This window comes from Loxodonta africana, chromosome 15 (assembly GCF_030014295.1).
Source record: "Loxodonta africana isolate mLoxAfr1 chromosome 15, mLoxAfr1.hap2, whole genome shotgun sequence".
Classification (NCBI taxonomy): Eukaryota; Metazoa; Chordata; class Mammalia; order Proboscidea; family Elephantidae; genus Loxodonta; species Loxodonta africana.
The window spans coordinates 57,614,944-58,191,659 of record NC_087356.1 but is presented as its reverse complement, the minus strand read 5'-3'; the positions used below and the strand labels follow the sequence as shown (position 1 = coordinate 58,191,659).

The window sequence follows — 576,716 nt, the reverse complement described above, 5'->3', positions numbered from 1 at the left end:
GAGACAGGAAATAATTTGGCTTGTATAAGACTTAAGCATGTATCCAGCATTAATTTGTTTATGTCTTCATTACAATAAAAAGAGGTGCAATTCCAAGGAATCCAAAAACTTCCAGGAACTTCTCAAGGTACTTGGCAGCTAAAATGGAACAAGGGCAGATAAAACAGAAAATAATTTTTTTTTAAGTCTCTCCATCCAGATTCAGTTTTTTATCATATATGAAACCCTAATGGTGGAGTCGTTAAGAGCTACGGTTGCTAAACAAAAGGTCAGCAGTTTGAATCCACCAGGCGCTCCTTGGAAACCCTATGGGGCAGTTCTGCTCTGTCCTATAGGTTTGCTATGAGTAAGAATTGACTCAACAACAGTGGGTTTGGTTTGGGGTTTTTTAATATGGAACTTAATTTTCCTCAACTATTTAGAAATTTTATCTTGTTTTACTTATTTTTTACTTTTTTCTACGCTGTCATAAATTTCTTTTGATGTCAGGTGAAGTGTTGGAGAAGGATCAATAATTTTGAGCTTGCAGCATTTTATTGATCTTTTCTCTTTTTAAAAACATTTTTATTTGTCTAAAGGAGGGAGAAAAAAAAAACAGGAACTAGGTTAAAAAGGGGAAGTCATGATTTTTCTTTACTATCCTTTTTTCCATTCTAAAGTGCAGTTCAAAAAAACTTCCTGCCAAAGCAGATAGTGATGGTGCAAATCAAAGAGTTCTGCCTTGCCTTGGTGAAAGCAGGCATCTGACTGCTGGGCCCAGAGAATAGGCTTTCACTTCAGAGAAGCCCAATGCTTTGTTAACTTCAGAGCACACCCAGGCAGAAGGGAATTTCAACTTGGACTCTTTCCTATTTTCTATGCCATTTAATGCTTAAACACACACCCGAACTTCTTGAAGTGGATCGGATGCAATTAATGCCTTCATAAAGAGGATCGTGTGATTTTCCTTGGATGTTTTTAAAAGAAGAAAGGAATTACTGAAGGCGTTTTGGTGTAATCGACTTAGTGTTTACAAAGTTCCTTCCATATACCAAAAACTCTATCAAAATATTTCACTTTTTATAACAAACTCTCTGTGAGTTAGGGACCAGTATACCCATGTTACAAATGAAGTAACTGAGACTCAGTGGAATTAAGCAACCCTGTTAAAGCAGGCTGGTCTGCCTGACACGTCCACAAGTTAAGAAGACCTTGTCTAACTCTGTCCTGGTTCTGGCTCCCTCCACTTCTTTCTACTCACCTTCAGAAGTGCTCATATTTGCTTCAGATATAGGAAGACTGGAAGTAATGACTGGAACCCAGAACCATGTCTTCTTGGTGGAAAGCCCTGGGAGGAGAATCTATCCTGCTAGTAGGTAGGTAGCCAGAGCCCAGCTCTGATTGTTTCCACCTCTCTCTGTATGTTGCCTCTATTTGCTTGTTTACTGATTACCACAGTCATGGTGCCCAACACCACACATCTTCAGAGGTTCTCTTTCTGTACTCAAAGAAGAAGTAGAATATGGGTTTCTTCCATTTCATAAAGTCTGTATATCTTGGCCACCACGAATCTGTCGCTTCGTCCTACTGTGGTGGCCTGTCTGTTGCTATGATGCTGGACGATATTCCACTGGTATTTCAAATATCAGCAGGGTCATACATGGTGGAAGGTTTCAGTGGAAATTTCAGACTATGACAGATTAGGTAGAAAGATCTGGAAATCTACTTCTGAAAATTAGCCAATGAAAACCCTATGTAGCACAGTAGAATACTGTCTGATAGAGTGCTGGAAAATGAGCCCACTTGTTTGGAAGGCACTTAAAATACAAAACGGACAAAATGATGAACTTAAGTATCTCAACAATTGTGACAATGATGCAGGGTGGTGCAACATTCCATTCTGTTGCACTTGGGGTCGTCATGAGTCAGAGCTGATTCTACGGCAATGAACAACAAACATATTTCTTGAAGGATCATAACATGAACAGGTACAGAGGACCTAAAGCTTCACTGGATGTTGGTTTCAGAACTGGTCTGGTAGGCAAATATAAATATTCTATTATTGTTTTGGGATAACCCTGGTGGGCACGGGACTGGGGGTAGGTGGAAGCTTCAGCCTATCTCCACACAGCCTCATTGGAGGGTTTCAGGTTCTCCTTGCAACATCTTTCTTTGATTCTGATTATGAAGAAAAATTCAACTTAAAAATCATGCCCAACAGCCAGGACTCATAGGAACCAGAGAATTTAATTTCAGATACTGACTTAGAACCAAAAGTGAAAAAGGTGAACTTTGTGAAAGGTTACAAATAGCTTTAACAAAAAATCAAAAATAGGTTCTAAAGAAACTTGGACCATCTTCACTGTTGTCCTGATCTTTACTCTTAGAGAAAAAAGGAACTTTTCTCTTAGTTCCTAAGACTCCTTGATGAAATTCAGACTATGCTATGTTCACCACACTTCATTTCTTTTGTGCCTGTCCTAGATTATCCTGTGGGAGTTGCACCTTCACTCTAGTGCCACCCTCTGGCTTTCATGGTTTCTCTCATCTCTCAGGAGCAGTGTAAGACAGCAATTAAGAGCACATAAAAAAAAAATTTTTTTTTTTTTTTTTTGTTCTAGAATCAGACTACTTGAGTTCAAATCCTAGTTCTACTACTTAGGAACAGAAAAGAACTGACTGCTTCAATTTTCTCATCTGTAACGCAGAGATGGTAATACAAGTAGTTGGCAAACTTTTCCTTAAAAGATCAGATAATAAATATTTTTGATTTTGAAGGCTGAGAGACAAAATGGAGGATATTATATAAGTCCTTATATAGCCATTTAAAGTTCAGCATTTAAAAGTGTAAAAACCATTCCTAGCTCGTGGGCCATGATAAAATGGGCAGCTATCTGGATTCATAGACCATAGTTTTCTGACCTCCGGAATTGGTGATTTTATTGGGTCATTGTGAGAATTAACTTAGTATATGTAAAATTATGGAAAAATGCCCAATATGTAGCAAGCATTCAGCAAGTTGTTTTTTTTTTCCACTTTCTTCTTTTGTGAAGAAAAAAAATCAATTTATAAAAAGGAAGGAAAACCTATGACTCTCTTTGGCCCACTTTCTAAGCTTGTCTTTTTGTCTTAGTGTACCATCGTTAGTGCCCAATATCAATACCTTCATCATGGATTATTGATGCATTCATTTCTCATTTTTTTTTTAAATAAAATTCTGTTATGCTTTTGGTGAATGTTTACACAGGGAATTAGGTTCACGTTTAACAATTTCTGTACATATTGTTCAGTGACATTTGTTACATTTTTCACAATGTGTCAACATTCTCTTTATTTCCACTCTGGTTGTTCCATTTCCATTAATCTAGTGTTCTTTTCCCCCACCTTAACTTTTTACTTTTTCGTCTCATACAGATGATTTTTTTGAGTTTAGAACTCAACTAATGATATTATTCACTTTATGATCTAATCTGTTATTTAGCTGAAGGGTGACCAGTGGGAGTGGTTTCAGTTCCAAGTTTAAAGTGTATCTCAGGGTGTCAGTCTTGGGGGTTCCTCTGTCTCTACTAGTCCAGTAAGTCTGGTCTTTTTTAAGAATTTCAGTTTTGTTCTACATTTTTCTCCCATTCTATCCAATACTACCTATTGTGCATTGTGTCCCTGGTCAGTCGGTTGTGGTAGCCGGACGCCACTTGGTTTTTCTGGTAGCAGGGTAAATGAGGATGCGGTTCCTGTGGGCTATAGAGTAGTCCTATAGGGTAGTTTCTCGAGTCTTTGATTTTATTCTTTTTCTTTTGCTCCTAACAAGTAGAGACTAATAATTGAACCTTAGATGCCTGCTCACAAGTCTTTAAGACCCCAGATGCTACTCACTGAACTAGGATGCAGAATATAAAATTTATAAACTATGTTGTGCCAGTTGACTAAGTTGTCCCATGAAACTATGTTCTAAGCCTTTAAACTCATTAAACCAATCCCATGAGGTCTTTGGTTATGTTTTGGAAGTCTCTGTAACTGTGCCTCCTATGTGCTTTATTATATATATGAATATACATGCAGCACACTCAACCATATATATATATATATATATATATACATATACATATACTTAGAGTTGCAGTCATCCACGCACCTGCCTATACTCACATCTGCCTTCCTATACACATGTGTGCATGCCTCTCTACCTATGTAACTACATAGATATTATTTGGTTCTTATTGCTGCTGTTGCAAAATTGTATATGTTATAGCATTTACTAAAAAATCCCATATTCTTGTCTACTTCTTACTGCCATCATTTACCTTGATCAAATTGTACAGATTTGATCAGCAGTCAGTATTAACTTTCCCATCACTAAAAATAAGAAGTGTCTAATATCTAGAAAGTGATTCCTCCTCCTTCCCCCTCTCATCCCTGGTCATCACCAATGAACATTGCTTTCTATATGTATATCTATATCTTTTTATAAAAGTAAGAACATACAATGTTTGTCCTTTTGTGAGTGACTTTTTTCACTCAGCGTAATGTCCTTCAGATTTATCCATGTTATAAGATGTTTTGAGAATTTATCGTTATTCTTAACAGCTTCATAGTATTCCATCGTATGTATGTATGTATCACAATTTGTTTATTCATTTATCTGTTGATAGGCACTTAGGTTGTTTCCATCCTTTTGTTATGGTGAATAATGCTGCAATGAACATGGATGTGCATATGACCATTCATGTCACTGCTGTTAGATCTCTAGGGTATATACCTAGGAGTGGGATGGTTAGATAAGGTATCTCTATTTCTAGCTTTTTGAGGAACCACCATAATGTTTTCCATTGTGATTGTACCATTTTTCAATCCTACCAGCAGCTGATAACTGTTCCAATCTCCTCGAAGCCGCACCAGCATTTGTTGTTTTCTGCTTTGTTTTGTTATTAATTGTTTTTGTCTGTGTATGTATGTGTGTGGCATTTTGATCGGTGCTATTTTTAGAGGGATGATATAGTATCTCATTGTGGTTTTGTTTTGCATCTCTCTAATGGCTAATGAAGAAACCCTGTGGCATAATGGTTAAGAGCTACGGCTGCTAACCAAAAGGTTGGCAGTTCGAATCCACCAGGCACTCCTTGGAAACCCTATGGGGCAGTTCTACTCTTTTCTATAGGGTCACTATGAGTCATAATCTACTCGGCAGCAATAGGTAATGGCTAATGAAGGATCCCTGTTGGTGCAGTGGTTAGAGCACTTGACTGCTAATCGAAAGGGCAGTGGTTCGAACCCACCAAATGCTCTGTGGGAGAAAGATATGGTAGTCTGCTTCTGTAAAGATTTACATCCTTAGAAATCCTATGGGGGTAGTTCTACTCTGTCCTATAAAGTGACTATGAGTCGGAATCAACTTGATGCCATTGGGTGGGTAATGGCTAATGAGGAGGCTTGGTGGCACAGTGATTAAGTGCTCAGCTGATAATAAAAACGTTGGTGGTCTGAATCCACCAGCCGCTCCACAGGAGAAAGATGTGGCAGTCTACTTTCATAAAAAACACAGCCTTGGAAACCCTATGGGCAGTTCTACTTTGTCCTGTAGGGTTGCTATGAGTTGAAATTGATTCAATGGCAGTGGGTTTGTGTTTGGTTATGGATTACGATTGTGAGCATCTTTTCATATGTTTTTTGGCTACTTGATCTCCTCTTTCTTTTGATATCAGTTAAATCCTGTCACTTTCCTTTTTTTTTTTAATAGCTGTCCTGCTTTATATTATATGTGTATTAAATTACATCAGATCCATTCTTTATTTTAAAAAGATGGGTGTGGTTGTCCAAAAGACCTGTTACTGACACTTAAAACACGCTTTCCCACACACTCAATAGGCTTGACGTGAGCTATTTTAAATACCTGGGATGACACATATACTCTGCCTGACCTTTGTCATTGTGAGTTGGTCATTATAACCAGGGGAATGACTGTGGTTTCCTGATTATAAAGAGATACCAGGTAGATGTCTCATAAATAGAAGAGATACTTTAAAAACAGGACAGAGATGTATTGAACTCCAAAATCTTGTTTACCCTAACCCAGTACCCAGTGCCCTAAAAAAAACCCTGGTCATCTTAAATATCTAGTTCCCACATTCCTCTCTGGTGTCAATCTGCTCTTTTTCTTATCACCTCTATCTTCACCAGTTACTTCTAAGCAGAAAAAATTGCGTCTCATTTCTGGACTCTCCAGTGAATAATTGGGAGGGGTTATTTTGTGTTAGAGAAATTTACCTCCCCCCAAAAAAAGTATGGTAGTCACTAGGAAGAGAAATCCATGAACTACCTCATTGTAAGAGCACTAGCCTCTCAGTCTCTGTTTTTGACTGCAAGAATTCTAGATGGAGTTCTGAGTTCTGTGGCTTCTGCCATGCTTCAGCTCTGGTTTCAACAAGCAATGACCATAGGACTTAAAGTAGCAAAGCTTCAATTTACAGGTGGGGACATGAGAGCTCAGAGATGTGAAGTGATTTCTTAAGGATGCTTTGAAGTGACCAAGTTGAGACTTAGTTCTGCCTCGCTACGAAGCCCAAATTGCAACCATTTACACTACACTGTCCAGCTTCCCCCTGAAGTCAGCACTGGGGCAAAGTACTAAGCTTTAGTTAATCTTTTTCACAAATTCAGAAGCCTTACCTTATTCAGCCAGACCTTTGATCATTCGTGACACAGCTCACACTTTCTACCCATGGCTTTGACCAGTCTCAGCCACAGCCCATTCAACCTCAGATATGCTTGAGGCACGCTGTTGTCATCATTCAGCTCAACCTCTAACTACCGGGGAATTGATTTATGGAAAAAGATTAGCTGAGGCTTAGTACTTGTCCCAGTGAGTGATTTTAGAGGGATTCTGGGTAGTGTAGTGGAAAAAGCTTGGGACTTGGACTCCATGGCCAGATAGACCTGAATTTAAATCTTAACATGGTCACTTTAAATCATTCTTAGGTAATTTACTTCACATCTCTGAACCTTGATTTCTTTATTTGTGAAACAGTTACAGTAATGCCTACCTCATAGCTTTATCATAGGGATTGGTAATAACTTAGGTAAAACACTTTAACTGATCCCTGGTACCAGGTAAGTGCTCATAGATGATAATTTCTAATGTTAGTCTATCAATTGCTTAAGTTCTGTTGATGTCATTATGTAATTGATACTGTATGGCCTGGGACTTGGATAAGGAATTGGGTCTTCCAAGTCTTGAGTGAAAATGAGTCCTCAGGATTCTTTTTAACAAATTCATTCCCCGGGTCTCCCACTGTCTGAGTATGACTACTGTAAGGTGGATTTCAGTAAGTTGTTCTTTCAGCCAAGGCATTATCTTCAAGGCTAAATAGCAGCGTGGTATGAAATGTTCCTAACAGCAGTCAGTTGAGAGGAAAAGAAACCTGTCACCATATCATGAAGACAAGTTCCTGGGTAAAACCAGCACTTTAAAAAATAGTCTCCTAACAGCTTCCTATGCTAGGTGATTACAAATAAATTATTCCCACCTACATTTTTATTTTTTTTTTGGTTCTCATTTTTAACATCATTTGAATCATCTCCAAAATTCTCTAAACTTTTAAAGGAACTCTTGTATTTATCCTTCTTTGTTTCTTAATTTTTAAGAAACAGCCTGAGTATAAAAGCATTTTTTTCCCTGTGACTTTGTACTTGCACACCCACCAGTTACAATCAGAAAGAGAAGAGTTCATTCAGATAACAGCTATTTATTAAGCATATATACATGCCAGACCCTGTTCCAGAGCCAGGGCTACAGGCAGCAGCGAACAAGGCAGACACAGAGCCTGCCCTCTGGGAACTAGGATTCCAGTGGGCATGCTTATGAGTCTATGAACCCAGCTTGTATTAACCTTCTAAGCAGCTAAGAGAGAGACACCGGGACGACTCATAGTTCCACTCGAAATTACTCTTCCTGTATTCAAAAGTATAATGGATCAAATACAACAACATTAAAATGTATCCTTTTTTTTTTTTTTTTTAATGGTTAACTATACACCAGGCACTTGGGTAACATAACAATTGTAACATGGAGCTCTCAACTATAAGTAATATAAATTCTAATTGGAAACCAACATAAAGACAGAGGTAAACAATAGTACATTTAAATAATAATGTAAATGATGCTAAGAAAATTGTCATGGGGCTTGGACATCATTGGATGCTCATTACCCAGAGACTTTCTATGAAATCACAGAGTGAATAAGGAGAGGAGTCGGCAGGTTTTTTTTTCTTCTACTGTAAGAGCAGGTTAAAAAAAAAAAAAATCTTAGGAAATAAAACCATTCCTTCTCTCTTCTTTGTAAAAACCTGTGATGACCTCTCTTCCAACCAGGGAAGGGTTTCCCTTGGCAACCATATCACTTATCCCAACCTGGCTCTGTAAATAAAAATTATTTTGAAGAGATCAGCTAAGGATTACTCGTCAACAAATTATCTGCTTTGTCTCACTCCAAATTAGATGTTGACATGGACTCTTATTTAAAGAAAATCTGTTTCTCACCCATTAAAACATTTCAAGAAATTGTTTGAATAATTTTAAAACATATTTACATAAGAATTACTGGTGCCCTTTAATATCATAACTTGAAGCTCAAAAAGACTTCTGCTTTTCACTTTTAACCCTGCAGGTTAAATTCATCAAATATAACCTCACTCTGGCTTTAAATGAAATTGAGGGCAGATGACGGAACCAAGTGGGATGGGAACCAAGTGGAATGGGAACCAAGTGGAATGGCACGGCCTCAGAAGTTACACTTAAGTACATAAAATTAAAATGCATCTAAACAGTGCACAAAAGAGTTTGAAAACAGAGATTTAAGATGTTTCCTCAAATACAAAAACTCTTTTGTGCAACACCATGTTAAGACTGACATTATCATAGGGATAGTTTTGACTCAGGTCTCATTCATATTTTAAAAAATAAATCAGTTTCAACATATAGTACTTTAATGATTTTTTAGGAACACAATATTTTACTTGTAGCACAGTGTGCTGCTTATTCCATACCAATGACTGCAGAATTATATTTAATAACCACTAACTTTGTTTGTAGAATTCATATATGTGAAAAATACTGAGTCAGCCAGCTTTATATCCTTTACTTTTCTGGAGAAATCTTGCTGGTTGAAGTACCTCCAGTGCTACCTGAAATGCTGCTAGGTTTGCTTTTTTGCCCCAACTTATGGAAGAAGTGGCCCAAGCAAGTATTTTAAGGATGTGTGGACAATTTCTGTGGTCCCTTTACTCTCCCTACACCAAGAGATTCAGCATGACAAACATGTCCCTTACTTCGAAGAAAAGCTGAGTGTGCAGTAGTAACTATCTGCAATGAAAATATGAAAGGTTGCCCAGAAAACATTTCCTATTTAACACTGAAGCATTTGAGGACTTGAAGAATGAATGGAATTTTCATGCATTTGATGAAATGACTTTGCTTCTAATTTTTAAAAAGCCGAGATATCATGACTATGGCCAGGGACTCCTTCCTTTGCAGTTAGGCTCACCATGAGGCAGTCAAGGCCTTGAGTTTCCCCCAGTGCCTGTATTTCCTTGGTAATCCATGCCAAGGCATTAATCAACTCACAATTTCAGTCCCTTAATATAGCTACTTTTTTTTTCTTTTTTGCCGAATTACAATGTCATTATTCAATTTACACCTTTCACAGCTGGTTACAATGTTGGTTTGCTTTTCAAAAGTAGGCTGTGGTGCTACTTTCCTTGGGGCTGGAAAACTCAGGTGACTTCCCATGCTTGCTCTATACTTCCAAAATGAAGGGGCCAGGAAAGTCTACAAAATACATACTCCTTACCCATGTGAGGAACTCATCATATAAGGTGACTATGAGTCGGAATCGACTCAATGGCAACTGGTTTGGTTTGGTTTTAACCTATGAGGAAAGCTCGAGTCTTTTCAGAAATTACAGTACATAATGGGGGAAGCAGCAGCACAGAGGAAAGGAAGGCAGATTGGGTGATGAGAAGTTCACAGAGAATATTCCCAGGCTGAGATGCTGCTGCAATTCTATCTTTCCAGAAGACTGCACGACAGCATTGTGATGGTGGGGGTGGGCAGGTGGTAGCATTCGGCTGCAGTCTCCTCAGGAAGAAACAGACAGCCGCACAGCCTACTCGAACCTCCAGAACCAGAGAACAATGGAGCTCTCAGCAAAAGCTAAGTACTTGCTTGTATTTTACCCCACTCCCAGCCCCCAAGCCAGCTTCATGGCTATAAATTTCCCTGAGCCTGAGATAGGTCCTGCTGCATGCCTGAGCCAGCCTCCTGACTTTGGAGAAGGAATAAATTCACAATTGGGGAAAAGATAATCTGCCAGCTCCACTCACCTGAGGGGCTCAGGACAGAAGTGGCTCCTGCCCAGGCGTAATTGGTCTGTGGACTCTGTATATCTTTCCCCCTTGCATGGACCTGTTTGGGCCTATTTCAGGAGAATAGGCCCTTTTTGGCAAACTGCAACTGTTTCAGGTGTGTGGTGGAGAGGTGGGTGTTTGATATTTGATACTGCTTTGTCCATTAAACAGGGTCCTCACCTACCCACATCAGGGGCCTAAGGACTGGTGGCTCCACTCAGGTCACCCAGCCACCTGCAACAGGGGCCCAAGGATTACTGGTACCTCCCAGTCCTTACAACCAAAAGTATTGGGTGCCCATGGTTTGTCTGCAGAACCCACCCACCTGAGCACTCTAGGGAACAAGGACACACTTTCCTAACAGACACTCAGGGGACAGTTGTCAGCCCCTTGCCTTGTTCAGAGCATGACCCCCTGCTGCAACCAGATACAGGTACTTATACCAATCATCCCTGCCTCTCTAAGACCATAGGACAGAGCCTGTACCACATACTTGATGACCACATACCTGGACACCTGAGCTGAGTCCATACAAGAAAAGTGAATGGACTCCTAGGCTCATATAGCTGGTAAAAGCTCTAGCCATTTGGTGACAGGACGTTAGAGCTTCAAGGGTGAAAATAATCAAGCTAGCTCACTCAAGCAACCTACTTGGACATACCAAAACAAAGCAAGAAGCTAGGATACAGTAAGCAAACATAAAATGAACTAATACAATAACTTATAGGCGGCTCAGAGATAACAGTCAATATCAAATCACATAAAGAAGCAGACCATGATTGCTTCAACAAGCTCTCAAAGAATCAATGGATCTTCTGGATGAAGGTGCTGTCCTGGAATTACTGGACACAGAATACAAAAGATTAATATAGAGAACTTTTCAAGACATCAGGAATGAGATCAGGAAGGAGATCAGGCAATATGCAGAACAAGCCAAGGAACACACAGATAAAGCAGTTGAAGAAATTACAAAGGTTATTCAAGAACATAAGGAAAAATTTGATAAGCTGCAAGAATCCATAGAGAGCAATCAGAGATTCAGAAGATTAACAATAAAATTACAGAATTAGACAACTCAATAGAAAGTCAGAGGGGCAGAACTGAGCAAGTGAAAGACAGACTTGGTGACATTGAAGATAAAGCACTCGGCACCAATATATTTGAAGAAAAATCAGATAAAAGAATTAAAAAAAAAATGAAGAAACCCTAAGAATCATGTGGGAGTCTATCAAAAGAAATAACCTATGAGTGATTGGAGTACCAGAATAGAGAGGGATAACAGAAAATACAGAGAGAATTGTTGAAGATTTGTTGGCAGAAAACTTCCCTGATATTGTGAAAGATGAGAAGTTATCTATCCAAAATGCTCATCAAACTCCACATAAGGTAGGTGTTAAAAGAAAGTCACCAAGGCATATTATAATCAAACTTGCCAAAACCAAAGACAAAGAGAGAGTTTTAAAACCAAAACTATAAGAAATACTAATGGGAGTTCTCTGGTTAGAAAATCAATAATATCAGATATCAAACCAGGACTACAACATTGGACAGAGCAATCAAATGTCCACCCAGACAGGGAAATCACAAAAATAAATCAAGATTAAAAAAACGCTCAAAACAGGGAAACAGTGATGTCACTATGTAAAAGAAGACAACATTAAAACAATAAAGAGGGACTAAGAAATGTAGCCATAGATCTTTCATATGGAGAGGAAGACAAGGTGATACAAACAAACAAAAGTTAAGTTTAAACTTAGAAAAATAGGGGTAAATATTAAGGTAACCATAAAGAAGACTAACAATCTCACTCATCAAAATAAAATACAAGAAAAAAATGAAGACTCAACAGAAACAAAATGAACAACAACGAATACGAGGAAAAGACAATATATAAAGATAAACTACTCAGCACAAAAAATTAAGTGGGAAAAAGGAACTGTCAACAACACACAAAAAAAGATAGCAAAATGATGACAGCACTAAACTCATCCTTATCCATAATTAGACTGGATGTAAATGGACTAAATGCACCAATGAAGAGACAGAGAGTAGCAGAATGGATAAAAAAATATAATCCATCTATATGCTGCCTACAAGAGACACACTTCAGACTTAGAGATACAAACAAATTAAAACTCAAAGGATGCAAAAAAATATATCAAGCAAACAACAATCAAAAAAGAGCAGGAGTGGCAATATTAATTCCTGACAAAATAGACTTTACAAAGTTAAATCCACCACAAAGGATAAGGAAGGACACTATATAATGATTAAAGGGACAATATACCAGGAAGACATAACCATATAAAATATTTACGCATGCAATGACAGGGCTGCAGGATACATAAAACAAACTCTAACAGCATTGAAAAGTGAGATAGACAGCTCCACAATTATAGTAGAAGACTTCAACACACCACTTTCGGTGAAGGACAAAACATCCAGAAAGAAGCTCAAAAAAGACACGTAAGATCTAAATGCCACAGTACAGCAACTTGACTTCATAGACTTATACAGAACACTCCACCCAACAGCAACCAAGTATACTTTCTTTTCCAAAGTACATGGAACACTCTCTAGAATAGACCCCATATTAGGTCATAAAGCAAGCCTTAGCAGAATCCAAAACATCAAAATATTATAAAGCATCTTCTCTGATCACAAGGCCATAAAAGTAGAAATCAGTAAAAGAAAAAGCAGGGAAAAGACATTAAACGCTCGGAAACTGAACAATACCCTGTTGAAAAATGACTGGTTATAGAAGACAGCAAGGATGGAATAAAGAAATTCATAGACTCCAAAGAGAATGAAAACACTTCCTAGCGGAACCTTTGGGACACAGCAAGAACACTGCTCAGAGATCAATTTATGTCAATAAATGCACACATACAAAAAGAAGGGTCAAAATCAAAGAACTACCCCTACAACTTGAACAAATAGAAAGAGGAACAAAAGAAGCCCTCAGGCACTTGAAGAAAGCAAATAATAAAAATTAGAGCAGAATTAAATGAAACAGGAAAACAATTGAAAGAGTTAACAAGACCAAAAGCTGGTTCTTTGAAAAAATTCACAAAATTGATAAACCATTGTCCAAACTGACAAACAAAAGGAGAAGAAAAAGTAACCTGAATAAGAAATGAGATGGGCGATATTACAACAGACCCAAATGAAATCAAAAGAATCATATCAGATTACTACAAAAAAGTGTACTCTAACAAATTCAAAAACCTAGAAGAAATGAATGAATTTCTAGGAACACACTACCTACCTAAACCAAAACAACAGAGGTAGAACAACTAAATAAACCAATAACAAAAAAATAAATTGAAAAGTTAATTGAAAAACTACCCCCCCCCAAAAAAAGCCCTGGCCCAGAGAGCTTCACTGCAGAGTTCTGCCAAACTTTCAGAGAAGAGTTAACACCATTACTACTAAAGGTATTTAAGAGAATAGAAAAGGACAGAGTACTCCCAAACCCATTCAATGAAGCCAGAGTATCCCTGATACTAAAACCAGGTAAAGATACCACCAAAAAAAAGAAAAAATTACAGACCTATATCCCTCATGAACTTAGATGCAAAAATCCTCAACAAAATTCTAGCCAATAGAATTCAACAACACATCAAGAAAATAATTCACCATGACCAAGTAGAATTCATGCTAGCCATGCAGGGATGGTTCAACATTAGAAAAACAATCAATGTAATCCGCCATATAAATAAAACGAAAGAACCATATGATCCTATCAATTGATGCAGAAAAGGCATTTGAAGAAGTTCAACACCCATTCATGATAAACACTCTCAGCAAAATAGGAACAGAAGGAAAATTCCTCAATATAAAAAAAGGGCATCTATACAAAGCCAACAGCCAACATCATCCTAAATGGAGAGAGTCTGAAAGCATTCCCCTTGAGAACAGGAATCAGACAAGGATGCCCTTTATCACCACTCTTATTCAACACTGCGCTGGGGGTCCTAGCCAGAACAATTAGGCTAGATAAAGAAATAAAGGGCATCCAGATCAGTAAAGAAAAAGGAAAATGCCTCTATTTGCAGATGACATGATCTTATACCCAGAAAACCTTAAAGAATCCTCCGGAAAACTACTGAAACTAATTGAAGAGTTCAGCAGAATATCAGGAAACAAGATAAATATACAAATATCTGTTTGATTCCTCTACACCAACAAAAAGAACATTGAAGAGGAAATCTAATCAATACCATTTACAGTAGCCCCCAGGAAGATAAAATACTTAGGAATAAATCTTACCAGAGATGTAAAAGACCTAGAAAGAAAACCACCAGACAGTACTGCAAGAAACCAAGAGACCTACAGAAGTGGAAAAACATACCTTGTTCATGGATAGGAAGGCTTAAGATTGTAAAAATGTCTATTCTACCAAAACAGATCTATAGATTTAATGCAATTCTGATCCAAATTCCAAAGACATTTTTTAATGAGATGAAGAAACAAATCACCAACTTCAAATGGAAGGGAAAGAGGCCCCAGATAAGTTAAACATTACTGAAAAAGAAGAACAAAGTAGGATGCCTCACTCTACCTGATTTTAGAACGTATCATACCGGCACATTAGCCAAAACAGCCTGGTACTGGTACAACAACTGATACATAGACCAATGGAACAGAATTGAGAATCCAGGCATAAATCCATCTACATACAAGAGGCTGATATTTGACAAAGGCCCAAAGTCAGTTTAAGTGGGGAAAAGACAGTCTTTTTAATAAATGGTGCTGGCATAAATGGATATACATCTGCAAAAAAAAAAAAATGAAACAAGACCCATACCTCACACCATGCACAAAAACTAACTCAAATTGGATCAAAGACCTAAATATAAAACCTAAGATGATAAAGATCATGGAATAAAATATGGGGACAATGCTAGGAGCCCTAATACATGGCATAAACAGTATACAAAACATTACTAACAATGCAGAACAGAAACTAGATAACCGGGAAATTCTAAAAATCAAGCACCCATGGTCATACAAAGATTTCACCAAAAGAGTAAAAAGATTATGTACAGACTGGCAAAAAGTTTTTAGCTGTGACATTTCTGATCAGCATCTAATCTCTAAAATCTACATGAAACTGCAAAGACTTTATTACAAAAAGACAACCCAATTGAAAAATGGACAAAGTATATGAACAGGCACTTCACTAAAGAAGACACTCTGGTAGCTAACAGATACATGAAGAAATGTTCACAATCACTAGCCATTAGAGAAATGCAGATCAAAACTAAAATGAGATTCCATCTCACTCCAGCAAGGCTGGCATAAATCCAAAAAACATAAAATAGTAATAAATATTGGAGAGGTTGTGGAGAGACTGAAACACTTACACACTGCTGGTGGGAATGTAAAATGGTACAACCACTTTGGAAATCGATTTGGTGCTTCCTTAAAAAGCTAGAAATAGAACTACCATACAATCCAGCAATCCCACTCCTTGCAATATATCCTAGAGAAATAAGAGCCTTTACATAAACAGATATATGCACACCCATGTTGACTGCAGCACTGTTTACAATAGCAAAAAGATGGAAGCAACCAAGGTGCCCATCAACAGATTAATGAATAAATAAATTATGGTATATTCACACAATGGAATACTACACATCAATAAAGAACAATGATGAATCCATGAAACCTCTCATAACATACAGGAATCTGGAAGGCGTTAATGCTGAGTGAAATTAGTCCGTTGCAATAGGACAAATATTGTATGAGACCACTATTATAAGAACTCAAAAGATAGTTTAAACAGAGAAGAAAATATTCTTTGATGGTTACGAAAGTGGGGAGGAAGGAAGGGAGAAGGTTTTCACTAATTGGATAGTAGATAAGAACTATTTTAGGTGAAGGGAAAGACAACACACAATACAGGAGAGGTCAGCACTACTGGACTAAACTAAAAGCAAAGAAATTTCCTCAATAAACTGAATGCTTTGAAGGCCAGCATAGCAGGGGTGGGATTTTGGGGACCATGACTTCAGAGGACATCTAAGTCAATTGGTGTAATAAAATCTGTTAAGAAAGCATTCTGCATCCCACTTTGGAGAGTGGCATCTGGGTCCTTAAATGCTAGCAAGTGGCCATCTGAGATGCATCAATTGGTCTCAACCCACCTGGAGCAAAAGAGAATGAAGAACACCAAAGACACAAGGTAATTATGGGCCCAAGAGACAGAAAAGACCACATAACTTAGAGACTCCATCAGCCTGAGACCAGAAGAGCTAGATGTTGCCTGGCTACAACCTATGACTGCCCTGACAGGTAACACAACAGACAGCCCCTGAGGGTGCAGGACAGCAGTGGAATGTAGACCTCAAATTCTCATAAAAAGACCAGCCTTAATGGTCTGACTGAGACTAGAAGGACCCCGGAGGTCATGATCCCCAGACAGGAACCATTCCCAAAGCCAACTCTTCAGACAGGGATTGGACAGGACTATGGGACTGACAATGATACCGGTGAAGAGTGAGCTTCTTGGATCAATTAGACACAGGAGACTGTGGGCATCTTCTGTGTGGAGAGGAGATGAGAAGGCTGAGGGGGCCAGAAGCTGGCTGAATGGACATGAAAATAGAGAGTGGAGGGAGGAGTGTGCTGTCTCATTAGACCGAGGGCAACTAGGAGTATATGGCAAGGTGTGTATAAGTTTCTGTATGAGAGACGGACTTGGTTTGTAAACTTTCACTTAAAGCACAATTTTAAAAAATACTGGCAAATATTATCAAACTAAACATTTTCAAAACTGTGAAAATCAACCAAAAGCTTGCAAAAATCTGAGGAGGATTTAGTCAAGAAAAAAAAAAAAAATAGGTGACTCTTGGTAAGAAGAGGGAACTTTGTGGTGTTTTATCTTACCCAGTTCCTAGCTGCCTCATAGGTATCGTAGCTGTGAAAACCAGTAGTCCAGCAGCCACAGGGGGTGAGCAGAATGTGTTTGGAGTTCTCTAAAAGCTGCTTTCCTAGAGAAGTGTGACTATTTGACTTGTCTGGTAGCTTCCTGAAAAGTTTAACTCACAGGAACTCACTTTATTGGAAATACTCAAATGGGAATGTATGGCTTATACACTGGAAAAACGATCAGGTAAGAAAAACTTCCCAAGAAACCCCAGACATTAGACTTAACAGACAAAGACTTTAAATTAGCTATTTTAAATATTTTCAGGAAACTAAAAAAAAAAAAAAATGTGACAGTTAAGGCTGGCGTCAACTTGGTTGGGTCACGGTTTTCAGTGGTTTGACAGTTGCATAATTATGTGATCGCCTTCATGATGAGATTTGCTATACTGCAGTCACCTCCATGATGGTTTCTACTGTGAGCAGCGAAGCAGTTGAAAGGGAATTTCCTTGGGCGTGTGCCCTGCATACAACATAGGTTGACATTCTGGCAAGGGTCATGGGCTTTTGCTTGCACTAGATTCTGCAGCTGGCTTCTGTTTTTCTGACCACCAGTTCTTGGGACTTGAGCTAGCAACTTACCTTCTGTCTTACCTGCTGATCTTGGGACCTGTGTGCCAGAGCCCTGCTGTCTGCTTCGCTGATCTTGAGTTCACCAGCATCTGTGGCTACATAAATCAGGAGAAGCCTCTAGTTTGATCCACAGACTTGGGTCGTTCCAGCCTCTACAATCACATGAGACATTCCCTTAATATAAATCTCTCCGCATAGATCTTGCCCCACTTCCCGGCCACTTGGGAGACCGTGATCAGCGTCCTTCAGCTGCTGCTACAATCCTCAAGGCTCGGAGGCTTTCTTCACCCACGCAGACACTCATAGTCCCTAGGCCAGAGTGAGAGGTGCATTTAAGTAGGATGGCTCCAGCAACTGACCCAAATAAAGAATCAGATGACCTTCCAGTAGAATAAAATGCAGTGGAAATAACTGATATGGAATTCTAAACACTCATATTTAGGGCTTTCCAGGAGATTAGGAATGAGACCAAGAAAATACAGACATAATCATGGAAAACACAAACAAAGTCAACCAAAACATAGCCAAAATCAAGGAAAACCCTGAAAAAGCAATAGAAGAATTCAGGAAAATAATACAAGAACAAATTGTCAAATTAAATAAACAATTAGGAATTATACAAAAACAGCAACTGGAAATTAGTGTCAGAAATAGATGACTCAGGAGAACTTTTAGGAGCAAATTTGAAATAATGGAGCACAGAATCAGAGAGATTGAAGACAAATCCATGGACATCCCTTTGTTTGAGGAAAAATCTGAGAAAAGAATGAAGAGAAATGAAGAAAACCTAAGAATTATATGGAACACAATCAAGCGCAAAAATTTGTGCATTATCAGAGTTGCAGAACAGGGAGAAAATGGAAAACATGGAGAAGATTATTGAAGATTTGCTGGTAGAAAACTTCCCACATATCATGAAAGACAATAAGCTGGCCATTGAAGATACTCAATGAACCCCCATATAGAATAGACCCCAAAAGAAAATCATCAAGACATATAATTACACTTGCCAAAAACAAAGACAGAGAATCTTGAGCAGCTCGAGAAAAATGAAAGGTCACTTTCAAAGGAAAAGAAATAAGACTAAGCTCTGATTACTCAGCAGAAACTATACAGGCAAGAAGGCAATGGGAATTCATAAAACCTTGAAAGAAAAAAACCGCCTCTTAAATATGATGGAGAAATTAGGACATTTCTAGAAAAACAGGAATTAAAGGAATTTGTAAAAACCATTCCAAGCTTACAAGAAATATTAAAAGGAGTCTTTTGGTTAGAGAACCAACAGCATCAGATAACTGGAGTCTAGGACACAGGACAGCATCAACCAGATACCAACCTAGGTAAAGAACTCTCAATAATAAAACAAAGCTATAAGATTTAAAACAGGAAACAGAGATATCAGGGTATAAATGACAATAACATCAAAACAATAAAAGGGGGAATAAATGGTGTAGGTAGAGAAATTTCAAATGAAGAGGAAGTCAAGGCAATATCAAGTATTAAAAGACTGATTCAAACAAAGGAAGATAAGGATAGATTTCAAAGCAACCACAAAGAAAGTTAAAAAACCTACTCATCAGAATAAATAAGAAGGAAAACACAAAGTTTCAGTAAAGACAAAATGCATAATAAAAAAAAGAAAAGGAAAACTCACAAACAAAAGGAACTCAGCACAGGAAAGAGGATCAAAGAAAATATCTGCACCACAAAAAAATCACAAAAATACGACAACAATAAACTTATACCTTTTTCTTTTTTTTTTTATCAATGATCCAGAAAAAAAAAAAAAAACTCCACATATTCATCCACTTTACTGGTTTTGCTTCTCTAGAGAACCTAGCCTAAGACATTTGGTAACGGGAGTGGTTCTAGAGACATGAAATTGTAAGGATGAGATTTCTAAATTGGTTTTCAAGTCTGGTTAGTCTTAAAGATGTTGATGACTCTACTTCCACTAGTAAAGAGCACTGCTAATCCATGGTGCAAGGTGGCAATAGAAATACATAAAATATCAGCACCAATAGATCAGGTACTGGTGAAAGGTGAAGCTCTGGGTGATGTCATGTTTGATACGTTCTACTATTTTGCCATAATGAGAAGTATAGGAAAGCTGGTTGGTTGGTCCCACTTTCTCTAGACAGAGGGGAAAGAAAGGATGCACTCAGGGCTTCAGAGTCAAAGCTGAAGGGCTGCATAAATAACCTCAAAGTTTATACTTTTGCCTTGAAAGAAATCCTTATTTCTTGTAGTAACAGAGCTGATATTGCTGAAAACCAAACCCAGATTTTTGTCGTAAGAGTGGCTGAATTCCCAGACTCTAGTGGTGTCTGAAATTAAAGTGAGGGTATTGCTTGTGAAAAAATGGGATCCTGAAACTTGAGATGGGGTCATATGGACAGAAAATCAGGAAGCTGAGGACACTAAACCCCTAAATTCCATTGAATCACTCCCACCAACAGAACCAGCCCTCTCACTCCCATCTGAAGAGATTACTCCATCTTTGTCTGATAAACCTTCCTTCCCAGTAAAACCATTAGCCCCAACACCCCCATCTGATGAGATGAACCCAGCTGCATCTAAAGAGGTTTTGCCTAAATCATTGCCTGGGGCATCATCTAAGGCATATGCCTTACAAGGTAATGCTAAATATTCTCAAAACACGTCCACACCACTCATTTTGCCTTCTACACGTAGACTTAAGTCCCAGTGACCCAAAAGGGGAAGTAAAGAGTATGACCCAGGAGGAGGTAACCTACACTACAAAAGAACTGCTTAGGTTTTCTTATATGTACAAAGAGAAACATGAGGAATGTGTGGGAATGGCTATTAAGGGTGTAGGAGAATCGTGCAAGGAATATAAACATGGATCAGGCTCAGTGTATTGATATGAGCCCACTAAGCACAGATCCTTCATTCAGTGTTTCAGCTTGAGAGGTTAGGAAAGGATCTAATAGTTTATTTGATTGGGTCACTGAAGCACGGGATTACACAGTTAAAAAAAAAAACAACCCACTGCCATTGAGTTGATTCCAACTCATAGTGACCCTATAGGACAGAGTAGAACTTCCCCATAGAGTTTCCAAGGAGCACCTGGCAGATTTGAACTGCTGACCCCTTGGTTAGCAGCCATAGCACTTAACCCCTACACCACCAACGTTTCTGGGATTACACAGTGGCCTACATCAAATCAAGTTGAAGCACCAGACCTGCTTTGGTACACTGTAGAAGAAGGTAACCAATAGCTTAGGGCAATTGACATTCTAGAGTGGATTTATCAGGTGAGACCCAGAGACCCACACGTGGAGTTCCCAGAGGACACACCTTTTACCACAATAACCCAGTACCCTATAGGACAGAGTAGAACTGCCCCATAGAGTTTCCAAGGAGAACCTGGTAGTAAGGAAAAAATTTGTGAAGGGAGTCCCAGCATCCTTGAAGACTGCTGTGATTACTATTTTATGTAAATCAGATTTGACAATGAGAACTGCTCTATCTTTGTCATCTAGTGCGGCTATTACAGAAATACTACAAAGAGAAACTTATTTCCTCACAGTAAAGTAGGCTAAAAGTCCAAATTCAGGGCATCAGCTCCAGGGGAAAGGCATTCTGTCTCTGTTTCCTTCTCATCAATGTTACCCTGGACTAGGAGCTTCGCTGCACAGGAACCCCGGGTCCAAAGGACATGCTCTGCTCCTGGTGCTTCTTTCTTGGTGGTATGAGGTTCCCAACTCTCTGCTTGCTTCCCTTTCCTTTTGTCTCTTTTAAGATAAAATGTGGTGCAGGCCACACCCCAGGGAAACTTTCTTTACATTGGATTAGTGATGTGACCTTAGTAAGGGTGTTACAATCCCACCCTAATCCTCTTTAACACAAAATTACAATCACAAAATAGAGGACAATCACACAATACTGGGAATCATGGCCCAGCCAAACTGATACACACATTTTTGGGGGGGGACATAATTCAATCCATGACATACCCTAAGTGAATAAAGACACCTAACTACAATGGGGCTGATTGGACCTTGTGGTGGTAGGGGTCGAGTGGCAGCACTCAATCAACAAAAACAAAGTGGCTGTGGTTGCCATAATGGAAAGCTGAGTGAAAGCAGTAATCAGAATAGCGTGACTCGTATCGACTTACGGTGTTGGATACTTAGTCATGGTGTCCCTAGGAGTGAAATAGATATACAATCTACAAAATATTTACTTGACCTGTACAAGTGGATGAATTCTAGGTCAAGTGAACATCAGTCTAATTCAAATTGCAAGAATAGAAAGTCTTGGCCCCTCAATCAATTCCCAGACTTCAGCCAGTTTAAAGACCACAACCCCTCAAATGAAGCAGAAGCCAGACCACCTTGAGGAAGGACCTCAACACACTATCAAAAAATTATACTGTTAATTTTTCTCCCAGCCTTCCCCAAAGTGTTCTACAGCCTTTTATGAAACTGAGTTTTCATTGAGGAAAAGGAAATGATCAGACTTTTGGGGGATTACTGGACACTGGTTCTGAACTGACACTAATTCCAGGAGACCCAAAATGTCAGTGAGGCCCACCAATCAGAGTGGGTGCATATTGAGGCCAGGCTCTCTATGGAGTCTTAGCTCAGGTCCATCGCACAGTGGGTACAGTGAGTCCCCGTATTCATCCTCTAGTGATTTCCCCTGTTCCAGAATACATAATTGGTATACATATACTCAGTAACTGGCAGAAATCTCACATTGGATGCCTAACAAATAGAATAAGGCTATTATTGTAGGGAAAGCCAAGTGGAAGCCATTAGAACTTCCCCTACCTAGGAAAATTGTAAACTAAAAGCAATACCTCGTTCCTGGAGAGATTGCTGAGATTACTGCTACCATCAAGGACTTTTAGGATGCAGGGCTGGCAATTCCCACCATATCCTCATTCAACTCACCTATTTGGCCTGTGCAAAAAGTGGATGGATCTTAGGGAATGACAGTGTATTATCAAAATTCCAACTGCTTTTCCAAATGTTAGAAACCCTGGTGGCACAGTGGTTAAGTGCTATACCTGCTAACCAAAAGGCTGGCAGTTCAAATTCACCAAGTGCTCCTTGGAAACCCTATGGGGAAGTTCTACTCTGTCTTACAGGGTCACTGTGACTCAGAATTGACTCAATGGCAGTGGGTTTTTAAAAATTTTGTTCCAGATATAAATTTATTGCTTGAGCAAATTACTACATCTCCTGGTACCTGGTATCCAGCTGTTGATCTGGCTAATGCTTTTTTCTCCGTACTTGTTTTGAAGGACCACTGGAGGCATTTTGCCTTCAGCTGACAAGGCCCAGCAATACATCTTAAATTTCCTACCTCAGGGCTATATCAACTCTCCAGCCCTATGTCATAATTTAGTCAGCAGGGACCTTGATCACGTTTCCCTTCAACAACAAGTCATGTTGGTCCATTACATTGATGACATTATGCTGAATGGATAGTAAGGAAAAACTGTTAATGACTCAGGATCTACTGGTAAAACATTAGCATGCTAGAGGGTGGGAAATTAACCCACAAAAATTAAGATGCTTTCTACTTCAGTGAAATTTCTAGCGTTTCAGTGGTGATGGGTATGTAGAGATATTCTTTCTAAAATGAAGGATAAGTTATTCTATCTTGTCCCTCCCACAACTAAAAAGGGAGCACAATGCCTAGGGGGCCTCTTTGTATTTTGAAGGCAACATATTAATCCTTATTTGGTTGTACTACTCCAGTCTATTTATCAAGTGACTCAAAATGCTGCCAGTTTTGAGTTGGACCCAGACCAAGAAAAGGTTCAACAGGATCAGGCTGCAGTGAAAGCAGCTCTGCCACTTGGGTCATATGATCCAGCTGACCCAATGGTGCTTGAAGTGGCAGTGGCAGATAGAAATGCTGTTTGAAGTCTTTGGCATGCCTCTATTGGTGAATCACAATGCAGAAACTTAGGATTTTGGAAAAATCTTAAACCCTGCCATCCTTTGCAGATAAATACTCTCCTTTTGAGAAACAGGTTTTGGCTTTGTAAAGCCTTAGTAGAGACTGAAAGCTTAACCCTGAGCCACCAAGCCACCATGCAGCCCGAGATGCTCATCATGAAATGGGTATTGTCTGACCCACAGAGTCATAAATTTGGATGTGCACGGCAGCACTCCATCATTAAATGGAAGTGATGTATACAAGTTTGGGACTGAGCAGGATCTAAAGGCACAAGTAAGTTGCGTGAGGAAGTGGCCCAAATGCCCATAGTTTCCATCCCTGTCATTTTACTTTCCATCTCCCAGTCTGCACCTATTGGCCTAATGGGGAGTTCCTTATGATCAGTTGACTGAGGCAGAGAAAACTCATGCCTGGTTTACAGATGATTCTGCACGATAAGCAGGCACCACTTGAGTGTGGACAGCGGCAGCACTATACCCTTTGTCTGGGACCCCTCTGAAGGACAACGGTGAAAGGAAATCTTCCCAATGGGCAAAATTTCGAACAGTTCACATGGTTGCTCACTTTGCTTGGAAGGAGAAATGGCCAGATGTGTGACTGTATACTGATTCATGGGTTGTCCCCAGTGGTTTGGATGAATGGTCAGGTAATTGGGAGGAACATGATTAGAAAACTGGAGTCAAAGAGGTACAGGAAAGAGGTGTGTGGATAGACCTCTCTGAGTGGGCCAAAGAAGTGAATATATTTGGCTTAGGTGAATGCTCACCAAAAGGTGACCTTGGCAGAGGAAGATTTTAAAAATCAAATGGAAGAGATGCAGCAGTCTGTAGAAACTAGTCATCCTCTTTCTCCAGCCCCTCCAGTCATTGCCCAAGGGCTGGGATGAACAAAGTGGCCATGGTACCAGTGGTGGAGGTTATGCATAGGCTCAGCAACACGGACTTCCATTTACCAAGGCCAACTTGGCTACAGCCACTACTGAGTGCCCAATCTGCCAGCAGCAGAGACCAACACTGAGTCCCCAATATGGCACTATTCCTTGAGGCGATCAGCCAGCAAACTGGTGGCAGGTTGATTACACTGGACCACTTCCATCATGAAAAGGGCAGAGTTTTGTTCTTAATGGAATAGACATTTACTCTGGATATGGATTTGCCTTCCCGTCATGCAATACTTCTGCAAAAACTACCATCCTTGGACTTACAGAATGCCTTATCCACCATCATGGCATCACACATGGCATCACCTCAGAACAAGAGACTCACTTCACAGCAAATGAAGTGAGGCAATGGGCCCATGCTCATGGAGTTTGCTAGTCTTATCATCTTCCCCATCATCCTGAAGCAATTGGCTTGATATAATGATGGAATGGCCTTTGAAAGACACAGTTACTGCATCAGCTACCTGGCAATATCTTCCAGGGTTGGGGCAATGTTCTCCAAAAGGCTGTGTATGCTCTAACCTAGCATCTAATATATGGTGCTGTTTCTCCTGTAGCCTGGATTCATGGGTCCAGGAATCAAAGGACAGAAATGGGAGTGTTACCATTCACTATTACCCCAGTGAGCCACTCACAAAATTTTTGCTTCCTGTCCCTGAGACCCTATGCTCTGCAGGTCTACAGGTCTCACTTCTAAAGGGAGGAATGCTCCCACCTGGAGACACATCACTGATTCCACTGAAAGTTAAGAATGCCACCTGACCACATTGGGCTCCTTTTGCCTCTGGGTCGAGAGACAAAGAAGGGACTTACCATACTGGGTGGTGTTACTGATCCTGATTACCAAGAGGAAATCAGGTTGATATTACATAATGGAGGTAAAAAAAAAAAAAAGAATGTCTGGAATGTAGAAGATCCCTTAGGGTGTCTCTTAGTACTACCATGGCCTGTGATTAAAGTCAATGAAAAACTACAGCAACCCAATTTCAACATGACTGACAATGGCCCAGATCCTTCAGGAATGATGGCTTGGGTCACCCCATCAGGCAAAGAACCATAACCAGCTGAGGCATTTGCTAAGGTCAAAGGGAATATGGAGTGGGTGGTGGAAGAAGGTAGTTCTAAATATCAGTTATGACCATGTGACCAGTTGTAGAAATGAGGACTGTAATAGTTATGAGTATTTATGCCCATCGATGGCACTAGTTTTTTTTTTTTTTTATGTGTGCAGCTAAAGCAAAAGGAAGAAATGATGAAGTAAAAGAGCTGAACAGAAGATTTGAAAGGGCAGCTCGAGAAGACAAAGTAAACTAAACTGTAATGACATGTGCAAAGAGCTGGAGACAGAAAACCAAAAGGGAAGAATACCCTTGACATTTCTCAAGCTGAAAGAGCTAAAAGAAAAAAATTCAAGCCTTGAGTTGCAATACTGAAGGAGTTCTATGGGGAAAATATTAAATGACATGGGAAGCATCAAAAGAAGATGGAAGGAATACACAGAATCATTATACCAAAAAGAATTAGTTGATGTTCAACCATTTCAAGAGGTAGCATATGATCAGGAACCAATGGTACTGGAGAAAGAAGTCTAAGCTGCACTAAGGCATTGGAGAAAAAAAAGGCTCCAGGAATTGATGGAATATCAATTGAGATGTTTCAACAAATGGATGCAGTCCTGGAAGTGCTCACTCATCTATGCCAAGAAATATGGAAGACAGCTACCTGGCCAACTGACTGGAAGAGTTCCATATTAATGCCTATTCCCAAGAAAGGTGATCCAACCGAATGTGGAAATTATTGGACAATATCATTGATACCACATGCAGGCAAAATTGTGCTGAAGATCATTCCAAAACAGCTGCAGCAGTATATCGATAGGGAACTGCCAGAAATTCAGTCCAGATTCAGAAGAGGATGTGGAACCAAGGATATCATTGCTGATGTCAGATGGATCCTGGCTGAAAGCAGAGAATACCAGAAGGAAGTTTACCTGTGTTTTATTGACTATGCAAAGGCATTCGACTGCATAGATCATAACAAATTATGGATAATATTGCAAAGAATGGGAATTCCAGAACACTTAATTGTGCTCATGAGGAACCTGTACATAGATCAAGAGGCAGTTGTTCAGATAGAACAAGGGGTTACTGATTGGTTTAAAGTTAGGAAAGGTGTGCATCAGGGTTGTATCCTTTCACCATACCTATTCAATCTGTATGCTGAACAAATAATCTGGAAAGCTGGACTATATGAAGAAGAACGGGGCATCAGGATTGGAGGAAAACTCATTAACAACCTATGTTATGCAGATGACACGATCTTGCTTGCCGAAAGTGAAAAGGACTTGAAGCACTTACTAATGAAGATCAAAGACCACAGCCTTCAGTATGGATTACACCTCAACATAAAGAAAACAAAAATCCTCACAAGTGGACCAATGAGCAACAAGATGAGAAACAGAGAAAAGATTGAAGTCGTCAAGGATTTCATTTCACTTGGTTCCACAATCAGCACCCATGGAAGTAGCAGTTAAGAAATCAAAAGATGCATTGCATTGGGCAAATCTGCTTCAAAGGACCTCTTTAAAGCATTGAAAAGCAAAGATGTCACCTTGAAGACAAGGTGTGCCTGACCCAAGCCATAGTATTTTCAATTGCATCATATGCATGTGAAAGCTGGACAATGAATAAGGAAGATGGAAGAAAAATTGACTCCTTTGAATTGTGGTGTTGGTGAAGAATTTTGAATACACCATGGACTGCCAAGAGAACAAACAAATCTGTCTTGGAAGAAGTACACCCAGAATGCTCCTTAGAAGCCAGGATGTTGAGACTGTGTTTTACATACTTTGGACACGTTGTCAGTAGGGATCAGTCCCTGGAGAAGGACATCATGTTTGGTAAGTACAGGGTCAGCGGAAAAGAGGAAGACCCTCAGCGAGTTGGATTTACACAGTGGCTGCAACAATGGGTTCAAGCATAACAACGATTATAATGATGGCACAGGACCGGGGAGTGTTTCGTTTTGTTGTACATAGAGTCACTATGAGTCAGAATGAACTCGATGACACCTAGCTACAACCACAACAATGTGTACATCAAATATTTTTCTTTTCTTCTCATACAAAATATAAAATGTAAATTGGGCTAGTGCATTTTTGGTTGTATGTGTGTTAGTTGTATCATGTTAGATGCAAGTATGACCTTATGATTATCTATATTCAGAGATTATGTATGGTTTAAGGAGCTGTGTACTGGTGCCAAGTTGACAAGGGGTGAACTGTAATGGTTAAGGTTGCATGTCAACTTGGCTGGTCCATGATTTTCAGTGGTTTGGAAGTTATGATGTAGTTTGGCAGTTGTATAATGATGTGATAACCCCCATGATAAGATTTGATACGTGATCACCTCCATGATGGAATCTGCTGTGAGTGGCTAATCATTTGAAAGGTAGTTTCCTTGGGGGTATGGCCTGCATCCAATATATTTGGACTTTCTGGCAAGGCTTATAAGGTTTTGCTCACATTGGATTCTATAGCTGGATCCTGTTCATCTGCCTTCCTGGTCTTGAGACTTAAGCTAGCAGCTTACCTGCCATCTTGTCTGCCAATCTAGGATTCATCAGGCTTCTCAGCCTGTGAGCCAGAGAGTTGTCAATCTTGAGTTTGCCAGCCTCTGAAGCTATGTGAGACAGGAGAAACCTCTAGCTTTATCCAAAGACTTGGAATTTTCCAGCCTCTACAACTGCATGGGCCATTTCCTTAGTATAAATCTCTCTCTCTATATATACTTCTATGCTTAGCTGGTTTTGCTTCACTCAAAAGCCCAGCCTAAGACACCTGTCAATAGAATTAGAGAAAAGTATCAAAATAATATCTCACTAAATAAAAAATATGAATAAAGAAATGGAAATTATAAAAGTTAACCAAATATAAATTCTGGAGTTAAAAAGACAATAACAGAAATTAACATTTAATTAGAAGAGTTTATTAAAAACAAGTTTGAACTGGTAGTAGAAAGAATCACAGAACTTGAAGATAAGTCATTTAAGATTATCCACTTTGAGGAACAGAAAACAAAAAAAGAATGAAGAAAAATGAACAAAGCATCAGAAAAATGTGGGATGCCATTTAGTTTACCAACATACATATAATGGGAGTTCCAGAAAGAGGCGAGAGATAGAACGTTAGAGAAAAAAATGGTTGAAAATTTCTTAAATTTTATTAGAACATTAACCTGGGTATTCTAAAAGTGCAATAAGCTCCAAGTAGCATAATTTCAAAGAGATCCACATCTGGACACACTGTAGTCAAACTGTCAAAATCTAAAGAGAGGGTCTAGAAAGAAGGAAGAAAAAACTCAATATAATACAAGTGATCCTCAATAAAATTAACAAATGATTTCATAGCTGAAACAATAAAGACCAAAAGGCAGTGAAATGACCTGGTCAAAGTGCTAAGAGAAAAAAAGCCATCCAACAATTCTATATCCAGCAAAATTATCCTTTAAAATTAGGAATATGAAGTGTAAATGAAGTCTTTCCCACTTAAATAAAAATTAATTAATTAAAAAAAAAAAAAAAACTTTGTTGTTAGCAGACCCGAACTGAAAAAATACTCAAGGGAGCTCTTCAGGAGAAAATAAAAGGACAGTAGATAGTAACTCCAATTCACATGAAGAAATAAAGAAGACAGGTAAAAGTGATTATATACTTAAATGAATAAAACAATATAAATATAATTTTGTAACTTCTCTTTTTCTCTGATTCAAAAGGCAACTACATAAATAAATAATTACAAAAAACTGTGTTGATGTGTTTCTAATGTATAAAGACATAATTTGTGTGAATAGCACAAAGGAAGAAGAGGGGATGGAACTATATTGGAAGAAAGTTATTATATATTACAGAAATTTAGTTGATATTAATTAAAACTAAAACCTAAAAACCTAGTGCTGTCGAGTCAATTCCAAACTAGATTGTTTTAAAATGTTAATTACAATCCCCACGACAACCACTAACCCCACTGCCGTCGAGTCGATTCCGACTCATAGCGACCCTATAAGAGCATAATTAAAAAATATACGAAAGAAGCAATAAACCATTGCTGTCCAGTCAATTCCAACTCACAGTGACCCTACAGGACAGAGTAAAACCACCTCATGGGTTTTCCAATGATCAGCTGCTGAATTCAAACTGCTGACCTTTGGGTTGGCAGCCAAGCTCTTAACCACTGAGCTACCAGGGCTCCAGAAACAATAAGGGAATTAAAATTGCATACTAGAAAATATCTATTTTACATAAACGAGTGCAGTAATGGAAGAACAGCAGAATAAAAAAAGCCTTATTACATAGAGAAAACAAATTGTTAGGGCATTACTATGAACAATTGTATATCAACAAATTAGATAATCTTGAAATTCACATGCAAAATAGACAGGTGTCTAGAAAGACACAAACTACTGAAATTAACTCAGTAAAAAATATGAAATCTGAATAGATCTGTAACAAATAAGGAGATTTAATTAGAAATTAAAAATCTCCACATAGAATACTTCAGGCCCAAATGGCTTCACTCACTTTTGTATTTCATCAAGTGTTTAGAGAAAAATTAAAATTGCTATTCCTCAAACTCTTTCAAAACTTAAAACAGAAGTGAACACTTCCCAACTCATTCTATGTGGCCAGTATTGCTCTGATTCCAAAACCAGACAAAAACATCATGAGAAAAGAGAACAATAGACTTACATTCTTTCTGGATACAGACAAAAACAACTTCAAGAAATATTAGTAACTGAATGAGAAACTAATTTGCTCTGCAAACTCACATAAAGCACAATTTAAAAAAATTTTTTTTTTGTGTATATAAATTTTTTTTTTTTTCACATGGTACTTATCCCAGAAATACAAGATTGGTTTAATATACAGAAGTCAATCAATGTAATACACAATATTAATAGAATAAAGGAAAATATCACACACACGCAGTCATTCACTGGTAGTTGGATTGTAAAATTGGTGCAACTGCTTTGGAAAGCTGTCTGGAAGTTCCTCAAAATGTTTAGCATAAAGTAACCATATGACCAAGCAATTCTTTTATGAAGTATATACCACAGAGAAGTAAAATCATGTATTTACACAAAAACTTAGAGATGAATGTTCATAGCAGCCCTTTTCACAATAGCCAAAAAGTGAATACAACTCAAATGCTTATCAGTTTGTGAATGGATAAACAAAACATAGTATATCCATGCAATGGGATATGATTTTGCCATAAAATGGAATGGGGTGGTACATGTGAATGAAACTTGGACATATGCTGAGTGAAAGAAGCCAGTCACAAATGGCAACTTATTGCATAATTCCATTTTTCTGAATGTCCAGAATAGGTAAATTCATAGAAACAGAAACTAGATTAGTGGATTCCAGGGGCTGGGGGAGGAGGAGGGAATAGGGAATGACTCCTAATGGGTACAGTGTTTCTTTTTAGGCTGATGAAAACGTTCTAAAATTAGATAGTGATCGTGGTTGCAGAATTTTAAAGGTATATTAAAAAACCCCAATTCACTTTTGAGATAGCAGTCATTTGTTACTTTTGGTGATGGGAAAGGCAATCCCAAATATGGGTGAAGTCAGCACAACGTGACCAAGGTAAATAAAGACATGAAGAAATACATGAGCAAAAGGTGCAATTTCAGTAAATGTTATAACATACACAATTTTGCAACAATAGAAAGATAATAAAAAATATGTGTGTGGCTATGTAGGTAGATATGAATGCATATAGGTGTAGGAAGACATCTGAGTAAGGCCATGTGCAGGTATAGGTATATCTGTAGGCATGTGTATATACACTTCAGTATGTGCTGCATATATAACAAACCCCACACGGCCACAGTTATGCAGCCTTCCTAGACATATCCAAATAACTCACATGGTTGGTTTACTGGGTCAAAAGGCTTGGGACCATAGTCTTGGGGGACAACTTAGTCAATTGACATAACATAGCTCACAAAGATAATGTTCTACAACTTAGTTTGGTGAGTAGTGTCTGAGGTCTTAAAAGCTTGTGAGTGGCCATCTAAGATATAACTGTTGGTCTGTACTGGTCTGGAGCAAAAGAAAATGAAAAAAACAAAAGACTCAAGAAGAAACTAGCCCACAGGACTAATAGCCTACATGAACCACAGCCTCTTCTAGCCTGAGACCAAAAAAAAACTAGATGGTGCCTGGCTACCACTATCAACTATTCTGACCAGGGACACAACAGAAGGTCCCAGAGAGAATGGGAGAAAAATGTAGAACAAAACTCAAATTCCTAAAAAAGGCCAGGCTTACTAGACCAATATAGACTAGAGGAACCCCCCAAGACTATCACCCTAAGAAACCCTTTGATCTTGGAATTGAAGCTATTTCTGCAGGTCAACTTTCAGCCAAACAATAGATCAGCTACTAAAATAAACAATATTATCCATGAGTACTGTGCTTCCTTAAACAACTTTCTGAGACCAAGCTGTCTATATTTATCCAAAAGCAGAGATAAGAAGACAAGGAGGGGAAGGGAAGCCAGATCAACGGGTATAGAACAAACAGAACGGAAATAATAAGAATGCTGACACATAATTGTAACCAATGACACAGAACAATTTGTATAAAATTTGTTAAAGGGAACCTAATTTGCTGTGTAAACTGTCACCCGAAGCACAGTAAAATATCATTAAAAAACAAACAAAACCCGTTGCCATTGAGTCAAATCTGACTCATGACGGCTCCGTGTGTTACAAAGTAGAACTGCTTCATAGGGTTTTATTTGCTGTAATCTTTATGCAAGCGGATGTTCAGGTCTTTCTTCTGTGTGGGTGGGTTCAAACTACCAACTTTTAGGCTAGAAATCAAGCACATACCATTTGTGCCACCCAGGCATCTCATATATACTAAAAAAAACAAAAACAAAAAACCTGCTGAATTGTACATTTTAAAAGGTGGCTTTTGTGGTATGGGAGCTATATTATATCTCAATAAAACTGTTAAAAAAAATCGGTTTTCATCAAGGGATTTGACTAGAGTGACCGTCCATGTCCATTCTGATTTGCTTGGAACTGAGGGGTTTCCTAGGATGTGGGACTTCCAGAGTTAAAACTAAGAATGTCCCAGGCCAAAAGGGTGAGTTGGTCACCCTTGATCCATGGGAAGAATGCTTGAATTAAGAGAAAGAAGGTACAGTTCAGATCTGTATGCTCTTGTAGGGGATGATAAATTTCCTCCATGTTTATGTATCTGGCTCTTCAAATGCAACCCAGGCTCCATAAGCACATAGATGGTCTTATTGATCTGATATTCCTCGGGGACAGTGCCTGGCACTTAGTAGGCGCACAATAGGTATCTGTTGACTATGTAATAAGCCCGAATAACTTGGTTTCTGGCCTGTGATTCAATGATATGCAACTGTTTTTCCGGTTTGCAGGCTCCTCTTTCATTTTTTTCTCCTTTGCCCGCTGCCTGTCAGCTGGAAAGACTAGATTCAACTCCACAGAACTGAGAGGAGTCCAGACAGGTGCTACTCAAAAGCGAGGACACCAAAGGAGTGAAAGTGCTCTCAAAAGAGGAAAGTGACAACCAGAGCTAAGAGTTTTTGGCTTTTAATTAAGTAGCTTGTATCTGAACCCGGCAACAGCTTGTCTGTTCCCCGCACCACCCTACATTAACATATGCCTGCCTCTCCCCACCTTTTTCTGCCTGTCAGGGTGTCCTGTTGTCAGGAGGCCAAAAGCACCTCCTCGGTAGAAGTTGAGCAGATTTTTATGTCAGTAGAAACATAAAAGAGACAGGTTAAAAAAAAAAAAAAAGGTAGAGAGGAACGGAGGTAGGGAAAGAAGTTGAGATTAGGAGAAAGAAGGAGAGCCAGAGGGAAAGGGGGAGAAAGAAAGAAAAAAAAATGATAGGAAGTGCATAGCACAGGGTGAAAGAAACCAATAGAAATCAGTCTTGAAGAGCAGAAAAAGCTAGGAAAAAAAGGCACAGGAAAGATGAGATGTACAAAGAGAATAACTCTCTCATCAGAAGAGTGCCTCAAATCTTTGTCCCTGCTGAGATTAAAATGCAGGCAGCCCAATCACTAAAACTTTGTTCATGAATTCACCAGGCTCTCTTGGAAATTGCTGATGAGCCGGACATTAAGGCAGCCAAATAAAAACCACACCCCTCCCCTTAAAAACAGTGCATTCAATGCTGCTTTCTTCCTTTCTGCGCATTATCCTGTTTGTACTCAAAAGAGAAGTCGTACTTGAAGGCATACTAGAAAATATTTATTTAGAATGCTATTTACCACATTGTGCCAAGGTGACAAGGCTAGGTAATAAGTAGGGGACACTTTCTTTAGAAAAAAGAAGAGGAGAAAATTTAAACGGTAGCATCAAAGGCAGTATTTCTATTTCAAAACACAAGAAAATAACCTTATAATGAGGAGTCATAGAGAGAACTGAAGATGCTGCCGTTACTACATATCCATCTTCAAAACCCTATTGTCTCTAGTTGAAAGGAAGAGCACAGGAGATGGAAGGAGTCAGTAAATTAGAAGAAAGGAGAAAAGTATAAATAAGTTATGTTCCCTTAAAGGCAAATAGGCGAGATGAAATTCATATATTACAAAAGGATCCTTCTGCTGTTATTAAAACTTAAAGCACTTTGCAAACCACCTAAATCACTTCGTATCATTTATTCTGTTAGCTTACCCCATTTCAATTTGTAGCAGGAGACTGGAGGAAGGGAGGGGTCAGTGTTCTTTTGATTTTTGTTACTCAACTTCCCAATTTGCTTTCATTTGCTATCTACCCTGGTGCATTTTCATCTCCACCACACATTCTCTTTAGGAAGAAATCACATTTTCTTAATGTCATTTTTATTGTAAAATCTAAACAAAATGGGAGCCCTAGTAGCTTAGTGGTTAAGAGCTCAGCTGCTAACCAAAAGGTCAGTTTGAATTCACCAGCCACTCCTTGAAACCCTATGGGGCACTTCTACTCTGTCCTACTGGGTTACTATGAGTTGGAATTGACTTGACAGCAATGGATTAATTCATTGAGAATCTACCATGTTCTAGGTACTTACACACCATCTCTTTTAAAAGATTATTAATCAGTGGGAATAGTCCCTGTGTGGTGCAAATGGTTAACACATTTGGCTGCTAATCGATAGGTTAGATGTTTAAATCCACCCAGAGGCACCTCAGAAGAAAGACCTGGCAAGCTATGTTAAAAAAAAACTAGCCATTTAAAACCCTGTGGAGCACAGTTTTATTCTGACACATATGGCGTCCCATGAGTTGCAGTCGACTCAATGGCAACTGGTAACCTGTGGGAGGGTACAGAGCCCTTTGACATTCAGGCATTTTTTTTTTCCTCCATAATGGCTTATAACTGAAGAAAATAAATATCCCATTAGCCCATGCACTCCTGTGCCCCCGTCTCTTTGCCAGCAAGAAAGGGCCTAGACCAGATGGCTTCACTGGAGAATTCTACCAAACATTTAGAGAAGAGCTTATGCCAGTACTACTCAAACCATTTCAGAAAATAGAAAAGGAAGCAATACTTCCAAGTTCATTCTGTGAAACCAGCATAACACTGATACCAAAACTAGGCAAAGATACTACAAAAAAAGAAAATTAGAGGCCAGTATCTCTCATGAATATAGATGCAAAAATTCTCGACAAAATTCTAGCCAATAGAATTCAGCATCGTATAAAAAAAAATACACCACAACCAAGTAGGATTCATACCAGGTATGAAAGGATGGTTCAACATTAGAAAATCAATCGATGTAACCCCCCATATAAATATAAGGAAATAAAAGAATCACATGATCGTCTCAATTGATGCAGAAAAGGCATTTGACAAAGTCCAATGCCCATTCCCGATAAAAACTCTCCATAAAATGGGTGTAGAAGGGAAATTTCTCAACATAATAAAGGGCATCTATGCAAAATCAATGGCCGACATTATTCTTAATGGAGAGAGGCTGAAAACATTCCCCTTGAGAACAGGAACAAGACAAGGATGCCCTTTATCACCACTCCTATTTAACAGTATGCTGGAAGTCCTAGCTAGAGCAATAAGGCAAGAAACAGAAATAAAGGGCATCTAAATTGGTAATGAAGAAGTTAAACTGTCTCTATTGGTGTATGATATGATACTATACATAGAAAACCCAAAAGACTCCACGAGGAAACTACTGGAACTAGTAAAAAGATTCAGCAGAGTGGCAGGACAAAAGATAAACATAAAAAAAAAAAGTTGGATTCCTACACACCAATAGAGAACAATGAAAAGGAGATCACGAAAACAATACCATTTATAATAGCCCCCCAAAAATAAAATACTTAAGAATAAATCTAGCAAAGGATATAAAGGACCTATACAAAGTAAACTACAAAACACTACTGCAAGAAACCAAAAGAGATGCACATAAGTGGAAAAACAAATCATGCTCATGGATAGGTAGACTCAACTTTGTGAAAATGACAATTCTACCCAAAGTAATGTACAAATACAATGCAATCCCAATCCAAATACCAACAACATTCTTTAAAGAGATGGAAAAACTTATCATTAACTTTATATGGAAAGGGGAGAAGCCCCAGATGAGAAAAGCACTACTGAAGAAGAATAAAGGAGGAGGACTCACACTACCTGACCTCAGAACCTGTTATACAGCTACAGTAGTCAAAACAGCCTGGTACTGGTACAATGACAGATACATTGACCAATGGAACAGAATTGAGAACCCAGATGTAAATCCATCCACCTACGGTCACCCGATCTTTGACAAGGGCCCAAAGTCTATCAAATAGGGAAAAGACAGCCTTTTTAACAAACACTGCTGGCAAAACTGGATGTCCATCTGCAAAAAAATGAGAGGACCCATACTTCACACCATATACAAAAACTAATTCAAAATGGAACAAAGAGCTAAATATAAAGCCAAAAACTATGAAGCTCATAGGAAAAAAAAACAGGATCAATGCTAGAGGCCCTAACACATGGCATTAACAGGACACAAACCACAACCAACAATGCACAGACTCCAGAAGATAAGCTAGATAACTGGGGTCTTCTAAAAATTAAACACTTATGCTTATCAAAAGGCTTTACCAAAAGAATAAAAAGAGAACCTACAGACTGAGGAAATAAAATTTTGCTATTACAAATCAAAGGTCTAATCTCTAAAATCTACAAGAAAATCCAACACCTCTACCACAAAAAGACAAATAATCCAATTAAAAAATAGGCAAAGAAAATGAACAGACACTTCCCCAAAGAACACATTCAAGAGGCCAACAGACATATGAGGAAATGCTCGTGATCACTAAAAAAAAAAAAAAAAAAAGCCATTAGAGAACTGCAAATTAAAACCACAATGAGATGCCATCTCACCCTGGCATTACTGGCATGAATCAAAAAAACAGGAAATAACAAACGTTGGAGAGGTTGAGGGGAGATTGGAACTCTTATGCAACACTGGTGGGAATGCAAAATGATAAAACCATTCAGGAAAATAATATGGTGCATCCTTAAAAAAGAAAAAATTTGCATCCTTACAAAGCTAGAAATAGAAATACCATACGATTCAACAATCCCCACTCTTAGGAATATATCCTAGAGAAATAAGAGTCATCACACTATTAGGCATATGCATACCCATGTTCATTGCAGCATTGTTCACAATAGCAAAAAGATGGAAATAACCTAGATGCCCATCAACAGATGAATGGATAAACAAACTGGTATTTACACAGAATGGAGTATTACACAATGATCAAGAAAGATGAATCTGTGAAGTACCTCATGACATGGATGAATCTGGAGAACATTATTCTGAGTGAAATAAGTCAACCACAAGAGGACAAATATTGTATGAGACCACTGCTGTAAAAGCTCATGAAAAGGTTTACACACAAAAAGAAACAATGTTTGATGGTTATGAGGGAGGGGAGGGGTGGGGATGGAAAAACACTAAATAGCCAATAGATAAGTGGTACCTTTGGTGAAGGGTAAGAGTACAACAATGCTGGGGAAGCCAGCACAACTTGTACAAGACAAGGTCATGGAAGCTCTATAGACATCCAAACTCACTGAGGGACCAAAATGCTAGGCTGAGGGCTGTGGGATCAATGGTCTCAGGGAACATCTAGCTCAATTGGCAGAACATAGTTTATAAAGAAAATGTTCTGCATTCTACTTTGGTGAGTAGCCTCTGGGGTCTTAAAAGCCTGTGAGTGTCCATCTATGATACTCCTCTGTTCTCACCAATTCAGAAGCAAGGAAGAATGAAGAAAACTAAAGATCCAAGGGAAAGATTAGCCCAAAGGACTAATGGACCACGTCTACCATGACCTCCACCAGACAAGACGGTGCCCAGCTACCACTACTGACTGCTCTAACAGAGATCACAACATAGAGTCCTGGACAGAGCTGGAGAAAAATGTAGAACAAAATCTGAACTCAAAAACAAAAGCCAGATGTGCTGGCCTGACAGAGATTGGAGAAACCTTGAGAGTATGGCCCCCAGACACACTTTCAACTCAGTAATGAAGTCACTCTAGAGGTTCACCCATCAGCCAAAGATTGGACAGGCCTATAAAACAAAACGAGACTAAAGGGGTACACCAGCTCAGGAGCAAGGACTAGAAGGCACGAGGGAATAGAAAAGCTGGTAATAGGGAACCCAAGGTTGAGAAAAGAGAGTGTTGACATGTTGTGGGGTTGTTAACCAATGTCATAAAACAATATATGTACTAACTGTTTAATGAGAAACTAGTTTGCCTTGTAAATCTTCATCTAAATTACAATAAAAAAGAAAGGGCTTAGAGGCAGATTCTTCCTCTGATTCTTTAATGCAATAGTTTACAGACTGTGGTCCTCAGAGCAGCAGCAATTCCTTATAGCTTGTTAGAAATGCAAATTTCAGGTCTCATCTTAGACCTTTTGAAACAAAACCAAGAGGAGCAGGGCCCAGGCATTTGTGATGTGATTCTGATGCATGCTTAAGTTTGAAGCAATTGTTTTACAGGATGAATAGTGTGATGGTTAAGGTGTGTCAACTTGGCTGGGCCATGATTCTCAGTGGTTTGGCAGTTATGTAATGATGTAGTTTGGCAATGATGTAATGATGTAGTTTGGCAGTTATGTAATGACATAGTTATCCTCCATTTTGTTATATAATGTAATCATCTCCATGATGTGATCTGATAGAATCAACCAATCAGTTGTAGGAGAAGTTTCCTAGGGGATGTGGCCTGCATTCAATACATATGGACCTTCTAGCAAAGCTTACCGGCTTTTACTTGCTCTGGATCCTGCATCCTACTTTCCAATATTCTATTATTTCTACTACTTAGCCCTTTGCTTCTAAGGAGGAATCAAGTGCATACAAGTAGGAAAGGCATGCTAGAATTCTTGACAGGATCCCTCAAAGGTATCACACCTCCCAACCAGTCCTCTGTTTTTTGAGTCACTTTGGAGGCCAAAAGCAGGATTGGGACCCAGAGCACTGGAGAATTTGAGGAGGGAGGCCATATCCTAGCTGTGGCTGCTTTGTTTCAAAGGCATGCATCATGAAAGAGTGTTGGCAGTAAACTGTACCTTCTCTGTCTCCTCTATTCCCACAAGCAGATTTTGCCTTACCTCGTAAGGCCCAAGAGATGTCAGGGATAGTTTAACTGAAAATTAAAATCTCAATGATGGTATACCTGTGGATTCAAATTGTATTAATGGCAGCAGATTTGGGCCACCCAAGGGGTTGAAAGTGGCTCTTTACTAATTGTTGGGCTTCCTGTCTTCACATTTCCCTGTGGCTTCCCTTAATATTACTTTCCCACAGGCTATACCCTATTAATGTATGAGAATCTTAAAGAGATAAGATTGTTAAAGAAATTCTATTAGTACTGGTGTGACGGCTGGATTTTCAGGGAAGCAGACTCTAAGGCAGAGATGAGCATGCAAGACTTTGATTAGAGAATACTCTTGAGGTCAACACTGTGGAAGGCAGACAAGGAAGTAGAACCTGGTAGAGAGAAAAGTTGAGCTGAGACATGGTCCCCCTGTGTTTCTCAACTGACCGCGTGGGTAGCTCTGAATCTAGGATGGCCTTTCAGGGTTGTGTCTAGTGGAGGCAAGGGCAAAAGAAGAACTTTATTTTAATCTGTTGATCAGTCATTGATCTCGGGCTATCTGGAAGGAGGTATTTCTTCGGGGAAGGACATTTTTTTTAGCCAAGTCTAGGAAATTCCAAAAAAAGGTGGACAGGTAAGGGCCTTCTGGAAGCATTCCTAGCAAGTGGAGGGATAAATTGTTCCTGAAGGGGAATCTGATGATTCCTCACAGCCACTATAACAGATGAGTGAGCTCAGAAGGATACCTGAGGTATAGTCAACAGTTTAGAGACCATAAAATCTTGAAGTAGATTCCTGTAGGAAGACCATGTTGATATTACAACTTAAGACTTGCAGGTACTCCCTAAAGAAAATCTTACCAAGTGGTCATGGGGTAGACCATATATGGTAACAATCGGCCTTTTTTTTTTTAAGTTCAATTCGAAGAGGTAAATAAGAGGCTAAAATACAAAATTCCTCAAGAATATTGGGCTTATGGAATTATGAGACTTTTCTTCAACTCCTCTGTAATCCTGTCCCCACAATTCTTCCCTTTGTAGTGGTCTTCCCTATATGGAAAAAAGGTCAGCTCTGGGGTGGCTTAACGGTGTTCAGTGAGGTTACTGATAACAATCATCAGAGTTCTGTTTATAGCTTAGAAACCAAGATTTTTCACATAATCTAAGAATATCAACAGGCACTTAGGAGGGCTTAAGAAATGTAGCTTTCATCCAACAAGGACATTTAACACTTTTTACAGTTATTCTGGTAAAATATAAGCAAGTAACCTTCCAGGGGGAATCCCTGAGCGGTTAACAAATAGTTAACACTCTCAGCTACTAACTATAGGTTGGAGGCTCCTTGAAAGAAAAGTCTGGTGATCGACTTCCAAAAAATCAGCCATTGAAAATCCTGTGGAGCACAGTTCTACCCTGACACACATGAAGTCGCCGTGAGTCGGAATTTACTGGTTTCATTTTATTTTTATCCTTCCAGGAAGATAGTTTTTGTAGAAACTGATGACTGAATGGGGGTTAATAGAGGGGAAAGCGTGTGTTACCTAATTTGGTGACCTGTTTTTTGCATGTCTTTTAGTATATACAAAAATAATGTAATTCTATATAGGTTTTATTACTCCAAGATCCTAATGCAGGATGATTCCACAAAAGAAGAGACATATAGCTTGAGGCTGTATCCACAGGTTATGAGCATGGACTTTGTGGCCAGGCATATCTATTTTTTGAAGATATCTTTCTATTATGATCAACTTGGATGATTACTTCTCTAAGCTTCGGTTTCCCCATCTGTAAAACAGAGACTAAAATTTCTTTTACAGCATAGAATAATTGTTTTGAGAATCAAATACAATAATTCAGCTATGTCTGGTATACATTAATAACTTAGTACATATTAGATATTATAATTACTCAAGGGCTTTGGGTTGTTTAAACAATTAAATTATATATATCAATTGTTGTTGTTGTTCGGTGCCATCTAGTCGGTTCAGGCTCATAGTGACCCTATGTACAGTAGAAGGAAACACTGTGTGGTCCTGCGGCATCAATAGGCCTGACTAAAGCACTAAGAAAGGTGAATTTGGGGTTCTCCTTGAGCCCTGGGCCTCTGCGTTTTTCTTGTATTTCCAAGAAATTCTTAAACTTCAGTTATTTTTGGAATTTAGCCATTACACTGAATAGCAACCATTATCATCAGCTAGATCAGAAGAAAGGAGCCCTGGTGGCACAGTGGTTAAGTTCTCAGCTGCTAACCAAAAGGTTGGCAGTTCAAATCCATCAGCTACTCTGTGAGAGAACAATGTGGCAGTCTGCTTCCGTAAACATTTACAGCCTTGGAAACCCTATAGGGCAGTTCTACCCTGTCCTATAGGGCCACTATGAGTTGGAATCAACTGGATGGCAACAGGTTTTTTTTTTTTTAGAGTAGAAGAACAAAGGAGCCCTAGCAGTGCAATGGTTAAGCACTTAGCTAGTAACCAAAACGTTAAAGGCTTGAACTCACCAGCCAATCTGCACGAAGAAAGACCTGGTCATCTGCTCCTGTAAAGATTATACTTTAGGAAACCTAATGGGGCAGTTCTACTCTGTCCTATAGGGTCATTATGAGTCAGAATTGACTGAACTGTACATAACAACACAGTAGAAGAATGGAGCAGTTTTCTTTGGAAAGATGACCTATCACCTTCGTCTCCAGCAAACCATTTTTCTATGTTTTTTTGTGATTCACATTACTAAAACAAAGCTCATGGGATAAACTGTCTTGGGCTTCATTACTAGTGAAATTACATCTACAAAAACCACCTGGAATGGATTTTTTTTTTACTCCTGCATGTATTCTTTTCTCTCATGTCCCCCACCTCCAAGCAGTAATGAGATTTCGTCCCAGAATCCTATTTAAAAATACGTGGCTGATAGAATGGACAGTTATCTTCTATTTTGGCCACTTGCAGAATATGGTACAACAAGACAGATGGTATAAAAATTAGATATTTTTGCCCCAACTAAACATTGCATTCAGTCAGGCAAGGAGAAATTCCTGAAGCATCCAACTCAGTGTTGGGCCATAGAAGGCAGTCCAAAAAGACTTGATAACAAATTTGGCTCTGAATAAGACACATTACTGAATCCTTCTCATTCCAATTCCTTGAATCATAATATTTGATATATTTATAAAGCACATGCAAGTCATCAGATGCTTTCAATCTTCAAAATTTGGCTTCATAGATTATTTATGAATACGCATTGTTGAATTCCATTTATATTTCCTTTAGATGGCTAACTCTTCAGTTGTAGAATTCACAATATAATATTTCTTATAAAATCTCACTGTATGAGTAAACGTAGCCTGTTTCCCATGTGTCTATTTAAGTCACTTTCTGGTTTGGATGAAGTATCTCTCACCCCAGGGGAAAAAAAAGGCAGTTGGACAGCTAGTGACAAAAAAAAAAAAAAAAAACAACTGGAAGTATTTTAATTCCAGGAAGTGACAAATGGCAAAGAGAAAGCAACATCCAGGGAAAATAATAACTCAGTAATTATGGACCATGCACTTACTACGACTGGGAGACTTTTCTAGGTGCTAGAGATAGACAAACACCACAGAAATGAGCACAGTTCTTGTGGTATTGCATGGACTGACACCCAAGGCTTACCATTGCCATAGAATTATTTGAAAGAGATTGTAATAGAAATTGTCTATTGCTCTCATGCACTTAATGACAACATGTAATTTTTCTATACATGCTTTATGTTCACATTTGTGGTAGGCATACAGGTGGATCTTACCAGTTTGACTTAGCATCACATTTCTGGTCTTAAGAGTGAAAACTGAACCAGGATACATATGAGAGGTAGCTAACCTAACATTAAAGGGGTGATTTTTTTTTTTTTCACCTGGTTCTTGTCTTATTTTCAAGACAGGGCTAATGAGGATGGCCGATAATTATTTGAGAAACATCAGTGCATTTGAATAAGTATATAAAAAAAAAAGTATATAGCCTGACAATTAGATTATCTCATAGACAATACCTATATGAGTTTGTAAATTCTCAAGAAATTATTAAAAGCATATTTATGCTATTTGATAGTGAGCCCTTGTTTAGGCAGAAAATCAAAGCTAATTTTTAAGGAAGTTCCACATCTCTTCAATAAGGCAACCAGCACAATAGGACTTCTGATACTACAGTATATATGCCCAATGGAAGCACACATATCTGCAAAGCTTGATTACTTTTAGCATGTTTATACTCCATAGAGATATACCCCATCTACTAATAGTCTGTGACTGCCTATTATCAACATTTAAGATGGATTAATTATATTGCACTGTTTGCATATCCCTTAAGGAACTTCAGAGATGAAACCTGTCCAATTTAGGATGTGATCTCCCATAGGAGAGACAGCACACAGTCTATTTCAATTTCATGACTGTAGTTTCCATTGAATTCCCAGTGAGGCCTTGCTCTTTCCTTCCTAACGATGGTGATGGGAAGTGACCCAATTCTGACACTCTGAACATCATTCCCTTGAGAATGCTGGCTCCATTCTAGAGTCCAAATGGGAAAAGGGGCCAAGGTGCAGAGCTAACTTGTCAGTTAGCTGTCCTGTAGCTTTCTCTATCAAAACAAATAATTCATATCAGACAAAGTCAGATTATTGACTTTTGGGTTTATAGCTGATTCTAGCCCTTATTTCTAAGACATTAGATTACAGTACATGCCTCCTTATCCATGAGTACTGACAGACGTCAAACCAGAGCATAGTGGCCCATGTCTACAACTGGCTACTTAACATCAATACAGGGTCATCTAATAGATGACAGATTCTAGCACATACTTCTTGTTTCCAACCATGTTCAGCATACTCTTCTAAGCATTGTGGCTAACAGAGTACCAAATAAGACTGACCATTACCCTTGAGGATCTTATAACGTAGAGTAGGACACAGATAATATGCACCGAAATAATCATAAGGCAGAAAATAAGTTCTAGAACGTAAAGGAGATGCAAGCTCATTTCTTGAATCAATTTATTTTCTCTATTCCTGTTGTCATTCCCCTAATTTATAGATTTGTTTTTCCTTTCTTGTCTGGATTAACAATAGCCTCCAAAGTCATCTCCTTACCCCCAATCTCATGATAAACAACCTTCCACCTAGCCACCAGATTAGTTGTCCTTGTAAAACATGCAAATACGGCATTGTTGAATTCTTCAATGGGTCCTTATTATAGGGTAAAACCTGAATACCTTCGGATGCCTTGATTGCTTCTCTAGCATTTCGTTGTCTTTTGAACTCCTAAGCATCCTTAAAGCTCAGTTCCAACATCGCTGTGCCCAATCATAGGAGAGTACAGAATCTTGTGCCTACTTCTACTATAGTCCTTAGCATTCTGTGTTGTAACTGCTGGTTTGTGAGTGGAAGTCACCAGTACTAAGATTTGTGAGAAGATGAACCTGTCCTCCTTATCTCAACCTACCCATGGTTTAGCATAGTGTCAAATGCATGGCTGTCACTAACTGCCATTGATTCGACTCCAACTCATGGTCGCTTTATGTACAACAGAACAAAACTTTGTCCAGTGTGTGTAATCTTCAAAATTGCCAGCTTGTTCAAATCCATCATTTTGGCTATTGTGCCTATCCATTTCACTGAGGGTTTCCCATGTCCTCACTGGGCATCAACCTTACCAAAGACAATGTCCTCTCGTAAGGATCAATCTCTTCTGGTGATATATATGCAAAGCCAGCAAGTCCGACAATATTCTGTTGTGATCCATAATGTTTTTGTTGGCTAATTTTTGGAAGTAGATCACCAAAATTTTCTTCCTGGTCTCTTAGTCTGGAAGCTCCTCTGAAACTTGTTCACCATGGGTGATCCTGCTGGTATTTGAAATCCTGGTGGCATAACTTCCAGCATCACAGCAACACTCAAGCCAACAGCGTATGACAAATTGACAGTTGGAGGCTGGAAATACATAATAGGTACTGAAAATAGTTCATTGAACAAATAAGTGGCACAAAGAGTAGTGGAAGGAGTGGTTACCACAGATTGAGGACTTCAGGGAGGGCTTCAGAGAACACATACTTGGGCTTGGCTGTGACATAAAGAAGACTTTCAATAAGCAGAGATGAGAGAAGGCTATGCATGGCAGGGAATGCTCCATGTATAGAGGGCCTTAGATTATACTCTGCAAAATCTTTGAAGAAAATTTTGGAGTCTGGTGTTAGATTAATTCATGAAGGATTCCACCTGGCTGACATAATAAATCCTGCTGTTTCAGGTGACTCTCAACAGAAGAACCTCAATGGAGACCCAGGAGAGCTTGGTGAAGGAACGATAATTTGGAGAACTTCAAATGTCCATTATTGAAGCAACATATTTTTGCCTGTCTACTTGACAAAATACCTTTCCTCGGATGAAACCGGAGTCTCATTTTATCTTCTCTTCCCCCTTATCCTGACTCTTAGACATTCTATCTGACAGATGAAGCTCGCTCTCATGAAAGAATCATGTTTTCCAGTTGGATCTATAAATCATCATCAGATGGGTAAGAATAGTTGATCAGGCTGACTATTGGCTGTAGAATTAAAGTTGACCCTGAAGAGAAAAAGCTCATTATTAACTTCCTTCAGAAGTAAAGAAAATACACACACAAACAACAACAATGAAATATACAACAAGGCTGTTGATGTTATTGTCTCACTTTAGAGACTTGGGTATTTTGGAATTTGGAATCTCAAGATTCATTTTGAGGGCATTTGCGTATAGGAGTCAACCTTGATGGAACATGTTGTGGTTTCAGAACCTGGAAAGACATACACACACACACAACATTGCTATTCAGTCGACTCTGAATCCTAACTACCTAGTTGTTACAGACGAGAGCTGCTCCCCAGGGTTTTCTTCACTATAATCTTTATGAAAGCAAATTGCCAGACCTTTCTTCTGCAGTGCCACTGGATGGGTTTGAACTAACAACCTTTAGGTTGATAAACAAGTAAAAACTGTTGGCACCACCCGGAGACTTTTGGGTACTGACAAGACAGGATTTGATAATTCCAAATTATGACTTGAGTGGTGTCTATACACATAGAATAATACAGGAACCTGAAATGCTACCTAGATAATTCAAGTCATGTAGATAGGCCACTAGGTGTTCTAGAATCCGATCTTTTTTTTTTTTTTCTTCCCATTCAATTTGCAGGTTTATTTCTTGAGTGGTCTAGACAATCGCTTCCTTTCTGAAATTTGCAACGGACAAATCTATGGGAAATATCATTTTACTAACAGTTTGATTTGAAACTAACTACAGATTTAAGTAATAGTTATGGGAGCTTTACTTTTCTTTCTTTAAAATATAAGTTACCTGCAGAACTTAGCACTTTGGATACTATAGATTCCTGTGGCTTTGAGAAATCACATGGCCAGGGCAAAAAGAAGACAAAAAAAAAAAGATATTCAAATGCAGAGTAATTGATAGTTTCCTCGTCCCTCCCTCCACATCCTCCCCCAACCCCCCCCCACACCAGTGAATAATCCTTCCTGTCTTTGCAGATGACTTTTTTTTTCCCTCCCCCAGGATGCTTTTTTACTAATTCATATTCATGTTTTGCTTTCAAGATCTGACATAGCCATTCAGGCACCAAGCATACGTTGTTATATTAGACGTGGAGGAAACAGATTTATTCATTCATTCATTCAACAAAGTATTTTTGTGCACCTGGCAGGTACAAGGCATGCCTCCTGCTAATGAGGAAATTATAGCATAATAAGAGGAAAGAGAAAGAAAGCCAATAAGACCAATTGGGAGGCTTGGGTAATGTGCCAGGAATATGATTCATTATGATGGCCCATAAAGGAGTGTGTCTTCATGTGTAACTGTGCTGATGAGAATGGAATGAGTGTCAAGAGAGGCTCTGTCTTAGTTTCCTAGAGCTGCTGTAACAAAAATACCACATATGAGTAGCTTCAACCAATGGTAATTTATTTTGTAGCAATGCAGGAAGGTAGAAGCACAAACTCAGGGTACCTGCTCTAGGAGAAGGCTTCCCCTGTTGGCTCTGGGTCCTTGTCTTTTTTCAGCTTCTGTTTCTCAGTTCCTTGGTGATTTTCACTTGGCAACAGTCTTTCTCCATTTGTGCTTCCCTGCTTATGTGCCCAATCTATTCTTTTTGTATCTCAAAAGTGATTGGCTTACAACACACTCTACATTGCTATGGCTTACTAACATAATAAAGAAAGCCCTGCTTCCAAATGGCATTACATCCACAGGTTAGTATTTACAACACTTATTTTGGGGGACACAATTCAATCTCTAACAGGTGGAATGAACCTACAGATTGCCCTAACCTGTTGAGAAACCCCACATAGATAATGCATGACCGGTTGCATAGTATTTGGACTATATTAGCTTTCCCTCACCGCTTTTGTTATTTTGATTTCACAGCCAAAAAAAAAAAAAAAAAAATGTAAAAGTAGTTAACTCTTTAATCCTTTCTAATGTATTTGTTACATTGTATACGATTTAGATTGAAAATGCCTAGTTTTGTTTTGGGTTTTTTTTTTTTTTTTGGTATCTCTTTTTTACTTTTGAGATCCCATAGTGCTGCTACGTTTTGGGACTCAAAGTAATTGGTCTAACATACTTATTAAATGAGCATTTACATACATTCTGTTTACTGGTTTTGATCTCACTTTTCTGAAGAGCTGTCTGCATCTGCCTCCTCATTGTGGAAGTGTGGTTTCCGGTGACCTGAATAAGGACCGACAGCTACTTTCTGGTAACCAGTCTTTCTGTCTCTAGGAATAAATTTTCCCTGGGAGTTTGGAAAAGAAGTAGCAACATTATCTAGTTCATTGGTGCTTGTCTTCTCTTCATGGCGGGGGGTGGATGGGGAGGGATTACATTATGCACATATATAAAATCTTGCATATGCTTTCACGATGACCCACTCTCCCCCTCTCTCCACGCCAGTATGTTATGGACCCTCTTGATACAATGAGAAAAAAAAAAGGTGGATGGAAGTCAAGAGGAGTCTGCACAGTGGTAAAGAGCTACAGCTGCTGGCCAAAAGGTCAGCAGTTTGAACCCATGAGCTGCTCCTTGGGGAAGCCCTATGGGGCAGTTCTACTCTGTCCTTTAGGGTTGCTATGAGTAGGAATTGACTTGATGGCAAAGGGTTTATTATTATTTTTTGAGTCAAGAAATTCAGGCTCAAGTTTCATCTTTGCCACTAACTAGTTGGTTGCCGTTGCATTCACATGATAGATTTGCGTTTAGTTTCCATTTCTCTGTCAGCTGACTAATAACAGACTATCTCCTAAAGTTGTTAGTAGATTAAACTACAGTAAAGTATCTGAGGCTACTTAGAGTAATTAAAAAGCACTAAATGTGTATATTATTATTAGAGATGATAATAATAAAATGGGGAGTAATTTATGATATTCTGCAAAGTAGTTTGTTTAAAAAGTGGGCAGTGTGTTTGGAAATCTTCCCAGAAGAGCCACAGAAAATATGTTAGGGTCAGAAATAAGACTGACCCTCATTTCAATTAATGAAACCACTAAGCTTTTAAGAAATCTGAAATGGACTCTGAATAGACTTATTTTTAACCATTACTGCATTATAACAATGGACATTCTTCATGTATTTCTAGAGGGTATATTCACCAGGGTTTCAAGAAGTCAAATTCCTAACCATGTTTAAAAAACGTAGGACAGGTATTTTCTAAGCCTTAACTTATTCCCCCAGGAACATTCTAACTTAGAGAATGCTGAAGCAGAGATTGGCCATATTGCTTTACAGAATGTTCTTTCTGCCTAAATGTTAATGTCAAGTTGCTGCTGGAGATGGACAGATCTGGGAATTTAGTGAACAGCTCCCACCCCCTGAGATTGCTTTATACCCCCAAGGAGATGATGCCTCTCAGAGAGATTGATAGTCAGTCTGCTCTCAACACCCGGTAGCCTACAGGGCTAAATAACTCATAAATTTTAAACCAAAGGTGAGTTTCATGTTTACTGTTTAAATTAAAAAAAAAAAAGTCTCTAAGTAGTTTTATGACATCTGCAAAATATCCACACTGGAAACTATGGACATGTGCATTTTCTTCTGTTCTTTCACTCTTCCTTTTCGTCTCATTACCTCCCTCCTGCTGTAGTTGTGCTTTGATCTATGATGTGTGATAAACTTCCTTGAGCATTTGGTCACATACTTGGCCAGGAGGAAAGAGTAGAAGGCATTTTGAATGAAAACTCAGAACACCCAGCCATCCTTCTGGGCATGAGAAATCTAATTTTATTTATGTTTCTAAATTCTCACTTCACTGCAGTATCCTGAGAACAACAAAAACGAAAAAATCAATGGGCAGATACAGTGAGCTGAGAGATAAATAGCACAGGTGAAGAGGGAGACATGCGATACGTAAGTCCACTGATGTGAAGCCTGTCTATACAAACAGCTGCTCAAGTTGGTTGGACATGCAGTCCCAGCTGTTAGCTAGGCAGTTCAGTTGGTAGAAGAGAAGTAATTGAATAGAGTAGGTAAAGAGATTGCCTTGGTCATTTATACAAGCATGTACTCCCTGTTGGCATCTCAGAGAATAAATGCCCAAAGACCCAACTCTACTCTGCATGTGCCATCCATCCACCTGTAATGAGGTCTATGAATCACATTTCTCCTGAAAGACAACGTGATCTCTCACCACATTTGACAGCTGTCAATCACAGAAGCCATGAGCAACCCACATTTGGCATGACTCTTCTACTATTTAACAAATCCTATTCAGCAACACGCTCTCCATGAAAGTGCAGATGCAGACAACAATCGCTAAATTGTGTTAGAGTCTCATACAATTTCTTTGCCATTATTGCTCCAGCGAAGCTTTATCCCATTAAAAGACATCACAGTGGTCTATTTTTAACCCTTTAGAATTGACACTGCATACCAATAGGTAACGAGCTTGGCTCAAACTGCAGTCTTTCTCTGTGAAACCGATAGTGACATCACTCCTCTGTGTTGAGGCGGGTCTCTAGTGCTTCCCCTCATGTGTGAGCTAACCTGTCTACTATAGTGTATAATGGGAGAACTAAAAACCCTCGGGGCATTGTGGCTGCCAAGAAATTGAAAATAGATCAAATACTGTCACCTAGTCAAGAAGACTTTTTTTAAATGTATGTGGAATAATAATATCTTTTTTTAGTGCCTTTCCTCTAGCAGAACACCAAGATGTTTTATGAACTGTGTGCAGCATATCAGGAATCACTTTGGCCATAACTTGCAGCTCTCTCTGGAAAGGAGTATAGAAGAAGACAGAGCCCAAGCCGAGCAACGCAATGTCCCCAAAAGGTTATGTGGTAGGAGATTATTCCTGGAATCACCATTAGCCCACACTTTGGTTTTTATTTTCCAAATGCTGGCTGCCTCTTTAAAATAACTTATCCTAATGCCTGTGGAGGATTTGGGGTTTCTTTCAGGGGATTATGGGCTTTCCACCAACTTTTATGCACTTCTTCAAAATTATCTTTAATACTCAAAGGGCTAGTAAAAGGTGGGGGCCTTGGGTGCTACATACAGTTAGAGCCCTTGGCTGCTAACCAAAAGGTTGGAGGTTTGAGTTCACCCAGAGGTGCCTCAAGAGAAAGGCCGAGTTATCTACATCTGAAAAATAATTTATTGGAAACCCTATGGAGCATAGTTCTACTCTGACACACATGGAGTCTCCATGAGTCATACTGGTAACTGGTTTTAGTGATGGGTTCAGGGTAGATGCAATATGAAGCTGTGGCTAGTTCTGGTGAAAAGTCCCCTTTATTACAATAAAGACACAGCAATTCTGTGAGGCAGAGGGACTGGGTAGATTATCGTCAGCCCTTTTTTTACAGTTTTGGAAACTATTGAACAGATAGGTCCATTGATTTGCTTGAGGTGACACGGATAGTAAATGGCAGAGTCAGGGTTTCACCTCAGATTGCTTGACTTTGAATCCTGTTCTCTTTCTGGTACAGCACGTTGCCTTTTAAGATGTGCAAAACCTGTAATTCTGCAATGTCTCTCTGGTGTCACTGGCATCCGGCCCTTTCCAAACATGTGGCTCCCTTTCTGGAAGCCCATCTCCTCTAAATTCTGCTGAAGCTGGCCAGATCTTTAGCCGCTGATACAGGACAGCTGTGACTGATAATGCCTGTGGTCTGCCCAGTATAGCCTCAGGCCCTTGGGCACTCCTACCTGCAGAACTGTCCTTGAATCTCAATGAATCTGTCTTCTTTTCTTGGTCACTGAGTCCCACTTTCAGCTCTCTGATCTATTGTTTAACACCTTGCTATTTTTTTTTCTTTTCCTTATTTCATGTGAAGATTACATCTTAACACCCCCGTTTACACAAAAAGGACAGAAGGTGACATCGTGTTTATAGTAAATAAACGTTCAAGGCCATACAGAGAAAAGAGTCACAAAGGCTGTGCCTGTCACTCGGGTTGACACTCTGCTACAGGAGAGAGAGTCCCACAGCTGTTGTGCTTATTTCCTGAATAGTGGGCAAGGTGATAGAAATCATGAAGTTTTTTCAAAATGTGGAGAAGTTATAGCTTCCTCCTTCTCAGAAATTACTTCTGGCGGGTAGTTGAGCAAACGTACTAATATACATGTAGAGGACTTACAGCTACAAAACTGACCTCTGCCTCTAAGAAATGTGCCTTCTCCTATTTTAACCAGGAGGTTTAAATCCTGGTTGTGACTCAAGGGTCCCTTTAGATTGGTCATTGGTCCAGGGGTGGAGACCTGGTATCTGATTCACACATGACCAATCATAATCACGCTCCAGGATTTTTAATTTATGACCATAAAAAACTGTGTTCCTCTTATGTAAGTGTGTGTGTGTGTGTGTGTGCGCACATGTGTGCACATGTGTGTGTTGATTCTTAAATAGTAGACTTGGGAGCTTTTGATGACCATGGGGCAACAGACTTTGTTTTATTCACTGATGTATTCCCTGTGCCTAAAGCAATGCCTGACATATTGTTGAAAGAATAAATGAAGGAAGGAAGGAATGACTGTTTCCTGCCATGTGGAGAAATCTGATCTGAAAGGATGAGGTTAATGTATAAAGAGAGGCACAAACATGGAGAATGCCTCTGCAGTGTTTGGTCCCTACATCCAGTTTCCCTAGATCCCATCTCCGATGCTGCCCTTCTCAGGGTGAAGACAGCCAGTGATGTCTTCTTTTTATCTAAGCTTCTTTGGTTTCTGTCACTTGCAACCAAAAGTTTACTGAATTATGTGACTGTATGCTCCTATACTCAATTTACTATAAATCCAAACATCTCTGCACCTAACTACCTATTTGTTTATTATTGTAGAGGAAAATTAATGTGCCATCCAGGGAAGACTGGCATGACTTGATTGGTATTCATGTTCTGTGACGTTGAAGTACAACTCATGAGTAAGCAAAGAGAAAGATTTTAGCAAAAATACATGATGAGGCCATTCCAACTGGAAAGACAGCAAAGAAGAAGGGAACCTAGATGTGGGATGAGAGGAAGCTCTTCTGGTCAAAGCTGAGAGTGAAGACAGAGGAGTGGTGGGAGACAAGGCCAGAAAATGCTATGAGGTGTTGCGATCAAACCTAAGTTTGGGATCCAGGTGCTGGTCTTGCCTCCTATCACATCCTCTCTTCATTTCAGTTTCTCTGAATGAGACAAACAGCTTACAGATACAAGATGTCCTCAAGGAACTGTTTGGTATCAGGAATAAAATGCATGTTAGAAACCACTCTCTGATGCCCAATACATCCTAACAGATGTGCACCTATTGCCCAGTTCTAGAACTTTCTACTTTTCTAATGACAGATTAAAATAAGGACTGATTTCATTTCTGGGCCCAAATAACTGTTCCACTTTCTTTGACCCTGGTCTTGAAGAATGAACTGAATTTCATTTAATGGGGGCGAATAGAGAGCATCTAAACTGCACTGTGACCCACAAAGGCTGTGGATGGCAGTGAACTCTGTCTCCTCTGCCCACTAATACTATCACATATGTCTCTCACTAATATTCCAGAAATGTAACAGGGAAATGCAATGCCTCATAGAAAGCTTATTTTATAATTTTTAAACCTTAAAAGCTAAGTGCTACTGTGAGGTGTGTGTGTGTATGCATTGTGTCCAGTTCTAAAGACACTGCAAGCATCAGCTCTTTATCAAAGAGTTCAAAATGCCAAGCAATTTAAATCTCAAGCGGAACATATGATAGAAAAAGAAAAGGAAGGAAGGGAGGGAGGGAGGAAGGGAGGAAAGAGGAAGGGAGAAAAGGAGGGAGGGAGAAAGGGAGGGCAGGAGGGAGGGGAGGGGAGGGGAGGGGAGGGGAGGGGAGGGGAGGGGAGGGGAGGGGAGGGGAGGGGAGGGGAGGGGAGGGGAGGGGAGGGGAGGGGAGGGGAGGGGAGGGAAGGGAAGGAAGAAAGAAAGAAAGAAAGAAAACTTGCACCAGTCAAGTGCAACATTTCCGTGATCACTTTAGCTTAATTGCTGCTATGCTATACGTTGCAAATCACTTAGCCTAGAAAATCTCACCAAATCTATCACTTCTTAGGTAATTACTGCTTCATTATGCTGAGTTTTTAATGATCCATTTACAGTCATGGAATAAATCAGATCCCACTACAGAGAATTGCAACAGAGGCTGATTCTTGCAGCACCTCTTCCTGTCACCCAGCTCCAGGGTGGGGCTCCCTAGAACAGAGCTTTCATGAAAGAGCTGCAGAGGAAACACTTAAGTGCTAATTGGAGAAGGGAGCAGAGTGGACAGGGTACACAGAGGAAATATTATGACCAAGTAAGTCAGACTAATGTCTATCAATTCTTAAAGAATTGAAAGTCATCTGGTTAACAGAATCATTTAATTTGTCCCCCTTTCATGTTCTAAAATGTGCCTGATTTTAAAAGAATGCTGGACTCCTCTGCTCCAATCTTAGAAACATGGTCAAAGCAGTAGTCATATTGAGGCCTTACACAGTTCTGGACTACAAGATTAGCTTTCAGGTAGAAGGTGATGAGAGCAGGGATTCAGGAAAGGTGTAAATAATGGAGCACAGGATCAGAGGAGTGGTTGTCGTGGGGAAGAAGTGAAGAACAGTTAAAAGCATGGTTTGATAAAATGGAATGAATAGGGTACAAAAGATAGAAATTGGAGAATGAAGGACAGTGCACTTTCTCAAACCAGGTGAGGCAGCTACAGCAGGAGAAGCAAGTAAACCCCTAGAATGCCTTATCTTAAGTCTAAATATCCATAACAACAGATAAGAGGGATCCTTCTTTTACTATAAAAGTGAATACAAGACATCTTACCACTCAGGCTTCTGAGAAACTCATATTTCTTCCTTATTATCTGCTGCCTTGTCTGTCTTTCTTTGCTCAGTCACATACCTGTTTTTTAATTGGTTGATCTATCCCTTCATTTAAAATTTTATCTACTGTGTGTTTAACAATGTCAGAGGAACTTTACTGAGCTTTGGATGGACATGATAGTACACGTAATAAGAGCTTGTGCTGCGTTAATGTGACTACAGTATCTGGTACAGTCAAGATCATAGCTTCACTTTATTCTGTGTTTGGTTGGTTCATTCCAGTGGTATTATGTCCAGTGATGCATATGTCTCTTTACAAGGTAGGGATGTGAACCAGAAGACAGAGGTAAACGGCTGAGATGGTGAAGGAAAGGAGATTTTCCACATGCAGGACTAAGTCAAAGTTGACTGGGAATGTTAATTCCACAAAAGAGAGGACTCTGACAAGACATTATAACTACTTTCATAAGAGGAGAAATGTAACTATGTCCTGTTTTATTGTGAGGTCCACTACTCAGCGACCCTATGTACAACAGAATGAAGCATTGCCAAGTTCTGAGCCATCCTCACAATTATTGCTATAGTTGAGTCCATTGTTCAAGCTACTTCGTCAATCCATCTTGTCCAGAGTCGTCTTCTTTTTTCACTGACGCTCTACTTTATCAAGCATCATGTCCTTCTCCAGGAACTGGTCCCTCCTGATAACATGTCCAAAGTACAGGAGACAAAGTTTCACTATCCTCACTTCCAAGGAGCACTCTGGCTGTAGTTCTTCAGACAGATTTGTTGGTTCTTCTGGCAGTCCAAGTTATGTTCAATATTCCTCACTAACACCATAATTCAAACACATCAATTCTTCTTTGGTCTTCCTTATTCATTGGCCAGCTTTTGCATGAAATAGCTATGTTTTCAGCGTCTTCTGTGCATTGAGTATGGTATACTTTCTATATATTATGTCAAGTAATCTTTACAATAATCCAATCACACAAATGTAATCCCATTTTGCAGGTGGTAAAACTGAAGTTAGGGGCAGTGGTGGTTCAACAGTAGAATTCTCACTTTCCCTGTGGGAGACCTGGCTTTAATTTCCAGCCAATGTACCTCACGAGCTACCACCCCTCTGTCAGTGGAGGCTTGTGTGTTGCTATGATTCTGAACAGGTTTTAGCAGAGCTTCCAGACTAAGATCAACAAGGAAGAAAGGACTGGTAATCTACTTCCAAAACTCAGCCAGTAAAAACCCTATGAATCACAATAGTCTAATCTACAACCAGTTATGGCGATAGTACAGAATCAGGCAGCTTTTCGTTCTGTTGTGCATGGAGCCACCGTGAGTTGATTCGATGGCAGCTAACAATGACAACAACAAAGCTGAGATTTATGAAAGAAAATAAATCACCAATGATCACAGATAAATATGTGGGAGAGCTGGAATTTAAACCCAGGTGTGTGATTTCCGAGGATATCCTCTTAGCCATGCTGTTTTAGTGACTCAGAAATGGTTACGATCATGTATACGGTATGCAGGAAACATAGTAGGTGCTGCATAAAGAGACTTAAATGCTTGTCTCCTTACCTGGACTTTTTTCCTTTTCATTTGGAGGTAGTTGCTTTACTTATTCTGAATGAAGAAAGGGCTAGAAGCAAGGGTAGGAAGCTCCTGGGGAAACACTTTTTCAAGAAAGACTCACAGAACTGACCACCTTTGGAAGGAACTCCCACATGAAATAGTTTCTGTCCCCAGATTGGAGACGCTTATGCACAAAAAGGCAGGCAATCATTTTTATCAAGAAGCTGGTTGAAGACACTTGGTCTACCAGTGTTCCGTGACTTTGGGTTCTTTGTAACCCTTAAATTCTACGAAGCTTTGGAGCCCTGGTGGTGTAGGGGTTAAGAGCTACAGCTGCTAGCCAAAAGGTCGGGAGTTCAAATCCACCAACTGCTCCTTGGAAACCCTGGGCAGTTCTACTCTGTCCTATAGGGTCCTATGAGTTGGAATTTCTGTTTGACGGCAAAGGATTTTTATTTGTTTGTTTAGGGACCTTTAATACCACATCACCAGGTAGGTTTCTAGATTGCAGATGACAACCAATGAGCCACTCTTCCATCTCAGCAATACTGTATTTTTAATAAGGTAATGGGCAGCAGGCATTGATTATTAAATACATTTGTGTGTCTCAGACAAGTCAGCAATTCAGTACATCCATAGTTACCCAGCAGTCTCTCGCCTAAAAATGAGTGTGTTTTAAATAATCAACTGCTGTTTATTTGACACATAGCTGTCTGGATAAATTTAAATGATGTGTATTTAGGAACCTTGATGTAAGCCTCTACCTTAGAAACATAGTCATTTATCAGGAACTAAGTTGTTGTAATAACCTTCCCCACAGAAATTGCAGGCAAATAGTTATGTATTCGGTGATATTGGGCCTTCAGTCAGACATGCCAGGAAATTTAATCTTCCATTTCAGAAGAATAATAGGATGTTATGTGGTAGAATGGTGACAGGGTCTGCAAAATAGACTGCATTATTCTCTCAGCCTATGAGGACAGAGGTGGGGTTGGGGTACACATGAATTTTGCTTCAAAACTGAGCTCAGTTTTGCACTAAAAGAGGCCTTTAATAAAGATAAGGTGAGAATTATCTAACGTCAAAATTGTTTCAGCTGTAGGAAAACTTGAAATTCATCTAGTCTAATATGTGTATCAGACAACTTTATTTTTAATGATGAGGAAAAGGGAACAGAAAACAAGTGAGGTGGGTGGAGATGCCCTATTCAAGTTTTAAGAATAAGAAAACAGAAGAACCAGGTTGGCATGACACCAAGGCGACAATTTTCTTCATGAAGTTTTCAGTCCAGCTACATAAATGGCATAAACATAAACCAGGAAAGTAGCAGTGCCATGTATATGACTTAGTTACATAATTGGTGGTATAGAAGAGAACTGCAGAGGTCCCCAGAAAGTAGGGATAAGCAAGGAAACTGCATGGAGAATGTAATGGCTTGAAGTGACTTGGCATGAGAATGACATTTAAATTCTGAAAGATGAAACACTAGGACATTACACACATAAACTTGGAATCAGCTCAGCATCAAGTAGAGCAGAGCTGCACTGTACTGGGCAGGAGTGAAAGGAAGTGCTAGAAGCACGGAAAGTAAGAAGGGATAGTAGGAGGTGCCCTGGCTCTGTGTCACAGTAGTGCCTGGGTGAAGAGGAAGAAAGGTCCTGCCCTGGATGCCATCTCAGGATATAGAACATTTTAAGATTTTGGAAGTATACGAGTTAAGCCTAAGCCATTTGAATTTTATGCTGAAGGCAAGAGAGAGCCATAGGGAATATTTTATTTTGCTTTATTGTTGATGGCATATCTGTCTAAACAAGTAAAGTAAGAGCCAATAATTATAAATTTTTCTAGTTCAGAATTTTTTATAATTCTATCTTCAGGATTTTTTTGTTTTGTTTTGGTAGTGGTGGGTGGGTATCTGAAATGTCATTGCCTCTGTGAAGCCTTTTCCAAAATTTCTTATGCTTAACTATTTTGCATACTGCTGGAGTAGCAATTTACACATTGTTTTTTGTTTGTGTCTGCCTCTTCTGATATACTTCGTTATCTGAGCTGCTACCATATCTGAATAATTTTGATAATTCTGATACTAGTACAGTTTTTGGGCAATAATAAATGCTCAAAATATATGAAAGGAATAAATAAATGAATAATGAGTACTATGCATACAGTGCTTTTCAGTTATTTAAATGCTTTCACATCAACTATCTTCTTTAATTCTCACAATTACGTTGGTATGCAGCTGTAATTATTATTCCTGTTTTGAAGATGATGAAGCCTTGTCGAGAGAGGTTAATTGTCCAAGATTATGCAGCTAGGAAGTGACAGGAAGTGAGTCTTACAACTCCAAATTTCTATGTTATTTCCATTCCATCATGCTGCAAAAAAAAAAAAAAAAAAAAAAGGATCTAGAAAACTAACTAGGATAATTGACTGAAAATTAAAACTCACTTTTTCTCATACAAACCCAGCTATTCTACTAGAATGTAACTAATAAACTAATGCATGATAATGCCTGCCATTTATGCAGCTAAATTGGAACATCATTTATATTCATGCCTACAACCCACGAGGGACAAAGTCTTGGAGTAAGTAGAACAATTAAGAAATAAATAAAGGGTCTTGGGAACTATCAATTTTGAATGAGGAAACCTCAAGGATTTCCACTGAGAGCATGGTGATGGACCAGGACCTGGGAACATCAATAAGAACCTGGAACGCTAAGAAGGGATGAATGGTTTTCATGATTGGTTGAAATTATTTGACTCTAAAAGCAAGAATGTGTGAACGTATAAAAATGTTCAAGAAGTTTTCAAAGGTCTGAGGAGTTGGAATGGGAAGTAGGTGGTGCATAATTGGGGGAAATGAGTGAGCCTAGAAAGAAGTGATCATAAAGAGATACATATACCAAGCCATGAATTTGGATTTGACACTGGAAGCAAGGGAGTTTTTGCCATGTTTTAAGTTGGGGAATGACCACACCAGACTTGCATTTTAGAAAGATTACTCTTCTAACTTTGTGGAAAACAGACAAGCCCTGAAACAGGATAGATTTTACAGAGGTCATTACAATAACCGAGATCAGTACTTCTCAAATTATAAGGTGTGCTTGGATTACCTGGGGATATTGTTAAAATGCAGCTTTTGATTTCACATTTCTAAGGAGATCCCTGAAATTTTCAGTAGGAAGACGCTAAATGTCAGATAAGAAGAGCCCATACTGCTGCCCTGGTAGTAAGGATGGAGAGGAGGGGATGCCTCTGAGACATTTCTGAGGACCCACGAAAACCAAATTCTACCTTCTTTCACTGTCTAGCCAAGTTCTATCAGGTGTTCCCTGATATCTCTAGCCCATAGGTCTCCTGCACAGAGAATTTACTGTGCACTAACTATTTGGACATTTAAGGAGATTTTGTAAACTCGAAATTTACCTTATATGTGTGTATTTCCTGGCTCCCTTATGAAATCACAATTTTCTTAGATTTACAGATTATATCATAATTTTCCAGCTGTACTTAGTGGGCACATAGTAGTTGGTACTAACAAATAGCTATTAAACTTAGTATGCTCCTGAAAAAAAATTAGAATATTGTTTTTTTGTTAAAGATAAATCATAATTTTGGTGTTGGGGAAGAAGATGTGAAGTTCATGATTAAAGCTGATCTCTTGACAGATATTTTATGTTCAAGAACCCTTTTGTAGCATGAAAAACAATTGAATTTATTTTATAAAGTGAGATGTTCATTAACAAATGATCTACCCCATGATATTGCTATAGAAGGGTAAATCTAAATTAAATTTTCAGCATTAAAAGAATATCTCTACCTATGTGTATTTACATCAAAACCTTGAGTCCCCATTTGGGGCTCAGAATGAAAATTTAAGAATACAAGAATTAAATGAGAGTAAGACGAGTTGTGGCCCCTTGAAAGTGACAAAAGCCTGATAGTGGAAATGGTAATAGCTGACACTTTTTTTCCTCAAGAAAATGGAAACAAATTGGTTCTGATTTCGATTATATACATAACTTTGATTCTTTGAAACTGCTTTACCTTATTAAGCTTGTAGAGCCTGGGCATGAACTTAACTCAATCACTTGTGATAAAATGTCCTTTTGGTTCCATAAGTCTGGGATTTAAAAAAAAAAAATTAAAAAGCTGTATGGTTTGGAGGCAGAGCCAACATGGTGCTATAGACAAAAGCACCACACCTTCCCTGCATAGCAAAGACCCAGAAAATTAAGTAAAACAGAGACAAACATCAATCCTGAAAATCTAAGCATCAAATGAAGAGATAAAAAACTCAACCAAGCACCAAATGGAATAAGAAACTGACAGATAACAGAAAACAATAAGAGATATGGAGTGGAGGTCCTCTGTCAGCTAAAATTGCCAACCAACAATCATATATCCTGCAAAACTCTCACCTGAATATGACGGTGAAATTAGGACATTTCCAGATAAACAGAAATTAAAGGAATATGTAAAAACCAAACCAAACTTATAAGAATTATTCAAGGGAGTCCTTTGTTTTGAGAAAAAACAACATCAGATGACAGCCTGAATCTAGGACAAAAGACAACATCAGCCAGATACAACATCAGAACAACAAAAGGGGGACTAAACGGTGTAGGTATAGAACTTTCAAATGGAGAGGAAGGCAATGTAAAAAAAAAAAAAAAAAAAGACTGGTTTAAACTTAGGAAGCTCAGGGTAAATTTCAAGGTAACCACAAAGAAAGTTAATAAACCTATTCTTCAGAATAAAGAAGAAAACCATAAAGTCTCAGTGAACACAAAACCTACAAAAACAAAGAAGTGAAAAAAAATTTATAAACAAAAGGAAAATTCAGCACAGGAGAGTAAGAGAAACAAAGAAAACATCAGCACCATACACGTACACACAGAAAAGCACTACAAAATGTCAGCAATAAACTCACACCTATCAATAATTACACTGAACGTAAATGGCCCAAATGCACCCATACACAGACAGTGACAGAATGAATAAAAAAAAAAAAAAAAGAATAGAACCCATCAATACAAGAGACACACCTTAGAAAAAAAGTCATAAATTTATTAAAAAATCAAAGGATGGAAAAAATATACCAAGCAAACAACTATCAAAAAAGAGCAGAAGTGATAATATTAATGTCAGATAAAATAGGCTTTGAAACAAAATCCACCATAAAAGACAAAGAATGACATTCTATAATGATTAAAGGGACAATCTATCATGAAGACACAATGATAATAAATACCTACGCACCCAATGACAGAGCTCCAAAATAATAAAACAAACTTTAACAACAGTGAAAAGAGGAATTGACAGTTCCACAATAATAGTAGAAGACTTCAACACACCACTCTTGGCAAAGGACAGAACATCTACAAAGAAACTCATCAAAGATACAGAAGATCTAAAGGCCACAATCAGCCAACTTGACTTCATAGACATATATAGAATACTCCACCCAGCAGCTGCAAAATACACATTCTTTTGCAACGCACATGCAATGTTCTCCAGAATAGACCAAATCTAAAGTCACAAAGGTACCCTCAACAAAATCAAAAACATTGAGATAATACAAAGTATTTTCTCTAGTCACGTCGCCATCAAAGTAGAAACTAACAACAGGAGGAGCATGGGAAAAAAAATCAATTACATGTAAACTGAATAACACCCAGTTTACATGTGGCATGGTGGTTAAGAGCTATGGCTGCTAACCAAAAGGTTGGCGGCTCCAATCCACCAGACACTCCTTGGAAACTCTATGGGGCAGTTCTACTCTGTCCTACAGGGTCACTATGAGCCAGAGTCAACTCAATGATAACAGGTTGGTTTGGTTTTTTGGGTAATAGAAGAAATTGAAAACAGAATTTAAAAATTTCTAGAATCAAATGAGAATGAAAACACATCATACCAAAACCTTTTATAGCAATAGATGCACACATCAAAAAAGAAGAAAGAGACAAAATAAAAACATTACCTACACAGCTCAAAGAAATAGAAAGAGAACAGTAAAAGAAGCCCACAGCCACCAGAAGAAAAGAAATAATAAAAATCAAAGCAGAAATAAATGAAATAGAGAATAGAAAACCAGTAGAAAGAATCAACAAAACCAAAAGTTGGTTCTTTGAAAGGATTAACAAAATCGACTGACCACTGGCCAAACTGACAAAAGAAAAATGAGAGAGGACACAAATAACCCAAATAAGAAATGAAATTGGGGACATTAAAACAGATCCAACTGAAATAAAAAAGGATCAAAACAGAGTACTGTTAAAAAATATACTCCAACGAGTTTAAAAACCTAGAGGGTATGGACAAATTTCTAGAAACACACTACCTACCCAAAATAACACAAGATGATGTTGAAAACCTGAACAGACCCATAACAAGAGAAGAGACTGAAAAGGTAATTAAAAAAACTCCCAGGGGGAAAAAAAAAAAGCCCTGGCCCAGATAGCTTCACTGGAAAATTCTACCAAACATTCAGAGAAGAGTTTACACCAGTACTACTCAAACTCTCTCAGAACATAGAAAAGGAAAGGATACTTCCAAATTCACTGTAGAAAGCCCTCCTAGCCCTGATACCAAAACCAGGCAAAGATACCACAAAAAAAGAAAATTCCAGACCATTATTTCTCAAGAATGTAGATGCAAAAATTCTGAACAAAATTCTAGCCAACAGAATTCAGAATCATATCAAAAAATATAGTACACCACAATCAAGTGAGATTCATACCATGTATTCAAGAATGGCTCAACATTAGAAAATTAATCTATGTAAATAAAATAAAAGTACCACATGATCATCTCAATTGGCGCAGAAAAGGCATTCAACAAAGTCCTGATAAAAACTCTCAATAAAATAGGTATAGCAGGGGAATTCCCCAAATAATAAAGGGCATCTTTAGAAAACCAAGAGCTAACATAATTCTTAAAGGAGAGATATGAAAACATTCCCCCTGGGAACAGTAACAAGACAAGGATGCCCTTTATTATCACTCTGATTTAACATTGTACTGGAAGTCCTAGCTAGAGCAATAATGCAAGAAAAAGAAATAAATGGCATCCAAATTGGTAAAACTGTTCCTATTTGCAGATGACACAATACCATATATAGAAAACCCAAAAGACTCCATGAAAAAACTGTTGGAACTAATAGGAAGATTCAGCAGAGTACCAGGATACAAGATACTCATACAAAAATCAGTTGGATTCCTATACACCAATAAAGAGGACAAAAGGGAAGTTAGGAAAGCAATATCATTTATAATAACCCTTAAAAAAATAAAATACTTAAGAATAAATCTAACCAGGGATGTAAAAGACCTATACAAGGAAAACTACAAAATACTACAGCAAGAAACTGAGAGAGATCTACATAAATGGAAAAACATACCATGCTCATGGATACGTAGACTCAACATTGTGAAAATGTCAATTCTACCCAAAGCAATCTACAATACAATACAATCCCGATCTAAATACCAATAGTATTCTTTAAAGAGAAGGTAAAGCTAATCATTAGCTTTATATGGAAAGGGAAGAGGCCCCAAATACATAAAGGACTACTGAAGAAGAAGAATAAAGTAGGAAGGCTTGCACTACCTGGCCTCAGAACCTACAATACAGTGAGGGTAGTCAAAACAACCTGGTACTGGTACAATGACAGATACACTGACCAATGGAACAGAATGGAGAACACATCCACCTAAGGTCACCTGGTCTTCAACAAGGGTCCAAAGTCCATTAAATGGGGGAAAGGCAGTCTTTTTAACAAACAGTGCTGGCAAAACTGTATGTCCATCTGCAAAAAAATGAAACAGGACCCATATCTCACACCATTCACAAAAACTAATTCAAAATGGATCAAAGACCTAAATATAAAGCGAAAAACTCTAAAGATCATAGAAGAAAAAATAGGATCAATGCTAGAGGCCTGAATGCACGGCATTAACAGGATACAAACCATAACTAACAACACACAAACTCCAGAAGATAAGCTAGATAACCGGGGTCTTCTAAAAATTAAACACTTATGCTCATCAAAAGACATCAGCAAAAGAGTAAAAAGAGAACCTACAGATTGGGAAAAAGTTTTGAGCTTTGGCAAATCTGACAAAAGTCTAGTCTCCAAAATATACAGAAAAATACAACACTTCTACAACAAAAAGACAAATGATCCAATTAAAAAATTGGCAAAAAAAAAATGAACAGACACTTCACAAAAGAAGACATTGAAATGGTTAACAAATCTCAAGGGGAAATGCTCCGAATCTCTGGCCGTTAGAGAAATGCAAACCAAAACCACAATGAGATACCATCTCTCACCCCGACACTACCAGCACGAATCAAAAAAAAAAACAAAAAACAGAAGATAACAAATGTTGGAGAGACTGCGGGGAGATTGGAACTCTTGTGCACTGTTGATGGGAATGCAAAATGGTACAAGTATTTTGGAAAATGCTATGGTGCTTCCTCAAAACATAGAAATAGAAATACCATATGATCCGCAATCCCACTCCTAGGAATATATCCTAGAGAGATAAGAGTCATCGCATGAATAGACATATGCCCATCCACGTTCACTGCAGCATTGTTCACAATAACCAAAAGATGGAAACAACTTATATGCCCAACAACAGATGAAAGGGTAAACACGCTATGGTACATACACACAATGGAGTACTACGCAACGATAAAGAACAATGATCAATCTGTGAAGCATCTCACAACATGGATGAATCTGAAAAGCTATACGCTGAGTGAATTAAGTCAATCACAAAAGGACAGATATTGTATGAGACCACTACTATAAAAACTCATAGAAAGGTTTACACACAAAAAGAAATAATCTTTGATGGTTACAAGGGAGGGCAGGAGTGTGGATGGAAAAACACTAAATAGACGATAGATAAGTGGTAACTTTGGTGACAGGTAAGACAGTACACAATACTGGGGAAGCCAGCACAACTTGTCCAAGTCAAGGTCATGGAAGTTCCATAGACACATCCGAACTCCCTGAGGGACTGGATTACTGAGCTGAAGGCTGTGGGGACCATGGTCTCAGGCATAAACTATAAAGAAAATGTTCTACATTCTACTTTGGTAAGTAGCATCTGGGGTCTTAAAAGCCTGTGGGTGGCCATCTAAGGTATTCCACTGGTCTCACCCCTGCTGGAGCAAAAGAGAATGAAAAAAATCAAAGACACCAGGGAAGATTAGTCCCAAGAGCTAATGGACCACAACTACCACAGAATCCACCAGACTGAGTCCAGCACAACTAGATGGTGCCCAGCTACCACCACTGACTGCTCTGACAAGGATCACAATAGAGGGTCCCAGACAGAGCTGGAGAAAAATGTAGGACAAAATTCTAACTCACAAAAAAAGACCAGAATTACTGGCCTGACAGAGACTGGAGAAACCCTGAGAGTATGGCCCTCAAGCACTCTTTCAGTTCGGTAATGAAGTCACTCCTGAGGTTTACCCTTCAGCCAAAGATTAGACAGACCCATAAAACAAAACAGGACTGAAGGGGCACATCAGCCCAGGGGCAAAGGCTAGACAGCAGGAGGGGACATGAAAGCCCAAGGCTGAGAAGAGAGAATGTTGACATGTCCTGGGGTTGGTAACCAAAGCCGCAAAACAATATGTGTACGAATTATTTAATGAGAAGCTATTTTGTTCTGTAAACCTTCATCTAAAGAACAATAATATAAAAAATAAAAATGACCATTTTTTAAAAAATCTGTATAGTTTAAATAAAAGATCATGACTTTTAAAGTTAGTCAGATATGGATTAAACCCCCCTATTAAACACCATGGAATCCCTGGTGGCATAGTGAATTAAGTGCTACAGCTGCTAACCAAAGGGTTCAGCAGTTCAAATCTGCCAGGTGCTCCTTGGAAACTCCATGGGGCAGTTCTACTCTGTCCTATAGGGTCGCTACTCCATGGGGCAGTTCTACTCTGTCCTATAGGGTCGCTGTGAGTTGGAATCGACTCGACGGCACTGGGTTTGGTTTTTTTTTGTTGTTTTTTTTTTTGATAAACACTATAATTTTTGAGAAATTATGGACAAGTTATGTAACTGTGCTGGGCTTCAGTATCTTCATCATTAAAAATGGTGATAACCACACTTAAGAGACTTAATTGGGACCTAAAGCAGGCCCTGCATGGATTCGAACTGTGAACCTTTTGGTTAGCAGCCAAACACTTAACCACTGTACCACCACAGCCCCCTTATCCATGTAATCTTTTAAAATTATGACATTCCTTGAGCCCAAGAACTAGGGTATGGGTAACAAAAAGCTCTGGGTGATCATAAGATAATTTATTTTTTATTTTGTATTAAATCAAACCATAATTTTGGTTCAAAAATCTTTCCAAATATATGAAATGTCTTAGCTGTTAAAATGTGGACAATATAAAACTAAATACTGCTTTATTCTCAATATTTGGGAAGGTAGACTATTGTGTTGTATAGTCTGCCAACTTTTGGATGAATAAAAAGAAATGAACCCTTTCCTGGAGGACAGGGTTGATAAAATAATACTGATATACCAGTCCTCCCAGTGGAATCACCTTCTATGTGAGCTTTAACTTTCTTAAAGCAAACCTATCATTTTGACCTTTAGCAGTTTCCTCTTTTTAAACAAAGTTCTTTTTATTTATATTTCAATATCACATTCACCCTTGGTGTGGTGTGTGGCCTGATGTAATTTTCTTAACCTCTTTGAGTCAGAATTAACCAACCCCAAATTCCTGTGTTCTCAATATTACTCATGAATGTTTTAATGACTTAAGTGCCTATTTATGTGGTAAAAGGATTTCTTATTAGAAACATTCTTAGTGAATTTAGGAAAAAAATAACTAAGAAGAAATATAATGGTTATAACCAAAAAGACATTATGAATGGAAGGAATTTGAGATGTAATTTAGTCTATCCACTTACCCTGTGTGCTGACGAAAGTCATGTTGTTGTTGCTAGGTGCTGTCGAGTCAGTTCCGACTCACAGCGACCCTATGCACAACAGAACGAAACACTGCCCGGTCCTGAGCCATCCTTACAATCGTTGTCATGCTTGACTCCATTGCTGCAGCCACTGTGTCAATCCACCTCATTGAGGGTCTTCCTCTTTTCCGCTGATCCTGTACTTTGCCAAGCATTATGTTCTTCTCCAGGGACTGATCCCTCCTGACAGCATGTCCAAAGTATGTAAGACGCAGTCTGGCCATTCTTGCTTCTAAGGAGATTTCTGGTTGTACTTCTTCCAGGACAGATTTATTCGTTCTTCTGGCAGTCCATGGTATATTCAATATTCTTCACCAACACCACAATTCAAAGGCATCAGTTCTTCTTTGGTCTTCCTTATTCACTGTCCAGCTTTCACATGCGTATGATGCAATGGAAAATACCATGGCTTGGGTCAGGCACACCTTAGTCTTCAAGGTGACATCTTTCCTCTTCAACACTTTAAAGAGGTCCTTTGCATCAGATTTACCTAATGCAATGCGTCTTTTGATTTCTTGACTGCTGCTTCCATGGCTGTTGATTGTGGATCCAAGTAAAATGAAATCTTTGATGAAAGTCATAGAACAATATTAATAATCACCCTTATCTTGCATTATGCTTTACAATTTATACAACTTACAACATATATTCTTCACTATTTTACCCAATTTAATGAGTTTAAATCATCCTGTGTTCATAGATTGAGGCCCAACTCTATCTTCTATGTATATAACTTTCATTCATTGTTATACGTTCAATGAATATTTATTGAACATACGTATCAAGCGCTCTTCTCAACTCTAGGAATTCGACAATTGCCAAAACAGAGATTGCTGTTTTCTCAGGAAACTTCTACTTTAGTGGAGGAAGCAAGACAGTAAACAAATAAATATGCAAAATTGTGTGAAATGTTAATAAGACAAATAAAATAGTGAAAGGAAAAAAATTGACTGCTAGAGGAGGCATGGTTAGAATTGGTGGTCAAAGAAGACCTCTTCGATAGGTGGCTTTTTTTTTTTTTTTCCATTACAGATGTAAAGGAAATGAGAGAGAGCAAGTTATCTGAGTGTCATGGATTGAACTGTGTCATCCCAAAATATCTGTCAACTTGGCTATGTCATGATTCCTAGTATTGTATGATTATCTACTATTTTGTCGTTTGATAAGATTTTCCTATGTGTTATATAAATCCTATCACTATGATGTTAATAAAATGGATTAACAACAGTTATATTGATGAGATCCAGAAGATTAGATAGTGCCTTAAGCCAATCTCCGTGGGGACCTCATACCACCAAGAAGGCAATGCTGGGAGGTTCCAGCACTGGGATGCTCCCAGACCAAGGGAAGACTGATTGACAACGACCTTTCTCCAGAGCCGACAGGGAGAGAAAGCCTTCCCCTGGAGCCAGCATCCTAAATTTGGACTTCTAGCCTACTGGATTGTGAGAGAGTAAACTTTTCTTTGTTAAAGTTATCCACTTGTGATATTTCTGTTATAGCAGCACTAGATAACTAAAACAAGGGGTATATTGGAGAAGAGCTTTCCTGACAGAATAGCAAGTACAAAGGGCCTCAATGAGAGTGTGATTGGCTTAAGGAGAGAAAAGAGGCCACTGTAGCGGGAGTAGAGGAAGCAAGGAGACAGTGGTAGGAGAAGAGATCAGAGAGACAGGAGAGAGGTAGAGTAATTGGGCTTTGTAGGCTGCAGTGAGCATCTTTGAGGTTTTGTGAGTGACACGAGAAACCATGTAGTTTTGAGCATATGGCTTATATAACACTTCGGCGACCCAATTATTTTCTCCTTTGAATTTATCACGTGTTTTCACTAATGTAAGGCATGCTGATTAAAGGACCAATTCAGAATTTTTGTTATGATTTATGGATTTTGATACCCATTATCTGGGATAACATGTCCCAGTGGAAACTGGGTGTAGTAAATCCTATGTTAGTCAATCAGTGATAAAATCATTTTTTTAGTTTTATTTCCTGAAAATTTGTAAAACTTGAGGTAAAACATGAAGGCACATATATTTTATATGACTGCACATATACTTTATTCTAGTCTCCTTCTTAGCCTTATTTATTATTTTTCATGAAACTTTGCAAAACATGGTACAATGCCTTCTTACTACAAAAGCAGTACTTACAGCCTAAACAAATAAAGCCAAGGGATTTTTTATCTCAGGGAAATTACCACTAGAATGCATTCTTCATTACTACAAAAGTATTGTACTTACAGCCCAAATAAATAGAACTAAATGAATTTGAATCTCAGAAAAATTATCACTATGTATTCTTCATTATAACAAAAGCACTACTAACAGCTAAGAAGCAGAAACAGCTGCCCTGGAATACTGCAGATCTGCTAATAGTAGTGCATTCCACTGCTACAAGTGGAACCAATGATTGGGCCCTAAGATTGAATACAGAGTAAGAATAAATTATAGGAGTTTAGGAGCCTCTTGAAAAATACCACTGCAACGCTTTATTACTTATTGCAAAGGCATTGCTTACTGTTCAGAAGCTAGAAAAGCAGTCCTGAAAGATTGCAGAACAAAGGCTCAGAACAGGAAGCCAGTAATACCTGGAATCAGTGAATGGCATCAGGGAGAAATGGCCGCTATGACTGAATGAATATTAGAAATAGCTTATTCTTGCAATAAGTACATTCTCAGGAGAACATAGTAGTAACTGGGAAACATAGTGAGGAGGCTTATCTCAAAGAAATATAGGCAAACCTGTCAAAAGTTCACAAAATTCACATACCCAGGGGATATTACCTAACACAATGCTTATTCTAAGTAATAATGAGACTCCAACTCAGGGTTCTTGAGTTTCACCCATTTGGAAAGGCTCCAGCCTTGAAGTTAAATGCGTTAAAATCTGACTAGTGCCTTCACAAAAAATTCCAGAAGCATAAAAATAGGTTGGGATACCATGTGTCCCACTAGTCACCAAAGGGATAATCCAATTTACTATTTTAAAGGAGCATCCTGATAGCTGTTAGAGAACAGTCTTTGAAATGTAGAGTTGAAGCAGGGTAGGATGGTCACTTAATTTACTCTCTAAGCCAGGGCACTATTGAAAGTGAAAGTTGTCACTATTAATAATTATGCGGGGTAGACATAAGAGAGATTATATGTTTACCCTGAAGCAGGGAGACTCGTTGGATGCTGCTACAACACTCCCCAGGAGAGGTGATGGCAAGGTGGCATGCTTCGTGCTTCCACCAAATGTTCTCCCCTTGCCCTTTGGATAAATGCTCTACCTTTCTCCACCCTGTTCTTTGTTGCAGGACCTGACCTCAATGGTCACCTTCATGGACTTCTGTGTCCTATGACTTTAGAGTGAGTATAGTCATAAGGGAAGCCCAGCAGAAGTTCAAGGGGGAGGAGTATTTATTGCTTTGACTTCTTCCCTAAAGTGTTGCATATGGCTGGCTGCACCCCTCCAGAGGAGGTCACTCTGCATTTCTGAGCAGTGTGCTTACATGACTTTTCCTCCTTCCAGGTTCTGAGAACCTTCTTCTTCCCTGGTTCCTTCAGTCTCACCAGCTACCGCTGCTAGCCTAAATTCCCTGTACTATCCCTTTGTTTTCCTGATGCCCCACCCACACCTTTGTATTCTTTTTGTAAATAAAGCTTCCTTGAATTCTCCTAGTTTGCCAGTGCCACCTGTCATTGATGGGAGACTGCCGGATACACCGTCCATCCCTGAAGGTAGTTCTAGGAATAAATCGCTACAAGATGTGCCTAGCAAATGGGATTTTAGATAAACTAGGCATTGGAATGGCCTCCATAAATCATAGTGAACATTAATTTCTTAAGGGAACAAAGAGAAAATGAGGAAAATACTTTTTTCTCTGACTCCCTCTAAAATCAGAATTCATTAGGTAGCCCTTGAAAGGAGGCGTTCAAGACAAATCTTAAAATGCTATGTTTTTCAATTGCAGCCCGAAAGGCCTGTTTTATATTTCAAAATAGGTTATAGGATGCCTTTATAATGAGGAGAGTTTCTCAGCAAAGGCAGCTCCAGATTGTGCCTTTGCCTTTCAAGGAGGTTTCCTTATTTGCACACCACTGAAAGGGTTTCACCTCAAGAAGGTGGCAAAGAAGAGGCACAGCTGAGTGATGCTGAAGCATAGCTTTGTGATGTTTAAAAAAATGGGTATCAGAATAAGACTGATTTAAATCAAAAATAGCTACTTAAGTCAGGGTGAACTAGAAATTGAGTTTGGGGCCAGTGGAAATGCAAAATAGCTTCATGGGAAGGCTCTGGCTAATAGGCAGGCTGTATATTTGTTACAATGACCTTGAAAAACTGCATAACCCAGGCACTGCTAGTTTTGTTTCTTACAGTGCCACAGAGTGAGGGGCAAGGGAGCATTAGAGTGTTGTCCCAACCTCAGGACCCCTATACTAGCAAAGGACACTATCAGGGAGCCACCCCTTTAATCTCCATATTCCAAGCCCCTCACACAGTACTTAGCAAGGTTACAGGAATTCATTAATGTGTATCAGGCAAATAAACGATGAATGAAGAAAGCAATAGCAAATGAATTACAGGATACAGTAAGATACCATGCCATCCTTGACATCTACCCTTTGTCGTCAAGTTGATTCCAACTCATGGCAATCCCATGTGTTATGGAGTAGAACTGTACTTCATAGAGTTTTGTTGTTGTTGTTGTTGTTGTTTTGTTCTGTTTTTGCTGTAACCTTTACTGAAGCAGATCACCAGGCCTTTCTTCCATGCTGCTGGGTGGGTTTGAACCACCAAAGCTTAGCTTAGTAGTCAAATACAAATCGTTGGCACTATCCATGGACCAATGAGGCTTAAAACCAAAAAACCAAACCGGTTGCCATCGAGTCAATTCTGACTCATAGCAACCCTACAGGACAGAGTAGACCTGCCCCATAGAGTTTCCAAGGAGTGCCTAGTGGATTCAAGCTGCTGATCTTTTGATTAGCAGCTGTAGTTCTTAACCACTATGCCACCAGGGTTTCCACATTTAAATTCAATTAAATTAGGAGAAAGAATTCATCAGGATAGGAAAAAAATTGCTTACTACTGTGTACTTGCCTAAACAAATGCTTGCATGCCCAGTATTTTTCATATTCAACCTCTTGCTTTGAATTGATGATTCTAGTAATGAATCCTAATGTTGTCATGTTCTCATAGTGGCAATATCATTTGGTTTTCAATCAAAATGCTGAATGGCATGCTTCTTGACGGTTAAGGTTGTGTGTCAACTTGGCTGGGACATGATTCTCAGTATTTTGGCAGTTAAGATGTAGTTTGGCAGCTAGGTAATGAAATAATCACTTCCATAATGAGATCCTATAAAATGTAATCACCTCCATGATGAGATCGGCTATGAGCAGCCAATCAGTTGAAAGGGAGTGTTCTTGGGGTTGTGTGGCCTGCATTCAGTATATGTAGACTTTCTGGCAAAGATTGCTGCCTTTTGCTCGCACCAGATCCTACATCTGACCTCCAGTTCTTTGAACTTGAGCTAGCAGCTTACCTGCCAATATTGGGATTCACCAGCCTCCACAGCCTGTGAGGCAGAGGGCTGATGTCTTCAGTTAGTAAGCCCTGCAGCTACGATTACATGAGTCAGGAGAAGCCTCCAGCCTGACCCCAAAACTTGGGACTTTCTAACCTCTACAGCCATGTGAGCCACTTCCTTAATATAAATCTCTCTAAATATATATACAATTTTGCTTCACTGGTTTTGCTTCTCTAGAAAACGCAGCCTAACGCATTTGGTACTGAAACTGGTTCTAGAGAAACAATGTTTTAAGATGAGTTTTTCAGATTTTTTCTTAAGTCTGGTTAGTCATAAAGACGTTGATGACTGTACTTCTAGCAGTACAGAAAAAAATAATAGGACACTGCTAATTCATGGCTTGAGGTAACAGTAGAAATGTGCAAAATATCACCACCAATAGATCATATATTGATGAGAGGTGAGGTTCTGGGTGATTGCATATATTATATCTTTCTACAATTTTGTCAGAATGGGAAGTATAAGGAAGCTGGTTGATTGGTCCTACTTTCACTAGACAATGTGGTAAAAGAAAGAGATGAGCTCAGGGCTTCAGAGTCACAGCTCAAGCACCACATAAATGACGTCAAAATTGCTACTTGCATCCTGAAAGAAAGCTTTGTTTCTTGTAGTAACAGCTGATATTTCTGAAAACCAAACCAAGAGCCTTATTGTAAGAGTGGCTGAATTACAATGTCAATTTTATTCCCAACCTCAAATAGTGTCTGAAGTTATAGTGAGGGCATTTATTGGGAAGAAATGGTATCCTGAAACTTGGGATGGGGACATAGGGGCAGATAATCAGGAAGCCGGGGACACTGAGCACCTAAATTCCATTGAATCACTCCTGCCAACAGAAGCAGCCTTCTCACTCCTGTCTGAACAGATTATTCCATCTTTGTCTGCTAAGCCACCCTCTCTAGTAAAACCATTAGCCCCTCTGATGAGACTAACCCAGTTGTTTCAGAAGAACCTTTGTCTGAGTTATTCTCTGAGGAAGCATTGAGTCTTTGCCTGGGTCATCACCCGAGGCAGATGTCTTACAAAACATTGCTGAATGTACGTAGAACACATTCACACCACCAATATTTGCTATTAGACCTATAAAAAAGACCTATAAAAAAAAAAAAGACCTATACCTACACTTAAATCCTAGTAAGCCTCAAAAGGTGAAGTATACAGTATGATCCAGGAGGAGGTATGTTATACTCCAAAGAACTGCTTGAGTTTTCTAATATGTACAAACAGATACCTAGGGAATATGTGTAGGAACGGCTATTAAGAGTGTGGGATAAAGGTGCAAGGAATATAAAGATGGATCAATCTGAGTTTATTGATGTGGGCTTACTAAGCACAGATCCCTCATTCAATGTTTCAGCTTGAGAGGTTAGGAAAGGACCTAATAGTTTATTTGGTTGGTTCTGAAGCGTGGATTATGCGGTGGCCTACGCTAAATCAAGCTGAAGTACCAGACCTGCCTTACTATACTGTAGGAGAAGGAATACAAAGGTTCAGGGAAATTGACATGTTAGAGTGAATTTATTAGGTTAGACCCATCAACCCACACATGGAGTGCCCAGAGGACACACCTTTTACCATAACCAAAACCAAACCAAACCCACTGCCATTGAGTCGATTCTGACTCACAGTGACCCTATAGAACAGAGTAGAACAGCCCCATACAGTTTCCAAGGAGCACCATAACGGTGAGAAACAAATTTGTGAAGAGTGCCCCACCATCCTTGAAGACTCCTGTGATTGCTATTTTATGTAAGTCAGATTTGACAGTAGGAATTGCCCTAAGTGAATGAACATACCTAACTAAAGTGGGGCTGTACATTTGTGTGCTGGAGGATGACAAATTAATCTGACAAAAATTCAAGCACCTTTCACCTCAGTGAAATTTCTAGGGATCTGGTGGTTTGGATTATGTTCAGATAGTCCTCCTAAAGTGAAGGATAAAGTTGTTGTATCTGGTCTCAACCGAAACTAAAAAGGAAGCACGATGTCTGGTGGGCCCTTTGGATTTTGGAGACAACATATCTCTATTTGGGTGTGCTGCTCCAGCCTATTCATCAAGTGACTCAAAATGCTGCTAGTTTTGAGTGAGGCCCAGACTTAGAGAAGACTGTGCAACAGGTTCAGGCTGCTGAGCAAGTGGCTCTGCCACTTGGGTCATATGATCCAGCTGATCCAATAGTGCTTGAAGTGACAGTAGCAGAGATGCTGTTTGGTTCTTTGGCAGGCCCTATTCATGAATCACAGTGCAGACCCTCAGGATTTTGAGCAAAGCTCTACCAACCTCTGCAGATAACTATTTTTCTTTTGATGAACAGTTTTTGGCTTATTACTGGACCTTAGGAGAGACTGAAATCTTAACCATGGGCCACCAAGTTGCCATGTAGCCTGAGCTGCCCATCATGAGCTGGGTGTAGTCTGACCCACAGAGTCATAGATTTGGACATGCACAGCAGGCACCCTCATTATATGGAAGTGATATATACAAATTCTGGCCCAAAGTGGGCCTTAAGGCACAAGTAAGTTGCATGAGGAAATTGTCCAAATGTCCATGGTCTCCACTCCTGTCACATTATCTGCCCTTTCTTAGTCTGCACCTATGGCCTCATGGGGAGTTCTTTATGACCAGGTGATTGAGGAAGAGAAAACTTGTGTCTGGTTTAGAGATGGTTCTGTGCAATAAGCAGACATCACTCACAACTGGACAGCGCCAGCACTACAGCCCCTTTTGGGACCTCCCTGAAGGACAGTGGTGAAGCAAAACCCTCTCAGTGGGCAGGACTTCAAGCAGTGCACCTAGTTGTTCACTTTGCTTGGAAGGAGAAATGGTCAGATGTGTGATTGTATATTGATTCATGGGCTGTGGCCAATGGTTTGCCGTAAGGTGAGGAACTTGGAAGGAACATGATTAGAAAATAGAGACAAGGAGGTATGGGGAAGAGGTATGTGGATAGGCCTCTCTGAATGGACCAAAGAAGTGAAGATATTTGTGTCTCACGTCAATGCTCATCAAAGAATTTTAACAATCAAGTGGATAGGGTGATGCTTTCTTTGAAACCAGTAATCCCTTTTCCCAGCCACTCCCATCATTGCCCAAAGGGCTCATGAACAAAGCAGCCATGGTGGCAGGGATGGAGGTTATGCATGGAATTGGCAACACAAACTTCCATTTACCAAGGCTAACTTGGCTATAGGCACTGCTGAGTGCCCAATCTGCCAGCAGCAGAGACTGACACTTAGTCCCCGATATGGCACCATTCCTTGAGGTGATCAGCCTGTAACCTGGTGGCAGGTTGATTACACTGGACCTCCTCCATCATGGAAAGGGCAGCAGGTTGTTCTTACTGGAATAGACACTTACTCAGGGTAAAGATTTGCCATCCCTGCATGCAATGCTTCTGCCAAAGCTGCTATTCATGGACTGATGGAATTTCTAATTCCATAAATTGTAATTGTTATGAGTATTTCTTCCTTGTATGTATGCATCAACTATTTTTTGTTTCCTTCACTTATAAAATAGTATTGCACACAGTGTCACCTCGGATCAAGGTCCTCACTTCACAGGAAATGAATGGGCTCATGTTCATGGAATTCACTGGTCTTACAATCTTCCCCATAATCCTGAAGCAGGTGGCTTGATAGAATGATAGAATGGCCTTCTAAACACACAATTAAAGTGCAAGCTAGGTGGCAATACCTTGCAAGGCTAGAACAATGTTCTCCAGGAGGCTGTATATGCTTTAAACCAGTATTCAATATAAGGTGCTCTTTCTCCCATGGCCAGGATTCATGGGCCCAGGAACCAAGGGGTGGAAAAGAGAGTGGCACCACTCACTATTACCCCTAGTGACCCACTTATAAAATTTTAACTTCCTGTCCCCATAATCCCATGCTCTGCTGGTCTAGAGGCCTTAGTTCCAAAGGGAAGAATGCTCCCACCAGTAGACACAGCACTGATTCCATTGAACTGGAAGTTAAGAAGGCCACTCGGCCACTTTGGGCTCCTCATGCTTCTGGATCAACAGGCAAAGATGGGAGTTATCATATTGATTGGTGTGATTGACACTGACTACCAAGGGGAAATTGGATTTATGTTGCATGATGGAGGCAAAAAAGAATGTGTCTGGAACATAGGGCATCCTTAGAGGGTCTCTTAGTACTACCATCCCCTGTGATTAAAGTAATGAAAAACTACAGAAACTCATTTCCAACATGACAACTAATGGCCCTGACCCTTCAGAAATGAAGGTTCGGGTCACCCCACCAGGCAAAGAACTATGACCAGCTGAGGTCATTCCTAAAGGTAAAGGGAAGATGGAATGGGTGGTAGAAGAAAGTGGTTCTGAATACCAGCTATGACACATGACCAGTTGTAGAAATGACTATAATTGTTATGAGTATTTCTTCCTTGTATGTGTGCATTAAGTATTTTTGTTTTCTTCACTTATAAGGTGTAAACAGGGCTAGTACATTTTTGGTTATATGTGTGTTAACTGTATCATATTAGGTTCAAGTAAGTTCTTATAATTGTCTTTATTTAGAGATTGTGTATGGTTTAGGGAGATAAGTAGAAGTGCCAAATTGAACGGAGGTAGACTATGATGATTAAAGTTGTGTGTCAACTTGGATGAGGCATGAGTCTCAGTGATTTGGCAGTTATGATGTAATTTGGCAGCTAGGTAATTAAGTGATCACCTTCATAATGAGATCTGCTATGAGCAGCCAATCAGTTGAAAGTGAGTGTCCTTGGGGGTGTGGCCTGCAGCCAATATATGTGGACTTTCTGGAAAAGCTTACTGGCTTTTGCTAGCTCTTGATTCTACATCTGACCTCCTGTTTTTGAGACTTGAGCTAGCAGCCTACTTGCCAATCTTGGGTTTCATCAGCCTCTGCAGCCTGTGAGCCAGCACCCTGCCATCTTACCTGCCAGTGTTGGGCTTTGTTGGCCTCCGCAGCCTGTGAGTCAGAGTCCTGCTGTCTGACCTGCCAACTTTGGGTTCATTAGCCCTGCAGCTACGTGAGTCAGGAGAAGCCTCCAGCCTGACCCAAGGACTTGGGACTTCCCAGCCTCTCCAACCATGTGAGCCATTTCCTTGATATAAATCTCTCTGTCTATATGTATATATATATGTGTGTGTGTGTGCGCATATATATGTGCGTATATCTCTATGCATATATACATACACACACATAGAGAAAGATTTATATCTATACAGATACATGTGTACAAGCTTCATTTGTTTTGCCTCTCTGGAGAACCCATCCTTAGACATAAGGTTAAAAATTATTTTCTTATCAGTACTTGGGGGAGAATTTAACAACATTCTAAAAGACAAATGTTTATACCTTGAAGAGTGAAGAGAACAGAACTACCAATGGATATCCCACGAAAAGACATCTGATATTCTTTAGAGATAAGGGCTTTTTTCACCTTGGCAACAGCAGAAAGAGGTTGTGGGGCAGAAGAGTGTCAGGGTCACGGGAAGGAGAGTTGTCTTTAATTGTATTTCCATGGATTAAGCCAATGGCTCTGAAGCTCAGATTATAGAAAACCCAAAATTTACTTGTAGTTTCCACTTCCTTGTTTATATAGAAAGAAAAGCAGAGTAGCCAATTAAATAATGTTGGTAATCGAATGGGTACCAGTGGAGCTGTCACATGGTAGTTGATTTTTTTTTCTTCTCATTTGACCTTGTCCTATCAGCTGACAGATTAAAGTGTTCAAAATTAATTTGTTCTTCACACTGTGTTGCTATTGTCATTGTTACCTGCATTTGAGTTGGCTTCTACCAGATGGTGATGCCACACACAATGAAACAAAATGTTGCCCAGTTCTGTAACATCCCCATGATTAACTGTGGATAGGACCATTGTGATCTATAGGATCTTTCATTGGCTGATTTTCAGAAGTATATTGCCAGGCCTTTCTTCCTAGCCTATCTTATTCTGGAAGCTCCACTGAAACCTGTTCTGTACCATAGCAACATGTAAGCCTCCACTGACAAGACAGTTGGTGGCTACACATGAGGTGCACTGGCCAGAAATAAAACCCAGGCCTCCTGCACCCAAGGTGAAAATTCTGCCACTGAACCACCACTGCCCCCTTCATACTATAGGTGTTTAAATTTTAAGCAAGAGACTTGAACCTTAAACTGATCTATCATATTTTTTTATACAAAAATAAGCTTCCTTAATTCTTCTTCTCATTGTCAAGACTGGTCCAGATCTAAACTAGGAAGAAGTTTTTCTTCTCTATCTATGCAGGTATTACCTTCGATACATGCCATTTTTATTTTTCTCCTATTTGATCGCTTATACTACCCTTTCCTAAGAACTAATTACCCTCTTGTTCTCTCCTATTTCTTCTCTTGAGGATAGGCTTTGAAATCACTCATTTGCCCCTTAAGATAACAGTAAGTTACTGGATTACCTCTCTCAGGGGTATTAGCATTAAACCTTAGCTCATCATCACCCTTCAATAAATAAATTTGAAATATCAGAAAAGAGAGATAGTAATGATATACGTGTTACATTCTTTGTCCCTTAAATCCTAATACACTGGCAGATATCTACTCTGATATGAGACAAGGTGTAGAGATTTCTCCTAGTGCTTCTTTCTCTGTTGACTAAGACAGACACTGACCCAAATGTTGTTCATCCTATATATCTTCATATCAATTGTTTCAACTTGGATTATTCTTACCTTTTAAAATAATAGAAGTAGCACCAAGATTTAAGAATGGGGAGCAGCTATGTAAATTACCTTTGCCCACAATTAATATTTCCCCAAATCACGAACCCAGTAATTGAAGACTATCAACTGGAACATAAGTCTTTCATTTTATTGCCACATCTCTTTCCAACCCCCTCCCCACCCCGTCGTATACTGGATCTCTTTTGGACCTCCAAAATTGTACATGACATTCCTTTTCTTGTATTGAACCACATATTGGGTGTGTTAGTATATGCAATATACCTAAATAGTTAAGACCCCAGATATATTTATCCAGACACTATTCAGCTATTTCAGGTGAAACAGTTTCTTTGCTCCAATTATCTGAGTAATTTAAGGACATTGAATCAATCTGAGTTTATACCCAGTGCTAATGCTCAAACAATTTTCTTCCTCTTTTCTGAGTGATAAAAATTTTAAAAGAACAGAAAAAGCATTAAATGAATATATTTTTGTGGTCGTTTGAAGGTCTGTAATGAGAACAGGAAATACATAATTGAACAAAGAGTAGTACAAGGTAAGTCATCGGTATAATAAATTGAAACACACAGTCGTGCAAAGTAATAAACTGGGACACTTTGTATGAGGTCAGATGTGTTGCTTTGAAGTTGGACTGCAATTTGCCTTTCCTAGGATGGAACTGTCTTCTGATTCTGCATGCTCATTGATCTACAGTCATTTAATGAGGCAAAGGGTGACCAACAGGCGATATCAGAAAACTTGCTTTAGCATCCACAGGGCTAAAGACCAGTAAGAGTCTTGAACATGCAAAATTCCATTTTTTTTTTTTTCTTGAGCTGATGATCAGACTGAGCTCAGTTTACACTATAACATATCAGCAGCTGTCTTCATGTTGCCCCTTGACTTTTATGGCTTATAAATACAAAGAGTAAACATCAACCAGAGGATTCCCTTCCACGCTCAGTGCACAACAGATCTGGGCTCTTGTCCCAGCTCTACCAAGATTCGTTATATGAAGAACAAACCTTTCCTTAAACCAAAAACCAAACCTGTTGTCACTGAGTCGACACCGACTCAGTGACCCTGTAGGACAAAGTAGAACTGTCCAATAGGGTTTCCAAGGCTGTAATCTTTACTGAAGCAAACTGTCGTATCTTTCGCCCATCAAGCAGCTGGTGGCTTCAAACCACTGACCTTTCATTTAGCAGCCAAGTTCTTAACCATTGTGCCACCAGGGCTCCTAAACCTTTCCTTAAAAACCAAAAACTTGTTGCCGTCAAGTCGATTCCAACTCATAGGGACCCTATAGTACAGAGTAGAACCACCCCATAGGATTTCCAAGGAGCGCCTGGTGGATCCAAACTGCCAAACTTTTGATTAGCAGCCAAACTCTTAACCACTGTACCACCAGGGCTCCAAAACCTTTCTTTAAAAGACCTAAATTCAAAACGGTCCCCCAAATCTTTATTTAATCCCTTGCCCACCACATTTCGTGGGGGTGTTTAGAGCATGAACAGACTGAAGCAAGGGATGTTTTCTTGGAAATTTTGGAAAGACAAAAGGAAATTGAGAATTTATGAAGTAGGTAAGGCATGAAAAATTCTGACAGGTGTCGGAAAACAAGAAATGTCCAATTAGCAGAATTCTTCCTCGTAATGTTTGATGAACTTGACTTCCAGCTGGGCTAGAACTACTAGTAACATTTCATTCCTTAATGACTTTCAGAAAAATCTCAAAATGTTTTATAAACACTGCTGCAGGCTTGGAACCCATCTTTAAAGAAGTCTTGAAAGAACATGATTTTGCGTTCCAGAGATGGATGAGGCAGCTGTTAAGAACAATCTAGTAACAATGCCTTTGTTGGAACTCTGTTCAGTTCCTGAGGGAAACTTACATCTGGTGTCTTAACTCATGGCACACTTTTCATGTCAGCCAAACTCTCCAGGGAGGAGTATAACTCTAAATGGCTTTGAGGGTTTATCTCCACTGTTAATTGAATTATTCAACCTATTTCTTTGGAGCACCTATGTATTCAGCTCTGTATTAAGCACCATGAAGTCTTGAAAGGGGTACCTGAGATAATGAGTCATGTGAGAAGAAGTAGGGGGATGGCACAGAGAAAGGCATCAGAACAGGGAGCCAAAATAGGGAAAGGAGGTCATTGAGGATGATAAATACCTTGTTTTGAGGTGCACTTTCATGTTTAACTAATAGGCCACTTTTTTTCTTTATTTAGTACAATTCAGATACATTTTTCTCTACCATTCCCACAAAGTGTTATGAGGATCAAATGAAAAAATATATGTGAACAAGGTTAATAAATTTCATGTTGTTGCTAGTTGCTGTCGAGTCTTCTCCAACTGATAGCGACCTTAGGTACAAACTGACAAAATATTGCCCAGTCTTGTCACGCCCTCATAAGTAGTGGTATGTTTGAGCCCATTATTGTAGCTACTGTGTCAATAATTCAGAGGCATAACTAGGGTATAGCAGATACGGCAGGTATTGAGCTGGCCCTGGGCTTGTGGCAACACTGAGCAGTTTCTATTAACCTGGTATGGCCAGCGGTGTATCTATGGAAAATGGTACCTATGGCAAGCACTGAAATTGCACCCCTGTCCAAACATCTGATGCCCCTCTTTTAGGTAATTTTACCACATTATCAGCTCAAAAACACAATCAGACTCATTAATCTTTTAATTAATGTATTACCATGCTTGTGGAAGGATGTTGGGCCATACTTGGTTAATAGAAACTACTCAGTGGCTCCATGTGCCCAGGGCTGGGGCAATACCCTGGATACACCACTTCATTGTGTGGAGGCTTTCCCTTATTTCTGTTGACCCTCTACTTTACCAAACATGATGTCCTTTTTCAGCAATGGTCTTTCCTGATGACGTGTACAAAGTAAGCAAGACCATCCTCACTTCTAAGGAGCATTCTGGTTGTACTTCCTCCAAGACGGATTTGTTCCTTCATCTGTCTGTCCCTGGTATATTCAATATTCTTTGCCAACACCATAATTCAAATGTGTCAATTCTCCTTCAGTCTTCCTTATTCTTTGTCCAACTTTCACATGTATAAGAGGTGATTGAAAATACCCTGGCTTGGGTCTGGAGCACCTTAGCCCTCAAAGTGACATCTTTGCTTTTTAATACTTTGAAAAAGTCTTCTACAGCAGATTTTCCCGTTGCAATATGTTGTTTGATCTCTTGACTGCTGCTTCCATGGACATTGATTATTGACCTAAGTAGAATGAAATCTTTGACAACTTCAATTTCTTTGACATTTGTTGTAGTGTTGATCCCAGTTGTGAGGGTTTTCATTTTATGTTCAGGAATAATCCATATTGAAGGCTGTGGTCTTTAACCTTCATAGCACAATAAAAATATAAGATTAAATTAGAACTATTTCCAGTAAGAACAAATTAATGCATTAACTATATGTGAGTATGTAAGTTATAAGGTGTCAGATGAGAGTGAATATTGTCCTAAAGATTTAAGAAGAGAGATCTTAATATTAACTTAATATTAACTCCCCAGAAAGCTGGAGACAAGGGTCAAGACACTATTTATATTACCAGTTACACTTGGAAAATCAAATTCTCTACCCCTCCTGTTGTTCAAAGTTAAAAGCAGAAAGATATTTTGATAGTTATGAACTTACATATAAATCAACAGTTTCTTACTGAAACAAAATTTTTACCTGACCTAAAGGAGCAAATTAGAAACATGCTGTTCAAAAGTAACAGATTTGAGGGTTTACAGGAATGTTTTATTGCTTGTTAGTAACTAATATTCTTTTACAAGAAATCAGTGGTGCTGAGTACATGGCAATCATTACCCTCATTTCAAGGTACCCGCCATTTTGAGGTGCTGCATATATCAACTAGACCTCACAGTGACCTTGCTAAGACTGCAGTTAAGAAAGAAGAAACAAGGGAGACAAAATATAGAAGCTGGGCTTGGAACCAAAGCACTTGGCTCAATGTAGTTAAGTTGAAGCCAAGGTTGAGGATTAAACTCCACTCCAGCTACTTAGCTTGACTTACTTCCCTGAGTATGGATTCTTTCAACAAACCTGGATATTCACTTTTAAATGGATACAGTCAGAAAGCAAAGGAACCTCCACCCAAGGAGCACAGGGTACTGTGAATGTTAAGACTAGAGTTAGCGTAATCTTTTTTAAAAGCAAAAACAATGACTATTTCCAACTGCACATTTTGGAAAGTAACATTCTCTATAATTGTGGCTATCCCAGCATGCCAAGAATTTTATTGTTTGTTCAATCAGGCTACATCTCTCCCACTCATCTCTTCACTTTTAATTCTCAAGAGTTGACTTTTTAAAAAAAAATTCCCACAATGAGTTGCCAGCTGATGAAGATAAAAGACACATTGATATGATTCTGTTCTGAAATATTCAGAATCAAAAAAGTGGGCTGTGTTGATCAGACTGCCACATCTAATCTATTCCATTTGTAGACCCTCAGATCCCTTGTTGCAAGTTGTTTTTCGCTATCCTTCTTTAGGTTCTTGGTCTTCTCATTAGGTCATTTACTGAAAGATTCAATTAATATTTATTGAGTGCCAGGCACTGTGCTAGACATAGGGATAAAATGGTGACAGAAGAGCAAATAAAATCCCTGTTCTATTGGAACTTTCAGCTCAGTGAGAGAGACAGGCTGAATTAAGCAATCACACAATTAAATCTAAATTTTCAGCTGTGAGAAGTATATCAAAGAAAAAGTATGCAGCATCCTGATCTAGGTGTGACTTGACTTTTTGTAACTTTGAGATCTCTTCATTTGTTTCTAAATAGTCTTGTATCTATCCCTACTCTTCACAGTAAATTGGTTCTTGAGTTTTTGAAAATTTTCACTGTAGCTGAATTTTTTTCCCTGTTATCCCATTATTCTCCAGTGGCCCCTGAGACCAGGGAGACTCTCAGGCTCCTGTAATATGTGGGAGAGGGCACAGAGCAGAGGCATTTCTTGGCAAAGCACATGATCCAGCAGCTAGCTCCGATCAATTATTTACTCACCCTGCAACCTTGAATAATTTCCTTGTTCTCCCTAATCACAATTTCCTTACCTGAGAAATGGGGATGGTAATTACCATCCTTTTATTATGCTTGTAACGCTAATCTACATGAAAGTAGTTTATAAATAGTGAAATGGAATACAAAAAATAAAGTAGAATTATTATAATAATTTTTGTCATGGATATGCAATGGTAAGAAGAAGAGCTGAAGTGAGTGAACATAAAAATTCCTTGATCTTTTTCTTTTATCCCTTGCTTCCTGCCAGAGAGCAGAAAAACCATAGGTAGGAGCTCTTGTTTTTCACCCAGGCAGACGTTGCCACCATGGCAGGAGCTTTCTAGCTTATGGTGACCATGAATTATCTGGGCTGAAATTTGGGACACTTTCCCTCCTGACTTATGATTTTATTTTTATGAAAATCTGTAATAATTAAACTACTTTAAGAGATAATTATAATGCCTCAACCTGTCATGAAAGAATAAAAGAAAACAAAATGATATTTTCTCAGGAATCTGAGACATAGATATAGTCTACCCTCACCCCACCTTTGTGAAAAATGGTTGCAGGTTGTAGTTTCTTCTAGTTCTGGTGGCTTTCAGTGCAGGGTGAATAAATCTGTCCCCACAGGCCACCTTCTGAAAGGATGATCATCTAGAGTCTAAAGATATTTATTTACCTCTGCCATGATTTAGAGGCAAACTCCTCCTCCACCAGTTCTCCCTGCCCTTTGCTGTTGATAACACACCCCTCTGGATTTATGTGGCTACCCAATAGCAGATTTGTGGGTTTGGATCATGTTGCTAGCCCTGCCCTGAGTAAGACACATTTATCACAGCTGTGTTAGGTCTTCTTTGCATTGCATTTTTACTATCTTCCTTGTTGAAACCAACCGCTTTGAGCTGTGGGCTGGTAGGTAGTTCCCTGGGTTTATTAGGAACACAAAATACTATCTTTAAAATGAGGAAAGCAGAATCTAACCATGCTCACCTATGGAATGCAGCTCCACCTGCAGCCTGATTTCTGCTGCCATTTTGTTTACGTACTAGTAGAGGGAAGGCTCAAGATCCTCTTAGCATGGCTTTATGGAAGAAGCCAAGTAAGTAATGGGCCTTACAGTACCAGGGGTAGAAAGGTCCAATAGAAAGGTTGCTTCAAGATCATAGTAGGTAAGTGGCTGCTTTGGAAATTGCAAGATCAGAGTATTTATGATCTGTAAGTGATCAAATAAATTGAGCTAAAATTAGTCAGAATGTATCAAAGGCAGTGTTAGACTTCAAAAGAGTAAAATCAGTAAGATCAGGCTCATAAGGCTCTGGGGAAAGTGTTCAGTAGACTGACCATCGATCTACAACAGTTTTCATGTTTCCAGGGATGTCACTGCTGCTCTTTGTGTTCTCCCTACTATGAAACACTACTTAGAAAGCAAATCCAAAGATTAAGTCATTTGCAAAATAAGTAATTTCTTGTGCCCTGATTATAAGAGCTTAAAATACTATGTAAGTTCCTGGGGTTATTAAGGATTTTCTGGGTTTTTTTTTTTTTTTTTGCTTTTGCTTTTGATTTTTATAGAAACCGCAAAGCCACAAGTAAATTAAATTTAACTTTAGTCTTAAACAATATATTAAATTTCCACAACAGAACTGATTCTTGTACTGATGAATTCCTGGGGGTCTGCTGCCCCTGCTATTCTCTCAGGGTTCTCATTCTCTTGATGATATATTACCACCTTGACTTCTAATACAGTTTCTAGAAAGGCTGCTCCAGTGGCCTCCCAGGACATCATTCATGCTGTGAAGCCTTGTAGTACACAGTGACCTCTCCACTTCTGAACTCACAGCCTTCTTGAGTCTCTCAGTTAGCAATTAATCACATACTGCCATGTGGCATCTCCTACCTTTGTTATTATTTAATATTGGGTTTTTGTTTAGTGGTTGCTGCTATTGTTTAAATGCCTCATCTCAAAATCTAGATGGTAAAATGAGGGAAAGAAACATATGTATATCGTAAAGGCAGCATTTGCTGGAATGAAATTTTTTGTATGATATTCGCTTGCCAGGTAAACTTGGAATTTTTTTTTTTTAATGCCAGTGATATAATTTTATGACATTCAGTAGCTCCATATGACCTAGGAAAGCACTTTGGATGTAATAGATGCCCAATAATTTTGTTACTTGGTGACATTGTTCAGACCCCTGTCATGTCATCCAGTCTGATTAAATGGATGTGGATGGATCTGAGTGTGAGCCGGGGGGCTGAGTTTGGACAAGGACATGTGGAATGCCACACCAAGCTAGGGGGCCTACTCTCCAAAGTCATCCATAGAGAGCAAGAGCCAAGGGAAACAGGTGAAGGAATAGGTGGGAGAATGTGAGTGACTGTGTAAACTTGAGCAGCATGGAGAGAAAGTAAATGTTAGAGCAGCAGGGAGGTTGGTGGCCAAGAGATACAGGAAAAACAGAGTGAAAAACAGAGTGAAAGAACAGTGGAGTGTAGAGCAGATGAAAGCATAGTTCAGAATTCAGCTCAGGAACGCTGGACATGAGGTAGATGTTTCTTTTATGACACTAACAATAACGGCCTAAATGCTAAGTGATACAGATTGCCCTGAAAATTTCTGCTGACCAATGCTACAGTTTCTTCCCATCCCTTGATAATTTCTACAGCTACCTTAAGCCTACAACAGTGATAGGGCAAGGCTCGTATATGGTAAATAGTTCCTAGATATGGGGTATGTTAGAAAAGGATTGGGGTGAGGATACAATTGGGGGCTTTTCTTTGACCATTGCCCCCATTCTACAGGTAACCCATTTAGCTACCCTGAAAACTAGTACTCAGACTCATGAAGGAGACCTAGACTAAGGGTCTGAGAGGACGGATTCAATTCCACTATCACACTATCAAAAACAGTATCACAATGTCCTGGGTTTATCTAATCTGAAGGAAGCAACATTTGGAAATACCCGTAATTCAGGGCTTTGTGTGAGTTCTCGTTCCTGAACTTGGTTACGTAGGGGCTTATACATAGCCTATCATAGCATTTTGCTGGATTAATATCAAATGAAGGAAGGGAAGAAGGAAGGAAAGAGGGAGGGACGGAAGGGAGGGAGGGAGGAAGGAAGAAAGAGTAGCTCATATCATTCATATTCTTTGCTGAAGAGTGTGTTTCTGCACTTTCTTTTCTGAAAGACTCATTATTACCTTCTTACTTTCTGCCATGAGAAATTGAGAGTGAAATCTCATCTCCTTGTCCTCTTCCTCAGCTGACTGAATATTCTTATGCGGAGTCTGGTAGGGAAGTGACTCTTGGCTTGCCACACGGACTCTGGTTTATGCACTTAGATGGTCATTCTGATTCTTTATCTATAGCCCCAGAGTGTTCCCATAGTTTAAGCTAGAGGCAGTACAGCTGCCAGTGCCCTGTTACCTGTCTTTCTCCAAAACCGCTCTGTAAGAATTGTGTTTGTAGAAATCCCAGGAAGCCTCTGTCTGGCCATTCACAGGAATGAAGATGGCATAGATTGTCTTTTACTGGTATTCTGAACATAGATCTGTTTTCATCTTCTACCTTTTGGGCTAAATCCAATAATAGCCACTGGCTCTATAACACGGTAGTATATCCATAGGGCCCAGTAGGACTGCAAACTGAGCTGAGATGTATAATTGGCCCTTGACGTGCAGCTTGAAATGGCAATTAACCAGCTCACTCTAACTCTCCAGTGCTCAGAACAAAGTCACTAATGGTGAAAAAGTTGTATAGCTGTGATTCCCGTTCCCCAGAAGGGATGGATGTAGCTGTGTCATTTGAGAACTTGTCCTTTCCTTCAGATAAATGATGATAATTGCTTTCAAGTTAAAAGCTGGTTCTACTTGCAAGTTACTTTCATATTTATTGTGTTATTTCATTCTTATAATCAGCTAGATGAGAGCAATTATTACAAATCTCACTATATAGATGGGTAAACTGAGGCCAAGTAATTCCTCTGTACCCTCTGAGCACCCAGGGATCTGTTTATTGAAATCAGCTGCAGAACCAAGGTATCTACCAGCTTCCTCATCCCAGCCTGATGCTGCAATATCTGAGCATTTGTGCTGTTCCAGATGTCCCTACTGTATTTTACAATGCAAATAGAGAACCAGCCTAGACTTTGACAGCAAAGAAAAACTATCACTGCACTTCCAAAATGACCAATCTTCAACTGTAACTGCTTATTTTGTGCCTTTAGCAAAAATGGCAGGATTCTGAATGTATCGTATTTTTGTCCCATATTTAGAGTTCTTTTTAGGTTCAAAGACAAGTATTTGTAAGGATATGGAAATTAAGGAAGAAGTGAGGAAGAAGGGAGGGAAGGAGGACATTTATTGAGCCTCTCCCCCAAGATCAGATATGCTTTTCCATTTTTTGTCTCAATTCAGCGTTACCCGGGGTAAATCATGTAACCTTTCTGGACCTCAGTTTCCTCATCTATAAAATAAAGTTAATGATACTTACCTCAAAGTTACAGAGTGGATAAAATGAGTTAATGCACATAAAGCACTTAAAACAGTCCCTGATACTAATGCAACTGTTATGATCACCTACATATGAAGAAAATGAGACTCAGAGTTTTAAATACTTGGCCAAGCTTACATGCTGATAAGGAGTTAGCCCCATGTGCAAGTCCAGAGCTTTGGAAGAACCAAAGTGGCATTTCTGAAAATGTTTTTATGTTATTATCCAGAGAAAACTTAACTTACTTCTTTCAGAAGACAAAAATCCCAAGGCAATTTGAGGTATATGTGGGCAGGGGAGGGCTACATGTGGGCAGAAGGGCTCAGGGAAGACTCTTCTCCACTGGCCCGGAAAGAAGACTCATGGAAGAGCAGGGCACTGGTAGAGAGCATAACCTAGTTAGCAGCACTGTTTTGGGGAGAAAACAAGAGATCTCCCTTGGAACCTACAGAAACCAAAATAATGGATGGTCCAGTATATGTGAAAGTCTTTCACAGCATTTTTTAAAACATTTTTTTTCCAGCTGCCCAATGTGTTTGAGGAGCAACAGGTTATTCTACTTTTCTACTTCTTAGATGAAAAATTACAATTCTAATGCTAAACAGTAGGTCTGTGCATACTGTGTCATTTTAGAAGAATGATTTATTTTTATCCTTTCCATTTTAAGGTAATCTCTGAGTTAAGGTGATCAAGCATGTTGCGATTCTGAATAAAATAAATCACCCGTAGTAACACAGGGTCAGTCTCCTGTTTGGGTGCTCAGGAAACTGCCCTAGAGCCCATGGGCTAACCTGGACATCAGGAATACTCTGTGAGCATCAGGAGGAGGACTAGTGGCAGCAGGATGCTGTATAGTCTTTGTTATGGCGGGGGGCCAAAGCCCTTTTATGTGCTATGACTTCTATTCTTTCCATGGTTCCTCTCTTAGCTGGTTTCAGGTTGAGTACCAAAAAAGAATGTTACTCCCTTACTATTATATATTTCTTAAATCTTCCTAAAATATTCAAGCAAGCAAGTAAACCAATCTCTTTGCTCTGTGTGGAAGAAAGTCTCTATGTATAAAATTCAACCCAAAAGAAAGCTATCATATAGTATTTCCCAACAGAAGAATATGATGCCCCCCCCCAAAAAAAACTGTCCAATGTCACATTAGATACAGGCTTTTAAAAAGACTAATGCACTGAAAAGCAAATATATTGGCAGTATTCATAACCCTGACATTTTGACAAATACCTTAGTGTCTGCCTGTGTGATCAAATTGATTATCTCTGTGAGTTCCATTCAAAGCCAGTCACCTTTGTGGCACCTTCCTCCTGGTTTTGTAGAGCCCTTGGGCCTGATGCCAGCATGCTGCTTGTGTGCCAGAGTCCCTTGCTAACTTATTCCGCCATCCTTATCCCTAAAATGAAGAGGAGTTCAAGGAATGCAGTGGGAACTGTCTTGATAGTGAGATCAATCTTGACAATTGTTGAGTTTTGTTGGGGAACTCTTTTTATGGGAAGAATGTTTTGTTAGATGGAGTTTAAGACAATTCATTTCCTCCCCTCTCAAAATTTCACTGAAAAGCCTGTGTCCAGGTGAGTTGCCAGAGCTGATTTTAACTCTGACTTATGAGAGGCAGCTGTGGAAGTAGAGACAGACACAGTTCACAGATGAGCACACCTCTTGACCGCATTGACTGGAGCATAGAAAATCCGCAGTAAATATTAGTTGTTGTTGATGTTGCTATGAAGAGATTATTTCAATTCTAAGAGAATCTTTTAAAGAAGATAGAGCTGCCGTAATTAGTTCCTGTTAACTTGCAGTAGACTACAATGAGACTGTCTTCATTTATTTATTCAGCCAATGTTTATTGAAACTTTATTGCATATCAGGCCATGTGGTAAACAAGAAGAGTGCTAAGGATAGCTGCCCCTCAAAGCATAAGGAGTTTGTCTAACATCCTCACTAAAGAACTTTCTTTTGTATTGCATGTTCTAGTTTTCAGCAAGGAGAAAGAAATTAGAGGCTAGAAGCTTGTTACCAATTTTTCCTCAGAGAATAAACTAGAAGGTGAGAAACATTTAAGGAAGGAGATGAAAAAAAGAGATTGACATGCAGAAGTGAAGAGGGGTACCTGCTCTGTGCCAAATATAAGGTTTTGTTAATAGCATCTACATTCTTTCAATCATGAGTTTGAATCACGTCTTACCTCGGAAATTATTCATTCATGTTCCCCTCTTCTGTCTTTTCATTTCCACCTAACCTACATAATTCAGTTCCAAGTTATTATCTTTTGTGTGGATTACTACAATGTTTTCTCAGCTGACCTCTGAGTCCAAGCCCATCCCAAAATATCTTCTCTTTAGCCACCAGTATGGGCTTTGCATAATTCATAGCTTCCCAACTGAACTCTCATCCTTTCAACACTCTCCATTCAAACCCATTCTATACATGACCACCAGATTAACGGTATTAATATACAACTCATTTCATGTTACTCCACACTTCAAGTCTTTGAACAAAGGAATCTGACGATGGAACTACTTTGCCTACTGTTGCAGACTCCCTACAACCCTTTGCATTTGGTTGTCCCCAGACCCACTAAAATACATCACAGCAATTAAACTGCTGTTCATAGAAACCCCTGGATTTGCTGTCTCTGAGCCTTCTCAGTATTATTTTCTTCCTCTTGAATCATCCCTGAGAAGTCCTTTCTTTCATAATTCTATTTTTTTTTTAAGTATGTTGCATTTAGTACTTCCTCTGTGGAGCCTTTTTGTACTCATTTTATCAGGTGTGCTGTGGACATTCTTTACCCGTTTAAACCCTTAGCATTTTTTTCCTTAGAAGCTCTCTGTAGACCTCTTGTTTACCTGGGAAAGTCTGTGAGATCTGTGGGGTTTGTGATGGTGTCTCTTCTATCCTGCCAAACTCAGAACAGTGCCTGGCACACTATCAGATTTTTTTTCTTTTCTTTTTTTTAAAAATTGCGCTTTAAGTGAAAGTTCACAGCTCAAGTTAGTTACTCAAACAAAAATTTATACACATATTGTTATGTAAACTTAGTTGGTATCACTCTTCCTTTCCACCTCGGATTTCCTGTTTCCATTCAACTATCTCCTATCCTTTTCTGCCTTCTCGTCTCACCTGCAGACAGGAGCTGCCCATTTAGTCTCATGTATCTTCTTGAACTAAGAAGCACACCCTTCACGAGTATCATTTTACGTCTTATATTCCAGTCTAATCTTTGTCTAAAGAGTTGGCTTTGGTAATTATTTTGGTTCTGGGTTAACAGGGAGTCTGGGCACCATGTCTTCCGGTGTCCCTCCAGTCTCAGTCAGACCATTAAGTCAGGTCTTTTTACCAGCATTCAAGTTCTGTGCCCCACTTTTCTCCTGCTCCATCAGGGACTCTCTCTTGTGTTTCCTGTCAGAGCGACCACTGATGGTAGCTGGGCACGGTATAGTTCTTCTGGTCTCAGGCTAACGGAATCTCTGGCTTTATGTGGCCCTTGTTGTTTCTTGGGCTAACATTTTCCTTGTGTCTTTGGTATTCACTCTCCTTTACTCCAGGTGGGTTGGGAAAAATTGGTGCCTCTTAGATGGCTGCTTGCTAGCTTTTAAGACTCCAAATGCCACTCACCAAAGTGGGATGCAGAATATTTTCTTAATAAACTTTGTTATGTCAAATGACCTAGATGTCCCCTGAAACCATGGTTCCCAGGCCCTCACTCCTGCTACTCTGCCCCTTGAAGTGTTTGGTTGTGTTCAGGAAACTTCTTAGCTTTTGGGTTAGTCCAGTTGTGCTGACATCTACTGTAATGTGTGTTGTCCTTCACTTCACCTAAAATAATTCTTGTGTACTGTCTAGTTAATGAATACCCCTCTTCCCCTCCTCACCCTCATAACCATCAAAAAATGTTTTCTTCTGTGTTTAAAATAGTGGTCTTATACAATATTTGTCCTTTTGCAGCTAACTTCATTCAGCATAATGCCTTCAAGATTCATCCATGTTGTGAGATGTTTCACAGATTCATCCTTGTTCTTTATCTTTACGTAGTATTCCATTGTATGAATAGACCATAATTGGTTTATCCATTCATCCATCAATGGTCACCTAGGTTATTTCCATCTTTTTGCTCTTGTGAACAGTGCTTCATGGGTGTGCATTTATCTATTTGTATGATGGCTCTTATTTCTCTGTGATATATTCCAAAGAGTGGGATCCCTGGATCATATAGTACTTCTATTTCTAGCTTATAAAAGGAAGTGTCAAATCGATTTCCAAAGTGGTTGTACCATTTACATTCTCACCAGCAGTGTAAAAGTGTTCCAATCTCTCCATAACCTCTCCAGCATTTATTATTTTGTGTTTCCTGAATTAATGCTAGCCTTGTTGGGGTGAGATGGTATCTCTTGCAGTTTTTATTTGCATTTCTCTAATGGCTGATGATCGTGAGCATTTCCTTATGTATCTGTTAGCTGCCTGAATGTCTTTGATGAAGTGCCTTCTCATATCCTTTGCCCATATTTTAGTTGGGTTATTTGTCTTTCTGTTGTTGACATTTCACAGTATCTTGTAGATTGTAGAGATTAGACCCTGAATGGGTATGTTGTAGACAAAAAAAATTTCCCAGTCTGTAGCTTGTCTTTTAACTTTTTTGATGAGCAAAAGCATTTGATTTTTAGGAGCTCCCTGTTATCTAGTTTCTCGTCTGGTAGTTGTGCATTGCTAGTAATGGTTTGTATTCTGTTTATGCCACATATTAGGGCTCCTAGTGTTGTCCCTATTTTTTCTTCCATACCTTTATCGTTTTAGATTCTATATTCAGGTCTTTGATCAATTTTGAACTAGTTTTTCTACATGGTGTAAGACATGGGTCTTATTTCATTTTTTTTTTTTTTTGCAGATGGTTATCCAGTTATGCCATCATCATTTCTTATAGAGACTATCTTTTGCCATTAGTGGCCTTTAGGCCTTTGTCAAATATCAGCTGCTCATAAGTGGATTAATTTATCTGGATTCTCAATTCTGTTCCATTCGTGTATGTATCTGTTGTACCAGTTTCAGGCTGTTTTGACTACTGTTGTAGTATAATATGTTCTAATATCAGCTAGTGTAAGGCCTCCAACTTTGTTCTTCCTTCTTCAGTAATGATTTATTTATCCAGGACCTCTTCCTTTTCCAAATGAAGTTGGTGATTTGTTTCTCCATCTCTTTAAAAAATGTCATTGGAATTTCAATCAGGATTGCATTGTATATGTACATCGCTTTGGGTATAATTGACATTTTCACAATGTTGAATCTTCATATCCATGAGCAAGGTATGTTTTCCACTTATATAGGTCTCTTTTGGTTTCTTGCAGTAGTGTACTGTAGTTTTCTTTGTATAGGTCTTTTACATCTCTGGTAAGATTAATTCCTAAGTATTTTATCTTCTTAGGGGCTATTGTAAATGGTATTAATTTGGCGATTTCCTCTTCCATGTTCTTTTTGTTGGTGTAGAGAAATCCAACTGATTTTTGTATGTTTACCCTGATACTTTTTTTTTTAATAATTTTTATTGTGCTTTAAGTGAAAGTTTACAAATCAAGTCAGCCTCTCACATAAAATCTTATGTACACCTTGCTACATATTCCCAATTACTCTCTCCCCCATGAGACAGCCGTATCCCTCCTTCCACTCTCTCCTTTCGTGTCCATTTTACCGACTTTTAAGCCCCTCTACCATCCCATCTCCCCTCCAGGCAGGAGATGCCAACATAGTCTCAAGTGTCCACCTGACCCAAGTAGCTCATGCCTCACCAGCATCCCTCTCCAACCCATTATCCAGTCCAATCCATGTCTGATGAGTTGGCTTCCGGAATGGTTCCTGTCCTGGGCCAACAGAAGGTCTGGGGGCCATGACCACTGGGGTCCTTCTAGTCTCAGTCAGACCATTAAGTCTGGTCTTTTTATGAGAATTTGGGGTCTGCATCCCACTGTTCTACTGTTCCCTCAGGGGTTCTTTGTTGTGTTCCCTGTCAGGGCAGTCATCAGTTGGGGCTGGGCACCATCTAGTTTTTCTGGTCTCAGGATGATGTAGTCTCTTGTTCATGTAGCCCTTTCTGTCTCTTGGGTTCATTATTACCTTGTGTCCTTGGTGTTCTTCATTCTCCTTTGATCCAGGGGGGTTGAGACTCATTGATGCATCTTAGATGGCCGCTTGCTAGTGTTTAAGACCCCACACGCCACTCTTCAAAGTGGGGTACAGAATGTTTTCTTAATAGGTTTTATTATGCCAATTGACTTAGATGTCCCCTGAAACCATGGTCCTCAAACCCCTGACCCTTCTTCACTGACCTTCGAAGCATTCAGTTTATTCAGGAAACTTTTTGTCTTTGGTTTAGGCCAGTTGTGCTGACCTTCAATGTGTTGAGTGTTGTCCTTTCCTTCACCTAAAGTAGTTCTTGACTAGTATCTATTTAGTAAATACCCCCTCTCACCTCCCTCCCTCCCCCCTCTCATAACCACAAGAGAGTGTGTTCTTCTCAGTTTAAACTATTTCTCAAGATCTTATAATAGTGGTCTTATACAATATTTGTCCTTTTGCAACTGATTAATTTCACTCAGCATAATGCCTTCCAGGTTTCTCCAGGTTATGAAATGTTTCATAGATTCATCACTGTTCTTTATCGATGCGTAGTATTCCATTGTGTGAATATACCCTAATTTATCCATTCATCTTTTGATGGGCATCTTGGTTGCTTCCGTGTTTTTGCTATTGTGCTGCAATAAACATGGGTGTGCATATATCTGTTCGTGTAAAGGCTCTTATTTCTCAAGGATATATTCTGAGGAGTGGGATTTCTGGGTTGTATGGTTGTTTTTTTTTTATGGTAGTTCTATTTCTATCTTTTTAAGGAAGCACCAGATCGATTTCCAAAGTGGTTGTACCATTTTACATTCCCACCAGCAGTGTATAAGTGTTCCAATCTCTTCACATCCTCTCCAACATTTGTTATTTTGTGTTCTTTAGATTAATGCCAGCCTTATTGGAGTGAGAAGGAATCTCATTGTAGTTTTGATTTGCATTTCTCTAATGGCTAATGATTGAGAGCATTTCCTCATGTGTCTGTTAGCAGCCTGAATGTCTTCTTTAGTGAAGTACCTGTTCATATCCATTGCCCATTTTTTAATTGGGTTGTTTGTCTTTTTGTGGTTGAGTTTCAGCAGAGTCATGTAGATTTTAGAGATCAGGTGCTTGATCGGAGATGTCACAGCTGAAAATTTTTTCCCAGTCTGTAGGTGGTCTTTTTACTCTTTTGGTGAAGTCCTTAGATGAGCACAGGTGTTTGATTTTTAGGAGCTCTCAGTTATCTGGTTTCTCTTCGTCATTTTTGGTAATGTTTTGTATTCTGTTTATGCCATGTATTAGGGCTCCTAACGTTGTGCCTATTTTTTCTTCCATGATCTTTATCATTTTAGATTTTATGTTAGGTCTTTGATCCATTTTGAGCTAGTTTTTGTGCATGGTGTGAGGTGTGGGTCCTGTTTCATTTTTTTGTAGATGGATATCCAGTTATGCCAGCACCATTTGTTAAAAAGACTATCTTTTCCCCAATTAAGTGAGACTGGCCCTTTGTCAAATATCAGCTGCTCACATGTGGATGGATTTATATCTGGATTTTCAATTCTGTTTCATCGGTCTATGTGTCTGTTGTCGTACCAGTACTGTTTGACTAACCAGGCTGTTTTGACTAATGTGCCAGTATAATAGGTTCTAAAATCAGGTAGAGTGAGTCCTCCCATTTTGTTCTTCTGTTTCAGTAATGCTTTACTTATCCGGGGCTTCTTTCCCTTCCATATGAAGTTGGTGATTTGTTTCTCCACCTCATTAAAAAATGTCATTGGAATTTGGATTGGAAGTGCGTTGTAAATATAGATGGCTTTTGGTGGAATAGATATTTTTACAGTGTTAAGTCTTCCAATCCATGAGCAAGGTATGTTTTTCCAGTTATGTAGGTCTCTTTTGGTTTCTTGCAGTAGTACCTTATAGTTTTCTTTGTATACGTCTTTTACATTTTTAGTAAGATTTATTCCTAAGTATTTTATCTTCTTGGGGGCAACTGTTAATGGCATTGATTTGGCGATTTCCTCCTCAATGTTCTTTTTTTTGATATAGAGAAATCCAACTGATTTTTGTATATTATCTTGTAACCTGATGCTCTGCTGAACCCTTCTATTAGTTTCAGTAGTTTTCTTGAGGATTCCGTAGGGTTTTCTGTGTATAGATCATGTTGTCTGCAAATAGAGATAATTTTACTTCTTCTTTGCCAATCTGGATGCACTTTCTTTCTTTATCTTGCCTAATTGCTCTGGCTAGGACCTCCAGCACAATGTTGAATAAGAGTGGTGATAAAGGGCATCCTTGTCTGGTTCCCGTTCTCAAGGGAAGTGCTTTCAGGCTCTCTCCATTTAGGATGATGTTGGCTGTTGGCTTTGTATAAATGCCCTTTATTATGTTGAGGAATTTTCCTTTTATTCCTATTTTGCTGAGAGTTTTTATCATGAATGGGTGTCGCACTTTGTCAAATGCATTTTCTGCATCAATTGATAAAATCATGTGGTTCTTGTCTTTTGTTTTATTTATATGGTAGATTACATTGTTTTTCTAATATTGAACCATCCTTGCATACCTTGTATAAACCCCACTTGGTCATGGTGGATTATTTTTTTGATATGTTTTTGAATTCTATTAGCAAGAATTTGTTGAGAATTTTTGTATCTATATTCGTGAGGGATATGGGTCTGTAATTTTCTTTTTAGCTGGTTTTGGTATCAGGGTTATGCTGGCTTCATAGAATGAGTTAGGGAGTATTCCATCCTTTTCTATGCTTTGAAATACCTTTAATAGTATTGGTGTTAACTCTTCTCTGAAAGTTTGGTAGAACTCATCAGTGGAGCCATTCAGGACCAGGGCTTTTTTTTGTTGGGAGTTATCTGATTACCTTTTCAATCTCTTTTTTTCGTTATGGGTCTATTTAGTTGTTCTACTTCTGTTTGTGTTAGTTTAGGTAGGTAGTGTGTTTCTAGGAATTCATCCATTTCTTCCAGGTTTTCAAATTTGTTAGAGTACAATTTTTCATAGTAATCTGATATGATTCTTTAATTTCAGTTGGATCTGTTATGATGTTGCCCATCTCATTTCTTATTCAGGTTATTTGTTTCTTTTCCTTTATTTCTTTAGTCAATCTGGCCAATGGTTTATCAATTTTGTTAATTTTCTCAGAGAAACAGCTTTTGGTCTTGTTAACTCTTTCAATTGTTTTTCTGTTCTCTGATTAAGTTAATTCTGCTCTAATTTTTATAATTTTTTTTTTTTTTTTTCTGGTGACTGTTTCTTTTGTTGCCCTCTTTCTATTTGTTCAAGTTGTAGGGACAGTTCTTTGATTTTGACTCTTTATTCTTTATGTATGTGTGCATTTATTGATATAAATTGACCTCTGAGCACTGCTTTTGCTGAGTCCCAAAGGTTTTGATAGGAAGTGTTTTCATTCTCATTGCATTCTATGAATTTCTTTATTCCCTCCTTAATGTCTTCTATAACCCAGTCTTTTTTGATCAGGGTATTGTTCAGTTTCCGTGTATTTGATTTCTTTTCCCTCGTTTTTCTTTTATTGATTTCTACTTTTACTACCTTATGGTCTGAGAAGATGCTTATAATATTTCAATTTTATGGATTCTGCAAAGGTTTGTTTTATGACCTAATATGTGATCTATTCTAGAGAATGTTCCCTGTGCACTAGAAAAGAAAGTATACTTTGCTTCTGTTGGGTGAAGTGTTCTGTATAAGTCTATGAGGTCAAGTTGGTTGATTGTAGCAATTAGATCTTCCGTGTCTCTATTGAGCTTCTTACTGGATGTCCTATCCTTCACCGAAAGTGGTGTGTTGAAGTCTCCTACTATAATTGTGGAGGTGTCTATCTCACTTTTCAGTTCTGTTAAAGTTTGTTTTATGTATCTTGCGGCCCTGCCATTGGGTGCATAAATATTTAATATGGTTATATCTTCCCGGTAAATTGTCCCTTTAATCATTATATAGTGTCCTTCTTTATCCTTTGTGGTGGATTTAACTTTAAAGTCTATTTTGTTAGAAATTAATATTGCCACTCCTGCTCTTTTTTGATTGTTGTTTGCTTCATATATTTTTTTCCATCCTTTGAGTTTTAGTTTATTTGTGTCTCTAAGTCTAACATGTGTCTCTTATAGGCAGCATATAGACTGATTGTGTTTTTTCATCCAGTCTGCAACTCTCTGTCTCTTTATCGGTGCACTTAATCCATTTACATTCAGCATAATTATAGATAAGTATGAGTTTAGTGCTGTCATTTTGATGCCTTTTTGTGTGTGTTGTTGACAATTTCATTTTTCCACTTACTTTTTTGTGCTGAGAAGTTTTATTTTTGTAGATTGTGCATTCCTCATTTTCATAGTAGTTGAATTTATTTTTGCTGAATCGTTATGTTTATCTTAGATTTTATTTTAAAGCATGGAATTGTTAGATCTCTTTGTGGTTACCTTAATATTTACCCCTATTTTTCCAAGTAAAAACCTAACTTGTATCAGCCTATATCACCTTGTTTTCCTCTACATATGGAAGATCTATGCCCCCTGTATTTAGTCCCTCTTTTTTGATTTTTGTAATCTTTTACATAATGACATCAATGATTCCCTGATTTGAGCAATATTTTTTAAAAATTAATCTTATTTTGTTTTGGTGATTTTCCTACCTGAGTTGATATCAGGATGTTTTGTTCTGTGACACTGTACTGATATTACTGATTTTCTGAGCAAAGAATTTCCTTCAGTAATTCTTGTAGTTTTGGTTTGGTTTTTGCAAATTCTCTAAACTTGTGTTCATCTGTAAATGTCTTAATTTCACCTTCAGATTTGAGAAAGAGTTTTGCTGGATATATGATTCTCGGCTGGCATTTTTTCTCCTTCAGTGCTCTATATATGTCATCCCATTGCCTTCTTGCCTGCATGGTTTCTGCCGAGTAGCCTGAGCTTATTCTTATTGATTTTCCTTTGTAGGTGACTTTTCGTTTATCCTTGGCTGCTTTTAAAATTTTCTCTTTATCTTTGGTTTTGGCAAGTTTGATGATAATATGTCTTGGTGATTTTCTTTTGGGATCAATCTTGTAAGGAGTTCGATGAGCATCTTGGATAGATATCCTTTCATCTTTCACAATGCCAGGGAAGTTTTCTGCCAACAGACCTTCAACTATTCTCTTTGTATTTTCTGTTATCCCTCCCTGTTCTGGAACTCCAATCACACGCAATTTATTCTTCTTGATAGAGTCCCACATGATTCTTAGGGTTTCTTCTTTTTTTTTTTTTTCTAATTCTTTTATTTGATTTTTCTTCAACTATATTGGTGTCAATTGCCTTATCCTCCAACTCCCCAGCTCTGCATTCCAATTCCTCGATTCTGCTCCTTTGACTTCCTATTGAGGTGTCTAATTCTGTAATTTTATTGTAAATCTTTTGAATTTCTCAATGTTGTCTCTCTATGGGTTCTTGCATCTTATTAAATTTTTCACTATGTTCTTGATTAATCTTTTTGATTTCTTCAACTGCTTTATCAGTGTGTTCCTTGGCTTTTTCTGTAGATTGCCTTATTTCATTTCTGAGGTCATCCGTTTTGTCTTAAAGCATTCTGTATACTAGTTTTTTATATTCTACATTTGGCAATTCCAGGAATGCATCTACATCTGGGAAAGATTTTGATTCTTTGATTTGGGGGTTTGTAGAAGGAATTGTGGTCTGCTTCTTTATGTGATTTGATATTGACTGCTGTCTCTGAGCCATCTATAATATATTGTAATGATTTCTTTTATATTTGGTCACTGAGTCTTATCTTCTTGTTTTGTTTTGTTTCAATACATCCAGATGGGCTACTAGATAGCACTGTCTTGATTGTTGTAGCCTTTGAGTCACTTATGTCCTGTTACCAGCTGGTCTGAGCTGGTTATCAGGTGTATGAGCCTATGAGTCCATTCACTATTCTTGAATAGAATCAGCTCAGGTGTCCTGATAGTGGGTCACCTAGTGAGTGGTGTACACTCTCACCTATTAACTTAGAGGAGTAGTGGTGATGTTTGTATGCACCAGTTTCAAGTGGCAGCAGGGGTCACACTCCAAGGAGGGCAGAATGCTGACAGCCTTCCCCCAAGTGCCAGTGAGGTAGGGGTGTCTCTAGTCTCTAGAGCACTCTTGTGGGCAGGCTCTGCAGCTGTACCTTAGGCACCCAATGCTTGTACCTTTAAAGATTGGTAGGCGTCACTTTCCTCAGACCCCTTTAGCAGGTGGCTAGGTGGTATGGGTGGGGCCTCAGCCCTCAGTTCCCTGGTGTGGATCAGTGAGGGCTCTGTTAAATAGGTAGAGAGGCACCTGACCTGCAAAACTTGCCTTTCCAGTGCTCAGCTAAAACAATTACAGTCAGATCTCTATCAGAATTGCCTTTGCATTATAATAGCCACCTGGTTCCCTGTAGGGGTGAAAGCCAAAGACTGGGGGTCTCTTATGCCTGGATGGAACTGGTTCTGTATTGTTATTCCAGTTTAGGGAAGTCAGGGAAGGATTTTTCTGTTGATTGTTAGTCTGCTTTTCTCAGGCCAGGAGAATGGGTTAGAAAAGAAAGAGAAAAAAAAATCCACAGTGCACTTCATTCTCTGGCCCAGGGAATTCTAATGTTAATGAAGCCGGCTGGGGCAGGGAGGGGAGGGATCAGAAAGATAGGAGAGAGTAGCATGGCCAGATGGACAAAGTTACTTATCTTGTTTGGTGAGGACTCTTTTTTCTGAGATTCCAGAATGGTGTGTCCCCTGTGTGTGCTGGCTGGATCCCTGCTGAGACCACCCCAGGGGGCTAGGGCTGCGTCCTGTGCTTGTGCCATCTCAGGAAGCTGCAATCAGCCCCTCTGTGCTTAGTCCAAAGCCCAGCGCCAATGTTTCCTGGCTGGGACACTGGGCTCCAGGCTCCAAAGCCAGTTGCTGCTTCCCCATAATTTCTCATTCGCCTGTCAGCCTTGTCAGTGTGCAGCCTGCATGTGCTGGCTGGACCTCAGCAGAGGATACTCTGGGGGTTAGGGCTGCGTCCCCTGCTTGCTACCCTGATACTTTAGTGCACTCTTTTATTAGTTCTGGTAGTTTCCTTTTGGATTCTTTAGGGTTTTCTGTGTCTATGATCATATCATCTGCAAATAGAGATACTTTTACTTCTTCCTTACCAATTTGGATGCCCTTTATTTCTTTATGTAGCCTAACTGCTCTGGCTAGGACCTCCTGGACAATGTTGAATAAAGTGGTAATAAAGGGCATTCTTTTCTGGTTCCCGTTATCAAGGGGAATGCTTTCAGACTCTCTCCATTTAGGATGATGTTTGCTGTTGGTTTTGTATAAATGTCCTTTATTATGTTGAGGAATTTCCCTTCTATTCCTGTTTTGCTGAGAGTTTTTATCATGAATGTGTGTTGGCATTTGTCAAATGTCTTTTCTGCATCAGTTGATAAGATCATGTGATGAATTACATTGATTGTTTTTCTAATGTTGAACCACCCTGTATACCTGGTATGACTCCCACTTGGTTGTGGTGAATTATTTTTTTGATATGCTGCTGAATTCTATTGCCTAGGATTTTGTTGAGGATTTTTGTATCTGTGTTCATGAGGGGTTTTGTTCTGTAATTTTTTTTTTATGGTGTCTTTACCTGGTTTTGGTATCAGGGTTATGCTTGCTTCACAGAATGAGTTCGGGAGAATTCTTTCCTCTTCTATGATCTGAAATACCTTTCATAGTAGTGGTGTTAACTCTTCTCTGAAAGTTTGGTAGAACTCTCCAGTAAAGCCGTCATGACCAGAGTTTTTTGTTGTTGTTGTTGTTGTTCTTGGGAGTTTTTTAATTAGCTTTTCAATCTCTTTGTTATAGGTTTATTTAGTTGTTCTGCCTTTGTTTGTGTTAGTTTAGGTAGGTAGTGTGTTTCCAGAAATTTGTGCATTTCCTCTAGGTTTGCAAATTTGTTGGAGCATAATTTTTCATATTATTCTGTTGTGATTCTTTTAATTTCAGTTGGGTCTGTTGTTATATCACCCATCTCATTTCTTATTCTTGTTGTTTGCTTCCTCTGGAGTTTTTTTTTTTTTTTTTTTTTTTTTTGTCAGTTTGGCCAGTGCTTTATGGATTTTGTTGATCTTTTCAAAGAACCAGCTTTTTGTCTTGTTAACTCTTTCAGTTATCTATTTTCTATTTCATTGACTTCTCCTCTAGTCTTTTTATTTGCCTTCTTCTGGTGCCTGAGGGCTTCTTTTGCTGCTCTCTTTCTATTTGTTTCAGTTGTAGGGTTAATGTTTTGATTCAAGCCCTTTCTTCCCTTTCAATGTGTGCACTTATTGCTATAAATTGACCTCTGAGCACTGCTTTGGCTGAGTGCTAAAGGTTCTGGTAGGATGTGTTTTTATTCTCAGTTGATTCTGTGAAATTCTTTATTCTGACTTTGATTTCTTCTATAACCCAGTAGTTTTCGAGCAAGCTGTGGTTCAGTTTCCACTTATTTAATTTTTTTCCTTGCTTTTTCTGTTATTGATTTCTACTTTTATGGCCTTAAGTTCAGAGAAGATGCTTTGTAGTATTTCGATGTTTTAGAGTCTGTTAAGGCTTGCTTTGTGGCCCAGTGTGTGGTCTGTTCTGGAAAATGTTCCATGTGCATTGGAAAAGAAAGTATACTTGTTTGCTCTTGGGTGGAGTGTTCTGCATAAGTCTGTGAGATCAAGTTGGTTGATTTTAGATCTTCCATGTATTTATTGAGCTTTTTTCTGGATGTTCTGTCCTTCGCCAGAAGTTGTGTGTTGAAACCTCCTACTATTATTGTGCAACTGTCCATTTCTTTTTGCAATGTTGTTAGAGTTTCTTTTATGTATTTGGAGCCCTGTCATTGGGTGTGTAAATATTTATTATAGTTATGTCCTCTTGGTGAATTGACCCTTTAATCAATATATAGTGTCCTTCCTTATCATTTGTGGTAGACTTTTTTAAATCTATTTTGTTGAAGATTAACATTGGTATTCCTGCTCTTTTTGATTGTTGTTTGCTTGATATATTTCTTCCATCCTTTGAGTTTTAGTTTGTTCGTGTCTTTAAGTAAAAATATGTCTCTTGTAGGAAGCATATAGATGGATCATGTTTTTTTTTTTTTTTTAGCATTCTGCTGCTCTCTGTCTCTTTATTGGCACGTGTAGTCCGTTTACATTCAGCATAATTCTTAATAGGTATGAATTTAGTGCTGTCATTTTGAGGTCTTTTTTTCATGTGTGTTGTTGACAGTTTCTTTGTTCCAGTTAATTTTCTGTGCTGAGTCATTTTTTTTTATTTATTTTCTTTTCACCCTTTTCATTGTTGTTGACTTTGTATTTGCTGAGTCTTTATGTCTTTCTTGTTTTTTATTTTGATGTGAGGACTGTTCATTTCCTTTATGGTTACCTTAATATTTACTCCATTTTTCTAACTTTAAAACAATTTTTTTACTCCTTTATATCACCTTGACTTCCTTTCCCTACAAAAGATCTATGACTACATAATTTAGTCCCTCTTTTTTGTTCTAATGTTGTCATCTTTTGCATGTTGACATCTCTGTTTCTCTGCTTTCAGTGTCTTAGTTTTGATTTATTTTTGTGACTTTACTATCTAGCTTGATATCTGGTTGTTCTGTCCTGTCTTCTAGTCTTGGGTTGTTATCTGATGTTACTGATTTTCTGACAAGAGGACTCACTTTAATACTTCTTATAGTTTAGGTTTGGTTTTAACAAATTCCCTAAACTTATGATTACCTGGAAATGCCCTAATTTTGCCATTATATATGAGAGACAGTTTTACTGGGTATATAATTCTTGGCTGGAAATTTTTTTTTCCTTCAAGGCTTTGTATATATCATCCCATTGCCTTCTTGCCTGCATGATTTCTTCTGAGTAGTCCCAGCTTAGCCTTATCAACTCTCCTTTGTAGGTGACTTTTCATTTATCCCTAGCCACTCTTAAAATTCTCTCTTTATCTCTGGTTTTGGCAACTTTGATTATAATATGTTTTGGGGGCTTTCTTTTGGGATCTGCCTTGTGTGGGGTTCAATGAGTTTTAGATATCTTCTCGTCTTTCATGATATTATGGGAGTTTTCTGCCAACAAATCTTCAACAATTTTCTCTATTTTCTGTTATTCCCCCCTGTTCTGATACTCTAATCACTCATAGGTTATTCCTCTTGAGGGAGTCCCACATAATTCTTAGGGTTTCTTCATTTTTTAAATTTTTTTATCTGATTTTTCCTCAAATAAGTTGGTGTCAAGTGCTTATCTTCAATCTCACTAATTTTAACTTCCACTTCCTCAATTATGCTCCTATGACTTTCTATTGAATTGTCTAATTCTGAAATTTTATTGTTAATCTTTTGAATTTCTGTTAGTTTATCTGCGTGTACATTCTTACAGCCTATTAAATTTGTCATTATGCTCTTGTATAACCTTCTGAAGCCCCTCTATTGCTTTGTCTGTGTGGTCCTTGGCTTGTTCTGTGTTTTATCTGATCTCCTTCCTGATCTCTTGAGGAGCTTTGCATATTACTCTTTTTGTATTCTACCTCTGATAATTCCAAGAAATTATCTTCCTCCAGAAGGTTTCTTGATTCTTTGTTTTGGGGCCTTGCTGAAGCCATCAAGGTCTGCTCCTTTATGTGATTTGGTATTGACTATTGTCTCTGAGCCCTCAATAAGTTATTGTGTTTATTTATTTTATGTTTGCTTACTGTGTCCTATCTTCTTGTTTTGTTTATTTGATATGCCTAAATAGGCCAGTCATGTGAATTAGTTTGATTACTGGGTCTTTGAAGCTCTCACATCCTGTCACCAGGTGGTTAGAACTGTTTATAGGTATGTGAGCGTAGGAGTCCATTTACTTTTCTTGTATGGATTCAGCTCAAGTGTCCAGGTAGTTGGTCACCAAGTGTGTGGTGCAGGCTCTCACCTACAGTCCTAAATGGACAGGGATGATTGTGGTAGGCACAAGTATCTAGCTGCAGTAGGGGGTCATGCTGGCTAGCTGGCATGGATGGAGCCACCAGTCCTCAGGCCTCTGATGTGGGCAGGTGAGGACCCTGCTTAATGGGTAGGGCAGTGTCAAATGCCACAAATCTGCCGCTTTCCCTCATAGATGTTGCTGTTGAAAATAGGCTTTAGGTATACACCCTGTTGTACTGTGATAATGAGGGCCTATGCTGTTGAAATAGGCTCACAAAGTTCTATGCAGGGGTGAAAGGCATTCAAAGTCTGTGAACCCCTTATATCTGCATCTAAGCAAAGGAGCTGCGCCTGCCCAGAGTTCCTGGCATAGGGGAGCTGGCAGGCTATTTTTTTCCTGTTTGTTAATTTTTTTCCCTCTCCAAAGATGGAAGAATGGCTCAGGATACACAACAGATCCTTTTCTGGCCCAGGGGATGCAGCAATCACTGAAGCTGGATGGGACCCAGTGCAGAGAAGGGAGGGGGCAGGTAAATGGGAGAGAGGTTCTTCCCAAAGGGGGTGATTTTTTGATCCATGCAGTAGTTTAGATTCATTTACTTATCTTTCACTTATTGAGCGCTGCTTCTCACTGGTTCTGGAGACTTGAGCAAACTCTCCACTTCTCTGTCTCTTCTGCTGTGGACAATGCATCCCAAGAGCCACTGCTTGTCTCACTGTGCACATCAACCAATTCAGCCTGCCGTGTGCCAGTGCAGGCCAGTTCAGGTCTGGGAAATCCTCACTGCTTCTGAACCATCTCTCTCTCCCCCTGCCACTCAGTTTGATTCCTCAGCTTTGTTTTTGATGTTCCAGGCTCCTAGATTTTCATATATAATCGATTTGCTTGTTTTCCTGGGTCTTTGTTGTAAGAGGGACCACAAGAAGTATCTAACTACTCCATCATCTTGGCCCCACCTCTCAGATTATTTTTTAAGAGGTAAAAAAGTGGACCAATGATGCAAACAAACTTGAAAAAAGTCTTTTTAACTAAATGCAGTCTGCTGTTGAAACTTCACTTAGTTCTTAAACAAGAATTGTCCTATAAAATGAACATGAATTTTGCCCAAACAATGACAATCATGAGGGGGTAGAGTGAGCAGAGAATGTTTAGCATGACCCCTTTCTTTTGATGGCTCTTCTTTCCATGTGCATCAATCCCATCTTTCTTGGGTCAGTTTTAGCAATCTGACTTTAGGACCCTGAAATTGCTTACCACCCTTACACTAACTTTTTCTGTAGTTTGGCTTTGTGTTTTTCTTTGTTTTGGAACAGCTTAAATGAATATATAACAGAGGCAAATGGCTGCTTGACTATTGTCTAACTCAATATGCCTCTCAATTGGACTAATACATTACCATTGAGAACATTCCTAAAATTCAAATCTCTAGAGCTACCATCAATAGGGAGTCCCAGATCTGATTCTTCTAGGAACTGGCCAGCTGGGGTCTGGCCTAGCATTTTCAGGGCGTTTTATATGGTGAAGGAGTCATGGCAATAGTGAAGTAGGGAAGGACATTCACTGAAATGAGTTATAACTAGTGCAATTAAAGATGATCAACTTGAATGTCCTGATGGTTTCAGCACCCTTGGAAAAAATAGAAACAATGTACTAACCAATAGGTAAACCAAGATAAAGTTAAAATGCACCTAGAGAGAATGCCCTATTTGTTTTCCTTTTGCAAAGAGATGCATGCAGTCACTCTTTCACCTGCTGCAGAGAAAGCAAACCTATCCTTCCCTTTGGTAATTGAGGAAAGGCCATGTAAGTGGCTCAGATTTTACCTGGAATCTTCACTTTCTGCATTTATTGACATTTAGGAGCCAAAACATTACCTTAAAATTGGCTAGATAAGGTCTCTCCAGTTAATTTTGCCTATAAAACAATTCCTATTCAAGAACAGGGAGCACTGGACTCCATCTCTCATGATGAAGAGGCTGTTAATTCTCTGCTACTGCTCATTATTCTTATTAACTATTTGTGATTTTTTGCTGGGGGCAAAATGTATCTATCAGAGCCAGAAAATAAGGATTGCTAACATGCTGAAGCCAGCATCTTCACCCAGGCAATCAACAAAGCCAGTGACATTGGACTCTGCCAGCTGGGCCCTGTGCTGAGCATCTGTGCTGTCGTGAGCAAAAAGAGAAGGTGGGAAGACAGGCTGTTTAAGACACAAAGTCGTTACTCAGATTTGCTTATTCAGAGCCCTCTGTCTTGAATACACATTTAAAACAGTTTTCTAAAAGTAAAAAGTGACTGATCACTTAATTGTTCTCTACCTTTAATATTTTATTGGGTTTTGGAGAAAGTTTACACAGCAGGTTAGGTTCCCATTTGACAATTTCTACACAAATTGTTCAGTAACATTAGTTACATTTTTCACAGTGTGTTAGCTTTCTGTTTAATTGTATTCGGGTTGTTCCACTTACAGCACTCCAGTTTCCCTGCCTGCTTATCTTTTCGTCTTTGCTTTAGAGTTAATGTTGACCTTTTGGTCTCATACCAAAAAAAAAAAAAAGATTGTGGTTGAGGTTGAGTCAATTCTGATTCATACCAACCCTATAGTACAGAGTAGAACTGCTCCATAAGGTTTCCAAGGAGCAGCTGGTGAATTCAAACCACCAATCTTTTGGTTAGCAGCTTATCTCTTAATCATTGTGCCAGCAGGGCTCCTGTTGGCCTCATACAGATGGTTTTCAGTAGATCACTAGTCTTATGGGTAATATCCTTTATTTTGTGTGCCACTCTGCTATTTAGCTAAAAGGTGATCTCAGCAGATAGTTTCAGATCAAGGTTTAGAGTATCTCAGGGCGATGGTCTCTGTGATGGTTAAGATTGTGTGTCAACTTGGCTAAGCCATGATTCTCAGTGTTTTGGCAGTTCTATTGTGTCGTGATCACTTCCCTGTGAAACTTGATATGTGATCATGCCTGTGATGGAACATGCTGAGTGGTACTGATGGGGGTAGGGCCTGTGGTGGTTCACTGCCCCATCAGCCTTTGTCTTTCTGCCTTCCACTACCTACTTCCTTCCTGCTCCCACCTTGCAAAGGTGGTTGGTTTGTTCTGGATCCAGCAGCTGTCTCTCTTCTCACCTCTGGTTCTCGGGAATTGAGCTAGCAGCTTACTTGTCCATCTTGGGATTTGTCAGTCTTCACAGCCTGCAAACAAGAGTCCTGATTGGTTTGCCAGCCCCTGCAGCTATGTGAGTCAGGAGAAACCTTGTGGTCTTGCCTGTGGATCTTGGGAATTCCTCAACCTTCACAGCCTGTGAGCAGGGACCCTGCTCTCCAACCTGCTCATCTTGGGTTCACTAGCTTCTGCGGCCCCGTGAATTGGGAATGGCCTCTATTCTGATACAAGGACTTGGGACATTCCAACCCTTACAATCAAGTGAGATGTTTCCATGATATAAATCTCTCTCTATATATTTACATGCCTTACTGGTTTCACTTCTCTAGAGAACACAGCTTAAGACATTTAGTACTCGCAGAACCACACCTGGAATGCCCAGAGGACACACATTTTACTGTGAAGAACAAATTTGTGAAGGGAGCCCCAGCATTCTTGAAGGTTGCTCTGATTGCTATTTTATGTAAATTAGATTTGGCAGTGGGAACTGCCCTAACTGAATTAAGACTGTTAGCTACAATGGGACTGATTGGACCCCGTGGTAGTAGGGTCCAAGTAGCTGCATTCAATCAACAAAGACAAGGTGGGCGTGGTTACAGTAATGGACAGCAGAGTCAAAGCAGTAATCAGAATAGTGTGACTCGTATGGATTTATAGCACTGACTACTTAGTCATGGTGTTCCTAGAGGTGAAATAGATGGGAAATCTACTAAATATTTACTTGATCTGTACAAATGGATGAATTCCAGGTCAGGTGAATAGCAGTCTAACTCAAATTGCCAGAATAGAGAGTCACGGTCCCTCCATCAATTCCCAGACTTGAGCAAGTTTAAAGACTCACAACCCCTTGAATGAAGGGGAGGCCGGGTCCTCTTGAGGAAGAACTCCAATACACTGCCAGAAATTTATACTGTTAATCTCTATCCCAGCCTTCACCAAAGAGATCTATGGCCTTTTATGAGAGTGACTGTTCACTGGGGAGAAGGAAATAATCAGACTTCTTTGGGGTTACTGGATACTGGCTCTGAACTGACATTAATTCCAGGAGACCCAAAATATCACTGTGGCCCTCCAGTCAGAGTGGGGGCATATGGAGGTCAAGTTATTAATGGAGTTTTGGCTCATGCCCGTCTCACCATAGGTTCGGTGGTCCCCACACCCATCCTGTAGTGATTTCCCCAGTTATAGAATGCATAATTGGAATAGATACACTCAGCAACTGGCAGATCCCCCATATGGATCTCTGACAAATGGAGTAAGGGCTATTATGGTAGGAAAAGCCAATGGAAGCCATTAAAACTGCCCCTACCTAGGAAAATAGTAAACCAAAAGCAATACCACATTCCTGGAGGTATGACAGAGATTACTGCCACCATCAAGGACCTGAAGAATGCAGGGATGGTGATTCCCACCACATATCCATTCAACTCTCCTATTTGGCCTGTGAAAAAGCAGATGGATCTTGGAGAATGACAGTAGATTATCAAAAACTTAACTAGGTGGTGACTCTGATTGCAGCTGCTGTTCCAGATGTCGACCCATTGCATGAGCAAATTAATATATCTCTTGATACCTGCTATGCAGCCATTGATCTGGCTAATGCCTTTCTCTCCATACCTATTTCAAAGGACCACCAGAAGCAGTTTGCTTTCAGCTGGCAAGGCCAGCAATACACCTTCACTTGTCTGCCTCAGAACTACATGAACTCTCCAGCCTTGTATCATAATTTAGTCCACAAGGACGGTGATTGCCTTTACCTTCCACAAGATGTCACACTGGTCCATTGCAATGATGACATTATGCTGATTGGATCTAGTAAGGAAGAAGTGTCAATGACTCTGGACTTATTGGTAAAACATTTGTGTGCTAGAGGATAAGAAATTAATCCCACAAAAATCCAGGCATATTCCACATCAGTGAAATTTCTAGGGGTCCAGTAGCATGGTACACATTGAGATACTCCTTCTAAAGTAAAAAAAAAAAAAAAAAAAAAAAGGTTATTGCATCTGGCTGCTCCCACATCTACAAAGGAGGCACACTGCCTGTGGGACTCTTTGGATTTTAGAAATAATGTATTCCTCATTTGGGTGTGCTGCCCTGGCCTATTTATCAAGGGACTTGAAAAGCTGCTAGCTTTGAGTGGGGCCCAGAACAAAAGAAAACTCTACAGCAGGTACAGTCTGCTGTGCATATTGTTCTGCCAATTGGGCCATATGATCCAGCTGATCTAATTTTGCTTGAAGTGTCCGTGGCAGATAGAGAGGCTGTTTGGAGTCTTTGGCAGGACCCTATTGGTGAATCACAGTGTAGGCCCTAAGGATTTTGGAGCAAAGCCCTGCTATCCTCTGCAGATAACTACTCTCCTTTTGAGAAACAGCTTTTGGCTTGTTACTGGGCCTTAGTAGAGACTGAACACTTAACCATGGGAGACCAAGTTACCATGCAGCCTGAGCTGCCCATCATGAACTGGGTGTTGTCTGACCCACAGAGTCATAAAGTTGGATGTGTACAGCAGCACTCCATCATTAAATGGAAGTGGTATATATGAGATCGGGCCTAAGCAGAACCTGAAGGCACAAGTAAATTGCATAAGAAAGTGGCCCAAATGCCCATGGTCTCTACTCCTGTCATATTATCTTCCATCTCCCAGTCTGCACCTATGGCCTCATGGAGAGTTCCTTATGACCAGTTGACTGAAGAAGAGAAAACTCATGCCTGGTTTACAGATGTCTCTGTGCAATATGCAGGCACCACTCCAAAGTGGACAGCGGCAGCACTACAACCCCTTTCTGAGACCTCCCTGAAGGGCAGTGGTGAAGGTAAATCTTCCCAATGGGAAGAACTTCGGGCAGTGTACCTTGTTGTTCACTTTGCTTGGAAGGATAAATGGCCAGATGTATGATCGTATACTGATTCATGGGCTGTGCCCAATGGTTTGGCTGGATGGTCAGGGACTTAGAAGTAACCTGATTGGAAAATTGGAGACACAGATTTATGGGGAAGTAGCATATGGATAGAATTCTCTGAATGGGCCAAAGAAGTGAAGATATTTGTGCCTCATGTGAATGCTCATCAAAGGGTGACCTCAATAGAGGGAGATTTTAACAATCAAGTGGATAGGATGACACATTCTGTGGAAACCACTAATCCTCTTTCCCCAGCTACTCCCATCATTGCTCAATGGGCTGATGAACAAGGTGGCCATGGTGGCAGGGATGGAGGTTATACATGTGCCAGCAACATGGACTGCCACTCACCAAGGCTGACTTGGCTACAGCCACTGCTTAGTGCCCAATCTGCCAGCAGCAGAGACCAAAACTGAATCCCCGATATGGCACCATCCCTCTAGGTAATCAGCCAGCAACTTGGTGGCAAGTTAACATTGGACCACTTCCATCATGGAAATGGCAGCATTTTGTCCTTACTGGAATAGACACTCTTGATATGGATTTGCCTTCCCTGCATGCCACGCTTCTGCCAAAACTACCATCCGTGGACTTACAGATGCCTTATCCACAGTCATGGTATCACATACAGCAACACCTTGGATTGAGGGCCTCACTTCACAGCAAATGAAGTGCAGCAGTGGTCCCATACTCATGGAATTCACTGGTCTTACCATGTTTCCCACCATCTTGAAGCCGCTGGCTTGATAGAATGATGGAATGGCCTCCTAAAGACACAATTAGTGTGCCAGCTAGGTGGCAATATCTTGCAGAGTTGGGGCAATGTTCTCCAGGAGACAGTATATGCTCTAAACCAACGTCCAATTCTCCCATAGCCAGGATTCATGGGTCCAGGAATCAAGGGGTGGAAATAGGAGTGGCATCACTCACTACTACTTCTAGTGAGCTACTAGCAAGATTTTTACTTTCCCCATGATCTTATGCTCTGCGGGTCTAGAGGTCTTAGTTCCAAAGGGATGAATACTCCCACCTGGAGACACATCACTGATTCCGTTGAACTGGAAGCTAAGAATGCCACCTGGCCACTATGGGCTCCTTATGCCTCTGGATCAACAGGCAAAGAAGGGAGTTACCATACTGGCTGGTGAGATTGATCCAGACTACCAAGATGTAACTGGATTGTTAGTACATAATGGAGGTAAAGAAGAGTATGTCTGGAATGCAGGGGATCCTTTAGGGCGTCTCTTAGCACTACCATGTCCTGTAATTAAAGTCAATGGAAAACTACAGCAACCCAATTCCGACACGAGTGCTAATGACCCAGACCCTTCAAGGAATGACGGTTTGGGTCACCCCACCAGGCAAAGGACTACGACCAGCTGAGGTGCTTGCTGAGGGCAAAGGGAATACAGAATGGTAGTTCTAAATACCAGTATGGCCACATGACCAGGACTGTAATTGTTATGAGTATTTCTGCTTTATATGTGGGCATCAGATATTTTTGTTTTCCTCACTTTTAAAATATAAGATATAAATGGGGCTAGTGTGTTTTTGCTTTACATGTGTTAGTTGTATCATGTTAGGTGCAAGTATAACTGTGTAACTGTGTTTATTCAGAGATTATGTATGGTGTGGGGAGATGTGTACAGATGCCAAGTTGACAAGGGGTGGACTGTGATGGTTACGATTGTGTGTCAACTTGACTGGGCCATGATTCTCAGTGTTTTGGCCATTATATAATGTTGTTGAAATTTGATATGTGATTACCCCCATGATGGAATCTGCTGAGTGGTACCAGTGAGGGTGGGGCCCATGGTGACACACCACCCCCTCAGCCTTCATCTCTCTGCCTTTTGCAGCCTACTTCCTTCCTGCTGGCCTTGCAAGGGTGGTTGGTTTGTTCTGGATCCAGCAGCTGTCTCTTGTCTGACTTCTGGCTCTTGGGACATGAGCTAGCAACTTACCAATCCCTCTTAGGATTCCTCGATCTTCACAGCCTGCGAGCAGGAGTCCTGCTCCCTGATTTGTCTATCTTGGGCTTGCCAGCCCCTGCAGCTATATGCATCAGGAGAAATTTTGTGGTTTTACCTGCTAAACTTGAGCTAGCAGCTTACTTGTCCATCTTGGGATTTGTCAGTCTTCACAGCCTGCAAACAAGAGCCCTGATTGGTTTGCCAGCCCCTGCAGTTACGTAAGTCAGGAGAAATCTTGTGGTCTTGCCTGTGGATCTTGGGAATTCCTCGGCCTTCACAGCCTGTGAGTGGGAGCCCTGCTCATCTTGCATTCACCAGCTTGTGCAGCTCCTTGAATTGGGAGAGGCCCCTATCCTGATCCAAGGACTTGGGACATTCCAACCCCTACAATCACGTGAGCTGTTTCCTTGATATAAATCTCTCTGTATATATTTACATGCTTCACTGGTTTTGCTTCTCCAGAGAATGCAGCCTAAGACAGTTTCAGTGAGTCCTCTGGTCTCAACTGGTCCAATTAGTCTGGCCTTTTCAAAGAATTTGAATTTTGTTCTGCGTTTTTCTCCCATTCTTTACGGGACTATCTATTGTGACTCTTGTTAGAACACTCAGTGAACATAGCCAGGCGCCTTCTAGTTCTTCTGGTCTCATGGCAGATGAGACTGTGGTTTGTGTTAACTATCAGCCTTGTAGACTTGTTTCTTCTCTGAGATTTTTGTTACCTTCTTCCTGTTTTGCTCCTGATGAGTAGAGACCAATAGTTGTATCTTAAATGGCCATACACAAGCTTTTAAGACCCCATATGCTACTTACTTTACTAGGATGGAGAACATGACCTCTGTGAACTATGTTATCCCAATTGACTGAGTTGGCCCATGAGACTATTGTCCTAATTTTTGAAACCTAGAAAACCAGTCTCAGAAGGTGCTTGGCTGTCTGAGGAGTATCTGTAGTTGTGTCTTCAATAAATATATGTGCCTGCCCACACTTATTTGTACTTACATACACACATATGTATACACTTCTGCCTACCCATATACCTATATGCCCACACCCATTCATATGCGATCATACACTCATTTTTTGGTCTTTGTTGGAGTTTTTGCTATATTATATATGTCAAATTCTTCAGTATGGGCATCCTTTTCTCTTGAGCTTTTTTCAGTGGCATCATTTACTTTGATTATGCTTTGCTTACTTCACCCACATTTGGTGCCACTTTTCCCATCAACAAAAATAACAAGCATTTACAATTTAAAGAGTATTTTTCTCTTGCCCTCAGTTCTCCTTGGTAACCACCAATGAACATTGGTTTCTTTATATGTATCTATTCTTGGCGTCCTATGAAAGAGGAACCATATGATATTTGTCCTTATGTACTTGACTTATTTCACTTAGAATTATGCCCTCCAGGTCCATCCGTGTTATATTTTCACGGTCTCACCATTATTCTTTATGTTTGCGTAGTATTCCATTATATGTATGAACTACATTTTGCTTATCTATTCTTCTGTTGTTGGGCATTTTTTTTCCTTTCTTTACTATTGTGAATAATGTTGCAGTGAACATAGGTGTGCATATGTCTATTCATGTCACTACATTTAGCTCCTTAGGGTATATACCTAGGAGTGAAATCGCTGGGTGATAGGGTAGTTTTATTTCTAGTTTTCTGAGGAAATGCCATACCATTTTCCATAGTGCTTGTACCATTTTAAAGTCCCACTAGCAGTCTATTCCAGTCTCCCATATCCTCACTAACATTTGTTGTTATCTGTTTTTTCATCAGTGCCATTTTAGCTAGGGTGAGATAGCACCTCATTGTAGTTTTGGCTTGTGTCTCTCTAATGGCTAATGATCATAAGCATCTTTTCATGTTTGTTGGCCACTTGGATGTGCTCTTTGATGAAAGTTCTGTTCATGTCCTTTGTCCATTTTACAATTGGGCTGTTTGTCTTTTTGTTGTTGAGTTGTTGAAATTTTTCTTTATAAATTTTAGAGATTGGACTCTTGTTGGAGATGTCATTTCCAAAGATTTTTCCCAGTCTGTAGGTTGTCTTTACACTTTTTTGATAAACATATGTTTTTAATTTTTACGAGGTTCCATTTATCTAATTTGTCTTTTTTTTTTTTATTGGGCATCTATTGTTATGTTCATTATCTGATTTTTACAAAAGATTAGGTCCCATATTTTTATCCCTGTTTTCTTTCAAGAACTATAATTTTAGGTTTAACATTTACATTATTGATCCGTTTTGAGGTTTTCCTTTTTTTTTGTATAGTGTGAGGGATGGGTCCTGTTTCATTTTCCTGCAAGTGGATATCCAGTTTTTTGCCAGCATCATTTGTTAAAGAGACTGTTTCTTCCCCACTGAATGGACTTCAACCCCTTGGTGAAGATTGGTTTTCCATAGATGGCTGACCTTATTTCTGGGTTCTCAATTCTATTCCACTGATCTATGTGTCTGTCATTGAACCATTACCAGGCTTTTTTGATTACAGTGTCTGTATAGTATGTTTTGGTATCGAGGAATGTGAGGCCTCCTGCTTTTTTCTTCAATAATTCTTTGGCTATTCAGGGCTTCTTTCCTTTGTATATGAAGTTGGTCATTAGTTTTTCGATTTCAGTAAAGTATGTTGCTGGGATTTGTATTGGGATTGCATTGTATCTGTAGATTGCTTTACGTAGAGTTGATATTTTCTCTATATTAATCTTCCAATCCATGAGCATGAAACATCCTTCCATTTATGTAGGTCTCATTTAGTCTTTTGTAGTAATATTTTATAATATTCATTGTATAAGTCTCATACATCCCTAGTTAGATAAGTTCCTAGGTATTTTATCATTTTGGGAACTATTACAAATAGTATTGTTTTCTTGAATTCTTTTTAGGAGTACTCCTTGTTAGTGCAAAGGAACCCAATTGATTTTCATGTGTTGATCTTTAGGGTCTTCTATGTATAGGATCATGTCATCTGCATATAGAGATAGTTCTACTTCTCCCTTTTTGATTTAGATACCTTTTCTTTCTCTTTCTTGCCCTATTGCTCTGGCTATATCTTCCAGTATAATATTGAATAACAGTGGTGATAGTGGCCATCCTTGTCTCATTTCTGTTCTCAAAGAGAAGGCTCTCCATCTTTTTCCTTTGAGTGTAACGTTGGCTGTTGATTTTGCATATATGCCCTTAATTTTGTTCAGAAACTTCTATTCCTATTTTGCTGAGGGATTTTATCAGAAAAGGGTGTTGAATTTTGTCAAACGTCTGTTCTTCATGAGTTGATATGATCATATGGTTCTTTTCCTTTGTGTGTGGTGGATTACATTGATTGATTTTTCTAATGTTGAGGCATCTTTGTAAACCTGATATGAATCACAATTGATCATGGTGTATGATTTTTTTGATATGTTGTTGAAATCTGTTGGTTTAAATTTTGTTGAAACCTTTTGCACCGATGTTCATGAGGGATTCTGGTCTGTAATTTCTTTGTTTTGTGATGCCATTGCCTGGTTTAGGTATTAGGGTGATGCTGGATTCATAGAAAGCATTAGGATGTGTCCCTTCCTCTTCTAAGTTTTTGAAGTGTTTCAGAAGAATAGGTGTCAACTCTTTTCTGAATGTTTGGTAGAATTTCCCAGTGTAGTCATCTGGTTCTGGGTTTTTTTTTTCCAGCAGATTTTTTTTTTAATGGCATTTTCAATGTATTCTTTTGTAATGGATCTGTTTAGATTTTCTGATTCTGTTTGTGTTAATTTAGATTAGTATGGTGTTTCTAGGATTTCTCCCTCATTTTTTGAATGACAACCCTGCTGGGTAAAGAATTCTTGGCTGGCAATTGTTTTCATTCAATGTTTTATATGTGTCGTTTAATTGTCTTCTAGCGTCTAGAATTTCTGGGGAGAAATCTGCACTGATTCTTATGAAGAATCCTTGGTATGTTATTATTATGGATTGAATTGTATTCCCAAAAAATGTGTGTCAACTTGGCTAGGCCATGATTCCCAGTATTGTGTTGTCTTCCATTTTGTGATCTGGTATAATTATCTTATGTGTTGTAAAACTAACCTCCATGATATTAATGAAGCAGAAATAGAGGCGGTTGTGTTAATTATACAGGGCACAATCTACAGGATTAGGTTGTATCTTGAATCAAACTCTTTTGAGATATAAAAAAGAAAAGTGAACAGAGAGGAAAGGGACCTTCTACCACCAAGAAAGGAGAGCCAGGAGCAGAGGGAATCCTTTGGACCTGGGGTTCCTTCACTGAAAAACTCTGAAACCCTGGAGAAGATTGATACCAAGGCCTTTCTCCAGAGTCTATACAGAGAAAAAGCCTTCCCCTGTAGCTGGCACCCTGAATTCAGACGTCTAGTCACCTAAGCTGTGAGAAAGTGAACTTCTGTTTGTTAAACCATCTACTCATGGCATTTCTATTACAACAGCACTAGATAACTAAGAAATTTGGTTACCGACAGAGTAAGAGAGCTGAGCGCCTTCATGCCAAGGCTTACTGGTGGAGTAGGGTGCCTTTGGTCATTTATTGGTAGAGCTAAAAATCTTTATAACACTTGCTCAAAGAGGGTAGAAGATAGACCATCCCAAGATGGCTGAGGGCCCAAGAGGTCAAGGAACCAGGAAACAGAAGCTGAAGAGACAAGAAGCACTGAAAGCAGAGCTTCCTAGGCCTTAAAGGGTGGGACCACAACCTCTGGGGTCTCAAAGGGTGGGGCTATGGCCTCCTAGGTTTCAAAGAGTTAAATCTTCACCAACTCAGTTGCAGAGTGTGGGGCTGCATTTCACTAGTGCTAGTGGGACAAGGCTGGATCAACTCCCCAAAGCTAAGGGGATGGGGGGCTGCCATGCTCAAGGGGCAGAAGAATGGGGCCTGCTGGGGGTGAAGGGGTAGGATCACCCATCACACAGACTAGGAAAAAGGAGCTACCCAAATTCAAAGGAGAAGAGTTGCCATCCTAGTGGACCTTGAAGGTGGAGCTGAAGCTCAGAGTCGAGTAGCCTCTGTACAGAATCTAGAGAGTGTGGCCAACAGTCAGAGTCTGGAGGACAGGGTCATTGCCTATATGGTCTCAGAGAACACAGGATTATTTTCAAGCCTTGAGACCTAATGTAATGTTCTGCTGTGTTTTGGACTTGTTCAGTGCCTGTTATCCCTTATTTCCCTCCAATTTCTCCCATTTATAATGGAAATGTATACCTTGTGTCTAGTCTATCACTGTACTTTGGAAGCAGATAACTTGTGTTCTAGGTTTCACAGATGAAGAGAAATTTTGATCCAGGATTGAATTTGAACTTGGAGTTGACTTATGACTTTTGGGATGATATGATGGGCTGAATGTGTTTTTCATGTGGCAAGGACATGAATTTTGGGGGAGCAAAGGGTTGAATGTTATAGGTTGAATTGTGTCCCCCCCAAATGTGTGTCAACTTTCCTAGGCCATGATTCCCAGATTTGTGATCTGATGTAATTATCCTATGTGTTGTAAATTCTAACCTCTATGATGTTAATGGTCGTTATGAGTTGGAATCAACTTGAGGACACTGGGTTTATGATATTAATGAGGCAGTATTTGAGGCGGTTAAGTTATTGAGGAAGGGCACAATCTATGTATCTTGAGTCAATCTCTTTTGAGATATAAAAGAGAGAAGTGAACAGAGACGAGAGGGACCTCCTACCACCAAGAAAGGAGAGCCAGGAGCAGAGGGAATCCTTTGGACCTGGGGTCCCTGCTCTGAGTAACTCCTAGGCACAGGGGAAGATTGATGCCAAGACCTTTCCCCAGAACCTATATAGACAGAAAGTGTTCCCCTGTAGCTGGCGCCCTGAATTCAGACGTCTAGTCACCCAAACTGTGAGAGAGTAAATTTCTGTTTGTTAAAGTCTTCCACTTCTGATATTTCTGTTATAGAAGCACTAGATAACTAACAATGTTATATTGTGTTTTTCTGTTGCTGCTTTTAGAATTCTGTCTCTATCTTTGGTTTCCAGGAATGTTATTAGAATGTGGCATTGGGTGGATCTTTTTGTATTTCTTCTAATTGGAATTTGTGTAGCTTCCTATATTTGCAGACTTGGTTCTCTGTGCAAGTCTGGGTAATCCTCTGATTATCTCTTGGAAAATTCTTTCTATGCCTTTATTATTGTCCTGGAGCTCTGGAATTTCAAGAATTCTAATGTCAGATTTCTTAATTGAATCTCATATTTCCATTGGGTTTTGTTCACTTTTCTTTATTCTTTTCTCTTATTTCTCTTCATACTTGATGATTTCATTTACTCTGTGTTCTAATTCACTTATTATATCTTCTGTCTGTCCTACTATATCGTTGAGTGTTTCACTTGCATTTTCTAATTCAGTTATTTCATCCTTCAGTTCCAGTAAATCTCTTTGTTGTTGTTTTATATTTTCAATTTCCTTATTGAGCTTCTCATTTTGTTCTTCAATTGGTTTCCTGATCTCCATTAGATTGTTTTCTGTGGGCTTTTTCCTTCTTTTAAACAAGTTTAGCACCATTGTCTAGAAGTTTTCCATTTTTTCCATTAGTCTGGCCTCCATAGCATAAATTTTCTCTTCATTGTGTTTTCTTTTTGATTGGCCCTTCTTCTCTTGTGGTTTTGTGTCTGAATATGGGACATTTTGTATCTTTTTTTAATACTTCAAAAGTCTAAATTTTCTGACTTGCAAGGGTTGGCAGTTCAAATCCACCGGTTGCTCCTTGGAAACCCTATGAGGCAGTTCTACTCTGTCCTGTAGGGTTGATATTAGTCAGAATCAACTCAACGGCAATGGGTTTGGTTTTTCTTTCTTTCTTTTTTGGATACTTGTTAGAGTGAGTTCTGCTGTCTTCCTGCAAGAACCACTAGGGGGCACTCTTGTCCTTAGGTTTTTTCCAGTGCCGACTCAGGAGTTCTGTCTAAGGTTTTATGTGGGTGCCTAAATCTCTACTTGCTTATCTTGTCTGGTTCTCCCTGAGGTGGCTGACTTTGCTGGTGTGTTAGGCTCCCTCTGTCTTCTGATGTTTTGGCTATAGCTCTGACTGAGTATATTCATGAGGTTGATTTTCTTCACTCCGTTATACGGAGTTTGGGACACTTCTCCCTCTGCAGCTCAATGAGCATGTGTGGGGGATTATCATTGGCCAGGGACTCAGATGTAAGCAGTGGGTCTTGGCTTTTCTAAGGCGAAGGTAGGGAGCACTTTATGTTCTCCCCTCGTGGACACCCCTGTACAAGATTTTCCACTGTGGGCAGGGAGTCAGTTGTTTCCCTCAGTGTTACCTGTCTGGTGTATTTTTCTTGCCCTGGCTGAAGGCTGGGTTATGTGGCTTTTTTGGTGTCCTAGAGCCCGTACACCTCCGATTTCAGCACGATTCAACAGCACTTACAGTGCCTCAGTTTCCCTTCACCCCTTGCAAAGTGTGTGGCCTGTGAACTCCCAAAGCCAATCTGCACTGCCTTAAATATTGAGCTACTGCTTTCTCAGTTTAGCACCCACCCTATGTTCTTTGTTCTAGGTGGTATCTGTCCCCATCCCAAAATGGCCGTGATAAATCAAGTCCTCCAAATGCCAGAGGCAAAGATTGCCCAGCTTCTGTCCCACCTCATTCCTTCTCTCCCCTATTTATGGGCTTGCCTCGACTCTCCAACACTTTAGCTGCTGTCCAGGGTTCAGTGGGTTTTTGCTAGGGAATAAATGGGAGCAGCTACTTATCCCACCATCTTGCCCTGCCTCCTCAATTTTTTTTTTTTTAATGGAAAGAAATGGTTATACGGCAGGAATGAAAAGTGGAGGTACGGTACTCTTACTCTTTATGCTTCTTGTGAAACATATTAAGAAGAAAGTAAAAAAAAAAAATGGACATTTTCTGAACAGTTACCTTATTAATTCTCAAAATTATGTTTTGACTTAAAAGCTTCAGGAAAGAGGCAGAACTAACATGGCACTATAGACAGAAGCACCATGCTGTCCCTCAGCAGCAAAGGACCGAAAAACTAAGTAAAACAGATACAAATGTAAATCCTGGAAACCTAAGCAGCAAATGAAGGCATAAAGAACTAGATAAAGCACTGAATGGAAGAAATAACTGACAGAGAACAGGAAATGGGGAGAAAATGAGGAGAGCTATGGAGTGGAGGTCCCCTGCTAGGTAACATAGAATAGATTCACCATCTTGGAGCACAGCTGCCAATGACCCTAGACAGGGAGTATAGCAAGGCAACTTCACGGAGTTCTCAGTAGGAGACAGAGCATCCACTCTGCACATCACATCCTCTCCCTTCCGTCCTGCTTCTCTACAGTACATGCTGAATGCTGTGCTCCCTAGAAGCACTTGCATGGACCTTTAGACCCCTGGGCCCCACCCTGCATCACTTCCATTCCAGTCCTGCTGAACACTATGTCCATGAGCAGTACTGGCACATACCTCTGGACCCTGACCTGTGCTGTCCCCCGGTCCCACCCTGCCAGCTACCGCACCACTGAGCGGCACTGGCTCCGACTCCAGGACCCTGCCACATGCTGCCCCCGGCCATGCTCCTGAGTGGCACCAGTGTGGGTTCTCAGCCCCTGCCAAACGTCACCCCAGCTCCACCCCACTGAGCACCACACCCCCAAGTGGGACTGACACAGACCTCTGGACCACCAGACCCCACCCTGCCATGCTGCCCCCAGACCTATCCCGTCAGCCAAGTTCATGCTGCAAACCACTCATCTTTGAGCGCCCCCACCTGGGTCTGCCCTGCTGCACCATAGCTCAGTGGCTGGCCCTGCCCACTTGGACAAGCTGGTGAGAACTATCGTGTCCACAGATAAGCAAGCAACAAAACACGCCCAGCCTTCCTGCCTAGACAGAAACCAAATAAAACCAAAAAAGCAAGAAAAAACAAACAAACCTACAATCAATAACAAAAAATAATTCCTGAATGTCCAGAAGACATTAGGCCATATTAAAACTTATTTTAAAAAAAAAAAAAAGAACAGAATGGCTAAAATAAATGATCAAAATAAAACACCAGTGATCTTCTGGTAGAAAAAAAGCACTGGAATTATCTGATAGGGAATTCAAAAGTCTAATATTCAGGGCTCTCCAAGAGATTAGGAAAGAGATGAAGGAAAACTCAGAAAAAAACTAAGGAAAAATAGACAAAATCATGGAAAATACAGACAAAATCAGGGAAAACACAGACAAAGCAATGGAAGAATTCCTGAAAATAATACAAGAACAAAATGTGAAAATATATAAATGATTAGAAATCATACAAAAATAGAAATTAGAAATCCAAAGATAAACAACAAGATTTCAGAAATGGACAAAACAGTAGAAAGTTTTAGGAGAAAATTTGAAAATATGGAAGGCGGGATCAGTGAAATCAAAGACAAGTCCTTGGATACCACTTTGTTTGAGGAAAAATCAGAGAAAAGAATGAAGAAAAATTAAGAAAACCTAAGAACTATGTGGGATACAATCAAGAAGAAAACTTTGTGTGTGATTGGAGTTCCAGAACAGTGGGAGAAAGTGAAAAAGAATATTGTTGAAGATTTCCTGACAGAAAAATTCCCTAATATCATGAAAGATAAAAAGCTGACCATCCCAGAAGCTCAATGAACCCCACATAAGATAGACCTCAAAAGAAAGTCACCAAGGCATATCATAATCATACTTGCCAAAACCAAAGGCAAAGAAAGAATTCTGAGAGCAGCTCAAGAAAAACAAAAAGCCACATACAAAGGGGAAACAATATGGCTAAGCTCTGATTACTCAGCAGAAACCACAGAAGAAAAAAATAGCCAACTAAAAGTAATATATCCTGCAAAACTCTCACTCAAATATGATGACAAAATTAGGAGATTTCCAGATAAACAGAAATTAAGAGAATTTGTAAAAATCAAACCAAACGTACAAGAATTATTAAAGGGAGTCCTTTGGGCAGAGATCAACAATGCCCAGTGCCCAGTGCCGTCAAGTCGATTCCAACTCACAATATCAGACAATAACTTGAATTTGGACAGAGGACCACATCAGCCAGACACCAACCAGGTAATGACTATCAAGGATAAAACAAAACAAAAGACTTACAACAGGGAACCTGAGATGTCAATCTGTAAATGACAATAACAGCCAAACAATAAAAGGGACAATAAACAGTGTAGGTATAGAACTTTCAAATGGAGAAGTCAAGGCAATACCAAATAATAAAAGACTGGATCAAACTTAGGAAGAAAGGGGTAAATTTCAAGGTAACCACAATGAAAGTTAACAAACCTACTCATCAAAATACAGAAGAAAAATATAAAGTCTCAGTAAACACAAAATCAGGAGCCCTAGTGGTGCAGTGGTTAAGACTTTGACTGCTAACCAAAAGATCAGGAGTTCAAATCCACCAGCCTCTCTTTGGTAATCCTAGGAACAGTTCTACTCCATCCTATAGGGTTGCTATTAGTTGGAATCGACTTAATGGCAAGGGATAAGCACAAAATCTACAAAAATGAGAGAAAATCCACAAAAAAAGAGGAGCTCAGTACAGGAGAGTAAGAAAAACGAAACAAAAAATGTTAGCTTCACAGAAAAAAGCAAAATGACAGCAATAAATTCACACTTATCAATAATCACATGGAAAGTAAATGGGTTAAATGCATCCCTAAAGAGACAGAGAGTGACAGAATGGATTAAAAAAACAAAAAAACTGGACCTATCAATATACTGTCTACAAGAGACATACCTTAGAAACAAAGGCATAAATACATTAAAATTTAAATGATGGAAAAAAAATATATGAAGCAAACAGCAACCAAAAAAGAGCAGGAATGGCAATACTAGTCTCAGATAAAATAGACTTAAGATAAAATTCACCATAAAAGACAAGAAAGAATATTACGTAATAATTAAAGGGACAATCCACCATGATGACACAACCATAATAAATATCTATGCACCCAATGACAGGGCTTCAAAATACGTGAAACAAACTCTAACAGCACTGAAAAGAGCAATTGACAGGCCCACAATAATAGTAGGAGACTTCAACACACCAGTTTAAGTTTATGTGAAGGACAGAACATCTAGAAAGAAACTCAGTAAAGATACAGAAGATCTAAATGCCACAGTCAACCAACCCAACCTCATAGACATATACAGAACACTCCACTCAACAGCAACAAAGTATATATTTTTTTCCAATGTACATGGGACATTCTCCAGAAGAGGCCACACTTCAGGCAAAAATGAACAAAGCCTCAACAAAATCCAAAACATTGAAATACAAAGCATTTTCTCTGATAATAATGTCATAAAAATAGAAGTCAATAATAGAAACAGCAAAGAAAAAAATTGAATACATGGAAATGAAACAACACCTTGCTTCAAAACTACTTAGTAATAGAAGAAATCAAGAATGAAATAAAAAAATTCATACAATCAAGCTAGAATGAAAACACACCTTACCAAAAGGTAGGTAGTTCAAATCCACCAGCCACTCCTTTCCTACAGGGTCTCTATGACTGGGAATTGACTTGACATCAAGGAATAGAAGGGAAATTCCTCAACATAATAAAAGACATCTAGACAAAACCAAGGAACCCTGGTGGTACAGTGGTTAGAGCTCGGTTGTTAACCAAAAGGTTGGCAGTTCAAGTCCACCAGTAACTCCTTGGAAACCCTATGGGGCCATTCTATGCTGTCCTATAGAGTTGCTATGAGTCAGAATAGACGCAACAGCAATGGGTATACAAAACCAACAGCCAACATCATTCCCAATGGAGAGAGGCTGAAAACATGACCCCTGGTAACAGGAAAGAGACAAGGATGCCTTTACCACCAGTCCAATTAAACATTATGCTGGTTGTCCTAGGTAGATCAATAAAGCAAAAAAAGAAAAAGAAGAAATAAAGAGCATCCAAATTGATAAGGAAGAAGTAAAAACTATTCTGATTTGTGAATGATATGATACTATACATAAAACCAACAAATAACGAACCCATTGCCGTTGAGTTGATTTCAACTTATAGCAACCCAACAGGACAGAGTAGAACTGCCCCACAGGATTTCCAAGGAGCGCCTGGTGGATTCAAACTGACCTTTTGGTTAGCCGCCAAACTTTTAACCACTATGCCACCAGGGTTCCCGATACTGTACAAAAAGAACCCAAAACATTCCACAAGAAAACTACTGTCACTAATAGATTCAACAGAGTAGCAGGGTACAAGATAAACATACAAAAATCAGTTGTATTCCTATACACCAGTAAAGGGAATGATGAAAAGGAAATCAGGAAAGTGATATCACTTATAAAAAAAAAACAAACACATTGCCGTCAAGTCGATTTCAACTCATAGCAACCCTAAAGGACAGAGTAGAACTGCCCCATAGAGTTTCCAAGGAGTGCCTGGTGAATTTGAGCTGCTGACTTTTTGGTTAGCAGCCGTAGCTCTTAACCAGTACACCACCAGGGTTTCCACAATACCATTTATAAAAGCCGCTTAAAAAAAAAAAAACTTAGGAATAAATCTAACCAGGGATGTAAAAGACCTGTACAAAGAAAACTACAAAACACTACTTCAAGAAACCAAAAAAGACGTACATAAATAGAAAAACACACCGTGCTCATGGATGGGTAGACTCAACATTGTGAAAATGTCAATTCTACCCAAATCAACCTACAAATGCAATGCAATCGTAATCCAAATACGGCGTTCTTTAATGACATGGTAAAACTAATCATTAACTTCATATGGAAAGGAAAGAGGCCCTGGATAAGTAAAGTATTATTGAAGAACAAAGTAGGAGGCCTTGCACTACCTGACCTCAGAACCTACTATACAGCCATGGTAGTCGAACCAACCTGATACTGATACAATGACAGACATATTGACCAATGGAACAGAATCGAGAACCCAGATATAAACCCATCTACCTATGGCCACCTGGTCTTTGACAAAGGCCCAAAGTCCATTAAATGGGGAAAAGATAATTTTTTAAAACAAATAGTGCTGACAAAACTGAATGTTCATTTGTAAAAAAAAAAAAATGAAACAGGAACCGTATCTCACCAAAACCCACTGCCGCTGAGTCGATTCCGACTCATAGCGACCCTATAGGACAGAGTAGAACTGCCCCATAGAGTTTCCACGGAGCTCCTGGCTCCAGTAGCAAACTCCCTCTTGATTTGTTACTTCACCTCTCTTTTCTTGCTTGTTTGGCGTCTAAGTCATCTAGTGCTGCCATAACAGAAATACCACAAGCAGATGTCTTTAATAAAGAGAAATTTATTTTCTCAGTCTAGTAGGTTACAAGTCCAAATTCAGGGCATTGGCTTCAGGGGAAAGCTTTCTCTCCCTCTGTCAGCTCTGGAGGAAGGCTTCCCCTGGTCGAGGAGCTTCTCAGGTGCAGGGACCCTGTGTCCAAAGGACGCGCTCTGCTCCTGGTGCTGCTTTCTTGGTGGTATGAGGTCCCCAACTCTCTGCTTTTATCTCTTGAGAGATAAAAGGTGGTGCAGACCACATCCCAAGGAAACTCCGTTTACATTGGATCAGGAATGTGACCTGGTAAGGGTGTTACAATCCCACCCTAATCCTCTCTAACATAAAATTACAATCACAAAATGGAGGACAACCACAGAATACTGGGAATCATGGCCTAACCAAATTGACACATATTTTTTCGGGGACACAATTCCATCCATGACACTTGGCTTTCTCCCTTTAGCTGCTGAGAAATCGTGTCTCCAGAATATCTCCTTTATGACTGCCTGTTTTGCTCAGCTTTTTGTTTTGTGTTCTGAGGTTCTCTGTCTTGCTTGGCCTGACTCTTATGCTCTTCTGATGTGTGTGGTGACCTGTCATATTGTCCTGTACCCTTACCTTGACCTCCAGTTCCCCTAGTTATTGCTGACCTAATTCTAAATGTTCAGTTCAGCCTTTAACATCAAAACCGTGCCTCTGATCTGCATCTGGCTTGTTTTTGAGTCCTTACAATCTGTCTTCATTCCCATTGCTATTACCCTGGTCCAAGTATTAAAGGACAGTGATTTACTAAGGATGTGGGCTCTGGAATGAGATTGTGTGGGTTAAAAATTTGGATATGTCTTTTACTAGGTATGTACTTTACTAGATAGAAGAATGAACACATGAGGCTTGGAAGAAATACAACCAGAATGTCCCTTAGAAGAGAGGATGGAGAGACTTCAGTTAGCTTACTTTGGATGTGTCATCATGAAAGAACGATTGCTAAAAAAAGACATCATAATGATGAACTAGGGTGGATTAACAAGTGAGCATGGTACTCACCAGCTTATAGTAAGCAAGGTAGGCCTAGGCTTAATTGTGTTACTACTAATCTGTAGTGTACAATTTCACCTGTTTTTCACCACATGTTGTGAGAACTCTATGGAGCACAGTTCTGTTCTAACACACATGGGGTTGCTATGAGTCGAAATCACCTCAACGGCAACTATTTTTGGTTTAAGTTCTGAAAAACTCTGTAACTGCCTTGTAGACAGTTGAAACTTGCCTGCATTTTTACAGGTGTTTGTAAGTTAATAGTGAAAGATAATTCACAGACCAAAATCTAAGAATATCCATCACCAGATATTAGAGACGGTATTCTACTAATTCCATGAAGCAGCCTTATTTAAAGGAAGAGTAGGCCTAGAATTGATTACTTAATGCAAAGAAAAAAAAAAGAAGATTTCAGTGCTCTCTTACTCCTCCATTTATCTTCATAGATCATGTCATAGACCTTTGGGTGAAAAAAGCAAACACATGGCAGAAAGGGGTAGAGAAAAGTGGGATTGAGCATAGAAATAATACCATTTGTAGTCTGGCCTCTTCTTTCGAATGCTCAGACGGTGGTAAGTGAAATTTTCACCTAGTATATAATCTATAGAGTGGTTTCGTAGGACTGTCCCTGTGTGTTTCATTTATCTGTCATATTTGTTTATTCCAATTTATATGCTTAACTAACTTGACTTGACATAATCAGGACACGGTCATAAGAAGCAAGATGACATCTTTTAAATATTTCATTTAATAAGAAAGTACTAGATGCAATCTCCTGTTTCTTTTTATTAGGGAAGGAGACATGGCCTAACCACCACTACCTACAGGATTAGCAAGAATTTATAATAAAATTCCCAAGTCATGAACCACATCTACACTTTAACTAATGGGAATTGATTTAGAATTGTATTCATTATTTTTTTTTTTTCATTTTTAGTGAGTTGTAATGAACTTTTACATTGCTCCCATTCATACATTAGCCCATTAGTGCCAAGTAATCTAAAAGAAACTTGTGTACTATTACAGCTTATGATGGTGTTTGTTCAGCCAAATCTACTTTGGCTCTCTCACAGCCTTCGAATGAGACATGGCCCAATTTAATCTGGTGGATTTCTCAGAAGCTCAGCCCCGTTCCCTATGAAAAATATATTCAAAGGGTTGGGAGTCAACTGATGTATACTGTACTTGTTTGGTAGAAAAAATTAAGGATTTATAAGAGACCCGTCTTCTCTTTATGAGCTGTGGTTACAATAAACTGAAAATCCAATTCTCTTAATGGCTCTTCAGTATTCAGTTCAGTTCCCAGGGACCAGAAGGAAGTTTTTAAGAAAATGATCTTACTCTTCACTTCGGATTGCTTTAAAGGTAATGCCTAAAAATATAGTGTCAGCCCCTTCTGCTTTGGTATTGTCTGTTCATTATTCAGTTGTACCTACATCAACTCAGTTGTTTCTATCAGCAAAATGTGGTCTGTCACCAAAGGAAAAAAAAAAATGTGTGAAGCCTGTAATTTGAAATGGCTTTTTTTTTTTTTATGAATGACTTATTTGCACCTGACCTTATAGAAATAGCTCATATTGGGCTAAGCAAAATATATACACTTAGAAGGTTAAAAATAGCTTCATTAACAGTCAATAAAAAGCAATTATTTGGGAGGACTGCTTTCATCCTTGAATGGCAAAATACCCAATAATAACGTGGTACCTTGGACAGATAGTCTCCATGTCACTGGTACGGCCTGAACATCCAGCACATTTCTCACAACAGCTGTATGTGGTTGGCAGGTGGAGATTCCCTACAGCACTAATGTTCATGCTCGCACAAGCTGGGTGCCCTTTTCCTTGCCAATGTCCACTGATCAATCACAGTACTACGAATGTTATTAAACCATGCCAGAAAGGCATAGACCAAACATTTCTCACTTCTACTCTTGAGAAAATTAACTCACCAGCTCTTCAAGTTGACCTCCTCCGACCTTGGTCCACTCTCAAAGTCTTATCTATAAAGAGGCAAAGTTGTTTTCTTTAAGTTCAGGAGCTGGTTACAAGGATTTTTTTTTTTAATTTTTTGCCCTTTAATTCTAGTCTATGAATATACAGGTGGCTTAAGGTGAAGTGAGACTAACTGGGGATTAAGGCTCCACAGAGCTTTACAACTTCAGTTTTGCTCATCCCTGCAGCCGAGGGATATGGCATCTAGGATTAAAGAAACCAGAAGATCTGATTCCTCCAAATAGGTCTCTGCTCCTGCCTGTTGGTGCCCCGACACTGTGCTCTTAAATTTTAATGCCTATACTCATTCCAATTTAGAATACTTGTCAATCACTGCTTGGGCCCTGGAGGAATTAAAATAAAACGGTTATAAATTAACAAAATAATTATCATTCCTGAGTCCCAGAAGATTAAAAGAATTTATTCACTCATTCAATGATTTTTTTAGTGTGTTTACTCTGTGTCAGTCACTCGGTAAGCATTAGGAAATCAAGGTGAGACAGCATAATTCACTTCTTGAGAATCTTACTATTTAGAAAAGGAGATAGATACAAAAAGGAAAAGAAAAGAATTCCAACTTATCTTGAAGATGTGTATGATTAAAGTCGGAACATAGAAAAGGAAACACCAAAATTTGAGGGAAGCAGGGAAGGCTTGCTAGAAGAAGAGGGTATGGGCTGGGAGCTGAGGACTGAATGTTTTCCTAGTACACAGGATGAGAAGGTATCCTAGGTGAAGAGGAAAGACACAGGGCATGATGTGGATGAGTGGCCCTGTATAAGAGATTCCACTAGTGTATCAGCAGAGGCCATTTCTTCCCCTTTGCGTCATGGAGGACGTGCAACAAGTTCATTCCCAGAAGAAAAGGGAAGACATGCAAAAGGGTGTCCTGCAAACTGCAGAACATCCACTGCCCATTCATCTGTTTGAACAGCTTTAGAAAATGCTGGGAGGCCAGCTGCAATGAAGCATAACTCTTCATAGAAATCAAGCCCTTTTCAGCCTCTTACTTCGCCTGATGTCGTCACAAACAACACAACAACCACTGGCTTATTTATGTTATTCTGATTAGGGTGTGATTCTGGAAAAGGTCTCAGATAAACACTCACCACAGTTGGTCCTAGTTTGAATGTTGTACACTCACTCCTTCACCAAGCCAACTGTGCTCAGAAGCATCTGCTTCATCTCTGGCATGTGTCCAGGCATTTCTGGGAGCCTGAAAGCTGAAAATCTTTGCAAATTTTGTGACTTTTATAAAGGGGTACATCACAAGGTGATTGGAAGTTCTCATTCCGATAAAGGGACTGATAGTTCATTCTAAAATAAGCTTTGCTTTTGTTCAATGAAGGCAGTAATCCAGCAAGGTGTACAGGGGTACTGGGCAACCTTGCCACTCTCAGTGGAGAAGAAAAAATAAATCACAATAACATTGCCTTCCCAATTTAGTAGGAACCCATCAGGAGCTACCCAATCAGGTGTACAAGAATACTTGACCTCCCATTCACTTACAAGGCAATGGCACATGAAGAACATAATTTACTAGGTAGTGATTCCCCTCTGTTGGGAGAGCCATTAACCAGCCAATGTGTGATTCCAGATTGCTGAAAACATAATCATGGAACAGTTCCTTTTGAAGGGGCCTATTTCAATAAGCCCACTCCAGAGAAGACCTCTTGGAAGAGTACTGAGTACTTTTTGCCATCATTGGGCAGGGCCTTTTCCCCACAAATTAAACAAACAAAAAACACAACCCAAGGCAGAAAGAAGGGATATTGTTCACTAGACTAGAATTCATTTTTTCGTTTTCTCTTTTTAACCTGCCTAACTGAAAAAAAAAATTTTTTTTTTTTTTTTCAGTTAAGAAGGGGTACTTTGGTTTCTCAGTCTATAAATCTTAGAAATATATGTAACACAGAAGATGTGGTATCAGTAAAGGGAAGAAGCCACAATGGTTATTAACATTTTACAGTCAATTGTGAGGCCAAGGGATCACATCTCTGAGCCACTTCCCAAAACAAGCAATGGTACCCTGAGTTTGGAGGAAGAGCTAAATAGAGGTAATTCCTCTGCCCCTCAGGAAAAGGCTCCAACTCCTGGAGGCCTTGGCTGGAATAGACACTTGCCATCAATTGCCCTGTTTTGTTTCTTTTATTTTACATAAAGCAGCTAGACTTAGGGATTTTTGAGTATGATATGCAAATATATGCAAACTGTGGAAGCCATGTTTATGAAATATACTGTGCAAATGTTATCTGGATTTCATAGAAAAAAATTATTTAACCTAATCTCTAGACAGGTTGGAGAGGATGTGTTCTAACAATGACTATGATTTTGGAAGTAGAACATAGGGTGGAGCCTGAAGCTCACTGTGTTTTACAAGGAAAGTTTAACTACTACTCCCACCCTAAGAATTTCCTCTTCTCTGCACAAGAGGTAGGAAATGTAATTTTCCACACCCAGGTATATAGTGTAATCTTGTATAGTAAAGAAAACGCATGCGTATGTAGGTGTATATATGTATTCATTCATTCAGAAAAAGGTTAGGGAAAGTCCACTACATGGTAGGTGCTGTTCTATTTACTGCAATACAGCAGTAAGTGAATAATAAATTCTGTCTTTACAGAGTTTACATATTAATTGGGAAGGGAAGGCTAGAAATATCAAATAACAAGGTATGTAATATGACAGAATGTGGTAAGTTTTATGTAGGAAATTGGAGCAAGGAAAGGAGAGAGGGTGTGCTGGGAGGGATATCTTAAATAGAGTGCTCACTAATAAGGTAACTTTGAATCAAAAAAGTTGATGAAGCAGTGAGTCATGAGACTATTTAAGGGAGAAATATTCCAGGTAAAGGGAACAGCAAGCGTAAGGGCCCCGGGGCAGAAGCATGCTAGATCAATGGTAGGAACCAGCTGAGGGGAAGAAAAGTTATAGATGAAACTAGAGAGGTAGCAAAGGGCTTTGGAGATGTGCGTGTGTATATGAGAATGTGCATGTGTGTGTTTATGTCTACGTGAGGATAGGGTGCCCTATTACTCATTTAGGATTGCTGGCATGAGACAGTTGCAGTAGGTGAGATGCCTCAAGATCAAAGATGATTTAGGCCAAATGTCAGTATATATCAGGGCTTTGAACTGGTTCATCCTGGTTCAAACCCCTGCTGATAATTTGCGTTTCCGCCCCAGATATACTGAATCAAACTCTACATTTTAACAAGATCCCCAGGTGATTCTTACATATAATATATTTTGAAAACCACCCTGGTGGCATAGCGGTTAAGAGCTACAGCTGCTAACCAAAATGCTGGCCATTCAAATCTACCAGGCGCTCCTCAGAAACCATATGGGGCAGGTTTGCTCTGTCCTATAGGGTCACTACGAGTCAGAATCAACTCGACGGCACTGGGTTTGGTGTTTTGGTTTTGATAGGATTGCTATGAGTTGGAATAGACTTGAAGGCAACCAACTTGCTTTACCAACGGTTCTCAGAATTTGTTCCTAACCAGTAGCATTAGCATTGCCTAGGAACTTGTAAGAAACGCAAATTCTCAGCAGGGGTTTGAACCGGAATGAACCAGTTCCAAGTCCTGGTAGACATCCTATAGTTTAAACTGCCAGAGTTTGCAGAGCCACAGCATGGTAAGTCATAAATCAAAAATCATTTCTCTGATCGTGCACATATATTTAATGCCTTATAGTACTGCATATCTACCAAAATGCCTTGAGGCCAGTGTCCTTACCTAATTCTCCTTTGTCTTTTCTGTAGGACCTATAGAGGCTTTCCCAGAAATTGTTGAATGAATGAGTGAAGTACATACTAAGAGGTCATTAGGGCTTAATGATATCTAATGGCAGATATTACAGGGCATGCTTTTGTAATATGTGTCACAACTCTTCAATACCAAAAGCTTACAGTATGCTTCTTGGTAAACCACAAGATGTTTCGTAGGCTTTCTACATGATATGAATGTGAGCACAAGGAGAAAAACCCAGTTTTTTTTTTTTTTTTTAGCGTTAAAACAAATCACTTTCTTTCCTTAGGTAATGAATATAGAGCTAGCATCAAGCTCATCATTCCAAACTGCTGAGTCATTTGCCATTTGAAATGAATTGAGGGCTGTTAAAGGTTTTATAGAAGAATTCATTAAATATGTATTGAGCCAGCTTAAGATGGAAATTGTTATAAAAACTGGCAATAGTTCAAACAGCAAAGCATTTCAGTTTATGATGGAGATATTTTCCTCCTGCCTGGATTCTGTCCTCCATTAGTCCATTCAAACTGGTGAGGCTGGAGTCATCTGTACGGGGCATGGTCATTGCTCTAAGCACTCACGCGGCATGCTGGGAGCCAAGTCAAACACTGTGATTCCAGCCACGTGTTCCATCTGCCAGAAGCCACCGGTGTTCGGTGAGATCTGTGCATTGACCTAAGTGCTGACACCTTCTAATTGTCTGCAGGTGGGATTTAGACCATTGAAATAAACACGTGCTTGTCCACACATGTGTACACTCACACACACATACCCACACACAGAGTTACCTGTTCTTAGTCTTGTGGCCCTAGATGTTCATAGAATTTTGGAATAATTACCCGTTTTTTATGCCTGGCATGTGATGGTAGGTACAGGTATTTCTTCCGTAATGCTCTATGTGTATTCCTGATATTCTGAAAAGTCTTGCTCTAAAAATTACAAGGTAGAGGAAAAATGCATTTGGGCGCAGATTATTTAAAACTGATAAAATTTGATAACTGCAACACTATTCAAAAATTATAAAAAACAATCAATTAAAAGACATGTTAAAGTCCTAATAAATAAAGAGCAAATATAAAACCTTAAAAAAAAACACACACACACAAGGTGGGGGTAGCTTGATCAAAGGGAGTGTAAGGAAGTGTTGAGACATTGAAGTATGGAGGCAAGACCAACCTACATAAAGACTGACTGAGGACTACCACCAATAAACACTTCCAAAACAGAACATAAGGTGAAAATGAACCAAATGAAAAACACAGGATACATGGACATTATGTATAACACTGTATTTCTCACAGCTTTCTGCATCCAGCTGAGTTAGTATATTTGTGTTCAGATGCTGTTACTTGGTGGCACACAATTTAAAGCCTTGGGAAACATCACTTATAAATCAATGCAATTTCTGCATTTTTCTGATGCCATTCCCTTATGATTAAATTAGTGAGTTAGCTAATTTGCATTACAGAAAAATAAGATGGAGAGAAAAGACTGTACTTAATAGACCCTTTGAATGTAAAACATGATACAGAATTGTGAAAAAGTATTTGCTGATATGGATGATGTATTAAAGTACTTATCAGTGTATGCCACATAATATATGATAAATAAATATGTTTATCTTGGAAGATAAAATCAAGAAGGATGTATGTGTCTAGAATCTTGTATAGAAAAGATCCAATAAGAGGAAAACCTTGCTTATCTTAAATTAACCAGTAACCAATTGCCATGAGGTTGATTCCAACTCATGACAACCATATGAGTGCGGAGTAGGAACACTCTATAGTGTTTTCATGGCTGTGACCTTCCAAAGATAAATTGCTAGGCCTTTATTCCAAAGCACCTCTGGTTGAATTTGAACAGGCAACGTTTCAGTAGCTGTGCACATAACCATTTGCACCATCCAGGAACTCCGTTGCTTCAAATTAGGTGGGAAGAATTCCAAGTGCCAAAAATGGGACAAAAAGCAGCACTAGAGAGATGTATTTATGGTATATAGAAACATTTTGAGACCCATTATATTCTACAAAGGAGAGTCAGAAGATAATAAAACCTACTCAGTGCCCAGATAATTTCTTGATCTCCAAGACAAATGACAGAGTTTCAATTTCTCAGGGGAAACAACACTCATTAATCATATTATAAAACAAAGTTGGATGTGGAAGTACTTGAAAAATTAGTAAAAAGCCTTGTGATTGAGTAATTGCCCATACTGGCACTCTAACAAAAAAAAAAAAAGTCTTATTTGTGTTCTCTTTTCTAATACAGCAGTAGGCATTGCCATATATTTGATCATGGTTAGTTAAGTTTTAGATAACTTAAGTCTAGATTCAAACTGTGGCAGCAACAAAGACAGTAAACATACTGTAAGTTGTATAACATTCTATAGTTTATAAAATAACACCTGTTGGTAGGAGGTGTGTAGAAACCATAGTGGGGAAATCCCTCCATGTTCTAAATCACTATGGACAACCTAAGCGTATTTCAAGATCAATTTCATGCCTTCACATGCACTAACCTGGTTATTTCTATGGAGCCAATATCTAGAAAATTCAATTTTCCAAGGACCCCTCTCCATCTCCCCACCTCCCAGCCCCAGAAGAGTCACTATGCCTTTGCTGTTGTTAAGTGCCAGCTTTAGAGGTGTGCTAAGAGATGGCATGGACACAGCCCGTGTTCCTGAGGGAGTCATGATCCAGTGTGCTGTGTGTCTAAAAAGGAGTATGTTCAGGGGACAATCAGGAACCATAGTGGGGCAGCTCAACCTGGAGGTTAAGAGAAAGTTTCCAGAGACAGAAGGTCCCTCAGCAGAGTCTGAGGGATATGTCAGAGTTAGCCCAGCCAAGAAAGATGGGAAGTGTGAAGGAGATCAAGGGACTCGGGTGAACAAAGGAAATGAGACCTGAAACAATGTGGTGTGAGGGAGGGCTACAGAAACTTCAGTATTCCTGGGAGATAAAGTTCAAGGCCACCACTGTCAGAGATGATGATAAAGATGTAATAAGTGCTACAGCATCAACGCCTGGTTTTCTTTGAAGACGAATTTTGATTTAATTGCAGCCATTGGGATAAAACTGGAGAATATTAATTAAGGGAGAGAAACAGGTCAATGTGTGATTTAGGATGATTACTCAGATGGCAACATGCAACACTCAGGAGGATCAGTCCTGAATAAGGGAGACTAAAGAAAATTGTTTGATTTTTTTGGTAAGCCAAAGTTATATTTAGTAACTGTCCTCATGTTCTGAGTACCCATTATTTAACCTACCTCACCTATTCATTTTTTTTTTTTTCTTTTTCTCCTTATCCTCGGTGTAGGGTAATGCTATTCAGCTATATGCATCCCCACCCTAATGGAATCAGCTTTGCTCTTCCCAGAAGCATGCTGGGGAAGAATTCGGGATGGACTTGGGCTAAGGTACAAGGCCAGGAGTGGCATGTCTGGGCCAGCAGCCAAGGCCAAAGAATGCCTTAGCAACAAGAAGGAAAACATCTGGGCCTGGACATGAAGCCCAGGATGTGGGAGAAAACAATGAGCCTTGGTCCCAGCTAGAATGGTATATAAGCTTGGGTCCCTTGCTAGGTGGTTGTGGAAAATGCTCCAGCTAGCTGTCACTGGAGAGCAGCAGCTTGCCCGTGTTAGTAAGTTTCCCTGAACACATGTATCTGGAAAGGGCTATGTGTCAATTCTTCAGATTATCTGCCAGGACGCACAGTGAGGATCTTTCTTTGCTGGGGCTGTCCCCTAACATTCAGCTATCTATCCTACCCCATCATTTAAAATAAGGGTCTGTTTAAATTCAGTGTAATCAAAAGGCAACATATCTGGAGTCAGGAAGCGTTATGAGCTGTTAGGAAATTGGAAAATGTATTTAGCTGGAATGATCGTGGAAGGCTTCATGGAGGAGGTGGCTCTTGAAGGAGCAGTACAACTTAAATAGGTGGAGGGAAAATAAGAAAGAATCAGAATTATAACTCAGGGTCTACTTTTAGTGCAAAGCATGGCTATATTTCGGGTACTTCCCTTCTCAGTTTCTGTATTATTCAAGTAGAAAGTTTAGTTAGATAATTGTTTTCAAAATGGTTTTCAGCTGCGGCTGGTCTCTGGTTCTCTAAGGTGAAAGAAGTATGGGGAGTTAGGTTCTTGCCGGACAGAGAAGGAGATATGTCATATGATGAACAGAGTGTAGACAAGGGGGAAGGGGCTCAGTTTGACACACTGGGAGAAAGTCATCCTGTGTACTTATCTAAAGAAGTTAATGTTACACCATTCCAAACTAGCTCCCACCAAGGAATGGACTTAGTCCCTTCCATAACCTTTGGCTTTAGTGAAAGGTTATTGGAGCCAGGGACAGATTACCCAATAAATGAGATACCAAAAAAACAAAACAAACCAAACCCATTGCCGTCAAGTTAGTTCTGACTCATAGCGACCCTACAGGACAGAGTAGAACTGCCCCCATAGGGTTTCCAAGGAGTGCCTGGTGGACTTGAATTCCCGACCTTTTGGTTACCAGCCATAGCACTTAACCACTGCACCACCAGAGTTTCCGTAGACAAGGTATACCAAAAAAACCAAACCCAGTGCTGTCGAGTCAATTCCAACTCATAGAGACCCTACAGAACAGAGTAGAACTGCCCCATAGAGTTTCCAAGGAGCACCTGGGGGATTTGAACTGCCGCCCCTTTGGTTAGCAGCTGTAGCACTTAACCACTATGCCACCAGAGCTTTCAAATAAGGTATATCTGGGCTTAATTGTGTTTCACCACATCAAGTTCTCAGAAATTTATACTTCAGAATAATCTGGGGATCGTATAGATTCTGACTCAGTGTATTTGGGGTGGAAAAGCAAATTCCTAGCAGGGGCTCAAACCAGAATGAACCAGTTCGAAGTCCTGCTTTTCCTGAGTCTGGTCCCTGGAAATAAGTTTCTGAGTTTGAGATGTCAGCAAACTCTCCATGTAAATTACACTCTGTTCCTCACATGGCTGATATTTTTAGCCCTTACAGTATATGATTTTCTCTCAAGGACAACAGGAATGTTCATAAACCATGCATAGGTCATGATGGTGCTTAATGGAGAAATAACCATTTGTTAACAGAGCATTAAGTGTTTAATAGTCCATTAGCATAAACTCTTTTTTAAAATTTGAGAATATTTGCTAATACATCTCCTCTGCTAGCCAGATGAGAAAGGCAGTATTGAAATTCAGAAAGGTGCCTGGTCTTTTGACCCTACCAGAGTCTAGTAGGTTTTTCACCTAATACTTTGAAAATGTCAGCTTTAATCACTCCGTAATTATCAGTTAAGCAGTCAGCTGCATCTCCTTGTGGACCTTTTGCATAAACATTTAGAACAATTAGAGACTGTATTACTTTGTGATTCCATTATGAGTGGAGGTGGGGGGTGGTGGTGACACTCCTTGTTAAAAAGAGGCCATTGACAAATGGAAAGGTGGGTGCTGCTGGAGCTGCGTGAAGCCAAGAACTCCTGGGTCCTGGGTTTGTATCTGTGCTCAGAATTGCTGGCCATGGAGTCAGATTTAACCTCTTTATATCTCAGCATAGGATGCCTGAAAGACGGTTGACAGAAACAGAAGGCAAAAAGAGAAAGAAGTGGGTGGTGTTGCTATCCAGAGCTCTGCCAATCAAGCTGAGAAGAGCTGTAAAGCACAAGGAGCCAAAATCTCTGGAAGCCAAATTCTCAATTTTTCCATGGCTGGTTCAAGCAGGACTCACTCTGGTGCCAGGGGAGGCAGAGCTGTTCCGCAGAGCAGCAAAGGAGATCAATGCAAGGGGAACCTGTCCTCCCAGGCCAGTCCTCCTACAGCCCAGCTTTCTTGCTGTATGGGGGGAAGCTAGAATGCCGGAGTAGGAAGACTGACTCCTGAATCCTGTGGGGTTAGGGCACTGGAGCTGGTAGGTAGAGCCTTGACCTCTGGTGTGAGACTGAGGGGAATGTATTGCAAGGCTTTGACCAGAGAATGGAATAAAATATTCATTACTACCGAAACTTCTGTCCGTTTTGTTTTCTTATAGCACTTGTGTCTCCATTTTGCAAAAACCCCTAAAGGCTTTAGTTGGAGTATTTCTGAAAGATCAATAATAATTACAATAGTAGAGAAGAAAACAGATCAAAAATTGGCGTTGCCTTTTTAAATTAGAAGAACTAGGGAGAGTCGTAGATCATAGGTGTTTAGAATATTCAGTCTGGCAGGGGCCTCAGAGCTTCTCTTTGCTGACTCCTTTGTTTTGCAAATGAGAAAATGCACAGAGGTTAAATTACTGCCCCAAGGTAAGGAGTTCAGCTGGTGGCAGAGCTGTTCTGGAAACCACGTATCCTAACTCCCAGGGGAGAAGGTTTATGATTAGTCTTATTTATCAATAACAATCAGAAATAGTAGTAATTACATTTCCCCAACTAAACAGCTTGAGGTAATTTTGTATTTCAAATGGAACATGATTAATACAAACTTAAGAAAAAAGACGTTGTTATATATAACAAAAAATGATTTTCTTTTCAATACTGAGAATGGTAAAGTTGAAGCTTTGGGGCCCATATTCACATTTTCTTGGGTTAACTGAATATGTGTTTTAATTAACACCATTGATATAATTATACACACACATATATTTAACATACCTCTGCTACATTCATCTATCAGATTGACAAAGTAAAGCGTATGCTGTTGTATTGAGGTGTTTGGTAATTACATTGTTCATGCTCTTGATACATTGTAATGTTTTGTAATGGTGTATATTTGTCTTTCTGCATCTCAAATGCAAAACAATTGCCTTATGTTATGATGAGTTATAAATCAGAGTATCCTTAAATCAAAAGATGCAAAATTGAATATTCAAAACTCTTGGAGTTTAATAAACTTATTTATACCCCTGAATATTATCCAGACCTTTTACATTTACTGAATTCTGCGTACTTTGTCTGTGTAGGTCAGTTTTAAAATAAATTTCCAGTGTTGAATATCCATTAAAAAAAAGCAAAATGATATCAATTACGTAATCATCTTCCCATTTAGATGACCTCTGTAGGTGTGAAGTTAATGCCTTACTGAAATGAGTGGGTGAAGGGACAGTTCACATTACATACAGTCCCCAGGTTACAAATGAGATCCAGTCCCGAGTCTGTCTTTAAGCTGAATTTATAGATAAGTTGGAACAGGTGCTTGCAGTTCTTATTTAGCCTTACATTAGTGACGAAGGAAACCCTGGTGGCGTAGTGGCTAAGTGCTACCCACGGCTGCTAACCAAAAAGGTTGGCAGTTGGAATCCACCAGGTGTTCCTTGGAAACTCTACGGGGCAGTTCTATTCTGTCCCATAGGGTCACTATGAGTCGGAATCGACTTGATTGCCAGGGGGTTTTGGTTTAGAGCAAGAAAAGCCTCTAGGCCTTTTCAATGATTTAAAAGCTACATGTGCGGCAAGTGAACGTGATTGCGAAAAACAATTCATTGCAAGTAACCAAAACCAAAACCCAAACCCATTGCCATCGAGTCAACTCATAGCGACCCTATGGGACAGGGTAGAACTACCCCGTGGAGATTCCAAGGATAGCCTGGTGGATTAGAACTGCCAAGCTTTATGGGTTTGGTTTTTTGGTTTTCTATCTGGGACGGAAATGCAAATTCTCAGAAGGAATCTGTTTGAAGCTCTGATTCAATCTTTTCAAAGTGATGGGAATTTATATAACATTAAAGGGCAAGGTGAAGCTGCCCTTAAGTCAGGCATGGACATTCATAACCTGGGGACTTACTGTATTGCTGTTCCCTGCAGAATGTTATTAAGGAATGATGGGTTTATCTTGCTTCTCCTTTTATTGTCTTTTTTCCCCACTCTTTCAGAAGATGGTCTTGCAAGATCCACTTGAACCTGAGTTTTGACTGGCTTTATACCTCAGTCTTCAGGACAAAAAGGAAATGGCTAGAAAGAAGTTATTTCTACCTTTTTCTGTGATACCCTGACCTGCGAAGGGCTCCTGTTCATACAAGAATATGAATTGAGGTGAAAACTGGTAGATTTTGTCTTTTCTCATTCAATCCATGTGTAGTAATTATCATGATAGCATATTGGGACTTTCTTTTTTTCCTAGGGAAAAAAAATTACCTTAACCAAGACACTAGCTTATAAAGCTCCATTCTTCTTAGTACCCATTCTAGTAGCATAGCTTCTATGGCTAAAAATACTTTGAAGTCTTGTAGTAAAGAAAAGTCTCATACAAACTCTACATTCCAAGATGCCTGGAAACCTGTCTTCCTTGGATCCCTCACCTTGCCAACTATAAGCTTACAAAGTGTGAATCACTCACTGGGGAGGTGGTGGGTGTGTACTGTGCTGGGAACAAATCAATAGGCACGCCTGAAACTGTATATTAACTTTGCTTCCACAGTGGGCTTGCAAGCAAGGATTGTTAAGAGCTGAAATTACTAATGTAGCTTTGTAGTTTATGCACTGTATGTACGTGCATGTGTGTGTACCCAAGCAAAATATTTGGGTGTGAATATTGATGGGGTAGATTAGCATGGACCTACTCTGCAGAGCTTAGAAAATATGAGACTTCTCTTTAGTGAAACCAGAGGTGTCAGATAAGGCATATGAATGAAATATATGATCAACAGTATTAATCTTGTTGTGTTTCAAGCTTTACAATACAATCTTAATATAAGGTAGAAAGCAACGGGAAGCAAATACACAAAAACACGCACACATACTTGAGACTTTGGTAGATTAAATCTGTTGGAAAGTTGATCTTAAAAATACATGTGTGACAAATATTATCAATACGTTGTAGGCAGTATCCTCTCATTTGTTTTTGTTTTTTTTTTAATTCATTAATGCAATGAATGTTTCTGACTGCCTGCTATGTTTCAGGCACTCCCCTCCAAGCACCACAGAGGAGAACAGAAAACAAAAAAATACCGGCTCTCGCAGAGTTTATAATCTTTTGAAGGGAAAATCAGTATCAATCATGCATCGTTAAAAAAGTCTAGGCAAAGTTTAGAATAATAGCTATTAAAATTCACAAATTGCTAGATTATACAGTTTTCCAGCAACATTAAAGCATTTTATATTCAGATGCTGTTAATTGCTTTATTTGTCACTGACTGAATCACAACCATCTGCCTGTCATCATTTGACCTGTTGAGCTGAGTTAGGGACTTCTGTCTCCATCTTTATGTTCCCAATGCCCATAAAGTTTTAACTGAGCTGAGCTATTGCCTTCTTTTGGCTTATTACCACCATGAGCTCTAGATCTTTCTCAGTACTAGCTCTAAATAAATTTAAACTGTAACCCCTTTGGCATCAGACATTGAGAAAGAATATGGAATCTGTACTTGACCTCATATCTTTTCATACAAGTTTATACACAATGCATTTTAATAGACAAAACAAATCTTAAGAAATTTATATTTCAATTTTATAGAGTTGGAAGGGAATGTCCCATGTAAATTAAAATGAGCCAGCTCTCTCTCTTGTAAGCAGAGCTTTACCAGCCTTGTGGAATCCTGGGGCTTGGGCTGTTAGCCATTTTGGATTCACAGACCTGAATGCAGTGGCCTGGGATGGTGCAGGTGTTTATCCAGAACCTGGCTCTGTGCCCTCACAGAGGGCCCTCCATCTCTTTAATCGTGCGATTGTCCCATGTCATGAAGAAAAGTGATTGGCTCAGCATCACACACCTGATATTATTAACCTCACAGTCCTGGTCCCAAAAGCTCTGTCATATCTTCTGGTCTTGACATGGTCTTGATCAGCAGACGGGATTTTCCTGCAAAAGAGGAGGTTCTTCTGAAGTCCTTGCTCAAGGCATAGATAGTTATCATTCCTTCAAAAGAAAAAAAACAAAAAAAACACAAAATATATTCTTTTCTTGGAATTAAATCCTTTATAGCCTGAAAGGAAAATGGGGAATGTGGAGCTGGGCTTTCTCTTACTGAAGTTTTTGGTTCATCTCGACACTTTCCTGGAACTCTAAACCCACCAGCTCAAGTCCCTGCAGTCCACTTAACGTAGCGCAACATGAGAAGCCTATAGCCATGTTACTGTCGTTCTTGGTTTCTGATTTTTAACCAAAACTGCTTTCTGTGGGGCAGGTACATCAACAATAGTCACAGTGCTAAAGATGGGAGGTACACAGTATTTTGTTGTTATTATTGTTTAACTAATCCAGGCACATTGACGAGAGAATGTTGACCCTCCAGCTCTTGAAGCTTGAGTGACTTTTCAAAAAACTGTGGAGTCAGTTTTACTAGCCATTGAGAATAAAACTGTACGTGGTATTGGAAACAGCAGAATCCCCACGTATTTTTAGCATGCAGCATTCAGCCACCAGGGCCTTTTACTGAGCACAGGCCCCTAGGTGATGTTCTGGGTGCAGTGGTACACAAGACAGACCAGAATCTGGCTTCATGGAGCTTATGTAATTGCAGGGAAGGCAGGTATTACACAAAGAGGGTACAAGCCATGGCCTAATGTCAATTGTGTGACACACTCAGAAGTCCAGGATGCTAGGAGAGTATTTGATAGAGAAACTGATGATGTCTGATAGTCAGGGAAGGCTTCCCTGAGGAAGTAATATTCAAGCTGACTCTTAGAAAGATGCCTGAAGTTGGATCAATCCTTATCATATATAGGTTGAGGAAACCCTGGTGGTGTAGTGGTCAAGTGCTACGGCTGCTAACCAAGAGGTCGGCAGTTCAAATCCGCCAGGTGCTCCTTGGAAACCCTATGGGGCAGTTCTACTCTGTCCTATAGGGTCGCTATAAGTCGGAATCGACTCAACGCCATTGGGTTTGGTTTGTTTTTTGGGATATAGGTTGAACTAAGGACATTTCATAAATCCAAAGTCTCTACTCCTCCCCCCCTCTTTTTTCAAAATAAGTGCCTTCAGTAGTGAATCAGGATACTATATTATATGAGGCTAAAAAGTGATAGAAACTATTGAAATCACGATAAGCATCCATAGCATACTGTAGTGGGAGGTATACTTAGTTTTTCCCTCATCTAGTCTTCTACTACCATACAAAGGAGAGCATGTGAATAGCTCCAATGTCCTCTCAGGAGTGACAGAATGTAAAGTTTCCTATGAATGTCATTTTGATAGCACTGGTTTGAGAGAAATGCTGCTGGATTATTTATTGGTGCTCCTGTAAGCACCAGGTCTACCATCACTTTTGACACCTGGTCTACCATCACCTTTGACACCAGGTCTACCATCACTTTTGACATCTGGTCTACTATCAGGCCTTTGACATCTGCCACCAGGATTAATTCACTAGCCTTTTAGTTGCGTTCCCTGACCTCCAGTCTCTTCCCTATCGAACCCATTCTCCGTACTACTACTGAGGTGATCTCACTGAAAAGCAAAGCTGATGATGATATGAAGCCTGGTGGTGCAGTGGTTAAGAGTAACAGAAGACTACAGTTGCTAACCAAAAGGTCAGCAGTTCGAATCCACCAGCCGATCCTTAGAAGTCCTATAGAGCATTTCTACTCTGTCCTATACGGTCGTTATAAGTCAGAATAAGACAGCAATGGGTTTGGTTTGGTTTTTGATGATATATCTGACAATGATATTGTTTCTTAAACCATAACTAACAAGGCTGTTGAGGATCTAGTTCTTCTCCTGCCTCATCCTGCACTAAATTCACAACCCCCATGAGACGCAGCTACTGAGCACTGTTAGCAGTTAGTATAGCATACCATATTCTTGCACACTTCACTGCCTTATACATAGACAGTTTCATCCAACTGAAGCACTTTTCTCTGTCTTCTTTCTCTACCCTGTTAACTCTTATTTACTCTTCTATACTCAGGCCAAGCTTCAGCTTCAGGGAATCACCCCTACTGTTCCAGTCAAAGTAAAATATTTCTGTTATGAATCCTCATTGCACCTCACACATTTCTCTCTCATAGCCTTATCATATGACACCGGCTCGATAACCAGTAGCCACATGTAGGTATTTAAGCCTAAAATAATAAAGCTAAATAAAATTTCAATTTATCAGTCATATTAGACACATTTTCAGTTCCTTGTAGTTGCATATGGCTAGAAGTTACCATATTGGACAGCACAGATGTAAAACATTTCCACCATTGCAGAAAGTTCCACTGGACAGCACTGGATGAAAGGTTTGGAATATTTACTCATCTTCTTCTTTGGACTTTGAACTTTTTGAGGTCACATATATATCTCTAGTGCTAGCAATGCTTAATAAATATTTCCTGAAAAAATCGAATAAATGATTAAGATCTAAGTTTTTAATCTGTTTTGTTATTGAATATAAGAAAAGTCTTTTTTCTTTTTTCTTTTTTTAGTCTAGAAAGACAAAATGACTGAAAGGGCATTCTAGACAGGCAGGATTAAAAGGTAGAAAAGATAAGCAGGGCAGAAATTCTGGTATATCTCTTGCCTCATGGCTCAGGAAAAGATCAAGTCCCCATCCTGATGTCACATCACTAAGAAGAGTAGTGGACATTCAGAGTTCCATTCTGGGAAATGATCCACTTGACTGGTTATTGGAGGTACAAATATTGCTCACAGAAACAGCCTGTATTGTATCTCCTGCAAATAAAGTCCAATAGACCATGCAGATTTCAGTTGGAAGGCAATACTAATGGTAGCCTAATTTTTTAGTTTGAATTGCTAAGGGTAGTACATTTTCAGCTTACAGCAGTAAAGGAAGAAATTGGAATGCTAGTATGGGTTCAAATTATTCACTAGCCATCTACCATACTATTAAAGAAAAAGTTGCCATCGAGTCAATTCCGACTCATACAGGATAGGGTAGAATTGCCCCATAGGGTTTCCAAGTTTCTGCTGGTGGGTTTGAACTGCTGACCTTTTGGTTAGCAGCTGAATGCTTAACCACTGTGCCACCAGGGCTCCACCATGCTATTAGTCAGTCTAAAGATGTTCTTTTTAGTGTGGACTATTCCCTAAGGTTGCAGGAAGTTCAGAATCAAAAGATGCAATACGCAGATCTGGGAGGATCTAGTAAAACGAGCAGTGCAGATATATTTTCCTCCAGCAAAACAAAGGAGTCTCTGAGTTCTCAAATCTCTGTTAATCCAAAGAGAAACTGATTCTGGAAGGAGTAAAGGAAAATTATTTTGGTTGCTGTTTTTTGTTTCTGTTTTCTGAGAACAAGAGTACTATATAGTCTAATTCTGTACTTCGTATGTGTATGTGGCAAACACTCAATGTTCCAGTTCCTATCCCGTTTAAAGTTAGGTATCCTTGTAAGCTGTGTTCATTCTTTCAAGCCTCCAAGGTATCCAACTGTAATTAGCATAGCTTCCAAAGTTTGGGCTAAGCTCTGGAGTAAATTCTACCTTCAAATGACTCTTCATGAATTGTTGATTTAGATGAATGTATGTGATTTAATAGTTATTCAATCTGTATGCTGAACAAATAATCCAAGAAGCTGGATTATATGAAGAAGAACGGGGCATCAAGATTTGAGCAAGTCTCATTAACAATTTGTGATATGTAGATGACACAACCTTGCTTGCTGAAAACAAAATGACTTGAAGCACTTACTGATAAAGATCAAAGACTACAGCCTTCAGTATGGATTACACCTCAACATAAAGAAAAAAAAATCCTCACAACTGGACCATTAAGCAATATCATGATAAATGGAGAAAAGATTAAAGCTGCCAAGGATTTCATTTTACTTGGGTCCACAATCAATGTCCATGGAAGCAGCAGTCGAGTAATCAAAGGACGTATTACATTTTGCAAATCTGCGGCAAAAGACCTCTTTAAAGTGTTAAAAAGCAAAGATGTCACTTTGAGGGCTAAGGTGAGCCTGAGCCAAGCTATGGTATTTCAGTCACCTCATATGCATATGAAAGCTGGACTATGAATAAGGAAGACCAAAGAAGAATTGATGGCTTTGAATTATAGTGTTGGGAAAGAATATTGAATATACCATGAACTGCCAGAAGAATGAACAGATCTGTCTTGGAAAAGGTACAGCCAGAATGCTCCTTAGAAGAGAGGATGGCAAGACTTTGACTCACATATTTTGGACATGTGATCAGAAGGGACTGGTCCCTGGAGAAGAACATCATGCTTGGTAAATTAGAGGGTCAGAGAAAAAGAGGAAGACCCTCTGCAAGATGGACAGACACAGTGGCTGGAACAATGGTCTCAAACATGGCAACAGTTGTGAGCATGGCACGGTACCAGGCAGTGTTTAGTTTTGTTGTATATGGGGTTGTTACGAGTAGGAACTGACTTGATAAACCCAACAACAACAGCATGTGATTTAATGGTTTGTGCCCCATTTCTGTTTTTCTCTTCCCCCATTGACTTTGGATGCAGCTTTACTTAATTACGAAAAAGGTTGATATCATTTTTACAATCCTGGATTTCAATAAGACCAACTACTACTCATATCATTGGTCAAATTTCTCCAGTAGCAGTACTTTATACATTCTGGATGTAAAACATTTGTGTGTTATATAGTTCTCAAAACTTTTGTCCCAGTCTGTATGTTGACTTTGTGGAAAAATTCCTTTAATGACCAGAAGTCTTTCATTCTGAAGACAGCCCATTTATCAATTTCGTCTTTTGTTGCTTGTGCCTTTGGTGTCATGTCCAAGAATCTGTTGTTGAGGACTAGCTCTTGAAGTTGTACCCCTGACATTTTTTTCTAAGAGATCTAGGTTTTAGGTCATAAATTTAGGCCTTCCATCCATTTTGAGTTAGTTTTTGTATATGGTGTGAGGCATGGCTCTATCTTCGTTCATTTGCATGTGGAAACCTAGTTATCCCAGCACCATTTATTAAAAAGGCTATTTTTCCCCCATTTGAAGGATTTAGCACCCTTGTCAAAGATTAGTTGACTGTAGATGCATCCATTAACTCTGGGCTCTCGATTCTATTTCATTGGTCTCTATGCCTATTGTTGCTCCAGTATTGAGTGTTTTGATCACTGTAGCTTTGCAAAATGTTTTGAGATCAGTACGTGAGTGTACTACTCTATTGTTCTTTTTCAAGATTATTTTGGCTATTTGGGGCCCTTTGCATTTTCCTATAAATTTGAGGATTGATTTTTTTTTTTCCATTTCAGTTGGAATTTTTTAGGGAGATTGTATTGAATTTATAGATTGCATATTAGGTAGTATCGAAATTTTGACATTATTGAGTCTTCAGATCCATGAACATGAAATGTCCTTCCATTTACTTAGGTCATCTTTAATTTATTTTAGTAATTTTTATAATTTTCTGTGTATAAGTCTTTCACTTCACTGGTTAAATTTATTCCTAGGTATTTTATTCTTTTAGATTCTATTGTAAATGGTTCTGTTTTCTTAATTTCCTTTTCAGCTTATTCATTGCCAATGTGTAAAAACATATCTGATTTTTGTCTGTTGGCCTGGTATTCTGCCACTTTGCTAATTCATTTATTAGCACTAGTAGTTTTCTTATGGATTCTTTGGGACCTTCTTTGTAGAGGATCATAGCAACCAATTCTAGAAAGTATTTGAGAATTTAAAAAAAATTAGAATATTAATTAGCAATGATGATACAAGATTAAAAAAAAAATCAAGCAAAACAACCAAGCTTAATCCTACCATGCAAAAACAACTGTACTTTTTGTGCCTACACCTTTCCAGGGCCAATCTATATGCATACATGTTTTATCAAGTGTAGTTCATTTGCATGCTGTTTTTTTCCCAAGATTATATTTCAAGAACTAAAAAAAATTTAGTTTTGGAAAGCATCAACTCTGGTATTACTCTGCAATAGTGTGAAAAGGCATTCACTGCCTAAGGAATTCTAATAAATCATTTTAGGCTTCTGTCAGTCTCCAATGACAACATTTAGGAAGAAGTAGAGGTAAAGAATAAAAACTAATGTAATTCTGTAAGGGAAGAATACGATAGAGTTGCCAAGTGCTATTGTCTGACAAGGCATCTCCACAGAGGCTGGATGGAAACCACACAAATTCCTGAAAACAATTTAAGAGATTGGAGACCCTTCAAGTGTGGGAAAAGAAGATGTAAAAGATAGTGTGGTCTGGAGGAATTTGTTTTCTTTCACTCAAGAATGTGTGGTAAAGGTGGTTAGATAAGTGGGTCTGAATATATCCAAAATAGTGTCCTCTTGAACTGGGAAAGGACAGATGTGCGGTCACACTTCCCTGAAGAGGAGAGTGAAGGTTTTTGTGGTGGAACCCTCCATACCTCTGCCCTAATTGGGCATTCGTCCTTGTCCTGGCCTTGCAATACAGGATCTTTGCCTTATCTGCAGCTCTTCGAGCTGTGGTCCTTTTGAAATACCCTCTTCCTTGTGAAAGGGACCCTGTGGTCTGCATAGTGACATGCGTTCTGTCTTTGTCTGTATGTAGTATGTGTGCGTGTGCATATGTAGTTATCAGATCAAGGTGTACAAAGAAGGCAAACTTTCCAGCTTTTTTCTCTTCTTCTGCCATGTTGGTGTTTTTGCCCTGTTGATGTTGGGATGCAACTCTTAGAAAGAGGGAGGTCTAGATTTCCTATACATCTGCCAGACAGGGAAAATTTGGAGGATTTAACTCACCTATTTTTGCTTTCCTCTTTTCCACTGACCCTGTACTCTGAAGACCCTCAACAAGGTGGATTGACACAGTGGCTGCAACAATGAGCTCAAACATCACAACGATTGTAAGGACGGCACAGGACCGGGCAGCGTTTCGTTCTGTTGTGCATATGGTCGCTATGAGTCGGAACCGACTCGACGGCACCTAACAACAACTACAACACTTTTGCTTACTTAGGCCTCAGTAAAATTAAGCATTTTTTTTTCTTCCTAATTGGTGGGTTGGAATGAGAGAAAAGAAGTGAAGAGTTAGCTTTCTTGATGCTGTGTGCCCCTGGCAATCTTATTTGTTTATGAAATGATGGTGTCATGCTGGTACAAAATTATCACAAGCCTGCCTTTGAGGGAGACCCTGAGGGTGATTTTTCTCATGATTGCAGACACCTGGGCTATGCCACATCCTCTGTGAGTGCCCTTGACATTTCTGATTCTCTGTTTCTTGTCCTAAAATAAGAGGGGTGGACTAGATTCTCTCTAAGCTCTCTTAGAGTTCTAACCTTTACAATTCTATGATTTATGGTTGGCTCCACACAATGAGGATGATGACTTAGGTAGAAGTTAATGAGAGAAGAGAGGAAGGAAATGAAATTCATCAAGGGCTTACTGTGGGCTGAGCACCATACTAGGCTCTCTATGTGATGCCCATAATGCTTAACTATAAGATCACTATGAGTTGGAATTGACTTGACAGCGACGTGTTTTTATGGGGCGAAAAATCTTACTCCCAATTTTTAAATGAGAAAGTGGATCGGGGATAAGTAATTGCCTAAAGCTTTCCAGCCAGTATGTTGCAGAGCTAGGGACCGAGCACAACTTCACTCCCAAATCCAATTCCTTTTTAATACTGTTCCATCAATAACTGCTGCCCTACAATCCATCTGCGTATGGCACTGTGACATTTACTCTCACGTATAACCCTCCACTCTGAGAAAGAAGAGTGGAGAGCAGAATAATGCTTCTGAGAACGAGCTTTGGAATCATTACATTATTTGAATAGGAAGCACAGAGAACAATCATGAGATCTTTATGCTTTTTGTTGTTTTTTTTTTCATTTTTATTGTATTAAGCGAAAGTTTACAAATCAAGTCAGTCTCTCATACAAAAATTTATATACACCTTGCTATATACTCCTAGTTGCTCTCCCCCTAATGAAACAGACCCTCCTCTGTCCAGCCTGTATTTCCATGTCCATTCAGCCAGCTTCCGTCCCCCTCTGCCTTCTCATCTCCCCTCCAGAGAGGAGCTGCCCACATAGCCTAATGTGTCTATTTCAGCTAAGAAGTACACTCCTCACCAGTATCATTTAATGTCTTATAGTCCAGTCTAATCTTTGTCTGAAGAGTTGGCTTTGAGAATGGTTCCTGTCTTCGGCTAACAGAAGGTCTGGGGATCATGACCTCTGGGGTCCTTCTAGTCTCAGTCAGACCATTAAGTTTGGTCTTTTTATGAGAATTTGAGGTCTGCATCCCACTGCTCTCCTGCTCCTTCAGTGATTCTTTGTTGTGTTCCCTGTCAGGGCAGTTATTGGTTGCAGTTCTTCTGGTCTCAGGCTGATGTAGTCTCTGATTTATGTGGCCCTTTCTGTCTCTTGGGCTCATAATTGCCTTATGTCTTTGGTGTTCTTCATTCTCCTTTGCTCCAGGTGGATTGAGACCAATTGATGCATCTTAGATGGCCGCTTGCTAGCGTTTAAGGCTCCAGACGTCGCTCTCCAAAGTGAGATGCAGAATCTTTTCTTAATAGATTTTATTATGCCAATTGACTTAGATGTTCCTTGAAGCCGTGGTCCCCAAACTCCCGCCCCTGCTACGCTGGCCTTCGAAACATTCGGTTGTATTCAGGAAACTTCTTTGCTTTTGGTTTAGTCCCGTTGTGCTGACCTCTCTAGTACTGTGTGTTGTCTTTCCTTCAACTAAAATAGTTCTTATCTACTATCTAATTAGTAAATACCCCCTCCCTTCCTCCCTCCCCACTCTCATATCCATCAAATAATATTTTCTTCTCTGTTTAAACTATTTCTAGAGTTCTTATAATAGTAGCCTTATGCAATATTTGTCCTTTTGCAACTGACTAATTTCACTCAGAATAATGCCTTCCAGATTCCTGCATGTTATGAAATGTTTCCTGGATTCATCATTGTTCTTTATTGATGCACAGTATTCCATTGTGTGAATATACCATAATTTACCCATACACCCGTTGATGGGCACCTTGGTAGTTCCGTCTTTTTGCTATTGTAAACAATGCTGCAATGTACATGGGTATACATATATCTGTTTGTGTAAAGGCTCTTATTTCTCTAGGATATATTCCAAGGAGTGGGATTGCTAGATCATATAGCAGTTCTATTTCTAGCTTTTTAAGAAAGTGCCAAATCGACTTCCAAAGTGGCTGTACCATTTTACATTTCCACCAGCAGTGTATAAGTGTTCCAGTCTTTCCACAACCTCTGCAACATTTATTATTTTGTGTTTTTTGGATTAATGCCACCCCTGTTGCAGTGAGATGGAATCTCATTGTAGTTTTGATTTGCATTTCTCTGTTGGCTAGTGATTGTGAGCATTTCCTCACGTATCTGTTAGCTACCTGAATGTCTTCTTTAGTAAAGTGCCTGTTCATATTCTTTGCCCTTTTTTCATTGTGTTCTTTGGCTTTTTTGTTGTTGTTGAGTTTTTGCAGTTATCATGTAGATTTTAGAGATCAGGCACTAATCGGAAATGTCATAGCTAAAATTTTTTTCCGAATTTGTAGATAATCTTTTTACTCTTCTGGTGAAATCTTTGGATGAGCATGGGTGTTTGATTTTTCGAAGCTCCCATTTATCTAGTTTTTTTTCTGATGTTTGTGCATTGTTGGTAATGTTTTGTATACTGTTTATGCCAAGTATTAGGGCTTGTAGCATTGTCCCTATTTTTTTCTTCCATAATCTTTATTGTTCTAGATTTTATTTTTAGGTCCTTGATCCATTTTGGGTTAGTTTTTGTGCATGGTCTGAGATATGAGTCTTGTTTCATTTTTTTGCAGATGGATATCCAGTTATACCAGCACCATTTGTTAAAGAGGTGGTCTTTCCCCCATTTAAACTGACTTTGGGCCTTTGTCAAATATCAGCTGCTCATATGTGGATGGATTTATGTCTGCATTCTCAATTCTGTTCCATTGCTGTATGTATCTGTTGTACCAGTACCAGGCTGTTTTGACTACTGTGGTGGTATAATAGTTTCTAAAATCATGTAGTGTGAGACTTCTCACTTTGTTCTTCTTTTTCAGTAATGCTTTACTTATCCAGGGCCTCTTTCCCTTCCATATGAACTTGGTGATTTGTTTCTCCATCTCATTAAAAAATGTCATTGGAATTTGGATTGGAATTGCATTTTATCTATAAAAAAAAATTTTTTTTTTTGGCTTTTAATAGAATAGACATTTTCACAATATTGAGTCTTTCTATCCATGAACAAGGTATGTTTTTCCAGTTATGTGGTCTCTTTTGGTTTCTTGCAGTAGTACCTTGTAGTTTTCTTTGTATAGGTCTTTTATGTCTCTGGATAGATTTACTCCCAAGTATTTTATCTTCCTGGGGGTACTGTAAATGGTATTGATTTGGCGATTTCCTCTTCAATATTCTTTTTGTTGGTGTACAGGAATCCAACTGATTTTTCTATGTTTATCTCGTATCCTGATACTCTGCAGAACTATTAGTTTCAGTAGTTTTCTGGAGGATTCTTTAGGGTTTTCTTTGTATAAGATCATGTCATCTACAAACAGAGATACTTTCACTTCTTCCTTACCAATCTGGATGCCCTTTATTTCTTTATCTAGCCTAATTGCTCTGGCTAGGACCTCCAGCACAATGTTGAATAAGAGTGGTGATAAAGGGCATCTTTATCTGGTTCCCAATCTCAAGGGGAATGCTTTCAGACTCTCTCCATTTAGGATCATGTTGGCTGTTGGCTTTGTATAAACACCCTTTGTTATGTTGAGGAATTTTCCTTCTATTCGTAATCTGCTGAGAGTTTTTATCATGAATGGGTGTTGGACTTTGTCAAATGCCTTTTCTGCATAAATTGATAAGATCATAAGGTTCTTGTCTTTTTTTTAATTTATGTAATGGATTACATTTTATTGTTTTTCTAATGTTGAACCATCCCTGCATAGCTGGTATGAATCCCACTTGGTCATGGCGAATTATGTTTTTGATATGTTGTTGAATTCTATTGGCTAGAATTTTGTTGAGGATTTTTGCATCTAAGTTCTTGAGGGATATAGGTCTGTAATTTCCTTTTTTTGTGGTGTCTTTACCTGGTTTTGATATCAGGGATATGCTGGTTTCATAGAATGAGTTTGGGAGTATTCCTTCCTTTTCTGTGCTTTGAAATACCTTTAGTAGCAGTGGTGTTAACTCTTCTGTGAAAGGTTGGTAGAACTCCGGCCAGGGCTTTTTTTTGTTGTTGGGAGATTTTTGATTACCTTTACAATCTCATCTTTTGTTATGGGTTTATTTACTTGTTCTACCTCTGTTTCAATTAGTTTAGGTAGATAGTGTGTTTCTAGAAATTCATCCATTTCTTCCACATTTTCAAACTTGTTAGAGTACAATTTTTTGTAGTAATTCGATATAATTCTTTTAATTTCAGTTGGGTCTGTTGTGATATCACCCATCTCATCTCTTATTCAGATTATTTGCTTCCTCTCCTGTTTTTCTTTTGTCAGTTTGGCGAATAGTTTATCAATTTTGTTGATTTTTTTCAGAGAACCAGCTTTTGGTCTTGTTAACTGTTTCAATTGTTTTTCTGTTCTCTATTTCATTTAATTCTGCTCTGATTTTTATTATTTGCTTTCTTCTAGTGCCTGAGGGCTTCTTTTGTTGCTCTCTTTCTATTTGTTCAAGTTGTAGGGGTAATTCTTTGATTTTGGCCCTTTCTTCTTTTTGTATGTGTGCATTTTTTGATATAAATTGACCTCTGAGCACTGCTTTCACTGCATCCCAAAGGTTCTGATAGAAAGTGTTTTCATTCTCATTGGATTCTATGAATTTCTTAATTCCATCCTTGATGTCTTCTATAACCCAGTCTTTTTTGAGCAGGGTATTGTTCAGTTTTCAAGTGTTTGATTTCTTCTCCCAGCTTTTCCTGTTATTGATTTCTACTTTTACGGCCTTATGGTCAGAGAAGAAGCTTTGTACTATTTCGATGTTTTGGATTCTGCTAAGGCTTGCTTTATGACCTAATATGTGGTCTATTCTAGAGAATGTTCCAGGTGCGCTGGAAAGAAGGTATACTTGGTTGCTGTTGGGTGGAGTGTTCTGTATATGTCTACAAGGTCAAGGTGGTTGATTCTGGCATTTGGACCTTCCGTGTCTTTATTGAGCTTCTTTCTGGGCGTTCTGTCCTTCACTGAAAGTGGTGAGTTGAATCTCCTGCTGCTATTTTGGTGCTGTCTATCTCATTTTTCAGTGCTGTTAGAGTTTGTTTTATGTATCTTGCAGCCCTGTCATTGGGTGCATAAATATCTAGTATGGTTATATCTTCCTAGTATATTGTCCCTTTAATCATTATATAATGTCCTTCCTTATCCTTTGTGGTAGATTCAACTTTAAAGTCTATTTTGTCGGAAATTAATATTGCCACTCCTGCTCTTTTTTGATTGTTGTTTCTTGATATATTTTTTTCCATCCTTTAAGTTTTAGTTTGTGTCTCTAAGTCTAAAGTGTGTCTCTTGTAGGCAACATATAGACGGATGGTGTCCTTTTTTTTTTTTAATCTATTCTGCCACTCTGTCTCTTTACTGACGCATTTAGTCCATTTAGATTCAGCGTTATTACGGATACATATGAGTTGAGTGCTGACATTTTGATGTCTTTTGTGTGTGTGTGTGTTGTTGACAGTTTCTTTTTCCCACTTAATTTTTTGTGCTGAGTAGTTTATCTTTATATATTGTCTTTTCCTCTTATTCATTGTTGTTTTGTTTTTGCTGAGTCTTTATTTTTTTCTTGTATTTTATTTTGATGAGTATGGTTGTTAGTCTCCTTTGGGGTTACCTCAATGTTTATCCCTATTCTTCTAAGTTTAAACCTAACTTTGATTTCTTTATATTGCCTTGACTTCTTCTCCATATGAAACATCTAAATTAGCCCCTCTTTATTGTCTTAATGTTGTCTTCTTTTACAGAACAACATTGCTGTTTCTCTGTTTTGACCTTTTTTTTTTTATCTTGATTTATTTATGTGATTCCCATATCTGGGCTGACATCTCATTGCTCTGTCATGTGTTCTAGTCTTGGTTTATACCTGATCTTATTGATTTTCTCACTGGAGAACTCCCTTTATTTTTTCTTATAGTTTTGGTTTGGTTTTTACGAAGTCCCTAAACTCCTGTTTATCTGGAAATGTCTTAATTTTGTCTTCATATTTGAGAGATAGTTTTGCTGGATATGTGATTCTTGGCTGGCAATTTTTTTCCTTCAGTGCTTTTTATAAGTCATTCCATTGCCTTCTTGCCTTCATAGTCTCTGCCAAGTAGTCCAAGCTTATTCTTATTGACTCTCCTTTGTAGGTGACTTTTCATTTATCCCTAGCCATTCTTAAAATTCTCTCTTTATCTTTGGTTTTGGAAAGTTTGATTATAATATGTCTCGGTGACTTTCTTTTGGATCTATCTGATGTGGAGTTCAATGAGCATCTTGCATAGATATCTTCTCATCTTTCACGATATCAGGGAAGTTTTCTGCCAACAAATCTTCCACAATTGTCTCTGTATTTTCTGATATCGTTCCCTGTTCTGGTACTTCAGTCACTCGTAGGTTATATCTCTTGATAGAGTCGTACATGATTCTTAGGGTTTCTTCATTTTTTAAAATTCGCTTATCTGATTTTTCTTCAAATATATTGGTGCCAAGGGTTTTATCTTCAATCTCACAAATTCTGCCTTCCACTTCCACAATTCTGCTCCTCGGACTTTCTATTGAGTTGTCTAATTCTATAATTTTATTGTTAGGTTTCTGAATTTCTGATTGCTGTCTCTTTATGGATTCTTGCAGCTTATTAAAGTTTTCATCATATTCTTGGATTAAAAAAATTTTAATTTCTTCAACTGCTTTATCTGTGTATTCCTTGGCTTGTTCTGCATTTTGCCTGATCTTGTTCCTGATGCCTTCAAGAGTTCTATATATTAATCTTTTGTGTTCTGTATCTGCTAATTCCAGGAAATTACTTCATCTGGAAGATTCCTTGATTCTTTGTTTTAAGAGCTTGTTGAAGTGATCATGGTCTGCTTCTTTATGTGATTTGATATTGTCTGTTGACTCTGAGCCATCGATAAGTTATTGTATTAGTTTATTTTATGTTTTCTTACTGTATCCTAGCTTCTTGCTTTGTTTTGTTTTGATATGCTCATATAGGCTGCTTGAGTGAGCTAGCTTGATTATTTTCACCTTTGAAGCTGTAACATTCTGTCACCAGATGGCTAGAGCTCTTACCATGTAAATGAACCTAGGAGTCCATTCACTTTTCTTGTATGAATTCAGCTGAAGGTGTCCAGGTAGTTGGTCATCAAGTGTGTGGTACATACTCTGTCCTACAGTCTTAGAGGGGCAGGGATGATTTGTGTAGGTGCAGGTATCTGGTTGCAGTAGAGGGTCACTCTCTGAACAAGGCAGGGGGCTGACAATTGTCCTCCGTGTGTCTGAGATAAAAATGTGTCCCTGTTCCCTAAAGTGCACAGATGGGTGGGTTCTGCAGCTGGACCATGGACACCCAATGTTTTCTGTTGTAAGGACTGAGAGGTACCACTTATCCTTGGACCCTTGTCATGAGTGACTATGTGACGTGGGTGGAGCCACCAGTCCTATGACCCTAATGTGGGTAGGTGAGGACCCTGTTTAATAGGCAGAGTGGTGTCAAACATCAAAAACCCACCTTTCCACCGCACAGCTGAAACAGTTGCAGTCTGCCGACAAGGGCCTATTCTATTGAAATGGGCCCACACAGGTCCATGCATCGGTGAAAAGTATTCAAAGTCTGCAGGCTGTTTGTGCCTGGACAGGAGCCACTTCTGTCCTGATCTTCCCAACTTAGTGGTGCTGGCAGATTATCTTTTCTCCCAGTTGTGAATTTATTCCTTCTCTAAGGCCAGGAGAATGACTCAGAGCATGCAGCAGGATCTATCTCAGGCCCAGGGAAATTGACAGCCACTGAAGCCAGCTTGAGGGCTGGGGGTGCAGTAAAATAAACTGAAGTACTTAGATTTTGCTGACAGCACTGTTCTCTGGTTGTGGAGATGTGAGTAGGTTGTGCAGCTACCTGTCTCTCCCTGAGGAAATCATGTCAGGTATGCTATTACCAGCCCCACCCTGGCTGCTCTAGGGAATGGTGCCTGAGTGTTCCCGGTGATTCAGGTTCGGCAACTCCTCACCACTTCTGAATCATCTCTGCCTCACCCTGCCACTCAGTCCGTTTTCTAACCTCGCCTTTGATGTTCAGGGCTCCTAGCTTGTCAAATATATAATTGTTTGTTTTTTTGAGTCTTTGTTGTAAGAGGGATCAACAGAAGTGTCTAAATACTCTGCCATCTTGGCCCCGCCTTCTACGTTTTTCTTTTTATTAAATAAGAAGTATAAAAACAACATTAAAAATGCTATTAATAGTGAGAATCTCATACTACTGTGACATGAGTACATTTAATTATTGCATGTTGTACACATACTTGACTATTTCACATGTTTACATTATATATGCCACTTTTTCTGGCCTTTTTAAAAAATTAATATTATTTCATAAACATTTTTAGGGGCATTTTAGCTATCCCGCTTCACCATGCCCCACCTCTCCTTCCCTCTGCTCTCAACACATGCAGAGCATATGGCAAAGGAAGAGGCTACTTGAGACCAAAAGACAATCTCTTTTTCTAATAAGTTTCTTTTCAGAATAGGTAAAAAACTAAACATATTGATTCTATAGAAATTAAGACATTCAGGGTTCCAATCCTCTTTCTCTCTTTTTTTAACAAGGTATTTATCATTGATTTCATTTGCAAATAAGTGCATTTTTTAGTCATTGATCATATATGTTCACATAATGTCACATCTAAATTTCACATCTAAATAAGAAATCTGCACATTTTTAAACTTAGCTTGCTATTTATATAGTATATTACATATCCATAAAATCTGGAAAGTAAAGGCTCCAGTTAATGTCTAATTCTAATTAGAAGAAATAAACATTGCATTATGTGGGAGGAGAAGCCATGCTCCATCATTTACTATAACAAGTTTGCCATATTAATTTGATGGGAGTATTGTATGCAGGATGAAAGTGATAAACATCACATAAAGACATCATTGTTCTGTCTGCTGACTGACCTCACCCTGCAAGATAATCAGTCCCGACTCCAAAAAGCTTATAATCTGAGGGCACTTTTATTTGTCCCCAGAGAACTCACAGAATGAAGTTATTTAGATGGCAGTAATCCACAGCTAACCCACGGGTTTCAGCCAAGATGAGCCACCCCAGATACCTAGAGAGCTCAGATGCTAACCTCTGAACTTCACTGTTGCCCTTGCTGACTAAGGTTACTTGTTTGGTAACTATTTCTTTTTGCATTTTGTATCTGCCTGTCTTATTGCTCTGCTGCAACCTTACTAATCATTTTTCTTTTAACCAGGCAGTCTGATGGTCACGAATGGCCATATGATTTGGACAGTTGTTGGAGGACTGAAAAAGTTGGTGAGTCTCCTACTAAGCCATCACCCTTCATCCCCTGCAAGAAGTATGTGAGCATACCTCATGTGCTCCAATCTAAATCTATTCTTTGTGGATGTAGAAGTAGAGCTTCCCTGGCAGGCAGCCTTATTGGTTGTGCATGTGACCTTGTTAAAGCCTTGCCTGACTTATCAGTGGAACAGCTGGTCTCCGTTAGGACGCTAATCAGCCTAGATAGGCCCTGATTAAGGTGAGCACTTGATATCACAGCAGGACAATTCCCGAGCACTGCTCAACACTTGATTCTGCAGTGCTGAGCAATGGAAGAAAGCTCTCTTTCCAGAAGCCACAGGCCATAGTAAGTTATTGCTGGATTGGAGAGACGAGCATGGATAAACCCAATGGGCCTTGACTCTATACCCTATTCAATATTGCTTTGTTCTGAACTCCCAAATATCTTCTCTCAAACCTTTGCAAAAAATGATAAGCAGTCTGCCCATTTCCATTTCTATCCTCATTGGCCCCAAATGGCACAGTAACTGCCCCTCAAAAGCAATTACCAATTGAAGGGTGCCTGTTCCAGACAATATATCATGAGAGCTTAAAGGTCTTCTTAAAGCCAATAGTGGTTGTCTGACATGCCAGGGAGCTTTGGTGGTGCAGTGGTTAAGGTTGTCAGGCTGTCAGTTCAAATTTACCAGCAGTTCCTTGGAAACCCTATGGGACAGTTTTACTCTGTTCTATAGCTATGAGTTGGAATCAGCTCGGCAACAATGGGTTTGGTTTTTCTTTTTTTGTTTGTTTTTAACACATCAAGATGCAATGGGAAGGGCTGGAGCTTTGGAGACAGATGAGAATTCAAATTCCAGCTTTTTCACTTCCAGTTTTGTGATATTGAACAAGCCACTTGACTTCATTTTGTTTTAAATGTTTCATCTATAAAATGGAACTAATAGTGCATAATATCTAGTGTAGTTATACATAATATACTAATAACACATAATATCTAGTGTAATTATAATAGTACATATTATCCAGTGTAATTATTTAGGTACTGTAATAGTTTATAGCACTCAGTCTTAGGGAGTATGCTAAATCCATGTTAATTATAATTAATGATATTAATATCACTATGTACCCTCTAGGATAATATCCTTATAAAGAAATGATGATGAGGCATTGGAAAACAGTTGACTAGGTTGGTGAACAGAGAGAAAACAAAGGTATATGTAGAAAACTAAGGGTGAACAGATACGTGGAATACCAAGTTGGGCAAATGAGTCATTGCTTGTTGATCCAGATTCACAAGCAATTAAAAACAGCCTCTCAAAAGAGTACATGTCAAAGCGTAGAATATCAGGAGAAGAAAGGATGACTTTCCTGGGGCTAGAGCCAAGAGTGTACTGTTAAACTGGCAAGAGATCTGTCTATGCTTAGAGAAGTTTGAGCCAAAAGCCTGAAGATACATTCTTTTATTCCAAATAGAAATAGTGTCTTATTTTCCAGATACCAAAATGAAGTTGTTGTGTAACAACCCAGCGACACATGGACTCAAGATAGACCACGTATCTAAGAGAACAAAGAGAAACTCTGGAACCAGCAATCATGATATATGGCTTATTAGGGGAGTTATTTATGGGTCAGTTGGTCCAGGGCAGCAACTGGAGCAGTTTAGCCCTCCATGACTGCCTAGCAAGGGGCACAAGCTTATATGCTGTTCTAGTTGGGGCTAAGGCTTATTGTTTTCCCTCCCAAGTCCTTGAGCAACCAGCATTCCCAGGGACTTCACATCCAGACCCAGATGTTTTTCTTCTTGTTGCTAAGGCATTCCTTGGCCTTGGCCACCAGCCCACTCACGCCACTCCCGGCTTTGTACCTTAGCCTGAGCCCATCCCAAGTTCATCCCCAGCATGCTTTGGGGAAGAGCAAAGCTGACTCCTCTAGAAAGGGATGCATATAGCTGAATAGCACTACCCTACTCTCTATCCTTGCATTCCCTCCTAATGTCCTTACAATCTTACTGCTCCCACTTTCGTGACAGCCCTCAGACTTGGTATCAGAGAAGCATTGCAAAAGCAGACCATATACACAGTATAACCCGCAACACAGGGAAAGACATAGTAATAACAGTCCCGATATCACCAGAAGCCTGTCCGCCAGGCAGATGTGTGGGATTGCAGCCAGCTGGAGTTGGGGTCAGAGGCATCATGTTTGATAATGGTGATGTGTTGCTGCAAGTCCTGCAGAGCCAAAGATAAACACTTTTAGAGGCATCAGGGATATATACGCAACACTCAGTTTTTATCATGGCACAGGTACTGCCCTGGGTGACAGTCAGGATGTCAAGGGGCATCCTATTCTGAAGGATGAACTTCTGTACTTGTTGAGTCTTCCCATTCAGAAGGGTGATAGGCCACCTGGTGCCATTAAGTGCAGCTGTAGTGTGTCTGGCTAGTGCTTCTACCTGCCACTCCACATCTACATTGGTGGCCTGGGGCGAGAACAGGGCCAAGGTACCCAACATGATGTGCACCAGTATCTGTGCCAGGCTGTTACAGTTTGCCAATTGCTGGGAACACTGGAGAAGGCAGTGTAAATATTAGTTTTTTTTTTTTTTTTTTTTTTATGTACAGCTGCCCCCAGGTGTAGTGCCCCACCCAGTCATAAGGCAGGTATGGTCACCTATGTGAGCTGCATGTCCAAAGCCACCCCTTAGGCAATGGCTATGTCATTGCCTGTAAGCTTTGCTTTTGTTTCCCTAACCAACTACTGACAACAACTAATGGGATTCTAGCACAGTTATCAGGGCTTCTAGCCCATCACCCTGAGAGTCCAGAGGTATTAGTCCTGCTCTGACGCTTCCAGCAAAGGGGAATTTGGCCCTTTATAAAGACTTACTTCCACTTGCAGTAGGGCATTATATACTGCACATGACTGCTTCTTCAACATGCTGTACCTTTCTTCCACTCTTCTCCATAACTGGGACCAAAATCCCAGTGGCACTTTCTTGTTGCTTTGTTGTTGCCACGGGCCCCACCTGTACCTCTTGGGGAAATAGGCTATGTCTAACTGGCATGTCAAGCCCTGTATTAACACTCCTAAAGTCTGTATTTTGTTTTACAGCCACCGTCGCCTGCTGGAAAAACTCCTCTTCTTTTGTCTCTCATACCCCTGAGTCTCCTCACTGCTCCCTCACATTCTCTGTGTCTCTGTATCTCCTTTCTTAAAGACTCTGTCTTCTTCCCACACCCTCACTTTCTAAAAATCTTCCCAGTCTTACCTTCTGTCTCTCCCTCTCCAGTTTTCGTCTCTTTCTTTCTTCACTAACCTATATAGGGGCCACAGGGTTTGCGCTAAATGGGGTGTGAAGCGGTGCCAATATCATAGGAGCCCAACAAATGCCTGTAGTTGCTTCATAGTTTCTGGGCAAGGGTAGGCTTGGACCTTATCTGTCACCACTTCAGGTACTACTCACATCATACTCGGCCAGATAACACCCAAGTACTTGACCGACAAGCCAGACCCCTGCATTTTTCCCTGGTTCGCTGCCCATCCCTGGACTGGAGGTGGGTTACTACCTCATCAGCTACAGTGTGCAAAGAAGCAAATGAGTCAGAGGTCAGCATGACATCATCATCATAGTGGAATATGGCCACCTAGGCAGGAGGAGTCTACCGCTTGAGGTCAGTGGCAACCATGCCATGGCATATGGTGGGGCTATGCAGGTACCCTTGTGGGAGCATGGTGAAAGTCCACTGTCTTGCCTCCTAACTGAAGGCAAACTGGTCCTGGCTGTCTGGGTGTAGAGGAATGCTAAAGAAAGTGTTAGCCAAGCCTAGCAAAAAATGATAAGTGCCCAACACCTCCCCTATTTGTTCCATGGCACTTAAGGTGAGGGTTGCCTGGCTTTAAGGCAGTGACCTCTGTGGGAACCCAGATCTTTTGTCAGGAACAATTGTATACAAAAGAAATACATTTCAGAGACTAGACAGTTTGATTAAACATGTGGTCCAAATAAGAAATGCCCGTGCAGGGAACTGCTGCATTGAGACCGCAGACTGCTTGCCTGAGATGCATGGTCCAGGCTGGAGTTGTCTTATCCCCTCCCAACAGCCATTTAAACCTGTCCATTGAAGTGCTCAATTGCTCCTATGGCCAGGGGTGATAAAGAATGTAAAGAGTTCATTCAAGATCCAGTGGAAGCTTCTTTATAGGATAAAAGGCCCCAATATGGTTTACCTGTTGAGAACACTCCAGCCTGTTGGCTTGGGAATCTGTCCCTACACAGGTTTTAGCCTTGGCCGGGGTCTTGTAGGCAGGTCAGGTTTCCTGTGCTGTCTGGAGTCTTCTGATGGCTGTGGCAGTCCATGCACGTAGGCTCAGTCTAGGATGGTGTGAATCTCATGGGCCATCCTCTCTTAAATCTAGCAGGTGGCTGGTTGCACATCTCTCCACTCTGGAGCAGACAATGCTTCAGCCTCTGCAGTCAGCTGGTAAGACTAGCCTGCTGGTTGGTTGTTTTTCAGTCTCAGCATAGTAGCTTTTCTGGTAACTATCCACACAGGTAACAAAGCTTATCAGGAGCAGAACTAATTTTTTTGTTTGTTTGTTTATCCAGGTGTCTCATCTCTGTAGGGGCATGTTTATATGTCAGCCCGAGCACTGTCAGTAGCCAAATTGAATGGCCAGGCTATTAGCTATAGCCTACATCACAGTTTCCCTGTGCCCCTTTAAAAATGGTCCAAACTACAGCAATTCCTATCAGGTCTTGGAGGCAGAAATCTATAAAGGTGTGCATTAATACGTCTATCATTAGTACACAAAATAAGGATTTGTAGAGGCCCCAAAGGGGTTTTCCATAGTCAGGTTTTGGCAAGTGTCTCAATGATGGTGACCTCAGACCCAAAAGTTTACCTCATTGAGCTTTAATTGTAAAATAAACCTTTGGTCCTCCCTGTGACACAGAGACCTAGACTTAATTCTCACCCTTAATGATTTCTGAAAGAAAATCTGGGGAAAGTTGGCAAAGCCCTCAGGCATTTGTGGAGCCACGCCTCCAACACACCAAGTGCAAGCATGGGTTCAGCCCAGTTGCCTGGTAACATGAATGCGGGCCCTCCTATTTTAGTTTTTCCCTTACTATCACAGCTGCAACTATGTTGCTCCTTGGTTATCTTGGCAGAGGCAGCTATCAGAGAATTCCAGAGAGGGCCTCTGAGGTTTCTTCAAGGTCGCTCAACACAAGCTATCTTGAAGGGCTTTTTATGCCTTTTTGTCTCTGTTGTTTTAACTCTTGCTTTCCACTGGGTGTTACAGGGTGTTCTCATAGCCAGGGACTTGCTTAGCCCCTCCGACTATCTCCAGTCCCATTGTTGGAGGGTTTTGAGCAATGGCTAGGGAATTGTTCCCTTAGCCCGATCTCCCGTCTTTACAAACCTGCAGGTGAACGTTTCTAGTTGCTCTTCCTGTTCGCGGACACAGCTGCTTGGTATGTCACTCACACCCTCACATGACTGCCACGTATACCACTCCAACTGTAGCTCTTTCTGAAAGGCTCTTATGCAAGCTTCAGCAGCTAGCTGGGCTTCCCTGGCCAACCCAGAATTTCCTCCACAGAAAAGCATACGGGCCAGACCTCCCCACATGGAGGTCACTGGCCAACCCAGGATTTCCCCTGCAGACGCCTCTTGCTCCTGCAAGTGGGACACTAATGTTTCACTGGAGGAGTAATGTGCTGCACGTAAATCCTTCTCCAGTTGCAGCTCTGCTTCTAGATACCTAATCCAGGCCCTAGCATCTAGCTTCGTGTCGGACGCCTCTCTCAAGTCTTCCAGTAGGAACCATCCCACACTAGCTGCTGCAGCATGGCATTCTGGCTTTCACTTGAGGGCCTCCAACTGACTCAGTACCTCCTTAATGCCCTTAGGCATTTTCACGTCATCCCTGTACTCACGCAGTGGACTCCAGCTATTCAAGATAGCTGCGACTCCTCCCCCACATGGAGGATGGGGACCAGCCTGGGATTCCTCCCATCATAGTCTCTTTCCCCACCATGTGTCTGGTGCTCATGGAGGTTTCCTCGATCTCCTGTCTGGCTCACCAATTGTTGTGTAACAACCCAGGGCACCTGGCCCCAAAGTCAGCCGTGTCTCCAAAAGACCAAAGAAAAATTCTGGAACCAGCGATTATGACATATAGTTTATTAAGGGAGCTTGCTTTCTGAATGGTCAGTCCAGGGCGCAAGCTGGACCAGTCTAACACTCTGTGATCGCCTAGCAGGGGACACAAGCTTGTATACTGTTCCAGCTAGGGCTCAGGCTTATTGTTTTTCCTCCCGAGTCTTTGGACAGCCAGCCTTCCCAGGGACCTCATGTCCAGGATCAGATTTTTTTTTTCTTGTTGCTAAGGTGTTCCTTGGCCTTGGCCACAAACGCATTAATGCCACTCTTGGCCTTGTACCTTAGCCCAAGTCCATCCTAAGATCATGCCCAGCATACTTCAGGGAAGAGCAAAGTTGACTTCATTAGGAGGGAATGCATATAGCTGAATAGCATTACCCTACAGAAGTCTAAAAATGTGGATTAAGCCCAGAACCAAAGAATGGATATAACACCAGGTAGCCCAATGTTGTTGTTTGCTGCCCTCCAGTTGACACTGACTTGTGTCGACCTCATGCACAATGGAATGAAATGCTGCCTGGCCTGCTGCAGATTGGACCATTGTGAACCCTAGGGTTTTCATTGGCCGATATTCAGAAGTAGATTCCTAGGCCTTTCTTCCTACTCTGCCTTAGTTTGGAAGTTCCACTGAAACCTATTCAGCATCATAGCAACATGCAAGCTTCCACAGGGGTGGATAATTCAATAGGCAAGGTAAGCAAAATGTTTACCTTGCTTCCCAGCTCATCTGTAGTGAACAATTTCACATTTTTTTCACCACATCAAATATTCTACTTCTAGGTATGGCCAGTGCCTGTCTCTCTCCCAAACCCACAGCACATTCCCATAGAATCAAAGCCCCTTTTCAAATTTAAAATTTCTGACAGGGATGGATTACCCACTAAGCAAGGTAAACACAGGCTTACCTGTGCTTAGGTACTAATCTGTAGTGCACAATTTCACCTATTCTTTCCCCACACTGAAAAAAAAAGATACGGTGAAACTCATGTGAAGTCGTGCACTACAGATTAGTATCTAAGCACAAGTAAGCCTATGTTTACCTTGCTTACTGGGTAATCTGGCCCTGGCTTCCACTTACAGAGAGGTGGAGGCTGAGCATGACATATATTAAGTGGGAATCAAATGGATTCTCCCACATGGAAGGTGAGAATTCTACCACTGAACCATCAGTGCCTAGAGGCTAAAATAAACACATTTTGCTGCCTCAATATCCCCCAGCTTCTGGAGAGGGGGGATATAAACCTCCCACAGCTACAACCAAGTGCCTTCTAATGATAAGGCCATTTTCCTTATTTGTGCCCACCTAAACCCTTTTTTTTAAATCCTGTTGGCATAGTGATTAAGTGCTATGGCTGTTAACCAAAGGGTTGACAGTTTGAATCCACCAGGTGCTCCTTGGAAACTCTATGGGGCAGTTCTACTCTGTCCTATAGGGTCGCTATGAGTTGGAATGGACTCGACGGCACTGGGCACTGGGTTTTACCCAGTTACATTCAAAATTACCAATTGCTTCCACTTGTGTGCTGTTTTGAACACCCTACCCTGAACCCCAATAAAGGCTGCTAGCCACAGGTTCTCTGTCTCTCTGCCTCCCATCTTGTGTGATTGAGCCCACCCAGCATGTTCCTTCCCGCCTCGTTTCTCAAGGCATGTTGTGAACCTATCTCTAGGACCTGTGAGTAACAACATTTCTGTTATTTCATGGGCTTCTCTTATTTCCTTCTATCATTGCTGCTCCTACCAGACCATTAAAGCAACCAAACAATTAAGTGATTGGAACACGTAGATAGGAAATGTCTATCTGTAAATAGCAGAAATAACTGAAGGACAGTAGACACAAAGGTTGTCTTGAAAGATTTTATATTATTTCCATGTGTGATCTCTTCCATTTGTTTGACGCTTTAACGATTATGAAACACTTTTACCTACACTATTTATTTAATCATATTAAGAGTATCATGAGATGGATACTATCATTCTCCCTTCCTGCGGATGAGACTTTAAACTGGTTTGTTCTGGTTCAAACCCCTGTTGAGAATTTGCATTCCTAACAAATTCCCTGCTGAGAATTTACATTTCCACCCTGGATATGCTGAATCAGAATCTACATTTTAACAAGATCCCCAGATGAATCTTATGTATAACTTCTGGGAACTTCTCAGAAACCCTGTTCCAAACAATTCATTTGTTCACTTACCTTTTTACATCCCTTCTACCTTGGTACCACCACACCAATACTTTTGATGTATTTTCTATCACAAATGCTTCTCTCTTTCTCGTTCCATGACAAGTTCAAGTATCTATTCCCCCATAAAGTTTCCCATGCTTCCCCATGCCTGTATGTCTTTCCTTACATTGAATTCATGCAGTAACTGTCTATACCAAGTTCATGCCATCTGTAATGTTTTATCTTGTATTATACTTGTGAATGTATATATCATCTCCCTCACTGAGCTGGAGATCCTCAGGACAAAAAATGTAAGTCTGATTTATCTCAATATCCCTACCAAACCTAGAAAAGCCATTACACAGAATACTGTCTCAATAAGTAGTGATATAAATGAATCTAGAGATTGTACAATTTACTGTATTTTTACATAAATAATACACATCTTTTACATTTGTATGCCAGCCATGCCCTTCCCCATGAAGTATTTTTGTAAGAGCCTTTATGCCTTTTTTTTTTTTACATGTTACTATAAAAAATTAGCATATTATGCTTATGAAAATACCATGTGGGTGGGCAGGGGAGGGCACCACTGCAAAGAAACATAGAAGGCTTGGCGTAATTTATGAATTGAGAATCTACTACAAGCCTGCTATGGTAGGGAGTATAATTTTACTGTTGATCATTAAACAGATTAAAACTTGAGTACATGTATGTGATTGCTCATTTTGGCTTTATCTATGAGCACCAAACCTGCTTCAGGGAACTCTGGGAAATTATGGAAGCAACTTCATCTTCACTGATCAGACAGCTGGGGGCTTTTTGTTGTGTTTTGCTTTTAGGTTGGACCTTAGCATTCTAAACACAGGAAGACACTTCTTTTTTTCTCAAGCTAGATCTGAAACAGGAAGACAGAAGAATTGATGAACTGTGGCTTTGGTGAAAAATATTGTATAAACCATGGACTGCCAGAAGAATAAACAAATCAGAAACACAACCAGAGTGTTCCTTCAAAGTGAGAATAGGGAGACTTTGACTTGCTTACTTTGGACATGGCAACAAAAAGGACCACTCGCTAGAAAAAGACATCATCCTTGATAAAATGGAGGGTCCGCAAAAGTTAGGGAAACCCTCAACGAGGTGGATTGACACAATAGCCACAACAACGCACTCAAACGTAAAAACAACCGCGAAGATGGTGCAGGACCACACAACATTTCATTCTATTACACATAAGGTCGTTGTGAGTCGGAGCCGCCTTGATGGCAACAACAACGAAAACAACAGATCTGAAGGGAAATGTAAAAATAAATTTGTTTCTTCTTGACTCACTGAACTCATTAAGTTTTTGGGGTGATTGCTTTGATTGAGGAGAAATGTTTTGCTATGTCCCCTTGTGTCTCTAGCTAATGCCGAGTTCACAGGTTTGAGGGGGAAGCCACTTGTTTACTCCCTGCTTACTTCATTTTTTTTTTTTACTTCATAGGGAAATATTTTATCAAGGCTAGATTGGTGTGTTTACCGTGTTTTTTTGTGCTGCTTTTTAAGCCACTTTCTACAGAGTGCTCACTAATTGCTTTACTTTTCCTCCCCGACATCTAATTGACATTTACACATGACCTCATGAATTAATGCTCATCCTATTTTGTATTTACGACATTGATTTTCAGTTACATAGAGCAAAAATGGAAAACGCCCTTTAGAAGGTGCTTTAGGACCCTGCTGCCTGCGGAAGAGAGCTGGGCTCTGACTGGACTTTTACTTTCTTTTTCCATCTTTATTTACCTGAATACCAGTTGCTGTCAAGTCACTTCCGACTCATAGCAACCCTGTGTGTGTCAGAGTAGAACTGTGCTCCATAGGGTTTTCAGTGGCTGATTTTTTTCAGAAGTAAATCACCAGGCCTTTCTTCTGAGGTGCCTCTGGTGGACTCAAACCTCCAACCTTTTAGTAAGCAGCTGAGTGCTTAATTAACCATTTGTGCCACCCAGGAAATATGAGTTCAAAAACATCCATGTCCAACAGGGGTTTGCGAAGAAGTCAGAGCCCAGGTTATATATACACTAACTGTAAAGACTAACATTGGTAAAGGAGCCCTGATGGCACAGTGGTTAAGCACTCAGCTGCTAACCAAAAGGTCAGCAATTCAAACCCACCAGCAGCTTCCAGGGAGAAAGATGTGGCAGTCTGCTTCCGTAAAGATCACAGCCTTGGAAACACTATGGGGCAGTTCTATGCTGTTCTATAGGGTTGCTAGGAATTGGAATTGACTCAATGGCAATAGGGAACATTGGTAAAGATGTTTACATTTCATAGAGCTATTGCATATGTACCATCTGACTTGTTTCACATAACAACACATTGAGAGAGTACTATTATCACTACTTACAATTGAGGAAACTAAGGTTCAAAAATGCTGAATTTCCTGCTCAGATGCATATAGCCAGTAGATCGTAGAGCCAGGATTAGAGCCCATGTATATATATTTTATTCCCCAAAACCATGATTTTTTTTCTTCTGTTTGCAACTCTTCATTCTTCGGAAAGTAAAGGCTACATATAGCAATTCTGTGTTAAACCAAAACTCACTGCTATTGAGTCGGTTCCGACTCGTAGCGACCCTATAGGACAGAGTAGAACTGCCCCATAGAGTTTCCAGTGAGTGCCTGGTGGATTCGAACTGCCAATTTCTTGGTTAGCAGCCATAACACTTAACCACTACGCCACTCAGGTTTCCCTTTATATCCAACGTATGCTAAAATCTACCAATAAACAGACCCCCCCAAAGCTGACCCTGGTACACATCTTCGTGGTTAAATACGTGTACAGAAAGCATTGCAAATCAATTTATTCATCCATTATTCAATAAATGGTACTGGGAAAACAGGCTAGGTTTATGAGGAAAAAGAAATCAATTTAGATTTTCACGTGAAAGCAAACATCAAAATAAAATGTAAATGAACTAAAAAGACTTCCATTAAAAAAAGAAATAAATTGGAAGAAAATACAAATGAATATTAATTGTCTGGTCCTTGATAAGGCAATACTGTCATGCTTAAAACTAATTGGAGATATATCAAAAAAGCAATCAATATACATAACTATATAAAATTTTAAGCTTCTTTATGTCAAAATCATAAACAACAAGTAATAAAGGGAGAAATCATTTGCAATATGTATGGTGGAAAAGGTTAATATCCTTGAAATATGAAAAGGTCATATAAATCAATGAGAAAGTCATTTAAACAGTTACTACAAAAAGAAAATAAAGGCAGTTAATGTAAATATGTGAAAAATGTGCTCAACTATAATCAAAAAGGAAAACAGCAATAAGTTAGATTTTAAAATTGGATATACAATGTTTGCAAAGGTGTACTGAGATAAATAAACGCTCATTCACATACACATGAATAAATTGATAGAGTTCTTTGGGAATACAGCTGAGCAGTACGTAGAAAGAATAGTAAAAAATTATTTATATCCTTTGATCTGATAACGCAGCTTTAGGAATTTATCCTAAAGATAATAAGAAGTGTGAACAAAGGTGCATATAATACCACCTTATTTAATAATACACATTAGAATAGGAACCCTGCCTGTCATATTCATCATCTTATTTCCACTGCCAAGAACAGGGCTGGGCACTTAGAAGAAGGTAGAAAATATTGGTTGAATGGTGGAACTAATGACTGGCTACAACTTAGCATATAATAGTTGAGGAATAGTTGGGTAAATTATAGTTTATCCACGTAATTAAATACATTCATTAAAATCAATGTTTGGAAGAATTTTAAATGGAAAAATGCTTATTGATGTAACAATTTTTAAGAAAACAAGATACAAAATTTTATATGCAGTATGATAATATATGCAAATATATATACATATGCATTCGAATATACAGAGAAAAATACCAGACGGAATGTGATAAAATGCTAATAGTGGTTATTTCTCGGAGTTGGAATTATGGATAATTATAATTTTCTTCATAGTAGTGTTCTGTATTTTTTAAGGATTTCACAGAAAATATATACCACATTTAGTTAAACACACACACACAGAATAATCTGCGAAGATTCATGTTAAAAAGTTAACAGTGGTGACCTCTAGGTGGTGAGATGTTTTTATTTTTTTGCAAATTTTCCACAATTACCCTGTATTATATTTAATCAGAAAAAAGTTATATTAATTTCATATTAAAAGGTCAGCTGTGAATTTAGAAAGATTGAGTATCAGAGAGCCCAAATTAGAAAGACCTTGATCAGAGTGTGATAGGCTGATTTCATTAACAGCCTTGATTCTTAACAATTCCCTGTATCTGTTGCCCTTGCTATATAATTTTTAATGCCCTCCCACACTATGGGCTTGGCCATGTGATTTGTATTGACCAATGGTATGTTAGCAAGTATGACACATGCAGAGCTTGAAATGGGCTTGCACTTTGGGGTCAGTAATTCTTGCCCTCTGGCTGTACAGTGGGAGCATGTTCTGCCTTGCTGGAGAATGAGAGATATGTGGCTCAGTCACCCTTCTCACCTCAGTTCACCAACAACCATCTACCAGACATTGGGGTGAACTCACGAGACCAGAGGAACCAACCAGCTGGTCTAGGCAAAATTGCTGATCCACAGACTCAGGAGGTAGGTAAAACTTAATTGTAATCCACTGAGTCACGAGGTTGTTTGTTTCACAAACTTACTGTGAAAATAGATATTGATTCACAGGATATAACAGTTTATTGACAAGACAGGTCACAGCAAAATCCCTGCTTGGGGCAAGGATGTTTCTTTAGACCTCATTGAGGTCTACATGGAACATTTGTCTTAACAGTCAACTTCCCATTGCTTCAGTCAGCTCTTCGTAGCCCACAAAGCACATAGATTTCATGAGGAAAAAATATGCCCTGGATAAAAGACCTGAATAGTCTGGTGTCTGGAAAGATCCTCCACGATGGATATTAATAACCTAACATTCAGGTTAATTTCTTATTCTCTTATGAGTTTAGTTAGCATCAAAATGCCTCTATGATGCCATTCGAATTGAGACAATGACAAGCTGTGCTTTCTGGGCTTAGAGAGCTCAGACTTGTTAGTTGCCATTGAATTGGCAACCTTATGTATAAAAGAATAATCTTCATGACCCTGTGCCATCTTCATGAGCACTGGTATACTTAAGCTCATTATTGTGCCTATGTGTCAATCCATCTCATTGAAGGTTTCCCTTATTTTTGTTGGCTCTCTACTTCACCAACCATGATGTCCTTTTCTAGTGATTAGTCTTTCTTGATGACGTGTCCGAAGGAGGCAAGCCGAGACTAGACCTTGGGATATGGGCAGAGTACCAGTATACTGGCATCGAATGGGTCTTCCTAGCAAAGCCGCAATAAATTTTTATCCAGGTCCTGCTGTAATCTCTCCACAATTCCACACCAAGCAGTAAACCAAGTGCGTGAATCAGAGCAGGGACAAAATTTAAAGGTGTAAATCCACTACTTATACACTTGTTAAACATCAGTAAGTTTCTGTCTGACATTGTTTTTTCAGGGAAATTGGACTTCATCAGTTTCATGGACACATTAGGTTATCAGAGATGGATGTCCTCTATTTGAATTACAAAAATAATGATAAAAACAACCACTGACTGAGCACCCAAGCTGCATCTGTATTGTACTATGCTCTTTACACACATGGCATGGTAATAACCCTCTAAGGTAAACATTATTTCCTCAGTTTTACAGCCCAGATTTCAGGCTGGTAAATGGCAGAGCTAGGCTTCACATTGCTGAATGTGAAGAAGACTTGACACACTTACTGATGAAGATCACAGACCACACCCTTCAGTATGGATTGCAGCTCAGTATAAAGAAAACAAAAATCCTCACAACTGGACCAAAAAGCAACATCATGATAAACAGAGAAAAGACTGAAGTTGTCAAGGATTTCGTTTTACTTGGATCCACAATCAACAGCCATGGAAGCAGCAGTCAAGAAATCAAAAGACGCATTGCATTGGGTAAATCTGCTGAAAAGGACCTCTTTAAAGTGTTAAAAAGCAAAGATGTCACCTTGAAGACTAAGGTGAGCCTGACCCAAGCCATGGTATTCTCAATCGCGTCATATGCGTGTGAAAGCTGGACAATGAATAAGGAAGGCCAAAGAATTAATGCCTTTGAATTGTGGTGTTGGCGAAGAATATTGAATACACCATGGACTGCCAAAAGAAAGAACAAATCTGTCTTGGAAGGAGTGCGGCCAGAATGCTCCTGAGAAGCAAGCATGGTGAGACTGTGCTTTGGACATGCTGTTAGGAGGGATCAGACCCTGAAGAAGGGCATCTTGCTTGTCAAAGTACAGGGTCTGCGGAAAAGAGGAAGACCCTTAATGAGTTGGATTGATACAGTGCCTACAACGAGCTCAAGCATTACAATGATTTTAAGGATGGTGCAGGACCAGGCAGTGTTTCGTTGTGTTGTGCATAGGGTCGTTACAAGTGAGAAACGACTCGACGGCACCTAACAACAACAACAGGCTTCACATCCAGGTCTGGGGGACTCTAAATATCCTGGATCATTTCACTTCAATGTCACTATCTTACAGGGAACAGAAAGCTGGTTTCCATTTACCTTGGAAGTCACATTTACCCGTGTAAATCAATAGATTGACATTCTGATTTTGAAATAGAATTCAGTTTCTAATTAGCCTAGCTTTCTCTTTCAGGATATCTTTCATTTGATACACAATAAGGCCTTTTGTATTTGCCTCGAATTTCATATCCAATAATCTTAAAGCGCTATGAAACATATAAATTCTTACCTAGCAATCTGTAGTCACTTTAACATGAGGACTTGAAGGAGAATACATTTTCTTCATTTGCTGCTTAACAGACGGCTCCATCTGATTTTGTTAGTATAATATGATAATTACAAAAGCACATGATTTAATTTTAATGTTTACCATGCTGTTCTTGGGTGCATGATGATAAAAACAAGAAGAGAAGCATGATCCCCATATAGCTAGTAAGTCTTATTGTGCATCAGATCAGCCCCACACTTCCCTTGCTCCATCCCTTCCTCTCACCCCATGTGCTTTCTTGCTCCTCTGCTGAGGCAGCCTTTTGGCTGAATGAGTCACATTGCAGTATGTTGCCCTGTGGAGAGCTTTTTTCTCTCTTCCCTTTTGAGCCCTGTACACAGAGAGATGTTAATAAGCTAATCCCATAAAAATATTATTAATATACAACAGTTTAAAATCTTACTCTCTCTGGATTACGTGAGTTTTTATAGGGGCCATGATAAATGAAAAGAAATGAAACTCTGGCCATAAAAATCTTAGCATTCATTGAATGCTTATGAGGTGAAATACTTTCAGGAGTACATTTTTCCCAGTGCCCCTCAGCACACCACACACAGCCCTGTCTCTCTCACCGACTTAGCGTTTTCTTACACCAATAGAGGTGATTCTTGTGAAGGTTGCAAAGAAATCGCTAGTGCTTTCCCAAAGCCATGACTTCTAATTTGAAAACCAAACTTGAAACTCAGAACTTTGATTACACATTCTAGCGGCTTTCTTCAGATTTTCTTTTCTCCAATGACATTTTGGTCTGAGTCAAGAAAAGTCTATGCATGTGTGCTTTAAGATATTGAGAGGGAAATGTGAGTAAATTACAATTCATTTAATGAAAAAGTGTCAATTTAAATCAAAGAATTTATGAACAGGAAACATGTCCAACACATGCTCACTGCTCTGCCTCCACACATGAAAATATGTTAGGCATATAAACCAAAAACCAAACCCGTTGCCGTCGAATCAATTCTGCATCATAGCGACCCTATAAGACAGAGTAGAACTGCCTCATAGAGTTTCCAAGGAGCACCTGGCAAATTCGAACTGCTGACCCTTTGGTTAGTAGCCATAGCACTTCACCACTATGCCGCCAGGGCTTGTAGGCAGTTATTTGTGAATGAATAAACATTTGCACATGTATGTATTACATACATACCCACATGCTACACACACAGACACAGTCACACATATTCACTGCACAGGTACAAGGGCAGGACACACACTTAACCTGAAAACAAAATTATTTCCTGATATTTGTGAAAAAAAATTACACCTGCTGTTTACTACACTTTATCTTTTGTCTTTCTGGAATTACTCAGCAAAGGGACAAAATAGTGACAAATCCTTTTTCTTCTTCAGGAAACATTGAATCAGAAGAGTTGGAAGGCTGATGAATCAATTTCCTCATGGGACTTTAACTTAATCATCTAAATGTTTTTGCAAATTGTTATTTAATACAAGGAGTCTTGGTGATGCAGTGCTTAGAGTGCTCAGCTGCTAACCTAAATATTAAGGATTCAAACCTGCCAGCTGTTTCATGAGAGAAAGACGTGGCAGTTTGCTTCCATGAAGAATACAGCTTTGGAAACTCTACGGGGCAGTTCTACTCTGTCATATAGGGTCTCTATGAGTCAGAATCAACTCGACGGCAGCAGATTTTTTTTTTTTAACAACCCTAAATTTTGAGAAAATCACGTGGCCCAAATACTTTCCAAGAAATTAGGTCTGGATTAGATCTGATTGCATTAATTTCCCCTTTGCTAAAAGATAAGTTCTAGCAGGCCTCTCACATTCTCTTTTAAGAACCTCAGGTCAATCAGGGGCCATACACAGAACTCACCTGTCCCCATAATTCTGGATTTAGAGCCACTTCTGGAACTGGGACCATAGGGAAATGGTTTGGAGAAAGGAACTGGGTTAACTAGAATCCCAGTGCCCTGCCTGTTACCCCTACCCAGTGATGTTTTCATCTCACTTCAGTATTAACAATTTTCAGAGGCACCAGCTACAAAACCTTCTCACTTGGATTATTCCATTCCTCAGGAGAGTTTTAGCACAGGACATGGGATTGGAGGCCATAGAAGTTCCTGATAACAGGCCTCCTTTACTTAATTCTCCATAGCTAGTATTTGACTATTAAGCATCATGCTGGCTGCTGTGGAAGAAAACATTATTTCATTCATTCTCCATTCAACAGGTCTTTGTTGAGCGATTTCAAAAAATCAGTTGCCTTTGAGTTGATTCTGACTCATGAAAACCCCGTGTGTGTCAGAGTAGAACTGTGCTCCATGGAGTTTTCAACGGCTAATTTTTTTTTTTGAAAGTAGATCCTCAGGTCTTTCTTCTGAGGCATCTCTGGGTGGACTTGAACCTTCAATCTTTTGGTTAACAGCTAAGCACATTAAATGTTTGCACTACCCCCGGACTCCACTGAGTACTTACTATATGCCAAGCGTTGTTCTAAGGATAGAGCAGTAACAAAATGTTACTAAAAAATTCCACCTACACTGGACTTACATGCTAATTGACAGAAAACAAAGAAAAATTAATTAATTAATAAACAAACAAATAAATAAAACTGTGTTTTACTTTTTTCCCAAATGCTTAGGAGTGTATGAAGAAGGGGGTTGGAGAGGTTTTTTTTTTTTTTTTTTTTTTTGTGTGTGTGTGTGTGTGCGTGGCAACTTGAACAAATAATCAATCCTCTTGCATTAGATTACAAGAGATACAGAATACATTCAAAGGAGGGTTGAGTCTCTGTGCTAGTGGTGTGGGCTGGCATTTTGGGGGACTGATGTATATGGTATTTTGGGGGACTGATGTAGGGCTAAGGAGGCAGTGCTTCTTCACTTTCCTCCAGAGACTGATTTGAAATTGTGCGTCTCTGATAAGGTTGGTTCAAAGTGGACCTGTGACTTTTTGGCAAGCTGTGAATCCTGCCTGTCCTGTGTTTAAAAAAAATACAAAACCAGACCCGTTGCCATGGAGTAAATGCTGACCCATAGGGACCCTATAGGGCACAGCAGAACTGGTCCATAGGTTTTCCAAGAAGCAGCTGGCAGATTTGAACTGCTGACCTTTTGGTTAGCAGCCGTAGCTCATAACCACTGCACCACCAGGGCTCTTGTGTGTAGGCACTATAAAAACCAAATGATAGTCAGCTGGAGTTTGTTGAAGGCTGCCAAGAAAGCTGTGTTCCTAAGCTTTGCATCACAGCATCCTCTTTGTTAGATTTACTTTTGTTGTAAAGCATGGTTATATCTGGCAAGACTCTGTAGACTCCCCACAGTGAGGTAACATCAATTCCTGTTTTCTCTCTGTTTGAGCAAGGCAGACTTGCAGAGCAGGTAAGCTTTTACATGACAGTTATTGTACCTGCCCAGTCACCTCTATTTTAGTCATTAGTCTTCAAGTGTGCTTCATAAACATGCCTCAAGGCTGATAACGAAGGTGACAAGGAGGAATGAACATGAGGAATGAAGATGGTTCATCATCAAGGGGAACCCAACAGGCTAGGTTAACAAGAACCATGTGCTTACTGTATTTTTATTAAATAATGACCTTCTGCATTTGTTTGCTGGCTGCTCCCCCTGCACCCCAAGTATTCATGTAAGCACCACGCTATGCTATTTTTTTTTTTTTTTCCTAACAGCAACATGTGGAAGAGGTTTGGCATGGATTCTCTTTTAAGGGTGCCTTTTTCACTTGGGGGAGCGCTTGGCTGGCAAACAAACTCAGAAGCCACATGTTATCTGCATAAATATACGGTACTTACAAATGAATATAAATTTCCTGGGACTTCAACCATAATGGCTCAGTTCAGGAGCTTTCCATAAGTTCACAGTTTAACATTTAAAGTATGAAGTGAATGCAATTTCTTCTAAATTGCTGTTTGATCCTGTGAGCCAAGAGGTTATTCCTCTCTCAGACCTGCCTTTGAAAGCAGAGAAAGGGAAGACAGCCATGCAAAAGTGAAAAAAAAAAGATCACACTTTTCCGTTGAGCTAATATGAAAGGAGCTCATTACAAATTCCACCAGGGTTTACTCTACTCAGGTCTGTCTGCTCTGGGCAAGTTACCATAGAATCAGGACTTCAGAGGTGGTTTCTTTACACAGAAAAAATTGCCTAATGTTGCCAGCTAATGGGGCTTAATTAGACTGTCTGAAGTAGAGAAGTTGTTGATTCCCATGTATTGTTGTTATCTTTATATACTTACAGAACATTTTTAAATGTATCACATTAAAGATTAAAACAGAAAAATAATATGATTATCACAAGAGAAACAGGAAAATATTTGATAAAATTTGATACCTATAAAAGCTTCAAAAAACTAAGGAAGAAACATCTTTATTCTTAAAAAGTGACTTTACAGTAACAAAAAATTAAAAACATTTCTTACCAAGACAGAAAAAAGTCAGGAATATCTGCTACAATCACCTCTATTCTTAATTATATTGGAAATCATATACAATGCAATAACATAAGAAAAACAAACTGTTTAAAGAAGGAAATATAATTAAATTATTTAATAACATTTACTTATTTTCATAAAATATATAAGAATTTCTAAAACATTTGAATTAAAAAGAGAATTCAATAAGATTATACATTGACAATGACCAGTTAGATATTATAATTAAAATTTTAGTAACAATGGTAACCATTTACAGTAGTACAAAACAAGCAAACAAACCTATAAAAAAATTTTATTTATTTATTTAAAGCATCTAAGAAATCATCAAACAAAACCTATGCAACATCTGTATAGTAAAAATTATGAAACTTTATAAAAATAATTTTAAAATGTAATAAAATCCTTTATAGATCATATTTACATATGCAAAGACTCAAAGAATTAACCCCAAACTCAATAAAATACATATCATAATCCCAACATGATTGTTTCTAAAATTCACATGTGATAATAGTAATCAGGAATTATCAAGACAATTTTGAAGAAGGAAAGGAGATGGGATTTACTGTATCAAACTTATAGTAAAGTTACAGTCACCAAAATACGGTGATTTGGGTTCGGAAATAGTCTTATAAGCCTATAACAAAATTGAAAGTTCAAATCAGCCTGTGTGTATATGGTGACTTCTGTAAGAAAGTGGTAAATGTGCAGATTATGGGGAAAAAAGAAAGAATTATTTAGTACATTATGTTAGGCTAATTAGCTAACCATTTTAAAACAAAAAGTACAACTATAACCTTACCTCACACAAAACACAAAAATAATTCCATATCGTTTAAGATTTAAATGTGAAAAGCAAAATTTTAAGACTTTTTAAGGAAAGATAAGAGTACATATGTGTAGTATCAGAGTAAGAAAGCATTTCTTCAAAAGACATAAAATAATGCATAAATAATGAATAAAGGGAAAGATGGCACATTTCACCACATTAAAATGAAAAATACAACCTCCGAAAGACAATATGAACAGTATCGGAGAACAAGTTAGAACTGGAGAAAGATATTTACTTAGCATATTACCAACAAAGGTAAATACTTTGAATATCTGAAGAACTCATTTAAAATCAATGAAAAATTCAAGCTGTGGAAGAGAAACAATTGTCCTAAATTTGGAATAAGCAATTCTCAAGACAGGAGATCTGAAAGGCTAAAATGCATATTAAGAGATACTCTATGATATGGCCTCACTTTGAACAGTCCCAACATGCACAGATGTGAATCACCATAATTTAGTTAAATAACACAAGCCCCCCAACAGCACGGTTCAAATTCCAGTTAGCATGGTATATTAACCGTAATTGCATGGTGTGCAAACTTCCCTGCTGTTTCTTTAATTCACAAATAGCTATGTAAATAGCAGATGTTCATCACGATCAGACCAAGGTATCTGGTCAATGTCTTTTACCTTGAGAATTGGTCAATATTACAGGTTTTTTATATGTCCAGTAACTTTATTGTATACTGGGCATTTGGATTACTTTGAGAGACTCTGAGTCTTGTTCCAGTCCTCTGGAAAATACTAACATTCTGTTTGTTTTAAAAGATATTAAACCTCATTAGGAACCGACTGAAAGTCCTGTTTTCCTTCTGTGGATGGTGGATTCAACATCAGTTTAGTTTTCAACACCTCTGCTCTGTTAGGTCTTCTCCATGTATGTGCCACGTAGTCCGATTTTTACAGTAATTTAGTATAGTACAGGACAGGACAGGACAGGACATTACAGTATAGTACAGTACAGCATAGTACAGTATAGTATAGTAATTTAGGACCCTGGGTGACTGAAATGGTTTGTACTACACAGCTAACAGAAAACCTGGTGGTGTAGTAAAGAACTATGGCTGCTAACCAAAAGGTCCGCAGTTTGAATCCACCATGTGGCCCTTGGAAACTCTATGGGACAGTTCTACTCTGTCCTATAGGGTCACTATGAGTCAGAATCAACTCAACAGCAACAGGTTTGGTTTTTGGTTTACTAACCTAATGTTGGCAGTTCAAACCCACCCAGCAGTCCCATAGAAAAAAGCCTTGTCAAACTGCTTCTGTAAAGATTACAGCCAAGAAAACCCTATGGAGCAGTCTTACCCTGTAACACCTGGGGTTGCCATGTTAGTAATCAAGTCAATAGAAACAGAGTTTTTTGTTTGTTTTGTTTTTAAATATAGTAGTTTACCGCTACCCTTGCTACTGGGCCAGCAAAGAAAAATAAAAGTGAGGATTCCTCCAGTAAACTCATGGGAATTCATTCCCCTACTCATCTGTCGACAAAAAAAAATTTTTTTTTTTCCTTCAAATTGCGCCTGTGTATAACTGCTGTACAGTTCTATAGTTCTGTGGTTGTGGTTCCCTCACCACTGAAGTCACCTGGAGGAAAATAAAAAACCAGAAAACCAAAAAAGAAACTGGCCCTTTTCTCCACACTGGTTATTCTTCAATTTTGACTTCCAATCTACTGACTATCATTTACTTTTTAAAATGCACAGGTGATTGCTTTTTGCATTTTATCCATAGTTTTTAGTTGTAATTAGTGGGACAGATGGGCTATGGTGGGCCTAGGCCATTTTGGTCTGTTTCTGTTATTAAAATTATGTAAAGAATTATATGTTTACTTTGCATTATATCACATACATATTACTTGGTGTTAAATTGACCTGTTTCTTTACTGACCTTTTAATATTGGTTCTGTTTTTAGGGATAGGTATTTTTCCTCATTTAAGTCAACTTATTTCTAAAGTTTCATTTGTCCTCTTTTTCATTTTACTTGTAATCAGTAAAGATTTAGTAGTTAAAAAAAAAAAAAAAAAACTCTTAAAAACTGCCAGTAAAAGCATAAATTGATCAACCGCTTTGGAGAGCAACTAGGCAATGCCTAGTAAAATTGAAAATACACATACCTTATTTTTCCTTTTTTTATAGCTCAGTAATTCTACTCCCAGGTGTATACCCTAAAAAATTCTCTAAAATGTTCACAAGAACACATATACAAGGATGTTTATTGCAGCATTGTTTATAAATTGTAAAGAACCTCAAAGTCCAAAAATAGGGAAGTGAGTAAACTGTAGTATATTTAATCAAAAGAATGTTAAATACCAATTAATAAGAAACTAAATAAATGTTTATTGGTATGAATAAATATAAAAATACTAAAGGAAAACAGCAAATTGCAAAAATTACGCATATTACAAAAATTTATACAGCATTTAAAACCGGAAAAATATTATATAATCCACGGATGAGAAGAATACGCATGGACCTTTAGGATGGTGATAATCTCTGAGGAGTAAATATAGGACTGACTGAGGGAGTGTCAGAGGGGCTATGGCTTTATCTAATGCTTTATTCCTTATAAAGATGTTAACATTTAATGGCAAGAAATTTTACAAATGACAAATCTGGGTACTTGGTACATAGGCATCTGCAATGTGTAATATGTTTTCTGTAATGTTTTGGCATATAATTAAAAAAAATTGCAATCTATTTTAGGGAACCCTGGTTGTGCAGTGGTTAAAGAGCTCGGCTGCTAACCAAAAGGTGGGCAGTTCGAATCTGCCAGGAGCTCCTTGAAAACCCTATGGGGCAGTTCTACTCTGTCCTATAGCGTCGCTATGAGTCAGAATCAACTCCACGACAATGGGTTTTTGATTTGTTTTATTGTAATAGTTTTGCTTAAGTACAGCTCCTTTTGTTTCTTGATTAGTTTGACTTAAAAAAAAAAAACTTGATTTTTCAGCACCAATTCTACTCTAACTTTTACAAAACATAGAAGAGGTAGAAATACTGCCTAACTCATACTTTGAAACCAGCGGCACTCTGATACACAAACCAGGTAAAGACTTCACAAAAAAAGAAAATTACAGACCAATACCCCTTGTGAATTTGGACACAAAAATTCTCAACAAAATTCAACAACATATTAAGAAAATTATAGATCATAATCAACTGGGATTCATACCAGCAATGCAAGGGTAGTTAAACATTATAAAATCAATCAATGTAATTCACCACATAAATAAAACAAATGAAATGAACTACATAATCATTTTCTATTGTGTAGAAAAAGAATTTGATGAAATCCAACACACTTTCCTGATAAAAACTCTCAGCAAAATAGGAATAGAAAGGAATTTCCTCAATATGATTAAAAGCATAGATGCAAAACCACCAACAAACATTATTCTCAATGGAGAAAGACTGAGAGCCTTCCTCATTGAGAATGAAAAGGAGACAAGTGTGAACGCTACAACTGCTTTTATCTGATATTGTACTGGAAACCCTAGCCAGAGTAATAAAAGAAGAAAGCAAAATAAAGGGTATACTTGGGAAGATAGAAGTAAATCTCTATTCACAGATTACTTGATCCTGTACATAGAAAATCCCAGATTCCACAAAAAAAAAAAAAAAAAGCTACTGGATCTAATAGAAGGATTCAGTAATATTGCAGGGTACAAGATCAACACAAAAAAAAATCATTTGGGTTCACTTATACTAACACGGAGAATACTGAAAAGAAAATCAAGAACACAATACCATTTACAATAGCCCACAAGGTGATAAAACTGATAAAATACCTAGGAATAAACCTAACCAGGGACATACAAGCCTTATACAATGAAAACTATAAAACACTACTACAAGAGACTGAAAAAGACCTACGTGAATAGAAGGACATTCTGTGCTCATCAGTTGGAAGATTTAATATTATTAAAAAGTCATTACTATCCAAAAAGACCTACAGATACAATGCAATCCCAATCCGAATTCCAACAACATTCTCTGCTGAAGTGGAAAAACTAATCAGCAAGTTTAAATTGAAAGGAAAGAGGCCCCTAATAGCCAAAGCAATTTTCAGGAAGAACAAAGTAGGAGGCTTTGTACTTCCCTATCTCGAAACATACTGTACAGCTACAGTAATCAAAACAGCCTGTTACTGGTTCAGTGATAGACACACAGGCCAGTGGAATAGAACTGAGAACCCAGAAATAAATCCATCCATCTATGGAAAACTGATCTTCAACAAGGGATCAAAGTCCACTCAATGGGGAAGAAACGATCTCTTTAACAAAAGGTGCTGGCAAAACTGAGTATCCATTTGCAGAGAAATGGAACAGGACATATACCTCATATCATACACAAAAACTAACTCAAAGTTGAACAAAGATCTAGATGTTTAACCTTAAACTGTAAAACCCTTAGAAGAAACATGGGGTCAAAACTATGGAACTTAATTAAAAAATAGATAAACACAACTATAAATACACAAACAGTAGAAGACAAATTAGGTAACTGGGACTGCATACCAATTAAATACTTATGCTTATCAAAAGATTTCATGAAAAGAGTAAAAAGACAACCTAGAAACTGGGAAAAAAATCTTTGGGAATGAAATATCAGATAGGGTCCCAATCTGTAATATATATAGAAAACATCAACAATTCAACAACAAAAAGACCAATAGCCCAATTAAAAAATGGTCAAAGGACATGAACAGACACTTCACCAAAGAGGACATTCAAGCAGCCAACAAACACATGCAAAGATGCTTGCAATCAATAACTGTTACAGAGATGCAAATCAAAACTACAATGAGATACACCACACACCTGCTAAAATGGCACTGATCAAGAAAACAAAACAAAAATTGCTGGTGAGGATGTGGGGAAGATTGAAATTCTTATCCACAGCTGGTAGAATTGTAAAATGGTATGATCACTATGGAAAATGATATGGTACTTCCTCAAAAAACTAGAATAAAAATACCTTATGACCCAGCAATCTCATTACTAGGTATATATCCTAGAGATCTAATAGCACTGACATGAATAGACATTGCATACATCGCAGCATTATTCACAATAACAAAAGGATGGAAACAACTTAAGTCCCATCAACAGATGAAAGGATAAACAAAATGTGGTATATGCATAGAATGGAGTAGTACGCAGCTATACAGAATAATGAATAATTCACAAAACATCTTATAGCATTGATGAGCCTGAAGGACAGTGTTCCGACTCATAGCAACCCTATGTACAACAGAACGAAACACTGCCTGGTCTTGCACTTTCCTCACAACCGTTGTTATGCTTGAGCCCATTGTTGCAGCCACTGTGTTAATCCATGTCATTGAGGGTCTTCCTCTTCTTCACTGACCCTCTGCTTCACCAAGCATGAGGTCCTTCTCCAGGGACTGATCCTTCCTGATAACATGTCCAAGGTATGTGAGACATAGTCTTGCCATCCTTGCTTCTAAGGAAAATTCTGGTTGTACTTCTTCCAAGACAGAATTGTTTTTTCTTTTGGCAGTCCACAGTATATTCAATGCTCTTCGCCAACACCATAATTCAAAGGCATCAATTCTTCAGTCTTCATCATTCATTGTCCAGCTTTCACATGCATATGAGGCAATTGAAAACACCATGGCTTGGGTCAGGCGTACCTTAGTCCTCAAGGTGACATCTTTGCTTTTTAACAATTTAAAAAGGTCTTTTTGCAGTTGATTTGCCCAGTGCAATGTGTCTTTTGATTTCTTGACTGCTGCTTCCATGGGTGTTGATTGTAGATCCAAGTAAAATGAAATCCTTGACAATTTCAAGGACATTATGTTGAGTGAAATAAGTCAACTACAAAAGGACAAATATACTGCATGATCTCACTTTTATAAAATGATAGGAATAGGTACACGCAAGCAACCAGTGTTCAATAGTGGTTACTAGGGAGGGGCAGAGTCACTCTTTAGATAGTAAACACTTGCTATTTTTGGAGATGGGAAAGGTGACACCAAATGTGGGTGAAGTGTGCACATGTGGGTGAAGAGTGCATATGTGGGTGAAGTGTGCATAGGTAGACCAGGGTAAATGATGTCGGTAAGGAGTACACAAGAAATAAAGATGTTCTGAGTAGTTGTTAGAAAATAATTTTGCAACAATAGCACAATCAAAAATATATGTGTGATTATATATGTATGTATGCACATATGTGTATAAAACCAAAACCCGTTGTCATTGAGTGAATTCGGACTCATAGAGACCCTATAGGACAGAGTAAAACTGCCCCACAGAGTTTCCGAGGAGCACCTGGTGAATTCAAACTGCTGGCCTTTTGGTTAGCAGCTGTAGCACTTAACCACTATGCCCCCAGGGTACACAAAACAAGCAATTAGCTATCTATATATATGTATACAGATATATACGTGTGTATATATGTGTGCATATATGTTTATACATCTATATGAAAAAGCACTTGGGGGCACAGTTACGAATACTTCTTAGACATAACCACATACCTTGAAGGATTGATTTTCTGGGTCTGAAGGCTTAGGACCATAGTTTTGTGGGACAACTTGGTGAATTGGCATAATATAGCTTAAAGTTTATGTTCTACATCCTAGCTTGATAAGTAGTGTCTGGGGTCTTAAAAGCTTGTGGATAGCCACCTAAGATACAACTATTGATATCTACTTATCTGGAGCAAAGTAGAAAAAAGAAAACAAAGACTCAGAGAAGAAACTCATCTACAGTACTAAAAGTCTACAGAAACCTGAGACCAGAACTAGATGGTGCCCAGATCCCACTACCAACCATTCTGATCAGAGCCATGATAGATGCATCTTGATAGAATGGGAGAAATATGTGGAATAGAACTCAAAGTTTTAAAAAGTCGGACTTACTGTTCCAATTGAGATTAGAGGGCTCCCCAAGACTATTGCCCTGAAATACTTTTTAAATCTTGAACCAAAACTACCCTCTAAGGTCACCTTTTAGCTAAATAACAGATTGACTCATAAAATAAACATCATCGGTGAGTATGGCAGTCCTTCAAAAATTCATCTATATGAGAGCAAAAGGTCAACAATTACTCTAAAGCAAAGTTGACAAGGTAAGGGGGTAAAGAAATTAAATTACTGGAAATAGGACAACCAGAATGGAAATAATGATAATGTTGACACATTGTGAAAAATGTAACCAATGTCCCTGAAAAATTTGCATAGAAATTGTTAAATGGGAACCTAATTTGCTGTGTAAACTTTCACCAAAAACACAATATTATCTAAAAAAAATTTCATTTTCCTATTATTAAAACACCACATATGCATTACAAAGAATTTGAAACCTATGAAAACGAGTAAAAGTAAATTAAATTACCATAGCCTCCCTCCAGGAATTGTAACCACTGATTCGTTCATTCACTTGTTCATCTATTCTTTTATACATCCATTAAGTGATATTTACCAAGCGCCTTCTGGACACTGAGTACATAGCAGAAAAATACAATATTTGCTCTCATAGAGGTTATATTCTAGTCCATAATAAGTGAAAAAACAAATAAAGATACTCTTACAAAAATACGTGTTGTAAATCCTAACCTCTATGCCTGTGGTTATAATTCCATTTGGGAATGGGTAGTCTTTGTTATGTTAATGAGACAGGATTAGTGTAGCCAAAAACCCACTGCCCTTGAGTGGTTCCAACTCATAGCAACCCTATAGGACAGAGTAGAACTGCCCCATAGAGTTTCCAAGGAGCATCTGGTGGATTTGAACTGCTGATCTCCTGGTTAGCAGCTGTAGCACTTAACCACTACGCCACCAGGGTTTCCGATTAGTGTAGAGTGTGTCTTAAATCAATCTCTTTTGAAATAATAAAAGAGATTCAGCAAGCAAGAAAGAGAAGCAGAGGTGGAATAAGACAGGTGATAAGCCACATGGAGGTCTTTAAGGAACTAGGAATCAGAAACTGAAGAAACAAGGGTCTTCTTCCAGAGCCAAAGAGAGAGAAAGTGTTCTCTTAGAGCAGACACTCTGAATTCAGACTTCTAGTGTCTTAGTCTGTGAGAAAATAAATTTTAGTTTGTTAAAGCCATCTACTTGTGGTATTTCTGTTATAGCAGCACTAGAGAACTAAGATAGAATTGGTACCAAGAAGTGGAGGAGCTGCTCTAACAAATACCTAGAATGTGGAAATAGTTTCGGAATTAGGTAATGGGTAGAGGCTGAAAGAGTTTTAAGGTGTTAACAGTAAAAGCCTAGATTGCCTTGAAGAGACTGTTGCTAGAATTATAGATGTCAAAGGCAGTTCTGGTGAGGGATCAGAAGGAAGTAAGGAGAGAAATAGAGAAAGTCTCTATCATCTTAGAGAATACATATGGCTCCCGCAAATGAATGGTAGAAATGTGGACATGAAATGTGTTTCTGGTGAGGTTTTCCAAGAAAATGCTTAGGAGGAAGGGGGACGCTTTTTATACAGTGGCATGAACTTGCCTGAATTATGTTCAAAATGATTGATGAAAGGTAGAACTTGTAAGTGATGAACTTGGATAACTGGCTGATGAGATTTCTAAGCAAGATCTTAAAGGGGCTGTGTGGTTTCTTCTTCCACTTACAGTAAAATGCGAGAGGAAAGAAATGGACTTAAAAATGACCTGTGCAAAATGAAAACAGAATGTAAAGGTTTAGAAAATTCTGTTGTACAAACTAAGGACACATATCTTGGAAAGTTCATCAAGGACTTGGCTACACAATATTTTGCTAAAGAGATTAAGCCTGTGACTGACAGATCTAACCAACTACCACAGCAGAAAACCCATCAGCTTGAACTGAAGGGGACAGAGAAAGAATGAAAGGAAAGAACCCTGTCTGCCTCTTGGAATTCTACAGGCAGAAAACAGGCCAAAGGAACTAGTGTATTTTCACACAGACAACACTCACCATCTGTGTTTTATTTGCCAACCGTGCCCTCCCCCTGCGAGGTATTTTCATAATTGCCACTGTGCCCAAATTTTTTTAAATTAGCCACCCAAAGCTGAAGATATAGAGTTGCTGTCCCAGTGGGCCTGGAAGGTGAAGCTGAAGCCCAAGGGCAAGGGGCTGCCACCTAAAATCTAGAGGGGGTGGCCAACACCCAGAGTCTGAAGGGCAGGGCCATTGCCCAGATGGTCTTAGAAAAGAGAGGATTATTTTTAAGCCTTGAGAGCTAATGAAATTTGTTCTGCTGGATTTTGAACTTCCTTGGTACCTGTTATCCCTTCAATTTCTCCCATTTGTAATGGAAAAGTCTACCTTGTTCATGGTCTACTGTTGTACTTTGGAAGCAGATAATTTGTATTCTAGGTTTCGTAGGTTCACAGATGAAGAGAAATTTTGCCCCAGGATGGAATATGCCTAAAGTCTCACCCATATTTGATTTGATGCTTCAGAAGATGAGTTTTTGGACCTTGAGTTGATTTAAGACTTTTGCAATGATGTGATGGGGTGAATATGTTTTGCATGTGACAAGGACGTGAATTTGGGGGGGCTATTAAAGGGTTTTTTAATGTTATGGATTGAATTATGTATCCTCAAAATATGTGTTGTAAATCCTAACCTCTCTCTACCTGTGGTTAAAATCCCATTTGGGAATGGGTAGTCTTTGTTATGTTAATGAGATGGGATTAGTGTAGGGTGTGTATTAAATCAATCTCTTTTGAGGTATAAAAGAGATTAAACAAAGAAGCCAGAGAAGTAGAGATGGGATAAGATTCAAGACACAAGGAGATCTCTAAGTAACTGGCAATCAAAAGCTGAAGAAACAAGGACTTTCCTCCAGAGCCAGCAGAGATAGAAACCCTTCTCCTAGAGCTGACACTCTGCATTCAGACTTGTAGCCTCCTAAACTGTGAGAAAATTAATTTCTGTTTGTTAAAGCCATCCACTTGTGGTATTTCTGTTACAGCAACACTAGATAACTAAGACAGATACATAGAGGATAGGTAGATAGATAGATAGATACATAGACAGATAAGTAATAGTGATTTCCTTTTGCAAATTTCCTTAAAGCCATTTTTATGCATTGTTTTACTGAATTGAAGGAAACTGTAAAGTACTGATTGTTAAGTGTATGTACTAGATGGGAGATCTAAACAATGGGCACTGAATGACAGATAATTATGTCACTGGGCTTTTATTAACCTTTCCCAATTTAGAGGAAAAAGGCCAATTATTTAGGTTATTCGATAAACTTTTTTTTTTTTTTTTTAAAGATTAAAAAACCATTATTAGAATACTTTGGCAATGAAAGTGGACATTATGCATGTGGTAAGGGAGGCAAAACGCCTTTTTTTTTTTTAGTGATTTTTCTAGCACAGGGTCACAGCTACTCTGCTTAGCCATTGTTGGCAAGGCTGGAGCAGAATAACAGAACTTGCTATTGTTTAGAAAGTAATCTAAATTGGAAAGAAAACCTATCTAATCCAAGGGTGAAGCATATAACATGTTTCTTGATCTTGGAAAAAGAGCAAAACCTACAAAAGTGTAATAAGACTTCTGGCTTCAGCTTCACATGTAAAGAGCTTGGAGTTATCACTTACATTCTTAAAATAAAAAAAAGTTGGACAAACAATGACTTTTACTGGACACATCAGAGAACTAAGTAGGAGAGCAAACCACCACCCAGAATCTGGAGACCGTTGAGCATCCACAGAGACTGGGCTGAGAGCATCCAGCAAGATGTGATTACCTGCAAAGAAGTTATTAGAGCTACTAGTTGGTAAGGGTGTTTAAATGATGATTTTGATTAATTGCTGTAGGGTGGGAGTGGACTAGCATAAGAGTGAGAAATTCCTGGGGACTACAATGTCCAGAGGACCCAGGGGCAGATTAACTAGTAAGAATGGTCTGCTTGGGTTTATAGTAAACAAGGTACTCACATGCTTAATTACCTTTACTTACTAATGAGTCGTGCACAATTTTACATGGGTTCCACCACATCAGAGATGTGCACGATGGATTAGTAAGTATGCACAAGTAAGTCTGTGTGTAACTTACTTATTGAATAATCCATCCCTGGGAGGACCCCATACTTTTTGAGACTTGCTTCCAGAAATCCCCTGGCCCCAGGTTATTGTGGTGAAGATCTGAGAAAGATCCCATCGGTTGTAGCTAGAGGAGTGGAAGAGTAATCATTGTGAAATATATCTAGAGCCTTCTTCATAACAAAGTGAACAGAAATTTGTTAGAGTCTTACCCTGGATGGAGGAAAGGCATTTTTTCCTACAAAAGCCCCCTCCAGCCTTGCAGAATCAATACAGAAATAGAGTGGCAACACTGAAGAAAGGGAAGGAAGTAGTGGTCAGTGAGGAAAAAAGCTATATAGCACAGCAGAAACACTTATGAAGGTCACAGTCTGGGACAGGCCCACCAAAAGACTGAGATTTAAACTGTAGGTGATAGAGTTCTTCCCTCTCTTACACCTTACCACCTCCTCAACCAGCCTCCCTAATAATAACAGTAGGTTACAAATGCAGAAACTGCAAGACATAGACTCTTGAATGAGGGGCATTTAGGGAAGCCCAAAGTCAAGAGGGAAGACAAAAACAAGGACACCAGAGAAACGTTAAGTCTTTGGCACTAATAGCTGCTGGAAGCAAAATCATCAAGATCTTTAAGACTAACCAGACTTGAGAACCAATTTAGAAAATTCATCTGTCTTAGTTATCTAGTGCTGCTATAACAGAAATACCGTAAGTGGATGACTTTAACAAAGAGAAATTATTTTTCTCCAGTCCAGTAGGCTAGAAGTCCAAATCCAACTTTTAGGCAATTAACATAAATCCTCACACTAAAGTCTGTTTACCTCAATTTCTATTCCCCAACACAACATGTAGAGCTTTAAACAAACAAACAAAAAAACTACAAGACATGCCAAAAACGCAAGACAGTTCAACATTAGTCCATCTAACAGGGGAAGAATGAGTCTATTCAATATAACATGCTGGTAAAATTGAATTTCCACATGCAAAAATATGAAACAGGACCCATACCTCACACTGTACACAAAAACTAATTCAAAATGGATCAAGGACCTAAAGGTTAAATCTAAAACCACAAGGGACAAAGCCATGGGACATAGTTATCATTTTTTTTAAATGATAGATTATCAAATATAATGACAAATTTCTGAGCAACAGAAGACAAAATAGATAATTAAATACATATGTTCATCAAAGACTTTATTAAAATGATAAAAAGGAAAAACTATAAACTGGGAAAAGTCTTCAGAAATCATGTATCTGCAAAAGGCCTAATATCCAAAATATATACAAAACTACTACAACTTAACAACAAAAAGACTTAACCCAATCAAAAATGGCCAAAGCATATAAGCAGATGCTTCTTCAAAGAGGCAATTCAAACTATCATTAAATGCACAAAAAGATGCTCATCGTCATTGGCCATTAAAAACCAAAAAAAAAAAAAAACCAAACCCAACCAAACCAGTTGCTGTAAGGGGGAGAGGGAGAGCTTACACTGAGGAGGAGGAAGAGACAGGGGGTGGTGACATTCCTCAGTAAGATGGTCCCTACATAGTTAAACATTAAGCCAAGGAAATGATCCCTATAGGGGTCCCTAACTTGACAGGGTCCCTAACTCGGTAATTAAACTGTAAGACAAGGAAATACTCTCTACAGGGATCCCTGACTTGGCTGTTAAATGTTAACAGGGAGAGATAAGAGAAAAAGGGTATAAAACCCTAAGAAAATGACTATCGGGGCTCTCAGACTCTCCCACTGAGCAGCCCGCTTGATGCTCTCTGGTCAAGTGTACCTTCACTATTAACCCTAAAACCCCTTGTTTGCTTGATCAGTGTTTGAATTCTTTCCTATACCGAACACAAGAACAGAGGCTATTCTCTGGTGCCATGACTCAGATCGAAAACTTCCTCTTCCTTTGTCTAGAAAGTGGTGAGTCCACCTCAGAGCGCTGGCTGTCTTTTTTTTTCCTTTCCAGCCCTGCACCGAGGTACCCTACCTCTGTGTATGTGTGTGTGTGTGTGTTTTGTTTCTTCTAGAAGGGAGGTCTGAGAGGTGCTAAAAAGATTTGTCTGTACTTGGTCTGACTACTAACAAGAATACGGTAGTAATGAGTGTCTGGCTCTTTCAGACTATGAAGGAAAGAGGCACTTCCTCCCTCCACTTTGCCGAAGTGTCTGGGTCAAACCCAAGACGTGCAGGAGCCTCACAGGGACTTCCAACTTCCTTTAATTAACAACCAGGTTCGTCCAGGGATGTGCACATAAGGGTTGGCTGCCCAGTGCTCCGAGCCCTCCTGACTGTCTTAAACAACTGGTAGAGAAAACAAGACATGTAAGAAAAGCTCTGGCTGACTAGAGGGGTGACACCCTTTAGGAGTCCCACTCACACAACAGTACATTTTTGGTGCAGAACACTTGACCTCCATCAATAGTCATGCCAAGTCAGTGAGTCTCTTTAAGAGATCAGCCACCCATCTACCTTTTGCACCTCTCAGCTCCATCCAACTTCTGGCTAACATACTTACATCTATATCCTCTCTGTATGCTTTTCAAAAAGGATCAGTGCTATATTTGTAATAGACTAAGGGATAATTGTTCCAGCTAGGTACCTCCCTCCCTTTCCTGTTTATACTGTGGTTATGAAGCTAAGCACAGGCGGCCTTTCCTTGATCAGCTCCTCCTACTTTCATGTTATAACAGAATGAATATGGACACACTGCCCCGCCTCATCCAATGAAGAATCTTAAGGTTGTTCATTAGACTGACTAAAGTTGGATCTGTTACCCCTTCCCTTGGGTATGGACAGAAGAGGGGCTCCCACAAATGCTAAATCATCTCATATGCCCAATTCCAAGGGACCCCCAGGATTATGCGGTGTGTCAGGGGGCAAGGCAATCAAGGTGTCAGCTTCAATGGATAGTAAAGTTTGCCAATGAAATGAGGACTTCCCAGACAGAGGCAGTAGGAATTTTCTAGGCAAGAAACTTCAGGTGTGGGCTACACAATAAGGTTAGTTAAATCTGGAAGCCCAGGCCTGAGAAAGGACACCTTCTCCAGGCAGTGATTTAACATAGAATGTGCAGGAGATGCCCTACCCCCTATGACTCGCTCTGTTCCTTTCCAGATGGGAAACCAAAACTTGGTACCACTGACGTTGCCTCTGGGATGTATCCTCAAAAACTGGGACAAGTTTGACCCTCAAACCCTGAAAAAAAAGAGATTGGTGTTCTTTTGTAATACCACGTGGCTTCAATATAAATTGGGAGATGGAGAAATCTGGAAGTCTAAATTACCATACCATCTTACAGCTAAATCTGTTTTGCTGGAAACAAGGCAAATGGACAGAGTTCCCTTATGTCCGGGTTTTTATGGCCTTAAGGGAAAATCCAGAACTGTGTAAAAAGTGTAAGAAAGTCCCCACAGTTCTTGCCATCGTTACAAACCAAACAATGGACACCTTAGACCCAAACCCTACCAACCTTACAACCCCACCCTTAGATACCAAAGAAATGCCTCTTCCCCCTACTCCTCCCAACTGTAATTCCTCATCCACAGCACCTTCACCACCCTGTCTGTGCCCCCTTTAACAAGTGTGTGGCCCTAATGGACCAGTCAGATACAGGTTCACTTTTCAATGCAGCACTTAGGAAAGCTAAAAACAGAGCTAGGAAATTTCTCCTTTGACCCTAACAACTCTATGGAAAAATTTAAGAACTTAACACTCAACTTGGATTTAGGTTGGAAAGACATAAAGATAATCTGTAACCAAATGCTCACCCAGGGAGAAAGATTAAATCGATCCGAAGCAGCTAGACTATTTGCAGATGGGTTATATATACAAAACCAACAGGCCTAACTCCATGGGCAACGCTGTAGTCCCAGGCATAGACCCAGGATGGGATTATAATACCCAAGTAGGGAGACAGGCAAGAGACCACGTGTTAGTGTGCCTGGTTGAGGGAATGAAAGCTTGCAGGATAAAACCTACCAATTTCAAAGAACTGGCCACGATAGACCAAAGGCCCCAAGAAAACCCCATAGCCTTCCTAGAAAGACTAAAAGAAGCCCTCTTAAAATATACCAATTTAGAGGCGGGGCCAAGATGGCAGACTAGGTGGATGCTACCGCGGATCCCTCTTGCAACAAAGACTCGGAAAAACAAGTGAAGCGATCACATACATAACAATCTACGAAACCTGAACAACCAACACAGATTTAGAGACGGTGAACGAACAAATACGGGGAGGCAGCGATTGTTTTCAGAGCCTGGAGATAGCGTACCAGTCAGCGGATTTTCTGGAAAAACTAGTTTCCCAGTGATGGCTCAGAGACAGCAGTCCATATCAAACCACATAAAGAAGCAGACCATGACAGCTTCTCCAACCCCCCAAACAAAAGAATCAAAATCTTTCCCAAATGAAGATACAATCCTGGAATTATCAGATACAGAATATAAAAAACTAATTTACAGAATGCTTCAAGACATCACAAATGAAATAAGGCAAACTGCAGAAAAAGCCAAGGAACACACTGATAAAACTGTTGAAGAACTCAAAAAGATTATTCAAGAACATAGTGGAAAAATTAATAAGTTGCAAGAATCCATAGAGAGACAGCATGTAGAAATCCAAAAGATTAACAATAAAATTACAGAATTAGACAACGCAATAGGAAGGCAGAGGAGCAGACTCGAGCAATTAGAATGTAGACTGGGACATCTGGAGGACCAGGGAATCAACACCAACATAGCTGAAAAAAAAATCAGATAAAAGAATTTAAAAAAATGAAGAAACCCTAAGAATCATGTGGGACTCTATCAAGAAGGATAACTTGCGGGTGATTGGAGTCCCAGAACAGGGAGGGGGGACAGAAAACACAGAGAAAATAGTTGAAGAACTCCTGACAGAAAACTTCCCTGACATCATGAAAGATGAAAGGATATCTATCCAAGATGCTCATCGAACCCCATTTAAGATTGATCCAAAAAGAAAAACACCAAGACATATTATCATCAAACTCGCCAAAACCAAAGATAAACAGAAAATTTTAAAAGCAACCAGGGAGAAAAGAAAGGTTTCCTTCAAGGGAGAATCAATAAGAATAAGTTCAGACTACTCAGCAGAAACCATGCAGACAAGAAGGGAATGGGACAACATATACAGAGCACTGAAGGAGAAAAACTGCCAGCCAAGGATCATATATCCAGCAAAACTCTCTCTGAAATATGAAGGCGAAATTAAGATATTTACAGATAAACACAAGTTTAGAGAATTTGCAAAAACCAAACCAAAGCTACAAGAAATACTAAAGGATATTGTTTGGTCAGAAAACCAATAATATCAGATACCAGCACAATACAAGTTCACAAAACAGAACATCCTGATATCAACTCAAATAGGGAAATCACAAAAACAAACAAATTAAGATTAATTTAAAAAAAATAATACACATAACAGGGAATCATGGAAGTCAATATGTAAAAGATCACAATAATCAAAAAGAGGGACTAAATACAGGAGGCATTGAACTGCCAGATGGAGAGTGATACAAGGAGATATAGAACAATACAAGTTAGGTTTTTACTTAGAAAAATAGGGGTAAATAATAAGGTAACCACAAAAAGGTATAACAACTCCATAACTGAAGATAAAAGCCAAGAAAAACATAACGACTCAATTAACATAAAGTCAAACACTATGAAAATGAGGATCTCACAATTTACTAAGAAAAACGTCTCAGCACAAAAAAGGGTGTGGAAAAATGAAATTGCCAACAACACACGTGAAAAGGCATCAAAATGACAGCACTAAAAACTTATTTATCTATAATTACGCTGAATGTAAATGGACTAAATGCACCAATAAAGAGACAGAGAGTCACGGACTGGATAAAGAAACACGATCCATCTATATGCTGCCTACAAGAGACACACCTTAGACTTAGAGACACAAACAAACTAAAACTCAAAGGATGGAAAAAATATATCAAGCAAACAATAAGCAAAAAAGAAGAGGAGTAGCAATATTAATTTCTGACAAAATAGACTTTAGACTTAAATCCACCACAAAGGATAAAGAAGGACACTATATAATGATAAAAGGGACAATTGATCAGGAAGACATAACCATATTAAATATTTATGCACCCAATGACAGGGCTGCAAGATACATAAATCAAATTTTAACAGAATTGAAAAATGAGATAGACACCTCCACAATTATAGTAGGAGACTTCAACACACCACTTTCAGAGAAGGACAGGACATCCAGTAAGAAGCTCAATAGAGACACGGAAGACCTACTTACAACAATCAAACAACTTGACCTCATTGACTTATACAGAACTCTCCACCCAACTGCTGCAAAGTATACTTTTTTTTCTAGGGCACATGGAACATTCTCTAGAATAGACCACATATTAGGTCATAAAACAAACCTTTGCAGAGTCCAAAACATCGAAATATTACAAAGCATCTTCTCAGACCACAAGGCAATAAAACTAGAAATCAATAACAGAAAAACTAGGGAAAAGAATCAAATACTTGGAAAATGAACAATACCCTCCTGAAAAAAGACTGGGTTATAGAAGACATCAAGGAGGGAATAAGGAAATTCATAGAATGCAACGAGAATGAAAATACTTCCTATCAAAACCTCTGGGACACAGCAAAAGCAGTACTCACAGGCCAATTTATATCGATAAATGCACACATACAAAAAGAAGAAAGAGCCAAAATCAGAGAACTGTTCCTACAACTTGAACAAATAGAAAGTGAGCAACAAAAGAACCCATTAGGCACCAGAAGAAAACAAATAATAAAAATTAGAGCTGAACTAAATGAATTAGAGAACAGAAAAATAATTGAAAGAATTAACAAAGCCAAAAGCTGGTTCTTTGAAAAAATTAACAAAATTGATAAACCATTGGCTAGACTGACTAAAGAAATACAGAAAAGGAAACAAATAACCCGAATAAGAAACGAGAAGGACCACATCACAACAGACCCAAATGAAATTAAAAGAATCATTTCAGATTACTACGAAAAATTGTATTCTAACAAATTTGCAAACCTAGAAGAAATGGATGAATTCTTGGAAAAACACTACCTACCTAAACTAACACATTCAGAAGTAGAACAACTAAATAGACCCATAACAAAAAAAGAGATTGAAACGGTAATCAAAAAACTCCCAACAAAAAAAAGCCCTGGCCCGGACGGCTTCACTGCAGAGTTCTACCAAACTTTCAGAGAAGAGTTAACACCACTACTACTGAAGGTATTTCAAAGCATAGAAAATGACGGAATACTACCCAACTCATTCTATGAAGCCACCATCTCCCTGATACAAAAACCAGGTAAAGACATTACAAAAAAAGAAAATTATAGACCTATATCCCTCATGAACATAGATGCAAAAATCCTCAACAAAATTCTAGCCAATAGAATCCAACAACACATCAAAAAAATAATTCACCACGATCAAGTGGGATTTATACCAGGTATGCAAGGCTGGTTTAATATCAGAAAAACCATTAATGTAATCCATCACATAAATAAAACAAAAGACAAAAACCACATGATCTTATCAATTGATGCAGAAAAGGCATTTGACAAAGTCCAACACCCATTTATGATAAAAACTCTTACCAAAATAGGAATTGAAGGAAAATTCCTCAACATAATAAAGGGCATCTATGCAAAGCCAACAGCCAATATCACTCTAAATGGAGAGAACCTGAAAGCATTTCCCGTGAGAACGGGAACCAGACAAGGATGCCCTTTATCACCGCTCTTATTCAACATCGTACTTGAAGTCCTAGCCAGGGCAATTAGGCTAGACAAAGAAATAAAAGGTATCCGGATTGGCAAGGAGGAAGTAAAGTTATCACTATTTGCAGATGACATGATCTTATACACAGAAAACCCTAAGGAATCCTCCAGAAAACTACTGAAACTAATAGAAGAGTTTGGCAGAGTCTCAGGTTATAAAATAAACATACAAAAATCACTTGGATTTCTCTACATCAACAAAAAGAACACAGAAGAGGAAATAACCAAATCAATAGCCTCCAAGAAGATGAAATACTTAGGAATAAATCTTACCAAGGATGTAAAAGACCTATACAAAGAAAACTACAAAGCTCTACTACAAGAAATTAAAAAGGACATACTTAAGTGGAAAAACATACCTTGCTCATGGATAGGAAGACTTAACATAGTAAAAATGTCTATTCTACCAAAAGCCATCTATACATATAACGCACTTCCGATCCAAATTCCAATGTCATATTTTAAGGGGATAGAGAAACAAATCACCAATTTCATATGGAAGGGAAAGAAGCCCCGGATAAGCACAACATTACTGAAAAAGAAGAAGAAAGTGGGAGGCCTCACTCTACCTGATTTCAGAACCTTTTATACAGCCACAGTAGTCAAAACAGCCTGGTACTGGTACAACAACAGGCACATAGACCAATGGAACAGAATTGAGAACCCAGATACAAATCCATCCACGTATGAGCAGCTGATATTTGACAAAGGACCAGTGTCAGTTAATTGGGGAAAAGATAGTCTTTTTAACAAATGGTGCTGGCATAACTGGATATCCATTTGCAAAAGAATGAAACAGGACCCATACCTCACACCATGCACAAAAACTTACTCCAAGTGGATCAAAGACCTAAACATAAAGACTAAAACGATAAAGATCATGGAAGAAAAAATAGGGACAACCCTGGGAGCCCTAATACAAGGCATAAACATAATACAAAACATTACCAAAAATGATGAAGAGAAACCCAATAACTGGGAGCTCCTAAAAATCAAACACCTATGCTCATTTAAAGACTTCACCAAAAGAGTAAAAAGACCACCTACAGACTGGGAAAGAATTTTCAGCTATGACATCTCAGACCAGCGCCTGATCTCTAAAATCTACATGATTCTGTCAAAACTCAACCACAAAAAGACAAACAACCCAATCAAGAAGTGGGCAAAGGATATGAACACACACTTCACTAAAGAAGATATTCAGGCAGCTAACAGATACATGAGAAAATGCTCTCGATCATTAGCCATTAGAGAAATGCAAATTAAAACTACGATGAGATTCCATCTCACTCCAAGAAGGCTGGCATTAATCCAAAAAACACAAAATAATAAATGTTGGAGAGGCTGCGGAGAGATTGGAACTCTTATACACTGCTAGTGGGAATGTAAAATGGTACAACCACTTTGGAAATCTATCTGGCGTTATCTTAAACAGTTAGAAATAGAACTACCATACAACCCAGAAATCCCACTCCTCGGAATATACTCTAGAGATACAAGAGCCTTCACACAAACAGATATATGCACACCCTTGTTTATTGCAGCTCTGTTTACAATAGCAAAAAGCTGGAAGCAACCAAGGTGTCCGTCAATGGATGAATGGGTAAATAAATTGTGGTATATTCACACAATGGAATACTACGCATCGATAAAGAACAGTGACGAATCTGTGAAACATTTCATAACATGGAGGAACCTGGAAGGCATTATGCTGAGTGAAATTAGTCAGAGGCAAAAGGACAAATATTGTATAAGACCACTATTATAAGATCTTGAGAAATAGTAAAAACTGGGAAGAACACATACTTTTGTGGTTATGAAGGGGGGAGGGAGGGAGGGAGGGAGAGGGTTTTTTATTGATCAATCAGTAGATAAGAACTGCTTTGGGTGAAGGGAAAGACAACACTCAATACATGGAAGGTCAGCTCAATTGGACTGGACCAAAAGCAAAGAAGTTTCCGGGATAAAATGAATGCTTCAAAGGTCAGTGGAGCAGGGGTGGGGGTTTGGGGAACATGGTTTGAGGGGACTTCTAAGTCAATTGGCAAAATAATTCTATTATGAAAACATTCTGCATCCCACTTTGAAATGTGGCGTCTGGGGTCTTAAATGCTAACAAGCGGCCATCTAAGATACATCAATTGGTCTCAACCCACCTGGAGCAAAGGAGAATGAAGAACACCAAGGTCACACGACAACTAAGAGCCCAAGAGACAGAAAGGGCCACATGAACCAGAGACCTACATCATCCTGAGACCAGAAGAACTAGTTGGTGCCTGGCCACAATTGATGACTGCCCTGACAGGGAGCACAACAGAGAACTCCTGAGGGAACAGGAGATCAGTGGGATGCAGACCCCAAATTCTCATAAAAAGACCAAACTTAATGGTCTGACTGAGACTGGAGGAATCCCGGTGGCCATGCTCCCCAGACCTTCTGTCGGCACAGGACAGGAACCATCCCCGAAGACAACTCATCAGACATGAAAGGGACTGGTCAGCAGCGGGGAGAGAGATGCTGATGAGGAGTGAGCTAATTGTGTCAGGTGGACACTTGAGAGTGTGTTGGCAACTCTTGTCTGGAGGGGGGATGGGAGGATAGAGAGAGAGGGAAGCTGGCAAAATTGTCACGAAAGGAGAGACTGAAAGGGCTGACACAATAGGGGAAGAGCAAGTGGGAGTAGGGAGTAAGATGTATGTAAACTTATATGTGACAGACTGATTGGATTTGTAAACGTTCACTTGAAGCTTAATAAAAGTTAATAACCCCCCCCCCGCCCCAAAAAATACCAATTTAGACCCAGGATCACCAGAAGGAGAACTAGTCTTAAAAGATAGATTTCTAACTCAAGCTGCTCCAGACATTAGGTGTAAACTTCAAAAACAAAGGCTGGGACCCTCAACTCCCTTAAACAAACTGTTGAAGATCTCTTCCTAGGTCTTCTATAATGGAGACCAGGAAGAGGAAGAAAGTCTCCGAAAAAAGGAGAAAAAAGAAGAGAAAAGGTATGCCCATCTCCTCGCCGGCCTACAAGGCAGGCACCACCCGCTGCTGGCAGGAATTCCCAAAGATACTCCACCCAGTACATGCCACAAATGTGGTCAACTTGGCCACTGGAAAAGGGATTGCCCCCAGAACAAACCGTCCCAGGAGCCCTGTCCCAATTGCCAACAGCATGGCCATTAGAGGCAAGACTGTTCTGAGAGTCGAAGGACACCCAGGCCCGATCCCTCAATAGAAATGGCCTTAAGCTGACGGGACCTTGGGCTCCAAGAGGCTCCTGGGGAGAACACCGAAAGCATCAACATCAGTGCAGAGGAGCCGAGGATCAATCTAGATGTAGCAAGAAGGTCAATAAATTTTCTTTTGGACATGACAGCCTCCTTTTCCATACTAACCTCCTATCGAGGACCCCTTTCTTCTAACAAAAACATGGTCCAGGGAGAAGCGAACCCCGTGGAAAAATATTTTACTCCATCATTACCCTATATGAAGAAACTAACAAACTAGTACAATTCGTAACTTCCCTGACAAGTTTCCAACAAACTATTCAAGAGCTAAGAGTACCAAAATCTCCAATATACAGGTCAGTCCCTTTATAGGAGCCGGGAAATTTAGTCCTAGTCAAAACTTGGAAGGGTGGGTCCCCGACATCCCAGCTTGCCCCAGCATGGAAGGGACCATACACTGTTATGCTTTCTACACCTACAGTTGTAAAGGAGCCCAGAATTTCTAGCTGGATACATCATTTCAGGGTGAAACCCTATCACACTAAAGATACATTTGAAGAAACCCCAAGCCAACATTAAGAGTGGACGAGTGAACCCACAGAAGACTTAAAGTATCTGTTCAAAAGAAAACAAGTCAATAACAACAGATAAGCCAAAATGCATTGTGTTCTTTTCTGTGCCATAACACTTTCACTTGCCCAACTAACATGGACCAAGCATAACCCGCCCTTTATTAAACCATTACAGGGGGTCATAAAGGTGCTTACACATACTGAATACAACCAGTCCTGCTGGATTTGTCTACAGGCTTGGAGACAGTCCACAGAAAGCTGGCCCACCTCTTGGCAGGTCTGTGCTCAAACGTCAGGCTTTCTTTACTATATGCTCTCCACCAGAGCACAGGGAGTGTTCAAAAGTTACAATAACCAAGCTGTACACCCTATCACAGGGGCCGTGTACCGAGGAGTACAAATAAGAGGGAGACAAAGCCCATTGTGCATTTACTCACCAGGTCCCCAAAGATACTCATATCAAGTAGGATCTCTAAACAGCTCCTGTTGCAATGTAACCGTCACGATAACACACAACCTAGAATAGGAACCCATTGGCCATTAGAGAGATGTGAATTAAAACCACAATGAGATATCACTTCACCTCTACTAGGATGTCAATGACTAAAAACAAACCAACAAAAAATAGAAAACAACAAATGTTGGCAAGGATATGAGGATATCAGAAACCTTGCCGATGCTGGTGGGAATGTAAAATGGCACTATCATTGTGGAAACAGTATGACGATTCCTCAAATAATATTGGAATTACCCTATGATCTAGAAATTCCACTACTAGATATATACCCTAGTGACCTTGAAGTAGCGACACCTATGTTCATAACAGCACTATTCACAATAGCAAAATATGGAAACAATCTTAGTGACCACCAATGGATGAATGAATAAACAAAATGTGGTGCATACGTACAATGAAATACTACTCGAGCATGAAGATAAAAAGTCCAGATGCATGTTATAACTTAGCTGAACTATTAAGACATTATGCTGAGTAAAATAAGTCAATCACAAAAGGACAAATACTGTATGACTTAATTTATATGAAATGACAAAATAGGCGAATATGTAGAGACTGTGATGGTTAAGATTGTGTGTCAACCTGGCTGGGCCATGATTCTCAGTATTTTGGTAGTTATGTAATGTTGTGATCACTTCCCTATTGAGATTTGATACGTGATCACCCCTGATGGGATCTGCTGTGAGTGGGTACCAGCAGGGGTGGGGCCTGTGGTGGCTCACTGCCACCTCAGCCTTCATCTTTCTGCCCTCCACCACCTAGCTCTTCCTTCTCTCCTTGCCGGGGCTTTTGCTTGTTCTGGATCTTGTAGCTGGCTCCTGTTTGGCCTCTGGTTCTTAGAATTTGAGCTAGCAGTTTACCTGTAGTCTTGCCTACCAATCTTGGGATTCATCGTTCTTCACACCCTGTGAGGAACAGCTCTGCTCTCCAGCCTACCAATTTTGCATTCAGCAATCCCTGTGGTTAAGTGAATCAGGAGAAGCCTCTTTTCTGACTCTTGGAATTGGGATATTACAGCCTCTACAACCATGTGAGCCATTTCTTTGGTATAAATTTGTCTCTGTATATATATTTTTGTGCTTTACTGGTTTTCAAGAGGTTGGCAGTTTGAATCCACCAGGCGCTCCTTGGAAACTCTGTGGGGCAGTTCTACTCTGTCCTATAGGGTCGCTATGAGTCGGAATCGACTCGACAGCAATGGGTGTGGTTTTTACTGGTTTTGCTTCTCTATAGAACCCAGCCTAAGACATTTGGTACTGACAGCGGTTACAGAGAAACAAAATTATAAGGATGATGTCATGGATTGAATTGTGTCCCCCCAAAGTATGTCAACTTGGTTAGACCATGATTCCTGGTATTGTGCTGTTGTCCTCCATTTTGTGATTGTACTTTTTTTATGTGTTGTAAATTCTAATCTCTGCCTGTAGTTAATGAGGCAAGATTATGTTAAAGAGGGTTAGGGTGAGATTGTAACACCCTTACTAAGGTCACATCCCTGATCCAATGTAAAGGAAGTTTTCCTGGGTTGCAGCCTGCACCACCTTTTATCTTAAAAGAGATAAAAGGAGAGGGAAGCAAGCAGAGAAGAGGGACCTCATACCACCAAGTAAGCAGCACTGGGAGCAAAACATGTGCTTTGGACCCAGGTTTCCTATGCAGAGAAGCTCCTTGTCCAGGGGAATATTGATGAGAAGGACCTTCCTCCAGAGCCGACGGATAGAGAAGGTCTTCCCCTGGAGCTGATGCCTTGAATTTGGACTTCTATCCTACTCGACTGTGAGAAAATAAATTCCTCTTCATTAAAGCCATCCACTTGTGGCATTTCTGTTATAGAAGCACTAGATAACTAAGACATGAATTTACTAAATTGATTCTCAAGTTTGGTTAGACTTAAAGATGTTGATGACTCTGCTTTCAGTAGTAAAGATGGCACTGGTAATCCATGGCTTGAGGTGGCAATTCAAATACTCAAAATATCACCACCAATAGATGAGGTATTGGTGGAAGACAAGGCTCTGGGGGATTACATGTATGATACCTTTCTACAATTTTGTCATAATAAGAAGTATAAGGAGGCTATTTGTTGGTCCTACTTTTGCTAGACAAACTGATGGAAAAAAAGATAAGCTCAGGGCTTCAGAGTCAAAGCTCAAGTGCCACATAAATGACCTCAAATTTCCCACTGGTGCCTTGAAAGAAGGCCTTTTTTCCTGTAGTAACAGAACTGATATTGCCACATTCAGCTCATCAGTATCTGATCTCCAGCTCTTGGGATTTGGACCAACAGCCTGCTGTCTTACCTCCTGATCTTGAATTCAGCAGCCTTCACACCTATGAGTCAGTAGCCTGCCATCTGACCTGTGGATCTTGGGTTCATCAGGCCCTGTAGCTTTGTGAGTCAGAAGTCTCTAGCCAGACATCTGATGCCTGACCCATGGACTTGGGTCTTGCCATCTTCTACAACTGCATGAGCCATTTCCTGGAGATAAATCTCTCTATATACGTATATTATATATATATATGTATATATACATAAAATATGTGTGTGTGTATGTATGTATATACATATATATATACATTTCACTGGTTTTGCTTCTCTAGAGAACCCAGTCTAAGACAGTTTATTTGAATTAGTAAAGAATGTTCACCTTGAGCATTGTGTTCTTTTAAAGAGTTAGGTATTCGAGATGAAATTGACAACAATAACTCTAAAGAATATATGCGAAGTTTAATGAGCACTGAGTTTAAGTCAATTGTAGTTAAATAATATGGGTAGAGATAGAATCCCCACACAATGTAAATAATGTAACTGTTACCATTGAACTATGCATACAGAAATTGTGGAACAGTTGTGTGTTCTGCTGTCTACATTTTCACTGAAAATAAAGTAAATATTAAAAAAAAAACATTACGAGGTGTGCCAAAAAGGCAAGGAAAAACAGTCTGAAGAGAAAAAGATTATTGGACAGACTATAATTAAAATATTAATAATTCTAACGGAAAGAGTAGATAATATGTAAGAACAGATGGGAAATATAATCAGAGAGATAGAAAATATAAGAAATAATCAAAAGGAAATGGTAGAAATGAGAAACATTTTAACATAAGTGAAAAACGCCTTTCATTAGCTCATCAGTAGACTGACATGGACAAGGGAAGAACCAGTGGCATTGAATATAGGTCTATAGAAACTTCTTAAACTGAAATGCAAAGAAAAAAAAAAAACAGAACATCCAAGAACTGTGAGACAATATTAAAAGGTATAACAGGCATAATTAGAATTCAAGAAGAAGGAAGAAAAAATGAAGCAGAGGAAATACTTGAAATTATAATGACAGAGAACTTTCAATAATTAATGGCAGATACAAAACCACAGATTCAGGAACCTCAGAGAACAACAAGTAGGTTTTTTAAATATATATATATATCCTTAATTATATCATGATAGAGCCCTGGTGGCACAGTGGTTAAGGACTCGGCAGCTAACCAAAAGGTCAGCAGTTTGAATCCACCATCCACTCCTTGGAAACCCTATGGGGCAGTTCTACTCTGTCCTATAGGGTCACTATGACTCGGAAGCGACTCAGTGGCAAGAGGTTTTTTTTTTTTTTTTTTTTAGTTTAATCATATCATATTCAAACTTCAGAAAACTAAATACAAAGAGGAAATCTTGAAATAAGTCAGGGGTGGGGGACAAAATACTAATAGAGGACCAGGCATAAGAATTATAGCAGAATTCTTGACAGACTCCCAGCAAGCAAGAAGAGAGTGCAGTAAAATGTTTAAAGTGTTGAAAGGAAACAAACGAAAAAACTATACTTAGATTTCGGTACAGTTCTACATCTAGTTAAATTATCTTGCAAATGATAAGGACAGATAGAGACTTCCTTAAACAAATAAAAATTTAGGGAAATTCATTGACTCACCATTTAAACACCCCCTATGAATTTAATGAATTATTAGCTCTAATGGCTTCTTTTCCAGGTATTCATATATTGTGAAGATGAAAAAAATTTCCTTACTGTTTTCCCCTTGCCCTTCTCTATAATCTGGAATTGTTACTGTAAGACTGTCAATTTGGGTCCAGCCTTCCCCATCACCCTAAGCAGGTTTTTTCCTGATCCCATCTCTTCCCCATCCTGATTTACTCACTAGTTTTCAATTGCACTCACATATTATAGTCGTTTCCTTGCAAAGGATGCTGGCAATATAAATTTCCAAGATTTTGCATGTCTAAATGTCTTTATTTTCTTTACACTGGTTTGATAGTTTGGGTGGAATGGAATTTCCCTTTAAATATGGAAAGCATTTCTCCATTGGTTTTCTTTTTTTTTTTTTTTTTTTGCTCTTACTGTTGCTATTGATAAGACCGATGCATTTTTTTCTCTCAATTTGCATATGTAATGACTTTTTTTCCCTCACTCTCTAAACAAATGTGAGACAGTAACCTATCAACTCCCAGAAATATTTGCAAGAGATTTAGCCAGTTAAGCAAGACGGGAGACAGTGTGTGCTACGTGTTGATTGAGGCATTTGGACTGCAGACTACCCACAGTCTGTGTGTCTCTTTCCTCATCATAACTCCTGCCGTAACCAGTCCCAGAATGGTAAGGACGTGGTGCTTGTGCAGTTTTCCCCTGAAAGTGGCAACTTAAGCTGTTGCTGAGCTTCCTGCTACAAAGACAAGCCTTGCTCTTTTTTGCCTTACTTGGTTATCAAGCATCTTTTGCAGTAAGGGAGCACGAGCTTTTGCCTTCCAAAGATATTTTGCAACTATTAAAGAAGGAAAGAGAGTTTATTCCTGTAACCAACTTGCAGTAATCAGACAAGCTTAGGTCAAAGACTCACATACAGCAAGACTGAACCAATTCTGCCCTTGCTTGGTATGCGATGCTGGAGATGCTTATGTGCAGATCCTCTGACCACTCCCTAACGTCTCCCAGCCCAACTTCCAAGTCTCAGATCTGCTTGCTTCAGGGCACCAAAGCTATTGAATTGTAGTCTTGAGAGGAATAGGAAACGTTATGAAGTATCAGACTGCAATACATATTTAAGTTATATACCCCTGCAGATATAAAAAGGAGGCCTGGTGGCATAATTTTTAAAGCACTCAGCTGCTAACGCAAAGGTCATTAGTTTGAACTCACAAGCTGCTTGGTGGGAGAAAGATGTGGCAGTCTGATCTGACAAAGACTTACAGCCTTGGAAATCCTATGAGGCAGTTCTACTCTGTCCTATAGGGTCACTATGAGACAGAATTGACTCGACAGCCATAAGTTTTTTGATGAGACAGATATAATGGGGTCGATTAAATAGGAGGGAAATAATGATCAGAAGGAAAACAGAAATACAACACTCACTTGCAGAAGCTTTGATAATGAAGCAGAAATTTTGCAGCACTGTGAGGGTGAGGGGCACACACTAACTCAACATCTGGTCAATGTGTTCCTAGCCTTGATATTCAAAGCACAACATTGACCATTATCTAGTGAGTGAGAGACTGAGTCATTAATCACTTTGGTTACCATGCTGTCTTAATGCTTTTTGCCTATGCAGACTGGTGATGCCACTTCCCAAACTGACCATACATGCTCATAATTTAGCCCATGAACAGCTTAGGTAAATTCTTGAAGATGCTAGTCACACCCAGTTTCTTAGAGCTCTTGGGGGAGGTAGACACAATTATCTGTCAAGGAGTATTAAAATGTTATAGATAAGCTTTCTTGATGCATATTATTATTATTACTGGCTAAATATAAGGTGGAAAGTGGTGGTTCAGTGGCAGATTCTCACCTTCCATGTGGGAGACCCAGGTTTGATTTCTGGCCAATGCTTCTCATAGGCATCCAACACCCGTCTGTCAGTGGAGGGTTGTGTGTTGATAGGATGCTGAACAGATTTCAGCTGAGCTTCCAGACTAAGATGGACTAAGAAGAAAGGCTTGGCAATCTACTTCTGAAAATCACCCAATTAAAACCCTAATCAAAACAATCAGATCCTATTATGCATAGAGTCACCACGAGTTGTGACCAGCTTGATGGCAGCTAATAGTAGCAACAATAAATACAAAATTTCAATGTATGACATGTAGAATATACTTTGATCCACAATATTTGGGATAAAAATTTTGGATATCTAAAAATAATCTTATATATATATATATATTGTTATTTGTCATCGAGACAGCTCTGACTCATGGCAACCCATTATACAACAGAACAAATGTTACCTGGCCTTGAGCCATCTTCATAAGCATTGGTATGCTCAAGTCCATTGTTGTGACCACTGTGTATTTTGAATGCCGCCTGACCTAGGAGGCTCATCTTCCAGCACTATAATGGACAATATTGTGTTGTGATCCACAGGATTTTCATTGTTTAATTTTTGGAAATAGAAAGCTAGGCCTTGGTTCCTAGTCTGTCTTAGTCTGGAAGCTCCATTGAAACCTGTTCATCATGGATAACTCTGCTGGTATTTGAAATATCAGTGGCATAGCTTCCAGCATCACAGCAGCACATAAGCCACCAAGGAACAACAAACTGACAGACAGGTGGTAGGATCTTAAATTACTTCTCAGCATTTAAAAATCAACCTTGTACTGCTGGTGGGAATGCAAAATGGTACAACCATTTTGGAAAATGATATGGTGCTTCCTTGGAAAGCTAGAAATAGAAATACCGTATGATCAAACTATCCCATTTCGAGGACTATATCCTACAGAAATAGGAGCTGTCACACACATAGACATATGCACACCTATGTTCATTGCAGCATTGTGTACAATAGGAAAAAGATGGAAACAATCTAGATGCCCATCAACACATGAATGGATAAAAGAACTATGGTACATACAATGGAGTACTATGAAACAATAAAGAACAATGATGAATGTGCGAAGCATCTCACAACGCAGATGAATGTGGAGGGCATTATGCTGAGTGAAATAAGTCAATCACGAAAGGACAAATATTGTATGAGACCACTACCGTAAAAACTCATGAAAAGGTTTACACACAAAAAGAAATAATCTTTGATGGTTACGAGGGAGGGGACAGGTGGGGATGGAAAAAAACTACGTGATAGATAAGCAGCAACTTTGGTGAAGGGTAAGACAGTACACAATACTGGGGAAGACAGTGCAACTTGTCCAAGGCAAGGTCATGTCCAAGGCTCCATAGACATATCCAAACTCCCTGAGGGACCAAATTACTGGGCTGAGGCCAATGGGGGACCATGGTCTCAGGGAACTGCTAGCATAATTGGCATAACATAGTTTATAAAGAAAATGTTCCGCATTCTACTTTGGTGAGTAGCATCTGGGGTCTTAAAAGCCTGTGAGTGGCTATCTAAGATACTCCACTGGTCTCACCCCATTGGGAGCAAGGGAGAATTAAAAAAAAAACAAAGACACAAGGGAAAGATTAGTCCAAAGGACTAATGGACCACAACTACCACAGCCTCCACCAGACTGAGTCCAGCACAACTAGGTGATGTCTGGCTACCACCACTGACTGCTCCGACAGGGCTCACAATACAGGGTAACAAACACAGCTGGAGAAAAATGTAGAACAAAATTTTAACTCACAAAAAAAAGATCAAACTTATTGGCCTGACAGAGACTAGAGAAATTCCAAGAGTATGGCCCCTGGACTCCCTTTTATCTCAGTAATGAAGTCACTGCTCAGTTTCATCCTTCAGCCAAAGATTAAACAGGCCCATAAAACAAAACAATACTAAAGTGGCACACCAGCCAAGGGACAAGAATGAGAAGGCAGGAGGGGACAGGAAAGCTGGTAATATGGAACCCAAAGTTGAGAAGGGGAGAGTGTTGACTTGCCCTGGGGTTGGTGACCAATGTCACAACACCATATGTGTACTAATTTTTTAATAAGAAGCTAGTTTGTTCTGTAAACCTTCATCTAAAGTACAATAATAAAAAAAAAAAAGAGAAAGAAATAGCTTTGTGCTCATTAAAACCCTTGAATACCTCTAGAATACTTAAAATATCTTACGCCATTGTGCCCATGTCCAACAGAGCAATGATATATTAGAGATGGAAAGGATCTAGAGAGTACATAAATTCATCTATGCACTCTATAAACATTGACAGAAGACAGGCGGGTTGAGACCTGAGCACTTAATGATGTTACAGCCTGAAACTCAAGGCTGACTGCCCTAAGTGCACTAAAAGAGGGACAGAATCTGGGCTGATGTGTCCAGTACAAATGAACGTCCATCTTTTCCCACCCAGATAACAGTTTCAGGGGGAGGCCTCCTCCAGAATTAGGGTTCCTTCATACTAGGAAATGGCCTTTTTCCTCCATGCTGGCTTACTCATACTGTGATTAAAATTCAGCCTAGAGGCGATGTGGTTAAGGGCTTGGCTGGTAACCAAAAAGTTGACAGCTCAAATCTACCAGCTGCTCCTTGGAAACCTTATTGGGCAGCAACTTGACAGCAATAGGTTTGGTTTTGGTTTTATGATTGCCATAGATTTGAGATATTTCATTCCATGACATTATAGGTACACTTGTTATATTGGCCACTCTTTTCATCCTTTCAATATTTTGAGATTTGTTTTTAACCCAAACCTAAAGAGCTTCTTGCTCCCATGAATTTTTTTCCCCACAGATTCATAAAGTTAGTTCCATAGGGGATCTTAACCCCACGCTACACGGTGAGTTGTGAACATTGGTCAATGGATTGCTATCATGCTGGTTGTTTAATAAGAATCATCTGAGGTTTTTGTTCAAAACACAATTGCTGTAATTCTTCCCCAAAAGTTACTGATCTACTGATCTACTAGGTCTGAAAACTGTCAAGTGAGTTTGTTTTTAGAAAGTTCTCCTGCTGAATCTGAAGCGTAGCTCTTTTGTTTGGCAAGTAGATAATCTGCAGTCCAGTGAGGTGAAGTAATTTATTTAATGGTTCACAGGTAACTGGTACAGAAGCCAGGGCTAGAATGCAGGTCTCACCATCCACTTATTAGTTGTTTTTTTTTTTTCAATCCCACAATGTTGTTATTATCAGTTGCTGTTGAGTCGATTCTGACTCATGGTGCCTCATGTGTACAAAGTAGAGCTGCTCCATAAGGCTTTCAAGGCTGCAACATTTCACAGCTTTGGCTCTTAACTGAAGGGTTGGTAGCTCAAATCCACCAGGTACTTCTTGGAAGCTCTATGGAGCAGTTCTACTCTGTCCTATGGGGCCACTATGAGTTGGAATCAACTTGACAACAACAGGTTTGGTTTGTTTTTTTTTGAACCTTTCAGAAGCAGGTCACTGGACCTGTGTTCTGAGGTGTCTCTGGGTGGGTTTTAACTGTCAACCTTTAGGCTAGTAGTCAAGCACTTAATCGTTTGTGTCACCCAGGAACTTTGAACAAATACAGTCAGTTATTTCTTCCACAGAAAGTGAGGGAGGTGGTAAAAACGCACTGGAGCTTTCTATATTTAAGCCCTGCACCATAGACCTCACTGGAGCTGTGCCACTCTCTTCAGACATAACATCCCAGCCCTCCAAGCTGAGCTCTTGTTTTGGACCAACCATCAGGCATTTTCTGCTGAGAGCCAGTGACTTGGCACACTTTTCCATCCTGCACCGGAGAGCTTCACTTGTGCTGATTACCCTGCATTTCACATAAAAGTCATTAAGAATTCTGTTTCAGTGAATAAAAGAATGTAAATGAGGTAATTATGAGCTCCACTTACCTTACTAACCCCATGCACTGTGCAATCACTAATGCTTTCACATGATCTGCTCACAGGAAAAATCAGGAAGATGGAAAGCAGCATTCTTGGGAAAGAAAATAGTAGTGAGGTTTATTCTGTGGTGGTTTTTTCTTTTTCTCAGTTTTTTTTTTTTTGGAGGGGGCTAGGGAGGGTGTTTTAATGCAAGCTGTGAAAAAGACATCTTGAGAAATGGCTGTATTTTGCTGCTTTTAACCCCCACCTCCCCTTTGCATAAATTAACTTCAAGTCGCAGAGGTTTTCTCATAACAACATTTCACACTTGGAAAGCAGTATTCATCTGAAGAACTCTTAAAGTTCCATCCATATGACTGTTTTCGCTGACTGGACAAATGCTTCTTCCCACACAGCGTAAGTTGGCTGTTGAATGTTAGAGAGGAGGATGAAGTTGGGGAGCTTTAATGATACACATTATGGATAGGGGACATGAGACCCAAGCTCTTTCTCTCTACCTGTAGTGAACGGACTTTGTCTCCCCAGGACTCTACCTTGTGAACCTACTGCCATCCTCTTTGTAATATTGATGTGTCTCTCAAGGTATCCCGTCACCCTTGCCACAAGAATGGGCACCACGTGACCTAGCCTGGTTTAATCATATGTGTCCCTTCCCCCTGATTAAAATGAGTTCTGCAGGTGGAAAAATATGACCTCAGTAATTTCATCAGAGTAGAGATTTAGATAGATGTGATACTTGGATATGGAAGACAGATGGTCTCCCTTTCTTTTGGACTGCAAGTCATAAAAATGTAGAGTTGGGACTGCCAAAAACCATCCTTCCTGACAGAGAGAAAGAACCTGACTGAGAATGCTCCAGCGTGTAGAGAGGAGCAGAGCCAAGAGATAGAAAAGAGTCAGCCTCCTGGTGACAGGCTTTGCAGCCATGAATCCAACTGTACCCAAAACCTGGACAATCCTTAGTCTTTCTGATCAAATAAGATTATACATTTTATTTATTTGTTTTTGAAAAGGCAATTTTAATAAAGCTTTTAAAAATTACAACCAAAGGTATTTTCGGTAATATAGACATTGGTACCTCCAAGTAAGGGATTGCAAGTGACCCAGCTTAAGATATAAAATAGCCCAAGGTGAGATGAGATGAAGGCCAGTGTGTAGTCTCACATTCTCAGCTGGAAAATAGCCAATCTTTATCATGCAGGCATGAAGCAATTGGTTAAACTGCTCTGTTTTTCTAACTTGTATCAGTGCTCTTCAGGCTAGATTGCTGGATATATGGTTAAAAAAAAAGTCCATTATGATCTTTGGTAAGGAGGTAAGAAGGAGTTGTAAGCATTGTTCTCAACTGGCCTCTTTGAAAAGGAATAGCATGCGCCAGAATGGCCCTATCTTTTAGGACTCCTGACGTGTTATCCCTGAAGGTCAAGTGATAATCGACAAGTTTCTAATTCTTGGTAGTACACTGAAGTTGGTATGACCATAGGTGGGAAAAGGGAAAACACATCAGGAGATAAGATTTAGACCCAGAAGAAGATTAAGAAATGGTAGAGGCCAAATACACAGAATTCTCCCCCAAACATCCTTTGTACACGAACCCATAGTCTGGTAGATAATATTGCCTCTGCAAAGCACTCTACACTGTAACCCATCTGGTGGCAAAAAATAAAAAATAAAAAAAAAACCCAAAAACTGTCGGCAGAGGACAAATTATCTCTCTTGGCCTTATACACTCAAGAAGGACACCATTAAGTGGAAGGCTTAGGGGATGGACATGGCCCTAAAGCATGTTGCCAAAACATGGAAACTGTAAGGTACACGTTTCACCAGATTTCTCGTGCTGGTTAATGATAAAATGAAACAGTAGGGGGAAAAATACACCAGCATCTTACTAGAGTTTTCAGATAGGGATATTGCTAGATTTCTTCCCAAATCTGATAAACAAGAGCAGTTGACTGCAACCCCCAAACCACTGTATCACCACCTCCCCACCAGTTAATCAAGGACAATAAGTCCTGGAGACACTCTTGAAGAGTAGAACTAGGGTCAGCCAGATTGACTAAGTAGCTGACACTCTAGATTGTGTACACAAAATTGATTTCACTCCTTCCAATGCTCATTTTTCCTTCCTAACAGGACTTTGATTTTGTTCAAATATTCCTGTAATTCCATATAATTCAGAGGGTGTTGAACACCCTTTCTGCTCTATTGAAGACATAGCAATTAACACTGGCTATGACTGATTTTTTTTTTTTTAATGACTGATTTAGATATGACATGTAACTTATTCCTGGAAACTTTTTTTTTTTTTTGATGGGTGGAGAGGAGGTTCAGTTGGGAAAATTTCAGAAAAAGTTGCTTTGTTATTAAGAAACACCAAAAAGGCACCTTTGTGCTTCTAAACTTGTAGTATCTCAACGTATACCTGGATGTGACACCTGGAATGGCAGGAACCATCTCACTACAAGTCTCCAGATGAAGCCAGCACACCTAGGAGGGTGAAGCCAGGAAAATGGCATCTGGACACCTGAGGACTATGACTAGGTCTTGTTTCTACCTACGGATTTTTTGTTTTATTAAATAATAAACTCCCCATTGCTTAAAGCAATTTCAATCAGAGTTTTCTTTTACTTGATGCTAGAATCTTCCTCACTGATGAATGATCAAAGAATTCACTCCACTTCCATGGAACAGAATCCTTTATTTCCCAATGTAGCAAGAAACAGTACAACCTATGAGCTGCTGCCACTTTTCTATGTGATAATTTAATTGGAATTCTTTTCTTTTTTTTTTCTCCATTATTATCTCTTGTGGATTTTGGGGTATGCAATGCTTTCATTTAAGGTCGCTGGATGGCATAAATGGTTTGCACTAGGCTACTAGCCAAAAAAACAGTTGCCGTCGAGTTGATTCCAACTCATAGCAACCCTATAAGACAGAGTAGAACTGCCTCGTAGGGTTTCCAAGGACTGCCTGGTGGATTTGAACTGCCGACCATTTGATAAGCAGCGCTAGCCCTTAACCACTATGCCACCAGGGTTTCCAAGCTACTAACAGAAAGGTTCAAACTCACTCAGAGACTCTGTGGAAGAAAGGTCTGGCAATGTGCTTGTGTAAAGATTATAGCCAAGAAAACCCTTTGGAGCAGTTTTGCTCTATAACACATGGGGTCGCCATGAGTTGAAATTGACTCAAAGGTTTGTTTTTTTCTTTGTTTTGTTTGAATGTTTTCATTTAGCATCAAGAGGTAGCTAGATTCTAGGGAACTACATCTAATCTCAATCTTAAAGGAAAGCATTATTTACTCCGAAATTCTCAATAGATAATAATGGAAAGAAACTAAAATAACCCCAGTTAAATTATCATATAAAAGAGTTGCAACAGTTTATAGAATTTTCTGCCACTGGCTACATCAGGAAAGAAAGGATTATCATCCATGGGAATATATGACTGTATGAAACCAAATGGAATAAAAAGATGTGCCTTTGATTTTCTGCCTTTGGCAATGAAAAGGGAGTAAATGTTTTTGTTGTGGTGATCATTTATGGTAAAAATGATAGCTATAACAGGAGCTGTTTGGAATTAGAAGTTTTAATGCAGATGATATTATAGTCTACTAGAGTGCATTCCTTAGGAAAACAACCACTCCCAAACTATGGGACAGTTCATCACAGTCCTACCCCTCACTCGCATCACCCCCAATCACAAGCACTTAGTCCCAGCTAGAGTGACCACTGTACTCGGATGAAGCATACATTGTTCCCTGGATAGAGTGATGTGCAGGGTGGGAAGCTATCCAAATCAGATCAAATCAGTCTTTACTTGAGGGGTGTTGATAAATGGGACTTCACTAAATGGAAAAACTTCCCATGATAACTAGATAAATACCTGCTCTGCCTGTCTCTCCTTCCACAGTCAAACACAGACATCCTATTTTAGCACTCAGATTAACAGAAATAAATCCTATGTATACCCATCACACAAATGAACCCAAAAGAGAAGTATTTACCCTCTGTAAGTTATTTATAACCACAAAGCCAACCATCCACAAGCCAACTTGGGCAAATAAGTATCCAAACTAAAAAATCCTGGTGCCCTTTTCAAAGGTACTCAACTCTTTATTAACCTCTGTTATCTTCCTACTGTGTACCATATTCAATTTATCTTACGAAGCTTGTTAACTATGCCCCAACATAACATGTCAGCCTTATCTCCATCCACTCACAAATGTTATATCCCTGTCAAACAGTTGTCTTGCCATACAGTCTCTTTAACATTCCATCCTCATTGTTTAAACTTTTCTTGACCTTATTTCCCCACCAAGCAAATTGCTGTTTATCATTCAGAACATAACCTAAATGGCGCCTTTTGAGTGAAGTCACCTCTCCCTTCCAGTTAATATCAGTTTCTGTTTTAAAACTTTGTTTACATCTTATTCTTATATGGTCCATACCACATTGTAGTGAAATTCATTTATTTACATGGCTGTCTCCCACTAAGCTGTGATTTCCTCAGTGTCTAAGAGATTTTAAAAATTTATCTTTGTGGTATCCTGCCTGGTACCTGGCTCTTAAGAGAGCCTTTATGAGGATTTGTTGAATGAATAAATTTAAGATTTGGGGCAATGCAGAGGGTTTTGAAGAGTAGTCAAGGACATATGATTTACCACCAAGAGCTGAAATAAAAATAAAAAAAAAAAAGAGGGAGAAGATTCAGGAAGAAGAGAATAAAGAACAAGGTTAAATATTCTAGAAACTCATATCATCAAATGAATTCAAAACAGTATTTATTGAAGCCTGCTATGTGCAAGGCATTTTTATTTGCCCTGAAGTCTTTATTCTCTGATAACTTTTAAATTTTATTATGGTGACCTCATTCAAATGCACCTGTTAAATGGCAATATAATGGAAAACAAATGATAATTGTTCAAAATAGAGAGATCAAGAGTGAACGTAACTAGAATAAATCTTCATAAAAGAGGTAGAACTTCAATTATACTTGGAAGGACAGGTAGTATTGAAATAGGTTCATTAAATAGATTGCATTAAAATGTAAGCTCCATGGCCACAGAAACTCTGCAAGTGTTGTTTGCCATTTAATTCCCATTTTTCAGAACAGTACTTGGACATAGCATGTACTTGATAAATCCTTATTGAGCATATGAATGCATGTCACCAGCCTAATGCTCTTATTTTATATGTGAGTATACTAATCTGCTGCAAAGGACCTCTTTAAAGTGTTGAAAGGCAAAGATGTCACCTTGAAGACTAAGGCGCACCTGACTCAAGCCATGGTGTTTTCAATTGCATTGTATGTATGTGAAAGCTGAGCAATGAATAAGGAAGACCAAGGAAGAATTGACCCCTTTGAATTGTGGTATTGGCGAAGAATATTGAATACACCATGAACTGTCAAAAGAATGAACTAATCTGTCTTGGAAGAAGTACAACCAGAATGCTACTTAGAAGTATAGTATAGAGTATATAGCATAGTATAGTGTAGAGTATAGTAGGTACTTAATTAATGTTATTATTACTAGTAAGTCAGAATAATAGTTAATGCCAGAAATTGAACTAGAATACAGGCCTTCCAATTTCCAGTTCAGATTTATTTCATGACAAAAATTGTCTCAACTGGCTTGAGAAGTTATCTACTGATACGAACAAAAAATTCCCTTTGATAACCACTGAGTGAAACAGTTCATTGAATAGAAATTCTACCATTTATAAATGCTTCCAGTGACTCTGGATCATTTCCGTTATCTCAATTCACCTCGTCTTGTTTCTGTTATCCATTCATGCGTCATTCAGGTCACAGTGGCACAGGCCCAGCGGTGCTGAAAGAGCAGCCACCTTTCCAGAGGTCGGGAGTGGAATCATGGCTGAGGTAAAGAATGAGAAGAAGGGTGTTGAATGAAGCACAGTGACTTGACCTAAAAAAATTTGAAGGTCCTAGACAAACTTACAAACTCATGATTTGAAGGAACTTTGGTATTTTGTACCTGATGTTGAAAGTACTGAAATATCTGACATGAGCCAGAAGGGTGAGTTAAATTTTAGTCAGAAATGCCAAAAGCAAGGTGAAGATAGATGAAAAAGATCACAAGAGAAAACATAACAGCAAATGCTTTATAAACTTGAAGGAATAGATTTTATGGAAAAAAATAGACATTGAATAAAATTTAAAGTTATTACCATAATTTTGGGTTATGCTTACTTTGCATAATAAATAAGATTGTAAGCACTCTGTGATTTCCTGTTTTTAAGGAAACTGTATTTTAAAAGCTCATTAAAAGGCAACTTAGTCTAGCTGGACATCAGAAAGCTCCCAGAAGCCAAAATTTTGATGATTTAAGCACAAATGAGTCAGAAATGTGTAGTTCCAATTTCCTTTCAAATGAATTGCAAAACACAGTTTGCAATTCTACTGGACCAGAACATCTGAAAAATACTCCGGGGCACAAATCACCTGGAGCAGTGTTGATGGAGACAGCAAGGTGCTGAATGAGGAGACGGGAGAGTGGGAGAGATTTGCTTTACTCTGTGTTTTTTAATCAATTCTAAGATTGAGAGACTTGTTTTGAAGATAGCTATTTTTTTTTTTTTCCCACTTAGCACGGATGTGACAAAATAGAAGTGTTAGTCATTTTGCAATCGTGTGAGAACCATGTTTTGAACAGAGCTGTGGAAATGGCAAACTCTTAGTAATTGCATTATAGTAATAAAATATGAGGGGGGCCTAGTCTTAATGTCAGCCTTCTTAAGATCAAGGAAATTAGTAACAGTTCAGTTAATTTTAAATTGGTGTCTTAGAACCTTTAGAAATTATTTGTCCAGTCAGAATAGCACACTTACTAAAAGGCACTGGGCCTCTGTCACTAATTATCCAAACTGGGAATGGAGTTAAAAAGGTTTTCATTTTCCTTTTCCTAACTTAACTTCAGTTTTTTCAAGAGGGAAAGATATTACACTCATGAGCTTATAAGAGTTTATCTGATTGGATTTGAGCATGACTCTGATCAAGAAACATATTTTCCCATCTGGGAGCCAGAACTAAAGAGAATTGCAAGAGATTGAGAATACATAGCAGTGATTTTCAACACAGAACCAAAGAGATTAGTACTGAGTTTAAACCTGTTCTCCATATAATATTTAAATGACTTATATGATGAAATCAAGCCCCGAAGGGCATTTTAATTTGCTAATAATGGAAAACCACATGGAGCTTCAGCATATCCCATTGACATTGAAAGGATTTAGTAGAATTTTGCAGATGAGAAACAGTAAGTATCAAGAACAGTTTCCATTCTCACCCAGTTTCATCAAAAGGTAAAATTATTTTCTGATATAGGAAGGCCTAAGAATGCCATTCCAGGAGTGGGAGGGCGTAAAGAGGAAAGTGGAGCTAAGAGTTGAACTTGAGAAACACAAAAAAATTATATTTTAGTATCAAATTTACTCTCTCTTCATTCCTCGAGCCAGTTATGTTATTATTAGGATTGTAATCTGATCTTTTTTTGAAACCTATTTTCCCAAAGAAAAAGTTGATGCATTAATAATCTGGCACACTGTTGTTGTTTGGTGCCATCAAGTCAATTCCAGATCATAGTGACTCCATGTGACAGAGTAGAACAGCCCTTTAGGGTTTTCTAGACCGTGATCTTTATGGGAGCAAATTGCCAGGCCTTTCTCCTGAGGAGTTGTTGGGCAGGTTAGAAATGGCAACCTTTCAGTTAGCAGCTGAGTGCTTAACCATTTGTACCATCAGGGCTGGTTTTAAAAGATGAAGCTGGAACAATATAAAGAAAATAAAAATTTTCTTTTTTTAAAGGAAAAATGAGAGATACATAGCAGCCACTAGCCCGTAGCAATGATGAACTCTTATAGGACAGATATGCTAGAAGTAAAAGAGCATCTATTTTTTAAATTTAATATCTTACCTTATTATTTTACACCAGAGACAAAATGTTGGGCATTGTGACGTTTGAAATGTGACTACAACAGGGAAGACCCCAGCTTGCGTTTTAATAAATATCCCATTAGGCCAAATAACTTTTTTAAATTTCATAATAAATCATCATACGCACACACAGACACTCACAGAAGCACCTTGTGGCATTGAAAAGCAAACGACACCGTTAGTGGGTTATTGGGTCCAACTTCCGAATCATTCACCTAGGTAGTGACAATATAAAGTGTTATAATAAAGGAATGGACAATTTTTAATGACACTAGAGCCCCAAAGTGTGCTTTATTTATTTATTTTATTTGAATCTTCTTTCCTTGTCATGCTGAGTTCTTTCACAGGGGCAATTGGGAAGTCTCTTGCTAGTTTAGTAACTGTGAAAAATTTCATTTCAAAGAGATTTATAACATGGCCATTTCTAGCTCTGTGGCACTGAATCAGCCGGGTAACTCTAGGAACACAAACATTTTTATATCATTTCCAACTTTCCCCCGAAATTGATGCCAATATTTGATTATCTGCTCTAACAGAGGGGAATTGGGATGTAGAGAGATCCCAAAGTCATTTATATTTGGCTTTAGAGTATAATGATAATTTTTCACTGTTTTCCCTTTTTTCATGTTGCTTTCCTTAGCCTAATATTAAAATAAACTTGTGTTTCCAGGAAACACGCATGCTGAATGGCAAGAAGAAAAGTGGCTTAGTATTAAATTTTTGCAATAGATAACCTACAATGTAGAAAATTTGAAATTGTCATTATTATTTTTGAATTTAGAGAATATTTTTGTGCTCCCTTTGAGGAAAATGGGTTCATGATTTGACTCAATTAGGGACCATCCAGAGAATGTCAGAGAACTTCATCATGTACATGTCAAAAATGGTGTTCTAAATTTTCACACCTGTTGTTGACTTTCTCTAAGGAATTGAGAAGTTGAATTTTTTTTTTTTTTTGAGTGAGAAAGCAAAACAGCAGCTATCCAGCCAAGATATTTGAACAGTGATCAGAAATTCCTACTTTTTACAGACTCCTCCTGAATCATGCCAGAAAGTGTAGGCAAAAGAGTAAGATAAAACATACCTGGTGGGTTGGCTCATAGCAGAGCATTATTATGTCTGTGCAAGTTTACTACCAAGTTCCACACTATGAATTCCTCTGAAAGGGAGATCCTGTCTTGTTTTCCAAAATGCCTGATGCTCTGGTGCAGAGGCTACATTAGGCTGTGTTAGTCTCTTTCCATCAAAAAGCCACTTCCCCTCCCCTCATTCCCACCCCCTCACTCCCACCCCCTTCTCATCAGTGCAAAAAAACAGGATAACTAAAGGAGTTCACCCAGGGGATATTTGGAGGTCAAATGTCTTGAATATCTAGGATTATTTATGTCTATTTCTTTCCCCAAGATGAGGTAACCTCCCTATAAGATGGCTTTTTACTATTGCCATGAAAGACCAGGTGAGTATCCCCATGACAACCAAATTTTATTTCTTAGTGCCAATTCCAAATTAAAAGAAAAAGATGAGGTAGGACTTGGAAACCAATTTATCCTGTTTCCCATTTGGTTGTAATCACCCTAGTGGTATCTGTACTTCCATTCTCAAAGGTCTTTTGGCTTTGAAAACAGTACTGCACACTCTAGATAGAGCTATAGGGCAAAAAAAAAGTAATATGTGAGTGGCTATGTGTGGCCATTAGCCAATTCAGTATTAAGCCAATAAGTCAGGTCACTGCATATTTTATAATGGGGGAAATTGACTGAATTTCCAGTATTAGGAATCCCATTCAGGAGTAAAGGTTCTCTGTCTTTTTTCTTAGTATATAGCCAACATTTATTTCAGATTAATTCAAGAACAACTAAAGCTGAAAATGCTGAAAAGTCAAAAAGAGCAAAATCCAACCAAATAGGAAGTATGCAAATGCAAAAGCAAATGAATTATTCACACACTCTGCAGGGTGTCTTCTTCTTAAAAAAAAAAAAATAGAAGAAAGAAAGAAAAAGAAATCGCTACACAACGCAAGTTGTTAAACATTGGAAAGGATTACAGAGGTGATTGGGGAACCTCTTCAGGAGGCCATTAGGCATGGATGAATTCTCACTGACCTCACAAATTTACAACATGAAGTAGGTGGCTAGGATAAAGAAATTTTCATGTCCCTTACCCTATGTACTTATTAAATTTTGTACTATCTTGGCCATTTCACTTAAATTTTGTTCACTCTAAACGTATATATATATATGTATTTAAACAGAGTGCTGTTAAAGTGGTCCGATGTCAGGGCTCAGATTCCAAGGAGCTAGAGTTAGAGTAGAGTCATCTGTGAAAAGACTCCTGATGACACAAGAGTTAAGAGCTATGGCTGCTAACCAAAATGTCAGCAGTTCCAATCCACCAGCCTCTCCTTGGAAACCCTATGGGGCAGTTCTCCTCTGTCCTATAGGGTCACTAGGTGTCAGGATCAACTTGACAGCAACAGGATTTTTTTTTTTTTTCTGTTAAAGATGAGTAATAGAAAAAGCCAGAAAAGTAGAAAGAGCTAGAAAATGAGATTTCCAGGCTGATTAGCACTGACATTTAAGACAAGTAGCTAAGATAACTATTCTGCCCAAGGGATATTAAAAACCAGTTGCTGTAGGGTGGGCCCTGACTCATGGCAACTCCATATGTGCCAGAGTAGAACTGTTTCATAGGGTTTTTGTTTTATCTTGTTTTTTTAATATTTTATTGTATTTTTGGAGAAAGTATAAAAAGCAAATCAGGTTCCCATTCAACAATTTCTGCATGTAATATTTAGCAACGTTAGTTATATTCTTCAGTTTGTGTCAGTATTCTCAGTATTACTATTCTAGTTGTTTAAGTCCCATTAACTAAGTCTCACAGCCCCCCATACTTATCACCTATGCTGCAGAGTAACTGTTGTCTGTTTGATTTCATATGGATAATTTTTAAGAACAGCACAGTTCTCAAGGATGAAATTCTTTGCTATTTGAGCTGACCCTCTATTTAGTTAAAAAATGATTTCAGGGAATAGTGTCTGTTCAAGGTTTAAAGAATATCTCAAGACAATAGTCTTGGGATTCCCCCAGTCTCAATGGATCCAGAAAGTATGTATCCTTTGAACATTTGTAGTGGCATAGTAGTTAAGTGCTACAGCTGCTAACCAAAAGGTCAGCAGTTTGAATCCACCAGGAGCTCCTTGGAAATTCTATAGGGGAGTTCTGTTCTGTCCTATAGGATCACTATGAGTTGGAATCAACTCAATGGCAACAGGTTTGGTTTTTGTTTTGGTTCTTCACATTTTTGCCCTTTCTATCAGGATCCATCTATTGCTATCCTGATCAGAAGGTTCTGTACTAGTAGATACCCACCATCTAGTTCTTATCTCAAGGTAGAGGAGGCCATAGTTCATGGAGACAATTAGTCTTGTATTCTAGTTCCTTCTCTGATTCTTGGTTTTTCTTCATTCTCTTTTGCTCCAGACTAATACAGGCCAATAGTTATATCTTAAATGGATACACACAAGTTTTTTAAAGACCCCAGATGCTACTCACCATTCTAGAATGTAGAACTTGAACTTTATGAAGTATGTTATGCCAACTGACTGAATTGATGCAGGAAACTATGATCCCGAGACTTCGAACCAAGAAAACTAATGCATTCTTTACTATTTAATATCTAAGAAGTATCCACATATGTAGCTTCTATTTGTTTTATTGTTTGTAGTATATTAATATATATCAAATATACATTTGATATATATTAATATGTATGTATTTATATATAATATTCATATTAATATAATATATTGATCAAATTAATACACCGATCAAACAAGCAATCAAGATGCATTGATAATGACTGATGATTGGAATGTGAAACTTGGAAACAAAGAAGAAAGATTAGTAGTTGGAAAATATGGCCTTGGTGATAAAAATTACACCTGATTGCATGATAGAATTTGGAAGACCAATGACTTATTCATTGCAAACTCCTTTCTCAGAAAAGTAAATGGTGACTATAAACTTGGACCTTCTCAGATGGAATATGCAGGAATCAGACTACATCTGTGGAGACAATAGAGATGCTCAATATCAACAGTCTGAACAAGGCCAAGGGCCGACTCTGGAACAGACTATCAATTGCTCACGTGTAAATTCAAGCTGAAGCTGAAGAAATTGTTTAAAATTCCGAGAGAGCCAAAGTACAATCTTCAGTACATTCCCACTTGAATTTGGAGATCCTCTCAAGAATAGATCTGACACACTGAACACTAATGATGGAAGACTAGACAAATTGTGGTATCACATCAAGGACATCATACATGAAGAAAGCAAAAGTTTATTGCAATGACAGGAAAGAAAGAACAGGCCAAAATAGACATCTGAATAGGGTCTGAAAATTGATCTTGAAGGTAGAGTAGCTAAAGTGAAGGAAAGAAATTATGACGTAAAAGAGGTGAACAGAACATTTTAAAGGGCAGCTCAAGAAGACAAAGTATTCTAATGAAATGTGCAAAGGACTGAAGATAGAAAACCAAAAGGGAAGAACAAGCTCAGCATTTCTCAAGCTGAAAGAACCGAAGAAAAAATTCCAGCCTTGAGTTGCAATATTGAAGGATTCTGTGGGCAAAATATTGAACAACACAGGAGGCATCAAAAGAAGATGGAAGGAATACACAGAGTCACTGTACCAAAAAGAATTGGTTGATGCTCAGCCATTTCAGGAGGTAGCATATGATCAAGAACCAACGGTATTGAAGGAAGAAGTCCAAGCCACAATGGAGGCATTGGAAAAAAATAAGATTCCAGGAAGTGACAGAATACCAACTGAGATGTTTCAACAAACGATGCAATGCTGGAAGTGCTCACTTGTCTGTGCCAAGAAATTTGGAAGACAGCTACCTGGCCAAGAGACTGAAAGAGACCTGTGTTTGTGTCCATTCCAAGAAAAAGGATCTAACAGAATACAAAAATTATAGAACAATATCATTAATATCACACCCAAGTAAAATTTTGCTGAAGATAATTCAAAAATGATTGCAGAAATACATTGAAAGGGAAATTCCAGAAATTCAAGCAAGATTCGAAAGAGGACCTGGAATGAGGAATATCATTGTTTACATCACATGGATCTTGACTGAAAGCAGAGGATACCAGGAAGATGTTTACCTGTGTTTTGTTTACTCTGCAAAGGCATTCAACTGTGTGGATCGTAATAAATTATGGATAACATTATGAAGAATGGGAATTACAGAACACTTAATTATGCTCATGAGGAACCTTTACATAGACCAAGAGTCAGTCCTTTGAACAAAACAAGAGGATATATTGCATGGTTTAAAATCAGGAAACATATGCATTAGGATTGTACCTCAACATAAAGAAAACCAAAATCCTCACAACTGGACCAATAACCGACATTATGATAAATGCAGAAAAGATTGAAGAGGTTAAGGATTTCATTTTAATTGGATCCACAATCAATGCCCATGGAAGCAGCAGTTAAGAAATCAAACGATGTATTGTATTGGGCAAATCTGTTGAAAAGACCTCTTTAATGTATTAAAAAGCTAGATGTCACTCTGAGAACTAAGGTATGCCTGACCCAAGCCATGGTATTTTCAATCGCCTCATATGGATGCAAAAGCTGGACCATGAATAAAGAAGACCGAAGAATTGATGCCTTTGAACTATGGTGTTCATGAAGAACACTGAATATACCGTGGACTACCAGAAGGAAAAACAAATCTGTCTTTGAAGTAGCATAGCTGGAATGTTCCTTAGAAGTGATGATGGTGAGACCTCATCTCATGTACTTGGGACATGTTATCAGGAGGGACCAGACCCTGTAGAAGGACATCATGCTTGGTAAAGCAGAGGGTCAGCAAAAAAGAGGAAGACCCTTGACAAGATGGTTTGACACAGTGGATGCAACAATGGAGTCTAACAAACAACAAGTGTGAGGATGGCACTAGACCAGACAGGGTTGCTATGAGTAGGAACTGACTCAACAGCACCTAATAACAACAATAATGAAATACATTTACTGATTCATATGTTTTCTTGCGGACAAGTTAGAAGCATCGGTTATATTAGTCAAGCTGTCCAAACTTCCCCCACAAAGATTGCTACCTCAGCAAAATCAAAAAGTGACTAGTACTTAGAGAATGATTCCTCCTCTTTTTACCTCTACCCCTGGTAATCACCAATTAACAGTTGCTGTTGTTGTTGTTGTTGTTAGGTGCTGTCGAGTCGGCTCCGACTCATAGGACCCTTATGCACAACAGAATGAAACACTGCCCAGTCCTGCACCATTCTTACAATCGTTGTCATGCTTGAGCTCATTGTTGCAGCCACTGGGTCAATCCACCTCGTTGAGGGTTTTCCTCTTTTCCGGTCACCCTGTACTCTGCCAAGCATGATGTCCTTCTCCAGGAACTGATCCCTCCTGACAACATGTCCAAAGTATGTAAGATGCAGTCTTGCCATCCTTGCCTCTAAGGAGCACCCTGGCTGCACTTCTTCCAAGACATTTGTTCGTTCTTTTGGCAGTCCATAGTGTATCCAATATTCTTCCCCAACATCACAATTCAAAGGCCTCAACTCTTCTTCAGTCTTCCTTATTCACTGTCAAGCTTACACATGCAGATTATGAGATTGAAATGACCATAGCTTGGGTCAGGCGCACCTTAGTCTTCAGAGTGACATCTTTGCTCTTCAACACTATAAAGAGGTCCTTTGCAGAAGATTTGCCCAATGCAATGCGCCTTTTGATTTCTCGACTGCTGCTTCCATGGCTGTTGTTTGGGGATCCAAGTAAAATGAAATCCTTGACAACTTCAATCTTTTCTCTGTTTATCATGATGTTGCTCATTGGTCCAGTTGTGAGGATTTTTGTTTTCTTTACATTGAGGTGTAATCCATACTGAAGGCTGTAGTCTTTGATCTTCATTAGTAAGTGCTTCAAGTCCTCTTCACTTTCAGCAAGCAAGGTTGTGTCATCTGCATAACGCAGGTGGTTAATGAGTCTTCCTTCAATCCTGATGCCCCGTTCTTCTTCATATAGTCCAGCTTCTCGTATTATTTTTTCAGCATACAGATTAAATAGGTATGGTGAAAGAATACAACCCTGATGCACACCTGTCCTGACTTTAAACCAATCAGTATCCCCTTGTTCTGTCCGAACAACTGCCTCTTGATCTATGTGAAGGTTCCTCATGAGCACAATTACGTGTTCTGGAATTCCCATTCTTCACAGTGTTATCCATAGTTTGTTATGATCCACATAGTGGAATGCCTTTGCATGGTCAATAAAACACAGGTAAACATCCTTCTGGTATTCTCTGCTTTCAGCCAGGATCCATCTGACATCCCCAATGATATCCCTGGTTCCACGTCCTCTTCTGAAACCAGCCTGAATTTCTGTCAATATACTGCTGCAGCCATTTTTAATGATCTTCAGTAAAATTTTGCTTGCATGTGATATTAATGATATTGTTTTATAATTTCCACATTTGGTTGGATCACCTTTCTTGGGAATAGGCATAAATATGGATCTCCTCCAGTCAGTTGGCCAGGAAGCTGTCTTCCATATTTCTTGGCATAGATGAGTGAGCACCTCCAGCACTGCATCTGTTTGTTGAAACATTCCAATTGATATTCCATCAATTCCTGAAGCCTTGTTTTTCGCCAATGCTTTCAGGGCAGCTTGGACTTCTTCCTTCAGTACCATCGGTTTCTGATCATATGCCACCTCTTGAAATGGTTGAATATCCACCACTTCTTTTTGGTATAATGACTCTGTGTATTCCTTCCATCTTCTTTTGATGCTTCCTGCATCATTTAATATTTTCCCCATGGAATCCTTCATTATTGCTACTCAAGGCTTTAATTTTTTCTTCAGTTCTCTCAGCTTGAGAAATGCTGAGCATGTTCTTCCCTTTTGGTTTTCCATCTCAAGCTCTTTGCACATGTCATTATAATATTTTACTTGGTCTTCTCAAGAGGCGCTTTGAAATCTTCTGTTCAGTTCTTTTAGCTCATCAATTCTTCCTTTTGCTTTAGCTGCTCGACGCTCAAGAGCAAGTTTCGGAGTCTCCTCTGACATCCATCTTGGTCTTTCCTTTCTTTCCCGTCTTTTCAGTGACCTCTTGCTTTCTTCATGGTTGATGTCCTTGATGTCATTCCACAACAGACAAGTTGTGGAATGAACGCTGGTCTCTGTAAATAAACCTATTCTTGTCATTTCATAAAAGTTAGATTATATAATATTTCTCCTTTTGTGACCGACTCAGCATAACGTCTCCCAAGTTCATCCACATTTCTTTATGGCTGTGTAGTATTCCGTTATATATATCTACCACATTTCATTTATTCATTCATCTGTTAATGGGCACTTAGGTTGTTTCCACTTTTTGCTATTTTGAATACTGCTGCAGTGAAAATAGGTGTGCCTATGTCTGTTCACGTCCTTCTATTCGTTCCCTAGGGTGTATACCTAGGAGTGGAATTGCTGGGTTATATGATAGATCTACTGTTAATTTTTTGAGGAATCCCCATACTGCTTTCCACAGCGGTTTAACATTTTACATTCCTACCAGCAATTGATAAGAGTTCCATTCTCTCCACATCCTCTCCAACACTTGTTGCCTTTTGTTTTTTTGATTGATGTTATTTTAGAAGAGGTGAGGTAGTTACTCATTGTGGCTTTGATCTGTATCTCTCTAATGGCTAATGACAGAGAGCATCTTTTCACTCTGTAGGGTTTTCAGTGGTTGATTTTTTTTAAAGTAGTTGGCCAGGCTTTTCTATGAGGCACAGCTGGGTGGACTTGAACTCCCAGCCTTTTTGTTAGCAGCCAAACACATTAACTGTACCACCCAGGGACATTAAAACCAAGCCTGTTGCTGTTGAGTCAATTCCCACTGATAGCGACCATATATGAAAAGGTAGAACTGTCCCACAGGGTTTCCAAGGCTGCAAATCTTTATGCAAGCAGACTGCCACAACTTTCTCCTGCAGAGCAGCTGGTGGGTTTGAGCCATCAGCCTTTCAGTTAGCAGCCAAGCACTTAATCACTGTGCCTCCATGGCTCCTCCAGGGACATTACAAAACAACCAAAAACCAAACCCCTTGCCGTCAATTTGATTACAGCTCATAGTGACCCTATAGGACAAAGTAGAACTGCCCCATAGGATTTCCAAGGACTGCCTGGTGGATTTTACTGCCAACCTTTTGGTTAGCAAACAAGCTCTTAGCTTCTACACTATTAGGGACATTAAAAAAAACTAAAACAACAACAAAAAAACTTGTTGCTGTCAAGTCGATTCCAACTCAGAGAGAGACTGAAATCAAGAGATGAAGCCCAGGTAGGATAGGAGCACCGTAAGAGCAAAAGACTATCCTTATGAACAAAGGGCAGAGCTCCATGAGTGAATATTGAATCAAATAGGCCTAATGGCCAGTTTGAGCAGGTTATAGTATACTAGATGTAGTTAGAACGTATCTGTAGTACACAGGAAATGTGTAGGACTGTTTTTAAGCATCATGCTATTAATGTGAGAAAATTTTAAGTACAACCTATTCTTTTACAAGTTAGGTTTCCAGAGTATCTTCTAATTGTACTTCTGGGGAAATGTATAAGGAATAAAAGGACAAATGTGTCAAAGATCTAGGTAGAATATTTTTGGTGTGGATACGGGGGTGAGAAGGAGATGAAAATAGGTCATCAAAAGAAAAGGAAATTACTTGACTCAAGACAATATGTGAAAAGACAAATGGGAAATAGAAAATATACTTAGAAGTCCCTTAGCTGGAACCATATTGACATGGTCTTCAACAATAATGAACTTTGGGGAACAGCTCTAAAAAACATGAATTCCTCCTGGAAAGAAGTTAAGGTAAACTAAAGCTGGAAATGAACTAACCAGTGAATGAATAAAAATAACTAATAGTCAATAGGGCTTTGCAGTTTATAAATGCTTTCAAATATGCTCTCTCTTTGGAAACTTTTAACCACTGTGTCATGTGGGTAAACCTATAATTTTATTTACCAAACGAGGAAATAATTACTGAATGATTTAATTTACTTGCCCTACATCATATAGCTGATACCTGGTAGACTTTGCTTGAAGCTCAAATCTTTTTACTATAATTCTCATATTCTTTCTAACATGTGGATGTAAACATACATAGTATGAATACATTTAAAGATGAAACTCAGAAAGGAGAGTGTTTCAGCTAGAATATACATGGAAAGGTGCTGACAGATGCTGCAAATAAAAAGAAAATTCAGTGTCACTGTCATGGATTGAACTGTGTTCCCAAAAAGTACACTTCAACTTGGCCATAATTCCCAGTATTGTGTGATTGTCCATTTTGCAGTCTGATATGATTTTCCTATTTTGTCTATCCTACCTCTACAATGTTAATGAGACAAAATTAGAGGCTGTTAACTTAATGAGGCAGGACTCAGTTTACAAGATTAGGTTGTGTCTTAAGCCAACCTTTTTTGAGATATAAAAGAGAGAAGCAAGCGGAGAGACATAGTGGTCTCATACCACCAAGAAAGCAGGGCCAAGAGCAGAGTGTGTCCTTTGGACCTGGCATCCCAGCACTGAGAAACTACTAGTCCAATGAAAGGTTGATGGTCAGGAACTTCCTCCAGAGCCAACAGAGAGAGAAAGACTTTCCCTAGAGCTGACGCCCTGAATTTGAACTTCCAACCTACCAGACTGTGAGAGAATAAACTTCCGTTTGTTGAAGCCATCCACTTGTGGTAGTTCTGTTATAGCAGCACTAACTAAGACAGTCACTGAGTATTTTATCTGCCCAGGTAAGTTACATAAAGAAAATAAAGAATTGATAACATTTTTATTTAATTTATTTAGTGTATAAACACACTGAACCCCAGGTCTCCAAATGTTGGAAAACCATATGTCTAGACAGGGTGTAACTTTTAAACAAGATTCAATAACGTGGAAGGGAAAGGCCATGCTTCTGCCTAGATGATCACATGTGGAAACAGAAGCTTTCCATCTTGGCTATGTCCTGACCCTTTCTCCTGATAGGCAGGACCACCAATGGATAGCATAAAAGATCATCCCTCAAGCATTAAAGGACAGATTCTGTGCATGTGAGGTGTCTCATGTGGTATTAAAAAATCATTTGTGAAAGCCTTGTCTGCATGAATGTGCAATATGTATGTGTGATCATCAAAAGGTCAGAGTTGAGAGAATGCTACATGTTAGCCTTTACATCAATCAATCATTGGACTTTCTTGACCTTAATAAATTTTAGCATTTACATTTTGTTAGTCCATTTGTTGTTGGTATCCTGTAATTTATTTACTCCTCGGTCATTGGCCACTAAAAAAAAAAAAAAAAAAAAAAAAAATTATTTTATTTATTTTACTTTTTTTTATTTTTTAGTAGTTCTCCAAAATTGGCTTTAATACAGTACATAGATAGATGTTTATGTTTATGTGTACAAATACATCCTAACTACCTGGTATGTTCTATTCTAGAATTAATGATTTTAATAGACTATTATCAGGAGTTGCAATTGACTCAACGGCATTGGGTTTTCTTTGGGTTATTATCACAGTTAATTTATTAACTCATATAACTCATTATAAACACAATTAGAAATTATGTTATTCTCTAATACACCATTTAATGAGTCCAATTACATAATTCTTGAAACAAAATAGAGTTCTATGATTAAATACAGGTCTCAGACAATAAGTGGACCTATCAAAAGTTTGTTCCTATTAGGCATGAATAAAAAATAAAAAGCACTGCCATCCAGTAGACTCCAAATCATAGCAACCTAAAGGACAGAGTAGAACTACTCCATGGGGTTTCCAAGGAGAGGCTAGTGGATTTCTACTGCCGATCTTTTGGTTAGTAGCCATAGCTCTTAAACACTGTGCCCCCAGGGTTCCAAAAATGTTGTCTTCTTGGGTCCAAGCACCGCTAGGATTCAAACTCAGGATCTCCTGTTTACTAGACAGGTGCTTTAACCAACTAAGCCATAGTGCATAGAAGTGGTTAAAATCATTACAAACAATTTTTATTTGCAGTGTTAAGTTCAAGAAAAAGATTTAACATTACTCTGTAGAAACTCCAAAATTGATTTAAAAAAAATACTAATACTTTACTAATACTTACCTGTCACCTGACAGTCTAAGCATTTTAAACTAATATGGTTTCTGTAATTATCAATGCATCTTGATTGCATGTTCGATCAATTACAGACTGCAGCAGCTGATAAAAATCTTCTATTTCTTCATCATATTAACTGGCCTTCCTTGTAGGCATGTGGATATTATCCTATCACTGACAGCATTGTACTTCAGGATAGATCTTGAAACATTCTTTTTGATGATGAAAGCAACACCATTCTTCTTCAAGTTGTCATTCCCAGTGTAGTAGACTATATGACAAAATGACCAATATTAGTCCATTTCAGCTCACTAATGCCTAGGATATCGATGTTTATGCATTCCATTTCATTTTTGATGATTTCCAATTTTCCTAGATTCATGCTTTGTACATTCCAGGTTCCGATTATTAATGGATGTTTACAGCTGTTTCTTCTCATTTCGAGTGGTGCCACATCAGCAAATGAAGGCCCTGAAAGCTTTACTCCATCCACATCATTAAGGTCGACCCTACTTTGAGGAGGCAGCTCTTTCCAAGTCATCTTTTGAGTGCCTTCCAACCTGGTGGACTCATATTACAGCACTATATTAGACAATGTGCCGCTGCTATTCATAAGGTTTTCACTGGCTAATGCTTTTCAGAAGTAGGCTGGCAGGTCCTTCTTCCTAGTCTGTCTTAGTCTGAAAGCTCAGCTGAAATCTGTCCTCCATGGGTGACCCTCCTGGTATCTGAATACCAGTGGCGTAGCTCCCAGCATCACAGCAACATGCAAGCCTCCACAGTACTACAAACTGACAGACACGGTCAGAATGTGAAAGTTGGAAACAAAGAAGAAGGATCAGTATTGGAAAATATGGTCTTGGTGATAGAAACAATGCCGGAGATCGCAGGATAGAATTTTGCAAGACCAATGACTTCTTCATTGCAAATGCCTTCTTTCACCAACATAAATGGCGACTATACACATGGACCTCGCCAGACGGAACACACAGAAATCAAACTGACTACATCTATGGAAAGAGACAATGGAAAAGCTCAATATCATCAGCGAGAACAAGACCAGGGGCCAACTGTGGAACAGACCATCAATTGCTCATATGCAAGTTCAAGCTGAAACTGAAGAAAATCAGAGCAAGTCCACGAGAGCCAAAATATGGCCTTGAGTATATCCCACCTGAATTTAGAGAAAATCTCAAGAATAGATTTGACTCACTGAACACTAGAGACTGAAAACCAGACAAGTTGTGGAATGACATCAAGAACATCATCCATGAAGAAAGCAAGAAGTCACGGAAAAGGCAGGAAAGAAAGAAAGGACCAAGATGGATGTCCAAGGAGACTCTGAAACTTCCTCTTTGGGCGTCGAACAGCTAAAGCAAAAGGAAGAATTGATGAACTAAAAGAACTGAACTGAAGATTTCAAAGGACCTCTCAAAAAGACAAAGTATTATAATGACATGTGCAAAGAGCTTGAGATGGAAAACCAAAAGGGAAGAACATGCTCAGCATTTCTCAAGCTGAGAGAACTGAAGAAAAATTCAAGCCTCAAGTCACAATAGTGAAGGATTCTACGGGGAAAATATTAAATAATGCAGGAAGCATCAAAAGAAGATGGAAGGAATACACAGAGTCATTATACCAAAAAGAAGTGGTGGATATTCAACCATTTCAAGAGGTGGCATATGATCAGGAACCGATGGTACTGAAGGAAGAAGTCCAAGCTGCTCTGAAGGCATTGGCGAAAAACAAGGCTTCAGGAATTGATGGAATATCAATTGGAATGTTTCAACAAACAGATGCAGTGCTGGAGGTGCTCACTCATCTATGCCAAGAAATATGGAAGACAGCTTCCTGGCCAACTGACTGGAGGAGATCCATATTTATGCCTATTCCCAAGAAAGGTGATCCAACCAAATGTGGAAATTATAAAACAATATCATTAATATCACATGCAAGCAAAATTTTACTGAAGATCATTCAAAAATGGCTGCAGCAGTATATTGACAGAAATTCAGGCTGGTTTCAGAAGAGGACGTGGAACCAGGGATATCATTGGGGATGTCAGATGGATCCTGGCTGAAAGCAGAGAATACCAGAAGGATGTTTACCTGTGTTTTATTGACCATGCAAAGGCATTCCACTATGTGGATCATAACAAACTATGGATAACACTGTGAAGAATGGGAATTCCAGAACACGTAATTGTGCTCATGAGGAACCTTCACATAGATCAAGAGGCAGTTGTTCGGACAGAACAAGGGGATACTGATTGGTTTAAAGTCAGGACAGGTGTGCATCAGGGTTGTATTCTTTCACCATACCTATTTAATCTGTATGCTGAAAAAATAATACGAGAAGCTGGACTATATGAAGAAGAACGGGGCATCAGGATTGAAGGAAGACTCATTAACCACCTGCGTTATGCAGATGACACAACCTTGCTTGCTGAAAGTGAAGAGGACTTGAAGCACTTACTAATGAAGATCAAAGACTACAGCCTTCAGTATGGATTACACCTCAATGTAAAGAAAACAAAAATCCTCACAACTGGACCAATGAGCAACATCATGATAAACAGAGAAAAGATTGAAGTTGTCAAGGATTTCATTTTACTTGGATCCCCAAACAACAGCCATGGAAGCAGCAGTCGAGAAATCAAAAGGCGCATTGCATTGGGCAAATCTTCTGCAAAGGACCTCTTTATAGTGTTGAAGAGCAAAGATGTCACTCTGAAGACTAAGGTGTGCCTGACCCAAGCCATGGTCATTTCAATTTCATAATACGCATGTGTAAGCTTGACAATGAATAAGGAAGACAGAAGAAGAATTGATGTCTTTGAATTGTGGCGTTGGTGAAGAATATTGAATACACCATGGACTGCCAAAAGAACGAACAGATCTGTCTTGGAAGAAGTACAATCAGAATGCTCCTTAGAAGCAAGAATGGCAAGACTGCATCTTACATACTTTGGACATGTTGTCAGAAGGGATCAGTTCCTGGAGAAGGGCATCATGCTTGGTAGAGTACAGGGTCAGGGGAAAAGAAGAAGACCCTCAATGAGGTGGATTGACCCAGTGGCTGCAACAATGAGCTCAAGCATAACAATGATTATAAGGGTGGCTCAGGACTGGGCAGTGTTTCGTTTGGTTGGTCATAGGGTCACCATGAGTTGGACCCGACTTGACGGCACCTAACAACAACAATAACAACAACATGGTTTCTGTATGACCCATTGAGAATATACCAATTCATTAGCTGGAATGATCATATGAAATCATGTCCATCTGAAATAGTCTGTCCTCAGGAAATATTCTGGTGTGCTGTGAAGAAATAGGAAACAAGTCTATTTTTTTCAACTAATGTGTAAATTTGCGTTGCATGAACCTTTCTAGGTGAACCACTAAATGTATTTTTTTTTATTATTTTTAATGGTAATCATTTTTTGTCTAACTAAATGCATGGACATAGTTTTAAAAAATCAGAAAGTGCTCAAGGCTTCTAATGACAGCAACAACAAAAACCATCAGTTTGCTTTCCTTATCACTCCTCACGCATTTCTTGTGTCCTACAGGGAAGGAGGAGCTTGTGTGGCAGCGGTTAAGAGCTTGGCTGCTAACCAAAAGTCAGACGTTCAAATCCACCAATTGCTCTTGGAAACCCTATAGGGGAGTTCTACTCTGTTCTAGAAGTTCACTATGAGTTGAATTCAACTCTACAGCTATGGGTTTCAGAGGGAACAAATTTCAATTCTTTATTATTTTCTTGTTTTTACCTTAATATCTGTATATGCCATGTTTATACTTCAATCTATTTTCTCATCAATTTTAGACATTGTCAGTACACTATCTATTATGGTAGTTCTATTAAATCTTTCTTCCACTTCATCTGAAAACATAGTATTTCAATATTTAGTTAATTCCGTGTTTGTTATTAGTATTATTTTACGACCATGTAAACACTATTTTCTGTGGACCCTAGCTGAGGGCTTTTTTTACAATCCCTTTCATATGCAAAAATCTCCATACCCCTGCCCTCAAGGAAGTTAACTACTACTCTCTCTCTCTTTTTTCTTAGTTTTATTTGAATATTTGACCAAACCTTTCACACTAGTAGCTTAGTAAACTGTCAGTTGGTACAATTTTCTACATGACCAAACCTGTCAGTTCATTTAACATTCCTTTATTTCCCTTGAAATATTCCCCTGGTGCCCCCATTCATCTGCACTGGTTGCTCTGAAGGTCTAAAGCACAGAATTGCTTTCCAATACTAGGGCTTTCCTCTGCAATGATTGTGAGCAGTGCTTTCACAATCCTCCTATGTCGGATCACTTGTTTCTTCCTTCTTTCCCCTTACTTTTGTGCAGCACATCATTCCATAGCTTCCTCAATCAACTATGGGAGGTGAATGTTTGGAGTCTTAAGTATCAGAAAATGTTTTTATTCTGTCCTCATTAGATTCTTAGCTTGGCTAGGTATAGAATTCAAGGTTGGAAATTATTTTTCTTAGGACTTTGAAGATATTCTTTCTTTGTTATTTACACCCCAGTGCTGGAAATGTGGCTCTGCCCCTTTATGTGTTTTTAGTTAGTTTGTTTCTATAAGTGCTGTTTTTTACTCCGTGTTTTTATTCTTCTATTCACTTGTTGGTCCTTCTCAATTTGAATCATATTCTTCAAATCTAGGAATACTTGCATTGAATTGTTTCTTTGATAATTTCCTCCCATAATTTTCTTTGATCTCTTTTAGTGGAGAAGACCTATTAGTTGGATGTAGAATCCTGTACATCCTGTAATTTTCCCTGTAGTTTTCTTACTGTTATCTTTTTGTGTGTAGTTAATCAATTCTAGTTCCTTGGAGATTTTCTCTACATATCATCAAACCCTTTTAGTATCTTCTTAATTTAAATAAGCCTTATATTTTAGAATACTTTTAGACTTATAGTGAAGTTACAAAGATAGTATAGAGAGTTCTCAAATACTCCACACCCATTTTATAAAGCTGAATATACTCTCACTACATGTTTCAATAATCTTGTGCTTAGGTATCTACCCAACTGATAGGAAAACTTATGTGCACACAAAACCTTCATGTGAACATTTATAGTGGCTTTATTCATATTTTACAAAAACCAGAAGTGATCAAAATGTCCATCAACAGGCTAATAGACAAACTGTGGTACATCTATGCTAAGGAATACTATTCAGCAACCAAAAGGAATGAACTATTAATAAAGATGACAACATAGATAAATCTTAAATATATGTTACAAAGTAAAAAAAAAAGCAGTTTCAGAATGCAATAATACTGTATGATTTCATTTATATGACATCAGGAAAAGACAAAGAAAAAAAAAAGAAGCAGAAAACAGATCAGTGGTTGCCAGGAGCTTGGAGACAAAGGAGACTAGGTGAATCACAGGGAGTTTTGTATGGCAGTGAAACTGTTCTGTGTGATATAGTAGTGATGGATAAAGGATACTATCCATAGTCTAATTGGATACTCAAATGACAAATCCTGTGGTAATGTGTCAAAGCCCATAGAAATATACACCACAGAGTGAACCTATATGTATGCAAATTAAAAAAAAATGTGGAGTGGAGATTGTGACAAAATAACCTAACTATATTAAAAATGGATTCTATAAACTCATTGAAGTGGGTAGGAAAAAGAGTTGCTGACCTAAGTACTAAGGAAATGACAAAAGCTGTAGAAATAAGGAAAAAAGGAACCATATCTAATCATTATACTCTAATTCCTAAAGTTGCTTATCATGTAAGTATGAGTTAACAGCTCTGAAAATGAAATTGAACAAATAAGTAAATGAATGGTGATTGGTGAGAGACGGGTTTCTTAATACTGGAGTGGAGTTTCAGATAAGCAAGAGGAGGGGAGGCTAGAATTAAACAAGTTCTTGATTAGAGTCAGAGACATGGTATGAACTCGTGTTTAGCTTAAAATGGGTACTGATGGATACATACAAAAATAAGTATACCCTTAAAAAAATAAAATACTTAGGAATAAATCTAACCCTTGTTGTAAGGGACCTATACAAAGAAAACTACAAAACACTACTACAAGAAACCAAAAGAGATCTACAGAAATGGAAAGACGTACCATGCTCAAGGATAGGTAGACTCAACATTGTGAAAATGGCAATTCCACCTAAAGCAATTTACAAATACAAAGCAATCCCGATCAAAATACCAACAATATTCTTTAAAGAGATGGAGAAACTTATCATTAACTTTCTATGGAATGGGGAGAAGCCCCAGATAAGTAAAGCAATATTGAAGAAGAAGAATAAAGTAGGAGGACTCACACTACCTGACCTCAGAACCTATTATACAGCTACAGTAGTCCAAACAGCCTGCTACTGGTACAATGACAGAAACATTGACCAATGGAACAGAATTGAAAGCCCAGATGTAAAGCCATCTGCCTGTGGTCACCTGATCTTTGACAAGGGCCCAAAGTCCATCAAATGGGGAAAAGACAGTCTTTTTAACAAATGGTGCTGGCAAAACTGGATGTCCATCTGCAATAAAATGAAACAAGGCCCATACCTCACACCATATACAAAAGCTAACTCAAAATGGATCAAAGACCTAAATATAAAGCCAAGAACTGTGAAGTTCATAGAAGAAAAAATAGGATTAATGCTAAAGGCCCTAATACACAGCATTAACAAGATATAAACCATAGCTAACAACACACAAACTTTAGAAGATAAGCTAGATAACTGGGATCTTCTAAAAATTAAACACTTATGCTCATCAAAAGACCTTGCCAAAAGAGTAAAAAGAGAACCTACAGATAGGGAAAAAATTTTGACTGTTAGAAATCAGACAAAGGTCTAATATCTAAAATCTGCAAGAAAATCCAACACCTCTACAACAAAAAGACAAATAATCCAATTAAAAAATGGGTAAAAGAATGAACAGACACTTCATCAAAGAAGACATTCAAGTGGTCAACAGACACATGAAGAAATACTCTCGATCACTAGCCATTACAGAAATACAAATCAAAACTACAATGAGATACCATCTCACCCTGGCATTACTGGCACAAAACAAAAAAACAGGAAATAATAAATGTTGGAGAGGCTGTGGGGAGATCAGAACTCTTATGCACTGCTGGTGGGAATGCAAAATGATACTACCATTTTGGAAAATGATATGACGTTTCCTTAGAAAGCTAGAAATAGAAATACTGTATAATCCAGCAATCCCACTCCTAGGAATATATCCTAGAAAAACGAGAGTCGTCACACGAATAGACATATGCACACCCATGTTCATTGCAGCATTGTTCACAACAGCAAAAAGATGGAAAAAATCTAGATGGCCATCAACAGATGAACAGAAAATCAAACTGTGTTACATACACACAATGGAGTATTATGCAACAATAAAGAAGAACAATGACTCTGTGAAGCATCTCATAACATGGGTGAAGCTGGAGGACATTATACTGAGTGAAATAAATAAATCACAAAAAGACAAATATTGTATGAGAACATTACTGTAAAAATCCATGAAAATGTTTACACGCAAACAATCTTTGATGGTTATGGGGGGGGTGGGGATGGAAAAACACTGAATAGACAATAGATAAGTGGCAACTTTGGTGAAGGGTAAGACAGTATACAATATTGGGGAAGCCAGCACTTCTTGTACAAGCCAAGATCATGGAAGCTCCATAGACACATCCAAACTCCCTGCGGGACCGAATTGCTGGACTTAGGACTGTGGGGACCATGGTGTCAGGGAGCATCTATCTCAACTGGCATAACATAGTTTATAAAGAAAATGTTCTACATTCTACTTTGGTAAGTAGCATCTGGGGTCTTAAAAGCCTATGAGTGGCCATCTATGTACTTCACTGGTCTCACCCTTTCAGGAGCAAGGAGGAGTGAAGAAAACTAAAGATACAAGGGAAAGATTAGTCCAAAGGCCTAATGGACCACATCTACCACGGTCTCCACCAGACTGAGTCCAGTACAACTAGATGGTGTCCGGCTACCACCACTGACTGCTCTGACAAGGATCAAAATAGAGGGTTCCAGACAGAACTGGAGAAAAATGTAGAGCAAAATTCTAACTCAAAAAGAAACACCAGACTTGCTGGCTTGACAGAGACTGGAGAAACCCTGAGAGTATGGGACACACTTTCATCTCAGTAATGAAGTCACTCCTGAAATTCACCCTTCAGCCAAAGATTGTACAGGCCCGTAAAACAAACCAAGACTAAAGTCAGGAGGGAGCAGGAAAGCTGGCAATAGGGAACCCAACGTTGAGAAGGGAGAGAGTTGACATGTCATGGGGTTGTTAACCAATGTCATAAAACAGTATGTGTACTAACTGCGTAATGAAAAACTAATTCTGTAAACCTTCATATAAAGTACAATAAATAAATAAGTATAGATGTTTGTATGTACTTGGGTCAGTATATCAAGACATGGTAGTTTCTAGGGCTGGGGAAGCAATATACAAGTTGAGCTAGGAATATCTTGTGTCAGAAAGTGGAAAAATGCTGAAACAAAGCAAAAAAAAAAAACCCAAAACACAATGATGGGGGTATGTCAAAGGGATACAGAATCTACTGAAAGAGCTTCCAATTGCCAAAACTGGAAAAAATTGTGTAACAAAATAAATAGCATATTTCTCTGGGTGGTGGAAATGGTTAGCATGCTTGGCTACTATCCACAAGACTGGAGGTATGAGTCAGTCTAAAGTTACCACAGAAGACAGTACTGGCAATCTACCACATTTTAATGCAAATAACGTGTGCCTTCTGTTGTAAAAAAGGTAACAGTGTGCTTACGAAAATACCTCATGGGGGCAGGGCACTGTTGGCAAATAAACATAGAAGGGGTGAGTTATTTGTATAAAAACATTTACTTCTGAAAAACTAGCCACTGAAAATCCTGTGGAACACAGTTCTACTCTGACATACATGACGTTGCCATGAGTTAAGGTCCAGTAGATGGCAATTGGTTGCTGGATTACAACTAAAGTATAAAATAAGTATCCCTAAGTCCATACTGATATAAATAAATGAATGAATACATAAATAAATGAGGGAGAGAAAATAAACTTCTTGTGCAAAAGAATGCCAAATAATTTATATGCATACTACCCCTTTAAAGAGGTGGAACATAACTCCCAGTCCCTTAAGTATGGACTTTTCTTACTGACCTGCTTTCAAAGATTACAACATGGAAAAAAGAAAAACAGTGGAGAAAACTGGCAAACAACCCTTGCCATGTAATCAAGGTTAGCATCATCAGTGATAAGTCATATTGATCCCATGTACCCTTGATATGTGGTGTTGGGAATGGCAATGCATCTTTGTGATCTGCCTCCTAAGAACCTACAATCCATGTCTAACCATGAGGGGGAAAAAAAATCACACAACCTAAATTAATGGACATTCTACAAAACACCTAACCAGGACTCCTCAAAACTGTCAAGGTCATGAAAAACAGGGAAATTTTCAGGAGCTGTCACAGTCAGAGGAGTCTCACGAGACATGAAGACTAAATATAATGTAGCATCCTAGAACAGGAAAAGAGATTAGGGAAGAAACTAATGAAACCTGAAGTATAGAATTTAATAATAATGTATCAATATTGGTTCATTAGCTGTACCAAATGCACCATAGTAAAGTAAGATTGGAGCCCTGGTGGCTCAGTGGTTAAGTATGCAGCTGCTAACTGAAAAGCTGATGGTTTAAACCCACCAGCTGCTCAGCAGAAAAAAAAATATGACAGTCTGCTTCCATAAAGATTACAGCCTTGGAAACTCTACAGGGCATTTCTTCTCTGTCTAATGGGGTTGTTATGTGTTAGAATTGACTCAATGGCAACAGGTTTCAGTGAATATTTTGGTTTAAGTTTCAAAGATTACCTCAGGGCATTCGTTTTAGAGTTCACCCACCCTCCATGACTCTATAAAATCTGGATTCTATGAGCATTTGAAATTCTGTTCTGCATTTCCCCCCTTCTGATTGGGATTCTTCTATAGAATTGTTGATCAAAATGTAAAGTAATGGAAGCTGGGCACCATCTAGTTCTTCTGGTGTCATCTCAAAGAAGGCTGTTGTTCATGGAGGCAATTAGCCGCACATTTCATTTTTTCCTCCTGTTCCTCACTCTACTTCTTCCTCTGTTACTCCAAGTGAATAGAGATCAATTGTTGTGCCTTGGATAGCTGCTTGCAAGCTTTAAGTTCTCAGGAACTACACAATGAAGTAGGAGGTAGAACAGAAGGACTAAGTACATTATTAGGCCAATTAACTGCGATATCACATGAAGCCATGACACCATACTTCCAAACTGAGGAACCAAAGCCCATGAGGTATTTGGTTGTACATAAGCAGCCTCAGAAAATACTTCTTTTTTTTTATATAGTGTTGTTATAAATACATCAATCACACAATTTTTGGCAATTCAACTTTTTACAGGTGTACAACTTATTGACAGAACTTACAACTGGCTGTGCAACACCACCCTTAATCAATGTGATTTTTCCATCATGGTAAACCAAAATTCAGTACTCCATAGACAATAACCTCCCCATTTCCCTGCCCCTCTTCCACCCTGATAGCCACTAAGAAACTGTTCTCTATACATTTCCCTGTCCTTATCCTTATAATACTTGTCCTTTTATGATTGACTTATTTCACTGCGCGTAATGTCTGCAAGCTCCATCCATATTGTAGCATATATCAAGTCTTCATATCTGGGAGGCAAGTCCAAGATGGCAGAAGAGTCAGACACTTCATGTTGCTCTTACAACAAAGCCCTGAAAAAACATGTCAATCAAATATATATGACAATCTAGAAACCCTAATCATCAAAGACAAAGCTGAAGAATTAGCCTGAGCATTAGGTGGAAGGAGAGACATTTCGAAAACAGCAGAAATGGGGAATTTGGAATCCCAGGATCACCAGTGTCGTGCTGAATCTGCACAGTGCACACAGGTTGAGGAAAGCAGCAGTATCCTAAGGCAAAACTTACCTCATCTGGTGCAGCCAAGCAGCACGAAATCTGTGCACACCTCCAGAAAAAAAAAAAAAAAACAGAAGCAGCATCAGACCTGCCCAAGTTAAGTGCAAGCTCCCAACCCACCCCGTGCCCTTCCTCCACCAGAACTCCATAGCCAAGGAGCACTGCCTTCCCCCTACTCATCTCCATTCCTGCTCTGGTGTCAGTCCAGCGGCATTCAACAGTGTCACCCCCCTTATTCCAGGAACTCACTACTTGGTCCAGGGGCACCAGCTCCTCCATGCACCCACTGGTGTAGGGTGTCCACTGACTTGCACTGCCCTTCACCCCCACCCTTCACCACTGCTCCAGTGCCTTGTGGACCAATCCAAACATCACATGCCCTCACTAGGGCAACACACACAGAGTATTCACCAGAAACCCATTTTCACCTACAGCAGCCAAATAGGAGCTGCAGATTTGTGGCTCAACATTACCCTGCCCCCTAAGAAGGTGCCTTGCCAACCCACACTGGGGGCCCAATAGCTGGTGGTACCACCCACTCCATCTAGCCACCCACAACAGGGGGTCTGAGAATTAGTGGTGCCTTCCAATCCCTACAGCCAATGATACCACCCAAGGAACTGCTGCACTACCCCCCCATTACACACTCTGGCAGACAGGGGTACGTCCTCCACCCAGGCACCTGGGGGCAGCCAACAGCCCCTGCCTTGCCTCCTACATCACCCTCTACAGCAATCAGAGACCTGTGCTTGCTCTGAACACACTCATTCAGTCCTGCCCATCTAGGTCTGTAGGTGAGAGCCCCCGCACCACACATTCAGCGACCAGCAATCTGAGCACCAGCTACCCAAAAAACTGTACTCTAGTGAAAACAGTGAACAGACTCCTGGGCTCATCCACCTAGTAGTTGCTCTGACCACCTGGAAACAGGATGTGAGAGCTTCAGCAATGCCAACAATTAGAGCAGCACATACTCCCAGCCTACTTGAACATATCAAAATAAAATAAAACAAAATATAAGATACAGTAAAGAAAAACACAATAAATAAACAAATAAATATAACTTATTGATGCCATGGAGACAAAAGTCAATATCAAGTCACATAAAGAAGCAGGACAAGATAGCTCCAGCAAGTGACCAAAAAAAAAGAAACAGAAAACATTCCAGGGAAAGATAAGGCAATGGAACTACCTGATAAAGAATTTGAAAGACTAATACACAGAGCTCTCCAAGAGATCAAGAAGGAGATAAGGCAAAACACAGAACAAACCAAGGAACAAACAGACAAAACAATGGAAGAATTCAGGAAAACAATACAAGAACAAAACGACAGAATAAACAGGGTGTTAGAAAACATACAGAGAAGCACCTAGAAACATAAAAAATTAGCAATAGAATTCCTTGACAACAACTTCTTTGAGGAAAAATCAGAAAAAAGAATGGAAAAAAAAATGAAGAAAGCCTAAGAATTATGTGTTACACCATCAAAAGGAAAAACCTACGAGTGATCAGAGTACCAGAAAAGGGAGGAAAATAATGGAAAACATAGAGAGAATTGTTCAATATTTTCTGGCAGAAAACTTCCCTAATACCGTGAAAGACGAGAAGATATCTATCCAAGAAGCTCAACAAACCCCATAGAGGATAGGCCCCAAAAGAAAATCACCAAGACATATAACCAATCTTGCCAAAACCAAAGACAAAGAAAGAATTCCGAGAGCAGCTGGTGATAAATGAAAAATCACCTACAAAGAAGAACCAGTAAGAATAAGCTTAGATTACTAAGCAGAAATCATGCAGGCAAGAAGGTAATGAGATGACATATATAAAGCCTTGATGGGGAAAAAAAAAAAAAAAAATTGTCCAGAAAAATACTCTCTTAAATACAATGGTAAAATCATGGAATTTCCAGATAAACAGAAATTAAGTGAATTTGTAAAAACCAGAACAAAATTACAAGAAATATTAAAGGGAGTCCTCTGGTTAGAAAACCAATAACGCCAGACAATAATCTCAGAATAGGACACAGGACAGATCAACCAGATATTAACCCAGACAGGGAACTATAAAAAATAAAACCAAGCCAAAAGATTGAAAATAGGGAGCCAGAGGTGTCAATATGTAAATGACAACATCAACAAAAAAAAGAGGGAGTGAATGGTGTAGTCACAGGATTTCCATATGGAGAGGAAGTAAAGACAATATCAAGAAATAAAAGGCCAGTTTAAAAATAAAGATAAATTTCAAGGTAATCACAAAGGAAGCTAACAAACCTACCCATCAAAATAAAAAAGATTAAAAATATAAAAACTCAGCAAACACAAAACCAACAAGAATAAAAGAGATGAAAAGAAAATACATAATCAAAAAGAACTCAGCACAGAAAATTAAGTGGAACAAAGAAACTGTCAACACCACATACACACACATACACACACACACACACACACAAATCAAAAGGACAGCAGTAAACTCATATCTATCAATAATTATACTGAATGTAAGTGGCCTAAATGCATCAGTAAAGAGACAGAGATTGGCAGAATGGATTAAAAAAACAAGATCTATCTATATGCTGTCTACAACAGACACACTTTAGACACAAAGACAAGAACTGAAACTCAAAGGATGGAAAAAATATATCAAGGAAATAATAACCCAAAAAGAGCAGGAGTGGCAATATTAATCTCTGATAAAATAGACTTTAAAGCAAAATCCACCATAAAGGTTAAGGAAGGACATTATATAATGATTAAAGGGTCAATACACCGGGAGGACATAACCATAATAAATACATACACACCCAATGACAGGGCCCAAAAGTACATAAAACAAATTCTAACAGCATTGAAAAAGAGAAATAGACCATTCTGCAATACCAGTAGGGAACTTCAACACACCACTTCTGGTGAAGGACAGAACATCCAGAAAAAAACTAAAAAAATATACAGAAGATCTAAATACCACAATCAACCAATCTGACCTCAGACATACACAAAACATTCCACTCCACAATGGCAGAGTGTATATTCTTTTCTAATGCACATGGAACATTCTCCAGAATAGACCACATTTGAGGCCACAAAGCAAGCCTTAACACAATTCAAAACATTGAAATAATACAAAGCATCATCTCTGATCATAATGCCATAAATGTAGAAATCAATAACAGAAACAAGGGAAAAAATCAAATACATGGAATCAAGTGAAAATGAAAATACCTCTAACCAAAACCTTTGGGACACAGCAAAAGCAGTGATTAGAGTTCAATTTATAGCAGTAAGTGCACACATCAAAAGAGAAGGGTCAAAAAAAAAAAAAAAAGTACTGTATCTCCAACAAATAGAAAGAGAGCAGCAAAAGACGCCGCCAAGCACAAGGATAAAGGAAATAATGAAGATTAGAGCATAAATAAGTGAAATAAATACTTAGGAATAAATCTAACCAGGGATGTAAAAGTCCTATACAAAGAAAACTACAAAACACTACTGTAATTCTACCCAAAATGAACTACAGATACAATGCAATATAGCTTCATTCTTTAACAAGATGGAGAAACAAACCACCAAATTTATATGGAAATGGAAAAGGCACTGGATAAGTAAAGCATTACTGAAGAAGAACAAAGTGGGAGGCTTCATATTACCTGATTTTAGAATAGCTACAATAGTCAAAACAGCCTGGTACTGGTACAACAGCAGTGGAACAGAATTGAGAACCAAGAAATGAATCCATCCATGAGCAGCTGATATTTGACTAAGTGTCAAAGTCAGTTAAATGAAGGAAAAGACAGTCTCTTTACGAAACAGTGCTGGCTTAACTGGATGTTCATCTGTAAAAAAAAGAAACAAGATCCATACCTCACACCATACACAAAGTTGTTGTTTTTGTTGTTAGGTGCAATCAAGTCGGTTCTGACTCATATGAACTCTATGTACAACAGAACGAAACACTGCCCAATCCCCACAATCTTTATTATGTTTGAGCACATTGTTGCAGCCAATCCATCTTCTTGAGGGTTTTCCTCTTTTTTGCTGTCCCTTTACTTTACCAATCTTGCCTTGAACTAGGAGCTTCTCAGCACAGGAATGTCCAGTCCAAAGGACACACTCTGCTCCTGGGGCCGCTTTCTTGGTAGTATGAGGTCCCCTTGTCTCTTTGCTCGATTCTCTCTTTTATATCTGAAAATAGATTGGCTTGAGATACAACCTAATCTTGTAGATTGAGTCCTGCCTCATTAACATAACTTCCTCTAATCCCATCTCATTAACATCATAGAGACAGGATCTACAACACATAGGAAAATCACATCAGATGAAAAAAATGATGGACGATTACACAATACTGGGAGTCATGGCATAGACAAGTTGACAGATATTTTGGGGGGCACAATTCAATCCATGATACCTGACCATGTACTGTTGCAAACATTTTTGAGTGATTTGATTGAACTAAAATGGATCAAAGACCTAAATATAAAATATAAAACAATAAAGATCATGGAAGAAAAAAATAGGGACAATGTATGTCTATATACAGCATAAATGGGATTCAAACCATAACTAACAATGTGCAAACACCAGAATAGAAATTAGGCAAGTGGGAGCTCCTAAAAATTAAACATTTATGTTCATCAAAAGTCTGGGAAAACATTTTTTTGCTAAGACATATCTGGTAAAGGTCTAATCTCTAAAATCTACAAGATACTGCAACACCTCAACAACAAAAAGACAACCCAAATAAAAAATGGGAAAAGGATATGAACAGACACTTCATCAAAGAAGACATTCAGGTGGCCAACAGATCCACGAGGAAAGGCTGGCCATCATTAAACATTAAAACATTAAAAAAACATTAAAAAAAAAATTGCCATAGAGTCGCTTTTGATTAATAGTGACCCTACAGGACAGAGTAGAACTGCCCCTTAGGGTTCCCAAGGAGCACCTGGTAGACTGAGTCAAACTGCCGATCTTTTGGTTAGCAGCATAGCCCTTAACCACTAGGCCACCAGGGTTTCCCATTAGCAATTAGAGAAATATAAATCAAAACATTGTGACATCATCCCACCCGAACAATACCTAATCCAAAAAAAAGAGTAATCCGAGAAAATAATAAATTTTGGAGAGGTTGTGGGAAGATTGGAACTCTTATACACTGTTGGTGGGAATGAAAATGGTGCCAAGATTTTAGAAAATGATATGGTGCTTTCTTAAAAAGCTAGAAATAGCATATGATCCAGCAATCTCACTCCTGGGGATATATCCTAGAGAAATAAGCACTTAAATAGACATATGCACACCCATGTTCATTGCAACACTATTCACAACAGCAAAATGATGGGAATAACTTAAATGTCCATTGACAGATGAATGGATAAACAAATTATGGTACATACACACAGTGGAATACTAGGAAATGAAAAAGAACAATTATGAATCTACAGAACATCTCACAACATGGGTAAATCTGAGGGTGCTATGCTGAGTGAAATTAAACAGTTACAAAAGGACGAATGTTGTATGAGAGCACTATTACAAGAACTCAAGAAAAGGTTTACACATAGAAAAAAGCATTCTTTGATGGATACAAGGGTGGTGAGGTGGGAAAGGGAAAGCACTAAATAGATAGTGGACAAGTGTCAACTTAGATGAAGGAAAGGACAACACAAAATACAGGGGCAGCACAACTGGACCAAAGCGAAAGCATAGAAGTTTCCTAGACACATCCAAACACTTTGAGGACATAGTAGCTGGGGCTGGGGTCTGGGGACCATAGTCTCAGGGGACATCTAGGTCAATTGGCATAACATAATTCATAAAGAAAACGTTCTACTTCCCACTTCGGTGAGTAGCACCTGGGGTCTTAAAAGCTTGTGAACTGTCAAGACTCATCTGTTGGTCCTGTCCCATCCAAAGCAAAGGAAATGAAGAAAACCAAAGACACAAGGAAAATAGTCCTAAGGACTAAAGGGCCATATGAATCAGAGGCTCCACCAGCCTGAGACCAGAAGAACAAGATGGTGCCCAGCTAACACCAAAGACCGCTGTGGCAGGGATCACAACAGAGAGTCCTGGAAAGAGTGGGAGAAAAATGTAAAAAAATTCAAATTTATGACAAAAGACCAGACTTACTGGTCTGACAGAGACTAGAGGAACCCTCAAAACTATGGCCCCGGGACACTCTGCTGACCCAGAGCTAAAACCATCCCTGAAGCCCACTTTTCAGACAAAGATTAGACAGGACTATAAAACAAAAAATAACTCATGTGAGGAATGTGCTTCTTAGTTCAACCAAATACAGGAGACCAAATGGGCAACTCCTGTCCAAAAGCAAGACAAGAAGCCAGGAAGGGACAGGAACTGGATGAATGGACACTAGGAACCCAGACTGGAAAGGGGGAGGATGCTGTCACATTATGGGGATTGCAACCAATGCCTCAAAACAATATGTGTATAAATTTTTGAATGAGACATTATTTTGAGCTGTGAACTTTAACCTAAAGCACAGTTAAAAAAAAAAAAAAGAAAGAAAGAAAGAAATTAAAGGACATAATGCATTGGGCAAATGTGCTACAAAAGACCTCTTCAAAGTTTTAGAAAGCAAATAAAGCACTTTGATGACCAAGGTGAGCCCAACCCAACAGTGGTCTTTTCAATTGCCTCCTGTGCATACAAACGCTGGCCAATGAAAAAAGAAGACAAAAGAATAAATGATGCTTTTGAATTGTGGTGCTAGTGACAAACGCTGAATATACCCTGGACTGCCAGAAGAACAAACAAACCAGTCTTAGTAGACATACAACTGGAATGCTTCTTAGAAGAAAGAATGGCAAAACTTTGTCTTGTTTACTGTGGACACACCCTCAAGAAAGCTCAATCCTAGAAAAGGGTATCATGTTTGGTAAAATAGAGGACCAGCAGAAATGAGGAAAACACACACACACAAAAGACTTCATGACTTCTACTATCTGAGTAGTATTTCATTGTATGTACCACATTTTGTTTACCCATTTGTCCCTTGATGGACGTTTAGGTTGTTTCTACCTTTTGGCTATTGTGAATAGGGCTGCAGCGAACATTGGTGTCCAAGTCTCTGCTTTCAAGTCTTTTGGGTATATTGGGAGCCTTATCCATTGCTGGTGGGAATGCAAAAATAGTACAGCTATTGTGGAAAACAGTATGGTGGTTCCTCAAAAAATTAAAATTGGACTACCTTATTGTCTTGGTCATCTAGTGCTGTGATAACAGAAATACCACTAGTGGATGGCTTTAACAAAGAGAAGTTTATTCTCTCACAGTCAAGTAGGCTACAAGTCCAAATTCAGGGCGCCAGCTCCAGGGGAAGGCTTTCTCTCTCTGTCGGCTCTGGAGGAAGGTCGATGTGATGCATCAGTCTTCTCTTGGTCTGGGAGCATCTCAGTGGAGGAACCTCAGGTCCAAAGGACACATTCTGCTCCTGGCGCTGTTTTCTTGGTGGTATGATGTCCCCTGTCTCCCTGCTCGCTTCTCTCTTTTACATCTCATAAGGGACTGGCTGAAGACACTAATTTTTTAGACCTCATCAGTATAACTGACACTAATCCATCTTATTACATCATAGTGATAGGATTTGCAACACATAGAGAAATCACCTCAGAAGATAAAATGGTAGACAATCATACAAGGGAATCATGACCTAGCCAAGTTGAAAGATATTTTGGGGGACACAGTTCAATCCACTACAGGTATGATCCAGCAATTCCACTCCTAGGTATATACCCAAAAGACTTGACAGGAGAGACTCAGGGACTTGTACGCAAATGATCATTGTTCACTTGTTTTTAATATTTGCTCTTCTTGTGTGTGTGTGTGTAGGTACATCTAATAATGGTTTTAATTTGCATTTACCTGATAACCAATGCTATTAAGCAGCATTTTCTTATGTTTACTGGCATGTGATTGTCATCTTTTTTGAAGTGATGTTCAAAGGTTTTGTTCAATCTTAAATGATTTTCTGTCTTTTTCACATTGATTTTTAAGAGTTATAGATATATATATCTGGAAACCCTGGTGGCATAGTGGTCAAGTGCTACGGCTGGCTGTTAACCAAGAGGTTGGCAGTTCGAACCTGCCAGGCACTCCTTGGAAACTCTACGGGGCAGCTCTACTCTGTCCTATAGCTGGAATCGACTCCACAGCAGTGGGTTTTTTGGGTATACATATATCCCTCATATTGAGCTTATCCATCATCTCTTTCCACAGATGTAGTCAATTTGATTTCTGTGTGTTCCATCTGGCGAGGTCCATGTGTATAGTCGCCATTTATGTTGGTGAAAGAAGGTATTTGCAATGAAGAAGTCGTTGGTCTTGCAAAATTCTATCCTTCGATCTCTGGCATTGTTTCTATCACCAAGGCCATATTTTCCAGCTACTGATCCTTCTTCTTTGTTTCCAGCTTTCAAATTCCCATCGCCAGTAATTATCAATGCATCTTGATTGCACGTTCGATCAATTTCAGACTGCAGCAGCTGATAAAAATCTTCTATTTCTTCATCTTTGGCCCTAGTGGTTGGTGCATAAATTTGAATAATAGTCATATTAACTGGTCTTCCTTGTAGCCGTATGGATGTTATCCTATCACTGACAGCGTCGTACTTCAGGGTAGATCTTGAAATGTTCTTTTTGATGATGAATGCAAACCATTCCTCTTCGAGTTGCCATTCCCAGCATAGTAGACTATATGATTGTCTGATTTAAAATGGCCAATACCAGTCCATTTCAGCTCACTAATGCCTAGGATATCGATGTTTTTGCGTTCCACTTCATTTTTGATGATTTCCAATTTTCCTAGATTCATACTTTGCACATTCCAGGTTCCAATTATTAATGGATGTTTGCAGCTGTTTCTTCTCATTATGAGTTGTGCCACATCAGCAAATGAAGGCCCTGAAAGCTTTACTCCATCCACATCATTAAGGTCGACTCTACTTTGAGGAGGCAGCTCTTCCCCAGGCATCTTTTGAGTGCCTTCCAACCTGGGGGGCTCATCTTCCAGCCCTATATCAGACAATGTTCCACTGCTATTCATAAGATTTTCACTGGCTAATGCTTTTCAAAAGTAGACTGTTGGTTCCCTCTTCCTAGTCTGCCTTAGTCTGGAAGCTCAGCTGAAACCTGTCCTCCATGGGTGACCCTCCTGGTATCTGAATACCAGTGGCATAGCTTCCAGCATCACAGCAACACACGTCTCTCAGTTTGTCGTACTGTGGGGGCTTGTGTGTTGCCATTGTGTGTATGTACCGTAATTTGTTTATCCATTTGTCTGTAAACAGGCATATAGGTAGCTTCCATTTTTTTGCTATTGTGAGCAATGCGGCAATGAATTGGGTGTGCATATGTCTATTCGTGTGAAGACTTTTATTTCTCTCTAGGATATATTCCAAGGAGTGGGATTGCTGGATCATATAATACTATTTCTAGCTTTTTAAGGAAGCACAAAATAGTTTTCCAAAGTGGTTGTAACATTTCACATTCCTACCAGCAATGCATAAGTGTTCCAGTCTCTCCATAACCTCTCCAACATTTACTATTTTGTGTTTTTTGGATTAATGCCAGCCTTGTGAAGGTGGGAAACCCTGGTGGCATAGTGGGTAAGTGCTACAGCTGCCATCTAAAAGGTTGGCAGTTTGAATCTGCCAGGCGCTCCTTGGGAACTTTATGGGGCAGTTCGACTCTGTCCTGTAGGGTCGCTATGAGTCGGAATCGACTCAGCAACAACAGGTTTGGTTTTGGTTTTTTTGTGGAGGTGAGATGATATCTCATTGTGGTTTTGTTTTGGATTTCTCTAATGGCTAATGATGATGAGCATTTCCTCATATCTCTGTTAGCTGTCTGAATGTCTTCTTTGGTGAAGAGTCTGTTAATATCCTTTGTCCATGTTTTAACTGGGCTATTTGTCTTTTTCTTGTTGAGGTGTTGCAGTGTCTTGTAGCTTTTAGAGATTAGACCCTTGTAGTATATGTCATAGCCAAAACCTTTTTCCCACTCTGTAGGTTCTTTTTTTACTCTTTTAGTGAAGTCTTTTGATGAGCATAAATGTTTGATTTTTAGGAGCTCCCAGTTATCTAGTTTCTCTTTTAGTGCTTGTGCATTGTTAGTTATGGTTTGTATACTATTTATCACATGTATTAGGGCTCCTAGTGTTGTTCCTATTTTTTTCTTCCATGATCTTTATCATTTTAGATTTTATATTTATGTCTTGGCCAATTTTGAGTTAGTTTTTGTACATGGTGCGAGGTATGATCTTCTTTTATTTTTTTTTGTAGATGGATATCCAGTTATGCCAGCATCATTTGTTAAAGAGACTGTCTTCTCCCTATTTAACAGACTTTGGCCTTAGCTGCTCATAGGTGGATGAATTTACGTCTGCTCTCAATTCTGTTCCATTGGTCTATGTATCTGTTGATGTACCAGTTCCAGGCTGTTTTGACCATCCTGGCTATATAATAGGTTCTAAAATCAGGTAGTGTGAGGCCTCCCACTTTGTTTTTCTTCTTCAGTAATGCTTTACTTATCCGAGCCTCTTTCCTTTCCACAAGAAGTTGGTGATTTTTTTCTCCAACCAGTTTAAAAATGTCATTGGAATTTGGATCAGGATTGCATTGTACCTGTAGATCGCTTTGGGTAGAAATGACATTTTCACAATTCTGAGTCTTCCTATCCATCAACATGGTATGTTTTTCCACTTGCAGTAGTGTTTTGTAGGTTTCTTTGTATAGGTCTTATACATCTCTGCTTAGGTTTATTTTTAAGTACTTTATCATCTTGGAATCCTGGGGGCTATGATAATGGTATTGATTTGGTGATTTCGTTTTCAAAGTTCTCTTTTGTGATGTAGAGGAATTCAACTTATTTTTGTATGTTTATCTTGTATCTAGGTTCTTTTCTGAAATTTTCTATTAGTTCCAGTAGTTTTCTTGTGGATTTTTTTGGGTTTTCTGTGTATAAGATCATATCATCTGCGGACAAGGGTACTTTTACTTCTTCCTTACCAATTTGTATGCCCTTTATTTCTTTTTCTTGCCTTATTGCTCTGGTTAGGATCTCCAGCACAATGTTGAATAAGAGTAGTGATAAAGGGCCTCCTTGTCTAGTTTCCTTTCTCAAGGGGAGTGCTTTCAGACTCTCTTCATTTAGAGTTATATTGGCTGTTGGCTTTGTATGCTCTTTATTATGTAGAAGAATTTCCTTTCTATTCTTATTTTGCCGAGAGCTTTTATCATGAATAGGTGTTGGACTTTGTCAAATGCCTTTTCTGCTTTGATTTATAAGATCTTACAGTTCTTACTCATTGTTTTATTTATGTGATGATTGTTTTTCTAATGTTGAACCATTCCTGCATACCTGGTGTGAATTCCACTTGGCCATGGTGTATTATTTTTTTAATATGCTGTTGAACATTATTGGCTAGAATTTTGCTGAGGATTTTTGCATCCATGTTCATGAGGGATATTGGTCTGTAATTTTCATTTTTTGTTGTGTCTTTACCTTCATTCTCACTAATTCTGACTTCCAATACCTCAATTCTGTTCCTGTGACCTTCTATTGAGTTGTCTAATTCTGAAATTTTATTTTTAATGTTTTGGATTTCTTGTTGCTGGTTTCTAGCAGCCTGTTAAATTTGTCATTCTGTTTTTGTATTGATTTCCTAAATTCCTCTATTGCTTTATCTGTGTGTTCCATGGCTTGATCTGAGTTTTCCCTGATCTCCTTCCTGATCTCTTGAAGAGCTATGTATATTAACCTTTGAATTCTACTTCAAGTATTTCCAAGACTTTCTCTTCCTCTGATAGGTTTCCTGGTTCTTTATTTTGGTCATTTGCTGGAGACATCTTGACCTGTGTCTTTATGTGATTTGATATAGACTGTTGTCTCGATGTCTCAAAGCCATCAGTAAATTATTATATTTATTTATTGTATGTTTGTTTACTGTGCCCTAGCTTTTTGTTTTGTTTTGTTTTGATATGCCCAAGTAGGCTCAGCATGTGAGCTACTGTGGTTATTGGCATCTTAGACACCCTCACATCTTGTCTCCAGGTGGCTAGAGCAGCTACTAAGTTTGTGAGCCCAGGAGTCTGTTCACTATTCTTGTGTGATCGTGGCTCAGGTGTTCAAGTCATCAGTCACCAAGTGTGTGGTGCAGATTTTCACCTACAGTCCTAGATGGGTAGAGTTGTGTAGGGGTGATTCAAGCAGGCACAATTATCTGCCTGCTGTAGGCAGCTTGTGCCAAGCAAGGCATGGGGCTGACAGTTTCCATTAAGTGCCTGGGTGGAGGGTGTGTCCTTGTCCCCTACAGCACATAGACAGGTGAGTTTTGCAGCCAGTCCTTGGGCAGTCAATACTGTTGGCTGTAGCAGCTGGTATGCACTACTTATTCTCAGACCTCTGTCATGAGTGGCTAGTTTGAATGGGTCGTAACACCACCCCTCAGGCTCCTGATGTGGGTGGATGAGGGCCTTGCTTAATGGGCATGGCAGTGTCAAATGTCACAAATCTGCAGCTCCCCCTTGGCTGCTGCAGTTGTGAATAGGCTTCAGGTACATGCCCTGTTGCTTTATGTTAATGAGGGTCTGAGGTGTCGAATTGGCCCACACAGGTCTCAAAAAAACCAACCAAACCCAGTGCCGTCAAGTTGATTCTGACTCATAGAGACCCTATAGGACAGAGTAGAACTGACCCATTGAGTTTCCAAGCAGCGCCTGGTGGATTTGAACTGCCGACCCTCTGGTTAGCAGCGGTAGCACTTAATCACTACGCCACCAGAGTTTCCCACACAGGTCTAAGCAGGGGTAAATGACACTACAAGTCTGTGAACCATTTATGCTAGTGCCTCACAACACCCCCTAAGCCTAAGCTAGTGCCTGTTGTGAGTTCTGGCTTAGGGGGTGTGATGATGTTTTAATGCCTTCAGGCTGGTGTTGGTGCAAATAGCCCTAAGTTCCTGGCTAAGGGGGCTTGGCTTTTTTTTTTTTTTTAATGCCACAAGATTAATTTTGGAGTGGTTAGCCCTGAATTCTAGCTTAGTGGGGTGGCGGTTGTTGAATACTGCTAGACTGGTGTCAGACCAGAGTGGAGTAGGGGGTGGGTGAGGGAAAAGAGGCACTTCTCCACTGTGAAAAGCCTGGAGGGAGAGGGTTTATTTCGTGTATAGCAGGTGGTGCTTGCACTTAAGTTTTGGAGGCCCAGCACTGCTTCCCCCTGGCCCCCAAGATTTGTGCAGACTCTCTACTACCCACCCTCGCCTGGCGTGGCAAAATGTGTCCCAAACACTAATGCTCCTCTCAGCCTGTGTGCGCCAGCTGGCCCAGCCATCAGGGTGCTGGCAACCTCACAACTGGCACTTTTTCGCTGCTTCTGAAATGTCTCTCCTTCCCTTTGCTGCTCAGTCCAACTCCTAAGCTTTGTCTTTGATGATCAGGGCTCCTTGATTGTCATATATAATCATTTCACTTTTTTCTTGGGGTCTTTGTTGCAAGAGGATCGGCAGGGAGTGTCTGATTATTCTGCCATTTTGGTCCTGCCTCAAAAATATTTTATCATGTTTTCTTGTCAAGTTTTATACTGACCTTAAAAATTGTGTTGGGAAATGTTCTCTATCTATTCTGTGGAAGATTTTATGAAAGATGCATGCTATTTCCATCATAAATGTTTGAAGGAATTTACTGGTGAAGACACTTGGACCTCGAGTTTTCTTTTTTGAAAAACATTTACTTAGCAATTCAATTTCTATAATACATATACCCAAAAACCCAAACGCATTGCCATCGAGTCGATTCCGACTCACATCAACCCTACAGGAATATTCAAATTTTCTATTTCTTTTTTTAGGTTTTGCTAACGTGCATTTTGCAATAAATTTGTTTCTTTTAAATATTCAAATTTATTGACACAAATAGATTCATATTATCTTATTTACTTTGTATCAGTAGTAATCCTGATATAGATAATTTGTGTTTTCTCTCTTTTATTCTTGATCAGTTTCACTAAGGTGCTATTTTTTTTTTTATTAATCTTTCCAAAGAATCAACTTTTAGCTTTGCTATTTTTCTTAATTCAATGCTTGTTTTTCATTTTGTTGAGTTTTCCCTTATCTTTATTATTTCCGTCCTTCTACTTTATTTTGGTTCAATTTGCCAATCTACTCCCACTTTATTTATATGAATGCCTAAATTATTGATTTTTTAGTCTTTTCTGTTTTCTAATGTATGCATTTAAGTCTGTGAATTTCCCTCTGCTCACTACTTTAACTATATTTCAAATGTTTTTCTATATTATGTTTTTATTATCATTCAGCTGTAAATACATTCTAATTTTTATTATAATTTGAAAAAAAATTTTTTAACTTCCAAACTTTTGGGGATTTTCTGGTTATCTTTCTATTAACGATTCTAGACTAATTCTACTGTGGTAAAAGAATATGCTCTGTATGATATCTGTCCTTTCTTCAGACTTGCTTTACAGGTCAGTACATAGTCTATTTTGGAGCATATTCTGTATGTACAAACAAAATATGGGTTATTCAATTATTCAGTGCACTGTCCTATGTATGTCAGTTAGAGTCATAGTATTAATCATGTTGCTCCAGTATTATTTATGTCTACTGACTTTCATATCTGCTATTTATAATATAGTAAGAGGTACATTAAAATCTCCTATTACGACTTTTGATTTGTCTTTTCATCTTTCTGTCCATTCAACTTTTGCTTTAAACACTTTGAGGTTATACTTTTTGGTATATTCAAGTTTACATTGTTATATTTTCATGTTGAGTGAATCCTTTATTATGTGAAATGCCATTATTTCTAGCAATATTTCCTTATAGTATAATATTCTGATTAGGTTAGTATAACCTGGTTTCTTTCTGCTAGTGTTTGCATAGTGCATTTTTATTTCCTATTCTTTTATTTACAGTCTTTTTGCATTCTTGTCTTTGAAGTATGCCTCTTGCAAAAGAATATAGATGGGTTTTATTATGTTCACTAATTAGATAATTTTTGTATATTAAAGTATTTAGAACATGATATTTAATGGTGTTACTGGTATGCTTGATTTTATATCTACAGTGTCATTATTTGTTTTCTATTCATCTAAGAATGCTTTCTGTTCTTTTTTTTTATTGACTTTTAGAATTTTAAAGTATTTTTGGTTATTCTACTCACCTATTTATTTTCTTTATTTTTCTTATATTTATTATTCTAAAGATTATAACATCCATCCTTTACTAATTAAAGTCTAAAAATATTCATTGCCGTCAAGTCGATTCCAACTCCTAGTGACCATATAGGACAGAGTATAACTTCCCCATAGGGTTTCCAAGAAGCGGCTGGTGAATTCGAACAGCTGACCTTTTGATTAAAAGCTGTAGCACTTAACTACTGTGCCACCGGGGCTCTAATTAAAACCTACTTAATATTATTAATTTTTATCATTCATAGTGCAATGTCTTTAGAACATTTTATCTTTTTAGTAAATTTTATGCTATGTTTTCATGTATTTTAGTTATTACATATCCTAAACCTCATAGGACATTTTATTATGATTTCAAGTAGATAATAGTCATTTAGTTTTACAGAAATATATATGCTTTCTTTTCATTATTATCATGCATCTGGAAAATTTTTCTTCTGCCTGAAACTGCCTTTTTGAATGTATTTTTGTGTCAGTGTGGTGGCATAAGACCAGGCAGCATTTCATTGTTATACATAGGGTTGCCATGAGTCAGAGCCTACTTGAAGGCAACTAACAACAACAACAAGGCTAGCAATGAGATCTCTAAGTTTTTTATTTTCTTAAAAAGACTTTTGCCTTAATTTGTGAAATTTATTTTCACAGGGTATAGAATTTTTTTTTTCTTTTTTTTTTTATAGAATTAGCAGTTGAGAATTATGCTTTCTAGCATTTTATAGGTGTTACACTACTCTCTGGTTTTCATTTTCTTCTATTCACAAGGGAGCTGTCAGTCTTATTGTTCCATCTTTGAAGGTAATGCTTTTTAGATTTTCTCCTTATCTTTAGTTGTCCAAAGTTTTACTATGATATGCTTACATGAGATATTCTGTATACTTATAACTCTTGGGTTTTGTAGATCTTTTTGAATCTATTTAAATCAGATTTGAAAAACATTTTATTTAGAATCTTTTAAAATATCACTTCTTCCCCCTCTACTCTCTCTTTTCATTCTGCTACTCAAAGTACACGTGCTAGACCTTTTTCACCGTATCTCATTTGCCTTTTATGCTCTTTTTCTGTACTGATTATTTGTCTTCTCTTTTTGTATCAGTTTACCCCATTTTTAAACAACACTATTTCTTCTCTTATTTCTCTGAGAATTATTACAGATTAAAAAAAAATTCTTCTGGTCCATGCCTTATTTCTATTACTTTTTAATTTATTCTTCCTATTTATTTCTTATATGTTTATTTTGCTCTCCTGGTAATAGATGTTTTTATTAACTAACTAGTGACCCTTTTTGTATATGTAGATAGATAGGTGGATATTTAAGAGTGAGACACTAAAGCGGAGATTGAAAACAAAAGCCATAAGGAATATTTTGAGGATGGACTTGTGAGCTTCATTGTGGAATGGCAATTGAGTGTCCACATTTTCTTTTTTCAATGGAGAACTGTCAGATATCAGTATCTATAGCTCATTTCTCAGAGATATTTGATTTTTCAGAAAATTATTCTCTTATCTCTCTTGCCTGGGAAGGAAGAATATATGTCCCTCTTGGTTAACATTCTGGAGCCAGTTAAAGAACTGGAGCTCTTTCCATTCAGAGTGCAATTTTTAATTTAATGGATGTTTTCTTTCCAGAACTTCACATTTGCCTTCTTCTATGTGCTATCCTTAAGTCCGAGGCCTCTCTGGCTTCATTGCTCTCGGGTAAGTACCTTCCAATTCTTATAAAATAAGGCCCCTTTCTACCCCATCTTTGCTTCACTCCCACTTTCCTCAAAACGTGGTGCTTTTAAATTTTTATCTTTTCCAGGGTTCTGTAAGGCAAATTGACTTTTTTGTTATTGTATCTCTTTGTAGACACAAGTTTAACCTTTCTCCTCTATGCTAAGCCATTTGTCATTCTTCCATCTGTGCAGGACACAGTGACAAGAGGTATAAAGAGCTCCCAAAGTTTAGAATCAAGGTCCTTAGAGAAAATTACTTTCTTTTAATCTAATTGAAGCAAGGCACATATAAGCCAATAAAGCCATATTCATTGCAGGCCCACAAACAACCCATAGAACTTGCCACTCTATTTCTCACCTAACTGTTCACAGTGTTCCCAGTACTGTCTTCTCTCTAGCTCTGTGTACTGCATTGTTGTTGTTCTTGAGAAAAGACCTAAAAGCAGGAATGAAGTTGGACCTGAGGTTGCCTTTGCCTGTCAGGCAGTTTGAGGATTCTGGAAGGTCAGAGACCATATAATATGAAACCAAAAGCTCATTTTTTATCCTACATAATAAATCACGCCCTCTGGGACTTATCCTTGGTATCTACCAATTTATATTACTAGATATAATAAGTGTTAAGATAATCATACTTTTAAAATTGTTTATAGGGTCAAACTGGGCTGTCTCTACTTAAGTCAAATTGATGAGTTTCTTTAATAACTACACATATGTATTGTGCATTTTGAATGTGGTGGTCACTGGACAGGTAAAGAACAAAACAGGCATGATTATTGCCATCATATTGTGGGACATTGTCTTAGAGTTTCAAAAAAAATTATATATGGATTTAGGTATTGTTATGGATTGAACTGTGTTCTCCAAAAATATGTATATCGACTTGGCTAGGCCATGATTCCCAGTATTGTGTGATAGCCCACCATTTTGTCATCTGATATGATTTTCCTATGTGTTGTAAATCCTACCTGTGTGATGCTAATGAGGTGGGATAGGCGGCAGTTATGTTAATGAGGAAGGACTCAGTCTACAAGGTTGGATTTTGTCTTGAGCCAACCTAGATATAAAAGAAAGAAGCGAGCAGAGAGAAGGGGGGACCTCGTACCACCAAGAAAGCAGCACTGGGAGCACAGCATGTCCTTTTGACCCAGGGTTCCTGCTTGGAGAAGATCCTAGTCCAGGGGAAGATTGATGACAAGGACTTTCCTCCAAAGCTGACAGAGAAAGACTTGCCCGGGAGCTGACACCCTGAATTTGGACTTCTAGCCTACTAGACTAAAAACTCCTGTTTGTTAAAGCCATCCACTTGTGTTATTTCTGTTACAGCAGCACTAGAGGACTAAGACAGGTACCATTCTGAACCAATTTTTTTTTTCTCAGTTTATGAGCAAAATAACAAGGACTTATCAAAGACTTTCTTAAGGGATAATACAAAATTGTCTCTTTTTTAAAGCCTATTCCATACTTACTGCTCACCTAGTGGTGAGTTTCCATGCAGTGATTCACAAACTAACAAAGACCATGAACAAGCCTACTTCAGTTGTCACAACTGTTGGTTTGTTTAATTCCCTCTCCATTTGCTTTGTTTGTATTTCATGTATTCCTGGGATTGGGAATGAGAAAACATTTTTATTAAAAGCATTTCTGTGACGAATGATCAATTGCACTTAAAAATATAGAGAAGATTGAATAGTAAGCATAAGAACTTTAACCTTATGATACCAATAAACTATGAAAAATAAGAATCATCCCTAGATAGAAATCTTTGATTAAATCTGAGTATCAACAATTATGTCAATAATTAATATCCAGAAATTGGCTAAAAGTTAAGATAATCTAGAGGACACAGTTAATGTTCAGTCATAAATTACATGAAATATTCAAATATTAGACTACTGAGCAAATTACTTTGATATTGTAGATTTATTTATGATTGACAGTCAATCTTATTTTCATTCTGGAGACAGTGGGAATAGAATGTATAGGTCAGAGCAGAGAACTTGGGGACAAGATTTCTTGCAATGATATTTGTGTTGAATATTAAACAGTAAATTCCTTATAAATATAAATGGTATATGCGTGTGTCTCTCTCACACACACACACACACACAAGTTGCCCTTGGCAGTGTTTGTAAAATTATGATGCAAACATCACCTGCATCAGAATAGTTGAGATCCTTGATAAATACTGATTCCTGGGCTTCAACCCCAACAGACCCAGTCAGAGTCTATGAGCCCGAGGCCAAGGGGTCTGCATCTAGATAACTCCTTAGGTGAGTCATATGTACAATACCATTTGAAAACCACCTGTGGAAGAGGATAAAAGAGGAGGGGTGAGCTCATCAATAGAATTGTTCCATTTTCTGAAGTAAAGAAATCCTGGGAAAGTGAATAAGGAGCATGCAAATCCCATAGTGCATCTGGTAGACAAACTCTAATCTCATCCCTATTCAGATCTCATTTCCTTTCTCAACAACGCCTTCTGCTGTAATCAGGAAACTTTCACAGAGCTGCTCCTTCACTTATTTATTTGTTCCTATCAGCTTGATGAACGGAGGATCTGGCTCTGGAGCACAGACACACATGACCTACTTTGCTGTGCATCCCTCTTGCCTTTCCTTTCCCCACAGGACAATCTGCAGTGGAGCATTGATTTGGGGTTGGTTTCGACTAGAGATGGCAAAATTAGTGTTAATTTAGCCTGTATAATTGTATGCAGTACCAATTGGGAAGGGCATTGTGAAATACAAATACAGTTGCCTTTCCCCTTCTATGACGCTGAAGGAGTTCAGGTTACCAAGAAACGTGAGAAAGTATACTGCCTCCTCCCTCCCCAACAGCCCCCAACTAACGTCTTTGAACTTGAGTTAATTTTCCTTAGAGAACTTTACTTTTCCTCCTCTTATTTTAGCTTCAGCCTTGTGGTCTTTGTTATTGGACTTATGAATTACAGCCTCCTGAGCTCGACGGCACTGGGTGTCTGGGGAGCAATGGGAGCTTTAGGCCTGTGCTGCAAGCCTCTTTATGCTGCTTTTACAGGCACACATTCTTGCTATACCATGTTCCTCACGTTTCCAGAGCAAACCTAGTCCATCCTTTGTCCAGCAATGGATTTATGCACCACCTGACTAAATCACGTCTTAGTCTCAGGGTGTATTTCCTAAATAAAACTTTAAAATGGGCAGGCCTTTCTATTGTGGTTAAGGAACCAAAATAGGTTTTTACATTTGTGTGAAGAATACCAAAGTCCTTCTGGAGTGCTGACAGAAAGAGAGGTGGGGAAGGATGGCAGGTGATTTTGCTTTGTACATGGAGAGAAGCAGAAGTAAGATGAGTTGGGCTTAATTCAATTCTAGGAATGGTTCAGAGAAAGCATCAGGGAACAAAATAGAGGACTGACTGCCAACTCTGACATCACACATCTAGAAAAAATCCCCTTTGTCTTTGTAATTCAATTTGCTGTAGAGGCAGTGAGGTATAATCATTAGAAATTTGGGCTCTGGTATCAGATTACCTGGTTTAAGATTCCGACTTGACCAATTACAAGTTGTGTGACCTTCAGCATGTTGTTTTAAACCTTTGTCCCCCCAGCATCATCTGTGATGTAAAATGAGTCAATATCCCTGCCTAGTAGGGTTGTTTGGGGGATTAACTGAGACAGTGCGTTTCAGTATATTACATATAATTAGTGCTCAATTTTTTTAAAACCATACCAGTCATGCATATTAATAAGAATTATAGGAAAAACTTGATGTCAATAACAAAGCCCTTATTCCTTATTTGTTTTGTCTGATTTGGAATTTAGATAATAATGTATCAACTTATTAACATATGATTTATTTAGGTAGGCCATACGAAATTGCTGATATTCAGCCACTATGACTATATAAAACATGGTAATATCCAAGATAAAACAACTGGTCTCTGTTTGCCTGGAGCAACAGAGGAAGAAGGAGAGCCAGGAATAGGAAGAAGCAATGACATGAGTGATTAACTGACTCCATGAACAACTTCCTTTGTATGAAACTAGAACAGGTTGCTGCCCAGCTACCACTTCTGAGTGTTTTGATCACAGATTCTATAGAAGAATCCTGATCAAAAGGGTGAAAATCCAGAACAGAGCTTAAAATTCTTGTGGAATCCAGACTTTCTGTAGCCACGAAGGCTGGATGTACCCTGAAACTATTTCATTGAAGTAATCCTTAAACCGTAAACCACAAATATCCCCTGAAGTCTTCTTAAAACCAAACAGCAGTTCAGAATAACTAGTAAACAGTGTCTGCCTTGAGCATTGTGCTTTTTAAAGAGCCATCTATTCAGGATAAATTGACAAGAGCAACTGGACAGATTGCACAGGAAACTTAGGGGGCAGTAAGTTTATGTTAATGGAGGAGGAACAATTCAGAAAAGGGGGACGAGAATGGTTGTACAACTTGAAGAATATAATCAATGTACATGTAGAAATTGTTGGGATGGTGTACGTTCTGCTGCATGTTCTCAATAACAACAACAACAAATAAAATTTTTAAAAAAGTACTTGGTAATATCATTTGGTTCAACAAGTGGAAAAAAAAATACCTCTTGATCATAGTATATTAAGTCCTTCTAAGATTATTGTTAGGCAAGCGTTCCTGGGTGGTGCAAAGGGTTAATGCTCTGGGCTGATAACCGAAACGTTGTTGGTTTGAGTCCACCCAGAGATGCCTCAGAAGAAAGGCCTTATGGTCTACTGCCCCAAAATCAGCGATTTAAAACCCTATGGAATACAGTTCTACTCTGACACACATGGAGTTTCCATGAGTTGGAATCAACTAGATAGCATGTAGTTTTTGTTAGGCGAATATTACTATTTCCAGTCTAGAAAATAAAACTTAAAGAAGTGAAGCGACTCCCCAGGAACGCAAATTAGCAATGGGGAGAGAACCCTGCTTCCAACTTAGGCCTTTAAATTCGAACCCTACTTCCTTTCTACCACCTAAACAACTTCTTAAACAATGCTAAGAAGCCCTTGAAATAGAAGACATTTTACGGAAGTTTAATTTTCCTGAGATAAATTTTTGCCCCTTAGCTAGGGCATATTAAGTCAGTACAGGGCAAATGTTCTGTAAACAATGAAAGAAATAGTAAGATTTCTGGTGAAGAAATCAGAAATCTAAGAATCTTTGTTTCTTGAGAAGCAATTCTTCAAAAGGACTGGAGAAACTTGCAGGACTCGTTAATCTAAAATGATATGTACAGCAACCTATCTGAGAACTAGGTTTTTCTCTGGGGATATGGATCTTCAGCACTCATTTATGCTGGTCTGAAACACCTTTGTAGAAAATAGAAATCAACCGAGAGTGTCATTTTATTCTCATATTCTACACAGTGCAAGCTGAGACCGTACCACTCGTGTTCACTCTCTGAGAACTGGCAGTTTAATAACTGAGTGAGATCAACGATATCAAAAATATGATAACAGTATGATGGCAATAATAAGACAGTCAGTTCTTAAAAAAAAAAAAGTTGTCATTGAGTTGATTCTAACTCATGGAGACCCTGTGTGTGTCAGAGTAGAACTGTGCTCCACAGGGTTTTCAACGGCTGATTTTTTCGCATTAGGTTGCCAGGCCTTTCTTCTGAGTCACCTCTGCATGAACTCAAATTTCCAATCTCTCCAGTTAGCAGCTGAGTGTATTATTTGCACCACCCAGGGACTCATCATTGAGGGCTTATTTTGTGTCATGCACTGTTGTATGCTTTGCACATATGAATGCTATTCCCTATAAAAACCTTACATAAAGCAATCCAGCTTCATAGATGATGAAAAATGAGGTTCAGTGAGGTTAAATAACTTGCCCAAAACCAAATAGCTCTTACAGAGTAGAAGTGTGAAACAAATCTTGATCTGACTTGGGCCAAAGCCCAGGCTTTCAAGCTGGCCACATTCCCTCATCTGTGTGATGGATCCTTAAAACACAAAGTGCATACATATTTTTTACATATTTCCTGTTGATATGAAAAAATAAAATCCACGTTTTATTCCTTTCATATTATAACTTGGAACCCATAGATCACCCCCTACTAAAGCATATCTACCTATGAACGTTTTTGTGAGCACAGACTGTAGCACAATTCATTTTTCCACATCTAAAGAGGATAAAACCAAACCTCTGAGATGAAAATATGTTACACTTGCCAACTTCTCATTGAATTTTTTTCTGCATAGCTTTATAGTTTTTCTGCATATTTTTAAAAAGGCATATCTTCCTAAAAATCACTACCAGTAATGAATTGACAGCTCCAAAGGAATCAAAATATTCTATGAAATAGAAAGAAGTGTCTCCTCCTGTCTGTACTGAAATCACCTACCTGTTCTGAGAAGCTTTCATTAGAGTAGATTCCAAGACTTTTTGATTGCACAAGTCTGTAAAAGATATACACACAGTTCTGAAACCTGTACTATTTACTTATTTATGATTCTTAGTCCAAACTACCACCATGTCTCGCTTATACTCAGTGGTAGCCTCCCTGCTTCCTGGTCTCCTCACTCTTGACCCTTTCAGTCAATTTTCAATACAGAAGACAAAATGATTCTACAAAAAATATAAATAAGTTGATTATTAAACCCATTACCATTGAGTCGAATTCCAACTCATAGCAACCCTATAGGACAGAGTAGAACTGCCTCATAGGGTTTCCAAGGCTGCAAATCTTTATGGAAGCAGCATATCACAACTTTCTCCAGCTGAGTGGCTGGTGGTTTCAATCTGCTGACCTTCTGGTTCCAGCAGTCCAGAGTTTAACTACTTGTACCACCAAGGCTTCTAATTAAATATTACTCTACCAAAAAGAGAAATGAAGTCCTTGTATGTGCCTTAAAATGGATGAACCTTGAAAACATTACGATGAGTAAAATGCCAATCGCAAAAGAGCAAATATCACATGATCTCACAAATATAAAATCCCTAACTTAGGCAAAGATTAGAGTTTAATAGTCATTACCAGGGATGAGAGGGATGCAGAAAGGGGGAATCATTGTTTAGATGCATTGAAATTTTGTTTATGAGGATGGAAAATTTGGCAAAGAACGTTGGTGATTGTTGTACAGCATGATTTATATAACTGGTTTCATTAAATTGTACACATAAAAACTCTTGCAACCACAACAATATGTTGACAGAAAACTGCTAGAAATTCAAGCCAGATTCAGAAAAGGACATGGAATGAGGGGTATCATTGCTGATGTCAGATGGATCTTAGCTGAAAGAAAAGAATACCAGAAAGATGTTTACCTGTCTTTTATTGACTATGTAAAGACCTTTGACTGTGTGGGTCATAACAAATTATGGATAACAGTGTGAAGAATGTGAATTACAGAACACTTAATTAATGTGGTACCTGGACATAGACCGGTAGGCAGTCGTTCGAACAGAACAAGAGGATACTGCATGATTTAAAGTCAGGAAATTGTGTGTCAGGGTCGTATCCTTTCACAATACTTATTCAATCTGTATGCTGAGCAAATAATCTGAGAAGCTGGACTATATGAAGAAGAAAATGGCAACAAGATTGATGGAAACCTCGAACATGGTGCTATTGACAGAAACACCACACCGTCCCTCCACAGCAAAGACCCAAAAAATGAAATAAAACAGAGACAAACATGAATCTTGGAATCCTAAGAGTCAAATGAAGAGATAAAGAACTCAACCAAACACCGGATCGCATAAGAAACTAACAGAGAAGAGAAAGCTAAGAAAGATACTGGGTGGAGGTCCCCTATCATCTAATGCAGCAAAGATTTGCCATCTTGGACTCCTCAGCCACTGAGGTCAGTGGACAGGGAGTACAAAAGGCAGCTTCATCGAACTCCCAGCAGTAGACAGAACCCTGTAACCAGTGATAACACGCTTTCCTATCGCCCACCCTTCTTCCCTCTGCTCTGTCTCCACTGCTTCCTGGAGGGCTGCAGTCCCTGGGCTGGGGAGATGCCTGGCTATGTGCTGCTTGGATTCATCCTGCCCACACCAGCCGGCTCCTTCTATGCCATTACTTTGTTGCTGGTGTTTCTTTTTTCCACCTCTTTTGGTTTCTTCTGTCTCACCTCTTTCCCTTCCTTTCTCTCGAATACCTGGCTCCATGTGCCATATCTGCTTCTTCTTGACAGGCTGTGAAGTACTGCTCAGCTGGAAAACCACTTCCCCAGTCCCCACTGCCACACAGGTGGGATCCCTGAGGGCACTTTCATTTCTCTTTTCCTTTTTGTTTTTCTTCATTTCTCAGTTTTTCCTCTCCCTCGCTTTCCTTCTTTTTCTGTCTCCCGAATACCTGGTGCTGCGGGACATCACCACATCTAAATGGGCTGTGCAGTACCTAGTAGCTTGGGAGCCACTTCCTCAATCTGAGACTTCAAGCCATTGGGCCCACTTGGAGATTTTTTTTCTTTTGTTGATATCTTGCCTCTCTCTATCACCTTCGCCTTCCTTTATCCCAAACACTTGGCACTTTGTGCCATCTAGAGGGGTTGTGCAGTGACTCACAGCCGGAGAGTCACTTCTCAGTCCATGCCACCACACCAGTGGGCTCCCTCAGGGCATCTTTTTTTCTTTTCTCTTTTATTTTCTTTTTTCGATTTCTTGTCTCTCTCTCCCTTTCTTCTTTACCTTTCTCCTAAACGTCTGGTGTCATGTGCCATCTCCATTCCTTCTTGATGGGCTATTCAGCTCAATTCAGCTGGGAACTTGCTTCTGGTGGACTCCGTTGGGACATTTTTTTTTCTTTCCTTTTTTTCCCCTCAGTTTCTTGTCTCTCTCTAACTCCTTTCCCTTCCTTCCTCCCAATCACTTGGCATCTTTTTTCCCCCATTCAGTTTCCTGTGTCTCTCTACATTCCTTCCATTCCTTTCTCCCAACCACCCAGCCGTGTGTACCTTTCTATCTCCTTTTTATTTCTTTTAATCTAACTTCTTATCTCTCTCTTCCTTCCTTCCTTTCTTTCTCCTGTCCCTCTATCCATGTGTGCCATATCTGTCCCTTCTGGATAGGCTGTGCCTCACTGAATGGTTAGAAAGCCACTGGCACAGGCTTTCCCAGGTTGGCACTACTCCAACAAAAGGCTCTGTCAGCATTTTTTTGTTTTTGTTTTTTAGCTCCTGTTTATCTCTCCTCTTTCTCTTGTTTCTCACATCAACTTAGCTCCACATATCACATCCTTCTCCCTCTTTCCTGCCTATCTGCACCGTGCAGTGAACATTGCACCCCTGAGCAGCACAGGCACGATCTACCAGAACCTACCCTGCACTGACTCCCAGCCTGGCCCTGTCGGCCCCAGCACATGCAACAAACAACCCATCCCACCCCCTCCGCTTCTGCTGAAACTGCCCTACTATACAATAGCTATGGGCCTGGTCCTGCCCATTGGAAAAGGTAGTGAGAAGTATTGTGCCCACAGACCAACAAACAACAAAGAATGCCCAGCCCACCCACTCAGTCATAACCAAATAAAACAAAAAACAGAATGAAACAAACAAATCTACAATTAATAAACAAATAAAATAATTACTGAATGCCATGAAGACCGCAGAAAATATCACAAAATATAAAAAAACAGGACAGTATGGTTCTAAAATAAAACACCAGATGACCTTCCAGCAGAAGAAAAGACACTGGAACTACCTTATAGGGAATCCAAATCTCTAAAATTCAGAGCTATCCAAGAGTTAAAGGAAAAAGCAGACAGAAATGAGGTAAAAAATGTCAAAATCATGGAAAAGATAGAGTAAACAATGGAAAAATTCAGTAAAATAATACAGAAACAAAATGTCAAAATAAACTCACAGCTAGAAATGGTACAAAAACAGCAATTAGAAATCCAAAGGATAAACTACAAGATTTCATAAATACACAATGGCATATGAGGTCTGAGGATCAGGTTCGAAACAATGGAAGACAGGATCAGTGAAATTGAAGACAAATCCTTGGATACAACTTTGAGGAGAAATCACAAAAAAGAATGAAGAAAAATGAAGAAACCCTGAAAATGACGTGGGATGTAATCAATAGCAAAAATTTACGAGTGATCAGAATTCCAGAACAGGTGGAGAAAACAGAAAACACAGAGAAGATCACTGAAGAATTCCTGACAGAAAACTTCCTTAATATCATGAAAGATGAAAAACTGAGCATACAAGAAGCTCAACAAGCCCCATATATGATACACTCAAAATTACCAAGACATACCATAATCACACTTGCTATAACCAAAGCCAAAGAAAGAATCCTGAGAGCAGTTCAAGAAAGAGGAAAAGTCACATACCGAGGGGAAACAATAAAACTAAGCTGTGATTACTTGGCAGAAACCATGCAGGGAAGAAGGAAATTGGATGACATATATAAAACCTTGAAAGAAAAAAAAATGCCAACTGAGAATAACATTTCCTGCAAAACTCTCGCTCAAATATAATGGTGAAATTAGAACAATTCCAGAAATAAAGGGAATATGTAAAAATCAAACCAAACATACAAGAATTATTAAAGAGAGTCCTTCGGTTTGAGAACAAACCTCAGACCACAGTCTGAATCTAGGATGTAAGACTGCATCAACCAGATACTAACCTAGGTATTGAACTCTCAAGGATTAACCAAAACTAAAAGATTTACAACAGGGAACCAGAGAGGTTAATCTGTAAATGACAGTAACCTCAGAACAATAAAAGAGGGAACAAATGGTGTAGGTATAGAACTTTTTAATGGAGAGGAAGGGAAGGTGATACAAAGTAATAAAAGACTGGTTCAAACATAGGAAGATAAGGATAAATTTTAAAACAATCACAAAGAAAGTAAACAAACCTACTTATCAAAATAAAGAAGAAAAACATAGGGTCTCATCTCACTCCAACAGGGCTGGCATTAATCCAAAAAACACAAAATAATAAACGTTGGAGAGGTTGTAGAGAGATAGTTACACTTATACACTGCTGGTGGGAATGTAAAATGGTACAACCACTTTGGAGAACCATTTGGCACTTCCTTAAAAGCTAGAAATATAATTACCATACGATCCAGCAATCCCACTCCTTAGAATATATCCTAGAGAAATAAGAGCCTTTACATGAACAGATATATGCACAGCCATGTTCATTGCAGCACTGTTTACAATAGCAAAAAAATGGAAGCAACCAAGGTGCCCCTCAGTGGGTGAATGGATAAATAAATTATGGTATATTCATGCAATGGAATACTACTCATTGATAAAGAACAGTGATGAAGCCATGAAACATTTCATACCATGGAGGAATCTGGAAGGCATTAAGCTGACTGAAATTAGTCAGTTGCAAAGGACAAATATTGTATGAGACCACCATTATAAGAACTTGAGAAATAGTTTAAACAGAGAAGAAAATATTCTTTGATGCTTACAAGGGTAGGGAGGAAGGGAGGGAGAAGAGTATTCACTAATTAGTTAGTAGACAAGAGCTATTTTAGGTGAAGGGAAAGACAACACACTATACAGAAGCGGTCAGCACAACTGGACTAAACTAAAAGCAAAAAAGTTTCCTGAATAAACCGAATGCTTTGAAGGCCATAGTAGCTGGGGCAGGGGTCTGGGACCCATGGTTTCAGGGGACATCTAGGTTAATTGGCATAATAAAATCTATTAAGAAAACATTCTGCATCCCACTTTGGTGGGTGGCTTCTGGGCTGTTAAATGCTAACAAGTGGCCATCTAAGATGCATCAATTGGTCTCAACCCACCTGGAACGATGGAGAATGAAGAACACCAAAGACACAAGGTAATTATGAGCCCAAGAGACAGAAAAGGTCACATGAATCAGAGGCTACGTCAGCCTGAGACCAGAAGAACTAGATGGTGCCTGGTCACAACCAATGACTGCTGTGGCGGGGAACACAACAAAGAATCCCTGATGAAGCAGGAGAACAGTGGGATGCAGACTTCAAATTCTTGTAAAAAGACCAGGCTTACTGGTCTGACTGAGGCTAGAAGGACTCCAAAGGTCATGGACCCCAGACCATCTGTTAACCCAAGACTGGAAACATTCCCAAATCCAGCTCTTCAGAGAGGAATTGGACTGAACTATATTTTTTATATATAGTTCAGTCCAATTTTTTTTTATAAGATAGAAAATGATACTGGAGAGGAGTGAGCTTCTTGGCTGAAGTAGACACATGAGACTATGTGGGCAGCTCCTGTCTGGAGGGGCGGTGAGAAGGCAGAGGGGGGCAGGAGTTGGCTGAATGGACACGGGGAATACAGAGTGAAGAGAAAGAGTGTGCTGTCTCATTCAGGGGAGAGCTACTAGGAGTACATAGCAAGGTATATATAAATTTTTGTATGAGAAACTGACTTGGTTTGTAAACTTTCACTTAAAGCACAATAATATATATATATACACAGTCTTAGTAAACACAAAATCTACAAAAACAAAAAAAATTGAAAAAAAACATGAGCAAAAGGAATTCAGCTCAGGAGAGTAAGAGGAACAAAGAAAACATCAGTACAAAAAAAAGAAAGAAAGAAAAATCACTACAAATTGACAAGGATATACTCACACTTATTAATAATTATACTAAAAGTAAATGGCTTAAATGCACCTATAAAGAGACAGAGAGTGACAGAATGGGTTAAAAAAAAGGATCAATCAATATTCTGTCTACAAGAGGAACACCTTAGAAACAAAGATATAACTTTATTAAAAATCAAGGCATGGAAAAAATAGATCAAGCAAATAGGTACCAAAAAAGAGCAGGAGTGGCCATACTAATCTCAGATAAAATAGTCTTTAAAACAAAATCCCCCATAAAAGACAAAGAAGGTCATTATATAATGACTCAAGGGATGATACATCATGAAGACATAACCGTAATAAATGCCTAGGCACCAAATGACAGGGTTCCAAAATACATACTGCAAATCTAATGGCACTGAAAAGAGAAATTGACAGTTTGACAATAATAGTAGGAGACTTCAACACATCGCTTTCAGTAAAGGATAAATATCTAGAAAGAAACTCGACAAAGGCACAGAAGATCTTTAAGGCCACAATCAAGCACTTGACCTCACAGACATATATAGAACGCTCCACCCAACAGCTACAAAGTACACATTCTTTTGGAAGGCACATGGAATGTTCTCCAGAATAGACCACATCTTAGGTCACAAAGAAAACCCTGAACAAAATCCAAAACATTAAGGTAATATAAAATATCTTCTCTGACCACAACACCATGAAAATAGAAATTAACAACAGGAAGAACCAGACAAAAAAAAAAAAATTCGAATACATGGAAACTGAAAAACACCCTGCTTAAAAACCACTGGGTAATAGAAGAAATCAAAAATGGAATGAAAAAAAATTCCTGAAATCAAAAAAGAATGAAACCTCATCATACCAATACCTTTAGGACACAGCAAAGGCAGTACTCAGAGGTCAGTTTATAGCAACAGATGTACACATCAATGAGGAAAAAGGGACAAAATCAAGACATTAGCTACACAACTTGAACAAATAGAAAGAGAACAGAAAAAGAAGCCCACAGCTACCAGAAGAAAGGAAATATTAAAGATCAGAGCAGAAATAAATGAAATAGAAAATTGAAAAACAATAGAAAGAATCAACAAAACCAAAAGTTGCTTCTTTGAAAGGATCAACAAAATCAACAAACCAGTGGCTAAATTGACAAAAGAAAAACAGGAGAGGATGCAAAAAAACCAAATAACTGAAATAGGGGGCATTACAACAGACCTGACTGAAATAAAAAGGATAACGGGGTATTATGAAAAACTATACTCCAACAAATTTGAAAACCTAGAGAAAATTGATAAATTTCTAGAAACACACTACCTACCAAAACTAACACAAAATGATGCTGAAAATCTGAACAGACCCATAACGAGGGAAGAGATTGAAAAAGCAATTAAAAAAAAAATCCCAATAATAACAAAAAATTCCTGACGAAGATGGCTTCACTGGAGAATTCTACCAAACATTCAGAGAATTTACACCAGTACTACTCAAACTATTTCAGAACATAGAAAAGGAAGGGATATCTCTTAATTCATTATATGAAGCCAGCAAAACCCTGATACCAAAACCAGGTAGACACCACAAAAAAAGAAAATTACAGACCAGTATCACCCATGAATATAGATGCCAAAATTCTCAACAAAATTCTAACCAATAGAATTCAGCATTGTATAAAAAATATAATAACAATACGCCACGACCAAGTGGAATTCATACCAGGTATGCAAAGATGATTCAACATTAGAAAATCAATTAACCTAATCACCATGTAAATAAAATAAAGGAATCACATGATCATCTCAATTGATGCAGAAAAGGCATTTGACAAAGTCCAACACCCACTCCTGGTAAAAGCTCTCAATGAAATAGTTATAGAAGAGAAATTCCTCAACACAGTAAAGGGCATCTATACAAAACCAACAGCCAACATCATTCTTAATGGAGAGAGGCTGAAAACATTCTTCTTGAGAACAGGAAAAAGATAAGGATGCCCTTTATCACCACTCCTATTTAACATTGTGCTGGAAGTCCTGGTTAGAGCAATAAGGCCAGAAAAAGAAATAAAGGGCACCCAAATTGGTAATGAAGACGTAAAACTGTCCCTATTTGTGAATGATACAATACTATACAAAGAAAACCCAAAAGACTCCACAAGAAAACTACTGAAACTAATAGATTCAGCAGAGTAGCAGGATACCAGATCAACATACAAAAATCAGCTAGATTCCTGTACACTAAGAAAGAGAATAACTAAAAGGAAATCAGGAAAACAATATCATTTATAATAGCCCCTAAAAAATTTTTAAAAACCCAACCCGAAAAAACAAAATACTTAGGAGTAAATCTAACCAGGAATGTCAGAGATCTATACAAAGAAAACTACAAAACACTACTGCAAGAAATCAAAAGAGATCTACATAAATGGAAAAGCATACCATGTTCATGGATAGTTGGAGTCAACATTGTCAAAATGTCAATTCTACCCAAAGGAATCTACAAATATAATGCAATCCCTACTCAAATACAACAGCATTCTTTAAAGAGGTGGAAAAACAAATCATTAACTTCCTGTGTAAAGGAAAGAGGCCCCAGATAAGTAAAGCACTATTGATGAAGAAGTGTAAAGTAGGAGGACTGTCATGTCACTACCTGACCTCAGTACCTACTATACAGCTACAGTAGTCAAAACAGCCTGGTACTGGTACAACGACAGATATTTTGACCAATGGAACAGAATTGAGAACCCAGATGTAAATCCATCCACCTAAGGTCACCTGATTCTCAACAAGGGCCCAAAGTCCATCAAAGGGGGAAAAGACAGTCTTTTTAACAAACAAGGTTGGCAAAACTAGATGTCCATCTGCAAAAAAAATGAAATAGGACTCATACCTCACTCAATACACAGAAACTAATTTGAAATGGATTAAAGGCCTAAATATAAAACAAAAAAATACAAAGATCATAGAAGAAAAAATAGGATTAATGCCAGAGCCCCTAGTACGCAGCTTTAAAAGGATACATACCATAATCAACAACACACAAACTCCAGTAGATAAGCTAGGTAACTGACACTTCCTAAAAAAGCAAACACTGAGGCTCATCAAAAGACTTCAACAAAAAAGTGAAAAAAGAACCTACAGACTAGGAAAAAAATTTTGGCTATGATGAACCTGATGAAGGTTTAATCTCTAAAATCTACAGGAAAACCCAACACCCCTACGACAAAAAGGCAAATAATCCAATTTAAAAATAAGCAAAGGGAATGAACAGACACTTCACCAAAAAATACATTCAAGTGCCTAGCAGACGCATGAAGAAATACAATCACTAGCCTTTAGAAAAATGCAAATCAAAACAACAATGAGATACCATCTCACCCTGGCATTACTGGTATGAATAAAAAAAAAAAATGATGGAGAGGCTGCGGGGAGATTGGAACTTTTGTGAACTGCTGGTAGGAATGCAAAAGGGTACAACCATTTTGGAAAACCATATGGTTCTCCCTTAGAAATCTAGAAATAGAAATTCCATATGATCCAGCAATCCCACTCCTAGGAATATATCCTAGAGAAATAAGAGCCGTCACACGAATAGGCATATATATACCCCTGTTCATTGCAACACTGTTTGCAATAGTAAAAAGATGGAAAAAACCTAGATGCCCATCAACAGATGAATGGATAAACAAATTATGGTACATACACACAGTGGAGTACTATGAAATGGTAAAGAACAATGATGAACCTATGAAGCATCTCACAACATGGATGGCCTTATGCTGGGGGAAATAAATCGATCACGAAAGGACAAATATGTATGAGACCGCTGCTATAAAAGCTCATGAAAAGGTTTATACACAAAAAGAAACAATGTGTGATGGTTACGAGGGAGGGGAGGGGTGAGGATAGAAAAACACTAGATAGACAATAGGTAAGTGTAACGTTGGTGAAAGGTAAGACAGTACAAAATTTTTTATAAAGAAAAATAAAAGATTGGTGGGAGGTTTGTTAATAACCTGCAATATGTGGGTAACCCAATCTTGCCTGCTGAAAGCTAAGAGGACTTGAAGCACTTACTGATGAGGATCAAAGACGACAGCCTTCAGTATGGATTACACCTCAACATAAAGAAAACAAAAGTTTTCACAATTGGACCAGTTAGCAACATCATGGTAAATGGAGAAAAATTTGGTGTTGTCAAGGATTTTGTTTTACTTGGATCCACAATCAACACCCATGGAAGCAGCAGCCAGGACATAGAAGGATGTATTCATTGGGCAAATCTGCTGCAAAAGATCTCTTTACAGTGTTAAAAAGCAAAGATAAGCCTGATCCAAGCCATGATATTTTCACTCTCCTCAACGCATGTGAAGGCTGGACAATGAATAGGGAAGATCAAAGAACTGATACCTTTAAATTATGGTGTTGGCGAAGAATATTGAACATATCATGGACTGCCAGAAGAACTAAGAAGGCTGTCTTGAGAGAAGTACAGTCAGAGTATTCCTTGGAAGAGAGGATGGTGAGGCTTCATCTCACATACTTTTGACATGTTTTCAGGAGAGACTACACATGTGAGAAGGACATCATGCTTGGTGAAGTAAAGGGTCAGCAAAAAAGAGTAAGACCCTTGACAAGATGGATTGACACAGCAGCTGCAACAATGGTTTTAAACATAACAACAATTATGTGGATGGCACAGGACTGGGCAGTGTTTCTTGCTGTTTTACATAGGGTCACTACAAGTTGGGACAACAACCACGTGAAAAATGTTGAGTTGGTAGATGTTGTCTTCTCTACTTTTTTACAACAATAATTATATATATATATGTGTATACATATGTATATACGGCCATATTCTCCAATCCCTCCAATGGTGCCCATTTTGATTCAGAATATAATCAAATATTCTTACCGAGCAAGGCCTGCAAGGCCCTACATGATCTGACTCCTGTCTGCCTCTCAGGCCTTTTCTCCTACCATTCTCCACCTTATTCACTCTGCTCTAACCTCACTGGCCCCTTCCTCTTCCTTGAACATATAAAACATGATCCGGCCTCAGGGTCTTTGCATTCACTGTGCACTCAGCCTAGATGTTTGCCTGATTCACTCCCTCACATCATTCAAATCCCGTCCAAATGTTACCTCTTCTAAATATATATAAGACTTATACACTTAACAATAAAAAGACAAATAACCTAATAAAAAGTGGGCATAGAACTTGAGTAGACATTTCACCAAGGAGGATATTCAAATGGCCAATAAACATATGAAAAGTTGCTCAAATTTCTTTAGCCATCAGAGAGATGCAAATCCAAACCATAATGAAACAGCATTTCACTCCCGTTAGGATGGCTTAGATAAAAAACAAACAAGCAAACAAAAAACGGATCAAAAATACTGGCTAGAAGGTGGAGCCAAGATGGCAGAATAGACAGACACTTCTGTTGAGCCCTCTTTACAAGAAAGACCCAAAAAAACAAGTGAAAGGAGTATATTTGTGACAACCTGGGAGCCCTGAGCAACAAAGGCAAGCTTAGACAACGAACTGAGGGACAGGGAAGGAAGAGGCCGTTCAGAAGTGGAAAGGAGTTACCAGACCTGTATCACGGGGAGCCTTCAGGTACCATTCCCGGAGTGGTGGCGGCGGTGGAGGAGGCAGCCGCGGGCAGGTCCTAGGGTTCCACTGCAGTTTCCTCAGGGAGAAGCAGCCAGCCACACAGCCTGCTCACACCTCCGGAACCTGAGGAGAAGGGCGCTCTCGGCAAAAGCTAAGTACTTGCATATATTTTACCAAGCCTCCCCCCTCACCCCCAAGCCACCTTCAGTGGCTGAATCCTTAGGCCTGAGATAGACCCTGTTGAGCACCTGGAGCCATCCTCCCAGCCTTGGGGAAGGAAAAAATTTGCAACTAGGAGGAAAAGATAATTTGCTAGCTCCATTAACTGGGGAAGCTCAGGACAGAAGCAGCTCCTGTCCAGGCATAAACCTTGAGCACCTTTCCCTTCTGCATGGACCTGTGTGGGTCTATTTTGGGAGAATAGGCCCTTGTTAGCAAACTCCAACCATTTCAGTGGTGCCGTGGAGAGGTGGGTGTTTGACTTTTGACATTGCTTTGCCTATTAAACAAGGTCCTCACCTACCCACAACAGGGACCTAAGGACTGGTGGCTCCACTTGGGTCACCCAGCCACCCGCGACTGGGGTCTAGGGATAACTGGTACCTCCCAGTCCTTACAACAAAAACTTTGGGTGCCCATGGTCCCTCTGTGGAGCCCACCCACCAGCACGCTCTAGGGAACAGAGATGCGTTTTCCTCAGAGACACTTGGGGGTCAGTTCTCAGCCCCCTGTCTTGTTCAGAGCGTGACCCCCTGCTGCAAGCAGATACAGGTATATACACCAATTACCCCTGCCCCTCTAAGACTGTAGGACAGAGACTGTACCACACACTTGATATCAGCTACCTTGAAACCTGAGCTGAATTCATACAAGAAAACTGAATGGACTCCTAGACTGATATACCTGATAACAGCTCTAGCCAGCTGAGGACAGGACACCAGAGCTCCAAAGGTGAAAATAATCAAGCTAGCTCACTCAAGCAACCCATAGGGGTATACCAAAACAAAACAAAGCAAGCAGTTATGACACAGTAAGCAAGCATAAACTAATACAATAACTTATAGATGGCTTGGAGACAACAGTCAATATCAAGTCATATAAAGAAACAGGCCATGATCACCTCAACATGCTCTCAAAACAAAGAATCCAGGGATCTTTTAGATGAAAATGCATTCCTGGAATTACCAGATGCAGAATACAAAAGTTGAATATACAGAACCCTTCAAGACATCAGGAAGGAAATGAGGCAATCCACAGAACAAGCCAAGGAACACACAGATAAAGCAACTGAAGAACTCAGAAAGATTATTCAGGAACATAATGAAAAGTTTAATAAGCTGGAAAAATCCATAGACAGACAGCAATCAGAAATTCAGAAGATTAACAATAAAATTACAGAATAAGATAACTCAATAGAAAGTCAGAGGAGCAGAACTGAGCAAGTAGAAGCTAGAATTTCTGAACTTGAAGATAAATCACTTGGCACTAATCTATTTGAAGAAAATTCAGATAAAAGAATTTAAAAAATGAAGAAACTTTAAGAATCATGTGGGACTCTATCAGGAGAAATAACCTACGAGTGATTGGAGTACCAGAACAGGGAGGGATAACAGAAAATACAGAGAAAATTGTTGAGGATTTGTTGGCAGAAAACTTCCCTGATATGGTGAAAGATGAGAAGATATCTACCCAACATGCTCATCGAACTCCACATAAGGTAGATGTTAAAAGAAACTCACCAAGGCATATTATAATCAAGCTTGCCAAAACCAAAGATAAGGAGACAATTATAAGAGCAGCGAGGGATAAAAGAAAAGTCACCTACAAGGGAGAGCCAATAAGAATAAGCTCGGACTACCTGAAAGAAAACATGCAGGAAAGAAGGCAATAGGAAACAATTGAAAGAATTAAGAAGACCAAAAGCTGTTTTTTTTGAAAAACTCAACAAAATTGATAAACCATTGGCCAAACTGACAAAAGAAAAACAGGAGAGGAAGCAAATAACCCAAATAAGAAATGAGATGGGCGATACTGCAACAGACCCAACTGAAATTAAAAGAATCAGATTACTATGAAAAACTAAACTCAAAGAAATTTGAAAACCTAGAAGAAATGGATGAATTCCTAGAAACACACTACCTACCTAAACTAACACAAACAGAGGTAGAACAACTAAATAAACCCATAACAAGAGATTGTAGAGGTAATCAAAAAACTCCCAACAAAAAAAAAGCCCTGGTCCGGACGGCTTCACTGCGGAGTTCTACCAAACATTCAGAGAAGAGTTAACACCGCTACTACTAAAGGTATTTCAGAGCATAGAAAAGGATGGAATACTCCCAAACTCATTCTATGAAGCCACAATATCCCTGATACCAAAACCAGGTAAAGACACCACAAGAGAAGAAAATTATAGACCTATATCCCTCATGAATGTAGATGCAAAAATCCTCAACAAAATTATAGCCAATAGAATTCAACGACATATCAAAAAAATCATTCACCATGACCAAGTGGGATTCATACCAGGTATGCAGGGATGGTTCAACATTAGAAAAACAATTAATGTAATCCACCACATAAATAAAACAAAAGACAAGAATCACATGATTTTATCAGTTGATGCAGAAAAGGCATTTGACAAAGTTCAACACTCACTCATGATAAAAACTCTCAGCAAAATAGGAATAGAAGGAAAATTTCTCAACATAATAAAGGGCATTTATACAAAGCCAACAGCCAACATCACCCTAAATGGAGAGAGCCTGAAACCATTCCCAATGAGATCGGGAACCAGACAAGGATGCCCTTTATCACCACTCTTACTCAACATTGTGCTCGAAGTCCTAGCCAGAGCAATTAGGCTAGATAAAGAAATAAAGGGTATCCAGATTGGCAAGGAAGAAGTAAAAGTATCTCTATTTGTAGATGACATGATCTTATACACAGAAAACCCTAAGGAATCCTCCAGAAAACTACTGAAACTAATACAAGAGTTCAGCAGAGTATCGGGATACAAGATAAACATACAAAAATCAGTTGGATTCCTCTACACCAACAAAAAGAACATCGAAGAGGAAATCATCAAATCAATGCCATTTACAGTAGCCCCCAAGAAGATAAAATACTTAGGAATAAATCTTACCAGAGATGTAAAAGACTTATACAAAGAAAACTACAGTACACTTCTGCAAGAAACCAGAAGAGACTTACATAAGTGGAAGAACATACCTTGCTCATGGATAGGAAGACTTAACATTATGAAAATGTCTATTCTACCAAAAGCGATCTGTACATTTAATGCAATTCCTATCCAAATCCCAAGGACATTCTTTAATGAGATGGAGAAACAAATCACCAATTTCATATGGAAGGGAAAGAAGCCCCAGATAAATAAGGCATTACTGAAAATGAAGAACAAAGTGGGAGGCCTTACTTTACCTGATTTTAGAGCCTATTATACCGCCACGGTAGTCAAAACAGCCTGGTACCGGTACAACAACAGACACATGGACCAATGGAACAGAATTGAGAATCCAGACAAAAATCCATCCACATATGACAGCTGCTAACCAAAGGGTCGGCAGTTTGAATCCGCCAGGTGCTCCTTGGAAACTCTATGAGGCAGTTCTACTCTGTCCTATAGGGTTGCTATGAGTCGGAATCAACTCGACAGCACTGGGTAGTGGTCTGGGTATGAGCAGTTGATTTTTGACAAAGGCCCCAAAACAGTTAAATGGGGAAAAGACAGTCTTTTTAACAAATGGTGCTGGCATAACTGGATATCCATCTGCAAAAAAAACAAGACCCATACCTCATTCCATGCACAAAAACTAACTCAAAATGGATCAAAGACCTAAATATAAAATCTAAAACGATAAAGACCATGGAAGAAAAAATAGGGACAACGTTAGGAGCCTTAATACATGGCATAAACAGTATGGAAAACATTTTAAAGAACGTAGAAGAAAAACTGGATAACTGGGAGCTCCTAAAAATCAAACACCTGTGCTCATCCAAAGACTTCACCAAAAGAGTAAAAAGGCTGCCTACAGACTGGGAAAAAGTTTTTAGCTATGACATTTCTGATCAGGGCCTGATCTCTAAAATCTACATGATACTGCAAAAACTCAACTGCAACGAGACAAATAACTCAATTAAAAAATGGGCAAAAGATGTGAATAGACACTTCACTAAAGAAGACATGCAGGTAGCTAACAGATACATGAGGAAATGTTCATGACCATTAGCCATTAGAGAAGTGCAGATCAAAACTACAATGAGATTTCATCTCACTCCAACAAGGCTGGCATTAATCCAAAAACACAAAATAATAAATGTTGGAGAGGCTGTGGACTGGGGAACACTTCTACACTGCTGGTGGGAATGTCAATGGTACAACCACTTTGGAAATCGATTTGGTGCTTCCTTAAAAAGTTAGAAATAGAACTGCCATATGATCCAGCAATCCCACTCCTTGGAATATATTCTAGAGAAATAAGAGCCTTTACAAGAACAGATATATGTACACCCATGTTTACTGCACCACTGTGTACAATAGCAAAAAGCTGGAAGCAACCAAGGTGTCCATCAACGAATGAATGGATAAATAAATTATGATATATTCACACAAGGGAATACTATGCATAGATAAAGAACAGTGAGGAATCTGTGAAACATTTCGTAACATGGAGGAACCTGGAAGGCATTATGCTGAGTGAAATTAGTCAGTTGCAAAAGCACAAATATTGTATAAGACCACTATTATAAGAACTTGACAAATAGTTTAAACTGAGAAGAAAACATTCTTTTGTGGTTATGAGAAGGGGGAGAGAGGGAGGGTGGAAGAGGGATACTCAGTAATTAGATAGTAGATAAGAACTACTTTAGGTGAAGGGAAAGAGCACACAATACAGAGGAGGTCAGCACAATTGGACTAAACTAAAAGCAAAGAAGTTTCCTGAGTAAACTGAATGCTTTGAAGGCCAGCGTAGCAGGGGCAGGGGTCTGGGGACCATGGTTTCAGGGGATATCTAGGTCAATTGGCGTAATAAAATCTATTAACGAAACATTCTGCATCCCACTTTGAAGAGTGGCATCTGGGGTCTTAAACTCCAGCAAGCAGCCATCTAAGATGTATCAATTGGTCTCAACCCACCTGGATCAAAAGAGAATGAAGAACACCTAGGACACAAGGTGATTACAAGCCCAAGAGACAGAAAGGGCCACATGAACCAGTGACTACATCATCCTGAGACCAGAAGAACTAGATGGTGCCCAGCTACAACTGATGACTGCCCTGACAGGGAACACAACAGAGAACCCCTGAAGGAGCAAGAGAGCAGTGGGATGCAGACCCCAAATTCTTGTAAGACCAGACTTAATGGTCTGACTGAGACTTGAAGGACCCTAGTGGTCATGGCCCCCAGACCTTCTATTGGTCCAGGACAGGAACCATTCCCGAAGCCAACTCTTTAGACATGGGTTGGACTGGACAATGGTTTGGAGAGAGATGCTGGTGAGGAGTGAGCTTCTTGGATCAGGTGGACACTTGAGACTATGTTTGCACCTCCTGCCTGGAGGGGAGATGAGAGTGTGGAGGGGGTTACAAGCTGGCGAAAAGGACAGGAAAAGAAAGAGTGGAGGGAGAGAGCAGAACTGTCTCATTAGGGGGAGAGTAATTGGGAGTGCATAGCAAGGTGTATATGGGTTTTTGTGTGAGAGACTGACTTGATTTGTAAACTTTCACTTAAAGCACAAGAAAAATTATTTAAAAAATATTGGTGAGGATGTGGGGAAATTGGAACCCTTATCTATTCTTGGTGGTAATGCCAAATGATACAGCCATTATGGAAACAGTATGGTGGTTCCTTAAAAAACTAAAAATAGAACTATCATATGATCCAGCAATTCTGCTCCTAGGTATATACCAAAGGGGCTTAAAAACAGAGGTGTGGACAGACATATGTATACCAATGTTCCTTGCAGCACTGTTCACAATAGCCAAATTTGAAAACAACCCAAAAGCTCATCAATGGATGAATGGATAAACAGAATGTGGTACATACATAAAATGAAATACTCTTATTGTCATTGATTCCATTCCTACTCAAGGTGACACTATAGGATAGAGTCATGGAGATGCCAAGGCTGTAATCTTTACAGAAGCAGACTGCCAAGACTTTTCCCCATGGAGTGGCTGGTGAGTTTGAACTGCAGAACTTAGGTTAGCAGCCAAGCACTTAACCACTGTGCTACCAGGGCTACTATTAGCCGTAAACGGAAATGAAGTCCTGATGCATGCTACAACAGGGATGAAACTTGAGAACATGATGCTGAGTGAAATTAGTCAATCACAAAAGGACAAGTATTATATGAGCTTGCTTATCTAAAATGACAGAAATAGACAAATATATGGAGACCAAAGTTTATTAGTGGTTACCAGAGTTGGGAGGCAGTGGGAGGTGGGAGCCACTGTTTAGGAAGTAGTGAGCTTCTGTTTATGGTGAAGGGATATTCAGCATAAATTATGAGAAAGTGTTACACGACATAATCGATGTAGTTGATATCACTGAGCTATACATCTGAAAAAATAAAATTTTTTTTTTTTTAAATGTTCTGCTATTCATAAGGTTTTCACTGGCTAATTCTTTTCAGAAGTAACCACTGGGTCCTTCTTTCTAGTCTGTCTTGGTCTGGAAGCTCAGCTGAAACCTGTCCTCCATGGGTTACCCTGCTGGTATCTGAATACCTGTGGCATAGCTTCCAGCATCACAGCAACATGTAAGCCCCCACAGTATGACAAACTGACAGACACGTGGGGGAGCAAATAATCTGAGAAGCTGGACTATATGAAGAAGAACGGGGCATCAGGATTGGAGGAATACTCATTAACAACCTGTGTTATGCAGATGATGAAACCTTGCTTGCTGAAAGTGAAGAGGACTTGAAGCACTTACTTATGAAGATGGAAGACCACAGCTTTCAGTATGGATTACACCTCAACATGAAGAAAACAAAAATTCCCACATCTGGACCAATAAGCAGCATATGATAAACAGAGAAAAGATTGAAATTGTCAAAGATTCCATTTTACTTGGATCCACAATCAACACCCATGGAAGCTGCAGTCAAGAACTCAAAAGATCTGTTGTGTATCTGCTGCAAGAGACCTCTTTAAAGTGTTGAAAAGTAAAGATGTCACCTTGAAGACTAAGGTGCTCCTGACCCAAGCCATGATGTTTTGAATCACATCATATACATATGAAAGCTGGACAATGAATAAGAAAGATCGAAGAAGAATTGATGCCTTTGAATTGTGGTGTTGGTGAAGAATATTGAATATACCATGGACTGCCAAAAGAACGGACAAATCTGTCTTGGAAGAAGTACAACCAGAATGCTCCTTAGAAGCAAGGATGGTGAGACTACATCTTACATATTTTGGACATGTCAGGAGGGATAAGTCCCTAGAGAAGGACATCATGCTTGGTAAAGTACAAGGTCAGTGGAAAAGAGGAAGACCCTCAAAAAGATGGATGGACACAGTGGTTGAAACAATGGGCTCAAGCATAACAATGATTTTAAGGATGACACAGGACTGGGCAATGTTTCGTTTTGTGGTACGTAGAGTCACTATGAGTCTGAACCAACTTGACAGCACCTAACAACAACATTATACATCTGCAAATGTTGAAAAAGCAAATATTGTGTTATGTACATTTCTACATTTAAAAAAATAAATAGCAGCTGATAATGTCTATGTACAACCAAACACCTCTTGGAATTTTTTTTTTCTTGGTTTGGAGGTTTAGGGTATTGGCTTTGTTGGACTTTCCAATCAATTGGCCCAGTATTGATTTTAGTGTTTCTGTTCTACCTCATAGCTCATTGTGTAGTGCCTAGGATCTTAAAAGCTTACAAGCAGCCATCCAAAGTACAATTCATATCTGTTCACCTGGAGCAGCAGAGGAAGATGGAGGATCAGGAATTGGAGGACAAACTGGAATATATGTCCAATTGTGTTTGTGAACAGCTGCCTTTTTTGACATGAGACTAGAAGAACTGGATGGTGCTCAGCTAGCATTACTGGACAATTTGATCAATAATTCTATAGAAAAATTCAGATCAAAATGGGGAAAATATGAAACAAAACTTCAAATTCTAATGGAATTCAGACTTTCTGGATCCATTGAGGCTGGATAACCCCTCGCCCCAAAGTTATTGGCCTGAGGGTTTCTTTATGCCATAACCCAAAACTCTCCTGAAAAAACAATAGCTTAGTTTAATTAGAAAAGAATGTCTGCTTTGAGCACTGTGTTCTTTTAAAGAATTATTTGTATGAGATCAAACTGACAGAGCAACTGGAAAGGTTATATGAGAAGCTTAGGGGACAGTGAGTTTGTGCTGATGGTGGTGAAGCAATTCAAAAAAGGACATTGAGAAAGGTGACATAACTTGAAGAATGTAAACAATGTCAGTGAATTGCACATGCAAAAATTGTTGAGTTGATGTGTATTTTTCTGTGTATATCCTCAACCAAAATCAAAACAAAACAAAAACAAAGAGGCCCAACCTGACCTCCTATCCTAGTGTAACTCCCTCTCTTTGGCCATGCTCTAGCCCTATTTTGGTTGTTTGTTGGATTGTTGGTTTTTATTTTGTTTTGTTTTCCTTTTCTACTTTATATCACGTATCATCACTTGATGCATATTTACATGCTCAGTTGTTTAATTCTGTCTCACCCCATATAGCCTCTATGAGAGCAGAAATTTTGTCATTTTTGTTCATACCTATATCCCCAGGGCTAAACCAGTGTTTGATACATAAAAAGGCATGCACCATTTGCTGAGCAAATTAATAAATTATTTACTACTGAGAAACAGTTATGTTTATTTTAAAATTTCCACAAAGCATAAATTAAAAAAAAAAATGTTCCAGAGAAATAAATACAAATAAAAGTTCTAATACTTTCTTTTGTACCTTAGTGGAGTGTTTTGCTCACCTCTGGGGTGCTTTATGAAACAGATAGGTCAAAAGAGAAAAAGGAGAATCACCAACCTTTTTTCTGCCTTTTGCAATACTAAATGAATATTTTTTTTTTAACTTTTATTGAGCTTCAAGTGAACGTTTACAAATCAAGTCAGACTGTCACATATAAATTTATATACACCTTACTCCATACTCCCACTTGCTCTCCCCCTAATGAGTCAGCCCTTCCAGTCTCTCCTTTCGTGACAATTTTGTCAGCTTCCAACTCTCTCTATCCTCCCATCCTCCCCTCAGACAGGACATGCCAACACAGTCTCAAGTGTTCACCTGATACAAATAGCTCATTCTTCATCAGCATCTCTCCTACCCACTGTCCAGTCCCTTCCATGTCTGATGAGTTGTCTTCGGGAATGTTTCCTGTCCTGGGCCAACAGAAGGTTTGGGGACCATGACTGCCGGGATTCCTCTAGTCTCAGTCAGACCATTAAGTATGGTCTTTTTGTGAGAATTTGGGGTCTGTATCCCACTGATCTCCTGCTCCCTCAGGGGTTCTCTGTTGTGCTCCCTGTCAGGGCAGTCATCGGTTGTGGCCAGGCACCAACTAGTTCTTCTGGTCTCAGGATGATGTAAGTCTCTGGTTCATGTGGCCCTTTCTGTCTCTTGGGCTCATAGTTATCGTGTGACCTTGGTGTTCTTCATTCTCCTTTGATCCAGGTGGGTTGAGACCAATTGATGCTTCTTAGGTGGCCTCTTGTTAGCATTTAAGACCCCAGATGCCACATTTCAAAGTGGGATGCAGAATGTTTTCATAATAGAATTATTTTGCCAGTTGACTTAAAAGTCCCCTTAAACCATGGTCCCCAAACCCCCGTCCTTGCTCTGCTGACCTTTGAAGCATATAGTTTATCCCGGAAACTTCTTTGCTTTTGGTCCAGTCCAGTTGAGCTGACCTTCCATGTATTGAGTATTGTCCTTCCCTTCACATAAAGCAGTTCTTATCTACTAACTAATCAGTAAATAATCCTCTCCCACCCTTCCTCCCTGCCCCCTCGTAACCACAAAAGTATGTGTTCTTCTCAGTTTATACTATTTCTCAAGATCTTATAATAGTGGTCTTATACAATATTTGTCCTTTTCCCTCTGACTAATTTCGCTCAGCATAATGCCTTCCAGGTTCCTCCATGTTATGAAATGTTTCACAGATTCATCACTGTTCTTTATCGATGCGTAGTATTCCATTGTGTGAATATACCACAATTTATTTATCCATTCATCCGTTGATGGACACCTTGGTTGCTTCCAGCTTTTTGCTATTGTAAACACAGCTGCAATAAACATGGGTGTGCATATCTCTGTTTGTGTGAAGGCTCTTATTTCTCTAGGGTATATTCCGAGGAGTAGGATTTCTGGGTTGTATGGTAGTTCTATTTCTAACTGTTTAGGATAACGCCAGATAGATTTCCAAAGTGGTTGTACCATTTTACATTCCCACCAGCAGTGTATAAGAGTTCCAATCTCTCCGCAGCCTCTCCAATATTTATTATTTTGTGTTTTTTGGATTAATGCCAGCATTGTTGGAGTGAGATGGAATCTCATCATAGTTTTAATTTGCGTTTCTCTAATGGCTAATGATCGAGAGCATTTTCTCATGTATCTGTTAGCTGCCTGAATACCTTCTTTAGTGAAGTGTGTGTTCATATCCTTTGCCCACTTCTTGATTGGGTTGTTTGTCTTTTTGTGGTTGAGTTTTAACAGAATCATATAGATTTTAGAGATCAGGCGCTGGTCGGAGATGTCATAGCTGAAAATTCTTTCCCAGTCTGTAGGTGGTCTTTTTACTCTTTTGGTGAAGTCTTTAGATGAGCATAGGTGTTTGATTTTTAGGAACTCCCAGTTATCTGGTTTCTCTTCGTCAGTTTTGGTAATGTTTTATATTCTGTTTATGCCTTGTATTAGGACTCCTAATGTTGTCCCTATTTTTTCTTCCATGATCTTTATTGTTTTAGTGTTTATGTTTAGGTCTTTGATCCACTTGGAGTTAGTTTTTGTGCATGGTGTGAGGTATGGGTCCTGTTTCATTTTTTTGCAAATGGATATCCAGTTATGCCAGCACCATTTGTTAAAAAGACTATTTTTCCCCAATTAACTGACACTGGGCCTTTGTCAAATATCAGCTGCTCATATGTGGATGGATTTATATCTGGGTTCTCAATTCTGTTCCATTGTTCTATGTGCCTGTTGTTGTACCAGTACCAGACTGTTTTGACTACTGTGGCTGTATAATAGCTTCTGAAATCAGGTAGAGTGAGGCCTCCCACTTTCTTCTTCTTTTTCAGTAATGCTTTACTTATCCGAGGCTTCTCTCCCTTCCATATGAAGTTGGAGATTTGTTTCTCCAACACATTAAAAAATGACATTGGAATTTGGATCGGAAGTGCGTTAAATGTATAGATGGCGTTTGGTAGAATAGACATTTTTACTATGTTAAGTCTTCCTATCCATGAGCAAGGTATGTTTTTCCACTTAAGTAGGTCCTTTTTAGTTTCTTGAAGTAGTACTTTGCAGTTTTCTTTGTATAGGTCTTTTACATCTTTGGTAAGATTTATTCCTAAGTATCTTATCTTCTTGGGGGTTACTGTGAATGGTATTGATTTGGTTATTTCCTCTTTGATGTTCTTTTTGTTGATATAGAGGAATCCAAGTGATTTTTGTATGTTTATCTTATAACCTGAGACTCTGCCAAACTCTTCTTTTAGTTTCAGTAGTTTTTTGGAGGATTCCTTAGGGTTTTCTGTGTATAAGATCATGTCATCTGCAAATAGAGATACTTTTACTTCCTCCTTGCCAATCCAGATGCCTTTTATTTCTTTGTCTAGCCTAATTGCTCTGGCTAGGACCTCTAGCACAATGTTGAATAAGAGCGGTGATAAAGGGCATCCTTGTCTGGTTCCTGTTCTTAAGGGAAATGCTTTCAGGCTCTCTCCATTTAGAGTGATGTTGGCTATATTGGCTTTGTATAGATGCCCTTTATTATGTTGAGGAATTTTCCTTCAATTCCTATTTTGGTGAGAGTTTTTATCATAAATGGGTGTTGGACTTTGTCAAATCCCTTTTCTGCATCAATTGATAAGATCATGTGGTTTTTGTCGTTTGTTTTATTTATATCGTGGATTACATTAATGGTTTTTCTAATATTAAACCAACCTTGCATAAATTTTTTTTTTTTTTTATGCATACCTGGTATAAATCCTATTTGGTCATGGTGGATTATTTTTTGATATGTTGTTGAATTCTATTGGCTGGAATTTTGTTGAGGATTTTTGCATCTATGTTCATGAGGGATATAGGTCTGTAATTTTCTTTTTTTGTGATGTCTTTACCTGGTTTTGGTATCAGGGAAATGGTGGCTTCATAGAATGAGTTAGGTAGTATTCCGTCATTTTCTATGCTTTGAAATACCTTTAGTAGTGGAAGTGTTAACTCTTCTCTGAAACTTTGGTAGAACTCTGCAGTGAAGCCGTCCGGGCCAGGACTTTTTTTTGTTGGGAGTTTTTTGATTACCGTTTCAATCTCTTTTGTTGTTATGGGTCTCTTTAGTTGTTCTACTTCTGATTGTGTTAGTTTAGGTAGGTAATGTTTTTCCAGGAATTCATCCATTTCTTCTAGGTTTGCAAATTTGTTAGAGTACAATTTTTCATACTAATCTGATATGATTCTTTTAATTTCAGTTGGGTCTGTTGTGATGTGGTCCATCTCGTTTCTTTTTCGGGTTATTTGTTTCCTTTCCTGTATTTCTTTAGTCAGTCTGGCCAATGGTTTATCAATTTTGTTAATTTTTTCAAAGAACCAGCTTTTGGCTTTGTTAATTCTTTCAATTGTTTTTCTGTTCTCTAATTCATTTAGTTCAGCTCTAATTTTTATTATTTGTTTTCTTCTGGTGCCTGATGAGTTCTTTTGTTGCTCACTTTCTATTTGTTGAAGTTGTGGGGACAGTTCTCTGATTTTGGCTCTTTTTTCTTTTTGTATGTGTGCATTTATCGATATAAATTGGCCTCTGAGCACTGCTTTTGCTGTGTCCCAGAGGTTTTGATAGGAAGTATTTTCATTCTCGTTGCATTCTGTGAATTTCCTTATTCCCTCCTTAATGTCTTCCTATAACCCAGTCTTTTTTCAGGAGGGTATTGTTCATTTTCCAAGTATTTTTCTGTTATTGATTTCCACTTTTATGGCCTTGTGGTCTGAGAAGATGCTTTGTAACATTTCAATGTTTTGGATTCTGCAAAGGTTAGTTTTATGACCTAATATGTGGTCTTTTCTAGAGAATGTTCCATGTGCCCTAGAAGTGGAGAGTTCTGTATAAGTCAATGAGGTCAAGTTGTTTGATTGTTGTTATTAGGTCTTCCGTGTCTCTATTGAGCTTCTTACTGGAAGTCCTGTCCTTCTCCGAAAGTGGTGTGTTGAAGTCTCCTACTAGAATTGTGGAGGTGTCTATCTCACTTTTCAGTTCTGTTAAAATTTGATTTATGTATCTTGCAGCCCTGTCATTGGGTGCATAAATATTTAATATGGTTATATCTTCCTGGTCAATTGTCCCTTTAATCATTATGTAGTGTCCTTCTTTATCCTTTGTGGTGGATTTAAGTTTAAAGTCTATTTTGTCAGAAATTAATATTGCTACTCCTCTTCTTTTTTGCTTATTGTTTTCTTGATATATTTTTTTCCATCCTTTGAGTTTTAGTTTGTTTGTGTCTCTAAGTCTAAGGTGTGTCTCTTGTAGGCAGCATATAGACGGATCGTGTTTCTTTATCCAGTCCGAGACTCTCTGTCTCTTTATTGGTGCATTTAGTCCATTTACATTCAGCGTAATTATAGATAAGTATGTGAGATAAGCATGTGTTTAGTGTTGTCATTTTGATGCCTTTTTATGTGTGTTGTTGACAATTTCATTTTTCCACTTACTTTTTTGTGCTGAGACATTTTTGTGAATTGTGTGTTCCTCATTTTCATAGTATTTGACTTTATGTTTGCTGAGTCGTTATGTTTTTCTTGGTTTTTATTTTGAGTTATGGAGTTGTTATACCTCTTTATGGTTACCTTAAGATTTACCCCTATTTTTCTAAGTAAAAACCTAACTTGTATTGTCCTATATCGCCTTGTATCCCTCTCCATATGGCAGTTCTACACCACCTGTATTTAGTCCATCTTTTTATTATTGTGATTTTTTACGTATTGACTTCAATGATTCCCTGTTTTGAGCATTTTTTTCTTTTTAAAATTAATCATATTTTGTTTTTGTGATTTCCCTATTTGAGTTGATTTCAGGATGCTCTGTTCTGTGACCTTGTGTTGTGCTGGTATCTGATATTATTGGTTTTCTGACCAATTTTCTTTAGTATTTCTTGTAGCTTTGGTTTGGTTTTTGCAAATTCTCTAAGCTTGTGTTTATCTGTAAATATCTTAATTTCACGTTCATATTTGAGTGTTTTCCTGGATATATGATCCTTGGCTGAGAGTTTTTCTCCTTCAGTGCTCTGTATATGTCATCCCATTGCCTTCTTGCCTGCATGGTTTCTGCTGAGTAGTCTGAACTTATTCTTATTGATTCTCCCTTGTAGGAGACCTTTCTTTTATCCCTGGCTGCTTTTAAAATTTTCTGTTTGTCTTTGGTTTTGGCAAATTTGATGATAATATATCTTGTGTTTTTCTTTTTGGATCAATCTTAAATGGGGTTTGATGAGCATCTTGCATAGATATCCTTTCGTCTTTCATGATGTCAGAGAAGTTTTCTGTCAGTAGATCTTCAACTATTCTCTCTGTGTTTTCTGTTATCCCTCCCTGTTGTCGGACTCCAATCACACACAAGTTATCCTTCTTGATAGAGTCCCACATGATTCTCAGGGTTTCTTCGTTTTTTCAAATTTTTTTATCTGATTTTTTTTCAGCTATGTTGGTGTTAATTCTCTGGTCCTCCAGATTTCCCACTCTGCATTCTAATTGCTCAAGTCTGCTCCTCTGACTTCCTATTGCATTGTCTAATTCTGTAATTTTATTGTTAATCTTTTGGATTTCTGAATGCTATCTCTCTATGGATTCTTGTAACTTACTAATTTTTCCACTATGTTCTTGAATAATCTTTTTGAGTCCTTCAACTGTTTTATCAGTGTGTTCCTTGGCTTTTTCTGCAGATTGCCTTATTTCATTTCTCAGGTCATCCCTGATGTCTTGAAGCATTCTGTTTATTAGTTTTTTATATTCTGTTTCTGATAATTCCAGGATTGTATCTTCATTTGGGAAAGATTTTGATTCTTTAGTTTGGGGGGTTGTAGAAGCAGTCATGGTCTGCTTCTTTATGTGGTTTGATATCGACTGCTGTCTCCGAGGCATCACTAAGATATTGTAGTGATTTATTCTATATTTGCTCACTGAGTCTTAACTTGTTTTGTTTTCTTTCGATATACGTGGATGGGCTACTAGATTGTGCTGTCTTGATTGTTGTAGCCCTTGACTTACTTATGACCTATTACCAGCTGGTTTGGGCTGTTACCAGGTATATATGCCTGAGTCCATTCACTATTCTTGAGTAGAATCTGATTTTGGGTCATCAAGTGTGGGATGCACCCTGTCACCTATCCACCTTGAGAAGTAATGGTGATAGTTGTGTGTACCAGATTTTAGTAGCAGCTGGGGCTCACACTCCAGGGGGGGCAGGATGCTGACAGGCTTCCCCCAAGTGTCAGTGAGGTGGGTGTGTCTCTATTCCTAAAGAACCTTGGTGGGTGGGCTCTGCAGCTGTACCTTAGGCCCCCAATGCAAGTACCTCTACAGATTGGTAGGTGTCACCCTCTTTAGACCCCTAGGGCAGGAGGCTAGGTGGTCTGGGGGGAGCTTCAGCCCTCAGTTCCCTGTTGTGGGTCAGTGAGGGCTCTGTTGAATATGCAGAGATATCAGACCTGGGAAACTTGTCTTTCCAGTAAATCTGCTAAAAAAAAATGCAGTCAGATCCCTATCAGAAATGCCTTTACATTGTAATAGCCACCTTGTTCCCTGTAGGGATGAAAGCCAGAGACTGGGGATCACATATGCTTGGCTGGAGCTGGTTCTGTAGTTTTAGTCCAATTAGGGAAGGATTTTTGCTCCCTCGGTTTTTTGTGGTTGCTTCTCCCTGGCCAGAAGAATGGGTTAGGAAATGACCAAAAAAAAAAAAAAAAAAGGAAAAGAAAAACCGCGGAGCAGTTCTCCCTCTGGCTCAGAAAATTCCAATGTTAATGAAGGGAGGGTTCAGAAAAACAGGAGAGAGTAGCACTCTGGAATATAGACAAAGTTACTTATCTTGCTTGGGATGACTGTTTTATCTGAGATTCCTGAGGGGCGCATTGTCTGTGTGTGCTGGCTGGGTAGAGATTGCACCCGAGGGTCAGGTCCGCGTCCCGTGCTTGCGCTGTCTTAGAAGCCGCAGTCAGTTCCTCCGCTGCCAGTCCAAAGCCCAGCGTCAAGGTTCCCCAGCTGGGACTCTGCACTCCTGGCTCCAAAACCAGTTGCTGCCTCCCAGCGACTTCTCCTCCCTCAAGCCGCGTTGCCGCACCGCTCACACTGACTGGCTGGGCCCCCTCCCAAGGTCAGTTCAGGGGGGTAGGGCTGTGACCCGTGTTTGTGCCATCACAGGATGTTGTGTTCAGCTCCCCTGCGCCCAGTCCAAAGCCCTGCGCCAAGGTTACCTGACTGGGACACTGGCTCCAGTCTCCGAAAACAGTCGCTGCTTCCCTATAGTTGTTCGTTCTCCGTCTCCATCACTCAGGTCAAGTCTTTAAATCTGTGTTTGTTGGTCAGGGTTCGTAGATTGTCATGTATGTGATTGATTCACTCAATTCACTTGTTTTTCTGAGTCTTTGTTGCAAGAGGTATCCGAGGTAGTGTCTACCTAGTCAGCCATCTTGGCCCCCTCCCTAAATGAATATTTTTAAAAACATTCAGTTTGTCCGTATAACTATGCCATTTAGCCTCCACTTGATAAAGAACTCTTCATCTCTATCTTATACAAACTTAAAAACGGAAGTTGTAGAACCATGGATTGTTCAAGACATCATTTTGTTCTGTTCCTGTTTATGACCCTTGGATTGTAGTTGACCCTTCCACAGATCATGATATAGCTGACACATGTGAACCAGCCATAGGCAACAAAATTTGACCTACAGAGATCCCCTACTTTCCAACTGAAGCATTTTGCTGTCTCCCTAGACATCTGATATTTGTTTTCTTATCCTGGCTTTAAGCATCTGATTTTGCTCTCCTTGCTTTTGTTCTATTCTGCTTTAATAGCCTAGATTCAATCTCGTATTTCAGTTGTGCGCATTCTTCTGATCTGTGAGTCCTCATAGCTTTATAGAGAATTTTTTGTTATAGGTCACCATGAATTGGAATCAACTGGATGGCAACTAACAGAAAAAACAAAAGGCTATACAGACCAGTCAAATCTTCTGGATCAATTGCTAACCATATTAATGAGACCCACCTCATGTCTATCAGTTTGTTGTACCTTAGTGGCTTGCATGTTGCTGCTATGCTGGAAACTATGCCACCAATGATCTCAAATACCAGCAAAGTCACCTTTGCTGGACAGATTTTAATGGAGCTTCCAGATAACACAGACTAGGAAAAAGGCCTCCAAAAATTAGGTCAGTGAAAACCATATGGATCACAATAGGATGTGGTCTAATGTAGTGCTAGAAGATGAGCCCACTGGGCTGGTAAAAAAAAAAAATAGGCGCCCAAAATACACAGTAGCTGCAACAATGGACTTGAGCATAGGACTGGACAGCATTTCATCCTGTTGTACATGGGGTCCCCATGAGTCAGAACCTACTGGACAGCAACTTACAGCTACATTAATGAGATGAGGAAATTTGAAAGAAAAAAAATTTGTTTCTTCAGTGTATGTGTGTATATATATATATATATACATACATACATACACATATACATACATACGTACATATGCCCAGTGCAGTATATATAAAACTTATACCAACCTGGTGGGGGTGGGGGAGATAAGAACAAGCTCAGAAGAAGAATGGTCACCAGACCCACTGTTACTTTCATTTTATCATGTCTCAGAAAATCATAGATAAAAAGATACTTTAAAAGGTAAAATTAGGATTTTTATGCTATAGGCCTGATCTTGATGTGTTACTAAAACTATGCTTTCTGATTTGAACATTTTCAAGAAGCAAATAGTTGACTTCTGTTCTTTGCAACTGAAATGGATTAGATATACAGTGAAAACTTCTTGAGATTGAACACCTAAAAATGATTATGATGTGTGTGTGTCTATGTGTCTATGTGTGTGTTTAAAAGATATCTTTAGGGATTATTACCTCATTTTCAAATTGAAATTCAAACACATAAGCTAGCTCTTTAGCTGGTATTTGTTCTGTATGCATGCTACAATTTTTGGCGGCCTAGGGCTTTGAATTTAATGGACCGCATGAACTGAGGATAGAAGATAGTTCTGGACAAGTTGGTAGGTTGGATAAGAGAATCTCAGATAAACTGAGTACTCTGAAAGTTATACTCACAGTAAGTGAAAAATATAAACCTGATTGGTAGAGGGAGCTGATGGAGATATACTTCTGTTTTGACCTTGGATTAGGACTGAAGGGGTGGAACTGGGAAAAACCCTAAACATTCCAGGCACAAGCCCTTACTCAACTGAGTCAGTGCCAGAATTTAAGCAAATTTTATGGCCTGAAAAAACTCAGCCAATAATTTAATCTGAAATATTCCTGATGGGAATACCCCTGTGCTTGGAAGAAATAAAGATAAATCCTCTTTACAGAAGCTATACTGTAAATACAGGCTTTAGCATATCAAAAAGATGAAGTTCCAAAGACGTGGTTCATAATAAAAAATTACCAAGTATATATGGAAACTAGTCGCCATGAGCAAGAGTCAGCAAAAACAATGGATCACAGACCTACGAAGACTATACCTTAAAATAGCTTATAGAAATACACTAAGTATGTTTAAAGAAGTGAAAGGGATATTAAAAAAAAAATGCTGGAGAATAATTTAAAAAATTTTTTTTATTATAGATTATTAAAATAAGCCAACTTACTTGAGAAAGAGCCAAATATAACAACTAGAGTTGAAAAACATAATTATTGAAATAAAAATTTACTGACCTTTCTAAATAGCAGAATAGTGAATTTATGAACTAGAATACGGAGCTAAAGAAATAATTCAAAATGCGTGACAGAGAGAAAAGGCAGTATAATGTATGAACTGTAAATTACATAGAGGAAAGAGAGCCAATGTCTGAGCAGACAATAGAAAGAATTGGGCAGACATGACAATCAGAACATGACAGAAAATTTTCCATAATTAATGAAAAAAACAGATCTTCAGATTTAGGAAGTGCAATGGATCACACATCAAGAAGATGAACAGAAATCCACTACCAGAGTCCTTGCTATGAAAATTCAGAACAGAAAAATAAATCTTGGAGATGTGAAAAGCATTTGCAAAAATGACAGACTATCTCCAAAAGGATAAGGGTTATACTGATGGCTAACTCTCAATAACAAAAGCAGAAGCTGGAAAAAGAGTGAGATATCATCTTTAAAATACTGGTGGGTAAGTACCATCAACCTAGAAATCTATACAAAGCGAAACTATCTTCTACAAATGCAGATGAAATAAGATATTTTCAGATAAAAACTGAGAAAGTTTACAAAGAAGAGGCTTTATTAAAGGACCGTATGAGTAATTTACTTCAGAGGGAAGAAATATAATTCTCTACAGAAGCTATGTATGTACAAAGAATGGTAAGCAAGGGAAATGACAAGCATATACACTGATGTATCAAACAATAATAGTTAAACAATGGATGTCGGTGTGAAATAAAACTCAAGAACTAGTGGGAAACTAAATGTTTGGCTAAGGCAGGCGTGCTTGCTAAGATGTTGAAGGAAACCACTGAAAAATTAAAAATCAAATGTGTAATTTCCAAACAAGAAAGAAAAACAAAGAAAATTCACTCTATCCAGATGATTGTGAAAATTGAGGGAAAGAAAAGAAACAGAAAAATAAGTAAAAATAAAAAGACAAAATAAGAGGTTAGAATTTATTCCAAATCTATTAGTGATCAAATTAATGTACATGAATATAACTATTCAGTTAAAAGGTAATGATTGTCAGACTGTTGTTCTCAGGTGCTAGTGAGTCCCATAAGACTCATAGCAACCCGATCTATGTACAACAGAGGAAAACACTTCCCAGTCCTGCGTCATCCTCACAATCATTGCTATGCTTGAGCCCATTGTTGCAGCCACTGTGTCAGTCCAACTCCTTGAGGGTCTTCCTCTTTTTCCCTGATCCTCTACTATATCAAGCATAACGTCCTTCTCCAGGGACTGGTTCCTCTTGATAACACGTGCAAAATACATGAGACAAATTCCCTTCATCCTTGCTTCCAAGGAGCAATCTGGCTGTATTTCTTCCACGACAAACTTGTTCTTTCTTCCAGCACCTCAGGACATATTCAATATCCTTTGCCAATACCATAATTCCAAGGAATCAGTTCTTCTGTTTTCCTTATTCATTGTCCAGCTTTTGCATGCACATGAGGCAATTGAAAATATCATGGCTTGGGTCAGGAGTACTTTAATCCTCTAAGTGACCTCTTTGCTCTTTAACACTTTAAAGAGGTCTTTTGCAGCACATTTGCTCAATGCAATAAGTCGTTTGATTTTTTGACTGCTGCTTCCATGGGCATTGATTGTGGATCCAAGTAAAATGAAATTTTTGACAACTTCTATCTTTTTTCCATTTATTACGATGTTGTTTATTTATTCAGTTGTGAGGATTTTTATTGTCTTTATGTTGAAGTATAATCCATACTGAAGGTTGTGGTCTTCGATCTTCATCTGTAAGTGCTTCAAGTCCTCTTCACTTTCAGCAAGCAAGATTGTGTCGTCTGCATATCTCAGGTTGTTCATGAATCTTCCTCCAAACCTGATGCCACTTTCTTATTCATATAGTCCAGCTTTGCAGATCATTTGCTTAGCATACAGATTGAATAAGTATGGTGAAAGGATAAAACCCCAATGCACACCTTTCCTGATTTTAAACTGTGCAGTATATCCCTGTTCTGTTTGAACAACTGCCTCTTGGTCTATGTACAGGTTCTACATAAGCACAATTAAGTGTTCTGAAATTTCCATTCTTTGAAATGCTATCCATAATTTGTTGTGATCCACACAGTTGAATGCCTTTGCAGAATCAATAAAACACAGGTAAACATTTTTCTGTTATCTCTGCTTTTAGCCAAGATCCATCTGACATCAATAACCAATGATAGCCCTCATTCCATGTCCTTTTCTGAATCTGGCTTGAATTTCTGGCAGATCTCTGTTGACATACTGCTGCAACCATTTTTAATTGTCGTACTAGCTTAAAAACAAAAACTCCAGCTGCATACGAATTAGAGTCATAAACATAAGCTTTCATATATTTTGAATACAAAAAAATAGAACAGAAAAAATACAGGAAAATATTAATGAAAAGAAATATCTTCCTGATATATTAATATCAATCAAAAGGGAGCTTGAAGCAAATGGCATTACTGCAGATAAAGTCACTTTATATTAATTAAAGTTTAAATTCACCAGGAAATTCTGAACTTGTATACAACAAAAACATAGTTTCAAAGTATATAAGGTAACACTTCACAGAATTGCCAGGAGGAAATGATAAAGCAACCATCATCCAAGAGATTTTAACATACCTTTCTCAAGAATCAATAAATCATGGAAACAAATAATAGGAAGAATATAGAATATGTGAAAAAAAAAACAACTATTTGAAACACTGTACCCAATAACCAAGGAAGAAATGAGTAGGTTTGAATCACGATTATTTCCATTAGCGGCTAAGTACTTAACCATGAATTAGCCATTGTGCAACAGGGCTTTTACAAATTCCATCATATTAATAGGTAATAGAAAAAAAACACTTGATGATTGCAAAAGATGAAGAAAAAACATCTGATAAATCAATATCCATTCATGATTTTAAAAAAAAGAAAACTAAGAATTAAATGACTTCATTGCAAAAACTTTTTTGTCAATAACATAAACAGCAACTATACATGTGGACCTGGAGTACACAGGAATCAAATCAACTAAATCTGTGGAAAGACACAATGGAAAAGCTCAATATCATTAGTCAAAACAAGGCTAGTAGCCATCTATGGAACAGACTACCAATTGCTCATATGCAAGTTCAAGTTGAAGGAAATTAGAACAAGTCCACGACAGCTAAAGTACGACCTTGAGTATATCCCGTCAGAATTTAGAGACTATCTCAAGCATTGTGGAATTCACATGAGTTGTGGAATAACATCAAGGACATCATACATGAAGAAAGTAAGAGGTCATTAAAAAGACAGGAAAGAAAGAAAGGGCCAAAATGGGTGTCAGAAGAGACTCTGAAAGTTGCTCTTAAATGTAGAATAGCTAAAGTGAAAGGCAGAAATGATGAAGTAAAAGAGCTGAACAGAAGATTTCAAAGGGTGGTTTGAGAAGACAAAGTAAAGTATTGTAACGAAATGTGCAAAAAGACTTGGAGTTATAAAAGCAAAAGAGAAGAATACTCTTGACATTTTTCAAGCTGAAAGAACTGAAGAAAAAATTCAAGGTTCAAGTTGCAATATTGAAGGACTCTACAAATATTAAAGGATTATAAAATATTAAAGAATGGAGGAAGCATCAAAAAAAGATGGAAGGAATACACAGAGTCACAGTACCAAAAAGAAATGGGAAACATTCAACCATTTCTGGAAGAAGCATATGACCAGGAACCAATGGTACTGAAGAAAGAAGTCCAAGCTGCACTGAAAGCCTTGGAGAAAACCAAGTCTCCAGGAAATGATAGAATACTAACTGAGATATTACAACAAAAGGACACAGTAGTGGAAATGCTTACTCTTCTATGCCAAGAAATTTAGCAGACAGCTACCTGGCCAACTGACTGGAAGAGATTCATATTTGTACCCATTCCAAAGGAAGGTAATCCAACAGAATGCAGAAATTATTGAACAGTACTATTAATATCACACCAAAGTAAAATTTTACTGAAGATCATTCAAAAGTGGCTGTACCAGTACATCAACAGGGAACTGCCAGAAAGTCAAGCTGGATTCAGAAGAGTAGGTGGAACCAGGGGTATCACTGCTGATGTCAGATGGATCCTGGCTGAAAGCAGAGAATAACAGAAAGATGTTTACCTGTGTTTCATTGACTACGCAAAGGCTGTGTGGATCGTAACAGTTATGGATAACAATGCGAAGAATGGGAATTCCAGAACAATTAATTGCACTCATGAGAAGCCTGTACATAGTTGAAGAGAAAGTTGTTTGAACAGAACAAGGGGATACTGAGGGGTTTAAAGTCAGGAAATGTGGGCATCAGGGTTGTATCCTTTCACTATACTTATTCAATCTGTATGCTGAGCAAATAATCTGAGAAGTCTGGACTATATGAAGAAGAACACGGCATCAGGACTGGTGGAAGACTCATTAACAACCTCTGATATGCAGATGACACAGTCTTGCTTGCTGAAAATGAAAAGGACTTGAAACATTTACTGATGAAGATCGAAGATCCTTATACCTCAACACACGCATTACACCTCAACATAAAGAAAACAAAAATCCTCACAACTGGACCAATGAGCAACATCATGATAAATGGAGAAAAGATTGAGGTCGTCCAAGATTTCATTTTACTTGGACCCACAATCAACACCAACAGAAGCAGCAGTCAAGAAATCAAAAGACATGTTGCATTGAGCAAATCTTTTGCAAAAGATCTTTTTAAATCGTTAAAAAGAAAAGATGTCACTTTAAGCACTAAGGTGTGCCTGACCCAAGCTGTGGTGTTTTCAGTCACCTCATATGCATATGAAAGTTGGACAATGGATAAGGAAGACCAAAGAAGAATCAATTCCTTTGAATTATGGTATTGGCAAAGAATATTGAATATACCATGGACTACCAGAAGAACAAATAAATCTGTCTTGGAAAAAAATACAGCCAAAGTTCTCCTTGGAAGAGAGGGCGGCAAGACTTTGTCTCACATGCTTTGGACATGTTATCAGGAGGGACCAGTCTCTGAAGAAGGATATCATGGTTGGTAGAGTAAAGGGTCAGTGAAAAACAGGAAGACCCTCAATGAAATGGATTGACACAGTGGCTGCAACAATGGTTTCAGGCATAACAAAGATTGTGAGGATGGCGAAGGACTGGGCAATTTTTAGTTCTGTTGTGCATAGGGTCGCTGTTAGAACTGACTGGACAGCACCTAACAATAACAACAACAAAAATCAATGAAAACTTTTAAAATTTGATTAAAAGTGTTTATTTAAAAACAACAAATATCATACTCAGTGTGAAAGATTAAAAATATTCTCTTGAAATACAAAAGAAAGGCAAGAATGTCTAATATTGTCATTTAACATGTCTAATATTGTCATTTAACATGTCTAATATTGTCACCTTAACATTTAACATGTTAAAATGGTGCTAATAAACAAAAGGTAATTTTAAAAAGTTAAGAACTTGAGGGGGAAAAAACAAAATTGCCATTATTTGCAGATGATATGATCATTCTCTAACAAACTAAACACCAAATAAATGAAACTGACAACAAATAAATTATGTAAATTAATAATTAATGTAGACATTTACTTAGATTTAAATTCAATCACAAAATACTGGGCCATGTACATTAGGAGAAAAATCTTAAATTAGGATAAAAACCTAAAAACGAAATAAAAAGGGAAAAAGCCTAAGAAGAAATCTAATAAGGCATATTTGAGATAAATGTGATGTATAAAATTATAAATCTTAGCTAAATAAGTGAAAGAAGTCCTAAATTAATGAAGAGACATATAACATGTCAATAAATAGAAAAAATCAATACCATGAAAATATCAGTTCTCCCCAAATTGACCCACAGATTCAGGACATTTCTGATCACAAAACCTACATGGTTTTTAACCTCACAGACTGATTCTAAAATTTGTTTAAAGGTTTAGTGCCAAGACACAACTCTGTCCAAAAACAGAAAAGTGAATTATTTTTCTCTACAATTTATCATGAGCTATTAAGCATCCTGGACAAGTTGATCAATGGAACTGAGTAGAGAAACAGACCAATGCTTGTATGGAAACTTAAAATACGATGGAGAGTATATACATATATATTTTTAAATGAGAGATGAATTGAGGACTGTAAGGTGAAAGGCAAAGTTGTACAAATTTAGAAGATGATATAGGGGAGTATTTTAATGACCTCACATAGGAAGTATGGTGTAAGCAATCCTCCAAAACACAAACCATACAAGAACATTAATAAATTGAACTATGTTAAAATTAAGAATACCTGCTCATCAAAAGATATTGTAAATTAGGAGAAAATATCTGTCATGTATGTAAGTGGCATGTTGTTCATTACTAGGACATATGAATAATTTCTAAAGGTAAATTTTTAAATCAACCAACAGTCTGAAAGAAAAGTGGGCAAAAAATATGAAAGGTAATTTTTAAAAGATGAAACTCAAATGGTTGATAATAAGTATAAAATATGCTTCATTGCATTAGTAAAACCAGGAAATGCAAATTAGAACCGTAATGAGATATAGTTCTCACACCAAATCTTTACCAAAAAATAAAGTCTCCTTATATCAGAATTGGCGGCCTTGTAGAGCAATACAACGTGTTTTACACTGCTGGTGGAATTAAAACGGAAACAACTATTTTGACACAATCTTGAAAGCAATTGCTTTATCAGGTGCAATTAGAGAAATCTCAGACATGTATAAGGACAGTATACAAGTATAATCATAGCAATATTATTTACAATAGGAAAAAAAGAGAAAACTAACATGTCCAGTAACAGTTCAATGGAGAATTTGGGTGCATTCATAAATAGAAACACTATACAACACAAAAGATGAATTAATTATGGCACCAACATTAATGAATTAGTCAGGTTCCCAACAGAAAATAATGCCACACCCAAACTGGGTAATTTGAGGACAGAGCAGTATAAGAAACTATTTAGAGTATCTACAAAGTGATGGTTTCAAAACATGAAGATGGTTTTAAAAATAATACAAGGGTAAAAAATAAAAAGAAAATTCTACTGCCTGACTTTCCCTATCTCCAGCCAAACACTTCAGAGATAAGCACTGTTTAACTGTTTCTGCTTTTGGTTCTATACATTGCTGCCACATTTATAAATAAGATCTATATTCCTCCATTTCTTTATCTATCAGATTTAGAGTATATCTCTTCACCCACTGGCATAAAATATGAGAATTTTAATTTGTGTAGGCACTGGTCTCCTTCACACAGCTTTCTGCCTTTTCCTCCCAAATTTAGTTATTTTACTTAACTTTTGTCTCAGTTACTATTTTAACATTTTCATTAAAATCTGTTTGTATTGAATAATGAATAAAACCAAAAGAAAATTTGTGAGATACATGTAAGGCACAACATGTTTTTAAATTTCCTCTATGGCCTTCTCCAGTCTTACTCCCTATTGACCCCTTCATAAGTAACTAAATTCTGAATGCTTTTTATTTATCATTCCATTCCTTTTGTTTAGTTTTCTACCAAATGTCGGTAACTCTAAATAGCACGTTCTTTACTTTCTTATGCTTTTCAACTCTACATAACACGGACACACGCTGTGTACGTGTCTCTACAACTTGCTTTTAACTGTTGTTTCTGAGATTCGTTCAGGTTTTTACGTTATAACTTATTCATTTTTACTAGGTATAGAATTCACCGTATGGAAAAAAATTTAAGTACCCATTCTGTTGTTGATGCACGTTTACATTAATGTCAGTGATTTTGCTCAAATAGATACTGCTGCAACGTATATTCTTGAATATGTCTCCTAAGGTTGCTCTAGAGCAGGAGTTGGCTCATTTTCCAGTAACCAGCTAAAGGGCAAATATTCAGGCTGTGTGTGCTTCACTGACTCTGTTGCAGGTCCATCTTTGTGCTTTTTGTTTTTTTGGTTTTCACAACCATCAATAAATGTTACCAAAAAAAAAAAAAAAAAAAGATTCTTACCTCACGAGCCATGCAAAAACTGGCCCCAGGCCGTGTTGGAACCCAACTAAGTTTGCCAAGCCCTGCTCTAGAGAAATATTGCTCAGTCCTTTCAAAATGACTCACAGTAAGAGCCTTAGTTATCTTCTCCTGCTAAAACAGAAATACCACAAATGGATGGCTTTAACAAAGAAAAATGTATTCTCTCATAGCCTAAAAAGTCCGAATCAGGGTGCCAGCTCCAGGAGAACACTTTCTCTCTCTGTTGGCTCTCTCTATTGGAGCAAGATTCTTTCACCAATCTTCCCCTGGTCTAAGAGCTTTTCTGCACAGGAACCTCAGGTCCAAAAGAAGCACCCTGCTCCTGGCGTTGCTTTCTTGGTGGTATGAGGTCCCCATGTCTCGCTGCTCGATTATTTCTTTTATATTTCAGAAGAGATTGGCTTAAGACACAACCTAATCTGGTAGATTGAGTCCTGCCTCATTAACATAACTGCATCTAATTCCATCTCATTAACATCACAGAGGTAGAATATATAACACTTGGGATAATCACATCAGATGACATAAGGTGGACAATCACACAACACTGGGAATCATGGCCTGGCCAAGTTGACACACATTTTGGGGGGGATACAGTTCAATCCATGACATTCCACCCTTTGGATCCCAAAAGTTCATGTCCTTGCTATACGTAAAATATTTTCACCCCATCATATCATAGTAAAACTCTTAATTCAACTCCAAGTCCAAAATCTAGCAATTCTTCTTCATCTGTGAAATGTAGAATACAAGTTATTTGCTTCCAAAGTGGTGGATCAGGCACAAGGTAGACATTTCCATTACAAATGGGAGAGATTGGAGGGAAAGAAGGGATTACAGGCACCAAGCAAGTCAGCAGAACACATTACATTAACCCTCAAGTATGAAAATAATCCTCCGCTCTCTGTCCTCTTGGTATTGGCCACACACTCCAGATTCTGTGTGGAGACCCCTCAGCCCTAAGCTTCAGTTACACCTTCCAGGCCCACTGGAACGGTAGCTCTCCTCCCTGGAATTTGGATGGTCCCATTCTCCTAGTCCATCTAGTGGTGACTACGCCTTTTGAGACCCCAGAGGTCATGGCCCTACTCTTTGAGACTGAGGCAGCTCTGTTTCCTGTGTTCCTTGTCTTTTCAACTTCTGCTTCCTGTTTCCTTGATTTCTAGGCCCCTAGACCTCTTTACCCAAGTCTGCCCTGCTGGGTCAAGTATTCTAAGCTCTTTAGCTCCACCGATAAATGCCTGGAAGCACCCCACTCCACTAGTATACTTTTGCTGGAAGGCACTCAACTGTCTTGCTCGGTGGGTCAGCAAGCCTAGCTCCAGCGATAAGTGTGCAGAAGCACCCCACTCTGCCAGGAAGCCTCCTTTGCAAAGGCACTCAGCTCTCTCAGTCCATGGGTTGGCTCCAGTGCACTGTAGCACTGGTCTCCTGGTTTTGCTGCTGCTGTTTTTCTGCTGCTGCTGATTCTCTGATGCTGCTTCTTCCCATCTGCTCCATGTCCAGTGTAATGGCTTTCTTCACTTCCTTCTGGGTTCTTACCAGAATTGTCTTTGATGTCCATAATTCCACCAACAGTCTCTTCAAGGCAATCTAGGCTTTTACTATTAGGCACTTTGAAAGTCTTCCAGTTGCTATCCATTCACAATTTCAAAACCACTTTCATATTTTAGGTATTTGTTAGAGCAGCACCCCACTCTCTGTACAAATTCTGTGTTTGAAATGTCATGGATTGACTTGTGTCCCCGCAAAATGTGTATCAACTTAGCTAGGCCATGATTCCCAGTGCTGTGCAATTGCCCACCATTTTGTCATCTGATGTGATTATGCTATGTGTCATAAGTCCTACCTCTATGATCTTAATGATACGGGATTCGAAGCAGTTATGTTAATGAGGCAGGACTCAATCTACAAGATTAGGTTGTGTTTTAAGCCAATCTGTCTTGAGATGTAAAAGAAAGAATCTAGCAGAGAGACTTGGGGACCTCATACCACCAAGACAGCAACACTGGGAGCAGAGCGCTTCCTTTGGACCTGGGGTTCCTGTGATGAACAGCTCTTAGACCAGGGCAAGACTGATGACAAGGACCTTCCTCCAGAGCCAAAAGAGAGAGAAAACCTTCCCTTGGAGTTGGCACCATGAATTTGGATTTCTGGCTCCCTAGGCTGTGAGAGTATATCTCTGTTAAACCCATCCTCTTTTGGTATTTCTCTTATAACAGCACTAGATAACTAAGACAGTAAGTAAAATATTTTATACCAAAATCCCAGTTCTCACTCTGTCTCTCTCTGTCTCTATCATACACACGCTCTCACAAATACACGAACAAAAAGGTTTCATGAAACAACAGCTATCCTTAGTACCTGTGATACTGCTATTCTATTCTTAAAGTAAGGATGGTGAGACTTTGTCTCACATACTTTGGACATGTTATCAGGAGGGACCAGTCTCCAGAGAAGGACATCATGATTGGTAAAGTAGACCATAACTGAAAAAGAAGAAGACCCTCAACAGGATGGATTAAGACAGTGGCTGCAACAGCAATTGTGAGAATGGCACAGGACCAGGCGTTGTTTCATTCTATTGTATGTGATGTCGCTATGAGTTGGAACCAACTCGATGGCACCTAACAACAAAATCCTTTAAAAAAAACCAGTCTAGTCATAATGCATTCAGTTAATGTTATATTTTACAGCTCACAAATAGAAACAGGCTTGTAGTTTGAAAGCATTGTTTTAGAATTTGCATTCCTCAATCTCAAAGTATGCATATCTTCTTTACCAGGTAATAGCAAACTTCTCCCCAAAATGGATACAGCAATTCACACTTGCATCAGAAGTGTATGAATTTCCATTGTCTGAAGAGTTGTCAGAGTTTCATATTGTGACTCTTGTGTTAGATATAAAGGCATCTCATCTTAGTTTAAGTGATTTTTTGTCTGTTTTCTTGACTTTTAATGATCTTGATCATCTTTTTTTTTTAATCTTGCTTATTTTTTTGTGGTTGAGAGTATACACAGCAAAACATACACAAATTCAATAGTTGCTACATGTACAATTCAGTGACACTGATTACTTTCTTTGAGTTGTGTAACCATTCTCATCCGCTTTTTCTGAATTGTTCCTTCCCCATTAACATAAACTCACTAACCTCTAAAGTTCCTATCTAAACTTTTAAGTTGCTCTTGTCAATTTGATCCCATATAGATAGCTCTAGAAAGAGCACAATGCTCAAGGCAGGCATTCTTTACTAGTTAGGCTAAACTATTGTTTACCTTTTTAGAAGACTTCAGGAGATATTTTTGATTTAAGGTTTAAAATTATCTCAGGGCAATAGTTTCAAGGGTTTGTCCACCCTCTGTGGCTCCAGAAAATCTGGATTCCGTGAGAATTAGAAATCCTGCTCTGCATTTTTCTCCTTTAGATCAGGATTCTTCTATGCCATTTGATGAAAATGTGCAGTGATGGTAGCCAGGCATTATCCAGTTCTTTTGGTCTCATGGCAAAGGAGGCAGTTAACGGAGGCAATTAGCCACACATTCCATATCCTTCACCTATTCCTGATTCTCCTTTTTCCTCTGTTGCTCTAGGCAAATAGAGAACAACTGTGCCTTGGATGGCACTTTGCAAGCTTTTAACACCCCAGGAACTACACACTGAACTAGGAGGTAGAACAGAAGCAATGAACACATTACTAGGCCATTTACTGACTGGGATATTCCATGAAACCATAAACCTTAACCTCCAAACCGGGGAACCAAATCCCATGAGGTTCTTGACTGTACATAAGCAGCCTCAACAGTTAGACTTTTTATTTTGTCATTGTTGTAAGTATATCTATCACAAAAGTTTTGCCAATTCAACTTTTTGTGGGTGTACAACTTATTGGCAGCAATTGCAATAATCAGCTGTGCAACCCTACCCTTAATCAGTGTGATTTTTTTCCATCAATTTTAACCCACTCCCTTTTTTTCCTCCCTCAGCTACTGGAAACCGCTAATAAACTTTGATTTCTATACATTTGCCTTTTCTTGACTTTTTGTATAAGGGAGGTCATACAATATTTGTTCTTTCATAATAGACTTGTATCATTCAGCATAATGTCTTCTACCTCCATTTATGTTTTAACGTATATCAAGACTATGTTTCTCCTACTGGCTGAGTAGTATTCCATTGTGTGTAAGCACCAAAGTTTTGTTTATTCATTCATCTGTTGATGGGTATTTAAGTTGTTTCCACCTTTTGGCTTTGTGAATAGTGCTGCAAAGAATATTGTTGTACAAGTCTTTGAGTCTCTGATTTCAAGTCTCTTGCATATATACCTAAAAAAATATATATACCTAGGAGTGAAATTTCTGGGTCATATGGTAGTTCCACTTTTAGTTTTTTGATGAACTGCCATGCTGTTTTCCACAACAACTGTGCCATTTTGCATTTCTACCAGCAGTGGCTAAGGGTTCTAATTTCTCCACATCCTTGCCAACATTTCTTATTTTCGGTGGATTTATTTTTTTTTAATCTTAGCTATCTTAGTGGGAGTGAAAATGTATCTCATTGTGCGTTTGATTGGCATCTCTCTGATGATTCATGTTTTCATGTATTTAATAATCATTTGAATGTCCTCTTTGGTGAAATGTGTATTCACTTCCTTTGCCCATTTTATGACTGGATTATTTATCTTTTTGTGGTGAAGTGGCTAAATTTTATATACATTTTGTTTATTATATTATTATCAGACATATGTTTTCTGAACAATTTATCAATATTGCGATCTTTTTTACTTACTTGCACTCCTAATATCATCCCATATTTGTGGCTCAGCATACAGGTTGAATAAGTATGGTGAAAGGATAAAACTCTGATGCAAATTTCTGACTTTAAAGCATGCAGTAACCCCCCGGTTCTGTTAGAATGACCGCCTCTTGATCTATGTATAGGTTCCTCAAGAGCATAATTACGTGTTCTGGAATTCCCAGGAAACCCTGGTGGCATAGTGGTTCTTTGAAATGTTATCCATAATTTGTTATGATCCACACAGTTGAGTGCCTTTGCATAGTCAGTAAAACACAGCTAAACATCTTTCTGGTATTCTCTGTTTTCAGCCAAGATCCATCTAACATCAGCAATTATATCCCTCATTTCATGTCTTCTTCTGAATCTGGCTTGAATTTATGCAAGTCCCCTGTACACATATTTTGCAACCATTTTTTAATTATCTTCAGCAAAATTTTATTTCTGTGTGATATAATGATATTCCCTGATCATTTTTGCACTCTGTTGGCTCACTTTTTTTTGGAATGGCCATGTATATGAAACAGGTGGCTGTTTTCCAAATTTCTTGGCATAGATGAGTGAGTGTTTCCAATGTTGCATTTGTTTGTTGAAACATCTCAATTAGTATTCTATCAATTCCCGGAGCCTCGTTTTCTTGCCAATGCCTTCAATACAGCTTGGACTTCCTCCATTACCATCAGTTCTGGATCATATTCTACATCCTGAAATTGTTCAATGTTGACGAATTCTTTTTGGTACAGCAGAAATAATCCTAGAAGCTGGACTGTGTAAAGAATAACATGATATCTGGTTTGAAGGAAGACTCATTAACAACCTGCAATATGTAGATGACACAATGCTGCTTGCTGAAAATGAAGAGGGCTTGATGCACTTACTGATGAAAATCAAAGACTACAGTATTCAGTACGGATTACACCTCAACATAAAGAAAACAAAAATCCTCACAATTGGATCAATAAGCAACATCATGATAAAAGGAAAAAAGATTGAACTTGTCAAGGTTTTCATTTTACTTGGATTCAAAACCAATGTCCATGGAAGCAGGAGTCAAAAAATCAGATTTATTGCATTGAGCAAATCTGCTGTAAAAGACCTTTTTAAAGTGTTAAGAAGCAAAGATGTCACTTTGAGGACTAAGGTAAGCCTGACCCAAGCCATGATATTGGCTTATATGCATGCAAAAGCTAGACATATTTCAATTGGTTCATATGCATGCAAAAGCTAGACAATGAATAAGGAAGACTGAAGATTTGATGCCTTCAAATTATGGTGTTGGCAAAGAATACTGAATATACCACGGGCTGCCAGGAGAACAAATAAATCTGTCTTAAAGAAGTACAGCCAGAATGCTCCTTAGAAATGAGGATGGGGAAATATCTTCTCATGTACTTTGGACAAATTGTCAGGAGGGACCCATTCCTGGAGAAGGACATCATGCTTGGCCAATTAGAGGGTCAGCAAGACAAAGACCCTCAATGGGATGGACTGACACAGTGGCTGCAACAATGGGCTCAAACGTAGCAACAATTGTGAAGATGGAACAGCATTTTGTTCTGTTTTATGTAGAGTTGCTATGAGTCAGAACTGACATGGAGGCACCTAAAACAGCAACAACATATGTGGCTAGCATTTGTTGAAAGATTTTCTTCAAGGTGAGTGAAAGCACTATCAACTTGGGACCCCTTTAAATTCTCCACTTGTATTGTTTTTGATTACCCACATCCTTAAGAAGTCCTGTTTCATGTTATGACTCACCAAGGGAAGTGAATACCCTGGTAGTTTTTTGTTACTCCTCCCAAGCCCTGCAGCATTTAGCCAGTCAAGCCTTACTACAAAGCTAATGAACCTGAAGCTTTAGAGCCCCTCACTGCACAGGTCTTGTTCAAGTCCCGGCCAAGGCACCCCATCTGCAGACACCACCCGTCTGTCACTGGTGGCTTGCATGTTGCTATGATGTTGAACAAGTTTTAATGAAGCTTCCAAGCTAAGATGGAATAAGAAGAAAGACCTGGGAATCTACTTCTGAAATAAGCCAATGAGAACCCTATGGATCACAATGATTCAATCCCTTTGTGCTTGGGGTTTCCATGAGTAGGAGTCTGAACTGACAGCAGCTAACAACCATATTCTTTCTATTAACAGAATCCTTACAAATTATATAAGTTTCAGAAACCCACAAAATCTGCCTGGGTTCAGCCCTTTTTGTGTGCTTTTTATACTTATCCTCAATTGTGTTGACTCTGGACTCTATCCAGTCTCCTCTATGTCTTGCCAAGCTTTGAACTTCATAGTCCAAGTTCACTAGTTTCAGCAAATACCTTCAGGCAAAAACTAGCTTCAGTGCCCTGATCACCTTTATTAGATTTCTGTATTCACTGAGTTTTTGGTCTTTAAGTATTTATTTTCTTCTCAACTCCTTGAAGTATTTAAATATGTTGTGAACAGTATATTACATGCAGCATGTTTAATTGTTTTCAGATGAATGATTGGTTAAGCTAGGCTGCTGTTGCTGAAAATGGAAGAGTCCAATGTAATTTATATTTCTTGATCTATTAACTTTTATATATTATCTTTAATTCCAATTAGGAAAATGAGAATTTTGAGCTCCTAAACTTTTTTCCAAGTGACATATTTTACTTCCAAATCCTAATTTCTGTGAGAAAAAACTTACAGTGTTTATGCTATAACATTTATAACTCATATTATAGTTAGGACATTTGTGTTTTGCCTGTAAGTTAATTTTAACATTAAATCTTAGTATATTACATTCATGTAAAAATTTTAATTACAAAATTAAGTGCTATAAAAATTATAAAATTGGTCTGTAAAAAGGTAAATGCTACACCACACAAAAAAAGAAAATTACAGACCTATATCCCTCATGAACATAGGTGCAAAAATCCTCAACAAAATTCTAGCCAATAGAATTCAACAACATACCAAAAAAAATAATCCACCACGACCAAGTGGGATTTATACCAGGTCATTTCTTTATTTTATGCAGTTTGGTTCGATACTAGAAAAACCATTAATGTAATCCACCATATAAATAAAACAAAAGACAAAAACCACATGATCTTATCAATTGATGCAGAAAAGACATTTGACAAAGTCCAACACTCATTCATGATAAAAACTCTCAGCAAAATAGGAATAGAAGGAAAATTCCTCAACACAATAAAGCCAACAACCAACATCATTCTAAATGGAGAGAGCCTGAAAGCATTTCCCTTGAGAATGGGAACCAGATAAGGATGCCCTTTATCACCACTCTTATTCAACACTGTGCTAGAGGTCCTAGCCAGAGCAATTAGGCTAGACAAAGAAATAAAGGGCATCCAGATTGGCAAGGAAGAAGTAAAATGATCTCTATTTGCAGATGCCATGATCTTATACACAGAAAACCCCAAGGAATCCTCCAGAAAATTACTGAAACTAATAGAAGAGTTTGGCAGAGTTTCAGGTTATAAGATAAACATACAAAAATCACTTGGATTCCTCTACATTAACAAAAAGAACATCTAAGAGGAAATCACCAAAAATACCATTCACAGTAGCCCCCAAGAAGATAAAATACTTAGGAATAAATCTTACCAAAGAAGTAAAAGATGTATACAAAGAAAACTACAAAGTATTACTGCAAGAAACAAAAAAGGACCTACATAAGTGGAAAACTATACCTTGCTCATGGATAGGAAGACTTAACACAGTAAAAATGTCTATTCTACCAAAAACCATCTATATGTACAATGCACTTCCGATCCAAATTCCAATGACATTTTTTAATGTGTTGGAGAAACAAATCACCAACTTCATATGGAAGGGAAAGAAGCCCCAGATAAATAAGGCATTACTGAAAAAGAAGAAGAAAGTGGGAGGCCTCACTCTACCTGATTTCAGAAGCTATTATACAGCCACAGTAGTCAAAACACCCTGGTACTGGTACAACAACAGGCACATTGACCAATGGAACAGAATTGAGAATCCAGATATAAATCCATCCACATATGAGCACCTGATATTTGACAAAGGCCCAGTGTCAGTTAATTGGGGAAAAGATAGTCTTTTTAACAAATGGTGCTGGCATAACTGGATATCCGTTTGCAAAAAAATGAAACAGGACCCATACCTCACACCATGCACAAAAACTAACTCCAAGTGGATCAAAGACCTAAACATTAAGACTAAAACGATAAAGATCATGGAAGAAGAAATAGGGACAATGTTAGGAGCCCTAATACAAGGCATAAACAGAATAAAAACATTACTAAAAATGACGAAGAGAAACAAGATAACTGGGAGCTCCTAAAAATCAAACACCTATGCTCATCTAAAGACTTCACCAAAAGAGTAAAAAGATCACCTACAGACTGGGAAAGAATTTTCAGCTATGACATCTCCGACCAGCGCCTTATCTCTAAAATCTATATGATTCTGTCAAAACTCAAAGACAAAAAGACAAACAATCCAAGTAAAAATTGGGCAAAGGATATGAACACGCACTTCTCTGAAGAAGATATTCAGGTGGCTAACAGATACATGAGAAAATGCTCTCGATCATTAACCATTAGAGAAATGCAAATTAAAACTACCATGAGATTTCATCTCACTCCAACAAGGCTGGCATTAATCCAAGAAACACAAAATAATAAATGTTGGAGAGGCTGCAGAGAGATTGGAACTCTTATACACTGCTGGTGGGAATGTAAAATGGTACAACCACTTTGGAAATCTATCTAGCGTTTCCTTAAAAAGTTAGAAATAGAGCTACCATACAACCCAGAAATCCCACTCCTTGTAATATATCCTAGAGAAATAAGAGCTTTTACACGAACAGATATACGCACACCCGTGTTTATTGCAGCTCTGTTTACGATAGCAAAAAGCTGGAAGCAACCAAGGTGTCCATCAATGGATGAATGGATAAATTATGGTATATTCACACAATGGAATACTACGCATTGATAAAGAACAGTGATGAATCTGTGAAACATTTCATAACATGGAGGAACCTGGAAGGCATTATCCTGAGTGAAATTAGTCAGATGCAAAAGGACAAATATTGCATAAGACCACTGTTATAAGATCTTGAGAAATAGTTTAAACTGAGAAGAACATATTCTTTTGTGGTTATGAGGGGGGGAGGGAGGGAGGGTGGGAGAGGGCTATTTACTGATTAGATAGTAGATAAGAACTACTTTAGGTGAAGGGAAGGATAATACTCAATACAGGGAAGGTCAGCTCAACTGGACTGGACCAAAAGCAAAGAAGTTTCTGGGATAAACTGAATGCTTCGAAGGTCAACAGAGAAAGGGCGGGGGTTTGGGGACTATGGCTTCAGGGGACATTTAAGTCAATTGGCAAAATAAATTCTATAAAAAAACATTCTGCATCCCACTTTGAAGTGTGGCATCTGGGGTCTTAAATGCTAACAAGCAGCCATCTAAGATGCATCAATTGGCCTCAACCCACCTGGATCAAAGGAGAATGAAGAACACCAAGGTCACAAGATAATTATGAGCCCAAGAGACAGAAAGGGCCACATGAACTAGAAACTTGCATCATCCTGAGACCAGAAGAACTAGATGGTGCCTGGCCACAACCGATGACTGCCCTGACAGGGAGCACAACAGAGAACCCCTGAGGGAGCAGGAGAACAGTGTGATGCAGACCCCAAATTCTCTTAAAAAGACCAGACTTAATGGTCTGAATGAGACTAGAAGAATCCCGGTGGTCATTGTCCCCAAACCTTCTGTTGGCCCAGGATAGGAACCATTCCCTAAGACAACTCATCAGACATGGAATGGACTGGACGATGGGTTGGAGAGAGATGCTGATGAGGAGTGAGCTACTTGTATCAGGTGGGCACTTGAGACTGTGTTGGCAACTCCTGTCTGGAGGGGAGATGGGAGGGCAGAGAGGGTTAGAAACTGGCAAAACAGTCACGAAAGAAGACACTGGAAGGAGGGAGCAAGCTGACTCGTTAGGGGGAGAGTAAATGGGAGTATGGTAGTAAGGTGTATATAAGTTTATATGTGAGAGACTGACTTGATTTGGAAACTTTCACTTAAAGCACAATAAAAATTATTGAAAAAAAAGTGTAAGATCACAGCTTCTAGTCAATCTGTGAAAAGGTGAAGCGTTCAATAGTTTTGCACATTTTGTGGTGTTAATATATACTGGTGACTCTGTAGTATTCTCTGGACTTGGGCAGATATGGCTGTGGCAGCGTGCTTGTCCATTTTTCCATTCTTGTCTATTCTGTAATATTCTCTGGACTGGGCAGACGTGGCTGTGGCAGCATGCTTGTCCATTTTCCCATTCTTGCTTACTCTGTAATATTTCCTTTGACTTGGGCAGACATAGGTCTGGCAGCATGCTTGTGCGATTCCCCGTTTTGTCTTTTTGAATATATGCCAAATAAAACTTTTTGCTTTACTAAAATAAATAAATAAATGCTCAGTAGACAATTACTTTAAAATAAAGATTAGGAGGCAGGAAGATTAGATTAATGAAAATGGAACAACCAGAATGAAAACAATGAGAATGTGCATGCATTGTGAAGAATGTAACCAATGACACTGAATAACTTGGGTAGAAATTGTTGAATGGGAACCTAAACTGCTGAGTAAACTTACAGCAAAAACACAATAAAATATATATGCATATATATTCAACTAATGCTGTCCAATATCAGTTAATATGTTCCATTTGGTGCTGAATGTTACAAGGAACAAGGGAAGGCAAAGTATTTCTTCTTACTATCTATCCCTTAAGACCCCCATGCCTCCGTCAGTTTGTTGTACTATGGGGACTTGCGTGTTGCTGTGATGTTGGAAGCTAAGCCACCTATAGTAAAATGCCAGCGGGGTCACTCATGGCGGAGAGGTTTCAGGTGAGCTTCCAGACTAAGATAGACTAGGAAGAAGGACCTGGCGGTCTACTTCTGAAAAGAATTAGCCAGTGAAAACCTTATGACTAGCAGTGTGGCATAGTCTGATATAGTGTCAGAAGATGAGCCCCTCAGATCTGAAGGCACTCAAAAGATGACTGGGGAAGGGCTGCCTCCTCAAAGTACAGTAGACTTTAAGGACATTGAAGTCATGCCTTTCAGAATTTTTATTTGTTGATATGGCACGACTCAAAATGAGAAAGAACAGCTCCAAACATCCATTAATAATTGGAATTTGGAATATATAAAGCACAAATCTAGGAAAATTGGAAACCATCAAAAATGAAACGGAATGTAAAAATATGCATATCCCAGACATAAGTGAGATAAAATGGACTGGTATTGCCTGATTTGAGTTGGACAATCATATGGTCTACTATGTCTGGAATGACAACTTGAAGAGGAATAGTGCTGCATTCATCATCAAAAAGAACATTTCAATATCTATTCTGAAGGATAACACTGTCAGTGATAGGATAATATCCATATGCCTACAAGGAAGTTCAATTAATATGATTATTATTCAAATTTACTCACCAATGACTCAGGACAATGATGAAGAAATTGAAGAATTTTTACCAACTTTTGCGGTCTGAAATTCATCAAACATGCAATCAAGATACATTGATAATTACTGGTGATTGGAATGCGAAAGCTGGAAACAAAGAAGGACCTGTAATTGAAAGATATGGCCTTGGCGATAGAAACAATGACAGAGATCGCATGAGAGAATTTTGCAAGATCAGCCACTCTTCACTGAAAATACCTTTTTTCAACAACGTAAATGGTGACTATACACATGGACCTTGCCAGATGGAATGCACAGAAATCAAGTCAACTATATCTGAGGAAAGAGACTATGGAAAAACTCATTATCATCAGTCAGAACAAGGTCAGGAGCCAACTGTGGAACAGACCATCAATTGCTCACACGCAAATTCAAGCTGAAGCTGAAGAAAATTAGAACAAGTCCATGAGAGCCAAAGTACAAATCTGAGTATATCCCACCTGAATTTAGAGACCATCTCAAGAATAGATTTGATAGGATGAATAATGATGATCCAAGACCAGACAAATTGTGGAATGACATCAAGCACATCATACATGAAGAAAGCAAGAGGTCATTAAAAAGACAAGAAAGAAGGAAAAGACCAAAATGGATGTCACTAGAGACACTGAAAGTTGCTCTTGAAAGTAGAGTAGCTAAAGCAAAAGGAAGAAATGATGAAGTAAAAGAGCTGAACAGAGGATTTCAAAGTGCGGCTAGAGAAGCCAAGGTAAACTATCATAATAAGATGTGCAAAGACTTAGAGTTAGAAAACCAAAAGGGAAGAACATGCTTGGCATTTCTCAAGCTGAAAGAACTGAAGAAAAAATTGAAGCCGTGAGTCGCAATATTGAAGAATTCTACAGGGAAAATATTAAACAATGCAGGAAGCATCAAAAGAAGATGGAAGGAATACACAGAGCAACTATACCAAAAAGAATTGGTAGATGTTCAGCCATTTCAGGAGGTAACATATGATCAGGAACCAATGGTGATGAAGGAAGAATTCCAAGCTGCACTGAAGGCATTGGTGAAAAACAAGGCTGCAGGAATTGATGGAATACCAATTGAGATGTTTCAACAAATGGATGCAGTGCTGGAAGCACTCACTCATCTATGCCAAGAAATTTGGAAGACAGCTACCTGGTCAACTAACTGGAAGAGATCCATGTTTGTGACCATTCCTAAGAAAGGCAATCCAACCAAATGCAGAAATTATCCAACAATATCGTTAATATCACAGGCATGTAAAATTTTTTTAAAGATCATTCAAAAGTGGTTGTAGCAGTACATTGACAGAGAACTGCTAGAAATTCAAGCCAGATTCAGAAGACGACGTGGAATGAGATATCATTGCTGATATCAGATGGATCTTGGCTGAAAGCAGAGAATACCAGAAAGATGTTTACTGGTGTTTTATTGACTATGTAAAGGCATTCAACTGTGTGGATCATAATAAATTTTGCGTAATATTTTGAAGAGTTGGAATTCCAGAACACTTAATTGTGCTCATGAGGAAATTATATGTAGATCAAGAAATAGTCATTGGAACAGAAAAAGATGATACTGCGTTGTTTAAAAACAGAAAAGGTGTGCATCAGGGTTGTATCATTTCATCATATTTTTTCAATCTGTATGCTGAGAAAATAATCTGAAAAGCTGGACTATATTAATAAGAACGGGGCATCAGGATTGGAGAAGACTCATTAACAACATGTATTATGCAGATGATAAAACCTTGCTTACTGAACGTGAAGGGGACTTGAAGAACTTACTGATGAAGATGAAAGACCACAGTCTTCAGCATGGATTACACCTCAACATAAAGAAAACAAAAATCCTCACAACTAGACCAATAAGCAACATCATGATAAACAGAGAAAATATTGAAGTTGTCAAGAATTTCTTTTTACTTGTATCCATAATTAACACTGATGGAAGCAGCAGACAAGAAATCAAAAGTCGCATTGCACTGGAAAATCTGCTACAAAAGGCCTCTTTAAAGTGTTAAAAAATAAAGATGTCACATTGAAGACTAAAGTGCCCCTGACTCAAGCCTCACATGGGAAAGCTGGGCAATGAATAAAGAAAAGAGAAGAGTTGATGCCTTTGAATTGTGATGTTGGTGAAGAGTAGTGAATACACCATGGACTGGTAAAGGAAGGAACAAATTTGTCTTGGATGAAGTACAACCTGAATTCTCCTTAGAAGTAAGGATGGCAAGACTATGTCTCACATACTTTGGACATGTTATCAGGAGGGATCGGTCCCTGGAGAAGGACATCACACTTGGTAAAGTAGAGAGTGAAAAAGAGGAAGACCTTCAACAAAATGGGTTGACACAGTGGCTACAACAATGGGTTCAAGCATAAGAATGATTGCAACGATGGTGCAGGACTGGGCAATATTTCGTTTTGTTGTGCACAGGGTTGCCATGGATTGGAACCAACTTGAGGGCACCTACCAACAACACGCCTCCAGTGCTGAACACCATACTATGTTGAAACTTGAGCCAAACTGATTTGAAAACATATATATAAAAAACCAAACCAAACGTATTGCCTTTGAGTCAATTCTGACTCAACTGCCCTATAGGACAGAGTAGAACTGCCCCATACAGTTTCTAAGGACCGGCTGGTGAGTTGAAACTGTTGACTTTTTGGTTAGCAGCCGTAGCACTTAACCATATATATATATTACATTTAAGGAAAACTGAGGAATTTTAACATGGATTTGATTTTAGGTTACATTGAGGAATTATTTTTTAAATTTTAGGGGTAATAAATTTTGACCACTTAAACAAATGTTATTTTAAAGAAGCACATTGAAACATATAGCAGTAGGTTGTAGAAATGCCCACAGCTGATTTTAAAATACCTTAGCATAAAAAAGTAATTAAAATGATTGAAAAGTTGATGTCTTTATCCAGCCTAGGAAATTATTTTCTACTTTTACACTGGTTAATATCTTACCTGTATTTCATATACTTCTCTCTCTCTCTCAATGTCTCTCTATCCCCTCCCCCACTTTATCATTTTTTATGGAATTCTTATTAGACTTTGAAGTTCCTACGTGACTCTCTTTGGAAGTTCCTACCTGACTCCTCTTTGTCTCTTAAATTTTCTCTCATATTTGGTATCATCTTGCTTCCTTTGCGTATATCTTTGAGTCTACAACCTGAGATTTTTCTTTATTTTTTTTCCAGTCCTTTTACTTACTTCCTTTGTTTATAATTTAAGCAATCACATTTTAATCTTTCAATACTTGTTTATTTTTCTCCATTGCTCCTTTTTATAGTAGTTCATTCTTATTTTATGTATACATTATATTTTTGAAACTCTGCAGTTAAAAGATATATACATTTCAATGTTTTTTTCCTCTACCTTCAATTGTTTATGTTTGTTTTGAAGTTGACTTTGTTCATTCTGATCCTTCTCTTTGGTGCTGTTGGCTTTCCCAGGTGGTCTGGTGATCCTTGGTTGTTCATATATATAAACAAAGAATATATAATATAGGTGTCGATATAGGGTTTCTCTGCATTGGGTAGATATATTTCAGTAGGGGTTACTATGAGCTCCATGAAGGTCATGTTGACTGGCTTGTTAGGGTGTGTGGACACAGAGAGGGAAGTCTGGTTGTGCCCCACTCTCACCCAAAATACCAATATAAAATACTCACTGCCATCTAGTTGATTCTGACTCATAGAAACCCCAAAGGATTTCCAAGGCTGTAAATATCTACAAAAGCAGACTGCCACATCTTTCTCCAATGGAGCTGCTGGTGCTTTCAAACCCCTCAACTTTCAGCTAGCAGTCTATCGCTTTAACCACTTTGCCACCAGGCCATATATGAGGCTTTAATTCTGAATTGCTACAGGACAAGTTTTGTTTTTGAATCATTATTATTTTTAAAGTAACAGACATTTTCTTGTTAAAAAAAAATTTTATTTTGAACACTATGCAAGTATGTTGTTCTTATGTTGTTAGGTGTTGTCAAGTTGATTCCGACTCATAATGACCCCAGTGTACAATAAAATGAAACACTGCCAGGTCCTGTGCCATTCTCACAATCATTGCCATGTATGAGTTCATTGTTGCAGCCACTGTGTCAATTCATATCATTGAGGATTTTCCCCCTTTTCACTGAGTCTCTACATTACCAAGCATGATGTCCTTCTCCAGGGACTGGTCCCTCCTGATAATAGGTCCAAATTACCTGACATGAAGCCGCACCATCTTCACATCCAAGGAGCACATTTCTTCCAAAACAGACCTGTTTGTTCTTCTGGCAGTCCATGGCATATTCAATAACCTTTGCCAACACTATAATTCAAAGGCATCAATTCTTCTTCAGCCTTCCGTATTTGTTGTCCAGCTTTCTCAAGCATATGAGACAATTGAAAATACCATGGTTTGGGTCAGGCACATTTTAGTCCTCAAAGTGACATATTTCCAACACTTTAGAGAGGTCTTTTGCAGCAGATTTACCGAGTGCAATACGTCATTTTATTTCTTGACTGCTGCTCCAAGGGCATTGACTGTGGATAAAAGTAAAACGAAATTCTTGAAAACTTCAATTTTTTCTTCATTTATCATGATGTTGCTTATTGTGCCATTTGTGAGGATTTTTGTTTTCTTTATGTTGAGGTGTAATCCATCCTGAAGGCTGTGGTCTTTGATTTTCATCAGTAAGTGCTTCAAGCCCTCTTTACTTTCAGCAAGCAAGATTGTTGTTAATAAGTCTTCCTACAATCCTGAACAACTGACATCTTTGAATTGTGGTGTTGGTGAGTAATATTGAATGTACCATGGGCTGCCAAAAGAACCATCAAGTCTGTGTTGGAGGAAGTACGTCCAGAATGCTCCTCAGAAATAAAGATGCAGAGACTACATCTCACATACTTTGGACATGTAATCAAGAGAGACCAGTCCCTGGAGAGGGACATCATGCTTGGTGAAGTAGAGGGTGAGCGAAAAAGAGGAAAAGCCACAACAAGATGGACTGACACAGTAGCTACAACGATGTGCTCAAGCATAAGAATGATTGTGAGGATGGCACAGGACCATGCAGGGTTTCATTCTGTTGTGCATAGGGTCACTATGAGTTGGAACCAACCCGATGGCACCTAACAACAACCGTGTGAGCCATTTCTTTGCTATATACATCTGTGCGGGAAACCCTGGTTTGGTAGTAGTTAAGTGCTACAGCTGCTAACCAAAGAGTCAGTAGTTTGAATCTGCCAGGTGCTCCCTGGAAACTCTACTGGGCAGTTCAGTTTTTTTTTTTTTTTAGTATATCCATGCATCACATCAGAAGATACACAACAACAATGACAATCTGCCCCATTACTGGTGGTATTAAATTCTATCACATTTTTAAAATGGTGTCTGGCAGATTGTTCCAATCTATTGATAATAAGTATTTTAATTATTAATTAATAAGTAATTAGTGTAAGTTGGCACTATACTGTGTGATAGACTTTTCTTGTCTTCCCTATTTATTTATAGCTCTATGGACCCATGTATTTCTATTTATTGAATGTATTTTAATCTGTTGCTACAAGTATTTATTTTGATGCTCAATTTTTCCTGCATTTAGTGTTAAATAGGTTCCTATGTCCTTTTAGTATGTCTACGTTATTCTATGATCATTCCCTTAATTTGTGAAACAATATTCCAGGCTGATCCAGCCCATTTCTTGACCCAAAACAGGAATAAGTCAATTTTTCAAGGAGCCTTGGATCCTTCTGGTGGGGGAAAAACAAACTGGGTGCTAGGTATACTCATTGCTAGTAGGTTGTCATTGATTCTAGGTCCTCTCAGCAGATAAAGTATAAACATATGTGTGTACACATATATACTATACACATAACAATACTAAAGGGAAAGGAAAGAATGGCGAAATAAAAGAGCTGAACAGAAGATTTCAAAGGGAGGCTGGAGAAGAAAAAGTAAACTATTGTAATGAAATGTGCAAAGACCTAGAGTTAGAAAACCAAAAAGAAAGAATACACTTGGCATTTCTCAAGCTGAAAGAACTGAAGAAAAAATTCAAGCCACGAGTTGCAATACTGAAGGATTCTATGGGAAAAATATTAAAGGATGCAGGAAGCATCAAATGAAAATGGAAGGAATGCACACAGTCACTGTACCGAAAAGAACTGGCTGATGTTTAACCATCTCAAGAAGTAGCATATGATCAAGAACCAATAGTACTGAAGGAAGAAGTCCAAGCTGCAATGAAGACATTGGCAAAAAAACAAGGCTCCAGGAATTGACGGAATACGAATTGAGATGTTTCAACAAATGAATGCAGCACTGGAAGCACTCACTTGTCTATGCCAAAATTTTGGAAGAGAGCTACCTGGCCAACCAACTGGAAGAGATCCATGTTTGTTCCCATTCTGAAAAAAAGGTGATCCATCCAAATGTGAAAATTATTGAACAATATCATTAATATCACATGCAAGTAAAATTTCGCTAAAGATCATTCAAAAGTGTTTTGCGGCAGTACATTGACAGGGACCTGCCAGAAATTCAAACCAGATTTAGAAGAGGATGTGGAATGAGGGGTATCATTGCTGATGTCAGATAGATGCTGGCTGAAAGCAGAGCATACCAGGAAGATATTTTCTGTGTTTTATTGATTATGCAAAGGCATTTGACTGTGTGGATCATAACAAATTCTGGCTAACATTGTGAAGAATGGGGATTACAGAATGCTTAATTGTGCTCAATTAAGTGGCAGTTTTCCCAACAGAGCAAGGGGATACGGCAATGATTTAAAATCAGGAAAGATGTGTGTCAGGGTTGTATCTTTTCACCAATAATTATCCATTCTGTTTGCTGAGCAAATAATCATGGAAGCTGGACTTTATGAAGAAGAACATGGTATCAGGATTGAAGGAAGACTTGATAACAACCTGCAATATGCAGGTGACACAACCTTTTTCCTGAAGTCTAAGAGGACTTGAAGAACTTAATGATGAGGGTGAGACTACAGCCTTCAGTATGAATTATACTTTATCATAAATAAAAGAAAAATCCTCACAACTGGATCAATAAGCAACATTATGATAAACAGAAAATATTGAAGCTGTCAAGGATTTCATTTTACTTCCTTCCACAATCTATGACCATGGAAGCAGTAGTCGAGAAATCAAACGACACATTGCATTGGACAAATCTTTTGCAAAAGATCTCTTTAAAGTGTCAGAAAGCAAAGATGTCACTTTGAGGACTGAAATGAATCTGACCCAAGTCATGGTGTTTTCAATCACATCATATGCATGGGGAAGCAGGACACGAATAAGGAAGACCAAGGAAGAATTGATGCCTTTGAATCATGGTGTTAGCGAAGAATATTGGCTATACCACAGACTGCCAGAAGAACGAACAAATCTGTCTTGTATAAAGTACAGCCAGAATGCTCCTTAGAAGCCAGATGGCAAGACTTCATCTCATATACCTTAGGCATGTTATCAGGAGGTGCTAGTCCCTGGAGAAGGACATCACGCTTGGTAAGTTAGAGGGTCAGCGGAAAAAAGCAAGACTCTCAAGGACATGGACTGACACAGTAACTGCAACAATGGGCTCAATTGTAAGAACAATTGTGAGGGTGGTACAAGATCTGGCAGTGTGTTGTTCTGTTGTACATACACTTGCTATGAATATGAACTGACTGGACGGCGCCTACCAACAACAACAATATCAGTATCTATTTTTTTTATGCATCTAACTAGCAATCAACCTTTCCATCAGTTAAAATCTATGAGTTTACACTGACATATACCTAATTCCAATCCAACACCACAGAGTTTAATCTAGTCTAGCCTTTTTCCACATTTGTAATTCTTGTAATTTCTCTTTTGATAGTGAATAACCTGTCCCCTCTGCCCCCTACTTGGACTTCACTCTGCATACTTATCTTATGCAGGTGAGTACAAACCCTCACCACCATCACTGGCAGAGAAATAAAAACCATGTGATTGTGGCACCAACTGAGCACACCTATCCCCAACCCAGCACAGTGTCTATGTACTAAGTGGGGAGAGAGAAAGAGAAAGAGAGTCAGCTAGAACTGAGCTTTAAGTTAGGGGTAAATACCACTATTGCTTGGTTTCCTGAATGGACTGAGATTGAGGGGAAAGGAGGAGAAAAGGTAGGAAATGGGGTCTAAATATTTTATACAGCACCAAAACCCGTTGCCATCGAGTAGATTCTGACTCATAGCGACCCTTTAGGACAGAGTAGAACTGCCCCATAGAGTTTCCAAGGAGCACCTGGTGGATTTGACCTGCCAACCTTTTGGTTAGCAGGCATAGCACTTACACAGTCTTTTCAAATTGTCCTTTTTCTGGCCCAATTCCAATCATGCTCTCCAATCCTGCCAGTGTAGCTCTCGGAGCCTCTCTGGAACACTGCCTAGAACCTTCACCGCCCCTGCAGCTATGTGTTTTTATTTTCTGCTGAGATTCCTTCCCTCTACTAGGTCCCTCATTGAGGGTCCTTTTGTTTTCTCTCTTTCAGAAATATTTCCGATTTTCTCCTGCATTTGTCCTCTGCCTCACTTTTTATTGAGGTTAAAAAGAAGACATATTTAAAACATGGTTACTATCATGATTGGTATACAATATTGCATCATAACTTTCTATTTATAGAGGATGTTTTAGAGTATATAAAGGAAACATTTTAATTTATCTTTACACCCTGATAAAGGAAGGATGAGAATTGTTATCCCCATAACAAAAAAAATGAAGATTTTTAAGATTCAAAAAATTTATTGATATTTCCAAGTTCACAAAGTGAGCAAATGTCGTAGTCAAAGGCTAAAATCCATGACTGCTACCTTCCCCTTATCTGGGCTTCAGTTTCTTTGTTCATTGAAAGGCAAGGTCAGTCTATAGTCCCCACCTTGGAATTTTAAGACTGAATGGGTCTTTGCCTGTTCCTGTTGAGTCGATTCCAACTCATAGTGACCCTATAGGACACAGTAGAACTGCCCCATAAGGTTTCCAAGGAGCAGCTGGTGGATTTGGCAGCCAAACGCTTAACCATTGTTCCACCTGGGCTCCGAAGGGAATCCTTAGCCAAGTATATTCCATCTACATTAGGCACCCTTACCCTCATTTTTATAAAGGCAGGATTATTAAATATCCTTAGTAAAATATGTAAATTAATGTCCAAATATTGTGTCTGTTGTAGAATGACACAAATTCAATAATTTGAGCATGAAACTTCAAATCAAGACTTCATAAGAATAAAATGATCTACTGTCAATTATCTCTTGCCGTTTTTTTCTATAGAGGGAAAACGATAAAAATATCTTCTACCTCCTGAGGATGGCCTTGGCATACCTTAATATTCATAAGTTCTTCAAGGAAGCAGAGGGCTAATTTCATGGTGAGAAAGATTGAGTAAACACAAAAAGTACTCTACTGTGATAGTAATATTCTAAATGACAAGCCAGGGAGGGGTTTATCAGACACTGCATCTTCCCCTCAATTATTAAAAATATTGAGATGGCTCTGTGGTCTAATGTTTGAAGTCACATCTAAAGGCAAGAGAAGCTTAGCCTGAGCCCCCTGAGATTAGTTAAGTGGTTTGGGAGCATGTATTTCTAGAACACCAGCAGAATGCAATTGTTTTTGTTTATTTTTTCTTTCTTTTTTAATTTATTGTGCTTTAAGTGAAAGTTTACAAATCAATTCAGTCTGTCATACAAAAACTTGTATACACCTTGCCTTGTACTCCTAGCTGCTCTCCTCCTGAGACAACACACTCCTCTCCATCCTGTATTTCCCGTGTCCATTCAGCCAGCTCCTGTCCCCCTCTGCCTTCTCATCTCCCCTCCAGAGAGGAGCTGCCCACATAGTCTCATGTGTCTACTTCAGCCAAGAAGCTCACTCCTCACCAGTACCATTTTCTGCCTTATAGTCCGGCCCAATCCCTGTCTGATGTTTATTCTTTTTTAAAAAACAATTTTATCTAGTAGTAAAAAATATTAAAATATTGTTCAAGTTTAAATACCAATATTTATTATCAACCATTATTCCACTGGTGCATTTGGGAAGGGGAGATGAAAGTGGTTTTTATCTCATTATCATGTCATCACTGTTAACTGTTGGTAATATCAATTCCCTTTGATCTTCCTTTTGATTGTAATGCGCAAAGCAGATGTAATCTGTTATTATTTCCATTAATAACTAAGTGTCTCTGTGGTTGACAAGGCAATTTTTTATTATCAGGCTGCCTTTGTGCAGCACAAAGAGGTTTACACCCGCTCTCCCAGCCAGTCTGTAAAACAACAGGTGTTTATCTGCTCTCAGCAGCCTCAATATGGTGCCCTCTTCAAATGGCCCTGTGATTGCAGCTGGACAAAGAAAGGACAAGGGACAGAGAATCAGGGGATGCAGATTCTAATCTGGACATAGTTTCTAGCTCGGGAGCTTCAGCAAACTGGGAATGCCACTCCGAGTATAATCTACTGACCATGCTTTGTTTCTTTGCTGTTTAAGTTGGGCAAGAGAAGGGCGGTTAAGGGCAGGAGTGAGAGAGTGGTGGTGAAGCTGAAGTTTCTCTTGCAACAAGCAAAGGGTATTTTCATTGTTATGTCCTCCGTATTTCAGGATCCCAAGATTTGACTTTTAGCAGATTATGAAGGTCAAGGATTTGCAACTCAAGATGCTTTATTGTCAGGTTTCTATATTTGTCTTGGATTCCATGTGTCTCTGCCAGCCTCCTTCCCAGGGACTTTGAGATATTTGACACACTTTGACATACACAAGGATCATTTTTCTCTACTTCCAAAATGACTCCACCTCTGAGAATAATACAGTGGTTCCTTCACTAAGATGGAAACAAATGTGAGTGGAGTTGAGTTCAAAATATGACAACCTCTCATTGTTTAAACAGAGGGGGAGGATTTCAAAGCAGAAACTTTTTCTAATGGGTAGAGTTGACACCTTTATTCTGCCATCTATCAGAAGAAGTTTCATTTATTCTAAATCTAGCAATTTGCAGGGCAGATTATATTCTTGGAGGCCTCACCTGCCCCATGAATTTAACCATACTGCCTCTAACAACAGCATGGGAAGGTGATGGAGCTATCTAAAGTGGCAGCGTCAGCTGGAGGCAGCTGTTGATAGCTGTTGGCATTCCCCAGTCAAAGTTTCGTAGGGGAGTATATGTGCTGCCGCATAAATAGACTTTGATGATTTTAACACATTGTCATGAAAACCTATCTGCCAATATGTTTGGAAGTGCCATAAAGAATAGAGAAAATAGAATGAAGCTGGTAAGTCAGGTGGTCCTGTCAGATCCTTTTGGGCCAGTGTTAGTTACTCTCTGAGATAGGTGAGCTTCTCTTTTGACCTGGAGGTTACTGAGTTCCTAGCAGAGGCCCCCTAATGAAAGGATCAATGCAGGTCGGTGTGTTTTGACCTCACAAATGCCAGGCTTTAATTGACCCATCTAGATCATGCCACAGTTGATACTGCATTCTCTGGGGTAGGTTAGAGCAAACTAACTTATTCCTAAGGACTTGCGTAGTGAGATCTTCTTTTAATTCAAATGGTTGGTTGGTTGGCTGGATGACACCTATTCGTGCTGAGGAGTAACAAATGGGAAGAACTACATTTCCCTGGATGCTACTTTGGAATCATCACTGAGCTAGAAGATTTGCATTTATATTCTGTTTTCATATGGTGCCATAATTTGAATTGACTCTTGTATTCTTGCTATTTTAAAATAAGCAATGAGACAAACATTTCTAAGAACTAAGATACAAGTCAAAGGTGTTTTTCATTTTTTTTATCCTTTGTTGCCTTCACAAAATAAAATTAAACAGTTTTTAGATTTTATTCACATTGGTTTCAGCCTCTATTTGTGAGATTTGCTTTTTTCAAACATCTGAGCAGTTCCATACCACCACTTTTTTTTTTTTGGAGCGGGGATAGAGGCACAGAAAGGTTTGCCCACACCCAGGTGACTGCTTCCCCATGAGATGTCCTGACTCCTATTATTGGTCTTGATAAGGAAATGATTGGCAGTCCTGATGTTCCTTCCTGCCTCCTTTATCTTGGGTCCAGGGAAGTCAATAGGCAGACTCCTTGATTACTAGAAAAGGACATTAAGCACAAAGCCAGGACTGAATGTTTCATTTGTTGCAAGGTGTGGAATGTGTCTTCTGGTAAACCTACATGCAGTTCTTGGCGTGACTTATTTTTGAATAAGAGAAATCAGTCGCAATTTGTTATTTCCATTTGTCCTTCAACTAGAGAGGAAAAATTATTAACTATGTGGTGTTGGCCACAGTTTGTCAGTGCATAAACTGAAATTTACCAATGCTCTTCCAGACACAGCCTTAAGAGATAGATATCATCACTGTAATTTTAAAGATAAATTTTAAAGATAAAGGAAGTGTGTTCAGGGACTGAGTTACTTCCCCAACATTAGACCATTACTAGAGGTGAAACCACTTTTGGAAACCAAAGTTAAGTTTCTTTACATTAGTATATTTTTTTTTCCTTGTTAATTTCTTCATTGAAAGAGAAGAAAAAGATATGAAATTTGGAGTGAGTTAGACTCTGGATGATTTTTGGAGTAACAGGCTTGTCGACACGAAATGTCTGACTTTTATGGGATGACTCACAACCCCCGTTGGAGGTGCCAGAAGAATTGAACAAGACTGAGGCTAACTATTAGATGTAATTATTTTGTTGAGCTGTTATTATTATAACCACAGGTTAGAGGACATTATTTAAAACCTATCTCAGTGTATAACTTGTATAAATCGATTGACATGACTTTATTGTTTATCAATATAAAAATGTTTATTTTTTGCTTTGAATCCTGTGCTCTTTCATCTTTGGAAACCTGAGGATAGTTTCTTAGAAACTATATCCTCATGGAAACTTTTAAATTCAAGCTCTCCAGCCTCATTTCATTGCACCCCTGTCATTGATGGCTTGCAGTAGTCTGACTGCCTCTGCAATGCGCTACAAACACCCTGGGCTGAGTGCCTTTGACTAAGAGTCAGCTACAGGTTTGAAAATGTGACCTTGAACCTCTCAAAGTTTCTGTGTCCTCAGGAGCCAAATCTTATAGGGATACTATAAGGGTTAGATGACATGTATATATGAAAGATCCTAACAACATCTCCCATAAATAATAGGTGTCCAATGAATGTTAGTTGAATCTGAATCTATTTGCAAAGCAAGATTAGGTTATGTGAACCTTCTTTTCTAACTGATTAGCAACGCTTGTTGGCTTTCCTTTACTCAGCAACCAGGTTACATTGGTTAAAGAGTACAGCTGCCTAAAGTTTAAGAAAAGCACAAAAGCTGCATGCAGTTACGTGACAGCCCTAAGAGGACAGATGCGAAATTGTAAAACATTGAAGAATAATGTATTCTGGCTAAGTCAGACCTATACACCCTTCCAGGAGCTCCTGTTATTAGCCAGGCTTGTCAAGAACTAATCACTAGCTTTCAAGTTTTGTAAGGCTGCTCTGAAGGTTTACTCTAACCTTACCATACACAAAAATGTTTGTGTTGCTACCCACTGATAAGGAGACTATTAGCATTCATTAAGTACAGCCATAAATCTCTCCCCCTTGGAAGGGCAATAATGCAGCCTTCCAGCTGCCATAATGAATGTAGTGCTTAATCTCTCCTTGGGAGAGTGTCCTACCTTCAACCTCTACTAAAGTCAGACACTCTAAGGAGAGCACAGCATTCTGGGAATGAGACTGATGACAAAGGAGTTATATTCTTGCTGGAATTTAGGTCCAGAAAGCCTCCCGGCTACAATTAAAACAGAAGCCTTAACTTTAAAAAAGGAAATGAAAGGAATAGTGACTTGTTCATGAAGGTGGAGAGTTAAAATTATTGAGCACCTATTACAAATGACAGGTACTCTAGAAGGGAATTTTTTTTAACCTTTTCTCCTAGTAACTATCCTCCAAGTTATAGTCCCACCAGTGTTCAAAGGAGAAAAGAGGGATTCAGAGAGATCGATTTACCAGCCCAATACCACAGAACTAGAATGTATCAAAAGCTTGCAGTGATTAGAATTTAGTTATCTCTGACTTTGGAGCCCTGGTGGTGCAGTGATTAAGAGCTATGGCACACTACAGCTGCTAACCAAAAGGTCGGCAGTTCAAATCCACCAGCCGCTCCTTGGAAACCCTTGAAGCGTTCTGCTCTGTCCTATAGGATCACTATGAGTCAGACTTACTCCACAGCAACAGGCTTAGGCTCAGCTTGACTCTATAGTCTGGAACATTTCATAATATTAGATGTCATCCCTGAGAGCACTATCTTATTTCTTATTTTTAGAAGTCAGATTACTCTGGGTGAGAAGGAGAGGATGACCTCTGTAATGATTGGAGGATATTCAGGGATGACCAAGGAAAAAGACATGGCCATAAGATAGCAGTGTTCTACAATGCATTATTTATTGGGGCCAATACATTGATAGTCTCATGCAGGGTGCAGTTCTTCCCAGCAGGAGGTCCTACAAACAGTACAGGGAAGCCACCAGAAGGGGAAGAGGGCAAGAAAAGTTCCAGGGAAGAGGAGAAACGCGGAGAGTGTTTACCTGTGTCTAGACAACTCCCCTTAGCAGCAAGGTGGGGATTATCTGAGTCAGAGAGCTTTGGAAGGGCAACAGCAGCAGCTTGAAGTCTTTGTAGCTAGAGGGTTTATCGTATCTTTGGCTAGCTGATGTTGGACAGAGTTTCACAGGGTATGTAAAACAGGCAGACTCTAAATGGCTAAAACTCTGCTTATTTGGTCTATTTTTAAAACAACTGAATGAGCAAAAAATTGAGTTTGGAGTCAGCAGGCTTTTTGTACTAACGGGCCCAACCCATTAGGAAGTAATAAACTCCCTGGGGCACAGAGGCCATATTTGGCTCATTTATATAACAGCTTCCAAGGTAGAACATGGAGGGTTGGAACCTCATTTCTAGTTTAGAGAACATTTATAGCGTGTAATGTGAAATCTTCTCTGCCTCACTTTGTTGACACAGTGTTTTAGGGTTTTATTTGAAGAACAGCATCCCTGTGTTGCAATATTTTTAAACATGCTTTCCTTGTGACCTCTGCCTTCAACTTCCATGTTCCCCAAATGGAAAATATGTAGTGTCCCATGTGATCTGATACAGCTTCACAGCTGTGTTAGGGCAGTCCCAGAACCAATGGCCCAGGAGCAAGAAAAGTTGTCTATCTCTATGGACCAATAAGGAAGACATCGCCTGATTTTGTGCTAAGTTATTAACCAAATGTGAGAAGGCCTATGCAGTTAAGTGATGTCTTATCTTTTCCCTCTATAAGTTTCTGTCACAGGAACCCAGACTGTCAACATTTTCTAATCTCTGAGTTTTTTGAGCAGATAGTAATGAGTGAACTTCATTTCCAGGGTCCTGAAAGAAAAGAAGAACCAACTTATACAAGTGTGAAAACCTACCGTTGTCATAAGCATTGCCATGCAGTGATCATTGTCATAATGACTTCTGAAGGAAGTTTCCACCCCTGGGAGAAGATGAGGTATAGAGCCTATTACACTGGAATCCGTGAGCATCAGTCAGTGTATCTTTGATTATTGCATCTGTAAAATTAAAGGTTACCTTAAATATAAAGCTTCGGAGCCTAGAACAATGCGGTGTAAAATGGTGGATATGTGACCAACGAGGGTAAACAAACAAAACCAACAAAATGGCTTGATATTTCAGAAAGCAAATTGAAATCTGGATCTGATAACTTGCTGACAAATCACATAAGAAGATGGGGGTCGTCTCTAAGGTAGACAATTGTGGAGGTATCGTCCAAGCTGATGATTCTATGAGCATGATGCAAAAGCTACCAGCTCAGTTTTGTTTGGCTGGAAGTTCTTCTCTAATTGAGTCTGCTCATAAATATTACACTGAAATATCAGCTTTAAATGAGCTTTATGTTTGACTGCTAAAGTTGGTTTAATGCTTTATTTAAGCTTTACATGTTCAGCTTCCTTGAATACACTTGCACAGGCCCACTATTCCACAAGGGATAGAGAAGGAAATGGGGAAATCTCATTAAAAAGAATGGGTTTTTATAATTATTTCATTATCCCTGCAATTTTTAAGTCTCTAACTTGACAATGAGTCCTATTTATATTACCTCAGCCCCCTGAGAATGAAACAATAGGGATACTTGTGCACCATGAAGAGAAAATGAAAGAAAGATCTTTAAATGAATTTAAAATAAAACCTGGTGATCTCATCATGCTTATGAACTATGGAAATGGTATTTTAGTCTCAGTAGGAGTTGATCCATTTGCATGTGTTTTCAGTTACCTCAAGGCACTTCAAAAAAATTTTTTTAAAAAAGGAAGAAGAAGATTATTAGTTTCCTCTCTAGAAGAGCACTGGATCGATTCCACAGCTAAGATGAGAGAATTCTGAAAGGCCAGCAATTGGAAAGGGGCCAAAAATAGGTCCCGGCTTTGTGTTCCTTTGTAGGTCTGATTCCTGGCTTAGGGAGGTCTTTTCTACTCTGTGGTTTGTATTCCTGCTTCTTTATGATATAAAACACGTAGAAGTGTAAGAAAGGCTCTCCGTTTCTTCTTGTGTCCCGAGACTCAGTGATCCTTCTTCACTTTTAAGAGTGGCTGTATTATTAAAAAACCAGACAAAATTTTCTCCCCGCTTACTCCGTTGTACAGTTTGAGGTTTTTGTTGAGGTTTTGAGGTGAAGGAAGAGAAGAAAAGAGATGGTATTCAACAGGAGCCAGGCAATTTCCAATAGAATATGTCAACCTAGTCATACACATAATAAAAGGGATTATAGCAGTCAACCCCAAGGGATTCTGGAAGTTTTCCTACACAGTAGAATTAGGCTAAAAAAAAAAAAAAATTTTTTTTTTAGACTACCAGTTGATAATTCATCAGGTATCACCAGTCATTTGTGGACAGACCTCAAAGTGTCTCCAGTTTGATGTTTTAACTTAGCCTGAGTAGTTAAAATTCTGAATATAAAATGCATATAGATAAAAGGAAATCTGTTAGTAAAACATCACTGATTTGATTTTGGTTCAGTCAAAGTATTTCCTAAATTTATCCATGTGTTACTCCCAAATCAGCAAGCTAGCTTTTCCCCATTTACATTGTTAAATTAATCTGATGGGTGGATGATATTGAAACTGAAGGAAGAAAAAAAAACTATCCCTCCTGAGTAATTCCTCACATTTGCTGGTTAATTAGAAATGGCAAATCAGATCTGTAAGTCAATCTGGTGGCTGGTAATAGAAAGAAAAAGTAGGATTACAAATAAAGTTACTTTTTTTTCTCAATCTCCCTCTACTGGAACCTAAAGTTTAGTGAAATCTTTTATAAAAATCATTATTAAAAGAAATATTTAAGATGAAAAAAACGTATGTGTTATGGTCTTCATTCCTTTACATCAAAATTGTTCATCTGATACACCCATCTACGCTCATTTAACGATATTTATTTAGTCATCTGCTGCTATTAAATATCCCATGCTTACAATCCTGCTAATAAACCTATATATTTGCCACCATTGTTTTTACTTTTTTCACTTTTTAAAACTCTTCCCTGAGGTATAACTGGTACATTAAAAAAAAAAAAAACACTAAAACTAAAATATAAACCAAAGGGGCAGCGGGGAGAAAACCACTGCCGCCAAGTGGATTCCAAGTCATAGTGACCCTGTACGACAGAGTAGAAATGCCCCATAGGGCTTACCAAGGCTATAATCTTTATGGAAGTTGCTACCCAACCTTTCTCCCACGTGGCAGCTGGGGTTCAAACCACCAACCTTTCCTTTAGCAGCCTAGTAATAAATCATTTGAGACAAATACATAAAAAAATTAAAATAAATCATTTGAGACAAATACACACACTAAATCATCAGCACTATCAAGATAATGATTTAAAAAATTCCAACGTTTCCTTCACCCTCTGTCCTTTTCCACTCCAACCCCTCATTCCCATAAATGATTGATGTGCTCTGTCACAGTATATTAGTTTTCCTTTTCTATCATTTTACATGAATGGAATCCTATAGTGCATACTCTTACTATTAATTTCCTGTATTGCTGAATAGTATTCCAATATCCACTGTCATTTAGTCGGTTCTGACTCATAGTGACCCCGCAGGTTTCCCAGATTGTAAATCTCTATGGAGGAAGACTGCCACTTCTTTCTCCCACAAAATCTGGACACGGCTCAAAAATCTAACAAGAAGTGAGTGGATAAACAAACGTATAATGGAACACTAATGACCCATAAGTCATTTCTACTTTTTTTTTCTTTTTATCTCTGTGTCTACTTTGGATATCTTCTCTTGTCATGTCTTTGAGTTCACTGGTCCTTTGTTCTGCAATGTTTAATCCTGCCTTAATCCCGTCTTGTATATATCGCATCTCATACATTTTATTTTTTGTTTCAAAAAGTTCTGCTTGGCTCTTTTAGATTTCCCATGTTTCTATACAGAATACAATTTTAATCACTATTTTAAGGTCCTTGACTGCTAATTCTATCATCTGTGACAGTTTTGCTTCATTTCAATTGATTGATACACTCTTTATTATGAATCATATTTTCCTGCTTATTTTTATGTGTGGCAATATTTGATTAGATGTCAGACATTAGTAATTTTACTTTGTATGATGCTTTATATTTTTGTACTCCTATAAATATCTTTGAGATTTGTCCTGGTATTCAGTTAAATTACTTGGAAACAGCTTAATCCTTTGAGTGTTTTTCTTTTTTTTTTAGGAATTTTGGGAAGCAACCAGAGCAGTATTTAGGGATAATTACTCCCCACTACTGAGACATATATCTATATTTACATGCACTTATACTTCTATTTGTTCTCACGTATGTATACACTTGTACCTACCCGTGTACATATAGATTTACACCCATCCATATGTCATTCTAGACTCTTATTTTGTTCTTTGTTGGAGTTGTTGCATTCATATATTTCAGTCTTTGGTACAGGCATCTTTTTCTCATAAGCGCTTCTCAGTGGCCTCATTTACTTTGACCAAACTGTGCTCACTACACCCACATTTGGTGCCACTTTTCCCAACACCTAAAGTAACAAGTATCCGTGATGAAGAGCATGCTTCCCCCTCCCTTCACTTGTCCCCCTGGTAATCACCAAAGAACATCGCTTTCTTCATATATGTCTGTTCTTGTATTCTTATAAAAGATGAATCATACAAAATTTGTCCTTATGTGCTTGACTCATTTCACTTAACTTTATACCCTCCAGGTCCAACCATGTTTTTAAAATGCTTCTCAGACTCATCATTGTTCTTTATAGTACAGTAGTATTACACTGTATGTATGTACCATTATTTTGTTTATGCATTCATCCCTTGACCGGCACTTTGCTTGTTTCTGTTTTTTTGCTATTGTGAATAAAGCTCCAATGAACATAGGAGTGCATATATCTGTTAGTGTTACTACTTTTATGTCTCTAGGAGTGGAATTGCTAGATTGTAAAGTAGTTCTATTTCTAGTTTTTTTGAGAAAAGGCCATATCATTTCCATAGTAGTTATACCGTTTTACAGTCCTACCAACAATGGATAAGAGTTCCATTCTCCCTACATCCTTGCCAAATTTGCCAACATTTGTTGTTTCCTCTTTTTTTAATCAGTGCCATTTTGGTGAAATGGTATCTTATTGTTGTTTTGACTTGCATCTCTCTGTGGCCAATGATCGTGAGCATCTTTTCATGTGTTTGTTGTCTGTTTGGATGTCCTCTTTCCTTTTTGAAGAACATTCGTTCATGTCCTTTGTTCATTTTGTTATTAGGTTGTTTATCTTTTTGTTGTTGAGTTGTTGCAGATTTTTATAAATTTTGGAGATTAGACCCTTATCAGATATGTCATTTCCAAAGTTTTTTCCCAGTCTGTAGGTTCTTCTTTCACTCTTGATAATGTCTTTTGATAAGCATAAGTTTTTAATTTTTATCTATTTTGTCTTTTTCTATTCGCACATTTGCTGTTATGTTTGTTATTCTATTTTTACAAAAGTTAAGTACCATAATTTTCTCCCAAGAATTTTATAGTTTTAGGCTTAACATTTAGGTCATTGATCCATTTTGAGTTGGTTCTTGTGTATGGTGTGAGAGATGGGTCCTGTTTCATTTTTCTGCAAATGGATATCCAGTTTTGACAACACAAGTTATTAAAGAGGCCGTTTTTGCCCTATTGAATGAATTTTGACCCTGTGTTGAAAATCAGTTGTCTGTAAGTGGCTGTGTTTAATTCTGAGTTATTAATTCTATTTCACTGGTCTATGTGCCCATCATTGAACCAATACGAGACTGTTTTGATTATAATAGCTGTATAGTATGTTTTGGTTTCGGGGAATGTGAGACTTCCTGCTTTATTCTTTTTCTTCAGTCCTGCTTTGTCTATTCTTGATTTCTTTCCTTTCCGTATGAAGTTAGCTATTAGATTTTCCAATTCAGTAAAGAATGTTTTGGGGATTTATATTGGTATTGCAATATATCTGTAGATTGTTTTAGGTAGAGTTGACATTTTCACTATATTAAGTCTTCCAATCCATGAGCATGGGGTGTCTTTCTATTTTGGTAGTTCTTTTTTAGTGTCTTGCAGTAGTGTTTTAGGAGCCCTGATGACTCAGTGGTTAAGCGCTCAGCTGCTAACTGAAAGGTTGGCAGTTCAAACCCACCAGCTGCTGTGTGGGAGAAAGATGTGGCAGTCAGCTTCTGTAAAGATTTACCACCCTGGAAACCCTGTGGGGCAGTTCTACTCTTTCCTATAGAGTCACTGTGAATTGAATTTGACTTGACGAAGATGGGAGTAGTGTTTTATAACTTTTATTGTATAAGTGTTTTATCTCCCTGGTTATATAAATTCCTAGATATTTTATCATTTTGGGGGCTATAGTAAATTGTATTGTTTTCTTGGTTTCTTTTTGGAGCGGTCTTTGTTAATATAAATGTATCAAACTGATTTTTGTGTGTTGATATTGTATCCTGCAAAGTTGCTGAGTTCTTCTATGAGTTCGAGTAGTTTTCTTTTGGAATCTTTAGGGTCTTCTACATATAGGATCATTTCATCTGCAAATAGAGACAGTTTTACTTCTTCCTTTCCAATTTGAATAACTTTTATTTCTCTTTCTTGCCTATTGCTCTGGATAGGACTTCCAGTACAATATTGAATAAGAGTGATGATAATGGGTATCACTGTCTTATTCCCATTCAAAAAGAGAAGGCTTTCAGTCTTTCTCCATGGAGTATAATATTGCTTGTTGGTTTTACATATATAATCTTAATTACGTTGAAAAATTTCTCTTCTATTGTTACTTTGCTGAAGATTTTTAATAGGAAAATGTGTTGAATTTTATTGAATGCCTTTTCTGCATCAATTGAAATGATCATATAGTTCTTTTCTTTGGTTTTATTTATGTGGTGAATTACACTGATTGACTTTCTAATGTTGAACCACCCTTGTATCCTAGTAAGAATCCCACTTGATCATGGCATATAACTTTTTTGATATGCTGCTGAATTCTGTTGAAAATTTTTGTGTCTATGTTCATGAGGGATATGTAATATTCCTTTTTTTGTGATATCTTTTACTGGTTTAGGCATCAGGGTTATGCTGACTTTATAGAAAGAGTTCAATAGTATCTCTTCTATGTTTTTGAAAAGTTTGAGTTGGATTGGTATCAACTCCTCTGAATGTTTGGTATAATTGCCCAGTGTAGCCATCTAATCCTGGGTGGTTTTTTTTGGCAGTTTTTTGATAACGTCTTCAATCTCTTTTGTAATGGGTCTGTTTAGATTTTCTACTTCTGTTTGTGTTAGTTTAGGGAGGTAGTGTCTTTCTAGGAATTTGTCAATTTCATCTAGATTTTCAAATTTGTTAGAGTACAATTTTTCACAGTAATCTGTTATGAGTCTCTTAATCTCAGTTGGATTGATTGTACTGTCTCCAGTTTCTTTTCTTAATTTGGTAATTTGCTTCTTCAGGTTATTTCTTTTGTCAGTCTAACCAGTGGTTTATCTATGCTATTGATCTTTTTAAAAAACCAACTTCTGGTTTTGTTGACCTTTTCTATTGTTTTTCTGTTTTGTTTATTTCTGCCCTGGTTTTTATTATTTCCTTCTTTTTGATACCTTAGGCTTTCTTTGCTCCTCCTTTTCTGTTGGATTAAGTTGTTGGTTTAAGTTATTGATTTTGGATCTGTCTTCTTTTTTAATAAAGGCATTTATTGCTATGAATTTCCCTGCAAGTCCTACTTTTACTATGTCCCAAAGGTTTTGATATATTGTGTTTTGTTTTCATTTCATTATAAAAATTTTTAATTTCACTTTTGATTTCTTTTGTGACCCAATACTGTATTATTTAGCTTCCACTTTTTTTTAATTTTTCCTGTTGTTAATATCTAGCTTTATACCATTATGGTCAGAGAAGATGTTTTGTATTATTTCAAACTTTTTAAAATTTGTTGAGACTACTTTGTGTCCTAGAGTATGGTCTATTCTGGAAAATGGTTCATGTGTGCTGAGAAAATATGTGTATTGTTCTGCCGAGGGGTGCATTGGTCTATATGTGTCCCTTAGGTCAAATTGGCTTATGGTTTTAAAATTTTAATATCTTAGTCATCTTCTTTTAAGATGTTTTGTGTAGAAATGAAAGTGGCATGCTGAAGTCCCCAACAATTATTGTAGAGTTGTCTATTTCTCCTTTCTTATGAGTTAGTGTTTGTTTCATGTATAATGGAACATTGCTCTTAGTTGCATATATAGTTATAATTGGTATGTCTTTATTTTAGATTGGCCCTTGCATTATTATGTAGTGTTCTTTTTTATCTGCTGTAATGGGTTTTTATTTAAAGTCTATTTTATCTGATGTAAGTATGAAGGAGCCCTGGTGGTGCAGTGGTTAAAGTACTGGGCCTCTAAGTGAAAGGCTGGTGATTCAAACTCACCAGCTGCTCCATAGGAGAGAAATCAGGGCCTGCTGCTCCCATGAAGATTTACAGCCTTGGAAATCCTACAGTGTGGTACTACTCTGCAATATAGGGTCCCTATCAATCAGAATCAACTCAACGGAAACTTTTTTTTTTTTTTTTAAAGCATGTCCACCGCAGATTCAAGAGGATGGAGACAAGATTGCACTAAAGACAGGAGCACCATGCCGTCCATTCACAGCAAAGACCCAAAACACTAAGTAAAACAGAGACAAACATCGATTCTGGAACCTGAGGCATCAAATGAAGAGATAAGGAACTCAACCAAGCACCGAAAGGAATAAGAAACTGACAGAGCTAGGAGAGATACAGGTGGAAGATGCAGCAGAGATTCACCATCTTGGACTCTTCAGCCACTGAGATTGGCAGACAGAGAGCACAGGAAAGCAGCTTCATGGAGCTCCCAGAAGGAGACACAGCACTCAGTAACCAGCAATACACACTTTCCCACCTCCCACCCTTTTTCCTCCTGCTTGTCTTCTGCTGCTTCCTGGTGAGGCTGGGGAGGCGCTGGCTTCGTGCTGCTTGGATTTGTTCCACCTACGCTAGTCAGCTCCTTCAGTGCCTTTTTCTTTGTTGCTTTTTTTTTTTTTTTTTTTGGTTTCTTCCCTCTCTCTCACCTCCTTCCCTTCCTTTCTTTCAAACACCTGGCTCTGTGTGCCATCTCCACTTCTTCTAGACAGGCTGTAGCACACAGCTTGGGAGCCACTTTTCCAGCCTGCACCGCCATGCTGGTGGGACCCCTGGGGGCATTTTTTTTTTCTTTTTCTTCATTTCTTGGTTTCTTGTCTCTCTCTACTTTCCTTCTTTTCTGGTCTCCTGAATACCTGGTGCTGTATGCCATCTTCCAGATGGGCTATGAAGTGGCTAGCAGCTTGGGAGCCACTTCTCCAGTCCACACCACCAAGCCAGTGGGCTCCCTTGGGGACTTTTTTTCTTTTCTCTATTTCCTGTCTCTTTCTACCATCTTTCCCTTCTTTTCTCCTGAACATCTGGGGTCCTCTGACCTCTGCTACTTCTAGACAGGCTGTGCAGTGCTGCATGGCTAGGGGGCTAGTTCTCTGGCCCATGCCACAACACCAGTGGGCACCCTTGGGTTTTTTTTTTTTTTCTTTCTCTCTCTTCTTTTCTCCATTGCTGTTTCCTTCTACCTCCTTCCTTACATTTTGGAACACCAGGCACTGTGTGCCTTCTCTGCTCCTTCTTGACAGCTGTACAGTGCCACTAAGCTCACGACCCACTTTTGGTGGGCTCCCTGGGGATTTTTTTTTTTTTTCTTCTTCTTCTTTTTGGTTTATTTACCCGTCTCCCAAACATCTGATGCTGTGTACCATCTCTTCTCCTTGACGGACTGTGCTGTGCTGCTCATCTGGGGGCCAGCTTTTGGTGGGCTCCCTTGGGACATTTTTCCTTCCTGCCTTTCTTCTTTTTGTTCTAGGTTTCTGTCTCTCTCTACTTCCTTTCCTTTCCTTTCTCCCAAACACCTGGCACTTTTTTTCTTATGGTTTAATGTCTACCTCTACATTTCTTCCATTCTTTTCCCCAACCACCTAGCCACATGTGCCTTTCTCGCTCTTAAAAAAAAAAAAAATTTAGTTTCTTATCTCTCTTCCTTCCAGTCCTTTCTCCCATCCATTTAGCTGTGTGTGCTGCATCTGTCCCTTATTGATGGGTTGTGGCTCACCGCCTGGACAGAAAGGCATCAGCCCGTGGCTTCCCCAGGTCTGTGCCACTCTGACAGCAGGCTCTCTCAGCACTTTTTTTATTTTTTTGGCTCCATTTTGTCTCTCCTCTTTCTCTTCTTTCCAATACCACTTAACTCCACACATCACAGTCTCCCCCTCCCTTCTTTCTATCTGCACTGTGCACTGAAAATAGCACCTGTGAGGAGTACAGGCATGGTCTGCCAGAACCTACCTTGTACCGACCCTCTGGCCCCTTCTTGTCCCCCCCAGTATGTGCTACAAACAATGGATTCCAACCACTGACCATTCACCTGGACCTGCCCTACTGCACCACAGTTGAGTGACTGGCCCAGCCCACTGGACAAGGTGGCGAGAGGTATCATGCCCACATACGAGCAAACAACAAAGAACACACAGTCCTTCTGCTCAGGCAGAACCAAATAAAACAAAGAGAAGGATGAAACAAACAAGTCTACAATCAACAAAGGAAGAAAATAACTACAGAATGTCCCAAATACAGCAGACAATATCAAAACATATAAAAAATCAGGACAGGATTGTTCCAACAGGCACCCAAAATAAAACACCAGATGAATTTCCGGTAGAAGAAAAGGCACTGGAACTACCTGTTAGGGAATTTGAATTTCTAATATTCAGAACTATCCAGGAGTAGAAGAAAAATGAGGAAAAAAATAGACAAATTTATGGAAAAGGCAGACAAAATCATGGAAAAGACTGACAAAACAATGGAAGAATTCAGAAAATAATACAGGAACAAAATGCCAAAATAAATTCACAACAAGGTGTCATGCAAAAACAGCAAGTAGAAATCCAAAAGATAAACAAGATTTCGGAAATGGACAGTGTGATAGGCCTGAGGAGTAGGTTTGAAACAATGGAAGATAGGATCAGGAAAATAGAAGACAAATCCTTGGCTACAACTTTGAGAAAATTCAGAAAAAAGAATGAACAAAAATGAAGAAACCCTGAGAAAGATGTGGGAGACAATCAAAAGCAAAAATTTACAACTGATAGGAGTTCCAGAACAGGGGGAGAAAACATAAAACACAGAGAGGATCATTGAAGAATTGCTGACAGAAAACTTCCCTAATATGAAAGATGAAAACCTGACCATCCAAGAAGCTCAATAAGCCCCATATAGGATACATTCCAAAAGAAAATCCAGAAGGTATATCATAATCATACTATTTGAAACCAAAGACAAAGAAAGAATCCTGAGAGCAACTCAAGAAAAACAAAAAGTCACATACAAAGGGGAAACAATAAGACTAAGCTCTGACTACTTGGCAGAAACCATGCAGGCAAGAAGGAAATGGGAAGACCTATATAAACCCTTAAGAGAAAAAAAAAAAACTGTCAACCAAGAATAATATGTCCTGCACAACTCTTGCTCAGATATGATAGTGAAATTAGGACATTTCCAGATAAATAGAAATTAAGAGAATATGTAAAAACCAAATCAAACTTGCAAGAGTTATTAAGAGGAGTCCTTAATTTTGAGAAATAAAACATCAGATGACAGCCTGAATCTAGGATGCAAGACCTCATCAGTTAGATACCAAACACAGGCAATGAACTCTCAAGGATTAATCAAAACTAAGAGATTTACAACAGGGCACTAGAGAGGTTAATCTGTAAATGACAACAATGTCAGAAGAACAAAAGAGAGAATAAACAGTGAAGATACAGAACTTTCAAAAGGAGAGCAAGGACCTCGATACCAAGTAATAAAAATCTGGTTCAAACTCAGGAAGATAAGGGTAAATTTCAAGGTCACCACAAAGAAAGTTAACAAACCTTCTCATCAAAATAAAGAAGAAAAACATAAAGCCTCAGTAAACACAAAATCCACACACACAAAAAAGGAATTCAGCATAGGATAATAAAAGGAACAAAGGAAACATCAGCATCAGCAAAAAAAAAAAAAAAAAGAACTACAAAATGACAGCAATAAACTCACACCTATCAATAATTACGCTAAATGTAAATGGCCTAAATGCACCCATAAAGAGACACAAAGTGATAGAATGGATTAAACAACAACAACAAAAAAGATTCAACAATATATTGTCTATAAGATACACACCTTGGAAACAAAGACGTAAATGTATTAAAAATTCAAGGATGGAAAAAAATATACCAAGCAAACACCTATGAAAAAAGAGCAGGAGTGGCAATACTAATCTCAGATAAAACAGACTTTAAAACAAAATCCACCATAAAGGACAAATACGGGCATTATATAATGATTAAAGAGATGATCCATCATGAAGACTTGACTATAATAAACATCTACACATTCAATGATAGGGCTCCAAAATACATAAAACAAACTCTAACAGCACTGAAGAAAGAAATTGACAGTTCCACAATAATAATAGACTTCAACACACCACTTTTGGTAAAGGACAGAACGTCTAGAAAGAAACTCAATAAAGATACAGAAGATCTAAAGGCCACAATCAGTCAACATGACCTCATAGACATATATAAACACTCCACTCAGCTTCTGCAAAGTACAACTTCTTTTCCAAAAAACATGGAACGTTTCCCAGAATAATTGCATCTTAGGCCACAAAGCAACCTTCAACAAAATCCAAAACACTGAGTTAATACAAAGTATCTTCTCTGATCATATTAGAAATTAGAAATTAACCATCAAATTAGAAATTAACCACAGGAAGAACAAGGAAAAAAATCAATTACATGGAAACTTAATAACATCCTGCTTAAAAATTTCTGGGTAATAGAAGGAAGCAAAGATGGAATAAAAAAATTCCTAGAATCAAGCGAGAGTGAAAACACATCAGACTGAAACTTTGGGACACAGCAAAGGCAGTGCTCAGAGGTTGATTTATAGCGATATAGATGCACACTTCAAAAAGGGAAAAAAGAGACAAAATCGAAACATTAGCTGCACAACTTGAACAAATAGAGAACAGCAAAAGAAGCCCACAGGCATCAGAAGAAAGGAAAAATCAGAGCAGAAATAAATGAAACAGAGAATAGAAAAATAATAGAATCAACAAAATCAAAAGTCAGTTCTTTGAAAGGATCAAAAAAATTGACAAACCATGGCCAAATTGACAAAACAGGACAGGACACAAATAAGCCCAATAAGAAATGAAATGGGAGACATTACAACAGACCCAAATGAAATAAAAAGGACCGTAACAGAGTATTACAAAAAACTATACTCCAACAAATTTGAAAACTTAGAGGAAATGGACAAATGTCTAGAAACACACTACCTACCCAAGTTAACACAAAGTATGTTGAAAATCTGACCAGAACCATAACAAGAGAAGAGATTGAAAAGGTAAATAATTAAAAAAAACCTAACAAAAAAAAAAAGAAAAAACTCTCTGGCCCAGATGGCTTCACTGGAGAATTCTACCAAACATTCAGTGAAGAACTTAACCAGTACTACTCAAACTATTTCAGAACATGGAAAAGAAAAGGATATTTCTGAATTCATTTTATGACACCAGCATAACCCTGACACCAAAACCAGAGAAAGATACTGCAAAAAAATAAAATTACAGACCCATATCGCTCACAAAGATAGTTGCAAAAATTCTCAACAAAATTCTAGCCAGTAGAACTCAGCATCATATCAAGAAAACAATACATCATGACCAAGTGGGATTCATATCAGGCATACACGGATGATTCAACGTTAGAAAATCAATCAACCTAATCCACCACATAAATAAAATAAATGAATAACATGATTGATCATCTCAACAGACGCAGAAAAGACATTCGACAAAGTACAACACCCGTTCCTGATAAAAAATCTCAATAAAATAGGTATAGAAGGGAAATTTCTCAACATAATAAAAGGCATCTACACAAAACCAAGAGCCAACATCTTTCTTAATGGAGACAGGCTGAAAATATCCCCCTCAAAAACAGGAACAAGACAAGGATGCCTTTTATTACCATTCCTACTTAACATTGTGCTGGAAGTCCTAGCTAGAGCAATAAGGCAAGAAAAAGTAATAAAGGGCAGCCATATTGGTAAGGAAGAAGTAAAACTGTCACTATTTGCAGATGATATGATACTATACATACAAAACCTGAAAGACTCCATGTAAAAACTACTAGAACTAATAGAAAGATTCAGCAGAGTAGCAGGATAAACATACAAATATCAGTTGGATTCCTATACACCAATAAAGTGAATGATGAAAAGGAAATCAGGAAAACAATACCATTTATAATAACCCCTAAAGAAAATAGAATATTTGGGAATAAATCTAACCAGGGATGTAAAAGACCTAGACAAAGAAAACTACAAAATGTTACATTAAGAAACCAAAAAAAAGATCTACATAAATGGAAAAATATACCATGATCATGGATAGACTCAACATTATGAAAATGACAGTTCTACCCCAAGCAGTCTACAAATACAATGCCATACCAATCCAAATACCAACAACATTTTTTAAAGAGATGGAAAAACTAATTGTTAACTTTATATAGAAAGGGAAGAGGCTCCAGATAAATGAAGTACTATTGGAAAAAGAATCAAGTAAGAGGACTTGCAATACCTGACCTCAGAACGTACTATACAGCTACAGTAGTCAAAACAGCTTGGTACTGGTACAATGACAGATACATTGTCCAGTGAAAAAGAATTGAGAACCCAGAGGTAAATCATCCACTTATGGTCACCTGATCTTCAACATGGGCCCAAAGTCCATCGAATGGGGAAAAAACTCATGAAAAGTTTTACACACAAAAAGAAAAAATCTTTGATGGTAGTGAGGGAAGGGAGGGGTGGGGGTGGGAAAACACTTAATAGACATTCAAAAGAAGATATTCAAGCGGCTAACAGACACATGAGAAAATGCTCTGGATCACTAGCCTTTAGAGAAATGCAAGTCAAAACCACAACGAGATACCATCTCACCCCAGCATTACTGGCACAAATCAATAAAACAGGAAATAACAAATGTTGGAGAGGTTGTGGGGAGATCGGAAGTCTTATGCACCGCTGGCAGGAATGGAAAATGATGCAATCATTTTGGAAAATGATATGGCTCTTGCTTGGAAAGCTAGAAATAGAAATACCATATGCTCCAGCAATCCCACTTCTAGGAATATATCCTAGAGAAATAAGTGTTGTCACACGAATAGACGTATGGATACCCATGTTCATTGCAGCATTGTTCACAATAGCAAAAAAATGGAAACAACCTAGTTTCCCATCAAGAGATGAGTGGATAAACACACTGTGGTACATACACACAATGGAGTATTACACAACGATAAAGAACAATGAAGAATCTGTGAAGCATCTCATAACATGAACGAACTTGGAGGGTATTATGCTGAGTGAAATAAGTCACAACAGGACAAATATTGCATGAGACCACTACTGTAAAAACTCACGAAAACATTTACATACAAAAAGACACAACCTTTGATGCTTACAAGGGAGGGGATGGGTGGGGATGGAAAAAACACTTAATAGATAAGTGGAAAGTTTGGTAAAGGGTAAGACAGTACACAACACTGGGGAAGACAGCACAAGTTGTACAAGGCAAGGTCGTGGAAGCCCCACAGACACGTCCATACTCCCTGAGGGACCAAATTACTGGGCTGAGGGCTGTGAGGACCACGGTTTCAGGATACATCTAGCTCAATTGGCATAACATTGTTTATAAAGAAAATATTCTAATTTCTACTTTGGTGCTGGGGTCTCAAAAGCTTGTTAGCGCACATCTAAGATTCTCCACTGTTTTCACCTCATCAGGAGAAAGGGAGAACAAAGAAAATTAAAGACATAAGGGAAAGATTAGTTCAAAAGATTAATGGAGTTGGGGGGCCAATATGGCTGACTAGGTAGACGTTACCTCGGGATCCCTCTTGCAACAAAGACTCGGAAAAACAAATGAATCGATCACATACATGACAATCTATGAACCCTGAACAACTAACACAGGTTTAAAGAGTTGACCTGAGTGACAGAGATGGAGAACGAACAACTACGGGGAAGCAGAGACTGTTTTCGGAGTCTGGAGCCAGCGTCCCAGTCAGGTAACCTTGGCGCCGGGCTTAGGACTGGGTGCAGGGAGGATGAACACAACATCCTGTGACGGCACAAACACAGGGCACAGCCCTACCCCCCTGAACTGACCTCGGGAGGGGGCCCAGCCAGTCAGCGCGGGCGGCGCGATAAGGCAGCTGGCGGGAGGAGAAGTCACCGGGAGGCAGCAACTGGTTTTGGAGCCGGGAGTGCAGCGTCCCAGCTGGGGAACCTTGGCGTGGGGCTTTGGACTGGGCGCAGGGGAGCTGAGAAGGACATCCTGTGAAGGTGCAAACACGGGGTGCAGCCCTACCCCCCTGAACTGACCTCGGGAGGGGGTCCAGCCGGTCCGCACGGGCAGCGCTGAGACGCGGCTGGCAGGAGAAGAAGTCCCTGGGAGGCAGCGACTAGTTTTGGAGCCGGGAATGCAGCGTCCCAGCCAGGGAACCTTGACGCTAGGCTTTGGACTGGCAGCCGAGGAACTGACCGCGGCTTCTGCAGGCCTGACCCTCGGGGGCAATCTCTACACAGCCAGCACACATAGGCGACACACCCCTCGGGAATCTCAGATAAAATAGTCATCCCGAGCAAGATAAGTAACTTTGTCTATATTCCGGGGTGCTACTCTCTCCTGTTTTTCTGAACCCTCCCCTCCCCTTCCCAGGCGGCTTCATTAACATTGGAATTTCCTGAGCCAGAGGGAGAACTGCTCCGCGGCTTTCTTTTCCTTTTTTGGTCTTTTCCTAACCCATTCTTCTGGCCTGAGAGAAACAACCACAAAAAACCCAGGGACAAAAATCCTTCCCTAATTGGACTAAAAACACAGAACCAGCTCCAGCCAAGCATATATGATCAGTATCTCAGGCTTTCAGCCCTACAGGGAACAAGGTGGGTATTATAATGCAAAGGCATTTCTGATAGGGATCTGACTGCATTTTTTTTTAGTGGATTTACTGGAAAAACAAGTTTCCCAGGTCTGATATCTCTGCTTATTCAACAGAGCTCTCACTGACCCACAACAGGGAACTGAGGGCTGAAGTTCCCCCCAGACCACCTAGCCTCCTGCCCTAGGGGTCTAAGGAGGGTGACACCTACCAATCTGTAGAGGTACTTGCATTGGGGGCCTAAGGTACAGCTGCAGAGCCCTCCCACCAAGGTGCTTTAGGAATAGAGGCACACCTACCTCACTGACACTTGGGGGAAGCCTGTCAGCATCCTGCCCCCCCTGGAGTGTGAACCCCAGCTGCTAATAGAATCTGGTGCACACAACTATCACCACTACTTCTCAAGGTGGATAGGTGACAGGGTGCATCACACACTTGATGACCCAAAATCAGATTCTACTCAAGAATAGTGAATGGACTCAGGCATATATATCTGGTAACAGCCCAAACCAGCTAGTAATAGGTCATAAGTAAGTCAAGGGCTACAACAATGAAGACACCACAATCTAGTAGCCCATCCACATATATTGAAAGAAAACAAGACAAGACTCAGTGAGCAAATATAGAATAAATCACTACAATATCTTAGTGATGGCTCGGAGACAGCAGTCGATATCAAACCACATAAAGAAGCAGACCATGACAGCTTCTACAACCCCCCAAACAAAAGAGTCAAAATCTTTCCCAAATGAAGATACAATCCTGGAATTATCAGAAACAGAATATAAAAAACTAATTTACAGAATGCTTCAAGACATCAGGGATGACCTCAGAAATGAAATAAGGCAATCTGCAGAAAAAGCCAAGGAACACACTGATAAAACAGTTGAAGAACTCAAAAAGATTATTCATAGTGGAAAAATTAATGAGTTGAAAGCATCCATTGAGAGACAGAATTCAGAAATCTGAAAGATTAACAATAAAATTACAGAATTAGACAACACAATAGGAAGTCAAAGGAGCAGACTCGAGCAATAAGAATTCAGAGTGGGAAATCTGGAGGACCAGGGAATTAACACCAACATAGCTGAAAAAAAATCAGATAAAAGAATTAAAAAAATGAAGAAAACCTAAGAATCATGTGGGACTCTATCAAGAAGGATAACTTGCGTGTGATTGGAGTCCCAGAACAGGGAGGGAGGACAGAAAACACAGAGAGCATAGTTGAAGATCTCCTGACAGAAAACTTCCTTGACATCTTGAAAGACAAAAGGATATCTATCCAAGATGCTCATCGAACCCTATTTAAGATTGATCTAAAAAGAAAAACACCAAGATATATTATCATCAAACTTGCCAAAACCAAAAATAAAGAGAAAATTTTAAAAGCAGCCAGGGATAAAAGAAAGGTCTCCTACATGGGAGAATCAATAAGTTCAGACTACTCAGCAGAAACCATGCAGGCAAGAAGACAATGGGGTGACATATACACAGCACTGAAGGAGAAAAACTGCCAGCCAAGGATCATATATCCAGCAAAACTTTCTCTCAGATATGAAGGCGAAATTAAGATATTTACAGATAAACACAAGCTTAGAGAATTTGCAAAAACCAAACCAAAGCTACAAGAAATACTAAAGGAAATTGTTTGGTCAGAAAACCAATAATATCAGATACCAGCACAACACAAGGTCACAGAATAGAACATCCTGATATCAACTCAAATAGGGAAATCACAAAAACAAATTAAGATTAATTAAAAAAAAATGCTCAAAACAGGGAATCATTGAAGTCAACATGTAAAAGATCACAATAATCAAAAAGAGGGACTAAATACAGGTGGCATAGAACTGCCATATGGAGAGGGATACAAGGCGATATAGAACAATACAAGTTAGGTTTTTACTTAGAAAAATAGGGGTAAATCTTAAGGTAACCACAAAGAGGTATAACAACTCCATAACTCAAAATAAAAACCAAGAAAAACATAACGACTCAGCAAACATAAAGTCAAATACTATGAAAATGAGGATCACACAATTTACAAAGAAAAACATCTCAGCACAAAAAAGTAAGTGGAAAAATGACATTGTCAACAACACACATAAAAAGGCATCAAAATGACAACATTAAACACTTACCTATAATTACGCTGAATGTAAATGGACTAAATGCACCAATAAAGAGACAGAGAGTCTCAGACTGGATAAAGAAACACGATCCGTCTATATGCTGCCTACAAGAGACACACCTTAGACTTAGAGACACAAACAAACTAAAACTCAAAGGATGGAAAAAAATATATCAAGCAAACAATAAGCAAAAAAGAAGAGGAGTAGCAATATTAATTTTTGACAAAATAGACTTTAAACTTAAATCCACCACAAAGAATAAAGAAGGACACTACATAATGATAAAAGGGACAATTGACCAGGAAGATATAACCATATTAAATATTTATGCACCCAATGACAGGGTTGCAAGATACATAAATCAAATTTTAACAGAATTGAAAAGTGAGATAGACACCTCCACAATTATAGTAGGAGACTTCAACACACCACTTTCAGAGGACAGGACATCCAGTAAGAAGCTCAATAGAGACACGGAAGACCTAATTACAACAGTCAACCAACTTGACCTCATAGACTTATACAGAACACTCCACCCAACAGCTGCAAAGTATACTTTTTTTTCTAGGGCACATGGAACATTCTCTAGAATAGACCACATATTAGGTCATAAAACAAACCTTTGCAGAATCCAAAACATCAAAATATTACAAAGCATCTTCTCAGACCACAAGGCCATAAAAGTGGAAATCAATAACAGAAAAATCAGGGAAAAGAAACCAAATACTTGGAAACTGAACAATACCCTCCTGAAAAAAGACTGGGTTATAGAAGACATTAAGGAGGGAAAAAGGGAATTCATAGAATGCAACAAGAATGAAAATACTTCCTATCAAAACCTCTGGGACACAGCAAAAGCAGTGCTCAGAGGCCAATTTATATCGATTAATGCACACATACGAAAAGAAGAAAGAGCCAAAATCAGAGAACTGTCCCTACAACTTGAACAAATAGAAAGTGAGCAACAAAAGGCTCCATCAGGCACCAGAAGAAAACAAATAATAAAAATTAGAGCTGAACTAAATGAATTAAAAAAAAAAAAATGAATTAGAGAACAGAAAAACAATTGAAAGAATTAACAAAGCCAAAAGCTGGTTCTTTGAAAAAATTAACAAAATTGATAAACCATTGGCTAGACTGACTAAAGAAATACAGTAAAGGAAACAATTAACCCGAATAAGAAACGAGATGGGCCACATCACAACAGAACCAACTGAAATTAAAAGAATCATATCTGATTATTACAAAAAATTGTACTCTAACAAATTTGCAAACCTAGAAGAAATGGATGAATTCCTGGAAAAACACTACCTACCTAAACTAACACAATCAGAAGTAGAACAACTAAAGAGACCCATAACAAAAAAAGAGATTGAAACGGTAATCAAAAAACTCCCAACAAAAAAAGCCCTGGCCCGGACGGCTTCACTGCAGAGTTCTACCAAACTTTCAGAGAAGAGTTAACACCTCTACTACTAAAGGTATTTCAAAGCATAGAAAATGACGGAATACTACCTAACTCATTCTGTGAAGCCACCATTTCCCTGATACCAAAAACAGGTAAAGACATCACAAAAGAAGAGAATTACAGACCTATATCCCTCATGAACATAGATGCAAAAATCCTCAACAAAATTCTAGCCAATAGAATTCAACAACATATCAAAAAATTAATCCACCATGACCAAGGTGGATTTATACCAGGTATGCAAGGCTGGTTTAATATTAGAAAAACCATTCATGTAATCCACCATATAAATAAAACAAAAGACAAAAACCACATGACCTTATCAATTGATGCAGAAAAGGCATTTGACAAAGTCCAACACCCATTTATGATAAAAACTCTCACCAAAATAGGAATCGAAGGAAAATTCCTCAACATAATAAAGGGCAAAGCCAACAGCCAACATCACTCTAAATGGAGAGAGCCTGAAAGCATTTCCCTTGAGAACGGGAACCAGACAAGGATGCCCTTTATCACCGCTCTTATTCAACATTTTGCTAGAAGTCCTAGCCAGAGCTATTAGGCTAGACAAAGAAATAAAGGGCATCCGGATTGGCAAAGAGAAAGTAAACTTATCTCTATTTGCAGATGACATGATCTTATACACAGAAAACCCTAAGGAATCCTCCAGAAAACTACTGAAACTAATAGAAGAGTTTGGCAGAGTCTCAGGTTATAAGATAAACATGCAAAAATCACTTGGATTCCTCTACATCAACAAAAAGGACACCGAAGAGGAAATAATCAAATCAATACCATTCACAGTAGCCCCCAAGAAGATAAGATACTTAGGAATAAATCTTACCAAAGACGTAAAAGACCTATACAAAGAAAACTACAGGGTACTACTGCAAGAAACTAAAAAGGACCTACTTAAGTGGAAAAACATACCTTGCTCATGGATAGGAAGACTTAACACAGTAAAAATGTCTATTCTACCAAAAGTCATCTATACATACAATGCACTTCTGATCCAAATTCCAATGTCATTTTCTAATGTGATAGAGAAACAAATCACCAACTTCATATGGAAAGGAAAGAAGCCTCGGATAAGTAAAAAAAAAAAAAAAAGAAGAAGAAAGTGGGAGGCCTCACTCTACCTGATTTCAGAACCTATTATACAGCCACAGTAGTCAAAACAGCCTGGTACTGGTACAACAACAGACACATAGACCAATGGAACAGAATTGAGAACCCAGATATAAATCCATCCACATATGAGCAGCTGATATTTGACAAAGGCCCAGTGTCAGTTAATTGGGGAAAAGATAGTCTTTTTAACAAATGGTGCTGGCATAACTGGATATCCGTTTGCAAAAAAATGAAACAGGACCCATACCTCACACCATGCACAAAAACTAACTCCAAGTGGATCAAAGACCTAAACATTAAGACTGAAACGATAAAGATCATGGAAGAAAAAATAGGGACAACCTTAGGAGTCCTAATACAAGGCATAAACAGAATATAAAACATTACCAAAAATGACAAAGAGAAACCAGATAACTGGGAGCTCCTAAAAATCAAACACCTATGCTCATCTTAAAGACTTCACCAAAAGAGAAAAAAGACCACCTACAGACTGGGAAAGAATTTTCAGCTATGACATCTCCGACCAGCGCCTTATCTCTAAAATCTATATGATTCTGTCAAAACTCAACCACAAAAAGACAAACAACCCAATCAAGAAGTGGGCAAAGGATATAAACACACTAAAGAAGGTATTCAGGCAGCTAACAGATACATGAGAAAATCCTCTCGATCATTAGCCATTAGAGAAATGCAAATTAAAACTACGATGAGATTCCATCTCACTCCAACAAGGCTGACATTAATCCAAAAAACACAAAATAATAAATGTTGGAGAGGCTGCGGAGAGGTTGGAACTCTTATACACTGCTAGTGGGAATGTAAAATGGTACAACCACTTTGGAAATCTATCTGGAGTTATCTTAAACAGTTAGAAATAGAACTACCATACATCCCAGAAATCCCACTCCTCGGAATATACCCTAGAGAAATAAGAGCCCTCACACAAACAGATATATGCACACCCATGTTTATTGCAGCTGTGTTTACAATAGCAAAAAGCTGGAAGCAACCAAGGTGTCCATCAATGGATGAATGGATAAATAAATTATGGTCTATTCACACAACGGAATACTACGCATCGATAAAGAACAGTGACGAATCTGTGAAACATTTCATAACATGGAGGAACCTGGAAGGCATTATGCTGAGTGAAATTAGTCAGAGGCAAAAGGACAAATATTGTATAAGACCACTATTATAAGATCTTGAGAAATAGTATAAACTGAGAAGAACACATACTTTTGTGGTTATGAGGGGGGGAGGGAGGGAGGGTGGGAGAGGCTTTTTTACTGATTAGTTAGTAGATAAGAACTACTTTAGGTGAAGGGAAGGACAATACTCAATACATGGAAGGTCAGCTCAACTGGACTGGACCAAAACAAAGAAGTTTCCGGGATAAACTGAATGCTTCAAAGGTCAGTGGAGCAAGGGTGGGGGTTTGGGGACCATGGTTTAAGGGGACTTCTAAGTCAATTGGCAAAATAATTCTATTATGAAAACATTCTGCATCCCACTTTGAAATGTGGCATCTGGGGTCTTAAATGCTAACAAGCGGCCATCTAAGATGCATCAATTGTTCTCAACCCAACTGGATCAAAGGAGAGTGAAGAACACCAAGGTCACACGATAACTAAGAGCCCAAGAGACAGAAAGGGCCACATGAACCAGAGACCTACATCATCCTGAGACCAGAAGAACTAGTTGGTGCGCGGCCACAACTGATGACTGCCCTGACAGGGAGCACAACAGAGAAGCCCTGAGGGAGCAGGAGATCAGTGGGATGCAGACCCCAAATTCTCATAAAAAGACCATATTTAATGGTCTGACTGAGGCTAGAGGAATCCCGGCAGTCATGGTCCCCAAACCTTCTGTTGGCCCAGGACAGGAAACATTCCCGAAGACAACTCATCAGACATGAAAGGGACTGGACAGTGGGTGGGTAGGAGAGAGATGCTGATGAAGAATGAGCTATTTGTATCAGGTGGACACTTGAGACTGTGTTGGCATGTCCTGCCTGGAGGGGGGATGGGAGGATAGATAGAGTTGGAAGCTGGCAAAATTGTCATGAAAGGAGAGACTGGAAGGGCTGACTCATTAGGGGGAGAGCAAGTGGGAGTATGGAGTAAGGTGTATATAAACTTATATGTGACAGTTTGACTTGATTTGTAAACGTTCACTTGAAGCTCAATAAAAGTTAATAAAAAAAAAAAAAAGATTAATGGATCACAACTACCACAGCCTGAGTCCAGTACAGCTAGATGGTGTCTAGCTACCACCACCAACTGCTCTGACACAATAGAGGGGCCCAGACAGAGCTGGAAAAATATGTAGAACAAAATTTTAACTCACACACACACACAAAAGACCAGACTTACTGGTCTGACAGAGACTGAAGAAACCTGGAGAGTATGGCCCTCAGACACCCTTTTAGCCCCGTAATGAAGTCACTCCTAAGGTTCACCCTTTAGAGGAAGATTAGACGTACCCATAAAACAAAATCAGACTAGAGGGGCACAACAGCCCAGGGGCGAAGACTAGAAGGCAGGAGTGGACAGGAAAGCTCGGAATAGGAAATGCAAGGTTGAGAAGGAAGAGTGTTGACATGTTGTGGGGTTTGTAACCAATGTCACAAAACAATATGTGTACTGATTATTCAACGAGAAGCTAGTTTTCTGTAAACATGCATCTAAAGTGCAATAATAAATCAATACATTATGACCACTCTTGCTCTTTTTTGTGTACTGGTTGCATGGAATATTTTTTTTTAATCGTTTTTTTTTTAGTCTTTGTATCCTTATGTCTAAAGTGCGTTTCTTGTAGACAGCAAGAGGAGGATTGTTTTTTTAGCCTTTCTGAAAATCTCTGCCTTTTAAATGGGGAGTTTAGACCATTTACAATTAAAGTAATTACTGAAAGCGAAATTCCTACGTCATTCATTTTGCTACTTGTTTTTTGAGTGTTTTGTATTTTGTTTTTTTATTATTTTTTCTGATTTTGTGTGTATCTGGCTGCTTTCTTGTGATGAGCATTTTTGCTTTCTTTTCTTCTGTATCTTTTTTCTTGTTGATTTCTTAGTGGTTACTACACATATCAGGTTATACAATTCATAACTGCAACAATGTTTAACTCATGAATAACAGATAACATACAACCTTATCATACTAAATCTATTCCTGATATGCTCCACACTCTCCCATTGCTATTGGTGAGGCTCTTTTAACTTCATTGCACATCCTGTACCTGATAGGTTTGCTTTGTGCTTATTTCTTACAAACTTGATGTTGTATTGTTTGCAGGATTATATTATTGAGTTTATTTCCTGAAAATATCCTTACTTGTACCTTATGATTGCTCACGTTGTTGTGTTTTTTTTGTTTTTTTTTTGAGATCTCTCCCTGTTATTATTATTTTCCTATGTGTAACCCCCCCCCAAAATTTTTTTGGGTTATTTTCCTGTGTATAGATTTGAGTATTTGTTTAATGCTTTTCCTACCTTTCCATTTGGAGAGCTCTCTTGAGTAAAACTTGCAGAGCTGGTCTAAACCCAAAAATAATAATAATAGTAAAAAAAAAAACACACAAAACAAACTCATTGCCGTCAAGTTGATTCCAACTCAATTAACGACCCTATAGGACAGAGAAGAACTGCCCCATATGGTTTCCAAGGAGTGGCTGGTGGATATGAACTGCCAACCATTTGGTTAGCAGCCAAACTCTTAACCACTGAACCAACTAGAGCCCCAGAGCTGGTTTGGTAGTGGCAAATTTCCAGAATTTCTGTTTATTTGAAATGCCTTGATTTCCCCTTTGTTTTTGACTGACAGTTTTGCTGGGTAAAGAATTACTAGTTGGCAATGGGTTTTATTCAATATTTTTTGTACGCTGCTCTATTGTCTTTTGGCCTCTAGAGTTTCTGGGAAGAAATCCACACTGATCCTTATGAAGGGCGACTGTTATGTTATATTGTGTTTTTCTCTTGCTGCTTTCAGAATACTGTCTTTGTCTTTGGTTTTCAAGAATTTTATTAGGCTGTGACACTGGGTTGATCTTCTCGTATTTGTTCTAATTGGGATTTGTGTAGCTTCCTGTATTTGCAGGCTTGGTTCTCTGTTCAGGTCTGGGAAATTACTCTATCTCTTAGAAAATACTTTATTGTTGTCATGATACTCTGAAATTCCAATAATTCTTTTGTTAGATTTTTTATTTGAATCCCATATTTCCATTTGGCTCTTTTTGCTTTTCTTTGTTCTTTTCTCTTGGTTTTCTTGAGACTTGATAAATTCAGTTATTCTGTCTTCTAGTTCAGTTATTCTATCTTCTTTCTCTTCAATTCTATTGTTGAGTATTTCTCTCACTTTTCTAATTCAGCTGCTTTATTTTTTAGCTCCAGTAGTTTTCTTTGTTATTTTTAGTTTGTTTTTAATTTCCTTGTTGAGTCTTTCATTTTATTCCTCCATTTACTTCCTGATCTCCATTAGTTAGTATTCTGTGTTAGTATTCATATATTAGTATTCTATTTTTATGTATTTATTTATACTTTTATAAAACATATTTATCACCACTGTCTGAAAATTTTCTGTTCTTTGCATAACTTGGCCTCCATAGGAGAAATTGCCTCTTCTTCATGTTTTGCTTTTGATTGGCCCATCTTCTCTTGTGATTTTGTGTGTCTTAGTATTTTTGGGGGGCCATTTTGATATCTTTTTTTAAAATAGCTCTAATTTTGTTTTCTGATTTTCTGGGAAAATTTTCTGATTATACTTGGTTGATTAGCTCCACTATATTCTCCTGGAGCCCTGGTGGCATGATGGTTAAGAGCTATGGCTACTAATCAAAGATTAGCAGTTCAAATCCACCAGCTGCTCCTTGGAAACCCTATGGAACAGTTCTACTCTGTCCTATACATTTGTTTGAGTCGGAATCAACTCCACGGCAACGGGTATGTATGTGGTATGTATATTTTCCTAAGAACCACTAAAGGGCACCCTTATCCTTAGATATTTTCATAATCAGGAGTTCTGGGTGCCTGGCCTCTGGAATTCAAATGCTTGTGGGGGATTTTAGTTCGTCCAGATGGTGATGTAAGTGGTGGTTTTTCTGTGGTGAAGATGAGGAGGTTCTACATCTTTCCTTCATGGGGTACCCCTGTGTAGTTTTTCCCACGGTATCTTGCTGTGCGTAGGGAGTCATCCATTTCCCTCTGTGTTGCCTGTCTGAAGTATTCCCCTCGCCCTAGTGCCTTTTCAGTACCTTCTAGTCCTGGTTCTCATCAGTCTTGGGTCTTGGTGAGATTCAACAGACTCTTTTGTGGTGCTACAGTCTCCCTTAGCCTCTTCCTGCGTATGCAGCCTCCAAACTCCCATGCCAATTTGCAAAGCCTTAAAAGTCAGGCTACAGCTTCCTCAGTTTAGCTCCTATTCTGTGTTCTTTGTTGGGGGTGTTGCCCAATACCTTTCCAAAATAGCTGCAATGAGCAAGTGCTCCAGATGCTAGTTGGTAGGTTTTCTCAGCTTCTGTGCTGCCCCCACACCCTCTCTCTCTTGTTTTTGGACTCACCTCGACTCTCCAACACCTCAGCTACCACCTGGTTTTCTGAGATCCCAGTCTGTGCTTGTTTTTATTTGTTATTCAGTAGGTTAGTTGCTGGGGGATAAATGGGAGTGACCATTGGCCTTGCCATCTTGCCCCACCCTCTCCTCATATATTTTTATTCAGTTTTTTAGTGGTTTCAGTTGAGGGTGTAGATTTCATCTCTATTACTTCATCTTGTATGAAATTAGATGTCCATTTCTGTTCTTTTTTTTAAATAGAAAATTAGCATTGATAAAGAAAATATACATAAATTATTGTTGTAAAAAGCAATCATTGTTTTAACTGAACACACTAGTGTAACCAGTACCCAGCAGGTCAATGTAATAATATAGCATAAAAAATAAATTTCCACTGCAATCTCTCTGTCATTGCCTCACATAAAGGTAACCAGTATTTTTATTCTCACTACATAAATTAGTTTTAATTAATGTTTTTAAACGGCTTTATTGAGTTATAATTCACATACCATAAAATTCACTCATTTCAAGTTTACAATTCAGTAATTTTTGGTATTTTCACATATATGTGCAACTATTACCACAGTCAATTTTAAGGTATTTTTTATCAGCACAAAAGAAACCTCTGTGCACTTTAGTTATCACCTCTTTATTCCCTTAAACTCCCCCTCCCACTACTATTCTGGACATTTCATATAAATGGAATCCTCTGATTTGTGGTCTTTTGTGACTGCTTTCACTTAACATGTTTTCAAGGTTCATCCATGCTGTGGCGTATATCATACTTCAGTTCTTTTTATGGCTGAATAATTTTCTGTTGTATGAGTATGGTACATTTTCACATACATCAGGTGATGGTCATTTGGGTTGTTTCCACCTTTTGGCTATTATGAATAATGCTGCTATAACCATTAAAAATTTTTTTTTTTTTTATTAGTGTACAAATTATTGTGTGGACTTATGTTTTGTTCTTCTTGGGTATACATACACCTGTGGCTGGAATTGCTGGATTACATGGTAACTGTATTGAATCATTTGGGGAACTGCAAGGCTGTTTTTGATAAGTGGCTGTACCAGTTTCTGTTTTCATCGGCATTGTTTGAGGGTTCTGATTTTCCCACATCCACATCAACACTTAATATTCTCTGACTTTCTTAATGTAGTCATCCTAGTGGGCGTGAAGTGGTATTTCGTCACAATTTTGACTTCCATTTCTCATATAACTAAAGATACTGCGTATCTTTTCTTGTGCTTATTGGCCATCTCTATATGTTCCTGGGAGAAACGTCTATTGAGATCCTTTGCCCGTTGTTATAGATGGCATTGTTTCCCCCTAAGATGTGTGTTGGAATCCTAAAACCTGTACTCATAGATGTAATCTCATTTGGAAATAGGGTTTTCTTTGTTATGTTAATGAGGCCATACCAGTGTAGGGTTTGCCTCAAGCTGTTTTTTCAGATATAAAAAGAGCAGATTAGGCACAGAAGCAAGCAAGAACAGATGGGGAAAGATAGATACCCCACTATATGAATATCGCCAAGCAACCGAGGAACAGGAGCTGAAAAGAGGCAAAGATCTTCCTCCAGAGCCGACAGAGAGTGCAAGTATTTCTCTACAGCTGGTGCCCTGAATTCAGACTCTAACCACCTAAACTGTGAGAAAATAAATTTCTGTTTGTTAAAGTCTCTCATGTGTGGTATTTCTGTTATAAAAACACTAAAAAACTAAGACACCCTTTTTTTTTTTTTTGAATTTAGGTTATTTGTATTTTATTACTGACTAGTCAAATTTCTTTATATATTCTAGGTACAAATTCTTTATAAGATATATGATTTGCAAGTATTTTCTCTCATTCTGTGAGCTTATTATTTTTTTCCACATTCTCAATGGTGTCCTTTGAAACACAAGTTTTGAATTTTTATGAAATCTCTTTTATTTAGTTTTTATTTGTTGGTCAGACATTTTTGTGTAATATTTAATAACAGGTTACAAAATTTGAGGTCATGAAGATTTACAACCATCTTTTCTTCTAAAAGCTTTATATTTTTATCTCTTACATTTAGATATTTGGCCAATCTTGAGTTAATTTTTTTATATGGTGTGAGGAAAGGGTTCAATTTCATTCTTTTGTGTGTGACTATATTGTTGGCCCAGCATCATTGTTGAAAAGACTACTCTTTCCACCATTGAACGGTCCTGGCACCCTTGATGAAAATCACTTGACAATAGACACAATGTTTTATTTCTGGATTCTTAGTACTGTTCCATTGTCTATGTGTCTGTCATTATGTTCATACCACACTGTCTTATTACACTGCTTTGTAGTAAGTTTTCAAATTGGAAAATGTGAGTCCTCATACTTTGTTCTTTTTTTTTCGAGATTGTGTTGGCTATTCCAGATTCCTTGCAATTTCATATGAACTTTAGAATCAGCTACAAAGAATTTCAACATAGAGTTAAAAAATTACAAAACTAATTTAGAATTTCTACAAAGTAATAAACTGGGATCCTAATAGGTTTTGTATTGAAACTTTAGATCAGTCTAGGAAGTATCACCATTATCACAATGATAAAAGTCTTTCCTTACATGAAATTGAGATATTTTTCAATTTATTTAGATATTCTTAAACTTCTTTCAAGAATGTTTTGTAGATTTCAGGGTATAGATTTTGCATTTCCTTTGTTAAAATTTCTTCAACTATTTTTGTGGTTGCTATTGAAAACGGAATTGTGTTTTAAATTTTTATTTTCAGATTGTTCATTGCTAGCATACAGAAATACAATTGATATATGCATAGCGTATCTTGCAAACTTGCTTATTAGTTCTAATAGTTTTTTTTTGTTTGTTTTTAGTAGACTATATACAAGATCATGTTTTCTGCAAATAGAGCTTTAGCTGTTATTTTTCAGTCTGGATGATTTTTTTTTTCTTCTTTGTTTGCCTTGGCTACAACCTCCAGTACAATATTAAATATAAGTGGCAATAGTAGACATTCTTGTCATGTTTCTGATCTTAGTGGAAAACATCTAGTCTTTCATCAGTAAGTATGACACTGGTAGTGATTCTTTTCATAGATGTTCTTGTTAGCTGAGATTCTGACTCATAGTGGTGCTGTATACGACAGAATGAAACGCTGCCCCACCCTATGCCATCCTCACAATTCTTTTTATGCTTGAGCACTTTGTTGCAGCCACTGTGCCAATTGATATCATTGAAGGTCTTACTCTTTTTTGCTTCCATTCTACTTTACCAAGCATGGTGGTTTTTTCCAGGGACTGGTCTCTCCTAATGATCTATCCAAAGTATGTGAGATGAAGTCTCACCATTCTTACTTCTAATGAGCATTCTGGCTGTATTTCTTCCAAGATAGATTTGTTTGTTCTTCTGGCAGTCCATGGTATATTTAATATTCTTTACCAACACCATAATTCAAAGACATCAATTCTTCTTCGGTCTTCCTTATTCATTTCCAGCTTTCATATGTGTAGGAGATGATTGAAAACACCATGGCTTGGGTGAGGCACACCCTAAAACTACCCTTAAAGTTACGTCTTTTTTTTTTTTTTTTTAACACTTGAAAGAGATCATCTGCAGCAGATTTGCCTAATGCAATGTGTTGTTTGATTTTTTTGGCTGCTGCTTTCGTGGGCATTGACTGCAGATCCAAGTAAAATGACATAATTTTGAACTTCAATATTTTCTCCATTTATCATCCTGTTGCTTATTGGTCCAGTTGTGAGAATTTTTGTTTTATGTTGGGGTGTAATCCATACTGAAGGCTGTGGTCTTTGATCTTCATCAGTAAGTGCTTCAAATCCTCTTCACTTTCAGCAAGCAAGGTTGTGTCATCTGCATAAAGGAGCTTGTTGATGAGTCTTCCTCCAATCCTGGTGCCCTGCTCTTCTTCATATAGTCCAGCTTCTCGGATTATTTGCTCAGCATACAGATTGAATAAGTATGATGAAAGGATACATACTGACTCACACATCTCTTGACTTTAAATCACAAAGTATTCCCTTGTTCTGTTCAAATGACTGCCTCTTGGTCTAAGTACACATTCTTTATGAGCACGATTAAGTGTTCTGGAATTTCCATTCTTCCAATGTTATCCATAATTTTTTATGACCTACAGAGTTGAAAGTCTGTTCATAGTAAAAAAAACAAAAAACAAAACACAGAGGTAAATATCTTTCTGGTATTCTCTGCTTTCAGACAGGATTCATTTGACATCAGCAATGATATCGATTCCACTTTCTCTTCTGAATCCAGCTTGAATTTCTGGCAGTTCCTTGTCAAAATACCCCTGAAAGCCCTTTTGAATGATCTTCAGCAAAATTTTACTTGCGTGTGATATTAACAATATTGTTCTATAATTTCTACATTCTCTTGGGTCACCTTTCTTTGGAATAGATACAAATATGGATCCCTTTCAGTTGGTTGGTCAGGTAGTTTTCTTCAAATTTCTTGGCATAGATGAGTAAGCACTTCCAGAGCTGCATCCATTTGTTGAAACACCTCAATTGGTATTCCGTTGATTCCTGGAGCTTTGTTTTTTCCCAATGCTTTCAGTGTAGCTTGGACCTCTTCCTTCTGTACCATCTGTTCTTGGTCATATGCTACCTCCTGAAATGGCTGAACATCAACCAATTTTTCCTGGTACAGTGAATCTGTGTAATCCTTCCATTTTCTTTTGATGTTCTTGCATCTTTTAATATTTTCCCTGTAGAATCCTTCACTATTACATCTCGAGACTTGGATTTTTTCTTCAGCTTTTTCAGCTCAAGAAATATCAAGCACATACCTCCCATTTGGTTTCCTAACTCCAGGTCTTTAAACATTTCTTTATAATACTTTACTTTGTGTTCTTGAACCACCCTTTGATATCTTCTGTTCAGTTCTTTCACTTCATCATTTCTTTCTTTTGCTTTAGGTACTCTAAGTTCAGGAGCAAATTTGGTCTTTTCTTGTAATGACCTCTTGCTTTCTTCATGTATGATGTCCTTGATGGCATTCCACAACTGATCTGGTCTTTGGTTATTAGTGTTCACTGTGTCAAATCATTTCTTCAGATGGTCTCTAAATTCAGGTGGCACATACTCAAGATTGTATCTTGGCTCTCGTGAACTTGTTCTAATTTTCTTCAACTTCAACTTGAACTTGCGTATGAGCAATTTATGATATGCTCCACAGTCGGTTCCTGGCCTTGTTCTGACTGATGATATTGAGCTTTTCCATCGTCTGTTTCCACAGATGTAGCAGATTTGATTTCTGTGTATTCCAACTGTCGAGGTCCATGTGTATAGGCACCGTTTATGTTGTTCAAACAAGGTATTTGCCATGAAAAAGTTGTTCTTGCAAAATTCTATCATGCGACCTTCCGCATCATTTCTATTACCAAGGCCATATTTTCCAACTACCAATCCTTCTTTGTTTCCAACTTTTACATTCCAATTGCTAGTAATTATCAATTCATCGTGATTGCATTTTGATCAATTTCAGACTGCAAATGTTGGGAAAAATCTTCAGTTTATCTTTGAAATTGGTGCTTAAATTTGAATAATAATCATATTAACTGATCTTCTTTGTAAGTATATGGATATTATCCTATCACTGACAGCTCTATACTTCAGGATAGATCTTCAAATGTTCTTTCTGATGAAGAATGCAACACCATTCCTCTTCAATTTGTCATTCTCATCATAATAGATCAGATGAGTGTCTGATTAAAAATAGCCAATACTAGTCCTTTTCAGCTCACTAATGCCTAGGATATCAATGTTTTTGTGTTCCATTTCATTTTTGATGATTCCCAATTTTTCTAGATTCATACATTGTACATCCCCCCCCCCCAATTACTAATGGATGTTTGGAACTATTTTTTCTCATTTTGAGTCATGCCACACCAGCAAATGAGGGTTCTGAAAGCTTGTTTATATCTACACCATTAAGATTGACTCTACTTAGAAGAGGCAGCTCTTTCCCAGTCATATTTTCAGTGTCTTCCAACTTGAGGAGCTCATATTCTGGCACTATATCAGACAATGTTCTGCTGCTATTCAGAAGGTTTTCACTGGCCTATTCTTTCAGAAGTAGAATGCCAGGTTCTTCTCTATAGTCTGCCTTAGTCCGGAAGCTCAACTGAAACATGTCCACCAAGGATTACCCTGTCAGTATTTGAAATACCAGTGTCAAAGCTTCCAGTATCATAGCAACACACAATCCACCACAGTACCACAAACTGAAAGACACACTATGGTTTTTATAGGTACCTTTTACCAATGTGAGGAAGTTTTCTTATATTCCTGTTTTTCTGAGTATCTTTTATCAAGAAAAGGTGATGGATTTTGTCAGATATTTTTTCAGTGTCTATTGAGATGATCAGTGATATTTGATTTATATTCTATTGATAACACATTTACTTTAGTTGATTTCAGGATATTAAATCAACCTTTCATAACTGGGATAAATCCCACACACTTATGGATTCAGTTTGCTAGTATTTTGTTAAGGATTTTTGTATCCATATTCAAAGAAAATTATTGGTCTATAGTTTTCTTTTCTTGTGAACTCTGCCTAATTTGTGAATCAAGGTATTTCTGATCTATTAGAATGAATTGCAAAATGTTCCTTTTTCTTCTATTTTTTGGAGATTTTGTGAAAGAATTGATACTAGCTCCTCTTTAAATGTTTGGTGGAATTCAGAAGTAAAACCATCTATTCCTGGGTTTTCTTTGTGGGTAGTTTTTGGATTACCAGTTCAATCTCTCCATTTTTTAAGTCTTCAGAGTATCCATTTTTTCTTGATAGTTTGTGTCTTTCTAGGAATCTGTCCATTTATCTAATTTATTGTTGTAACTTTTATCATAGTATTATTTTATGGTCATTTTTATTTCTATAACATTCTATAACATTGTGATAGTTAAGATTGTGCATCAACATGGCTGGGCCATGATTCTCAGTGTTTTGGGAATTGCATAATGTGATCACTTCCTTGTTGATATTTGATATGTGATCACCCCCATGATGGGGTCTGCTGAGAGGAGCCAATCAGTTGGAGGGGAGTTTTTCTGGGTGTGTGCCCTGCATTGAGTGTGGGCAGACATTTAGGCAGGGCGTGGGAGAGGCTTTTGCTTGTTCTGGAGCCTGCAGCTGGCTCCTATTCATCTGACGTCCTGTTCATGGGACTTGAGCTAACAGCTTACCAGCTGTCTTGTCTGCTGATCTAGGGATTTGTTGATCTCCACAGCCTGTGAGCAACAGCCCTGCTCTCTGGCGTGATGATCTTGGGTTCATCAGCCCCTGCAACTATGTGAGTCACGAGAAGCCTTTTTCCTGACCTATGGTCTTGGGATGTTGCAACCTCTACAACCATGTGAGCCACATCCTTGATATAAAACTCTGTCTCTCTCTCTCTATACACTTTACTGGCTTTGCTTCTCTAGAGAACCCAGACTAAAAATTTGGTACCAAGAGTGGTTCTAGAGAAACAAAATTGTAAGGATGAATTTTCTAAATTGGTTTTCAAGTCTGATTAGTCTAAAAGATGTTGATGATTCTGCTTCCAGTAGTAAAGAAGGCACTGCTAATCCATGGCAGGAGAGGGCAATTCAAATATGCAAAATATCACCACCAATAGATCAGGTAATGGTGGAAGATGAGGCTCTGGGTGATTGCATCTATAATACCTTTCTACAATTGTGTCATAATGAGAAGTATAAGGAGGCTGGTTGGTTGGTCCTACTTTCACTAGACAAACTGGTGAAAGAGATGAGCTCTGGGCTTCAGAGTCAAAGCTCAAAAATCACATAAATGACCTCAAAGTTTCCACTTCTGCCTTGAAAGAAAGCCTTATTTCTTGTAGTAACAGAGAGAGCTGATATTGTTGAAAACCAAACACAGAGTCTTATTTTAAGAGTGGCTGAATTACAACACCTACCCAACTGCCAAACTTGAGAGGTGTCCAAAGTTATACTGAGGACATTGATTGGGAAGAAATGGGATTTTGAAACCTGACATGGGGACATATGGACAGATAATCATGAAGCTGGAGGCACTGAGCTCCTAAATACCATTGACTCACTCCTGCCAACAGAACCATTAGCCCCTCCACTCCCATCTCATGAGATTAACCCAGCTGCATCTAAAATGCCTTTGAGTCATTGTCTGGGACATCACCTGAGGCAGATGCCTTACAAGACAATGCTGAATGTTCTCAAAACATTTCCCCTCCAATTTTGGCTTCTAGACTTATAACTAGACTTAAGTCACAATGAACCCCAAAATGGGAAGTATGAAGTGTAACCCAGGAGAAGGTACTACACTCTGAAAGAACTGCTTGACTTTTCTAGTATGTACAAAAAGAAACCTGGGGAATGCCTGGGCATGGCTATTAAGGATGTGAGATAATGGTGCAAGGAACATAAAAGTGGATCAGTTTGAGTTTCTTGATATGGGCTTACTAAGCACAGATTAGTAAGCCTGGCTAACTGACTGGAAGAGATCCATGTTTATGGCTATTCCCAAGAAAGATGATTCAACCAAATGCAGAAATTATAGAACAATCTCATTAGTATCACACGCAAACAAAATTGTGCTGAGGATCATTCAAAAGCGGCTGCTGCAGCGTATCGACAGGGAACTTCCAGAAATTCAGGCCAGATTCAGAAGAGGACATGGAACCAGGGATATCATTGCTAATGTCAGATGGATTCTGGCTCAAAGCAGAGAATTCCAGAGGGAGGTTTACCTGTGTTTTATCGACTATGCAAAGGCATTCAACTGTGTGGATCATAACAAAGTATGGACAACATCGAGAAGAATGAGAATTTCAGAACACTTAATCGTGCTCATGAGGAACCTGGACATAGATCAAAAGGCAGCTGTTTGGACAAAAGAAGGGGACACTGATTGATTTAAAGTCAGGAAAGGTGTGCTCCAAGGTTATATTCTTTCACCATACCTATTCAATCTGTATGCTAAGCAAATAATCTGAGAAGCTGGACTATATGAAGAAGATCAGGGCTTCAGGATTGGAGGAAGACTCATTAACAACCTGCTTTATACATATGACACAACCTTCCTTGCTGAAAGTGAAGAGGACTTGAAGTACTTACTAATGAAGATGAAAGACCACAGCCTTCAGTATGGATTACACCTCAACATAAAGAAAACAAAAATCCTCACAACTGGACCGAAAAGCAACATTATGATAAATGTAGAAAAGATTGAAGTTGTCAAGGATTTCATTTTACTTGGATCCAGAATTAACACCCATGGAAACAGCAGTCAAGAAATCAAAAGATGCATTGTGTTAGGCAAATCTGCTGCAAAGGACCACTTTAAAGTGTTGAAAAGCACCTTGAAGACTAAGGTGCGCCTGACCCAAGCCATGGTATTTTCAATTGCATCATATGCATATGAAAGCTGGACAATGAATTAGGAAGATAGAAAAATAATTAATGCCTTTGAATTGTGGTGTTGGCAAAGAATATTGAATGTATCATGGACTGCCAAAAGAAAAAAAAACGTTTTTTTTTTTGCCAAAAGAATGAAAAAATCTGTTTTGGAAGAAGTACAACAAGGATGCTCCTTAGACTCAAGGATGGTGAGACTATGCCTTACATACTTTGGACATGTTATCAGGAGAGATCAGTCCTTGGAGAAGGATACCGTGCTTCATAAAGTACAGCGTCAGTGGAAAAGAGGAAGACCCTCAACAAGCTGGATTGACCCAGTGGCTACAACAATGGGCTCAAGCATGACAATGATTGTAAAGATGGCACAGGATCAGGCAGTGTTTCGTTCTGTTGTCCATAGGGTTGCTATGAGTTGGAAGTGACTCGACAGCACCTAACAACAACAAACACAGATTCTTCATTCAATATTTCAGCTAGAGAATTTAGGAAGGGATCTAATTCTTTGGTTGGTTTGCTGAAGCACGGATTATGCAATGGCCTACACTAAGTCAAGTTGCAGTACCAGACCTGCCTTGGTATAATGTAGACGAAGGTATCCAAAGCCTTGGGGAAGTTGGCATACTAGAGTGGATTTATCAGGTTAGATCCACAGACTCACACATGGAGTGCCCAGAGGACACAATTTTTACCACAACTGTGAGGAATAAATTTGTGAAGGGAGCCCCAGCATCCTTGAAGACTGCTGTGATTGCTATTTTATGTAAGTCAGATTTCACAGTGGGAACTGCCTTAACTGAATTAAGACACCTAAATACAATGCGGATGATTGGAGCCATGATGGTAGGAGCCAAGTGGTGACACTCAATCCACAAGAAAAGGTTGGCATGGTACTGTAATTGACAGCAGAGTCAAAGCAGTAATCAGAATAGTCTGACTCACTAATGGTGCTGGCTACTTAGCCATGGCATCCCTAATAGTGAAATAGATAAGAAATCTACTAAATATTTACTTGGTCCGTAGAAGCAGATGAATTCTAGTTCAAGTGAACAATAGTCTAACTCAAATAGCCAGAATAGAAGTCATGGACCCTCAATCAATTCCCAGACTTGAGTGAGTTTACAGACTCACAACCCTTTGACTGAAGGGGAGGCAAAGTCCCCTTGAGGAAAGACTCCAATATGCTTTCAAAAACTAATACTATTGAGGGGGGCCAAGATGGCTGACTAGGTAGACGCTACCTCAGATCCCTCTTGCAACAAAGACTCGGAAAAACAAGTGAATCAATCACATGCATGACAATCTACAAACCCTGAACAACAAACACAGATTTAAAGAGTTGACCTGAGTGACAGATACCGAGAATGAACAACCACGGGGAAGCAGTGATGGTTTTTGGAGCCTGGAGCCAGCTTCCCAGTCAGGTAACCTTGGTGCCGGGCTTAGGATGGGGTGCATGGGCGCTGAACACAACATCCTGTGATGGCACAAACATGGGGCACAGCCCTACCCCCCTGGACTGACCCCGGGAGGGGGCCCAGCCAGTCCACGCGGGTGGCGTGGCGACGCGGCTGGTGGGAGGAAAAGTCCCCGGGAGGCAGTGACAGGTTTTGGAGCCAGGAGTGCAGCATCCCAGCCGGGGAACCTGGGCCTGGGCTTTGGACTGGGCACAGGGGAGCTGAGCACAGTATCCTGTCACGGTGCAAACACGGGGCACAGACCTACCCCCCTGAACTGACCTCGGGAGGGGGTCCAGCCGGTCCGCGTGGGTGGCTCGGCGATGCGGCCGGCAGGAGGAGAAGTCCCTGGGAGGCAGCAACTGATTTTGGAGCCGGGAATGCAGCGTCCCAGTCGGGGAACCTTGACACTGGGCTTTGGATTGGCAGCGGAGGATCTGACTGTGGCTTCTGCGGGCCAGACCCTCAGGGGCAATCTCTACACAGCCAGCACACATAGGCGACACGCCCCTCGGGAATCTCAGATAAAATAGTCATCCCAAGCAAGATAAGCAACTTTGGCTATATTCCGGGGTGCTTACTCTCTCCTGTTTTTCTGAACCCTCCCCTCCCCTTCCCAGGCGGCTTCATTAACATTGGAATTTCCTGAGCCAGAAGAAGAACGGTTCCGGCTCCGCGGCTTTTCTTTTCCCTTTTTTTTTTTGGTCTTTTCCTAACCCTTTCTTCTGGCCTGAGAGAAACAACCACAAAAAACCCAAGGACCAAAAATCCTTCCCTAATTGGACTAAAAACACAGAACCAGCTCCAGCCAAGCATATATGATCCATATCTCGGGTATTCATCCCTACAGAGAACAAGGTGGGTATTATAATGCAAAGGCATTTCTGATAGGGATTTGACTGCATTTTTTTTTTAGTGGATTTACTGGAAAAACAAGTTTCCCAGGCCCGATATCTCTGCTTATTCAACAGAGCCCTCACTGACCCACAACAGGGAACTGAGGGCTGAAACTCCCCCTAGACCACCTAGCCTCCTGCCCTAGGGGTCTAAGGAGGGTGACACCTACCAATCTGTAGAGGTACTTGCATTGGGGGCCTAAGGTACAGCTGCAGAGCCCTCCCACCAAGGTGCTTTAGGAATAGAGACACACCTACCTCACTGACACTTGGGGGAAGCCTGTCAGCATCCTGCCCCCCCTGGAGTGTGAACCCCAGCTGCTAATAGAATCTGGTGCACACAACTATCACCACTACTTCTCAAGGTGGATAGATGTTAGGGTGCATCACACACTTAATGACCCAAAATCAGATTCTACTCAAGAATAGTGAATGGACTCAGACATATATATCTGGTAACAGCCCAAACCAGCTAGTAATAGGTCATAAGTAAGTCAAGGCCTACAACAATGAAGACAGCACAATCTAGTAGCCCATCCACATATATTGAAAGAAAACAAAACAAGATAAGACTCAGTGAGCAAATATAGAATGAATCACTACAATATCTTAGTGATGGCTCAGAGACAGCAGTCGATATCAAACCACATAAAGAAGCAGACCATGACAGCTTCTACAACCCCCCAGACAAAAGAATCAAAATCTTTCCCAAATGAAGATACAATCCTGGAATTATCAGAAACAGAATATAAAAAACTAGTTTACAGAATGCTTCAAGACATCAGGGATGACCTCAGAAATGAAATAAGGCAAACTGCAGACAAAGCCAAGGAACACACTGATAAAACTGTTGAAGAACTCAAAAAGATTATTCAAGAACATAGTGGAAAAATTAATAAGTTGCAAGAATCCATAGAGAGACAGCATTCAGAAATCCAAAAGATTAACAATAAAATTACAGAATTAGACAACACAATAGGAAGTCAGAGGAGCAGACTCGAGCAATTAGAATGCAGAGTGGGAACTCTGGAGCACCAGGGAATTAACACCAACATAGCTGAAAAAAAAAAAAACAGATAAAAGAATTAAAAAAAAAATGAAGAAACCCTAAGGATCATGTGGGACTCTATCAAGAAGGATAACTTGCGTGTGACTGGAGTCCCAGAACAGAGAGGGAGGACCGAAAACACAGAGAGTAGTTGAAGATCTCCTGACAGAAAACTTCCCTGAGATCATGAAAGAAGAAAGGATATCTATCCAAGATGCTCATCGAACCCCATTTAAGATTGATCTAAAAAGAAAAACACCAAGACATATTATCCTCAAAAGTGACAAAACCAAAGATAAAGAGAAAATTTTAAAAGCAGCCAGGGGTAAAAGAAAGGTCTCCTTCAAGGGAGAATCAATAAGAATAAGTTCAGACTACTCAGCAGAAACCATGCAGGCAAGAAGGCAATGGGATGACATATACAGAGCAATGAAGGAGAAAAACTGCCAGCCAAGGATCATATATCCACCAAACTCTCTCTGAAACACGAAGGTGAAATTAAGATATTTACAGGTAAAGACAAGCTTAGAGAATTTGCAAAAACCAAACCAAAGCTACAAGAAATACTAAAGGAAATTGTTTGGTCAGAAAACCAATAATATCAGATACCAGCACAACACAAGGTCACAGAATAGAACATCCTGATATCAACTCAAATAGGGAAATCACAAAAACAAATTAAGATTAATTAAAAAAAATGCTCATAACAGGGAATCATGGAAGTCAATACGTAAAAGATCACAATAATCAAAAAGAGGGACTAAATACAGGTGACATAGAACTGCCATATGGAGAGGGATACAAGGCGATATAGGACAATACAAGTTAGGTTTTTACTTATTAAAATAGGGGTAAATCTTAAGGTAACCACAAAGAGGTATAACAACCCCATAACTCAAAATAATAACCAAGAAAAACGTAACGACTCAACTAACATAAAGTCAAATACTATGAAAATGAGGATCTCACAATTTACAAAGAAAAACGTCTCAGCTCCAAAAAGTAAGTGGAAAAATGAAATTGTCAACAACACACATAAAAAGGCATCAAAATGACAACACTAAACACTTACTTATCTATAATTACGTTGAATGTAAATGGACTAAATGTACCAATAAAGAGACAGAGAGTCTCAGACTGGATAAAGAAACATGATCCATATATATGCTTGCTACAGAGACACACCTTAGACTTAGAGACACAAACAAACTAAAACTCAAAGGATGGAAAAAAAATATATCAAGCAAACAATAAGCAAAAAAGAAGAGGAGTAGCAATATTAATTTCTGACAAAATAGACTTCAAACTTAAATCCATCACAAAGGATAAAGAAGGACACTACATAATGATAAAAGGGACAATAGACCAGGAAGATATAACCATATTAAATATTTATGCACCCAATGACAGGGCTGCAAGATACATAAATCAAATTTTAACAGAATTGAAAAGTGAGATAGACACCTCCACAATTACAGTAGGAGACTTCAACACACCACTTTCGGAGAAGGACAGGACTTCCAGTAAGAAGCTCAATAGAGACACGGAAGACCTAATAACAACAATCAACCAACTTGACCTCATTGACTTATACAGAACTCTCCACCCAACAGCTGCAAAGTATACTTTTTTTTCTAGGGCACATGGAACATTCTCTAGAATAGACCACATATTAGGTCATAAAACAAACCTTTGCAGAATCCAAAACATCGAAATATTACAAAGCATCTTCTCAGACCACAAGGCCATAAAAGTGGAAATCAATAACAGAAAAATCAGGGAAAAGAAATCAAATACTTGGAAACTGAACAATACCCTCCTGAAAAAAGACTGGGTTATAGAAGACATTAAGGAGGGAAAAAGGGAATTCATAGAATGCAACAAGAATAAAAATACTTCCTATCAAAACCTCTGGGACACAGCAAAAGCAGTGCTCAGAGGCCAATTTATATCGATTAATGCACACATACGAAAAGAAGAAAGAGCCAAAATCAGAGAACTGTCCCTACAACTTGAACAAATAGAAAGTGAGCAACAAAAGACTCCATCAGGCACCAGAAGAAAACAAATAATAAAAATTAGAGCTGAACTAAATGAATTAGAGAACAGAAAAACAATTGAAAGAATTAACAAAGCCAAAAGCTGGTTCTTTGAAAAAATTAACAAAATTGATAAACCATTGGCTAGACTGACTAAAGAAATACAGGAAAGGAAACAAATAACCCGAATAAGAAACGAGAAGGACCACATCACAACAGACCCAACTGAAATTAAAAGAATCATATCAGATGATTACGAAAAATTGTACTCTAACAAATTTGCAAACCTAGAAGAAATGGATGAATTCCTGGAAAAACACTACCTACCTAAACTAACACAATCAGAAGTAGAACAACTAAATAGACCCATAACAAAAAAAGAGATTGAAACGGTAATCAAAAAACTCCCAACAAAAAAAGCCCTGGCCTGGACGGCTTCACTGCAGAGTTCTACCAAACTTTCAGAGAAGAGTTAACACCACTACTACTAAAGGTATTTCAAAGCATAGAAAATGACGGAATACTACCTAACTCATTCTATGAAGCCACCATTTCCCTGATACCAAAACCAGGTAAAGACATCACAAAAAAAGAAAATTACAGACCTATATCCCTCATGAACATAGATGCAAAAATCCTCAACAAAATTCTAGCCAATAGAATTCAACAACATATCAAAAAATTAATCCACCATGACCAAGGTGGATTTATACCAGGTATGCAAGGCTGGTTTAATATTAGAAAAACCATTCATGTAATCCACCATATAAATAAAAAAAAAAGACAAAAACCACATGATCTTATCAATTGATGCAGAAAAGGCATTTGACAAAGTCCAACACCCATTTATGATAAAAACTCTCACCAAAATAGGAATCGAAGGAAAATTCCTCAAGATAAAAAAGGGCAAAGCCAACAGCCAACATCACTCTAAATGGAGAGAGCCTGAAAGCATTTCCCTTGAGAACGGGAACCAGACAAGGATGCCCTTTATCACCGCTCTTATTCAACATTTTGCTAGAAGTCCTAGCCAGAGCTATTAGGCTAGACAAAGAAATAAAGGGCATCCGGATTGGCAAAGAGAAAGTAAACTTATCTCTATTTGCAGATGACATGATCTTATACACAGAAAACCCTGAGGAATCCTCCAGAAAACTACTGAAACTAATAGAAGAGTTTGGCAGAGTCTCAGGTTATAAGATAAACATGCAAAAATCACTTGGATTCCTTTACATGAACAAAAAGAACACCGAAGAGGAAATAACCAAATCAATACCATTCACAGTAGCCCCCAAGAAGATAAGATACTTAGGAATAAATCTTACCAAAGAAGTAAAAGACCTATACAAAGAAAACTACAGGGTACTACTGCAAGAAACTAAAAAGGACCTACTTAAGTGGAAAAACATACCTTGCTCATGGATAGGAAGACTTAACATAGTAAAAATGTCTATTCTACCAAAAGCCATCTATACATACAATACCCTTCCAATCCAAATTCCAATGTCATTTTTCAATGTGATAGAGAAACAAATCACCAACTTCATATGGAAGGGAAAGAAGCCTCGGATAAGCAAAGCATTACTGAAAAAGAAGAAGAAAGTGGGAGGCCTCACTCTACCTGATTTCAGAACCTATTATACAGCCACAGTAGTCAAAACAGCCTGGTACTGTTACAACAACAGACACATAGAACAATGGAACAGAATTGAGAACCCAGATATAAATCCATCCACATATGAGCAGCTGATATTTGACAAAGGCCCAGTGTCAGTGAATTGGGGGAAAGATAGTCTTTTTAACAAATGGTGCTGGCATAACTGGATATCCGTTTGCAAAAAAATGAAACAGGACCCATACCTCACACCATGCACAAAAACTAACTCCAAGTGGATCAAAGACCTAAACATTAAGACTGAAACGATAAAGATGATGGAAGAAAAAATAGGGACAACCTTAGGAGTCCTAATACAAGGCATAAACAGAATACAAAACATTACCAAAAATGACGAAGAGAAATCAGATAACTGGGAGCTCCTAAAAATCAAACACCTAAGCTCTTCTAAAGACTTCACCAAAAGAGTAAAAAGACCACCTACAGATTGGGAAAAAATTTTCAGCTATGACATCTCCAACCAGCGCCTGATCTCTAAAATCTATATGATTCTGTCAAAACTCAAGCACACAAAGACAAACAACCCAATCAAAAGTGGGCAAAGGATATGAACACACACTTCACTAAAGAAGATATTCAGGCAGCTAACAGATACATGAGAAAATGCTCTCGATCATTAGCCATTAGAGAAATGCAAATTAAAACTACGATGAGATTCCATCTCACTCCAACAAGGCTGACATTAACCCAAAAAACACAAAATAATAAATGTTGGAGAGGCTGCAGAGAGATTGGAACTCTTATACACTGCTAGTGGGAATGTAAAATGGTACAACCACTTTGGAAATCTATCTGGCGTTACCTTAAACAGTTAGAAATAGAACTACCATACAACCCAGAAATCCCACTCCTCAGAATATGACCTAGAGAAATAAGAGCTTTCACACAAACAGATATATGCACACCCATGTTTATTGCAGCTCTGTTTACAATAGCAAAAAGCTGGAAGCAACCAAGGTGTCCATCAAAGGAGGAATGGATAAATAAATTGTGGTCTATTCACACAATGGAATACTATGCATCGATAAAGAACAGTGATGAATCTGTGAAACATTTCATAACATGGAGGAACCTGGAAGGCATTATGCTGAGTGAAATTAGTCAGAGGCAAAAGGACAAATATTGTATAAGACCACTATTATAAGATCTTGAGAAATAGTATAAACTGAGAAGAACACATACTTTTGTGGTTACGAGGCGGGGGGGGAGGGAGGGTGGGAGAGGGTTTTTTACTGATTAATTAGTAGATAAGAACTGCTTTATGTGAAGGGAAGGACAATACTCAATATAGGGAAGGTCAGCTCAACTGGACTGGACCAAAAGCAAAGAAGTTTCCGGGATAAACTGAATGCTTCAAAGGTCAGGAGAGCAAGGGTGGGGGTTTGGGGACCATGGTTTAAGGGGACTTCTAAGTCAATTGGCAAAATAATTCTATTATGAAAACATTCTGCATCCCACTTTGAAATGTGGCGTCTGAGCTCTTAAATGCTAACAAGCGGCCATCTAAGATGCATCAATTGTTCTCAACCCACCTGGATCAAAGGAGAGTGAAGAACACCAAGGTCACACGATAACTAAGAGCCCAAGAGACAGAATGGGCCACATGAACCAGAGACATACATTATCCTGAGACCAGAAGAACTAGTTGGTGCCTGGCCACAACCGATGACTGCCCTGACAGGGAGCACAGCAGAGAAGCCCTGAGGGAGCAGGAGATCAGTGGGATGCAGACCCCAAATTCTCCTAAAAAGACCATATTTAATGGTCTGACTGAGACTAGAGGAATCCTGGCGGTCATGGTCCCCAAACCTTCTGCTGGCCCTGGACAGGAACCATTCCCGAAGACAACTCATCAGACATGAAAGGGACTGGACAGTGGGTAGGAGAGAGATGCTGATGAAGAGTGAGCTAATTTTATGAGGTGGACACTTGAGACTGTGTTGGCATGTCCTGCCTGGAGGGGAGATGGGAGGATAGAGAGAGTTGGAAGCTGGCAAAATTGTCATGAAAGGAGAGACTGGAAGAGCTGACTCATTAGGGGGAGAGCAAATGGGAGTATGGAGTAAGGTGTATATAAACTTATATGTGACAGTCTGACTTGATTTGTAAACATTCACTTGAAGCTCAATAAAAGTTAATAAAAAAATTAAAAAAAACTAATACTATTAAACTTTCTCTCAGTCTTCCCCCAAAGAGATCTATGGCCTTTTACAAGAGTTAGTGTTCGTTGGGGAAAAGAAAATAGTCAGATCTTTCAGGGATTACTAGATATTTGACTCTGAACTGACACTAATTTCAGGAGACCTAAAAGGTCACTGTGGCCCCTTAGTCAGAGAAGGGGCATATAGCGGTAAGGTCAGTCTCACAGTAGGTCCAGCGGGTCCATGAACCCAACCTGTAGAAGCCCCACATTGGATTCCTGAAAACTGGAGTAAGGGCTATTATGGTAGGAAAAGCCAAGCGGAAGCCATTAGAACTGCCCCTGCCTGGGAAACTATTAAAACAAAAGTAGTACCGCATTCCTGGAGGGACTGCAGAGATTACTGCCACCATCAAGGCCTTGAAGGATGCAGGGGTGGTGATTCCCACCACATCCCCACTCAACTTGCCTATTTCACCTGTGCAAAAAAAACAGATAAATCTTGAAAAATGACACTGGATTATCAAAAACTTAACCAGATGGTGACTCCAATTTCAGCTGCCATTCTAGATGTAGTCTCATTGCTTGAGCAAATTAATACATCGCCTGGTACCTGGTCTGCAACTATTGATCTGGGAAATGCCTTTTTTTCCATACCTGTTTCAAAGGACCATCAGAGGCAGTCTGCCTTTAGCTGACAAAGCCAGCAATCCAACTTCAATTGCCTACCTCAGACCTGCATCAGCTCTCCAGCCCTATGTCATAATTTAATCAGCAGGGACCTTGATCACTGTTACCTTCTACAGGATGTCACACTGGTCCATTACATTGATGACATTATGCTGATTGGACCTAGTAAGGAAAAAGCGTCAATGACTCTGGACTGATTGGTAAAACAATTGTGTGCTAGAGGATGAGAAATTAATCCCACAAAATTCAGGCATCGGTGAAATTTCTAGGGGTCTAGTAGGGAGGTACATGTTGAGATATTCCTTCTAAAGTGAAAAAAAAAGTTATTGCCTCTGGCTCCTCCTACAACTAAAAAGGAGGCACAATGTCTAGTGTGCCTCTTTGGGTTTTGGTGGCAGTGTATTCCTCATTTCAGTGTGCTACTCTGGCCTGCTTACCAAGGGACTTGAAAAGCTGCTAGTTTTGAGTGGGGCCCAGAACAAGAGAAGGCTCTGAAACAGGTTTAGACTGCTATGCAAGACATTCTGCCACTTGGGCTTCATGATCTGGCTGATCTAATGGTGCTTGAAGTGTCAGTGGCAGATATAGATGCTGTTTGGAGTCATTGTCAGCCCCCTATTGGTGAATCATAGTGCAGACCCTTAGAATTATGGAGGAAAGGATTGCTATCCTCTGAAGATAACTATTCTCCTTTTGAGAAACAGCTGTTGACTAGAGACTGAATTCTTAACCATGGGAGACCAAGTTACCATGCAGCCTGAGCTGCTCATCATGAACTGGGCATTGTCTGACCCACAGAGTTTTAAAACTGGATGTGCACAGCAGCACTCCATCATTAAATGGAAGTGGTATATGCAGGGTTGGGCCCGAGCAAGTCCTGAAGGCACAAGTAAGTTGCTTGAGGAAGTGGCCCAAATGCCTATGATCTCCACTTCTGTCACGTTACTTTTCATCTCCCGGTCTGCACCTACAGCCTCATGGAGAGTTCCTTATGATCAGTTGACTGAAGAAGAGAAAACCTGTGCCTGATTTACAGATGGTTCTGTGTGATAGGGAGGTACCACAGAAAGTGGACAGTGGCAGCACTACAGCACCTTTCTGGGACCTCCCTGAAGGACAGCAGTGAAGGGAAATCCTCCCAATGGGCAGAACTTAGAGCAGCGCATCGGGTTGTTCACTTTCCTTGGAAAGAGAAATGGATAGATGTGCAACCGTATATTGACTCACGGGCTATGGTCAATGGTTTGGCTGGATGGTCAGGGACTTGAAAGGAACATGATTGGAAAATTTGGAAACAAGGATTTATGGGGAAGAGGTATGTTGACAGACCTTGCTGAACGGGCCAAAGAAGTGAAGATATTTGTGTCCCTTATGAATGCTCACCAAAGTGTGACCTGAGCAGAGGGTGATTTTAACAATCAAGTGGATAAGATGATGCGTTCTGTGGAAACCACTCATCTTCTTTCCCTAGCTACTCCTGTCATTGCTCAATGGGCTCATGAACAAGGTGGCCACGGTGCCAGGGATGGAGGTTATGCATGGGCCCAGCAACGTGGACTTCCACTCACCAAGGCTGACTTGGCTACAGCCACTGCTGAGTGCCCAATCTACCAGCAGCAGAGACCAACACTGACTTCCAAATAAGGTACCATTCCTCAATGTGATCAGCCAGCAACCTGGTGGCAAGTTGATTACATTGGACCACTTCCATCATGGAAAGGGCAGTGTTTTGTTCTTACTGGAGTAGACACTCTGGGTATGGATTTGCCTTCCCTACACCCAATGCTTCTGCCAATACCATCATCTGTGGACTTACAGAATACCTTATCCACTGTCATGGTATCCCATACAGCATTGCCTTGGATCAAGAGACTCAATTCACAGAAAAAGAAGTACGGCAGTGGGGCTGTGCTCATGGGATTTACTGGTCTTACCATGCTCCCCATCATCCTGAAGCAGCTGGCTTGGTAGAATGTGTCCTAAAGACACAATTATTGTTGTCAGGTGGCAATACCTTGCAGAGTTGGGTCAATGTTCTCCCGGAGACTGTATAAGCTGTAAACCAGCATCCAGTATATATGGTGCTGTATCTCCCATAGCCAGGATTCAAGGGTCCAGGATTTAAGGGGTGGAAATGGGAGTGGTACTACTCACTATTACTTCTAGTAAGCTACTAGCAAGATTTTTGCTACTTTTTTTTTGTCCCCATGACCTTATGTTCTGCAGGTCTAGAGGTCTTAGTTCCAAAGAAATGAATGCTCCCACCTGGAAACATATCACTGATGCCATTGAACTGGAAGCTAAGAATGCCACCTGGCCACTTTGGGCTCCTTATGCCTCTGGATCAGCAGGCAAAGATGGGAGTTACCACATTGGCTGGTGTGATTGGTCCTGATTACCAAAAGAAAATCAGATTGATGTAACATAATTGAGGTAAAGAAGAGTATGTCTGGAATGCAGGAGATCTTTTAGGGCATCTTTTAGTACTACCATGTCCAGTGACTAAAGTCAATGGAAAACTACAGCAAACCAATTCTGACATGACTATTAATGGTCCAGACCCTTCAGGAATAAAGTTTTGGGTCACCCCACCAGGCAAAGAACCACAACCAATTGAGGTGCTTGGTGATGGCAAAGGGAATATGAAATGGGTGGTGGAAGAAAGTAGTTCTAAATACCAGTTACGGCTGTGTGACCAGTTGCAGAAATGAGGACTGTGATTGTTATGAGTATTTCTGCTTTGTATGTGTGCATCAAGTATTTTTGTTTTCTTCACTTATGAAATATAAGATGTAAACAAAGCTAGTGTGTTTCTGGTTGTATGTGTGTTAGTTGTATCAAGTTAGGCCCAAGTGCTACTTTATGATTGTCTTTATGCAGAGATTGTGTATGGTTTGAAGAGATGTGTACAGGTGCCCAGTTGACAAGGGGTGGACTGTGATGGTTAAGATTGTGTGTCAACTTGGCTGGGCCATGATTCTCAGTGTTTTGGCAGTCATATAATGTGATCACTTCCCTATTAAGATTTGATACGTGATCACCCCCATGATTGGATCTGTTGTAAGGAGCCAGTCCTCTGAAGGGGAGTTTCCTTGGGTGTGTGCCCTGCATTGAGTGGGGGCAGACTTTCAGGCAGAGCACAGAGGCTTTTGCTCATTCTGGACGCTTTAAGTGGCTCCTGTTCATCTGACTTCTGGTTTTTGGGACCTGAGCTAGCAGGTTACCTGAGGCCTTGCCTGCTGATCTTGGAATTTGCCAATCTTTACAGCCTGTGAGCAAAAGCTCTGCTCTCTGGTCTGCCAATCTTGGGCTTGGCAGCCCCTGTGGTTACATGAATCAGGAGAATCCTCTTTCCTGACTCACAGACTTGGAACATTGTAGCCTTCACAACCACATGAGCCATTTCCTTGATATTAATCTCTATATACATTTACACGCTTTATGGTTTTGTTTCTCTAGAGAACCCAGCCTAAGACACCTCCTATTTCATTTCTTATTCTAGGAGTTTAAGAGTTTTCTCTTTTCTTTCTTAGTCAATATAACTAGAGGTTTGTCAATTTTGTTGATCATTTAAATAACCTATTTTCTCTTCTATTTATTTTTTTCTTCTTTGTTTTTAGTCTCTATTTCATTAAGTTCCACTCTGGTCTTTATTATTTCCTTCTTTCTCATTATTTTAAGACTGGTTTAGTCTTCTTTTTGTGGTGACTTATGGTGAAAGTTTAAAGTACTGATTTTAGCTCTTTCTTCTTAATGTAGACATTTAAGCTACAATTCCTCTCTGTGCGCTACTTTAGCTGCGTTCCATGAGTTTTGATATATTGTGTCTCCATTTTCATTAAAGTATTTTCTAATTTCATGTTTTATTTTCTATCTGATACATTAGTTACATAGTTGTATTTTTTTTTACGTGCTTTTTCAATTTCCACACATTGTCAGTTTTCCTAGGAGCCCTGGAGGTGCAGTGGTTAAAGTCCTTGGCTGCTAACCAAAATGAAAGGTGGTTCGAACCCACCAGCTGCTCCACAGAAGAAAAATGTGGCAGTCTGCTTCTGTGAAGATTTACAGCCTTGGAAACCCTATGGGGCAGTTCTACTCTGTCCTATAGGGTCACTATGAATAGAAATAGATTTGATGGCAATGAATGTTGGTGGATGTTGTCAATTTTCCTAACTTGTTTCTATTATTGATTCCTAATTTCACTCCTTTGTGTTCAGAGAACATACTTTGTATTATTTCTATACTTTTAAATGTTGAGGTTTTTAAATGGTGTAACAAATTGTCCTGGAAAATGTTTCATGTTCACTTAAGAAGAATGTATATTCTGCTGTTGTTAGGTGAAGTGGTCTATAGATGTCTGTTAGGTCTATTTAGCTTATAGTATCATCAGCTCTTCTATTTCCTTGCACATCTTCTATTTCCTTGCACATCTTCTACCTAGTTTTTATGTCTATTATTGAAAGTGAGGTATTGAGGCCACACACTATTTTTTTTTTGAATTTTCTATTTCTTCCTTCAATTCTGTTAGTTTTTGCTGCATATATTGGTTCTTTGCCATTAGGTGCATATATGTTTATAATTGTTTTATCTTCCTGTTGAATTAACAATTTCATCATTATAAAATATTCTTCTTTATCTCTAGTAACTTTTTTTTTGTTTTACAGTTTATTTTTTCTGATATTAGTATTGTCGTGCCAGCTTTCTTGTTGCTGTTTGCACGATATATGCTTTCCATCCTTTTGCTTTAAGTCTGTATTTTTTAATCTAAAATGTGCCTCCTGTAGACAGTATATCTTTTGAATGGATTGTTCAATCCACTCACACTTTTAATGTTATTATTGGCATAGTTAGATTTATGTCTGCTATTTTATATTTTGTTTTCTATGTGTTTCATGTCTTTTTTTTCCTCTACCCAAACACTTAAGTGTTCAACTACTAGCCAAATGTTGACATTTCGAACCCACTCAGAAGGACCTTGGAAGATGACCGTCAATCTGCTTCAGAAAGGTCACAGCCCTGAAAAATCTATGCATCAGTTCTACTCTGCACACATGGGGTCACCGTGAGTTGGAATTGACTCAATGACAACTAACAACAAAAACATTCCTCCTTATTGCCTTCTTTGTATTAAAGGAATATTTTCTAATGTAGCATTTTGATTTTATAACTTTTCCCCATATTTTTTGTTATGTCCTTAGTGGTTGTTCTAAGGTTAAATACATATATATGTTGTTGTTAGTTGCCATAAGCAGTTCCTTGATTCATGGAAACCCCACATGCAATGGTACAAAATGATGCCTGTTCCTGCATCATACCCATGATTCGCTGTGAATCAGATTATAGGGATTCATGAGGGTTTCATTGGCTAATTTTTGCAAGTAGATCTACAGGCCTTTCTTCCTAGCCCAACTTAGTCTTCAAGCTCTACTGAAACCTGTTGAGCACCATAGCAACATGCTAGCCTCCACTGATGGGTGGTAGCAGTGAATGACGTTTGTTAGCCAGGAGTCAAACTCAGTCCTCCCATGTGGAAGGCCAGAAGCCTACCAATGAAAGATACAACTATTGGTCTCTACTCTTCTGGAGCGAAGGAGAATGAAGGAAACCAAAAACTCAAAGAAGAAACTAGTCCACAAGATTAACAGCTTACATGAACCATGATCTCTTCTAACCTGAGAACAGAATTAGATGGTGCCCAGCTACCACTACCTACCATTCTGCCCAGGAACACAGTAGAAAGTCTGGATAGAATAGGAGAAAAATGTAGAACGAAACTCAAATTCCAAAAAAAGCCAAACCTACTGGACCAATAGAGACTAGAGAGACCCCTGAGACTGTCTCCTTAAGACACCTTTTGAACTTGGAAAAGAAGCTATTTCTGGAAGTCATCTTTCAGCCAAATAATAGATTGGCTTATAAAATAAACAATATCACCCATGTGTAATGTGATCCCTTAAATAATTACCTATATGAGACCACACAGTTGAATGCCTTGGCATAGTCAATAAAACACAGGTATTTTCTGATATTCTCTGCTTCTAGCCAAGATTCATATGACATCAGCAATGATATCCACCATTCCACATCCTCTTCTGAATCCGGCTTGAATTTCTGGCAGCTTCCTGTAAATGTACTGCTGCAACTGCTTTTGAATGATATTCAGCAAAATTCTTCTTGTGTATGATATTAGTGATCTTGCTTGATAATTTCTGCATAAATTTACTACTAATAAATTTACTAAAAATCGTTGAATTGTGTACTTAACATGGGTGAATTTTGTGATATGCAAATTAATTTTGAATACTGAAAAAATGTAGTCTTACCACTGAACCACCACTACCCCCATTTTGTATATATATATATATATATATATATATATGGAAACACTGGTTGCATAGTGATTAAGAGCTATGGGTGCTAACCAAAAAGTCAGCAGTTCAAATCCACCAGGTGCTCCTTGGAAACTCTATGGGGCAGTTCTACTCTGTCCCGTAGGGTCACTATGAGTTGAAATCAACTCCATGGCAACATGTGCATGCAAAAGCTGGAAAACGAGTAAGGAAGACTGAAGAAGAACTGATGTATTTGAATTTGGATTATGGTGTTGGCAAAGAATTTTGAATATGCTGTGGATTGCCAGAAGAATGAACAAGCCTGTCATGGAAGAAGTACAGCCAGAGTGCTCCTTGGAAATGAGGATGGCAAGTCTTTGTCTCATGTACTTTGGACATGTTACCAAGAGGGACTGGCCCCTGGAGAAGGACACCATGCTTGGTAAAGTTTTTGGTGTATATGTATATGTATATGTATATGTATATGTATATGTATATGTATATGTATATGTATATGTATATGTATATGTATATGTATATGTATATGTATATGTATATGTATATGTATATGTATATGTATATGTATATGTATATGTATATGTATATGTATATGTATATGTATATGTATATGTATATGCATATGTATATGTATATGCATATATATAAATGTTACAAGTCCTATAATACATTTTTTAATTATTATTTTATAAAATTTATGTCTAGTAAGGAAGCTGAGTGAAGGTGAGATTATATATATATTTTTGCTTTTGTTATACTAAACTTATTTGTTATTTCTAGTTATCTTTGTTCTTGTGTTTGAGTTACACTTTGGTGTCATTTCCTTAGTCCCATACAGTTTTGCTCCCACCACCTCCTTTTATTATTGGCACATATGTTACATTTCCTCTTTATTCCTATTTTTCACTCTGGTTACCACTTGGCCTTCTCAGCATAGAGAGATCCACCCAAGGTAGGGGCACATTTGCCTTAAAAATCAGTTGTAAGGAATTTAGAAAGACACATTATACAGGGAGTCAAGAGTTACAATAAAGAGAATATAATAAGAGTACACACAATTAATTTTATAATTTTGAAACCACTGAGCTTTTCATAACATGTAAGGCCATTCCCAGCAGATTGTTGTTGCTGTTAGGTGCCATTGAGTTGGTTCTGACTGATAGTGACCCAATGTGACAGGGTAGAACTGCCCTGTAGGGTTTTCTAGGCTATAATCTTTATGTGAGCAGATTGCTAAGTCTTTTTCTTGGAGAGCCTCTAGAGACACATCAAACTTTTGGTTAGCAGATAAGCACTTAACCGTTGTGCCACCAGGGCTTCCCTGCCTATAACAGATTAAACTCAATAATGTCTTGAATAATACCCCTATAAAAATTCTATTTCTTCACTTTCTTCCTGCTCCATTTCTTCCTTTCTTCTATAATCATTAGATAATCTTTATAAGGAATCCAAGTACATTTGACTGCCTAAAAATAATATAGGACAACTTTCCTTCTCTTTGGTAGTATGTGGTCTGAAAGCAAATATAAGATTGAGGGTAAGGGCACATTCCCATATACGGGAAATGAAACAATTAGAGAGAAGATACAACAGCAAGATCCTAGTTTGTGATTAAATGATATAATTCATTCTAGTGGTAATAAATTCAGTGTTCTGGCTTCATGCTGAGAGATTGAGTAGGGTCTAGATGGGGAATAAATTTTCTCATTGTGGGAGGCTTCCTACTTCTCGAGACACAGGCACGAGTCAGCCTTGAAAATATTCCTCAAGACTCAGATGGTGCCATTATATCTCTCAGTACTCAGTTCCCTCTCCTCCCGATCCATCTGCAGGTATCTCTGCTCATTCCTACTTTAAAGCCCACACTCAGATCCTCCTCCAGCTGTATTAAATAAAAAGAACCATTTAATATTAGAACTAGAAATCAGCTTATATATCACATTGTCCAGTGATGAAAACTAGATTTTCTCTCACACACACTAGCAGCAATAAATTATAAGAGGTTACTTGAAATGCTGAGTTAAGAAGGCTGTAATGCCATACCAAAATTCATAGAAAAGAGTTGGCAATGATTTATGCCAAGAATGTAGAGTGGTGAATTAGAAGCATGTGTGCCAAATATTTGCCATCTCAGATTTAGTCCAATCCTCTCATTTTTCACATGAATAAAATGGAGCCCAGAAGGTTAAAAGATCTCCCCAAGTCATATAGTTATTAATGGTAATATTCAAACTCAAATCCATGTCCTATTTCTCAGTTTCTCAGTAATGGTGCTCATTCTTTTATGTTCTGTCACTTTTAAAACACCAGAGTAAAAGTAAGAGTGCATTGCTTTTAAAATCCAATCAATCTATCCTACTCTGTGTAAACTCTTAGAGCTTGGAACCAGTGAAAACCTGATTGCCTGCATTTAAGCCCCACATATGACACTTTCTTACTCAACAGTGATGTACCTTTTATTTGCAAATTGTGTTTGTTGTAAGAGTAAAGCCTAAAGCACTTGGACCAGAACTTGCCATGTAGTAAGTTCTCAATAAATGTTCAGCCATAATTGTTATTTTTATGGTTTTGTGATGTACCTGTTTGAAGTGATATTTTTCAAAATGGAACTGAGTCTAAAAATTAGCTGCAATGCCATCCGTATTTTCCCCATCAAGGTCCCTTAATCTGAGAACCTTCACACAATGTAATCCCATTAGGGAAGCCAGCACAACTTGGTAAGGCAAGGTCATGGAAACCCCATAGACAGGTCTAAACTCCCTGAGGAACCAAATTACTGGGCTGAGGGCTGTGGGGACCATGGTCTTGGGAAGCATCTAGCTCAAATGGCATAACATAGTTTATAAAGAAAATGTTCTACATCCTACTTTGGTGAGTAGCGTCTGGTGTCTGAAAAGCTTGTGAGCAGCCATCTAATATACTCTACAGTCCCACCTCATCTGGAGCAAGGGAGAATGAAGAAAACCAAAGACACAAGGGAAACATTAGTCCAAGGGACTAAAGGACCACAACTACCACAGCCTCCACCAGACTGAGTCCAGCACAGCAAGTGATGCCTGGCTACCACCAATGACTGTTCTGGCAGGGATCACAATAGAGGATCTTAAACAGAGCTGGAGAAAAATGTAGAACAAAATTCTAACTCATAAAAAAAAAAAAAAAGACTTGCTGGTTCAACAGAGACTGGAGAAAATCTGAGAACATGGTCCCTGGGCATGCTTATAGCTCAGTATTGAAGTCAGTCCTGAGGTTCACCCTTCAGCCAAAGATTAGACAGGCCCATAAAACAAAATGAGATGAAATGGGCACACCAGCCCAGGGGTAAGGATGAGAAGGCAGGAGGGAATAGGAAAGCTGGTAATGGGGGACCAGAAGTCTAGAAGGGGAGAGTATTGGGGCTGGCAAGCAATGTCACAAAACACTATGTGTATTAATTGTTTAATGAGAAACTAGTTTGCTCTGTAAACCTTCATCTAAAGTCCAATAAAAAAAAATTAGGCTCACCAAAATTGTAACAGAAAAACAAGAAGAATGTCCAAATCTGGCTAAATTTTGTATTTATTCAAATGTTTACCTGCTTTGAGTACATGCCACCCCTTGGAGCCCATATATTTTACTTTCAAAGAAAAGAGCTCTCATTAACTAGAAATCTTTAGCTCTATTAATCTTTCATAGCTTGGTTTCTGCAGTACAAGGAAATTGTTTTCTGTACCATTAGTGAGAAAGAGAGAAAAAATATATATATGTATATACATTTATATATATCAGAATTATGGAGTCCATTTTTTAAGATAACCAAAGCCTTAGACTAGGAGTGGCGCTGGATAAATTTCCTCTTAAATATTTTTTTGAACATTTTATTGTGCTTTAGGTGAAGGTTTACAGAGTAAATTAGTTCCACAACATTCGTTGCCCTCCCCCCCACAATATGTCAGCCCTCTCCCCATTAACACTCTGAGTTCCCCATTTCTATTCATGGGCTTCCTCTGCCTTTCCTGCCTTCTCGTCTTTGCTTTTGAACAGATGTTGCCCTTTTGGTCTCATATAGATAATCTCTTCAAGGGGCACCCCCCTCACGGCTGCCACCGTTCACTTACAGGCCTATTATTTGGGTGAAAGCTTATCTCTGGGAGTGGCTTCAGTTACATGTTAGAACAGTATCTAAGGGCCATAGTCTCAGAGGTTCCTTCAGTCTCTATTGGACCAGTAATTCTGGTCTCTTTTATGAATTTGATTTTTGTTCTACATTTTTCCCCCACTCTAACTGGGACCTTCTATTGTAATCCTCCTGGTTAGAGGGATTGGTAGTGGTAGCCGGACACCGTCTAGTTCTGATCTCAGTTTCTAGTGGAGGTTGTGGTTCTGTGGTCCATTAGTCCTTTGTACTAATTGCTTCCTTGAGTCTTTGGTTTTCTTCACTCTCTTTTGCTCTGGACAGAAAGAGACCAATAGTTATATCTTAACTGGCTGCTCACAAGCTTATAAGACCCCAGATGCTACTCACCAAGTAGGATGTAGAACATCATCTTTATGAACTGTGTTATGCCAGTTGACCTAGATGTCTTCCAAAACCATGGTCCCTAGTCTTGAAGCCCAGTAATGCAGTCCTGAAAGGTGTATGGTTATGTGTAAGAGTTTCTATTACCGTGCTCCCTGTGTGCTCTATTATATATATGAATATACATGCAGTGCATACTTATATGTAGAAATATCTATATACAAATCTATATATGCACGTGGATGTACTCCCACATGCCCTCCCACACCTTGAAGGATTGTATATGTTAAAATATTTCCCATAGTTGCCTTTTATTCTTAAGTACTTCTCAGTGTCTTCCCTTGCCTTAGACATGTTGTGCTGACTTCCCCCTTGTTGTGTATTGCCTTTCCCTTCACCAAAGTTGACATGTGTCTACTATCTAGTTAGTGATTTTCCCTCCCTCCCCCTTCCACCTCTGGTAACCATCAAAAAATATTTCTTCCTGTGTGTAAACCTCTTCATGACTTTTTATGATAGTGGTCTCATTCAACATTTTTCCTTTTTGATTGACTTATTTCACTGAACAGAATGTCCTCCAGATTCATCTATGTTGTGAGATGTTCCATGAATTCATCATTATTCTTTATCATTGCATAATATTCCATTGTGTGTATGTGCCACAGTTTGTTTATCCATTCTTTTGTTGATAGGCATTTAAGTTGTTTCCTTCTTTTTGCTATTGTGAATAATGCTGCGATGAATATGGGTGTGCATATATCTATTCATGTCACAGCTCTTATATCTCTAGGATATATACCTAAGAGTAGGATTGCTGGATAATATGGTATTTCTATTTCTAGATTTTTAAGGGAGCACCATACCATTTTTCCTTAGTGGTTGTATCGTTTTACATTCCCCCAGCAATGTATGAGTTCCAGTCTTCACACAACCTAACCAGCATTTATTGTTTTCTGTTTTTTTTTTTTGTTTGTTTTGATCAGTGCTATTCTTGCCATGGCGAGATGGTGTCTCATTGTAGTTTTGATGTGCATCTCTCTAATATAGATATATATATAATTATATATAATAGCTAATTTATAGGGTCATTTTTTTTATGAGTTGGAGTTGACTCGACGGCACTGGGTTTTTTTTTTAACAGCTAATTTGGAAATCCTGGTGGCCTATGAATCCACCAGCCGCTCTTTGGAAACTCAATGGGGCAGTTCAGCTCTGTCCTATAGGGTTGCTATGAGTTGGAATTGATGGGTTTGGTGTTGGTTTAATGGCTAATTATCACAAGCATCTCTTCATGTGTTTGTTAGCCGCTTGTTAAATATTAATAATATTTGGAATCTCCCCTTCCTTGCCAGAATGCTTGATGTTTCAAGAACATTTTGCAAGCCACTAGTTGATCTCGAGGGCACTCACACCTGTGCAAGGTGTTCCCATGGGCCCATCGTGAATTCACCCATTCTCTACTGAGACTCTACAGTAGGGAGAACACCTGTTGTAGAGAAACCTCGAGTGACAGATTAGAAGAAACACAAAAGCCCACCTGGAAAGAGCTTTGCTTTACTGATGTCTCAGTGCCAAGGATTCTGATTACCTTGGTGGCCACCATTGGAACTATCCCTGTGTTCTTCACAAAGATCCAGTCCCATCTGCAGATGTTTGCCAGGGCCTCTAGACTATAGATATCCCAGATGTTCAATATCAGATGACATCACCACAGTGTGGCAACAGATTTAAAAATTGTGGAAAAAAAGGTTAACTTTCTCATTGGTGGTGACAAAGCCATTAATTGTACTTAACTTCTGTATTGTTTTTAAATTAAATCACAGAATCCTAAGCATTACGACTTACAGAATTACATACTATCATATCATTCTAGTTAGTGAATAACTTACTAATGCTGCATGTTTGACAGTCATGTGAACAACGAGGCATGACTCTTTAATATAAATTTCTAAGCAATTCCTTGATAATGCCATTGAAGAGATAATGAAGGAAGTTGGTCCAATCACTCTGTAAGCAAGTGTGGGTATTCATAACTCTTCAGCTGTTCTTACAAAGTTTTATTGACAATGTACACTATGTATTAATTGTAAGGCAGTGCTTCTCAAAATTGTGCAACCCAAGAGTCATTTTAAAGAAAATTATTTCTCACAGAGCTCACAAATACAGTTTTGTAGAATTAAAGTAAATTCTGTAAAAAAAAAAAAAAAAATCTTAAGGTTGTTATTGAAATACAGGTCAAAAGAAAACAAGAAGGGCCTGCATGGGAGTACCATTTACTGAGATGGAAAAAAGAGATAGAGTGGGGAGGACATCAGATTCAGACTGGAGCCCACTGAGTTTGCAGTTTCTTTGAGTCTTCCAAAAGGTGACATCAAGTACTTAGGTGGGCCTGGAAAAAAAATAATAAAAAGGAAAAAAACTTACAAAAGACTCATGAGGTACGTCCACAAAACTTTGAGACATATGGTTATGGTGCTTCAGAGTTTACAAGATACATTCATATATCTATCATTTCATTTGACACTCAAAAACAAAAAATAAAAAACAAAACCTGTGAAATAGGTCAAATTATCTTCCCAGAATTACCTACATGGTCATTGGCAATATTAACATTTTAATTCCGGTCTTAGATGTAGATGGATTAGTTGGCTGCTAGTCCAAAGGTCGGCAGTTTGAATTCACCAGGCACTCTTTGGAAACCCTATAGGGGCAGTTCTACTCTGTCCCGTAGGGTCACTATGAGTTGGAATCAACTTGATGGCAACAAGTTTGATTTTTTTTTTTTTTAACTTCAGGTATGACTAATACAGTGAAACCTGTGAAAGCTAGAACTCAACAGGAATGCCTTGTTTTTCCAGGTCTTGCGGTTTTTGCCTCTGACTGAGTGCAGTCTTACCACTTTCCTATCACTTGTTTCAGTGGAAAATATTTGAGTTTTCCTTCTCTGACACGTTTCTGCCTTACACCAGTTCTGGCTTTCACAGGTTTTACTGTATCATACTGCCTTTCCAAGAATAAGTAATGTTTTCGTAGAGTGTAAGAATTGACAAATACTTTACATATAAACCATTACATGTGAACTTCATAAAATCTGTCAAGATAATAGGCTAGATATTATGTCTGTGAGCAATGTGAGGGTAAGGTTTTTAATTTCCAAGGCCCAGTGCTTTTTTTTGAATGAGGAAAAATTTGTTTTATATTGTCATCCATTTTAAGCTATTTGATTTTTATTTTTTGTAAGACACAATATCTTCTTAAATCAATAAATCAACCCGAGTTTAATAAGTGTTATTGTATGTTTAATTCTAAATAATATTCGGATGGTCTAAAATAACATTTCCCAAAGGAAGTTTCCAAAGAAAAGTAGTCGCTCAGATGCCTAGGGACGAGACAGGGTGAGGAGTGTGTGTGCAAGAGAGAGACAAATTAGTTTACAAAAAAAAGCTAATGTGTGTATCATCTTTTTAGAGATTCACAATAGTATCTTGAAAGCTATGAGAAATTCTGCAGTATAAATCTGTTTATTTAGCCTAGAATTTCTCAAATTTATTTACCGTGGATCCCCACTCCCTTGTATATGTGTGTATGTTAGTCCTAAAGTGTATGATACTTCTAGAGGGCTCACAACTAACTCATAACTAACTTATGAACACCCTCCTTGAAGGTTAATGCTTCCCCATGCTTCAGATTGTCCTTTTTAAGCCTTGTATGGCCCAAGCTCTTCCGCTACCTAGGAAATGTCTCTTCCAGGTCTCAGTGTCTTTCGTTCATTAAAGCGGAGAGAATGAGATAGTTTCTAATATTGTATCTTTTTTTTCTGGGAAGGACAATCCAAGCAAGGATTTGTTTTCCTCTATTTAATGTAAAATATTATCACAATTGTTTTTACCACATTAAAGGTTATGCTCGGTGTCACTCAAGAGGCAATGTGTAAGCCAGGTGTTTTGGATAAACCAAAGAGCCACCCACCATATGAAAATATTGCAGGGCAGGTTTTTGCACAGAACTATTTCATAGATGTTAGCCATCTTTATTATAGCTAACCTATAAAGAGATTAACCACTTTTTATGTAATTAAAGTGTTTCGAACATTCGAATGCTTATTGTTTCCAAAAAATGAAACACATGTAAGTACAACATCACAGTGAAATGCTTAAAGATAGCATGAGCTAAAACATTTGCAGAATTAAAACTGAATATTACTTGTACTGTGATTATCACTCCCACATTGACCAAGTATATAATTTTTCTATTACTTTGGGTTTTCTGAAAATGGAGGTATAAATTAATTTTGATAGAGTGTCTATGTGTGGTATATAATGCTCAAAATAGAAAAAAAGAGTCAGTGGATAAGTGACTCTAAAGTGATAGAATTTTCTAGAAAAGATGAGAAGTAATCACGCCTGTAAGAGAAATATTTATTCATGAAAGTGTTTCTGAGGTCCTATGCTCCAGATTTTCATGGTCTGTGTTTTGCAAAGGTCTTTACATGCATGCTATATGACATTTTCATCCTCAAAATGTATTGTCTTCAGAGCTGAACACCTGCCACAAGGCATCAGACTCAGGACATGCATTCAGATATCCCAGAGCCAATCTATTAGAAGTTATCAGAACATATTGCTCACAAACCAAATAAATTAATCAAAACATCCTATTTTAGCTTTGCTAGCAGCAGCAGCAGGCTACAACAGACTACTGAACTGATTACTTGCTTATTAAATAAGAATGGTGGTGACAGAGCTTTAAAATATGAAATTAGCCTAACAGAGCTCCCAGCAAAAATGGAAAAACCTCAGCACAAGTTAGACCATAGATGCAGCAGAGGGCCATCTATGTAAGGTGGAAATGACAAAGGCTTTTGGTGATATCGCCCTCTGCCAAACTATTCATACTGGTGGGCCTTAGAGGATTGTTTTGCCTTGTTCCACCTTCTGTGATCTTCTTTCTTGGGAAAATTTACCCTTTTTATCTGAGTTGGTATCAGAACAATCAAAGATCAAAGCAGTAAGCCTGGACCAAAAGAAAAAAAAATGCTCCCCCACACGACACATGGCATAGTCTCGGCTACTGAGAAACTTGAGATACTCAATATTAACAGCATGTAGAGTCATTTGGAAGCATCATGTTTATACCAAACTAGCCTGTTTATACCAAAGAAGTAAATTAAAGCTTTAAATAGAAGAGATCATATACCCTACTTACGTCTTGCATATACCACTAGTCAGCATTAATGGTTGGTCACTGGCTATTTGGGAAAGTTGGAATAGTAGTTTCCAGGAGTTAGATAGCATGAGCTAAGAATCGGTACAGATGTCTTCTCTTGTGAGCTGAGGGTTCAGGTACATGGGGATGCTGACTGTGAACTGTGCACACTGATAGCCGATTTTAAAAGGAAATTGTTGAAGAGGGAGTATGCATAACCTTCTCTAAAGCTTAGCACCATCAATCTTGGAACTAAATATATAATGAATGTTTAGTGCCTCTCATCTTAGCCATAGTTCACTTTTGAGCATTACAAGAATCTCCATCAGTTTACTGACATCCAAGTGAATCCGATGAGGCAAAGAAGAAAAACCAGCTGCAAATGAGTTAAACAAAAAGTTTCAAGTTCATAATTTCCCTCTGTACTGATAATTCCTCCAAGTGGCTGCATCATTAGATAAATGATTTATTCCCAGTCTTCCACATTCCTTGGAAGAAGTTGGATGGCTTTCCAAAGCCTTTCAACTATGTAAGGTGTTCTTTATGGGTCTAGATTTGGGAAATGAAGGCTGTTTATATCTCAAATTACCTTCCAATCGAACTCTCCTCCAGAACTAATTGGCATGACCTTGGGTGCATCTGCTCTTGAATATCCTTGACATCCATCTGCTGTGAAGATGAATTAGTTATTTAGGTAGCAATCAGCTCTCCTGGTTTAGCCAAAGTGTATCCATCCCTCTTAAGGCCTATTAAGCTGGGGATGAACTTTCAAGCTAATGCACAGTGCAATCACTACCACTCTGGAGATGTCAGACACCTAAATATTTTGTTTTCGCTAATGAAAAACTTCTTTCTAAAATAAGGGGCATAGAAAGAAGGAGGGAGGAGGAATGAGTGGGAAAAAGTCAATAAGGACCTAGAGATTCAATTAAGAGTTTAGGAAGCTGCCAGCTTTTATTAGCTCCAACTCTGACTTATACTGCTAAGGTCAGCGAGTGGTCAGTATGGGGGAGGGCGGAGGAAATTGCTTCAGAATCTTGGTGAGAGGGAGCATCGAGCCTCTTAAATAAGTAAGAAGAGACAATTGTCCCTAATGTTAGGGAAAATCACAGTGTATTACCTGGAAAGGATAAATTTCTCTACAATACTCTGGCCAGCATGAGCAAAATCTCACTATTTTATGATGTGCTAGGTTAATTCTTAAAAATCTTTACGAGTGACTACTTCCTCCCTTCTCACACATGAAAAAATTGGAGGGGAAAAGAAAAATAGTTGGCCATGCCTGACTTTAAAAGAGACATAATCTGAGGTATTTGGAATTTGTGTTTAGTGATAAAGTCTGCAAAAGCCAAAAAACAACAAACCCTCCATTGTCACTGACTTGATGATGACTCATAGTGACCTTAAAGGACAGAAAAGAACTGCCCTATAGGGTTTCCAAGGAGCAGCTGGTGGATTTGAACTGTCAACCTTTTGGTTAGCAGTCTGAGCTCTTAACCACCACACTACCAGGGCTCCAAAATTATGTAAGAGTATATAATTTTTATCAATGGGATCTTCTTTTACTAAGAAGAAAAACATTATATATACATATTTATGTAATTTTTTCTTTTATATATATGTATATATTAGGATCTAGATATTGTCCAAGGACATTGATATACATTATCCCAGAATATCCTCAGAACAACATCAAAGGATAACTATTATTGTCCTTTTTTTTAAGCTAAAGAAATGGATGTCCAGAGGGGTCACTACCTTGAGGAAATCCAGCTGTTGTCATGTCATATCCAAGTTTTCCGACTTTGCAGTGACTTATCGTCACAACTACATTCATCACTGTCAGGAAACAAACGTTTATTGCACACCTAGTATAGGCCAGGCAGTATCCTAGATACTGAGGTCTCAGCAGTGCGTGAAATAGACCACAATTTCTTGGCTTCATGGATATAATATTCTACAAGCTTTTCCACATCCTGCATATCTTTCTTCTTAACACTTGAGGAAAGTAGGTAGATGGTCTTGTTTTTTGAAGTCATGACTTCTTCCTATAAATATAACTCTAAGCCACATTATGCCAAAGAGAGTCCATGTTAAATCAGCTCCATTCAATTATTTATTTTTAAACACCTATTATGTGTTTAGTGACTAGATCTAGCACTAAAAAAAAAAAAAAACCACTGGAGATGCGTAAATAAAACTACTACGGATTACAGAGAATTTAAAGAAATAACAGAGATTCTGATTTAATCTGTAGGGTTGAATATATATGTTCACAACACCTCCTCTTGAAACTCTACTGTGTGGATTGAATTGTATATCCCAAGAACTATGTGTTGAGTTCCTGGCCTTTGTACCTATGGATACAATCATGTGTGGAAATAGAGGTTTCTTCTGTTATGTTAATGAAATCATACCAGTAATTGGGTAGATCTTAAATCTAGTCACTTCTAAGTTATGAAAAGACCAGAATAGACACAAAGGCTAATACTGGAGGAAAACAGTAGTGAGGATCATTTACATGTCAAGGAATGCCAAGGAAATCCTGGGGCTATAGTCAAGGACCGCTGGTAACTATTAAAAGCTGAAATAGACAAAAAAAAAAAAAAAAATCCTTCCCCTAGAGCAACACCCTGAATTTGGACTTCTAGCCTCCTGAACTGTGAAAAAATAAATCTCTTGTGGTATTTGCGGTATGGCAGCCCAAGGTAACTAAGACAATCACAGTATTGAAATTAAAAAAAAAAAAAAAAAAAGCTGTCATAGAGTCGATTCCAATTCACAGTGATCCTATAGGACAGGGTAGAACTGCCTAAAAAGGAGCCCTGGTAGCACAAACAGTTAAACACTCAGCCGCTAATTGAAAAGTTGGCCGTTTGAACTCACTCAGAGGTTCCGTAGGAGACACACTTGGCGACCCGCTTCTGTAAAGATTATAGCCAAGAAAACCCTATGGGATAGTTCTATTCTGTCACATGGGGTCAGTCTGAGTTGAAATCAACTCCGGCACCTAACAACAAAGAGGTCTAAGGCCAAAAGAACAAAGTTAATACAATAGAAATGATAGCAGACAAAGATGAGATTAAATCTAGGCAGACAAGAAATAGTTGAATGAAAGAAAACTGAATTAGTTTCTAGGAGAAAACAGAAGCTCATGCCAGCAGGGGCAGCTGGTTGGTGATGGCGATAAGTAGGCCATTTTGTATTTCAGAACCCTGGAAAGGCTGAAGACTTGAAGGATCCTCTACCTCAAAAGTCGAGGTTATTTGTGGGAGTATAAGTAGGAGAATTTGTTGAAAATCTGTATAAGAAGAATTTTACTGCTAGGTCCCCATCCCACAGGGTCAGATAACACCTTTCTGGCCCCTGTAGAACTCTGGAGAGGAGTTGAATTAGAGATGTGTGCTTTGGGGACACTGCGAACATACTAAGAATAAGGGGCAGTACTTAAGCCGTGTGAATTAAGTAAGAGTCTACCTTGAATCTCCTTTCTCCCCAGCTCCATTCTCTTAATAGATTCTGCAATAGGCAGCTTCTGACATGGCTCTCAATGATCCCTACCTCCTCATATTCAGGCCTCATGCAGTCTCTCCCTTTATCATAGGCTGGGCCTGGTGACTTGACTTGCTTCTAAGGAATAAAACAAAAGTGATAGGATGTCACCTTTGTGATTACATTTCAAAAGACTGTGCTGTGACTTCTGTCTTGCTAGCAGTCTCTTGCTGCCATTTTCTCGACTTTCTGCTGGCTCATGCTGATAAGTAAGTTTTATGGAGAGACCCACATAGAAAAGAACTCTGACCAACAGCTTGCAAGGATCTGAATCTTCTTTCCAAGAGCCTTTGAGGAACTGAATCTGCCAACCACAACAATCCTCCCAGTGGAGCCTTTAGATGACTGCAGGGTGTTGCTCAGGAATGAGGCATTTCCTGAGACACAGGACTTTCAGGACAAAAACTAGAAGATTCCTGGGAAAAATGGAAAAATTGGTTACCCTACTTATGAAGGGCCCAGAGCCAGAAGACCCAGTTAATCTGCAGGCAGATTCTTGAGCACAGAAACTGTGAGGTAATAAGTACTGTTGTTTGAAGCTACTAAATTTGGGGCTAATTTGTTATGCAGCAATAGATAACTAATACAGACTGCTGGAACACTAAGAGTTAGAATTAAATCCCCAGCGCAGGATAATTGAGTACTTCTCTCTGGATAAAATGATAAGCGTAAGTAAAAGACCTATAGTTACTGGCAATCAGGTGGTCTCCCCCCCAAAATCCTACGGTTTCTGCACTATCATTCAACAGAGAAATATACCTCTTGTCAAGTTCTGCCCATGCACACAGGACTTCCTAAAAGGCATTTTAGTGTTTCACTCCTAAATGAATTAACAGCCAAGGCAAAAATGACATTTTAAGAAAATCTTCTAGTACAGATGTTAAAGAGTAAAGCAAATGGACAGAAAAAGAAGGAAAGAAAGAATGTACAGAACAAAAGAAAAATTTTTCCAGAAATTTCTAATATACCCATGAATATATTACAAAACGTAAAGGAAAATAGTACATACATGATATCAGAAAAAAATACTATAAAAAGGAGGGTTAATAGAACAAACAATCTTGGAAATTGAGAATATTATGAAAGGTATAAAATATTCACAGAACTGCTAGAAGATAAAGGCAACGTTCTCAGAAAACAGAATAAAAGAAGACTCTAGAGAGCCGAGGTTATAAAAGAGGGAAAAGAATTAAAACATCAGTTTAAGACTAGTAGGAATTCCAGGAAACCAGAGAACTGAAAAAACAGATGGAAGAAAATTATCAAAGAGTTTTTAAAAAATCCTACATGAAAGGAGCCACTAAGCCCAACACAATAAGTTAAAAGCCCACATCATGAGAAAAGAAAAACCCATATCACAAAATTTTAGAACACAAAGAATAGAAAGAATAACTAAAAAAAATTAGAAAAAAAAAGTCATATACAACGGATCAGGAAACAAGAGTAGCACCAGATTTCTCAACAGCATCATGGATTCTAGAACATAATGAAGCAATACTTTAAAAATTCTCAAAGGAAATGATTGCCAACTAGAATTCTGTTTCCAGAGAAAGCTAGACAATAGTTTTGTTGGAAAGGCAATGAGATAAAAGGAAAAAGAGTTGGTAAAATGCAGATCACTGCAGAGGTTTGACTGTGAATGTTGGAAGAGACCTACGTAGGGTTGATAGAGGGGTGTGTGTTTGTGGTAGAGGTTAATGTTGTTGTCATTGTTCGATGCCATCCAGTCAGTTCTGACTCACAGCAACCCTATGTACAACAGAATGAATCACTGCCCAGTCCTGTGTCATCCTCACAATTGTTGTTATGCTTGAGTCCATTGTTGTAGCCACTGTGTCAGTCCACCTCATTGAGTGTCTTCCTCTATTTCATTGACCTTCTACTTTACCAAGCAACCATTTGGGGACTGATCCCTCCTGATAACATGTCCAAAGTACGTGAGATGTAATCTCACCATCCTTGCTTCTAAGAAGCATTCTGGTTAGTACCCAGAAAAAAACCCGTTAGCAGTGCTCACTAATATTTAGAGAGCCCCTCTAATTCTAGGCCTACAGTCAAGTTGCCATTTCAGAGCCCCCTGAATTTAGAAAAGGCCATATGGCTTCTTTGGTTACAAAATAGAAAAGGAAGTAACAAGTGACATCTGGGCAGAAGTAATTAGAATTGTTTGCACAATTCTCCATATTTATTTTGTCTGCAATGTTAACCCTGCAGCCTTGTGTTAAAATGGTGGCATGATAAGATGGAGAAACTGCAGTCATCTTCAGTTTCTAAAGGACTAGGATGAACAGGACTCTGTGACTACTAACAATGGAACATAGGGTGAGTAGGAAATTAATATTGTTGCTTTAAACACCAATATTTTTAAACTGTTTTCAAAGCTTACTTTAGCCATCATGATGAATATGGTTTGCTGTCTGTGTGATAGCTCTATATGAGAGATACTGTTATATGATAAATAAAAGCAACTAAGGGATGGAGAGTTGGAAAATATCAGGCAGAAGGACAAAACATTAAATATGGAGAATAGAGAAAGAGTGGCTAATGGAAAAATTAACTTTCAGCAGGCAGAGGCAGTCCTCATCCTTTGGGACAGAAGGAATGAGCTAAAACAGAGCATAAATGCAGATATAACAATCAGTGTGAAGCCAGGAATTTGAGAGGTTTTTTTTTTTTCCCGCAAAGTGTCTTATTTTTTGCTTTCTAAACAGTGGAAAATGAAATTATTTGTTGTGTACTATTGAAATTATGGAAACCCTGGTGGCATAGTGGTTAAGAGCTACAGCTGCTAACCAAAAGGTTGGCAGTTTGAATCCACCAGGGGCTCCTTCCAAACTGTATGGGGAAGTTCTACTCTGTCCTATAGGGTCGCTATGAGTCGAAATTAACTCGACGGCAACAGGTTTTCTCAGCAATTCAAAGGGATTCTGTGAAGGGGGCAGTAATCATGGCCCACCATGGACAAAACAATCCAGTATGGTGACCAATTTGAATATCTGTCATTCATGGCAGCCTCCCACATTTTGAATGCCCTTTCCTAATTCTGCGAGTCTCTCATAATGTAAGTCCTACTTTATCAGTGTAAAAAAAAAAAAAAAATTTTTTTTTTTATCAGTGTAGAACTCCCTAAAACTGCATCTCTCCTTTCATTAGGGAACAAATATGTGTTTTAGATTCTTCAGTCAGATATGCTGTGAAAAGCTGATTTGGAACAGAGTTACATGGGGAAAGAGGGAGAACATAGAGCATCTATTTTGTCTGTCCAGGTTACAGTAGAGTCAACACAGTTCTAAGCTTGACTAAAGTTGTATATTTCTGATTTGAAAGCTCTCTGGTCACTGAAGAGGCAGCAGCTCCTTTGGCAGGCTAGGTCCATGATCTGGCTCTGGAATACTTATGGGAACCTTAGCCTAGAGTCTGTTCTTCAGCCCTCCCAGAAATTCCACACAAGGCCTTGTCTGCTTAAATTAGATAGTCTACAGCTAAAAACCCTGACCAATACTGTACGATTAGGAACAGCGGTGTAGGATTGGAAACGTCGCTGTTGGTTTGAGAGAAGGAGATGGTTAGGGCCATCTGGAGATGTATCCGGAAACCCTGGTGGTGTAGTGGTTAAGTGCTATGGCTGCTAACCAAAAGGTCGGCAGTTCAAATCAATCAGATACTCCTTGGAAACCCTATGGGCAGTTCTACTCTGTCCTATAGAGTTGCTATGAGTCAACTGCACGGCCGTGGGTTTGGTTTTTTGGTTTAGGGATGTATTCAGGATACTTGGCTAATGTTGATGTGTTTACAATGACTCCAGTCTATTTTTTTTTTTTCCTAGCAATTTTGAACAAACCCAGGGTTTTCCAAATTTTACTCTTGAAAGCATTGAAGAACAGAATAGGTGATCCATAGTCCTAGGCAAAAAAGTGATGGAAATAGAAATCGGACTCAAGTTTATTAAGGCCAATAAACAGTAATGAGTCTCTGGTGTTGACATTTTCTGTCTTAAGAATTACTGCTTTCACTTGAACTAAAAAACCACTCCACAGAAAAGAAGTCTCTGTCTCAATGATCCATTAACCCTCATTGATAGTTGAGGTCTCTCCTGTGTATAAATGTTAAGATACTTAATGTGGGTCAAGTTCATCCATTGCTTTGTTGTCTAGAAGGAAAGAGTTGCAGAAATCTATCAAAATTCTCTGGTCATTCTACTCAGGCAGCATCAGGAAAAGTGTGTGTCAGTGTTTAGAAAGTTGCTAATAGGGAATGCTATTGGGCTGCTAGGATAAGGAACCAAGAAACTATTGTATATAGAGAAGATAAACAAACAAACCATGATCTTGCATTATCACTCCCTTATTGCATTTGAGCCTGAATGTATTCAGGAAGAGATTTTAAAATCCTGAGGAAAATTGAGAGTTAGCGAATTGTCTCTAAAATATAATGTTAAAACCCATTCCTAATCCCTCTAGATCCCCTATGTTTATATCTTCACACATAACCATTTGTAGGTATTTTTAAGTGATGGGTGAGGGGAGTAGAACTAAGCAAAACAGAAAAGGTCCTGCCTCTAATAAGCTTTAAAATTTTGTAGAAGAAACTGACATTTAATGAATGTTCATACACGAAAAGCATCATAAATTGCTGTAAGATCACTGAAGGAAAATAAAAATCACTATAAGAGAGCATATAAGGGGCATTATACTTCAGATTTTGGAACTAAGAAAGGTTTTATGAGACATTTATAGGTTAACTAAGACCTGAATAATGAGTAGTTGTTGTTGTTAGAAGCCATCAAGTCAACTGCCATTCATAGCTACCCTATGTGCAACAAAACTAAACTGCCCATCCTTCGCTAGCCTCAAAATCGTTGTCATGCTTGAGCAGATTGTTGAAGGTACTGTGTCATCCATCTCAGTGGGGCCTTCCTTTTGTCGATGATGGTCTACTTTACTAAGCAGGGATTGATCACTCTTGATAACATGTCCAATGTATGTGAGATACAGTCTAGCCATCCTCGCTTATAAGGAGCAATCTGGCTGTACATTTTCCAAGACAGATTTGTTCATTCTTTTTGGCAGTTCATGGTATGTTCAATATTCTTTGCCAACACCATAACTCAAAGGCATCAATTCTTTTTTGATTTTCCTTATTCATTGTCCAGCTTTCACATGCATATGAGGCACTTAAAAATACCATGACTTGGGTCAGGCACACTTTAGTCTTCAAGGTGACATCTTTTAACACTTTAAAGAGGTCCTTTGCAGCAGATTTACCCAATGCAATGCATCCTTTGACTTCTTGACTGCTGCTTTCGTGGGTGTTGATTGTGGATCCAAGTAAAATGAAACCCTTGACAGCTTCAATCATTTCTCCATTTATCATGATGTTGCTTATTGGTCCAGTTGTGAGGATTTTGTTTTCTTTATGTTGAGGTGTAATCCATACTGAAGGTTGTAGTCTTTGATCTTCATCAGTAAGTGCTTCAACTTCTCTTCACTTTCAGCAAGCAATGTTGTGTCATCCGCATGTCTGAGGTTATTAGTGAGTCTTCCTCCATCCTGATGCCCCATTCTTCTTCATAGAGTCCAGCTTTTCGGATTATTTTCTCAGCGTACAGATTGAATAAGTATGGTTAAAGGATACAACCCTGATGCATACCTTTCCTGACTTTAAAACAAACAGTATCCCGTTGATCTGTTTGAATGGCTGTCTCTTGATCTACGTACAGATTCCTCATGAGCACAAAAAAAGTTTTCTGGAATTATCATTCTTCACAATGTTATCCATAATTTATGATCCAAGCAGTCGAATGCCTTTGCATACTTAATAAAACACAGGTAAACATCTGTCTGGTATTCTCTGCTTTCAGCCAGGATCCATCCGACATCAGCAATGCCATCCCTTGTTCTGCATCTTCTTCTGAATCCAGCCTTAATTTCTGGCAGTTTCCTGCCAATCTACTGCAGCTGCTTTTGAATGATCTTCAACAAAATTTTACTTGTGTGTGATATTAATGATACTGTTCGATAATTTCCACATTCAGTTGAATCACCTTTTTGGAATAGACGTAAATGTAGATATCTTCCAGTTGGTTGGCCAGGTAGCTATATTCCAAATTTCTTGGGATAGACAAGTGAGCACTTCTAGAGCTACGTCCATTTCTTGAATCACCTCAGTTGGTATTCTGTCAACTCCTCGAGATTTGTTTTTCGCCAATGCCTCCAGTGCCACTTGGACCTCTTCCTTTAGTACCGTCTGTTCCTGATCATATGCTACCTCCTGAAATGGTTGAATGTCGACCGATTCTTTTTGGTATAGTGACTCTGTGTATTCCTTCTATCTTCTTTTGATGCTTCATGTGTCTTCTAATATTTTCTCCATAGAATCCTTCAATATCACAACTCAAGGCTTGAATTTTTTCTTTAGTTCTTTCAGCTTGAGAAATGCTGAGCGTATTCTGACCTTTTGCTTTTCTAACTCCAGGTCTTTCCACGTGTCATGATAATACTTTACTTTGTCTTCTCAAGAAGCCCTTTGCAATCTTCTGTTCAGCTCTTTTACTTCATTATTTCTTCCTTTCACTTTAACTACTCAGTGTTCAAGAGCAAGCTTCAGAGTCTTTTTTGACATCCACTTTGCTCTTTTCTTTCTTTTCTGTCTCTTTAATGACCTCTTTTTTTTTTTTTCATGTATGATGTCCTTGATTGCCATTCCATAACTCAGCTGGTCTTCATTCATTATTGTTCAGTGTGTCAAATCTATTCTTGAGATGGTCTCTAAATTCAGGTGGGATATACTTAATGTCATACTTTAGCTCTGGTGAACTTATTCTAATTTTCTTCAGCTTGAACTTGAACTTGCATAGGAACAATTGATGGTCTATTTCACAGTTGGCTCCTGGCCTTGTTCTGACTGTTGGTAATGAGCTTTTCTATTATCTCTTTCCACAAAGTTTTTTTGATTCCTGTGCTTTCCATCCAGAGAGGATCACGTGTGTAGTTGCCATTTATGTTGTTGAGAAAAGGTATTTGCCATGAAAAAGTCATTGGTCTTGCAAAATTTTATCATGTGATCTCTGGCATTGTTTCTATCACCAAGGCCATATTTTTCAACTACCGATCCTTCTTGTTTCCAACTTTTGCTTTTCAATCACCAGTCACTATCAATGGATCCTGACTGTATGTTTGATCAATTTCAGAATGCACAAGTTGGTAAACATCCTCAATTTATTCATCTTTGGCCTTAGTGATTGGTACATAAATTTGAATAATAGTTGTATTAATTGGTCTTCCTTGTAGGCATATGGATATTATCCTATCATTGTACTTCAGGATAGATCTTGGAATGTTCTTTTTGAGGATTAAGGTGTGGCCATTACTTTTCAATTTGTTATTCCCAGCATAGTAGATCATGGGATTGTCTGATTCAAAATGGCCAATACCAGTCCATTTCTGCTCACTAATGCCTGGGATATTGATGTTTGTACATTCCATTTCTGTGATGAAATGAGGCTCATCTTCTGGCACTATATCAGACAGTGTTCTGCTGCTGTTCATAAGGTTTTCACTGGCCTTTTTTGCAGAAGTAGACTTCCAGATCTTTCTTCCTAGTCTGTTTTAATCTCAAAGCTCCACTGACACCTATCTGCCAACGGTGACCCTGCTGGTATTTGAAATACCAGTGGCACAGCTTCCAGTATCACAGCAACATGCAAGCCATCACAGTACAACAAACTGACAGACAGGTGATGGGATAGAAGGAATAGCATGTGCAAGAAAAAATAATCAATATCAGTCTCTACATAGAAGCAATAATTTGAGAGAAATTTCATAAAACATGTAATGAGTTTTGATATGATTGGAAGTCAAATTCCTTCCATTTCTGTAATACACACATATGCACATACAAACACACATGCACACACATCATGTATGCCCATACACACATGCTTGTGCTTGCCTTGTTATACATTCTAAAACTCTCTTGTGCTGGTGCATTCGAATAACTAGATTCCTAAACCTATGTTTCAGGCTCAAGAGTAAATACTTTTTAAAATTTTACCAATTAGACATTGACAGTACATGCTGAGCTCTGGGTTACGAGTAGACTGGATTTGCCTTGGCAATTCATTTTAAATGTGCTCTTTTCTGCATGTGGCCACCTGGTGGCTAAACCTTCATGTTTCTCTTGCCTTGATGTGAATGATCGGTATGCTTGTTCCCCTTCATTTCAAACCTTCCTGGCCCTGGATTAACCTTTCTTGAGCCCCAGGTCTTCTAAATGGGCAATGTTACCTGAAATGGCTAAAAAGGATTTGAGAGCTTTCTAAGCCTTGCTTAAGAAAATACATTCTGGATACACTTCAGATCTGCAGCTATGAATTTATTTGTCAGGGAAAGTACATTGAGCTTTTGGCACGTATACAGTGGAGATAAAAGACCCAGATATGACACTGTAAAAAGGTGAAGCCTGTAAGAGCCATTATCAAATCAGCAGTGCCCATGTGAATAAACAACAAAGCCTGTGATGTTTGCTGGTGAATTATAATTGGTCACAAAGGAAAATAAAAATATCAGCAAGTGCTAGTTCCAATGTAGGGCTGACATGAGAGATGTGGTGATGTGTGGAAGAAAAGAGCTAAAAATGAACTCTTCCCAGTGCAGAAAATAGGGTGGAGGTAAACTATTCGTTATATTTATGTCTCTGAAGACAGGTAGCAGAAATGCCAATTTTGCCATTTTAAATTTACTTAAAGCTGAATCAGTGGAGCCCAAAGCAAGACACCACAAGGTCAACGCAGCCTTATGGTTTCAACAATGTCCATGGTGTGGCTCATTCATTGTGCCTACCATTCATCATCTGCCCCGTCCCTCAAGAGTTTTTCAGATTTAGGGGCTTCCCTTGAAGTGTGCAGAGCAATTGGAATATGCGGCTCGGGTCGCTCAGGGCAGTGCAGAGGTTTTCTGCTCTGGAGAACCCAAGAACTTCTTCTTGTCACATATACTTTGTTAAGCCCCTTTACTGTCCTGAAATGCCTCCATACATAGACATATACCCATGCTTTAGCATAGTGTCCAGCATAGACGGGAAGCGAGGACTTTCCAGACAAATCAATAGCAGGGGAAGCTCGTGGATACCTGAAAACAGTAGAAATAATACAAAACAGAAATAATGCAAAGCAATTGTAAAGAAATTTATTTATTTTTTTACTAGCTATAATATAGAGTAAAAATTTTCAAAGTAATTTGTGATAAAATATTATAAATTATAATATTTAAATACTCAGGCATAATGACATTAGTGCCTTCAAATGAATTGCTTGCTTTTATACACAGAACCGGCCTTAAAACAACAGCTCCAAATACAGAAGAATACAGGTACGTTGTAAGTGATTCAATAATTTCAAGCCTCATTGCTGACAGCCATATAACTACCCAAAATAGCAAATAATTCTTTTTGAAACTTCTAAACAAAACTAAAGGCAACATTTTCTTGATTTACATGAGAGTTGCATTCCAGTAATATTCAATATATGTTAAAACTGCAGGAAAGAATTTTGTACACATATATGTTTATGTAAAATTGAATTGGAGTATAATAACTGATACTTAAGAGTAGTTTTTCACCTACATACCATAATTATAAACCTCCATCATGGGGAGTTGAGCATATCAGTATGTGTGTATTTATATTTCTGGTCTGGACCTCTCCCCTTATCTCAGTACTCATATACCCAAATGTCAACTCTTATCCTTGATTTCATAATTTTTCTCTCTTCCCACCCCTGCCACGTCCAATCCATCAGCAAATCCTGTAGTCCCAATTCTCAAAAACTTTCCAGAATCCAACACTTTTTCTACCACATTTACTAGCATTCACCTGCATTAATTCAATGCTGTCCTAACTTACCCCTTTCTTTCACTCCTGTCTCTCTACAGTCTGTAGTAAATCCCTCAACACCTCAGTGGCTTCCTATCTCACTCACAGTAAAAGACTAAGCTCTTATCATCTTTTTTTCCACCACTTCCCGTACCTCTTACCTAATCTCCCACTCTCCCTTCACCACTGTGTTGCAGCCATTTGGACACCTCCTGCTCCCCAAACACACCAAGTACCCTTGGCACATGCTGGGTCTTGGCATGCGCTGCCCTCTCAGCCTACACTGCGCTCTCCGCGGATATCTGCATGGCTGTCTCTCTCTCGTCTCCTTCAGTTCTCTGCTCAGTTGGTACTTTTCACTGTGTCTTGCAGGGCTGGGGAGGAAGGACATTCCAGGCATCAAAGCAAACCTAAAAAACTTAGGCTTGTCAGAGGAACAATGAGGAACAAAGTCTGATTGGGGTTTAGAGTATACAAAGAGAATAATACGGAAAATACTACTATTAGACAGGTTTTGAATGATGTTGAATGCTAGCCTAAGGATTTAGACTTCTGTCCTGTGGTTAATGAAAAGTTGCAGGAGACTTTTGAGCAGGAAGTAAAATAATTCATAAAGGTTTACCTGGATAAGTAGTGCAGGATGAGTCATTGGGGAGAGAGATGGGTATTGAATAGTTAAATAATAGTGTTATTGGAATTGTACAACTACAAAATAATAAGCCACTAATACAGAGAATTTATCATTGAATTGAAGAGATTTCCCACAGAAAGATTAACTGTAAAATATGGCAACTATATTGATTTGGAAGGTAAGTGGTATTTACTCAGATAGCATCTTCTCAGTGAGGCTTTCCTTGACCATTTCATTCATTCATACAGATCATATTAAAAAAAAAAAAAAAAAAAACAGTGCTGTCGAGTTGATTCCAATAAGGCAGAGTAGAACTGCCCCAAGAGTTTCCAAGGAGCGCCTGGTGGATTTGAACTGCGGACCCTTTGGTTAGCAGCCATAGCACTTAACCACTATGTCACCAGGGTTTCTGTAGATCATATTACATTATATTAATTATAGTAACAACCTTCCCCCACCACACATCATACCCTTATTTCACTGTATTTTTTGCAAACCAAAATCGTAGATACCAGGGGTTGGCAAACCTTTTCTGTAAAGAGTCAATCAATATTTAAGGCATGCTGGTTATACAGTCTCTGATGTGACTGCTCAACTCTGCCATTGTAGCGTGAGAGCAGCCATAGACGATATGTAAATAAAGGCTATGGGTGTTTTCCAAAAAAGCTTTATTTACACAATCAGGTGACAGGCTGGATTTGTTGGAGTTTTCTCACCCCTGCTCTATCTGATAATTTGCTTGTTGTTTTTTTTGTATATTGTTTGTCTCTCCCACTAGTGTGTAAACTCCAGGAGGAGAGATATTTTTGTCTCTTTTATTGATTACTGTATCCCTAGACTTTAAAACAGTGCTGGTGCAGAGTTAACACAAGGTGTACTACCAAGTGAAGACAGTCACATGAAATTAGGTGGGATGGGAAAAAGATGAAATGTTACTCCACTCTCTTCCTATACATACTTTCATACTTCTAAATATCTGCTGAAATAAACATGCAAATCTCTTATTTAAGAGTAAGTATTGGCTCTTCATTGCTAGAACATTAAGTGTAAGCTTCTTAGGCTGGTGCATAAAAAGTTGTTTGGAAGAAGACACACATGAGCAGGTGTAGGGTAACCTAGAGAAAGGTCTCATCCTCGTATTTTTAAGGATTAGAAATGCAATTATGAGTAAACCCAGACTCAGGCTGAGTCATGTTAACTGAACTCAGTGTGGACCAGATTTGAATACCAATATATTAATTTACATGAGAAATATATCTATCTGATGGACTGTTTTTGCACAGTTGTAGCCCAGGCACCAAGCACAGAACCTGACTGTGTTTTGCTTAGTGCTGTATGATTTTAGGCCATTTACTTAACCTCTGGAAACCCTGGTGGCACAGTGGTTAAGAGCTACGGCTGCTAACCAAAAGGTCGGCAGTTCAAATCCACCAGGCGCTCCTTGGAAACCCTATGGGGCACTTCTGTTCTGTCCTATAGGGTTGCTATGAGTTGGAATCAACTCGATGGCAATGGGTTTGCTTTCTTTTTTTTTTTTGGTACTTAACCTCTCTGTGCCTGAGATCTGTATGAAAAGAAAATACATACTTAGACAGTTTCTTAGTGAACTCAGAATCGCAACATATAAATGTAGTTTTTTGTCCCCCCCTCCCCAATTAACTATATCACTATTACAGTTGTAAAGGGAAACTGAGTTGTCTTGGATCTACGGCCCCCGGGCCTTTCTCATCTAAACAGCTCCGTTATGTATTGGATTTATGCATGAAATTTCACTGGGGAAAAAGGAGGTTTGCTATGAAAAAAGCAACCTGCTGAATTTCTTATTCTGATGATAGTGCCAATAGCCTAATCATTTTCTAATATTACGATGAGTGTTTTGGGGTCAACGCAGCCTCTCCGCTGGATTTTGTTGATTATACGATGCAGCTCTTTGCTTTTGTGAGTCTTCTCTTTGTGTAATTCAATTGCTGAAAATCTTGGATTTTTTTTTTAAGGTAAGTTAACATCTTTAATTGGTCTTAAAAGAAAAAAAACCTGTTGCCTTTGAGTCAAGTCTGATTTATAATCAGGCCTCAGTCAACAGTCAAGTCTTATCCTTAGAAAATGTCCCTCTACTTAGAGTAAATTTAAATATCTCATCTCTGATCCATTATATATTTACTTTGTATTATAATGTATTCTGCCTATTTCCAAATCCCCATTGATCTCCCAGTTCTTATCCACAAAAACTCTGCAGCCTCACCTTTAGCCTCTCTCTCAGCATTTTTTTTTCTCAGCATACCTACATTGGAGCAGCACTGAAATCCTCACTCTTGCCTAACACCAAGACATTTTAAACTGTGTATTTGCATTTTCTTTTTCTCTTCATGACATGCGTTAGTCCCCAACCTCTTTTATTCCTCTACCTGAAGTTTGTGTTCTGAAATCTGGCTGACTGAGTTTGAAGATCAGTATGACTGCTTCCTAGCTGTATGATTTTAGGCCATTTACTTAACATCTCTGTGCCTCAGTTTTTCATCTATTAAAAAACAATCAGTTGCCTTAGAGTTGATTCCAACTCATGGTGACCCCATGGGTGTCAGAGTACAGCTGTGACCTGTATGGTTTTAAATGCATGATTTTTTGGAGGTAGAATTCCAGGCCTGTCTTCTGAGGATCCTCTGGGTAGACTCACACCACCAACCTTTTGGTTAGAAACCAAATAGGTTAACTGTTTGCACTACCAAGGTACTCTTCATCTATAAAATGGGGATAGTAATAATACTAGCTGGTAAGTTGCTGTGAGGATTAAACGAAATTATGCAGTTCCTGGCACATGGTGAGTGCTCAATAAAATATAACTCTCAGTATTTTTACTCATCCTTCGAGTCCCACACCAAATGTCCTCTTCCTGTGTAAGGCCCTCTCCAAGGACAGAAAAGGCAGTGTTGTAGTACCCTTTTGACTTAAAGTGTGTATGGTTATTTTGATGTGCAGGCAAAAGAGAAAACAATGGGAAGGCTCAGAGGCCCCATTAAGAAGCAATGAAGTAGAACTGAGGAGAGACACAGTCAATTGGGGATAAATCTGCGTCTTCTGAGGCCTCCTCTAAAAGCCAGGATAAAAATACATGATTTCATCAGAGTTTTATGTTAATATGTTTGTTAAAAAAGGAACCACTCTCTGAGGAAAAAGATCTGTGTCAGATACAAGGAAAGAAACATCACACAGAACAGGAAGTCATGCAAAGTGAATTACAGGCACAAAAGTGTTAAAAAACAGAGAAATAAGCCATCATAGAGAGAGCAAATGTATTCTTTAAGTGTGATGCAGTCTGGCTGGGGCTGCCTCTCCCGGCGTCAGGACCTCTGAAGGTGCCGACATCCATTATGACTTTGCTTCTGTGTTCAGATGTGTCTCCCAGGGTTTGCACCTGGACATAAAGCTACATAGGAAGGAGGATGCCAATTTAGCGCATCTTATTTCAAATGTCCTGATCCTCTGACATCTCCCTGGCCTGGGGTCCGTTAGGCAGGTTTGATTCACAAAACATAATTAGCTATACATTAACCACATATTCCTAGCCAGAGGACACAAATTTCAATTTTATCGGAAGCCTCAGGTAAATAGAAAAAGAAATCTGTTATGAAAGGATAATAGTTCTCTTATCTACCCATTATAAATACTGAAGGAGTCAGTGGTTCAGGGATTCAGGGTAGGCTGTACTCCAGAGACATTACCCCACTGTGTTTCTACAACTGAGATATTTAAAAAATATGTATAAAATATGATCTTACAAATAAACCACACAGGTTGGTATGTATCCTCTAACTGTACCTTCTAATTCCCAAACTCTGTGTCATTACTCATGTCATTTCCCTACACCTGGAATTTCTTCCCATTTTGCTGTTGTTTGGCCCAGGTTAAATCTAACCTCCTGCATGAAGATTTCTTGTTTACATTAGTCTAAGATCATCCTCTAATCTTCTTAATTTCTATAATGCAAGTTGACTACATCCATACAAATGGCGAAAAGTACCCTTGAGAAATTATCTCCTTTTTTTACTTGATCTTTTTTCTTTGTTATAATTAGCCCTTCCCTATCTACACTCTCACTGCAGTTTTCTTGTTTGAATATGTATTAACAGTTATGATCATCAAAGTAGTATATAGGCTTATTATGGAATATCAGGAAAATGCAAAAAAAATAAATAAATAAAGATGTAGTATAATGGATTGCTTTTGTGTGGCCTTTATGGCCATCGTCTTGTAACTCCCACTCAGGTGACTAGGTGGGACTGTGTGATAGGGTAATTGTGACCCACTAAGGGGATTGGTCAATTTTGCCATCCTGCTGGGGTTGGAATGAGCCACCCCAGAGGTGGGAAAGAGGAACCCACCATGAACATGGAAGAACAGCCAGGAGCCGATATGTCCTTTGGACCTAGGATCCCTGCCCTGAGAAGTTCCTGGAAGCAAAAGGCCAAGACAGAAAGAGAGAGCTGTAACCCTGAAGATGGTGAGAAGTGGTGGCAGCAGAGACCCAGCAGCAGGAGACAACACTTTGAGCTTCCCAGCCAGCAAAGAGAAAAAGCCGGGTGCCTTTGGGCAGAGGCCTAGGGCCAGGAAGAGGTATGCCTGCATGCATGGCTGGGAAGAGGCTGTCCCGATGGAAGAACTACCCTTGGGTGTTCTGGAGCCTGAATTGTAACTTGTTACTTCCCTAACAAGCTCCATAATCGTCAGTATGGTCTGCGATTCTGTGCAGCCATTGCGATGAATTATCAAACCCAGCAGAGAAGTAGAGAGTGCTATGGGAGGGGCGGTTGGCGTCGGTGTTGGTAAAGATGGTAGAGATAGGAGGCACATCTGACCCTTGCCTCATACAAATCAACCTTGGGCTGTTGATCTTGATTCTCCTTCCCTCTTGTGAAGTTAGAGGAGGTCACACACTGCCTCTATGCCATTTTTACAGAAAGTGATAATTAAAAGTACAGTTGATCCTTGCTATTCATAGATTCCATACGTGTGAATGCACCTACTTGCTAAAATTTTTTTGTAATTTCAAAATCAATGCTGTTGGCATGTTCAGAGTGGCAAAAATTTTGAGTTTCCTTTTTGAGAGCACATTCGCTACCGAAATTAAACAAGGCAATGCTCTGCCTTCTTGTTTCAGCTCTCATATGTAAATGAATGTCTTTTTGGTGGTCTATTTAGTGTCACCTGTTTCACATATTTGTGCTTTGTGTGTGTATGTGTGATTTTACTGTTTAAAATGGCTCTAAAACATAGTGTTGAAATGCTATCAATTGTTCCTAAGTGCAAGAAGGCTGTGAGGTGCTTTATTGAGAACATACATGTATTAGATAAGCTTTGCTCAGCTGTGAGTTATAGCGATGGTGACCATGAGTTCAATGTTAATGAATCAGTGATACATATTTAATACGATGTCTTCGAATAGTTTATGTATTGGTCGGTTGATGGAAATGTTGTGACCAGAGGTTTGCAGGAACGTAATCCTGTATTTTGTCTAGCAGTGATGGTTCGGTTTTTTGCTAATTCAGTGTTCACAGTGACTTTATAGGAAGTCACTCCATGGATATGAGATTTGATTGTACTTCACAGAATCTTATAATGCAGAGAGAGATACTCCTGATTTTGTATTGCATTCCTTTCCATGTTTTTTCTGTTTACATATGTGAAGATGCTTTCAGATATGAAATGGTTCAGTAAATATGCCTCTCGGAACAATTTATGTAAAGAATTATTTCAGCTGATGGTAAGATTCATGGGTTTAAAAAAATTGAGATTAAGGAAGTCAAAATATAAAGTAATTATGGTGGGGGTCATACTAGTTAAATATAGAATTTAAGTCTAAAAACTTGATGTAAATAAAATCATGAAAAAAAAAAAAAAAAAAACACAGACCTAACAGACCTAAGAGATTACTGAAGGAGAAGAAACAAGGAAAAGGCAATCAAATTATCAATAGTAGCAGTAATGAATTATGTATACGTTGGCCAAAAAAAAGGAAAATAATGTGTAGACACAAGTAGGACTCAGCTAAATTTCTCTTTTGATATAAGGATAAGAGAGGAAAATAACATTTTGTCTTCTGTTTGTTAATAATAAAACTATATAATAAAAACCCAAACCCAACTTACTGCGCTGGAGTCAATCCTGACTTATATAGATAACATCTTTTTAAAAACTTACTGAAACCAAATATACAATATAAATGCTTTCAAAACCTTGTAGAAAAAAAGCAGCATTTGATCAAAACAAACAAAACAAAATAAGCAGACTACAATGTCCACATGGAAAAGGCAGGAAAAATAAGAGATATAAAAAGTATGCATGCATAAGACAATAGAAAATGAAAATTAAACATTACTAATCATGTCAATAAATATGTTGTTGCTGTTGGTAGGTGCTGTCAAGTTGGCATAGCAACTGTATATACAGCAGAACAAAACGCTGCCCAGTCCATCATCATCCTCATGATCCTTGTTATGCTTGAGCCACTTATCGTTACAGCCACTGTATCAATCTGTCTCATTCAGGGTCTCCCTCTTTTTCTCTGACCTTTACCAAGCAAGATGTTGCTCCTGATAATATGTCCAAAGTCAATAAATATAAATGAGTGAAATTATATTAAAATACAACGAGACTTCAGGGTTTAGAGGGTAATGTCACATTTCCTTTTGGTGTTAAGATTTTGGAAGAACTGTTACTTTCTTTGTCCCTTTTTATAAATTTGATTTTAAAAAGAATACCTATGAACATTTTAATAAAAATCACTAAAATATATAAACTATAAAAATAGACAGTGATTTCAAGTTATGTTATTTGTTTTTCTCCATTGTAAATGAAATTTCTATTTTTCTTGAAATACATTTATTAATACATATTTGTATTCTTCACAAACTGATTAGTCTCTTTAGGACAGGAATCATGCCTTATTCAACTGGATTTTTCCTATAATTTAGCAGAATGGCTGACAGAATGTAGGTCTTAATGAATCTTGGAAGATTTAAAAGAAAAACCTTTACTTAGGTAAAATGAAGTACAATAAACTGCACAAATTGAAAGGTACAGTGACAAGTTTTGATATATATATACCCATGAAACAATTATCAGAGCTAAGATAAAACATATTTCCACTATCCCTAAGAATTTTCTTATATCACTTTGAAATTCATACCTCCATATCCACCCTGCACCCTGCCTTGACTCCAGAAATCCTCTGATCTGCTTTATGTCACATAGATAAATTTAAATTTTCTAGAACTGTATGTAAATGGAATCAACCAGTATCGACTCTCTTTTGTCTGACTTCTTTGACTCAGCATAACAATTTTGAAATTTCTTAATATTGTTGCATGTACTGATAGCACCCTTGTTTTTTACTACCAAGCAGTATTTCATTGTATGGATATACTACAGTTTATTATACATTTACCTGTTGGTGGGCATTTGGCTTGTTTCCAGCTTTTGGCTTTTGCAAATAAAATAACTATGAATGAATAGGTCAATGTCTTTGTTACATGTAGTTTCTGTTTCACCTAACAGTGAAATCATTTGGTCATAGGATAAAAAAAATATATATAAAACCTAGTGCCGTCGAGTCGATTCCGATTCATACTGACCCAAAATTATACATTCTTACCAGGAGTGTATTATAGTTGCTTCACATGGTTTCCAACACTTGAGATGGTCAGTATGGATAGATAGTAGTATCTCATCGAGGTTATAACTTGCATTTCCCTGATGACTACTGATGTTGAACATATTCACATGTGATTAATGGCCATTCATGTGTCTTCTTGCTCATTAAAAAAAAAAAAATGATTCTTTGTCTTATTATTTAGTTGAATCCAATCTTAAGCTGGGAAGCAAAACCAGTAAATTGTATATGTGTATATATATACAAAGAGAGAGGGAGATTGATGTCAAGGAAATGGCTCACGCAGTTGTAGAGGCTGGCAAGTCCCAAGTTCATGGGTCAGGTGATAGTCTGGAGGCTTCTCCTGTCTCAAGTAGCTGCAGGTGCTAACGAATCCAAGATAGGCAGGTCAGACTGCAGACCGCTGGCTCACGGTCTTCTATGGCTGGCAAGTTCTAAGATTGGCAGGTAAGCTGCTAGCTCAAGTCCCAAGAATGAGAGGTCACATGATGATGACCCAGATGCAGGATGAAGAGTGAGTAAAACCAGTGAGATTTGAAAGAACAACCATATATATTGGATGTGGGCCACACCATGAGGAAACTCCCCTTACAACTGATTGGCTAATCACATCAGATCACATCATGGAGGTGATTACATTATATCACAAAATGGAGGATAACTACATCATTATGTAACTCCCAAACCACTGGGAATTATGGCCCAGCTATGTTAACATACAATCTTTACCATCACAGTCCACTCCTCATCAGCTTGGCACTTGTACACGTCTCCTTAAACTACATACAATCTCTAAAAAAAGAAAATTACAAAGTCATACTTGCACCTACCAACCAACATGTGTACAACCAAAAACACATTAGCTTCGTTTATATCTTAGATTTTGTAAGCAAAGAAAACAAAAATATTTGATGCATACATATAAGGAAGAAATACAATTACAGTCCTTGTTTCTGCAGCTGATCACATGATCATAACTGATATTTAAAACTATCTTCTTCCACCACCCATTCCTTATTTTCTTTGTCCTCAGCTAGCACCTCAGCTGGTTGTGGTTCTTTGCCAGGTGGTGTGACACAGACCTTCATTCCTTAAGTCATGTTGAAATTGTAGTTTTCCATTGACTTTAATCACAGGGCCTGGTAGTACAAACAAATGTCCTAAAAGATCTGCTGTATTACAAACATACTCTTTGTTACCTAAATTATGTAATATCAACCTGAATTCCTCTTGGTAATCAGAATCAGTCACTTCTCTTCTTTGCCTGTTGTGCCAGAGGTATGAGGAGCCCAAAGTGGCAGCGTGAATTTATAAACTTCCAGTTCAATGGAATCAGTGTTGTGTCTCCTGGTTGGAGCATTCCTCCCTTTGGAACTAAAATCTCCAGACATGCAGGGCATAGGGTTGTGGGAACAAGAAGCAAAAATTTTCCAAGTGGGTCACTAGGGTTAAGAATGAGTGGTGCCACTCCCATTTCCACCCCTTAATACTTGGACTCCTGAATCCTGGCTGTGGGAGAAACAGCATCATATATTGGACACTGGTTTAGAACATATACAATCTCCTGGAGGACCTTTCCCTAGCCATGTAAGGCATTGCCACCTAGCTGGTGCCATAATTTTGCCTTTAGAAGCAAGCTGCTTCACGATGATGGGGAACATGGTAAGACCAGGGAATTCTATGAACATGGGCCCATTGACACTCTTTATTTGAGGTAAAGTGAGTCCCTAGATACGAGGCGATGTTATGTGGTATACATGTGGTGGATAAGGCATTCTGTAAGTCAATGGATGATAAATTTGGCAGAACTATTACATGCATGAAAGGCAAATCAGTATCCAGAGTAAGTATTTATTCCAGTAAGAAAAAATACTGCCCTTTCTATGATGGAAGCAGTCCATTGTAATCAACCTGCCACCAAGTTGCTAGCTGATCACTCAAGGAATGGTGCCATATCGGGAACTCAGTGTTGGTCTTTGCTGCTGACAGATTGGGCACTTGGCAGTGGCTGTAGCCAAGACAGCCTTGGTAAGTGGAAGTCCATGTTTCCAAGCCCATACATAATCTCCATCCCTGCCACCACAGCCACTTTATTCATGAGCCCATTGGGCAAGGATGGGAGTGGCAGGAGGAAGAGGATGACTGGTTTCCACAGAAAGTGTCATTCTACCCACTTGATTGTTAAAACTCTCCTCTGTTGAGGTCACGCTTTGGTAAACGTTTACAGGAGACACAAATATTCCCACTTTGAAGGACTCTGAAGAACAGAGAGGTCTGTTCACTTACCTTTTCCCCATACTTCCTTGTCTCCAATTTTCCAGTCGCTTTCCTTCCAAATCCCTGACTGCCTAGGCAAACGATTGCCCACAACCAATGAATCATTATATAATCATACATCTGGCCATTTATCCTTCCAAGGAAAGTGACAACAAGGTATGCTGCTTGAAGTTCTACCCATTGGGAGGATTTTCCCTTCCTCACTGTCCTTCAGGAAGGTCAAAGAAAAGGCCTGTAGTGCTGGCTTTGTCCACTTTCAAATGGTGACTGCATATTGTGCAGAACCACCTGTACATCAGGAATGGGTTTTCTCTTCTTCAGCCAACTGATCATAAGGAACTCCCCATGAGGCCATAGGTGCAGACTGGGGGAGGGAAAGTAATGTGACAGCAGTGGAGACCATGGGCATTTGGACCACTTCCTTCTGCAACTTACTTGTGCCTTCAGGTCCTGCTCAGGAAGCATCTTGTATATACCACTTCAATTTTGAGATAGAATTCTGCTGTGCACATCCGACTTTATGGCTCTGTGGCTCAGACAACATCCAGTTCATGATGGGCAACTCAGCCGCATGGTGACTTGGTGGCCCATTTTTAAGCATTCAGTGTCTACAAAAGCCCAGTAACAAGGAAAAAACTATTTCTCAAAAGGAGTTTTGAGAACGTTGATGATGTCAGGGCTTTGCTCCAAAAACCTAAGTGTCTGCACTGTGATTCACCAGTAGGGGCCTGCCAAAGACTCCAAACAGCATCCCTATCTGCCACTGACATTGAAGCACCATTGGATCAGACAGATTATGTGATCGAACCAGCAGAGTAGCTCTCATGGCAGCCTGAACATATTGCAAAGGCTTCTCTTTTTCTAGGCCCCACTCAAAACTAGCAGCTTTTCAATTCACTTGATAAATAGGCTGGAGTAGCATACCCAAATGAGAAATATGCTGTCTCCAAAACCCAAAGAAGCCCACCAGGCATTGTGCCCCCTTTATAGATGTGGGATGGGCCATATGTAATAACTTATCCTTCACTTTAGAAGGAATATCCCGACATGCCCCACATCACTGGAGCCCTAAAAATTTCACTGAGGTGAAAAGTGCCTGAATTTTTGTCAGAGTAACTTCACACTCTATAGCATGCAAATGTTTTACCAATACATCTAGGGTCATTTATACTTCTTCCTTACAGGTCCAATCAGCATAATGTCATCATTGTAATGGACTGGTGTGACATCTTATGGATGCAAAAGGCAGTCAAGTTCCCTGTGGACTAAATTATGACATAGTGCTGGAGAGCTGATGTAGCTCTGAGGTAGGCAACTGAAGGTGTATTGCTGGCCTTGCCAACTGAAGACAAACTGCTTCTGGTGGTCCTTCAAAAATGGTGTGGAGAAAAAGGCATTAGCCAGCCAGACAAATAGCTGCAGACCAGGTACCTGATGTATTAATTTGCTCAAGCAATGAAATCACATATGGACCAACAGCTGCAATTGGAGCCACCACCTGGTTATGTTTTTGATATCGTCATTTTTCAAGATCCATCTGTTTTTCACACAGGCAAAATAGGCAAGCTGAATGGGTATGTGATGGGAATTACCACTCCTGCATCCTTAAAGTCTTTGATGGTGGCAGTGATCCCTTCAGTCTCTCCAGGAATGCAGTATTACTTTTTGGCTTACTATTTTGCTAGGTAAAGGCAGTTATAATGGCTTACACTTAGGCTTTCCTACTGTAATAGCCCCTATTCCACATGTCAGAGATCCAATGTGAGGGTTCTGCCAGTTGATGAATATGTCTATTCCAATTATGCACTCTGAAACTGGAAAAATCACTACAGGATGGGTTTGGAACCCACTGGACCCATTGTGAGACAGACTTGAGCTAAGACCATGTTAATAACCTGACCTCCATACACTCCCACTTTGACTATTGGTCCACAGTGACTTTTTGGGTGTCATGAAATTAGTGTCATTTCAGAGCCAGTGTCCAGTAACCCCCCAAATTTCTGATTATTTTCTTTTCCCCAAGGAACAGCCACTTTAGTAAAAGGCTGTATATCCCATTGGGGAATTCTGGGAGCAAGGTTAGCAGTGCAAATTTTTGACAGGGTCTTGGGGTTCTTCCTCAAGGGGACCAGGTCTTGCCTTCATTCAAGGGGTTATGGGTCTATAAACTGGCTCAAGTCTAGGAATTGATTGAGGGACCATGACTCTCTATCCTGGCAATTCAAGTTAGGCTGATCTAGAATTTTTCTGCTTGTACAGATCAAGTAAATATTTAGCAGATTTCCCATCAATTTGCCTCCTAGGAACACCATGACTAATTAGTTAAAACTATAAGTCTATATAAGTCAGACTATTTGGATTACTTCTTTGACTCTGCTGTTCATTACAGTACCCACACCCACCTGTCTTTGTCACTTGAGTGCCACCACTTGTCTGCTACCACCATGTGGTCCAATCAGCCCCATTGTAGTTACATGTCTTAATTCAGTTAGGGCAGTTTTCACTGCCAAATCTGACTTACATAAACAGCAATTACAGCAGCCTTCAAGGGTGTTGGGGCTCCCTTCACAAATTTATTTCTCACTGTTGTGGTAAAAGGTGTACTCTCTAGGCACTCCATGTGTGGGTTGGTGGGTCTGACCCAATAAATCCACTTGAGCATGCCAATTTCTGTAAGCCTTTGGATACCTTTTTCTGCAGTGTACTAAGAGTGGTCTGGTTCTTCAACTTGACTTAGTGCATGCCACCATGTAACCCAAAGTTTCAAGGAAGCAACCAAATAAACTATTAGATCCTTTCCTAACCTCTGGAGCTGAAACACTGAATGAAGAATCTGTGCTTAGTGGGCCCATATCAATAAACTCAGACTGATCCAACTTTATGTTACTTGCACCATTATTCCACACCCTCAATAGCCATTCCCACATATATTTCCCAGGCTTCTGTTTGTACATACTACAGAAGTCAAGAAGTACTTTTGGAGTGTAGCATACATCCTCCAGGGTCACAGTTTGTACTTCACCTTTTGGGGCTTGTTGGGACTTACATCCAGTTATAGGTCTAGAAGTAAAAATTGGTGGTGGGGATGTGTTCTTTGTACATTCAGCAATGTTTTGTAAGGCATCTGCCTTAGTTAATGCCCTAGGCAACAACTCAGATGCCTCTCCAGGGAACGACTCAGACACATCTGGTTTACTCTCATCAGACAAGGGTGTAGGGGCTAATGGTTTTACGGAGGAGGGGAGCTGGCAGGAAAAGATGGAGGAATCTCTTCAGATGAGAATGAGAGCACTGATTCTATTGGCAGGAGTGATTCAATGGAACTTAGAGGCTCTGTGTCCCTAGCTTCCTGATTATCTGGCCATATGTCCCCATCCCAAGTTTCAGGATCTCACTTATTCCCAATCAATACCCTCACTTTAACTTCAGACACCAATCTATGTTGGGAATTCAACTGGCATTGTAATTCAGCCACTCTTACAATAACATTCTCAGTTTGAGCTTTGGCAATATCAGCCATATTACTGCAAGAAATAAGGCTTTCTTTCCAGGCAAAAGTGGTAACTTTGAGGTTGTTTGTGAGGTGCTTCAGCTGTGATTCAGAAGCCCTGAGCTCATCTCTTTCTTTTACCACTTTTTCTAGAGAAAGTAGGACCAAGCAACCAACTTACATATACTTCTCATTCTGACAAAATTGTAGGAAGGTATCAAACATGTGATCACCCAGAATCTCACCTCTCACCAATACCTGAGCTACTGATGGTGATATTTTGCATATTTCTATTGCCACCTCACGCCATGGATTATCAGTGCACTGTTTACTACTGGAAGCAGAGTCATCAACATCTTTAAGACTAACTAGAATTGAGAACAAATTTGGAAAACTCATTTCTCTATAACCACTCCCAATACCAAATGTCTTAGGCTGGGCTCTCTAGAGAAGCAAACCAGTGAAGAATGTATATATATACACATATATATATACACTTACATACATGTATATATATATATATATATATATATATATATATATATACACATAGAGAGAGAGAGAGAGAGAGACAGCTCTGGTAGCACAGCCTCTTCTTGGAAACCTATGGGACAATTCTACTGTGCCCTATAGGGTCTCTATGAGTCAGAATTGACTCGACGGCAACAGGTTATATATATATTTACAGAAAGAGAGAGAGAGAGAGATTTATCTCAAAGAAATATCTCACACAGTTGTAGAGGCTAGCAAGTCCCAGTCCATGGGTCAGGCATCAGGCTGGAGGCTTCTCCTGACTCACATACCTGCAGGGGCTGATGAACCCAAGAATTGCAGGTCAGGTGGTAGGCTGCTGGCTCACAGAGTGCAGAGGCTGATGAATCCCAAAATCGGAAGGTAAGATGGCAGACCACTGGCTCACAGGCTACAGAATCTGATGAATCCCAAGATAGGCAGATGTCATGGATTGAACTGTGTCCCCCTAAAATATCTGTCAACTTGGCTAGGTCATGATTCCGTTGTATGATTGTCTACCATTTTATCTTTTGATGTGATTTCCCTATGTGTTGTAAATCCTATCACTGTGATATAATAAGATGGATTAGCAGCAGTTATATTGATGAGGTCTACAAGATTAGGTAGCATCTTAAGCCAATCTCTTTTGAGATATAAAAGAAAGAAGCAAGCAGAGAGACATGGGACCTCAGACCACCAAGAAAGCAGTGCCGGGAGCAGAGCGTGTCCTTTGGACCTGAGGTTCCTGTGCTGAGATGCTCCCAGACCAATGGAAGACTGACGACAAGGACCTTCATCCAGAGCTGGCAGAGAAAGAAAGCCTTCTCCTGGAGCTGACACCCAGAGTTTGGACTTGCAGCCCACTTGACTGTAAGAGAATGGATTTCTCTTTGTTAAAGCCATCCACTTGTGGTATTTCTGTTACAGTAGCGCTAGATGACTAAGACAGCAGGTAAGCTGCTATCTCAAGTCCCAAGAACCAGAGGTCAGATGATGACAAGCTAGATGCAGGATCCAGAATGAGCAAAAGCCAGTGAGTTTTGCCAGAACATCATATATATTGGATACAGGCCATGCACCCAAGGAAACTTCCCCTACAACTGACTGGCTGATCACATCAGGTAACATCATGGAGATGATTATATTATATCACAAAATGGAGGATAACTACATCATTACATAACTGCTGAACCACTGAGAATCATGGCCCTGCCAAGTTGACACACAAACTTAACTATCATATATATGATGATATATATATTTTATATATACAAATTAAAACTCCTTTGTCTGATACATGTGTTGTAATTTTTTTTTCTCTGAGTCTATGGTTTGCCTTTCATAATCTTTCAAAGTTACATTTGCCCTAGTTTTTTACTCCAGAGTAAGAGTTTTGATTTTGATGAAGTTCAATTTATCAATTTTTCTTTTATATGTCAACACATTTTGTGTTCTATTTAGTAAACAGCCTTAAGATTGCAATGATTTTCTTCAATGTTTTTTCCTAAGGTATTTGTAGTTTTGTCTTTTACATTTAAGTCTATGACCATTTTGAGTTAAATTTTGTATATGATGTGAGTTTTATATTTTGTTTTTATGTATTAATGTCTTATAGTTTCAACACCACTTATTAAAAAGACAATTTTTACCTTCACTGAATTGATGTTGCATGCTTGTCAAAAATTAATTGCCATATTTATGTAGACATAACTAGACTCTAATCTGTTTCATTTTTTGTATCTATCCCATTCGCCAATATCACAGTATGTTGATTACTGGAGATTTTATATTATTCTTACATTGGATAGCTTTCTGTTAACACCACACTGTCTTTACTGCGCTTTGCTAATATTTTGTTGAAAATATTATCTGTAATGTCATGAGGTATATTAGTCTGTAGTTTTCTTTTCTTGTATTGTTTTATTTGGGTATCAGGATTATAGTGACCTTAAAAAACGAATGAAAAAAAATGTTTCCTATCCATCAATTTGCTGGAAGAGATTGTATAAAATTGGTGTTATTCCTTCTTTAAATGTTTGATAGTATTTGTCCCTGAAACCATATGGACCTGTAATTTTCTCCTCAGGAAGGATTGTAGCTACAACTTAAACTTATTTATCAGGCTTATTCAATTTGTTTAATAGATTCAGGTGATCTATTTCTTTCCATGTGAATTTTGACAGTATGTGTCTTTCAAAGAATTGGTCCATTTCATCTAAGTTGTCAAATTCCAGGGCGTAGTATTTATTTTATTCTGTTACTGTCATTTTACTGTAATGTAGGGCTGCGGTGATATCTCCTCTTTTGTTGTAATATGTGTCTTCACTCTTCTGTTTTTAGTCTGACTAGAGGTTTACTAATTTTACTATCAAAGAGCCAGTTTTCAGTTTTATTGAATTTTCTATTGCTTTTTTGTCTTTAATTTCAGTGATTTTTACTATTTTTAAACCTATTTACTTAGTTCTACTTGACTTGAGTTTGGTTTGCTCTTCTTTTTCTAGTTTATTAAGGCAGTAGCTTAGATTATTTACTTAAGAGCTTTCTCTTTTTAATATAAACATTTAATATTAAAAATCACCCCCTAGTCACTGTTTTAGCAGCATCCCACACACTTTATTTTGCATTTTTTAATTTTAATCAATTCAAAACATATTCTAATTTCCCTCTGTGAACCTTTGAATATTTAGAAGTGTGTTATTTAAGATCCTTTTACTTTTAAACTGTCTTTAACTTTTAAAGGCAGGTCTTTAACCTTTTAAAGGAGGATTTTTGTAGGCTTCATATAGTTGGGTCTGGTTTTTTTGTTGTTTGTTAGTTTTTAAAAATAAATCTGAAAAATCCATGTTTTTTAATTGGTGCATTTAGACAATTTGCATGTGACCAATTATTGGTGAAGGTTAGATTGAATTATCATTTTGTGATTAATTTTCTCCTTACCCTCTTTGCTTTTCTTCTCCTGTTTCCCTTTCTTGGCTTTTTTGTTTACTTTTTGCTTGCTTGAAATTGATAAAACATTAAGTCTGAGTAGATTACAAAAAGTTAGATGTTCTAGTTCAAATGCTAATTTATAGAGATGATAGAGAGGTAGATAGACAGATGATAGATAGATAGACTGATTGATAAATGATAGATAGGTAGGTAGGTAGGTAGATAGACAGGTAGATGGATGGATAGATAGATAGATAGGTAGATAGACAGAGAGACAGACAGTGTGGTGAAATGAGTTCCTTTATGTGACCTTTTGCCTTGGTTCTTTGGAAAAACAGCCTGAAAGATTTTTTCCTTAAGCCCTGAGAAGTTACATTTGCCCTAGTTTTTTACCCCAGAGGGTTTGTTATTTTTGTCTAGGTTGATTGATATTTCCTGGGTAAGCGGTAAACAACTTGATGGTTTCGTACCTTTTGTCTGGCCCTGGGCCGCATCCTGCCCTGTGATTGGTCTATTTTGTGCACCTTGCAAAAATTAGTCATTATACTTAAGCAGATGAAGTGACTATAGCCTACTATGCAAATAAAGTATCTTTGACTTACCAAGAGGGGATTGGTCAGTTCATGGCCCTGGTGGGAGGACCACGCCTTGAAATTGACCAGAAGTTTGCTTGTATATGCAGCCAATCCTACAGAGGTTGGCAAACAGAAGGAAGAAAGAAAAAGGAGAAAAGACAAGAGAGGCAAGAAGAGAGATAGAGAGAGAGAGGAGGCAAGTAACCTCCTAAAAGAGCTGTAACAACACTGAAGACAGAGAGAGGCCCAGAAGTGGCCCTGTGGCAGAGCTAACAGCAGCAGGTCCAGAAGGGGCCCCGCAGCAGAGTCAGTGGTGACAGCAGAAACTTGCTGCTAGGAAAGCAGCTAAGAGCTGAATACAACTGCTACTCTGGCTATGAGCTGGGTCAGTTAGCAGTGGAGAGGCCAGTGGCAGAGAAGCCAGAAGCAGAGAAGTCGGCATGGCTGAGAGGGGGTATATACGGCCAAAAGGAAGCCTATTCTGAGAGGACCAAGAGGAGCCTGTCCTGAGAAGGCCTAGAGGAGCCTGTCTTGAGGGGGCTGAGAGGAGGCCTGCATGGCTGCGAGGGGTGTGCACAGCAGAGAGAGGGGCCTGCTTGCTTGCATGGATGAACTGCCCATCACTCAGCAAGGGAGGAATGCGATTTCCACTTCTGGGAAGCCTTCCAGCCTTTGCCTACATGCTTCCTGATCCTGAGGTGTAGCCTGTTCACCCTGATGTAGAACTGTACCCTGTTACTCCCTTAATAAAACACTTAACTGTACAAATGGTCTGAGTTTTGTGTGGTCATTGCAATGTATTGTCAAACCCAGCAGAGAAGTAGAGTGCCATGGAAGGGACCCTTGGCGTCAAAATTGGTAAAAAGGATGGTGAGTGTAGGTATACCTGACCTCCACCTCAGGGGAATCAGCTCTGGGCTCATCCTGGTAATTATCTTCACTGAAGTTAAACAAGTTCTCACACTACTAATACCATGTGATAGACGGAGAGAGATACATTCAATAAGCCATCTGATAAATTAAATTGGAATATTAAAAAATATTCAAACAGGAGAGATAAAGGGCTAGAGAGCCTGGAGAGGCCGGCAGGTAGGCGGTGGAGTTAGCCCGTGGCCTGTCCTCAGGCCGGGGGTTTGTCTAGGGCCTGCGCTGTGCTCCCCGCACCTTCCTGCACCTCACCTCCCCGCCCTCTTTACCGACTCAGGAGGCTTGCGGCCAGGCGTAGAAGGGCGGGCAGGGGTCTCCCCCTTCTCCTGCCCAGGAGCTAGGAGAAAGGAGCGGCGCTCCTGGTGGGTAGGGGCAGGGAGCGGCGCCATGGACCACAAGACTTTTACCAAGGAGTTGGGCCAGTGTGTGATGCAGCTGATCAAGTGTAAACTGGTTAATGAGAAACGAGTTCGGACCCTGTATGAAAAGGCTAAGAAAATTTTAACAAAAGAATCAAATGGGCAAGAAGTCGGTTGTCCTATTACTGTTTGTAGAGATATGCATGGTCAATTCCATTGTCTTATGGAACTGTTTAGAGTTGGTAGAAAATCGCCAGATACAAACTACCCATTCATGGGCGACTATGTAGGTTACTACTCATTGGAGACTGTGACTCTGCTTGTGCCATTAAAGGTGCGTTATCCAGAGTACATTACCATATTGAGAGGAAACCATGAAAGCCGACAAATTGCCCAAGTGTATGGCTTTTATGATGAATGCCTGCGAAAGTAAAGAAATGCCAGTGTTTGGAAATATTTTGCAGACCTATTTGATTATCTTCCACTTACAGCTCTGGTAGGAGGACAGATACTCTGCCTCTATGGTGGCCTCTCTCCATCTATAGGTCATAGAAGATCGTTTACAAGAAGTTCCGCACGAGGGCCCAATGTGTGATCTGTTAGGGTCAGATCCAGGTGATCGTGGTGGGTGGGGTATATCTCCACGTGGTGCTGGCTACACATTTGGACAAGACATTTCTGAAACGTTTAACCATGCCAATGGTCTCACGCTGACTTCTCGTGCTCACCTACTTGTAATGGAGGGATATAATTGATGCCAGTAGGCCCTGGTGGCACAGTGGTTAAGAGCTACAGCTGCTAAACAAAAGGTCGGCAGTTGGAATCCACCAGGCACTCCTTGGAAACTCTATGGGGAAGTTCTACTCTGTCCTATAGGGTTGCTATGAGTCGGACTAGACTCGAGGGCAATGGGTTGTAACTGATGACATGATTGGAATGTGGTTGCCATTTTCAGTGCACCCGATTACTGTTACCGCTGTAGCAGCCAGGCTGCTATCATGGAACTAGATGACACTTCAAAATATTCCTTTTTCGAGTTTTTTTTTTCAGTTTGACCCAGAGCCTCCACGTGGAGAGCCTCACCTTACCTGACGCATCCCTGACTACTTCCTGTCAATTGCTCCAGGGAAAACCTGCCTTTGTATGTGGAAGTATACCTAGCTCTCTCTCTCTCTCTCTAGCCAAACCCAGTTTCCTCCAGTCGATTCCGACTCATAACGACCCTATATGTATATACATACATTTAAAAACAGAAAAAGCGATAGTAATCGATGTGTTTTTGTCACAAATTGGGATCTGTCTTGGCATTAAACCACATCCTGGACCAAAATGTGCCATGCTAATGATGCACGCTTAGCACAATTCAGACTGAAATTCAGTACAGCGCTATGTTCTAGGTGTGTCAGTTAACAGTTTGCCTGCTGTATTTGTAATAACCATTTTCTTCTGGACGTTAAAACAAAAAAGGTAACTAATTCCTTCATCTCCTTTTGCATTTAGCTGAGGTTTTAGTGTTTAACTGGCATGGATTAATAAAGTTGGAATTCTATTTTTAAGGAAAATTCACAAGCTAACTTCTACTTTTCCATTACCCTTTATTTTATTGAAATGTATAATTAACTGAAGAAAAGATTCTTCAGTATGTTGTCATAACATTTAAAGAGATTTTCCTTCATTTAAACTAAATTACTATTTTATGTTGATCTGCATATTTCTGTATATTTGTCGTGATAGTGCTTGGATCTTAGTGTACTGAGAAATAAACTACATTTTAAACAACAAAAATATCCAGAGTTAATGTTTTTTTTTTAATGTTTTATCTTTTCAAGTAAAATACAGAAACCTCACTACAGTAGAGATTGCTTTGCGTTGTAGTATTATGTCTGCATACATTGAACCCCCAATTAGACAATGTCAAATTTTTTATTTTTAAAAGTCATGTGCATTTTAAATAACATTCTAGGACAGAGGTCTATTGTATTCGTTCGTATATGTACCAGTCATGATGCTTTCCCTTCATTCCCGAAGTTCTGGTATTTTCTGTTATCATTTTCCTTCTGCCTGAAGAAATTATTCTAGAGTTCCTTTTAGAACAGTTCTACTGGCAAAAAAAAAAAAAAAAAAAAGTTTGCTGTCATCTGAAAGTACCATTTAAAAAACAACAACAACAACAAAAAAAAAAAAACATTGTCATTGAGCTGATTCCGACTCATAGCAACCCTATAGGACAGAGTAGAACTACCCCACAGAGTTTCCAAGGAGCGCCTGGTGGATCCAAACTGCCGATCTTAACCACACCACCACCAGTGTCTCCAAATTACTTCCCATTAATTCATGAAGGGTGTCTTCACTGAATCTGCTATTTAGTGTTGACAGCTTTTTTCTTTCAATACTGTCTTCTGGCCTCCATGACTTCTGGTGAAAAATCTGCAGTCTTTTGAATCAATGTTCCTTTATATAGAATGTATTGTTTTCTTCTAGGTTTTTAAAATATTGTTTTCCTTATTCTTTAATTTTCAACCATTTGATTATGATGTGTCTGATGTTTTTGTTTATTTGTATTGTTCTGTTTGATTTTTTTAAACTTCTTCTATTTAGGGTTTTGCATAGTTTCTTGATTTGCATATTTATGTCTTTTGCCATTTTTTTCAGTTTCAGTCATATCTTCGGATATTTTTTCCCTACTAATTTTTTCTCCCTTCCTCTTCTGGGACTGCAAGATCATGGATGCCAGACCTTTTGCTATTGTCCCATAGGTCTTTGAGTCTTGGTTAATTTTTTTTTCTTAATCTCCTTTTTATTGTACAGATTGGATAATATCTATTACTCTATTTTCGAGTTCACTGACTCCTTCCTCTTTTATATCTATTCTGCCATTAAGCCCCATACAGTGAATTTTTAATTTCTGCTTTCATACTTTGCTGTTTTATATTTTGTATTTTTATAGGATCTATCACTTTGATGAGAACCTCTATATTTCCATTCATTTCAAAAGTTTTCACCCTTACTTCATGAAGCATGGTAACAATAGCTGATTCAGTATTTTTGTCTGTAATTCTAACATTTTGGTCATCCTGGGATTGGCATCTGTTGATTGTCTTTTTTCTTGAGGGTTGTTGACTTTTTTTTTCTATGTATTTTGAGAAATTTTGAACTATTTATGAGGCTCTGAGTTTTGTTCAAATCTTCTGAAGAATTTTGATTATTTTTGTTCATTTGTTCGAGTTGGAAATTAATTCATCCAAGTTTAGACCACAAATCTTGACCTACCAATTTAATTTTTAGACTTAACAGTGCTATTTTGTTCTTCTCCACTTGTGCCCCATCCATGGTCCACTCTGTGACCGCTGCAGTAGTCTGTATTGTTGATCAGTCCTCAAAGCCTTTGGCGTATGTTGATTCCAGGCAGTGCTACCTATGCATTCCCCTGGGACTTTATAGATATACTAATGAATTCCTTCCTCCATTTCTCTCCTCTCAGTGATTTTCCCAAAACTTGTTAAGTTCCCAAAATATCATTTCCTGGTTCTCTGGATAGAAATCTGGGATTTTATGCTCCCATACTGCCATGTAGATCTCATGACTGAATCTGCTTTGGGGTGAAGCAGTGAGAAGAAAGAGGCTTTAGGGTTGATTCTGTTGCTAGCACTTGCATCAAACCCATTGCCACTGAGCCAATTCCAACTCATAGTGACCCTATAGGACAGAGTAGAACTGCCCCATAATGTTCCCAAGCAGTGGCTGATGGATTCCAACTGCCGACCCTTTGGCAGACTGAGCTCTTAATCACTGTGCCAACAGGGCTCCATAGGATAGAGTAGAACTACCCCATAAGCAAGAATATCACCTTGAGGACTAAGGTGTGACTGGCCCAAGCCGTGGTATTTTCAATAGCCTCATATGCATGTGAAAGGTGGACAATGAATAAGGAAGACCAAAAAAGAATTGATACCTTTAAATTATGGTGTTGGTGAAGAGTACTGAATATACCATGGACTGCTAAAGAATGAACAAACCTGTCTTGGAAGAAGTACAGCCAAAATGCTCCTTCGAAACAAGGATAGCAAGATTCTCATGCACTTTGCACGTGTTGTTAGGAGGGACCAGACCCTGTAGAAGGACATCATGGTAGAGGGTCAGTGAAAAAGAGGAAGACCCTCAAATTTATGGATTGACACAGTGGCTGCAACAATGGGCTCAAGCATAGCAAAGATTGTGAGGATGACGCAGGACTGGGTAGTGTTTCATTCTGTTGTACATAGGGTCACTATGAGTTGGAACTGACTTGACAGCACCTAGCAACAATAAGCCCATAATGTATTCAAGACTGTAATCCTTAGGGAAGCAGACTACCACCCTTTCTCTCGCAGAATGGTGAGCTCTAACTGTTGATGTTTTGGTTAGCATCTGAGCACTTAACCACTGCTCCACCAGGGCTCCTGTCATCACTTGAAAGTACTGCTATTTGTTTTTTTTTGCTTGGCACAGGGCTCAGAGAGCTAAATAACTGCAATTTCTGGGTTTCTCTTTCCTATTCTTCTGGCACAAGGGCATAGTTTTTTCTTGGAGCTTTTAATTTCTGTGCCTGCATCCCATTTCTGGGATTCAGGCTGCCTTAGAATGTTAGGTTGGGAGAAAAAAGAACAGAGGGAACTCATCAACTTATGGGTCATTGTTTGAGTTTTGATTTCCCTCCCCAGTCCACCTGCTATTACATGCTTTAGAGAGTCCTTACATAGTTTCTTTATGTATTCTGTTCTGAGTTTTCATTGTAATTAATGGAAGAGATAGAATGTCCTTATTCCATCTTCATTGGAATTAGAATCCAAATGATTGTTATTTTAATCTAATTTTCCAGTTGTTTACTCCTAGTATATTGGAATGTTTTCTATATTTAGCTTGTATCCATCATTCTTGCTAAATGCATTTATTAGTGATTTTAGTTTTTTTTGTATTTTCTTTTATATTTTCTACTTTAATAACATCCTAAAATAGAGACAGCATTATTTCTTCTTTTCTGATTTTTGTGCCTTATGTCATTTTTACCTGACTTGTTACAATGGTTAAAACCCCCAAAACATTGTTGAAAAGAAGTGCTGAAAGTGAGCATATTTGTCTTGGTCTCTATCTCGGTGTAAAAAAATTAATCTTTACAGTACTTAGGATGTTAGCCATAGGTTTGTCAAAGATGCTCTTTACATGTTTGAGGAAGTTTCTATTGCTTCACAGTTTGCTTAGAATTTTTATCATAAGTGGATGTTGAATTTTGTCAAATACTATTTCCGCATATGTTGAAATTATCACGTCACTATTCTCCTTTATTCAGTTAATGTAGTGAATTGAAAAAATTAATTTTTTGAATGTTAAATCTATCTTACATGTTTGCATAGCTCCTACTTGGACATTATATATAACCTTACCTATAAAAATTTTTTTTTTTATATATTGTATTTCAATTGCTAATATTTAGGTAATATTTTTTTGTGATTATATTGAGGATATAAGTCTGTGATCTTGTCCTTTTATTGTCATGTCTTAGTTAGATTTTGCCATTAAGTTTATTTTCACTTTATAAAATTAATTGGACACTGATCATTGCTCTGCTTTGTTTTGTTTTAAAGTCACTTAAAATTGATATGTGTCTGTGGTTCCTTGAATGATAAAATTCATGTGAAACCATCTTTGCCTGGAGATTTCTTCTTGGGCATGTATTGATAACCAGTTCTGTTTCATTAACAGATATAAGACTATTCAGATTTTCTGTTTTATCTTGTGTCATTTTTGTTGTTATATTTTCAAGAATTTTTTCCATACACTCTAAATTGTTGAATTTGTTGACATAAAGTTCTTCATAGAACTTTTATTATATTTTTAATGTCTAACTAGAGTTTTGCCAATTTCATTGATGTTTTCAAAAAACTAGATTTTGCTTTGACAGTTTTGTTTAGTATTTACATTTTTATTGATTTCTCTAGTCATTACTTTCCATGATGGGCAGCATAATTATAAAACTAATTTCACTGAAAATGGTAATATGTAACACTTTTTTTTACAATGTATGTCAATCACAGTTCTCAGCACTTTAATATACATTATTTCACCCCTAATCGTCCTGTAACAGAAGTGCTATTAGTGTTCTCATTTTAAAGATAAGGAAACCAAACATAGAGATGTTATGGAATGTGTCCTAGATCATCCAGCTTTTTAATAATTGTTGTTGTTGAGTTCCATCGAGTTGATTCCAACTCATAGTGACTCCATGTGACAAAGAATACTACCCCATAGGTTTTCTTGGCTGTAGTCTTTATGGAAGCAGATTGCCAGGTCTTTCCTGAGGAGCAGCTAGGTGGGTTTGAACCATCAGCGTTTCAGTTGGCAGTTGAGTGCTTAACCGTTGTGCCAGCAGGGCTCCGTTTTAATAATTAAACCAAGGCAATTTTAACCACTATTTTTACTGCAGTAGTTCTCAATCTTGACTTCACGTTAGAATCACTTCAGGAGGTTTTAAAAATTTCAATATCTGAGCCACAATTAAGTTGGAATCTCTGGGGATAGGACCCAGGCATGCATGTATGTGTGTATGTATGTTTATTTTTCCAGCTCTACCAGTTGATGCCAATGTGCAACCAACTTTGTGAAATACTACTTTACTGTTGCCCATCATATGTGATACCTACTGGAAAGATGTGTGTTTTTTGTTGTTGTTTTTTTGTTTTTTTTAATGGAGAAAAGGCAAGACTGCTTGCTGTGAAACCATATTCAATTCCTTGGGGTTGGATTTAGGAAGGACAATTAATCACTCCTACCTGCACAGTGTGGTAAATTTTTATTTAAATAATAGAGGAAAGAGAAGTAAAGAGAACCATGGTTAGAAGGTAGGACATAGGTCTGACCTGAAATGATTTGGGCTGCACACATGGCCCCACTGTTCCCATACTTGGTTAGTCATTTCACCTCTTTATACCACTGTTCCTAAACCTGAGAAATGAAGGAGTTGTGATGGATGGCATTACACCTCAGTGACCCTTAGTACCACTGACCATTAGTGTCTCTTAGTACCACTGGTCTAAGAATACATGGATCATGAGTGTGACCCAGCATTACATTTATTTTATTCTTACTTAGAAAAAGAAAAAAAAAAAGTTTTTTTTTTTTTCTTTTTCTAAGCTTCACAAGAGTAAGAAATGTATCTATTGTTTTCACTGCTTCTAATCCTTTGCCTGCAACAGAGCCTGGCATGGAGAGAGTGCCCAATTCTTAGTGTGTGTATGTGAATGAATGAATTTGACGTCTTTGAAAATAGGGGCTATGCCTTACTCATCTTCACCCTACGCACAACCACCACAGCTTCTAGCACAATGTCTGGCTTATACTAAGTGTTCATTAGTTTTCTTTTGAATTCTGAGTTTGGTTATGAAAGTCAAATTTAGATTTTATTACTGTTTTGTTTATCAACTCTCATATTATCTGGTTCACTGCCCCTTTCCATTTGCATGGGTAATTGAGAACTGACTTGAAAGGGAAACATTATAACAGATCAACCTCACTGCAGGAGTGTGTACATCATAAAATGTATACAATCATCATTCTTTACTTTTCACAGATGTCGCACCATTACTCATCTAGAGTCACCAACAGAGATTCTCAACGCTGGCTGCTCTTTAGAGTCACTGGCCCCACCCTAGACCAATTAAATAAAATCCTCTGGAGTAAAGATGGGGCATGAATATGATTTCAAAGATCTTCGGGTGATAATACTGTGCAGCCAAGATTGAGAGCCACTGTGGAAGTATTACAGCTGTGATATTGCTTTCATATTCTTTTGCTTTTCTTTAGCTAGAGCCTGGGCTATCTAATCTCAGTGTTCACATCGAATTGATTTTCCAGCAAGGTTAGGGGCAAGCTTCAATAGCAAATACCAAAAGGCGCCCTTGATGTGTGTTCACAGCGACAAATGAGTCATTCCAAGATCCAGGTGTTTGTTCTAAGCATTTGCTGCAACTTACTTTGCCAGTTAAGAGTTATGATCAAAGGGCTGCAGCAATGGGGGCAGGTGCATTATAGGGGGAAAAATTGGGCAGGAGGGCTCAGCATGGCACCCTCTTCAACAGAATAAAAAACTGGTTTCTGTTTAGTCAGCTCTGATGCACAGCAACCCTGTGTGTGTCAGAGTGGAACTTTGCTCCATAGGGTTTTCAGTAGCTGATTTTTTCAGAAGTAGATTGCCAGGCTTTTCTTCTGTGGTGCTCCTGGATGGACTCCAACTGCCAACCTTTTGGATAGCAGCCGAAGACGTTAACCATTTGCACCACTTAGGGGTTCCCCAACAGACTGACGGTCTCCATTAATCTGTCAAAGCTTTGGTACACCCTTTTGGGATGACAGAGAGCAAAGGGCTATTAGGTGATATTAACAGACAGAACATTGACAAGTAAAATAAACATAAATACATTACTTTGAACACCCGTCTGTCTAGAAATATTGGGCTGGGGTGGGCAAATGAACCCAATGGTATGAGCAAATTCCTGAAAGATTCCAGGGAACCTTTACAACAGAGAATACCATGAGCAGTTATGCACAATCTCAGGTCCTCAACTCAGCCGTCCTGGGATGTGAGGTGATTATGTGCGCTTTCTCTAAATAGCCCACTACGTGTAGTTTTAGTTTTAACAGTTGGTGTGAGGTGAACCACGAGCTGAAGAGGGCAGCTGGAAGTAATATCTCCCTCCATGCTCCTAACTCAGCAAGTGTGAATCCAATCTTCTCAATACTTACTGGAAGACTTTAGCACCCCCTCTTCAGAACCATCTCCCCATCTTGTCTTCAAGACTCGAGAGACAAAAGAAATGGCTAGCAGGTGGCATACCCAGTGTGAATCCAGATGGGGAGGGCTGTGAGCTGGAACTGTTTCTCTAGGGGACAATGTCAAAACATTTCACTGCTCCCTAATGTCACTGCTTGGAATTTAAGCTCCTAGATGGTGGGTATTCATTTGTTTTAAGAGCATCTTGCTTCTTCCCATGCCCCACCTCAGACTCACACACACACACACACACACACACACACACACACACACACAGAGAGAGAGAGAGAGAGAACTGCTTCAAAAGTTTTCCAGGAAACGCACGTAACAGGGAAGGCACTTGACCCAAGTCTAACGGTTTTCCTGATTCTGAGATTGAAACCCAATACCATGGTTTTAATTAAAACTAGACAGTCTCCAGCATCCCCAGCCCTTTCCTCCTGTTATCTTCCCCCAGCCTCCTCTCCATCACCTCACCTCCCACACAGATGCCCAGTGCTCTTTCTCCTATGCCTATGGAAACCCCACCAAGGAAGGAAGGCTTTCACATCAGTCAGTCCTTATGACAGCAAGTTATCACGTTACTTTTCCAGCAGTGGCCTTATCTAGCAGGGGAATGAGAGGCATTAAGCAGACAAATTTGTGGAGATAAGAATTGCAAGGCTAGAGATTCTCCCTGGAGCCACAGAAGTTCTGATCTAGATTCCTGCTTTGTGTAAAACTCTTCTGTTCCTATGTTCTGCTTGGTTTTGTTTAGTTTTTCCCCTCTCCAAAGCAGCTCTTTGGGTAAACAATCTGAAAGAAATTTCTGTATGTATGAATAAGATCAGACTCTAGGTAAATATGTATTCTGTTGATAGGAGAGTGGAGTCTTTTGTTTGTTTGTTTTTCTTTGTTTTCCTTTATATTTATTTATGCTCAGATGTCAGTTATTGCTTGTGTGTCTTACCAGATGCCTAGGTGCTAACTTCTTAAAGTATATCTATGGTGTACATATCATAATGATGTCCAACAGAGGTAAGGCTTTAGGAAAATCAGATATTAAAAAAAAAAAAAATACTTTCCTGAGGGTTAAGAGGTTTTCTGAACCTTGTGCGTTTTGGTTTAAAGTGTTTTCTAATCCACTTTTAAAGATTATGAATGATAGTAGCTGTCTTCCTCCCTCCCTCCCTCCCTCCCTCCTTTTCTTCCTTTCTCCCTTCTCTCTATAAACTGTTGTAATTACTGTATGTAAGGCACTTTGATAGGTTTTTTTAGTGGGGAGAACAAATGTTGGTCTTGTATTGCACAATGCATCATACATCTTGCGTGTCATGAGCTAAGTTTTCTGCAAAGAAATAAAAATGCTTTGGTTTACTTCACCAAGTGTGTGTGTTTGTCACATGCATGTGTGCCTGTAAGTATATGAGTGTATGTATGTGTACATTTGTGTTGTGTGTGTATGCATGAGTGTGTATGGAACCCTGGTGGCACAACAGTTAAGTGCTCAGTTGCTAATTGAAGGGTTGGGAGTTTAAACCCACCCAGTCTCTCCATGAGACAAAGACCTGGCAATCTGCTCCCCTAAAGATTGCAGTCTAGAAAACCCTATGGAGCAGTTCTACTCTGTCACGTAGGGTTGCTATGAGTCGAATTTGACTCTATGGCACCAAACAACAACATATATATATAAAACCTAGTGTAATTCATTCAATTATAGAAACATGAAAACAATAGACGAGCCAAATAAAAAATAAAAGTCACTTATGGCCCTACCACACGCAGCTAAAACATTGGTATATTTCCTTCTGGGACTCAATTACGCTCTCTCTCTTTTAACTTGATGTTATATATATAAAAAAAAAAAATTATAGCTTAAGCAAAATGCTTCATTTCCCAGTCCTCCTCAGTCGGGGGGTCAGGTCTTAGATACAAGTTTCCATAACAGGATTGGAATCTTCTTCTGCAACCCCGGCTTGGCCACAGACCTCCCAGGACATAAATCTCTCTGTGGGTGACTCCCCTTTGAAGAGCTGGTCTCCCACTTTTTGTGATGGGCCCTATAAATATTAAACGAAAAAGGCTTAAATTTTTCTCTCTCAGGTATTTTTCAATGTAGAAAGTGTGTATTTGAGCACACAATATTAAGAATTCTGGGGAGACATTTCAGAGCATTTTTTGCCCAACAGATTAAAACTAAAGCTTTGAAAACCACCCCTCTCCGTAGGACGTGACTAATCTCCTGTACACAGATGCCCAGCGAACCTGCACAGGAGGAATCACTGTATGCTGGTGCGCCTGATACAAAGTAATGTTGAGTACTTTTAAGAGTTGGCAGGAAATGGAGAGTCATTAATAATTCCCTTTGAATAAGGAATTCTCTCGCTCGTTATCAACTGGCAATCATTCCTCCTTCTTTCACCTCATTTTGGCTAAATAACATGATCCTTTTTTATGTTTTTCTGGAGTGTGTCAGATCACAGCAGAAAGGAACGCGGTGCCGGAGTAGCCTATAATGCAGGTCCAGGGCACCCTGGCTGCTCCCCCTCATTGTGCAAATGAGATGAGCTGAGCTACCTCCAAGCATCGTTAACCCACTTTAACCTCTCTGCCTTCTTTTAGCAGTAAGGTCTATAAATATCGTGTACCCGTGTCCTGGGTTCCTCAGTGTTCAGTCTCTCCTCAGAGCCTTCCCTCTGGCTCAGTTCTAGTGTTTTCCCACATACTTCTACACAAATGCATCCAGGGGTAGTACACTGTTGGTTGACAACTCCTAAGGCCATTCTTGTGGGCATTCAATCAGTGCAGCTGACAGAGCCCTGATTAGAAGGGCCTCACGCTTGGGTTTAATGCGCCGCAGTCACCATCTTCCACTGCCCACCTGTCAGTTTGTCTGTGGTGACTTGCTGCTTCTATCATACTGGAAGCTGTGTCACCAGTGTTTCAAATACCAGCAGGGTCACCCATGGTGGGCAGGTTTCAGTGGAGCTTTGGGACTGGGAAGAAAGACCTGGCATTTTACTTCTGGAAATTATCCAATGAAAACCCTCTGGACCACAATAGAATATTGTCCAGTATAGTGCTGGAAGATGAGTGCCCTAGGTTGGAGGGCATTTAAAATACACAGCGGCCACAAGTATGGACTGGAGCATAAAGATGGTGAAGACCTGGGCCACATCTGTTATACATGGTGTCACCATGAGTTAAAGCCTACTTGATGGCAATTAATAACAAGTCACCATCTGAAATTCTTAATAATTTTCTGTTTGAATTTGTGCTTTGTAAGTGAAGTACCTGAGTGAGTGAAGCACACACGAGGACTAGGAACTGCAGCTCCTATGTTTCTGTGTTCAGCTGCCTGGTGCCCTTGCCTTGATACCCCAGCCTGGCCTACTGACCTCAGACTTCCCCTCCCAGCTACAGCTCGGTGATCCCTGCCGCTTCCCAGGGAGGTAGAAGAGGCCCATTTTAAGCATTAGTTTGTACCCTTGGTTGGGCGTGACCACAGAAAAGGGGTGGGTGGATTTGGGTATGAGCTCTGCAGCCTTTTGGGGTGGAGGAAATTGGGGACCATCCTGGCTCTGGTTGGCTGTGCCACAGCACATTTGGTAACTCACTGGGGGTCTCTAGCCCACCTCTGATCCCAGCGCCAGGTAAGTCTCTTGATGGGTGATCCTGTGCCATGGGTTAGGGTGGCAGGCTGTGGGAAAAGGAGACTGACAATTCTACATTTCCATTTCGCACTGTGCCTCTCGAATTATGTAGCCAGCCCTGACTACCCTAAAAAGGACTGTGTTTTCCCATGTCCATGCGACCACATATCTTAGAGAAGTTGACCCTGACCACAGCTGCAATAGTTGGTCTGGTTTGTCCAAGGATAATCCCATTCTTCTTGTGGTAATTATGCACCAAGAATGGACATGTGACACAATCTTGGCTATCCTGTTGAGAGAAGGTCTGCTAGGAAATTTTATAATTCTTTTTTTTTCCCCTTAGGACGCAGCCACAGGCAAAGCGAGACTCTCTTTCTTCTTCCTCTGGATGCTGTTGTGTTGAAATCTCATGCTGAGTATGATACAACCACAGTGACAGCAGCCAGAAGAGGAGGCCAATGGGGAGGGCAGAGCTGAGAGATGCAAAGCACCTGGCTTCCTGAGCATGACCTGGTAGCACTGAAATTACCCTATACCTGGACGGCTGTTGTTTAAGCCATACTGAATGAGGGGTCTTGTACTTGCAGCCAAATTGCCCTCATTTATAATATCATTCGTTTCTCTTTACCTTTTGACTTCTATTTTCAATTAGTCAATACCATTTTTCTTGTTGTAGCTGAGCCCTCAGCTAGGTTTATAGGAATCTTCACAAGACATAGGAGTCCCTTGGTGGCATAACTGGTTGAGGTTGGCAGTTCGAATCCACCCAGAAACACCTCAGAAGAAAAGCCTGTCAACCTGTTTCTGAAAAGTCACAGTCTTGAAACCCCTAAGGAATGCAATTCTACTCTGTCACACATGGGGTCGCCATGAGTCAGAATCGACTCCAAGGTAACTGGTTTTTTTTTTTTTCTTTACTTTTTATATAAGACATACAAAGCATGATTTTTTTTTTTTTAAAGTAATGGGCAGTATCACCATAAAAATAACAGAAAATATACCTGGAAGGATGAAAATACATACTTCTAAAACAAATATGTCAGTCAATTTTCTTATATTTATTGTTTTCATAAGCCAGTATAACTATAAACCAAATGTTTGATGTTTCTGACACCACAGCTCTACCATCTAAAAAGAAACCCGAAGAAGAAAGAACACTATAGCTTACAGATCTATACATGCAACTCCTGTGTTTATGGGGAGGGGCTTGATTGTGAGTGACAGGTGATGCTTACATATATGGACTGAAATATTTATTTCTCCATTCTTTAAACTCTCCCTTGTTTTTCTCCCCCAAATAAGTGTAATGTCATTGAATGCCTTATTCATCTTAAAAACTCCAGTGCCCAAGAGAGCTTAACACATAGAAAACCAAACCAAATCCATTGCCGTCAAGTCGATTATGACTCATAGCGACCCTATAGGACAGTAGAACTGCCCCACTGGGTTTCCAAGGAGCACCTGGTGGATTTGAACTGCTGGCCTTTTGGTTAGCAGCTGTAGCTGTTCACCACTGTGCCACCAGGGTTTCCCAGACACATAGTAAGTGCCCAGTAAATGGATGAATTAATGTGTAAATAAATGAATGGCTGGAACAGCAAATTAATAAACATATATTGCATTTACTGTTCATATCTTAAGATTTAACATTTTATTTCATAATGACATTTTATCCTGCAATTTTCTATAGCTAAATTGTGGGTCTCCAATAAATTGTAAGCTCTTTGAAGGTGTCTCTCAGAACACTTACTAGGTATTTAGTGTAGTAAAACAGCATGGAGGTTGTGTCTGACCTCCTCTAACTTCACAAGGGAAAAGGAGAATCAAGATCAACAGCTCGAGACTGATTCCTGTGAGGCGGAGGTTAAGCATGCCTCTCCTCTCCGCCATCTTTACCAATTCTGACACCAACTGTCTCTCCCACTCTACACTCCGCTGGGTTCCATAATTCATTGCTATGGCCACACAGAACTCACGGACTATACTCATAGTTATGGAATTTATTAGGGAACTAACAGGTTACAATCCAGGCTCAGGAGCACTCAAGGATACAGTTTTTCCCCTAGGACAGCCTCTTCCTGGCTGTGCTCAAAGGTACACCTCTACCTGGCCCTAGGCCTCTGCCCAAAGGTACTCAGAGTTCTCTCTCCACGGGCTGGAAAGCCCACCAAGCTGTCTCTGTGGGGTTTCTGCTGTTGGGTGTCTGCTGCCACTGCTTCTCTCTGTCTTCAGCGTTATAGCTCTCTCTCTTTCTCTCTCAGTCTCCTGGTTCCAGGAGCTTCTCAGTTCAGGGATCCAAGGTCCAAAGATGCCCTGGCTCCTGATTGTTCTTCTTGGTGGTGGTGGGCTCTTCCCTTTTCCACCTCTGGGGTGGCTCATTTCAAGCCCAGCAAATGGCAAAACTGACCAATCCCTTTAGGAGGTTACAATTACGCTATCACACAGCTCCAACCAATCACCTTGGTGGGAGTTATAAGACCACGGCAAGAAAGGGCACATGGAAGCCATCTATGGCACCACAAGTATATACTGAATATTTGTGACATACTGTATTTCTTATTGATTGGAAGCTTTAACAGAGCTTATAATTCCTTATGGTACTTTTTTTTTACTTATTAGTTTTAATAAATATGTGGTCCAGCATGTTACCATGTCTATTTATTCAACAGATACTTACCGAGCCCCTTACCTTATGCCAGGTACATTTCTACATTCTGAGGATATAGGGACAAGGTCCCTATTCTCAAGAAAGTTATAATATAGTATGGGCTAACAGACTATAGAAAAACAAATACATGAAGTGGATAATTCCAGATGGTTTGGTTTTTAGTTTCTGGCTGATATAATGACAAAATCAAGAATATAACAAAGGCAATTGGGTGGCTGAGATGTAGTGAAGGAACACAACTTTGGAAGTAAGAAAAGAAACTGAAGGACAGAGAGGAGGAGGAACAATTTGTGTGAATGTTGAAGTCACTAATAATGGTGAAAAGGATAAAGTTAGGCAAAGATGGTGAGCCAAGACAAATGAAATCCAGTGACTGAAGGGAGTAGTGGGCAGTTGTTGATAACATACAAAAGGTGTGATACGGAATGCCATAGCATGATGGCAGAGTTTCAAAGGAGCTAGAATATTTGAAGGAAAATTGAGAAAGAATTGTTTGGCAATGGGAGCAAGGCAAGCAACAACTCCTATCCTCTTGTACAAGAGTTTGTGTCATTTAAGAGGAAACAAAGCTTCCCACTCAAGTGGCCTGCATTCTCAGGCAAGAACTTTAATTTAGGACAAGAAATAAAGAGTCCATTTAAAGAGAGGTTGAAGTTGGAGAGTTTGCCAATGAAAACCTATAAGTTCCAGAAGACATACTGGAGGGTATGATCACTGGGCCAGGTGTGTAGTTCAACTTGGGAATGAATGTCCTGGTGATAATGGATGACGTGGAAAGTACCGGTTCTGATAATGACCTAGGGCAACAATGATGTGAGGCAAGATGGCTTAATTCTGAACATAGCTTGTAGGAAATGTGGCTATCAGTTTAAGGTAGAAGATTTGAGGAGACTGGGCAACTGACTCAAATTTTATATTCATAAATGTAATTCTAAATCTAATGTAAATTTATCTCTGCTTTGTTGAGAAGCAAGATGGTGTAGCAGAAAGACAGCTAATGCAGGAGGAATAAAAATTTGGATTCAGTTCCAATTCTTCTACTAACCGAGTGTATGTGCTTAGTCAAATCAGTTTCCTCATCTGTAAAACAAGCAAGTTGAACCAAATAATCCTGCATTCTATCCCTGACAGAAACCAAAACTGGAAAATTGGCTGCCTTGGGTTCTAAAGCAGATGGTTAAACTTATTTGTTTTTCTGAAACTCATATACTCCTGATGAGGTCTGGTTCTATAATTAGACAAAGCTTTATTTATATCCCAAGACCACAAATGCTAGTAATCTGACATAACTCACTAAATCTAGTCTAAACACTAATTTTCTCATTGGGAAAGTAAGATAATAGTAACAATCTCAAATAGTTATTGGGAAAATGAAGTGACAATGACTGGCAAATAGTAAATACCCAACACACTTCAAATTTTATTATTAAATGTGCTAAAAGTTTCTTGATTCCATTCATTTAAGTATTGGAAGTGTATGTCACTTCCTCTCTGTTTTAGATACTAAAATTTTATTATTATGTTGATCGAGTACATGCACTCTGTTTCTTGTGATATTTCCAAGTGAAGAGCTTGATGGGAGAAGAAGCAATGTTTGAAGAATCACATCTGGTTCAGAATTAAAAAAGCTCTTCAGAAATATGTGAACTTATTGACTGAAACTAAATGGTGTTTATTCCTTTGTTTTCTGTTTGGTCTTTACCTTGTCAAGATAATTTTATTAATTAAAAAATTAAGTAATTTATTATATATATAATTTAATTTATTAATTTAAAAAACAAAAAATTAATTTTATTAATTAGAAATGTGAAAAATCAATTGTCTCCAATTTTTTTTTTTTAATTTCCTGCATTTCAGGAATAAATTTCAATATGCTACTTTCTGGAATCATCAAAAACACAGCACATCTTTTACAATTTATATCAGTGGTAGTGGACAAAATGGATTCCTCTATGTCTTAGTCATCTACTGCTGCCAGAACAGAAATATCACAAGTGGATGACTAACAAAGACAAATTCATTTCTTCACAGTAAAGTAGGCTAAAAGCCCAAATTTGGGGCATCAGTTCCCAGGGAAGTCTTTCTATCAGCCTTCTTATCCATCTTCCCCAGACTAGGAGCTTCTCCACACAGGAAGCCCTGGTCCAAAGGGTGGGCTCTGCTCTCAGTGCTGTTTTCTTCGTGGTATGAGGTTCCCCCTCTCTCCTAGCTTCCTTTTCCATTTATCTCTTGGGGAAACTTCTTTACATTGGATCAGGGATGTGACCTGGTAAGGGTGTTACAATCCCATCCTAATCCTCTTTAACATAAAATTACAATCACCAAAAGGAGGACAACCACAGAATACTGGGAATCATGGCCTAACCAAGTTGATACACACATTTTTGGGGGAGGACATAATTCAATCCATGACATTCCACCCTTTGGCCACCAAAAAATCACATCCTTGCAACAAGCAAAACATATTCATCCTATCAAATCATAACAAAAGTCTTAACTCCAAGCCCAAAATCCAAAAAATTCTCTTCATCTGTGAGACCTAGAATACAAGCTATCTGCTTCCAAAGATATAATAGCAGAACAGGCACAAGCTAGACATTTCCTTTACAAATGGGAGAAACTGGAGGATAAGAAGGGATAACAGGCACCAAACAAGTCAGCAGAACACATTATATTAGCCCTCAAGGCTTCAAAAATAATCCTCTGTTCTCTGAGACAATTTACACAACGGCCTTACCTTTCAGACTCTAGCTATTGGCCACACTCTCCATATTCTGAGTGTAGGCCCCTCAGCCCTGGGCTTCAGCTCCACCTTCCGGGCCCACTGGGACAGCAACTTGGCTCTCTCAGCTTTAAGTGCACCACTCTCCTCATCCATCTGAGTGACCATTCCACCCTTAGAAACACCAAAGAACATGGCTCTACCCTTTGAAACTCCTGAGGTTATAGCCATTCCTTTTGAGACTGAGGCAGCTCAGCTTTTTGTGTTCTTTGTCTGTTCAGCTTGTTTCCTGGTTTCTTGGCCTCTTAGCTCCTTGGCCTCACACCTGCATCTGCCCTGCTGGGGCAAGTGTTCCAAAGCTCTATAGCGTCACTGATAACTGCCCAGGGGCACCCCACTCTGCCAGGAAGTCTCCTGCACGCAGACACTCAGCTCTCTCACCCCATGGGTCAGCTCCAGTTCTGTCTCGCACTGGTCTCCTGGTTCTACTGCTGCTGGTTCTCTGCTGTTGCTTGTTCTCTATGTATTCACAGTTTCAAATCCACTTCCAATATTTTAGGTATCTGTTAGAGCAGCACCCCACTCTCTCAGTACCAAATTCTGTCTTAGTCATCTAGTGCTGCTGTAACAGAAATACCACAAGTGGATGGCTTTAACAAAAACAAATTTATTTCTTCACAGTAAAGTAGGCTAAAAGTCCGAATTTGGGGCTCCAGGGGAAGGATTTTTTCTCTGTCCTTCTCATCAATCTTCCCTGGACTAGGAGCTTCTCAGGTGCAGGAACACTACAATATTTCCTTTTGTTTGCACCTTGATTCTTCACAGGGAAACGATACCTACCATAAAAATAAACTATGTAGGGTGAGTTGAAAAATAAGAATGTCTTGGATTATAATATGAGACTGCATTATTCATTATTTTCAAAATCAATGGTATTTTGACTCCCTTCCACTATTTATCCATCAACTCATACATATCACAGAGTCCTTGGGGGTGATAGTGAATGTTTTTAAGATTGAGAAGCCTTAAGAGACAAAAAGAAAGAAAGAAAACAAAAACTAACTGCATTTCATAAAATGACTACCCAGGCCCAGCCAGACATCCTTGGAAAAAACAAAAATAAAACCTCTCCCACCTCTCTTTCTTTTTCCCTCTCTTTCTCTATATTTATATATACACACTGTTATACACGCATAACATTCTTTGAAGCAACGTCTGACCACATATACATCCGTGGTCCCAAAAGGTTATAACAGACTTACATACAACCCTTAGTTATGAACCAACCCCCAAAAAGCCTATTATATTAAAAAAAAAAAAAGACTTACTGGTCTGACAGAGACTAGAGAAACCCTGGGAATATGCCCCCCAGTCACCCTTTTAACTCAGTACTGAAGTCACTCCTGATGTTCACCCTTCGCCAAAGATGAGACAGGCCCATAAAACAAAAAAAGACTAAATGGGCAGATGGACTAGAAGGCAGTAGGAGACAGGAAAGCTGGTAATGGGAACCCAAGGTCAAGAAGTGGAGAATGTTGATATGTTGTGGGGTTGGCAACCAATGTCACAAAACGATATGTGTATTAATTGTTTAAGGAGAAACTAATATCCTCTGTAAACCTTCACCTAAAGTACAAAAAAATAATTTGAGGTATATATAAAGATTCGTAATAACAAAAGGACACTACTTTGCAACAGACATCACAACATTACTATTATTACTGTATAATCACGCTAAGGATGTTTCAGTGTATCTGGGAGTGTTACTTTAATGTTTCCATAGTGTTTTTTTTTTATGCATAAAAGTTACACTATATGCTATGTATGGAAACCCTGGTAATGTAGTGGTTAAGTGCTACGGCTGCTAACCAAAGGGTCAGCGGCTCGAATCCACCAGGTGCTCTTTGGAAACTCTATGGGGCAGTTCCACCCTGTCCTATAGGGTCACTGTGAGTCGGAATTGACTCAAAGGCACTGGGTTTGGTTTTGGTTTATATGCTACGTACTAAGACGAAAATTTGAATACCTGATGTTAGATACAAACCTTACATAACTCTTCCAACTTATGTACAAATTTGACTTAAAGATAGATTTAGGAATGGAACTTGTTTGTAATCCAGGGACTGCCTGTATATAAAATAGTGTTTGCACAATGTCCAATTTACATAAAGTCCCATTTCACAGAATGTATCAGGTATGTTAAGTGATGTGCCGTGGTTAGGCATTTGGCTGCTAACCAAAAGGTTGGCAGTTCAAATCCACCAACCACTCCTTGAAAACGCTATGGGCAGTTCTACTGTGTTGTTGTTAGGTGTCGTAGGGTTTGTTCTGACTCATAGTGACCCTACATACCTATGTACAACAGAACTAAACACTGCTTGGTCTGGTGTCATCCTCACGATTGTTGTTATGCTTGAGACCATTGTTGCAGCCACTGTGTCAGTCTGTCTCGTTGAAGGTCTTTCTCCTTTTTGCTGACCCTCTTCTCTACCAAGCATGATACCCTTCTCCATGGGCTGGTCTCTCCTGATAACATGTCCAAAGTATATGAGACAAAGCCATTCTCGGTTCTAATGTGCATTCTGGCTGTACTTCTTCCATATATATACATAAATGTTCTCACTAGTGTACTGGCATTCTGATCAAGGAACATATAGGAAGACGTATTTAAAGATTACTATATTTATTCACTGCTAATTATAAAGTTAGAAGGACCATGCCCATTACCTAACTCTTTGACTGCCTACTTGTACATAAAACATTGGCTTCCTTACCATGGCCTGTACTTTTGATGTGGCAAGTCTACCCGACAGTATATGGTGGTTTTGGGACCAGAAAAAACATGTAGCGGTATAGGTATAAACCCAACATCACTGCTGGAAACCTAACTCACAGCTCATATTCTAAAGAGTGTTACTGGAGAGATTCATATTTGTATAGCAATATTCTATGTTATTAGATTAGGACACAGCCAGATGGCATATTAATTTGTTTGACTATGTTGAACAATGCACAATCAGAGAAAAAGCTGCTCATTTGTTCATTTATTCACTAAATATGCCTTTGGTGTTTTCTGTGGCTACATACAGGGAAGGTGGCTTTGAGCAACATAGGCATGATCCTTGACTTTTACTGATATGTGTGAACTTGTTAATGTGTGATTTTGTTTTGGAAGATAGATTTTTTTGCTCTGTATGTATGTAAATGTGTGTATACGCCTGAGTCTGTGTGTGTGTGTGAAAGATTACTGAATTGGAAATTAGCTCTGTTACTAAATAGCTAGATGATCTGCAGGCAAATATACTCCCTCTCTGATTAGTTTGCTAATCAGTATAATGAAAGGGTTGGACTAGATGATCTACAAGTCCCTTTAGAGTTCCCAAAATTCTATGAATCTCTGCTTATTGCTATTTCTTGGGTAGCTTAATGGATATATTGCTAGAGTAGTTACTGTAGGTTTGCATTTCTTTTCTTACCCTTTGGCAACAGTGAGCTCTTACAAAAAATACAAGGAGAAGTGAAGGAAGATGGAATTAGGGAAAGAGAGAGAGCCAAAAGCAGCCCTGTGAGTAACAGCCTCTCAAGCCTGAACTTACACATAATATTTAAATCAAACAAAGTAGAAACAAAATAAATTTCCTTTCAAGAATACAGTTGACATGTGGTACAAGAATACACAGAATCAGTGTACAAAAAAGAATTGGTCAATATTCAACCATTTCAGGAGGTAGCAGGCGATCCAACTGAATATGGAAATTATTGAACAATATTAATATCACACACAAGTAAAATTATGCTAAGGATACTTCAAAAACTGTTGTAGTAGTACACTAGCAGGGAACTGCCAGAAATTCAAGCTGGATTCAGAAGAGGACATGGAATGAGGGATATTATTGCTGACGCCAGAGGAATCTTGGCTGAAAGCAGAGTATACCAAAAGACGTTTACCTGTGTTTTATTGCCCATGCAAAGACATTTGACTGTGTGGATCATATTAAATTATGAATATCATTGTGAAAAATGAGAATTCCAGAAGACTTGTTTGTGCCCACACAGAATCTGTACACAGACCAAGCAGCAATTGTTCAAACAGAACAGGATACTGCATAGTTTAAAATCAGGAAAGGTGTGTGTTGAAGTTGTATCCTTTCACCATATTTATTCGATCTGTACGCCAAGCAAATAATCCAAGAAGCTGGACTCTATGAAGAAGAATGGGGCATCAGGATGGAGGAAGACTCATTAATAACCTCAGATACGCAGATGACACAACACTGCTTGCTGAAAGTGAAAAAGAACTTGAAGCACTTACTGATGAAGATCAGACCACAGCCTTCGGTATGGATTACACCTCAGCATAAAGAAAACAAAAATCCTCACAACTGGACTGACAAACAACATCATGATAAATGGAGAAAAGGTTGACGTTGTCAGGGATTTTGTTTTACTTGGATCCACAATCAACACCAATGGAAGCAGCAGTTAAGAAATCAAACAAAATATTGCATTGGGCAAGTCTTCTGCAAAAGACCTCTTTAAAGTGTTAAAAAGCAAAGATGTCACCTTGAGGACTAAGGTGTGCCTGATCCAAGCCCTGGTATTTTCAATTGCCTCATATGCGTGTGAAAACTGGAATGGATAAGGAAGATGAAAGAAGAATTGATGCATTTGAATTATGGTGTTGATTGATAAGAATATTGAGTATACCATGCACTGCCAGAAGAACAAACAAATCTGTGTTGGAAGAAGTATAGGCAGAATGCTTCTTAGAAGTGAGGATGGGGAGGCTTTGTCTCATTTACTTTGGACATGAGGCAGTCCTGGAGGAGGAACCAGTACCTGGGGAAGGACATCATGATTTGTTAAGCAGAGGGTCAGCAAAAAAGAAGAAGATCCTAGAGGAGATGGATTGACACAGTGGCTGGAACAATGGCCTCAAACACAGCCATGATTGTGAGGATGGTGCAGAACTGGGCAGTGTTTCAGCCTGTTGTACATAGGCTCACTGTGAATTGGAACTGGCTAGATGGCACATAGCAACAGCACAGGGAAAAAGAAAAGCAGAGCAATTGCCAATATGTCGTGAAGTATTAATGGATGTAATTTTGGAAAAAAGATTTTTAAGTGGTTTCATACCCATTAGGATTTTTCAACACCTAATCATCAACTAAATCATTTGAAATAAAAGTTCAGATGAGGACGGGAGACTGGAGGAGCAATCAAACAGTATTGGGATAATATTATTTCATTACATAAATCAATATTGTGATTTTCTTTTTTCTCTTCAAAACTCATTCTTTTGTGTATTTATAAACATGTGCCTCTACGTGTTTGGGTGTGCATGAACAGGCCTTAGTTTTTAAAAAGCATCTTAAAAAATGAAATAGTGGCACAGGGAGTGTGGTCAAGGTCATAATCCCAGGCTTACTGTTCAGTTCAAGGTCATCTTTGATCCTAGAGATGCATACTGGTGAGCTTGGGCATTGCAAGGAGAGGGAACCAGAAAGGTAATAGGAAACCGCAGAAAACATCTAGCTTTGCAGCCTGTGCATTTGATTTCTTTTTTTTTTTTTTTTTAAACTAAATACGATTCACCATTAATGGTTTCTGAGGCATAGATATACTCCAGTGGTTATCTAGACTGATGCTTATTGTGTAAATAAGTCAGCTGGGGAGCTTTTAAAAATGCAGATTTTGATTTAGCAGGTCAGAGTGGGACCTAAGATTTTGCATTTTTTAAAGCACCTACCTGATGATCATCATATAGGGTCGCTCTGAGTCGGAATCGACTCGCTGGCACTGGGTTTTGACCTGATGATACCTAAACTTCTGATTTATGGGACAAGGATCCTGTAGATGCTGGCTGTAGGCAGGATTTCTTAAAAACACTTTCTAAATGATCTCTAAGATAATACATTTTTAAAGAAATCATAGTTTGCTCATTTATTCCAGAATCTAAAAAAAAAAAACTTTACAGAAAGGAGTTTCTCGTATGTCACCAGATATTGTCATACTGTAGTTAGTGACATGTCTTCCCTTGTCTTTCTCACTGAAGAGTGGCTGGTTCACTTTCTCTCCTTAGATTAGATTAGAGGGTGAGGTTAAAATATTACCTGCCACCTTCTCTGTCAGGTTTACATACCACAAGCTTGTTTGCTTTTTTTTTTTTTCTCATTAGTTCCATATACTTTCCACATTAATTTGGAGATATTTCTTGAATGCGTTTTTTTTCTTCAAATTTCCCAAATTGGTTGGTTTTCACTGCTTATCTCTTACCTGTCTTGAATACAGGGTATTGAGCTACTGCAGGGATTCCCTGGTGGACAATGACATGAATATGCATCCCCAACAGCTACCATTTAGGAACATAAATATAGGAGGATGTGGGGTTTCATTTATTTATAAGGGTACTGGGAAAATGCCAAGATGGGAATGTGCCGTGATACCATTCTCCAGATGTTGAGAAGTCTGGCTTGGAGTTGGGACCGCTGGTGACTATTTTCTCTTCTAATGTAGCCACAGCACCTGAAGGGAATTTTGGGTTCCTAAGCATGAAAGATGCAAAGAAACAGTGAACTGAAAGGCCTCTTTGGGAACAACTCTAAGTCTACGGACTGTGACTGTGACAGTGACACTCATTTCCTGCCTGCTGCCCGTGCTGAAATCATGGCTATACAGAAGAGCAGAAGTGAACTGCCTCAGGGAAAAGGTCCCTGTGTTAATAGTCATGTTAAAGTTCACATTGCATTAAAGCTCGTAGTTCAGGTTCATCCTAGCAGCTGGGCTCAGAGAAGCCATGGAATCTCGTGTCTGTATGTAATGAGTTTCCTCCAGAGAAATTTCCAGTGTCTGTTAAAACTGGAATGGGAAAACCTTCAGCTTGAACTATACCTTGAAAAACTCAGCAGGTCCAGGAAGCCTGGAGAGAGAGGAAACTTGATTTTGGAAAAGGGGAGTTTTGAACTAGATCATACAAGAGAGCCCCAAGGACACAGAGATCCAGGTGGGCCAAAACATCAGTTATTGTACCTGATAAAAGATGGTCCTGAGTCATATGGTCAACTCACCACAACAGTACTGATGGGAACAACATCCACCTTAACAGGGATACAATGGGAAATGCCAGCATTCGATTGGTAGGAGGGTTTCATCAAGAGCTACAGTTAGGAAGCTGATGACATCATGAATAGCCTGTGGGTGGTAGAGAAAAGTGATTCTATTTTATGAGCACCTTAGTATTCTCAGCTACCTACAGTCTACATCCTTCCTTTTTTCCTTCAATATTAAATTTGCAAGGCAAATTCATGGAGCTAAAAGATTCTGTGTGTGCTGCCAGATAACTTGGGTGGTAATTATGAGCCCCCGATAATCATTTAATGGCATTATGTGAGCTAATATAAACCACTTAGTCTCTCTGAGACTTTGCTTCCCCATCTTTAGGGTGGAAACAGTAATATCCATCACATGGCTTGTATTTACTTTTGATATTTTTTAGTATTGCATGAGTCATCGCTGTAAAACAATGTTTAACACCGCAGATGGGGTAGATGGAAACCCTGGTGGCGTAGTGGTTAAGTCCTACAGCTGCTAACCAAGAGGCGAGCAGTTTGAATGCACCAGGTGCTCCTTGGAAACTCTATGGGACAGTTCTACTCTGCCCTATAGGGTCGCTATGAGTCAAAATTGACTTGACGACAACAGGTTTGGTTTTGGTATGGGATAAATACTTAACAATTTTGGAAATCTGATTAAATTTGAGTCTGTCCTGATTCACTTCTTCTGATTGGTTCTATAGTTGTTTAATTGTGTCCTGCTTGAAGTTCTTCTTTGTTGCTCTAAATGTATATGAGCTTTGTGCACTAAATGAGAAAATCAAATCCTTAAAAAAATTTATTATGTTGTCTGTTGCTCTTAATTTCTCTTAGAGACTCAGTTTAATTCAGTTTATGGTTACTGAGTTCAAGTCAGTTTACATTTATTGAGCCTCTGCCAGTGCTAGGCATCATATCGGGCACCATGTTGTGTGCAAAAATGAACATCACATGGTAATTGTCACAATGAAGTTTATTATTTATTATAAGAAAAACTAATTCTATTATAATGAAAACTGTGATAAACATCATAGAAAAGATGGGATTAATGTCCAATGGGAGTTATAAGGTGAGATAACTTAATTTCTTCTCAGGAAATAAGAGAAGGCTTTTAAAAGAGGAGACATTTATGCTAGATTCTGAAGGGAAGGGATGTTAACAGACCTCTGCTTCTACCACCTGTCCTTCTGTACCTCAAGAGGCTCTTTTAAAGCATTCTGAATTGCTATTAGTCAGGGAGAAAACCAACCCACAGTGTTGGCTTCTGAGTTTTTAATCTCATTACATTATGGGCAGGATCTTGGAAAGTCACTTAGTCTATCCCCTTGTTTCCAGGCGAAGTATTCAACTGTTTGGTTTTACACTTCCAACTTCTCATACCCTGGTAGAATTTACGACGAATGCGTTAGACGGTTGTTGTTAGCTGCTATGGAGTTGACCTCTGACTCAGAGCAACCCCATGCATAACGAAACAGACTGTTGTGATCAGTAGGGTTTTCATTTGCTGATTGTCAGAAGTAGATTACCAGGCCTTTCTTCTGGAAAGCTCCACTGAAACCTGTTAAGCATCGTAACGATACACAATCCACCAATGACAGATGGGTTGTGGAGGCACTTGAGGTGCATTGGCCAAGAATCTAACCTGGATATCTTGCATGGAAGGTGATAATTCTGCCACCTTGTTAAGACCCTTTTTTATATTCCAGAAGAAAATCAGTTTTTGTTATTTTTGTGTGTGTGTGTGTGTAACTATAAGTTAATCATAATGTTTTTTTACCTGTTCTTTGTGTTTAATGCATTTTATTTTTACTCATTTTTCATCTTTATGAGTCTTCTCTAAAACTCTTCTAGGTCCTCCAAATCTTCTACAAGTTAATGCATATAGAACTGGAACTGGGGCACTGTAGAGACTGCAGCCTGGCTGTCACAGCTTGAATTGTGTCCCCCAAAATATCTGTCCACTTGGCTAGGTTGTGATCCCCAGTATTGTATGATTGTCCACCATTTTGTTATCTGATGTGATTTCCCTATGTGTTGTAAATCCTATGACTATGATGTTAATGAGATGGATTAGCAGCAGTTCTATTAATGAGATCCGCAAGATTAGGTAGTGTCTTAAGCCAATCTTTTTTGAGATATAAAAGATAGACGTGAGCAGAATGTCAGGAGAACCTCATACCACCAAGAAAGCAGTGCAGGGAGCAGAGCACGTCCTTTGGACCTGAGGTTCCTATTCTGAGAAGCTCCCAGTCCAGAAGAAGATTGATGACAGAGACCTTCCTCCAGAGCCAAAAGAGAGAGAAAGGCTTCCCCTGAAGCTGATGCCCTGAATTGGACTTCTAGCCTACTAGACTGTGAGAAAAGAAATTTCCCTTTGCTAAAGCCATCAATTTGTGGTATTTCTGTTACAGCAGCACCATGTAATTAAGACTCTGGCTTTAGGACAAGAGACTGATTGCCCTTCAGCTACACTATACTAAAGCCCTACCCATTGGCCTGTTCCAACACAGCAATGTAAGAGCTGCCTTAACAAGAGTATGGCACTACCAGTCATTCAGCCTAAGTCCCAAATTATTCCATTGAGGAAATTAAGGAATTTGAGTTGGCACTGGAGATTAATAACAAACAAAACAAAACAAAATACCACACCCTGGCTTTTTAAGTGTTTCTCTAGGTTCTGAGGCTGTGTCTGAATGAGCCATCCTGCCTTCTTATGCCACAGCTAGCTGAGAAGCAGACCATACCCTCTGTTGCTTTTGGCAGAATCTTTCCCTCCTGGGTTAAATGTGCCTAACCTTTGGAATACAGCAATATAATGTTCAAACATCTTCTAATGAGGCCTTTCAACTTCAATCTTTGAGGTCGTATTCACCCGAGTGGTTTCTCGTAAGCCTGTAGAAAAGACAATTGCTAGGTTGAATACTATCACTCTTCTTATTAGGAAATCAAAAAACCAAAACTGTCAGTCTGCTAAGTTGCTGTGATTATGTTAGTGCCGTAGCCACATGAAAGCATAGAGATAGTACTGCTCAGGCTCAGCTGGGCTGTAGCCTGGGTTAACACCACTGACAGCATCAACAGCCTTCAATAGTCTCTAGAAAAAACTATTCCCTGAATATGCTGGGGATAGCCGGGCATTATCTCTGTTCATAGTTAATATGCACTATATTTATTATGATTGTTACAGGATTGTTACAACCATTAGAAATAAATGTATTTCTAAATAACTATCTTTGATGGCTATATTTTAGGGTAAATGCTAAGTGGAAAAACTCTCCCGGTTCTGTGGAAAATGCCTGGTCTGAGAATCCAGAGACCTGCTACTAATTAACTGTATAAACTCCAGTTGGGTCATATCATCTTTTGGGTCTTAGTTTTCCTTCTATGAGAGGGGATAATAATCTCTCTCTTCCCAAACTCTTAAGGATATTATGTACGTTATATGATGCAAAAGATGTGAAAATTTTCTGAATGTAAAATCACTAGGAGAAAATTATGTGTTCCCTTTTAACTTTGGCTTCCCAATTGCCCTAAAGAAGTGAATAAGAATTTCTCCACCCAACTTCTCTACACCCACATAAAAGTGCCTTGGGGCTGAGGATACCAGGTACACTTAGAGGGCCCAGAGTTTGAAAGTGGAATGAACCTCAGAAAATCACTGGACTAACGAGTACAGACACAGAAGAGGATCCTGGGTCTGGGGCCAGGCCAGCATAGGTGCTCCTGATAACTACCCACTTCTCAGGGGTGTCATCAGGATTAAAAATATGCGGAAAAAAACAACCACATCACATCCTTAAGCAAGGAGAACCTTGTATAGACAAAGGTGTCTAGGATAAATCATATGAATTGTGAATACTCCAGATGGTTCTGTTTGAGGTAACTGAGGCAAATACTCGTACAAAAGAGTGATGATAGAATTGTGGTCCAGTCCTGTTAGTTGGAGGTATAAAGATATACTTACCCTGACAAGAAATTTGAACACTTTTCCTGGTCTTCAGAATAATCCATATTTGAAGTAAAGGAAGGGGCATAATCAATGTTTCCTCAGAGACTGGGAGCCCATGAGTCTAGTTTCAGGAATCCCTGGAGACAGTTTGGTTTGATGATCAGGTTTGTTAGCACCTCCCACAGAAGCACACTCAGACCATACACAGATGACCAGGAGTACAGTGATGTCTTAGGGGCAAGGCTCCGTGGCTTTCATTCTGGCTTCCATCTGATTAGAATTACAATCTTCAGGGTCCTTATGGGACATGGTCTTTTCACACAGCAAAATTAAGAGAAATAATGAATTGTGGAAAGAGCCTGGGCTTTGGAGTCAGACAAACGTAAGATCAAACCTCAGTTCTACCATTTATCTAGCCGTACAACCTTCAACAAAATACACATTCTCTCTGTATCCCAATGTCTTCTTCTGTCTGTTGGTGGCAATTATATTTCCCCTCTGTGATTACTGTAAGGAATAGAAAACAGGCCACAATATGTTCTGGCACATCTAAGAAGTTCTGAGTGATGGTTCACTACTCTCTAACGCAATCTTTATTACCAGTTGGCACATGGCAGGCAACTTACTTATGGGAGCCACGGTTATTGCTGAATTTGTACAGCTTCAAGAGAAAATGTAATGTATGCTAAATCAAATGATAGTTCAGAGTAGTACTAAAGGAGCAGGAATCCTGGATTCACTAATCATGGCTAATATATTATTAAGCAGTTCTTAGGAAGCCACAACTTTGTTTTCTTTTCTATTTGTCTGTTTTCTTGTTTATTTTTTTCAGCTGATAAAAGCATTCTCAGCATTATTACTTGGAAAGCTTTATTCACAGCAATGACAAATAGGAAAATATCTTCCAAGCACTTATCTAAGTAGACCTAAGTTTGTCAAAAGAGTTGTGTGTTTAATCTGCTCCAAATTCTTTTGGGATGAGTTAGAGTATAAACAGTTAACTGCTTAACCTGGGAAATTTACTACACCTTTTAGGCATGTATACTCCCCAATTTTAAAACGAGAAAAGGATTATACTGATATGAATTTGTAGTCCCTGTGCTTACTGGAAAAAGAGTGGGCAGGGGGTGGAGTCTCATACCCAAAACAGGCCTCTTCTGGCAATGCCTTTCATTTCCAATTTGAGAATTTCACTAACACCTCTCAGTACTGGATTATCTGCCATCAACCCTGTCACCAGTCAAGTGCACTCATCCTTTCCTCCTTTGTTGATGTAAGCTCTGAAGGCTTAAAAACAGTACTGTTCCACATAATAGTTGGTCTGTAAGGTGCCTGCCCATTCTCAGTTGACAAACTGTAACGTTAATACTATGAGTCCACTCTGGAGTACAAAGAACGCTCAAACACAAGTTAATGAGGTGTTGAGAGGGATGGAAAGAACAAGGATCTTGCTTGGATCAGGTTTGGATTTGAGTTCTCTTTCTGCCATTTAACGGTTGTATGTCTTTGGGAAAGTCATAGACATCTCTAAAACCCAGTTTCTTATTGATTTCTAACGTGGAGATCAAAACAGCAATCTGTTAAGATGAGATTGTATGACATCATAGATGTACAAACAAAAGAGCCATTGAAGGGCCCCTCACAGCAGGCTTGTGATATGTCTTAGCTTGTTTTTCTCTTAATTAATTTCTTCGGCTGTGACTGTCGATTAATACCAGTTGGAATAAAAAATATGATACGGTGGGAATCATATTGAAGGAAGAGTGGGTTGCAATGGTGTCGAAGCCTAAGAAATCTTCAGAAATTCTAGGAGTGAGGAGAGAAGAGTAATAAGTGGAGAGACTTACATGAAAAGATGCTAGGATTGAGGATAAAAGAAGGAATGTTGTATGTAGGAAGGTTCTGTGAACATGTGGGCTTCAGGAACTGGAAAATCTCACACAGAGAGCACTGAACCTCCACCACCTTCCAGACCTGAGGTCCTGAAAGAGATCCTGAGCCCTGCTTTTGTACAGCCCGGACATGAAGAGGGGCCCTACAGGCTGTTCAGTCTGGCTTTTAGAAAGCCCTGCTGCTCTGCTCTCTAGAGATCTTTTGGGAAGACATATAACTTCAAATCTTATTAGATTCTGATTTGTCAGATTCCTGGGTGGGATGCTGGACTGAAACGTGAAGGAGAAAGGAAGAATGGAGATTTGAATCAATGTGGCTTCAATGAAAGTTCACCTTGCATGTGCCAAAACAAAGCAAGTCTTCTCTTTTGCTCACACATAGACTCACTGTTATCTCAAGATAGTTCTGACGGATTGAGAAGGACCCCACAAAACCTGAGGATTAGGGAGAGAATTTGGATAACTTGCATAGCTCCTCATAAGTCTTCTTAAGTTTAGAGGCAGACATACCTGGGTTCAAATCCCATCTCTGCCCTTACCAGTTGTGTGATATTCTATAAGCTTTTTTTTTTTAAGAGACTCATTTTTCTCATCACAAAATGGAGAAGATAAGGAACAACAAAGTGGATTTTTGAAAGGCAGAAAGAAAATAATGCCTGCAAAGTACTTACTCAAGTGCCTGACACTCAATGGATATAAGCTATTATAATTATTGCTTATTGTTAGAATTGTCTTTTGTCAGCCCCTAGCAAAGAATGAGCCCATTTTAGAAACTAGACCTAAAACAAACAAACAAACACAGAGTACTTATCATTATGGGGGAAAAGTAAGGAAGCCCTGGGAAAGTTGAGTAAGGTCAGGAAGTCTGGTACAGTTGATGAGTAGCCTTAATGCTAAGAGGAAGGGGTTGCAACTCTGGTGTTCTTGGTGGGAACTGGCATGGCAGGGCTTGAGAAGAGGAGGAAAAGAAGTGTTTTTACAACAGTCAAAGATGTCTTTAGTATTTCCTACCTTCCTAGTCTCAGTGGAATTGGAAGAATTAATGAACTAATATCTATATAGCACTTAAGACCATCAAATAAGAGAACTATAGAAATACCAAGCAATATTATTATCATTTTATTAAATATGGTAAAGGATATACAGGCAGCTATACTTTCTTCCCACTGGGCTTAGAATCTAATTGTAATATTTTTATTAATCATCTTGAGGGTAGGGAGAATTTTAGAAAAACAATAAGTTTGACATATCTCTGCAGAATTCAGATGGATATTGCTTCTGGACAGTATAATTTGCTCCCTGAATTTCGAGAACATAATTGTATGGTTGTTATTATATAACCTTAATACCAAAGCTGATAATGATGGCAATAAAAGTGAAATAAACCAAATGCCAGACACTGTGCTAGGTGCCCCATGTATTATCTCTACTCTTTACAATAAATCTTGAAAATAGAATTAATATCCCCATTTCAAAGATGAGTAATTAAAGCTTAGAGAAGTTATCCAGGATTCCAAACAAACCAAACCCAGTCCCGTCAAGTCGATTCCGACTCATAGAGACCCTATAGGACAGAGTAGAACTGCCCCATAGAGTTTCCAAGGAGCACCTGGTAGATTTGAACTGCTGACCCTTTGGTTAGCAACCTTAGCACTTAACCACTATGCCACCAGGGTTTCCTATCCGAGATTACACAGCTAGATATATATATTTAATAAACCTGACACTATAAAAAAAAATTTTTTTTTTTTTTTTTTATATACCAGCAGGGGCTAACTTCTGGCCCATGTTTTTCCATCACCATTTAAAAGAGTTTGGTTTGTCTGGGAGTATAAGAGCGATATGACTCCAGTCTCTTAAACTAAAAGTTCTTATCATAGTCTTCAAAAACTCTCCCTAAAATATCCATGGAACCCTGTGAATTTATTTGTAAAATTATGTATCTAATATATTTATGCATTTTGAGGGGTTGGGTCTAGAAACTTCATCAGATTCTCAAAGAAGTCATAATCCAAAGAAAGTTAAGAATGATGGCGCCCATCTTGGGCCAACTTTATGTATCGGTCAGATTCCAGAAATATGCTTGCCATGAACCTGATGCTTAGCTACTTAGCTCAGATAACAGGGTAATCAGGGAGATGTGTGTGTGTGATGCCAAGGGTGGGGGAGGCAGGAAAATTTCTTTCTATTGTATCTATAGATCACTTTGGGTAAAATAGATATTTTCACAATGTTGAGACTTTTCTATCCATGAGCAAGGTATGTTTTTTCATGTATGTAGGTTTTTTCCATCTTTTTGCTATTGTGAACAGTGCTGCAATCTATTCCTGTGAGGCTCTTATTCCTCTAGGATATATTCCAAGGAGTGGGATTGCTGGATCCTATGGTAATTCTATTTCTAGCTTTTTTTAAGGAAGCGCCAAATCAGTTTCCAAAGTGGTTGCACCATTTTACATTCCTGCCAGCAGTGTGCAAGTGTTCCAGTCTCAACACAACCTCTCCAACATTTATTATTTTGTGTTTTTTTGGATTAATGCCAGCCTTGTTGGGGTGAGATGGTATCTCATTTTAGTTTTGATTTGCATTTCTCTAATGGTTAATTTAATGGCTAATGATCGTGAACATTTCCTCATATATCTGGCAGCCGCCTGCGTGTCTTCTTTGGTCAAGTGCCTGTTCATATCTTTTGCCCATTTTTTTAATTGTAGTTTTCATTGTATAGGTCTTTTAAGTCTCTGATTAGATTTATTCCTAAGTATTTTATCTTCTTGGAGGCTACGGTAAATGGTATTGATTTGGTGATTTTCTCTTCAATGTTCTCTTTGTTAATGTAGAGGTATCAGACTGATTTCTGTATGTTTATCTCATATCCTTATACTTTGCTGAAATCTTCTATTAGTTCCAGTAATTTTCTTGTGGATTCTTTAGGGTTTTCTGTGTATGAGATCATATCATCTGCAAACAGAGATACTTTTACTCCTTCCTTACCAATTTAGAAGCCCTTTATTTCTATTTCTATCTTAATTGCTCTGGCTAGGACCTCCAGCACAATGTTGAATAAGAGTGGTAATAAAGGGCATTCTTGTCTGGTTCCTGTTCTCAAAGGGAATGCTTTCAGACTCTTTCCATTTTGGATGATGGTGTCTGTTGGTTTTGTATAAATGCCCTTTATTATGTTGAGGAATTTCTGTTCTATTCCTATTTTGTTGAGAATTTTTATCATGAATGGGTGTTGAACTTTGTCAAATGCCTTTTCTGCATCAATTGATAAAATCATGTGTTTCTAGTCTTTTGTTTTATTTATGTGATTGATTACATTGATTGTTTTTCTAATGTTGAACCATACCTGCACACCTGGTATAATCCCACTCGGTCATGGTGAATTATTTTTTTGATATATTGTTGAATTCTATGGGCTAGAATTTTGTTGAGGATTTTTGCATCTAAGCTCATGAGGGATACTGGTTTGCAATTTTCTTTTTTTGTGGTGTCTTTACCTGGTTTTGGTATCAGGATTACACCGGCTTCACAGAATGTGTTTGGGAGTATCAAGTCCTTTTCTATGCTCTGAAATACCTTTAGTACAGTGGTGTTTACACTTTTACATTTCTCTGAATGTTTGGTAGAATTCTCCAGGGAAACCATCAGGACTATGGCTTTTTTTTTTTTTTTTTTGATGGAAGGTTTTTAATTACCTTTTCAATCTCTTCTTTTGTTATAGGTTTATTTAGTTGTTCTACCTCTGATTGTGTTAGTTTAGGTAGGTATTGTGTTTCTAGGAATTTGTTCATTTCCTCTAGGTTTTCCAATTTGTTAGAGTATAATTTTCCATAGTATTCCATTATGATTGTTTTAATTTCCGTTGGGTCTATTGTGATATCACCCATCTCATTTCTTATTCAGGTTATTTGCTTCCTCTCCTGTTTTTTTTTTTTTTTTTTTGTCATTTTGGCCAATGGTTTATCAATTTTGTTGATCTTTTCAAAGAACCAGCTTTTGGTCTTAACACTTTCAATTGTTTTTCTGTTCTCTATTTCATTTAATTCTGGTCTAATTTTTATTATTTGCTTTTTGCAGGCGCCTGAGTCCTCTTTTGCTGCTCCCTGTTTGAGTTGTAGGGATAATTCTTTGATTTTGGCCCTTTCTCCTTTTTTAATGTAAGCTTTATTGCAATACATTGACCTCTGAACAGTGCTTTTGCTGTGCCGCAAAGTTCTGGTACGAAGTGTTTTCATTCTCATTTGATTCTATGAATTTCTTTGTTCCATCCTTAATTTCTTCTATAACCCAGCAGTTTTTGAGCAAGGTGCTGTTCAGTTTCCATGTGTTTGATTTTCTTTCCTGGCTTTTTCTGTTATTGATTTCTACTTTTATGGCTTTTTGGTCAGAAAAGATGCTTTGTAATATGTTGATGTTTTGTATTCTGTTAAGGCTTGCTTTATGGGATAGGCTATCTGGAGAATGTTCCATGTGTGTTGGAAAAGAAAGTATATTTGGCTGCGGTTGAGTGGAGTGTTCATATGTCTATGAGGTCAAGATCGCTGATTGTGGCTTTTAGATCTTCCATGTCTTTATTGAGCCACTTTGTCAGTTTGTTGAAGTCTCCTACTATTACTGTGGAGCTGTCTATCTCTCTAGTCAACGTTGTTAGAGTGTGTGTTACATATTTTGGAGCCCTATCATTGGTTGAGTAATGTTTATTATAGTTATATTATCCTGGTATACTGACCCTTTCTTTAGTCTTTGTATAGTATCCTTCCTTATCCTTTGTGGTAGATTTTACTTTAAAATCTATTTTGTTGGAAATTAATATTGCCACTCCTGCTCTTTTTTGATTGTTGTTTACTTGATATTTTTTTTCCATCCTTTGGGTTTTAGTTCATTTGTGCCTTTAAATCTAAGGTGAGTCTCTCGTAGGCAGCACATAGATTGTGTTTTTTTTTTTTTAATCAATTCTGCCACTCTCTGTCTCTTTATTGGTGCATTTAGTCCATTTACATTCAGCATAATTATGGACAGATACCAGTTTAGTGCTGTCATTTTTTTTTTCATGTTGTTGACAGTTTCTTTTTCCACTTAATTTTCCGTGCTGAGTCATTTTTCTTTATGTATTTTCTTTTCCTTTTTTTTGTTGTTGTGCTTTTGTATTTGCTGAGTCTATGTTTTTATCGTGTTTTATTTTGTTGTGCAGGATTGTTAGTTTCATTTGTGATTATCTTAATATTTACCCCTATTTTTCTAAGTTTAAAGCAATCTTTTATTTCTTTATATCACCTTGAATTCCTCTTCATATGAAAGATCTATGACTACGTTTTTCAGTCTCTTTTTTTTGTTTTAATGTTGTCATCTTTTCCATAATGATGTCATATTTCCCTGTTTTGAGCTTTTTAACTTTGCTTTATTTTTGTGAATTTCCTACCTGTGTTGATATCTGATTGCTTTGTCCTGTGTTCTAATTTTGGGTTATTATCCGATGTTGTTGATTTCCTAACCGGAGGACTCCCTTTAGTATTTCTTGTAATTTTGATTTGGTTTTTACAAATTCCCTAAATTTTTGTTTATGTGGAAATGTCCTAATTTCGCCTTCATATTTGAGAGTTTTGCTGGATATATAATTCTTGGCTAGCAGTTTCTTTTTTTTCTTCTAGACTTTACATATGCCATCACGTTGACATCTTGCCTGCATGAGCTCTGCTGAGTAGTCCAAGCTTAGTCTTATTGACTGTCCTTTGTAGGTGACTTTTCAATTATCCCTAGCTGCTCTTAAAATTCTCTGTCTTTGATTTTGGCCAGTTTGATTATAATATGTCTTGCTGACTTTCTTTTGGGATCTACCTTATGTGGAAGTCAATGAGCATCTTGGATAGATACACTCTCATCTTCTATGGTATCAGGGAAGTTTTCTGCCAACAAATCTTCAACAATTCTATCTGTACTTTCTGTTATCCCTCCCTCTTCTGGTACTCCAGTCACTCATAGATTACTCCTCTTGATAGAGACCCACATAATTCTTAATTTTTCTTCACTTTTTAAAATTTCTTGTATCTGATTTTTCCTCAAATATGTTGGTGTCAAGTGCTTTATCTTCAATCTCATTAATTCTGACTTCCATTTCCTCAATTTTTCTCCCATGATTTTCTAATGACTTGTTTAATTCTGAAATTTTATTGTTAATCTTCTGGGTTTCTGTTTGCTGTCTCTCTATGGATCCTTGCAGCCTATTAATTTTTCATTACACTCTTCTATAATCTTCTTAATTTCCTCTAATACTTTCCCTGTGTGTTCTTTGGCTTGTTCTACATTTTGCCTGATCTCCTTCTTGATCTCTTGAAGAGTTCTGTATATTAATCTTTTGTATTCTACCCCTGATAATTCTAGGAAATTCTCCTCATCTAGATCTCTTGATTCTTTGTTTTAGGAGCTTACTGAAGCCATTATGGTCTGCCTCTTTATGTGATTTGATATTTACTGTTGTCTTCAAGCCATCAATAAGTTATTGTATTTATTTATTTTATGTTTGCTTACTGTGTCCTAGCTTCTTGTTTTGATATGCCCAAATAGGCTACTTGAGTGAGCTAGTTTGATTATTGGCACCTTTTTATCCCTAATGCCCTGTCGCCAGGTAGTTAGAATTGCTACTGGGTATATGAGCCCAGGAGTACATTTATTTTTTTTTTGTATGGATTCAGCTCAGGTGTCCAGGTAATCAGTCACCAAGTGTGTGGTGCAGACTCTCACCTACAGTCTTAGGGGAGCAGGGGTGATTAGTTTAGGCACACATATCTGGGTGCAGCTGGGGGTCATGTGCTGGGCAAGGCAGGGGGCTGACAACTGCACCAGTGTCTGTGAGAAAAGTGTGTCCCTGTTCCCTAGAGTGTGTCGATGGGTGTTCTTTGCAGCCAGACTATGGGCACCCAGTGCCATTGGCTGTAAGGACTGGGAGGCACCACTTATCCTTGGACCCCTGTTTCAGGTGGTTAGTTGGTGTGGGTGGAGCCAGTAGTCCTCAGGCCCCTGATGTGGGTAGGTAGGGACCCTGCTTAATAGGCACAGCGGTGTCAAATGTCACAAACCTGCCTCTCCACCGTATAGGTGAAACAGTTGAAGTTAGACTTCAGGTATATACTCTGATGTACTGTGCTAACGAGGGCCTTTGCTGTTGAAATGGGCCCACACAAGTCTATGCAGGGGTGAAAGGCATTCAGAATTCATGGACCCCTTATGCCTGTGCCTAGGTAAAGGAGCTGTTTCTGCCCTGAGTTCCTGGCTTAGGGAAGCTGGCAGATTATTTTTTCCCTGCTTGTTAATTTGTTCCTTTTCCAAGGCCAGGAGAGTGGCTCAGGATTTGCAACAGGTCCTATTTCTGCCCCAGAGAAAGCGGCTATCACTGAAGCTGCCGTGGGACCCAGTGCAGAGTGGGGAGGGGTCAGGTAATAGGGAGAGAGTTTTTCCCTAAAGGGGTGTTTTTTTTTTTATTTGAGTGGTAGATTAGATGCTTGTACTTATCTTTTGCTGATTGAGCACTGCCTTTTGCTGACTCTGGAGATGTGAGTGGACTCTCTGCTGTTTGGTTTCTCCTGATGTGGAAAATGCATCCTGAATGTCAGTGCTCACCTCACCACACTCACACCAGTGGATCTAGCCTGTGGAGCACATGTTCCCACTGGGTCAGGTCTGGCAACTCCTGACTGCATCTGAACCATCTCACCCTCCCCCTACTGCTCAGTCTGGTTCCTCAACTTTGTCCTTGATGTTCAGAGCTCCCAGACCGTCATATGTAATCGATTCACTTGTTTTCGGGGGGGCCTTTGTTTTAAGAGGGGCCAAAGTAAGCATCTAACTACTCCACCATCTTGGCACCACCTTCTCCTGAATACATTATTTTGCATTGTAAAGATTTTTTTTTGTGTTTATCACCTTCACAAAACTTTGCATTTTTATAGGGCAGGAACTATACCATATTCATCTCTCTATCCATATGTGTAGCATAAAGTCCAGTACATAGTACTCAACAAAAGCTTAATAAATAGACAGATGGTTGGATAGATGAATGGACTGACAAACGAATATACCAGTTATAATCTTGAAAGCTAAACTATTAAAATACATACATTAATATATAAGAGCCAACTATCCTGAGACTATGCTATACACTGACATGTTAGTAAAACTTGTGATGAGCATGGGACGGGAGTACATATCACACATGGATTGATGCTTCCCTTATACTATTTGGTATAGAAGGAGGATTTGGTATAATAGAATTTTGCAAAATGTATGGCTTTTCCATTTAGGAGAATAAAGTTAGGTGATTGGAAGGCTATAGTGTTCTGCAAAACTTATCTCAGTTTTCCAGTCCTCTGTAAAAGGTACACTGTAGCTGAGTTTACAGTTCTTGCTTTATGCAATTTGGCTGAATAGAGAGTGAAAGTTTTCATGCTCACAAAAGCCTAATATTAGCATCTCAGTAATGTATTCAAGTTGTCACCTACCGATATGGTGTACAGATTCTTAGAGGAGCCTAATAGGATAGGAGAATTCCTGCTATTTTAGAGTACCTTTGACAGTAAAGAGGATAATAATCTTAAAAAATCTATCAAGTTTACAAGCTCACATTTAGTGAAAATTTCTGGTTTGTTAGCCTGGCTAATCTTTGAGTTATCTGTGTTTGAACAGAAAATGCTGTTATCTCTTATCCTATCTATTTCAGTGGAAAGCAATGGGACTGTACTCACTGCTGGAGCCAGTCCTGACGATATCATCTTCATCACCATGGGAACATTGCCCTTATACAAAGATGAGAGTTCAATACACCCTAAAAAAAAAAGTCCAAGGACTCCCTTAATGTATGATCAGAATTCTCCAGTAGGCTTAGGTATAATGTGTGAGGGGTGACATGAAAGAATAAGCATTTCTGAAATTTTATTCCAAGTTCCCTGAATTCTACAACTTCAAGGAAAAAAAAAATTTTCAAAGAAAGAGATAACAGGAGTACAGTTTACAAAGGCAGTTAGGTATTTATCCAGTACGTTAATCTGTGTGCTTTTATTTTCCTAGGGTACACTAGAGTATCTTTCCAACCCTATGTCTGCTGTGCTGCCTGGTGCTTCAGGAGAATAAACTCTAGAACAGACAAATGTTGTCTAGACTATTTTGGCATGAATCCCCTGTGCCTTTAGGGTATAAATCAAAGCCATACATTTGCTACTCTTCCGTAAAACATAGTGACTTCATAAGTTTGTGACAGTTACCCTATTTGTTCAGTGGGGATTATAGTAGGGACATTCTGAGATTTTCACAAAAGAAAAAGAAGATTCTTGTGAAATCTCATGAAAGATAATACTTCAATTCTTACATGGACACATTGCATATTCCTTATATGCAGTGTCTGCTAGAGAAAATTGTCTGTGCCAACACTGAAGCTGCAAAGAGAATTATTATTATTATTTAAAGCATCACTCAGTCACTAAAGTTGCATGCCCTATGGAAACACTATTTTTTCCTGTATTGCCTGTAATACCAAAAACTGAGGACAAGCCCGTGGGAACCATCACTATTGACATCATCTTTATTTTACATCCCAAGAAATTTCCCGACTGGTGGTTTCAGCAGCCAATGGGACCCTGACCAAGCAGGTGGAATTCTTTGAAATGTGGAACCAATGGCTAATGGCTCTGGTGTGGAAGCTGAGAAGGGAGGACAAAAGGACTGGATCCACTACCTCTATAGTTCTAGGCCCCGACACTAAGATGCAAGTATAGGGGAAGGCTCACGGGGTTAAGGAGATAAAGAGAATTTATCCAGAAGAATACTTCATTTAGCTTTCATGTCTGAGACCAACATCGCCTGGACTCATGCTTAAGGAAATGAATTAGCTTACTGATGGGCCATAGAAACAGGGATTTGAACCCAGATTCCAAGGTCCATACTACAAAATCTCAGTTCTTTTTATTAAAAAGACTAGAAGCCATTAAGAGGTTTTCCTGAATTTTGTCTCTATACCATTCTATGAGTTACTAACTACATTTCCTTTATCACCCCACCTCTCCACATGTTGTACTTTCATTCTCTGCAAAGGGCAGTACAATATCTATGAAGCAAAAATTCATCTTTTCTTTGCCTGCATTATTAGGAGACGGTAAAGAACTGGAAGTTACGTGTAACAAACTCAACCTTTAGAAAACCTTAACTTTAGCTTTAACAGAAATCCAGTGCAATTTTTGCAACCAACTGCTTTTGGGAAGCTTTTGAAATTTAACACTTACTTGAAGATTTTAGGAAATTGAATTAAGAGGCTCTTTGACCCTTTGCTTGCTGAGATATAGATCAAAGCTCCAACTGGCTGCTGCCTTATGTTCGCAAACTAATTCGGGCAATTTCCCCACAACCTGCCTCTTGATCTAAATCACAGAGATAAGAACATGTCATTGGTTTAGTCTTATTGGCTGGGTGCTCAGGTGTTTGTGGGAGCTAGAGTGCTGTGATACTACAGATAAATTCAAAACCCAGTTCACAACACTGCTAAAGGAACCCTTCAAAAATGAAAACCTGATTGTTATCTACCCCTCCAAACACCCTTCAGTGACTTCCTGTTCTATCAGAACAATGACAAACTCTTCTTTCTGACATCCAGTCTGGCCACAACCTGGCCCCTTTCTACCTCTTCAGATGCATCACCTACTTTTCCTACCACAAAAACCAGCATTTCCTCACCAAAAAGGAGGTTCCTTTGCAAATGCTAGACCCTTCATCTGGAACTTCATCCTCCTACTTAACTCCTTCACTCCCAAGGTCAGCTCTTCCAGGATTTTTCTCTCTGTCTACCTGAGACTGGATTAGTGGCTTCCCTTATACAATCATAGTATTTTATACATGTCTCTCATCACTATGTGTTGTCCTCCATTGCTTTCTTGACCATTCCATCATGATTCTGAGAGCAGGAATTGCTTCTTCAATTATTCAGTCCCAGTATCTAGCTTGGTGTGTTTACTGTTTATACTTCAAGAAGAAATTAAGAAGGCCAAATATTATGTAATTAAAAATTACAATTTTTTAATCTCAACTTTTGAAACCTAAATAACTTAAGTTCCATAGGCTGCAAAGTATGCAGAAATACTCTGAGGAATTTTGTTATAGTTCAAAATTATAAACTGGCATTGGTGGTTCAGTTCAGGTACAAAATTAATTCCCAGGTGCTGAGCTGTGGCAAAGATATTGACAAACAAAAAAGATGGGCAGCAGAGTGTAGACTCTAGAAGGTAACATGCAAAACTCAGAAGATTTCCAGTGGAGAGCTGCTTGGTGGAGACTGATGTCCACGTACGATAAACCAGTTTAAAGTCAGTACAGGCACATTAGTGAATAAGAGAGGAGCAGCTCTATTTATTGAGAAAATCTATACATAGAAAACCTCAACAAAGATGGAAACTACAGGTAATAGAAGGGTTCAGAAAAGTTATAGCCTTTTAAAGCATATATTCTACCTAAAAAATTATGAATTTACTTATTTTCCCCCACAAATCAGTTCTTTCTAAAGGATTAACTAAGTCCTTCAGGGCAATGCCATTCTCCCAGTCATCAAAATCTGAAACTTGGAGACTTGGGGATTTTTTTTTTTTTTATTGTACTTTAGATGAAGGTTTACAGAACAAACTAGTTTCTCATTAAACAGTTAGTACACATATTGTTTTATGACATTAGTTAACCACCCCATGGCATGTCAACACTCTCCCTTCTCAACCTTAGGTTCCCTATTTCCAGCTTTCCTATGCCCTCCTGCCTTCTAGTCCTTGCCCCAGGGGTGGTATGCCCCTTAGTTCTGTTTTGTTTTATGGGCCTGCCCAATCCTTGGCTGAAGGGTGAACCTCAGGAGTGACTTCATTACTGAGCTGAAAGGGTGTCCAGGGAGCATACTCTCAGGATTTCCCCAGCCTCTGTCAGGCCAGCAAGTCTGGTCTTTCTTTTTGCAATATATTTTTGTTCTACATTTTTCTCCAGTTCTATTCTGAACCTTCTATTGTGATCCCTGTCAGAGCAGCCAGTGGTGGTAACCAGGCACCATCTAGTTGTACTGGACTCAGTCTGGTGGAAGCTGTGGTAGATGTGATCCATTAGTCCTTGGACTAATCTTTCTCTTGTATCTTTAGTTTTCTTCATTCTTCCTTGTCCCTGAAGGGGTGAGACCAGTGGAGTATCTTAGATGGTCACTCGCAGGTGGAGTATCTTAGATGGCCACTCACAGGCTATTAAGACCCCAGACGCTGCTCACCACAGTAGAACGTAGAACTTTTTTTCTTTATAAACTATGTTACACCAATTGAGCTAGATGTTCCCAAAGACCACAGTCCCTTGGGGATTTTTTTGGTAACCTTTTCTTTCCAAAAGGTTAATAATAATGATGATTATGATGACGATTATAAAATTAGCCACTGTCCATTGATGCTTATGTGTTAACTGATTTAAGAAACCTAATAACCCATTTGAGATAGATAGTCACATTTTAAAGTAGCCCTGGTAGCATAGTGGCTAAAGTGCTTGGCTGCTAACCAAAAGGTTGACAGTGCAAATCTACCAGCAGCTCTGTGGGAGAATATTGTGGCAGTCTGCTTCCATAAAGATTTATACTATTGGAAAACCTATTGGGCAGTTCTACTCTGTTCTACAGAGTCACTATGAATCAGAATTGACTCAACAGCAGTGAGTTAATCACATTTTAAAGATATGAACACTGAAGAAGCAATAAGAAGATAAATAACTTGCTTTCATTCACACAATTAGTGAATAGTGGAGCCAAGATTTGCATCTGAGCTGTCTGTTTCCAAAACATATACTCAAGTACTACATTGCACTGCCACCAATCTCTAGTTATCTAAATGCTAAAACATATTCTTTGTCTTTTCACAAGTTGGCACTCCTACAATCACTGCTTTTGTCCCGTCCTAGTAATCATCCTCTGAATCAATCTAAATGCCTGTTTTCCCCTATTGTAGTTTATTCCTTATCCCTGTAATATTAGGAAGGTGTTATGGTGCTAGAGGAGAGTAATAGGATTGAGAAAAATACAAACCTGGATTTAGCTCTCAAATCTATTATTTTGACCTCATGGAAATTATTTTCTTTCTAGTAAATTCCAGTTACTTGCCTTATGAGTTTTTGTAAGAATAAAACTGAATAATTTAGTAAATTGTACTTGAGACATAGTAGATTGTCTATAAATCATAGTTACCTTGATAACATAAACATTTGGTAAACAAACAAGTAACCTGCCCCCTACTACCATTTGGATTATTCGTTGTGTAAAGAGCAAATTCAAATATTTTCAGCCTAGTACTTAGGGTCCTCTAAGATCTAAACTCATCCAACTTTTCCATCTTTATATATGGTACCATTGCCATCAAGTAGATTCTGATGCGTAGTGACCCTGTAGGATAGAGCAGACTGCCCCATAGTGCTTCCCAGGAGTGGCTGAAGGACACGAACTGCTGACCTTTTGGTTTACAGCCACAGCTCTTAACCTTTGCACCGTATCTCCCAATAATTCAAGCCAGATTCAGAAGAGGACATGGAATGAGGGAAATCATTGCTGACATCAGATGGATCTTGGCTGAAAGAAGAGAATACCAAAAAGATGTTTATCTGTGTTTTATTGACTATGCAAAGGTATTTGACTGTGTTGATCATAACAAATTATGGATAACAATGGGAAGAAGAATTGAAACCTTTGAATTATACTGTTGACAAAGAATATTGAAAATACCATGGACTGCCAGAAGAAGGAACAACTCTGTCTTGGAAGAAGTACCGCCAGAATGCTCCTTAGAAGTGAGGATGGTGAGACTTTGTCTCACGTACTTTGAACATGTTATCAAGAGGGACCAGTCCCCAGAGATGGACATCATACTTGGTAAGTACAGTGTCAACAAAAGAAAGGAAGACCCCCAACAAGATGGATTGACACAGTGGGCTCAAGCACAGCAACGATTGTGAAGATGGCACAGGACCAGGCAGCAGTGTTTCATTTTGTTTTACAGGGTTGCTATGAGTTGGAACCAACTAAGCAGCACCTAACTACAATAAATACATACACACACACATGAACATACATACAGCCTATTCTACAAACTTATCAAATTATTTCTGAGATATTCCCTTAAATTTACTCTTTTCCATAGCTTTGTTTACAAAGATTCCTCTACCCAGGATGCATTCTCTTTTAAGTCTATCAAAACTCTAAGTGTTCTTTATATCTATGTTCTTTAATTATTCCTCTTGAAGTAGAGGTCAGGAGGGCAATGATGACCTCCTGAATCTGACCATCTCCATAAATCTTCCCTAAGAAGAATGATCAAAATGATCAGAAATGAAACATATGTAGCCTACATATTCAGCACTTTTAGGAGAAAGAGAATTCAATTTACCCATAAACAGAGAAATAAACAAAAAACAGTTAAAACTAAACAGAGGTCTGAGACATTGCTGTTCACAGCGTTGACTATAACAAAGTTTTTCACTTTTAGCAGAACCAGAGATGGTAACTCACAAATAATTGATTTTTGAGGGGGAAAAGATAAATAGAAAAAGAGTGGATTTCTTAGAGATGCAGCAGTGAGGTGAAAGCAGTATGTAAGGGCAAAAATAAGAATCCTAAAGAAACAAAAGAAAAACATGACAAACCGACCCATTCTTTACCCCACCCCCGTACTCTTTTAAATCACCTATTAAATTAGCTGTACTTTTTTATAATGTCATAAGAGAGCAGTATTAAACAACCTGTTCACAAAGTGCCTGGAAATAGAAAACAATACATACGTATCAAATCAACTGCATTCAGTTACTATAAAAAAAAAGAACTTGTGAAAAAAAATATTTAAAGTAATGAAACCAATCCTATCCACACCAATCACAAAACAGAAGTAAACTGTTGTACCATAAACCAAATTAAAATAGATATTCTGAAACAACTATCTGGAGATTTTAGCAAACACACACGCGCACACACACACACACACACACACACACAGAGCTAGAATTAGAAATAAAAATATCAGAAGAATGGAAAAAATAGATAAAATTAAAGTTGATGATTTGATTGAACTGAAAATAGAAATTGAAGAGTAAGAACCATCTTATAAATAACTAATAAATTACAATAAATCCAAGGAAAATATTTAAATTAAAATTTAGTAAGGGACACCAACCGAAGAAAGTCATGAAAATAACTAAAAGATTGAAAATGAGTTGAAAGAATTAAAAACAGAGGGAAAATGGTTGAAATGGCAGTCAGGCACAGAAATTCCAATTCATATAACAGGAAGAACTGGAAAAGAAAAAAGGAAAGCAAATAAACAACAACAAAAAAAAAACTCATACACATACAGTGGCAAACAACAACAAAAAACTCATACACATACAGTGAAAATAATAAAACAAACCTAACATTTAAAACTATTATCCAAGAAATTAGGTAAATTAAATTTATAGTTTTAAAGTATCGTGTATGTTGTTGTTAGGTGCTGAAAAGTTGTTCTGACTCATAGCAACCCTATGTACAACAAAACGAAACACTGCCTCATCCTGTGCCATCCTCATAATCATTGTCATGTTTGAGCTCATCGTTGCAGCCACTGTCTCAATCTATCTCATTGAGGGTCTTCCTCCTTTTTCACTGCCTTACCAAGCATGATGCCCTTCTCCAGGGATTGGTCCCTCCTGATAATATGTCCAAAGTATGTGAGACGAAGCCTCGCCATCCTTGCATCTGAGTACTCTGGCTGTACTTCTTCCAAGACAGATTTATTTGTTTTCCTGCCAGTCCATGGTATATTCAATATTCTTTGCCAACACCATAATGCAAAGGCATCAATTCTTCTTCAGTCTTCCTTATTCATTGTCCAGTTTTCCCATGCATATGAGGCTATTGAAAATACCATGGCCTGGGTCAGCGGGACCCTAGTCCTCAAAGTGACATCTTGACTTTTCAACACAATAGAGAGATCTTTTGAAGCAGATTTCCCCAATTCAATATGTCATTTCATTTCTTGACTGCCACTTCCATGGGCAATGATTGTGGATCTAAGTAAAATAAAATCCTTGGTAACTTCAAAATATTCTTGGTTTATCATGATGTTGCTTATTGATCCAATTGTGGGGATTTTTGTTTCCTTATGTTGAGGTATAATCCATTTTGAAGGCTGTAGTTTTTGATCTTCTTCAGCAAGTTCTTCAAGGTCTCTTCTCTTTCAACAAGCAAGGTTGTTTCAAAAAAAGAAACATTTTAAATGTAATATCGACAATGATAATAACATTAATTATATGAAAGTGTTGAGATCAAACATAACAACCATAGCATAATTGAAAATAGTCTCAACTCAACTACTTAAATAAAATAGATTTTCAAGGTGGACCATAAATAAAATGCAATTATTCTGTATACAGGAAAGATACCACAAACATAAAAAAAAATAACATAAAGGACTATATGATGAATACATGCTGTTGTTTTTGTGGTTAGATTCTGTCCAGCCAGTCCCGAGTCACAGAGACCCTATGAACAACAAAACGAAACACTGCCTAGTCCTGCACCACCCTCAGAATCATAGTTATATTTGAGCTGATCATTGCAGCCACCGTGTCAATTCATCTTCTCTAGGGTCTTCTTTTTTGCTGACCCTGTACTTTACCACACATGATGTCCTTCTGCAGGGACTGGTCTCTTCTGATAACATGTCCAAAGTACATGAGATGAAGGTGGTACTTTTGCTCTCATAGACTCATTTTAATTTTCTTCAGCTTCAACTTGAACTTGCATCTGAGCAATTTACGGTCTGTTCCATACTCAGCCCCTGGCCTTGTTTTAACTGATGATATTGAGCTTCTCCATTGTCTCCTTCCACAGATGTAGTTGATTTGATTCCTGTGCATTCCATCTGGTGAGTTCCATGTGTATAGTGGTTGTTTATGTTGTTGAAAGAAGGCTTTTTCAGTGAACAAGTCTGCGGTCTTCCAAAATACTATCATGTGATCTCTCCAGCATTCTTTCTATCACCAAAGCCATGTTTTCCAACTTCCAATCCTTCTTTGTTTCTCACTTTTGCATCCCAATCACCAGTAATTATCAATGTGACTTGATTGCATGTTTGATTGAGTTCAGACTGCAGAAGTTGGTAAAAATCTTCAGTTTCCTTATCTTTGGCATTAGTGGTTGATGCATGTATTTGAATAATAGTCGTATTAATTGATCTTCCTTGTAGGCATATGAATATTATGCTATCACTGACAGTGTTGTACTTCAGGATAGATCTTGAAATGTTCTTTTTGACAATGAATGCAAAGTAATTCCTCTTCAATTTGTCATTCCTGACATAGTAGACCATACAATTGCCTGGTTCAAAATGGCCATGACCAGTCCATTTTAGCTCACTAATTCGTAGGATATCGATGCTTATGCATTCCATTTCATTTTTGATGACTTTTGATTTTCCTAGTTTCATACTTCACACATTCCAAGTTCCAATTTTTAACAATGTTCGCATATGTTTCTTTTCATTTTGAGTCATGCCACCTTAGCAAATGAAGGTTCCAAAAGTTTTACTCCATCCATATCATTAAGGTTGACTCTACTTTGAGGAGGCAGCTCTTCCCCAGTCATGTTTTGAGTTCCTTCCAACCTCAGGGGCTCATCTTCTGGCACTGTATCAGACAATATTTCCCTGCTATCCATAAGGTTTTCACTGGCCAATTTTTTCAAAAGTAGATCACCACATCTTTCTTCCCAGTCTGTCTTAGTCTGGAAGATCTGCTGAAATTTGTCCACCATGGGTGACACTGCTGGTATTTGAAATACTAGTGGCATAGCTTTCAACATCATAGAGACATGCAAAACACCACAGTATAACAAACTGACAGAAGCATGGTGGGTACGCTTTTTATAAAGTATTAAATTGTTTACTAAATCAATAAAAATACTTCTAAATCAGAAAATTATTAGAGCAATATTACTTATGAATATTGATGAAAATGTCTAAATAAAATAATAATAAAGATATTTCATTAATAAACATACCCCACTAACACACACCATATACCACAAAAAAAATACATATATATATGTATACATATATACTGTGTCTAAGTGGGGTTTGTGATAGGAATAGCATGGTTCAATATTAAGAAATCTGTTAGCATAATTCACCACATCTCTACAGATGCTGAAAAATCCTTTGACAAAAATTCAGCACTTATTTTTTTTTTTTTTAAATTCTCTTTAGAAAATAGAAAAAACCTAGAGGCATTCACACTTCGGTCAGAAACAATACAAAGAATACCCATTATCTACTACTGTATAACATTTTACTGGAGGTATTTAACCAATGTTATGGACCAGAGAAAATAATTAGGAGCATAAGAATTAGGAAAAAAAGAATATTTATCTCTATTTGCAGATGACATGATAGGATATCTGAAAAATCCTAGAGAATAAATGACAAAACAAACTCAAAGAGTAAAGAAATTCAGTAAGGTAGCAGAGCATTGAATTAACATTCACAAACCATACACACATACTAACCAGTTAGAAAATATCATGGGAGGTAAAATCTAATTTACGAAAGCACAAAATAGGGATAATGAATAAGAAATGCTCAAAACTTACACAAAGAAAACATTTAAACACTCCTAGAAGGCACAAAAATAGACTTGAGAAAATGGAAATTCATCTCTTATTTTTGGTTTAGGATAACTCAATGTCATCAAAATATCATTTCTTTCTAAGCCAACTTACAAACTTATTAATATCTCAATATAAAGAAAAAATTTTGTAGAGCTAGACAAATTGGTTATTAAAATTCATATAAAAAACAAACATGCAAGAATATCTAGAGAAACGGGAAAAGGAGAGCTATACAAAGGGAACTAGTGACAACAGATGATAAAATGTATTACGAAGTCTTTCTAATTAAAACATGCTATGGGGGCACATGAATAGACAGGCATAACAGGAAAATAGAATAGAAAGCCGAGAAACCGATGCAACTACACACAGAATTCTAATATATGATAATGGTGGTAACTCCAATCACTGTATGGACTTTGTGATAAATGGTAGTGAGACAACTGGAGAGCCATTTGGATACGGATAAAATTAGATACAATTTTCACACCAGACACAAGAATATATTTCAAATAGCCTACGTATCTCAATGTAAAACAATTAAAAGATACAAGTACTAGAAGAAAACATGAGGGAATAATCTATATTTATAACCTGGCTGTAGGAAAAACTTTCTAAAAATGATTTGAAATATGGATACAATAGACTGATAACTTGGTAAAAAGACAGAAACATTAAAAAAAAAATTACAGATGGTAAAATAAATAAGAAAAACTCACAGTAAGCATAAAAAAATAAAAGCAAATGAGAAGAAAATATTGGCAATGCATATTACAGTTGAAGCGCTAATACACACAACTTGAAAAGACCTTTAAAATTTAAGTAAAATGACCAAAACTTGCAGAAAAATGGGCAAAATAATTGAAAACACAGTTCCAAAATAAATGTGTGCATGCAACCATTTATGCCTCAGCCATTTGAAAAAAAAAAAAAAAATCCAACTTCATCCCACTTAAAAGCTTCAAATAAAAACTCCACTGAGATGCCATTCTTGCCCATCAGATAAGCAAAAGTTCAAAAATTGACAGAACAATTTGATGTTGAGGTGGTGCGGAAACAGACGCTTTCCTACAGTGCTGGTGGGGATGCAAAAATAGTATAACATCTACGGAGCAGAATTTGTCAGTATCTAACGAAATTATACATTCATTTAACATTTACGCCAGGAATCTTGCTTTAAGGATTGACCATTAAAATAAACCTCTAACAATACAAAAATATACACAGGCAAGGTCATCCATTGCTGTGTTACTTGTAATTCCAAGATAATTGGAAACTGTATGCTCAAGAGGAAATTGAATAAATGTTGGTTTATACACACATTGGTGTATTATGAAGCTGTAAAAAGAATGAGGACGCTCTCTCTGAACTGTTAGAATGATATCTAGAATGTATTGTTAAGTGAAAACAATGAAGTGCTTAATTTTGCAAACAAACCAGAAAACGGATGAAACATAAACCAAAAAACCATGAAATTGGTTACCGACAAGCAGCAGCGGGGACTAGGAACATGTGGTAGCGTTACAGACTGAAAGGGAGAAGTAGTAAGGACACTTCTCACACTATGACTCTTTGTATTGCTTTTACTTTTGGAAGCATATAAATACTATTTACATATTAAAAATAAGAAGAAGAAATCAACAAGATGGGCGTTAAAAAAAAGCAAAACCAAAAACTAAATGCAAACCAAAAATAAAACAAACCTACTGTATTTCTAATAAATATTATCCTAAAAGAGTGAAAACTAAAACCAAGTAAATTTTTAACATGGTACTTTGAGTACACACCCTTAGTGTAGTGGGAACCTGGAAGTGCCAGCAAATCTTGAACTCTTTTTACTCGGTTAGGTTATATAGTGGTTTGGATATAGCAATCCTAAAAATTATTTTATGTGTGTTTTAGAATTGAAAAAATGAGTAATTGTTAATGCTGTTGGAAGCCAGCGTTCTTATTCTGGAAGAAGGGAGATACAAATGTGGGAGGGGGAAGGCAAGGGGCTATGGGGTGGCATTGGCATTTAAGGTTGTTATGGATGTGGTAAGGACCTGGGTCCCATATTTTAAGAAACTTTACTTTGTTAAGGCTACATATTACACTTCATAATAAAACTTTAAGTAAGCTTATTCACTTAGAGCCCAAATATCCTCAGTTCTTCCTTTTTCCCTACACTTACCTCACATAACCATGTATTTTGTCTTCCAATCCTAGAAATCTTTTCGGAGTGAAAGAGAATTGCAATAATTGATAGTCTGGGGCAACAGGCATAAACCGGGCTTCTCTCAGGCAGACTGGAGTATATGGTCACCCTGCACATACTCCTCAGGTTGCATGTGGTCCATTTTTTATATCTTTCCCCCCTTTAACAGCTTTCACGCAGGAGCCCTCGTGGCACAGTGGATAAAGCGCTCAGCTGCGTAACTGAAAGATCAGCCGTTCGAACCCATTAGTCACTCAGTGGGAGAAAGATATGGTAGTCTGCTTCCGTAAAGATTATAGCCTTGAAAAGCTTATGGGGCATTTCTACTCCACCCTATAGGGTGGCTATGAGTCAGAATCAGCTGGATGACAATGAGTACCAATGGTCCCAGCTTTCACCTTGAAAAATGCATTGAGAGTAAACAAACAAAGAAAAAAATAACCAAACCCATGGCCGTCAAGTCCTTGCAAATCTGAATTGGTTCTGCCAAGTGCCCCTGAAAATGGCCTTTTCTTTTCAGGGCCAGTAATCATAAGAGGTTTACGTCATCCTGGAACTTAGAGTTGGTTCAAATCTAATTCCTGCCATTAACTTATCAAAGGCTTGTTTTCTCATTTGTAAAATGTGGGAACTAATACTTAATATGTTGCTGTAGTACCTAGCATTGTTCATTGTACTCATTAAATGCTATTATTACTTTTATTGTGGTTGTTATTTTGTTATTGTTTTTGTTTAGCATCAACGTCCAAGGTTAGCATGAAAACAGTCTAATTTTTATTAATAACCCATTACAGATCAGTCATCTATGAATGTATTTAAACCACTTTGGGAGCAATATTTCCTCTTTTACTTCTTAAACTAATGAGTTCCATAAACACTACTACCTGCTGTGTAACATGGCATTTCCTTTAAACTGTTTTAACTTAGCTCTTCTAAGTGTTAATGGATGCATCACACTTCTAGAATCCCAGTATGTTGTATACAAATTGATTTTGAGTTAACTTATATCCTTGAATTTTTTTTATAGCTGTTCATCATAGCCTCTAGGCCATCTATGATCATTATCCTAGGCTAAAAAAAAAAAAAAAATTTATTTGAACCGTTGCTTTTAATTTGATTTGAACCCAGAAATCTGAAGTCTAGCCTTGCTTCCTGATTCCAATGGAGGAGGCAGGTCATTTAAGGACAAAGCCTACTCCGTTATCTTCTCGTTTAAGATCTCTAGTACACTAATCTCTAGAATAGAATTCTGAGGATCTGGGTGCTTTTGGTCACCAGCTCAAAGGATGACTTTAGAGAAAGGCATCCCTCACATGGACCCATACATTAATGTTAGACACTACTAGGTCAATTTGGACTCTCTCCCTCAAATTAAAGGAATATTTCCAAGGAACTTCTTTTTGTGTGTACGTCTATTGATTTATTTTTGTCCTTTAACCTTGTCTGGACTTCAGATAGATCATTGTTCCAGGGAGTAGAACAATAGAATCAACATTTTTTTCCTGAATTTCTACAGCACAAGTAGTCTGCACTGCCTTGTTTTCTAATTTGTACATGTCTTAGTCTGGTCTACGCAGATTTTTGGTCCACCAAGAAGAAATCAGGCTTTGCGTTTCTCTTGTGTTCCTGACAAAGAATAGTTAGCACCATGCTAACCACTAAAATGCCCTCTGGAAGTGCATATTATTGATTCTATTCTTCTCCTCATCCCATCTATTTCACAACTCTCAGGTATATGATTAGGAAATTCTCTAGAGAAACAGAAGAGCGCACAGTAAAGATCTCCCTCCCTGAATTGGGACTGAAGTGTCCCCCGGTGAAAAGGAGGTCTCATTACTTCACCACCCTTTAATGCCACTCAGAACTCAAGAGGTCTACACAAGTCCACACAGAAATTCCAGTCAGCTTTGTATTGCCTTGCTCTTCAATATGAACCGATTTTTATACGAACAAACGTGGATTACCAGACTTCAGACTTTTGAAGGAAGCCTCTGGAATGAAAGAAAGAACACACAGAAAAGGCACCCAGAGGAAAAAGAAACAATACATAGAGCAGGAGAAAACATCAAAATGTTACAACAGTATTTTAAAGGCTGTGTTTGAGAATGGACAGAAGATGTGGAATCTATTAAAAAAGAAAAGAGTACTATAAAATTAAATAATAAAACAACAAAAAGATTAGTTGTAAATTCAATGTGACTAAACTAACAATTAAAAGGATGCAAAATAAAATTAAGGTAATCTCCCATAAAGTAAAGCAAACAAAAAGAAAAAAAAAAAAGGAGACAGAAAGATAATAACATTAAGGATAACTTAAGGGTAAAAGCAAACAGTCCAATATTCAACTAGGAGTTCAATAAAAAGAGAACAGAGAAGGGGAACGTTATCAAAGAAATAATATGGGAAATTTCATCAGTACCAAAAGATGCTATGACTCTCCAGAACACTTAAGTGCACAATATAATAAATCACACACACAAACACACACAGGGACTTAGGAATATCATTCTGCAATTTCAGAATAATGGGGAAAAAGTAAAGTTTTAAGAAACAGAAAAGAAGGTAGCACCAATAAATTGGACTCAGAGTGGTAATAGACTTCTTATCAGCAGCCATGGATCCTGGAATATAGTAGTTGAATGTCTTCAAAATTCTGAGTCCAATTTATTCCTTTCTATATATTTTTTTTTTTTGAAAATTAATTTCAGTTTAATTAAAAATAAACTTGTTTCAAGTATTATGAAGTCTAGAGGAAAATACAAATATTTATCTAATTTCTGGGTAGGGAAGGCTTTTTTTTTTTTTTTAACTTTTATTAAGCTTCAAGTGAACGTTTACAAATCAAATCAGTCTGTCACATATAAGTTTACATACATCTCACTCCCTACTCCCACTTACTCTCCCCGTCTTGAGTCAGCCCTTTCAGTCTCTCCTTTCTTGACAATTTTGCCGGCTTCCCTCTCTCTCTATCCTCCCATCCCCCCTCCAGACAAGAGTTGCCAACACAATCTCAAGTGTCCACCTGATATCATTAGCTCACTCTTCATCAGCGTCTCTCTCCCACCTGCTGACCAGTCCCTTTCATTTCTGATGAGTTGTCTTCGGGGATGGTTCCCGTCCTGTGTCAACAGAAGGTCTGGAGAGCATGGCCGCCGGGATTCCTCCAGTCTCAGTCAGACCATTAAGTTTGGTCTTTTTATGAGAATTTGGGGTCTGCATCCCACTGATCTCCTGCTCCCTCAGGGGTCCTCTGCTGTGCTCCCTGTCAGGGCAGTCATCGATTGTGGCCGGGCACCAACTAGTTCTTCTGGTCTCAGGATGATGTAGGTCTCTGGTTCATGTGGCCCTTTCTGTCTCTTGGGCTCTTAGTTGCTGTGTGGGCTTGGTGTTCTTCATTTTCCTTTGCTCCAGGTGGGTTGAGACCAATTGCTGCATCTTAGATGGCCGCTTGTTAGCATTTAAGACCCCAGACGCCACATTTCAAAGTGGGATGCAGAATGTTTTCATAATAGAATTATTTTGCCAATTGACTTAGAAGTCCCCGCAAACCATGTTCCCCAGACCCCCGCGCTTGCTCCGCTGAGCTTTGAAGCATTCATTTTATCCCGGAAACTTCTTTGCTTTTGGTCCAGTCCAATTGAGCTGACCTTCCATGTATTGAGTGTTGTCTTTCCCTTCACCTAAAGCAGTTCCTTTCTATATTTTTTTATAGGGTTGCTATGAGCCGGAATCGACTCAATGGCAACCGGTTTTTTGATTTTTGGTATGTGGGTAAAAACAACAACAACAAAAATACACTTGCAGACGTGGTTAGAGCATTGAATCTCAAAGTTTAATGTATAGATAAATCTCCTGTGGAATCTCGTTAAAATGAAGATTTTCATTCAGTAGGTTGCAGGTGACTCCCAGTTGGTGCCAATGCATCTGGTCAGTGAACTACTTTTTAAGTAGCAAGTTTTTAAAAGATGCCTGAAAAAAAACTAAGGGAGTAAACCAGATAAGAAGAAGCCATAGGATACTGTAACCTGGTGAATAAACACAGGAACCTGGTAAAGGGAAGATCCAAACCATGGATGTACGGAAAGCCTAGAGAATAAACAGTTCAGACTGTAGCAGATGGGTAGGGACTTATGAAGTGAAGTTGTCTATACAAAAACACAAAGAAACTGATATTTTCAACAATTTGAGAAGAAAAAATACTTCCAAGTATTTGAGGGATCTGGAGTATTTGGAAAAATTAAATAGTCTTAAAATCCATTGCTGATGAGTCGAATTCAACTCATAGCAACCCCATAGGACAGAGTAGAACTGCCCCACAGAGCTTCCAAGGAGTGCCTGGTTGATTCAAACTGCCAACCTTTTGGTTAGCAGCTACAGCTCTTAACCACTAAGCCACCAGGGTTTCCAAATAGTCTTAGGTACATAGAAAAATAAGCAAATTTTACAAGACTAGGCAATTATTCACACTTGGGAAAAATAGTTGTGCAAGAAATGAAACATGCCTACAAAACACTACTTGGCTCAGTATTGAACTCTATTTATAAGGTCATTATTTCAACCAAAATGTGTGCTGCTTGGTGAGATGTTGGTAGAGGTTGCAGGGTAGATGCTGGTGGTAGCTAACATAAAAGGAAGTAGAGAGATTCTATCTTAAATTAATAAAACATAAAATAGCAGTGTACACATTTTCACTGAAATATAAAGAAAAACAAAAATAAAACAGCTACATATTTTGAAAAGGGCGGCTTCTGGAATATAGGAAGTTTAAAAATCAGCTGTCCCTTGCCTTATTCCTTCAAAAATCCCTAGTAGTCCTTCTTCCCAGAAGCAGCCCTTTTCAAAATATGTAGGTGTTTTATTTTTGATATTTTTTACATTTCAATGAAAATGTTTACACTGCTATCTTATGTTTTACTGATTTTAGATAGAATCTCTTTACTTCCTTTTATCCTAGCTACCACCAGCATCTACTCTGAAATCTCTGGAAACCTTGGTGGCACAGTGGTTAAGAGCTTGGCTGCTAATGAAAAGGTCGGCAGTTTGAATCCACCAGGCATTTCTTGGAAGCCCCATGGGGCAGTTCTACTCTGTCCTATAGGGTCGCTATGAGTCAAAATCGACTTGGCAACAGGTTTGTTTTAGTTGATTATATGTATTAATTTGATAAAAATCAAATGTTGGGGTGTGCATATGTGTGTTTCTGTTGTAACTGCAGAAAACCTGGTGAAACACCTCATTTTTTTAGTGGCCCTCCTGCTGGATGTGGCAATGTGGTTAATTCCATCATTTGTTAGACTTTGAAAGTGCTTGGAGGCTTGAAGAAGTACAGCTGGAAGCTCAGTGCTCATTCACTGCTGAGTCTGCTCCTTGGGTCTCATTCATCTCCACCAGCAGACAGAGCCCTGGCCCCAGAAGTCCAGGCAAGGAGAGCGAATCAACAATGGCAGCACGTTCCCACCTGTGCCTTTTATTCATTATGACAAGCTGCAAAAAAAGGGTCACCTGGTGCCTTTAACAGGCCAGCGGCTAGATTCAGGAGAAAGGATTTTCATCAATGAGAAAAACAACAACAATAAAATCAGACAAACAAACAAAAAGTGCTGTTGTTTTGCAAAATCATGAAAGTAAACAGAGATGATTTTTCTTATTGAATCATTTAGAAAATTACACAGTTTAAGTTTGGAGCAAGAGAAACTACCTGCATTTTGCCAAAGATCTAACCCTCTTCTTAGAATGCACTTAAATTTCCCAGCCATAATCACTCCATAGCAAGTACTGCATAGATAAATTATACAGGCTAAGAAAAACAGTGAAGTGGATAATCCAAAACACCCTATAACCACCAAATAAGTATTTAAACCTTCCTTTGAAATTCACTTATTTTTTTCCAGAGGATTTCCTTTTATAATTATATTTTGATTAGGCTAATATTTGTTTGAACGCCCTGATTTTATGCCTCCTCTATTGCTCATGTATCTAATAGCTTGGGAATGGGTGTAGTTCATAAATCCATTGCCAGTGGGGAAGAAGGAAAACCAGGCTTGGTTTAATAATTTGTTATAGATAATTCATACATCTGCATCTAAGTATCCATGAATGAATTCTCCCTGTCTCTGAACTGGAGAGAAGCCTAATTAAGATCAGACTTTAACTGAAATAATAGTTCCAACATATTAGAATTCCCTACATTAGCCAAATGCCCAAAGATCAGTTGTCCTTGAAATCATTTATCTGTCCATTCTTCCATTCATTCATCTGTTCCTTCATTACTTCATGCACTCTACATTTATTCATTCATTCAATAAATACATATTGACTGTTGCTGTATCCCAGAATATGTTGCAGGTATAAGGGAATTAGGAATAAATTGTTATTAATAGTTGGCTCCCACTCAAGGTGACCTTATGTATAACAGAACAAAATATTGCCTGCACCTGTGCCACCTTCGTACCCACTGGTATGTTTGTGTCCGTTGTTGTAAGCATGTTTCAATCCATCTCATTGAAGATTTTCCTCTTTTTCACTGACCCTTTACCGATCCTGATGTCTTTTTCTAGCAATTGGTCCAAAATAAGTAAACCAAAATCTTGCTATCCTTGCTACTAAGGAGTATTCTGGTTGTATTTCTTCTAAGACATTTGTTTGGTCTTCTGGCCATCCACTGCTGTTGAGGCGATTCCAACTCATAGCAGTCCATGGTATATTCAATATTTTCTTCCAGGACCAAAATTTGAATGCATCAACTCTTCTTCTGTCTTCCGTTTTCATTGTCCAGCTTTCTCATGCATATGAGGTGACAGAAGGAATAAATAGTGCATGCATAACCCTTGTCTTTATGGAATGTATAGGCTAGTCTAGGGCAGTGAGCACAAGATTCATTTGGTGTGCTTACTTATGATGCAGATTCCTAGGTTCTGGACCTGTAGATTCTAATCTGGTAAGTACAGTTTTGAGCATAAACCCGAACCCGTTGTTGTCAAGTCAATTCTGACTCATAGTGACCCTAAAGGACAGAGTAGAACTGCCCCATAGGATTTCCAAGGAGCGCCTGGTGGATTCAAAATGCCAACCTTTTGGTTAGCAGAAGTAGCTCTTAACCACTACGCCACCAGGGCTTCCGTTTTGAGCATAGGGGCAAGGAACACTTTTTTTTTTTTTTTTTAAACAAGCATCCTAGGAAGGTCTGAAGTAAACAATATCTGGATTTCACTTTGAAAACCACTGTGGGTGGAATTGTTTCAGGTGTCAGCATGAAAGAAGATAATGGACTGCCTGGCAGTAGAGCTCAAGGACAGTCTTAGCGATACCTGCTACCATCTGTACATATCACTCCCTCCCACTGCCACCATTGTCTCTGCTGCTTCCCTGCCAGGCCAGGTGTTATTTCAGGATAGTCCTTTGAGCTCTTGTGTGTGCTCCAGGAGCCCCAAGAGTTTGCTAGCAATAGCCTTACATGGGGTTAAATAAGCTACCAAAACCAAACCAGCCATTTATTAAGTCAAATCTGACTCATGGCAACCCCATGTCTCTGGACAGTGTAAATGGTTAACGTGCTCAGCTAACTGAAAGGTTAGAAGTTCAAGTCTACCCAGAGGGGGTTTCAAAAGAAAGGCCTGGTGATCACTTCAAAAAAATCAGCCATTGAAAACCTTATGGAGCACATTTCTACTCTGACGCACATGTTGTCAACATGAGTTGGAGTCAACTCAATGGCATCTGGTTTAGTTAGTTTCGTTGCCGTCGAATCGATTCTGATTCATAGCAACCATATAGGACAGAGTAGAACTGTCCCATAGAATTTCCAAGGAGCACCTGGTGGATTCAAACTTCCAACCTTTTGGTTAGCAGCTGTAGCAGTTAACCACTATGCCACCAGGGTTTCCTTTGGTTAGTTAGACCCTGCTAAAGATGGCTGCCAGCACTGAGACTCCTGCTACCTCAAAGCAAATCAGCCACCTACAAGATGACACTGCCATCTGAAGTGTATTGCCCATTGAGTTCCCTCAAAACAAACACCACAGACATGTTGGTTAGAGCAGAAGTTCTTAAACAGGTATCAGAATCACCTGCATGTTCTTGTTAAAATCAAATTTCTGGCCTGCATCTCTGGAGTTTCTGATTCGGTAAGACTGAGATGGGGCCAGAGGATTTGCACTGTTAGCAAGTTCCCACATGATCCTTTCCTGCCAATCTGAGAAACACACTGAGAATCACTGAGCTAGTGTGAACAGGAACCTATTCACTTAAACAGAGTAGATCTCAAAGCATTTCTATCTCACGTTATTCTACGGAAAAGAGCCACTAAATGTAAATCACCATAAAAAAAATCACCATAGAGCCTGAAAATGCCATTTACAAAAGAAAACAGAAATTATTTTCTGTCTGCCAAAACCAGAAAAACCAAGCCCGAGTCAATTCTGACTCATAGAGACCCTATAGGTCAGAGTAGAACTGCCCTATAGAGTTTCCAAGGAGTGCCTGGCAGATTCGAACTGCCGACCCTTTGGTTAGCTGTAGCACTTAACCACTACGCCACAGAGGTTTCCTCTGTCTGCCAAGATGGTATTAATTTCTATAGCAAAGGGAAACAGTGGCCAGATGATAAAGCCCCCATAGCTTGCATGAGACTTCCCTTTTTCCAACACAGAACTCCTCATGTCTGGAACTATTTTCTCACCAGTTTGAACAAAACTAAGAGTTGCAGGCCTCTTTTCTAACACTTCTACTGTTTTGAACTCATATCTGAACACTAACGAAAATTTCATATGATGTATATTCTTACCTATCTTCCCTGGTTTTTAGTTTTAAAAACCACACTATACCCTAACCTTGCCTCATCTTTAACAGCTACATAATTTTATTTCCTGATTATAAAACTAATAATTGCTCATTTAAAAATATCACATACAGAATATCTCCATATACTTGAGGGGACTTTTTTCCATGTGGCATTATATCATAAATATCCTTCTCATAGCATTAAAATATTCTTGGAGTGGGGAGGGGGGACAGAATCTACTCAAAAGACAAAGTAAAATAAAAATATAGTTGCCAAAAATAAGAAAAAAATTGTGCATATGGGTAGAAAACAAGTTAATGTTGTAGATGGAAATTGGCTTTTATTGTTTAATCAAACTCTACAACAAGGAATTCAGAGACAGGAACACAAAGTGTAATTTCCAAAGAGAAAGTTGCCCTAAGCTCTCACGGAAATGTAAACAATTACATTTCATCTACCTATAGCCCCCAGGTGAATTAATAAATGCATCTCTCTACTCACAAACTTTTCCTGCTTTGTAAATGTGTAAATATTGTACAGCTGCCTCTTCTATTCAATAGGTATTTTTTCAACCCTACTTCTCTACGCAATAAATACACTATCTTAATGCAAAACACTACCTTTACAACACCCTGTGAAGCAAAGAATTAAGCCATTGTTTGGGTTACCCAGATAAAATATTTACCTTTCATTAGCCAGGATAGCCTATGTTAAACCCACTGCCCTTGAGTAGATTCTGACTCATAGTGACCCTATAGGACAGAGTAGAACTGGTCCATAGATTTTCCAAGGAGTACCTGGTAGATTCAAACCACCGGCCTTTTGGTTAGCAGCCATAGCACTTTACCACTATGCCACCAGAGTTTCCAGCCTGTGTTGGTGGTTCTCAACTTTGGCTGCACATCATAAACACAGAAGAGTTTTTAAAACAAACACTAAATCCAAGGATCTTTAGGCATCACCTGGGAACGTGTTAGAAATGCAAAATCTCAAGCTGAACCCTGGATCCATTGGATCAGAAACTTGAGAGGTGGGACGTAAACATCTGTGTTTTAAAAAGTCCTCTAGGTGATTCTGATGTCTGCTAAAATTTAAGTACCATGACCCTAGACCATTGAATCATTTAGTAAAAAAGGGCAAAGTACATGTTGTTGTTGTTAGCTGTCCTTGAGTTAGCCACCAACTCATGGCAAGCCCATGCATAAGAGAACAAAACACTACCTGTTCCTGTGCCAACCCCATGAACAGTTGTGGATTGGACCATTGTGATCTACAGTGTTTTCACTGGCTAATTTTTCATAAGGAGATAACCAGGCCTTTCAAAGTATGTGTTACACTTCACAAATTATTAATAATTTCCTAACAGTTAAGGGCATTTACATTGCATCAGGCACTGTGCTAATAATTGCTTTACATGATTTAATATTGATCATGTCAACAAACCACTGAGGCAGCAATATTATTACTCCCATTCTTTCAACGAGAAAAGGAACACAGAGAGATAAAGTTATTTGTCCAAGTTTACATAGATGCTAAGTGATGGACTCAGGATCTAAATTAAGCAGTCTAATTCTAAATTCTCAAAACTTCAAGCTGTGAACCTATATACAATTCTACTCTGCCTCCATTAAGGTAGTAGTTACCTAACATCTGAACTGCCAACACGCTAGCTGTAGTTTAAATATATAACCCTTGAGGAGGTGGAACCAACATGGTGCTATAGACAGAAGCACCACACTGTCCCTCCACAGCAAAGACCCAAAAAACTAAAACAGAGATAAACATCAATCCTGGAACCCTAAGCATCAAATGAAGAGATAAAGAACTACACAAGCACCGAATCAAGTAAGAAACTGACAGAGAACAGAGAGCAAGGAGAGGTATGGAGTGGAGGTCTCCTGTCAGCTAATGCAGCACAGATTCACCATCTTGGACTCCTCGGCCATTGAGATGGGTGGACAGGGAGTACAGGAAGGCAGTTTCATAGAGCTGCCAGCAGGAGACAGATCATCCTGTAACCAGTAATACATGCTTTCTCACCTCCCCCATCTTTCATCTCCCTGCCTAGCTTCTGCTGCTTCCCAGTGGCCAAGGTCACTCAGCCTGGGAGGTGCTGGCTCTGAGCTGCTTGGACTCACCTGGGCCACACCAGCTGGCTCCTTCAGTGCCATTTTTTTTGTTGCTGTTGTTGCTTTTTTCAGTTTCTTCTCTCCCTCTCATCTCCTCCCCCTCCTTTCTCTTGAACACTTGGCTCCATGTGCCATCTCTGCTTCTTCTTGACAGACTGTGAAGCACCACTTGGCTGGGGAACCTCTTCCCTGCTCCATGGCACCATACTGGTGGGATCCCTGGGAGCATTATTTTTTTTCTTTTTTTTCCTTTTTGTCTTTCTTCATTTCTCAATTTCTAGTCTCTCTCTACTTTCCTTGTTTTCTTGTCTCCTGAATACCTGGCGCTGTGTGCCGTCTCCACCCCTTCTGTGCCTTGTGACTCTGAAGCCACTTTCCTGGTCCATGCCACTATGCTGATGGAATCCTTGGGGGCATTTCTTTTATTTATTTGTCTCTTTTTCATTTTTCCTTTTTTTTTTCTTCATTTCTTGGTTTCTTATCACTACTTTCTTTTTCTGTCTCCTGAATACATGGTGCTGTGTGCCATCTCTGCCCCTTCTAGTCAGGCTATCCAGTGCCATGCCACTGGGGATGCACTTCCCCGGTCTGTGTCACCACACCAGTGGGCTCCCTTGGAGCATCTTTCTTTTTTTCCTTTCTCTCTTCTTTTCTTTTCTCAATTTACTGTGTCCCTCTACCTTCCTTCCTTACCCTTCTCCTGAACATCTGGTGCAGTGTGCCATCTCTGCTCCTTCCTGATGGGCTGTGCAGTGCCACTCAGCTGGGGGTCTGCTTCATTACATAGCTACCAAACTAAAGCACAACTGGCAAATCACTGAAAATCATGGCCCAGCCAAATTGACACACAACCTTAACCATCACAGAGTCTAAGACTCCATTGCAATGATCTTCCACCCAGACACAATTACCTTTGGAAAGATCAATGACAGTCTTTCAGGAACTTAAGCCTCTTGCATTTTAGTCTGGTATCTCCTGCTAGGAAATAAGTATGCTCTCGCATGAGCTTGATCTTTGTTTCTGTTATCAGGTTTGCATCCTTGACTCATGAGCTGAAGCAGTAATATCTTAAATAGCACCTAAGGGACTTGGATAATACTCCTTCCTATGCAATAAGTGATATAATGTATGGCAAAGTGCCTTGTAAATGGTAAAAGTTCCATACAGATGTTGTGATTAGCTGCCATTGAGTCAGCACCTGACTCATGGTGATCCCATGCACAATGGGGCTAAACCCTGCTTAGTCCTGTGCCATCATCATGATTGTTTGCAGATTGGACTGTTGTGATGCGTAGGGTTTTCAGTGACTGCCTTTCAGAAGTAGGTCACCAGGCCTTTCTTCTTAATATGTCTCAGTCTGGAAACTCCATTGAAACTTATTCAACATCACAGAAGCAGATAAACTTCCACTGACAGATGGGTGGTGGCTGTACATGAGATGAACTGGTTGGAAATCAAACCCAGGTCTCCCATGGACAGCTGGAATTCTATCACTGAACCATCACTGCCCATCATACAGATGCAAGGCATTACTATTAAGAACATGTACCATAAGAGAAAGACACAATTAGAGCAAAGGAGTTTAGGTTTTAGTTCAAGTTACATTCTGTTGTTAACATTTTTCTAACTAGACAAGTCTCTTCTCTTCCCCCAGTTTTCTTAATCATACACTGTAGTAAAATATTCTGTACCACTCTTCTACCAAGAAAAATCCCTTTGTGGGCTTTCCTATCTCTACATCATTTTCTCCTTTTCTACAATATAAGTGCCCAGTCTCCCATTTACCAACCCAAGAGGCCCATCTCTTTCTTCTCCTGTGTGTTTCATTAGTTGCTTCTGGCCCCTACTAGCCCACGTCCTGCTGTGCTCTTGATTACCTTGATCTGGTTCACCTGAAGATTGCTATGAACCAATGGTTTTCTACTCATGGGACACTGTGCTTGGCCCAAAGAATTGCCTTCCAACAATTCATTTGCAAATAAATCCTTAAAGATAATGAGAAAAATACAGTCTTGGTGTGGTATAAGTCCAGAAAATGAAAGGACGTGGCCAATATGATATAATACAAAATTTGGAGAAGGATCCGGGCTTAAGTACCTTGCTAACTTTCTGCCTATTCATAGATAATTACAGGACTCGGTCCCCTTGTCTTCTACTTTGCTGTCATCAGAATCTTCACCTTGAACTTTGATTATCTTAATTTTTCATCTAAACTGAGTTTTATTAAAGCATAGAGTTCCAAACAAAATTATGCTTATTATTCTATCTCAGAGCTGTGTTAGACCCCTGGAAACAATAAAAGAAAATAATCATCAGCACAATACCGCCACTAAATTCTTACACTAAATCATATTAAGGAAAATGCCATGATAATCTCTAAGCAAGATGAAAGGAGAATTAAATAAAGCTAGGTCTGTTGTGAGGTCTAGCAAATGCTACAAAACTATTCCGTACTTTGTAAGCCAAGGGTTGTGAGAATGTGGCACATATCCTTCCAAGTAAATCGTGATCCTTGAATAAGTTGTATGTTTGTGAAACTGACAAGTGGTAGCCCAATTGCTTGTGTACATAACAGAAAGAAATTGAGAGGCTTTGCTTCTTTAGAAACTACAAAATGATTGTGTAGTTTTGCCATATGGAGCACTTATAGATTTCTATTGCCCATATTAAGAGATTTGCCTGTGTGAGAGGCACCTCCTAGGAGGAGGAAGAAAAGGGAGCAAGAGATAGAATGGCTATAACCCGTTTATCTAAAGGAGATGCAAATTTGCATTTGAAAAGAAAAATTAGGTCGGCTAAGTTGGGATAATTGGGAAAGCCTGTTTCTTCTTCTAACAACTTAGCTTCCAACCCAATTAAATCAGTGTGTTAAAAAAAAAAATCCACCCAATGTCCCCTCCCTAATTATGTATTACAGCAGGAAGAGAAGCAATAACTATGGACACCAAACACATCAGGCGCTGGATGCAGAGAACTCTTCTAAGATGAGTAACTGAGTTAAAGACAGAATTTTTTCCTATGTCAGCTTTTTATCTCAATTTCCTTTTTTTTTTTCTCACACATTTTGCCTTTTTTGGCCTTGGCATTCCTCAATTATTCTTCCAGTAACTAACCCTTGACCATAACTTCTCTCCTGCCTAATTAACCTATCTTTAGTCCTTCTGCCTATGTTTCCTGGCATTCTAGCTGCCTAGTTCACCCACTAATTTTTGGCTCCATCCTTCCTGGTTCAGGGTTGGCAGTTCAAATATAAGAAAGAATGATTGTTGGTAATGTACCACATCTGACTGGTGGCAGCTCCTTCTGTTCTGTGGCCAGAACCCATTAAGTGGGATAAAAGAGACTACAGATCTGTTCCTGTTTACCTTGCTGCCTAATTTAAGCAAATGGCATTTTATAAACAAACAGCAAATTTATTTGGGTTAAAAGCTCAGATATTAGCAGGTGGAGTTGTGTTCGCAGAGACAAAAGGGAAGAGATGGGTTTTGGTGCTAAAGAAATACAACGGGGCTGAGCTTTCACTGGGACAAGCAAGGATGAAAACCTTCCTGGTGACCCTCCTGTTTTATACCCATGCTATCTTTTGGAAATACACTTTGGATCTTTATTCCTTCCCAAGCTGCAGATGCAATATGGCAGACACTGCTACTGGGACAAATGTGATCTTCCTCACTCCTCTTTTGGGAATAAGGACACAGCTAGGAGAGAAGAAACACTAGCCTTCGAGCAATAAAAGCAGAAGAGTTTTCAGGTATCACAGGAGTTTCAACCTTACTTAGAAATTAAGAAGTCGAAATTAAAGAATTGCAGTTGTTTGGCTTGTGGTCAGTTATACATAGAAACCTTAGACAATACCCTAATTGCTGGTAAACTAGTGGACTTTGGAAGAATCAGCACCCTGGTCTAGATTTCATCTGTCCTGATTAATTGGAAATAAGTCAAAGAATGTTTGGGGCGGAGGGCGCGGGGTGGGGAGGGGAGGAACAATTTCAACAGCCAGAGATCTTTTATATAGCTTAGACCTCACCATTTACTAAACAAGTGAATTTAAGCAAATCATTTGTTGTCTCTGGTCTAAAAGTCATGGTTACAAAATGAGGATAATAACCTCCGTCCTGTCGTTCATGTAGTTGTTGCTCAAATGGAGCCATGCACGTAACAATGTTTGCAAAAATTTACAATACTCTAAAACACTAAAAATTATGATTATTATTTGACTATAGCATGCCTTTCCTGTTATTTTGTGCTATCGGGTCAATTTTGACTCAGTGACCCTGTAAGATAGAGTTGAACTGCCCCATAGGGTTTCTTAGGCTATAATCCTTACGGGAGCAGATTGCTAGGCTTTTCCTTCCATGGGCTGCTGGGGGGTTTAAACCACCAAGCTTTTGGTTAGCAGCCAAGCACCTGACCATGTGCCATGAGGGCTGCTATCTCTTTCCTACAGATGATAAATTTTCTGGAGGTGAAGTATTTTCTTTATACTTGTTTGTATCCATATGCATTCAATAATTATGTATAGATTGATTGCCCAATAAATTCTCTGACCTTAACCCCAATTTTACAGCTCTTACTGAAAGGGAATATTCTCAATATGAAGTTTTTGCTTGAGGAGGAAAATTCCAAGCTATTATTTAATAGGTGATCAGGTTGATGGCAGAATTTCAGCTGTCAGCTTCACATTCTCTCCAAACTAAAAATGACACCCTCCCTTCTCTTCCTGAGCAAAGTTTTATGCAGACTAAAAAGCAACTCCAGAGGGTGTGGTTATAATGAGGCAACCACTTCCCTGGGGCTCCAGAGCCATTGGTTATGCACTCAGGCTTCACTTTACGGCTATGATTACATATCTATAACCACCCACCCTCCTCTGCTCTGCCCCCATTGCAACAGTTCAACCATCCTTACTGCTTACCTCATTTAAATAGAATAAACTTTGTTTAAAAAGACTTGCAAAATTGCAAGTTAATTGGGTTTTATTTTTTTGAAGGCAAATGTTTCAGGCGCTTTAATTCCAGTCTCTCTTTGGCATTTTAGATCAGATGCCGCAGTCCTTAGTTCCTGAGGCATCAGGCTCAGTGATCAGAAAACCTACTGGAGATCCCAGCACCATCAAAGGATGCAACTCAATTAGCTCAAATCTTTTCAGTTTTACAGCCTGAGTGAGGAGACGCAAATCCCAGGAGTCTCTCCCAAGGAATCAGGATATACACAATGATGCAGGAAGTCTGAGATTTACAGAGTCACTTTTTGGTAATTTTTTAGTGCAGGGTGTAAATAGGTATGAGAAAATGGTATCCCAGAAAACACATACTGGGAGTGGAACAATCAGAACCCCTGTGATGGTTGGTGCAGGGCTCATGTAGGTCACTGCAAGGATATTGCTCATTCCATGTGGAAACGTGTCTAGAGCAAGATGGAGGACTTCCTATTTCCTGATTTCCAACATTATCAAAACTGAACTGAATTCACAAACATTGGAAGACCTTCCTAACTCTTTAGAAATAATATCATTATTTAGAATCCTTTCCAGCCAATCAGTAAGGATTTTTTTTTTCTTTTTAGTTGTTACAAAATTCTCAGCACTAAGCTAGGAATTGTATGGATACGTACACATTAGATTTTAAAAAAAAAACCTGTTGCCATCCAGTTGATTTCAACTCATAGTGACCCTAAAGGGTGGAGTAGAACTACACCACAGGGTTTCTAAGGAGCAGCTGGTGGATTTGAACTGGCAACATTTTGGTTAGCAGTTGATCTCTTAACCACTCTGATAGTTAGGGAGTGACTTATACCACTTGGAAAAAGAATAATAAAATAAAACAATGAATGAAGTCAAAAATAATTATAAGCATATATTAAATTTTTCACATCCCTCCCCACTAAATAAAGTATTATAATGGCACGTGCAAAGAGCTGGAAATGGAAAACCAAAAGGGAAGAACACGCTCGGTGTTTCTCAAGCTGAAAGAACTGAAGAAAAAATTCAAGCCTCAAGTTGCAATAGTGAAGGGTTCTATGGGGAAAATATTTAATGACGCAGGAAGCATCAAAAGAAGATGGAAGGAATACACACAGTCATTATACCAAAAAGAATTAGTTGATGTTCGGCCATTTCAAGAAGTAACATATGCTCAGGAACCGATGGTACTGAAGGAAGAAGTTCAAGCTTCTCTGAAGGCGTTGGCAAAAAACAAGGCTTCAGGAATTGATGGAATATCAATTGAGATGTTTCAACAAATGGATGCAGTGCTGGAGGTGCTCACTCGTCTATGCCAAGAAATATGGAAGACAGTTTCCTGGCCAACTGACTGGAAGAGATCCATATTTATGCCTATTCCCAAGAAAGGTGATCCTACCGAATGTGGAAATTATAGAACAATATCATTAATATCACACGCAAGCAAAATTTTGCTGAAGATCATTCAAAAACGGCTGCAGCAGTTTACCGACAGGGGACTGCCAGAAATTCAGGCCAGTTTCAGAAGAGGACGTGGAACCAGGGATATCATTGCTGATGTCAGATGGATTCTGGCTACAAGCAGAGAATACCAGAAGGATGTTTACCTGTGTTTTATTGACTATGCAAAGGCTTTTGACTGTGTGGATCATAACAAATTATAGACAACATTGCAAAGAATGGGAATTCCAGAACACTTAATTGTGCTCATGATGAACCTTTACATAGATCAAGAGGCAGTTGTTTGGACAGAACAAGGGGATACTGATTAGTTTAAAGTCAGGAAAGGTGTGCTCCAGGGTTGTATTCTTTCACCATACCTATTCAGTCTATATGCTGAACAAATAATACAAGAAGCTGGACTATATGAAGAAGAATGGGGCATCAGGATTGGAGGAAGACTCATTAATAACCTGCGTTATGCAGATGCCACAACCTTGCTTGCTGAAAGTGAAGACGACTTGAAGCACTTACTAATGAAGATGAAAGACCACAGCCTTCAGTATGGATTGCACCTCAACATAAAGAAAACAAAAATCCTCACAACTGGACCAGTGAGCAACATCATGATGAACAGAGAAAAGATTGAAGTTGTCAAGGATTTCATTTTACTTGGATCCCCAATCAACAGCCATGGAAGCAGCAGTCAAGAAATCAAAAGACGCATTGCATTGGGTAAATCTGCTGCAACGGACCTCTTTTAAAGTGTTGAATAGCAAAGACGTCACCTTGAAGACTAAGGTGAGCCTGACCTAAGCCATGATATTCTCAATTGCATCACATGCATGTGAAAGCTGGACAATGAATAAGGAAGACCAAGGAAGAATTGATGCCTTTGAATTGAGGTGTTGGCGAAGAATATTGAATATACCGTGGACTGCCAGAAGAACGAATAAATCTGGAAAGAAGTACAGCCAGAATGCTCCTTAGAAGCAAGGATGGCAAGACTGCGTCTTACATACTTTGGACATGTTGCCGGGAGGGATCAGTCTATGGAGAAGGACATCATGCTTGGCAAAGTACAGGATCAGCGGAAAAGAGGAAGATACTCAAAGAAGTTGATTGACACAGTGGCTGCAACAATGAGCTCAAGCATAACAATGACTGTAAGGATGGCGCATTACCGGGCAGTGTTTCGTTCTGTTGTGCATAGGGTCGCCATGAGTAAGAGCCGACTCGACGGAACCTAATAACAACAACAAAAACGATGAGGTCAGAGACTGTTTTCACATTTTGTTTTTATTACTCACCCACTTCTTCCAATGCAATGCCTAGCACAGTACTTTGCAAGTAACAGGTATCCAATAACTGTTGAATGAATGAGCATATGGGGCAAATGTTAAATAGCATAGGGTAGACAAATTCTTAAAAGCGCAAAACCTACCCAAACTGATTCAAGAGGAAATAGAAAGTCTCAACAGACCCATAACAAGTGAAGAGATAGAATCAGTGTCAACCCCCGCCCCAAAACACCCCCTCAAAAAAGTCTGGACCAGATGACATCACTGGGGAATTCTATAAAATATTTAGAGAAGAATTGACAGCAATTCTGTTTAAACTCTTCCAAAAGATAGAGTAGGAAGAGATGTTTTATAATTCTTTCTATGAAGCAAACATATCCCTGATACCAAAACCAGATAGACACCACAAGTAAGGAAAATTACTGGCCAATATCTCTTATGAATATAGGTGCAAAAATCCTCAACAAAAGACTAAAAAACAGAATTCAACAGCATATTAAAAGAGTCATACCATGACCAAGTAGGATTTATCCCAGGAATACAGGGCTAGTTCAGCATTAGAAAATTAATCAACATAATACACCATATCAATAGAATAAAGGGAAACAACCACATGATAATCTCTATGGATGCAGAAAAAGCATTTGATAAAATCTAATGCCCTTTCATGATGAAAACCCTAAAGAAGATTGGAATAGAAGAGAAATTATCAGTATGATTCGGGGCGTATCTGAAAAGCCAACAGCCGACATTGTACTTATAGAGAAAGACTGAGAGCTTTACCCTTTAGGGAACAAGACAAAGGTGCCCACTCTTACCACTTCTACTCAATATTGTATTAGAAATCCTAGCCAGAGAAATAAGACAGGAAAAAGTAATAAAAGATACCCAGATTAGAAAAGGAGAAGTAAAATTATTTCTATTCACAGATATCATTGTACACACAGAAAATCCCAAAAAGTCCACAAGAAAACTTCTAGAGCTAATAGAGGAATTTAGCAAAGTTGTAGGGTACAAGGTCAACAAACAAAAATCGGTTGTGTTTCTATATACCAGCAATGTGAAAGGGAAATTAGGGAAACAATTCCATTTACAATAGCAGCTAAGAGAATAAAATACTTAGGAATAACTCTAAGTAGAGACATGAAAGACTTATACAATGAAAACTTTAAAACACTGCTGAAAGTGATTAAAGAAGACTTAAATTAAATGGAAAGATGTTCTATATTCATAGATTGGAAGACTCAATATTGTTAAGATTTTAATACTACCCAAAGCAATTTATAGATTCAATACAATTCTGGTCAAAATTCCAACAGCCATCTTTACAAAAACAGGAAAACCAATCCTCAACTTTATATGGACTGTCAAGAGGTCCTGAATAGCTCAAGCAATGTTGAAAGAGAAGAACAAAGTAGGAGGATTCACATTTCCTGATTTTAAAACATATTATATAGCTACAATAATCAAAACAGCCTGGTCATGTATAAGAATAGACACATAGATCAATGGAATAGAACTGAGAGTCTTGAAATAAATCCACACATCTGTGGTGAACTGCTTTTTGACAAGGGTGTTAAGTCCATTCCAGGGGGAAAGGAGAGTCTCTTCAATAAATGGTGCTGGGAAAATTGTATATCCACATGCAGAAAAATGAAGCAGAATCTATGCCACACATAGTACACAAAAACAAATTCAAAATGGATTAAGGACATAAAAGTGTAATCTAAAACTGGGGCAACACTGTCAGGCCTAGCTTTTAACAATGGTTTATCAAATATAATAACAAAAGCACAAACTGCAAAAGGCAAATTAATAGGATCTCAAAAAAATTTAATATATTTGTTCATCAAAAGACTACCCAAAAAATGAAAAGACAAGCTACAGGCTAAGAAAATATCTATGGAAACCATAAATATCTGACAAGAATCTAATAACCTAAATGTATATAAAACTTCAACAGCTTAACAACAAAGAGACAAATAGCCCAATCATAAAATGAGCAAAAAACTTGTTCATCAAAAAGGACATCCAAATGGCCACCAAACACATAAAAATGTGCTTAACTTCATTAGCCATCAGAGAAATGCTTCAACTGGAACTGTCATATGAACAATTGATAGTCTATTCCACAGTTGGTCCCTGGCCTTGTTCTGACTGATGGTATTGAGCTCCTCCATTATTTCTTTCCACAGATGTAGTCAATTTGATTCCTTTATATTCCATCTGATGAGGTCGATGTGTATAGTCATCATTTATGTTGTTGAAAAAAGTTGTTTGCGATGAAGAAGTCGTTGGTCTTGCAAAATTTTACTGTGCGATCTACAGCATCATTTCTATTACTAAGATCCTTCTTCTTTCCAGCTTTTGCATTCCAACCACCAATAATTATCAATGCATCTTGATCGCATGTTTAATCAGCTTCAGACTGTAGAAGCTGGTAAATATCTTCAATTTCTTCATCTTTGGCCTTAATGGTTGGTATGTAAATTTGAATAATAGTACTATTAACTGATCTTCTTTGTAGGTGTATGGATATTATCCTATCACTGACAGTGTTGTATTTCAGGGTAGATCTTAAAATGTTCTTTTTGATGATGAATGCAACACCATTCCTCTTCAGGTTGTCGTTGCCTTCGTAATAGACCATATGATTTTCTGATTGAAATTGGCCAATAGCAGTACATTTCAGCTCACTAATGCCTAGGATACTGATGTTTATGCTTCCCATTTCGTTTTTGACAATTTCCAATTTTCCTAGATTCATGCTTTGCACATTCCATGTTCCTATTATTAATGTATGTTTTCAACTGTTTCTTCTCGTTTCGAGCTGTGCCACCTCAGCAAATGAAGCTCCCAAAAGTTTGACTCCATCATCTCATTAAAGTTGACTCTATTTTGAGGAAGCGACTCTTCCCCAATCTTCTCTTGAGTGCCTTACAACCTGAGGGGCTCATCTTCTAGCACCATTATCAGACAATGTTCCACTGCTATTCATAAAGTTTTCTCTGGCTAATTTTTGCAGTAGTCCATCAGGTCCTTCCTCCTAGTCTGTCTTAGTCTGGAAGCTCAGTTGAAACCTGTCCACCAAAAATAGAGATAATTCACATACCAGACAACTCACATTTTTAAAGTGTAAAATGGTTTTTAGTATATCTCCAGGGTTGTGCAAACATGACCACAATCTAATTTTAGAACATTTTCATCCTCCCAAAAAGAATCCATGTGCCTGTTAGTAGTTACTACTCATTCTCAGCACTCTAATCCCAGCTACAGGCAATCACTAATATATTTTCTGTCTCTGTAGATTTACCTATTCTGAACATCTCATGCAAATGAAATCATGTAATGTGTTGCCCTTTGTGACTGGCGGCTTTCACTTATTATAAAGTTTTCAAAATTCATTGATGTTATATATCAGTCTTTCATTCATTTTTATGGTTAAATAATATTCAGTTGTATTGCTGTAACACATTTTACTTATCTATTTATCAGTTCGTGGACATTTGGGTTATTTACATTTTTTGACTCATGAATAATGCTGCTTTGAATAATAATGTACAAGTTTTATGCAGGCCTATGTTTTCACTTCTCTTGGGTATATAACAAGGGATAGATAATATGATAATTCAATATTTAGCATTTTGAAGAATTGCCGTACTCTTTTCCACATCTGCTGAACTATTTTACATTCCACCAGCGATGTATGAGCATTCCAATTTCTCTACATCCTCAACAGCACTTGTCATTATCTGCCTTTTTGATAATAGTCAAAATTACACTGGGTGTGAAGTGTCATCTAGTTGTGGTTTTAATTTGCAATTTCCTAATGCTTCGGCAACCCTGGTGGAGTAGTGGTTAAGAGCTATGGCTGCTAACCAAAAGGTCGGCAGTTCGAATCCACCAGGTGCTCCTTTGGAAACCGTATAGAGCAGTTCTACTTTGTCCTATAGGATCACTATAACTCGGAATTGACTCAACAACAACAGGTTTAATTTGGTCTTTTAATTATAATAAAATAGAAGATCAGGAAAACCCTTAACGAGACTGACTGAAACAAAACAATGGACTAGCCAAAACAATGGTCCAAAGATCATGAACATGGCATAGAACCAGGCAAGTTTCAATTCTGTTGTATCACCGTGAGTTAGAGCTGACTTGGCAGCAGCTAACTAAGTAAGTAATACTTTTTGATGTTGAGCATCTTTTCGTGTGCTTATTGGCCATTTGTATATCTTCTTTGGGGAAGTGTCTATTCAAATTCTTTTTCCATTTTTTACTGTAATAATTCACCTTGGTTTTTTTTTAGGAGTTCTTTATATATTCTGGATGCATTTAATTCGATTTACAAATTTATATACATATATAAAAGATTGTATATTATTTACAATTATAATTGTGTATATATATATGCAAATATGAGATACAAATATTTTCCCTTCATCTATGGGTTGTTTTTTCACTTTTTTAATGGTAACGTTTTCAGCCCAAAAGTCTTTAATTTGATAAAGTTCAATTTATTTATTTGTTTTTCCTTTTGTTCCTGTTCTTTTGACATCATATATAAAAATCTATTTGCTAACTCAAGTCATGAAGATTTGCTTTCATGCTTTCTTCTAAAGTTTTATGGTTTTAGCCCTTACAATATTTAGGTCTATGGTCCATTTTGAGTTGATTTCTGTGTTTGATGTGCGATGGGGTCCCTGAGTTTATTCTTTTGCATGTGGATATCCAGTTTTTCCAGCATCATTTGTTGAAGGTACTATTCTTTCTCCCATTGTATTGTTTTGGTGTCCTTGTAAAATTCAATTGACCATACATGTAAGGGTTTATTTCTTGACTCTCAATTATATTCTGTTAACATACATGTCTATCCTTATGCCAGTACCACACTGTCTTGATTATTGTAGTTTTGTTGTCTGTTTTGAAATTAGGGAAGTGTGCATTCTCCAACTTTGCTCTTCTTTTTCAAGATTTTTTTTTTTTTTAATTATTTTGGGTCCTTTCCATTTTGACATGAATTTTAGACTTTGTCAATTTCTGCAAAAAAGCAACAGGAATTTTGGTAGGGATTGTGTTACATTTGTAGATCAATTTGGGAAATATTGAAATATTAATGTCTTCCAATCCATAAATATGAAGTATCTTTGCATTTATTTAAGTCTCCTTTAATTTCTTTTGGTAATGTTTTATAGCTTTCAGTGTATAGATCTTATACACTTTTGTTAAATTTATACCTAAGTATTCTATTTTTTTAAATAAGAGACCCAATTCCCTAATGTAAATGCAATTTTTTTATTTCATTTTTAGAATTTTCATCATGTATAGAAATACAATTGATTTTTCATATTGATCTTTTATCTTTCAGCCTTGCCAAATGCTTTTATTATTTCTAGTGTTTTTGTTTTCATTTTTTTAGTTTATTCCTTAGGAGTTTCTATTTATCACAATGTTTCTTAAAGCTTCTGCTTGGGAGTGGCTCATGTCATGTCTGGTCCATTGCATTTGCCAAAGCATATCACATAGACAAGTCTACTGTGCTTTATCCATTCTTTTCACAAGGAATATTAAAAATATGGTTAATAGAGCATGAAAATAAAAGATTTAATAAAATTAATAATATTACTACATCTTCAAAGACCTTAAGTGGAATTTGCTCTTTTTTCACTTGTTTTCTTTTTTTTTTGCAAGTGCACAGCAGTTACTGCAATGACTACTATTGCTGTTGTTAGGTGCCTTTGAGTTGATTTTGGCTCATAACAACCCCATATGACAGAGTAGAACTGCCCCATAAGGTTTTCTTGACTGTAATCTTTATGGAAGCAGATCACCAGGTCTTTCTCCTTCGGAGCTGCTAGGTGGGTTTGAACTGCCAAACTTTTGGACAGCAGTCGAGCTAGTGCTCCTTGCAATGACTATTAAAAAAAAACTAGTACAGTTTATTTCCACTATTTCAATATGTGCCAGTTATTTTACCCACCAAAGCTTTGAACAAATGTCAACACAGTCATAAAGACAAATGATATCTTACTATTAATATAAAAATACTTTTGACCTAATAGACCTTCCTGAAAGGATCACAGGGTCTCCCAGAAGCCTGTGGAGCACACATTAGGAACCATTGCAATATACTATTGGGAGAAGTTAAAAACAAAGGTAAGATATTAACCAATATGAGCAAATATATAGAAATACATATGGCAGAGAACAACATGTGCTCACTGGAATTTAAGGAAAACAGCTTAGCTGGAAAGAAGGCTGCTTGTTTAAAAAAGATCCAGTCATGACAGAATGAAGGCAGGCAAAGATGATTGGTATAGAAGGAACTAGGGAGTCACTGGAAATTTGGTAATAGTGTCCAGGGATCTATACAATGATTTTGTTATCATTGTTGCTGTTTTGTTAGGTTTGGTTTAGCTTGGTTTGGTTTCTGATTTCCAGTTAAACTTTGTGTAAATATATAGCTCCAGAGCCATCTTGTCCCCTGCCATTGTTGTTAGTTGCCATTGAGTCATTTCTGGCCCATGACAACCCCATATGTACATAGTAGAACTGCTCCATAGGATTTTCAAAGCTGTGACCTTTGAAAGCAGATTACCAGGCCTGTCTTCTGAGGCACCTCTGGGTGTGTTCAAACTGCCAGCCTTTCAGCTAGTAGTCAAGTGCTTAACTGTGCTTAATTGTTTGTACCACCCAGGGATTCCTCATCTTCCATTAACTCATTCTACCCCACCTTACACATGTATTACATGTTAAAGAGTTGTCACAGTTATTATATATTGTATAGCATTGTGTTTCATATCACAAGCCAAGAAGCCTCTAAATACTAAAAGTTTTATATATGGGCACAAGGAGTTAAATTGAACACGAGAGTCACATTTATTACAAAGCTGATAAAGTTTATTCACCAAGACTACCCAATTTCTTGGCCCACTTCCAAGGTACTGTATCTAATTTTTATTTATTTATAATTTGGTGTTATTTGTCTTTAATAGGTTAGCCCAAAATGTGTAAGTTTTAGGAACCACAAAACCTAGATCTGCCCCTAATGGGAACTGTTCTCCAGTGATGGGCTTTCATTTGCGATGAATTTGTCGTCGTATGTCTTACTTTTCTGAGCCATGTGGTAATGAGACAAGACCTCTGTAAAGTGAATCAATCACATCATGAGCAACAGGTATTCACAAGGAAGCATTAGGAAATACACTCAGGTGAGAACTCACCAGACAATGCAGGGCCTCTCACACCCACTGCCTTCAAGCTAGAAGGTCTTTCCTAAATCAGTAGAGATTGACAACTTTCCAAGGTTAGCATGAGTTTTGTCCTGAAGAAGTCAACCATGACCCCTCAATTATAAATCCGGAAATAATGTCCTAATGATTTGCAGACACGAGGACAATTCTTCTTTATTTTTATTGAACCATTTGTGAGTGTTTAGCCCACAGTGTATCTTCACTGTCTTTAGAACTTAACTTGGAGGGTGATTCCTAATCGTGCACTGTAAGGAATTATCTTTTGGCCTTTGACTAACGGTTATTAATTCACATTATGTTAATGCATTAGCTGGTAAATTTGATTCCAGAAACAAGTGAGCACTTTAAAAGGCATGTCAAAAAGTACAAAGCTAGTTAATAAGGGGCATCTAAACCTGAAGTTCCTCCCATAGGGACTAAAGAAACTCAAAACTGTCAATAAAATGAAAGGAAAACGTATTTTAATGAGAAAAAAAATACACTACCATCTTTAAAGAATAAAATCCCATTTTATTCCCTGTAGGACTATATGGATCAAATCCATTCTGATGTCATTCAACCCTGTGGATTTGATCTGGAACTTGGAGCTTTAAAAATGCTCATTTCTCTTTCAAAGACATAGTGATAACTCACCTTATCAAGATGTATAAAATCTCCAGAGAGACACCGATATGAATAGAGGAACTCTGAAAAAAGAGGATGTGTTTTTCAGGTTCTTACAGAATGAAAAATGTAAGAGAGACTAGACTTGCAGCAGCCCATCTGGCAGTGATGAGAATCCAGACTTTCTTGTTGATGGAGGCAATGTCTGATAACCTTCATCACAGACACCCATCATCTCTCATTCCACTTCTTTTTATCCACTCCCAACTTGACTGTTCGATCAGGTAAGGGGATCATACTCTAGGGCTATGACAATTGATCTAGTATTTCTATTTGTGTACTTGTAGTCAGGCAGCCTCAGGCTATGTAATATTCTTTAATATGTTGCTGGTCAATTTTTCCTATCTGGAGGGAATAGGCTGCATTTCCAAGCAGAGGCAGAGGCCAGATGAAGGCATATACACTTTCTTGAGTAGTTTCCTATCCATACTTGGTTACAATTAAAAAAAAAAAAAAACTGAATACCTATGTCCCTATTGTATTCCACAGCTATCGAGGAGAATATGTCCAAGTGAATGTTCTTGGGAGAATCTCCTTCTTTAAAACAAGTCTGCTGTTAGATTTTCCTTCCTTTGTCTCTGTGGTCCCCATTTTCCCCTTCATCTATCCTGTTATCAATTTAGCTGCATCAGAACACAGAGACAGGGATTCTATTTTAATCCTGAATCAATGTGACCAGCAACTGGTTTTGGTACGGACTATCTAAGGTCCCTGGGTACCACAAAACTGCGTAAAACTCTAAATATTTACAGCCTACTTGACTTGTAATATAAAACACAATGCTATACAATGTATAATGTATGTGGCAACTTTTTAACACATAATGCATGTGTGAGGTGGGTTAATGGAAGACAAGGAGTCCCTGGGTGGTGCAAACGGTTAAGTGCTTGACTACTAGCTCAAAGGTCTCGGAAGACAGGCCTGGTTGTCCACTTCTGAAAGGACACAGCTATGAAAATCCTATGGAGCAGTTCTACTCTGCATACATGGGGTTGCCATGAGTCAGAATCAACTCACTGGCAACTAACAAGAGCAAGAACAACAACGTAGATGATCTAATTTTGTGTAATTAAACTAATAGAGGTTAGTACTCAGACAGAGGCATCACTATCCTCTCTTGTGTATTTGCATTGTGATAGGAGAAGACATTGCCACCATTTACTGCATTCCCTAGTTCTTGAAAGACTGGCATCTCTTGATGAAGAATGGTTACAAACTGTACTAAATAAGCAAGATATATCAATTTACCCCTGTGGTCTCTTACTGAACTAGACAGGTGTCATGAAAGAAAGAGAGAGGATCATTTCTTAGAGTTTTTAATCCCCTCAGAAGTAAGGATGGGTCTTGCTAACCTAGGGACCTAGGAAACTCACAGAGTCTAATAATATCTCACTCAGCTTTTCTGAGTCCCTCTAATTTAGGTAAGTTAGAGTTATAAACCCTAATATATATGCCATAAGTTAAATGTGTAAACTGAAACTATGGAATAGGTGGACAAGCATTAGATATTAAGTCAGAATTCCTGAGTTATCTGTTTCTTTCACTTAAAAGATCTAAACCTCAGTAACTCAACTATAAAAATGAGGCGAGTTACACATATTGCAAAGATCTGTTGTGGTGAGAAAATAAGAAAAATTGAAGAATGACTAAACTAAGATTAGCAATAGATTTTATGTTGTGAATAATTTCTAGGGAAGTGTTAGGGCTTTTTTATAAAACTTAATTTATTCTCCTCCTATAAAAAATGTTGTGGAGTTCCCACATGGGCAGGAGTTGACATGTGGAATTAAATGACACCTTTTACACCATTTCTGTCCTGTAACCCTCTGTGTAGTGATTCACATGAGAGTTAGGATATTTCTAGTAGGATATTCCTGAATTGTACATAATTGAATACTTGGGATTCAAATGCATGCTTGGCAAAACTTAGGTCCCTCTTGGGATATCAGGGCCTCTGTGAGGAAATTCAGGTCTCTGGGGGGCAAAAATTGTTTGTACTGGATGGCTAACCTAAAGGTTGGTGGTTTGAACCCACACAGTGGTGCTGCAGTGGTGACTAGTTTCTACAAAAATTACGGCAAAGAAAATCTTAGGGAGAAATTAGACCAGTCCTACTCTATAACACATGGCGTCACCATGAGTCAGAATCAGCCTGATGAAAACACGTTTTATATATATATATATATATATATATATAATAAAAAAAAATATGTAAGAAAATCCATCATAAGGAAATGAGTCAGGCAAAGCAAATGGACTTGTAAGCCAAACAGAATAGAAAAGTGTAATATTTCAAAAACTGATACGATGATTTTTGCTAAATTCCATCCAGACTCAGCTACCCTCATATTCTATGTGTGCCTTAGGAAATAAACAGCTGTGTATGTAAAACTGTAGGTCTCAGGGCCCAGGTAAACCTACTGAAGAGCCTCTCTACAAAGGAAAAACCCCGAAGAAGAAACTGTTTCCAAAGTGGAAAAAGAAATGTAAGCAGTGGTGGCATGAAGTATTTGCAAGAGCAAGCCCAGGGAGCAGCCCCAGGTCACTCTAGTAGTGCCCACCAAGCAGTCTGACCACTACAACAACAGCAGCTTACTGGAGTATCACTTTCTAGACCAGGTCATTCCCTTAGTGTTCTTGGTAACCTCGCAGGAGCTGTCAACACAGCGCAGGAGATGTTGATAGCACTATGGACATCAGCCCATGTAGTGGTCAACACCCAAAGGTCAACATGGCCAGCAGCAGCCTGTGCCAAGCAGAAGGTAATAGACTGGTATAAGCAACAGGAAAAGCAGGGACAGTGGACAACAAAGTGTTCAGAGAATAGCTCTGAGAGGAATAGCAAAAGCAACAGCCACTCAAGATAAGGTTCATGATTAATAACCTGTGACGAGGAGGAAACAATGCCTCAGCCTAGAAAGAAATAACTTGAGTGCACAGATGAGACGTCTACTGAAAACTACCAGGGATATCACCAGGGAGGAGACTCCAAAACAAGGATCCAGGTGATTCAGGTGGTCTAAGATTATAAATAAAATTAAATTCAGTCTGACAAACATGATCTGTGCACCTATTATGCACACTATATAAACAGATTCAGATTAATAAAATTCCCTTAGGAAATCAGGTAAAGTGTTTATTATCTATCTACCTTCTTTAGAATGAAAATTTTCTGAGTTCGTGTCTAAACGAATGAATAAAATCACAAACCAATACAACCTCTCCTCACTTATCAACAGGGTTAGGTTTCAAAGACCAGGTCATTATGTGAAATCAGTGTTAGGTGAAAGTAAAGGATGACCACATCAGATCCCAAAATGGAGGATTACATCATTACATAACTGCCAAATGACATCATTGCATAACTGCCAAAGCACTGAGAATCATGGCCCAGCCAAGGTGACACAGAACCTGGACCATCAAAGCCAGCATTACTCTTGCCTCGCACCTTGGCATTCATTACTGCCAGACGTATGTCATTAATGCACAAAATAGTTGGATTGTAGATTTTTTTACTATTGTAAATGTCATAAATGCTAAATGTTGGATAACGAGATAGTAAGTAAGGAGAAAGTGTATTATAAATGGAACGCTATGCAGAGGACACATGGGGACATTGGTGGTTCGGTTCCTTACCTTCCATGCAGGAGACCTGAGTTTGATTCCAGGTTAATGTACCTCATGTGCAGCCACAACCCATCTGTCAGTGGAGGCTTATATGTTGCTATGGTGCTGAACATTTTTAGTGGAGCTTCCAGACTAAGATGGACTAGGAAGAAAGCCGCAATGACCTACTTTTAAAAATCAGCCAGTGAAAACCCTATGGATCTTGAGAGTCCAATCCTCAGGTGATCATTGTGCATGGAAAGGCCATGGGTTGGAGACCGACTCTGTGGTAGCTAACAATGACACCGTGCAGAGTATACAGATAATTTGTTATGTTGTTGTTAGGTGCTATCGAGTCGGTTCCGACTCATAGCGACCCTATGCACAACAGAATGAAACACTGCCCGGTCCTGCACCATCCTTATAATCGTTGTTATGCTTGAGCTCATTGTTGCAGCCACTGTGTCAATCCACCTTATTGAGGGTCTTCCTCTTTTCCACTGACTCTGTACTCTGCCAAGCATGATGTCCTTCCGCAGGGACTGGTCCCTCCTGACAATATGTCTAAAGTATGTTAGACGCAATCTCACCATCCTTGCCTCTAAGGAGCATTCTGGCCACTAATAAATATTAGGACAAGTGATAAAAATAGAGGATTTCAGGCAGAGAGAACACATTTACAAAGGTATGTATTTAGAGGTTTACTCGGGCAATCACCTAAGATATCACTGATTGGAGGACTATTGGTAATTGCTTTTATAATTCCTGAAATAGCAGTTAACAGAAGTTCTTGGGTAACTATGTATTTGGTGACAATCCATTGGGATGAGGAATGCCCATGAAATTCACAGATAGGATTGATTTTTTGGTCCACAGAATTGATTTTAATTCTTCCTGTTTCCTGGAGGAAAAAAACTTTAGATTAGGCACATACTTTTTTGTAGGCCCAGTGGAAATAGATTGGAGATTTGGAAGAAATACCAAACTGTCTATCCTTCCACTCCTGGGTCTTCAGAATTTTGTCAAATCACCTTGTACATCAATTTAATGGTTTGTTTTTTTCCAAATTCTAGGTGCAGTCATGTTGAACTGCCATTCCAGACAGCCTTTTTCTTTGTAAAAGCCTCTGGGGACATTTATCATCATCTCCTATAATGTACCATGATTGATGAGATCAATCTTGTGTTGTGGGAAATTATTAGTATGGACATTTCTGTTTACTTGATGGTACAAGGCTTATTTTTCTGAGAAACGTAAATTAATAATGATCAGATTCTAACCCAGAGTATGACCTCCAGTATCAACAAAGGAAGAAATTCAAATTCTACTAATGTCATTGTCAGGCTTATATTATTCTAGAGAAATTTGATTTGATTTCTCTAAAAGACAGTTGAACTGAAGAAAGAGCCTAAGCTAAAATTTGGCAATTAGCTCGTTATTATGACTGCACTAGTCAATCATTTTCTCCTGTCTCATTCATGTAAGTACATATTAATCATCACTAATCCTCAATTTCCAACTTTGTAAACTGAGAATAGATAAACTTCAATTATAATCAATAATAGGCCAAAACATGTTGCCAAAGAGTGACCATGAAGACTCCGGCCAACATGGCACCATAGACAGAAGCACCACACCGTCCTGCCACAGAAAAGATCTGAAAAACTAAGTAAAACAGAGGCAAATGTCAATTCTGGAACCCTAAGTGTTAAATGAAGAGATAAAGAACTCAGGCAAGCATCAAATGGAATAAAAAACTGACAGAGAACAGAGAGTGAGGAGAGATATATGTGGAGGTCCCCTATCAGCTAACACAGCACAGATGCACCATCTTAGGCTCCTATCGGAGATCGGTAGACAGGAAACATGAAAAAGCAGCTTCACAGAGCTTACAGCAGGAGATAGAGCACCCGATAACCAGTGAGACATGTTTTCCCACCACCCATCCTCTCCCCGCTTCTCTTCCTCTGTGCTTCCTGGCTGGCAGCAGCAACTCGGCTGGCCAGGAAGTGCAGTGTCTGTACCACTTGGATTTGCCCCACCCACGCTGGAGATCAATAGACTAGGAATATGAGAAAGCAGTCTCAGGAAGTTCTCAGCAGGAGACCGAGTGCCTAGTAACGAGAGATACGTGCTTTCCTTTCCTCTCTCCCCCTTTGGCCTCCTCTGCTTCCCACCAGGCACAGTCTCTTGGCTGGGAGGCAACTGCTTTGACCCTGGGCCACTTGGATTCACCCTGCCTACACTGGCTGGCTCCCTGAGTACCATTTGTCTGTTGCTGATATTGCCTTTTTCCATTTCTTTTGGTTTCTTCCATGCCTCACACCACCTCTCCCTCCTTTCTCTAGAACACCTGGCTCTATGTGCCATCTTTGCTTCATCTTGAAAGGCTGTGAAGTACCGCTCGACTGGGAAACCACTTCCCCAGCCCATGACACCACACTGGTGGGATCCCAGGGTTTTTTTTTTTTTTTTTGCTTTGTCTTGTTTGTTTTCTATTTGTGGATTGGGACCCCCTTCTAGCTCGGCTACACTGCACGGTTTAGGAGCCACTTCCCCAGCCTGCACAGCCAAGTCAGTGGGATCCTTGGGGGCATTTTTTTCCTCCTCTTTTTTCCCTTCTCCCTTTCTTCATTTCTCGTTCTCATCTTTCTTTACTTACCTTCTTTTTCTGTCTCCTGAATACCTGGATCTGTGCAACATCTATATCCACCCTCCCCCCCAGCCAGGCTATACTGTGCAGCCTGGGAGCCACTTCCCCAGTCTTTGAAGCTTCGCCAATGGGACCCCTGGGGGATTTTCTTTTCCTTTTTTTTTTTTTTTTTTTACAAATTTTTAATCTATTTTTTCTTTTTCCCTTTCTTTTTTTCCTTCCTTTTTGTTTTTCTCTGTTTCCAGTTTCTCAGCTCTCCACTCCAATGGCAAGCTCTCTTCTTACTCTTTATTTTTTTTTTACTATTGTTCCTTTTCCCTCTCTCTCCTCTTTCCCATACCCATATTAGCTCCACACATCCCAACCGCCCTCCTCCTTCCTATCTGCACCATACACTGAACATCACAACCCTGAGCACCACAGGCACAGCTTACCAGAACATGGCTAGCACTGATCCCCAGCCCATCCTGTTGGCCCTAATATGTACCACAAACAACCCATCCCAGTCCCTCTCCTTCAGCTGGACCAGCCCTGTTGCACAATAGCTGAGCAGCTGGTTCTGCTCATTGGACCAGGAGGTGAAAAGTATAGCGACCACAGACGAGTAAACAATAAAGAACACACAGCCCACCTGCTCAGACATAAACAAATAAAACAAACAAACAAACAAAAAAGAACAGGATGAAACAAACAGATCTACCATAAATAAATGAAGAAAATAACTACTGAATGTCTCGAAGAAAGCAGACAATACGAAAACATATTAAAAAAAAGACAGGATGGTTTCAGCAGGTATCCAAAATAAAACACCAGATGACTTTCCAGTAGAACAAAAGGCACTAGAACTACCTGACAGGGAATTCAAATTTCTAATATTTAGAGCTATCTGAGAGTTGAAACAAAAAGTAGACAAAGATGAGTAAACATAGACAAATTCACAGAAAAGGCACACAAATTCGTGGGAAATACAGACAAAAAAATGGGAGAATTCAGAAAAATAATACAGGGACGAAATGCCAACATAAATTCACAACTGGAAACCATACAAAAACAACAATTAGAAATCCAAAAGGTAAATAACAATATTTCAGAAATGCACAGTGTCATAGAAGGGCTGAGAAGCAGGTTGGAAATGATGGAAGATAGGGTCAGCAAAATTGAAGACAAACACTTGGATACAATTCTGTTTAAGGAAAAATCAGAAAAAAGAATGAAGGAAATGAAGAAACCCTGAGAATTATGAGGGGCACAATCAAAAGCAAAAATTTGTGAGGGATCAGAGTTCCAGAATGCGGGGAAAAAATGGAAAACACAGAAAAGATCTTTGAAGAATTGCTGACAGAAAACTTCCCTAATATCATGAAAGATGAAAAGCTGAATATCCAAGAAGCTCAATGAACCCCTTATAGGATAGGCCCCAAAACAAAATCACACTGGGTATAAACAAAGACAAAGAAAAAATACTGAGAGCAGCTTGAAAAAAAACAAAAAGTCATGTACAGAAGAGAATCAATAAGACTAAACTCTGATTATTTGGCAGAAACCAAGCAGGGAAGAAGGCAATGGGATGACCTATATAAAACCTTGAAAGAAAAAAATTTGCCAACCGAGAATAATATCTCTTGCAAAACTCTTGCTCAAATATGACGGTGAAATTAGGACATTTCTAGGTAAACAGAAATTAAGGGAATATGTAAAAAACAAACCAAACTTATAAGAATTATTAAAGGGAGACCTTTGGTCTGAGAACAAACAACATCAGATGACAGCCTGAATCTAGGACACAAGATTGTACCAGCCAGATACCAACTGAGGAAATGAACTCTCAAGGACTATCTAAAACCAAAAGAAGTGCAACAGGGAAACAGAGAGGTTAATCTGTAAATGACAACAATGTCAGAACAATAAAAGTGGGAATAAATGGCGTAGGTATAGAACTTTAATGGAGAGGAAAGCAAGGCGATACCAAGTAATGATAGACTTGTTCAAACCTAGCAAGATAAGGGTAAATTTCAGGGACCAAAAAGAAAGTTAACAAACCTGTTCATCAAAATAAGAAAAACATGAAGTCTCAATAAAAAGAAAATCTACAAAAACAAAAGGAATGAAATAGAAATCCACAAACAAAAGGAATTCAGCACAGGAGAGTAAGAGGAACAAAGAAAATATAAGCACCACAAAAGAAAAAAGCACTAAAAGAATGACAGCAATAAACTCGCACCTATCAGTAATTACACTGAATGTAAATGGCCTAACACACCCGTAAAGAGACAGAGAGTAACAGAATGGCTTAAAAAAACAAGGTCTATCAATATGCTGTCTACAAGAGACACACCTTAGAAACAAAAATGTAAAGTTATTAAAATTAAAAGATGGAAAAATATATCAAGCAAATAAAAAAAAGCAGGAGTGGCAATACTAGTCTCAGATAAAATAGGCTTTAAAACAAAATCCACCATAAAAGGCAAAGAAGGGCACTATATAATGATTAAAGGGTTGATCCATCATGAAGGCTTAGCTATAATAAACATCTACACACCCAATGACAGGGCTCCAAAGTACATAAACTCTAACTGTACTGAAAAGAGAAATTGACAGTTCCACAGTAATAGTAGACGACTTCAGCACACCACTCTTGGTAAGGGACAGAACACCTAGAAAGAAACTCAACAGAGAAACAGAAGAGCTAAAGGGCACAATCAGCCACCTTGACCTCATAGGCATATATAGAACACTCCATCCAACAGCTGCAAATTACACGTTCTTTTCCAACACACATGGGACATTCTCCAGAATAGACCACATCTTAGGCCACAGAGCAGCCCTCAACACAATCCAAAACACTGAGATAATACAAAGTACTTTCTCTGACCACAATCCCCTCAAAGTAGAAATTAACAACAGGGAAAGCAAGGGAAAAAAATTACAGGGAAACTGAAAAACACCGTGCTTAAAAACCCCTGGTTAATGGAAGAAATCAGAGATGGAATTAAAAAAAAAATCCGAGAATCAAAAGGGAATGTAAACACATCATACCAAAATCTTTGGGACACAGCAAAGGCAGTCCTGGGAGGTAAATTTATAGCAACAGATGCATGCATTAAAAAAAGAAGAATCAGAACATTAGCTACACAACTTGAACAAATAGAAAGAGGACAGCAAAAGGAGACTACAGCCACCAGAAGAAAGGAAATAATAAAGATCAGAATGGAAATAAATGAAATAGAGAATAGGGAAACAATAGAAAGAATCAACAAAACCAAAAGTTGGTTGTTTGAAAGGATCAACAAAATTGACAACCAACCATTGGCCAAACTGACAAAAGAAAAATACAAGAGGATGCAAATAACCCAAATAAGGAATGAAATGGGGACGCTACAACAGACCAAACTGAAATAAAAAGGATCATAACAGAGTATTATGAAAAATTACACCCCCCAAAATTTGAAAACCTAGAGGAAATGGACAAATTTCTAGAAACACACTACCTACCCAAACTAACACAAAAATGATGTTGAAAATCTGAACAGACCCATAAAAAGAGAAGAGATTGAAAATGTAATTTAAAAACACCCTGCAAAAAAAAAAAAAAAAAGCCCTGCAAGAATTCTACCAAACATTCAAAGAAGAGCTTACACCAGTGCTACTCAAACTATTTCAGAACATAGAAAAGGAAGGAATACTGCTGAATTCATTCTATGAAGTCAGCATAACTCTGATATCAAAACCAGGCAAAGACACCACAAAAAAAGAAAATTATAGACCAATATCTCTCAGGAATATAGATGCAAAAATTTTCAACAAAATTCTAGTCAACAGAATTTAGCATCATATCAAAAAAAAAATAATACACCATAACCAAGTATGATTCATACCAGGTATGCAAGAATGTTTCAACATTAGAAAATCAATGTAATCCACCACATTAATAAAACAAAAGAATCACATGATCATCTCAATTAAAGCAGAAAAGGCATTCAACAAAGCCCAACATGGATTCTTCATGAAAACTCTCAATAAAATAGATATGGAATAGAAATTTCTCAACGCAATAAAGAGCATCTACGAAAAGCCAATGGCCAACACCAAACTTAATGGAGAGAGGCTGAAAACATTCCCCTGGAGAACGGGAAAAAGACAAGGATGCCATTTGTCACCACTCCTATTTAACATTGTGCTGGAAGTTCTAGCTAGAGCAATAAGGCAAGAAAGAGAAATAAATGGCATCAAAATTGCTAATGAAGGATTTAAACTGTCCCTATTGGCAGAAGATATGATAGATATATCGATACATAGAAAACCCAAAAGACTCCACAAGAAAAATACTGAAACTAACAGGATTTGCAGTTTAGCACGATACAAGATAAACATACAAAAATCAGTTGAATTCCTGTACACCAATAAAAAGAATGATGTAAAAGAAATCAAAAAAACAATACCATTTATAACAGCCCCTAAAAAAATAAAATACTTAGGAATAAATCTAACCAGGGATGTAAAGGGCCTATACAATGAAAGCTACAAAACACTACTGCAAGAAACAAAAAGAGATCTGCATAAATAGAAAAACATATGATGTTTGTGGATTGGTAGACTCAACACTGTGAAAATGAAAATTCTACCCAAAGCGATTTACAAATACAATGTAATACAGATCTAAATACCAACATTCTTTAAAGAGATGGAAAAACTTATCATTAACTTTATATGGAAAGGGAGGAAGCTCTGTATAAGTAACTCACTATTGAAGAAGAAGAATAAAGTAGGAGGACTCACACTACCTGACCTCAGAACCTGCTATACAGCTACTGTAGTCAAAACAGCCTGGTGCTGGTACAATGACAGACACATTGACCAACGGAACAGAATTGAGAACCCGGATGTAAAACCATCCACCTGTGGTCACCTGATCTTCAACGATAGCCCAGAGTCCATCAAATGTGGGAAAAGACAGACTTTTTAACAAATGGTCCTGGCAAAACTTGATGTCCATCTGCAAAAACATGAAGCAGGACCCATACCTCACACCAGATACAAAAACGAATTCAAAATGGCTAAACACAAAGCCAAAACTATGAAGTTTACAGAATAAAAATAGGATCGATGCTAGAGGCCCTAATACATGGCATTAATAGGATACAAACCACAATGAACAATGCACAAACTCCAGAAGATATGCTAGATAACCAGGATCTTCTAAAAATTAAACACTTATGCTCATCAAAAGACATCACCAAAAGAGTAAAAAGAGAACCTACAGACTGGGAAAAAAACATTTTGGCTATTACAAATCAGTCGAAGGTCTAATCCCTAAAATCTACAGGAAAATCCAACACCTCTACAACAAAAAGACAAATAATCCAATTAAAAAATGAGCTAAGGAAATGAACTGACACTTCACCAAAGAAGACATTCAAGCAGCCAACGGACACATGAGGAAATGCTGGAGATTACTAGGCATTACAGAAATGCAAATCAAAACCACAATGAGATACCATCTCACCCCAGCATTATTGGCACAGATCAAAAAACTAGGAAATAACAAATGTTGGAGAGGCTGCGGGGAGATTGGAACTCTTATGCACTGCTGGTGGGAATGCAAAATGATACAGCCATTTTGGAAAATGATATGGGGCTTCCTTAGAAATCTAGAAATAGAAATACCATATGATCCAGCAATCCTATTCCTAGGAATATATCCTAGAGAAATAAAAGCCATCACAGGAACAGACATATGCACACCCATGTTCATTGCAGCATTGTTCATAATAGCAAAAAGATGGAGACAACCTAGATGCCCATCAACAGAAGAATGGATAAACAAACTGTGGTACATACACACAATAGAGTATTATGCAATGATAAAGAACAACAATGAATCTGTGAAGCATCTCATAACATGGATGAACCTGGAGGACATTATGCTGAGTGAAATAAGTCAGTCACAAAAGGATAAATATTGTATGAGACCACTTCTGTAAAAACTCATGAAAAGTTTTACACTCAACAAGAAATAATCTTTGATGGTTACAAGGGAGGGGAGGGTGGGGACGTAAGAACACTAAGTAGACAATAAATAGGGGGCAACTTTGGTGAAGGGTAAGACAGTACACAACACTGGGGAAGCCAGCACAACTTGTACAAGGCAAGGTTATGGAAGCTCCGTAGACACATCCAAACTCCCTGAGGGACTGAATTGCTGGACTGAGGGCTGTGCAGACCAGGATCTCGGGGAACATCGAGCTCAATTGGCATAAAACAGTGTATAAAGAAAGTGTTCTACATTCTACTTTAGTGAGTAGCATTGGGGGTCTTAAAAGCCTGTGAGAGGCCATCTAGGATACTCCACTGGTCTCACCCCTTCAGGGGCAAGGAAGAATGAAGAGAACTAAAGATACAAGGGAAAGATTAGTCCAAATGGCTAATGGACCACATCTACCACGGCCTCCACCACACTGAGTCCAGTACAACTAGATGGTGCCTGGCTACCATGAGTGACTGCTCTGACAGATATCACAATAGAGGGTCCCGTACAGAGTCAGAGAAAAATGTAAAACAAAATTTTAACTCAAAAAAAAAAAAAAAAAACCAGACTTGCTGGCCTGGCAGAGACCGGAGAAATCCTGAGAGTATGGCCCCTGGACACCCTTTCAGCTCAGTAATGAAGTCATTCCTGAGGTTCACCCTTCAGCCAAAGATTGGACAGGTCCATAAAACAAAACAAGACTAAAAGGGCACACCAGCCCAGGGGCAAGTAGTAGAAGGCAGGAGGAGACAGGAAAGCTGATAATAGGGAACCCAACGTTGAGAAGGGAGAGTGTTGACATGTCATGGGTTTGTTAACCAATGTCATAAAACCATACGCGCACTAGCTGTTTAACGAGAAACTGGTTTGTTCTTTAAACCTTCATCTAAAGTACAATATAAATAAATAAATAATAAATTATTTCCAAAAAAGAAAAAAGAGTGACCATGAAGGTGATAACTAATCAGTCCTGAGATTCATTTAATATTAATGGAAATTACTCATGGTAAAGGGAGAAATAAGGTAAAAAGAGTCTGAATTTTACTGTTTTATAAATCTGAGTGGAACCATGTACTCAACAGTACTGTATACCAAAACATGTCCCAATTTAGGAACTTTTTGAGGTAAATGATTGGGAATATGTGTGCTACTAAGATAACGGTCTTTAAGTCTGTCTTTTCCTTATCTTCGAGTTATTGAAAATTACCTCTCTCTGTAGAATTATTAATCAGAGTCATACAATAGAATGTGATGATCATGACTAAAATATCCTCAGGTTTCACTTGCAGATGGGTACAAAGGATGTCCACAGATAAAGATGCAAATTTTCACTCTTTATCTATGGAATGCCACAATTTTTTTTTTTTTTTTTATTTGTTCTAGCCCAAGGTTGATACTACCTGAGGTTATTGCTTTATGGCTATTTCATTTACCTTCACAAACAGCCCTATGACATTTTCCCAGCCTTCTTCAATGTCCTACTGATTTATATAACTTCTATATAATCAGGAAACCCTGGTGGCATAGTGGTTAAGTGCTACGGCTACTAACCAAAGGGTCGGCAGTTGGAACCCACCAAGCACTCCTTGGAAACTCTATGGGGCAGTTCTACTCTGTCCTATAGGGTCGCTATGACTCAGAATTGACTCAACGGCACTGGGTTTGGTTCTATGTAATCAGAGTAATATTATTTAAGAAGATTAAGGCCTGTGCATGCTGTCATGTGATAAGATCAGATCATTAAAGAATAACAAGGAAGCTAGACAATCTTACATTTTTACTTAACTTTTTAACTTCTTTTTATCTTATTTTACCATGAAGTCCTATGCATATGAACATATGTGTTTGCTCAGATTTTTGATTACATAATCTAAGATATTACTGTCCATCACTTCCTGAAGAAGAAACCTAGTGTCTCCTACTGAGATGGGAGAAGTCTTCTGCCAACTCAAAGGAGGGTGACCATGAGTAAGAATGGTACCAAGCACTTACATAATGTTCATTTAAAGATGACAGCTTAAAGGACAGTCTCTCCTTCCTAGTTAATTCTGTTTCTCTCACTTTTTCTTTTGCTCTCATCTGGGCTCCTGTGCGTGCGTACACACAGACACACACGCATAGACACACAAAAGCACACAGTGCCAGTTAAGCCATGAGATAGTTTTCTATAATCAAAGTAAGAAAACCCATCTCATTACTTAGTAGGCCATCCTTGTAATGTGCAATCTTTTGTGCCCTATCCTTGTTACAATAGCTCTTCCTTTTTACTTCCTTCAATCTCTGGGTCTATAGTCTATTTTTTCCTCTAGCTCCTAGAGGAAAAAATAGTCTATAGACCTATAAAAAAATGGTCTAGGGAGATTCTGAAAATTCCTAAAGTGGGGGAAAAAAATTTTTTCAAGAGAAGTGAGATCCTTGTGCCCATAAACTTTTATGAGGACTCTGTATCCCAGAAAGGTGCTGGAGGCTCACAATCAATAAAATCATGAGATGCACCTGAGACAGCTTCTCCTCACTCCCACCACCCACTGCCTGCGACAGATTTCTAATCAGGCTCCAACTGCCAAAAAAGCGCTCCTTGGGTCTCTAAGTGGGAAATGAAAATGTCAACTAGACATTAAAGACAGAAGGGATTAACAGCTGTGAGATATTTAGTGGTCACATCAGTACTTGGGTACCTCAGGGATGTGGTGGGGAGGAGAATGGAGTAGGGAGTGGGGCTAGCAGCGATGACTGCTCAGTTAATTAATCTCCCTCTCTTCTGATTATCATGATTCTGATGGAAACCGGCTTCATTGGTACCATCTTCTCTGAACTCACGACCAAGTAAAAAGGAAAAAAAAAATTGATATTTCTATCTTGCTGATTTGAATCATTTTAATATAGTCCACATTACTTCCAGTGTTAGGAAATATCATTGCTAATAGATTTAAATTACATTGCTATATTATCATTGCTGATTTAAAAAATAAAATAAAATTGGCACCATGCCTTTTTTCTGCAACATGTGGAGAGCTTCTAGAAAGCGTGGCTCAAACCTAATTTATACATTCACAGGGAGGCGGAAGCTGAGACTCTCTTCAGGCCATTAACCTAAACTGGATTTCAGAGAAGAGAATCTCACTTGTACAATTCAAAAGGCAATCTTTGTGCTATTACAGCTTTAATTTTTTTAAAGCTTTGACTTTTTACAAGACACTCTTTACCTTCTTCTTTTTCTTCTGTCTCTTGGCTTCATTCTTCCTTTTCCCAGAGTGCATGTCTATTTATATCTCACATCCTGGCATGAAGGTACACTTGGAAAGATTGTAACCCAGAAAATGACTGTTGCTTGTAGATTATTCAATTATGACTTACCTTATTTCTCTAAAGGTTACTTAGGACTCTTCTTGGCTGCTGTTTGGTTCTTTGTATAGTCATTACAGAGAGAAGGGTAAAATGGCAATGCTTAAAATTTTTAATAGAAATGAAAGGCAATCCCTATAGCTTCCTTTCCAAATGAGGGTAGAGACACGAACTTTTAATAGACAAAGAAAGCTCAATAGTCAGGATACTAATGTCCTATCATAGGTGATGCTAACATCCAGATCCCCAGAAAAAAATGGAAAACTTCTGCATTGATAAGCACTTCCCAGAACGGAAAAACAAGGCATTGTCTCCCTATATGATCCATTAAGAAATGATTTGTCCTAAATTAGAGAATCCCTTTCAATATTCAAGATGGGCAACAAGAAGGTGAAATAACACAGGGAAAATGACACTAAAGCAAGTTAGAGAAAATGCTCACATAATTAGAAAGTTCTACTTTTCATATCATATTAACCACTTTCCCACTGTGTGATCTGGGAAAAATGAAATTATTCCTACTTTGAAATGCTGACATCTTTAAAAAGTATGGTGAGAAATTTAAAATTTTTCCACTCCACGCTATCACTCTCCTTCCTATGCTTGTTTCACTTATCAACTTACTCTTTTTCTTTCTGCCTCGCTTCAGCTTTTTTCCAGAGTTGCCTTTCTTTGAAGAGTAGACATCCGCAAAGGTAAAAAGGAAATACAGGTATTTCCATTCCCACTGCCAGTAGAAAAAAAAATAGCTTATAGACTGCATGGGAGAGTCAGAGTTAATAACGATTTTAACAAGCTGAGAAAAACAGGTTAAGACAAGAATGCTAAATAAATATTCATAAATGTGAAGTCTTGCATACAGGTTCAAAAATCGATTGCATCAGTAAGGGGTAGATAAGAAGTATTTCATTAACTTGACTCAGAAATGTGAGTTCATGCTCAACATAACATGAGTCCTCAGTATAATGTGTTTTCTTAGATCAAAGGGAGGAAAAGTCTCTCTACACCTGGAAACCAGCTGTCCTGTGACCAGAGAGCTACTGGATTTCTTTGAGCTCTTTTATGTTCTATCTTCTTGTGGCATCAGAGTTGATGAACACCCGTTGAGTATTCTCATTGAAAGCTCAGTGACATAGGAACCAGTGATGTTAGATATCATTGGCCATATCCCAATATCATGCTATATTCAAAGACGATTTTTATTCATCTTTGTGACAAAAGCTGAACTGAATAAAGGCTCTGTATTCCAAAGTTTAATGGGGGAAAATAACTCAACATCATCTAAAGTAGAAGACATGGAGACAGGAGTATAATTTGAGGATAACTATTCCCCTGTCAAAACACACATTGTTTTATCCACTCCTCCGTAAGTGTAGGAACTGACCTGTGCATTCTGGAAGGTGAGGAAACTTTACTAAACCTTGTATGGTGGCTTCCTGAGGATTCTTCTGCCTCTTAGAAGTTGGACTAATGCTTATGGATATCATCTTTTATCACTTTAAAAATGTTCTTAAATGAAGAATTAGCCCTGCTGCTCCTATTTATGAACTCCTTGAGCGAGGGGAAAAAGAAACTTTCCCAGATTTTAAATTTGCTGGCCTCAATGTCTACCCTAGAATACTGGGTAGACATTGAGGGCATCACATTTTAAGAAGACTGACAGAGAGGAGGTGAGGATTTTGAGAAGAGTGCCTAGAATGAAAGTCCCAGAATAGGTATATTTTACCTGCTAATGAGAAAACATGAATCAGGAGAGGTAGGAAACAGCCAGTAGATCAACAATTGTCCTTTAGGTTTCAGTTATTTCTAGGCCTGTAAAGTCATCTTCTTACCAAAAATGAAGATGACTTAGAGCACTTACTGATGAAGGACAAAGATGACAGCTTTCAATATGAATTGATCATGAAGAATATCAGCATTCTCACGACTGGACACATAAACAATATCATGCTAAATGGTGAAGAAATTGAAGTTGTCAAGGATTTCATTCTACTTAGATCAACAATCAGTGCCCATGGAAGCAACAGTAAAGAAATCAAACGATGCATTGCTTTGGGCAAATCTGCTTCAAAAGACCTCCTTTTAGAGTCCAAAAGCAAAGACATCACATTGATAACTAGGGTATTCCTGACCTAAGCCATAGTCTTTTAAGTTGCCTCAGATGCATGCAAAAGCTGCACAATAATAAAGGAAGACCCAAGAAGAATTGATGCATTTGAATTGTGTTGTTGGCAAAGAATATTAAATATATCATGGACTGCCAGAAGAACGAAAAAATCAGTCTTGGAGGAAGTGTAGATAGAATGCTCCTTAGAAGTGAGAATGGTGAGACTTCATCTTACTTTGGACACATCCTCAGGAAAGACCAATCACTATAAAAAGACATCATGCTTGGTAAAGTAGAGGGCCAGTGAAAAAGGGAGAAACACTCAAAAAGATGGATTGACACAATGGCCTAAACAATGGAATCAACAATACCAAGGATTGTGAGGATGGTACAGGACTAGGTAACATTTCCTTCTGTTATATATAAGATTTCCATGAGTCAGAGCCAACTTGATGATAACTAAAGCCAGGGATGGAGAATTCTAAATTTTAAAATACTATGTTTTTTTAAAAAAACTATTCGAATCCTCCAATGCAAAAATCTATGAGTTTAAAGGCTTTGCTTTCCTCAGTGTCCTTAGGCTAATGGGTAAATGTTTCTCCACCTCAATTTTTCCATTTTGAAATAAGCATAAATGAGCCAATCTTTGTCTTTGAACATACTGCTTTGTAAAATGTTTTGAAATGAACAAAATGGCACGTATATGCCAAGAATTAATTAAGACTGGCCTCTGCACTGTTTACCTCAGATGGAAGACAGCGGAGGGCTTTGAGTCATAGCTCCACAGAGGGGCCGGGGAGGCAGGAAGTAATGAGAAAGTGCTCTATACTCTTCAGGCGCATTGGCACTTTTCAATTATTTATGCAGCTTAATCCCACTGAAAGAGCACATTCTCCAAAGAACAGCCCCCAGGTTCTCTGTATGCTGGAGCTGGCACAATGTAATATGGAAAAAAAATGGGAGTGAGGCCTGTGCTTAAGGGAGCTTCTCTGACCCTCCCGGAGACCCGTGGTATTAAAACAGGCAGTTTGCTTAGCTAATAATAACCATGCTCAGGACTTGTCATCTTCAAAGAACTTTAATTAATCTTCATAACACCCTGGTGGGCTGCAGAAGGTAAGTGTTATTATCTCCATTTCATATGAGGCAAAATGCAGGCACAGAAAGGGGAAATTGCTTGCTTAAGATAGCAGGAGTAAAGATAAATTTAGCACAAAGGAATACCTTGGGCCTCAAGCCTTCGTACTGCAAAGTCCTTTTAGAAACGTATCTGGGGCAGAACATGAGGGGCTGCTGTTAAGAGCTGCAGAAAGGGGAGGTGGAGAGCACAGCCAGGCCCAAAAGTCTTATATGAGACACAAGGAATGGGTAACAGATGACAAGTGAGAGCAGAGAGGAAATTGACCTGGGGCAGAGAGCTTCATAGGAAAGGAAGGGAAAGAGTGACACCCTCTAGCTTTGCTTCGAACATGCTAATTACTCTGAAGCAATGCAGTTGTAGGCCAAAACGAACCAAAGCACATAAAACAAAACAAAACACTATAATAACTGCTGTGTCTAAATCACTATATAAACAGAGACAGATGAGAAAACCAAGGCAGTGAGCTGTGTAGGGACATGACCATTATGACGTCTCTGGATAAATGGATGGACAACTGAGATTTGTGTGGGCTGACTTCTTGCTTTTACATCTAAATCACAGTTTTCCTCTATTATCTGCTTCTATTTCCTTTATCATCTAACACTGAGTTTGCTTCTGTGACTTCAGCCCATGGGCTTTATGATATCATTATATACAGTTTTTCAAATTCTCTTTAGTTAGCTTTTTCTTGGAAGGAGAAAAGACCCCTTCTGCTGGCTGTTGACAGTGAGCATCACCCCACCAGATTCCGTTACCCTAAGATTAGAGCTTGGCAGGTCCTGAAAAGCAACTAGTCTAAAATTCTCTTTTCCAGCCAAGGATATGGAGGTCCAGAAAGGAAACAGGACTTTCTCAAGGTCACCTAGACAGTAATTGAGTGCACAAGACAGAAACCAGACATTCGGCCTACTGTGAGCACTCTTATCAGAGAAAATTCTCATATTCGCACTTAGAACAGTTGCTTTAAGAGCCTCTATAATGAAGCTTTCAAAGGGGCTATTAAACATCTCAAAACTGCAGAGCTGATGATGGTGGACTCTAAGGAAACCAGAGCAAAGAGACGGCTCAAACATGCCTCTTATCTTGAATTTAGTAGTACTCTGTTTAAGGGCATCAACTGTCTCATTAAACCCGTTGCCGTCAAGTCAATTCCAAGTCATAGTGACCCTATAGGACAGAGCAGAACTGCCCCATAGGGTTTCCAAGGAGCAGCTGGTGGATTCAAACTGCTGGCATTTTGGTTAGCAGCTTGAGCTCTTAACCACTGAGCCACCAGGACTCCAACTGTCTCATTAGTGACAGAAAATGCCACGATATAGTGCACACTTCTTATCACCTACTCATCTTCTAGAGACCACTGTCAATCTTCTCACTCATTCTCAATCCAGACCAAAGCTAACATGTGCTTTCTGGATTGGTGAAGCTACCTGAAAAAGGGAGTATACCATCTCTGGTGCTCACTTATGCTTTCAAAATTATCTAATCCAACAAGTGTTCCATTGTAAGTTCAGAGAAAAAAAAAATGTGTGTGAATTTCCTTAGCTACATCTGAAATAGAATAACACATGTTAGGAAAATCTCTTAAAGAATCATTTTGGACCTTCATAGTTTCTAAAAATAATATATTAAAGAGGCCAAAGCAAGTGGCCAGAGAAGACCAATACTGTACTAAGGAAAAATATATTAAAATAAAATTTGTTTTTTTTTGAAGGCACTGGAAATAGGACATGGGATGTATCCAGTGGCTCATCACACTAAGATAAACTATTCCCAGGTCAACTGAGGTGATTCCATATGTGTGTTGGGAGGGATGGCATAAGGAGGGCAACAGGAGAAAACCATTGTACTTTCACATTTGGACATGTCTCAGTTCTGGGGAAAAACAAAACAACCTTATTTCTCATGAGTCCCAGCAAGAACGGCAGCAGGCACAGAAGAGGAGAGAGTAGAGATGGCAGTCACCACGAGGAATTGAGTTAGGAAGAGCAGATTTTGGCAGAATAACGTCCATGCATTTTGTGTATGTGTCAACTGTTTGTTTTCAGTTTGAGGAGGATGCTAGAAGGTAGGTCTTTTCTGCGTTGCTGGTTGTTTTTCAACCACGCATGTTTGTTTTACAATTAGGCATCGTCATTGCCTCTGCAAAAGAGCACACTAAGAGGAAGTCATTCTTCTACTTCCCAGTCAGCACATAAAACAAACACCTTTAAAAGATAGGTCAGGTCCCAGGAGCAATGGACATAAGATGTCCACAGAATTAGCCTCCCTCTCAAGTCAAGTGGTCCATGGTGAGTGTAAGATGGCTGCTCTGATGTGGTGTCAAGTGCTCTCAGACAATGAAGGGGACTCTTCCCCATAGAATTTTCGTCAGAGTCTGCCCTCCCTTCAGTAAATTCCTGCCCTAAATACTTAATATGCTTCAACCTACCAGAAGAGTCCAGTGAAAGGAAGATTCAGGTGACAGTTTGTTAATTCCCCAGATGAATGTCCCTCCCTGGAGTCTAGGCTTACTATCTTATGAAGAAATACCTGGTAAGAAGGCTGCAGATTTCTGAGATAAAATATACATCACCACCCTCCTGAAACCAACATTATTTCTGCAAAGAAAATTAAAGTGAATCATACAATATTTTTTGGAAAGTCGGAAAGTTTGGGCTGAATCGAAGGGAGGAACATCTCTCATAGGGTTTAGTTTCTTTTTCATATTTGCTATGGCAGAGCCCTTCATTTTGCTCTAAGTCTTTATTCATTTTCCCCTGTTGTTCACTCTGCTAGGACAGCCAACTCCAAAAGACAACCCCACCCCTGCACACACCCACACTCCCACTACCTGACACAATGCTATTTATCCCTCAAATACTAGCCTTTCTTAATGTCTCCAACAGATTTAATTGTCTCGTTTTGTCTTCCCATAATATGTGGTTGATATAAATGCCATTAATGTCAGTTAAGTAAATGAATTAATTGATGAATGAACATGGCTTTCACACTCAGTTGGGAGGTTAATGTCTTCCAAATCAAAAGAACCTAGGTTTCAATCCTGGCTTCACCACTCAGTAGATCTTTGACCCTAAATCCCTTACCTTTTGAAGCCTCAGATTTCTCTTCTGTATAATGGGAATAACAACACTGACCCGGTAAAGCAGTTACAAAATCAAATATCATACATGTAATGCGCTCAGCACAGCACATAAAAGAGACTCAATAAATGCTAGCCATTATTAGCTTACTGTATTGTAGTTAATTGTGCATGCGATTTTATCTTGTAGGCAATGAGAAGCCATTAAAGCTTATTCAGCAGGGAAGTGACATTAGAGAGGTGTTTTAGGATCCCAAGTAGAAAAACAGTAAGTAAACAAAGAGCTGACAAGTAATCTAGATGAGAAATAAGCAAGATCAAAATCATATGGTTGATTACTTCAAGGCCAGAAGTTACCCTGTTGATTTAAACAGGGCTGCGTGAAAATGCCCACGATAGGCAAATGAAGTTCCCAGGATTCTTACCATTTCCTATGTTGCCCTCCTGTCCCACGGGAGGTTCCCTCTTGCTAGGTGTCTTCTTCCTGCCTCTGAACAAGGGCCTTGACACCTTTGTACAAGGAACCAGTAAAAGCAGCAACACGCAACCCATGGCCTCAAACTCAAACCTCTACTCTCCTTCAATTTTTGGAGAACAATAAAATAATAAAATTATGAGGATGGGGTTTTCAAGCTATAAAATTTATGACACTGTCATTTTTTGATCAAAGTATAGCATTCTTTTCATAGGGCAGCAGGGAATAGATTTGAATAGGGCATGGCTTGTTTAAGGACTGGCCTTATGCTATAAGAAGAGGAGGAATCCCTGAATGGTGCAAACAGTTAATGCACTCAGCTGCTGACCAAAATGTTAAGGTTTGAGCCCACCCAGAGTGCCTCAGGAGAAAGGCCTGGTGATCTACTTCTGAAAAATCAGTCATTGAAAACCCTATGGTGCACAGTTCTACTTTGACACACATGGGGATGCCATGAGTCAGCATCACTTGAAAGGCAACTGGTGTTGGCGTCAGTGAAGAGAAGAAAAGGCGGGCAGGACAAGCAGAGGTTAAACAAGAGGGATTAGAGTTAGACTTTATGGGAAATGTCCTGAATTTCCAAATGGGCATATAATAATGCAGGCTATGCAGGAAGATCCTCAGAATCTTTGTCCCCAATAGGTTGAATAGTAGGGGAAAGAGCCTTATAACAAGGCAGCTTTAGGTCACTCTGCTTGACATTACCACTGGGATTCTCAAGGGCCCTTGGTGGTTCTGGTCTTCTGTGCATTGACTGTAGGCCTAGGAAGAGAAGCTACACTTCTAGAGGAGAAGCAAAGCCTATCTTGCACTCCTCTGATCTCAGCTTGGGCTCTGAGAATCAAGAGAGATATCAGGAGTTGCAGATTTCTCCCTGATGGTGTCCTGACACTTCTTAAATAAAACTTGTGTCCCCAACACTCCATTACCTCACTTCCAAAATCTCCGTGACCTTAGTTGCCCACAGAATGTGGATCACAGGGAGCTGAAGTAACCCCATAACACAGGCATCTTAACCATTTTAGGAGAGTGAAAACCATTTAACCCCCAATGTAATGGCCGCGGCATCTGTCTGAGAAAGAAATAAATTGGTTTTAACGTATGCTGCTTGGGCTTTGGAGAGAAATAAAAAAGCAAAATGGGAAAGCAAAATTGTTGAGCATCTCTCAAACCTACCTTTTTTGCAGTTGGTGACACAAGACGCACAGGCAAGGAGTAAATCGAATCACATTTAGACACAGCCCTATAGTAAACAGAGGGAAGAAGAAAGATATTACAGATCTATAATCTTTTTGGAGCTGGGAAGAAAAATCAGTGAAGGACCATGAAGTTAGTTGCCCAGAAAAAAAAAAAAAAAAAAAAAACCCAGTGCTGTCGAGTCGATTCCGACTCATAGCAACCCTATAGGACAGAGTAGAACCGCCCCACAGAATTTCCCAGGAGAGCCTGGCGGATTGGAACTGCCAGCCCTTTGGTTAGCAGTCGTAGCACTTAACCACTACGCCACCAGGGTTTCCGAAGTTAGTTGACCAGCTGTTAAACACAGAAGAGTCACGGAGGTGAACATGGCTTGTACAAGCCCAGCATGTACCTGGTATTAGCCCAGTCTTTAATAACAGCATCTGGAGAGCTGGAGTCTGCCCCAGTGCTGCCATAGCTTAGCAGGGGCTAGGAGTAGCTCTGCTGAGAGCTGTGGGCTGAAGCTGCCAACGATTACAAAGAATAGCTTGAAGGAGCTGTGACAGCGCAATTTTGCGGAGCCCACAAGATAGCAACACGGACTCCCAAATTCCAGCCATTGATGCTTTCCTCCCTCCCCGATTTCCTTTTGAGGGCCGAGGAGGCAGTAGCTAAAGAAGAGGGTGAAAAAGAGATGGCAGAACAGAGCATTTGTTTTACTCAGAACTGATGGGATTGTTCTGGGCTTGGATGCTGCACAGGTGGGGCACTTTGGCAGGGAAACCTTGTGTGATGAAACTCGGGAAAGTAGAAGACTGGCTGCACCCTCACAGGCTATCTGCCCTATGTGGAACTGGTGGAGAATCCTGGACAGGGCGGAGCTACCCCTCTCTTTCCTGAGTTTTTACCTTTCTGCCATTTTTTCTACCATTTACTACTTATGACATCCAAGCCAGACCAAAACTTTGCTCTCCTTAGTTTAGCCGCAGTAGGTGAGAATTTTTTTTTTTTTTTTTTTAAGGAACTTATACTTAAAAAAAATACGAGGGGCAAAGTAATAGTTCAGCTATCAAAAAGGTATTTTATATATGCTGGAATTTTCCGGGCACACATTTTTTCTCCAGAGCTCACAGTTTGGCTGGCACAACTTACAGCTCACGGTCAGAGTGCACTTCTCTCTCCCTTCCATCCTCTCTCCCTTGCCCTGTCACCTCAAGCCTGAGGTTTAGGACCCTTCCAGGGCAGGCCACAGGGGGTTATAGCGCCCCCACTTGGTAGTTAGTTAATCAGTTGGTAATGCCCTGAGTGCAAAGTGAATCATTGCGCTTCTCCTTCCACCAACTATTTACAGACACACACACACACACACACACACACAGAATGAGGAACTATTCCTTCTCTCTGGCATGAAAACCTTGTTAGATATTTTTGTGACCCAACCTACAAACAAACAAACAAAAAGTAGTAACTTGAGAGAGGGCTGTCAGGACCTACCATATCCCCTACACCCACGATTCTTCTGTCTACACCGTCAAAGCCACGTGATCTTCACCTGCAGGCTATGGTGTCATCCTAATGGCTGGGCCCAAGCCTATCCTTAGGGATGTAAGTGCACTGGTTAGATGCTCAGTATTCAGCACCAGGACTATCTGACTGCTGATGCACTCTGGTTGTGTACCCAAATTCTGTAAGTCTGATGCTAGTCTAGTCCCCAGATTTGCTGCTCTTATAATAAAAGTAAAAATATATATAATATAGTTATATATACATTATATAAAATATATACAGTGCATATATAGAGTATATATGTGTGTGTATACACACATAGATTTGTATACATACTCTGTATATACACTAGATATATTTAGTGCATATATATAAATAAATACAAATATATATGGAGCCCTGGTGGCAAAATGGTTAAGTGCTTCACTGCTAAATGAAAGTTTAGCAGTTCAAATCCACTAGCAGCTCGTAAGAGAAAAGACCTGGCGATCTTCTATAAAGATTACAGCCTAGGAAACCTGATGGGATAATTCTACTCAGTCCTATAGGGTCACTATGAGCCAAAATCAACTCAAGGCACACAACTATGTGTGTGTGTGTGTATACGTACATACACATATACAAACCAGAGCAGAACTGACCCAGAGGGTTTCCAAGGAGCGGCTGGTGGATTCGAACTGCAGACATTTTGGTTACCAGTCAAACTCTTAACCACTGTGTGACCAGGGCTCCATTATATATATAGACATAGAAAGAGAGAGAGAGAGTCCTGAGTAGTGGTGCAAACAGTTAACTTTTTACTCAGCTTCTATTCAAAAGTCTAGAGTCTCGAGTCTATCTAGAAGCACTTTGGAAGAAAAGCCTGAGATCTACTTCTGAAAAACCATCCACTAAAAACCCTGTTGAACAGTCCTACTCTGACACACGTGGTTGTCAGCATGAGTCAGAATCAACTCAATGACAACTGGTGATATAGCATTATATAATATTGTGTGTGTGTGTGTGTGTGTGTATACACCCACTCCTCTCTTATCGACTATCTCACTATCTGACATTTTGCATCTTGACAATAACAAAAAATCTACTATCTGACTATTTTGTGCATTAACAATGTTCCTCTGACAGTAACGAACGCCAAGGTGTGAGACGAAAGTAAGGCTGGCTATGATGGTCAGTCCTATGTGTCAGCTTGGCTGGGTCATGATTCTCAATGGTTTGCCAGTTACATAATGATGTAATTTGGCAATTATGAAATGATGTGATTTGACAGTTATGTAATGATGTAGTCATCCTCCATTTTGTGATCTGAATTGGTCATCCTCTATTTCAGTGTACGGTAAATTTTTGCATAATGATCTGGTCTTTGGAACCTAACCATATCAGTAAATGAGGAGTTGGTGTGTGGGTGTGTGTGTGTAAATATACATATATATACATATATTCAAATAGAAGTCTATTTCTTGCTCACATAAAGCTCAAAACAAGTAACTCTCATTCAAGTAGTGGTTCAAGAATCTGGAGTACTTCCCTCTTGGCACTCAATCACCTTCCACTAAGGTTTCCAAAGTCTCCATATGAATTTCCATAAAGTCAGCAGAAGGCAAAAGATCTCTCCTTTAATGTTTATGTCTAGTTTTCAGTGGCAGCTGCCCTGCTTACCCAATGGCTTTTCATTGTTGAACAAAGCAAGTTTTAAATATATTCGTAGTTAGAACCTAGCCCAGATGTGGGAACTTCCATGGAATGACATAATTCTTAGACCTGTGAAATAGCCTGCCATGGTAAATAGCAAACAGTATTAACGTGAATTTTTCAGTTTGGGTAACAGCTGGGAAGGCTCTCTGTCTGCACGGAATTGAAAATAAAGTCTTCCCACCCCCTAATTTTGTGATGTACTGTTCTGACTGTGCAATGTCAAGAAGTAAAGCTTCAAAATAAAACCCCAAGTATTCTAAGTTTTTAATTACCCTTATTAGGACAATTACTAATACTAATATATTAATACTAATACTAATGTATTAACACTAACGCTACTATGTAGCACTTTTTATTTGTAAAGTATTCTGCAAATACTAGTCCCTAAGTACAATAATAACTTAGAGAACATTAATTACAAAGTCATTAAAGGAGACAGTAGCTGAATTGCGACTTCAATTTGAGGTTAGAAGCCCTATTCTCGTTGAAGTTTCTTTCTTAAACTCTAACACCATTTCTTTGGGTTTTGTAATTTCCCTACCTGAAAAGGAAGGGCTGTAAAAACTCCGTGAATGTTACAAAGATCAGATCCTGTTTGAAAGTTAAGAATAGTTCACATTAAGAACCTGCTACATATTCATAGCTGTGGAGAGTGCAGATAAAAATATGACTTTTGAAATTTTGATTTGTGATCATTTCTGAATCCATATGTACTCATTAAATGCCATTGAATACATTTTTAATAATGAGGAGGAATTTGACAAATGGCCTGTCTGAGCTGAGCAAAGAGATTTAACACAGCAGATCTTACACAGCAGGAAAATACCTGGAGTGTGTTAAAATTCCATTAGTTAAAGTGCATTGCATTATGTTCAAACTGTCCATTTAAGACTAGTTGCTTATATAATCATCATCATGGTGCCATCTAGTCTTATCTTAGTAACCAAAGGGGCCATTTTCCCCATATCTGCAAAATAAATAGCTTTGACACTAGTTGAGATTGCATGTATTCCTTAACTATAACCTTACTGGGAGGAGAAACATCTTTTTGTCACATTAAGCTCTGCCATAGAACAAGGCTTTGACATTTTTTTCCTTTATACTTGTGATCTCTGTATTCTCCAAGGATCAAAATCAATAAAGAAGAAGATAAGAAATGGCCTTCATATAAATTAGTTAAAGAAAGAAGGAACCACTATTAACAATCAAGGAAAGGAAGAAGAAAACAATATTTATTGAGCTGTTTTGTGCCAGGCACTCTGCTGGAATATTTATATTCTAGATCATTCAAATTTGGAGATGGCCAAAAGACTAAGCTAATTTAATTGAGTCTTTATTAGTCTGTGATTCATTTGTTGATTTTTTTTTCTGAAAATTTTAACTTGATCTTTTTTCTACTTTTAGCACAAATCCAGAAATCTTCATCCCCAGGCTTCTTAGCTGATAATTGTTTAGCGAATGCAAACTTTGTTTAGCTTATAATGTAATTGAGAAGATATACTTGTAAGATAAAGTCAAAGTGTGGTTCAAATCCAAGTAGAAATGGCTTTTCTATTATCTGATATTTGGAATTATCATCGATGATGCTAAGCTCCATTTGTGTGGTTAACCGAGAGTTATCTGTGTAGGTGACCGTATTACCACTGATTTTGTCTTTTGGGAGACGAACATAAGAAAACAACATGCATTTCAGTTATTTAAAATTCATTTTTAACAAAAACCAGATGTAATTCCAAAAAAGTTGAAAATGGATAAAATATATAAGACAGTGTGGCAAATATCATGAATATAAAGAAATTGTATATTAGAACTAAGTGAATGCTTGGACATCATCTAGTCCAGCTGACGTTCCACTGCCATTGAGTCAATTCTGGCTCACAGAGACCCCACAGAGTTTCCAAGGATGTAAATCTCTGTGGAAGCAGACTGCCACATCTTTCTCTCGAGGAATGGTTGGTGGTTTCGAACAGCTGAACTTTTGGTTAGCAGGCCATCATTTTAATCACTGCGCCACCAGGCTCTTTACAGCTTACATTACAGGTTAAAATTTCAGAAACACACATTTAAGTGTCTTTCCCAAAGTTACACAGCAGAGAACACCAAACACTCAAGTATTCTGAATTTCTTAACTGAAATCTGAGACTATTGTTGCTTCTTCCATTTCTCAAACAGATATTTTTATCTATTAGATTCCATTACTTCATGACAATAAGTAGGATGAGTGTTATCTTTATTTTCAATGAGGCTCCCCCCACCCAATTTCCTTCCAAAACAAAACCAAACCATTTTGTTTTATGTTAAGTCATCAACCTGGTTACTTTCTTTAACTGTCCTCCCTACTCCTGAAGATTTTTGCTCCTTTCTCCCCACGACTCAACACCTGTAATTGATCTTTGATATAATGAAATACGCTGATAACTTCACTTTCGATGACCAATTTCTGCACTGTTTTTCAACCACTCAATTCTCTGGTTACTAGTGTCCCACCTTTGAAATCTCTATATTGACCATTCCTCTCTCTGACCTCCATCTCCTGTCCTTTCATTTCAATAACTTTAATTCCCTCTCTGTTTCAGTTCCCGTCACACCTAAATCTTTTATTCATTGTTGCTGTCATGTTCCGTCAAGTCAGTTCCAACTCCTAGCAACCTTATGTACAACAGAATGAAACACCGCCTGATCCTGCGCTATCCCCACCATCATTGTTATATTTGAGGCCATTGTTGCAGCCACTGTGGCAATCCATCTCCCTGAAGGTTTTCCTCTTTTTCACTGACCCTCTACTTTACCAAGCACGATGTCGTTCTCCAGGGACTGGTCTCTCCTGTTAGTACGCCCAAGGTATGCATGAGAAGTCTCACCATCCTTGCTTCCAAGAAGCGCTCTTGCTGTATTTCTCCCAAGACAGACTTCTTTTTTCTTCTGGGAGTCCATGGCATATTCCATATTCTTTGCAAACACCATAGTTCAAAGGCATCGATTCTTCTTCAGTCTTCCTTATTCATTGTCCATCATTAGAATGCATATGAGGTGATTGAAAATATCATGGCTTGAGTCAAGTGCACCTTAGTCCTCAAAGTGACATCTTTGCTTTTTAACACTTTAAAGAGGTCTTTTGCAGCAGACTTATCCAACGCAATATGTCGTGTGATTCCCTGACTACTACTTCTATGTGCGTTGATTGCGGATCCAAATACAATGAAACCCTTAACAACATCAAACTTTTCTCCATTTATCATGATGTTGCTTACTGACCCAGTTGTGAGGATTTCTGTTTTCTCTATGTTGAGGTATAATCCATACTGAAGGCTGCAGTGTTTGACCTTCGTCAGTAAGTGCTCCAAGTCCTCTTTACTTTCAGCAAGCAAGGTTGTGTCATCTGCATTTTGCAAAGTATTAAATTCATAATTACAAAACTAAAATGAATACTAAACATGTCCTGGAAATTCTACTTTCATAGACATTTCAAAGTCTTCTCTAAAACATATTTTCTCCTCACTTTCTCTTCTCTCCTCATAGTTATCCCACAATCCCTACATTCTATCAGTTACTGGCCTTGTCTCACACTTCACTGAGGACATAAAGACCATAAAATAGGAAATAATTTGTATCCCTGTCCCCAAATCCTCATTCATCTCCTCAATCCCCTCTCCTGTTGTTGCTGTTGTTGGTAGCATCCATCAAGCTGATCCCCAAGTTCTGGTGACCCCATATATAATGGAATTGCTCATTGAGAATCAGACCATTGTCATTCATAGGGTTTTCATTGGCTGGTTTTCAGAGGTAGGTCACCAGGCCTTTCTTCCTAGTTTGCCTTAGTCTAGAAGCTCCAGTGCAATCTTCTCAGTATCTAAGGAATATTGAAGCCTCCACTGACCGATGGGCAGTGACTACACACGAGATGCATTGGCAGGGAATCAAACCTGGGTCTCCTGCATGATAGATGAAAATTCTACCAGTGAACCACTACTGCCCCATCCTCTCCTGTTAAAATGGGAAAATTCTTACTTATTAATGGCTAGTTTCTCCACTTGTACCCAGGATATCATCGCATTTTACCTATTCAATTTCTTGCTCCTTCAGTGACTTCTTTTTTCCATTTATTTATTCTTCCAGCAAACATATATTTGAATTTACATAAAATATAAAATGTCTTTGTTGTTGATGAAGAATATACCATGGACTCCCAGAAGAACAAACAAATCTGTCTTGGAAGAAGTACAGCCAGAATGCTCCTTAGAAATGAGGATGGTGAGACTTCCTGTCATGTACTTTGAACATGTTATCAGATGGGACCATTCCCTGGAGAAGGACATAATGCTTGGTAAAGGTGAGGGTCAGTGGAAAAGAGGAAGATCATCAATGAAATGGATTGACACAGTGGCTGCAAAGATGGGCTCAAACACAGCAACAATTGTAAGGATTGTGCAGGACTGGACAGTGTTTGTTTTATTATACATAGCATTGCTATGGGTCAGAACCAACAAAGGAACTTAATAACAATAAGAAGGAATCTGAATTTTGGTTCAAGTGTGGCAGGAAGTCCTTTGTATGATTTGAGCAAGATAATAACAGGATTTGAATTACACTTGGAAAATATAACAAAGTTATGATTGAATTACAGAGCGAGTAAAGGAAGAAATACCAATTGTCTATTGCAACAGAAAAAAGAAGAAATGGTGGCTTGGACTTGGACCATGGTGGTGACTGTTGAAGCTGAGGGAAGTGGTCAGATTTGAAATATGTATTTTAAGCTAGAACCAAAATGACTTGCAGATGGTATGACTGCATCAGGAGAGAAATAGAGGAATTACGAATAAAACCTGTTTGTCTCCATAAGAACTGGATGAATTGTGGGATTGATTACAGAGATGTGGGATGGGAAAGGAGCAAACTGCATTGGGGATGAGAGTGAGGAATCAAAAACTTTGTTTGGCTGTGTTAAGTTTGGAGTTTCTATTGGATATGCTTGTTGAAATGTAGAATCAATAGTTGTGCGTACATATGAGTCTACCACTCAAGGAGATAAAAATGTTGGAGTTACTCCTCTAATGAAATGTTCTAAATGAAGTTCTTCAATGTTCTAAAATATTGTTTACTCTTAAAAAGATTAATTACAAGCTATTTCAAGCATATAGAAAATTGCAGAAAATGAAACAATAAACTTCCAAGTAACCACTACCAGTACTTAAAGATATTAACATTCTTCTATACTTCTTCAGATGTATCTCTTTTTATATTAAGAATTAGAATATTGCAGAAATAGCTATAGCTAGGTGCTATTTCTCACCACTTCCCCTCTCTAAGGGAACCATTTTCCTGAAGTTGAGATGTGCCCTATCCATGAACTTTTAAAAAGTTTTTCTACATATACATGAATCCAAAATTTAAAAAAATATATTGTGCTGTGTTTTAAATTTACATAAATGGTATCGTGCTGTGGAATTGTTTGGCAACTGTCTCAAAAGTTTGTTTTAAAATTTATCCATGATGATGGAGATTGATTTCTTATAGTTTACCTGCTACATATATTATAGCATTGTTTGAATAAACTAATCTTATCCATTCCCCTCTGGATGTACAGTCAAACTCTTTCTCTTGAATAAATATATCACAGTTATTCACAGAACTTCAATGAATGCCCTGCAGATGTCACTACCCGCAGGTGGCAAGTTTTTCCAGGGTAAATATTTAGAGGTAAAGTTGCTGGGTCACATATACAGGCATCTTCTGCTTGCTTTCTTTTTCTTCAATACTGCCAAATTGCTTTCCTTTTTTTTTTTTACTTTATAAAGTCATCTGAGGTGCATGAGCAGGCCCGTTACCTCATGTCCTCAGCAGCACTTGGTGTCATTAACCTGTTTAATTTTTGCCCATCTGTTGGATCCAAAAATCTTCTGCCATCAAGTCGATTCCAACTCATAGTGACCCTGTGGGACAGAGCGGAACTGCCCTATAGGGTTTCCAAGGAGTGCCTGGTGGATTCTAACTGCCGACTTTTTGGTTGACAGCGGTAACTCTTAACCACCAAGCCACCAAAGTTTGGCATCAAAACCCTGTGTTTTTCTCTTTCTCGCTCTACTCTGGCTTTCTGTCTTTCCATTCCTCTAAATCTGCTGTTTTCCAAGTCATCAATGATCTACACTTTGTCAAATCGAATGATGGCTCTTTGTCGTCATCTCACCATACAGGGCAAGAGCATTCAGCTCAGTTGATCATTTCCTATTTGAGACACTGCCCTCTCAATCATCTTGACAGTTCGTGTTCTCACTTCTTCACTGACAGCTCCTTTTCAGTCTCTTATTATTTTCCCCTGTTCCTCAAGGCTTGGCATGAACCGTCATTTCTTTTCAATCATCTTTTTCTAGGCAACTTAATCCTTTCCCATGACTTTAAACACCAAATTTATAATGATATGTGCCAATGATATTGCTCTGCACCTAGATTCTGTTTGATATCTCTAAGTGCCTCAAACTCAAAATGTCCTAAATGAAACCTTTTATTTCGAGTTACTTCACCACCTGGACTTCCCTAAAATGTCCCTCTTTCAGTAACTGACCCATCATCATCCATAGATGTGCTAATACAAAAACTCAGATATCACACTCATCACCTCTATTTATCTCAGCCCCCATATCCAATTTGTAAGCTGAATATCTTCTTTTACCCCAGCATATATTTCGTATCTCTCCACTTCTCCCTGTGGTCTCTTCCACCACTCTAGTTGAAGTTTACCACAATCTTTAGCAATATTCTTCTAATTTGCTTCCTCAACTCAACAACTGCCCCACCCTACAGGCCATTTTTACAAAGCAGCCAGAGTGAGGTTTTTAAAATATACATCTTATGACTCTCTCCTACTAAACTTGTTCAGTGGCTTTCTATTTCACCTATTACACTTAGACTATGTCTAAACTCTTTACTCAATGCTTTAACCAGCTTCTCCAGCATTATCTTGCACTCCTCTCCTACTTCTCACTGTGTTTCATTCACACTGCACTTCTGACACATTCTCAAACATGCCCTTTCCTGCCTTAAATCCATGGTTATTACTCTTCTGTCTGATCAAGATATTATGCATACAGCTTGCTTCTCATCCTTTAGGTCTCAGTTTAAGGGTAACTTCCTCAAAGGGATCTGCCTGGACCATGATATTTAAGGACATCTTTCTGTAATTCTTTAGCATAGCACTCTGTTTTAACTGGGTTCTTGGAAAACTGAGCCTAAATAAAGTGTTAATGTGTTATTTGGGAAGTGCCATCAGTGAGAGTGAGGCAGTGCAGCTTCTCTGCTCCATGACAGTGAGGAGACACAGCTGGCACTCTTGTGCTTGTCAGCCACAGGGAACATCCTCTGAAGTGGCCAACTGTTGGAAACATGCACCAAAGGGATGAAGGATGAGGGCATGCTCCTGCCCATTTTACTTTCGTTTCTTCTCTCCCACTAGTCAATGTGTACCTGACAGGGAAGTTAGTCCCCTGCATTTCTGCAGTGTGCCCTGGAGCCTCTTGGCATCAGCTTAGGAAGCCAGGTCCCAAGCCCTGCTTTGTGGTATTTCACTTGAGCCCAGAATGGCAAGGGGCCAGTTACCCAGGGCATGTGTCTGGAGGCTTCAGAAGATGGATCCACATGGAATCATCCACTGTAGCATTGTTTGTGTCATCCAAAGTGCTGAGGGAAATGTCCTCCTCCCTTTATCACCTTTGAGGGTGAGGCAAAGAGCACTCAAATAGTACAGGGGTTTGCATGCTGAGCAGCCAAACCTCAAGTGGCAAGTACAGCTGAACAAATGCACTTAGTTACATTACCTCTCCAGGTCCTCTGGCTGCTGGTGCATGGCAAGCACAGCTAAAACGATGCTCCCCCTGCTGCTCTGACTTCACAGGGACAGTACAGCAGACAGTGTCTGGGCTGGTGGTGCCAAGGGCCTGTGGCAGAATCTTGGCAGTATCTTGGCACCCTAGTTCCAAAGCAACATCTCAATTCTGTGACTCTCGCAATACTCATTCAATAAATTCCTTTTCTCTTTAATTACGCAGTTAGTTCCTGATGTATGTAAACAAGAACCCAAATTACTCTACTTGTAAAACTAATAAATTAAATCAATGCCAGTAAAAAAAAAAAAAAAATGTGCTGAGGATATGAAAATCACAAGAGGTACTTAAAATGTATCGGATACCCATCTTGTTTGTTTTATTTCTGGTACTTATTATAAATTGTAAATAGCTGACAGACTCATAAGGACTTAACTGAAGAGAGGAAATGAATAAGGAAACCAAGAAGGGATGGAAAAGTATCCAGGACTGGAAAGAGTGGAAAGGTGTTATCACCATTAGACCCAAAAAGGCAAAAGGAGGGAGTAGTGTTGTTGAAACCCAGTGAGAGCTAGGGCTATGAAGAGTCATCTGATAAGTGTTGGACCTGTACGCATGTAGAAAAACAGTCACTGTCAAAGCCAAAACCTGGGCATGGAAGGGAGGGGTTCTCCTACAACCACCAAGCATCCTACCAGTGCCTCCCATTGGCCAAACTACATCAGAATCTGGGGGCTAATGATTCTTGATCATGCAGTTTGTAAAGGCCAGTCTTCTATGACATGAAGTGGGACAAGAAACTGATCTGCAAGTGGAGTGGTAACAGTATATCCAGGACAATACAAGTGGAAGGGGCTCATATATTATTGATTCACTATTGTGTCACATAAGAGCCCTGGTGGAGCAATAGATAAGTACTCGGATGCTAACTAAAAGATTGGAAGCTCAAACCCAGCAGCTCCGAGAGAGACAGACCTGGAGATCTGTTTCTGTAAAATCACAGCCTAGATAACCCTATGGTTCTGTCACGTGGGGTCTCTACAAGTTGAAATTAACTCAAAAGCACCTAACAACAAAAACATTGTGCCACATAAAAAAAAAGGTCACTAAGTTGTTTTATTTGTAATGAATGTATGCATTTATGTATGAATGAATGGAATCAGAAAGTAAGCTTCTAGTCTTCAGCTTCACTTTTAGAAACTGTAAAAATGCTGAAACTCTAGAATTCTCATATTTAATGTTTTATAGAAAAACAAGAATTGTTGAAATAACATGAAAAACAATGTGGGAGTATCACTTTTCCAAGAGTGGTACAACATAGAAATCAAAATAATTAGCATTTTAAATATGCAAGTTTCAATACCTCATCTATATAAGCATACAAGCATATATATACATATCTATATATATATAAAGTGTGTGTGTACTATTTAAAGAGAGACTTGGAAGTACCCATCTATGTACCAATCACGCAGTTAAATAAAACATTACCTATCTTTGAAACATCTATGTGCCCCTCCTCTATTACATACTCTATTTTTACATTTAAATCTTTAACCCATCTGGAACTAATTTTTCTACATAATGTGAGGAAGGGAGCCATTTTTTTCTTCTTAAGAATATGTACTTGTCATAAGTAGTACAATTTTCTCATTTATTTCCAATGCCAACCTGGTCACACATCAGATTTCCATTAATGCATGATTTTTTTAGGTTCTGTATTCTGCTCCATTGGTCAATTTGTCTATATTTCCATTAATACCACACTATCTTATTTTTAATAGTTAAAAAATATTAAAATAAGCCTTTATATCTTTTGGGAAAGTCTCTTGCCTTATTCTTATTGTTCTTGGCACTTTGTCCATCTGTATTAATTTTCTAATTAGCTTGTTCTATTCCACTAAAAACAAACAAAAACATTGTCGGGATTTCTTTTTAAAATTGGAATTATATTTTGAGGAAAATTGATATTACTAAGTCTTGTATTATGAACAATGTATATTTCTCCATTTATTTTGGTCTTCTTTAATGTCTTTCAATTTTGTAATGTTGAAATGATATCCACAAGTTTTATACTACTTTTGATAATTTTTCCATAGAAAAATTTATTTTGTGTTTCCCTTTGAAATACGTTCTTTTTTTCCCTGACAATCACATATTTTAATTGTTGACTTTTGATCACTGATCTTATATTAGACAACCCAGATAAACTTTTTGTTAATTTTAATAATTCACCAGTAAATTATTTTTAGGTTTTCTGTGTAGACTGCCATATCATTTGTGAATAATGATAGTTCTATTTCTTCCCTTACAGTCGTTTTATGCTTCTTAATTTCACTGACCAGGCCCTCCAATAAAATCTATAGATATAGTGATTTTTATTCTTTATTTTAAAAGAAATACTTTTATCTGACCAGTTTTCAACTTTTTGATTTATTTCCTAAATTTCCTAAAATAATCAAGGTACTTAGTTGAGAATCAAAAGCAGGACCAAAAATACCAGTATGTAAGAAGTTCCTGCCTCCTGACAGAGGCACAACTTAGCCTCTTGAAATTAGTCCTCTGCTACCCCTTACCCTATGCCACCCCCATTTACTAGAGCCACCTCAGAGTTTGAAGCCTATGTGTTTCAAGTTATGAGAACAATTTAGCTTAATCCCCATCCCCTCTAATTGCCAGCTGAACACGTTAGAAAAGAATGAGGTGGTGTTGCAGATACAGAAAGAAAAAGTTCACCAGTTCCCTTACCTACTGTCATGGATTGAATTGTGTCCCCCCAAAATACGTGTCAACTTGGTTAGGCTATGATTCCCAGTATTGTGTGATCATTCTCCATTTTGTGATTGCAATTTTACGTTAAAGAGGATTAGAGTCGTATTGTAACACCTTTACTAAGGTTGCATCCCTGATCCAATGTAAAGGGAGTTTCTCTGGAGTATGGACTGCACCTTTTATCTTACAGGAGATAAAAGGTAAGAGAAGCAAGCAGAGAGTGGGGACCTCACGCCACCAAGAAACCAGTACTGGGAGCAGAGAGTACCCTTTGAACCCAAGGTTCCTGCATGGAGAAGCTCCTAGTCCAGGGGAAGGTTGATGACAAGGACCTTCCTCCAGAGCCAACAGAGAGATAAAGCCTTCTCCTGGAGTTGACAGCCTGAATTTGGACTTCTAACCTACCAAACTGTGAGAAAATAAATTTCTCTTTGTTAAGGCCATCCACTTGTGGAATTTCTGTTATAGCAGCACTAGATGACTAAGACACCCACCGGCAGATCCACAATGAGAAGGGTCAGGTTCTGTATAAGCAGCGTCTGTAATCTCTGGATCAGTTGTTTTTCCAACCATTCTCTTCCCATCACTTACATTCTAAATTTTTTTCTCTCTCTCAATATACTTCTTTTTCTGTCTACTCTTTTTTCGTCTTTTATATACCAACCATCCCTGTTCATCTCAATGACTTAAGACATAAGCCACACTTCTTAGAATGAGAATAATTAACATCTACCAACCTTGCTGGCACAATGGTTAAATGTTCAGCTAACCAAAAGGTTAATGGTTTGAACCCACCCAGTGGCTCCATGGGAGGAACATCTGGCGATCTGCTTCTGTAAAGATTACAGTCTAGAAAACCCTATGGGGAAGTTCTACTCTTGTCACATAAGATCGCTACGAGTCTAAATCAACTCAATGGCTCCTAACAACAGGCCAATAAGCAATTAAAGAAATCTCCCCGCACCCACTTTGATTCCTAAGAAGATATACCCAATGCTGTCTAGTCAATTCTGACTCATAGCCACCCCACAGGCTTTCTGTAAATCTTTACAGAAGCAAACTGCCGTATCTTTCTCTCATGGAGAGGCTGGTGGGTTTGAACTGCTGAACTTTTGGTTAGCAGACAAGCGCTTTAACCACTGTGCTTTTTTATTCAGCATTTTCAACTACAAAGTGTTGCCCATATGTAAATTTCCCCAATAACTAAAACTTGATTTTTGAAATATTCCTAAAACGAAATTATATACTAAACCATTTTGATAGAAATTTTTCTAATATGTATTACATACTTACTTTCCTTACTAAACAGAATATTCTTGACATAAGTTAATCTTTTCTTGATGACTCAGGGCCATTGGCATGGCTCAAATATAGTGATGCCCTCAGGGATAATTGTGGTACTAAGGGCTGTGTGGCCAACACTTACTGGCCATAGGCTGCTAGGCATTTCCAGTTAGTGCACCTTCTGTCTCCTCTCTTTCTGACACCTGTCACTTTTCAGCCTGACTGCTTCTAACAGGCCCCTACTTTGTTCCTACTAATTTACTATTCACTGTAACTATGGAAGAACTAGTAGTTGCCATGGGAGACCAGGCAACCAAGGTTATGAAATCAGTGACCTGAATATCCCTGGCTCTGGCCTGAGGAGCATTTATCCTTTGCCTCCAGAGTAAAGATGAGTACAAGTTTTGGACCAGTACAATTAATGAGGTTCAGAGGCCTGCTTAACATACTTAGGACATTATACTTTTAGAACTATGCAAGAGGAAGAGAAACTTATTATAAAGGCTTGAAAATCTTTGAAGATTTGTTGAAGAAGGCAAAAAATGATCCTAACACTAAAGGATTCTCACACTATAACTCTCCTTGTTTTAGTGTGAAATGTTGGTGAAGGCTCAGCTTATCCTTTATATACAGCTCCCCCTAGATCAGGGCCCATATTAAGAATAATTAATAAAATGGGTCTGTGCGTACTCTGTGTTCTGAAAAAGTATCTAGGCAACAGCAGACCCTGGTCAGAAACCTACCTCAAGGTCAGCAAGTATTTCAATGGTACGTGTGGTTACCTGACTTGAAGAAAATAGTTGACCATTTCAATAGCTATTTGTTCTTATTGTTAGACCACTAACAACAAGGGGAAGATAAAAACTGAAATGCCTGAAAAGTTGTAGAACATAGATCAACAGATCTTAGAAATGGCAAATACTCTCAAAGATAACGTTCTTTGATTAAACTAATTTTTGTAGATATTTATATGCTGTTTATAAGCTTTTGATATTAGTGTGAGGATTTTTCTTCAGTGAATTCTGAAATTCACAAAATAAGAATATCTAAAAGACCAGCAAGTCAAGCCCAGAAGATGTAAGGAGTAGAGCTTGACCATTGGATTATTCTTTCTCTCTCTTTTTCTCATTCTCTCCACATCTTTCTTCATTCTGCTTCTTTCTCTCTCCTATACTTGGGCATAGCACAATAACAGGAACCCATTACCAAGACCTGAATGCTATAAAAGGACAAGGTAGACATCTATTTAATTAAGGTCATAAAGTGATGTACTTTTTGACCCTAAGTACAAAGTCAGAAGAAACTGGAATCAAATGGACTCAAGGCCGTGTTGATGCTTAAAAAAAAAAAAAGTTGCTGTAGAGTTGATTCTAACTCATGGCAACCTCATGTGTGTCAGAGTAGAACTGTACTCTCTAGTTTTCAATGGCTAATTTTTCAGGAGTAAATCACCAGCCTTTCTTTTAAGTCACCTCTGGGTGGAATTGAAACACCAGTCTTTTGTCTGGTTAGTAGCCAAGCTTTTAACCATTTAGCCATCTGGGGATGCTAGAATAATATTAATAATAATGTAAATTTTTCCCACCTAAGGTGCAGTTTGGCTTTGAGAGTGACTAGGAGCCTAAGGCTCAAAAGGCACTTTTCTCGCGAGAAGAAATCCACACAGTTGGTGATGGAAATCAGCTAAACAAAAAACAGAAAAACAAATCTGTAGCTGTTGAGTACATTCCGACTAATAGCAACCCTATAGGACAGAGCAGAACTGCCCCGTAGGGTTGAAAACCAGGTAAGTGTAACAAAATCCTCATTCTTGACTGCTACTTCTACCTCTAGTTAAAATGAAAAGCCAATTCTGAGATGTCCTTAATTATGAAACTAAGGTTGTTTAACTAAAATCCTCATCCCAGATGATTGTCATCCCTGGAAATGCTGAGCAATATGGTTCCCAGATTTTTCCTAAGGAATTTTTCCCCAACTTAACTTAGTGGTGGCAGGTAGATCTCCAAGGTCCACACACTTCATGTTGTTAACAGAAGTTTCGCAACCTTCATTACATGGTGTGCTGGATGTACTGGATATATTCTGTCTGTTCCTTTAGAGCCACGGTACATCCTTCTTCACCTTACATCATTCTGCTCTGGGACCTGGGAGACTGACTTTTACAGGCTTCATCAATAGAGTCCTTTCCCTCTGGCTTCTTGTTGATTTTGGCTAATGTCAGGGACTAGCAAAAGTTCAAAAAATGGGAAGAGAATAAAATCAGAGCACTTCTTCCCTCAGATCCCTCCCATCTGTTTCTCCACAAGTTGGCTGTACCTTTTGTTGGTCAGCCCTTTCTATGCAGCTACTTTCCCTGGGGGCCAGTGATTGTTCATCCCTATGGCTTTTCAGACAGTGTGGCAAGAGTTCCTGGCTACTGCTAGCTCCGGGAGACTAGCCATGCTCTTTTAATTTCTAATATTCTTCTGCCCAGTTTTGTAAAAAGTCTCTTTGTGAAAACTATTTCATAGCCATTTATTTCTGCTGAGATATATGGTAGAGGTAAAAGAGTATAAAGGGAAATTTCAAGAGGGAAGAAAAATAAAGAATCTGGGGAACTTGCTCAGGTGCAGAAATTCCTACTTAAAACAGTACTGACAAATATGATCTGGGGCTAGCCTTTGGCAAACATAGACATGAAAGGCAAGACGTCTTCATGAAAGCGTGGCATGTGAAAAGGCTGTTAGAACTAAAGGCAGAAGACCTAGAGCCAAGTCAAAACTGTTCTTTTAAAGGGTAATTTTTCAAGGGTGCTTATAAACAGGGAGAGTAGAAACTTCTGGTGAAAATCTGCCCTGTTTCCCCAAGACCATCATTTGTTCAGTGAGAGCTTTAGTCCTTAATATCAACTGAAGAGCTCTCAGCTGTCTCTCAATTGTTTCCACAGTTGCCCCCTTTTTTTAGAAGTTTCTTGGCATTCTGGTTAAAAAAAAAGAGAACTAATCTTTGAACCATAAATGAGAAGAAAATATTTAATCTTGAAAGGCAAATGGCAGCATTCCCCCATCCTTTTATGAATCTCTGTTTATCTACTTGGCTGGGAAAACAAAAGCACTGTGAAAACTTCTAGGAGTTTAATGTGTACTTGGAGGTGCAATGGTCAGATAATGACTTTTAGTTTCCTAGCTTTTCAAAAGATTTTTCTGGGAACAACATCACAGTGGACTAGATTTGCATTGAGGTTCATGTAGTTGCATAAGATATACATGTATTTCCCACATGCCAATATGAACAGTAAAATCTCCTCATGGACATTTTCCAAATGAGGTTTTGTAAGGGATGTCTTAAAGACTGTGTCATCACAATTCTTGCTTTGTCTCTTCTATGGTTCTTACTTATCCATTGTAGAGAAGCAGCATAAGAGTGAATTTTCCAAAGGAAAACACTGAGGTATCTGACAAATCACTTGATTCCATTCTTTCACTTCTCCATTCTGACAGTGATTTTTCTAGGCCATGCATATTTCAGTATGATTCTAGGTTTTTCCAAGTTCATTGTGGGTACTTATCCCTGGAAATAACCTTTCAGAGAAAGTCTTGCCACATTCTTCATCCAGAGGTGCCATAGTAGAAAGGCCTGGCTATCTACTTCCAAAAAATCAGTCATTAAAAACCCTGTGGAGCACAGTTCTACTCTGACACACATGGGATCGCCATGAGCTTAAGTCAACCTGAAGGCAAATGGTTAAGAGACTGCCTATGTCAGTGATAACAAGGGAAACCCTCAATGAGGTAAACTGACATAATACGCACAACAGTGGACTCAAGCATACCAATGATTATGAGGATGGCATAGGATTAGACAACATTCCAACTGTTATAAATAAGCTGCCGTTAGTCAGAGCTGACTTGATGGGAGCTAACAACAACAACATCAAGAACAAGAGTATTTAAGAATTCCTTGAGTCTATGGGTCTTCCACATTCCCGTGCTTAAGACTGGGTTAGTTACGAAATAAAAAGAAGGGTTATTGATTTGCCTTTCATTATGGAAAGTGACAAAGTGTGTTTATCACTAAGTAGAGAGAAATAATTTCATGAAGTCATAAGACAATAAAATATCCTCTTAGAAATATCAATGTATCTTTATACCTAAAGCTTGGTCTCCATCAGGTCTGGGGGAGGGCAGATGGGATTAGTTTCCTCTTTGTTCCAGATGACAAAGTAAAATCCTGAATATAAACATGGAGGTTTGGGACCTGGGCATGATTTTCCACAGATGAACAGTCCCTCTTTCCAGTGGTGACTTACGTTTTAATGACAATATGATTTACATTTAGAACGTCAACAGCCACTTGTTAGCATTGACTGTCTGACTTCCGGGTGTGCGGCATGTAGATTATGTCCTTTCAGAAAACAATATTGCCTTTCCTAATTCCGAAGGACCGCTAAATTATAAGACACAGACATTTTTCTTGCATACTCATTACACAGACAAGCTTGCATAAAGGCTTTTACTTAAAAGTGATCACTATTTTAAATCATAATTATCATAATTAAACTGCTCTTATTAAGTGGTTGTTTGCATGTAATCATATAATAATGGCAATATAAGTAAGTGAACTAAACTAACAAAATTAAAAGACTCCCAATGCAAAAATGAGCCCTGGTAGTGCAGTAGTGCAGTGGTTAAGATCTTGGGTGCTACCTAAAACGCTGGCTGTTTGAATCCAGCAGCCACTCCTTGGAAACCCTGTGGGGCGGTTCTGCTCTATCCTATGTGGTTGGTATGAGTTGGAATCAACTTGACCCCAACGGTACTGTAAGGGTAGTCCCAGCCATTCTTCATACTCAATACACTCTCAGGAATTTCTCACGGCACCTCTTTTATTATTCAATAACTATAATTCCCTACCTAAATCTCCCCAGAAATGATTTCCTCCTAAACCAGAAAACCTTAGCCCATACGGAGAGTCTCTTTCTGATTATATCTGTGTAGTTGTGCCTATTGCTGGTAAACATCAGAGGGGAATGTTTCATCAGTCTCGATGCTGCATCTTTGTAGAGGGAGCCCAGTTAGTCTAATTCCAGGTCTCTCTAGACCCCTTTACTCACTCTGGCATGGTGGTGGGGGGGAGATAGAAAAGTGGCTTACCTTGATTGATAAATTTGGAAACCTAACTTACGCATGCTTGAATGGGCTCTTCCCTTTTTCCTTTCAGGGCCTAGGTGCCCAAAATCAAACCAAAAAAAAAAAAAAAAAACTTCAGTATAGAGTCTATTCTGACTCCATAGAACTGCCCCATAAGGTTTCCAAGGAGCACCTGGTAGATTTGAACTGCTGACCTTTTGGTTAGCAGCTGTAGTGCTTAACCACTATGCCACTGGGGTTTCCTAAACACTGGCTGCCCCCTCTGAGGTTTGAATTCAGGACCTTCAGATTATGAGGCTGATGCGCCACCTACTATGTGTTAAGAAGGCAACTAAAGGAGGAGGAAGTGCAACTCCACCCCTACACACTCTGCTACAGGAGCAGGAGAGCAGGGGGATTCCTCTCCTCCTTCCTTAGACCTAGTCCTCTTTTTTATTTTTTTCCCCCTGATGAGCCCAGTCTTTATCCTGTGAACATTCCTTTTTAGTGATTGCTTATTGTTTAATGTTTTCCTGTTCTCTCCTTTGCAACAACTGGCATTTTTTCTATGTGTGACTTCTTGTTTACCACATGCCCTTATTTGTCAATACAAGTGCAAAGTGAATATCCTAAGCTATGGAGTCAGAAAAACTTTGTTTGAATTCTGATCTGAATTGAGCAATCCATTTGACCTTGGACACAATACATAAACTTTCAAAAACTTCAGTTTCCTCATCAGTCATATGTGGGTATTGATGGTGTCTATCTTACTGGATTTTTGAGTGGATTAAATGAGATTAAGTATATTTAAAGACATAGTGCTTGATATACAATGCGTATCTGATAAGCACTAGTTATTATTGTTAAAAGCAGAGGCATGCAAGAAACTAGGAACCTAGAGCAACTCGGGATTCCCTATAATAGCTATTACTTAAAAAAAAATAATTATAACAAGTATTGTTGTCTCGTTATAGTAGAAATAACTAGAAATTGTATATAGAACTAAAAATTAAAAAATAAAATAAAAGATTATCATTTTCTATTTGTGCCCTGTTATAAAAAAAGGTAAGGAAACTAATAGAAAAACTGCAAAAACAAGGAAAATGATTGCAAAATGCAGTAGTCTGCTGAGGCCATTAAAAAACAATGTTCCATCCTTCAATAGTCCCTGACAGTGTCACTCTCTTCCAGAAGGGCGGAATGATTCATGTTGATAATCTTGTTCATGAATAATAAAGAAATTGTTACATTATTCTTGTGTACCAGGTAAAGAAAGGGAAGTTTCCAAAGTACTTTAGGACCACTTCTATCAAAACAGTTATAAAAATTGGCAAAAAGGGGGACATTTCTTTGCTCTGGAAAATTCATTTATTTTGAACACCTATTCCCTAATTGTGTCAGTGAAGGAGATATTATTTGAAGACTAACTTCTACATGCACATTGCTTTTAACTGTTCAAGAAACTTTCATGACTATAGATCTTATTTTTATCTCTACACAACCTTATGAAGTATTTCGTCACGTGAAGAGAAAAATCTAGATGGGGAAAGCTGGAAAGAATACTGAAAATAGAGAAATCTCTCCAAAGAGATGGCACAGCTGAAGCCTCATCTTTCTCTTAGGTATGTTATTATTGTATTTATTGAGTATTTGTTCTGTTGATCCATTGTAATAGGCTGAATAATGCCTCTCCCCTCCCCTAGCCCCAAAGTATACGTTCATGATTTCTGGAACTTCTGTTACCTTGTTTGTTAAAAGGATCTTTGCATATGTGATTAAATTAAGGACCTGGCAATGAGGAGATTACATTGCATTTAGGGTCCTAAATGCAATCACATGTATCTTTATAAGAAGGAAGACAGAGACCTGAAACACAGTGGAAGAAACAACATGAAAACTGACTAGAGAGAAATTTGAAGATGCTGGCCTTGAAGACTAGAGTATTGCAGCCACAACCAAGGAATGTCAGCAGCCATGACAAACTAGGGGGCACAAGGGAAGAATTCCCTCTACAGCCTCTAAAGGAAACATGGCCCTGTCAACACCTTGGTTTCAGCCCAGTGAAACTAATTTTGGACATCTGGCTTCCAGAACTATAAGGGAATATATTTCTATTGTTTTAAGCTGCCAAGCTTGTGGTTGTTCTTTACAACAGCCACAGAAAAATAATAACCTGTATTTTATACGTGCTCCACACTTATCAACATGGTTAGGTTCCAAAGACCAGGTCATTATGTGAAACCAGTGCTATGTGAAAATGAAGGATGACCATATTAGATCACAAAATAGAGGATAACTACATCATTACATAACTGCCAAATTACCTTATTATGTGATTGCCAAATTATCTCATTACACAACTGCCAAATTACATCATTACATAACTGCCAAACCCCTGAGGATCATGGCCCAGACATGTTGACACATAACCTTAACTATCAAAGCCTACGTTATACTCTTTTCACCCCTCAGTGTTTGTTACTGCCAGATGTACATCAGTAATGAATAAAATAGTTGGACAGTAGATTTTTAGGCTGGGTTTTCTAGAGAAGCAAAACCAGTGAAGCTTATATTTATATATATTTAGGAAGAGAGAGAGAGAAAAGATAAAGATTTACATCAAGGAAATGGCTCACATGGTTGTAGAGGCTGGAAAGCCCCAAGTCCATGGATCAGGTGACAGGTTGGAGGCTCCTATTGACTCACGTAGCTGCAGGGGCTGATGAACTCAAAATTGGCAGGTCAGACGGCAGGCTGCTGGCTCAAGTCCCAAGAACTGGAGGTCAGATGACGACAAGCTGAATGCAGGATCCCAGAGCACAGCAAAATCCTGCAAGCTTTGCCAGAAAGTCCATATATATTGAATGCAGGCAATACCCCCAAGTAAACTCCCTTGAACTGATTGACTACTCACAGCAGATTCCATCATGGAAGTGATCACATCATATCAGATCTCATCATGAAAGTAACTACATCAGTACATAACTGCCAAACCACTGAGAATTATGGCCCAGCCAAGTTGACACATAACCTTAACCATCACAGTTGTAAATGTGAAATGTTGTTTAACAAGATAGTCAATAAGTGAGAAGGTATATTATCATTTACTTTCATCTTTATTTACCTTAAGATAGCATTTTGTAGATAGTAACATAAGGTTCATCTTGTTTACTGTAGCAATCATTCTGAATTTTCTGAAAATGCTGGTGCCGAGACAAATAATAAAGTTACTACTTCTTGAATGCTGTGTAACGTCTATATATTAGCTCACTTAACCCTCACAATGATTTTTCAAGGTGGGTATTATTATCCCCATTTTATATATTAAGAAAGCATAAAGATATGAATCCAGATTTTTGAATCCTCAAAAAAACCCAAGGTTTTTCCACTCTCACACATTACTTTCTATGAAGAGTCTCTCCAGGGTAACTATCAAGGATAGCCCAGAACCTTAGCATCTAAGAATATGTAATTTATCTATAAATATCTTTGGCTGGCTCACATGAAAATGTGAAACCAGGTGTAGATTATAAGTTGAATAGCCTAATAAATGCTGTGAAATTTGGAAAGTATTTCAGCTTTTCCAGGAGATTCAGTTAACACGCATGGAGCCCCTCAAGAATCAGAAGACCCTGAGCTTTAAGTGTTGCCAAGAATCCCACAGAAGAAGTCTCTGCAAACTCAAGATATATTTGCAGAGTATGTTCAGACACTCATAAACCACTGCTCTCACAAGCACCATCAGCCCCAGCCAAACCCTATAAAGAGAGCTTGCTGAAGTGCAGTTAATCAGACTCTGGTCAGCACCGAAAAAATCACAAAAGGCAATGAAGAGCAGGCCAGGGTGAGAGTAAAGGGCAAATCCCAACAAGCTGTCTTATTTCTTCTCCTTTCAAGGAAATAAATATCACAAATAGTCTCTATATGTCAGAGGATCTAGAGAGTTAGATATCATGCAGTTAAAGAACCAGCAACTCCTTTCTCTAATTATGCCTTAGAATCCATGAAATAGCTAACATTTCTAACATGACTTACTCTTTGGAAAGTTAAGATACATCAACTTTTCTTACCATGAACATACTTCTGATGAGGGCACAATATGATTCAGGCATGAAGGGGTCATGGTTACTTTAAATCGGTCGGTCTAGATGTACTTGCCTTCTCCAAGGGAAAGAAACCCTTGTTTGGTATTATTGATTATAGGCCTAAGGGGACTAATTGCTTTGAAAATGGTTCATTACATTGTTTTAGTCAACAACGGTCCCATCATGTGCTAAGTAATAGGAGGGAGATGAAAGAAAAACTAAGATAGAGGCCTTGCCCTAAGTGATTTTAATAAACCTGCTGGAGAGACACGGCTTACGTCAATGAAATTATGACTTATTAAGCTCTGTCTTAGTGTGAATGATGTAGAGTGAAAGCTTCCTTCCTCAGGAAATCACATACCAAATTGGACAAATAACAACTGAGTGTGTGGAGCAATTGAAAATGTACCCAAGAGGAATTACAAGGTTAGCAGTCTGGCTTGACTAACAAAAAGGGTGATTTGAGTCATTTCTAGGCCTCCTGAAGATTTTAGCAGAACCTTTCTGGAGTAAGGGAGTGCTCAAAAGTGAAAAGTGATACGTGGGATACGTTTTTGTTAATCCCCCTGCTCTTTTGATCTTATCTCATCTGACAGTCTGTGGGTTTCCTTGTCCTTTCCAGTTCTTTGAAAGAAGATACTGAACAAACATACTGAGGAGTGATGATATCCCAGACCTAAATCTCTAAGGTATGACACCTTCCACTGCTCAACACTTGAGAAAAGTGATGTCCCTGTCTGTCTTCTTGCCTACTTTCTCTCAGGACAGATTAGTCCTTTTTCCTTTTTGAGCCTCAATGCTTTACCTTGCCTAAGGATAAGCCTGGGACTTTTTACCATCCAGGATCCAATTAGCAGAGAAGAAGGCAGCTCAGCTTGCAACAACACACAGACTCTGGTATGAGCACTGCAGAAGGACAGCAATACTTAAGACACTTTTTTATGCATAGCTGCCTATCTAGTCTCTCTGTGATCTTACAGCAAAGGCCCAGAGAACTTTGTTGGCTTCCCAAGGTTACCATTCACACCTGGAATGAGTGGAAAAGACATCGTAAAGGAAGACGTGTCTATTGGTGCAGGTTCGCTAAGTACCTTGCATGCCTGGACCTTTTTAACAAGCATTTACCATTTTTTTTTTTTAGACTGGGCAATGTGAAAAAAGAATTTTACCTGAGGATAAAACTCCCAAGAGAGTATACTTATACCCTAAACTACGAGGCAGAAGTGTGCATAACTTCTCACATGTCTTATCCTGAAATTTATGAAATTCTGCTTCCTGATATAAATTGCCTGAGGGCTAGAGATGAAGAAAATGAGATCCTCTTTTGGAGTAGATCAGAATTAAAAAGTATCTTCATGTAGTTTTTTTTTAAAGTATTGCTCATGTGAAAGCATTTGTTAAGAACTGTAGCAGATGCAAAGAAATACACAATTATTTTCCTGCTGTCTAGTGATATATGTTTGGATGGGACACCATTCATGCATTCTCAATTTGAGGTTTATAAGTGTCATTCAATCTAGCAATTCTTAAACAAGGACAGTACCACTCACCAGAGGGTTTTTTGTTTTGTTTTGTTCTGTGTTTTTCAATGCTTGGAGTGTTATTAATGGGGGTAAATATGATACAGTGTTTACGGATAAATATTTTGCAGTGTTGCTGAAAAGGAAACATTTTCTAATCTGAAATTTCAGAAGCAGTCATACCACCCACAATTTAGGCACACTGAGTAGACTAATGCTCATAAACTCGGGGCTCTTAGCCTCCATGTATCCTCACCCTTTAGGATAGCAAAACGTAACTCCTGTGTTCAGAGCTGGATCAGCCAGTTTCAGTTAAATTACACTGCAGTAACAAATAATCCAAACATTTCAATGGCTTACAACACAAGGATGTGTTCCTCACTCATGCCCCATGTCCATTTCTGGGTCTCCTAGGGCTCTCCTCCATGTAATCTTATATCTTGGCTCCAGGTTAAAGGAGTAGGCCCTCTCTGAGACATTGGCAGTTTTGTGTCAAAAGAGAACATGGTGGAATCATAAAATGGCTCTTAAACTTCTGCTCAAAAGTGGTACATACCATTGTCATTTACATTTCATTGATTAAATCATACCAAGTCTGATATCAGTGGTGTGCAAGTGTTTAGATTTTCTTTTATGGATGGGCAGAAAATATTTTGAACAATAATACTCTTATACTTTGTTGTTGTTAGGTGCTGCTGTGTCTTCTCTAACACATAGTGATGTTATGCATACCAAAAACCCATTGCTGTTGAGTCAATTCCAGCTCATGGTGACCCTATAGGACAGAGTAGAACTGCCCCATAGGGTTCCAAAGAGCCACTGGTAGACTCAAACTGCTGACCTTTTGGTTAGCAGCTGAGCTCTTAACCACTGCACCGCCAGGTCTCCAATGATGTTATGTATAACAGACCAAAATGCTGCCCACTCCTGCACCACACTCACAATTGTTGCTATGTTTGAACACATTGTTGCAGCCACTGTGTCAATCCATATCATTGAGGGTCTCCCTCTAGCGAGATGTCCTTCTCCAGTGATTGGTCCCTCCTGATTTAGGGGAAATGAATAGAGGAAGAGGGATGAAGTCTCACAAAGCTTCTTAAAATTGGCTTGTGAAAGAGAAAGTGCTTTCATCGCTAAATTAGAAGTTAACACTCAGACTCTCTTCGATGAAGCTTCAGAAGAAGGTGGAAACTCAGTGGCAATAGTAAAGGATCAGATCAGTTTTGTCTATGCCAAGAATATATTTCTATCTCTAGGAATCCCCTATGCCTAGAAACATTATGGTTTTCTCTTACAGTTCCTGTCATGTCTTCTTTCAAGTAAGTGAATCTCTGCAAAGATTTCCACACTTGCCATAACCTTGGTTCTTGTCCTTATCTTGTTGTTCCATCCTTAATCAATAAATGTGAATAATCACAGGCATTTTATTTTGGTCCTCATCTTTACTATCTGTGCTCTCCCTTAGACACTGCCTAATTTCAATAAATAATCCTCATATCTGAGTGGCCTTTCTTCAAAGCTTCAGTGCCACGTTTCCATGTAGCCAAAAGAATATTTTCACCTTCAAAATAACTGTATCTGAAATTAAACTGATCATCTTCAACATTCCTTATTATCCCTTCTTCTGATTTCTACTGCAAAAACAGATTTACCTCTAATTCTACTAATGGTGCTACCATTATCACAGTCACATACACTTAAACCTTTGTGCTAGTTTTCAGTCTTCGCTGTGTCTTGTCTTCACTCAAGTCCATCCCAAGATTTACCAATTCCTCTTGATTTTTCAAGTACTTTCTCTCTTTATATCTGTTCCGAGTTATGGGGGTTGAAAGCATGCTTTTGCAGATGTAAAGGGCATCCTATACACAATAAATAGAATAGCTAAATATCACCTTTGTAGGAAAACATGTAGATTATAAAAATGAATCTGAAATTTTATCATCATTAATATTACATTTTTATTATTAAAAATTTTAGTAATCTCAGAGTTATTGGACTCCTCACATGATAGGTGAGATCTCCCATGATGTTCTAAGAGAGAAGAAGTAGAAGATACTAGTCTCTTAAGACCTTGGCTGGGAAACCGGGGCAATGTTTCATCTACTGCATTCTATTGATTGAAGAAGTCACTGTGCCTGCCAAGATTCAAGAGGAGGGTATCCCATCTCTTAATAGAAAATGTGTCAAAAATGAGTGACTGTCTTTAAGAAATAGGGGAAGGGAGGTATGAGCCAAGAAATCTGGGAAGTTTCTATAAACTGGAAAAGGCAAGGAAATGGTTCTTCCATAAAACCTACAGGAAGGAATATAGCCCTACTGAGACTTTGATTTTAGTCCAGCAAGGCCCTGTCGGACTTCTGATCTAGAGTTGTAAGATTAAAAAAAAAAAAAGTTACTTTAAGCAATTTGTATGGAAGCAATAAAAACTAATATATCTGATAAAAGATAGGTATCCAAATTATACAAAACAAATCTTATAGGTCTAAAATAAGAAAACATTCCAATTAAAACATGTGGAAAACATTTGCACAAACACTATACTTCGCCAAAGAAGATATATACCCAGTCAACCCAATACATAGAGGGCAAATATATAGAGGATAAGAAAAGATACACAACAGCATTTGTAATTAGGGAAATGAAAATTAAAAAACAATGAGTTACCACGGCACACCTATTAGAATGACTAAAACCCAAAAATCTGAAAATACAAATTGCTAGTGAGAATGCAGAGCATCAGAAATATTCATTCACTGCTGGTGGGAATGAAAACTGGTACAACCACTTTAGAGTACTGTTTATAGCTTCTTTTAAAGCTAAACATAGTCTTATCGTAGGATACATCAGTAATGCTGCTACATGTTTACCCAGCTGATTTGAAAACTAATGTGCACACAAAAACCTCTACGTGAATGTTTATGGCTGCTCTATTCATAATCATCAAAAACTGGAAGCCACCAAGATAACCTTGAATAGGTGAGTGTATAATAAGTGGTATATTGATATAATGGAATGCTATCCAGAGATTAAAAAAGAATGTGCTATCAAGCTATGGAAAGATATGGATGAGTTTTAAATTCATACTTCTCAGTGAAAGCAGCCAGTCTAAAAAGGCTATACACTGTATGGTTCCATTTATATAACACTCCGGAAGAGGCAAAACTGTAGAGACAGTAAACAGATTGGTGGTTGCCAGGAGTTTGGACAGGTGAGGTGCAGGTTGATTAGGTGAAGTACAGGAGATTGTTTTGGGTGGTTGAACTGTTTTATACAATACTATAAAAGTGGACAGATGGTACTATGCATTTGTCAAACAAAGAACTTTATAGCACAAATAGTGAACCTTAATTAATTCAAATTAAAATATATATTTAAGAGGTTGGGGAGTTCCAGGATGGAATGCCACAAGTAACAAACGAATCTAAAGCTATTATAAATGTATAAAACAACCTCAATGAGGTATGTGGGGGTAAAATTTTCTGATGAGTAACATTGGGAATGAGTAGTGTCTATAAGACCAAAGGCCAGAGGAACTGTACATAGCACTATATTCTGACTGATGAAGTTCTGTTGTTGTTGTTATTTCCCCTTCGGCAGCATGGGTTAATAATTCTGAAACCACTATACATTTATACTGGAATTGAGTGAATAAGTAAGTGGATGGTAGATTGCAGGAGCTAAGCCTCTCAATGTTAGAGTGAAATGTTAAAGATAAGCAAGGGAGAAGGCCTGAATGATCCATGTGATTATATGTAGCACTATTATAGAAATAGTTATAGAAATGTATATAAATGTGTGGAAACCCTGGTGGTTCAGTGGTTAAGCACTTGACAGCTAAGCAAAGGGTCGGCAGTTCAAACTCAACAGTCCCTCTGTGGGAGAAAGATGTGGCAGTCTACTTCAGTGAAGATTTACAGCCTTGAAAACCCTGTGAGCAGATCTACTCTGTCCCATAGGGCCATTATGATTCAGAATCAACTTGACAGAAATGGGTTTAATTTATATACATACATACATATATATATATATGTATACACACACACAAACAACTAGGGTCAACATATACACATGTTTTCCTGCTGTCAGATGAGAGGGCCTAGATGCAATGACAATCCAGCAGCCAGAACACACTTGGCAATGAGATCTTGATTTCTATCACAATTCTCCAAGAAAAGGGACAGAGCTCCTTGATAAATAACTGATTCGTGGACAGAAGCTGGGAATTTACAAGATGAGCCTAGAGCATCTTGTAGTGTCTGAAAGTAAAAAACGAGCTAAAAACAGTAACAACAACAACAAAAGAAAACAATGATTGGGTATGTCAAAGGGATATAGATCCCAAAGACAAAAGCTGGAATACTTTGAGCAACCAGTAAAGTAATACTGGATGATAAACCAAAGTATGAAATAAATATCAATGACTCCATACTGATTTAAGTAAATGATTTAATAAATAAATAAGAGGGGAAGAATAACACCTACACAAGAATTACAGAGAAACTCTCCTCTCACAGATGTGGAGCATAACTCTTCACTTCTTAAATGTGGGGTGCACATACTGACTTACTTTCACAGAGCACAGTATAAAAGGATTGGGAGTAACTCTGCAGTGGAGAAACCTAACAAATATCTCAGTCAGTGATCAAGGCTAACATTGTCAGTGATAAGTCATGATGATAGTATGTACCCTTGATAAGATGTGATGAGAATGACACTTTACCTCTGTAGTCTTTCTCCCAAAAATCCATAACCCCAGCCTAATCAGGTGATAAAAATCAGACAAATCCAAACTGAGGGCCCAGTCTATAACATAGCTGACCAACCCATTGCTGTCAAGTCGACTCCGATTCATAGCAACACAGTACTCCTCAAAACTGTCAAGTCAAAAAAAATAGTGGAAGTCTGAAAAGCTGTCACAGCCAGGAGGAGTCTAAGGAGATGTGGTGGCTAAATGTAATATATTATCCTGGATGGGATCCAGGGGTGCTGGAGGGGGGAACATTAGGTAAAAACTTAGGGAGCATGAATAAAGCATGGACTTCAGTTAATAATAAGGCAACAAGATCAGTTTGTTAATTATGCCAAATGCACCCTACTAATGTAAGATGTGAATAATTAAACAAAATGAACCAAGCATTGAAATAAGATGCTTAAAATTCTCAAAGAAATATACGAGAAAATATTATTCAAGCAAAAGAACAGGAAGTTCTAAAACAAGGTCAGGCAGATGTGAAAAACAGCCAAGTTTACTCTCTATAAGATCTGTCATTTAGAAAGGCATGGTCTTTGCCAGTTTGACTCAACTAAAAAACTTTCTCAGTTTCTTTCAGCTCATCCTTGATTTACTTACTGTGCTTAAAAGCAGAGACATGATCTTGAATTCAATGGGGAAGTCTTACAAGCAGGTGAGTATCATGTGTTTTAACTTGTTCAGGATTGATTTGAATTTGGGGAGGTTAAATGCTGGGGAATGAGTTAAAGGTTGTTGTCTTGGTTATCTAGTGCTCCTATAACAGAAATACCACAAGTAGATGGCTTCAACAAAGAGAAATTTATTCTCTCACTGTCTAGTAGGCTATAAGTCCAAATTCAGGGCATTGGCTCCAGGGGAAGGCTTTCTTTTCTTGGCTCTAGAGGAAGGGCCTTGTCATCAATCATCCCCTCATTGAGGAGCTTCTCAGCCCAGGGACCCCAGGTCCAAAAGATGCATACTACTGCTCTTTATCCTTGGTGGTATGAGATTCCCATGTCTCTCTGCTTGCTTCTCTCTTCTATATCTCAAAAGAGACTGGCTTAAGACACTATCTAATCTTGTAGATCTTACGAATAGAACTGCTGCTAATCCTTCCAGTAACATCATAGTGATAGGATTTACAACACATAGGGAAATCACATCAGATGACAAAATGGTGGACAACCTTACAACACTGGGAATCATGACCTAGCCAAATTGACTAGTCTTTTTGGGAGACACAATTCAATCCATGACAGTTGTTTTAATATTAATATTCCATGCACAAAAATATTACATACAACAAAGAATGAGGTAAGAAAATGGAGACAATAGTATGGATTTTAGACATATTTGGGAGGTAGAATCATCAGGTCTTGGTGTTTGTATGCTCAAGTAGATAGAGCCTGGTAGAGCGAAATGTATTAAGTATGACTATTTTGGGGTATGTTAACAATAAAGATATTAACTGAGGTAAGCCATGAACATTCATCCATTCAATGCCGAGACATTTCTTAAGCACCATTATGTGCTTTACACAGTGTTAGGTTCTTGATAAAAAATATTTAACAAGACAGATTCAGTCTCTGTTCTCATGGACCTTAGAGTCTGTTATGGATTGAATTGTGTCCCCCAAAAATATATGTCAACTAGGCTAGGCCATGATTCCCAGTATTGTGGGAATCATTTTGTCATTTGATGTGATTTTCCTATGTGTTGTAAATTCTCCCTCTATTATGTTAATGAGGCAGGATTAGAGGCAGTTATATTAGTGAGGCAGGACTCAATCCACAAATTAGATTTTGTCTTAAGTCAATCTCTTTTGAAATATAAAAGTGAGAAGCGAGCAGATCATGGGGACCTCATACCACCAAAAAACCAGAGCCAGGAGAATAGTTTGTCCTTTGGACCTGAGGTCCCTGCACTGAGAAAAAGCTCCTTGACCATGGAAGATTGATGACAAGGACCTTCCCCCAGAGCTGACACAGAAAGAAAACCTTCCCCTGGAGCTGGCACTCTGAATTTGTACTTCTAGCCTCCTAGACTGTGAGAAAATAAATTTGACTTTGTCAAATCCATCCACTTGTGGTATTTTTGTTACAGCAGCACGAGATACCTAAGACAGAATCTACTGAGAAAAAGATTTTAAACAAATAATAACTATTTAGTAATGATCATAAAATGTGCTATAAATTCAAAGTGTGTTTAGATGATTAATAAATTGATTAAATCAACTTTGAGGGAAAGCAAAATTTTCCTGAGCAATATAAGAAGTGGAAAGAAGAAAAGAGTGTTAGGACAAAAGCTGATGAGTTTGAAAGTGAACAATTTATGTTTGTAGAGACTTCGGTATAAATTTCCTCTGGGTAAGTAAAAGATGCCTACATTTCCTTCAGAATGTTTCAGGCACATAAGGAACACTAAAAATTATTTCATAACACAGGTTGCAAATCTTAGCTCTAGTCTGGGTAGATCATAACTTTTAGTCTTTATTTCACACATACACAGACATGCACACACACACTCAATCTTGGAACAGTAGAATTAGAAAGGGTAAATATTTGGATGGGAACCATGTGGGGCATAAAATATTAGTTTTTTGGGTTTTTTTGAGAGAAGTAATTCTCATTTTCCTGAGATAACTGATATCAGAATCTGCCTCCATGCCTGTGCACTGAGGTAAAGAATTTCAGAGAGTCCCTTCTAACAGTTGAGAACATAAACATCTGCTTCCTTGGACTCCCTGTCTTCCAAACAATGCCTATTCTCCTCCAGACTCAATTTTCCTACTATCTTTAGCGCAGGATTCTGGTTTAAAAGCTACCACTCTAAAGAATATATTACTAGAAAATGATAAAACGGGAAATAAAAACTACTGAGTATGGAGGGTTTTTTTTTTTTTCTGTAGATCTAATTTTCTCCAGCCATTAGTGTGAGTTCTAAAATGGAGACTATAAACTATTATACAGGACAATTGGCAGATTACATGAAATAGTACTTGTAAAGTGGTTAGCAGAGTAAGGACTCAATAGTAAACTATTATTAGTATCATCGTTGTGCAATAGTTTTTGTTGTTTTGTTTTTCCACCATGACCTTACAAAGTTACCTATGAAAGATTCTGGTTCTTTACTTCCCCTGATCATCTTCTTTTCTGCTTTCCCTCCTCTTGGCTTTCCCTGCTACTTTCTCACTTCGAAATAAATTTAAATCTTAATACAATTTTGAATGTCTTTTTGAGAAATTATTTGTATAGCTTTAATTTTTTTAATTTAGAATGCCTTGTTTTAGGAAAATGTAGGAGTAAGGAAAAAAAAACTTCTAAATCTTCCCACAAACACACTAAAATTTACAGAAGAGATCAATTTCAGGGGAGGCCTTCTTCCTAAGATGCATTAGAAGTTCTTGCAGCCTGTGTTGTGCATAAAGACCAGATGAGGCCTGGTGAGCCTTGTCAAGTAGGCCAAATTCAAAGTCAAAAGTCACCTGGGGGACCTGAACTTAGTATAGAATCCCCAGGAGGCCACTTAGTTGGTTCTAACTTCCTTCACTACCAGTGATCCTCCGGGGACGAGGAGATGTACCTTTCTGCAGCTGGAAGAGCCAGCAGGAAGCTGGTGAGCTAAGCTTTTTTTGTGGGTCTGGAGTGCCTCATTAGTCCTAGAACAGCTGTCATATATGAAGTAAATGGTGTGAGTCAGCGCGGCAGACTCTTGGAGTAACATCTGGGCTCTTCACCACCCTGTTGTCCTGGCTGGGTTGATAGGAGCTCCCAAGGTTCTCAGGGGCATGTTAGCCTCAAGAGCATTTGATTGTAGTAATTATCTGGGACCCATCTGACTAATCTGCACACCTAACATACAGTGTTGGAGACATTATTTCCAGGGAGTAATAATCGGCAACTACTTAATTATTTGGAGAAAAGGTGGTGTAGTTTCAATTTGGCCTAATTCCCAGCTTGGATAATCATCAGTGCCTTCCAAAACAGCATCGATAATAACATTCTGTAGATAGCCAGACCCTATTCCACTAATATTTCTTATAGGCAGACATTCTCATGCACATTCTCAGGGGAGGGCTAGTATAGTATTCCTAATCTATTTTTTTTCCCATTAGGGGAAATTGGATCTTTGAAAACATTGGGAAATGTTCAAAGTCATAGAATGGGTATCAATGCTAGAGGCAAAAATGAAGCCCAGGTGACCAGCTCCTTTGTAAGCTAGATTGCATGAGAATGAATGGTGTAGGATATTCTATTTGAAAAGAGCTTTCTGTTTGTTTTCCTCTGAAATGGGAGTGAAGAAGAATGTTGGATATTTACCAGAACATAGCACAGTCCCTTGTACATAATGTTAAGTGAATAAATGCTCATTTCCTTCCCTTTTCTTTTCTTTCTCTTTCTTACATTTCTTCTTTGACTTTTCATCCCTGAAAAAAATTACTTCAATCTCTTTTTAATTCTCCTGTGACTACATCTCTCCAGGCATTAAGCAAAATCTCTCTCTCCCACTTCCTTCCTCCCTTCCTTCTGCTCCCTGCCCTCTCCTAACTCCACCCCCCACACATGTTCAAGGTGAGAAAGACAGTACAAGGGAAAGAAGTAACCAATCAAAGTTAACAGATGGTGAAGCAGTATAGCAGGTTCTAGAGAAAGAGGATATGAGAGTGTTGTTTTTTTTTTCCTTTGGCCTTTGGAATCTTGAGAAAAGGAAAAAAAAAATCACCCCTGTGGGTTGGTGTTTGATTTTTTCACAACTTCATGTTCTTCTCATTCTTGGCCAGCCCCACCACCTGCTGGTGCCTGACCTGCCAGAGTTAAGGTTAGCCTGACAGGAAGTGCTGAAAGGATGTTGAGGGAAAAGTTCAATGGTAGAACATGCTGTGCTCGCAGCCAGAGTTTTCTCACACACCTGTCCAATTAAGAATGGGGGCCTATTCTGAGTAAATTATGCTGCAGCTTTAGCTCTAAAGTGAGAAGGGATGCTGTTCCCTCCTACCAGAGCCAGAAGCCTCCTGGGACTGCGGCAAATGCACCTGGCCCGACGTCCGAGCACAGAGTGGCACTCATCTGCTCCTTCCAGGTGTGTAGCAGGCTTTGTGGCTTCCCATAGCACACACCACCTGGCAACCTGCATGTAAGTAGGCCAAATGCCCACTTCCTGATAAGTCATATGTGCTAAGTGGTAGAATACCTGGCACACAAGCCAGCTGGTTCCAGTTTAAAGTGGTTTTCCTTTTTTAGTTATCCTCTCCAAGGGAATACAATTATTCAGATTCAATTTCAATAAATTTAGAAATGCCAAAATACAGAAATTTTTATATAATGTAAATATGTTTTAAGCTGTCTGGTTTGTGCCTGCTCTTATGGCCATACCCCACCTTACTTACTATATCCTTCCTTCCTTCCAGCTTTCTAGACACACACGCATCTTCCTACTTGCTATAAAGGAGGCGAGTGCTATGGGGATTTTTCATTGTATGTTAATAGTGTAGTTAGTGGGTAAGAGATGATCTAGCTTGCATTCAAGTTGTGTTTACTAACCAGATAATGGTTAGTTAGCTGACTGAGAAAGAATTCATTAGAAAGGAAAAAAATGTTAGGTACTTCACCAGTACATTGTCTAATGACAACGCCGAGATTCCAGAGGGGAGCTGGAGATTCCTAGCAAAATATAAAATCTCTCACTCAGATTTGTTCATTGTTCTGTCATAAACTTAAAAAAAAAACAGCTGTGAGTGAAAAGCTGTAAGAACTATTAACCAAACTCTGTGAGAACTCAGTAGGCAGGGTAGCATAGCTTTGATACTTGTTTAATAGAATGAAGCATAGCAGGAAGACACTCATTTCCTCTCATTAAGGGGCTTCTTCTTCAAAATATCGTCTGACCCATAGCAACCCCAATCGACTCTACTGAAATGGGTTTGTCTTTTTTATTTCTTCAAAACATCTAACACCACTACCCCCGACCATCCCTCCACCCACAACATATTAACAACATATATGGCTCCGGAGGCAGAAATGGTAGAAGCTAATGGGCAGGGGTAGGAGACAGGGCAGCATGGGCAGTTCTGAGACCACGTGGCATGAGCCCCTTGGCATGAACCTCCACACTGACATGGCAGTGAGGATGATGAGATTGTCTTAGAAAGCCACATAAGCAGCAGAGTTCCCACTGCAAAATCCACTGAAGGAGCTGGGAGAAAAATGGAAAGTGGCAGGTATCATGCGGAAGCTGTAAAATAAACTCTGGGGATTCCCAGACGCGAGTATAGGTGTTCCTTCAATGGCTGGTGGGGCTCAAGTCATAAAAACACAGAACACCCTACTTTTTAACTTCCTAATAGCTAGGCCCTGAAGGAATAATATTAGCCATGGAATAATAAAATGTTAGTGCTGACAAATACCCATAAGAGTCTAAGAGAAATGCAGAGAACTCCTGAAGGTCACGCAGCCTGTGAGAGCAAAGGCAGTGGTGACAACACAGCTCTTGTGTGTCTTAGTGAGTGAATCCTCTTGCTGCATTTGTGCAGGACTTTTTTCTAACCCTTTAAAGTATAACCATCCATGAGTGGCGTGGCATCATAGTACCTAAAAGCATGGTCCCTGAAACCTGGCTACCTGAGTTTGAACTCTAGTTCTGCCTCTTTTATTGCCTATGTGACTTCGTATACATTCTTTACCCTCTCTGTACCTCAGTTTTCCAGTTTAAAATAATAAAACTACAACATAAGATTTTAGTGAATATTAAGTAAGTTTATATGAGTAAATCTCTTAGGCTAAATGAATGAACCATAGTTGACTCAAATGATCCTAGAAATAACTAGAAAACCACAACAATTCTAACTCAATGGATTAAAAACGGAAAATAGAGGTAGAGTAACTTGGAAGGAAATAGCTACAAACACACACTACACACACACATTTAAAAGTCAAGAATAATATCTAAGAAATAGACCAAAAATACATCAGGAAAAAAAGGATTCCTAGAGTGAAGTCAGCAAAAATGGCAGATAGGCACCTCCAAGGCCCAAACCCTCCATAGAAATACTGAAAAATCAAGCAAACATTTTCCACATCAATTTTGTAAGAACTCTGGAAAACAGTCAAAGGTGTACCTAGTGAATGTTAAATTAAGAAAAGAGCAACTTAAACATGGTCGGAAAGCTTAATGAAGCTTTCATTTGCTCCTTTCCCACCCCTTTTCTGTGCAGTGGCATCCGGAGGATCACTGCATTCCCAGGAAAGGAGCGGGATTCCAGGTTCTGGAAGGGGAATAGCAGACCTTATTCACAAATTATTGTGTTGGTCTGTTGTAATCTGTCTGGGAGCTACCTGAGAATCTGACGCAAGGTCCCTTTTGTTTCACCTAACATTGAACTCACTTGGGGTGGGAAAAGCAGCAGGCATTCCTGAAAAACATTGTAAAGCAAATAAAAAAACCGCAGCTACCTAGGGCAAAACATTACTGTTAAGGCATGAAATAAAAAAAAATAAAGGCAATAGAGTACCGAAAACCTTGAAGAAAATGTTGGGGAGGGCTTCTTTGGGAAATGTGGGCATTCAAAAGTGCCCATTTAGCTGGGGAAATTTTAATGCCATGAACATAAAAAAAAAAAAAAAAAAATTTTTTTTTTTTTTACATACTCAGCATAATGTATGTTAAGAAAACACCTGGGAAGACCATGAGCTTTCACTTCTGGCTGATCTCTAGGCTCAGTGCAAGCAGGAAACATAAGCTAAGGCAGAGTTATAAACAGCCAGGCTAAGCATTGAAGAAATGCCACAGCACTTAGCCAATCTGAACACTGGGAAAAAGTTCCTTCCTCCCCTCCTTCCTTCCCTCCTTCCTTCCTCCCTCCCTCCCTCTCTTCCTTCCTTCTTTATTCCTTACTTCCCTCCCTTCTGCCGCCTTCCTCCCTTCCTCTCTCACCCCCTCCCTTTCTTTCTTTTTTTTCTAGTCACTTGAAAAACAGTTGCAAAACAATAACTAAAAACAGAAATGAAAATAAAGATATTATTATCAATTTCGAGGCATACAGCCATGCATTAATAAAATAGGATGGCTCAAGTAGACAAAGTAAAGTATTATGATGCAGTAATAAATAAGGGTTCTTCCCCCCGCCCCCTTCGACCAGATTTATTGAATACAACAAAATTCTATACAGAAAGTAACCTGGACATGCTGCTTCAAAACATAATCCTTTCTTACCAGTATTTTGATAGGTTAGTCCATAGCGTGTCAAAAGCAGCTTACTCTAAAATAAACAGAAAAATACAGAATGCACTTTAAATGAATGGCCTAACTACTGGAACTTTCATAGTTCTATAAGATAATAAACATGATAGAATCTAGTTCCTATGATAGGCTGAAGAACTGACATGGGATGTCAAGGGGTCATTGTATGCACTGCCACTGTGATGTCATTGTGTTTTTGCATCATAATCACCCTGTTATCTGATTCTAGACACACTCATGGGAATATCAGTGGGATCAGAGGTTAGTTTAACTGCTTGCTGGGCTAGAACAGAGATCACCCCAGCATGCTCCTCCAACAGAATCACAGGCAGCCCTGATTAAGTCCTTGTGAATCTGTGCACAGGACTCCAACAATGGACGGGTTCTTCATTGTGTCCTCCAAGTACTGCACCAAGGTCGTCTCCATTCCACCTGCTCTCAGTCCCCAGCCTAGAGTCCCACAGCACATCCTTCCTTCTCCACTACAGGCTTGGGGTACTCCACGGTCACATGACACAAGCTGGGCCTGGATCTGGACCATGCCTCCAGGGGACAAAATTTATCATGGCACATTACCTGCATTCTTTTTTTTTTTCCTCTCTTAAAATAATTTATTGAAGACTAAAGCATCTTTGTGAATTTATATCTTTAAGGGCTTGGCAATACATATAAAATATTTCACCTTTCTTTTTTAATCAGCTTTTTTTTTTTTTATAGTGCTTTAGGTGAAACTTTACAGCTCAAATTAATTTCTCATGCAAAAATTTATACGCATATTGTTATGTGACACTAGTCGCAATCCCTATAATGTGACAGCACACTCCTTTCCACCCCTGGTCTTTTGTTTTCATCCAACCAGTTTCTGTCCCTTCCTGCCTTTTCATCCTACCTCTGGACAGGAGCCACCCATTTGGTCTCTTGTATCTGATTGAACTAAGAAGCACACTCTTCACAAATATTATTTTATGTTTTGTAGTCCAGTCTAACCTTTGTCTGAAGAGTGAGCTTCGGGAATGGTTTTAGCTCTGTGTTAAGAGAGTGTCCGGATGCCATGACTTCAGGGGTTCCTCTAGTCTCACAAACCATAACAAAGGGGTTTTAAGAGAATACTATAAACAATTGTATACCAACAAATTAGATAACGTACACGAAATGCACAAATTTCTATTGTTGTTGGCTGCCATCAAGTCAACTGTAACTCACAGTTACCTTAGAAACGACAGAACACAATGTAGTCTGGTCTTGCAACAACTTCAGAATACTGCTTTGTTTGAGCCCATTGTTTTAGCTGTTGTGTCTATCCATCTCATATAAGATTTTCTTTGTTTTTGTGGATCCCCTACCAAAGATAATGTCCTTCTCTAGTAATTGGTCTTTCCTGCTGACTTGCCCAATGTAAGCAAGCCAAAGTCATGGCATCATCAATTCTAAGGGACATTGATGGTATTTCTTCTAGGATTGATTTGCTCATACTTTGCCAGTCCACGTATATTCAGTATCATTTCAAATGATCAACTCTTCAGTTTTCCTTTTTCATGGCCCAGCTTTTACATGCATATGAGATTATTGAAAAGATCATGGCTTGGGTCAGGCACGCCTTAGTCATCAAAGAGAAAATCTTTGGTTTTTAACACTTTAAAGAAGTCTTTTGCAGCAGATTTCCCCAATGCAATACATTGTTTGATTTCTTCATTGCTGCTTCCACAGACGTTGATTCTTGACCTAAGTAAAAAGAAACTATTGACAACTTCAACTTATTTTTCATCTATTGATCCAGTTGTGAGGATTATTGTTTTTTCATGTTCAGTTGTAATCCATATTGAAGGCTGCAGTCTTTGACTTCCACTGATAAATGCTTCAAGTTATCTTAATTTTCAGTAAACAAGGTTGTGTCATTGCAAGTTGTTAATGAGTCTTCCTCCAATCCTGATGCCATGTTCTTTACATAGTCCAGCTTCACAGGTTATCTGTTCAGTATACAGATTGAATAAGTAGGTGAAAGGACACAACCATGCCATACATTTTTTCCAGTTTTGAGCCATGAAGTACCCTTTTGTTATGTTCAAAAGACTGCCTCTTGATCCATATACACATTCCGCATGAGCACATTAAGTGTTCTGGAATTCTCATCCTTCATAATGTTATCTATAATTTGTTATGATCTACAGAGTCTCATGCCTTTATGTAGTCAATAAAACACAGGTAAACATCTTTCTGATATTCTCTGCTTTCAGCCAACATACATTTGTCATCAGGAATGATATCCTTCATTTCACGTCGTTGTCTGAATTTGGCATGAATTTCTGGCAGTTCTCTGTGGATGTACATCTATAGTTGTTTTTTAATTATCTTGAACAAAATTTTGCAAGCATGTGATGGCAATAATTTTATTCATGAATATGTGAATTCCATTTGATCACTTTTCTGTGGAATGAGCATGAGTATGCTCATCTCTTCCACTTGATTAGCTAAGTAGCTTTCTTCCAAATTTCTTTATATACATGAGTGATTCCAGTGTTGCATCTGTTTGTTGAAGCATCTTAATTTGTATTCCAGCAATTTCTGGAGCCTTATTTGTTTGTTTGTTGCCCAGTGTCTTCAGTGCAGCTTGAATTTCTTCCTTCAACATCAGTGGTTCTTCATAATACGCTACCTCCTGAAATGGTTGAATACTGATCACCTCTTTTTGGTACAGTGACTCTGTGTATTCCTCCCATCATCTTTTGATACTTACTGCATCGTTCAATTTTTTGCCCATAGAATTCTTCAGTAATGAAAATCGAGGCTTGAATTTTCTCTTCAGTTCTTTCAGCTTGAGAAATGCTGATCACATTCTTTCTTTTTGGTTTTCTAACTCCAAGTCTTTTCACATTTTTTCCTAATACTTTACCTTGTCTTTTTGAGCCACCCTTTGAAATCTTTTGTTCAGCCCTTTTACTTCATCATTTCTTTCATCCTCTTTAGCTATTCTGCACTTAAGAGGATGTTTCAGAGTCTCTTTGACATCCTTTTTTTTCTTTCTTTTACTTTTTATGTATATTATATTAGACGATATTCTATTCATATGATATTTACTGGCTGCTTTTCAGGAGTAGGTCATCAGCCTTTCTTCCTAGTCTGCCTTAGTCTGCAAAATCCACTGAAACCAGTGCACCATGGGTGACCCTGCTGGTATTTTAAATACTGGTAATATAGCTTCCAGAATCATAGCAACATGCAAGCCACCACAGTATAAAAAACTGACAGACAGGTGGTGGGACAAATTCCTAGAAATAGAGAAATCACCTAAATTGATTCAAGAAGAAATAGAGGGGAAGTAGGGCAAGATAGAGGAGTGTCATTCCCATTTATTCCTCTGCAACTAACCCAAAGAACAATGAATACAAACAGCCCCATACTGTGATCTCAGTGCAGTTGAATTACTGGCGAACTGAGGTGAGTCCCAAAGCAGAGGAGAGGAGGAGCAAGGTTGACAGAGAAGCAAGGAGTTTCTGATTGCTTGCAACTGGAGGTCTTGGCTCACTTGGGCAATTTTGGGGTGGGACGGGCAACATCCTGAACAAAGAACACAGGATGGTTGCTAAACTGAGGAAAGTGTAATCAGATTAAGCTGGCACAGGTTGGCTATGAGAATTCACAAGCGGCACACTTGGAAAGGGGCACAGGGAAACCAAGACACCATGAGTGAGTGTTACTTAATCTTAAAGACTCAAGGCTGGCAGGTACTAGGACTTAGGACCACTAAAGAACTGCAGAACACAACCATTAGCAAGGGCAAGAAAAATACATCAAACAGGCAACGCTGCAGGGAACAACTGGCTCCCTACCCACAACTAAGCACTGTGGGAGAGCCTGCTAAGGGTCGCCCATGAGCAAAAGACATAAAGCACTCCTCACCTTCACCTCAGGAAAGCTAAGTACCACCACTTCCACCCTTGGCAAGTGGAAAAGTCCCGCCCATGCTCAATTAGCCACAGAGGGTAAGCCATACCCTAATCCTACAAAGGGAAGTGAAGGAACCCAGATAGGAGTGCACAGCCCCTAAGGGAGGGTACAGCCAAATCCACAGAAGGTAAAGGGACCCTTGAACACCAGTAAAGTCAGCAACCTTAGGGAAAACCAGCCAAGGTAAGCACTCAGAGACTTAAAACTTTCCAAAACACTTAAAACCTGGGGAGATAGACTAGAACTTAATGGTAATAGAGATAAATCCTCAGACAGAACTGCTGAATGAGTGTTGAAAGAACCAAAAGGCCAGAGTGCCTACTAGTGGAACTTAGGAGAAGATAGTGGTGGTAAACCTAGCAAAATAATTCCTTGAAACACATACAGCTCTGAATTCCAGAATATCACAATAACATATTAAAATGCCCCAAGTTCGACAACAACAACAGAAAATAAAACATACAAAATCACAAGAGACGATGACCCAATCAAGAGAAAAACATGGAGAAGTGGAAATTTCTCCTATGGAGACTAGGATAATGGAAAAAATAGAAGACTTCCCAACAATAGTGTTACATATGCTTAAAGAAATCAAAGAACACACAGAAAACAAGCTAATGAAGATCAGGATACCAAATGAAAAACTCAATAAGGAGACTGAAAGCAAAATTAGCAAGCAAAGAGAAATATTGGAACTGAAGAATGAAATAATTTATTTAAAAAAAGCAAGAGAAACATTCAGCAATATATTTGAGATTGAAGATAGCACAAGTGTACTAGAAGAGAGAATAACTGAGTTTATTAAGTTTTAAGAGACACAAGAGAAAAGAACAAAGAAAAGCAAACAAAGCAAAATGGAGAGATGTGATTCAGTTAAGAAATCTAGCATCAGAATTCTTGGAAATCCAGAGCATCATGATAAAAATAAAGATATAGAAAGAATTTTGCAAGAGATTATCAAAGAGAATTTCCCAGACCTGAATAAGGAATCATGCCTACAAATACAGGGAGCTACATGAACACCAAACAGAAGAAACACAAAAAAGTGCACCCCATGACACATCTTAATAAAATTCTTGGTAAGCAAAGACAAGGAGAGAATTCTGAAAGCAGCAAGAGAAAAGCACAATAAAACATATCAAGTGTCCACCATAAGAATTAGTGTGGATTTGTCCCCAGAAACCCTGAGTGCCAGAAGACACATACGTAAAATATTGAAGGAAAACTATCTCCAACCAGGAATTCTTTACCTAGCAAAGTTGTCATTCAAAAAAAAGGGGGAAATTAAGACATTCCTAAGTAAATAGAAGCTCTGGGAATCCACCACTACCAGATCAGCTCTGCAAGTATTACTTAAGAGGGTTCTCTAAAAGGAAAGGAAAAAAAAAACATTAAATAAATACTCAGATCTACATATGAGAAATAAAAGGGAGAGAGAGCTACAAAAATAAATAATAAAATAGCACGGGCAAATCTGTAACAATTCCAGGGAATAAACTCAACAGTTAAGTTTCACAAGCAATACAGCATCATGTGTGTAAGAAAGAAGTACAAACTAAACCTATCATATATATGAAGTAAAATGACATCCATGGAGACCTACCAACAGAATAAGAAACAGATTTAATATGTTAATCTTGCATTTTATTTGTTATTCATATATTAAATGTCACCACAATTACAAGTTATGTAATATAATATTTGTTGTAACAACTAAGACACCTAGAAAAAATACACAGAAGAGAAAACGGAAGAAATAAAAAAAAAAAAAAGCCTCTTCACAAAAAGCAGTTAAATACAAAAAGTAACAAAAATATGAGCATAAAAATTTAAGGAAGGTATAAGACACTTGAAAAACAATAAGCAAAATAAATGAAGACGATAGTGTCTTTTTTAGTAACAACCTTAAATGCAAATGAACTAAACTCTCCATGCAAATGGAAGTCACAGAATGGATTTGAATTAAAAAAACCTCCATCATTTTGCTGCCTATGAGAAACACACCCTAGGCATAAAGACACAGACTTAAACTAAAAGGATGGAAAAGAAAAGACAGTCTTTTTAATAAATGGTGCTGGCATAACTGGGTGTTCATCTGCAAAAAAACGAAACAAGACCCATACCTCACTCCATGCACAAAAACTAACTCAAAATGGATCAAAGACCCAAATATAAAATGATAAAGATCATGGAAGAAAAAATAGAGACAACATTAGGAGCCCTAATACATGGCATAAACAGTATACAAAACATTGTAAAGAATGTACAAGAAAAACTAGATAACTGGGAGCTCCTAAAAATCAAACACCTATCCTCATCCAAAGACTTCACCAAAAGAGTAAAATGACTACCTACAGACTGGGAAAAAGCTTTTAGCTATGACATTTCTGATCAGCGCCTGATCGCTAAAATCTAGATGATACTGCAAAAACTCAACTGCAAAAAGACAAATAACCCAATCAAAAAAATGGGCAAAAGATATGAATAGACACTTCCCTAAAGAAGACATTCAGGTAGCTAACAGATATATAAGGAAATGTTCACGATCATTAGCCATTAGAGAAATGCAGATCAAAACTACAACGAGATTTCATCTCACTCCAACAAGGCTGGCATTAATCC

At 38.8% G+C, this 576,716-nt stretch overlaps 1 protein-coding gene and 2 pseudogenes across 1 annotated transcript; 2 read left to right on the top strand and 1 right to left on the bottom strand.

Annotated features, from left to right (window-relative positions):
* Nucleotides 1–429,670: 429,670 nt before the first annotated feature.
* LOC100659460 (serine/threonine-protein phosphatase 2A catalytic subunit beta isoform-like) lies at nucleotides 429,671–430,808 on the top strand (annotated as a pseudogene).
* A 93,553-nt stretch (nucleotides 430,809–524,361) lies between these two features.
* Nucleotides 524,362–525,781, top strand: OOSP4A (oocyte secreted protein family member 4A). Its single transcript, XM_064268309.1, is given in 3 exon segments — nucleotides 524,362–524,544; nucleotides 524,737–524,784; nucleotides 524,786–525,781. Coding segments are annotated over 3 exon segments (246 nt in total). The 5' UTR covers nucleotides 524,362–524,382; the 3' UTR covers nucleotides 524,822–525,781.
* A 44,366-nt stretch (nucleotides 525,782–570,147) lies between these two features.
* Nucleotides 570,148–571,838, bottom strand: LOC111752649 (ragulator complex protein LAMTOR5-like; annotated as a pseudogene).
* Between the last annotated feature and the right edge of the window lie 4,878 nt (nucleotides 571,839–576,716).